This window comes from Eretmochelys imbricata, chromosome 8 (genome assembly GCF_965152235.1).
Source record: "Eretmochelys imbricata isolate rEreImb1 chromosome 8, rEreImb1.hap1, whole genome shotgun sequence".
Lineage (NCBI taxonomy): Eukaryota > Metazoa > Chordata > Testudines > Cheloniidae > Eretmochelys > Eretmochelys imbricata.
This window is the reverse complement of record NC_135579.1, coordinates 54,873,350-55,450,065: the sequence shown is the minus strand read 5'-3', so window position 1 is coordinate 55,450,065 and position 576,716 is coordinate 54,873,350. Positions and strand designations below refer to the sequence as shown.

General features: G+C 43.6%; 7 protein-coding genes and 1 long non-coding RNA gene across 19 annotated transcripts; 4 read left to right on the top strand and 4 right to left on the bottom strand.

Moving 5' to 3' along the window:
* Positions 1-106,194: 106,194 nt before the first annotated feature.
* On the bottom strand, positions 106,195-130,905 carry TSEN15 (tRNA splicing endonuclease subunit 15). Of its 2 annotated transcripts, none has more exons than XM_077823822.1 (4): positions 130,776-130,905; positions 127,973-128,054; positions 126,748-126,883; positions 106,195-106,789 (listed from the first exon to the last, which is right to left on the bottom strand). In XM_077823822.1, exons 1-4 carry the CDS (start codon positions 130,875-130,877, stop codon positions 106,585-106,587), a joined length of 525 nt encoding a protein of 174 aa, XP_077679948.1. In that variant the 5' UTR covers positions 130,878-130,905; the 3' UTR covers positions 106,195-106,584. The 2 variants fall into 2 exon arrangements, with proteins under 2 accessions (XP_077679948.1, XP_077679949.1); XM_077823823.1 differs by having other exon boundaries at positions 127,973-128,122; positions 130,776-130,886.
* A 61,077-nt stretch (positions 130,906-191,982) lies between these two features.
* Positions 191,983-227,325, top strand: COLGALT2 (collagen beta(1-O)galactosyltransferase 2). The gene is made up of 11 exons (XM_077824270.1): positions 191,983-192,011; positions 197,554-197,671; positions 198,643-198,777; positions 203,614-203,818; positions 213,705-213,824; positions 215,447-215,523; positions 220,005-220,111; positions 221,163-221,295; positions 221,871-221,998; positions 223,167-223,373; positions 227,049-227,325. The coding sequence occupies exons 1-11, from the start codon at positions 191,998-192,000 to the stop codon at positions 227,323-227,325; spliced, it is 1,521 nt and encodes a 506-aa protein (XP_077680396.1). The 5' UTR covers positions 191,983-191,997.
* A 12,811-nt stretch (positions 227,326-240,136) lies between these two features.
* RGL1 (ral guanine nucleotide dissociation stimulator like 1) lies at positions 240,137-399,579 on the bottom strand. 6 transcript variants are annotated; one of them, XM_077824803.1, is made up of 19 exons: positions 399,449-399,579; positions 366,861-367,018; positions 350,290-350,400; positions 311,236-311,444; positions 292,668-292,745; positions 282,633-282,817; positions 277,525-277,649; positions 276,367-276,582; positions 271,238-271,341; positions 269,803-269,887; positions 264,858-264,947; positions 262,446-262,532; positions 260,887-260,919; positions 258,904-259,025; positions 258,113-258,202; positions 254,952-255,138; positions 252,572-252,826; positions 249,761-249,875; positions 240,137-241,795 (listed from the first exon to the last, which is right to left on the bottom strand). In XM_077824803.1, the coding sequence occupies exons 2-19, from the start codon at positions 366,903-366,905 to the stop codon at positions 241,608-241,610; spliced, it is 2,325 nt and encodes a 774-aa protein (XP_077680929.1). In that variant the 5' UTR covers positions 366,906-367,018; positions 399,449-399,579; the 3' UTR covers positions 240,137-241,607. The 6 variants fall into 6 exon arrangements, with proteins under 6 accessions (XP_077680929.1, XP_077680928.1, XP_077680931.1 ...); XM_077824802.1 differs by lacking the exon at positions 399,449-399,579 and adding an exon at positions 389,866-389,926; XM_077824807.1 differs by lacking the exons at positions 240,137-241,795; positions 399,449-399,579 and adding exons at positions 247,234-247,329; positions 389,866-389,926.
* Positions 396,302-397,414, top strand: APOBEC4 (apolipoprotein B mRNA editing enzyme catalytic polypeptide like 4). Its single transcript, XM_077825349.1, has one exon. The coding sequence runs from the start codon at positions 396,302-396,304 to the stop codon at positions 397,412-397,414; it is 1,113 nt and encodes a 370-aa protein (XP_077681475.1).
* Positions 399,580-399,950: 371 nt separating the features above from the next.
* On the top strand, positions 399,951-407,313 carry ARPC5 (actin related protein 2/3 complex subunit 5). The gene is made up of 4 exons (XM_077824384.1): positions 399,951-400,178; positions 402,179-402,250; positions 404,540-404,716; positions 406,024-407,313. The coding sequence occupies exons 1-4, from the start codon at positions 400,035-400,037 to the stop codon at positions 406,084-406,086; spliced, it is 456 nt and encodes a 151-aa protein (XP_077680510.1). The 5' UTR covers positions 399,951-400,034; the 3' UTR covers positions 406,087-407,313.
* Positions 407,314-407,438: 125 nt separating this feature from the next.
* LOC144269384 (uncharacterized) lies at positions 407,439-421,855 on the bottom strand. The gene is made up of 3 exons (XR_013346910.1): positions 421,839-421,855; positions 412,667-412,860; positions 407,439-407,543 (listed from the first exon to the last, which is right to left on the bottom strand). It is a non-coding gene; the product is annotated as an uncharacterized LOC144269384 (long non-coding RNA).
* Positions 421,856-421,868: 13 nt separating this feature from the next.
* NCF2 (neutrophil cytosolic factor 2) lies at positions 421,869-446,590 on the top strand. 2 transcript variants are annotated; one of them, XM_077825024.1, is made up of 15 exons: positions 421,869-422,235; positions 423,336-423,418; positions 424,099-424,207; positions 425,777-425,911; positions 426,436-426,543; positions 427,527-427,586; positions 429,019-429,062; positions 430,818-430,959; positions 432,196-432,258; positions 432,961-433,039; positions 439,273-439,319; positions 440,028-440,179; positions 440,260-440,371; positions 442,744-442,912; positions 443,106-443,165. In XM_077825024.1, exons 1-15 carry the CDS (start codon positions 422,062-422,064, stop codon positions 443,141-443,143), a joined length of 1,515 nt encoding a protein of 504 aa, XP_077681150.1. In that variant the 5' UTR covers positions 421,869-422,061; the 3' UTR covers positions 443,144-443,165. The 2 variants fall into 2 exon arrangements, with proteins under 2 accessions (XP_077681150.1, XP_077681148.1); XM_077825022.1 differs by lacking the exon at positions 443,106-443,165 and adding an exon at positions 446,007-446,590 and having other exon boundaries at positions 421,872-422,235.
* A 2,310-nt stretch (positions 446,591-448,900) lies between these two features.
* On the bottom strand, positions 448,901-552,085 carry SMG7 (SMG7 nonsense mediated mRNA decay factor). Of its 5 annotated transcripts, none has more exons than XM_077823817.1 (24): positions 551,732-552,085; positions 545,693-545,823; positions 506,433-506,464; positions 505,249-505,366; positions 503,407-503,539; positions 495,619-495,790; positions 494,224-494,295; positions 492,981-493,131; positions 492,385-492,520; positions 487,991-488,153; positions 487,342-487,498; positions 477,288-477,358; positions 476,887-476,947; positions 474,288-474,407; positions 473,260-473,689; positions 464,016-464,160; positions 461,658-462,040; positions 460,375-460,746; positions 458,469-458,618; positions 454,771-454,851; positions 453,991-454,150; positions 452,252-452,422; positions 451,997-452,145; positions 448,901-451,038 (listed from the first exon to the last, which is right to left on the bottom strand). In XM_077823817.1, exons 2-24 carry the CDS (start codon positions 545,764-545,766, stop codon positions 450,925-450,927), a joined length of 3,615 nt encoding a protein of 1,204 aa, XP_077679943.1. In that variant the 5' UTR covers positions 545,767-545,823; positions 551,732-552,085; the 3' UTR covers positions 448,901-450,924. The 5 variants fall into 5 exon arrangements, with proteins under 5 accessions (XP_077679943.1, XP_077679945.1, XP_077679947.1 ...); XM_077823819.1 differs by lacking the exons at positions 545,693-545,823; positions 551,732-552,085 and adding exons at positions 513,505-513,909; positions 514,698-516,315; XM_077823821.1 differs by lacking the exon at positions 458,469-458,618.
* Between the last annotated feature and the right edge of the window lie 24,631 nt (positions 552,086-576,716).

Below are 576,716 nucleotides of genomic sequence, written 5' to 3'. Positions count from 1 at the left end.
ACACTTCATTTTGCATACATATCCTGGGAAGCAGCAATAATAGGAAAAGGGATATAGAAGAAATTGCATGATTTCATGGGAGTTTTGAGCTCAGCGTGGGCTGCAGAAGACCTGCATGCGGTGGAAGGCAGGTTAGTTTGATTTTTGACTAACTAGGAGTTTAGGGAGTGGTAAATGTTCAAGCTGCTGCAAAGGGAGGAGAGTACAAGGTGGGGGAGGCTCATCATTCCCCTCATTTATGTCAAGAGGAGCCACAGAAATAAATCCCCCTTTTCACCTGCTCTTGGGATCCCCTGGATCAGTTAGTCAGTCTACATCGCCCTGTCATTTTCAACTTTATTTTTAAAGTATCACACAGGGTCTAATCCTTATGCTGCACCAACCCGGGTGGAGGGTTCCGTTCTTCCCAGCTCTCCACTGAGCGGTCTCAGATTCACTCAACAACCTTTACTGTACAGCTCCTGTAGATGAACTACCTGCAACCCTGTTCTAGTGACTGCTGGTTCCCCACAGCAACAGCTCTACTATCCCCACCCTCAAACAGCAAAACTACATCCATTCCATTGCAACTAGAGCTCTGATCAGCTATGGAGGAGGGCCACGTTTATAAAGGTTTTAGAAATGGTACCTTGAATGATACAGGTATTGTTTTTCTTGTGTCAAACTGTCCCACTATTAGAGCTGGGTGAAACTTCTTTTGGCAAAAATGCAGATTCAGGTCGACCAAAACATTTTGTGAATTAGTGTTAATTTTGCCCAGTTTTGGGGATTAAAAGCACACCAACCAAATCATTCCCCAAAATTAATATTTTATTTGGACACTTTGAAATTAAACATTTTGATTTATTATTTTAAATTATTTGTTTTAAAATTTCCTTTAATTTTTTTTAAATTATCCTAAAAATGCTTGAAATTAAACTGAAATTTTTTTAAAAAAAATTTCAGTTTTCTGTCAATCTAAAGCATTTTTTAAAATTATTTTTCAGAATTGCCAGCAAATTGAAAAATCCATTATTTGCACAGCTCTACCCATGATCCACATCCCCACGGGGACATGACCCATTATTAAATAATATCAGGAGAAATTCCCGAAGCAACCACAGTATAGGATATTGGTCTTGGACCGATACAGAACAAGCACTGGACAACAGCAGCACTGTAAACAGAAGAGTCTGTGATTATCCCAGTTCCACTTTAACCCAGTGGGACTTTGGGAAAGGGCATATTTCTTTATCCCATTTTTGGGGGGCCTGCATAGCCTTTTATTTCTATTTACAGCTAAGTACAGCTCAGTGTGACACACATACTGTACTATATTTGTCAGTCAGCATGCTTGAGACATTACAGTTAAGTATTAGATCTGTCCAACATGACAAGATTTTTCCAAGGAAAAAGAAATGTATGTCTTCCCATTTTGTAGGCCCTGGGACAAAGATAAGATGCATGTTTGTGTGAGTAAGACTTTAGCAATTAGCACAGGGGCGGGCAAACTTTTTGGCCTGAGAGCCGCATTGGGTTTCTGAAATTCTATGGAGGGCTGGTTAGGGGAGGCTGTGCCTCCCCGAACAGCCAGGCCTGGCCCGGCCCCCACCCCCTATCCGAACCCCACCGCGTCTTGCCCTCTGATGGCCCCCTGTGACCCCTGCCCCATCCACCCCCCCTCCTTTCTGTCCCCTGACCGCCCCTGGACCCCCTGCCCCATCCAACTCGCCTCTCCTTCCTGACTGCCCCCCCCCGGACCCCCGCCCCATCCAAGCACCCCTTCTCCCTGACAGTCCCCAGACACCCCGCCCCTAACTGCCCCCACCACCCCATCCAACCCCTCCTCTTCTTCCTGACTGCCCCCCTGGACCTCTGCCCCATCCACACACACCCTGCTCCCTGACCCCTGACTGACCCCGGAATCCCCGCCCCTGACTGCCCCCCACGACCCCATCCAACCCCTCTTCTCCTTGCTGACTGCCCCCCGGGACCCCTGCTCCCATTCAACCCCCCAGTTCCCCGCCCTCTGACCATCCCAACCCCTATACACATCCCAAGCCCCTGACCACCCCCCGAACTCCCCTGCCCTCTATCCACCACCCCCCCACTCCCTGCCCCTTGCCCCCTTACCGCGCTGCCTGGAGCACCGGTGGCTGGTGGCACGGCTGCACCAGGACAGGCAGCCGTGCCGCACAGCACAGAGCATTGCGCTGGTGGCACAGTGAGCTGAGACTGCGGGAGAGGGGGAACAGCACGGGAGGGGCTGAGGGTAAGCCTCCCAGGCCAGGAGCTCAGGGGCCAGGCAGGACGGTCCCGAGGGCCGGATGTGGCCTGCGGGCTGTAGTTTGCCCACCTCTGAATTAGCAGCATGTCATGGGAGTCAACAGGGAAATATAACTGATGCTGATCAAAGAGTATATGTAGAGCCCTGCAAATCTGAGGATATCCGTGGACCATGTTTGCAAATCGCGGATCAGATGCAGATACAAATTTTGTATCCATGCAGGGCTCTATATATTTGATTTTGTTATTCAGTAGATGATACGATCACTTTTACTGAACCAAAACCGAAAACTAATCCCAACTATATGTAGTGATCAGAGCAGAGCACTGAGCAGCGGTTGCTATTTATAAGTGGAGGAGTTCAAGGTGGACTCCCCCTGGCTTAAATGGGAAGGATCTGCTAGTCGGGCATTCTCAGTGAGAGACTGTCACCTGTGCAACACAAATTCCAGGGGTATGGCAAGGCCTTCCTTTTTGCTTAGGGTGGGATTTTCAAACACACTCAGCACCAGCTTAACTCTGCTTTCACTACAGTCAGTGAAAAAGCTCCCATTAACTCCAGTGGGAGCAATGAAAATCCAACCCTGTAGCTTTGGGGGAAGGAATGGGAGAGGCTGGACCATGATTGCTGCTGTTTATTAGAGAAATAAAGTTTTGTTGGGGAGTGGTGTCTATTTGCAGTTGTCTAGATTTGTGGCTGAAGGTGTGTGGAAGCTGCCAGATTTCCCTTTCATTCCAATTGTATTTTTAACTTTTGGTAGAACCCTGGCACCTAGAACTCTGGGTAGCACTTTTTTTTTTTTATCAGATCCATTATACATCTAAACACAATGTAATGTGATAGATATAGAATTTAACTACATATGTGAATGTGCAAATACTAGCCCAAAGAAGACACAAAGCATATATAATTTGCACCAGGCTGGATGTTATGTATATCTAAAGACGGCCCCCAAACCTGGTGGATCCCATGGGATTTGTGGGAGGAGGTTATTTCTATTGAGGTTCTGCAGGGATTCTGGCCACTTATTGCTCCCTTTTGCCCACCTGTCTGGCTGTGCAACTCCAGTGGATCTGCAGTTTTGGGTTTTCCTGCAAATCCCTATTCAGCTTTAAACAGCTGCTGTGTTCCACCCCAGAGGTGGCAGCAACTCAGCAGCACTGCATTTACAGAGGTATGCTGCAATTAAAAAGTTGCTAGATGCAAAAAGCAAAGTAATTATTAAAATCAATTCTTATTTGCACTTACAGAAGAGTCAGAGGTCAGGAATCGCATTGTGCCAGGTGCTGTGTGCACATGTGATGAAGAGACAGGGGGCTGAGGCACATGACTCATGACAGAGATTCTCAACCCTTTTCTTTCTGAGGCCCCACAAGCTATAAAAACTCCACGGCCCCTTTGTGCCACAAAAAATACCTGATTTTCTGCATATAAAAGCCAGGGCCGATGTTAGGGGGTAGCAAGCAGGGCAATTGTCTGGGGCTTTAAACCACTGGGGGCCCTGCAAAGATACATTGCTCAGGCTTTGGCTTTAGCCCCAGATGGCAGGGCTCAAGGCCCTGGACTTCAGACCTAGGCAGTGGGGCTTTTGCTTTCTGTCCTGGGCCCCAGTGAGTCCAATGCTGGCCCTGCTTGCAGCCCCCCAGGGAGCCCCAGACCCCTGGTTGAGAACCACTGACTTATGAGGAGAGGCTGAGGGAACTGAGCTTATTTAGTCTGCAGAAGAGAAGAGTGAGGGGAGATTTGATAGCAGCCTTCAACTACCTAAAGGGGGATTCCAAGGAGGATGGAGCTAGGCTGTTCTCAGTGGTGGCAGATGACACAACAAGGAGCAAGGGTCTCAAGTTGCAGTGGGGGAGGTCTAGGTTGGATATTAGGAAAAACTATTTCACTAGGAGGGTGATGAAGCACTGGAATGGGTTACCTAGGGAGGTGGTGGAATCTTCTTCCTTAAGAGGTTTTCAAGGCCCGGCTTGACAAAGCCCTGGCTGGGATGATTTAGTTGGGGACTGGTCCTGCTTTGAGCAGGGGGTTGGACTAGATGACCTCCTGAGGTCCCTTCCAACCCTGATATTCTATGATTCTATGATTCTCCAGTCACTGGTCATGTGTGGAGGAAGGGCTGCTGCATCAGAACCACAGCTCCTAAAGCCCCACTTGTATTTTCATACAAGTATTCTGTCTGGGTCCTTTTATCTGTTAGGGGACCACAGAAACCTTAATTATCTAAGAAAATAAGAGGAGCAAGTCAAATCGGTTTAATGGAGGAACACCCATTGACCCTGCCCTTGCTTGGAAGCGTGGCCATCCAAACTTCCAGCAGGTTGCTGGTACCTGCAACATACAAGAGTTTATATGTTAGAGTAAACCCAGAAAACATTGGGTGGACCAGCTCCTAGGAAGGTGGAAAATTACATTACAAGGGAGAGCCTTTTCAGCATTATTCTATTTGAATGTTCACTGAAATAAGTCATTTAGAGGGAGATTTTCAAAGGCAATTAGGTGCTGAGGTTAGGTGCTGAGCTGGCATTTGCCGCTTAGAAAATCTCTCACATATTTTTCAACTGTGAAAGCTGTTCTCATTGTTGTAAAGAAACAAATCAAGATGCGTATGTAAGGGGTCCCCTTGTTAACATTCAGTGGGCGTTTTGGTTGGCTAGCTCCCAGTACCAAAAGGGGAAGAGTCAATGGGAAATCAGGACCCTGAGACTGACAGTCCCCAGGAACAATGGGGAGAGGCCAATGCTCCAGGTCAGCTTGATTGACAGGACAGGCAGGCTAATCAGGGAGTCAGGAGGCCAGGGTGGGTCCTGTCCTCCGTGTGAGCTGGAATTGTCTGGGTCAGACAGAGTGGGGCCAAGCTAAGGAGAAAGCAGGAGTCCAAGCTGAGCTGGGGATCAGAGCTGTGCCAGATCCAGAGGGGCCAGAAAAGCAGCTCAGGGAGCAGATCCTGTGCTGGGAGCAGGGTTGCAGCCACAGAGCCACAAGACCAGAGAAGCAGCCCAGGGGGATGGAGGCAAAGCAGCAGCAGCATCAGTGCTGAGGCAGAGTGGACCCGGAGCTAGAACAGTGGAGCTGGGGCTGGAGCTGGGTGCGATGAGCAACTGGGGCCAGCCAAGGGGGGACCCTGGGCAAAGGGCCTAGCTCAGAAAGACACCCCCAGCCAAGGGTCCTTGCAGGACAGACTGAGAGGGGGATCTTAACCTGATGGGGGGCTGATGCTGGGAAAAAGGGTCCCACCCAAAGCCCGGAGGTGTGTGGCCACCACCGGAGCAAGTATCCAACCCACATCCCTGCAGCATCCCTGCAGCACAGCCAAGGCCTGAGAAGAAGGCCTGGGACCTACAAGGAACAGACTGTGAACTGCCCTGACATTCCAGAGACACTGTTTGTGATGTTCCTTGCCACAGAGTGGGGTGATGCGTTTTCCTTTAACCGTTCCCATTTTTCTTATTCTTTTTAAAATTAATTGCTGATTAAATAAATTGTATTTCCTTTAAATTGTATGTAATGATCAGTGGGTCAGGGAAGCGCCCGGTGCAGACAGAGCACCCCGGAGTGGGGACACCCTAGCCCTTGCCCTAAGTGACCACAGCAAGGTTGGGGGGTCAAGCCTACCAGGAATCCTGGGCCCATCCTTGTTGGGGTTACGAGGACTCTGCCAGACAGGAAAGTGGAAGGGGAGTCCTTGAGGGCAGCGAGGCCTCTGGGTAAAAGAAGTGGGAGTGAGGACTCAGATCCTTCGGCTAGCCCATTTCACTGGGGTAGTGCAGCAGCCAGGAAAGTTCCCCACAATAGTGGGACCATTCCCCTGCTTATACATGTTTGAATCCTTGGTGTTTTTTTTTTTAAAAAAGTCACTTACCCTACAAATAAACGTGCTTTATATGAAATATTAACCCTCTTCCGATGGGCTACATAAATATTTTTAAACATAGCACAAACTTCAGCATGTTCCACATGATTTGCAGAGAAATTTCTTCAGGATATCCTAACACAGTCCACTGGGGAATCCTAATATAGCTAAACTTTGTTATGCATCTGTATTAAGGAATAAAATCTGTGTAAGAGTGATGTAGAACTTCCAGACTTATTTTACTCTTTTGGATCATCTGAAAGTATTCTCTGAGTCTCATACATCATAAATATTGTATTGATTCACACATCTGAAGGGATCTTACATGTATACTGGGAATATTAACTGTATTCCTCTTATCTTTAGCCAGTACAATAGAACCTCAAAGTTATGAACACCAGAGTTACGAACTGACCAGTCAACCACACATTTGGAACCGAAAGTATGCAATCAGGCAGCAGCAGAGACCAAAAAAAAAAAAAAAAAAGGAAAAAGCAAATACAGTACAGTACTGTCTTAAAAGCTACTAACAAAATTAAGGGAAAGTTAAAAAAAAGATTTGTCAAGGTAAGGTGACTATTTCTGTGTTTGTTTCATTTAAATTAAGATGGTTAAAAGCAGCATTTTTCTTCTACGTGGTAAAATTTCAAAGTTGTATTAAGTCAATGTTCAGTTGTAAACTTCTGAAAGAACAACCATAACGTTTTGTTCAGAGTTACGAACAACCTTACTCCCAAGATGATCGTTAACTCTGAGGTTCTACTGTATAATGTATTTAACAGGGCATTCAGACTAGACAGAAAGGAAAATGAATTATTAAACTATTTGACTGTTATTTGTTGCAATGTCTGAGATTCTTATGGCTGGTCTATATTGAAAAGTTACATCGGCATAACAACATCTTTAACACCCCTGAGAGACTTAATTGACCCGACCTAACCCCCAGTGCAGACAGCAGTAGGTTAATGAAAGAATTTTTCTGTTGGCCTAGCTACTGATTCTTGAGGAGATGGATTACGTACAGAAGCATGAGAACCCCTCCAGTTGCTGTAGTAATTGCCTACACTGAAGCGCTACAGCAGCAGAGTTGCAGAGCTACAGGTGTGCCACTGTAGTGTTTAAAGTGTAGACATAGCCTTAGATTCACTGGACAAATAAACAAGAAGATAGAACACAATAATCTTACTTTGGCTAATGTCTCATTGGTGATTTGTATTCAGAAATTGACACCGCCCTTGCCCCTAATGGTTTCAGATGAAGATTATATATTTCATTTGTTGACCTGCGCTGTTTGTAATGCAACCGCATACTGTTTAAAATCTGCTGCCTTCTACATCAGAGATATGTGCGTTTCGGTGACAGATGTAGTGACCCCACTGTATAGAATCAATTTAAATGACTCAAGGGGTCAGCAAAATCAGATTCATAGAATGGTCAGCCAAAGTTGTATTGGAATCTGTGAGCATACTTTAAAGTGGGTGTTTAAGGGAGAAGGATAATAGTTGGATGTGGCCTGATTGCTAGTTTCTGTGTAGTTTGTCATCCTATTTGGAATCTTTGGATGAAAGACGCTCTAGTATGTTACATATAGACGAGCTGTTTATGGGAGTCATCAGACGACATTGACCAAAGGAATAAATCAGCATGAATATAAAAAAAAAATGCCCCAAAAGTGAGATCTGTGGAAGAGCCTCTCAAGGGAAGTGTTTTCTAAGTCTAACAGACCCTGGTACCAAGCTCACTGTTAGAAGAGTGTATCAGGGAGCTCTAGATAAAAATGTTTAAAATAAACACAATCAAGAAGCCAAAAATCCCACCCCAAACCTGCCCTCTTGGCTAAACTAAAGTGAGCCTTCCTACCTCACTGTAACAGACTCTGTTCTCTGTTGAACCTGAGCTAATCCAATGATACTCTCTCTGTCCTAGACAGCTATTTTATAGAGCTCCCTAGTTTAAACAATTAGATCTTGACTATGGTATAAAGCCCAAATCTTCAATTTTAGCCTAAATATCTTTGATTATCTGGGCCTAAGTAGGGAACCTTTCCAGCTGTTGGTATGTGGACAGCAGGAGATGTAGTCTGAGGTGAACTCCCCTGTCTGGCAGTGTAAGGAGTAGGCCTTTGCCCTCTGTCTTACTGAGTAATGAAGACTATTTGGGGAAACTCTACAAAGAATGAGGAAACACAACCATATCACTTGCGTCTTTTGATAGGGGCCTATATGCACTTTGAAGACTAATCGTGACTAATGTGTATTTCAGCCAAGACTTAGTTCTTGGTTGTACGAAAGCACTAAAGTCATAGATGAATAGACGTTAGAACACAGGATTGTTCCTATAGTCAAGAGGAGACCAGTTGCAGGTAGGACACCTATTCCTCTTTCACCCACACAACTTTAAAAAAGAAAAAAAGGCCGGTCCCAGATGAACATTCCCCCTCACTCAAAGACTGCACTTGTCCCTTACTTACACTGCATTATTTTCACTAACATTGAAGAATTAGCATCTAATGTGTATTTACTGTATCATCACTGCCCAGCTGGTTATGTTATATCTTAACTAGGGACAGTGTAGTTTCTTAGATCTCAACTCTGCATCATACATTTCTCCTGGGGAGAAGAGGAGGAATGTATGGGATGTTGGGGGTCTGGGGAAATTAGATGAGGGATAGAAGAGATTAGAGGAAAAGTTTATCCTCAAAACTTTGCAAGAATTTGTACACAAGATGGAACCATTATTAGCACTGGCAGGGTTAAGTATAGCCAGCACCAAAAGAAGAGTATGCTGGAGACAGAATACTAAACCAGCATAAGTGTGAATTCCCTTCAATATGCATACAGCTCCCATCATTGCTAATAATAAGAGTTAAGTTGTGAACAGAGGTCAGAATAGATCCCCATGTAGGGAAATGACTTATAGTTCACGTATTTGCTACAGATACTAGCTTCTTAGATCAGTTAAATATTGGGAAGTGTGACAAATGTTGTCTTCTAGACAAGCCTCTGAGTCATATCCAAGTTTCGTGTTTCTGTTCCCCAAGGACTCTGGAAACAAATGGTATTTTTCTCCTGATGTTTTTTTTAAATTTCATATGCCAGGAAGTGAGAAGAAAGATTGAGCACATTGTTTTTAATTTGTTATTATTAATTTTTCTTTTAGGAACTGTGTCTACAAATTGTAGACAACTGGAAGACAGCTCAGGACATGAGAAAAATACTGTTTGCTAGCCCATTCGGCACAGCGTATCGTAAGACTGCTGCCAACATTCTAATGGTGATTATTTGTGCTCTGAGGAACCACTAATATCGCTGGATTCCTCCTACCCTTGCCAATGCCAATCATGATTCTGACCTTATGTTCTAGTTTGAGGGCAAAAGGCCTTATTTTTTCCTTTCTGTTAATTGTCAAGTGATAAATATAGCTAGTAAAGTGACCTTCTACTCCCATAAAAATCTACTAAAGTTTAAAGCCCAGATTATGAAATTTAGCAGTGCTAGCTCTGTAATTGTGGATCAGCCCATCCCTTAGCCTGCAGTTATATGATGTGAGTGTAAATATGGTTAATGAGCAGTGTCAACTATCTTTTTAAGAGCAACGGCAGATTTTTTTAAATTTAAAAACTTTATCAGCAGTAGATTAAATATATTTAGTCTTAAATAGACATTTATTAAATATCAAGGATGAAATTCTATCCCTACTGAAGCCAATGGGAATTTTGTTATTGACCTTAATTGGCCCAGAATTTTACCCTGAATACTAAGGGCCAGAGTCTCAGCTGGTGTAAATTACTTCAGTGGAGCTGTGCTGATTTGCACCAGCTGAGAATCTGGCCCTTAGTATTTGGGGTAAAGGGCCAGATCCTCAAATATATTTAGGGTCCTAATTTCTATTGAAATCAATGGAAGTTAGAAGCCTAAATACCTTAGAGGATCTGACCCAAAATGAATAAAACCCAGGTAAGAATTCTATAACAGGGATGTGCTGTCACAGGGTGAACTGGTCCTTTAAGAGGGTTGGGGCTCAACTTCACCTGTGCCATACTTAATTCACCTCCCCAGGTGTAGGAAATGAGCACTGCAATGCAGCAGGTGGATCATGTGATTAACCTAGGCCTGCTGTCGGGGGACATAGGAACAGTCTTTGGAGGGCCTAGTGAAGAGCAACTTCTGAGGGGTCTGAATGAAGATGGATTTTAGGGAGAGCAGCCCTGGCAAGTTAGTGTTCTATATGCGTGGAAGGGCTGGGAGTGTAGGAAGAGTTCCTGGGAAGGAAAGATAATACAGTTGAGGCTCTAGAGGTGTGGCTGGACTAGTTGTTTAGAGTTCTGAGGACTGGGATTCCATCATAGGCGCTAGAACTGCGGGTGATGTTGCAACCCCTGGCTTGAAGTGGTTTCTGTGCTATAAAGGGTTTAAAGTTTGGTTGAATGACTCTCAGCACCCCCACTATGCACATTGTTCCAGCACCCTTGGAACCTATATAAAAAGATGGGTGTGACATTGCCCTGTAATGCTACCTAGGCTTAGTGAAGGGAAGTAGTGACCCTTGCAAACAAGGGACAGATGGAAATACTGAGTGTAACCTAGCAGAGGCTAAAGCTGAACCCAGGGGAGAGTGTTGTGGAAGAGAAACAAGGCCCTTTTGGAAGCAATAGCTGTGCCCAGCTAAAGACTGGAGTGGAAAACTTTTTCCCTGCCCCACCTCCTCTTAGCAATCCAGAAAGGATGGACTTCTCTGCTTGGTTGAAGGTCTAAATCACTTCAGCTGGAAGATAGACTCCAAGCTAGACAGGTAAGTCCTTGTGCTAAACGTTGGAACATGGATTTTAAGTGTCAGTAGGCTTTTAAATATATCTAGTATGTACACTTTAAGCTCATTTAACCTGAAGAATGAGAGCTAATCTGGATGCCTGTTTGAGCACTTTTTTATTTTTTAAAATTACATTGAGAATTCCTAATGCAGGAAGAAAACTTTGGATGCAAGCTTTTTGAGCAAGGTCTATCTCTTCACTGTGGTGTACAGTGCCTAGCACACTGGGGCCCTGATTGGGGTGTTTTGGTGCTACTGTAATAAAAATCATCTTAAGAATGAGAAAGCAGTGTAGGTGAAGTGAAATTTGGGGGTGACAGTTGCCCTATAACATGGGGCTGAGCTGGTAGGTAATGAGAAGAAATAGAGCATTGTGTGTACCAAATAGATGCTTGGTTTGTATCCTAGAATGTGTTTAATATGAGACTTTCCCAGAGCAATAATTTTGGGAGGGGGCAGAATGAGTTAATCACTCAAGATTGGATGGCAACATACAAATGGAAAGATACCAGTCTGAAAGATATGATGGCTTGTCTTTTTTTTTTCTCCTGTAGTGTCTATAATATTGATCAAGTTTTTTTTTTGGTTTTTTGCACGACACTACTCTAAACATCTTCTGGTATACTGGACTCTGTGTTGTCAAATGTAACCATGGCTCCTCCTAGATAATAACAGTATTGGTATCACCACATTGTTAGTGCTGCTATAGTTAAAACTGTTGTGGGGTTCAGGTCTTCAAAAGTGCATAACTCGGCCATTAAAATTCCCTCAAGCCTGACTTTCCTTAAAGGGTTTCAACACGTGCAGAGACAGAACAACATTAAAGGATGCTCTAAGATTTGAAAGAAAACAAAAGTAATTTCTGACCAGCTGCCTTTAGAATCAAGCCATCGGTACTTACTGAAGATCAATGTCTTTGATTAGTTTGGAGAACACTTTTTTTATTAAAGGAAACCAGCAACTTTTTTCCAGCTAAAATTCTCTACAGATTTTTGGTATGCAAGCCATGTGGCAGTAACACTGAGACAATTGTAATGACTCCAAAGTAGCCTTCATATTGGTCCAATATTTTGTTTTCAGTCATCTTTGTGACTTCCACCATCTTTGTATCTGTTATACCATTAGTTTTACAGAAGAGTAAAACAAAAATCAGGGAAAACTGATTTGAGGACAATATTAAAAGCTATAGCTAGGCTGAGTTTTAACTTTAATCTTTATTCAGGAAAGCACTTCAGCATGTGATTAAGGCTAAACATGCACTTAATGTGATCTTGAAGAGGGATACCATTAAGCATACACCTGAATCAAAGTTGAAGGACATTATAAACCTATATGAAGGGCATTAATACTGAGGGAGGAGGAGGATTATCTAGGATGATAAAAAGAATTTTATCCTTTTTACTCCTAGTTAAGAAAGGGTAAATCTAAGATAACTGTCAGGAAGTTTTTGCTGATTGTATCTATGAAGTGTGCTGTAAAGTGATTAGACAAAGGACTAGAAGAAGGTACTGAATCTGGAAGACCCAAGTCTTTTCCCTCTCTTCTGTGATGCTAGAATAAAGACCAATTTCAACACTTTCCTACTACTTCTGCCCAGGAATAACTTTCATATTAGCAACCGCTATAGATCATATTCCCCCCTCAAATATTTAGATTTTTGAAAAATCTAATATAGCAATAGCTTCACTTTCTTGTCCTTAATCCTCAGTGACTCCTTACTTACAACTTTCTTGCTTTTACAATATGCACTATTCAGAACTTCCTTACTATTTCTGTTCTTTACTGAATCTACCTTCGTCTTTAGTTCTCACTTTCTAAAATAGTCACTGTAATTGAAGCGTAGATACATCACAATTACACTGCAGTTTTGCTTTTAGTATATAATTACTGCTAATTCCTATAACCAAACAGTCAACTATATGACTGAATTTTTACTACTGATTTCCCCTTTAGGTAACTCCTGTGCTGATCAGTGCTGTGGGTAGCTCTGCAGGCTGGCTTGCCTGCAGCAGTGTCCAGAAGCCATTGTTTCTGTACTGTGCGGTAATATCCAGAATCTTTAACTTCAAGTTCTTATGGAGTCACAGATCGTACTCTCCTGTGTCAAGGAGGAAAAAAACAAAGCCTGTTTGTGCTGCCAGATCCTCTGAACTGATTATACGCTTGGGGTCATAATTTGCTTTTGTTTACATTGGTATAAACCCAGAATCAGGTGAAGCTGCTCTGGAATTACATTGGGGTGAGCAGAATTTGGCCCACATTTATGCAATTCCATATTCTGACAGGACATACTGGCCCTTTAAGAGAGGCTACAAACCCAGCACAGCCTGTTTCCCCTTGTTCTCAGGTGAAAGGGAATTCTAGGAGTTGTGGATGTGCCCCAGTGTGTTCTGGGAAAGGGTAGGCATATAAGACACCAAGTAGCTATATCTGTTAGGTGACTCTTGACACACATGTGGTAGATGCGTGTATGTGTGCCTCTCCAGAATGGGCTTTGGAAGGAGCCTGGATAGCACTTAAAGGTGCCTTAGAGCTGAGAGTAGGGAAGGAGAAATGCTGGGCAAGAGTTGGGGGTGTGTAAGGGCTTTGTCTGAAGAGTGTTCTGGGTAGACTCTAGTAGTATGTGGAAAGTCTAGGGCAGGGATCAGCAACCTTTGGCATGCGGCCCGCCAGGGTAAGCCTCCTGGCAGGCCGGGCCGGTTTGTTTACCTGCTGCATCCACAGGTTTGGCCAATCATGGCTCCCACTGGCCATGGTTCGCAGTCCCAGGCCAGTGGGGGCTGCAAGAAGCAGCAGACAGCACATCCCTTGGCCCTTGCCACTTCCTGCAGCCCCCACTGGCCTGGAGCCATTTGAGCAGGGGGTTGGACTAGATGACCTCCTGAGGTCCCTTCCAACCCTGATACTCTATTATTCCTAGCCTAGGGTGAGTATCTGCTTGCTTTCCAGAGTCCAGGCTTCCAAAGAGGGGGGAAAAAGGATGTCTCCATTCACCCACTTCCTGCTGTGTGTGGGAAGCTGGTTATATTCCTGATGAAGAGCCTATGATGGTTCTTGGAGTACCCAGGACTGAGTCCCCTTGTTACGCCCCCACAGCAAGACTTGCTGGTGCATAACTGGGGCCCACCTCCAGTCTGTTGGCCTCCTAACCAGTCTTCTCTGGGCTATGGAGTATGAATGAAATTATGACTTAGTTTCTGGAGTGAGGGACTGGGAAAAATAATACTTATATCAAACTTTTGCTAAAATATATGCAAGTCCTTAAACCTCAAGAGACCACAGAGATACTCAGTTTGCCAGTCCCAAGTGTCCAAAAAGCATGAGTCTAGTTTTTTAAAATCCAATTGTTCCTTTGCCTTCTGCCTCTGAACTTTCATGGTTCTTATTCAGAAGCTCTTTCTGAAACCATGAGGACTAGAAATGTTATTTCTAAATGAAATTCTCATGCAGTAGCATAATTCCAGGAGCTGGGTCTCTCTTTAAAAATTAAAAATCATCAAATCATAGTACCTGCAATTAAATCATGAGCATTAGAGACAGATGTTAGCATTAAGCTAAGGGAGTAAGTGTGAATAAATTAATTCAGATTTATATTCTGTATAGGGCTGCTTTGAGGTGACAAACTAGGTTATCCCAGTTTTAAAAATACACTGTCTACTGATTCCAAATTAAGCAGGCAGTTACTCCTGAGGGAAACGCTAGATACCAGACAAGTCTCCAAATGGTGGACAATGGAACAGGCTGTGCCCTGCATGATATGGCTCTTTTTAAAAGGAGCCAGACGGAGTTCTGACTCCACACAAACCAGGCTTTCATGAGGGTCAGCCTGGCTTGTAACTAAGAGCTCTACATTAGAGGGCAAAGCTGCCTTCTTCCTGGGGAAGACAAAGTGACTATTCTAATCCTAGGTCAGCACTGCTGCCAAGCTAACACTGCAAAAGCAAGAATCCAAATTATCTGGAAATTTCTTAGGGATATTAACCACCCAAGGAATGATGCATGTATATCCATTTAAAAAAGAGTAGTGCTCCTGGCTGGCTTCTCCCAGATTAAGGCTGCATCAAAAGGGAAAAAATACAGCAATGTTATCAAATGATGCAAATTCTGAATGATCTGGTTCTGTTGTTCTGTCAGCAAGGGACATCTGTGTACCAATGACACAGGGCAAAGCAGCTGTCAAAGCATAAGGAAGCTTGAAGACTGTTAGAAATTAACATAATCTAACAGGAGGCAATACCTGACTGAGGGTTCTTCACTTTATCCTGGGGGTGAGGGGGAACTTCTGCAAATGAAACCTTTTAAAATGATATGCTTTATGCAACTCCATTAAAAGGACAAATGGGTAATTTACAGCATTAATTATGTTGTAGCAAAATTGTGTGCACCTCAGCAAACTGGATCTCTTGGAATGGGGTTGTGTTAATCTAAATCTCACGGTTGGTTTAGCTTGACATAGTCATATCTACTAGTCTCATGTTCAAATGAAACCTGACAAATTTTACCTAGTTCTGGCTTGACTGAGATCTAAATTGTTTTGAAGTGAAACAAGCTCTTGAAGCTGGGCCTGTATTTCCTTGAAAGGCATGAAACCTTTAAACAAACCTGGGCTCAGCTTCATGTCTGCAGCGACACTCAATACCAGGTGAATCTTGCTTGGTTTCAGGTTTCGCTGAAAATATTTTACACCGCTTGGCTCAGCAGCCTTCCCCCCCCGCCCCCCCCAACAGCTAATCTCCTTCACTAGCAACTGTTACTGTTTATCAGTCTGAACTATCAATTCCTGGGCTATCCTACTACTATACCAAGCTCTTTGACAGGAAGAAGTTCAGCTTATTGACTCCAGTTACTGAGGTTATATTAAGACATTTAAATATCTTTCTATTGAACACTAATGTTATGTTCCAACAAGTGTCTAACTGTACAAGATGGCAACCACCTTGTCAGTGTTCAGAAGCTGCATTCAACTCCATCTAGAATCAAACCCCTCTAAGTTCAGCTTTAGAACTCTTGTATGAGGACTTTGAGGTAGCTGGATAACTTCTAGCCAAACTTGAGATACAGAGAAGGAGAGAGGATAGGGAGAATTAACTTTCACTGCTGATCTTCTGTGTGCATCCGATGAAGTGAGCTGTAGCTCACGAAATCTCATGCTCAAATAAATTGGTTAGTCTCTAAGGTGCCACAAGTACTCCTTCTCTTTGTGCTTATTTGGCAACTGCTGTTGCTCATTAATATTGCATTGAAACGCCTATGATAGGATGCACAATTCACAGCACAGGAGGTGTGCTATTCCTGGTATCTTCAGGAATAATCAAGTAAACAAAGTGACTTGCACAAAAGTGGCCTGCATCCATGCCAACAGCCAATGATCATGTAAGATCACAAACTAGGAAGAAATAGGGTCAGAAACACATGCTATTGGAAGCAGGGTTACTGATACAGTAGGCTATCCTTAATTGTTTCTGAACCAACATATGATATTGCCTTGCATGCTGTTTCTCAGATGGGACATCAAACCAAGGATTGAATGGTGGTTTGTGTGTGTGGTGGGCTTTTTGAGGAAGAAGGGATACTTTCAGTGTAGTCTGGCAACCTGATGCAGCAAAACTTTGCAGATGATAAATGTGATGTGCTGTCAGGCCTCTGCTTGGCTCCCCTTTACTGAAGTTTGAATACACCCAGGGGTTCAGATGCAATTGTTTAGCTTTCCCCTTGGTGGGGGCCAAATGGCCTGCCAGCTACTTGACTTTGGCTCTTTCCTGACATGATGGGAGGGGACTAGAAATGGAGAGCCTTGGAGGTGCCATGCATTTTGTGACATCCAAACAAGCTGTCAGTTGGAATAGATTGTGTAGATCTTCATAATATGACACTCATCTTTCTTACATGCCTTGAGCAGTGAAATGCTTGCAATGTTGACATCTAAAGCATAATTGGCATTTAATGCCCATTTGAAAGTGGAGTTCACACTTCTCAGCTGCTTCAGATTCAGACAGATAGCTATAAAAATGTAAACCAAGTATTTCTTTGGAACCATAACAGCTAGTTAGCTTTCTTTTCTCTCTCTAATAAAGACTTTCTGGAAAACAGTAAGGCAGCTCAAGAGGAACTAGTATGTCATCTCCCTCTGTATTGGCTCAAATCAAGTTTTCATGAAATCAAGTCCTGAACTATGAAGAGTTGACCTATGCTACTTAAGATCTCCTAGCCAAATTTAAATAGAGTAACTATCGTTAAATTGACCTTAAATTCCCTCTGTAGCTTCAAGTGGATATAGTATTCTTCACTTTCTGCCCTGAACAGTTGTATAGTGTTGCTGGATACTGATCAGCTCCTGGGTGCTACCTTCCACTGCAGAGGTCAGGGAAATGACTTGTGCATGTGCAGTGTGTGGTTTCTGAAGCTTGAGCAGTCTGAGCTCACTTGGCTGAAAGGCCCTATATACATAGCTGTAGGAAAATTGCTATTTAGATGGCAAACTAGTTGCTTTTTTCCCCAAAGTACAAAATGAGCCACTAGGGGGGGAAATTGCCAAGAGTATAATTGAATGGGTTCTGGTTGTTTGAAACCTCCATATACTTCCCAATGTTCTGGGAAGAGTTTACTATAGTTCAGATGTGTAGGAGCTTGTCAACACTGAGAAAAATTATTATACTGGTAACTTTCCCTGTGTAGACAAGTCCTAAGCAGAGCTGATTGAAACGCTGAAATTCTGAGACATGGAAACTTCTTTTATTCCAATTTAGCACAAAAGCTACACGTTTCCAAAATTTTACTCAGAACAATTGAAACCTTCTTGGTTCTTCTCCCCCTCCCTCCCCCATTCCTCTAAATGAGGAATCTGGCTTCCCCAACTTCAAGAGGTGAGGGTTGTGGAGTCCTTATGCTGCCATGGAGTAGGAAGCCTAGCTAGAACTGGGACTTTCAGGGTCCTGGCTCTGTGGCAGGAAGTTGGAGGGCACCAACAACAGGGTTGCTCACATGGTGGGGCTGCTGCAGACCTAGACGCATGAGCTTTCCAGAAGCCCGCGAGGTAAGCTGATCAGAACCCTGCCTGTGTTTGGCAGATGTTCTCAAAATTCAAACACTTCCACAATGCGTCAATGACAAATCAGCATTTCCTGACCCATTCCTTTCCCAAACATTTTGTTGAAATGATCAGGAGTTTTCCTAGTACTAAGTCCTGAGGCAGATTCTCAGTGTTGCATATTCATTTTTCTTTCTAACTCAGTTTACTCTTGCTGCAGGACAACAAAGAAAGGAGAGCTGCAATGGTATAACAAGATTCATATTTTAGCACCCTGTTCACAAATGGTAGGTGACTTCACAAGTGTAATGGAGTTCTGGGGGGGGTATGTGCTCCTATAATACAACGGGTTGTATTGGGGAAGATTTCAAACAAGCTTGTTTCCTCTTCTTCGTTCCCCTCCCCTCCCCCCCATCCCAGAGTCTCTTAAACACTGAGTCTGTTTAACAAAATATTGCTTGGCAATAAAAATTGGCCCATGTACACAAGCTCTGGCTGGGCATTGCGCATTCAAGAATTTAATTGTTACAACTACCTGAAGAAAAATCACTTCTATGCAACTTGCATGAAGAACCATGTAGCAAGAGTTTATAATCCAAGAAATCTAGCTTAACACTGCCATGCTTGTTTAAATTATAGTGACCCCAATTAAGATTAGGCCACTGTTCAGTACTGTACAGAAATATGATCAGATACAGTCCCTGCCCCAAAGAGCTTAGAGTCAAAGTAGTTAAGACAAAGGGTGAAAGAGGAAATGGAGGTACAGAGGGGTGAATTGGCTTGTCCAAGCATAGGCACCACCCTGTGGGTGCTCCAGGGCTGGAGCACCCACAGGGGAAAAAAAATGGTGGGTGTTGAGCACCTCCCACCCACCGGCAGGCCCCGCAGATCAGCATTTTCCCTCTCCTTCACAGGGTCGACCGCGAAACAGCTGTTTCACAGTGTGCAGGAGACTGGAGGTGGGAGGAGCAAGGATGCAGCACACTTGGGGGCAGGAAGAAGCAGGGTATGAGTGGGGCCTTGGGGGAAGGGGTGAAGCAGGGGTAGAGCTGAGCTGGGGGTCAAGCACCCTCCCCCCAGCACTTTGAAAAGTCAGCACCTTTGTGTCCAAGTGTGATGCCTTCCTGTGGACCAGAACTTAAGCCACTGTTACTGCTCTGTCTCAGCAGGAGTTAGGTCTGCTGCTGCTTAGCTGTGTGCTGGTTCTGTGACACCCCAGTGTGCTTGCCTTGCCAGCAAGCTCTTCAGGACTCTGCCAGTTCAAACCTTGCCTTGCAGGTAACAATCAGTGAACCCCAATTTGCAAGTTTCCCAGAGATGTCTCCCTGCAGTGTCCAGTCCCTTCAACTAGATATACTCAAAAGTTCTTAGCTGCCTCCTAAGAGACAGTGTACACACCAGCCTATTAGTAGTGGAAGGTGAGCCCTCAGCTAACCTAATACACAGTACTGAGAGTTTTATTACAAAACTAAGTTTTTATTTCCAAAGAAGGGAGATTTAAGTGATCTTAAGGAAGAATAAGACAACTATGGTTACAAGTAAACAAAACAAGCTTTCTAGTGACTAAAACTTAATTTTAGCAAATTACAATCTTTTGCCTAAGCAGTTCTCTTATTAGGGGTCTGTCTAATCTACAAAGTTGTTGACAAAATTTTTCTCTTTCACAATACTTAAAGCCCCCCCCGTGAAAGACAAAAGTTTTACTGACGCAAGTGGCAGTGTGTGAACACAGCACTCTCCTGCCGACAAAGCTAACGCAAGGCTGGAAGTATTTTGTCGGCAAAAGTGCTGACAAAGTACTGACAAATAGTGTTTACACATGCTGACTTTTAGCAACACGGCTGTGTTGACACCACCTTGCCACTAAAAGCTGCGTGGTGTAGACAAGCCCTTGCTTACATCAGGTTATCAACATCTCATCTTTCAGGTCAAGAGGGATCCAGCTTTCATAAGTGTCACACTGTCTTGAGTGGCTCACAACTGTGAATGCCTCCCTCAGGGCAGACTGTCAAAAACAAGGCAAAAAGAAAAGGAGTACTTGTGGCACCTTATGCTAAAATAAATTGGTTAGTCTCTAAGGTGCCACAAGTACTCCTTTTCTTTTTGCGAATACAGACTAACACGGCTGTTACTCAAAAACAAGGCAGACACCCAAATTGGTGGTCTGTTCTATAATTAGATTTTACCAAGCCAGAAACAAATTTGAACTCCTAGATCACTTACCAGTTCTACCATGACATCACAGACAGCCTCTTTAACACTCCAGTCTATTTGACCACCCAGACAAACTGGAATGTTTGATTAAAAAGTCACTTACACCAAAAATCACATCACATTCAGGTTGCTCCCAGTCCCAAGAGACCAATCACTTAACCCAGATCAGCTGGTACTCTAAGGCCTGGTTTACACTACAAGGTTAGGTTGAATTTAGCCACATTAGGTTTTTTAATAAGCAATGTAGCTACACAATCAACCCCATTCCACTGACCTAAACGGTTCTTAAAACCGACTGCTGTACTCTTCCCTGACAAGGGGAATAGCGCTAAAATTGACCTTCCTGGGGCAAATTTGGGGTAATGCAGACGCAGCACTGTGCAATTCGATGGTATTGGCCTCTGGGAGCTATCCCTGAGTGTTCCAATGTGACTGCTCTGGACAGCACTTTCAACTCCAATGCACTAGCCAGGTACACAGGAAAATCCCTGGGAACTTTTGAATTTCATTTCCTGTTTCACTACCTGTGGTGAGCTCAGCAGAACAGGTGACCGTGCAGTCCCAGAATTTCAAACTAGCTCCCGCATGGAGTGAACTGGAGCTGATTGCTGTATGGGGAGAAGAAACTGCAGGCAGAACTCTGATCCAGGAGAAGGAATGCTGATAGATATGCCAAAATCGCACAGGGCATGGTGGACAGAGGCTATACCAGGGACACAGCAGTACCGCATGAAAATTAAGGAGCTCAGGCAAGCCTACCAAAAGACAAAGGAGCAAACAGCCACTCCGGGTCAGAGCTCCAGACATGCTGCTTCTATGATCTGCTGTATGCCATTCTAGGGGGGGGGACCCTAACACTACCCAACAGTCTCATGGACACCTGCAAGGTGGCAACCTCACACAATGTGGATGAGAGAGGAGGAGAATGCGCAGCAGGCAAGCGGAGAATCCATTCTCCCCAGCAGCGAGGACCTTTTCCTCACCCTGGAGCCAATACCCTCCCAGAGCATATTGTTCCCAGATCCTGAAGGCACCTCTGGTGAGTGCACATTTGTAACAACACTACAGGGGTTAAAAGCAATTGTTTGTATTGTTTGTTTTGCCCTGAACCATTGAGATGCATTCACAGCCAGTACAGCTACTGGAAAAGTCTGTTAACATGTCTGGGGATGGAGTGGGAATTGTCCAGGGATATCTCCATGAAGCTCTCCTGGAGGTACTCTGAAAGCCTTTGCAGAAGGTTTCTGGGGCAGGCTGCTTTATTTCATCCTCCACAGTAGGACACTTTACCACACCAAGCCAGTAGCAAGTAGTCTGGAATCATTGCAGCACAAAGCATGGCAGCGAATGGTCCTGGGTTTTGGTCACATTCATGCTGACACAAAGATAAAAACTGAATGTTGCGTCAGGAGAGTGATATCATTCAGGGTCACCTGATTGAAATAGGGGAATTTTTGTAAGGGAACAATAATCCCCTCTGTTTGGTGATCCCCAGCCCATTAGACCCTGGTCATGCTGGGCTGTTTACACTTGGCTAAAAGGGATCATCCCAGAGAATAGCCACATGGTGGATGCTGCACATCCACCCCAAAACCCACAGCCCCTCCTTTTAAACAGCAAAACCAACTGGCATTGGCTGCTATGGGAAAGGAGGGTGCTGCAGTTTAAAATCATTCCCACATGTTATGAACATAGAAGCCAACCCCACATACCCTTTAGCTTACCATGGCTGCCTGGAAACTGAATTCTGTTGCCTTGCCGTGTATGATGTGTCACCATACCAGCAGGCACTCAATATAAAAGGCAAAATGCCTTTTACCTAAAACACATGAGCTGTCTGCTGTGAATTGCTTGATTCACTGTGAAAGAGTCTCCCTTTTGTTCTCAAATGTATCATCTTAAATTCTACTCTCCCTTTTCCCCCTGTCCCCAGAGCTGCAAATGTTTCTGTGCTCCCCATATCAACTCTGTCCCTGAGGTTATCACCTATTAGAAGGCAAAAAAACCCCACACTCATGTTTTCAGAGCTCATGCAGTCCTCTCACACTGATAGGGTACAGCTGAATGCATGGAGGCATTGGGTGGCAGAGGCCAGGAAAGCATACAGTGAACATGACTGGGACACCCAGGAGGAGATGCTGAGGCTAATGTGGGAGCAAACTGACATGATGAGGTGTCTGGTGGAGCTGCAGGAAAGGCACCTAGAATACAGACTTCTGCTGCATCCATTGTGTAACCACCTGCCCTCCTTGCCAAGTTCCATACCCTCCTCCCCAGGTGCACAAGAATGGGGGAGAGGCTCCAGCACCCAGCCACTCAACCCCAGAGGATGGCCCAAACAGCAGAAGGCTGTCATTCAAACAGCTTTCATTATTAGTGTGGCTACAATAAGCCATGTGGCCTTGTCTTTCCCTCCTCCCCCAACCCACGCAGGCTACCTTTGGCTAGTCAGCATTGTCAGTGATCTCAAAGTTTTCTTATTTTTTAAGAAATAAAGAATGAATGGATTCAAAACACTAGGGCCTTTATTTCCTGTGCCAGCTGTAGTTGAAACAGGGTTGGCTTACAGGGAAGTACATTCACCAGAGGGGGTGGCTTTGCATCAAGGACAAACACACAAACTGTCATACTGTAGCCTGATCAGTCATGAAACTGTTTTTCCAAAGTCTCTCTGATGCGCAGCACGTCTTAATATGCTTTTCTAATTGCCCTGATCTCTGGCTGTTCAAAACTGGTCACCAGGCGATTTGCCTCAACCTCCCACCCTGCCATAAACATCTTTTTTCCCCCCTTACTCTCTGATATTACAGAACACACAGCAAGCAGCAATAACAATGGGAATATTGGTTTTGCTGAAGTCTAACCAACTCAGCAAACAGCACCAGGGCACTTTTAAACATCCAAAGGCACATTCTACCACCATTCTGCACTTGCTCAGCCTATAGTTGAACTGCTCCTTTCTGCTGTTCAGGCTGCCTGTGTATGGCTTCATGAGCCATGGGAGCAAGGGATAGGCTAGGTCCCCAAGGATAACTATTGGCATTTCAACATCACAGACCATAAAATTATGGTCTGGGAAGAAAGTCCCTTCTTATAGCTTTCCAAACAGCCCGGAGTTCCAAAAGATGCAAGCGTCATGCACCTTTCCTGACCATCCCACACCGATGTCAGTGAAACAGCCCTTGTGATCTACCTGTGCTTGCAACACCATTGAGAAGTACCCCTTGCAGTTTATGTACTGTTGGGCAAGGTGGTCCAGTGCCAAGATAGGGATGTGTGTTCCGTCTATCAACCAACCATAGTTAGGCAACCCCATTGCAGCAAAGCCATCCACTATGACCTGACGTTTCCCAGAGTCACTAACCTTGTTAACAGAAGGTTATTGATTGCCTTGGCTACTTGGATCACAGCAATCCCCATGGTAGATTTGCCCACTCTGAATTGATTCCTGACTGACCAGTAGCAGTCGAGCATTGCAAGCTTCCACAGGTCTATCGCCACTTGTTTCTCAACTGTCAGGGCAGGTCTCATCTTGGTATTCCTGTGCTTCAGGGCAGGGGAGAGCAACTCACAAAGTTCCATGAAAGTGGCCTTATGCATGCAAAAGTTTTGCAGCTACTGGGAATCATCCCATACCCACAACACTATGCGGTCCCACCACTCTGTGCTTGTTGGCCGGGCCCAGAATTGGTGTTCCACTGTATCAACCTGCCCCAATGCCGCCATGATGTCCCAGTTGCCACATCCTGTGCTTTCGGGAATGTCTGTGTCCATGTCATCCTCACAATCTTCCTCATGCTGGATGCTCCTAGCTAGGCTCTGCACATATTACACGCTGATGCGCAAGGTGTTTACAATGCTCACAAAAGCAGTGTGCAGCTGAGTGGGTGCCATGCTTGCCATGCTATGGCATCTTCACGGATAACCCAGGAAAAATGAAACTATTGTTTGCCATTGCTTTGAAGGAGAGAGGGGAGACTGATGACGTACCCAAAACCACCTGCGACAATGTTTTTGCCCCATCAGGCATTGGGAGCTTAATGCAGAATTCCAATAGGCAGCAGGGACTGTGGGATAGCTACCCACAGTGCACCACTCCATGAGTCAATGCTAGCCACGGTATTGAGGACACACTCCACCAACCTAATGCATTTAGTGGGGACACACGTGATCGATTGTGTAAAATTGGTTACTAAAGATTGACTTCTATAAAATTGACCTAATTTCATAGTGTAGATATGCTCTGAATCTCACCACAAAGACAATGCTGGTAGCCAGTGCTGTAGGCTTATTAGCTAAGAAAAGGAAGTGAGTTATTGAGAGGTTAAAGTAGGTAAAATATAACAGGTGAGTAATTCCAAATGGTAGCAGAAATGTAAGTCATCTGTCAGTTTCCCAAAAGTCTCTCAGGGCTACCCAGAGTAACTTGAAAAAAGAAAAGGAGTACTTGTGGCACCTTAGAGACTAACCAATTTATTTGAGCATAAGCTTTCATGAGCTGTAGCTCACGAAAGCTTATGCTCAAATAAATTGGTTAGTCTCTAAGGTGCCACAAGTACTTCTTTTCTTTTTTGCGAATACAGACTAACACGGCTGTTACTCTGAAACCAGAGTAACTTGGGATTGGTCGTCTTGTTTAGTTATTCCACACTGTTAGAATCCAAACAGTACAGAGATGAATCCATACTTCTAGTTTCTTCTCAGAGAAAACAAGCTGCCAGGGTCACTACCCACATCAGCTCTTCCTCTGGTGATGGAGAGTGAGGAATGCTTTTTGAGTCTTTGACCCCCTGATCATCACACACAATGACTACTTGCTATGAAATTAGCACCTTTCTGTTAAAGTTCTTCATTTGAATTTTACTAGGCTTCTTGCTCATTTGACGGGTTATTTAGTTACAGTGGTAAACACAGTGTAAATGTTTGTACTATATTATAATGGATAAAGATAAGTGAAAACTATGCAAATAACATCCCATTAGTTTTCATGAAGTTTAAATACCAAATACTCTTATTCATTTAACAATTAATTTGATCTATACTAATACACAAGTAAACTGACCTGGAGCTCTGGCATGAACTGGCACCTGGTCTGCCAGTGTCATCATAAGTTCAAAGGGTGCTTTAATGATTAATTAATGATGAATCATTAATGTTTCTTTGCCACCTTATTACCCAAATTGGACTGTCTGTTTTAAGAGCCAGGAAGGCTTCCTGAGGCAGGCAGGGGCAGATTCTGTCTCCCAGTGTGATTGTTAAGCACCCTTCTCCCCTGCTTGTCTAGCTTGAGGGCTTTGTTTACCTTCTGTGTAAATGTACTTCTTTGCTCTCTGCCTATGACCAAGCCAGCCAGTCAGACAGATAAATATGAACATTCCTTTGTCTATGGCTCTGCCTCCGAATCGCATTTTAACAACACATTTCCAATACACACTTATAACATTTTGTATAAAGTCCATATATACACTGTACAATGATTTTTCAGGACCAGCATGTTACCTGTTTACATGTGATACTTACTTGGTACACTTGGGATGCATATTATGGCAACAGTGCAGTGTGGGGGACTGTCACGCATGATGAGTTATGGTATGGGGGCCTCTGCCAGTTGGCATTGAGGGAATCCAGGGCTCACAGCAAGGTCAGAGCAGATCAGTGCCAGTGGTGGTAACAGAATCCAAGTTTTCTAGTGAACTCCCTTTCAATAAATAGACCATATACATCCCTAGTTCATAATAATTGTCTCTGTACAAGGTTCACCACAGTGTATATAATGTAGCCAACAGCACATATTACTTAGGATCAGCTTGGCCTTCCCATCTTGTTAGTCTACAGAAGCAGGTTTGATCACATGGCACAAGAACTTCCAGCTGAGCAGAACAAAGAAGTGATGAGCTAGGATGGGTAACCATTCCTCTGCCTCCAGAACAATTGCCTGTGGAATCCAATGAGGTTTTTCAATCCTTTAAAATAGCTACATAAAGCATCTGGAGAACTGACATCATGGTCTCTGCCAGCAACATATAGACTTCATGCAGTTCTACATTGTTTCACCTCCTGTGCAAACAGCACCAACTCCCTGCTGCTCTGAACTGGCCATCCAATATACCATCTCGGCTTATCTTGATTGGAAAGTAATTATACATTCAGGGAATATCAATATGCTCCTCTTAATGGGTTAATAGCTCCCCACAAGGATCAAGAGCATGAGTTGCTATAGTGTAGCTATTACAGGAAAAACCAAGCAATGTGCCAAACATCATAGATTGATTGATTGATGTAAAGATTGTCTCACTCCTGCCAAAATGACACAGTCCCCATCCAACCCCCCCCCACATTCCAAAAGAGAAAGTGTTAAACTGCATCACAAGAAGCCCAAAGAAAAGATTATTAAAGATATCTCCTCTCTTCCTAAGCTGGAACTGGAGAATGATTGGGAAGTTGATTAAAATCGGTTGTTGCCATGGTCACTTATTTCTGGAGGCCACTCATTTCAGTGTTCTCAACCTTAAACAAGATGTTTCAGCTGAGGTCAATTATTCAGTTGGCCATCCACTGGCAAAGTAATAGGATCAGATAAACAGTGCTTTTCATAAGCCTTTTTAGTGTGTGAGGAAACTGCCTTTTCTTCTGTCAGATTCCCTTAATGACTTTTTATTAAACTAAGAAAACAAGATTTCTTGCATTCTGTCTTTCAGGCAGATTTTATGTCAAAGATCAGCTGCTTATAAGAGCATTGCAAAGTTGGAACATTTCAAATGAAAGCTCAGATTTTCAGAGAGGAACCTATTTTGCCTCACACTTAAAAAAAAAAAAAAAAAAAAAAAGTATGAAAGCTGTCAGGCTCCCCCACCCCAGCAAACCCCCAGCAGTGCAACAGAATAGCTCCCACCAAATCTTAACTAAAGACCCAACTAAAGCAGTTGGCTTTAAGAGAGACAAACAGCTCCAATAAAGGTGTTTTTTCCTCCCCCCCTTTTTAAAAAAAACCAAACAACTCCTCAAGCATTCCTAAGCTTCTCCAGCAGCTATGGCTTATTGTCATGTCATGTCCTTTGCTCTACGGTCTACCACAAAGCCTGTCTCTTTTCCACATGACTGATGTATGTACTACCAGAGTTGCAGACAACAGAGGCACCTGCGCTAAAGCACAATTGGTATTAAAAAGAGAGACCGCTGTGGGGGTGTTGTCAGTTTGGGCCCTTGCCTTTGGAACTCCTGTGACCCCATTACCCTGTTCCTAGTCTACCACATTCCAAACTTACTAACTTTCAGAGAATGGGAAGATGCATCTCTTCTCCCTGGCCCAGAGAGATGGGCATGGGTGAAGGGGGATTTTGTTGGTGCTTCTTTCAGGGGAATTTGTATCTGTTATTGCCAGGATAACATTATCTGCAGATAAGAGAGCATCTCCTGCTGACAGCGCTGTCCACACAAGTGCTTTTGTTGGTGAAACTTAGGTTGGTCAGGAGTTTGTTTGTTTTTGTCACTCCGCTGACTGACAAAAGTGCTAGTGCAGACAAAGCCGAAGAGAATCTGTCTGATATTATATGCATAGTCCCCTTGCCAATTTGGGGGCCACAGAGAAACATCTTTCATCAGCTTCCACAGAGGCAGAGATTGGAACAGAGACTTCCTGCTTCACCTGTGCTTGAGGGACATACAGATTGGGGGCTGGATCAGGAGCCCCATAGAAAAGTAGGGCAATTACCTGCAGGCCCCATAGAGCCTTCACATTGTGGGACTGCCCAGGCATGTGAGGTGACCCTCTGAGGGACCTTGTGACCAGAGAGCCGACTGCTGGTGGTCAGAGCAGCCAGAGAGGACATGGCTCCTGAGCTACTCTGCCACAGAGGACAAGAGAGTCCATTTCAGAACTGTCTGCTAGTAGCACCCGATAGACCTCCCTGCACCAGGAGCCAGGGGCTGGCCAGAGCTTGAGGCGACCAAGGACTCACTCCTGCCAAAAGGGAGAGCTGTTAGCTTCCAGCAAGAGACACCAGACCTTCATGTTGAGTTCCAACTCTGTCATCCACATAAGACCCATGAGATAACTCTGTGGGTATGGGAGGTTCTTGTTATATTGACTGTTTGTGGGCTTCTAATGTCTGTGGCCATGGGATTGGTTGGGTTCTTTGCTTGTTTGATATCCTTGATGCCTGTTCCATTCCCTTTCTTGTAATTCTCTTCTCTGGTTTCAAAAAATCAAAAGATCAAAATAATTACATTGTATTCCCAGTTAGAACCCCTCATGGATATTCTAGCGCATGCATCTCGCCATTAAGTGGAGGCACCACACCTGAACTCAGGGTTCACTGGTCCTAAAGAGGGGGCAATAAAGGGATCTAGCACCCTTGGGGATCAGGGTGCCCCAGGAGGGTATTACATAATAGCATCATTTCCCTTCGTGATAAATCTCAATCTTTCCTTTTCTGACCATGTGACTTTCCCATTGGCAACTTCATTATGGAGCAAATTGCACTGGTCTATTTTAATTTAAAGTGACAAATGTACTAAGCACTCTCAACGTATTCAAGAAAGGATGGTGCCTGCTTTGAGGAGCTCGTGATCTATAGGAAAGACTAAAAGTAGAATATAAAATACAAGTCAACAGGATTCCCTGTAGGGAGCATAGCAACAGTGGATTTGTATGAGGGACTTAAATGTGGGCAGAATAAGGGATTTGGTAATTTAGTTCAGAAGTTTATATATGGGGGAAGGGGGATGGCAGCAGCGGTGGCATGGAAAAATGGCCTAGAAGCAATTGTGTGAGAAGCTGACAAATGGGGAAACCCTACTCCTTCATTTATAGGAGATGACCTCTCCATATAATTGGTTTCTCCATCATCCAGCCTTGCCTGCCTGCTAAGGAGACCAGCATGCTCAAAGGCAGCATTGTCTGTTTTACCTTGCCACTTTAAATCCATGACTGGCTGAAGACTGTGTCTTCTCCACACAATGTGGGAAAGCTCTATTGCCCTGTAGAGTTTGCTCTTTATATGAAGGTGAATGTGGTATTGCTTTAACAATTGCATTAGGTTGTGTAGATACGTTACTTATTGGATAGGTGATTTCTTATCCTCTTCTGAGAGCACGGTTAGACCACTTGCACAGCAAGTAAATGTTGTCTCTGCATTACAGCTAATCCTGATATGTCTTGTTTGGATCTGGTTGGTAAATCTGTTTTTGAAAAGCTGGCTGTCAAGTGAAGGTTTACAGAGGTAGTTGCAAAAGCAAGATGTTATCAGGTCTTGTTCTGAGTGGGCTACAAGTGTACATTCTTCTGTAAAGAGTACTCTAATCTCAGCCACTTGCATGTGTCAGTAAAGGTGCTGGAAGCTCTCATTAAAGAGTTTGCCTGAGCAGAGTCTAATCAACTTTCCCACCTGCAGGCCACAAATTGCTTCATCTAAATTTGGCAAACAAGCTCAAACTGAATGCATCCGATGAGGTGAGCTATAGCTCATGAAAGCTTATGCTCAGATAAATTTGTTATCCCTAAGGTGCCACAAGTACTCCTTTTCTTTAAGCTCAAACTAGTGATTGGGTAATGACACACCCTGCTTAATTCCATTTATAATACTCAAAGGGCTAGATATCATTTTAGCTGCCAGACTCTGCCAACCATGCCATCATGTAGGTACTGCTGAAGAGGGGTCACTTTGTCAGGGCATCTGAAACTTCTCAAGAATCTCCAGAGACAAGGATAGTTGCTGGTATTAGACTTTTTTTTATCAGGCCAAAACAGAAAAGGACTATTTGAAGGCCTCTGTTGTGTTCCCTGGACATCTGCAACTACTGAGAAGCAACTCATTAGTACTGTATTGTCATTCAAAACAGTGCAGCAACTACAGGAGTGTGAAATCCATAAGGTTTTCTAGCAGCCAACTGAGAACTCATTGCTATTGCATTCAGTGAAATAGAGGTGAACAAACAATGAGAAAAAGTGGAGAGAAATGCCAAGTATTTCTACAGAGTTACAGGGTTTTCAGTGTGATATTGTTTCTGATACTTAAATCCTGATCAGTGACAAAATATAGCACCAGATATACTTGATTTTAATGTAGATTTTAAAAGGTCCTTTGTGCCACATTACAACTACAACTGATTACCAATGCCTAAAGCAAATAATTAGAAGAGCAATTTCTAGTATTATGGGGCTCTGGATTATATAAATATGTCTCTGATACAATTCTTGATCATAAGAACAGTCATACTGGGTCAGACCAAAGGTCCGTCTAGCCCAGCATCCTGTCTTCTGACAGTGGCCAATGCCAGGTGCCCCAGAGGGAATGAACAGAACAGGTAATCATCAAGTGATCCATCCGCCGTTGCTCATTCCCAGCTTCCAGCAAACAGAGGGTAGGGACACCATCTCTGCCCATCCTGGCTAGTAGCAATTGATGGACCTATCCTCCATGGACTTATCTAGTTCTTTTTTCAACCCTAATATTATAGTCTTGGCCTTCACAATATCTTCTGTCAAGGAGTTCCACAGGCTGACTGCGTTGTATGAAGAAATACTGCCATTTCTTTGTTTTAAACGTGCTGCCTATTAATTTCATTTGGTGACCCCTAATTCTTGTGTTATGAGAAGGAGTAAACAACACTTCCTTATTTACTTTCTCTACACCAGTCATGATTATAGACCTCTATCATATCCCCCCCTTAGTCATCTCTTTTCCAAGATGAAGAGTCCCAGTCTTATAACTCACCTCATACGGCAGCCGTTCCATACCCCTAATCATTTTTGTTGCCCTTTTCTGAACCTTTTCCAATTCCAATATCTTTTTTTGAAATGGGGTGACCACATCTGTACGCCGTATTCAAGATGTGGGCATACCATGGATCTTTATAGAGGCAATATGATATTTTCTGTCTTATCTATCCCTTTCTTAATGATTCCCAACATTCTGTTTGCTTTTTTGACTGCCACTGCACTCTGAGTGGATGATTTCAGAGAACTATCCACAATGACTCTGAGATCTGTTTCCTGAGTGGTAACAGCTTATTTAGACCCCATCATTTTATACGTATAGTTGGGATTGTTTTCCAATGTGCATTACTTTGCATTTATCAGCATTGAATTTCATCTGCCATTTTGTTGTCCAGTCACCCAGTTTTGAGAGATCCTTTTGTAGCTCTTCGCAGTCTGACTGGGACTTAACTATCTTGAGTAGTTTTGTATCCTCTGCAAATTTTGCCACCTCACTGTTTACCCTCTTTTTCCAGATCATTTATGAATATGTTAAATAGGACTGGGCCCAGTACAGTCCCCTGGGGGACACCACTATTTACCTCTCTCCAGTTTGAAAACTGACCATTTGTTCCTACCTTTTATTTCCTATCTATGAAAGAACCTTCCCTCTTATCCCATGAAGCTTACTTTGCTTAAGAGCCTTTGGTGAGGGACCTTGTCAAAGGCTTTCTGAAAATCTAAATACACTATATCCACTGGATCCCCTTTGTCAACATGCTTGTTGATCCCCTCAAAGAATTCTAGTAGATTGGTGAGGCATGATTTCCCTTTACAAAAACCATGTTGACTATTCCCCAACAAATTATGTTCATCTATTTGTCTCACAATTTTGTGCTTTACTATAGTTTCAAGCAGTTTGCCTGGTACTGATGTCAGGCTTACCAGCCTGTAATTGCCAGGGTCACCTCTAGAGCCCTTTTTAAAAATTGGCATCTCATTAGCTATTCTCCAGTCATTTAGTAAGAAGCTGATTTAAATGATAGGTTACAGGCTGTTAGTTGTCCTGCTATTTCACATTTGAGTTCCTTCAGAACTCTTGGGTGAATACCATCTGGGCCTGGTGACTTATTACTTTTTAGTTTATCAATTTGTTCCAAAACCGCCTCTAATGACACCTCAATCTGGGACAGTTCCTCAGATCTGTCACCTAAAAAGAATGGCTCAGGTTTGGGAATCTCCCTCACATCCTCAACTGCAATGGCCTTATCGTCCTTGAGTGCTCGTTTAGCACCTCGATTGTCCAGTGGTCCCACTGGTTGTTTAGCAAGCTTCCTGCTTCTGATGTACTTAAAATGTTTTTGCTATTACTTTTTGAGTCTTTGGCTAACTGTTCCTCAAATTCTTTTTTGGCCTTCCTAATTATATTTTTACACTTCATTTGCCAGAGTTTATGCTCCTATTTTCCTCACTAGGATTTAACTTCCACTTTTTAAAGGATGCCTTTTTTTCTCTCACTGCTTCTTTTATTTTGTTTAGCCACAGTGGCTCTTTTTTGGTTCTACAGAACAAAGCACAAGATCTGCTATGTACTATATCAGCAGCCTTAGGGTGAATGTGTGGATTCGTCAGAAGTGTAACTTCTTTCTGCTTCGTTCCTCTATCTATGGTTGCTATGAAACAATTAATTAATCTCCCAATCCTTTTGTGTGCAAAAATTGAACAATTCTGGTACCAAAAATCTCTTTTGTGAGAAAATGACTGAAAGGGGACATGTTTATATTATAGATCTGAAACTGATTGGTAAGATGGCTTTTTATTTCCTGCTATGTGCATGTCAAAATGTTCTTCAAAATTGAAGATGTATTGCAAATTTATTATGGAGGGTTTAGGAACTGAACATGCACAGGATAATTTTTTAGGAAAAGATGGTGCCAATAAGAAACTAAACTCTTCTATCACACCCAGTATTAAAATTTATGTAACACAACTGAGAGGTCCTGAGTCAGTTGTTTTCTCCCTCCATCAGTTATTCAGTGCAAACAGTCAGTGTGAACTAGCACATTGAGATGAGCTAATTTCTAGCCTGCAGAAACCCCTCTTTCAAGCATGAGTGGCATAAATCATTCTCTCATTGCTATTCCTCTCTTCTGATTTCTTTCTTACAGTGGCTAGGCTCTGGTAACTGATGAGACAATGTTCAAAATAAAAAAATCCATAGTCACAATAAAGCAAACTGGTAAATATGAGGATCACAGGGTTGAACGGCCAGTTACGTATGAACCCTGACCTCTCATGCAGAGACTATCACCTATTCTATAAACCCAATTTGCATACCAAAAAAGTCTAAAGCCAACATTGTCGCTGTCTTACTCAATGACAAGGTAAGATGCCACTTCTTACGCTGGAGGAGCACATCTACCAGGTCCTCAAGGAATCAATTCTGAAGCACTTAGAGGAGAGGAAAGTGATCAGGAACAGTCAGCATGGATTCACCAAGGGCAAGTCATGCCTGACTTATCTAATTGCCTTCTATGATGAGATAACTGGCTTTGTGGATGAGAGGAAAGTGGTGGACGTGTTGTTCCTTGACTTTAGCAAAGCTTTTGACACGGTCTCCCACAGTATTCTTGCCAGCAAGTTAAAGAAGTATGGGCTGCATGAATGGACTATAAGGTGGATAGAAAGTTGACTAGATTGTCGGGCTCAACGGGTAGTGATCAATGGCTCCATGTCTAGTTGGCAGCCAGTATCAAGTGGAGTGCCCCAAGGGTCGGTCCTCGGGCCGGTTTTGTCCAATATCTTCATAAATGATCTGGAGGATGGTGTGGATTGCACCCTCAGCAAGTTTGCAGATGACACTAAACTGGGAGGAGAGGTAGATATGCTGGAGGATAGGGATAGGATACAGAGGGCCCTAGACAAATTAGAGGATTGGGCCAAAAGAAATCTGATGAGGTTCAACAAGTGCAGAGTCCTGCACTTAGGACAGAAGAATCCCATGCACCGCTACAGACTAGGGACCGAATGGCTCGGCAGCAGTTCTGCAGAAAAGGACCTAGGGGTTACAGTGGGTGAGAAGTTGGATATGAGTCAACAGTGTGCCCTTGTTGCCAAGAAGGCCAATGGCATTTTGGGATGTATATGTAGGGGCATTGCCAGCAGATTGAGGGATGTGATCATCCCCCTGTATTCGACATTGGTGAGGCCTCATCTGGAGTACTGTGTCCAGTTTTGGGCTCCACACTACAAGAAGGATGGGGAAAAATTGGAAAGAGTTCAGTGGAGGGCAACAAAAATGATTAGGGGATTGGAACACATGACTTATGAGGAGAGGCTGAGGGAACTGGGATTGTTTAGTCTATGGAAGAGAAGAATGAAGGGGGGATTTGATAGCTGCTTTCAACTACCTGAAAGGGGGTTCCAGAGAGGATTGCTCTAGACTGTTCTCAGTGGTAGCTGATGACAGAATAAGGAGTAATGGTCTCAAGTTGCAGTGGGGGAGATTTAGGTTGGATATTAGGAAAAACTTTTTCACTAGGAGGATGGTGAAACACTGGAATGCGTTACCTAGGGAGGTGGTGGAATCTCCTTCCTTAGATATTTTTAAAGTCAGGTTTGACAGAGCCCTGGCTGGGATGATTTAGTTGGGGATTGGTCCTGCTTTGAGCAGGGGGTTGGACTAGATGACCTCCTGAGGTCCCTTCCAACCATGATATTCTATGATTCTATGATATTCGTTCAGCTATATCCGTGGGAAAAAACAAAACTGCAAATACTCAGTGTAGACAAAAGCTAGAAACACTGTAAAATGTGCTGTGAAATTGCTACTTTTATGGCTAGGAAGTATTTTTTGCTATCACATTTAGGGGAGAACAGATACCGGTAGGAAGATTATATGGTAGGGTACATCCCTCAACACTAAGGCACACCATCTCCTACTTCAGAATTAAAAGCAGCCAACATTAGATTCCTTTACATTGCCAAGTCATTTGAAGAGGGAGGAAGTGAAGGTTGTCCCTCAGCTGGCCTATCTCTTCCCATGAGCAACCACAGTAGGGGACCATCTGCAGACAGGAATTTAGGTTAGCCCTAAAACTGACTTGCTTTTGAGGGGCCTGTAACATTGCACTCCATATGTTTTATGGAAATATGTTTATAAGTGTGAATATGATGTAACTGGAATATGCTTCATGCAAAAGGTCTCTTGTAAGGTATCATTACAAAGCTTATGATCTACTGAGTGTCTTCATCCTATTTGGTTGCATGCACTTCTATGTCTGGAGTTAGGAGAATAAGATATAAACTTGTATTACTGATGTAAACGTGTTAAGTGGAAGCCATTAAGGGTGCTTCAGAATCAGTGAACTGTGAATGAATGGGTTTGTTTGCCTGCAAGCCTTCCTATGTACATGTCTTCCAGCTGCTAGGTAATGAAGAAGAAGGTCTTACAGTGACATATGATCACATCACCTGAACTGGAATGCATCTTAAACCTGGTGCTTTTCCATTTAGAAGGAAGGGTGGGGATCCAGAGAGACAAAAGATTCCTGCCTTGTGCCAAACCTATAAAAGGGAGTGGAACAGAACAAAGAGGGCTGCCAGTCATGAGAAATCCCCTAGTTACCACCTGAACTAGAACTAACAAGGGCTGTACAAGGGGAAAGGATTGGACCCAGGCTAGGAAGAAGTCTAGTCTGTGAAAGAAGCTTATTGGAACATCTCAGGGTGAGATTTACCTGTATTCAGTTTCTTAATGTGTTAGACTTAGACTTGTGTGTTTTGTTTTATTTTTCTTGGTAATTTACGTTGTTCTGTCTGTTATTACTTGAAACCACTTGAATCCTACTTTTTATACTTAATAAAATCACTTTTGTTTGTTAACAAACCCAGAGTAAGTGATTAATACCTGGGGGAGCAAACGGCTGTGCATATCTCTGTATCAGTGTTATAGAGGGCAGACAATTTATGAGTTTACCCTGTATAAGCTTTATACAGAGGGGTTTGGATCCCATTGGGAACTGGGTGTCTGGGTATTGGAGATAGGTAACCTGCTGAGTGGTTTTCAGTTAAAGCCTGCAGCTTTGGGGGCGTAGTTCAGACCTGGGTCTGTGTTGCAGCAGGCTAGCGTGTCTGGCTCAACGAGGCAGGGTTCTGGAGTCCCAAGCCATCCGGGAAAACAGGCTCCGAGGAAATTTCAGCACATCAGGTGACAGTCCCAAGGGGGACTCTGTGACCAAACCTGTCACAGGGCCATTCAGAAGCAGATAGTATACCTTAGAGTCTACGGAAAACTGATCTGGGACTCAGGTTGTCACTATTTAATTCTTGAGGATAGGTTTTACATGTGGGTTTTTAAGACTTAATTTCGTGCTCTCCAGTATTATATTGTGGAATCTTACTAGTGCCTCCAGATGTCCTTAACTGAAGTATTAACACTATTGAACAGTAGAAAATAAATCTTACTCTGAACTCCCTACAGTTGTATGACCTTAAACAGGCTTGCCATCACTCTAGCAATAACTGAGTTCTAACCATCTCTAAAGAGCCCCCCAAAATCTATTCCTACTACATTCCTTTTTTCTTTATGGAAAAGTCTTTTACAACTTAATGGGGGAGAATCAAGTTATGAAGAAATAGTCTGACAGGCTAACTTAAAACTGATTTTAATTTAATAGAGTTATTGGAAAAAATTAACTTCCATAAAAAAATTCAAAATGAAATCAATGTTCCGTTTGAACAAAACTTGTTTAGGTCTTTTTTTGAAAACCAAAATGCTGCTGTTTGGTGTTGGTTCCCCCTGCTCTTCTTCTCTTCCCTGTTAAAAGCTGTGGAGGGGCTGTTTGTGTGTGTGTGTGTGTGTGTGTGTTTTAAACTCAAACTGTTATTTTCTTGAACTCTTGTTTAACTTAAGCATTTTGTCCAGAAAACCCCAGCAGCTTGACAAAAATGTAGACCAGCTCTAAGAATTCTGTCATTGCTATGGAATTCTATAAGTTGGTTTGACCACTCCAGAAAAAGGTTATAATTCTGTCAAAATTCTATAGGATTCTTCTGTGTGTGAGACTTGGTCCTTCAGCTGTGGCAGCGACCCTTCCTGTGACTAGTATGAATTCTCCTCAGGACAGTGAAATGTGAGAACAGGCCACATGATGATATAAAGGAGAATCTCCTTTTTGTTAGTGGAAGGTTCTCTGATGCTGCACAGGTTGTGTTTTGGTTCATAAGCCAGCTTGATCCACTCAGAACTGTTCCAGAGTGCTTAGAGTGTGACAGTCAGGACTCTGCATTTCATTCCCAGCTGTACCTGTGACTTTGGACAAGTTATTTAGGCCTAAATTTCTCAGCATCTCTACTAATTTTGGGTGCCTTTCCTTGTGGTTGCCTTACTTGAGATATCTACTGCCTGGTATTTACAGGTGCTTCCACTGAAGTAAAAATGTTGGCTGTGTAGTGCTACTGAAAATATGGCCTTGTGTTTTCCCCCTGGGCACCTACCAATGGGGGCATGTCTTACTAGATTAAGACTTAAATTTTCAGGAGTCACTTTCTGCCTCAGTGTCCTCATCTGAATCACACTTTTCTACTTCAGAAGGGACTTGTGACTCTAACTTAATTACAGCACATTGACATCAGATGAAAGATGGTATATGAAAGGCTGTTATGATGGGATATTTTAGTAGTGAAAATAAAAATTGATTCTAATTTTTTATTAAATAGCAAAAGTCACAAAACAGGCATAGTATTCTTCCTTTTCCTAGCCTGAACAGCTACTTAAACAGATTAGGACAGAAACCCTTTCCCCCCATATGTAACATCTATTCAGAAAGAGAATTGCTAAGTATAATTATTCTTAATCGGATCTTAATCTTCACTGTGAAATTATATGGTGGTAGTAAGAAAATGACAGGTTAGAAATCCTAAGCAATTTGTAAGAGAGCTAAAGAGACGGAGCTTAGTTTCCCATTGCCCATGTACTCTGCAAAGTGCTTCCAAATGCAGCTTTTAGAACATAACAACCATACTGGGTCAGGCCAAAGGTCCATCTAGCCTAGGATCCTGTCTTCTGACAGTGGCCAATGCCAGGAGCCCCAGAGGGAACGAACAGAACAGGTAATCATCAAGTGATCCATCCCCTGTCACTCATTCCCAGCTTCCAGCAAACAGAGGCTAGGGACATCATCCCTGCCCATCCTGGCTAATAGCCATTGATAGACCTATCCTCCATGAATTTATCTTTGCATTCAAACACTCCCATTCTGGTTTGGTAGCACTCTGTACAGGTGCAAGTGACTATTCATGGTGTAAGGCAATGGGAAATTGGGCCTGTAATCTTTACTGAAGTGTTAATGCAGAATCTATCCCAGAAAGCTGGGGGGGGGGGAGCTGCTCTGAGGCACCAACTCCCCTAGGTCATTCTCTTCTCACTACCTTTCCCTCCTGCTGCCTTAGACAGTCATTGTCTTCCCACCTGCCCTCAAACCAACCATACAGAGTTTGATGGACCCAAAGCCCAGTATGTTCAGTTACACAACTGAGGGAGGTCCTCAGCAGCCCAGTGACATTAAATCTCATCCAGATTGGACTCTAGTTGGCACTGAACTTCATTCTTAAAGGAGAGAGATGGGGAGGTGATACCTGTTGTCAAGGCTGATTCCCCACTCTGGCACTTCGAGTGCAGAAGGTGGGGGCCCGCAAGGATTTTAAAAATTAATACTGGTCACTCCAGGCTGGTATTAAACTCCCAAGGTCACAGCTTCTCTCTGACCTTGGATGGGTAGATGCTGCCACCAAGCAAGTGCAACCCTCCCCCACTTTTTAGAGAACCCAGAAAGGCGCACTTGGGAATTCCTTCCTGTGGGGTATCCACAAGCCCTTTCACCCCCACTCCGGGGAAGAGCTGAGAAAGAAAAACAAAGGAAATCAGCTGTTGCCACCAGCTAATTAAACATATGCACAAACCTCTTAAGATACCAAAAAGCTAATACTGTTCATAAAGGTAAATTTTATTAAAAACAAAAAGAAAGAAAATACATCTGGAATTTAGGCTTTTGCTAGATTTGAAAAAAAACAACCCACTTTCAAAATTTAAACATCAAGAATAACCTTCTTGAGGTCCAACTTAAAGGTTACAAGCAAAACAAAAAGCATTTGTGGTTAGCACAGAGGAGTCCACAAGCCAATAAGAAATAAACCTAATCATGTCTTCCTAGACATTCCCTAATTTACTTACATTTCTGGGGTTTCAGAAAAGCAATCTGTAGGTATGATCTGATGGATTTTCATACCTGGCTTTCAGCTTCTCACAGCATAACTGTTTCCTGTTCATCTCTTTCCCGGAGAAGACCACCACACAGAGAAAGGGAAGTTTTCCAATTTTAAGAAGTTCTAGCCCTCCCACTGGCTCTTTTAGTCAGTTCCTCCACTCTTTTCCTTTTACCTGTGGGCTTATTAACCCTTTACAGGTAAAGCAAATAGAGAACAGTGGTTTTATAGCTAACTGGCCAGCTGGGTGTCCATAAAAGGGAGCTCCCCTTCACTTCATTTATCACACCTGTCATGAGGGAGTGGGGAGGAAGGGTAAGGGGTCACCATGTAAAGGATAGATAAGTGCTGAGAACTGGGAGGCAGGGAAAGGGGCTGCTGTCATGCTAAAACACACTCACTCCTACTTTAAGTGGAAAAGGTGTAAACTAAAAAAACCTCCTGAACATACATCTTTACATACATGTGTATTGCTGTATGTAGCCCCCTTAAATTCAAACCTGATGCCAACAGGACAATTAATGGTAATGTCATTGGGATTGGGTTCCAAGGTTAGGCTTGCAAAACAGTTTGCCAGGGTTTGAAAACAGAGAGTGGGGAAAGGATTTGAGAAGCATCATGCCCTAGTGGATAGGGGCACTGGGTTGGGAACCACAATACCTGAGTTCTATTCCTGGGTCTGCTTATGACCTTGGGCAAATCAGTTCTCTCTGCTTGCCTTTTCACCTTCTCTTGCCAACTTAGACTGCAGTCTCTTCTGGGTAGGAACTGTCTGACAAAGACCCAACCAAAACACAGTATTAGTCAACCCATTGGATGCTGCCCTAACTGTGTTGGCAGAGATTTTAAACACCTTAACAAAAAGAGCTGGAAACATTAAAAATAGCAGTTATTTGTGGAGTCAAATAAAAAGACCCTTTTAGGCAAGTGTTCCAAACACCATTTAAAAAGAGTAGCAATGAAAGGGAGTACTGAGAAACAATGTTCAAATTGGACATTTGCGTAAAACCAATTTTAAAAAAATACTTTTGAACTGTCTCCTTCATCTGTTTGAGATTGGAGTCTTTTTGGGGTAAGAACCTGTCCTTATTTCCCCCACTCATTAGTAGATGTCTACTCAACTTATAGCTCTTTCCACATAAGCTAAACATCATGGGCCTGATCCTCATATTATGTAAATTGTCAAAATTAAAGTCAACAGATCTCTACCCTTATGCAAGCAGAGACAGGGCCAGATTCTCTGCTTCAGAGCTCCACAGTGTGCCAGTTCTGTGAGCACATGTGAGTTTTCACGTGTATGCACTGGTGGGAATTTCTGCAACCATTCAGTTGTCTCAAATTATATTATGTTCAGGGCACAAATGTAGATTTGCATCCACAAATGTGGCATCTTATGCATGCAAATGGATGCACCAGCAAAATATGTAGACACTTTAATGGGCACAGATTAAAAGTTTGGCTCCATTCGTCACCTGCTGGCAAAGTAGTATCTGAACATATATACCATTGGCATAATTCATCCCTGGTATAATTCTATTTAAATTAATGGATTTACACCAGGGATGAGTTTGGTGCAGTGTTACAAACAAGAAGGAGGATCCCAACACAGATAAGAGAAATGACAGATAATGGAAAATTACTGTCAAGCCGCTCCAGACGGCTTACAAATGTGGATGCCAACCTCAGGGCAGACTGTTAGAAACCAGGGCACAAACCCCAAACTGGTTGTGTGTTCTATAAATTTCACCAACCAAGTATCAAGTGTGAACTCCTCAAGCACTATAACTGCCTTAACGTGGACACTCCTTTGGGTACTCTAGTCTATTTTGCGACCCAGGCAATCCTGCCTTTTGTGATAGATGGTTCCCCCTACATCAAAAATCACAATAATATTCAGGTTACTCCCAGTCCCAAAGGACCGGTCACTTACCCCAGGTAAAGTGCACTTTAGATCGCTCACCAAATATGCTTGTAGCCAATCCTGTAATAAACTAACTAAAGATTAACTAGGAAGAAAAGTTATTTACAAGGTTAAAGCAGGTAAGCATATACACACATGAGTTGCAGCCTTAGGTTTCGAAAGATAATAGAAGCTTGTATAATATACAAGTTCTATATGTCCTCTAGGCTAACCCAGGCTAAGCAGCTTGGCTATCCCTTGCTTAAACTTAGAAATATTGCCCTCTCCAAACAGCATAGTGATACAGTTCTTTCTGGTCAGGCATTTTTATTCCCCTCCCCCAAAGTTCAAACTGTGATGGGATGAGGGTTTGTGGACATCCCCTCCTGTGTGTGGGGGGGGAGCAATCAACAAAGTCTTTTGTCCACTGATGTTCCATAATGGTTCATCTGGTGTCTATGGGCCTCCTTTTGTTGGGCAGGAGATGACACCACTTATGATAAACTAGTATTTCACATTTAGTAATGCTTCTCTCTTGACTGGGTGGGGGAGAGACGGGGATGGGGACAGTTCCAGTTTCATAGCAAAACACTTCTATAGTTACACAGCAAACACTTCAGTATTACTTTATAGCATGGGATACAGATATTATAAGTGAGATTAATGAATGCAGCAACTCACAAGCATTTCATAAACTCCAAACACTAAACATATTTTTATAAACTTATCACTAACACACAGGTGAGCCAGACTGGTTTCCAGCTATGCATTTGTCAGTGTTCAGTGAGGGCTAGGGCCCTTGGCATGAGCTGGCATCTGGTCTGTCAGTATCACAACTACTTTGTGTACAGAGGACACACAACAGAAAGTTGTAAGGAGGATTTCATATTCGAGATCTATCAGCAGGAGGGGATTGTAATTATATCTAGAAAAACTTTCTGGGGAATGAATCAAATAGAATAGATTCAAGGGCTCAGAGCTGCATCTTTGATATAAAACTACACTCCCAGTCATGTATAATTCAGCTAAGGGCTGTCAGGTTAGTTTGTGGCACTTCTTCATATTGTACAGATATCCTTCTGGCAATGGTTATGAGGGAGAGACTGTTACAGCAATACGTTAACTCCAGAGCCATGGCACTTTTTCATGTAGTGGAAACAGATTTTTTTTAAGCTAATGTTGCCCTAAGAAGCTACCATTTTTCTCTCTTCTATCAATGTAAAACCTTTTAGATGAAAAGGTTCTATTAAATACCAGATACTAGCCTTGTGTAGATGTCAGTCGTCTGGCTGACAATTCCATCCTCCAAGCCCTGGGGAAAATATCATCTGTCTTTCTGAAGCCCGTGTCCCAATTCAGGAAAGCACTTAAGTCTGTACTGACTTTCCTGAATTGGGATCCAAATCTGGATGTAACACAGGCTACCCCTAACACCTTCACACTTAACATCTATTGAGGATTCTGTAGCGGTTCCCTTTCTGGCAGCACTTAGCCTTTCATTAGCTCATTGCATGGAGGTGGCAATAGAAAGGCCAGTTCAACAGTATATCTGGTTATCTCGAGTTGCCAGTGGTCCCTATCCCTGTGTCCTCTTGCTGGTCAGCTCCCTAGTAACAGTAGGGGCAGCAGTAGAGAAAATAATGTCCTGCCCCTTTAACTAAGAGTCCAATCCTGTGGGAGCAGGAACCATGATAGTGCACACATGATCACCAATCCTCTCTTTGCTCCAAGATTTTAAAGCTAGCCTTCAATTGTTGCGGTACTAGAACATGTGGTGAGAGAGACCCTTTTGCTTTAAATGTCACTTAGCTTGTTAAGTATTAGTTTGCATTTTACCTTTTATTTCTTGTAACCAATTCTGATTTTATACCTTGTTACCTGTAATTAAGGCTGCGTGTCTGTCACAGAAGTCACTGATTCCTTGACTTCTATAGCAGCCGGTGTGGCTGGCTCTGGGGCTGCCCAAGCAGCTCGGGCAGCCCCTGGCCAGCAGCAGCAAGAGTTCTGGTGTGGGAGGAAGCTCAGTGCTGGGACATGGGGTTGGGGTAGCACTTACCTTGGAGGGGGGGCACTCCCCAGAAGTGGCCAGCATGTCTCTGCTGCTCCCAGGTAGAGGGGCCAGGGGGCTCTGTGCACTGCCCCCACCTGCAGGCACCACCCTCACTGTTCCCATTGGCTCCAGTTCCCAGCCAGTGGGAGCTGCGGAGCTGGCACTCAGTGCGGGGGCAGTGCATGGAGCCCCTCTGGCCTTCCCTCTCCCTAGGAACTGCATGCTGGCCGCTTCTGTGGAGCTGTGCAGAGCCTGTCAGGGAGCGTTGCTGCCCCCTGCCCCCCAAGCACCAAGAGGGGTCCCGGGCCACCCCCCAGCACCCACAATGGCCCTGGACTGCCCCCACCCGAACACCCCGAGCTCAAGTTTCAGATAGGGGTATATAGTACAAGTCATGAACAGGACACTGGCTGTGAATTTTTGTTTACTGCCCATGACTTTTACTAAAAATATCCATGACTAAAACATAGCCTTACTTGTAATCACTTAAAATCTACCTTTCTGTAGTTAATAAACTTGTTCTACCTAAACCAGTGTGTCTTTGGATTGAAGTATTTGGGAAACTTCATTTGAGATAACAGGATTTGTGCATATCATTTTCTATTAATAAAATGACAGACTTTCTATGAGCTTGTATTGTCCAGAAGGAGAGAGCTGGGTAGTACAAGACACGCATTTCTGGTGACAAGTCTGGGACTGGGAATTTGCTGGTGTTGCTATATAACTCAGCCTGGTACAGTAGTAATTTACATGCTGGAGGCTGTGTGTGGGCAGACCAAGAGTGGTTGCTCTCACAGCAAAGCAGTGTAATATACACCCCAGGTTGGAGAATTGAAGGGACAGCTGTACCACAGTCCAGATTGTATCCGGAGTAATGTCACAGCATACCTAAAATTAACATGTTTTAAGTTGCTCCCTGAATGGCGGCTGTTACAGCACATATACTATCTTGGCTGGTAAAATTGTAGAGAAGTGAAATTCCTGTACCAGTGGCACTTGCTGCCATAGGATAGGACGCAAATGAGTTGACAAATGGTTTAGTATTTTTTTAAAATGGTTTAGGGACTTAGGACTCAGTTATACTCAAATAAACATACTTGTGCTCACAATGTACCTAGATGACTAAGGATCTGGTTGTCATGGAGGTCATGGATTCCATGACTATAACGTACCTCCATGACTTCTTTGGCTTCAGCCTGCTGCAGCGCTGGGGCTGGAGCAGCTGTCAGGCCCCACTGAGGAGTAGCAGCCCACAGTGTCAGAGCAGCGAGCTAGCAGTCAGCCCCCAGGGCCAAGGAAGCGGCCCACATCAGGAGAAAGCAGTCTAGGCTGGAGCAGTAGCCAGCAGTCAGCTCCTGCTGAGGGAGCAGCAGCAGGGCTGGAGCAGCAGCTGGTGGTCAACTCCTGGCAGGGCTCTGACTATTAGTCTTCCTCCACCCCTGGGGTATTTTTAGTAAAACTCAAGAACAGGTCATGGGCTTCCATGAATTTTGGCTTATTGCCCACAACCTGTCCGTGACTTTTACTAAAAATACCTATGACAAAATCTTAACCTTACAGATGATGAATGTTGACAAAGGGACAAACAGGTGCTGTTATCCTCGTTCTCCTCTATTCTCTGACTTTTGTGACATCTGGGGTTTTTTGTCCTTAGGGCAGGGACTGTGTATGTGTGTGTACAGTGCTGACGACAGTGGAGGCCCAGGTCCTGATTGGTGTCTCTTGGCATTGCTGTAATACAAATAAGTAAAACATGGATAAACAATTCAACCAGAAGAGCCCATAACTATCTTAGTCAACCTCTTCTGTTGCCCTTAATCTTAGCTTAAACGATTTATACTAATGGATGTGTTGGATGAAGCTCGACTCCACGGAATTGCTGTAGCAAGCGGTGATTGTGCACGATGTTTGTTTTCTCTGGCATGCAAAATGAAAAAATAAACTACTGCTCTAGCCTTGTGGGGCTGTTCTTTACATGCGACTGGAACTGTCAGCTCCCCAAGGCACAGCCACAAACCCCAGTGCAGTCAATTTTCTGTGTCTTGAGGAGAAATCTAACTTAGTTCTTATTTTTCTATCATAATGCTATGTTTCCTTCTGGGTCCTTCTCTCTCTCCTCCCACAAACCCACACCACTATAAATCCTTCCCCTTGTCTCATGTTCTTTGCTAATGTACGTTAGGAGAGTTGGGGTGGGAGTTCTTTTTCTAAAGATTTTTTAAAAAAAAAATTTGCTCCCCAGCTTTCCTTGCACAAATACAGTAGAGACTCTAGTGGCACTTTTCCATCCTTTACTTCAACTGAGGTTAGGAGGTCTGAGAATTGTTTGTTCATCTATAGTAGTGCCACTGACTCTTGCAAGGCCCTGTATTAACAAGTATGATCTAGTGGTGGGTGCAAGAGATGCACGGAGGTCTGGGTTCTATTCCTGATTTTGCCATGCATTTACTTTCTGACCTTCAGCAAGGTACATAACACTTCTGCACCTCAGCTTCCCAATCTATAAAACTGGGATAATAATACTTCATCTCCTCTCCAAAACTGTTTGCAGGACTAGGGAGGGAAGCCTTCTAGGCAAGTTGGGTTTTTATTACTATTAGACAGTTTGGGTCCCCACAGTTTTTGCAACCTAAAGGCCAGACCCTGCAATACTTAGTTATTTGGGTAGACTTTACACTGGTGATGGGTAACCTTTGGCCTGTCAGGGTAATCTGCTGGCGGGCCGCGAGATAACGTTTACATTGACCATCCATAGGCACAGCCGCCCGCAGCTCCCAGTGGTCATGGTTCGCTGAACAAGATTACTTGCTTTAGTTAATGGTTAAAGGAGTAGAGGATAATTCCTACTCACGTGCACACCCAGAATGTATCTATTTTAACACATCAAATATTGCCCAAGTGTTAAAATTCCTAACACTGAAACAGCTCCGCTCCAGCCAATGCTGCTCTGAAGGTGACTTGCTTCCTTGCAGAGGAATCCTGCTTTGTGAAACCACAGCCCTTTAAAACTGACTGTATCCTCCTTCTGTATCTTGCATCTGACCATATCTACAAGAGGGATTGCTCACATTGCTGCCCAGTGCATTGAATTTGCCAATGCACTTTCATAATACTATTTGGTTGAGGAGAATTTAAGATTTTTTCTCCTTAATTCTTTGCCACTGTGAAATGAAGCCCTGACTTTCTTCCTCTTCCAGGCCTTTAGCTGAAAGCATAGCAACATCTCCTGGAAGGGGATGGCTATTACAAGGTCAATTATAAGTGATTGACAAGTTCAGTTAATGCAGTAGAATCTCATGATTTCTTCCAGTTGTGTAATCAGAATTAACTGCATACACAGCTACTACAGTACTTTGTTCCCTTCCCCCGTAGTACAAAGCTATTGTAATAGTAAATGATTTGTTTAAAAATATCTGTTCATGTTTGTGGACAATATGCATAAATTAAATCAGTTTGATCCTAGCAGTACAGATCACACCAGTATGTATCATAGCAAAGGATGAGAGAGAGAGAGTGTGTGTGTGTGTGTGTAAAAAACAAAGATCTGGACTGGTGATTTCAGACCAGGAGGGGAAAGAGCCAGGAGGCATTCAAACATTACAGACAGTTGACAAGAAGGTGTGAGTAACAGTAGGGAGAAATTAGTATTGGGGAAATTAAGTTTAGGTTTTGTAATGACTCAACCACTCCCAGTGTCTATTCAGGGCTAATCTGATGGTATCCAGTTTGCAAATTAATTCCAATTCTGCAGCTTCACATTGGAGTCTGTTTTTGAAGTTTTTTTTGTTGAAGAATTGCCACTTTTAGGTCTGTTATTGAGTGACCAGAGAGACTGAAGTGTTCTCCTACTGGTTGTTGAATGTTATGATTCCTGATGTCAGATTTGTGTCCATTTATTCTTTTGCATAGAGATTGGCTAATGGGCCACTCTCTTACCACTTCAAAAGAGATTTTTCCTCCCTTGGTATCCTGCTGTTAATTGATTTATCTCGTTAGACTGACCTCACACTTGGTAAAGCAACCCCCATCCTTTCATGTATTTATACCTGCTCCTGTATTTTCATTCCATGCATCTGATGAATGGGTTCTAACCCACAAAAGCTTATGCCCAAATAAATGTTAGTCTAAGGTGCCACAAAGACTCCTCATTATTTTAACCCAGCTAGATGTATTGAATCATTATCAGATAATCAGTGAGTCAATTACCAAGGAGGAATAGAACAGAAAGCTACAGGGGACATTAAGGATGGCCATTAAGTATGAAGCAAGCAGTTACCAATAGAGGTTCTTTCTCCTAAGAAGGCAAACAATCATGATTGACTCAATGATGAGAAGACAGAGCATTCAGCAACAAATACGAGCACAACAGGACAGTGTGCTGTCTCCCTGGAGCAAAAATAGGAGATGTAACTGCAAGATTGGACAGCATTATTAAATCATCTGGCAGATAGCCTCTGGCAGTGATCCCCATAGGAACCAAAAACTCTCTGCATTACATGGAACTATGCAGATGATACAAGACTTCAGGGATCTTGGAAGGGAGCTGAAGAAGAATGAAGTCCAAGTGATCTTCTCAGAGATCCTTCTGGTCCCCGGGGCAAAGAAGGCAGAAAATACTGGAGGTGAACTATTGGCTGCATGACTGGTATGAAGTTGAAGGTCTTGAATGTGGCCCAATATTCCACAAAATCTTGTGTGGGGGGCGGGGGGACGGGGTTGAGGGCAGGCATCCTCTGGGAAATCAGCACCTATGCTCCTAGGCATGCACCGGGTGGTACTGGTGGCACCAAGGCGGGCGGGCATGTGGAAGCCCTGGCCATGTGGGCAGAGCGCACCCAGCAGTGCAGCCAGCAGCTCGCTGGGCACCAACGGGGGCCCATTGACTGTTCTGCTCTGGGGCCCGGAATTGCTGTCAGTGGCCCTGTTTGAGGGGATGTCAAGGGAATGGCCTGCATCTCACAGTTGGGGTGGGGGGGATTTCTCAGTCTGATTAGATGGAGCAGCCAGAGGGCATTATACTAATAGCCAAAGGGAAGGGTTCTGAAGAGGCAAATGTGGTTGTCTCTCTGGAAGATATGCTTTAGTCAAACAAGTTATTGGGCTTAATACAGGGGTAACAGGGCAAAATATAATGGCCTGTGAGACACAGGTCTGATGGTCCCTTCAGGCCATAAAGGCTCTGAATAATGGACATACAGGTAAGTAGTAACTGTAGTAGTAGCACTTGTATAGAGTCTTAAATCGGTAATTGCAAGCCACCTCAGCACTGAGGCTGGGATTGTCAATGGTGCTGAAGGGAGATAAGTGAGTTAGGCATCCAACTCCCTCATGCATATTTGAAAATCGCAGTCCAGTTGAGACATCAGAACGCCTGTCGGATGTTGTCAAGGTTCCTTCCCCACTCTGAACTCTAGGGTACAGATGTGGGGACCTGCATGAAAGACCCCCTAAGCTTATTCTTACCAGCTTAGGTTAAAAACTTCCTCAAGGTACAAACTTTGCCTTGTCCTTGAACCCTATGCTGCCAACACCAAGCGTGTTAAACAAAGAACAGGGAAAAAGCTCACTTGAAGATGTTGTCTCCCCCAAAATATCCCCCCAAGCCCTACACCCCCTTTCCTGGGGAAGGCTTGATAAAAATCCTCACCAATTTGCATAGGTGAACACAGACCCAAACCCTTGGATCTTAAGAACAATGAAAAAACAATCAGGTTCTTAAAAGAATAATTTTAATTAAAGAAAAAGTAAAAGAATCACCTCTGTAAAATCAGGATGGTAAATACCTCACAGGATAATCAGATTCAAAACATAGAGAATCCCTCTAGGCAAAACCTTAAGTTACAAAAAGACACAAAAAAAGGAATATACATTCCATTCAGCACAGCTATTTTACCAGCCATTTAAACAAAACAGAAATTAACGCATATCTAGCTAGATTACTTACTAAATTCTAAGATTCCCTTCCTTTTCTGTTCCCGGCAAAAGCATCACACAGACAGACCCTTTGTTCCCCCCACCCCCTCCAGCTTTGAAAGTAACTTGTCTCCTCATTGGTCATTTTGGTCAGGTGCCAGTGAGGTTATCCTAGCTTCTTAACCCTTTACAGGTGAAAGGGTTTTGCCTCTGGCCAGGAGGGATTTTATAGTTCTGAATACAGAAAGGTGGTTACCCTTCCCTTTATATTTATGACAGATATGAAGTATCGCTATCCCAGCTTACAGATGGCAGAATTGAGAAACTGAGATGAAGTCTGTATTGGACTTGAGCCTCATGACTCCCAAGCCCTGTGAACAAAAAAAGCCACATGTTTAACATTTTTCTAGTCGTAATATTGTGCGGTTTTAAATGATCATTCTAATATGGGATAATCCTGTTTCTCCACCTCTACAGGCCCAGAGGTTTCCAGCCAAAATTGAACTGCACTGGCTTTACTGCAATGGGGTGAGGAGTAGATAGGGGTCTGTATCCCTTGAGGCTCTTAGGGCACCCCACGTGGCAGGGTAGGATGGGGCAGACTGGTTGAAGGTTAGGGTTGGGGAAATCTGCAACCATACTTGCCCTTGTAACGCGGAGTGATGGAGACTACTGCGCCCTATAGGATTAGCCACAGAATGACCCTGTGCCACTTCGCAGCCCGGGGAGGAGGATTCTTTTTGTCTCACAAGGTTTCTTTCACTTTTGGCATGTCTCTAATCTTTCTCCTATGCACACGTGCCCAGCATTCAGATGGTATCCATCACTTGTTAGCTTTCTAGTATGATTGGATTAGATTTCATTCATCTAATATATGTAATAAATGTTCCACTTGCCCTACTCACAACCTTTGCACTGTGTCTACCCTGGCTGTATTAGAGAGGCTGCATTAGTAGTGACTGTTCTAATCAAGGCTGCGAAACAGTCTTGTAGGAACTTAAGAATTGCCATACTGAATCATACCAATCAATGGTCGTTCAGTCTAATATCCTGTCATCCATGGATGACACTACCAGATGCTTCAGAGGAAGGTGCAAGAAGTCTTGCAGTGGACACTTACGGAATTCCATGAAGTTTTCTCCTAGCCCCTATTAGTGAGAAGCTAGTTTAAGTCCTGAAACTGGAGGGTTTAGAGCACTCTTAAGTTTTTTGGAAGTGGTCAAAGTGGTGGTGGAGACATTATGGAAACTTAGAACAAAAAACCACTTGATTTCCCCTCTCCCCAACAATTTAAAACAATTTTGTCATTTTAGTTTTGGGCGATTTTTCCCCTCTTCCCCCCTCTCCCCCCCAGGGAAGGGGAAACCCAAAATAATTAATGAAAACAAATCTTCATAAACATTTTCATGCAAAAAACTTGAAAGGAATCTTTTTGTATCAAAAAAAGGGACATTCTGGCCAGTGCACAAGAGGCATCACCATTATTGTGAAGTGTGTATTCCGTGCTGTGCCAGCCACACACTGCTGGCTAATGCAGCAGGGGTTTGTCTGTGATACTTAGCTCAGATTTAATCACTTAATACTCTTGTTTCTTGTGTTCTGGAGCACCAGAACTACCACTGTAGCTGCCCCTTGTGCGAAGGAAGGGAATAGTGCTTGTACTCTTTTCACGCTTGCCCAGTCACAACAGAGCCCTGTGTCTGAAGAGAAGTCTTTACTGTCTTCTCTTGTAGTAACCACTAGATCACAGATCATGTTGCAGGAAAGTATAACAGGGAGAAGGAGAAGCAATCAACGCATGGATTTTTATAGATTCCAAGGTCTGAAAGGACCACTGTGATCTCCTCCGACTTCCTGTATAAACTGGCCATAGAAGTTCCCCAAAATAAATCCTAGAGAATCTTTTAGAAAAACATTCAGTATTGACTTTTTTTAAAATTGCCAATGATGGAGAGTCCACCATGACCCTTGGTAAATTGTTTCAATGGTTAATTACTCTCACTGTTTAAAAATTCACACCTTATTTATACTCTGAATTTGCCTAGCTCCAACTACCAACCATTGGATTGTGCTACACCTTTCTCTGGAAGACTAAAGAGTCCATTATTAAATATTTGTTCTCCATATAGGCACGCGAACACTAATCAAGTCAGCCCTTAATGTTGTTTTGTTAAGCTAAATTTTGAGCTCCTTGAGTCTATCAAGGAATGTTTCCTAACCCTTCAATCGTTCTTGTGGCTCTTTTCTGAACTCTCCAGTTTTATCAACCTCCTTCATGAGCTGTGGTACACCAGAACTGGATATAGTATCATTCCCCAGCAGTGGTCATGCTAGTGCCAAACACAGGGGGAAAATGACCTTTGTCCCTGATAAATCCAAATTATTTTTTACATACATGTCAAATAGTTTGGATGAACAGCTTTCAGTTTTTGGGTTATCTACAAACTGCTAGCTTTGTTTGCTATTTATTTTTCCAAGTGTGCATCATCACCTTAGTGACATGATACTGTTTTTCTTCCTGACAGAGTGAACCATCAGGAGAGCAACAAATAAGACTATGTCTACATTGCTCTACAGTTCAGACTACAGGGATGTGCATGGCGGTATGCACCAAAGTGCTGTGCTGTAACTCTGCCATGCAGCTGCCGTGAGTGCAAACTAAAAGGTTCCTAGTTCATGTTTAATGTAATCCTTTTCAAACAGGACTTGCACTAATGCAAACTAGGAGCCTTTTAGTTTTGCGCTTGCAGTGTCCATGTAGCGGAGTTACAGTGCAGCACTTTGGTGTGCACCAGCTATTCATACCCCAGGCTGCGGGGCAGTATAAACAAGCCCTAAAAGGCAGCCAATTAGTTTATGTATGAATACTCTTATTTGCATGTGAATAGATTCATCTGAAAAACAGCCATTCCCTAAAGGTTCATGAGAACAAAAACCCATTTGGGTGTGTAACAGGGTGTACTCATCTCTCGTGAGTGCCCCCTTGACCAAGTGTGTGTGCCTTCATTCTGTTTGTCCCTGCTCTGGGATAGAGCAGTGCCCCAGAGCTCCCTCCTTGAAGATGTGTTCCAGCCCAGGGACCCTGTAGATAGCAGCTGTCTGCTGTGTCCCTTTAACTACGTTATATGGCTTCTCTTATTCCCTGGGCCACTTCCCCACTGCCTCACGCTATCTTTACCCTTACCTCAAGGCCTTGTCCTAATAGAGTCCCAGCAACCAGCTCAGGTCTCCTTCTCCCTTTCCCCGGTTTCTGGCAGCACTGCCCTATCTGGGGTTCTACAGCTCCATCAACCAGCCACACATCTACAACTACAGAAAGGAACTGAGCTCCCGTTGGCCCTGCAGCTCTTTTTATACTCGGCTGCTGGGCTCTGATTGGCTGTATCCCACAAAGCCACTCTAGGCAGCTTGGAGGACCCTCTCCACTGATCCTTTTTTGGGGCAGGGTATGGCAGGGCCATAAGGCTTCCAGCAAGGGGCCTCAGTGGGTATGGTATACACCCTGTGACAGAGTATGTTTGCAAACGGGAAATAAAGAGGTACAACTGCAGTCAATCTGAACAGCTGTTTAGAATTGTGTTCTTATACAACACTTCCAATATTCAGCTGGCTCCATACAGTAAATATCTAGAAATATTGCTACTTCAGACACATCTTGGAGCAAGTGTAGCAAAACCACAACTTCCCCCAGATCTGATGTAATTTGCATAGCAACATTTATGATAAATGGACATTTAGATTAGAAATGTCAGTCCTAAATTTAACTGGATTACATTAGGATTTCCTGCATTACAGGCTGATTCCCTGAACTACATTCATTGAAAGATCAACAATATCTCAATCTACTAAAACCAGAAATGGACCTCTGGATAAATAAGCTATTTTATAATAGATGTATAAATATTTTATCACTTTTTTGTCACTTACAAAATTGAACCATGATACATTGTCTAAATCAGTCACCAATGACTCTTGATAAGCTCATCAGTCCATAGTGGAGAATAGTTGGTCATATTGGGCCAGACCCTGAATTTGTGTAAACTGTCATCACAGCTCCCTTGACTTCAACTGAGGTATGACAGCTTACAGCAGCTGAGGATGTGACTCAATATTCCTTATGAATAGGATTTCTCATGAATATAGCCTTTTTCTGTTTGTGAATATTTCAAACAGCTCCTTTGCTTTTTTGGAATGTATTGTGTTCCTGTAACAAGGTTTTCGCTTGGCCCTCGCACTGTGGGACCCCTGCATCCACAAATCCGCTTGAGACCTCTTCTGGGTGCAATCACCAGTGCCTTTTATTTATAGTGTCAGCTCCCACCGCCTTCTATTTACAGACCGCTCCAAACTAGAAACCGGGGGGACAGCTAGCTTCTCCAGCCAGCATGGATGCACAGTCCTTGGCTCCTCCCTTCCTTTCTCCCCTCCCCTTCACTTCCTTCCTGCCAGCCCTATATAGCCCCCTGGCTAATGAGGCCCGCAGGTGCTTCCCTTCTATCAATTAGGTGTGGCATACTCAGCCAGCCACAATTAATGCTTCTTAATTGGAGCTGGGCTAACAGAGGGCTGGCTCAGGGCCTCCTGGCCAGCACCCTGTTACATGCCTCCCCCGTTATGAGCCTCCAGGTCTGGCCGGCCTTGGCCCCTCCGCCCAGGGGGCTCCTCCGGGGAAGTTCTCTGCTCTTGGCCAGGTGATCCCCGGCATCCTCTCCTGGGGTTTTTTCCATCACTCACCCACAAAACGTACATTGCTCGGGGGGTGGCTCCCCCCATAGTTCCACCTCTGCCCACAGGTCGTCATACCAGTTGCACCCCTACAGGCGTCCCGTCCCCTGTACTGCCTTTACTTTTGGTAGGGGGTCAGGATCCATCCCACCATCCTGCAGGACCTTCTGTGCCTCAGTTTTCCCCATACCACCCATTGGGTTCTGGGTCCCCTCCCCGGGAAGCAATGTTGTGGGGTGTTCCAGTTGTCCCCTCTCCACTTCCAAGAGCTGTCCGGTTCCCCCATACACCCTTCCCGCAGGTCTCCTTGATCTGGGCTCTGTTGTCCAGGGTTCTCTTCTTTGCTAGTTTTCCCCACTTGGGATCCTTGGTCTAAGGCAGGGATCTCAAATCACCACAAGGGGCACATGAAGACTAGTACATTGGCCCTAGGGCTGCATCACTGAAACCTTTTCATACAACGATATAAAAGTATAATCAAAATTGAAAAAAAATTAAGAGTAATACAGTATGCTATTAAAAGTGAAGGTATTAACTTTTTTTAAACTGTAATGTGAAAAATCAGTGCTAATTTTGACAGTCATTTCATTTTTGGCCACTTAGCTGGCAGCGTTTTGCATCAACCAGAGCATCAATATTAGGTTTGATATCCTGAGACGAAACCAATCTCAGTGTTGCTTGCAAATGTTCATCAGTGAGCTTTGACCTTAACACATATACGTTAATCTTCATGGAAGAGAAAAACTGTTCACATATATATGTACTTCCAAACATTGCTATTATCCTTGCGGAAGCAGAGAATAACATGGGAAATCTTTCTTGTGAAAGAAACCGGTAGAATTCTGGAATTCCAACATCTGTATACTTCTGCTTCAAAATGGTATCACACTGAAGCTCCACTAACTCCATCTGCATTTCCTCTGCAACATTGTCAATTTCCATAGCAAATGGTGTGGAAAAAAGTTTAAAATGTGGTTCAAGTGCCTTGAAATTTTTAAGCCACACATCAAACTGTTTGTGTAAATTAGAAATGATATCTGCATATTCTTTCAAGGATTTGGGTTCAACTTTTCCTAAGGAATTCAGAGTCGAGAAATGGACCAAATTGCCAGCAGTCAGCTGTTTCCCCTACAAAGTAAGCTTGACTTTGAATGACTTAACACTGTCATACATCTGTGTTATCACCTGTTTTCTACCCTGAAGCTTCAAGTTCAGTGTATTCAGGTGATCAGTTCCATCTGTTAGAAAAGCAAGGTTGCAGATAAAAGTGGAATCAACAAGCTGTGGAACCTCTTTGTTTTTCATTTTTATGAAGGAATCAGTCTCCTCTCTAAGTGCAAAAAAACGCTTGAAAACATTTACATGACTCAGCCATCTAACTTGAGTGTGATACAGAAGTTCCCCATATTTGCTGTCCATACTTGCTAGAAAAGAAGTGAACTGTCTGTGATTCAGCCCTTGTGCACGTATAAAATTAACGGTTTTAACAATTACATCCATAACTTCCTTCATTTGTAGACTTTTCCTACACAGGGCTTCTTGGTGCAAAATGCAACGTATACTGGTGAAGCTAATTCCTGGTATATTGAGGCTGTTCAGTGGTCTTCAATAATCCAACCACACCAACGTTTTCAGAGCACATTGATGGCGCACCATCCGTAGCCAAAGATACGAGTTTGTTCCATGGCAGCGCAGCTTTTTCAATGCACCCTTCCAGTCCTTGAAATATGTCATGTCCCATTGTGGTACCCTTCAGTGGCATTACGTCTAGCAATTCTTCAGTTCTATTCAAATCCAGTCCACACCTCTAACGAACACTGCACACTGTGCGGTATCTGATACATCTGTACTCTCATCAAGAGCAATTGAAAATGCGTTGAAGTCTTTTGCCATTTCAATCAATTGTTTTTGCACATTATCTGCTAAATCCCTTATCCTGCAGGCAACTGTATTGGCAGACAAGATTATGCCTTCAAAAACTTTCTTCCTATCAGGACATAAAATTTCAATGGCCTTCACAAGACATTCTTTTACGAATAGGCCTTCTGGAAAAAGTTGCAATGATTTAGCTATCAGTTCGCTTATCACAAAACTTGCTCTTACTGAATCTTTGTTAGACTTGTTAATCTTCTAAAAGAAATTTGTTTGCTTGGCAAATGCTGCTTTAAGTTGCCAAACTTTTTCCTCTCAGATTTTTCTGGTGAATGCATCATATTTTTCACGGTGCATCGTGTCGTAGTGCCAATGCACATTATACTCCTTGGGAACAGCAATCGTTTGCTGACAAATAAGGCATTGAATTTTAGCTTTTACATCTGTGAAAAAATATAAATTCTCCCATTTGTCTTGGAAAACTCTTTTCTTCCATGAGTGTTCCTTTTTTCAATGCCAAAGTCATTTCTGAGGGATTTTAATAAAATATAAACACTCAGTAATGCACCTCACTCAAATGATAAAACATGCATTTACTTTTAGAATTACTTCTGTTAAAGGCCCCATCCCGCCCCTGCTCCCACCCCTACTCCACCCCTTCCATGAGGCTCTGCCCTGCCCCACCACTTCCCACCTCTTCCCCACCCCCATTCCAACTCCTTCCCCAAAGTCTCCACCTCAACTCTGCCCCCTCCCTGACCCTATTCCAACCCCTTCCCCAAATCCCCGCCAGAGCCCCGCCTCTTCTCTGCTTCCTCCCCTGAGCGTGCTGCATCCCCGCTCCTCCCCACTCCCTCCTGGAAAGTCCTAAGTGCCACCAAACAGCTGTTTGGTGGTGGGAAGCACTGGGAGGTAGGCAGAGGAGTGGGGACGTGGCATGCTCAGGAGGAGGGGAGCTTGGCTGCTGGTGGAGTCTGTGCCTATGGCGGGCCCTCAGGAAATAACTCTGCGGGCCGTGTGTTTGAGACCCCTGGTCTATCTGGCCCCTTGTTCTCTCCGCTTCTTTCTAGGTAGTGAGCCCCAGTCCCTACCTAACACCACCGGGTATGGTAGCCCCTAGCACCCCAAACTGCTTCCATTTGAAGCGGCCCCTCACTTTGAGGGGCACCTGGGCCACCAGGCAGGACCTCTTGCACCCATGACTACACTCGAGGGTCATCCTTGCCCCTGCAATCAGCCAGTGTGGTTTCACCAGCCCCCTCTGTACAAGTGAACAGGCTGACACAGTATCTGTCAGGCCTGTTTGGGGGTTCCTCACCATCCTCACCGGGACAGTGGACAGTTTCTGCCCCCCTTTTTGCACCCCAACCTGAGTCCAGCCACAAAACTCAGCCCACCCACACTCCATATCGGGGCAGTTACATTGTGTGTCCAGGTCTCCCACACTGCCAGCAAACAAGCTTGGTTGGCCTCTTGGGCGCTCCTCAGGGCTCCCCCTTTCTCTCTGGGCCTTTTCCAGAAAAGGTTCCGCCTCCTTCTTCCCCGACTCCTTGTCTTTATAGGATCGGTCTTCCCTCCACCTTGATACATTCCTTGGTCAACCTGACCGCTGCCTGAACGGTGACAGGCTGCTGATGCCTCACCCAGACGCATATGTTCTCGGGGAGGCTCTGCAGCAATTGTTCTAGGACTAACATGTCCATCATTTCACCCACTATGCACATCTCTGGCCTCAACCAGCGTGTGGCCCAGTCCATTAGTCTGTAGGTGTACGCCCGGGGCCGCACCACCACTGTCCATCGGGCTGCCTGGAATTTTTGGTGGTAACGCTCTGTCGACAGGCCCACCTGGTCTAGAATGGCTGCCCTCACCGCCTCATAGTTCTGGGCTTGCTCATCACTCAAGGCCATATAGGCTGCTTGAGCCTGTCCCATCAGGTATGGAGCCAATCAGAGGGCCCAGGTTGCCCTCCCACCTGGCAGGCTCATTTTACAGAGTCCCCAGCCCGGCGGCTGGGTGCCATCCCCTCCCACAGGACTCACCACTCTTTGTAGGAGCTGCTGTTGCACACTGGTCTGCTCCAGTATGAACTTGTGCAGACTCTGCTGTTGCTCTGCTTGCCAGGTCAGTAAGGCCTGTCACTCAGCCTGTGGGACTGCTGAAAACTTTGCAGGGCCTGCTGCATCTGCTCCTGCTGTTTGACCAGCCATTGTAGGGTCTCCTCCATATCCGGGCTGCCAACCACGTTCACTGGCTCTCGAATCCTGGACAAGCCCCCACAAGTAATGAGGCCTTCGCTTGGCCCTTGCACTATGGGACCCCTGCGTCCACAGATCAGCTTGAGACGTCTTCTGGGTGCAATCACCAGTGCCTTTTATTTACAGTGTCAGCTCCCACCGCCTTCTATTTACAGACCACTCCAAACTAGCAACCTGGGGGGACAGCTAGCTTCTCCAGCCAGCAGGGATGCACAATCCTTGGCTCCTCCCTTTCCCCCTTAACTTCCTTCCTTCCTTCCTGCCAGCCCTATGTAGCCCCCTGGCTAATGAGGCCCGCAGGTGCTTCCCTTCTATCAATTAGTCGTGGCATTCTCAGCCAGCCCCAATTAATGCTTCTTAATTGGAGCTGGGCTAACAGAGGGCTGGCTCAGGACCTCGAGGCCAGCACCCTGTTACAGTTCCCTAAGTATGCACTGAGTCGCTTAGGAAAACAATTTTCCACCTCTGTTATGTTTGAACTCTTCTTTGTTAATGAGGTCATTGGTCACTGAAGTCAACTAGCATTGTTTCTGCTCCCTGCTTGGAAAACTGAAACTCTTTTCAAACAGATGAGCGAATAACTTTCTGCACGCAAATGCTCTTATTTACACACAGTTATGGTATTTGTACCACATTTGTGTGAAACATTTTGCATGAGTATTTACAGATGAATTATAATAAATAAGGGGTTTGAATGTGCTGAACTGATATTTGGATTTCAAACAGATGTTCATGAACACTGTTTTTCAATGTTCAACCAGCTCTGGTTAGAAGACATGGGAATGAGAAATGTGATTGATTCATGCAGTAGTGATAAAAGGTGGTCTTAAGTGTTCTCATATCTTGCTCTTTAATAGTTGTCTTTAATTGGCTTTCATAAGCCATATAAGTATTTCTAGGTTCCAGTCATGATCTCACTTTTTTTGTTTTGAGCTAAAAATAGTTGCACAATAAATGGAGTGTAATCAGTCTCTGTGCTATTTGTGGCTGTGATATTAGTTCATGGGATAAATAGCATTTACCATACTTTTGACCCTCCCCACCATGTAATCTTCCTACTAATACATTTTCACTGGGGCCCTTCTGACACTGCAAATCTCCTAGGAGTCTCAAATGGCTTTTTAAACTACAGAAATACTGTTTTCCCGCAAACAAGAAATTTCTTTCAAAACCATACTGGCCCAAAGCCCAGGATTGGCAATATTCAGTCCTGAATGAGCTAAACATGTAGCAAATTTAAGGTCTAATATCTCTCAAACAATCAACTAATAAACTGGTATTTTATTGCATGGTGGAGCTGGGGATATGCCAAAGGAACCATAAGCAGTATGCTTCGAAATCACTAATTATCAGACCTTAAAACCACAACACAATGGAAAACACAAAACATTGTTTAATTCCGCCCCTGCTCCCGTGTGGATTCCCAGCTGAATTTGTGAAGCCAGATTTTTTGAAGAGACCTCAGCTCCTATTTAAAATCTGTTCACTTGATTAGGTTCCTAAACAGCAGCTGAGTCCTTTAAATAATCTGGCCCCAGTTGCGGGTGCTGAGCCCTCTAGAATAATCAACCCATAGTTCATAGAGAGCCTGGCTTTATAGGAAGAGAGAAACTAGATAGTATCAGTACAAAATGTTAAATGCTGTAATAACACATCTGAAGTAGTTTCTCCACAGCAAGTGTGGCATATATAGAATACCAGATGGTGGATGTACTACAAAGCTTTTTATCAGCACTTATTAGGCATGACTTCCTTTTAAATATGGGTTTGTCATTCATGACTAAAACATTTACCCCCAAACTCATGCTAACAATGTCCTGTGTCATCATTATGTATTTCATATACAGGAAGTAACATAGCTAAGCAAATCTACCACGAAACTTTTTCTTTGGCTGCACTTATCCGTGCTTGTTTTTTATGGCAGTGGTGGTGGTGATTTAACAGCAGACAAACATTTTTATTAACTGTTTCACTACTGCCTGTCTTGAAGTGGCAGAATTCCAAATAGAATGTCAATAGGGTCTTTCTCTCTCCACGTGGTAAGAGATGTGCTTGATTGGCCTTTTTCTGTTCAGAGTCTATTAACTGTGCCATATTGGGTTGTGGACAAAAGTTCCGTCACTGGCCAAACTCCAGCTGCCCAACTCAGATCAACTGTGGATTCCCTGCAAATGGAAGTCTTCTGTACTAACCTCTGTGTCCCTAAAAAAGGCTATTTCTGTCCCCCAAGCAAGGTTGTTTCTGTAGAATCACTGTTGTAGACGGTTTATGTAGACTTACAATTAATGTTTGTATGTCAAAATATAAAATATGGGTGCATCTATACCTTACAGTCTCTTTCTGGGCAGACTTTCTGCCACTGTGAGCCTTGGACTTGTATCTTTCAGGACTGAATCTAGGGCACCATAGTTTAATTCTCTTCCTACCTGGTGGTGTCTCCCCGAAAGAGAACAGGAAGAATGTTTTTATTGTAGCCAATTGTAAACTTCATTTAAATGCAGAAGTGGACTGCATGTTTATTTTCCTTTGCTTTTATCCAACTACAGCAGAGATCTGTGGCCTTGTAGAGCAAGAACACTATTTTCGGCTGATGATCCCCTCCCCCCCCAACTTTTTTTTTTTTTTTAATAATGCAGGCAAAACTGCCACTGATCTCAATGGGAGTTTTACCTGAATACCAAAGTGATTGGGCCCTTAGCTGACTGACTAACAGCCCTAGTGAGCCACAAACAGTAATGCTCTAATATTCCATTGCAATGTCTGGATCAGACTGGACATTGCATTATTGTGACAACACTGTGTACAACATTGATCAGTGTTTGGGTACCAACTGACAGGCAGCTTAGAAGCACCTGGGGATGGGGAGATGAAGTGTGATGTAGTAAGTTTAGTAATGAAATATCAAGAGGTCATTCTACAGTTGTTGGGTGGGTCCTAATGACTCCATTTGATGCGGCAGTGTCTCCAGTTTACTCTGCTCCTGGTTGCATGGAGTCTATGTGCAGCGCTGCTTCTTTCTCCATCCCTCTGAGCAGTCAGGAAAGGTGGGGGGAGAGAAATCCCAGTGATTCGACCTATTTGCTCACCATTCCTTGTGCTGCCCGTGTGTGCGTGTGTGTGTACAAGGCAGTGTTGGGGAGTGCTTGTTTGATTGGTACTTTGCTTGCTCTGCCTCGTATCAGATCACGTCTTAGATGTGGACTTCATTAAGACCGGCTTGTGGTTCTAAAGCCACGTGTTGAAGGTTTCTGGACTAAACACAAATTATTTTTCTTAATAGAAGGTGATGTTTATATGATGTAAAGTCATGCTATCGATCAAAAGATGTGATTATTATGCATTTTTACATAGATTAATAGGGACATGTAGCGGTTGTAAAGTCAATTGCTTGGCAGTGGTGAACTAACAACTTGTTTTCTGACAGTTTTCCTGTCTGGCCATATCACTAAACCTGAGGAATGACTGAAGGGATTAGCATGCCAAAGTAAGAAGATGAACACAAACATGTTGTGTCTGTTGAATAAAATATCCCTTTTAGAGCCATTTCCATGCCAATCCTTTGAAGAACATGGTTGCATCTACACACTTACTTCCCTCTGCTCTTCAGAAAAGATTTAATGTCCAGCAACTGGCCTTATCTAGGTTTTAGAGTTAGAGAACAGCTGGACTAGAGTACTAAGTTGTCAGGACTGCCTGGCTCTGATGATAGATCTGCAATTACCTCACTGTATGACTGTAGGTAAATTAAAACTTAATCGTTCTATGCCTCAGGTTGCCCATCTGTGAAAATATAGATAATCCCTATTAAGATAGGGTGTTAGTGTTAATCAGTAATGAATGTAAAGTCCATTAAAATAAGCACAAAATATTATAGATTCAGTCCTAAACTCAGTGCCTATTCAATCAAAGCTCCCACTAATGCAGCAGGAGTTGACTCACTATTGAATAAAGACTGTAGGATTTTGTTCCTTTTCCCTTTACCATCTCATTCCAATTTTGCACCAAATGTTTGTTTAAATTACACTTTCCTGTTCCAAGCATTACCTTTGATGATAAAGTATTGGCCAGACACAGCTCTCACTTACAGTATAGACTCTATACTCCTGCAGTGGAATTACTCTGAATTCATACTGATGTAACTGACATCTGAACTAGCCCATTCTTTGCATTTGATGGGTATAAAGTCCTGTTGGTAATCTGGTTTAAGTGAAAAGACTGTGGTGGTGGTGGTATCCTAAACAATGAGTTTCACTAGAACACCCAGTTTCAGTGAGGAGAAGGTATTCTGTTGCAAATATTCTAGCTACAAACCTCTTGCCTTATTGGATTACCCTTACCCAGTCAGTGAGTTGATCAGGAAGGCTATATCTGAACACTACTGTTTTTTAGTCAGTTTAAAATGCAGCCTGAGTTTGCATTCATCTGTTATGCTCATGTATGAAAAGTGGCTGACAGTAAATTTGCACTGCCCCGATTTGGTTGCCATATGCCATTCCCCAGTGCACTCTGTTTTCAGTGACAGACCCTAAACTACTTAAATAGCTCTATTGCTTCAAAAACCACCCTTCTGACCTTGCAGATCAGCCTTTAAGAACATGAGTTGCCACACTGGGTCAGACCATGGTCCATTTTGCCCAGTATCCTGTCTCCGACAATGGCCTGTACCAGATCTTCCGGGGGAGTATACAGAATGGAGTGGTCTATCCTGGTCTTTCCCCCACAGCTTCTGGCAGTCAGTGGTTTAGAACAGCCCGGAGCATGGGGTTGCATCCCTGACCATCTTGGCTAATAGCTATTGATAAACTTATCTAGGTCTCTTTTGAACCCAGGTATACTTTTGACCTTCATAACATCCCATAGCAATGAGTTCCACTGGTTAGTTGTGTGAAAAACACTTCCTCTTGTTTGTAATAAACCTGCTGGTCACTAATTTAATTGGGTGATCCCTGGTCTTTGTATTGTAGGAAAAGTAAATAACACTTTTATAGACCTACCATATACTCCTTTAGTGTCTCTTTTCTAAGATGAACCACCCTAATCTTTTTGGTCTATCCTCATATAGGAGCTGCTCCATACCCTGGATCATCTTTGCAGTCCCTTCTTGGAAACTTTTCCCTTTCACTATATCCTTTTTGAGATGGGGTGACCAGAACTGGTCACAGTAAGCAAGGTGTGGGTGCACCATGGATTTATATAGTGGCATTATGATATTCTGTCATCTTTTCTATCCCTTTCCTGATAGTTCCTAACATACCGTTAGCCTTTTTGACCTCTGCTGCATAGTGAACTGAAGTTTTCAAAACTATCCACAGTGACTTCAAGTTCTCTATTTTTTGGGTGGCAATAGCTAATTTAGAACCTATCATTGTATATATATAGTTGGGATTAATTTTTCCAGTGAGCATTACTTTGCACTTATCAATGTTGAATTTCATCTGCCATTTTGTAGCATACTCACCCAGTTTTGTGAGATCCCTCTAACTCAGGGGTGGGCAAACTTTTTGGCCTGAGGGCCAAATCTGGGTGGGGAAATTGCATGCAGGGCCATAAATGTAGGGCTGGGGCAGGGGGTAGGGGTGCAGGAGGGAGTGCAGTTTGGGAGGGGGTGTGAAATGCAGAAAGGGGCTAAGGGCAGGGGGTCGGGGTACAGGCAGATGTGCAGAGTGCAGGAGGGGGCTCAGGGCAGGGGGTTGGGGGCTAGGGGTTGGGGTACAGGAGGGGTGCAGGGTGTGACGGGGGCTCAGGGCAGGGGGTTGGGGTGCAGGCTCCGGCCCGGCACTGCTTACCTTGAGCGGTTCCGAGGTGGCAGTGGCGTGCAGTGGGGCTAAGGCAGGCTGCCTGCCTGCCCTGGCCCTGCACTGCTCTCAGAAGCGGCTGGCGCCACGTCCCTGTGGCCCCTGTGGGAGGGGAGGGCAGAGGGTTCCGTGTGCTGCCCTCACCTGCAGGTACCTCCCCTGAAGCTCTCATTGGTGGCAGTTCCCTGTTCCCGGTAAATGGGAACTGCAGGGGGTGGTGCCTGCAGGCGAGGGCAGCACACGGAGCCCTCTGTCCCCTCATTCCTCCAGGGGCCACAGAGACATGGTGCTGGCTGCTTCTGGGAGCGGTGCAGGGCCAGGGCAGGCAGGGAGCCTGCCTTAACCCCATGGCACCATGGGGGTGGCAATCCTGTGGGCCGATCCAAAGCCCCGATGGGCCGGATCCGTCCTGTGGGCCATAGTTTGCCCACCCCTGCTCTAACTCCTTGCAGTCTGCTTTGGGCTTAACTAGCTTGAATAATTTTGTATACTCTGCAGACTTTGGCACTTCATTGTTCACCCCCTTTTATAGATCATTAATGAATATGTTGAACAACACAGGCTCCAGTACAGACCTGTAGAGGACCCCACTGTTCATTTATCTCCATTGTGAAAACTGACCACTTATTCCTGCCCTTTTGTTTCTTATCTTTCAACTAGTTACTGATCCAAGAGAAGACCTTCCCTCTTATCTCATGGCTACTAAGTTTCCTTAAGAAACTTTCATGAGCCCTGAAGTAAAAATATTTCTAAACTGGGAGTGAGGACTGCTGGGCTTTATTCTCTGTTATGTCTGTAAGAAAACCAAAGCTTCTATTCTAAGCAGAGACTCAGTGACTTACAGTCATGGTGTAATTTGAATTAATTCATTGTCCCTTAACATGTTAACTAATGTGATTGTAAATGCTAGTGAAGATGCTCTACAAATGTTCGTACTGAGCCCTAGGTAAACAACAACCTAGAACAAATGTTTAAGGAATGGCTATGTTAATATTTACAACTGTTAGTTAACCCAACTGAAAAGCAATTATCTTGAGTCACAACAGGACCAAAGCCTCTAATATAGACAACTAGACTAAATTCTGCTCATTTGCACCAATATAAGTCTGCAGTAACTTCAGTGATATAAAATCCACACATCATTTTATACTTCTGTAAAATGATTATACTACTCACCTGTTGGGTGATGGAGGAGGCATGTCTCTAATAAATGGCTACTCTATGCTAAACTTATCATACTTAAACTTATACCATAAACTTATCATACTTGGGACCAGATCTTCAGCTGGTATATGTTAGTGTGGCTCCACTGAAGTCAGCAGGTGAGGATCTGGCCTTTAATTCCTAATCCAATATAGGGCAAAACCAAGAAATCTCAAATACTTTTGTGATAACTGTTGGCAAATGCTGTCTTTATAATAGTTGCTACCATATCTTTCTGGGTGCTGTAAGGGTTAATTAATCAGTGTTTATAAAGTGTTCTGCAGGCCTTAACTAAAAATTGAGAATGAAGCAGCATAGAACAGAAGTCATGCACTGGTAAGTAGGTGCAAAACATTGGTACTATATTAAAAGCAAAGAGACATCTATAATTTCCCCGTGATAACTCTTTTCATCATTGCTTGAGGGAGAAGCTAGTTCAGCTTTAAGTACAATTTTCCTTTTGTTATTTCAGTGGGCTACTGCTTACTGCCTCTGTAGCTTTAAATAAATATCAAAGGAGATCCACTTTTTTGTGTCTAAACAATCAGACCTGTTCTAATGCTGACAATCGATATTAATCTTTCTGAATAGAATTGCCATTAAAATGAATTGTTGGTTAATCTACCACACTTCTAACCTCATTGATAATATAGCCATAATCTTAAGCAATTGTGACTGAATATAAACCACCAGGATGATGGAATTATAACACAATTCTATGCACCTCACAGGTGTTCTTTTCCCCAGATTGAAATCATTGTGATGTTGCACTTCATATGTTTTATGGAAATATGTTTATAAGTGTGAATATGATGTAACTGGAATATGCTTCATGCAAAAGGTCTCTTGTAAGGTATCATTACAAAGCTTATGATCTACTGAGTGTGTTTATCCTATTTATTTGCATGTATTATTTCTATGTCTGGAGTTAGGAGAATAAGATATAAACTTGTGTTACTGATGTAAATATGGTAAGTGGAAACCATTAAGGGTGCTTCAGAATCAGTGAACTGTGAATGGGTTTGTTTACCTGCAAGCATTCCTATGTACGTGTCTTCCTGCTACTAGGTAATGAAGAAGAAGGTCTTACAGTGACATGCGATCATGTCATCTGAACTGGAATCCATCTTAAACCTGGGGCTTTCCCATTTAGAAGGAGGGGTGGGTATCCAGAGAGACAAAAGATTCCTGCCTTGTGCCAAAGCTATAAAAGGGGAAGGACCAAAACAAAGGGGGGTTGCCAGTCATGAGAAATCCCCTAGTTACCACCTGAACTGGAACTAACAAGGACTGTACCAAAAGAAAGGATTGGGCCCAGGCTAGGAAGAAGTCTGGTCTGTGAAAGAAGCTTATTGGAACATCTCAGGGTGAGATTTACCTGTATTCAGTTTCTTAATGTATTAGGTTTAGACTTGAGTGTTTTGTTTTATTTTGCTTGGTAACTTACTTTGTTCTGTCTGTTATTACTTGAAACCACTTGAATCTTACTTTTTATACTTAATAAAGTCACTTTTGTTTATTAACAAACCCAGAGCAAGTGACTAATACCTGGGGGAGCAAACAGCTGTCCATATTTCTCTATCAGTAGTATCTATAGAGGGCAGACAGTTTATGAGTTTACCCTGTATAAACTTTATACAGAATAAAACAAGTTTATTTGGGCTTGGATCCCATTGGGAGCTGGGTGTCTGGGTGCTGGAGACAGGAGTGCTTGCTGAGGTGTTTTCAGTTAAGTCTGCAGCTTTGGGGGCGTGGTTCAGACTCTGGGTCAAGTGACACAAGTGAAATTTGAATGGCAGCACACTTCAGCCTGATAAAAGGCAGCTGTGGAATTCCCTGCCATGAGATACCATTGAGGCCAGGAGTTTAGTGGGCATCTTGTGCCTTACTAATTGATAAAAAGTAATAAAGAAACTTCCCCTATGGACAGCTAATTATTTATTGAAACTTTCTCTGAAGCAGCTGGTGCTGACCACTGTCAGAGACTGGATGCTGGATGGAATACTTAGGATAAACAGAGAGCAAGTGTGAAAAATTGGTACAGGAGGTGTAATTGGCGCCTATATAAGACAAATCCCAGAATATCGGGACTGCCCTTATAAAATCAGGACATCTGGTCACCCTAGGAACACTGATCTGAGCAGGTCTGGCAGCTTCTACGGTTTTGTGCAATTTTGGTTAGGAGAGAGAACAGGGAGTCAGTGGCATGCAGGAGGCTTTAATCTCCCTCCCTGAACATTGCTGTAAAGAGAATTCCAAGGGCCAGTGTGGAGATAGGTGTGACGTTGCACTCCATATGTTCTATGGGAATACACTTATGAGTGTGAATATGATGTAACTGGAATACGCTTTAAGCAAAAGGTCTCTTGTAAGGTATCATAGCAAAGGTTATAACCTACTGAATATATTCCTCGTATTTGTATGCACATATCATTCTTGTATCTGAAGCTAGAAATATGAAATATTAAAAATATAAGAGACTCTGAGGTCCTATTGTAATTATGCAAAGTGTGGGCCATTAATGGTGGTTTAGAATCTTGATGGCTCCCATTGACCTGGACAGTTGGTTGTGAATAGTTTATTTACCTGCAACCCTTCCTGTGTATGTGTGGGCCAACCCAGGAAGAATGGAGACTAGGGGTCCTACAGTGACATGTGATCATGTCACATGATACTGGAATCCATCTTAATCCTTGTACTTTTCCATTGATGAGGCTGGGGTGGGGACAAGCCCAGACAAAAGATTCCCACCTTGTGCCAAAGCTATAAAGGGGAGTGGAGCAGAACAAAAAGGGCTGCCAGTCATGAGAAAACCCCTGCTTACCACCTGAGATGTCTACTGGAACTAACAAAGACTGTACCAGGGGAAAGGATTGGGCCCAGACTAGGAAGGTGTTTAGTCTGTGAAAGAAGCTTACTGGAACATCTCTGAGGGTGAGATATTACCTGTAATCAGTTTCTTAATGTATTAGGCTTAGACTTGCGTGTTTTGTTTTATTTTGCTTTGTGACTTACTTGTCCTGGCTGTTGTTATTTGAAACCACTTAAATCCTACTTTTTATACTTAATAAAATCACTTTTGTTTATTAATAAACCCAGAGTGAGTGATTAATACCTGGGGGAGCAAACAGCTGTTCATATCTCTCTATCGGTGATATAGAGGGCGAACAATTTATGAATTTACCTTGTATAAGCTTTATACAGAGTAAAATGGATTTATTTGGGGTTTGGATCCCATTGGGAACTGGGTGTCTGGGTGCTGGAGACAGGTAACCTGCTGAGCTTTTTTCAGTTTAGTCTGCAGCTTTGGGGGCATGGCCCAGACCCTGGGTCTGTGTTGCACCAGGCTAGCGTGTCTGGCTCAACAAGACAGGGTTCTGAAAGTCCCAAGCTGGCAGGGAAAATGGGCTCAGAGGTAATTTCAGCACATCAGGTGACGGTCCCAAGGGGATCTCTGTGACCAAACCCGTCACAATGGGGAGAAACAAATTACCTGAAAAGTTCTAGGTGCTGTGACTAAGGTAAAGAAGTGTATTTTAAGAATGTGTTTCCCCAACAATCGTACCTAGATTCAAAATACTGTAACATGCTCAGACTATGTTCTTTAATAGCATTCTCCGTAGCTGTAGCATCTTGGATGGAATGCTCATCCTGAATCACTAACAGAATGTCTACACTGTAGTGTAAACCCAGGATTAATAGAACTCGAGTTAGCAGACCCTGGGTTTGTTAACCTAGGGTTTGTGTCTACATTCATTTGTCACCCCAAGTTAGGAACTGTTAAACCCCCAGCCTGAGGGTCCAGCATCTACACTGCATTATGTGGGACTGAGTCCAATCACCCATGTCCCAGACTTCTTAGAACCCTCCCAAAATGTGGCTGCTCTTGCCCTTTGTTCATGGTACAGTGTGGGAAAACTTGACTGTCCACCAAACTTGACTATCCTGAGGACAAAGAAAGTCAGCCCTTGGGATTGTGGGACTCTCCACCTTTGTGCAGTCCTGGACCCTGGCTGAGCATGATTTTTGTGTAGACAGAAGGGGGGTTAGGCTTGAGTCTGAGTTCAAACCCTGGAATTACATTGCAATGTAGACATAGCCGAAGTTAGCCAGATCTACTTAATGCATGTGCTGCAGACAAATGATGTAGGTAAGATGTAGTGAGCCATTGCTGCAGCCTGGTGCACAGGATTTCTGTGCTGCTGGAGGTGCAATCTTTCAAGTTGTATGTAAATTCAAAGGCTCTGGACAAGTTTGGACATAAACGGCACCTTCTTATGCCAGCTCTCAGATAGGATGAAAGACTACTTTGTCAAAAGATATACGGCTGGCAATACTCTATATTCATTAGAACTTAACAGTAATCACAGTACTAGCAAATATGCCAGGGAAGAGGTTCTGGGAAGGTGACCTTTGTGTACTGCCGTCTGCAGTGTACATGCTATACACTTTAGCCAGCAAACATCCACCTCAAACCTGGAGATGTTTTGCCCTCATGCAAGGAGGAGAAGAGCACCCAAAAGTTCTACTTTAAACTCTGCACTAGTACATCAATATTTTAGCTGTGTATTTCATTGCTCAAAACTAAGCAGGTGGGTATCCCATTTCTCTGAAAAGCATAAATTTGTCAGTGCAGCATGACTGTAAGGTTAGCATGCACATGTTGCTCCAGTCTGAGTACTCAGGTTAGATCACAAGGTTGTGTACATTAGTGCATGCCAGAGACCAGCCTAGGCGGTACACATGTGTTGATCAAAGGTGATTATTTTGGAATATTTCTGGGATTTCCAGGATACATTTCTGAAGCAGGAACACAGTGTCCAGACTGCTACGTAATACAGACTATTTTTGTGTAGCATCCTCCATATAAAATGCCTCGCTTGAGAGCCAGGTATAATGCATTCATAGAACTGTATTCTGTGGGCCTGAGTTTATTTCCCCCCCCCCCCCCATTTCTGGTGATGCACGTCAGGAGAAACTACACCAGGGGTTGGCAACCTTTCAGAAGTTGTGTGCCAAGTCTTCATTTATTCACTCTAATTTAAGGTTTTGTGTGCCAGTAATACATTTTAACGTTTTTAGAAGGTCTCTCTCTATAATATATAACTAAACTATTGTTGTATGTAAAGTAAATAAGATGTTTAAGAAGCTTCATTTAAAATTAAATTAAAATGTAGATCTTATCAGTTTAGTGTGATCCTTGCCCTTGCTTTTCCTTGCTGAGTTTTCCAATGTCTGGCACGTATTTGGATACTTTAAGCTGCACACAGGCTTCTGAGTGATTAGTTGTTAACCGGTTCCAAGAGGCACAGAGGACAGATTTCATGTGTGAAAATACCTGTTCACGCAGGTAGGTGGATCCAAATGCTGAAAGCATTGCAAACGCAATTTTCTTCAAACAGTTAAAATTTCACTGGCAGGGACGTCCAGCAAGTCAGAATAGAGGCCCCAAGATCTCTCTTGGTAGCTTTAAGTGCACTCCGCAGATCTCCAAAGTTTGATGCCCACCATTCTGAGCTTTTTAACTGAATGAGCTGCATTTCGAAATGTTCAACACCCATCCACTGAAATACAGACAAATCCAAGTCACTTTTTTTGAACTTTTCAGGTTTAATTAGATAAGAAAGCATTGGGCCAAATCGCTGGAAATCTTGAAATCTGTCAGAAAATTCTGATTCCAGTTCTTGCATGTACATTCCAATCTCATCAACACTGACAGTGCAACGTGTCGATAGCTCTTTTATGTTTTGGAAGTTGCAGAAAGTCGAAGTTCGAATATCCTGAGAAAAAAACTGCTAGTTTTACAACAAATGCCTTCCAGGTTTCATAAAGATCCAGAATGGTTTGCCCTGCACCCTGGAGATGGAGGTTGAGTTCGTTTAGGTGAGCAGTGATGTCAGTTAGAAACGTGAGCTTACATAGCCATTTGTTGTCATCCAGTTTGGGGTAGTTTTGTCCTTTTTCTGACAAAAAGACCTTGATTGCATCAAAACAGTTTACAAAGCGCACCAAAACCTTGCAACGACTTAGCTACCAATGACAGGTTTCAGAGTAACAGCCGTGTTAGTCTGTGTTCACAAAAAGAAAAGGAGTACTTGTGGCACCTTAGAGACTAACCAATTTATTTGAGCATAAGCTTTCCTGAGCTACAGCCCACTTCATTGGATGCATACTGTGGAAACTGCAGAAGACATTATATACACAGAGACCATGAAACAATACCTCCTCCCACCCCACTCTCCTGCTGGTAATAGCTTATCTAAAGTGATCATCAAGTTGGGCCATTTCCAGCACAAATCCAGGTTTTCTCACCCTCCAACCTCCACACACAAACTCACTCTCCTGCTGGTAATAGCCCATCCAAAGTGACCACTCTCTACACAATGTGTATGATAATCAAGCTGGGCCATTTCCTGCACAAATCCAGGTTTTCTCACCCCCCCGCTTTTTTTTCTTTCCAAAAACCACACACACAAACTCACTCTCCTGCTGGTAATAGCTTATCCAAAGTGACCACGCTCCCTACAATGTGCATGATAATCAAGGTGGGCCATTTCCAGCACAAATCCAGGTTTTCTCACCCACCCTCGCCCCACACACAAACTCACTCTCCTGCTGGTAATAGCTCATCCAAACTGACCACTCTCCTTACAATGTGTATGATAATCAAGGTGGGCCATTTCCAGCATAAATCCAAGTTTAACCAGAACGTTGGGGGGGAGGAAAAAACAAGGGGAAATAGGCTACCTGGCATAATGACTTAGCCACTCCCAGTCTCTATTTAAGCCTAAATTAACAGTATCCAATTTGCAAATGAATTCCAATTCTGCAGTTTCTAGCTGGAGTCTGGATTTGAAGTGTTTTTGTTTTAAGATAGCGACCTTCATGTCTGTAATTGCGTGACCAGAGAGATTGAAGTGTTCTCCGACTGGTTTATGAATGTTATAACATTCATAAACTAGTCCGGTTTATGAATGTTATAACATTCATAAACCAGTCGGAGAACACTTCAATCTCTCTGGTCACGCAATTACAGACATGAAGGTCGCTATCTTAAAACAAAAACACTTCAAATCCAGACTCCAGCGAGAAACTGCTGAATTGGAATTCATTTGCAAATTGGATACTGTTAATTTAGGCTTAAAGAGAGACTGGGAGTGGCTAAGTCATTATGCAAGGTAGCCTATTTCCCCTTGTTTGTTCCTCCTCCCCCCCCCCCCAGACGTTCTGGTTAAACTTGGATTTATGCTGGAAATGGCCCACCTTGATTATCATACACATTGTAAGGAGAGTGGTCAGTTTGGATGAGCTATTACCAGCAGGAGAGTGAGTTTGTGGGGGGGGGGGTTGAGAAAACCTGGATTTGTGCTGGAAATGGCCCACCTTGATTATCATGCACATTGTAGGGAGAGTGGTCACTTTGGATGAACTATTACCAGCAGGAGAGTGAGTTTGTGTGTGTGTGTTTTTGGGGGGGGGGAGTGAGAAAACCTGGATTTGTGCTGGAAATGGCCCACCTTGATTTTCATACACATTGTAAGGAGAGTGGTCACTTTGGATAAGCTATTATCAGCAGGAGAGTGAGTTTGTGTGTGTGGTTTTTGGAAAAAAAAAAAGGGGGGGGGAGGGGGTGAGAAAACCTGGATTTGTGGTAGAAATGGCCCACCTTGATTATCATACACATTGTAAGGAGAGTGATCACTTTAGATAAGCTATTACCAGCAGGAGAGTGGGGTGGGAAGAGGTATTGTTTCATGGTCTCTGTGTATATAATGTCTTCTGCAGTTTCCCCAGTATGCATCCAATGAAGTGAGCTGTAGCTCAGGAAAGCTTATGCTTAAATAAATTGGTTAGTCTCTAAGGTGCCACAAGTACTCCTTTTCTTTTAGATACCAATGTTGCTCTGAAGTGAAATGAATGGACAGCTAACTTTGCTTTCTTAGGCGCTGACATTCCCTCAACTTACAGTGGGCAAAAAAATCGTGACAGACGACACACACGTCAAATGCAATGTGCTGTTCCACGTGACATGCTAGTGATGTAAGCAGCAAATCAGGACTTAAAAATATCCCAGTACAGTGGTGCTGGAGCAATTTTTAAGGTGGGGGTGCCGAGCTGCTCCCCTCCTTGCCCCTGTCTGCACCCCTCACTGCCCCAGGCTGGGGCCAGTGGGCCACAGCTGGGGGTGGCTGCAGAGCCCCAGGCCAGCAGCTGGGACCCGGGGCCGGCAGCAGGCTGAGTGGGGGCTGGTAGATGGGACCCGTATGGCAGTGGGCCGGCAGTAGGACCTCAGGCCGGCAGCAGAGCCCCCAGGACCAGTGGCCGGGACCCAGGCAGCATGAGTGCCACTCAAAATCATCTCGCATGCTGCCTTTGGCATGCGTGCCATAGGTTGCTGACCTCTGAACTACACCAATATCAATAGTTACAACATGTGAGAGGAAAATCATAGAATATCAGGGTTAGAAGGGACCTCAGAGGTCATCTAGTCCAACCCCCTGCTTAAAGCAGGGCCAATCCCCAATTTTTGCCCTAGATGGCCCCTTCAAGGGTTGAACTTGCAACCCTGGGTTTAGCAGGCCAATGCTCAAACCACTGAACTATCTCTCACCCGGTTAAAGCATGCCCTTGACTTCTATACTGGTACAAAGGTGGGATTAAAAGCCAATAACAATAGGTGGAGTAGAGAAAAAATTAAAAGAAGGGCAAGTCTTAAGTCATTAAAGATGCAAGCAAGGATTTCTTGCATACCAATTACAATGGCGGTTGAATAGAAGGAAGCTGTATCAAGCAGCATTTGGAGCCAATCATGGCCTATTGTTAACAGGAAATATTAAGCAGAGATGGGGCTTATATAAAACAAAAGCCTTAGTTATTTCAGCTGTAATAATTGGATTTTTAAAAGTTACGTTAATTTAGGATGTTTTTCACTTATTTATTTTTTCCCGCCTTGACTTGGACACTAATAATACACAAGCCAACATTATATTTGTGTTCACCATAGTCTATTTCTAGTCAATCCTTCAGTCCCTACTCAGTCAATGGGACTTTTCTCTGACTGCACTGTATTATTATTATTTAATTTATTATCAACCCCATTTTTTTTTCAGATTTTCATGCTTTAGCCCAGCAGTATCTCACTATCGGTTGCTTTTTATGGACCTTCTCAGCAAAATGCAATGATTTTGTTACACGAGAATGGTTATTTAAAAAAAGACACTAGACTTTCAAAAGTATTTTTTACAAAACTAAATTTTGACTCAACTTTGACATTTTAGTAGCACAACTACAATCCGAGGCTTCAGTATCTTAAAAGCACAAACTTCCTTCAGTTATCTGAGAACTGCAAAACGTCTATAAAGACTGCAGCAATACGGACCTAAAGACTCAAGGGTTTGGATGGAAAAAGGCCATTTGCCCTCAGTGCTGAACCCCGGCTCTGATTTGTTGCTTCAAGTTGCTTTGTGTGTCTCTCAGAATGTCTAGTTGTCTTTTAAATTCCATCACTTGTGCTATCTGCTTCAATGGCTTTTTACTTGGTAAATTATTCCATAGGTTTACTGTTCTTCCAGGGAAATATTTTAGCCCAAATTAAACAGTAACATTCAGAGGTGGGAACCAGTCTCAGAGGTGGGAGGTGGGAGCAGCATCTAATCCCTGGTGTATGCACCCCGAAATGGACTATGCTCTTATTTGCATAGTCCTGGCTGCAGCTTTTCTCATTCACACAGACCTATCCAGTCTCATACTTGTCTCATGCAGGAGAGGCTGACTCATGATGAGACTGCATTATCTGACTATGGCTGTGGGCACTGGTTGTCCTAATTTATTATTTCTATATCATGCTGTAAGTTTGCATGGCACTTTACTGAGAGAATAAAGACCTAGTCTCTACCCCAAAGATCTTACAATTTAGAGCCCTGAATTTTTTGCAAAGATTTGTCACCTGTACACTTAACTTGAAACATATGTATAATCCAATCTAACTCAATGGGTCTATTCATGTATAACTGTGACTGGTTGGGGGAACAGTCTATTTACAACTTATGACTTTAGGAACTCTGTGTAAGCCTCAGTGTGTACTGAATCAGCCATTTGGTGATAAGGACCCTGTCACGTATCTCACACCCTGTCTGGAAGCAGCAACAGGGCAATCAAAGAAGTTGTTATATGCAGTGTTGTTGTTGCTATGTCGGTCCCAGGATATTAGAATGATCAGGTGGGTGAGGTAATATCTCTCATTGCACCAACTCCTGTTTGGTGAGAGAGACAAGCTTTCGAGCTTACACAGAGCTCTTCTTCTGTGAAAGCTCGAAAGCTTGTCTCTCTCACCGACAGAAGTAGGTCCAAATCAAAGAAGTTGTTAACCTGGAATGACTTTGTTTATTATTTGCAATTCATTGGCAAGGCAGATTGGCCAAGCTGAAGGAAAATGGCTCTTCTTCACAGGTTTTTTTTGCAGGTAGAGAGATGAAAGCAGTGGAAATTCCCCAGAAGAAAAGACGGAACAAAGAATCAAGGTGTTAGAACTGGCTTTTAGAAACAGACTCTGGGAGGTTTAGGGAACACAAAGGGACTGTTCTCTGAGCCAGGGGAACCTGCTGACTGCCTGGGCTGAACAAACTAAGGGAAGCTTGTTGCAGCGGCAGGGCAGGAGAAGAGGAGGTTCTTGGAATCTTGGAAAGTACTGAGTGAAACCCAGTGGGCTCTTGCAGTAGTGAGGACAGTAATGGGAGGGTTTTGCATATAGGTTCTGTTATTTTTGTGTGGATCCGTAAGTCTCTCCCTGTTCTTTCTCTTGGAATAAAGTTGTGTGTATTTTAATAAGTTACTCTGCAAAGCCTCTGAGTTCCTTGATGTAATTGCCATGTGTTCCCCCCCCGAACAGTTAAATTGTAACCTGGAGTACCCATGAAGGTGGAGCTCTGGGAAAGGCTGCGTTTAAGCTACTGGGGACTCAGACTTGGGAAAGGGGGTTCAGCTTTGGTCTTGGGGCCCAGGACAGCTGTACCACAAGGTCCCACTTCTGAGAAGGGGTGCTAGACAGGAAATCTGGCCCCTGAGAGGCCAGAGCCAGTGCCTGGGTACTGCTCAGACTCAGTGGGCTTAGAGGCATGCATGATGCAGGATCTAATGGGTTGGGTTCCAATACAGCATCCAGCTTGGGGAGCTCCACCAGGTCTGTCACAGTCAATCACATGTATAACTTTTTGCAGGATCAGGGCATAGCAGTATACAATCTGATTGGTTGGTACATCGCTGTGACCTCCTTAAGCTAAAGAGATGGATGAGGGTTTGGGTAGTGGGGGTACAAAAACAAAGACACTGTCTGGGTCAGGGCAGGGAGGGAAAGAGGGAGAGGCTGGAGAATAAGGTGATGACTTTTACAATCATGTTTAAAAGGGACTAAAAGGACAGGTTGGGAGTTAAAAACAAACAACAAACTCTCAAAGGGCCCAATTGTACAGACACAGTAGAGGGCTGGAAGTTTGGCTGTTGACTTGAATGGGAGCAGAATTGGGCCTTAAAGTGAGAACTGATCAATATCACAAATGTAGTACAAAATGGGTGCTGGGGCATAATCCCCTGCAGAAAGGGCAGCTAAGCTTCTGGGGACTAGGAAGGGATAATCAGAAGATGGGTGGGGGGAGGAGAGAGGAATGAATAAGTGAACATCTCTTCCATCCTATTCTGAATATATTTCAGGGTTGTGGCCTTGGTTCTGGTATCTTCTCTTTCCATTAGGGGCTATTTTTCATAGCTGAAAACTCTATATGAGCCACACTCTTTATAGTAGTAAGACACACAAGGGCTTGAGTTAGGAAGCCAGTAATGTGCTACTTGGGGGCCTGAACTCACTAGGCTGAATGCACCCGAGTAACATGCTAATATTAAGCTTGTTGAGGCTCATTGCTATATTAGGATTTTGAATGACATTATTCCAGTTCCTTTTTCTGCTTCATTTACCGTAGCAGTCTGCACAAGACTCCTGAATTCAGCCCTCTAAGGTGTTCTCATTTTACCCCTCACTGTAAAACATTTGAAACGCTTTGCATGAAAGATACTATGTTTTAAAAAAATTTAATATTGAGGTACCTGATAACCTTAAAGGATAGCCAAGTGTGTTGTGCTGATCTGTAATTCAGGGCTAACAATCTGCAGGCTTATAAAAGGGCTCTTTCCTTCACACTACATAAAATTCTGTTGTCATAGTTACTGTCCTGGGAGAAAGATGTCGTGCCAAAGGCAAAATTGGCTTTGGTAAGTAGTGGGAACATGCCCAGAGGGTAGACAGATGCCTCACTGTTGTACTTGATTAAGTTTTCTGAGTTGTGCCTTGATCTAGTTATGTCAGTGCTAGAAAAGTTATGTTAATGTGTAGTAATCTCGAGGTGAAATCAATACTGATGGATGTTTTTGATGAATATGGGATATAACCACTCCCCCTCTCTGAGAGTCTCTGTCCATGGCCATTGTAATAGCAACTGCTCTCCCCTAAACTGATTCGTCTGATTTTCAGGAATCTGTTCCCTCTCTTTTTTCATGCTTATTATGGGGTATGCAAAGCCCTGCTTTTCATTTGCTCGCTGCTGTGATATCTGAGGCTGCAGCCACCAAACAGATGAAAAACTGCTCCTCTCCTCCAGTTACTGAGCAGGCCGGGCCCAGGCTGCTCTTTGCAGGAAGCACTGTTGACTCATTTTAAGTGGGTGACAGATCACCACACATAAGGCAAAATCCTTATGATTCAAGCCATTGACTAGGCTTCACAAAATAGGTTGTGGGGCCAAGGAGAAATCTGGCCAATGAAGACCCCCAAAGGAAGCTTTTGCTGGATGTGTGGTAGCAATGTCAGGACACTCAGTGAAGAGTCTAGGATAGGCACTTCTGGCAATTGTCCAGTATGGTGTCTCAAAATCAGTGGAAGAAGCCCCATTTCTTGACATATTTAAGATAAGTCTGGAAAAACCATTAGCAAATGTCCAATGGGGAAAAACACTTCACTGACAGATGTTTAGATTTAGCGAAATACTAAAGCCAGGGCATCTATTGATAACTTTTAAAAAAATACATCCTAAATTATGCTGTTGTGCTTGACATAACTCGCTACCAGAAAGCCAGGTAAGTGAAAATCTCAAAGCTCCAGCTACTCCCCACTTTTACAATCCCTCAACTCTTCCCCTTTTCAAATGCATGGTGGCCTAACACGTCTCTTTCATATTTAGATTCTATTATCCCCATTGCTCTAGCTAAAGTACTTACATGGCCCCATTACTATCTCCCTGAATGCCCCACAATCTCCAGTGCATTTTTCCTCACAACATCGCTATGAGCAGAGCAGTGCTATTATCCCCATTTTAGAGATGGAAAACTGAGGCATAGAGACACTGTGACTTGCCCGAGGACACACAGGAAGCCTGGGATGCAGCTGTGAATTGAATCCAGTTTTTCTGAGTCTCAGGCTAGTGCCCTTCTCACTGAACTAACCTTCTTTTCCTCCTCACTGTTGGAATTATAAAAGCATGGAATGACGTGCCTTATGCATTTTAATAATGAACTTGAGGGAAAAGTTGACTGAAGTCCTGTCTTCCAAGCAGCTACCATACTGATTGTCATCTGCTAGGAAAAGGCCACTACTGTAAGCAGAACACTGTATCCCTGGTAACTTAGAGTTCAGCTCTTAACACACAAAAAAGGCCATGCTCACAATCTACTTTCTGCAGGGCTAATTTTGTTTTGCACAATGTATGTTTCATTTTCTTATACACACTTATGGTTTTTAATGACTAATGCCGATGGTGTTTCCAGGCAGTTAATAACCAAACTGATGGGGCACTGGTAAGTGAGGGTCCTTAACCCAGCTGCTTATCACCTGACAGCATGCCATCTCCTTTGGTCATGATTGCTTAAATATGCCTCTCTCTGTGCCTGAGGCATAGCCTCAGCACAGTCTAGAAGGGATTGATCAACTCCCAGGGGAATCCAATGGAAATAATCCCAGGGACTTCAATGGGAGTTGGATCAAGTTCATCCAGGGCACCTTGCTTACGCATAGGCTATCTGAGTTCAAAGAGGCATGGTCCAATGAACTGAGCATGGGACCATGTGCTGGAACCTTCTGAGTTCTTATCCTAGCTCTGAAACCAATTCATTATCTCTGTTTCCATAGACAAGTCTCTGGCCCTCTGTGTCTGTTTTCCCATCAGTAAAATGGGACTGTTGTGAGAATTAATTAGATAATGTGTGTAATGTGCTTTGAACATAAAAGAGCTATACACATGCTAAGTATTCTCATAACTAGGGTAATGCCACCATGCAAGAATGTAACTATCAGCAACACGACCAGGCACTGTAGCTGAAAATGAGGGATTGCCTGAGAACATCATGGTGAATACTAATGATAGACTAAGGACTGGTTTAAATAAAAATAAAGCAGAGCTCCTGCATCCAGGGAGGGTGTGTGTATGTGCACGCTCATGTGGGAATGTGTGAATCAAAATGTCATGGTTAGGGTAAACCCCTTTGATGGTGTTTGTCTGGCAACACTGAGCAAGATGATAGAGGAGTGCCAGAGGGCCTTGAGAAATTTAATAGGGAGGAGGGTTGCAGTTATTTTATATGCATCTGAAGGGTGTAAACACAAAGGAGCTGCATGGGGTACACTGAGGAATCATGAAATGAAGTTAAGCAAAGGGAAATGGGAACCCTATTGTTAGTCACACTTAAAACTGAATTGGATGAAGCACTATACGGAACAATCTTGCATTGACAAGGAGATAGCCTACATAACCAGATCAAAAGGCCTGAAGGATCACCCACTCCATCTAGGCTTATCTACACTACTTCACTGTTTGGACTACAAGCGTGTGAATAGCAGTGCTTCCCAAAGTGCTGCGCTGTAACTCCCCCATCCAGATGCTGTGGGCTAGAACTAAAAGGTTCCTAGTTTGTGTTAACATAGTTCTCTTCAGACAGGACTACAGTTAGTGCAAACTAGGAACCTTTTAGTTCATGCTTGCAGTGTCTGCATGGGGGAGTTGCAGTGCAGCACTTTTTGGTATTTGCACCCGTGTAGTCCGAACTGTGGGCCAGTGTGCTGTCTTTGGCTACGTCTACAAAGTGTGTAATAGAATGATTGGATAAATTCTGCTGAATATCTGCAATATCCAAACCACACAGAAATCATACGCTACTGACAGCAATTGACTATCCTGAGAAAATCTTTCAGTAACATTTTGTGGCTTTTGAGTACATCTCACGTTTAAGCACAATGTTGGGCCTAATCCGGTTTCCTTTAAAATTGAGAAGTTTTGCAGTGGAGTTGGGGTCCTTCTGATATCTCCTTGTTGACTTATTTTTTAGGTTGGACTGAAGTTAGGAAGAGTTGCCATCACTTCCAGATTAAGGCAGCATAGGGCTGTTTATCCATGTATTTGTACAATAATGCTGTTGAAAACTGGAGGTAGATCAGCTTCATTAGCATGAAGTGCCATTTACAAAAATAGAAGTCTTTAAATATCTCTGCAGAGGGAGCTAAATTCAGTAGTTACAACAGATTGCCCCCCCCCAAAGCATAGCAGTTTGTGTTCTGAGAAGAGAAAGTAAATGCAACAAAAGCAGAGGATCAGTTCCTCAGTCAGGTCAATGCATTGCTACATGGGCGTGAAAATGAACAACACTGGGAACACTGCCCCCATAGGGAATGGAGAGGAAACTGGATTTAGGGACGGCCAGTGCCATTATGTGGAGAATGCTAGCTGCTAGAATGAATTATAGAAGTAGCATCCGATGAAGTGAGCTGTAGCTCACGAAAGCTTATGCTCAAATAAATTTGTTAGTCACAAGTACTCCTTTTCTTTTTGAGAAGTAGAAGAGCTGGTCAAAAAATGAAACCCCATTTCTGTCTCCCAATCCTCAAAATATCTAAATTTCAGCTTTTCATTTAACTCCTTTTTCCAAATCATTTCCCTAATTCCAACTACCCCAAATCTAATCAAATACAATTGAAAACATTATGGATTTATTTTTCATGAAAACCCAGTTTTTGTTAAACAAACTGAACTTCGATGCTTTTTTAAAAGAAATTAAAATTTTTTATGAAACTTCACTTTTAAAAAGGTCAATTTTTATTCATTTAAAAAAAACCCTAACTTGGAAAATTGTGACCAGCTTTAACAAACTGCTAAGGGCCAATCCTACTCCCATTGACATCAGTGGATGTGAGTTTAGGTGGCAAAGGGAGAGATGGCGTTATAAAGGGGAAAATAGTAGCCCAGCATGAAGAGAGGGAGGGGAATGGCTTGCAACATTGCCCTGAGTAGCCTATTGTTATGCCCTTCACCAAAATGGGAGGGGCAAAGCAATTCAAATAACCAGGTTCCTCTCATAACGATAAGTCTCACTTGACCAAGGATTTAATGCTAGGAGAAGAACCAAACTCTTCATCTATCTTTACCCAAACAGGAAATCCAATTTCAGTTACCAGACGGGGAGACTTTTACATGGTTGCATCAGGCACTTGATTATTTTAGTCTGTGGCACAGTACATTATGAAAGGTGACTAGATAATCTATTGTTTCAGCAATAATTTAGATGCTGGCAAACTCTTCCATAATGTTGTAAGACTTTTGCTAATCACCCCTGTATTGAAATTGAAGACAACACTATGTGGAGGAATAAAGGATTTCCTATCTTAACATTCTAAAGAATATTATAGGAGCTGGAATTCTGTTACATCAGATTCTGGTTAAAAGAGACAAAAGAACAGTTATAAGGTTAAACAGTTTTATTATAGGCAAAGTTGGTATTGTTGCCTGTGGTTATGATTCCCCAACACTTCCCATTATATGACCCTGTTCAGTTGCATATAGCTTTGCCAGACATTAACTGATTGGACTGGAATGTTCCATGCCAGGTGTCTGCCTCAGGCTGGACTTTTTTGGCAAGCTTTTCAGCTAAAAAGGCTCAGACATATCTGAGAACAAGAGCAGGGGAAAAATAAGGATTTTTTTGGTCCATGTTAAATTCTTAAAACATTTGCATTTGGAAACTCTGAAGTGCCTCTAAGTTTTGGAGCAGGGACTTGAATTTTGGCAGGGGAGGGTCACATTGGTATCAGCATTTGCCTTTTGCCATATTTGAAAAATTCACCCAAATATGACCAGATTATAAATCCCTCAAAAATCTCAATTCGTACATGCTAAGTGAAGAATTTGGCAGCTACATTATCGGAAGATTTCACTTGTATTGAGCATGCCCCAACCCACTCCTGCCAGACCAGGTAGTACTTTTCCTGAAATGGCTCCTCCTGCCTGCCAGGTGCCACTGTGGCAATGCGCACAGGAACCGAGAGTAGGGAGACACTCCTCTGTGTTCTCATTGCCCTCTCAGTTGATGGCCAGGCAATGAGGAGGAGAAAGCAGCCACAAAGAATGCAAGGGGTGCGAAATGGAGGGCGAGGGCTTGAGGAGCCAGGAGCTGATGGGGGTGGGGGTGGAGGAGAGGGGGCTGGATTACAGCAGAGGGGAACAGTCATGGTAGGAGCAGAAGGGTCTAAACACTGGGTTTCACAGCTGTTTGTTAAGTGTGTGTCTCATCCACACCATCTCTAGTCCACACAGAGGATAACAGCCTACTACTGCTGCCAGTGACATCTTTAGTTTTTAGTGCTAGAGGTAAGTGTTGTGGCTTGAAAGGCTCTATACCTGCTGATGATCCAAGCTTGTACTCAACTTGGTTCCATGTGATGGAATTTGTTTTAGTTTGTTTTTTAATTAGGAAATTACATCAAAAATAAGCTACATTAAAAGAAGGCTAAGGTTGCAAAGTCAAGCACTTTGCCCATGTAACCTTAATCCAGACCCCTTGTAATTAAAGGCTGTATGATAATGCATATGCCTATGATCACATACTATTTTTCCCCAGGACTCAGGTCTCTTTCAGTGAATGGATAAGTGTTAAATATTTCTTGTTATTCTCCTCCTTCTATATGTAGCCCAATGCATTATTTACTGCACACCATCCAAACCCTGCAGTGAATACAAAATTATTAATTTCTTCCTGGGTGTTTCTGTGGTGCCCTCAACAGACTATCCAACTGTTTCATAAACATTTAACTCTTATCTGCACAGTGGCACTGGGAGGTTAGATGGTGATATTATACACGTTTTACTGCTGGGGAAGTGAGGCACAGATATTAAGGCCAAAAGCTTTCACTAATTTTGGCCACCCAATTTGAGACTTTTCAGACTTGGCAATTAAGCATCACTTTACTAGTTCAAGGTACTGTAGAAAAGCTACGTAAACTAAGCATATTAGCATCCCTATTAGTTAAGGAGTATTATTCCCAATTAAGAAGACAAAGCAGAGGAGGCTCAGAGAGGTCAAGTGACTTGTCCAAGGCTAATATACATTCCTACTCCATCTTCAGATTAAATGCACCATATCATTAAAACCTTTTGCTTATATGTTTATTCACCAAGCCATCTTCAGAGCAAACAAAGACCTCAGTCTGCTCAGAATGGCATTTTGTTTCCTTCTGTTGCTCTCATTTGGGTAGAGTCCCCACATAACATACTTGAAAGTATGTGTATTTTTTGTGTGTGTCCATTTAAAAAACTTGAATAGACGGGCACTTTTATGAAGGGGAGACTGTTGTATCACAGCTGGCTTGGAGAAATAGCAGCTTTTGGAATACTCTTCTATCATACAGTACCTTGTTAGTGGATCATCAGCAGGGATGGAACCCCCAATCTGCAGCTTCAAGGCACCTGTCTCTCCCATTTGAACTAAAGGAGTAAAACCGGTAGATTCTTATCCTGTGTGGACTCAAAATCCCTCCCTATTTTTATTTGAACAGAAATCTCTGTACCCCAATTCACTTAGCTGGGGTGTTAAATTTCTGCTATAAATCACAACTCCCAGAAATGTCTTTATAAATATATATACTATCTTCATTTTGTTTTTTTAATTCTCTGAAAAGTGAGGGAAGCGGAGAGTGTGTTGGCTGTTTCTTTCCTGGCTGATAAAAGTTTTATATTCCAAAAGCCATCCTAATTTACATCTTGTTCTCTGTGTATTGCTCGATGCCATTTTAAAGACCTTTCTAGTTACATTATTTTCAGTCTGACACAGAGAGAGTTAACATCATGCCTGTTTTCTTTGCAGGCTTAAAGATTTTGCTAGGATCTGTTATCCCTCCCACTCTAAGAAATCTTCAGCGAGGTTACATCACTAAAGCCTTTTATGTCCCCACTGAGGCAAGCCCTAGTTCCTTTCATCTTTCCTTCTGTCAAAACTGTCCAGTGTAATATTCTATTTCCCTGCCCTGTGCTCCTCCAAGGTATGTAAGATGCTCTAAAGGAGGGGAAAGTACCACCTACTTTGAGATGGGCCCAAACCAAAACCCATATCTGAACAGTGAACACTCCCAAATCTAGGATTTATGGAAACAGAACTGGAACCAAATCTGAATTTTGCAAAGGATACGTGTGTTATTTTTATGTATATATTCTAAAATAAACTGACCAAAAATCTGAATCCAAACCCCCCTGAACCATGGAGAGCTTAATCTGATCTGATTTTTTGAGACTTGGATTCATCTCTAAAAACAATGTAACTTGCTTTAATACCTCCTACAGTAGCAAGCTGTTTCTCTTTTTCCAGTGTATCCAGATGGCACTGAAACCTTCAGGGATTGTTTTTTATTTGTTTGTTTATTTTTGAATAATTTCCCACACTTCTTCCCTAATCAGTATGTTTCTGTGTCTTTCCTCTTAAAAATATATTCTCTCTAGTTCTCATTTTTAGGCCAACGTTCTGAATGTGCCTGCACTGGATTATGTGTGTCACTTATTATTAATGTCACTGCTGAAGTTATCTGAGGTTTTCTGGATCTGTCGTTATTCCTCCTATTCCCAGTATAATTTTCAAATATGCAAAGTCTCTGAGTCAATATCATGATCTCAGTTGCATGCATGCAGAACCAACCCCAAGATGGCTTATTTTAGTGCTAACCTCTTTCCCATTGGAAAATATTTTAGTGATTTAATTATCAATCTAATGCATTTCATGTCTATATTTTTAGAATTTTTTATTCATTTTAGGCTCCTTATTCTTAAAAGATATGTAATCCCATATCTTTGACAGATGGGTCCAATAGGGTTTGTCTCAACCAGGGATGAACGTGAATCAAAACCCAGAGTCTAGCATTCTTGAAATTTAGGAAAAATAGGAGTCAGCGCTGAACTCTGAGAGTTAGGACAGTCTCTGATCTCTGCATCTGGTCTAGGTGCATTATTCATTACCAGTGGTAACCATTCCATAGTTAAGGTTGAAGCTACCTTCCCATTTAAAAATCCATTTTTAACCCTCTTCTAAACAGAAATGTTCCTCAAATCTCTCATGCTACATTTCATTCAGGCTGGAAATGTTCTCAGAAGTTTGGTAAAAAAAATTAGAAAAGCCTTTTTTTTCAAAGTGAAGTTCAGGTAAATTTTCAAACCATCATAATTTTAAAATGTCTCCTTTCTGATTTATCTTCTAAATGGCTTGGCCCAGAAACTCTCAGATTGTTTTTTGGCCTTGTTGAGAAGTGCTTGTCAGTGATTTTATGGTGTTAACGGTAAAATTACAAAGATTATTTGGAGAATCCAAATCTCTTGGTTCTGGGGAAAAAAACAACCAGGGCTGGACATCTTGTAAGAATGGGCTTCATTGCAACATTTCAGGTAATTCCGGCTTCCAGTCTGACTGGAAATAGTGCAAGAACAACCTTCCTCTTGGTATGTCAGTGCTTAGGATCTGTCCCAGGCAGTGTAAAGCCCGAAAGAAAAGGTAACGTTTCTCACAGGTGCTTGAACCTCCAAAATGTGATTAAGTTAGAGACTTTGGTTAAGGTTCAGGAACTGAGTCTTATTTGATCTGAACCACTTTGCCTCTCCCTGTTCCTTATTCATTTCGAGGGCAAGACGTGCCTTCTAGCAGTTAAACCACAGGACTGAAGATCCGTTATTCTGGATTCTAATATCATCTGTCACTGATGCACTGCGTATCCTTGAGCAAATCACATAATTTCTCTGTGTCTCATTTACCCATTTGTAGATATGTAACGGGACAAAACGCTTGCTCTTCTGAGGAGCACTTTGGGGTCGTTGGGTGGAAGATACCTTAGCAGTATCAAGTATAACTTCCTAAGAATCTGGGGTGAAATCCTGGCTTTATTGAAGTTACTGGCAAAACTCTGAGTGACTTCAATGGGGCCAGGATTTCACCCTTGGTTTTTATGTAGAACACAATTTCCCCTTCACTTGTAAAAGCAAGTATACAAGAGTTGCTCATAAATATCCTCCTTCCCTCCATACTCCACCTTCTGCTGTTTTTTGGCATGTTATCTATTTTAGGAGGGATAATCCTTTCCTGAAATAGCCCACTAATATTTTTTTAAGCACTGAGTTGGCTCTGATGTTTTTGTATGTATACCTTGATTTTAGTAAGGCTTTTGACACAGTTCTACATGATACTCTCATAAGGAAACTAGGGTAATGTGGTCAAGATGAAATTACTATTTTTGTTGTTCCTGTGGGCACCTGTTTGCTCTGTGTGCTTCATTGATGCCCAGTGTGGGGAAGGGGAATGTTTGCTCTCAGGGCAGTCTGGGAGACATAGGAGTGGGCATTACCTGGCTGTGTCTGGGCCTTAGAATCCCATATCATTGGAACATCTGAGAAAACATGGGCATCTAGCAACCAATGACTCAGAGGGATAAAGATTTCCCCATCTCTCAGCAGGGAAGCTGAGCAACATCTCTCGGCTTGAGAACAAAGGACTGGGAGGTGTGAGGTGGGGAATAAGAGTTGGCTGCTGGAAGGAGTCAGGGCTCTCACCTGGAGTCTGACCAAGGAGGGACAGAGAGCTTGAACAGTGGGGTTTACTATAATGGCTGGGCTCTGGGCTAACCAGAATGGTCTGTGCTTTAACCTTCAGTTCTCTGTGCTAGCCTAAGGACTTCCAAGGCTGTGGTCCAGCTGACTAATAAACAGTGCTGCAAAACAATAGGGTTTTAGTGTCACTACAAGTGCAAATGCTTGCTGAGGTGCATTAAACACTGAAGCGTGTACGAGTCTCCGCCAGGAGCCTATATCAGTTGGACTCGTTGAACAGAGCTCATCATGTGAAGCAGGAGTGCTGAAGACCCAGAGATGCAGTTTAAGGAGGTGGTGAAGTCACGTGGCTTACCCTGGAGGAAGAATGAGACCTCTAGGAAGTATGACACACTGAAGGGGTTCCTCCTAGAGACTGTTCCAAAGCTGAGGTCATAGCACCAGTCCCATGGATCTGTGACAGTGGGTGCACAACTGGTTGAAAGACCATAACCAAAGCGTATTATCTGTGGTTCACTATTAAACTGGGAGGGTATATCTAGTGAGGTCCTTTAGGAGTCAGTCCTGGGTCCGAATTACTTGGATAATGAAGTGGAGAGTATGCTTATAAAATTTGCAGAAGACACTAAGCTGGGAGGGATTGCTAGCACTTCCCCTCCCAGCCTGAATTTCATATTGTTGATTTCAGACCAAATCAACAAAATGAAATTCAATAAAAACAAAGGCATAGTACTTCACTTAGGAACACAAAATCAAATGCACAACTACAAAATGTAGAATAACTGGCTAGGAGGCTGTATTGCAGAATAGGATATGGGGTTTTAGTGGATCACAAATTGAATGAGTCAAGAATGTGATGCAGTTGCAAAAAAGGCTGATATTCTGGGGTATATTAACAGGAGCATTTTATGTAAGACATGGGAGGCAATTGTCACATTCTTCTTGGCACTGGTCAGGCCTCAGCTGGACTACTATATCCAATTCTGAGCGCCACACTTTAGGAAAGATGTGGGCAATGGAGAGAGCTCAGAGAAGAGCAACAAAAATAATAAAGGTGTAGAAAGCCTGACCCATGAGGAAAGGTTAAAAAAAAACCTGGGCATGTTTAGTCTTAAGAAGACTGAGTGGGGAACCTGATAAGTCTACAGATATGTTAAGGGCTGTTATAAGGAGGATGCTCAATTGTTCTCCATGTCCACTGAAGGTAGGAGAAGAAGTAATGGGCTTAAACTGCAGCAAGGGAGAATTAGGTTAAATATTAGGGAAAACTTTCTAATTAGAAGGGTCTTCAAACTCTGGAATAGGCTTCCAAGGGAGGCTGCAGAATCCCCATCATTGGACATTTAAGAACAGTTTGGGCAAACAACTGTCAGGGTTATTCTATGTTTATGTGGTTCTACCTCAGTGCAGGGGACTGGACTTGATGACTTCTTGAGGTCCCTTCTGTCCCTATGCTTGATTTAGGTCTTTGGAGCTCCATGCTTCTAATTCCTCCATATCCAGATCTTTCTGAAGGCATCCTTCCTTCCCCCTGCTTTTCTGCAACAACCCTCTGTTTGCTCCCTCATTGCTTGGGAACCTTCCAGAGCAACTCTGACAGAATTCTCTAGGGCTGGGGTTCCACGATCTTTGGGGTGGGAGCCAAGAAAAGCTGTTCACTGAATCACTGCACCTGATGTGTTAACTGCTGCTGAATCCCATCTGCATCTCTCCTAGCATAGCTGTAGGGCTTGGAGAGGTGAATGTCAGATGACGGTAAGAAAGCTTAATGTATAATTCATATACATACAATTGGGAAGGAAGGCAGAGCCAAATCTTTCAAAGCCATAATGTTTGTTTCTTGGTTTTAAATACAATCAGCAGCTTGCAAGCCACTGTGTAGTGTCACATTTCTATGGAGAAGAACAGAGGGACAGCCCCTTTGTGTTCCCTCTTCTGCAGATCCCAGGGATCTACAGGGGATGGCTCTCCTGTAGGCTTCCTCACCCTTTTCAAACTTGGGGTAGAGTGTTCAAGGTTGCCTTTGTAGTACTTGTACTTTTCTCATGAGCACCTCCCTGGGAGTGAGACCCTCTGACCAAGCAGTCCTAAGCAATCTTGTATCTATGGGAAGTGTGTGTTTAAGCAGGGTATACTTAACGTATATTGAAAGTCAAATGCAGTGCAGAGGTGGCTTTCTCAGAGCTGTTTGCAGCACTGTGCTGGGGACCAAGGAGAGATGGGTTGGGAACCTGAATGTGTGGCTTAAAATTAAAAAAAAAATAGTGGCTATTTTTTGGCTGTTATTGAATAGACATGGTCTAGCAGGTGCCAAATATTAGCATGCCCAAATGAAAGATCAAGTGTATGGGAATAGGAACAAGTGTGAGTAAGGAAAACTACAAAGAAGCAGTTGCAAAGAGGCAAGTAAAATATAAGTTACTGTAGGAGTGCTCCTAGGAAGAGGATTAAAACTAAGCAAACTAATCTAGGAGGCAGGGTAGAAAACTCAGAGTGATCAAATAATGTGACTCCAAGGAATTCTGTGCAACGTCTCTGTGTAGGAGAAAAGAATGATTGATTATTCAAATGTCCTAGCAGTTATAGGAATCAACAGGAGTTGTGCCTGAGAGAGGAATGCAGGATTTAACTCTGTGGGAATAAAGGAACACACACAAACATCACTATCCCAAACGGAATTTCTATATTCTGAAAGGTGAGAAGAGCCAGAGACTCAAGTTCATTAGGGACCTCATTATTGCCAATTTGTTGTACATGAGAAACCTCAGATTTTGTGATTTATTCATAGATTATAAACCCAGAAGGGACCATTGTGACAATCTAGTCTGACCTCTTGTATAACACAAGCCATAGAACTGCCCCAAAATAATTCCAAGAGCATACCTTTTAGAAAAACATCCAATCTTGGTTTTAAAAATTCAGTGATGGAGAATCCACCACAGTTCTTGGTAAATTGTTCCAATGGTTAATTACTCAGCATTAAAAATGTACACCTTATTTCCATTCTGAATTTGTCTTAACTTCCAGCCATTGGATCATGTTATACCTTTCTCTGCTAGATTGAAGAGCCTATTATTAAACATTTGTTCCTCACATAGGTACTTAGAGACTGTAATAAAGTCACCCCTTAACCTTCTTAGATTGAGCTCCTTGAGTCTATCACTATAAGACATGTTTTCTAACCCTTTAATCATTCTTGTGGCTCTTCTCTGAACCCTCTCCAGTTTATCAACAACATGCTTCTTGAATTGTGGGCAGCAGAACTGGACACAGTATTCCAGCAGCAGTCACACCAGTGCCAATTATTGAGGTAAAATAACCTCTCTCTACGCCTACTTGATATTCCACAGTTTATGCATCACAAGATTGCAATAGTTCTTTTGGCCACAACATCACACTGGAAGCTCACTGGGAGCAGAATTCCTAAAGTGTGGCACTCGCATTCAGCTGATTATCCACCACAGTCCCCAAATCTTTTTCAGAGTCACTGCTTCCCAGGATAAAGTTCCCAATCCTATAAGTATTGGCTATGTTCTTTGTTCCCAGGTGTATAGATTTACATTCAACTGTATCAAAATGCATATTGTTTGCTTGTACCCAGTTTACCAGGAAGTCTAGATCGTTCTGAATCAGTGACTTGTCCTCTTCATTATTTACCACTCCCCCAATTTTTGTGTCATCTGCAAACTTTATCAGTGATTTTTTTCTTTCAGGTTAAATAAATAGCATAGGGCCAAGAATAGATCCCTGCACGATCCTACTGGAAACACATCCACTCGATGACTGTTCCTGTTTACAGTTACATTTTTAGACCTAACTGATAGTCACTTTTTTAATCCATTTAGTCTGTGCCATGTTAATTTTATATGCTAGTTTTTTAATCAAAATGTCATGCAGCACCAAGTCAAATGCCTTACAGAACTCTAAATATATTACTCCAACAGTTACCTTTATCAACCAAACTTGTAATCTTGTCAATAAAAAAACAATCAAGTTAGTCTGACAGATCTATTTTCCATAAACCCATGTTGATTTGTGTTAATGACATTACCCTCCTTTAATTCTTTATTCATTGAGTCCTGCATCAACTGCTCCATTATCTTGCCCAGGATCAATGTCAGGCTGACAGTCTTATAAATACCCAGTCATCCTTTTTACCCTGTTTTAATAATTGGCACATTAGCTTCCTTTCAGGCTTCTGGAACTTCCCCCATGCTCCAAGACTTATTGAAAATCAACATGAATGGTTCAGAGAGCTCCTCACCCAGCTCTTTTAAAACTTTTGCATGCAAGTTATCTGGACCTGCTGATTTTAAAGTGTCTAACTTTAGTAGCTTCTGTTGAACATCCTCCAGAGATACTAGTGGAATGGAAAGAGTGTTACCACCATATGATCAGACTGCATCATCTGCATTTTTCCAAATCTAGAACTCAAATGTTTATCAAACATCTCTGTCTTTTTTGCATCGTTATTGATAATTCTACCATTTCCATCTAGTAATGGACCAATACCATTATTAGGATTCTTTTTGTTCCTAATATATCTTTAAAAAACTCTTTATTGTCATTAACTCTGGTGGCCATTAGACATCTCCTTGTGTCCCTTGGGTTCCCTTAGAAATTTCTTACAATTCCTCATTTTATTTATATTCATTACTATCAACTTCCCTTTTTTTCCAAATTATTTTTTACAGCTGCTTTTGTTTCCCCTCTAAACCATGTTGTTTTTTTAAACTAGTGCAACCTTCTTCCTCAATTGTGGGATTGTGGCTTTTGGGGCATCCAATAAGGTATTCTTAAATGATTCACAATGATTATCCACATTTTTCTAATTATATTCTTCCTCCCACCTGATATGGCTCATAATTGTTTTCAGCTTTGTGAAATTGGCCCTATTAAAGCACTGTGTGTGTGTGTGTGTGTGTGTGTAATATTACATATTACTATTCTGGACTTTATTTTGCTTGCACGTTATAAATGTGATCAAGTCTTGATCACTTGTACCTAAGCTACCATTAATTTTTTATTTCTGTGATCAGTTCCTCTTTGTCTGTTAGGACAAGGTCTAATATAGAATTTCCCCGGATTGGCTGCAACACTTTGAGTTAAGAAACTGTTATCTATGATGTTTAGAAATTCCAACAATGCTTTAGTACTGGCAACATGAGACCTCCAGAATACATCACTCAAATTGAAGTCTCCCATGATTTTGTTATTTTTGTTTTGGTTCTCCCCCCCCCCCCCCCCGCCCCCATGTTGTAGATAGGCATGTAAGGAAGCGGTCATTTTGTTCCCTAGTGAGATTTGGTGCCCTGTAGCAGACACCAGATAGTGCCCCATCTTGTACTCTATCTGTTAGGAGATTGATCCATAAGCATTCAGGATCACTTTCTTCCAAGTTATCAGTGACTCGGAAACAGGTAATGCCATTTTTGATATGGCGAGCCACTCGCTTTCCCCTTTTGCCCACTGATCCTTTCTAAATAGGTGATAACCATTGATTTTAACATTCCAGTTGTGTGAATCATTCCACCAGGTTTCAGTAGTACCAACTAGATCGGGGTGGCTAACCTGTGGCTCTGGAGCCATATGCGGCTCTTAAGAAGTTAATATGCGGCTCCTTGTATAGGCATTGACTCTGGGGCTGGAGCGACAGACGCCAACTTTCCAATGTGCCGGGGGGTGCTCACTGCTCAACCCCTGGCTCTGCCACAGGCCCTGCCCCCATTCCACCCCTTCCCACCCCCACCCTTGAGCCTGCCATGCCCTTGCTCCTCCCCCTCCCCCCCCAGAGCCTCCTGCACGCCACAAAATAGCTGTCCTTTGGTTCCTTGATTTATTTTGTTTTCAACATCTCAATTTTGTGCTAACTGAGTGCTCATTTCTTCCCTCATTTTACCCTCCTCTTCTGCTATTAGTTTAACCCTCTCCTGACTACTCTAGCCACACTATCCCATGGAGATTGGTTGCCCTCCTACTGAGGAGGAGGTAGCCATCCAAAGCATACAGCTCCCTCTCCCCAGAGAAGGTGGACCAAAACCAAAGGTAGTACCACAAAACCAAAGCTCTACACCACTCACCTAGCCAGCAGTTCATTTCCAGAATCTTCTGCCTTCTGTCTTCCTTTGCTTGTGGGACAGGAAGCATCTCAGAGAAGATGGCTTGGGTGGGCAGAAGTACAAGGCCCTAAAATAGAGAGAAATGAATGTCCATGCATTCAGAAGAAATCTTTTCCTCCTTATATAGAGCATAAGTCCTTAAATTCAGCAGAAGTAATGCAGTTCCACTGAATGGGAGAGTGTGGGCAGACCACTGAGTGGTCAGGCAGGGGTGAGGAGCTCCTCTGTGTACTGCACCTCACCATGGGTTGGGATTGGCTGTGAGTGGGCATGGTTAGTGAGTCCATGAACTGCCTGCAGCCACTGCCAAAAGCCCTATGTCAGGTGAGCACAATCGGAGGAGGCTGAGGCTACAGTATGACCAAGTAGTTGCTTATAGGTGCTCTGTAAATTGGGAGCAGGATTCTGTCCTCCCCACCCACCTGTATCCCCCAGGTCAACAGCACAAAACCCATGAACTTGGGCTGTGCCTGGCTGTCACTCCTGGATGTCTCCACTAAACAGAAGTCTGGAATGATGCTCTAGCAGGGGAAGTTCATGTCATCCTTTGCAGCCTGGAGTCTCCTCAGGATAGTTTGTCTATTCATTACATAATTCCAACAGCCGCTGGTGCTGCAGGCTTTTACTAAGACAAGGTGGATTTCAGGTTAGCTATAGGATGAATAACATAGTGCTTAAAAGAGAGAGAGAGAGAGAGAGAGAGAGAGAGAGAGGATTTGGCATCTCCACCAGTCTGAAGGAATTATGCAAAGAGCCAGTATCACTGCCACCAAGTGGTGCTGTAGTTTAGCTAGTACCTCTGGAGTAATCATTTCAAATCCTGCCTTGTGATTGCCAAAGGAAATGAGCTGGGTTCCATCCTAACCCGCTTTTCTCCAGTTGATCAGTCTCACATATCTACCACATGATTTCTCAAAGTGGCTAATAGATGCTCAAGAGATGTCCAGGATTGGAATAATTGGAAGCATGAGAGCTCAGCCTTGGAATAGCAAGGGATGTTGCATGTAAGGTCTCTGGTTGAGTGACAGAACTGTGTGGGCACATAGGCATAGATTAGAAGGAACTCCTGCAGATTAGGGTGGATGTATTCTTTCAAAGATGTGTCGGAATCCAGGCAACTTGAAATTTTATGTACGCAGAGAACATGAAACAATGGGTGTTACCATACAGACAGTAACAAGAGACCTGTGTATATAAAATCTGTGTATATAAAATCTCCCCACTGTATTTTCCACTGTATGCATCCGATGAAGTGAGCTGTAGCTCACGAAAGCTTATGCTCAAATAAATTGTTAGTCTCTAAGGTGCCACAAGTACTCCTTTTCTTTCTGTTATTTTAGGCTCTTCTTGTAAATCCAGGATGTACGACACCTTTGCATCTTGATTTCCTTCATGGAGTCCAGAGAGGGATGGCTTTGACTGCCTGTTTAGTAAATGCTTTGGGAAAATGTTCGGTCTGTCAAGTGATTTAGTTGCTGGTGGATGCCCCTTTGGAGGAGTTTATGCCTCTTCTGTCTCCTCTTATTACAAGGATCTTAACAGTGGGAGTGGAAGCAATTGTAAAATTTCAGCCCAAAAGATGAAGTCAAACTTGGCCTTGAGGGTGAATTTTTCTGGAAAATCCAAGCAAATACAGTTTGGCTCCTTTTGAGAAAAAGAAGGGGGTGGGGAGGAGTGGAATTACTTTCCCCCTTTAAAAAAACAATCTTGTGGATTAAAAATTCAGCACTGAAGTGGCTACGAATATAAACATGATGTTTTGCATGGAAATAATCCTAACTGAGAATGATTTCACGTGTTTCAGAGAAAATTGGTTTTGATTTGACAATAAGAGCCTGTGAAAGGAAAAAAATCACTCTGCCTATGCATAGAACACATTTGCATGGAGTTCTCTCATTTGTGTGGTCAGAAGGGATTTGCCTGTGTGGACAGGGGATTTGAAGAACCCCACACTTACCCCCACAAGTTGTGGCGATGTGGGAAAGGAGGGAAGAGAGGAAGATGGCAAAACGGTACCTTGGAACGAAATGATATAGTTCCAATATCCAATACCAGGACTAGTGTTTAAAAAAACAAAACCCCTTCTACATACCACTGAAAAGTTTGGGAAGAAGGACTACTTAGCTTTCCTATGTTGTAGATCACTAGTTTCTGTCCCACAAGCTGGCATGTCTTAAAATGGACAGGTTTCAGAGTAGCAGCCGTGTTAGTCTATATTCGCAAAAAGAAAAGGAGTACTTGTGGCACCTTAGAGACTAACCAATTTATTTGAGCATAAAATGGACACAGGTTCTTTAGCATCCTCATTCATTCTCTTCCTGTGTGCTTGAGTAATATCTGTAGAGCTGTGCAAAGTAAGTTTTGGATAGCATGAGTTTAGATAACTTTTTTTCATTTCACATTGTATGGGTTTGATTTTGAATATTGTTCAGTTTGAGATTGCAGTTTAATCAAACTCAACAAAACACTATTTTGTGGCAGTGGTCACATATTTTCCACCCCAAACCATACATGGGTCCAACTTTTTTAAACCTTGGCTTAGGTTCCTTCAAATGAAACTTGCTGAAAAGGTGTGTTTGTTTTGTGTTTTCTTGGAACCTCTGTAAACCTGGCCTAGGTTCCAGGTCTATGAAAAGCTGAAACCAGGTCAGTTTTCTCTGAATTTGGATTTCATCATGAGTTTTGCACAGCTTTCATCCAGATATAAGTAAGCTTGCTAGTGGTCATCCTGCTCCCTGGTAGATACATTCTCCACATAGTTTGACACGACTATGTGTTTTTATGAAGAAAGAGCTAGGACTGCAAAAGCATTAATGTTGCCAGTAAGAACTGAGGTGTACTGATGGAGTTGTAAGAGGAAAATTAGGGCCAGCTTCATTTTTTTTATTTTATTTTATTCTCGGGGGATATTTAGTGTAAATGAGAGCTTTCCGTTAAATGCATGTGTCTAGCAATCTTATTACAGACCAGAAAGATTCAATGCCAAAACCAGATACACTTTCTTCATGTTATAGTCAACACATCCAATAACACATTGCTCTCAAGATTATTATATTGTGCTGGGGTTTAATGAAGATGTATAGATACCATCCATACCTTGCTGTAATAAATAGGGACGCTTCTGTGAAAAACAGCACTACCATTCACATGAATGGAATTGTGCTTGCTTATAACAGATGTGGAATTTGGCCCCAAACATCTATACACCCTCTTGCTTACAGCACGTAAGTGGCTCTTTTTTTTGGAAGATTTTTAAGGGAAGGGGGCACCTATTGGAAAGAAAAGAATTCACTGTCTTGGCTATTAGTTTAGAGGATCCCACAGGATCGAAGAGGTGAAATGTGCTTGCTGGATAAAAGGATCTTTTGTGGAGCTTAGCTGTAAAGCTTGCCAAGGCCTCCCTTGCTGCATACTCTGTATCCCTCGCGGAGATGCTGCAATGGAAAAATCTACATGGGACAGTAGAGAGTTTGGAGGACTCTAAACATTACACAGGTTTGTTTTATACATTCTAAGATGTGGAGGAGTCTCCTGTACTCAGTGTCCTGAACACTGTGCTATTCAGCCTAAGTTAGGCATGTTCTGCTGTTCCAAGCTTCCACGAGGCTTTGGTTCTTGAGATTACATGATTGCATTATTTAAAATTAAGCAGTGATTGGAAGTCACTACCCCAGTCACTCTGTGGTGGCATCTGTGAAATGGTAATATTAGTCCAGCTCTGAGAGGGAGAGATTCTCATTCATCACAGAAGTCAAGAATTGAAGGGAAATATGGCTTGTCTACACAGAGATGTAGTGCACAGCAAGCCAGCATGCGCAGATACGTTGCACTAGCTGGCTGCACACTAAGTCAGCATATGGACCTGGCTTGCCATGCACTAAGTCTCTGTGTAGTCCAGCCCATAGACACTCTCAGAGCTGGTCTCAATCAGGTTTGAGGCACATTAGCAAGGTGGGGGTGGGGAAGCTTGCCATGCTGCTGCCCTTGTTGTATCTGTTCTGTGGATGAACACAGGTCTTTAGTATGCTGGACTGTCAGTCTTGCATGTTTCAAAAGCAAACATCACTTAAAGCTGCAGATTTCAAAGTTATAGGACTTTTACACTCAGCTAGTCTGGCTTCCTGCATTCCTGGCTTCCTGCACAGGCTGTAGAATTTCCCCTTGTGAGTCACCATTTCATCAGGATTGGGACAGACCCCTCATCTTGCTGTGTAGACCATGGCCTGACCATAGCACCTGAGTCTGCTCAGCCTCCAGCCAGAGTAGGATATACTAGAATCTATTCAGGATTTTAGAAGGCACAGGACTAAACTTAAAAGCAGTCTGTAGCATAAAGCAAACCCATTCCATTTTTAAAACTAGTAACTGTGACCCAACATCTTTTTAATATGAACAGGGACAGTAATTCTACAGCTACATTCCAACAACAGAGAAAGAAGGGATACAATCACTTCACAGCATTATACTGCTTTTTTCATTTTTGTGTATATATTGGAGATTCCAAAAAATTAAATTAGATTGGAAAATAGACTTTTACAACATGCCAAAATCCCCACAAGTTGGCTCCTGTGCTCTGTAAGCAGAAAGCGCCCTCTGGTGTTGATATGGGGTCAGTACTGTGCAGTTTGATACAATGATTCTTTTTGCTCTGAAAAATCTCAGCAGGTATGTTTGATTTGACTATTTGTAGACCTTGTAGTATTAGAACTACCATGTAGTATTAAAGCAAAAACTACCAGACACCATGTGTGGAACAACCTCCAATAGAGATAAGCAATCCTCTGAAGATAACAGACTGGCTTTCTACTCTTGGATCTTTTGCTTCTAAGCCAAGTGTAAACTGTATTGAGGCAGCTGGCATTTTCAGTGGGGCCTCAAGGTGGTAGGCACCAACCCCTCACTTGATTTCAATAGGAAATGACATCAGTCCAAAACAATCATGGTTTCAAGGAAGGCCCACAGTTGGAAGGAGCAGAAAATTACAATATCATGGATGGTCATGGCCTTTTTAGTGAATGGGCATTCCAGAGGGAACAGCAGAAGGGGAGTGTCAAGGTTTCTCCCCCACTCTGAACTCTAGGGTACAGATGTGGGGACCTGCATGAAAACCTCCTAAGCTTACTTTCACCAGCTTAGGTTAAAACTTCCCCAAGGTACAAATTAATTTTATCCTTTGTCCCTGGATTTCCACTGCCACCACCAAACTCTAACTGGGTTTACTGGGAAACGTAGTTTGGACACGTCTTTCCCCCCAAAATCCTCCCAACCCTTGCACCCCACTTCCTGGGAAAGGTTTGGTTTACCAATTTGCATAGGTGACCACAGACCCAAACCCTTGGATCTGAGAACAATGAAAAAGCATTCAGTTTTCGTACAAGAAGACTTTTAATAGAAGTAAAGAAATCCCCTCTGTAAAATCAAGATGGTAGATACCTTACAGGGTAATTAGATTCAAAACATAGAGAATCCCTCTAGGCAAAACCTTAAGTTACAAAAAAGACACACAGACAGGAATAGTCATTCTATTCAGCACAGTTCCTTTCTCAGCCATTTAAAGAAATCATAATCTAACACATACCTAGCTAGATTACTTACTAAAAGTTCTAAGACTCCATTCCTGTTCTATCCCTGGCAAAAGCAGCATACAGACAGACCCAGACCCTTTGTTTCTCTCCCTCCTCCCAGCTTTTGAAAGTATCTTGTCTTCTCATTGGTCATTTTGGTCAGATGCCAGCGAGGTTACCTTTAGCTTCGTAACCCTTTACAGGGGAGAGGATTTTTCCTCTGGCCAGGAGGGATTTTAAAGGGGTTTACTCTTCCCTTTATATTTATGACAGGGAGGCAAGTTGGAAAGTAAGAGGCCTAAAGCGATATAATGGTTGGTGAGAAAAGGTGTGGTTAAAGATGGGGAGAGGGGAGGGTATAAAGAGAGGAAAAGTGTTAAGGAAAATTACTCCAAAGAGAAGGGGTGGGAGGGTGGAGGATGGGGAGGCAGGAACAGCTGGAATGGAGCAAGGAGACAGGGAAATCCAGAGGGTTAGTGAGCTGAACACCATGGCCAGATGAGCAGGGGAGGAGTAGGAGGCTGACTGATGATGATGATAATTAATTAGGTGGCAAATGAACAAGGCAATAAATTACATAAATTAACTGTAGAGTTCACACTAAGCATCATGTAGATAACCAGGGGTTATGCAATTCATCCATTCAGCTGAGAAGCCCATGGGCTGTCATTTGGCATGGCTCAAGTTATTGTTTGCCATCTGCATTCCTCAGGCATGGGGCCAGCCCAGCCAAAGTGGGGAGGCTCTGAGAAACGAGGGGAGACAAAGGGAAAAGACATCCTGGGGCTGGGAAATTTTGAAATACCAGCTGCAGTTACCTGCGTTCTAAAAGATGAAAGTAAATACATCGCTGGCATTCTACCTAAGCTGCTGTACTCTGGTAACTGGCCAGCATGGTGAAGGAGTTTGTTAAAATGTCATTCAGGGGGCTCCTGTGTGCTGTCCCTTGCCCCTGCAATCCTGCTCCACACTGCTTCACCACCTGGGACCTTCTGTGGGTGATGAGGCAAGGCCAGGAGTTGCCCCCAAGTCTGCACCAAACTCATCTAACCACGGAAGCCCCACCACTGCCTGAGTGCATCTCCTATTGATGCTCAGGGAAAGCCCATGCACTTAGTGATTCTAGCTTTGACTAGCCTAAAACACGCACCATAAGATATTTCCTTCCCTATACACAGGAACAGTTGGCTCCCCTTTACAACCAGATTGGCCAGTCCGGAGACTCCTAAACCTCATTCCATAGAATCATGGGAGGGTGTCCCTTGAGTCATTATATCCTTATAACTTTATTGAGTCTTGACATTATGCTCATGATATATACACACACATAGACCAAGGCGTTACACTTTGGTGACTTCACGTGGAGCAGCACAGATTACAAATCCACATGCAAACATTTTTGCTTGCTCAGCATTTAGAAGAGATTGTGTAGTTGTCAGGCAGCTTGCTGTCTGCTCCAGGGCATATTTCTCAACCACATGTAGCAAGTGCAGCCCCTCTGTGCATTTAAATAAAAGGTAGAAAAATAGGGCTGTCTATTAATTGCAGGTAACTCACATGATTAACTCAAAAAAAATTAACTGTGATTAAATAAATTAACTGTGATTAATCGCAGTTTTAATCGCATTGTTAAAGAATAGAATACCAACTGAAATTTATTAAATATTTTGGATGTTTTTCTGTATTTTCAAATATATTGATTTCAATTACAATACAGAATACAAAGTATACACTGCTCACTTTATCTTATTTTTGATTATCATTTTTACAGTGCAAATATTTGAAATCAAAGTAGTATTTTTCAATTCACCTCATAAAGAGATTGCACTACAGTACTTGTATCGTGAAAGTGAAAATTACAAATGTAGATTTTTGTTACAGAAGTGCACTCAAAAACAAAACAATGCAAAACTTTAGAGCCTACAAGTCCACTCAGTCCTACTTCTTGTTCAACCAATCGCTAAGACAAACAAGTTTGTTTACATTTATAGGCGATAATACTGCCCACTTATTTACAATGTCACCAGAAAGTGAGAACAGGCGTTTGCAAGGGACTTTTGTAGTTGGCATTGCAAGGTATTTACATGCCAGATATGCTAAACATTCATATGCCCCTTCAAGCTTCGGCCACCATTCCGAGGACATGCTTCCTGTTCATGATGCTCGTTAAAAAATGTGTTAATTAAATTTGTGACTGAACTCTTTGGGGGAGAATTGTATGTCTCTGGCTCTATTTTACCCTCATTCTGCCATATATCTCATGTTATAGTAGTCTCAGATGACTCAGTAGATGTTCATTTTAAGAACACTTTCACTGCAGATTTGACAAAATGCAAAGAAGGTACCAATGTGAGCTTTCTAAAGATAGCTACAGCACTCGACCCAAGGTTTAAGAATCTTAAGTGCATTCCAAAATCTAAGAGGGATGAGGTGTGGAGCATGCTTTCAGAAGTCTTAAAAGAGCAACACTCTGATGTGGAAACTACAGAATCCAAACCACCAAAAAAAGAAAATCAACCTTCAGCTAGTGGCATCTGACTCAGATGATGAAAATGAACGTGTCGATCTGCACTGCTTTGGATCGGTATTGAGCAGAACCCGTCAGCATGGACACACGTCCTCTGGAATGGTGGATGAAGCATGAAAAGACATATGAATCTTTAGTGCATCTGGCTTGTAAATATCTTGCGACGCCCGGCTGCAACAGTGCCATGGGAATGCCTGTTCTCACTTTCAGGTGACAATGTGAACAAGAAGCAGGCAGCATTATCTCCTGAAAATGTACACAAACTTGTTTGTCTGTGTGATTGGCTGAACAAGAAATAGGACTGAGTGGACTTGTCATCTCTAAAGATTTACAAATGTTTTAGTTTTGAATGCAGTTTTTTTTTTGTACATAATTCTACAATTGTAAGTTCAACTTTCATGATAAAGAGATTGCAGTACAGTACTTAGGTGAATTGAAAAAAAAAATTTTTTACAGTGCAAGTATTTGTAATCAATAATATAAAGTGAGCAGTGTACACTTTGTATTCTGTTATAATTGAAATCAATATATTTTAAAATGTAGAAAACATCCAAAATATTTAAATATTTAAATGGTATTCTATTATTGTTTAACAGTGCAATTAATCACAATTAATTTTAATCACACAATTAATTTTTTACATCGTAGAAAACAAATAGCATTTTCACATAAGTTGCTGTACACAAGACAGCTGCATTACATAGTCATGTAAAGTACACAATTTGGGAGGTGAAGCCATCAACTCCTGAAAGAACCAGACACTCCATAAACCAGAATTGATACTTACATTAATGGACATCCAATTACAATGACAAACCTGAAGAAAAATTGTAACAACATCTCATAGTTCTGAGTAGGCCTGAATACACACATCCCCCTGCAGAGAGGCATGAATTGATACAATAGTGAAAAAGTGTATTTTTGCTCCAGAACATCTCTATATGTTAAAAGTAGCTGGTTAAACTGTACTTAGTCTATAAAAGTAGTCTTTAAGAGAGCAAGGTGTAGACTGTGAAACTTATCTTGATGCCTATTAAAGGTGAACTTGAAAAGCTGCTGACCCAGACAAGTGCTCAAGGTTCAGAGTTTCTTGTACAACTATAGATATTCTCTCACTTACAGTAAAGCAAGTAATGAAACATTTTAATGCAGCATGTATAAACAATGTTTTGGGACTTTAAAATTCTAATGGCCTGATCCTCAGCAACTGTCAGTCAATGCTGTTTGAGGGGCAGTCTTGTCATTCTGTATTTTTACAGTACCAATGGGCTCCAGGTCTGCAATGGGGCTGCATATGACATCAACGCAGATAGACTTTCAGGGGCGCTAAGCCAAATAAGGATCTAAACTTAATTTTTTCTAAATGACCCTTTGTTTACCTTTAAGCCAGGAGTGGGGAATTTTTTTTCTATCAGGGCCACTGACCCACAGAAAAAATCAGTCGCAGGCCACATAAAGCCCCGCAGGGTGGGAGTTCGGAGGCTCCGGGTTTCCCCTACACTCCAGGGTGGAGCCAGAAATGAGGGGTTCAGGGTGCAGGAGAGGGCTCCTGGCTGAGGCAGAGGGTTGGGGTGCAGGCTCTGGTATGGGGCTGTGGATAGGAGTTTAGGGTGCAGGAGAGGGCTCCAGGCTGGGGCCAAGGGGTTTGGAGTGTGGGAGTGGGCTCAGGGCTGGGGTGCAGGAGGTTCAGGGTATGAGTTCCAGGAGACGGTTTGGGTGTGGGAGGGAGCTCAGGGCTGGGGCAGGGGGTTGGGGTATGGAAGGGAGTTAGGGTGCGGGAGGGGATTCCGACCTGGGGTAGGGGGGTTCAGGGTGCGGGCTCCGGCTGGGCGGCACTTACCTCAGGTGGCTCCCATTTGGGGGTGCAGTGGGGCTAAGGCAGGCTCCCTGCCTGATGTGACTCCGCACTGCTCCCAAAAGCAGCCGCCATGTCCAAACCCTAGGCAGAGGCCAAGGGGCTGTGCGCGGTGTGTGCTGCCTGTGCACGCAGCTCCCATTGGCCACCGTTCTGGGCCAATGGGAGCTGTGGAGCTGGCGCTGGGGGCTGCAGGGCCGTGCCAGGAGCTGCGTGGAGCTGACCCGACTTCTGACAACCCAGCACTTGTGGCTCCAGCCCTGCAGGGGCGGAGGGGGGGCGTGCGCCGGGGCTTCTGACCTGCGGCGTGGAGACTTGCTGCAGGCTAGATGAAATGAAGCAGTGGTCTGGATCCAGACCATGGGCCGGAGATTCCCCACCCCTGCTTTAACCGTCACATGGAGAATAGAAAGTGCAGCAATGTTTTTAAAAAAACCCATTAACTCGGAAATGCAAAAAGCAAGCTCTACTATAGAGAGTCTGGATAAAGACCTCTACAGTCATGCTTTAACAGACATGAAACATCTTTTGGTTTTGATTTTTTTGGTGGTGGTGGGGTACTAACTACTGAGGTCAAAGAAATACAGTTTGTTGCTCTAAGTCAATTTCTGGAGTTGGGTACTTTTCTATATACAGAAAGGTTGGTTTGCATTATGCTTCGTTTTAATAATTTTTAGCTAAAGAAAAAAAGTCATGCTAATGTATCAGTTCTGCAGCAAACCACAAAATACAAATGCTTCCCTGAGAGCAGGGCAAATGCAAGAGAAATTGCTATGGCGTTAGTGGCATACAGCACAAGTATAAATTCTGCATTGTATAGAGTATTTTACAAGCTTCTCTACATAAAACTAAAACTTTTTTTCCAGCACATACCTACACTGGGGTTTAAGTATTTTATTGCTTATATGAGGACAGTTTAGCTGGTGGTATGTAGCCAAATGAAGTGTGAGATGTACTTTATGGACTAAACAGCAGAGTTCATAAAATATGGGTGTCATGGCCAGATTCAGCATATCAGGAATCAATACAGAGCTACCTTTTAATGCATTATGGCTGCAGTCCAAAAAGAGACAGATTTCTTTTTCCTCATGAGCGGAGCAAGCTTTAGAATGATAGAAATTCTTCTGTTTTAATTTCCACATGACTAAACAAGGAGCTTTTCTGTAAGGAGAGGTCAGAAGAGACTGTATAAAAAGCAACCATTTTGTTTGTGTGTGTGAAAACATACATAAAGGCACAAAATATAATCTCCAGACACATTGCCTGCCTATGCGTTCTGTTCAGTTACCCAAACAGATCAGGGCACTTGCCCATCCGTTGTATCCCATCCTCCTAATTCAGTTTGAAACAGGCAATGGTTAATAGCAAAGGAGCAAACCTTAACGTGTGAGAAGTAGGTATTCATGTGCTACAGGAAGCTGCTGTAAATTGCTGTAACTCCAGTAACGCCCATGGAATTACATTGATTTCCACCTTATGAGGATCTGGCCCTAAAACGCTGTGTAGTAAGAATGCACATAAGTGATGGATATCACCACCAGGGACAGGATTAAATTTTCTATTTGCACTTATTAGCACCTTATAGCCAAGGATTACATTAAAGATTGTGAGGTGCTCTGATACTGTACAATATACAGGTACCTTGGGTAGACAGGCAAGTAGTAGTAGCTCCATTTTAGAGGTGAGACACTGGAGTTGCAGAGTTTAAGGCTCTAATTCAATTAAGGACTTAAGCATGTACTTAAGTCTATCTCTACACAGCTGAGCATGTGCTGAAGTGCACCTAAGTCCCACTGACTTCAGTAGGGCTTCAGCATCTGTTTAAGTGCTTTGCTAAATTGGGACCTAACTGCAGTGCCCAGGGTCGCACAGCAAGACCTTGGTGAAGGCAGGGCTAGTATCGTGCTGTACATATTGCCCCCTGCTTTTCTCACTAGACGTTGCTGCTGCCCCAGCCTGTTTGACTATGTGAAACTAAAAATCTTAAACTCTGAAATCACCAAGGATTTCTAGTCTGTCCTATTGAGGAGAGACTAAAGGTTAACTATCATTTCATTCTGAGCCTGAAACTGGATCCTCCCCAGTTCCTGAACTGAACAAAAACAGGCTTTTTGCTTGAAATTTTCCACATGTGGTCCTTGACCCTAGGTGGATTTTTACATGTACTTTAAAAGCCATTTCTGAGATATGGAACTTACATTAGAAAGCCAAAAATTCCAAGTTAAAGTTAAACTTAAAGAAAACTACTGAATGAAAGCATGGAAAAGTCCCATGGCAGTACCAACAATTTAAACTTTGTTTCCCCTTCCCCTATAACCAGCTGAAACATCATTCAGGCAACTAGTTTAACCCATAGAGGCTACACTGGAGATATAAATAATGTGGGTTACACTCACATGGGGGGCCCTATTGTACCAGGTGCTGTGTAAACATATAGGAGGACATGGTCCCTACCCGAGGAGGTAATGGTCAGACTGTGTTGAGAGTGGCTGACTGGTGCACGAATTGGCACACCTGCTGCAGCAGCCTACGTGGTATAGAAAAAAATGTGTAATTAGTAGCTCCTAGGCATTGTCTTCAGTTTCAAAAGACTCTAAAGATTAGCCAATTAAAAATAGGTAATAGAACCCATATTTAAAATGGGGTAACTGAGGCAAGAGAATAAGGAGCCATTCACACACAAAAATTTACTGTGTTGAGAGATCATGTTATAACACAAGAGGTCTCTGAATTTCTCATCAAATGGTTTGTTCTTGGACTGTATAGATAGGACTGGACACAGTTAACACCACGTTACTAAACCCTGGATCTTCAACCTGCTTCCCCTCCCGTTTTCATTCACATGGGTAACAAACAGTGTTTAACTTTGTGGTATAATAAGCTAGTCCTCCAAGTATCTAGTGACATGTACATTTGCTTATGTAGATTAGACCTTAGTGATTGGTCACTAGGGTTACATTGCAGGAGTCGCTGAACCTTGGGCCAGTGGTTCTCAACCTAGTCACCTTTGTGGGCTGCATCCAATACTATCTGTATGCCCTGAGGATGTCACGTGGGCTGCAGCTGTGTGCTGACTGGGCCGCAAGCAGCCCACGGGCCGCAGGTTGAGAACCACTGTCTTGGGCTTTAATCACTGGACCATGCCTCTTTGTAGTAGCCTTGGGAATTATCATAGTCATGTCATTTTTCCAGTTGCAAAACATTTAAACCAAAAGAAAATATTCCTGAAAAAAACCTACTCTATTTTGCTCTAAATATAGCAGTAAGAGGCCAAAAAGTGAAGGAGTAGGTGAAATTTATATTTTAAATGCTCTTGGTGCCATGAGTAGGACAAACTACTGCCTTTTTAACTTACGCAGAAGTGTATCTTTGAAGACCTTCACTCCAGCCACACTACACTAAAGAACAGTTTACTTTATTTCAATATTTACCTTTAAAATTATGCCATAGGTCTGACTCTGTTAAGTCTTTACATTCCCACAAATGTAGGGGCGTGTGTGAAGAAGGGACAAAGTTTGAAACCTTCTGCTTCTCAAAAAAAAAAAAATAAAAAAAAATAAAAGACAGGAGGAAGGAGTAACTTGCCTTATACAAAAGTCAGGTCCTTGAAACATGTTACAAACCATTTTACTTTGAGGCATGCTGCAGACGTCTGAGTTCTGCAGAGCAAGTGAAGATTTGCAATGCAGGAGTTAAGCCATTGTACCTTCTAATTTACATACACAAATTACTGAATTTGTTTAGATTTGAAAATAAGGGGCCAAGAAACAGTTCGTCTTTGTCTTAAAGTCATCTCAAAAGCTTCCTTCTTTTCTTTCTCCACTGTTTATTGTCCACGTCTTCAGTATCATCAGGAGGGTCTGGCATTATGAAACCGTCTGTCAGTTTATAATAGACTACTGTGGAATCTGACTCAACTATAGCCAGGATAACCGACAGTGGGGAATCTGTTCCATCTTGTGGAATACATGCTTTCTTCATGATCTCTCTGAGCCTGAAAGAAAGACAGTCAGTTAGGAATCTATTCACAATCATTTCGACATAGCATCAAGCTAAAACTGCAATATCACTTATTTCCCAGGATGTATAGGGCTGAGGACACCCCAGCCAGTAAATCGTGAACACTTCTGCTGTCCAGTGAATTCTCTACCTTTAAAGGAGTAGCAGTACTGCTCATTGCCTAATCTATACCACCATCCTGCTTAGAGAACCCATTTCTCCTTGCAGCAGAAAGCTAAGAGAGCAGAAAAGAGGAACAGTGGGAACAAAGCATTACATTTTCAACATAGCGCTCTCTCTTTCACCAGCTGTGTTTAGGCTTTTCTCTTTACAAAGCTTTCAGAGCCTACAGTGTAGCATTTAACTTATCCTTAAAGTTACTAGAGCCATGATCCATTATAAACAGTGATTTTTATGCTGTAAAGCACGACTATTTGCCTTCACTACACACGCACGTTCAACACCGTGATTAGCATTAGTTCAGGGTAAGCATCAGAGTCCTATGATCCAGTCCCACTAGTCAGCCCTGTTAAGGGTTATATTTCTGGAGTTAAAGAAATGCATTTAAATGTCTGAGGAAATATTAGCCTTCGTTTTGATTTTAAAATTCTCCAGTTGCACAGACCCCTGCTGGAACTAAATTTGTCAATATATTAACAGGTAGTGCACTCATTTATATACAGTACAGTATATACCAGCTGACTACATTGCCACCTTATTAACCATTTATAGTATGGTAGCCCCAAGGGGCCCCATCCAAAATTGGGGGCCAAATTGTGCCAGACATGGTACACACACAAGATAGCCCCTGAACTGAAAAGCTTCCAATCTAAATAGACGAGATGGATGAAGTGTTAAATGGAGCATTATCTCCATCTTATACATGGGTGAACTGAAGCGCAGAGAAATTGAGTGAGTCTGTGACAGAGCCAGAAAATGAAGTAAGATCTCCCGCCACCCAATCCAGTCTGTTAGCCTCAAAAGTAGCTTTCAGGGAGAGGAAGACAAATAGTTAACTAACACTCCCTGTCAACTACTTTTCTGCTTCCTATTTTTTAAATCCAGGACAATACAGAGAAGAAATGCTTCCATCTCAGTTCATTTTAGGAATAATATGTCGACTATTTACTTGTCTACTAATTGAATCAAGGGTCCTCAACCAAAAAAAAAAAAAAAAGGAAGGTCACTTTATGATCCAAAAATCACAGCACAGATATACAGGGCTCTAAGAGAGACTATTTAGTCTAACAGCATTGAGGATGTTAGAGCGGTGACATGTAACGACTAAGAGTGCATAATGGCTTAAATCAGCAGTTCTCAAACTGTGGATCAGGACCCCAAGGAGTGTCACAACCCCCTTTGCAATAAAGTTTGAGAACTCCTGGCTTAAATGATTGATGTGGCAACATCTGTATATGACCATCACTGAAAACCATCGTGTTTGCTAATAAGCCTCGTGTGGAGAGTTTGTCCAGGATATTGCTACAGAGCCTACCTGTCCCTACAGTATGCATACCCGCCCCATCACTTGATGTACCTTTGAGTCACCCCCAACAAGAGATGTAGATCCTGCAAGTCAGACACTGGCTCAAAATGAGTGTTTCCAAATGCACCTGTTCTCAAGCTCTAATTATCTTCCTCCACCCCATTTTAAAAATTAGAGGATCACAGAGGAATCAAATGGGAAGTGGCAGAGAATAAAGCAGCAGCCTAGAAGCCCAAATGACGTTTTAAGCACATGATCTTCCCAGTGCTCTATTAGCAGTCTCAGAGTTTTGCAGAAATCAGTCATACTTCAGTTTCACTAACGAAGAAAAACAAAGATTTCCTTGCAGGTTTTTCAGCTGGGCCCCATTCACAGAAGGTGTCATGCAAAGGGAGGACTACCAGCCATTTCACACAGCATAGACATTAAAACAATCATAAGCCATATTTTCACACTCCTTTGTTACTATATATGCTGCTGGTGACAAAGCAGAGATCAGCCACGCAAGGAGATGCTGTATGTGGTAGAGCAGAAGGGGGCTGCCTCCAAAATGCTTAAAGATCAAACACCTTAAATTAGCTCTCCTCCTACCCCTAGTACTATTTTGATTGCCAAGTGGCTTTCAGTTTGGGATCTCCCTGCCAGGGTGCATGGTGGTGCAGCTGTACATTATTAGCCCAGGGCCACCAGCTAAAGTGCCGATTTCAAGCACAGTTCAGCATGTAGGGAGAAAATACCCGCCCATCACTTTAGATTGAATTGCTCTTTTTTTTTTTAAACCCAAAGGCAGCGCATTTATGATTTGAAGTGGGTTGGAGCAGTGTGGAAATAGGTTCCACTATAAGCGATACCTTCAGAACTACAGGCTTCTACTCTTCTCTGGCCTTCCACAGTGTGATGAGCAATTTTCCATAAGACATACCAAACGGCCGTAGGTAGGGGTGATAAGTGTCCTTTTCACAGAAGCACACTGAATAATAAAGTGTGTGACAGTGAGCGAAGAGTGTTCTAGAACTAAGGAAGGATACTATGGCGTCTCCCTGGCATCTGAAACACTATAATTTTGTACATAACAGCAAGTGCCCCATTCTCTCATCTTTGCTGCAGACGTGCCCTAAAAGTAGTGCACAACTCATGAAACTGCCCTGCCAATTAAGAATTCAACAGCAGGTCAGAAGGTAGACAGAGGCCTGGTCTACACTAGAGTTAGGGGGACACAAGGCAGCCTACAACAACCTATGTAAGTGTATACACTAAAATTTCTCTCCTGACAACGTAACTGCTCCACTATGCCAACTTAATAACTCCACCTCCATGAGAGGCACAGAGTCAATGTTGATGTAGTTAAGTCAACACAGTGTAGACTGTGACGTTGCACCCCATAATACTTTATAGGAATATGCTTATTAGTGTAAATATGACATAACTGGGATATGTTTTATGCTAGATTTGCCGTGTAACATATCTTTGCAAAGGTTATGATCTACTGAATATATTCATCCTATTTGTAGGTATGTATCATTTTTATATCTGAAGTTATGAGCGGTGGCTCTATGCTTGTATTTGAAGTGTTTGCCGTAGGAAGACATAAGACAGATTTGGTCAACATAGTGTGAAGGGGTTATTCAAGTAATTGGGAGTACTTAACTAACAATGAACTTTGGAAGATGCCAATTCACATCTGAGCTTTCCTGGGAACCTTCAAACTAACATGTAAACAATGGCGTCGGCCTGTAAAGAACTGAGTCATGCATGAACATGTGACTTGTCCAGGTGACTGCAAAACTCCATCTTGTTGAGGGGATTTTACATAGGAGAAGAGGGGTTTCCACCCACAAGAGAAAGACTATATAAGCCCCTGGAAGCCCCTCCATTTTGTCTTCATCCTGCTCAATGGATAGCGTCTCCACCCTCAAGAGATGCCTGAAAAAAACTGGAACAAAGGACAGTAACTACAGGGGTGTTAGTGATTGCTGGACCCAGACTAGGAAGGAGTCTAGTCTGTCAAAGATGCTTATTGGAACATCTCTGAGGGTGAGATTTACTGCATTTAGTTTCCTACTGTATTAGGCTTAGACTTGTGTGTTTTATTTTGCTTGGTAATTTACTTCGTTTTGCCTGTTATTACTTGGAACCACTTAAATCCTACTTTTTATATTTAATAAAATACTTTTTACTTATTAATTAACCCAGAGCAAGTATTAATACCTGAGGGAGTAAACAGCTGTGCATCTCTCTCTATCGGTGTTATAGAGGGTGAACAATTTATGAGCTTAGCCTGTATAAGCTTTACACAGAGTAAAACAGATTTATTTGAGGTTTGGATCCCATTGGGAACTGGGTATCTGGGTGTTGGAGACAGGAGCACTTCTTAAGCGGTTTTCAGTTAAGCCTGCAGCTTTTGAGGGACATGGTTCAGACCTGGGTCTGTGTTTGTAGCAGGCTAGCGTGTCTGGCATAACCAGGCAAGGTACTGAAGTTCCAAGCTCCCAGGGAAAGTGGGCTTAGAGATAGTCTTAGCACAGCAGGTGGCAGTCCCAAGGTGGTTTCTGTGACCCAACCTGTCACACAGACACCAACTGTAATTGGCTTTCAGAAGCTGTCCTCCAATGCCCCACACTTGACAGTACAGTCGGTATAAGTGCTCCTTGTGAGGACGCGCACCGCCAACACAAGGAGTGTAGTGTGAACATGCAAAAGCAATTTAACTACGGCAATGGCTGTATGCTGACGGAATTTAGGTTAACATAATTTTGTAGTGTGTGGAGTCCTGTTAGAGAAACACCACCCCTGGCAAGACTTATAGGATGATCTCCCTCCTGAGAATATAGATTATGCAGGATGGTGGTAGATGGCTGCAAGAGGAATTTCAAGAGCCATGTAATTTAAACTCATACTCATTTTAAGAGTAGCCCTGGGACTAGATTGAAGCATGTGCTGTTGGTTGGTGTGGTCTTTACCTCCAAACACAGAAGGAGCTCCTTAATGTTTATGCTTGAGTAGTCTGAATCATTTAAAACTAGATTAGACAATCAGTGGGCTTCTCACCATCCAACTCCCATAGGGACGATATTCCTCATCCTCACAGGCCTTAGTGTTAGCATTCCCACCCCACCCCGATTGTCTAAGACCCCCTTTGCTCAATTTCATGATATTTTCAGCAACTGAGCCATTCTTCAACACGATCAATATTACCAGACAAACCATTTCAATCATGGCTTAAGATGCTCCAGGGGGGCCCATCATTGGAACAGGTCGTTTTCGTAATGCAGACAGGGCCAAAAGGAGCCTGTTGAATCTTGTGGAAGATACATCTAGTTGCTATACACTGTAATGCAATGCAGAACTGTTGGAGATTATCTGGAGGAGAGCTTTTAAAAGAGTTTTTAAAAGTCCCTGGAATTCAGGAAGTCTGCAGACGCATGTGTTTCCTGTTTCCCTTCAAGGCATCATTGTTGGGATCACATACAGCATTTTTTATTAAGTTCCTTTTCAGCCGTAGTCATTCATAAGAGCAGGTAGGAAGATAATGAGACTGCGATAGATGTTTATCTGGATTTGCACTGTGACTTTACTGTACATCAGATCTGCAATGAACAAAGAGACTGATAAACACTGCACTATTTTTTTAATAATATAGATACAACAAAAAGTATTTTCTACTTCAAAGGACCATTGCCCCTAAGTAAAGAAATGCCAAAAACTGACGCAGCCTCTCTCCAGATGTCCTTTCTGCATTTTGGCCTTCAGAAATATTACTAGATATTTTTCTTTACCAGATCTGGCAGCGCTAATAAGCCTTCATTTCAATAATTTAAGAGCCTATGAAAAGATAGCAGTATGAACTAGTCCACTTATTCAAAGAATGTGACTACAGCATAGATAATAGAAAAAGGCAAACCACTACCTCCTGTTAAGGTTTTGCTGATATGAGGGGTTTCTGCTCCCATAAACATCTCTAACTGAAACCACTTGTATACAGATGGCCTTTTCTTCTAGGAAAAGTAGAATATTACCAGCATGGGGGATAAAGGAGCTCAATTATCCACCGCATAGCCTATGGTGTTGCAGGCTTCCCCCTGTAGATCTTCCAATGTGCCTCCAACTTCACCTGAAAAACCACACACCGGATTGAAAGCATAGCTCAGTACCTGTATCCAGTTCATTCTTGACTCCTAGCAGGGAAGATTCACAGATTTTAATACCAGAAAGGTCCATTATCATAATCTATTCAGACCTTTTGCACAATACAGGCCAGAGAACATCACCCAGTAACTTCATAGGGGGGAACTGTTTCCCATATTTGCATTTTGCTTATTTCCCATGTCCTTCTCCTCTGACGGAAAGAGAAAAGAGTAGTCCCAACTTAATAGCCAGAAATAGTTCTTCCCCACTGATTGTAGACGGGTGCTCAAGATATACCCTGATCTCTCTCCAGGGCCTCGTAACCTTAAACAATTCTTGAAGAATGGAGAATTAAATTCTGGAGTATTACTCCCTGCTCTACCTCATCAGAGCAGTTCCAACTGCCTCCATTCCTCAACATTCTCAGCAGCAGAGACCAGTCTTGTGAAGCACTGAGCAGCCTCAGAGGTTGTTCCCAGTGAGACTGAAGGAAACCGAGGATGCTCAGCTCCTCAAGATGAAGGCCCAAACTTTAAAGCTAATGGTTTAATTCCTTAGCGCTGAATCCTGCATTGCTTATTTGGGTACCCCAAAAAATGATCCATCCTCCAGGACCAACAGGGCCCAGAATGTTGACTATGCTACTATTTTAATCTGAACCAGTGCCAAAAGGCTGTCTTCATTTCCACTGTATTCCTGATTCCCCCTTCCTCACGCATCAGTCATCATGCAGACTGTGTGTTACAATATCCAGTCTTTCCATCTTTACTGATCACCTAAGTATACATCAGTATCAATGGTACAATGCTGATGGCATGCACTGTGTATAGCTGGTCATTATCTACAGCTATTATTTCTCATTATCTTCTTAAAGGACATAAGAGAGTTAACAGACCCTGTGCACTGGGCCTCACAGCCTTCAGATGTCCTGGCTGTTTTGGACCAAACTCTCCTCCCAAAAATAAAGCTCACTTAGTTCTAGGACACACAAGTTACTTGCATAATGACCGATGTTGCAAAGGAACACAAATTCCTACTCATTAAAGTTAACATAACAGTCTGACAGAAGTTGCAAGCCAGTCACTTCTCTCCAATGGAGCTGTAGAAGCACCCTTTGTCAACACCATTTTTAACTTTAAAAAGCTCAATACAATCCACTACCAGATTTCAATAAGGTGTAGCTAAAAGTTCAAAGCCAAAAGAGCTGTGGTTAACCTGCAGCAAGAGGGAGGTTGAATTTTTTGCTCTTTATGAGCAACTTTAGCTGGTGCCTGTTGTTGTCACTGTTGACATGTCAGCATTAAAAACTCCAAATATCAGGCTTGTATACCAAGAAACTTAACTCACGATGGGGACATCCTGGGATGGTTCTGGAAGAACTTAGAATCATAGATCATGACTTCTGTTTTGCTCTGAAGCATGCATTGTCCTAATAAACGCCACTTATTAGTGAATGCAGTCTTGTAAATGAAGCATGTATACAATAGCAAAATCATTACAGTGTTTTACGCCGTCTTGCCAAAATGAAATTGTGGACTACAATACATAATTAACTTGGTGCCTGAGGCTCCGGAATAGCCCTGTTCATCCAGAGGTTCAGCGACAACAGATACCCTTACACATGCCACCTTCAAGGGATTCATGCCAGTGACTGCCTAGTAAAACTGAAAGGCAGTTGGAGCCCCAAGAGAGCTTATAGAACAATCAAGCATTTGTGCTGCTGGGAGCACAGTGAGAAGTCTGCTGAGCTAAAATATCCTGCAAGTTTCTTTTTTTTTTTTAAATGAAAAAAGTCATTGAATGTTACAAGAGAGGCTGCTAAGGTTTGGGGTTTCACCAGCAACAGATCTCAATTTCAGTAGAAGCACTGGGATGGGAAAAATCCAGGGACAGAAAAACTAGGAGAACCTGAAGCACTGCAAGAGTGAAGATGTACTGAAAATTCACTCTCATGCAAATAATCCCACAAAGCAATAAAGATAATCCCACAAATGACATCAGTGTTTCTTGTAAAAGAGGTGTTTCCCCTCTTCTTAGATTTAAGGGACCAAATTTTCAGGGTAACTTGAACTCTGCTTCTAAAATTCATGCCTGTGATTTTGCATGCTCATAGCAAACCAGATCCTACTCCTATTGAGGTCAGCGTGACCAGAGTTAGGCCTTAAATTTGCACACAAAACCCCTACCAAGTATACTTTAAATCTACTTTGTATAAGATTAACTGGATTTCATCATGAAAAAGATATTGCTATATAAAATAACACATTTAACAGTTTACATTTCTAAACCACCTACCTAGGCAGAGGATTTTAGGGTATGTCTAAGCTGCAGTTAAACACCCACAACTGGCCCATGCCAGCTGACTCAGGTTAAGGAGCTGTTTAATTGTGGTGTAGATGTTCGGGCTTGAGCTGCAGCCCGAGTTCTAGGATCCCGTGAGGTGGGAAGGTCCCAGAGCTTGGGCTGCAATGTAGACATGCCCTTAAAGCTTTGAACTAAGCCCAACACCTGTGAAGTAGATATTCTCTCCATTTTATAGAACCATCAACTGAGGTTACATGACAGACGCAGGAGTACTACCCAGACCTCAATTCCCAATCATGAATTATAGCCCATAGGCCACACTCTCCTGCTTAACAGTTTACCCAAAACAACCACTCACGCTGCAATCCAGTCCTTTGATCACTAACCCGAAAGAAAGAGACACCACTGATTTTTTTCAATTCCACATTTGTGTGAAAATATTTTACCTATTGTTATCACAAGAAAGAGATAAAATCCTCATCACTGAGGTTAGACAAAAGCATTTCCCCAGCTCGCGTATGTGACAGCACTTTGCATTCAGCAGTTTCTCCTGTTGCGTGGGTCTTTCACACACTAGGAAAACACGGTAGTAAAATTACAAATAGCAGGGGAGGCTCACGTGTCATCACACGACAGATACTAGGTCTCTTCATTTAATGCACTTCTGGAATATTCGTAGCCATGACAGCGATGGGCACAATTCTTAATAGAAGGGGCAGGTATAATGCCTGAAACTATTTTTAAACTCATTTACTGCTAATTAGATTTCAAGTTAACAGGGTCCTTTTGGAGGGCAGGGTGGAGTGTGCATGCTCTCTCTTTTTGGAGATAGCCAGAGAAAGAAGCAGTAGATGCCAGGCAACTGAAGAACTGGTTAGCTGCCCAAGCCATATTCAGGGAAATCCTCAAACGAGCAGGACAGACCTTACGGGAATCTGGACACGGGCAGCCAGTGCAACAAGACAAAGAGGGAGGTGAAGATACTCTTTATTTCTATTAAAAATTCTCTTTGCAAAAAACGTCTGAAAAGCAAAGACAAAACAATGAGTGCTGTGAGCAGTTTGTAATATATGGCACAGGGCTCCAATTAGCTGAAATAAGCCATAATCTTTCCATACTATGGAAGCTGAAGGTTTTGAATCTATCCTTTATAGCTCCTGGATGAATAATTCAGCAGAAGCTTGACCAAACTGAACAGCTTCCTCCCCCTCCAAGCATGTGAAGGGGCAAGTCAGGGCTGGAGAATTAATGTATGTTAGTCTCTGTACACAGAAATCAGCACTTCACCCAAACTTGTGCTGGAAACAAGAGTCCCCTTACTCACGACAACCAACGGAAAAGTTCTCTACAGTATTGCAGTCAGTGCAGCAGAGCATCCAGCCAGGCAAACATTACACCAAACACTGCTCCCAGATGACTGCCTTGAAACCGGAGAGATGGATAGACCCGTGTGCCTGTGAAAAGTCAGCCCTTCTAGTCCCAAGCACTATGCCCTTGATCTAGCTTTAGCTTTAGTTTTCAAATTTGGGTAGAATGAGGCAACAGAGGAAGGTTAAATTCACATATGATAAAAATAGTCACTGTCCTTATTGCACATGATAAAAAGTCACTCTCCTTATTTTGGCAGAGGATCCTGCAGGGCAGCCTACAAGTCTGTTTTTAACATTTCATATTTAAGACTAATTGATCTCAGAGACCTCCCTCGCCCACTCTAAGAAATAACTAGACTTCTGAAAACTATATTAGACTATCACAACTTTGAACACATGAACACAAGCGAATTGAGTGGTATAAACAGTAATTACTGACTTGTTAAAAATAAGTTTCTATTTGGATGCTAACCAACTTACCAGTTTCAGGAAGTTTAATATTTGAAGTAGCTTAAGTTACAATATATGCCTTTTTAAGAATAATCTTACAAGTGAGCAATTTGCAACTAATTGATACTAGTGGCTGGAGGAACTACTGACAATTACAGTTGTGAAGAGAATGTTTAATTTCACTTACAAGGTAAAAGTGAACCAGAAAAATGATAGTGCTATTGTTTCTATGCAAAAATTGCTATAGCTCACTAGAAGAAAACATGTTGCCTAATTACAAATTGGACAAATGTTTAAAAGGGACATCAACCCACTTCTGGCCCCCAAAGTTTGTACAAAGTCTGTTGACATAAGACCAATAAACACTTTCAAAAAATATTTGTCAAAACATAGTTATGTTTAAACAAATAAACACTCCAAACAGTGCGATACTAACAACCTGAGAATGAAACTGGCTTCATTGATTTCAGTCCTGCAAATACTTACGCTCATGCCAATAGTTTCATTGACTTCACAGGAACTATCTATGCTTAAATGATTTACTGGGCTGGGGCCTTAATTCTGGAACACTTTAAGAACATAAGAACGGCCATACTTGGTCAGACCAAAGGTCCATCTAGATCAGTATCCTGTATTCTGACAGTGGCCAATGCCAGGTGCCCCAGAGGGAATGAACGGAACAGGTAATCATCAAGTGATCCATCCCGTTGCACGTTCCCAGCTTCTGGCAAACAAAGGCTAGGGACACCATCCCTGTCCATCCTGGCTAATAGCAACTGATGGACCTAACCTCCATGAACGTATCCAGTTCTTTTTTGAACCCTGTTATAGTCTTGGCCTTCACAACATCCTCTGGCAAGGAGTTCCACAGTTGACCGTGCATTGTGTGAAGAAATACTTCCTTTTGTTTCTTTTAAACCTGCTGCCTATTAATTTCATTTGGTGACCCCTAGTTCTTGTGTTCTGAGAAGGAGTAAACAACACTTCCCTATTTACTTTCTGCATACCAGTCATTATTTTATAGCCCTCTATCACCCCTTAGTTATCTATTTTCCAAGCTGAAAAGTCTCAGTCTTATTTATCTCTCCACATACGGCAGCCATTCCGTACCCCAATAATTTTTGTTGCCCTTTTCCAAACCTTTTACAAGTCCAATATATCTTTTTTGAGATGGGGTGACCACATCTGCACACAGTATTCAAGATATGAGTGTACCATGGATTTACAGAGAGGCAATACGATTTTTCTGTCTTATTATCTATCCCTTTCTTAATGATTCCCAACATTCTGTTCACTTTTTTGACTGCCGCTGCACATTGAGTAGATGTTTTCAGAGAACTATCCACAATGACTCCAAGATCATTCTTGAGTGGTAACAGCTAATTTAGACCTCATCATTTTATAAGTATAGTTGGGATTATGTTTTCCAATGTGCATTACTTTGCATTTATCAACACTGAACTTCATCTGCCCATTTTGTGAGATCCTTTTGTAGCTCTTCACAGTCTGCCTGGGACTTAACTATCTTGAGTAGCATCTGCAAATTTTGCCACCTCACTGTTTACCCCTTTTTCCAGATCATTTCTGAATATGTTAAATAGGACTGCGCCCAGTACAGACCCCTGGGAGACACCACTATTTACCTCTCTCCATTCTGAAAACTGACCATCTATTCCTCCCCTTTGTTTCCTATCTTTTAACCAGTTACCAATCCATGAGAGAACCTTCCCTCTTATCCCAGGACTGTTTACTTTGCTGAAGAGCCTTTGGTGAGGATCTTGTCAAAGGCTTTCTGAAAATCTAAATACACTATATCCACCGGATTCCCCCTTGTCCACATGCTTGTTGACCCCCTCAAAGAATTCTAGTAGATTGTTGAGGCATGATTTCCCTTTACAAAAACCATGTTGACTATTCCCCAACAAATTATGTTCATTTATGTGTCTGACAATATTGTTCCTTATTATAGTTTCAAGCAGTTTGTCTGGTACTGAAGTCAGGCTTACAAGCCTGTAATTCCTGGGATCATCTCTGGAGCCCTTTTAAAAAATTGGCATCACATTAGCTATCCTCCAGTCATTTGGTACAGAAGCTGATTTAAATGATAGGTTACAGACGACAGTTAGTAGTGCTGCAATTTCACATTTGAGTTCCTTCAGAACTCTTGGGTGAATACCATCTGGGCCTGGTGAATTATTACTGTTTAGTTTATCAATTTGTTCCAAAACCTCCTCTAATGACACCTTAATCTGGGTCAATTCCTCAGATTTGTCACCTAAAAAGAATGGCTCAGGTTTGGGAATCTGCCTCACATTCTCAACCATGAAGACCGATGAAAAGAATTTTGTTTTTCTGCAATGGCCTTATCGTCCTTGAGTGCTCCTTTATCATCTCGATCATCCAGTGGCCCCACTGGTTGTTTAGCAGGCTTCCTGCTTCTGCTATACTTAATTTTTTTGCTATTAAGTTTTGATTCTTTGGCTAGCTGTTCTTCAAATTCTTTTTTGGCCTTCCTAATTATATTTTTACACTTCATTTGCCAGAGTTTATGCTCCTTTCTATTTTCCTCATTAGGATTTAACTTCCACTTTTTAAAGGACTTTTTAAAGTTCTAAGACTCCATTCCTGGTCTATCCCTGGCAAAGACCAGCATACAGACAGACCCAGACCCTTTGTTTTTCTCCCTCCTCCCAGCTTTTGAAAGTATCTTGTCTCCTCATTGGTCATTTTGGTCAGGTGCCAGCGAGGTTACCTTTAGCTTCTTAACCCTTTACAGGTGAGAGGAGCTTTCCCCTGGCCAGGAGGGATTTCAAAGGGGTTTACCCTTCCCTTTATATTTATGACAGCCTCTCACTGCTTCTTTTACTTTGTTGTTTAGCCATGGTGGTGCTTTTTTGGTTCTCTTACTATGTTTATTAATTTGGGGTATACATTTAAGTTGAGCCTCTATTATGGTGTTTTTAAAATGTTTCCATGTAGTTTGCAGGGATTTTACTTTTGGTGCTGTACCTTTTAATTTCTGTTTAACTAACCTCCTCATTTTTGTGTAATTCTCCTTTCTGAAATTAAATGCTATAGTTTTGGGCCGCTGTGGTGTTTTCTCTGCCACAGGGATGTTAAATTTAATTTGACAATTTGACACTCAGACGTAGTATGCTGGTGGACACAGCTGTCGGTCTGCGGTAAATAGGGAACATGGCAGAGCCAAGGGACCACAATCCACAGGTTTTTCTCAGGGTATGTCTACACCACAAAATTAGGTCAAATTTATAGAAGTCAGTTTTGTAGAAAGCGTTTTTATACAGTCGATTGTGTGTGTCCCAACACAAATGCTCTAAGTGCATGTAGTCAGCGGAGTGTGTCCACAGTACCAAGGCAACTGTCGACTTCCGGAGCGTTGCACTATGGGTAGCTATCCCACAGTTCCCGCAGTCTCTGCCGCCCATTTGAATTCTGGGTAGAAATCCCAGGGCCTGATGGGGCTAAAACATTGTCGCGAGTGGTTCTGGGTACATATCGTCAGGCCCCCCTTCCCTCCCTCCTTCCATGAAAGCAAGGGCAGACAATCGTTTTGCGCCTTTTTTCTTGAGTTACCTGTGCAGATGCCATACCACGGCAAGCATGGAGCCCACTCAGCTAACCGTCACCGTATGTCTCCTGGGTGCTGGCAGACGCGGTACTGCATTGCTACACAGCAGCAGTTTATTGCCTTTTGACGGCAGACAGTGCTGTATGACCGGTAGCCGTCGTCGACGTAGTCCTAGGTGCTCTTTTAACCGACCTCGATGAGGTCGGGGCGCCTGGGCAAACATGGGAGTGACTCAGCCAGGTCATTTCCCTTTTAAGTTTTGTCTCATGGCGATTGAGTCCTACCGGCAGTGCACTTGGCCTCCGTGAGCTATCCCAGAGTGTTCCATTGTGACCGCTCTGGACAGCACTCTCAACTCAGATACATTGGCCAGGTAGACAGGAAAAGGCCCGTGAACTTTTGAATTTCAATTTCCTGTTTGGCCAGTGTGGTAAGCTGCAGGTGACCATGCAGAGCTCATCAGCAGAGGTGACCATGATGGAGTCCCAGAATCGCAAAAGAGCTCCAGCATGGACCGAACGGGAGGTACGGGATCTGATCGCTGTATGGGGAGAGGAATCCGTGCTATCAGAACTACATTCCAGTTTTCGAAATGCCAAAACATTTGTCAAAATCTCCCAGGGCATGAAGGACAGAGGCCATAACAGGGACCCGAAGTAGTGCCGCATGAAACTTAAGGAGCTGAGGCAAGCCTACCAGAAGATCAGAGAGGAGAACGGCCGCTCTGGGTCAGAGCCCAAAACATGCTGCTTCTATGATGAGCTGCATGCCATTTTAGGGGGTTCAGCCACCCCTACCCCAGCCATGTTGTTTGACTCCTTCAATGGAGATGGAGGCAACACAGAAGCAGGTTTTGGGGAAGAGGAAGATGATGAGGAGGAGGTTGTAGATCGCTCACAGCAAGCAAGTGGAGAAACCAGTTTTCCCGACAGCCAGGAACTGTTTCTCACCCTGGACCTGGAGCTAGTACCCCCTGAACCCACCCAAGGCTGCCTCCCAGACCCACCAGGCAGAGAAGGGACCTCTGGTGAGTGTACCTTTTAAAACAGTATACGTGGTTTAAAAGCAAGCATGTTTAATGATTAATTTGCCCTGGCATTCACGGCTCTCCTGGATGTACTCCTAAAGCCTTTGCAAAAGGCTTCTGGGGAGGGCAGCCTTATTCTGTCCACCATGGTAGGACACTTTACCACTCCAGGCCAGTAGCACGTACTCGGGAATCATTGTAGAACAAAGCATTGCAGTGTATGTCTGCTGGCGTTCAAACAACATCCGTTCTTTATCTCTCTGTGTTATCCTCAGGAGAGTGATATCATTCATGGTCACCTGGTTGAAACAGGGTGCTTTTCTTAAGGGGACATTCAGAGGTGCCCATTCCTGCTGGGCTGTTTGCCTGTGGCTGAACAGAAATGTTCCTCCCCACTCCCTGTGGCTAACAGCAGGGGTGGAGGGGCTAGCCACGTGGTGGGGATAGGCAAAATGAGACCTTGGAACGAAACCACATGTGCTATGTATGTAATGTTAACAGCAAGGTTTACCGTGAAAGAGTGTACCCACTGTTCTATAAAAACGTCTCCCCCTTACTCTCACAGATATTGTGGAGCGCACAGCAAGCAGTAATAACAGTGGGAATATTGGTTTTGCTGAGGTCTAACCAAGTCAGTAAACTGCACCACCATGCTTTTAAACGTCCAAATGCACATTCTACCACCATTCTGCACTTGTGCGGCCTGTAGTTAAACAGCTCCTGACTACTGTCCAGGCTACCTGTGTATGGCTTCATGAGCCATGGCATTAAGGGGTAGGCTGGGTCTCCAAGGATAACTATAGGCATTTCAACATCCCAATGGTTATTTTCTGGTCTGGGAATAAAGTCCCTTCCTGCAGCTTTTGAAACAGACCAGAGTTCCTGAAGATGCGAGCGTCATGTACCTTTCCCGGCCATCCCACGTTGATTTTGGTGAAATGTCCCTTGTGATCCACCAGTGTTTGCAGCACTATTGAAAAGTATCCCTTGCGGTTTATGTACTTGCCGGCTTGGTGCTCTGGTGCCAAGATAGGGATATGGGTTCCGTCTATGGCCCCACCACAGTTAGGGAATCCCATTGCAGCAAAGCCATCCATTATGACCTGCACATTTCCCAGGGTCACTACCCTTGATATCAGCGGATCTTTGATTGCGCTGGCTACTTGCATCACAGCAGCCCCCACAGTAGATTTGCTCACTCCAAATTGATTCCCGACTGACGGGTAGCTGTCTGGCATTGCAAGCTTCCACAGGGCTATGGCCACTCGCTTCTCAACTGTGAGGGCTGCTCTCATCTTGGTATTACTGTGCCTCAGGGCAGGGGAGAGCAAGTCACAAAGTTCCATGAAAGTGCCCTTACGCATGCGAAAGTTTCGCAGCCAGTGGGAATCGTCCCAGACCTGCAACACTATGCGCTCCCACCAGTCTGTGCTTGTTTCCCGGGCCCAGAATCGGCGTTCCACCGCATGAACCTGCCCCATTAGCACCATGATGCCCGCATTGCCAGTGCCCGTGCTTTGAGAGAAGTCTGTGTCTATGTCCTCATCACTCTCGTCACCGCGCTGACGTCGCCTCCTCGCCTGGTTTCACTTTGCCAGGTTCTGCTGGATAATGCGTGTGGTGTTTAATGTGCTCCTAATTCCCGAAGTGATCTGAGCGGGCTCCATGTTTGCCATGGTATGGCGTCTGCACAGAAAAAAGGCGCGGAACGATTGTCTGCCATTGCTCTGACGGAGGGAGGGGCAACTGACGACATGGCTTACAGGGTTGTCTTACAGGGAATTAAAATCAACAAAGGGGGTGGCTTTACATCAAGGAGAAACAAAAATAACTGTCACACAGAATGGCCCCCTCAACGACTGAACTCAAAACCCTGGGTTTAGCCGGCCAATGTTCAACCCCCTAAGCTATCCCCCCTACTCTGGTATTTCAGGCAGGATTGAATCTCCATTACAGTTTTCAAGGTGCCCCTGACAGACCTCACTAAAATGATTGTCGGCCGTTGATTTCATGGAGGGTGGGAGGGGGAAGCAAATGAATACAAAACAAATCTTGGTCTATTTCTTGTTTTGATCCACTCCATCTATCTTTTACATCTTTGGCTGGCAGCAGACGGTGCAGTCGGACTGCAAGCCATCCACATCTCCTGGCTGCTCGGCAGAAGATGGTGCAATAGGACTGCTAGCCATCCTCATCTCCTGGCTGCTCGGCAGAAGATGGTGCAATAGGACTGCTAGCCATCCTCATCTCCTGGCTACTCGGCAGAAGATGGTGCAATAGGACTGCTAGCCATCCTCATCTCCTGCCTGCTCACCATAAGATGGTACAATAGGACTGCCTGCAGGACTAAAGAGAATGACTTGGTCGAGTCACTCCTAATTTAGTCCCTGCGCCCATGTCTGCCCAGGCGCTCCTGACTTACCTTACCGAGGCGGTCAGGAGCACCTCGGACACGATGACGATGGTTTTCAGGCTTGTTACACCGTCTGCTGCCACAAGGCAATGGGTGGCTGCTGCTGTGTAGCAATGCAGTACCACATCTGCCAGCACCCAGGAGACATACGGTGACAGTGAGCTCAGCGGGCTCCATGCTTGCCGTGGTATGGCATCTGCACAGGTAACTCAGGAAAAAAGGCGCTTTCACGGAGGGAGGGAGAGCCTGACGACACGTACCCAGAACCACCTGCGACAATGTTTTTTGCCCAATCAGGCATTAGGATCTCAACCCAGAATTCCAATGGGTAGCGGAGAGTGCAGGAACTGTGGGATAGCTACCCACAGTGCGACACTCCAGAAGTCGACGCTAGCCTCGGTACTGTGGAAGCACTCCGCTGAGTTAATGCACTTAATGCACTTAGAGCATTTTGTGTGGGGACACACACAATCGACTATATAAAAGCGATTTCTAAAAAACCAACTTCTATAAATTCAACCTAATTTCGTAGTGTAGACATACCCTAAGTAAGTGAACATCAGCCATTTGCTACCTTCTTTTTATTTAGCTTATGATTTCCAGGCTTAGTTAGCAACAGTGCCAGTACATTTTAATCAACAATTTAAACCATGGTTTCAACACTAACACAAGACAAGGTTAGCTCAATAAACTGACAGTCAGAACAAGGGATCATCATTACTGCAACCTGCTGCATTTCCAACTGGCTCTACAATTCATTTTATTGTTTTGCCTATAGAAAAGTCATTTTCAAAGAGTGACATTTAGATACTTACAGATTAATTATTTACAGCCCTTACACACTGCATTACCTTTTGCCCCATGTACCCCAGAAACCATCCTCTGGATTCTCACTGCTCAGTGTCAGCAAGAGGAGGCAGGCCTTCTCACTGGTAAGATGTGCCTGTGAAATTCCATCCCCAAGGATGCACTTGTTGGACAGTCCCTGTGGCTGTTTACAGAACTCAGGTCATTCTATTTGGCTCCTTTTGATGGTGACCATTGAGACACCAGTCACTGTATACTGGAGACATCAAGAATCATGTATCTACATTGTGTTCAGCAGTATCCATACCATTCTCCTGCCACATTGGCTATTAAACCAGCATTAGGGTCAGGCATATGTACAGCTTTAATGGAGTCATCTGAAAGTGGAGAACTGTATTCAGCCAGAACACATTTTAGTGATAACATACTCTATATATTTACTCAACAGCAAAAGCTGGTCACAAACTGTACTTTTAATCAATGTAATACATTCGCTCTAACAGTCAACCATCCTTCCAGTAAAAGATTTCATCCACGCTGATGCCAGAAACAGAGCAAACAGTGCCACCACAGTACAAACAAATTCAGAGTCCATGAATGAAAAGTCCGATGGGATACAAAGATGGGTTACAAATGTTGTGCTGTATCTCCCAGCAATAAAATACATGTTAGGACACAAAATTGCTGGCACTTGCCCACCCACAGGGAGGAAAAAGGTTTTCACTTCCAGTAGAAACCCACCAACATGTAGGAAACAAGAGACAGCATGCAGAAGCAACTTCAGTGAGAAAAGCAAATATCCTAGTTTGCTACCCAACTACCCACACCCATTTTGGGTCTATCTCCAACCCCCAAACCATGAGAGAAATCCCCCCGCCCCACAGAAAATGGTCAACACCTTCACAAGAAGCAGAACAGTAGCAAATACTTCGTCTTCTAGCTTTTCTTTCAATAGCTTTGCGACTATACAACAGAGCAGCAAGTCATGCCATCTGACGATACCGTTTTGTGATATTTCTTTTTAAAACCGTATCCATACTAGCCAAACGATTGGTCTGTTGAATAGCAATTGAAAAATCTTATTAATTTACAACTAGAAAACTTCCAACCATATGACTAGTTGCCATAATACACATTTCCTGCCATAAGTTTACTGCTGCTGAAAAGATACCCACAGGATAACCTACTACGTATTTACTATTGGGATGCAAGATTGTTTGCTTCAGACAAGTCTGTCATCTATAAAATCACTGGAAAATGTAAATGTGCCAAAAAAGACATTCACAGAGCATGCACATAAATGAAGTTCACTGTACATCAAGTGCAATTAACTGTATGATCTGTTGGCAGCTCCCCTGACATCACAGTAATAAATGATCAAAGTGACAGTTAGAGCCATGCAAATCTGATGCTATCTGCTTTATATCTGCGGACCATGTATGCAGATCAGACGTGGATACAAATTTTGTATCCACGCAGGGCTCTAGATAAACCGTTCCTTAGAGGTGTCATAGGATAGGATGTCAGGCATGGGGGGCAGGGGAAGAGAAAGAAGATAGCCATTATCAGATGGGAAGAATACTGTACATTTTACCTAACCATTGGAACACACCCGAAATGTAAACAAAGTTTGATTTGAACAGAATTTCTTTTTAAAGTAACCCTGAAAACACTTTCCATTACAAAACCCACGTCATTAGAAAAGCAGATCTTTCTTGTTTCTCCCTCCATGAGCACCACAAGAAATTGTACATATAGCTGTGAAAGTAAGGGTTTATAGAGCACTTTCCTAGATAGATCTAATGCAAAAGCATACCTCTGAAAATGCTATTATATATATAACTGTTTTCAGCCTGTAGAAGCAAATTTTCAGATTGAAAGTGGCCAGGATTATATTTAAATTAATAAAAAAAAAAAGAGAGAGTCCATTCCTGTGATTCAGTATCTAACAAAAGCAGTAGAAAATAAGCATTTATCATCATCTTCAAGGTACTTGAAAATAATTATCTGTATAAACTCCAATACAGGTGATTACCATGAATACTTCAGATAGGACTTTAAATAGTACAAAACATTTTTTGAGTGGACAAAATCGTTACATTGCAGGGTTATTTCAAGTGAGGAAAAAGCAAAAGAAATTGATCAGGCTAAAGGAAAAAAATCCCACCCTCATAATGTTGCTAATACTAGAAATAACTCAGCTCATGTGTTCAAATTTGTTTTTCCCCTGTCTTTTTTTCCCCCCGTCGTCTTTTTGTTTAACAGAGAATGTTTTTCTAAAGCTTTACAGGAGTTATCAGTTGCCCTATCAATATTTACCTCCTCTATTTGTTTTTTCTTTCTGGTAATTCAGCACCAAATACTCTGGGATCACTGGCTCACCTCTGATGAGTGAATGACATGTGGACAGGTGTTGGCACCACAACCTGTAAATTCTCAGCTTCTCTCTCATGCGCACGGAGACATACGAGCTGGAGTTCTGCTAGTCCAACGCATGTCACTTCGTGCCAGTTTCTGCCTGAAAATAAGAGAGGGACAAAAGCACAACACACAAGTCTCTCTCTGGTTGCATCATTAAGGAGGGTATAAATTTGGAAAGAAAGTCAACTTGTTGTGGTCTTTATTTTTCCCCCTATGTAAACTATTCCCCATGAGACACGAAGTTTTCCCAGGCTTCAGAGTAGCAGCCGTGTTAGTCTGTATTCGCAAAAAGAAAAGGAGGACTTGTGGCACCTTAGAGACTAACCAATTTATTTGAGCATATGCTTTCGTGAGCTACAGCTCACAGTCAAGCACCAACTGTCAGCTTGTGAACAATTCTTTAATGAAACAGCCACAAGGGATTAAAGGCAAGGTCCCCAGCTGCAGTGGTTCTCAACCTTTCCAAACCACTGTACCCCTTTCAGGAGTCAGAGTTATCTTGCATACCCCAAGTTTCACCTCACTTAAAAACTCACATGGCGGGTCTCAGGCTTCAGCTTTCTGCCCTGGGCCCCAGGAAGTCCAACACTGGCCCTGGCAACTCCATTAAAATTAACTTGCCCACGGTTTGAGAACTGCTGATGTAGTATATAGAACAGTAACATGTCACTGTCTGTATGAAATTTTAGTTCGTACTGACTTTGCTAGTGCTTTTTATGTAGCTTGTTGTAAAAGTAGGCAAACATTTAAATGAGTTGATGTATCCCATAGAAGACCTCTGCGTACCCCAGGGGTACGTGTACCCATGGTTGAGAATCACTGATCTGCTCATCAATTACTGGGAGTGGACACCCTGATTGAAATGGTCTTGTCATCACTGGTTCTCCACTTGTAAGGTAATTCCCTTCTCTTCATGTGCCAGTATATTTATGCTTGTATCTGTAATTTTCACTCCAACCATCTGAAGAAGTGTCTTTTTACCCACAAAAGCTTATGCCCAAATAAATCTGTTAGTCTTTAAGCTGCCACTGGACTCCTCGTTGTTTTTGTGGATACAGACTAACACGGCTATCCCTCTGATACTTGCTACTAGCATATAGGTCTTCAAAAATCAGAGTACATACGTTAGTTTATTTGATGTCCCAGATTGCTCAGCCTCTCAAGAAAAATACTTTCATTGATTTACCTTCTAAGAGGTCCAAGTAAACTAAGAACGCAGCATATACTTGAGTGCTGTCAGCCACATCCAATGACATCATCTCCGTGAGCTGAAACCAACATGTAACAGCAATCAAAGATGCAGAGCAGAAGTCAGATTGGTACAGATACATAAAACCTTTCAAAAGAGCATGAGAAAGTATGGAGCCTGTTTAAAGAACTGCTACTAAGATTCAAAAAGATTAAACACCAATATAAATATTGACCTCTTAAAATATTTTAAAGTTACATTTCTGCTTGGCCCAGATAAAAAGGCATTAAAAGAATCTTGACTGTTTCTGGAACAGAGCTGTTTTTGAGGAGAAAGATTCTGAGTTTCATCTGTTTCTGCTACAGTACATAAAAAATGGCCATACTGAGTCAGATCAATGGTCCATCTGGCCCAATATCCTGCCTTCTGATAGTGGCCAGTGCCAGATGCTTCAGCAGGGCAATTATAGAGTGATTCATCCCCTATCATCCAGTCTCAGCTTCTGACCATCAGACGTGTAGGACACCCGGAGCATAGGGATGCATCCCCAACCATCTTGCCTTTAATGGACCTATCCTCCAAGAATTTCATCTCATTCTTTTTTTAATCCAGTTATACTTCTGACCTTCAGAACATCCCCTTTACAAGTTGTGCAAAGAAATACTTCCTTCTATTTATTTTAAACCTGCTGCCTATTAATTTCACTGGAAGACCTCTGGTTCTTACTTTACATAAAGGGGTAAATAACATGCTAATACTCCTCAACAACTCTGATTATAAAACGTAAGATAAGGTTTCTCCATATGCTAAACTCTTAAGAAGTTTCTTACATTAAAATCACATTAATCCATCAAGTTCCTCTTCCAACAAAGATATCTAGCAGTTTTGACTATTCCAAGGAGTACTACTAATAGGAGACTCATTATTTATATAGCTCCATTGGTGTGCATGGGGCCTATTAGTGCTTTACAGACATCCAAGATGACAAAGGTCAGTGTCCTAAGGAATTTACAATCAATGCTTTTCAGGGCAGAAATTATGCTCTTTTAAAAAGTTTCCTGTGAAACACCATTCAAATTAATAATATACAAATAAGTAATGAAAACAGATCAGATAAGGGGAAACAAAAATCTCTCTGTCTACCTAGTCATGCTACTATCTCTGTTTCTCTGTCTAGACTCTAGGTCAGGGGTGGGCAAACTATGGCCCACAGGCTGAATCTGGCCTGCCAGTCATTTTAATCCGGCCCTCAAGTTCCAGCTGGGGAGCGGGGTCTGGGGCTTGGCCTGCTCTGGCACTCCAGCCGGGGAGCAGGGTCAAAGGCTGCTCCACACTGCTCCCAGCACAGCGCCACTCCAGCTCCTATGTGTAGGGGCAGTCAGGGGATTCCGCTCTGCACACTGCCCCCACCCCAAGCGCTGCCCCCACAGCTCCCATTGGATGGGAACCGCAGCCAATGGGAGCTGCAGAGGTGGCACCTGCAGACTGGGCAGCACGCAGAGCTGCCTGGCAGCGCCTCCGCGTAGGAGCCACAGTGGGGACATGCCACTGCTTGCGGGAGCCACTTGAGGTAAGCGCCTCCCGGAGCCTGCACCCTGAGCCTCCCCCTGCACCCCAGCCCTGATCCCCCTCCTGCCCTCCAAACCCCTCGGTACCAGCCCAGACCACCCTCCTACACCCCAAACCCCTCATCCCCAGCCCCACCCCAGAATCTGCACCCCCAGCTGGAGCCCTCACCCTCCTCCCTGTGCCCCAATCTCCTGCCATAGACCTGATCCCCCTCCCGCTCTCCGAACCCCTCGGTCTCAGCCTAGAGCCCTCTCCTACACCCCACACTCCTCATCCCCAGCCCCACCCCAGAGCCCTCAAACACCCCTGCACCCTGAATTCCTCATTTCTGGCCCCACCCCGGAGCCCGCACCCCCAACCAGAGCCCTCACCTGCTCCTGCACCCCAACCCCAATTTCGTGAGCATTCATGGCCCGCCATACAATTTCTATTCCCAAATGTGGCCCTCGAGCCAAAAAGTTTGCCCACCCCTGCTTTACGTTTTGATCTGAATGCTCACCACACAAAAAAACTTCAGTTTGACAAGTTATTGCAGTTGGGTACTCCTTTTCTCCTTCCTCCCTAAAGGAAAGTAGCTCACAAGTTGTTTTTTGTTGATTTCTTAGATGTGTTTGTTTCAACGGTGAGGCTGAGAGCCAGAAAAAAGATTAGTGGTGAAAAGCTACCATAAGACACTGAGATTGAATTAGTCAGCTTGAAAGATTCCTTCCAGAACTCAAGCAAAACTTCTTGGGAAATTGGCAGAAACCCTCTATTCAATCTTAGTTTTCAAAGAAGACTTTCAGCAGCCTAAGATAAATTAACAGGGGTACGTGAGACATTTAAACAATATCTTTAGGGTGAATCTTAAGTGAAGATGGCCCATTTTATTTTGTCTTAGCTGTAGACCGCAACTGTCAAACCATAAATACGCAGCCATGATCCCAATAACTCAGTTACCCTGGAGGAAGAGGCAGCCTGGGTCTGCTGGGACAGGCGGGATCCAGCAGTCAGCAGCTGGGGGAGCGCCCAGTCCCGACAGCTCCGCTCTCCTTCAGGCGGGGTGCCGGGCCACGCAGCACCGCCGAGCCACCCGGCTGGGCGGGGGCTTGCGTGGGCCCCACCGCTGCAGGACCCGGACACCCCAAGCCCCGGGCCGCAGGGAGGAGCCTTGGGACGGCGGGCAGCAGGCTCCGCTCGGCCCCTGTAAGGACCCCCATGGGGGCAGCTCGGGGCCCGCCCCCGCACTTACCTTAGGGTGAGTCGCCATCCAGTTGCCGCGGGGCGACCCGCGGGCCTCCCGCTCCGGCCCGCTCGGGGCAGTGCCCGGAGCCGCGCAGCCCGCCTCGTCCATGCGGCTCCTGCTTGCAGCGCGACTTCGCTCCGGGCGGCGCACTGCACTAAGTGCTCCGGCCGGGGACAATCCAGCGCGCGCTATAGTTCCGCCTCTGATGCGGCACACCCGCGGCCTCCTCCCCGCCGTGCCCAGCCGCTCCTGGGGAGCCTGTGAGCCAGGCAAGCTCAGGGCAGGCTGCGCCCGGCTGCCAGTTCTGGAACCAGTTTGCCCTGGCGTCTCCAGGAATTAAAAAATAATCTTTAATTAAAGATTATGTCATGTGATGAAACCTCCAGGAATCTCTCCAACCAAAAGTGGCAACCCAAAGCTGCCCTGTCCCATCGGAGCTGTCACTCTTTGCATCTGTCCCTGTCCACCCATCCCTCTCTAGCCACCCACCTCTTCCTCTCTCTCCATCCCACTGTCTATCCCCTTTCTTTCGCATCTCATCGCAATGCTTACCACACAAATAAACTGCAGGGGACATTAAATAAATGCCACAAACCAAGAGAGAAATCATAGCATATGAGGGTTGGAAGGGACTCAGAGTAACAGCCGTGTTAGTCTGTCTTTGCAAAAAGAAAAGGAGTACTTGTGGCACCTTAGAGACTAACCAGTTTATTTGAGCATGAGCTTTCATGAGCTACAGCTCACTTCATCGATGAAGTAAGCTGTATCTCACGCTCAAATAAATTGGTTAGTCTCTAAGGTGCCACAAGTACTCCTTTTCTTTTTGGAAGGGACTCAGGCAGTCATCTAGTCCAACCCCTTGCTCAAAGCAGGACCGATCCCCAAGTTTTGCCCCAGATCCCTAAATGGCCTCCTCAAGGATTGAGCTCACAACCCTGGGTTTAGCAAGCCAATGCTCAAACCACTGAGCTATCCCTCCCACCACAGCATGTATGACATACCATGAAATGCAGCAAGCAAACTCCGCTATGGACAGGTGGGAAAAGGATTAGAGGAATTGAAAGGGAAAAGGAGGTGGAGGAAGGGATGAGGGGAAAGGAGGGTGGGTCTATATAATACTAATTATATAATAGTGTTTTACATGTTCAGTTGCCATACAAATATTTACCAATCATTTTTCACTATGGTCATGTAAAGTAGTATGGGACTTAAGGACGGGTGGAAGGGGTGATGATGAAGGGAAGTGGGGAATAGAGGAGGATGGTGAATGAGGGAAGGAGGTAGAGAAATTCAAGGTAAGGGAGGAAGTGAATGAGAGAGAAGCAATGACACAGAAAGGAGGGGAAGAAATAAGAAACAGTAGGGGAAGAAAGGAAAAAAGCAAGAGTGATGAGGTCAAAGGACACAGGAGAAGAAATGCTGAAGGAAAAAAAGAGGAAGAGAGGCTAAATTGAGGGAGGAAGATGGCAGAAGTGTTGGTAAGATGAAAAGAGAAAATAAGTAAAGACAAAACCCTGACAATGTGCATACTAACAATTAGAATGAAAACATCACTGGGAAAGAGAGACTATCTGGATAGAAAATATAAAGTGAAGGAAGGATGAGGAAGGAAGAATATGAATAAAGGTGATATGGTATATTTTATTAATTTATTTATAGTTTGTAGAATCTGGGTAGATTCAAATTTATATATATATATATAATCTCTAGAAATAATCACCACTGATTCCTTTTGTGAATGTGGCTTCTACAGTTCAATGAATGCAGGGTTTCCCTTTGCAGAAGTTGTCAGCTCCTTGCTTGGCACCTGGCTTGTAGAATTTCAAACACTGTCCCAAACTACACAGTCAAATCCATCCCTGGTTAGGAGGCATTAAAGCATAGCTCAGTGCTGGTGTCTGCTCAGTATGCAGCAGCATTAAAAAACAAATATATACTTGGTGCATTAAGAGAATAATAGAGAACAAATGGCAATGACATAAATGAAACAATTAAATGTCCCCTTCTAGGGCATTGTGCCTGGTTTTAGTCAACCTAGCTCAAGAAAGATCTGGCAGAGACTAAAAATGACCAGAGACAGGCAACTAAAATGCTTAGAGGGAAGGAGTGGACTGGAATTATTTAGCCCGGGAAAGAGAAGAACAAGAGGGGACTTGACTGAGGTATTCAGACTTAGGCAGAGCATAGTGGAAAAATGAACAGTCCCTTCTCTTATCCTTTTATGATGATATGGTCACAACTGGGTCCATCAGTGAAGGATAAATAAAAAGACATCTCTATTTATTCAGCATTTAATCAGTGTGTGGATTACACTAGTGCAGGAGGTCACTGAGGGACCAATCCTGCTCCTCTTATTCTGGCAGTTTTCAGGACCTTTGCCTGTCTAAGAAGTGTAGCTTTGATAGGGCACATACACCTTATTCTTTTGTGACCAATGAAAGGGCTAAAGCATTTTAGTGGTCACAAAAGAGGTGGCTGGTTTTCAAAGACTGTCTGAGCTACCAGACCTGGAAGGAAGAGCTGGCGGCTGTGGCTTGTTTGGCTCCTGGACAGAGGAATGGACAGCTGTGCCTCCTAGGTATGGAAAAAATAGAAGAAAGTAGAGGCTTCCAAGGCCTGTGGGTGGTATGTTCCTAGCAGGGGAAAGAAGCTGCTCTCCGGCTGATCCAGGGAACAGCACACCTGAACTAGGTATCTGGGGGTATTTTCTGCCTGCCTGAACTAATGGAGACTATGGTTCTATCAGAGAGAGTACCCATAGTCAAACTGTTCCTGTCTGTTTGGGATGGACACTTGGAGTGGACTCAAGGAAGATTCCTGCATTTGTTTTATTTCCTTGGGATCTATGACCAAAGGAAAATGAGAGTGTTGCTTCCTCATGGCCAGAATAGTTGTTTTTTTCCTGCCTTTTTCTGAACCTGCCTTACACAGGCTAGTACCTCAACCCTTGGAGTGACTACCAGTCCTGTTACGGCACAATTGGGCCTTGAGTCAAACGCACCGGCTGGATTTTAAAAAGCAATGGGATATTTTGACCAATAATAAACAAAGCAATTATATGAGTTGTAAAAGTAGCTGCTGCCTCCTGCCATGTATCAGAAATCTGACCTTTTGTAACCCTGACCCATATTATTGGGAATAGGAAATGAAGTTGAGTCTGACTCCTGTGTCATATCCTTATTATACATGGATAAACACACCTCATGCTTCAGGGTGTAAACTAACCTCCTACAAGCGTTGAGGGAATTGTTCCCATGTACCAACATAGCACAACGGGCCAGGTGAATTGGCGGGGGGGGGGGGGAGGGGGAAGGGGGAGAGAGGGGAAGCATTGAAGAGGAGCTACCTTCCTTGAGAGCATCAGATGCTGCTGGAGGCAGGATACTTTGCTAGACAGTCTGATTCGGAATAGTAACTCATGTTCCAAAAGGGCCTTTGATGCCATTAACAAAACTTGAAGAAGCCAAGTAATATAAAAAGTGTTCAAACCACACATGGCTTTTGTTAAAGTCGGTGTGTTAAGAACATAAGAATGGTCCTACTGGGTCAGACCAAAGGTCCATCTAGCCCAGTATGCTGTCTTCTGACATTGGCCAGTGCTAGGTGCCCCAGAGGGAATGAACAGAACAGGTAATCATCAAATGACCCATCCCCTGTTGCACATTCCCAGCTTCTAGCAAACAGAGGCTAGGGACACCATTCCTGCCCATCCTGGTTAATCACCATTGATAGAGCTATTCTCCATGAATTTATCTAGTTCTTTTTTGAACCCTGTTATGATCTTGGCCTTCACAACATCCTCTGGCACGCTGGCGCAGGTGGGTGGTCGACCCACCTCTGTCCCTGGCCCCTCCTCAACTCCACCCTTGCCCCACCCACTCCCGCCCCTGCCCTGCCCTGATTCCAACCCCTTTCCCAAAGTCCCCACCCTGGCCCCGCCTCTTCCCTGCCTCCTCCCCTGAGTGCACTGCGTTCCCGCTCCTCCCACCTCTCTCCCAGAGCTTGTTACGCTGCGAAACAGCTGTTTTGCAGCGGCAAGCGCTGGGAGGTAGGCAGAGAGGCAGGGATGCGGCGCGCTCAGGGGAGGAAGCGGAGGTGAGGTGGGGCAGGGGGGCAGGGAGGGGAGCTTGGCTACCAGTGGGTGCAGAGCACCCACTAATTTTTCTCCGTGGGTGCTCCAGCCCCAGAGCACCCATGGAGTTGTCGCCTATGCACAGGGATATTAAATTTAATTATATTATGGTCACTATTACCAAGTAGTCCAGCTATATTTACCTCTTGGACCAGATCCTGTGCTCCACTTAGGACTAAATCAAGAATTGCCTCTCCTCTGGTGTGTTCCAGGACCAGATACTCCAAGAAGCAATCATTTAAGGTGTCAAGAAACTTTATCTTTGCATCCCATCCTGAGGTGACATGTACCCAGTCAATATGGGGATAATTGAAATCCCCCATTATTATTATTGAGTTTTTTATTTTAATAGCCTCTCTAATCTCCCTGAACATTTCATAGTCACTATCACCATCCTGGTCAGGTGGTCGGTAATATATCCCCATTGCTATATTCTTATTATTAGAGCATGGAATTTCTAGCCATAGAGATTCTATAGTACAGTATGATTAATTTACGATTTTTACTTCATTTGATTTTACGCTTTCTTTCACATATAATGCCACTCCCCCACCAGCACAACCTGTTCTGTCCTTCCAATATATTTTGTACCCTGGTATTACTGTATCCCATTGATTTTCCTCATTCCACCAAGTTTCGGTGATGCCTATTATATCAATATCCTCATTTAATATGAGGCACTCTAGTTCACTCATTTTATTATTTAGATTTTTAGCATTGATATATAAGCACTTTCAAAACTTGTCTCCTTTTAGCTGTCTGCCATTACAAGGTCTGATTGAATGGGACTCTTAATATTGTTATTCTTTATTTGACTGTTTCTGATCAGACCCTGCCTGTATTTTATCATTTTCCGTCCTCTCGTCCTCACTAGGACATAGAGATTCTCTATTAATAGATCCTCCCCTAAGGGATGTCCGAACCATGTGTTCCTCTGCATCTGTCGGCTTTCCCCCAGCCCTTAGTTTAAAAACTGCTCTACAGCTTTTTTAATGTTAAGTGCCAGCAATCTGGTTCCACTTTGGTTTAGGTGGAGTGCATCCTTCTTGTATAGTGTTGTGTAGCTAAAGCCATGCTCAACCTTTTGAAAACATCCCATAGTGAATTAAGTGAAATAGGTTAGAGCTAGGTTGTCCCTTTACATTTAGCTCTGTGTGAGGGAGGGGCTGTGCTGCCCAAGGAAGGAATTATGTTTCTTCTTCCCTGCTCTCTATTTCCTCTTAGGAGAGTGTAATCTCTATTGCTGGCCCTGACCAGTAGCAGATGACTATAGCGCCCACCCTGCATTGGCTCAGCTGTGCTGGCTCTGTGTTAAGTGGGCAGAGTCAAGGTTCCCCCCTCAGCAGAGCAGGAGGGAGCACCAGGTGCTCAAGCCTTTATCTTGAGAAGGGCTTAGTACCTGCAGTGTCTGTTCATTTCTGTGGGAGCTGTGAGTACAATGGACCCAGATCCACAGTCTCACACAGTATGTTCTCGAATGAACACACACGGGAAAATGATAAAAGACAAAAACGCCCTAGCACCTCTGGGTGAACACCCTTCAAAGCAATCACTCCATAACTGACCTGTCAATCCTCATCCTCAAAGGAAGCCACCCAGGACTTTCAAAAGACAAGCCTGAGAGCTTAATTTCATAACTTGACTTAAAATTGGTCTTAATAAAGACCCTGGATTTATGGCTTATTACAACAATCTGGAACCCAGTAACCCCCCTTTTTGTCCTATGACTACAGTGGTGTTAATGGTCCACTTCACCTTTAGTGTCCCTTAGAATACACGCTAACTACTTACGCTAAACTATCTGTTCAATCTTGTATTTAGCTGTCACACTTTGAGTATCTTTCCCTGATCTGAAGAAGAGCTCAAAAGCTTGTCTCTCTCCTCAAGAGAAGTTGGTCCAAAAAAAGATATTACTTTATCCACCTTGTCTCTCAGATCCACAAAAGTGTTTAGGCGCCTAGCTTCTATTTAGGAGCCTAGATATCTTTGTGGATCTGGGCATATGCTCCTATTAAGATCATGATCCCAAAATATAAATTGTTACAGTGGGTGTTGTGTGGTGGTGTTGTTAAACTGTAATCTGTTGTATTGATGGTCCTTTCAGGGCCATTCATGGGAACATTTCTGGAGAGGGTGAGTTAATGAAATGCAGTGAATATTTTAGTGTCTTAGCTAATTTCCAGCTGGGATAACTGCATTCTGCTTATCTAAATTTCCTCTTGCAGTTTGTTTTAGATACAGTATATTAGCTGATTTCATCTGGTTATTCTGAGGCATCTATTTGTAAAACACTTTGTACAAAAGTGGAAAATAACTTCCTTTCCTCAATTGCTAAGAAGTATGGCTCTGGGCTGTGAATTAGCTACTGCCTTCTATCCCAGAGATAGCATAGGTACGTAGTGGAATAAGAAAACCCTGTGTACCTACCGAAGCCCTGGGGATGGGGAGGTGCAAGCCCACCCACATCTAAGTCCCAACCTAAGGGGAGGAGCCACTGGTCTCAGGCAACAAAAGATTACGGGGGGACAACAAGGGAAAAAACAGGGACAGGAGTGTCAAAAGCAGGGATCCAGAGGAGGACACAGAGCAGAGAACCATGAACAGTGCCCACTGCTCCTCAAAGGCATCCAGGGAGCCAGAGGACACAGCCCAGAGATGTGACTTAAGGGAGGATCAGAAGTAGGCCCCACAGTTCCAGTTTCCTCCTCCTGGGCCAGCATCAGGAGGAGATTGGTGTGGAGGTCTTGTGACTTTGTGGGGCCATGGATGGGGTGTGCATAGATCAGGAAGTGCAGGGAAAAGTGCAGCCAGAACTTAAGGAAAAGGTTCTGGAGGAGCCGGAAAAGGGGCTTCAACATAGCACATTCGATGTAGATGTGCACCATGGTCTCCCGCTCACCACAGAAGGGGCAAGTGGTGGGGAAGGTGGTGAACCGCTCCAGGTACACACCCTTGTTTACTGCTCCATGAAGGAGCTGCCGGATAGTATCCCCAGTGGGCTGTGGGACCAGGGTGGAATATGGACTGGCCCACTGGGGTTCCTGACCCTCCATGGGTGGTAGGAGGTCTCACGACTTGGTGTCAGGACGGGATACAAGGGAGAGGAAGTGAAGGGTGTGGAGCACGAGTGCGTATAGCTGTTTCCTAGGCATGGTTCAGAGGTGGACCGGCTGCATGTTGCGCAGCCAGCTCAGGTGGTGCATAGGGGGTGGGTAGGGAGGCTCACCCGGCAGGGGCCCAAAGGTAAACTCTGAAGGGTCAGGGGTGAGGGATGGGCAGGGAGCACCCTCCCGAGGACCTACTTCAGGAAAGCCTGAGAGGTGGGTAGTAAGGCTGCCATCACTTCCTGGAGTATTTGATGGGGAGTATATGACGGGGGACATGAGGAGTGGAGAGCCCCATGTGCCAGCTGAGAGCCAGGGGATCCACCCAATCCTTCTGGTCATAGTCCAAGAGGTTTCCGATCCTGGTGGTACCAACCAGGACCAGTCTCCGGCACACCAAGGGGGACTCTGCTATCTGCACACTGAGGTGGAGGTTGTGTTGCATAGGCTCTGCAAGGAAGTCCTCCCCCTGGGTGGCTGCTGTGGATCTGGTCGCTGAGACTAGCTGCCAGGTCCTGAATACGTCCTGGTAAAAGACTGCAATCTCAGAGAGGTCTCGGAGGAGACCCCTCGGATTGAGGTAGAAGAGTTGCCGGTCATATCGGAGGTGGCAGAGTAAGGTATGCGCCAGTGCACTCCATGCTGGACTACTGGCACCATAAAGGAGTCTCTGAGGGCCTGCAGGGGGAAGACAAGGAGCTGACTGCGGAGTCGGAGCAGGCCTTCCCTGTGCACTCTCCTCCAGGGGGAAGAAATCCCTGTGTCTCTGTTTTAATTGTGTAGGTTCTTTGGGATGAAAGGTGCAAAACGTTTCTTTTAAATGTTTACATGGTTGGGTTGGTATTTTCTTTGTTGAACTGATCTCTTATCCCTTGCCATGCCACAGGCCCAAACTCTACAAAGCACTTCAATGGGATTTAAACTGTAGGGAAGGGGAGCGTATGTTATAAAACACAGAGTGCAATTATAAAATAATAATGGGTGAGTATAAAGGCTGCATACAGTACTCCAGTACTTTCTCTGAAGTCGTCATCACTTTTGGGTGCACAAGAAATATGGGGATCAGGCACTTGATGACAAGCTTGTACAATTCTGTTTGCCCGGCTCAGGGGACTTTGGTTTTTTCTCTTTTTTGGACTGGCTCACAAACGATTCGATTTTGTTCTGATCGTCCTGGTAAGGCCCGGCGAGTAGATTTCGGGGGCTGGTAAATATTCATGACTCGTTTGGAAAGCTGCTTTGTGGGGTTGTTCTTGAGCCTGAGTGGGAGCGGAGGGGACACAGCCCAGAACAAGCAGGGTTTTACTCCCTCAGAGGCGAGGGCTGTGCGGCTTGACCCGGGACGGCTGGAACCGGAGGGAGGTGAGCACACGGGCGTGTCGTGTGTGCAGCCCCAGCCCCCTCTCCATCCCGTTCAGCCTGCCCACCAGTGTGCGCCGCGAGGACCAGCAGTCCCCCGCCACCCCCCAGCAGCGAGGCTCAGCCCAGCCGGCTGGCGGCTTCTGCCCGAACGTCGCGCTCCGGAACATGGCTGCGCCGCCCGCTCTCCGGCTCCTGCTGTGCTGCTTGCTGTGGGCGAGGAGCGGGGCCAGCTTCCCCCCGGAGCCGCCGGAGGGCTCGGCCCCTTTGCCGGAGTCCCCTTTGCAGAAGCCCACCGTCTTCATCGCCATCCTCGCCAGGAACGCTGCCCACGCGCTGCCCCACTGCCTCGCCTGCCTCGAGCGGCTGCGCTACCCCAAGAGCCGGCTGGCCATCTGGTAAGGCGCGGGGCGGGGGAGCCCGGAGCGCCCCGCTCGGGGGCAGTGGGCGGGGGAGCTGATGGCCCTGGCCCGGGCCAGCGGGAGCCGAGCGGCGGGCGCGCTGCTCTGTGGGGGAGAAAAGTTTCTGGGCAGCTGCCCGCGGGAACAGGCAGCGTCTGTCTGGCCAGTGCGGGCGCGGGGCGGGGGGGTCCCGATGGCAGCGAAGGGGGGTGGGGGCCGGGCACGGGAAAGGGGGAAGCAGCGCAGAGGCTAGAAGGGAAGGGGTGCAGGGTAAGGGGGGGCAGTGCAGAGGTCAGTAGAGGGGGGCAGGGTAAGGGGGGGCAGTGCAGAGGTCTGGAGGGGGTGCAGGTTAAGGAGGGACGTGCAGGATAAGGGGGAGGTCAGTAGAGGGGGGGCAGGTTAAGGGGGGCAGTGCAGAGGTCAGTAGAGGGGGCAGGTTAAGTGGGGCAGTGTAGAGGTCAGTAGAGGGGGCAGCTTAAGGAGGGACAGTGCAGAGGTCGGGAGGGGGTGCAGGGTAAGGGGGGGCAGTGGAGAGGTCAGTAGAGGGGGGCAGGTTAAGGGGGAGCAGTGCAGAAGCCAGGAGCATAATGATAAGAAAGCAAGGGAACAAGTAACCCACTGCCTCCAGCGCTTCAGCGATCGAGGACAGTGCTTTTCAAGCTTTTTTCATTTGCAGACCCCTAATATTTCAAATGGAGGTGCAGCCCTCTTTAGAAGTCTTAGCCATAGTCTGCAGAGATCCGGGGATCCAGGGACCACAGGTTGAAAACCACTGATCTAGGGCAAAGGGTCTTTGTCTTTGCTGAACATCTGAGGGCTCCCTGCGTTTCAGGACTCCTGATACACTGAGCAAGAGGTATCAGCCAGGGGCTTCCCTCTGAACCTTTTCTGTGCTGTGCTTTCCTAGCCCTAGCTGTTCTACTGGACAGGAGGGTCTTTCCCTACTGCATTGGTTGGGATCAGGACAAGAGCAAAGCTTTGCCTTACCCTTTGTGTTCTTAGCTGTAAACTTTCCCTGGAGCTACTGCTTCCTGTGGAGAAAAGGATTTATTGGAAGGAGCTGACAGCGTGGCTCAGATTTTGGGGTAACTCCACCCCATCCATGCTAAGAGGGGAGGACTCCAAAACTAATCCCCTTCTCTGCAACCTACCCACATGGCTTGATACATTAAACCAGGAGCAGATGTCCACTAGCCTCTCCGGAGGAGAGCAGCGCATGCATCCCAAACTATGGAATGTGTGTTTTGGCTACAAAGACCATGAACACACTGGAGGTAGATAGGCAGCAACGATGTGTTTGGGAGGGTAGGGCAAGGCACATAAAGCAAAGCAGGGATTACAGCTCATGTTTTAACAGCCAGAAAAAACTTTGACTGAAACCACAGTTTTGTTGCAAAATTGCAGGTTTTGATGGAAGTTTGCCCACCTGCAGGCTTGATTGTTGGGGAAAATGCTTGATTCTTATGCAAAAATCCAGTCCTGGGGCCAAAATGAAAAACCAAAGTCTTTGTAGAGACAAATTGCTATTATATTATTGCCATTATTATACCGATTGAACAGCTGTACTTCAGTTATTAGAGAAACAAGGTGGGAGAAGTAACAGCTTTTATTGGACCATCTTTTGTTGGTGAAAGACAAGCTTTCCAACTACTCAGAGCTCTTCTTCAGGTCATGTTCTTGAGTTATGTTGAAATATTTGTGATGTGATCTTAGGCGTGCTTAAAACGTATATGAATAGGTGCCTTTCAATATTTGTGTAAATCCAAAGAAATGAAATAAATAACATAGCTCAGTAAAAAGAACTGATTTGTCAGTGCTAGCTAGGTCTTAAATATTAGTATTTTGCAGATGTCCTAGAGGTGGCAATTGCCTGGTTTGGAAGGTGATCATGCTGAATAGGTACTGGAAGGCATTGAACAGAATATATCCAACAGCACTGGTAAGATACATTAAAAGGACCATAGCTCATGAGCAGTGTGGTAATAAAACATATTTTGTGGGAAAGGAAGAAATTGGCCTTGAATTCAATTAGCCTACTGGTATCTGAAGGGGAAAAAATCCTTTCTACTCACCAGACATTAGTTATACATGACTGGAGCAACAGAAGCTGGTAGATAGGATTCTAAGAAGTAAGAACTTTTGTGGGGCCAAGATTTAAAGTAAGAAATGCTGTTTTAGAGCTTGCACCTGATCCAAAGTCTTTTGAAGTCAATGGAAAAATGATTCTTGATTTCAATGAGCTTTGGATTAGTAATTCAGGAAGGAAGACTAGATTTTTAGGCCCCATCAATACCAATGGAAGCTTGCATTAAATTACTTAATCAAACATGGACAAATATCCCTACATACATTTCAGGGAGATACTGGTTATTTACCTTCAAATACTCTACAGGTCTCTACACAAAATTACTGACTAAAAAAATGATTGGTTCTAATCCTCATGTATCATTATTTGGAAATGGGATCTCTGTTTTGTGCACTATGATGTCAGCATAAGTACTGCATTCTGAACTACGGACCAGCAACATGACTTAGAATAGGGACAGGCAAACTTTTTGGCCTGAGGGCTGTGCCTCCCCAAACAGCCAGGCGTGGACTGGCCCGCATCCTTGCTTCTTGCTCCCTGATGCCCCCCACTCCCCAGGACTCCTGCCCCATCCAACACCCCCTGTTCCCTGACGGCCCCCCAGGGACCCCCGCCCCATCCAACCATCCCTTCTCCCTGTCCCCTGACTGCCCCTGGAACCCCTTCCCCTGACTGCCCCCCGCTGCCCCATCCAACCCCTCCTCTCATTCCTGACTGCCCCAGGACCCCTACCCCCATTCAACCCCCCTGTTCCCCGCCTTTTAACTGCTCCAACCCCTGTCCACACCTCTGTCCCCTGACCATCACCCCAAACTCCCCTGCCCTCTATCCAACCCCCCCGCTCCCTGCCCTCTTACTGCCCTGCCTGGAGCACCCGTGGCTGGTGGCGCTACAGCTGTGCCGCCCGGCGGGAGCCAGCCACGCCACCGCGCAGCTCAGAGCACCAGGTCAGGCAGCCGTGCCGCCCGGCGGGAGCCAGCCACGCCACTGCGCAGCTCAGAGCACCAGGTCAGGCAGCCGTGCCCCCCGGCGGGAGCCAGCCACGCCACTGCGCAGCTCAGAGCACCAGGTCAGGCCGGGCTCTGCAGCTGCGCTGCCCCAGGAGCTCACAGACCCGCCACCCAGAGCATTGTGCCGGCGGCGCAGTGAGCTGAGGCTGCGGGGGAGGGGGAAGAGCAGGGGAGGGGCCGGGGGCTAGCCTGCTGGGCCAGGAGCTCAGGGGCCGGGTAGGAGGGTCCCGCAGGCCGGATGTGGCCCGTGGGCCATAGTTTGCCCACCTCTGACTTAGAACCATAAACGGACATGTTAGGGGTAAATGAACAACAAATGCATGTTTTAAGGATCTGAGAGTTGAGAGGTATTCCAGCAATGTGTAACATAGCTCATTTTAGAAGTTTGTCTCTGGGCTAGTATGGTTTGCTCAGCATGTAGTCAATCCTGTTCTCATGTCAGTGGGAGTGCTAGGTTTAAACCTAGTTATTAGACATGTGTCAGAAAAAGTTTACTAGGCCTTAAACCTTGCCTGCAATTCAGCTAAATGTGTTTACCTGACATTAAAAAACCCCCACATTAATGAGAGAGAAGTTCAGATCTGATAACTAAATAGGATATATCAGGGGTTCTCAAACTGGGGGTCATGACCCTTCAGGGGGTCACAAGGTTATTACGTGCGGGTCGCAAACTGTCAGCCTCCACCCCCAAACCCCGCTTTTCCTCCAGAATTTATAACAGTGTTAAATATTTTAAAAAGTGTTTTTAATTTATAAGCGGGAGGGGTCACACAAAGTCGTGCTGTGTGAAAGCCCCATAGTGACAGAAGCATTCTAGGGGACTGCCCATGCAATTACAATATAAGATGACTAACAATATGGTGAGATTCATTATCAAAACTAAATAAGACAAGAGACTGAAAAAACGAGAGAGGTATTCTTAAAAGGGGGCTCTGCACAGAGGTGAGGTGTGGTTAATATTGGAAATGCCTCTGGAAAAAGTGTCAATTTTTTTTAAATGAAGAAAGAAGGTCTGAAGTGGGTGTGCAGTGAAAAAGAAGTTCTATATCCTATGGATTGCCATAGAGAAAGATTGATTGTCTGATGATATAAGGCATGAGGTAGATCTTCTTAAAGGGCTGTTCCCACTGAAGTCAATAGCAAAACTTCCACTGGTGTGAGATGGTGCTTAGAGGCATGGAGTATCCAGAGCACAAGATACCCACTAGGACAGAGGTGGGCAAACTACGGCCCGCTGGCCAATCCGGCCCGTGGGACCCCCCGGCCCCTCCCCTGCTGTTCCCCCTCCCCCGCAGCCTCAGCTCACTGTGCCGCCGGCGCAATGCTCTGGGTGGCGGGTGTACGAGCTCCTGGGGCAGCGCAGCTGCAGAGCCCGGCCTGACCCGGTGCTCGGTGCTGTGCGGTGCGTGGCTGGCTCCAGCCGGGTGGAGTGGCTGTAGCACCGCCAGCCACGGGTGCTCCAAGCAGCGCAATAAGGGGGCAGGGAGCCGGGGGGTTGGATAGAGGGCAGGGGAGTTTGGGGTGGTGGTCAGGGGGTGAGAGTGTGGATAGGGGATGGGGCAGTCAGAGGGCGGGAACAGGGGAGTTGAATGGGGGCGGGGTCCCAGGGGGGCAGTCAGGAATGAGAGAAGGGGTTGGATGGGGTGGCGGGGGGCAGTCAGGGGCGGGGGTTCCGGGGGTGTTCAGGGAACGGGGTGTATGTGTGTGTGGATGGGGCAGGAGTCCCGGGGGTGCCGTTAGGGGGCGAGAAGCAGGGGTGAGAGCCGGGGGTTGGATGGGGCAGGAGGAGGTTGGATGGGGCAGGAGTCCCGGGCGGTGGGGGGCGAGAAGCAGGGGTGGGGGCTGGGCCACGCCTGGCTGTTTGGGGAGGGGGAACAGCCTCCCCTAACCGGCTCCTCCATACAATTTCCAAAACCCGATGTGGCCCTGAGGCAAAAAAGTTTGCTCGCCCCTGCACTAGGATGAGAGTCCTAGAGAAGGTTCAGAGACTGATATGAAACAAATGAAGCCCTGCAAACAATAAGAGGAATTTTTCTGAGGTAGATTGCATTTCTGACCTACCATGCTTGACAGAGTCCCCTTAACAGACAGGATTTACCTTTACCATACAACAGGGGTTCCTAAATTTTTTTCCCTGAGGCCCATCTGTGCATCTGAAATAGGCGCTGTAACTCACTATTAACACTTCTTGAGGAAAATTATTAATTTTAATTATTACCTACATATAAACTATAACACTGTAAATAAACAATGTACATGTTTCCTTTCCATTGTAATGTAAACAATTGTAGTGATAGAAATCCCTAGCAATATGCACTCAAAGAAATGCATCAAGATCTTTGGAACCAAACAGTTTTAGTAAAATTACACTTTAAAAAAATGTTGAGAGCAAAATGTGGCGTTCAAACAGAGAAAACACAATGTATAAATGTACAATATATAAAATTGAACAAAAAGCAACCCAACAATGTTAACAAATTTGTTAAAAAATGTGTTATTTCTTGATTTTAAAACAAAATAGTTGTCCAACTTTGAATATTATATTGTGTTTAAAATTTTTTGGGGGTGTAAAATCTGAATTTGTATGGTGTGTAAGTAAAGACCCAACCCTATTCTCTACTAATTAGAAAATAATCAAAATATTGTAAATAAATATATAAAATAACATGTTATAACACACTTGTTATATTATAATAATGGGTACTCATCCTATCTGGCAAAGGAGAATCCAGGCTTCAAGTATGTATTATCATATTTGCTTACCACTTTCTTTATGTTTTTGACTGGCTCATTTCGTGTAGCCGTAGATGGTCCAGGACTTTCATTATCTTCTCCACCAGTTTTCGTTCTCGTTTTCGAAAAATAAATTGATCCATGTCAGGTTGCAGTCCTGCTTGCCCTTTTTTACAGTTGTAAATGTAAATGACTGTGTGTACATTGCTAGGTTACCTTGCAATGAAACATACTGGCGCAACTGCATTCTCTAGTCAAGCTCTTAATAAATGTTTAACTCCACGTGACTCATGTAATCTAAGTAAAAGCTATATAAATGTAATGTTTTGAGCTGTATATATTGGACAGAGTATAGAAAAATATTATTTATTTATTAATAAAACCAAGCTGCAATATGTCAAGTTTAATTCTCACGAATACAACGGTACGTTTCACCAATAGATTGGTGAGACATGACTTCCCTTTACAAAAGTCCCCAAGATATCATGTTCATCTATGTATCTAATAATTCTGTTCTTTACTCTAGTTTTAACCAATTTGCCTGGTACTGAAGTTAGATTTACTGGCCTGTAATTGCCAGGATCGTCTCATTGTGTCTCAGGGAAGTACAATGCCTCCCCTCGCTCCTGGGAAGCACAGTCTCAATTCCACTTCTATAGGAGGGTGCAGCGGGAGCTCAGCACTGTAGCTGGCCACATCCCTGCCTCCTTTCCTACTCTCCCTGCCCCTGGGGAGGTGCTAACAAAGAACAATCCCTGGGACTGCTGTTGGGGCTACTTCCTGTGTGGAAGGCATGGAAGAAGAGAGGTTTCTTGAGCTCTCCCCTTAAGTACCTGTTGAAAGGTAAGACACAGTTTGGCCCTCCTGCAAGTATATAAGGTTGTGACAAAAGCTTCCAAAATTTGGGGGATGGAGTGCTTCCAATGCCCAGCCATGCTAGAGTGCCTTAAGGAAACAGGTCAGTTGGATCCTGGTTGTATCTAAGTGTTGAGGAATATTTGTGGCCATTCCATTTTAATGGCCATTTTCCCTTGTTTTTCCTCAGGCTGTGTCAAAAGTTAAAACTTCTTCTTGTGTAGTTTTAGTGTGTGTACACTTACTATGGAAGTTTTCACTGGGATGGGTTGGGCTTTCTCAGGGATGTGCCAGTTACAATCTGCCGTGAATCTAGGAGAAACTCATTTGGATTAGGAAACTGGCATGTTAGGAGGATTTGCTAACACGGTTTCATTAGAATTCTATCCAGTTACCATTAAAATGAACTACAAATCAAAAAACCTCCCTTTCTTCCCTCTTTACCCTCCTTTGTCATGTGAAGAGAGCCTAAAGCTACGTTTTGTGTTTGTGGAGCTTTTCTCTGCTTATTTGGTACATAGGGAGTATCAGGTCCTGGCTCTTTCTTGTTTTTTTGGAGGACTTTGGGAAGATCTTTGGAGATCCTGTTTGGTGACATCACAATCAGCTGAAACATGAGTGGCAGCTCTCCCAGGTCAATTTGACATTGAAGCTAAAATCTTACTTGAAAAAGCCACTTCCCAGTGGTGCTGAGATGTTTGACCCTCACTTAGCTCAGCTATGTCTACAGCTGCTGCAGCTGCATCTCTGGTTGCCGTATAGACATCCCCTGAGAGGAATCAAAAGGCATTTTCTAAGGATCAAATTAGAAACTATGGGCCTGCTTCTCATCTCACATACAGCAAGTTTACCCCCTCTGTATTTCTATTGACCAGTGGAGTTACTCCCAGTTTATATCAGTGTACATGAGCAGAGAATCAGGCCCTATTTCTCTGAGGTCGACTCAGCTGCAAGTAAGGAATGTACTGTTTGTAAGAGTGCTAATTATGGCTAGCTAGAACCTGATGAACCAGCCATAAGACTATGTCCAGCAGAACTTAGAATGCCAGACTCAGACCTGTGGCACTTTGGCATGAAGAGTCCTTCATTTCTTCTAAAGTACTTTTCAATGGCTTCATCTCACTGAGTCATAGCTTTTCCAAAGGTCACATTGATAATGACCCTGTCAAGAAGGTTGCAGATCTCTGCCATATACCCTTAAAATGTAAAGAAAGCAAATGTCCTTAGTTTCATCCATCAATTCCTATTGCTTCTGAGTTTTGAGCCACATCTCACTGTTGCTGCTGAGAGTTCCCTTGCTGCTGATTGTTGGACTAATCCAGTGGCTGCTGAAGTCAAGGGGAGTATTTTCACTGAGTTTTGTGAACAGTGGATCAAGCCTTTTCTGATTAAATGCGCATGGAGTCAAGTTTTGCAGAGTACAATTATATGTTGTGAGATGCACTTTTGCAGGTCCACTTTGGAAATGACAGAGTATACAATAGGTGTGGCCATTGTTTGGTAGCAGCTTGAGATAAATCCCAGATGAGTGGAGGTAGCTCATTGCTGATGTACTGTAAAACTAGCAACACTAAGAGAATGGTTTATCCCTAAAGGTGTCAATGATGCTAACAATGGAAGTTTATAAAAACAGTGTGATGGTGATGCAGTTTTCATAATGTCAAGATTGGTACAGGATTAGTCTATTCCTGTTTGATGCCAATAGAATGTGAATATTTTCCTATCATGTGAGATCATAACATTTTTAAATGTGAAGCAATGTACATATATGGGAATTTCCATTAGTGAAGCAAGAATCATTTTAACTTCCCATGCTAAATACTCTTGTGGAATATTGGAGTTAGGAATCTGCTGTTTTATGCGCTCACTTCTGTCTATTGATACTGTTTTGATGTATCTCTAAAATCCCTTTTCTGTGTTATGAAACACATCAGATTGTTATAAATGGAATAATTTTGTAAAATAAACCTACTCTTCACTGTTTGCTTTTTGCACATCACTCAGTTTGGATGGTGAAAGTTGACTTGTCTGTTTTAGTTTCTTAGTTAATTTCTATAATCTTTTGTTAGTTTAACATAGTGACATATGGGTTGACTTTTATCATTCATATAGTACCTCTCCACTGTCTCTCATCATGAGGAATGCCACATAATTTTTTTAAAATCCAATTTTACGTTTGCCCCACAGGAATTTTGTGTTATCATGTAATAAAAATTCTACTTGGAACTTACATTATTAGGTATTTTGCAGTGGCACTCAGATCTCAACTGAGATCAAGGCCCCATTGTGCTAAGCACTACAAACACAGCTCCTGCCCCAAAGAGCTTACAATTTAAAAAGACAAGACAGACAGAAGATGGGAGTATATTATCATCTTTTACAGATGGGCGAAACTGAGGCAGATTGAAATTCACAAGGTCATCAGGGTTATCAGTGTCAGACCTAGTATTTGAGAACAGGAGTTCCTGACTCTTGCTGAGTTGCTGAGATCACATTCTCACTTCCAGTACTGTAAATTATTCATATCTGAAACGTAGAACCAGGAAACTGAGATTATACAAAATTGCCTTTATGCTGAAGAAATGATTTTCTTCTTTTGTGTGTTTCACAGTCTTGGCAGGTGAAGTGTATGACATCATGAAATGCTTCAGTAGAAACATTGGAAAGGAAATCTGAAAATTACTGCTGTGACTTTAGTCTGTACCACTATCCTCAAATGTATTGCAGCTAACAATATTGATGAATTATGGAGCAACACTGAGTAAAATGTCAGCTGTAAGAATATAAGCACATAGTTATTCCTAATTTCTATGGATCCCCTTCTTGTACTGGAAGCTTCTTTAAGGGCCAGATTCTGATACTCTTACTCCTGCTGAATAGCACCATACTTCAGAAGTGGTCCCATTGAAATCAGGTGATATTAGGCATGAGTAAGAGTATCAGACACTTTCCCAAAATGAGTAAAGGAAGTAGTGAAAATAAAAATTCTGCACCGCTGTTGAGGTGTGTAGCGATTATGAGACCTGTTGGACTTCAGTGAGTGCTATGGGTGCTCAGTATCTGTGAAAATGAAGTCACTTATTTCGGCAACTAAATTGTGGTGTGAATAAACTGGAAAACAAAACAGATACACCTCTACCCCAATATAACACGACCCGATATAATATGAATTCGGATATAAGGCGGTAAAGCAGCGCTGCAGCCGGGGCAGGGCTGCGCGCTCCAGTGGATCGAAGCAAGTTCGATATAACGCAGTTTCACCAATAACACGGTAAGATTTTTTGGCTCCTGAGGACACTGTTATATCTGGGTAGAGGTATATTTGCTTTGTGTGACTGTCTGTCCAATGCATCTGAAAACACATCCGCCCACCTTAGGCATCAAGGTTACAATTTTCCATAGCCAAGCAGATGCAGTATGCAATAGAATGTGTGCAATAATCATTTGGCTGTGTGGATCAAGTATCACTTTCCAAAGGCCATATCCTATTGATGCTGTTCCCCACCCCCTTCCTCTGGTTTATACTGGTTTTAAGTTTTGGTTTTAAGGGTTAGTTTGGAAGTAGTTTCTTGGATGTTTTCAAAGGTCAGAAAGAGTTGGTATTTAGATGCTTTGTATATAAATGTACTGTCACATGTCTTTGAATCCCATTAGACTGTAGCTAAAGAATCTATGCAGCTTGTTGGAGTGCCTAGTAGGACCAGTTAAAGGCTACGCTGTTGCTAAAATGCCAGAATTTACTTTGTCCTTGCAAGATGGAGACTTCTGCTCCTGGGAACGCAGTGTGATTTTTGGAAGCTTACTCTCTTATGGACCTGGATGTAGCAATCAGTAAGCTGTGATAACCCAGTGGGGGTTGCCCAAATAGATTTTAAATTCAGGAGTATGCAAGTAAAACCACAGTGTGCTCCCACCCCTAATCTGCCAAAGATAACAAGCTTTCTTCATATATTGTTTCTCCTGAAAGAAATCCTTATATTTGTGAGGTTGTTGTGTGAAACTTGTCAATGCATCCCAGGTTTTTAAGTATAGAGTGTGAATCTATGCACGCTGTCTCTCTCTCTCTGGGTGAAGAACACTTCTATCAAGCTTTGTTGTTTGCTCATGTCTGGTCCACATATGCTTTGTATTATGTACGCATGTATTTAGCTATATTAAATCCCTCCCTCCACCTCAGTTTTCTTCAAAGTATGAAGGTTAAAGAGCTTCTCCTTGTGTGTCTGTAGGAAAAGCCACCGAAGATTCTGTTTAAAGGATTATGTTTCTAGCCTGGTAATATTGAGCAACAGTTTGCATTGTTGCATACTTCTGCTGCTTTTAACTGTCATGTAAGGGGTGTCACTCACAGGCTGATTTTTGCTGCTTTACTGCTGGTTATAAATCAATGCTGAATCTCGTTAAAAGCTCACAGGATCCCAATGTTGCCTTTGCTTATCCCCCATGCAAAATCCATTAGACCAAATTCCGGGGGTCGACATGTGTATAATCAAGAGCAGAATTTGATCCATCATATGTTTCTATATTGTAGTAATAGCATATAATGTCCTTGTAGTCTCGTGTGACAGCTGGAATCAGAGCAGAGTGAGTCAATTGTAGAGTTCATATTATCTAGTATAATACAATTTTAGAGGCTGAGCCTCAGAAGTAGTGAGTGCCCACATCTCCCACCAGCTTCAGTGGGAGTTGAAGGTGGCCAATACCTTTTGGGATGGGAACATTATTCTCTATAGCCTCTTTGATACAAACTGTAAGATACTTTGGGATAAAGAATTTTTAAATAAGATGGTCACAGAGGTAAAATAAATACAGAACAACTAAGAGGTATAAACAGGTGAGAAACTAGTATGGGAAACAAAAAAATGGGCCCAATCCACTGACCTCAGTGAAGCTATTTTAAGTTATACCAGCTGAAGAACTGGCCATATAGATTCTATGATGGATTTGAGATCTTTTTTTGTGTGGATATCATATGTTGTCCTGGTTATTCAGATGTTTGCTGCAGTAATGTATTGGGTTAGCTCAGTAGAGGACTGTCTTCAAAGAAGGCAGGAAGGAAAAGAATGGCTCAGGATAGCCACCTCTGAGCAAAACATGTGAGAGTTAGTAAGGGAAAATGCCAGAGCTATTAGCTTTGATGTTTTTGCCTCCTCTCTCCAACCAACAGACAAAACTGGTTTGGATCAGAATGGCCAAAACTTGGGAATTCAGAACTCTGGCAGATTTTAAAAGGGCTTCTCTTTGAAGAGAATGGGGGTAGTTGTTTGGGGGAACCAGACTGAGACATAGGCACCCTCTGGTGTGTCTGGAGAAGCTAAGCCTGCCTAGGTCACCATCACAGGATGATAGTTTTAGATAAGATAGACACATCTGCAGATTGTTATTTCAAAAGTCTTTCTCTCTCTTTGCTTTGCTCCTACCCCTAAAACAAACAATACTTAGATTTTAAGAAGGCTGTCTGTTCGCTGTACATCACTGGTCACAGAAGCCCAAAGGAAAGAACCGCAGTCAGACTTCCTGGGTAAGTACAGTTCATACATAGGGTAGTGAAGCCCAGGGACTGCTCAAAGAGTGGGAAGACTGCAAAATTTCATCCCAGGAGAAGTAAAGACACAAGTCCTGATACCTGTGGGGGCGATTCAGAGACCAGTGAGGGGACAGAGGTGCAGCTAGCCCTGTAACCATGATAGGTTGAACATAACCCTGCCCAACCCCCCCCCCCAGCCCCTCCCCCCGAAACTCTTCCCCCCACCCTGTTATAAAATTACACTAGAGCTGAGAAATAAATCCACCGAAGCAAGGACATTCCCAGTGTTGCTTTCTGCCATGCATATGCTTTGCAGCATGTGTGGTTATTTATTTGAGAGCCCGATGAGGCTGGATGGCTTCCCGTATCCTGTGAGGATTCTTTAAAAATGAATTGTAATGGTGCATTACACATGGAGAACCAAGTATTGGGAGCTGTCCACACAGCTGTCTGCAACGATGGCCAGTATTGTGGAATGTTTTGAAAGGCCATCTGTGTTGCAGTGCATAGAGAAGACTCAGCAGAGTGCAGGATTCTATGAGTGACTTAACTCACAATTTCCTTCCTTTGGGATGATGTCTCAGACTTAATGTTATTTCAGCTTGTTTGTTTGCCTTTAATTTCCTGTGTTTTAGTGGAAGCATGGTCTACACTGACAATGGTTTTGCCCTCATTTTCGGGGTGGATTAAGGCTAAATGTGGCCCATATACATGCATCAAAAGTCCAGAGTTTTGAGACAGAGTTTTGTCTTCCTCCAAAGGGCTTAGCTCGCTCTAGCAGGCATTTGGCTGCCAGCAATAAGATGTAATGCTGTTTGCTACTCTGCCTCCAATTTACAGCTCCTTCCAACAATTCTAATCCTCATAATCTTGCTTTAATAACTCTCCCCATCTTGAGATAGTAACAGGGTCTCTGCAGACCAGTGGCTGTCAATGTGTGAGTTGTAATATCCTCAAAAGAGGTGCCAACAGCTCTTGGTAGTTACCAGAAACCTGCTCATGGTTTTCTTTTTTCAGTCTTTGTTCGCTTATCCACTCTTGCAATACATCCTCACTTGACACCAGGAAGGTCAGATAAACTTGCATTAAATCCTGTGGTGCCTTCTTGGTATTAAGGATTCTTGAGTAGATCTGAGAAGTAATTGTGATTGACTAGACTTAGAGTTGAGAACCCAAGCCATAGATCATTAGTGCTGTTTTGCCATTGTAATCTGGCCACAGAGTGAGGTGTCCATAGATTTCAAGTGACGTTATAACAAGGTAGAGAGAGTAAGACCCACATTTTTCAAACATGTCCAGTAACCTTTGGTGCTTGAGCTTTGGCTGCCTAATTTGAAACAACTTGGACCCGAGCATCTACGACACTTCCATTTCATGTAGTTCAGGCATTTGTAGTTCCCACACCTCTGACCAGACCCTAATTTTCTCCAGCCACCTGTAGAGACACACACAGTTAGTAGACGCTTTTGGCCTAAATGCCTTGCCTGAGGTCAGACATTTTATGGTGGAGCTATGAACTGATCACCTTATTGCCAGTCGTTGGTCTCAACCACAAAACCCACCTTCCCTAATTCTAATCTTGCAGTTGTCAGTGGCAGAAGGTCTCTCCTGTTCAGTAATAGCTGATGGAGTTAACTAAGGTGAATTAGAAGGTCTCTTTTTTGCTTATCTTGAAGAGAGTTCTTGGGCCAATTCACAGTTATGACAGAAATGAATTTGTCTCCTTGTATTCTTACTGGCTTTTAGGGTTATTGACTATGGCCAGGTTGTGGGCTCTGATGATGAATCTTCTGTTGAAGTCTTGACTGATTAGTAGGATACCCTTACACACATCCACCCATCACAGTATTCGTTCATTTTTCTCATTTGAGATGCAGTGGTCTTCAGTCACAAGGTGTGCTAGTAACAGACAGACACAAATGGAGCTATTTAGTTATGCAGCACTGGAGAATGGCATCTTCTCCATAAGGCACTGCAGCCAGCCATGCCCTCTCAGCCATTCTGCTCTCCTTTCCTAGTGTATTATTTTTTTGTTTAAGAATGTCACAGAGCACTTAAGGTTTTCATATTCTAAAGGCAGATTTTTTTTCACTTATGCAGTATCTTGTCATTTCTGAAAATCTGAAAGTGCTCTATAAACATTGATTAAGCCTCATAATGCCATCCTGAGATAAGGTAATATTAGCTCCATTTTACAGGCTGGTAAACTAAGGTATAGAGATTAAATGATTTCCTCTTTCTACTTCTGATCTAGTCATTTGCTAAGGTAGGAACAGAACTCAGAACTCCTGACTGCCACTCACTTATTCTAACCACTTAATTATGGAGACACTACATTTATGTACAGTTCAACCTCACTGGCATATACTGCCTTGAAGATATGGCGATGGGCATAAATAAAGATGTATCTGGAACTTTGTTTTAGGTTGCAACTACCAGTTTTACATAACAGGCCAATCTGTTTCCACCTGCCTTCATTATAACCAGTCTCCCAAAGCATTTAATAACAAAGCTTCATTTTGTATCCTGCAGGAGAGACGGCTGTGTTGTTATACAGGCTTCTATTCTATACTTACATTCTCTGGGCAAGGATACAATAAATTTTTAAGCAGGCAAAGTGCCATCTGAACTAGTGGGCATATGCATCAGCAACCAAAAGGATCATGCATATGTATGGGGTGGGGTGGTAATGCTGTTTGAAGGCAGGAGTTCCAGCTGGGAAAAGCTCTTTGAGCTGGGATCTTTCCCGAAGCTGCTCTACATACACATTCCTCACATGGGAAGTTCAAACTTGCCCCCTTCCAGGGGTTTGGCTTTAATAAAGAAAATAACGGTAAGAGAAAGATCAGGACTACTGACCTCTAACCCTCTCTCCCCAGAAAGTCACGCCCATCTCCCTTATATCCAGGTGAAGTAACAAGTCACCTGCTTCAGTGAGTCACCAGAATGCACTTAGCCCTTTCCTAGAGGACCAACTCCTGCCAAATGCTTGGGATAAACACTATCAGCCTGTTGTCTGGGTGTTTTAGGTTTATATGACTGTTTAAAGTGGGGATATGTCATTCATAATCCAGCTCTGCGTTGTCTTAACTGTCAGTTTTTAAATAACATTTCTTTATTCAGTGTCGGAATCAGATTTAACAGTGTATTGATTGTTTCCAGTATTTTAATAACCTCTGAGAATTTCCCCAGCCTGAGAGTTATGCCCCGTCTTTGTCACTGGATGTGAGCACATTTTGGATATTGTAGAACACCCTCATTTTTCTTTCTGGAAAGTCAACAGGTGTGTAGTAAATCTGTGGTGGTCTGAAATTCAACCACATGAGTAGAAACTGGTGCATGCATGTAATGGAGTTATCACACATTAGATAAAATTGACCGAACTGGGGTAAAGCAGACTTAATTATAAGGTTTATTCATTGAAGAGATCTGAGAATCATTATATTCACCACATGTAAAATGTTTACTCATTTATAGCCAGATCCTGCACATAGAAGAAAATGGAAGTTTGATCAAGCCATTCACTGGTTTTGTCTTGTATCAGGCATTCATAGAAGGTGTTTCATTATAGAGGATTTGAATGGTGTATATTCTTTAATAGTTTTTTATATTTAGGTGAAGTGTTTGTGCTTAGAAGATGCTTCATCTACTTTAGATAATCATAAAAGAGTTATGTAAAGTAAAAGACTTCATTATATTTAAGGAGCAAAACCCAGTATATCTCTTAATATCATCCCCACATCCTTCTGTGTACAGGATCCAACAATAATTGAATAAACATTTTACATACCAACTGCAGCTAAAATGCCTCTTCCACTTTCCTGCTGTAAGCGATGCCTTCAGGAAAGGCGATACGACAAACTGGACATCATATTGGAAGGAACCTGTCATGGTTCCTGCAGCCGTTCTACCACTGACAGTGGGTAGAGTGTCAGCTGCCATATCATCACAGCTAACTGTGGAGTTGGGCTGTACAGAAGCCAGTGCATAAGTTCTTTCCGCTCCTCTGTCTTTCCACTTCTCACTTCCTACTCCAGTAGGAACCAGGCAGCTCTTCAGAAATGAACGAAAGTCTCCAAAATATAAAAAAACTCTCTCTGGCTGGAAACCAGGTGAATTTGGGGGTATGACCACACAGTTTTGAGGCTTGTATGAATCCAACCTTGTAGTGAGGCAAAAGAGCGAGGGGAGAGGGTATGTAAACCAAAACCCCAAGGCAAGCTTATTGTAAGTTCCTCGCACACCCAAAATGCCTAATTTCACACAGCTCCAGGTGCAGTGGGCCTGATTCTCAAAAGTGCTCAGTACTCAGTATTGGAACTAGGTTTTTTAAAAAGAGCTCAGCACCTGAAGTGCTGAACTGCCTGGGGAATCTGGCCATAGGTGTCACGATGGAAGCTTCTGGGGGCTGAGCGCCTTTGAAAATCTGGTTCTTATTTAGGTTTCTAATGGGTAGCTGAGCTCTTCTGGAAATCTGGCTTCATGTCCTGATGTTTTCGGTCAAAAGATGACTCCCTGTAGCCTGAGCCGAATAGGGAAAGGAAGAGGTGCCCAAGACAAGTGAAGAGGTTCCCAAGACAAGGAGGGCAGTATTCTTCAAAGGAGAGAATGAGGCAACTTGCTTGCTGGGGTGGAGTGGACTTGCAAGTGCCTCCAGCAGCACCTTTGGAAAAGTTCTAGTGTGCACCCCCAAATCTCCGCCCTCTGGGCACTGTCCGGGCAGGGCAAAGACCACACCCCTCAGGGCTGTTTAGTGCTGCCAGCTGTTCTTGCAGCTCCCTCCCTGCTTGGGGAACATACAGAACCACAGAGGTCATTGTCCCCTCTCCCTCTATTCAGGATAGCCATTATGGGGCAGCCATAGTCTGGCCCTTTGGTCAAGGGCAGCTATGCTGACGTGTGTTTGGATTACTGGCCCCCCAAGCCCTAACAGAGTTGGGTGTGGTATGTGTGTCCTAATTGCTATATCTCTGTGGCACCCAAGAAGTTGTGGGTTGGCTTTGTTTGTTAGCATTAGAAGGTGACAATTTGCTTTGCCATTTGAAAGAAAGGGTGGGCACTGGGCAGTGGTATTTTACCTGGAACTGCAAGAGAAGAAATATCTGATTAAAAAATTTTTTTTTTAAACCAGATGGTAATTGCTCTTCCCTCCCTAAAGGGATGTTTGCTTTTTCTGTTCTTTGGTCCCTCTGCAGAGGAAGGCTGCACATGTCTGCAATCTGTTTTTAATTTGATGCACAGAGGTGCTGAATAATAGGTTGCAGTAACCAGTAACTCTAAGGTATGCTGCTTTCCTGCAGCTGTTAGTAGGTGATCGTCTCTTGTGTCAGCAGATCCAAAGATCTGTTTATCCTGCTTGTACGTTACCTGCTCCTAACATGGAGAGTGGCTGGAATTGGGGTGAGAAGCATGGACTATGAGTTCTTTAACACTGTAGTAGTTTGAAGAGTATTCTCCATCACTCCAGTCCTGAGAAGAAATTCAGTTGTTCTCAGGAAAACCAGAGAAAAGGCAAGTGCTACGTTCCCAAATGCTAGTATTTTGAACAGCTTGTGATGTGGAAGCCGGATATTCAACTCTGCCAAATGCAAACACGTCCATGTCTTCTGGTTATCGATTTGACTCCATGCATTATTCACCACAAACTTTCTGGAAAGTAAATTTAAGCAGCCTCCCATAAGTAATAGCCATGCCGATTCACGGTCTATGGAGGTAAGAATCACAAGGAAGAACAGGAGCCTAAGTCCCAGCAAGGGCTGAAAAGAGATCTGTGCCCTTGTAGTTTATGCAAGCAAGGCAAATATGAACGTGGAAAATATCCCTTTGCTGCTGTGCAACTGAGGTTATTGAGTCACTAGGCAGACTCTGATAGAGCTTTTATTCACCCTGTGCTTTTTCTCTGTAACACTGACACAGTCTGAAGCTATATCTTCACTGCCCAAAGAGGTGTGTTTTTACAGTGAGGTCACTGTGTGTTAGCTATCTTGCTGTGAAATCCATGGAGAGACAAGGCCCCTGTAGCTATTACCTCAAGGTCACTAGGTAAATCCCAGGTGTGTGTGGCGGGGGTATAAGGTTGACCTCGACTAGCTACATTGAGGTCAAAACTACCTGTGAAGTAGCGAAGAACTTGAGCTGGTCCCATTTAGTTCATACACCTTCTCTGCTGTGTAGGAGTGGGTTGATTATTAACTTTTGGCTTCTTCCCTTTGCTGCTTGTGGGTATGAGCGTTGCTTTTTGGGTAGTTCTCTCCTCCAGCAGCCACTCAAGGACCTGAGAAGATGGATAAATTTTGCAACAGTAGCATCAACAGCAGTTTCACAAGAGCAATAATAGCACATTCTGGAGTATTGATTGCTCCCCACCCCCATTTGCTTGTTCCTTCACAAATTCACTTCACTGAGGCTTGTGTGTGGGCTGCAGAAAGTAGTGTTACCTTTGTACATATTTATATGATCTATAGCTATATATTAACTCCATCTTAACAACGTTTTCTGTAAGTGAAAGTTGTTGCCAGCAGTGTATTCTCAAAGTGGAAAGCGGAAGGAACTCAAACCCACAGAACCTACTTCTATTTCTGTTGCTGCTGCTAAAGGTATCCAACCAGTGGACCAAATTCTGTGATGAATCCTGGTCACATGCCACCTGAGGCAAGTTGGGCATACACTAAGAAGGAGGGGATTTTTTTGGTCTAAATTCTCAAGTTCCCTTGAGTTGTTCTGTCCTTCAGGGACAAGTCAAGGCCCACACTCAGGCTACTCAGCATTAAGAGATGGAAGCTTGAAATTTAGGGTGAGATTTGAAAGCCACAAATGGTAGTTAAGTGCCTAACTCCCATTGTCTTTCATTGGAGGTTAGGCACCCAAATGAGTGTCCCCAAAATGAGTGTGATTATCAGCTCCTTTTATCTAATGAGAGCATCATCTCATTTGCAAATTTCACATCATATTCAGCATAACATACTTTTTAAAAAGTATTTGATTCTGTAATTAACAATATAAAAACAATAACAAACAAATCTAAAGGCAAATCAAGACCTTCAACTTTAACATACATGTAGAAATCATTATGCAAAAATAACTAAAACCATAGTACACTTTCATAGTAGAGTATGAAAAATAAAGGCAATTAAAAACAAATGGCACTAAAAAAAGAGGACAGTTTTTATAGATGTGTAAAATACGTGGTTTAAAGTCTGGATAGATATCATAAGCAACCAACCACAAAATATCAGAGTTACTTTGAGATAAAATAATTGTGGACAAAATTTTCAAAAGCCTCTACTGATTTTAGGCGCCTCCATTTTTGGTTGCCCAACTTGAGCCATATTAAAGGGGCCTGATTTTCAGAATGTGAAAATTTAGATTTCTCAAGCTGAGCCCCCAACGTTACTGGTTTCTTCTGAAAATTTTGCCTTATGTGTCTAATTATTAAATTAGATTATTAAATTATTAAATTATATGCCTTTAAGACACAGCCCATAGTAAGGGGCAGTGCACAGCTTCACTCCCATCTGGGGAGAACAGGCTGCTATTCTGTTTGAGTGATTCCTCCAGCCACGCTAAGGGGAGAGCAATTTGCAACACCACTTGAAGGGATCTAGTATGTCATCCTGCCAACTCCGGAAACCAGTTCACCGGGTGGCAAAGCCATGACTCCTTCTTGCTGCCCCCTTATCAGTGAGTTGTTTCCCAGGGATGTGTGGGAGAGCAACTCCATTGCAGCATCTGTACTCTCCTGAGCAGTGCACTAGGAATGCTGTTCTGGCAGTCTCCTTAGTCCTTGCCCACTCTACTGCCTGGCTCTGTTAGCCTGGGCCATGTTCTAGCTCTACAGGAATATTTTAAAGAGTAAATCACAAAAGCTACTCTGAAAGTATCAGCTTTTTATCTAGAGTGTATTAGAGTATATTGATTTATAACAGTTTCTCTCCACGTGCTCTTGGGGAATTTCCCCAAGCCAAACAAAACTCAGCGAGTTCATTCTCTGGTTTAATAATCATTCATAAGAAAGAAGCAATCTCAGTGGGATCCATATGCAAGTCTTTAAGTTGGGGGATGAATTTGGTACCTCGTGTACAGAAAACAAGCCTTCCATGGTTGCATTCAGCAGCACACAGCCGTTTATAATCGTACTGTTAAGCTTCTTGATGAACCATTTACAGCTTCACTCAGTTGGGGTTTGTTGAGAAGTCCAAATACTGGGTCACCCGTGGAAAATGACTTGGTACATTTACACAACCTGGAACAGCAGCTGTCTGAGGGGGAAAGAATGTTTGGAATGTTCTGAAAAGGAAACATCTGATTGGCTGAAAATGAGGGAATGCGATGTATCAATACACAACAGTTCTCCAACCCTGTCTGATAAATTCCTAAAAGACTAAAGACTAAAAGGGTAAAAGACTGTCACCAATAGCAGTCAGGCTTACACTTTAACACAGGCACATCAGCCTAAATATTCTTCATGTAGCATTGGGACAACAGCATGAAGTGGTACCAAAAGAACTGGAGCTGATGGCAATGGTTTGTTTTGGATAAATGACTGATCAAAGCCTGAAGCAACACCACACAGCATATAGTGATGCAGCGAATGAAGACATCGTATCTCTGATCTGACAAAGTTGCTTTCAACAACTGTTTTTCTGGTTCTTTAAAAGCATTTCATTTCATTATCCCTTACCAAACTCCATCAGGTTACTGGAAAAACCTATCCACAGCCTGTTCTGAAGCTCACAGAGGATAATAGTTGCCACTGGGTCTGCTGCCTCTTCAGATATTTTTTTTCCTACATGGGAAGGCTGTTTTTGAGGTTTTGGTTATACTGTCTTTTCAAATACTAAAATGACACAAGTTCAAAGAGCTTGACTTGAATACAAAAGTCTGTGCTGCTAAGCACTTCCCCACAATTTTATAATTTCCTAATTAATGCAGGGGCTAACTCGCGTGGTGTCACGACTAAGCCATGGAGGGATGGAATGATTATTGTGAGAGAAATGTTGGAGTCCTGTTTCTAGCATTAACTAATGTAGTTACCGTACCCACAAAAAATTCTTCTCAATGAGTTGTTATTTCAGACTGGTGAGCTCATAGCTGTCTGCTTGGCAAAGCTCAGCTCTGACTTCTTCATACAAAATAAGATTGCTGCCAGGTTTTTCTGCCTCAGACCTGAGCTTTCAAGAAAGCTCCATTTTGCAGAACAAGAAGGACGCTTCCATCGGTGGCATTTCCTTCTGTCTTTGACAAGCTTCTCAAGAGGACTCAGAGCCTGCCTTTTTTGGTCTAGCAAGTCATACAAGTTTAAAGCCTAAGGATTTCCTGGAAATATAGTGTTTGCATCTGGTTTAGGGTGTGTTTTCAAGCCAGATCATGGGTAGGATTCAAATGTAGATATGATGGCACAGAAATGTCATAAGCTGTTCTTGTCAGATTTTGGTCCCAAATGCTGGGAAATTGATACCTATCATCTTGAATTGTAATGGCCATGTGAGATTATCTGTGTCCATGTAATTTCTGCCATCTTGGACCAGACTCTTATTAGAGTGGTCATTCTTGTGAAATTTCAGTTGCATCCCTAGGGAAGACAGGTTCTTTCCAGTTTTGAATCTGATCCAGAACCCTAACTGGTGTGTATCTGGATTTTGAATACAAACCCCTTGTTTTTCTGACCCACCACTATTCAGAGGTTGTGATTTATGGCTCTTGTTTTGACCCAGCTCTGAGGAAAAACCTATAGAATTCTTTTGTACCACACACTGGTTTATATCCAGCTGAGTTAGGAGCTGAACTTGCTGGCTGCTGAAACTCTCATTTCGTGGGTGTGTGTGAGTGCGAGAAAGAGGTTGCTGGTTTATGTGTTGCATATTGTGTGTGTGTATGCACGCGCTATATTGTATATAATAATTTGTTGTGAAGGGTTACTGTTGCATGACCTCTGTTTAAAACTTATGCCCATATTTGGAAACAAATTGCCGAAGCTCTGAAAAGCAGATGGGTCTAAAGGATGAGCTGCTAGTCTGAATGGCACTGAAATAGTTAAGTCATGGGCCACAAAAGAAGGATGGGCAGAGTCTAAGTGTCCTTGAAGAGGACTGCTGTGCAGGCATCCTCCAAAATCCACATGCCACTGACTTGTGATGATTTGTGGGATCTGTCTGTAGCAGTTATGAATTTTAGTTGATATTATGAAGTTGTTACTCATGGGCGGTGGGTAAACCCCCGCTTTGGGGAGGCTAGCCCGGTGGCTGTGCCCCTTCCACCCGAGGCTCCGTCCCTCTGCATGCTTGAGCCTCGAACCCTCCCTCCATAACAGGAGGACTGGAGGAGTCCCGGTCTGTCCACTCACAGCCACCATGGAGGACAGCCACCATGGCCTCCTCTCCCAGGCCCCTGAGCACCTGTCCGGGCCCAGCCACATGGGCCAAGCTATCACCACCACCCTGAACTACTGATCCTCCTTGACCTGCTGGGCCAACCCTGGCCACACTGGTCCAAGCCCCCGTTCCTCCCCAAGCCACTGGGCTGGCCCTGGCCATGCTGGGCCCAGCCACCACGGCCTCACTCCCCTGTCAGACCCTCCCGCCCACCACTGGCTCGCCACATTCCCTCCTCGCTCCCCTGCCCCCAAGGAGGAGGAATGCGCCAAGCAGCAGCAGGCAAGCAGCAGCAGTGTAGGCCATGGGGGTCGATGGGAAGGGGCAGGGTCACCACTGCCCAGGTGTCCCGCAGCAGGTCCGCGGCAGCTGCACCAGGGAAGGTTTAGCCTTCCCCAGCCTATTATACCTGCCACCCATGTTGTTACTATGAAAATTGCTATAGCATGAATGCTTCTATTTCTGTGTATTCACCATGACCTACAAGCCTGAAATCCATGTCTCTGCCAGACCAGCAGGACTATCTGCACCTGAATAAGTCTTACCTGGAGAGAACTAAAGAGTGACTGCATCCTACTAGAAATCAGTTCTCTCCACCTTCCCTCTGCAAGGGCTTGTGTCAGGGAAAATGAAAAATCCCCAAACACAGAAATAAGACAGCAGGGTGCTGTTGCTAGCTTTTAAAAACTACAGAAGGGGAGAGGCACAGGAACTTTGGACAAAAGAGAGGGGTAAGGGATAGACAAGTTAGTGTCAGAGAAGAGCTGGGGGAGAAGGTTTCACGTTTCAGAAACCAAGCTATGCACTGCAGCAGATGGACACTAGATGGCCCCGGAGTTCAGCCCAAAGAATGCTCTGGATACTCCTGAGGGCATTCTGCACCAAAAAATTAAAAATTCTGCGCACAATATTTTAAAATTACGCAAGTTTTATTTGTCAATAAATAAATGCAGAGTTTCCAGCATGGCAGTGTGGAGCACAGGCCACTGGCTGCATGAAGGTGGAATATCACCCTGCAGCCCCCCACCCATCACTTACCACCGGGACATGGACTCAGCGGTGAGGCTGCACCTGACCCTTACACAGCAGAAGACCTGGGCCTGCCCCAGAAACATCCTTGGGCCCTGCCCCTCTACGCCAGGTGCACCAGGTGTGGGGCAGGTAGGCTCAACCAGGCAGGATCCAAGTGTAGAGGGGCTCAGTGTGGGGGGATCCAGGTGTGGGGTGAGAGGATCCGGTGTGGGACAATCTGGATGCAGGCAGCTCAGTGCAGGGGGGTCTAGGTGTGGGGGGATCTGGATGCACAGAGACTCGGGGGGTTCCAGGTGCAGGGGCAATGGGACTCTACAGGGGCTTGTTGGGGCCTGTGAAGGGGTCTGGTTTTGGGGGGCCTTAGTGGGGGGTGGGGGTTCTGGGTGCTAGGGGATTGGGGCTTGGTGGAATGGGGGTCTGTGTGCAGCTAGTTGGCTGTCAGTGGCATGGGGGTCTGAATGTGGGGGCTCACAGTGGGGCAGGGGGTGAGTCATCAGGGTGGGAGTTTGAGTGCAGGGAACTCAGTGGAGGTGGTCTGGGTGCAGGGGTGGGGATCTGGAGGCATGGGTTCTGGGTGCAGACGGGCTCAAGATGGAGGGGTTAAGGTTCAGTGGAGTGGGGTTTGGGTATGGAAGGCTAGGGGGGTTCTGGTTGTACCCGGTGAGGCTTGGCAGGGGTGTCTGGATGTGGGAGGTCCAGATGCACAGGTGTTGGGTGGATGCGGGAGCAGCTCCCCGTACAGTGATCCCTCTCCCCACAGCTGAGGAGTGATGGGGGCAGGAAGCAGGGGAAGATGCTGAGCTTCCTACAGCTGGGGGAGGTTTCTGGGGGTGGGTCTGACACAGCCCCAGCCACTCCTTACAGGGGAAGAGGAAGTCCTGTCCTCTCCTGACTCCAGTCCAGCTGGGACTAGCAGCTGATCCTGGCTCAGGGTAGGAGCCACTAGCTGGGGTGTCCCCAGTCCCGCAGTGATTTACCTTTCCACCTGCTGCTCTGGGTGCCTGAAATGTTGTACCTGCACGGCTAGGGAGTGGTGTGTGACTGCTCTTGCACCTTCCCTTTGCTTCTCTGTCAGAAAGTCATTTTTCTGTGGGGAAGCAAAGAAATCTGCAGGGGGACATGAATTCTGCCCATGCGCAGTGGCGCAAAATTCCCCCAGGAGTATCTGGAGTGGTGAGGAAACTGAGGCAGGGAAATGCCATGGTTTAGGGTTTATTATTTTTGTATAGATCTGTGTATTTCTTTTGTGGTTAAGTAAAGAGCAATAATGTGTTATGCTTCTGCTCAAAGCATCTGTGTATTCTATGCTACACCTACTAGGTGGCCCCTTGAAGGGGTAAAACAGAAGGCCCATGCCTTCGAGTGGAGTTCTAGGGTGTGTTGGAGCAATGGGGGTGGGGGAGCGGGCAGTCTGAGGGGCCAGCACTAGTTTCAGGAACTGGGGCAGTGGGTTGTTTCGTCTAAGCTGTTAGGAGTGGGTGCCAGATATATCTGCACCCCAAGAGTGTGCTCAGAAAACGACAAAGGGATCCAATTAGTGTGAACAGTGGGAACCCAGGGAATACATCTGCTCACAAGGAACAACTCTACCATTACCGTGTGGCCAAACAATTGGAGAAATAGGGGACACATGGGCACTAGGAATTGAGGGTACAGAGTCAATGAGACACGGTCTAAATGGGTTAAGCAAGCATTTAAAAAATAAAACTCCTACTCAGCTACGGGGTCACAGAGCACAGCCAGTTCATGCCAAAATGAACTACTTAGGGTAATGTTTTTCCACCATGATTCCAGGTGGTACATTCTGAGCTTTGAAAATCAGGTGACACTAATTGAAAACACTTGCAGCAGAATTAATGAGTCCATTTTTCATCCGTTTCTCCTTTGAATCTTGTAGGCAACCGCAGAGAATAGAATGGAAGGACGTTTAGGAGGCGAAAGAGGATTTTAAACCAAGAGGCACAATTTTGTCAGACAAGTTGTTTGATGAGGGAAATCAATGGCAGAATGAGTTTTGGTTTTTTAATTTATTTATGTAACAAATCCCTCTATCAGGCAATCAGTAACACAACACATACACAATATTGATTAGACCTGTGAATGGGTTTTGGATGAAAAGCAGGCTGATTTCTTTGAAAGGATCTCCAAGGTCTGTAAGCCTGAACCTGATTTCATGGGAACCTGGGCCTGTATTATGGCTTTAGAATGGCAAGCAGCTGGAACTTGGTGGCTTTAGCTGAGTTTGTTGGTTGGAACCTGAAACTAAAGCAAAACTCGAGGACTGCAAACCTACAATGAAATGAAACAAGAAATTAGGTTTGCTTGCAAACTGAGGAGTTTTACAGGGGTCTTTCTCACTCTCTCATGCCTCAGCTCACTAAATAAAAACATAAGTCCCTTAGAACAGTGGTTCTCAAAGCTGGTCCGCCGCTTGTTCAGGGAAAGCCCCTGGTGGGCCGGGCCGGTTTGTTTACCTGCCGCGTCTGCAGGTTTGGCCGATCGCGGCTCCCACTGGCCGTGGTTCGCCGCTCCAGGCCAATGGGGGCTGCGGGAAGGGCGGCCAGAACATCCCTTGGCCTGCGCCACTTCCCGCATCCCCCATTGGCCTGGAGCGGCAAACCGCAGCCAGTGGGAGCCACAATCGGCCGAACTTGCGGACGCGGCAGGTAAACAAACCGTCCCGGCCCGCCAGGGGCTTTCCCTGAACAAGCGGCAGACCGGATTTGAGAACCACTGCCTTAGAAGATCCCCAGTCCCTTAATTTTTTTTATATTTACCATGTGCCAAATTTTGTAACGCATAAAGCTGTCCATTGTCATGTATTATGTACTGTGTTGTGTTAGTGAGTACAGTGCTCCAATAAACACAGTGGCTATTGATTCGATGGTGCTTGCAGGGAGGACTTACTGTCGGGTATTGCAGTTTGCAGTGCAGTGGTTAGAGTTGTGTCTGGGGTGGGGAGGAGAAGAAGAAGGAACTGTTGGAGGTTGTGGGAGGAGGGAAACCAGCCCCAACAAGATGTTGGAACCCACATTCCCCCAGCTCACAATGAGGAGTCAGGACTTGAGCACTTCCTTTCTTTCTCCCCTGTTGTTGTGTCTGTAGAGTGGGACTACTACCCCACCCCTCCTAAACCCCCAGCAGAACAGACCATGTGTCTGCGGAGAAACCTGGCAGGTCTCAGTGGTCTGCAGGAGGTCAGGATCTTCTGTGTAGCGGTCTTGTGCCTTTATACCAGCTGCAAGCCCCAGGCCCATGAACCTGGTCCCCGGCAGTTCAGTTCCATTAGCGCTCCTATGTTAGCGATTGCCCCCAGCTGCAGCTGCCCCTGAGTCGTCTGGGAGGTGAGTGTACAGAAAAGACAACACATCGCTAATGTGTCTGATTATCAGTGATGCTGACAGCCTCCGTTCACTTCTGCAGGAAGCCCACTTCTACAAGCCCCTGTAGAACCAGGCCCTTGGTGTCTCAAGCTGTGCTCCCAACAGTTGCAGCCCCTTCTGGAAATGGGATGCCTTCCTCGTTCAGGTCCTACAGTGAATTAGCGGGAGGACTGGGATCAGAATCCATGTGTCCTGATTCCCTATTCCACACTCTCAATACTAAAGAGACTAGACACTGCTATTGCTACACTCATTAGCCTGAATAATTATTCTAAGATGCAAATTTCCCCCTTTCTGGAAATTAATGAAGTACTGCATTTAACTGCTCCTGTTTTTGGAGTATATTTATTTTCAGATGCAAGGGGGACCAATCTGAAGCACTTTGGAGGGCAGCATTTATAAATGAAGCCGTCAGGTTGGTAAGCGCAAGGTGTAATACTGCCTTGTATTTTATGGCTCTGTGCAAAGTACACTGAATCCTTTAGATTTCTTTTTTCTCAAGTGCAAATGCTTCAGTGCTCTTAAAAATAAATCTAAAAATGCAATCAGTGCCTGAAACCAGACCTCAGCAAACAGCGCCTGTAAACAGTGGAGACAATATTTTGGTTAGAAAACAAGTTTTTGTTTTTGAGCATCTGAAGGGTTATTATAAACATGAAGACATTTTTTTGGAAAAGATCATGAGAGTGCCCTAAATTACTGCTGTCATTGCAGGTCCTGTATGAATTGAATAAGCAGCCCTACAATCTGTGTTAGAGAAGATTCCTTCTCACCATGTCTAGTGGACTGATCACAAGGCTGGAGTACCAATCTCAGCTCTGACATTCACTCCTCCTCCTGTGATTCTGGATAAATCCACTGATATATCTGCTTTGGTTTTCCCATTTGCGAAAAGAGATGATAACTCCCATTGACATCAATGAGAGCTTTTCCATTGACTTCAATGGCCTTCAGATCAGGCCTCTACTCTATCTACCCAGTCCTCATTTCCATGTATGTACTTCCCAGAGGTGTTGTGGAGATTAATTAGTAGAGCATTTCCCCCTCCCCTCCCTATTATCCCTGGTTTGCTGAAATTTTGAAATTCAGAAAATGTTGACCAATTAATTATTAATTTTGTGAAGTGTTTTGAAGATGGAAAAATGCTATATGAGAGCTAGGCACTATTATTACCTTTCCAAATTATTCTACAGTTTTTGAATGTAGTGGACAAAACTATCCTTCACTTCGTGTATAAATTCTGAATATTTCTATTTTCATCTAACCTGATTGGCTGAGATGGGTAGTTCTTCTAACTGTTTGATTTACTATATGTAGCTTTTAGAAAGTTGCCAACAGTTATGACGCAGTGCATTTATTTCAGTACATTGCAGTATTCCATCCAGTATGGAGTAAATTACATTTCATAGCACTATTGGTTATTTGAGAAGTGTTAGGCCAAATTCTGCAGAGCTCCCATTTGAGCTCATGGTCTATATTCTGCTTTCATGTATACAGGTGTAAATCCTGAGGAACCCCACTGACTTCAATAGAGTTATTCTGGATTTCCACTGATGTAACTGAGAACAAAATTTGGCCCAGTGAAGTTATGCCAGGGTTTGAAACCTCTATAAGGAAGAGGAGAATGAGGTCAATGGTATCTTTAGTTCACTCATGATGTCTGCTTTCTGGCACTGGATTAATAAAAATGCACAGCTAGCCAACACCACATGCTATGTGTAGAGTGTGGTTAACTTTCTCTTGTTAAATGCACAGGAAGTATTTGTTTCTTGGGCTGTTAAACTTGCTTTCTGTAATTTAATCTCCAGTATGAACATTTCAGTTTCCTATGCTGCTTCATTACCGATCCCTTCTTTTTGAGGTATAGAAAACTAAATGTATCCTTCATCTCTGGTTGTTTCTTCTGAGTGTTCTTGTTGAGTCTTTAATAGCTCTGTGTTTTTTCTGTATTTTCCATTAAAAATAAATAAATAAAGGCCAAACCTTTGTTTTCTCAAGCCTGAGGCTATCTGGGAGCCCATATAGAGCATCCTAAGAGCTGCTCTAAATTACTTTGGCAGTCCTATTCTGCCAGGTGGGGATTGCTGGGAATGCACTGCACTCTGGTCATGTCCCTGGCCCACCTTTGACATGTCACCTAGGGTGGCAGGCGAGGAGGAGGAGACTGGAAGCAGGTGGTGTAGAGGTGTCTATGTCAATATAATGCCACCCATGGATTTGCCCATTGTAGGGAAATCCCCCCGCTGCCCCTTTATGGGGCCTGAGGCTCTGGCCCAGAATTTGGAGTAAATGGATTGGTGTGTCAGTCCTGATGATGCTCTTAATGGGATACCTGGCTTTAGGAGTGAATGTGATCATTTAATATCTCTAAACAGAGAGACTTTGTATTAATAAGACTCTAAATCCCTGTCATGATGACAAGTGCAGTATAGTACCAGAATACGGGTTTTGCCAAATTTTTCACAGGTATTGAAAAATTAATAAAGAGAAAATGTGAGAGATACAAACCTCCTCTTTTCCCCCACTCCTCCAGATTATCTTGGCCTTTGGGTAAATCTCTTTCCAGCTGGAAAAATTACCATTCTTCAGCCACTTGTTATTTTTTATTTTTGAGCCTGGTTTCTAGCCAACACTTTTGCTCCCTTTCTTTTCTCTCCCTTTCCTTCCTTTCTCGAGTTAATATTCTCCAACATGGAATTGCATCAAATGCTTTTCATAAACCTATCAGCTTACTTTTTCTGCAAGACTGTCATTAATTTTAATAGGAGTCATGTGGCCAGATCCGCGTACATAGCTTTGAAGATGGACTCCTCAGGCATGGCCCATCACTGCTTTTCATTTGTCTACCATGTGGCAGACAGTGATATATTTCTGAAGCAACCATCAAAGTACAGTAGATACTGTGATCTCTCTCTCATTAATATTTCAAGGTGCTTTTCTTTATTAGTTCCCTTACCCTCCATCATGGCGCCTCCTGACATCTCACAGCTTTGCTGTAGCTGACATTGCTGTGATCAATGGATTTTTTTTTTTGAAGAACTAGGGATTGTGTGGGTTTTGTGCCTGATATCCCAATTACCACCACCAAGCGAATGACTGATTTTTTTAAACAGAATGGAACAAATTCTGACCTGCTGTCAGAAGGTTCAACTCCATTGAACTCAATGAAAAGTTGTACCTGCTTATACCAGGTCTGAATCTGAGTTGCTTAAAACATGAAATAACAGAAGGAGAGCATTTAAACTCATGCATGTGAAGAATGCCCCTCTGTGCTAGGATATCTGAGGCACAACTCACTGGCAGCCTCTGTCCTTTTTATCTATGAAGTTGCATAGAGCTCCCTTCCTCCAGAGCTCCTGGTCCTGCTGCTGAAATGTGTCATCTCTTGTACTAGCATCGACAGTGGACAATCTGCTCCTTTGTGTAGCCTTCCCTCAGCCTTTGTTCCTTTACTGTCCTTCTCTGGCCAAGCACCAGAAGCTGCTAAGGTTCTGTGCTACAGATCTTCCTAGCAGTTCTCATCCCTGCTTTGTTATGCTGCTTGCATGCTGCCTGGCTTATATGCCCCGGCGGTCTTTGGGCTTGATAGGCACCCGTGGGAGGACGTTAGGAAGAGGGAAGATGTTTTTGGTGAAGCTCAGGAGATGAGAGTTCGGTCCCTAATTCTGCCTCAGACTGTCTTACGTGACTCTTGGCAAGTCCCTTGACTTCCGTGCTTTCTTCTCCATCTGGAAATGGAGATGATGATACTTCCCTGGCTCACAGACTAAACTCATTATCAGTTGTGAAGGCTAAAAAAATCTCACAAGTGCCAAGTCCCCGTTGACTGTCAGTGGCCCTTAAGTGCCTAAGTGCTTTGGTATCCTTTGAGAGAAGGTGCTGTAGCTGTGTGAAGTTGGACTTATTTGATTGTTTTACCTGTTGTCGGTCAGGAGAGATTTGGGGGGCCAGATGCCAAGTGGGGAGCAAGCTGGATGGGGCCACACATACCTTTATCCATAGGCCTTGCAAAACCTATGCCTGGCTCCTGCGTAACCCCCCAACTACCTTGTTCTTTTTTTACAAAAAAACAAAAAACACAGCTGGCAATTCTCCTTTAGTCTGGTTCCCTGGTTGCCACTTGGCCCCAGACCACTCAGCGTATTTACTGGCCTACTTTTAAACACTGATGCCCTATCAATACTTTCTATTCCTCAGGAAATGGACCTGTCACCACAGAACAGATAAAAGCATCAGATAAGAGACTCCGCTCACTTTTATCCTCCTCTCTAATTCATGCTTGTACCTATGTTCTGAGCTGCTGGTGCTTTGTCCTCCTTACCCGTGTCCAGTCCCCATTGCTATCTATCTGTTCCTAAAGGTTAACTTTTCCCTGATAGGAAACATCATTCCAGTGGAAAAAAATTGGGACTGAAAATGTGATTGAGGTATTTAAAATTATGAAGAGAATAGTATGAATCCTAGGGTTGGGTTGGATTTTTTTTTCATTTTTTTCGAGAGGCCCTCAGATACTATGGTGCTGCAGGTTACACAAGTATGTAGACAGATTTAGGCCCTTTAATTTATCTATTTTAGTCTATATAAAAAGGTTTTTATACTGCACTCATCCTTATAGTATCTGAACACCTGCTAGTAGTGCATTAAGCAATGTGACTGCATTCCTGTCACATGTTGTTTGTTCGCTCATCCTCTCCTAGAGGTATGATGCAGGAATCACTTGAAATGATAGACAAGCACATTTAGGACAAATAAAAGGGAACACTATTTTATGGTTTGTATAGCTATCTGTGGAACTCTCTGGTGCAGGACAACATCTAGTCTAACACTGGAGCTGGATTTCTTTCAAAAGGGCTGGATAACTTTCCAAATGCTGATAACATTTGTAACTGTGGAAGGTGACAAGGGTAATCAAACCTTGGGCTCCAGGCTGATCACAGCTGGGGATCAGGAAGGAATTTTCTCTTCATAGAATGTTTGGGTGGGTATTATTAGGTGCTTTGGCTTTTCTCTGAAATATCAGGTATTGACTGTAGCTGGTGGTAGCAGTCTAGACTAGATGGGGAAATAGTCTGATGTGATATATAACATCCTAGTTGAACCTGTTTAATCTTCTACCTTCTTTGTAATGCAAGTATGGAGCCCTGCCTTTGGGCCTGATGCTCTGACTCTTACTTAAGCAAAACTGGGGTGAGAGAAGGCTGCAATATCGGGGCTCCTACTGGTAGCTATAATATTCTCTGCATCTCAGCAACAACACTCAGGATTTCTTCTTGCTTGTCTAATCTGTTCAACTGGGGCATACTTCTGTGGATCTCACAGTCCTTTCTGTCCCCAGACAGTGATTTCTTTCATGAGGAAGAAATGCAGAGTCATATTTGTGAATGCAAATGGGTGAGAGAGCTTATTTACAGTGCAGGGTCCACCAACCAGGTTTCTTCCAACAGCTGCACCACAGCAATACATACAGAGCTGTGACTGGCAAGTAGCACACAGACATGCACACCGCCAAGAGAAACGATGTGAGAGGCCTGCTCTAATCTGCCAGTGACCAGGGAGTGCATAGTTGAGGTTTTACCTGCTTTCCATGGGCCAGATCTTGGGAAGGGCCAAGCATTTCCTGCAAGGAGCTGAGCACCCTCCACACTGACCTATTCTGCACCTTGGCTGGAGCTTTGCAGCAGACGTACAAAGATTTGCAGTATTCTGAAACCTTGTCAGTCCCAAGGATACCAGGATGATTTTTAGTCCCTTGGAAGTTGATATAAATTCTGCTATTGACGTAAGTGGGAGTAAGATTCAGTCCTCAGCCTGTGTTATCATTAACTGGAGATGGGCCAAAGCAAAAATCTGGATCCAGACATTCCTGAACTTGGAACTGAATCCAAACTTTGCAACTTGGGTCCATCTGTATCCTTAGCATCCAGTTTCCATCTAGCGGCAGATAAGACCAGCTGGTACCATCCCTTTCTGTGGGTGGTGTTTGTATGTGTCTGGGTGCCAGCTCTCTAGAACAGTGGTCTCCAAAGTTTTTGGATCGTGCACCCCCACGGTGTCGCCGAAGAAGGGAGAGGGGAAGACCTGCCGCAGACATGCAGAGCTGCCACCGAAGAAAAAAAAAGGCGGAGTGCCGTCTGGCGGTGCTCCTCATGCCGCACACCCCCTAGGATCCTCTGGCGCACCCCCTGTGGTGTACGCACCCCTCTTTGGAGACCATTGCTCTAGATGTTGTGCAGATAATGGAAGAAGTCTTTCAAGCACCTGTGGACCAGAGTTGGTGTAAAAGCACAGGGCCTCCATGCAGATGGTTCTGGCCTCCCACGGATCCTTGTCAATTCTCTAGGACAGGGGTGGGCAAACTTTTTGGCCGAGGCCCACCTCAGGGTTGCGAAACTGTATAGAGGGCCGGGTAGGGAAGGCTGTGCTTCCCCAAACAGCCTGGCCCCCGCCCCCTATCTGCCCCCACCCACGCCCCACCCCCTGACTGCCCCCCTCAAAACCCCTGACCCATCCAACCCCCCCTGCTCCTTGTTGCCTGACAGCCCCCTCCCAGGACCCCCCGCCCCTAACTGCCCCCTGGGACTCCACCCCCTATCCAACCCCCCCTGCTCCCTGTCCCCTGACTGCCCCGACCCCTATCCACACCCCTGCCCCCTGACAGGCCCCCCAGGACTCCCACGCCTGTCCAACCCCCGCCCATTCCCCATCCCCTGACAGCCCCCGCCAGAACCTCCTACCTATCCAACCCCCACCATTCCCCGTCCCCTGACAGCCCCTCCAGAACCTCTGCCCCATCCAACCATCCCTTTACCATGCCGCTCAGAGCGGCAGGACTAGCAGCCACGCCGCCTGGCCGGAGCCAGCCGCGTTGCTCACGGGACGGCATGGCTGCGGGGGGGGGGGGGGGGGGGACACACACACACACGACAGCAGGGGCGGGGCCGGGGGCTCCCAAGCTGGGAGCTCAAGGGCCGGGCAGGACGGTCCCGCGGGCCGGATGTGGCCCACGGGCCATAGTTCATCCACCTCTGCTCTTGGGTTATGGGCAAGCCCTATATAACTGGTCCATGGGGGAGCAAATCCCCACTCTCCCACTGTGTAACTAGAGGCGACTAGTGAGGATCTTTTCACAGCATTGAGATTTCCTCTTTAGAGTCCTTCTCCCATGGATTTTATCACCTGTCCTGCTTTTAGGTGGCTATTCTTTGCATTTCCCTGCAGAGACCTCTCCATCCCAGGCCCTGGTTCCCTCTGACTGAGGAGACATTTCCACCTTTCTGATATCCAGGGTGGAGTAAACAAGCCACACACACCACAGTGAGTGAGTAGGAAGCAGTTAGCGCTAGAGCTGGGAGAATTCCTCTTTTCAGTGAAGAGTAAATTAGCTGAAAAATGCACTGGGTGGTAGGGGGGCACCAAAACTATTTGTAAATTTGGGTGAAATCTGGCGAATAGTTTGGGCTGGAGAAAAAATTCAGAAATGTCTAAATAGCTTGTTTTGACACTTCACTTCGAAACAACATTTTCTTAGCAGCCTTAGCACTCCTTATTCAAAACCTGCTAACAGAAGAGCCCTATCTCCTTGTTACACTCCAGTAGTGGACCAGTTGATGGTATGATGGTAGCCTTTAGTCTGGAATACAGTAGAACTCTAGATACGTCCCTGACATGCTACTGTACCCTAGGAGAGAATGACAGCTAGGTGCCATGCTCCAGTGAACAATGACGCTTTAAAGCCAGTCAATATTCGAAGCTGGGCAGTGTTCCCTTTGCTGTGCTCTGGGGAGCAGTGCAGCCTTTTCAAACCTATTGGCTTTCTCCTCCCAACCTCCACAGGTTCATATATCTGAAAGGTTGGGGCTGCCCCCTCCATATCGCCATTGGAAGACTGTAACGTACGGCCCTGAAACCCAGCAAGGTGATGTACTGCAGGCTGCACCATGACAAATCGCATACCTGAAGCCTGACGTGTTGAAGTCAGTCAGCTGCTTGACTGGAAGATGTCTCCTGGCAATTATTCCAAGTTTTGGAACGCTCTCTGCAAAACATTGCATACTCTCTTTTCAACCCCTGGAGCTGGCTGCAACATGCTGGCTGCTAGGTCTGGAGGACCCAGTGCTGCCTTTCCATGAGTAGGTTGTTTGCAGTCCTCAGCCTGCAGCAATTACAAAATATTCAATTTGCTGATTTTGGGAGAAGCAGAGGGTTTTGCAGAAAATCCCCACTAACCCCCTTGACCGTGTCTAGGTACCTCATGTTAAAATAAAAGCTAGCCTTGTCTCCCCTAATGTTTTATAGCAAGATCGCTAACTCGAGCTTGTGGTTGGTGATTACGTAGCCATAGAGTGACTAAGCTGATGATTGGTAAGTATCTTTTTAGTTCAGATAGTTATATATCTCCAACTGCCCCTCTACTTAGCACCTGTTAGGTCAGTTTCATTCATTCATCCATCCATGGTTGTGCTTGTTCCTGCAAAGCATTCTGGAGCTGATGGCAGCTGTATTTTGGAAAAGGCATGCTAATTATTTGTAAGGTGTCTGCACAAGACCAAAAGCCACTGGAGCCTCAAATAAATGAAACACAACCCCCTTCCTGTGTACCTGTTGATATATTTAAAAATATTATAAAATTTATATTTATCATGCATTAATTAAAGTCCCAGCTTTTGTTACACCCAGTACATATCTGTGTTCTGGAAAGGAAGAAGTTATGATTTGAAAGTGAAAGCATTTCCTAATGCAGCTCCCATGCAGACACTCTCTTTATTACCCCTTTGGTCTCTCTGTCTGAAGCACAATTTACTGTCTGCTCTTGCATTCCTTTACTTCACATTTGGAGTTTGAAGTAGTTCTCTCCTCCAGGTGCTATATTTGTTTTTGTCCTCTGGAAGTATATTGTAAAACCGCCCTGTACATTCTTTTACACCATACAGCTCTGAGGGATACAAATCTTCTTGTTTCTGGCTTCTTTGAGGATATGTGCAGCTGCCATCGCTGTCTGTGAAAAATCAGGAAGAGCCTTTTGATGGTTATTATATATTAGCATGTTTTCCTTTGGAAGAGTTATTTGTTCAATCTAAACAAACCTACTCATACCCTGTAAAAGGACACTGTCAGGTTAGAAATCCTGGGCCAGATCCTCAGCTGGTATAAACTAGCATTAACGTCAATACCATGCTGATTTACACCAGCTGAGGAACTGGTCCCATATATTCTTAAGTGAACCATCTCCTTTTATTATTAATAACACCTTTAATTATTAAAACTGAATATTAAAAAAATCTCATTCATTTTCCTTAATATAGGTTGTTTGTTTACTTGTTCCAAATCAACAGAAGCCACATTTACTTTTGTTTGTAGTCAGTTTCTTAATTCTGTAATATTTGGGTTGCAAACTGCAGTGTTTGTGGTTTCTTAAAATTATTTTTAATACAGTATAGCCTATGAAATTTTGGATTAAATTGTTATAGAAAGCAAAACAGTTTAAAAATCAAAACCATTCATAAGAATATTTTTCCTAGAGAGAGTCTCACAAAAATCTTGATGAAAGAATTGAATGTACACAAAGCTCAGGTGCATCGTGTTAATCACATACAGCAAACACCATTGTTCAAATTGACATAAAGATCATCCTGAAATAGATATTCAGTAACAGTCCGCTGTATCAAAAGAATAACAGAATTCTGTTGGATCAGTATTGAAGCCAATATCTCTATTGACTTGAACTATCTTATTTTAGAAACAAGAAAAGGTTTTGCATTACAATAATCACAAGTACAAAGCTTTTGATCTTTAATTTAAACTAGGAAAGAAACAAAACAGAAGCAGAAAACCAAACACAGCAAATTCTGTCTCAGGCAGAAACTGCTTCCTCTCCCCTCAACCCCTTGCCATCTAGAAAGTGTGTGTGTGGGAATGTGTACATAATTGTTCTGCGTTTTTCCCAGACAAACTGTAAAACCCACTTTATATTATGAGATTCTAAATGTTACACTTGTGGTACTATAAGATGTACGAGATTGACCTATAGATTTCAATATTGAACTTTCATTAGGTAGATACATTTTTTTGATAACTGGAGGGAACATTCAAACTATTGCAAAAAATATGAAAACCAGAAATGTAATGAGTTTGGTATCTCCAAATACCAAAGGTCCAGGGGGCGTGATCCAAAGCAGAGTCAATGGAAAGTCTCCCATGGATTTTGGATTATGTTCAATATGTGGAGATTAGAAACTTTAATGAGGTTTTCTAGATTTTTCTGGTTTTTGGTATTCTTTAATTAGAACACCTGCTAATATTTTAGGGGGAGATTTCCACTGAAAATCAGTGGGAGTTGGGTGCAGGAGATGTTCAATTTCCAGAGCCAAAAATATCTTTTCAGTGTCCTGAAATTTCTTCCTGCCTGTTTCCACTTGATTATTCATCTAAGCGGTTTTATTGGTTAATGTCTCATTTAGGCATTAAAGGAAACAAACCATCCCTCAAGAGCTTTGATAAAGGTAGCTATTGACTTATTAACATAGTTAACTGGTTCAGAGGTCAACAAAAGCCCTGGTCCTTCCAACATTTGCAAATGTGATTGACTTTTCTTCCATGAGTCATCCCTGTGAAGTTAAGCATGCACGTAAGTGTTTTCAGGACCAGGATCAAATTTTATCTGCATTTTGAATGGTCTCTAATGTAGGAGTAGTTGATGGAGAACATGGGGAGGACTGGTGCAGAAGGGAAGGGGCCTGGAGTGAAGTGGCTGATGTCCCTATGGTTCAATTTCACCTGGGGATTCCCTTACATTGGGAGCCAGTTTTTGGCCTCTAGTACACAGCAGATATGAGCGGAGGATCACAGACCCCATTTGGATGAGCTACCTGTGGGATATTGATGCCATTTTAATGTTTGCTTCTGAGATGTGACCTGTGCCCACGGAGCTTAATGACATTGAATACATTGGCCTGGATCTATTGTTAATAAATGTAAATCTTTCATACCAAAGTACTCTGAGAAATGGAATGGACACCCAAGAAGAACATCCTTAGGGCCAAGCTCTGGAATGCTGTCTCTGCAGCTGAAACAGGTCACTGCACGGAGGAGGGGAAGGATTTGAGGAGGCCATAGTGGGGCTCTCATGCCAGTGCGTAGCTCATATATGTGTGGTGTCTCTCTGCAACAGGATTTGGGGGATGGGCAGGAGAGGGGCCAGTGCATTGCTATGAAGATCCATTGGCTATATCCTGCTCCCTCTAGAGCAGGGGCACAATGCCTGCAGTGGCTGTTTGAGACTCCTCCTTAAGATGTGGATAGTATTACTATATTCAGCCATTCTTCATTACAGATTAAGATGGTATTTTGCCAGTTATATATTAAGGAGATGGCTCTTTGGGAGCCAGTTAATCTCATCTTTCCCTCTATACCAAGCGCTGCCTGCCACAGATGCACCTCCTGCTATGACAATCTGTGCAATAATAGAAAAGAAAGAGCCAAGAGTGTCTGAGAGATTTCTCCACCTTGTGCCAAAACAATAACCCCCTCCCCCCGTGCATTTCTATTTATGAATTATGCTCTCTTTGGTTTACAAGGCCACTTAAGTTTCTACGTTTTGCTGCTGACAGTGAAACACACCAACTAAAAGCTGCTGAAGAACATGAAACATGGCTTTTTGAAGAAATGTACTTGCATTCCTTTTCTGTGAGGTTACACTCTTGTATGGCTGCCCAGCCTGGGGAGTGTGTCTCTTCTTGTTGGCTCAACACTCTAACAATCCTTCATTCACGTAATCCCCTGTGATCTACTTGAGACCCAAACTCTCTCTCCTTCAGGATTATCCTGAGATCTGGAGGGATACACTTAAAGAGTTGAAATGAAAGAAGAGTTGAAATGAAAGAGTTGAAATGAAAACCAAGTTATGCTCAGAATTATGGCCTTAATTCAGCAAAACGTTGAAGTCCAAGTGAAAAGTTAAGCACATGCTTAAAAACCTCATGACTTCCATGGAATTTATGCATGTACTCATGTATGTTTTGTTGAATTGGAGCCTGTGAGTTGATGCCCGCACCCACTAGGCAAGGGGGTTATCAGTGGTGAAATAATAGGTTTTGTGAAATCCATTGGCATTACCTGGCTAGCTGAATGTGTCCCATAATGCATCACTCTCTCTGACACCATAGACAACCTGGGACTAATGGTACTGTGTCTGTAACTTCACAGAAGAATGGATTCTGAGCTGTCTTAGAAAACCAGGCAGGAATGCTGGATTTCTCAAAGAACAAAGCGAATTTTAAAGGAGATGAATTGTTCTTTACCTGAGTCCCCTCCACACCCTGGTGAGTAAGGGCATTCAGCCCACAGAGCGGGACTTCACTCGCTTTTCCTTGCTGTTCACCTTGACAGGTGCAGTGAACGTCATTTGACTTGCTGTATTACTGTGTAGTCCGATGCTTCAGCTACTGAGTTGGGAGTTGAGGAATTGTGATTAATCAACATTTGATAATATTATTTACTCCACCCAATGGGGAAGGATGGTTTTGTAGCTGAAGTAAAGGACTGGGAATCAGGAGATCTGGATTCTACTCCCAACCCTGCCACAGAGTTCTCGTGAGACACCATGTAAATAACATAACCTCTCTTGGCTTTGGTTTCCCATGTGTAAAACCTCATTTAGGTGCAGTTAGAGTTATTATTTGGGTAGTGTGCCGAGACCCCTACGTAGAATGTGGTATAGCACTGATATTTCTGAAAAATGTGCAAGATTCCTCTGACTTACAGTAGTTGCTTCCAGTTAATTCTCTACTTGCTCTTGGAAAAGTCTTCTCCCTGGGTTTCAGAAGTTAGCCGTGTTTTGATATCTCTTCCTTTAGGAAACAAAAATTCTCTTCTAGTTTCTTTCCACTTTATAGTGTCCTAGTCAAGATTCGTCTTTGGTTTACAGGGAGATGTGCCAGTTGGTTGTTTAGGGATTTTTAAAATTCTGGCAGCAGCTGCACACCCCTAATGAAAAGACAGGAATAAATGACTTGTCTGTTCTTTATTTACCACTTGCTATGGGAATTCTAAAACCAAATTAATATTTGGCTCATATTAGGATGCTATTGCTTTTTTTTTGGTTACTTTCAGGAGGACTAGGTGTACACCAGAAATAAACACAATAATTAATCAGGACAGCATGTTAGCCACTGGGCCTGTCTCTCCTCTCACACAGGTGAAGTTACTCCTGATTGACATCATTCATATGAAAGATAAATCAGGCCCTCTATAAATGCGCCATCTGTATAATCCAAACTGTTTGGAGCCCTCATTAGCTTGAACAGGTCATATGAAACAGAAGTTACCTAGCTCTGTACCTACCCTCTCCTCTGAAGCTCTACCCTCTGTTAGTTTATCTTAAACTATCATAATTAGAATTATATATTGAAAACCCTTCTGTTACCAAATAACACTGTAGATTATTAAAACTGAAATCATTTTTAAAATCAAATTTACTTTTCAATAGTGACACTCATTTTAGTATTTTATACTTTGCTAAAGTTGGGTTGTGAAACTAAGCCAGTCAGTTTTCAGGAATCACTTGTAAAATTCTCTGGCCTTTGTTATGCAGGAGCTCAGACCAGATGATAATAATGGTCTTTTCTGCCTTAAAATATATATATCCAGGGGTTTCACTCTCTCATGCAGGGACTGATCCAAAGTCCACTGAAGTCAATAGAAAGACTCCCATTGACTCCAGTGGGTTTTAGTCAGATTCACAGTTAGCTCCACATTCTGCTCCTGTATGTTAGTGCAGTGGAGAGCAATGCTTAAATGGAATAAAAATCTGGCTTTAGTTTAACTATTGGCTTGAATAAAATTATGAAACATTTCTGTTGCTCTAAAGTTTTATAAAACCCTTCCCCTTCCTCCAGAATCGCACAGAGTCCCTACTGTGGCGGGCTCTGTGCCATGCAGGTATTATAGACCTTCTATGGCACCTCCTCAACTCCTGCCCTCTGCAGCATTGGTTCTGCTGCTGGAGGGCACTGTGCACCCGTTTGGGAGTGGCAGGATTTGTCCCATATGCTTTTTAAGCTCACCTGTGCCAAGTGGCTTACCCAAATCTGCAAGCTCAATGAATGTAGGGCAAATTATGGATTTGAGCATGCAAACAGATTAGGTGACTGCACATCCAAATACCCCTTTGCTCCTGGAATTATCTGATTTGTGTGGGCCAAGGACAATTTGTTCAGTCACATACACAATTTGTGGATACAGGGGGGCTGTGCACAAGTTTTGTGGGCATAACTTGGGTGAGCGACTTTGACTATTTATAACCGTTTTCTCTACATTAGATCAGAACATGTAGAGAAACACTTCAAATGTAGCCTTCTTCAGTACTCCATTGCAAACAGGAAGGACCCTGTATAACTATTTATTTCAACAGCTAACCTGCCATAAACGCTTCATCCCTGGCTCATAGTCTCTTAGGAGATGAACAAGATGATCAAATGGAGCATTTCCACCACTAGCTTCTACAGCATGATTGTCAAAGGACCTCATTACGGGCCTAATACAAAATCCATAGACGTCAATGGAGACTTTCCATTGAATATACAGTACAACCTCAGAGTTAGGAACACCTCGGGAATGGAGGTTGTTGGTAACTCTGAAATGTTTGTAACTCTGAGCAAAACATTATGGTTGTTCTTTCAAAAGTTAACAACTGAACATTGACTTAAGACAGCTTTGAAAGTTTACTACGCAGAAGAAAAATGCTGCTTTCCCTTTATTTTTTAGTAGTTTACGTTTAACGCAGTACCATACTGTATTTGCTTTATTTATTTATTTATTTTATTTGTCTTTTTTTTTGTCTCTGCTGCTGGCTGATTGTGTATTCTGGTTCCAAATGAGGTGTGTGGTTGACTGGTCAGTTCGTAACTCTGTTGTTCGTAACTCTGAGGTTCTACTGTAGTGGCCTTTGTATACAGCTCTAGGGTCTCAACCCTGCTTCTGTTTAAATGAATAGTAAAAAGCCAGTTAACTTAATTTGTGCTGGATTAGGCTTTTGGTTAACTGTTCCACTATTTGATCTTTACTGTGAAAGGTCTAAGAACCTTTAAAGCAGTCATGTAAAGAAAGAGAACCTGCTCTTACCGTTGTCTTCTATTTTGGAAAACCAGTTGCCTAATGTTAATCTGCTTTCCAGTATAATATTTTAAAACTACAGTGAACTCCATCAGTAAAAGCTCTTCCTCCCAGCCTACCCAAGTGAAAGAGTTAGGGAATATTAAATGCAGTAGGAAAACTACTGCAGGTCACTTGTGTTCGATTTTTCTACTGCATGTGTTATAATGCTGCATGGAAACTGGGAGGCTAAAAGGCACACAGTGTTCCTTCTGCCCGACAGTACCTTTCCTGCAGTGGTGAAAAACAGCAAAATATTCTCCTGTGCTCCTCCGACACCACACCTGAGGTAAATAAACTGTAAATAATTTGAGAATTCAAAATAGGGTGCTAAAGGAGTGAAAAGCTGATGGAATTTTTTATAACTTCATTTTTTTTTGCAGGGGGAGGGGCAGAATTGCCAAAACGTAAATTAACACACACAAAACCTAAGTTTAAAGAGACATCAGGCTAAAAATACTATGCAGTATTTATAGCAGCAAGTTTCCTTACCTCTGTCAGGAATACGTTAATTAAATCTGTGAATGTTTTAAATGGCTTGCTTACTTTCACCATCTGTGATACTTAGGGCTGGGTTTTGTTTTTCTTTTTGTGGATGGGGAGGTTGTACTTCACTTAGCTTGGACAGTGAGGGCTGAACTACATAGCAAAGTTAGGTTGGTATAAGCTACGCTGTAAATTGAAACCAGTATAGTTGATGCTGATATAACTCCCCATGTTGACGGACACTCTTATTCCAGTGTAAGAGCAGCATTTTTGGTTTAGATTTCAATTCTTGGGAAGGGGTTTTAGTTAAACTGAAAAAAAGTCATTCAGACTCTATAAGAGTGTCTATGTTGGGGAGTTATACCAGTACAACTGTACTGGTGTAACTGGTAACATTTCCCATGTGGACCAGGCCTGAAAGTAGAGTATCAGTTTCTCTTTTGTGACTTGTAAGCCCTGCAAGAGAATGTTTAACAAAACCTTTCTGTTAACCAAATCTAGATTTGGACTTTAAAATCTCCCTTTTAATTCAAGGATGAATGACCTGACTTAATCCCAGTGTTAAAACTTCTACCCTTATTGATAGTCACAAGCAGAGCAGGTTACTACTTGAATTGAGGGAATTGTCTGTCAGATGTCTGATATCAGTGCCCTGGACAGAACTACCATAGTCAGAGTGGGCCTGTTTCTGTTGTACTAAATGGGAGTTTTGCCATTGACTTCAACAAGAGCATCATCAGCCCTATTATTGCCATAGCCTGAATGCATTGAAGGCTGATCCAAAACCCTTGATGTCAATAGGAACCGTTTGAAAGGGGAAAATGGTAGTCCAGGGTTTTTCACCTTTGCTCTGCACTGTTCCCCATTCTTGTGAGATCCATGATCCCATCTTCCAGTATTTCATGCTTTACTTCAATCCCTAGCTCCTGGAGCCATTTCATTATCGTGCGCAAGTTTTAGTGTTATGGTTTGGAGTGCAATCCAGTCAGTGAGGGGTTGTGTCACCACTTGCCTACAACCTTGGGTGCCTTACAATTAGGGCTGTCGATTAATTGCAGTTAACTCATGCGATTAACTCAAAAAAATTAATCGTGATTAAAAAAATTAATCACAATGAATCACAGTTTTAATCTCACTGTTAAACAATAGAATACCAATTGAAAGTTATTAAATATTTTTGGATGTTTTTCTACATTTTCAAATATGTTGATTTCAATTAAAACACAGAATACAAAGTGTACACTGCTAACTTTATATTATTATTTTTTATTAAAAATATTTGCACTGTAAAAATGATAAACAAAAGAAATGGTATTTTTCAGTTCACCTCAAACAAGTACTGTAGTGCAATCTCTTTATCGTGAAAGTGCACCTTACAAATGTAGATTTTTTTTGCTACATAACTGCACTCAAAGCAATGCAAAATTTTAGAGCCTACAAGACTACTCAGTCCTACTTCTTGTTCAACCAATCACTAAGACAAACGAGTTTGTTTACATTTACGGGAGATAATGCTGCCAGCTTCTTATTTACAGTGCCACCAGAAAGTGAAAGCAGACATTCACATGGGACTTTTGTAGCTAGCATTGCAAGGCATTTACATGCCAGATACGCTAAACCAGGGGTAGGCAACCTATGGCATGTGAGCTCATTTTCAGTAGCACTCACACTGCCCAGGTCCTGGCCACTGGTCCTGGGGGCTCCACTCCCGGCCTGGGGTACTGGCCACTGGCCCCCTGCCAGCTGGGGTTCCGTCCGCCGGCCCCGCTGTGCCCACTGCTGGCCTCGGGTCCCAGACATTGGTCTGGGGGCTCTGCTACCAGCCTGGGGCTCTGCAGCCACCCCGAGCTGTGGCCCACTGGCCCCAGCCTGGGGCAGTGAGGGGTGCAGGCAGGGGCAAGAGGGGTGCAGCTCAGCAACTCCACCTTAAAAATTGTTCCAGCACCACTGTACTGGGATATTTTTAAGTCTTGATTTGCTGCTTACATCACTATCACGTCATTTGGAACAGCACACTGTGTTTGACTTTGAGATTAGAATGTACATGCAAGAACTGGAATCAGAATTTTCTGACCGATTCAAGATTTCCAGTGATTTGGCCCAGTGCTTTCTTTTCTAATTAAACCTGAAAAGTTCAATGAAAGCAACTTTGATTTGTCTGTATTTCAGTGGATGGGTGTTGAAGATTTCGAAATGCAGCTCAGCTCATTCAGTTAAAAAGCTCAGAATGGTGGACATCAAAGTTTGGAGATCTGCGGAGTGTACTTTAAACTACCAAGAGAGATCATGGGGCCTCTATTCTGACCTGCTGGATGTCTCTGCCAGTGAAATTTAACTGTTTGAAGAAAATTGCATTTGCAATGCTTTCAGCATTTGGATCCACATACTTGTGGTATTTTCACACATGAAATCTGTCCTCTGTCCCTCTCAGAGCCGGTTAACAATTGATCACTCAGAAGCCTGTGTGCAGCTTAAAGTATCCAAATACGTGCCAGACATTGGAAAACTCAGCAAGGAAAAGCAAGGGCAAGGATCACACTAAACTGATGAAGTGAGCTGTAGCTCACCAAAGCTTATGCTCAAATAAATTTGTTAGTCTCCAAGGTGCCACAAGTCCTCCTTTTCTTTTTGCGGATACAGACTAACACGGCTGCTAATCTGAAACCTGTCACTAAACTGATAAGATCTGCATTTTAATTTAATTTTAAATGAAGCTTCTTAAACATTTTGAAAACCTTATTTACTTTACATGCAACAATAATTCAGTTATATATTATAGACTTATAGAAAGAGACCTTCTAAAAATGTTAACATGTATTTCTGGCACACGAAACCTTAGATTAGAGTGAATAAATGAAGGCTTGGCATACCACTTCTGGAAGGTTGCCAACCCCTGTGCTAAACATTCGTATGCCCCTTCATGCTTTGGCCACAATTCCAGAGGACATGTTTCCATGCTGATGACACTTGTTAAAAAAATAATGCATAATTAAATTTGTGACTGAACTCCTTGGGGGAGAATTGTATGTCTTCTGCTCTGTTTTACCTGCATTCTGCCATATATTTTGTTTTATAGCGTCTCTGATGATGACTCAGCACGTGTTCATTTTAAGAACACTTTCGCTGCAGATTTGACAAAAGGCAAAGAAGGTACTAATGTGAGATTTCTAAAGATAGCTACAGCACTTGACCCAAGGTTTAAGAATCTGAGGTGCCTTACAAAATCTGAGGGGGACAAGGCATGGAGCATGCTTTCCGAAGTGTTAAAAGAGCAACACTCCGATGCAGAAACTACAAAACTTGAACCACCAAAAAAAGAAAATCATCTGACTCAGATGATGAAAATGAACGTGCGTCAGCCTGCTCTGCTTTGGATCGTTATCAAGAAGAATCCGTCAGCATGGACACACACGTCCTCTGGAATAGTGGATGAAGCATAAAGGGACAGATGAATCTTTAGCGCATCTGGCTTGTAAACATCTTGTGACGCCGGCTGCAACAGTGCCATGTGAACTCCTGTTCTCACTTTCAGGTGACATTGTGAACAAGAACGAGGCAGCATTATCTCCTGCAAATGTAAACAAATGTCTGAGTGACTGGCTGAGCAAGAAATAGGACTGAGTGGACTTGTAGGTGCTAAAGTTTTACAATGTTTTACTTTTGAATGCAATTATTTTTTGTACATAATTCTATATTTGTAAGTTCAACTTTCATGACAAAGAGATTGCACTATAGTACTTGTATTAGGTGAATTGAAAAATACTATTTATTTTGTTTTTTACAGTGCAAATATTTGTAATAAAAATAAATATAAAGTGAGCACTGTACACTTTGTATTCTGTGTTGTAATTGAAATCATTATATTGGAAAATGTAGAAAACATCCAAAACTATTTAAATAAATGGTATTCTATTATTGTTTAACAGTGTGATTAATCGTGATTAATTTTTTTAATCACTTGACAGCCCTGTTTACAATGCTTTGCTGCTGTAGCTGCCAGCCTGGGACTCTAATAACCAGCCTACCAGAATACAGTCACACCCTGATGTGTCTGTGTGCTAAACTGCTGAACCAGGGCTGTCCTCTCCCTAGCTGCCTGTCCACTGCTCCACAGCCCCACTTTGGCTTCCACAAGACTTGGTTACAACCAGCAAGGGGACCCAACATATTCTTAGGCCTGAATTCCCCCCAAACCATGTGCTCTGCAAATGTCCAGCCCTCTCCTGGGCAGCTCAGAGAAATAACGGACTTTCATTGTGTCTGCCTGAAGAGTGGGATGGTCAGACAATCAAATACACGTTCCATTGTCTGGGTAAGATCTGTTTACCAACTTTCCTTCATATGCCTGGTTTAAACACACTTTATTAATAAGTCCAGCATATATCCACAACTCTTAATACACACTACATCCATACATCACCCAAGGATATTAATGATCAGTGAGCTATTAGTTTTCAAATGATATCTCATAAGTCATATTTTGTAGTAAAATTATTATAATAGTTTGTAGGGTATGAATGACCAGTGCTTATGGTCACACTCAGCTTACTGAAAAAAGAAAAGGAGTACTTGTGGCACCTTAGAGACTAACAAATTTATTTGAGCATAAGCTTTCGTGAGCTACAGCTCACTTCATCGGATGCATCCGATGAAGTGAGCCTTAGCTCACGAAAGCTTATGCTTTCACGAAAGCTTTCACAAAAGCTTAGTTTCTAAGGTGCCACAAATACTCCTTTTCTTTTTGCGAATACAGACTAACACGGCTGCTACTCTGAAACTCAGCTTACTGTCTTTTTTTAAATGAAAATTTCTAGCCCTCGTGGTTGCAGAGAAAATCTTGAAAACATGACCAGCGTGCATCCTAGAGGCTGAGAAACCAGAAGAACAAGTTTCTGATTTTTTTTTAAACATCTCATGGCTTATCAGCCAATCTCATGGTTTTGGGGGGCTCAAATCATGATTTTTGAACGTCTGGGATTGGCAATATTGTATAGGTTATTCTACTACAGTTTAGGTAAATCAAAGGACAGGAATGGCTAAAATGGCCCAGTGAGTTCATCAACATGGCTCTAGGCCACTCTGCTCTTTCATACAGCGATGCAAGCCATGCAGATTACAGGTCCCAGCATGCAGTGCTCCATCTCTAGCTAAGCAGCTCTGTCAGCCTGACCAATTGGATCAGGATGGGGCATTGTATGCTGGGAACTATAGCTCTGTGCCAGCATGGCCATATTAACAATGGAGTTAGGGACTCTTGCCATCTGCTCCATGGGATGCAAATCTGGTGGAATTCCTGGAAACTTGTTTTAATACAGCACTCGGGCAGAATCTGGGTGCCCCTGATTTAGGATCTGTAGCTACCTGTAGGGTTTGATTTTGTTTTTACTACTTTACACGAGCAGGGGGCAGTCCAGTCACCATTCTTAATATGACCTTATTGCTGGTCACCGTTGAACTTTAATGAGGATTGTGTGCTGTCTACATACTGGGTGTGAACTGTGCTGAAATTTTGAATTTAGAAGTTGTCTGTCATTCATGAAACTCCATTGAAAGCTGGGGTCAGGGCAACACCAATACCCCCAAGCAAATGCTGCTTTAAAAAAAAATCAAGCTGTTTTCTCAGTGTCAGTTTTCAAAAGAGGCTTGTTTAGTGCAGAGCTGCATTCAGGATGAGTTTTTAAAATGTCAATAGTTTGAGCACAAAGAAGGCTCCTCTACAGTGGAGAATATTGTGTGTAACGGAAGCGTCAGGACTGGCTAGTGTGAAACTGTGCATCCTCACAATGAGTCCTCTGTCACTTGCATTTATCCCTGTACCACCACAGAGCATTATAATAAATTAGTCCATGTTTGTCTAGACAGACCAAGTACAGCATACACTTTTCACACATTGCCCTGTCAATGTGCCTCAACCCTCTTCTGGCAGGAACCATTTCTGTAGGGGAGAGTATAGCCCATTCGCCATGGCCATTCAGTGCACCACCTCAGACAGCCAGTTAGGGAGCAAATGATGGTGGTGTTTTTCGTGATGTGGACACCTCTGTGATCTTGGAATTGGACTGAGACTATCAGGCTCCTTTCCCTTATGCCACGGAAAACAATGAGAGAGTAACCTCTAACTTAGAATTGGAGAGTTGAGATTAAAAGGCTCTGAATTGTATTACCAATCTGCAACCTACTGGATGTCCGATTCTCCCCTGAAAGGTGACTGTGGCAGAGATTGTCCGTGTGATTACAGAAAAGCAGAGTTTGTAAGGGAAATCATGACACTCCTTTTGTGGCTCAGTGCACATGGCTGCCAGTAGAAACCTGTGTTGGTGTTTTGTTTGGTTTTTATGCAATGGTTGCCATAAAATAGTCAACATTTCCCCACAGTTTCCAGACAGCAATATTGGAGACATCACAGTCACTTCTTATCCCAAGGACAGATGCATACTGCTGCGGTAAGATACCACTGTATGGAAACAATGGGTGAATGCTGACTTTTAATGGTGTTAAATGTAAATAGTTCTGAGAACAATAACAAAAATAGCTGTTGGGAATGGCCTATTTTTGAAGCTCTAAACTGGAAAAAGTAAAGGTTTGCCAAATTGCTAGTCACCGAGCATGTGTGATCCAAGAAGTGACTAACTTTGTTGTGTTTGAGAGTTTAAGGCTTATAAATACCACTGGATGGACACACCTGGAGACTGAAATCCTTTATCTGAGCCAAATCCTTGTCTCAGTGAAGTCACTGGCAAAACTCCAATGGGAACAGGATTTAGCCCCTAACCCACAAAGTAGGTACAGCATAGGCTCCAGCTATGCAGGCTTCCCTCTAGTGACCTCTCTGGTGACCTAGAGATTCCACCAGCTTCCATTCCATTTCACCCCTCAGCCTCCCTTTGGCGAGTGCCAGCTAGTGCAGGCTTTTATGGAGGCTTTTGTGAAGAGGACGCTTGTCCAGTAGAACTGGACTGAGATCACAAATACATTTTTGTCACATAAACTGGTGTTTGTGTTGATCGCAGTGTTTTCTGAAAGACTGCAGAAATTAGTGTAGCACAAGTCAAGTGTTTATTTTCAAAAAGTGCTCCATCTTGGCTCAACCCAGAGCACTGCATGCTGAACATGTAGTCTGGGTGCGCTGTGTCTCTCTTAAAAATGAGGACAAGTATGGAGCTCATTGTAGAATTCCATAGGCTCCTGCAGTTGCATCTCTACACTAACAGACAGTATGATCAGACTTCTGTCTCCATGCTTGGACTGGAACAAGCAAGGAGGAACTATTGATATAAGTGTGAACTAGCTGCTAATGGGAGAGTTGCTGTAACTCTGTAAAAAATAGCCTATGTGTCTGTCTGCTTAACCCAAAAGGACGTCTGTTCAGCTAGTCAGCATTCATTCCCGGGGGAGCTGCTTTTCCAACCGCCAAGAACAGTCCTCATGTCTGTAGATCAACATCTGGCAAAGGGAACATTCCCTCGTATTAATTATTTTTAAAGGAAATTGCTTTTCCTTTGTTAATGACTGTCTCAATCTCCTCCTACTTCCTTCACTTTGCTCTCCCCGTGATGCTGACATTTTGGGGTTGTGTAGTTCTCAGGGCTGAGTGGAGAAAGAGTCCACACTCGGCATTGGCGTAATATGAGAGAGCATCCCCAGAGTAATAAAGGATCTGGCCCGACACCAGAGCCAGAGCTTCAAGTCCCCTCTCCAAACTACAAGCAAACCCTCTCCTTCTCCTTTTCATGTAATCAGCAGGATAGAAAAATTGGGGGATGTTGTCAAAGGCACAAAGGGGAGTTAGGTACCTACCCAACCTGTCTTGAGCATGTTATGTGCCTAACTCTCCCTTGAAAACCTCCCCCGTCACCATGATTAACTAGGGCCTTGTAAAACATGATGGGAGGCACACTTGGAAGCTCTTTGGGGAAGGCATGTCTTTTTGTTCTATGTCTATACGGTGCCTAGTACAATGAGGTCCTGTCCCATGATTGGGGCTCCTAAGTGCTACTGCAACACAAATGATTGCTAATGCAGGGACACTAAAAAGAGTGCCCTGATGTTTTAGGAATGTGGATTGTAAATGTTAGACAACCCTTGAAGTTATTGGTGCAGCAGGCTAAAACCACTACTTTCTTCTGTTACAGGCCGTGGCTTTTTATATTCATTGTGGACAACCAGGAGCACCAATAAGACTCCTAGGACTGGCACTGGGCTAATTCATTTTCTTTCTTTCTTTCTTTCTTTCTTTCTTTCTTTCTTTCTTTCTTTCTTCAGGAATAAATGTCCCATAAATAAATAATGCTGTCCTGAGGCTATTTAATTCTTTTCCAGCTTATTTAGCAATAATTACAGAAGTCTGTATCCTTGATTTTCCTCTCACTCAAACCAGGTAAATCCGCTGGAGACAAAAGTTTCACTGGTATGGAACCAGTGTAAACAAGAGGAGAATAAGACCCTGTTTATGTCTCATAAGATCATATAATATTGTAAGAAAAAATACCTAAGACCTTGTCCTGAAAGATCTCAAAGAGCTGCACAAATTAAATATGGAGGGCACAGATCCTTAGAAGGTTCAACAGGGTGAAGTCCATGGAGCTATGCTAAATTACACAACTGAGGATCTACCCAGTATAGTGCCACTGAAATGTGTCTGCCTCTGGGACCACGGTAGTGCTCAGCACGCTGCATGGCTGTGAGGATAGGGAATATTTTGTCCAATGCCAGTGGGCAAATCCCAGCTCTTAGGAAAAGTGCTGTGGGATCCTTAATGTTACTGTGAATCTGTCAGGACTCCAGTCTGTAAGGTTTCCTGCAAAGGACCCAATCATAGCAAATTGCATTTGGAAATAGAGTAATAGGGAAGTGGTGCTCATCTTAGGGAGCATGAAGGGCTGAATCCACCCTGCTGAGATCTGATTCCAGTTGGGGGCGTTTTTATACCTGATTCTTGCAACATGGGAGCACACATGCAACCTCAGAAAAGTTGGTGGCAGAAACAGTTGAAGAAGCCGCTGGCCTTCTCCTATGGACTCCTGAGCTCTGGGACCATCCCACCTTACAGGGTCCTAGATCCAGGGCTCCAGCCTGAGCCCTAATGTCTACACTGCAATTAAACAACTGCGGAGTCTGAGCCTTTAGCCTGGGCCAGCTGTCAGTTTTTAATTGCAGGGTAGACATACCCGGACAGGTGCTGCAGAGACACAATCCCACGAGGGAAATCCTAAGGGATGGTTGCATGGATTTGTGTGTATGTCTCTTGCCAGGATTTGGAACTATACATACACTCCCAATGCAGATTATATGAGCTCCTGGCAGGCCTAATGTGTCCTGGGTTAGGGCATGAGGAAAGTTACGGGGGTGCCAGCCAACATATAGGTGCACTTTACTATTTATACACAATGTATGTCCACCCATTTGAGGGCATTTCTTTGTCAAGAAAGAATTTGGTCTTACCCTGTCCAGCCTGTGCCTGCTATTCAGATGCTACGTTAATGGGATTCTTTGTGCCCTTATTTCTCCAGGGCAGCCACTGACCATAACGTTGATAACACCACAGAGATGCTCAGAGAGTGGCTGAAGAATGTGCAAAAACTGTATCACTATGTGGAGTGGAGGCCTATGGAGGAGCCTCAGTGAGTATCATGGCCAGTGATTTCCTGAATGGTTTGGGGGTTTCAATATCAAGATTATAGAAATCTTTAAACCAATGGTGGTTTAAACAAATGATTGTTGCAGGATTTACGTTCAGATTCTTTAAGGGCATGTCTCAGCAAAGCACTTCAGCACATCTTTAACTTCAGGAGGAGTACTCATGTGTTTAAAGTTAAGGACTTTGGCTGATGGGGACCTATCAGCAGAAAGCAGTTCTATTCAGTCATTTCCCATCTGAGCCTGCCTTCCTTGCACACCCAAAAATTCTCAGTGAAAGGTACAATGAATTAACGATTGGTTCCTTATTTTCCAGGAGACTCAGGGAAACATGCTTCATCTCCCCAACCCTGGTCAAAACTCTGTTCCTGGCTTTCAATATTCAGTACTTTTCCATCCAGGGAATTAGTGCAAGACCCAGGAAGGATAACTTGAGGGAAACTATCATTTACTTAGAATCATAGAACCGTAGAATCATAGAACCATAGAATTATAGAAGATTAGGGTTGGGAGAGACCTCAGGAGGTCATCTAGTCCAACCCCCTGCTCAAAGCAGGACCAACCCCAACTAAATCATCCCAGCCAGTGCTTTGTCCAGCCAGGCCTTAAAAACCACCAAGGATGGAGATTCCACTATCTCCCTAGGTAACCCATTCCAGTGCTTCACCACCTTCCTAGTGAAACAGTTTTTCCTAATATCCAACCTAGACGTCCCCCACTGTAACTTGAGACCATTGCTTCTTGTTCTGCCTTCTGCCACCATTTTGAACAGCCTAGTTCCATCCTCTTTGGAACCCCCCTTCAGGTAGTTGAAGGCTGCTATCAAATCCCCCCCCACACACTCTTCTCTTCTGCAGATTAAATAAGCCCAGTTCCCTCAGCCTCTTCTCATAAATCATGTGCCCCAGGCCTCTAATAATTTTGGTTGCCCTCTGCTGGACTCTCTCCAATTTCTCCACAACCTTTCTGTAGTGGGGGGCCCAAAACTGGACACAATACTTCAGATGTGGCCTCACCAGTGCCAAATAGAGGGGAATAATCACTTCCCTTGATCTGCTGGCAATGCTCCTTCTAATGCAGCCCAATATGCCGTTAGCCTTCTTGGCAACAAGGGCACACTGCTGACTCATATCCAGCTTCTCGTCCACTGTAACCCCTAGGTCCTTTTCTGCAGAACTGCTGCTTATCCAGTTGGTCCCCAGCCTGTAGCAGTGCATGGGATTCTTCCATCCTAAGTGTGGGACTCTGTACTTGTCCTTGTTGAACCTCATCAGATTTCTTTTGGCCCAATCCTCCAATTTGTATAGGTCACTCTGGACTCTATCCCTACCCTCCAGCGTATCTACCTCTCCCGCAAGCTTAGTGTCATCTGTGAACTTGCTGAGGGTGCAATCCATCCCAACATCCAGGTCATTAATGAAGATGTTGAACAAAACCGGCCTCAGGACCAACGCCTAGGGCACTCCGCTTGATACTGGCTGCCAACTAGACATCGAGCCATTGATCACTATCCGTTGAGCTCGATGATCTAGCCAGCTTTCTATCAGCCTTATAGTTCACTCATCCAATCCATACTTTTTTAACTTGCTGGCAAGAATACTGTGAGAGACCATATCGAAAGCTTTGCTTAATTCAAGATGTATCACATCCACCGCTTTCCCCATATTCACAGAGCCATTTCCCCATATTCTCATCATAGAAGGCAATCAGGTTGGTCAGGCATGACTTGCCCTTGGTGAATCCATGTTGACTGTTCCTAATCACCTTCCTCTCCTCCAAGTGCTTCAAAATGGATTCCTTGAGGACTTGCTCCATGATTTTTCCAGGGACCGGGGTGAGGCTGACCAGTCTGTAGTTCCCCCGGATTCTCCTTCTTCCCTTTTTTAAAGATGGGCACTACATTAGCCTTTTTCCAGTTATCCGGGACCTCCCCTGATTGCCATGAGTTTTCAAAGATAATGGCCAATGGCTCTGCAATCACATCAGCCAACTCCCTCAGCACCCTCAGATGCATTAGATCCAGACCCATGGACTTGTGCATGTCCAGCTTTTCTAAATAGTCCTTCACCTGTTCTTTCACCACTGAGGGCTGCTCACCTCCTCCCCACACTGTGCTGCCCAGTGCTGCAGCCTGGGAACTGACCTTGTCTGTGAAGACCGAGGCAAAAAGAACACCTTAGCTTTTTCCACATCATCTGTCACTAGGTTGCTTCCCCCATTCAGTAAGGGTTCCACACTTTCCCTGACCACCTTCTTGTTGCTAACATAACTGTAGAAACCCTTCTTGTTACCCTTCACATCTCTTGCTAACTGCAATTCCAATTGTGCTTTGGCCTTCCTGATTATACCCCTGCATGCTCGAGCAATATTTTTATACTCCTCCCTAGTCATCTGTCCAAGTTTTCACTTCTTGTAGGCTTCTTTTTTGTGTTTAAGCTCACCAAAGATTTCTATGTTAAGCCAAGCTGGTCGCCTGCCATATTTGCTATTCTTTCTGCACATTGGGATGGTTTGTTCCTCCGCCCTCAATAAGGCTTCTTTAAAATACAGCTCTCCTGGACTCCTTTCCCCCTCATATTAGCCTCCCAGGGATCCTGGCCATCAGTTCCCTGAGGGAGACAAAATCTGCTTTTCTGATGTCCAGGGTCTGTATTCTGCTGCTCTCCTTTCTTCCTTTTGTCAGGATCCTGAACTTGACCATCTCTTGGTCACCGCTGCCCAGGGTGTTACCCAATTCTACTTCCCCTACCCGTTCTTCCCTGTTTGTGAGCAGCAGGTCAAGAGGAGCCCAGCCCCTAGTTGGTTCCTCCAGCACTTGCACCAGGAAGTTGTCCCCAACACTCTCCAAAAACTTCCTGGATTGTCTGTGCACTGCTGTATTGCTCTCCCAGCAGATGTCAGTGTGATTGAATTCTCCCATGTGATTTGGAAACTTCTGTTAGTTGTCTGAAGAAAGCCTCGTCTACCTCATCCTCCTGGTCTGCTGGTCTATACCAGATGCCCACCACGACATCACCCTTGTTGCTCTTGCTTCTAAACTTAACTCAAAGACTTTTAACAGGCTTTTCTCCAGTTTCATACTGGAGTTCTGAGCAATCATACTGCTCCCTTACATACAGCGAAACTCCTCCATCTTTTCTCCCCCACCTGTCCTTCCTGAACAGTTTATATGCATCCATGACAGTGCTCCAGTCATGTGAGTTACCCCACCAGGTCTGTTACTCCAATCACATCATAGTTCCTTGACTGTGCCAGGACTTCCAATTCTTCCTGCTTCTTTCCCAGGCCTCTTGTGTTCATGTACAGGCACCTAAGATAACCAGCCGATTGCCCAACTTTCTCAGTATAAATCAGGAGGCCTCCCTGGTTTCACCCTTATACTTGTGTTTCCTCCCAGTGTCCCACTTCCCCACTTACCTCCGGGCTTAAGTCACCATCTCCTGGTGAACCTAATTTAAAGTCCTCCTCACTAAATTAGCAAGCCTGCCTGCGAAGATGCTCTTCCCTCTCTTTGTTAGGTGGATTCCATCTCTTCCTAACAATCCTTCTTCCTGGAACAATATCCCATGGTCGAAGCAAAGCCCTCTCTCCTACACCACCTGTGTAACCACGCATTTACTTCCACTATTCGATGGTCCCTACCTGGGCCTTTTTCTTCAACAGGGAGGATGGACGAGAACACGACTTGCGCCTCAAACTCCTTTATCCTTCTTCCCAGAGCCATGTAGTCTGCTGTGACCCGCTCAAGGTCATTCTTGGCAGTATCATTGATGCCCAGATGGAGGAGTAGGAAGGGGTAGCTGTCCAAGGGCTTATTAGTCTTGGCAGACATTCCGTCAAATCCTGAATTCTAGCTCCAGGCGAGCAGCACACTTCTCGAGTTTCCCAGTCTGGATGGCAGATGGATGACTCTGTCCCTCTTAGGAGGGAACCCCCGATCACCACCACCCGTCTCCTCCTCTTGGGAGTGGTGGTCGTGGAACCCCCATCCCTAGGACAATGCATTCCATGCCTTCCAGTCGATGGAGTTTCCTTCCGGTGCCTTCCCTCAGATGACTCTTCTAAACCATTCTCCGTCATAGTACTTAAGTTGGTACTTAAAGGGACACTGTTGAGTTTAAAAAAGATCATAGAAATGTAGTGCAGGAAGGGACCTCGAGAGGTCATCTGGTCCAAGCCCCTGCACTGAGGCAGAAACACATAAACACAGACCATCCTTGACAGGTGTTTGGCCAACATGTTTTTAAAAGCCTCCAATGATGGGGATTCTACAGTCTCTCTTAGAAACCTATTCCAGAGCTTAACTAACCTTAGAGTTAAAAAGTTTTTCCTAACATCTAACCTAAATCTCCCTTGCTGCTGATTAAACCCATTACTACTTGTCTTTACTTTTTGTCCTACCTTTTTTAACATCCATATTAAAGAATAAACATCTTCACCTATTAACAAGATTTCAGATTATGAAAGTGAGAGGATTTTTAAAAATCTAATTTAATTTCCATCCTTTGTGCTGTCTTTTTTTTTTTTACTTTTTTGCATTTACAAGGACACCAAATTCACATTTGTATGCAATCACTTTCTCATTCAGGGTCTTATTCCCCAACATAGTGCTCTGGTGTTTGTCTTCCAAATCCAGCAGGGCAGTGTTTGCTTAATTTTCAGTAACAATCCTCTTTCAGCTGGCCTTCTTAAATTTTAATCTTGGAAACTTCCTCCTTTAGGTTTTTTAAAAAAAGTTTGCTTTTTAGTGAATATGAATTTTTCAGACCCAGTTCCTCAACTGTTGTAAATTAGCACAGCTCTGTTGAGATCATGGAGTCTGATCTGTTTATATTAGCTGAGAATCTGGCCCTGGGTTTCTTCTTTCTCCCATATCCTCATCAGTAAGGAAGATTCTGCTATCAGAACACAAACTCCAAGCCTCAGAACAATTATGCATATGTGTAACTTGACTCACAAAATTAGTCCATTAAGTTCAGTGTTAAGGGTTAGTTTGTTGGGATGGGGCCTTAGGTAACAATGGCTAATGAGGTACAAGCCATGAAAGAATCCAGATCGCTCTCCATGAGCTGTGTTGGCTCTGCTGGGTGTAGGGGAGTAATGTGAACAGATGTGACTCTTAATATCTAGCAGGGAGTAGCTATATGAGGTCAGATCCTCAGCTGGTATAAATCAACATCATTGCACTGACTTCAGTGGAATGACACTGGTTTACACCAACAGAGCATCTGGCCTACTGAATGAGAAGCTGTTTTTGACATCACCCCTTTTTCACCATAGCCATGTGTGAGGCAGGAAACGCTGTAGCACAGTGTGTTCTTTACAGCCTTGTGTACAAACTCCAGGAATAAACTTGGAATCGCTTTTCCTCAGAACCTGCCTTTTTATTTCTGGTCTCCTACCGCCTGGGTCAGTTGAGGTGACTGTCTGTTTTCCTTTTATGCTGAAGTTAGAAGGGCAATGTAATGACCAGGGGTGCTGCAGCATGGACGAGGCCAGGAGACAGTAACTGTTTTTCTTTCATAGGTCTTACCCCGATGAAATTGGGCCAAAACACTGGCCGAGCTCCAGGTTTACCCATGTGATGAAACTCAGGCAGGCAGCTCTGCGAACTGCAAGAGAAAAGTGGTCAGACTACATCATGGTAAAACAGAGGTTTGGTTTATTAGCTACAGTTGGGCAGAACATTTTCAGGCAGTCATTCTGCAGCCATGCTCGGAGTGGGGGAAGTGGGCAGAAACAAACCATCTCTGAACTCTGATGAGTCCCCCAAATGGCTGCCAAAAGTTCCTCCCTGCTAAAAGAAGAGCTCTTTGTTTGCTCTGAATTCGGCTTGAAAAACACCTGTGGCATCAGCTGATCTGATCAGCAACAGACAGTGTGTATGAGGCCCCAGTACTGCAATTAGATCTATGTGCAGAGCCCCGCTGAGTATAATGGGGCTCGGCATGGGCCCAAGGATCCACCCACAGAAACCGGACTATGTTTGCCGGGGAATGTAGTCCTGCTGGTGCTGGGTGCCTTTTTTAGAATCCTGCTGGATATCAGTGAAGTTTGGTGACACCAAAAAGAAGTTTGGCAGAACAGCATGGAAGGGTGGGATCCGAGCCACTTTACAGCAGTGATCAACAGTCTTGCTGTATCAGACTCCAAGTGGGTGGGGTGTGTCTGGTCTCAGGAACCACTGCTGCTATCTCTCCACATAGCACATAACATCCAGCGTGGGCGTTGGCAGTGCAAGCCTCCCCCATGGTCTCCTTTAGGGGAAGAAGCAAGTTCAGTCTCTCTTCCCATTTAGTGGCCTTTCCACAGAAGCTGCTAATTAGTGCCACTGCTGGATGTGGTATTTTTATAGTGGATGCTTGTCCACTGGGAAATAGACTGAGCCCATCAACTCCTTTCACACGGGCTCTCAGTAGCCATGAGATGGTAACAACTTACAGTTACTGTCAACCTAGGTTGGATTCAGACCAGTGACTTAAAGGCAAAAGTGTCCCTAGCCCATTGCTAATCTCGCGAGCCATTCAACTATTGCCTCCCCTAGGAAGGGACATTGTAAAAGTTTATTACTTTATCTGGTGTTGAAAAAGTCCTTTCTCCCTTTTCCTTCTCTAGTTTGTAGACGCAGATAACTTGCTCACCAATCCAGAGACCCTGAACCTGATGATAGCAGAGAACAAGACCGTGGTGGCACCAATGCTGGAGTCTCGCTCTCTCTATTCTAATTTCTGGTGTGGTATCTCCCCTCAGGCAAGTCACGTCTTCCGTGGGGTTAGTGAACAGCGTCGAGGGGGCTGCTGCATGTGTGAGCTTTCTCTGGAGTGTTGTATTAATTTAGGTGGAATATAGGGGCCCAAAGATATAAACATAACCCAGTTACTGTCCAGCATTAAACAAGATTTGGTGTTTGGTCTACAGTGATCTCAGCCACCATGGCAAACACACCATTAAAATCTTTTTAACTGTTTATTAAAAATACAAAAAAGAAGGAAAAACAGTTAAAGCATTTGAAATGTAAAGTGTTAAGTGAGGCTTTCATTTTAACAACAACCCTGGTTCCCTTTCTCTTGAGCTGGAGAGAGTTTTAGAAGTAAACCCCTCTTGTTTGACCATCTCTTAGATCAGTGGTGGGCAACCTGCGGCCCACGGACTGCACAGCGTAATCTGCTGGTGGGCCGCAAGACAGTTTGTTTACATTTGCATGGCCGCCTGCAGCTCCCAGTGGCCACAGTTCGCTGTTCGCGGTCAATGGGAGCTGTGAGAAGTGGCGACCAGCATGTCCCTGCAGCCCGTGCTGCTTCCTGCAGCTCCTATTGGCTGGGAATGGTGAACCGTGGCCACTGGGAGCTGCAGGTGGCCATGCAAATGTAAACAAACTGTCTGACTGCCCGCCAGCAGATTACCCTGATGGGCCACAGGTTGCCCACCACTGCCTTAGATGGTATCAGAGATGGCGATAACTGGCCTTTTGGGGAAAAAAGAAGAAGGCAGTTGAGCGGGGATGGAGATTCTGCTGCTGTTGCTGCTGCAGTCCAATCCCATTTCATCCCAGGTGGTCTCTAGGGTTCTGCTGGAGCTGGTAAAAGTGGTGATGTTATCTGGCTCCCTCTCTCTTTAGTTTGGTCTGGTCAGGACATCTCAGGATCAAAGTGATGGAGACACAGGGACCTGGGAAACGGGGGGGTTGTCAGCTATGATGGTGAAGCTCGCTCCAGTAGCTGCCATCTCTTCTTCCGTATTCTCCCCACCAAAGTCTCTTTCTTTAAAGACCCAAAAAGGGAGTGACGGGTCGAATAGTCCATCTCCTCATTATTTTGTCCACCAATTAGGCCTAGTTTCTGACATGCCAATTTTGGTTCATTGATTTCTTGTTTCTACTGAGCATGATTTTAACACAGTCTGTAAACCATATGAGAAGGCCCTTTTTGTCTGGACTAATTCAGTCTCTCTCTCTCTCCCTGGTTTTCATACATTTTCCCATAACCTTTGTTATTATAGGTTGTTGTGCTGTCTTAAGAACTTTTGCATCCTTTTGACAGTAAACTCACTATTAGGGTAAATTTGGAGGCCTTGTTATTACAATAGGGCTCTGCTCACACCCCATTTGGCCGAGTTATTACAACAGGGCTTCACTCACCCCACATTTGCCTGTGATGCTGTGGGGCCCACGTCAATTTTGCTGTCCTCCTGAGTTGCCTAGCAGTGCAGGCTGCTCTCTATTCTGAAGGGATGCTGCTCCACCTCAGATTCAAATCAGGCTGATTTGAGCATTAGACAGCCACCTAAGCTTGCTCCTTCCTCAGGGGCAGAGTTGCAAACCTCATTATGGTAGGAGACCCTGGAGGTAAATCAGGGGACGTGTCAGTCAGTTTTTCAGGATCCTTGGAATAAATGGGGGAGGGAAAGCTTTTAGGGAATCCTTTCCTGAGCTAGTGCTGTTCTGACTCTCTCTGGCTTGGAATCTTTCCTCCTTCCTCTGCCTCTGAGCCTTGCCCCACCTCCTTCTGTTGCTGGGTCCTGCTCTCCTGCTTCATGGTGGGGAGCAGCATGGGGTCAACCAGCTGCAAAAGCCATTAGAGTCTTGGCATGGCAGGCAGGGGACAATTGGGGTGGGTGGGGATGTGCTTGGGGATTATGAGGGTTTTTATCCATGTGGGACTAGGTGGCTCTTTGAATACTCCTGAAGGGCTGGGATCTCAGAGGAACAATAAGCAGGTGTGTGTGGTGGGGGGGGGAGGTGGGGGCGGGGCGGGGAAGAGTTCTCATTAATCAGCCAGGAGCATGAAGGCCTGCGGAGACAGGTGGGGCTGATATGAAGGAAGGAAATAGAGAGATAAGAGCAGAGTTAACTCAGCGGCCATCCATTATTGTAGACGTCAGAGAACTTGGCTGCTGCTCCCTGGGGTTCTTGGTGCTGACCCCAAGCGGATGTTACAGTGTTCAATGTCATCAACATTTTGAGGTGCTGGTTTTGTGTTATCATCAAACGACAGCAGTGAACAAAGTGGCGTATAGCCTGGATGTAGAAAAGGCGAAATCCTGAGAAGACTGATCATGTTTTATGGGTGAGGTTGTTTGTAACCAAAAAATGCTGTGTAATGGCCCAATCCCACCAAGTACGTAAGAAAACACCAGTACACCCGCAGCTGCACTGATGTCTATGGGAGGTGATTCCTTGTGTTCTGTGTAATCTGGATGAAGTTAAATACCACGGATACATAATTTTAGGCTGGGTTTTCCAGTATTCTGGCACAAATCAATTAAGAATGTACTCTTCTCCATACACTACTCCATTGTGTGAGCATGTCTGCTTGCGCTTCGACCAGATTTATACAGTGCCGTATTCCAGTAACTGATTTAGAGAGGAGAATCAAGCCCTGTTCTGTTCACGGCACTCCTAATAATTTATTCCCTATCTATACTTTGGTATATATTTCTAACAAAAATATTGCACACTCTAGAAATTATTATATTTTTAGGGCCATAAGGAGATTGAGAGATTCCAAAGTTGATAAATGTCTCCTTGTCTGTAAATGAGTTTTGCAAGAGGATTAATTAAACAGAAACATCTTCAGATCCAGAGAAGATCATTTAATTTCAGGTTCTTTAATTGCTCTGACTCATACATATAAATATCTCCAATTCTATACTCCTGCCCTTACCCAACTCTTCGTTTTAATATTTTGAAGAGCCATCCAGAAATTCATTATTAATTTTATTGGTGCTATACGGAAAAGAAGTGTAGAAAGAACTTCCTGCTCGTCCTTACTCTGTGGCCAATTTGGCAACTCCTTATTCTCCCAGTGACAGGCCAGACTAAAGACTACTGATGTAAGTAAAAAATTGCAGGATAGCATCCTAAACTTCTTCAATTCTTGAGTTTGCTATTAGGAATTGTTATTAGTAAACGTATGGATAAAGAAAGTTTAAAAATGCATGAGAATGCTGGTGGTAGCATCCCTTTAAGCCTTCGGAAAGAAGGGATCAGATTCACAGCTGACATCAGCATTGCTCGGTTGACTTTAATAGATCACAGCCAGTTTCTACCAGCAGAGGATTTGGCACGGAATGCTACAACTCTGACAACAAGTTTCCAGTTTTCCATCATTATTGATGTTAGCTGCGAAAAGACAGTAAAGAAAAGAAAAACAAGATGAAAATATGATCTACAGACTTCCTGGTAAATAATGGTTAGAGTGAAAACAAAACATCCACTTTTTTTTTCCTGGCCACTCCTAGTTTTTGCACTTCTAGCCGAACGGTTTCACACTGCTTCTGGTCCGTTTTCTTCTGGGGACTAGTGCAGGAATAGCAGCTAGAACAAGTATTGAAAAGCAGGGTGCAGCAGCAACAAGTGCAGAGCACAACATCTAACTTGTCAGGAAAATAACTGTTATTTGGCAGCAAAACTGACAGCTGGAGCCTTTCCTGATGATGCACGACTTATATGCAGAGCGAGAGAAAAGGCACTGTAAGATGTTTGCTCAACTTCCGTCTGTTGCTGGGATACTTGTGGAACATTCAGGAATTAGGGTTGTTGTTGTTTTATTTTATGATTATTATTTTATTTTAAGAAGATCAGAATTTGCTATGGATCCACACCCGTCCTTGTCATTGTTCAGCCATCTGATCAATGTATTAGGACTGCCTCAGCCTGAGTATTAGGTCGTTATTTCCATCACTGATTGTGTTAGTAGCATTACACGGGCAACGGCCAGATTTAAGCCACCACAACCCAGGTTGTGAGCCCACAATGATGGAAGGTCCACCTGGGAGGGGAACACAGTAATATGCTAATCACGCACCTTTCCTAGGCAAACTCCTTTGGTGAAGCCCCCTGGAATTCCAAGTGGACATGAAAGCTGTTCTGCCCTGGGGTGAATCCACCCTCTGGTACAGCTAGCCCAGAGATGCAGGAAGAAGACAAATTGAACACACCCAGTTTCTAGTGGGAGGAATCTGTCTCATTGTGACAAAAAGCCTGTTCTAGTTGCTATTGAGACAATGGGAAAATTCCCATAGACTTCAATGGATGCAGTATCAAGACCAGCGTTGTGTCTGTCTGACAGCTCTGCAACAGAAAGGGGATTTGATTTTTAAGGGGATTGCCGTAAAAGGGGAAGGGCCTGATACTGTGAGCTGCTTAGTATCCTCTTCTCCCATTGACTTCAGTGGAAGTTGAGGGTGCTCAGCACTTTGACTTTGCAGGATTAGTCTTGGAGATGTGTGTGCAAATGTAGGTTTTAGAGACTCAGGGAGTAATACCTGGCCAGGCTGGCTTCGAAGCTTTTCCGCCCAGGAGTTTTGTGGTGGTACAGCTCAGGTCTCCGTTAGCTGCTGAAAAGGGAAGATGGGTTCATGCTGTAAGGTTTGGGGGTACTTGTATCCAGGGGTTTGGGTCAGCCCATTAGAAAGAGTGGAGCAATTTGGGAAATTCAGTTCCAAGTGCAGATGTCAAACAGCCCCAAAGATTGGGAATGAGAGGACCTGGGATTTTGGCACTGGTCAGGCTCTCTTGAAAAGAGTCAGTAGGCTAGTCATTTGAAATGTCTCACGGTAATAAAGTGCTGGCTCTTCACATTTCAGGGCTATTACAGAAAGACACCGGATTACTCCCTGATCAGGGAATGGAAGAGGTCGGGCTGTTTTGCTGTTCCGATGGTTCATTCCACATTCCTCATTGACCTGAGGAAAGAGGCCTCAGACAAGCTGATGTTTTACCCCCCACACCAGGACTACACCTGGACCTTTGATGACATCATTGTCTTTGCCTTCTCAAGCCGCCAGGCAGGTATGTTGGTGAGCTCACAGGCTGGGAAGGCTGATCGGTGGAGATGTGCAGATTCCCTTCAGTTCAGAGGTTAATACTTAAAGGCAGTGGGTTGAATTCTACCCTCACTTACATCCCTAAAATGCAGCAGACTTTAGTAACATTTGGTCGATGTGTTTTTCTGCGATTGTATTTCTCAGAAACCTTTTTTAAATTGGGAGTCTCCTCTCTGGACTCTTGGTTGTCACACAGCTGTGCCTGACTGTGACTAACTTTAAGGCTGCTTCTGAATGGCCTGAAGTCTTTTATTCTAGTGACCACTGTCTCCCCTCTTCTCCCTTATCCCATCCCTTTAACTTTCCTGTATGAAACTGTACTGACAGCTTCAGAGACCTTAATCCACAGAACAAGTATGGCCATGGGCAGCAGCTGTCCAAGCCTGCCCTATGCTGCCAGTGGGCCTCAGCTCTATCTTCTCCCCTTCATGCTCCTTCTCCTCTTCTTGCGCTTTCCTCACCACCAGTTCTTTCCCAGGCACCAAGCCTCTTCTCTGTCCTATTTCAGCTCCAATCAGGTACCAGAAATGGTACCATGTGACCTAAGTGTCCTATCAGAGGTAACAAACTATGGTCAATGAACAGCTCATTCATGGTTGATGGGGCAAGGGTTATCTGTTGACATGATTCCCTGAGTAATTTCAAATCACAGATAAATCCAAGGAGACCACAAGCTGCTTGGGGATCATGGACAACCAAAAAAATACCAACGGACCAACCCATTCATTCACCCACCTTTAATAATACCAGTATGACCTACTTCACAAGGAAGTTGTGACTATTAATTAGTGCTTTGAGAATGGGAAGCACAATGAGATCCTTAGGTGGATGTTGCTATGTAAGTACCAAGCATGATTAGTATGTTTGTCACGTGGAGATTTACAGTGCTCTGTGTGCATGATCTCGGTTAAAGTCACTAGGATTTGTACTGCCAAATGTCTGGTCACCAAATGAAAATTCAATCCCTGGGCATCACTTGTCTCCTCCCTGAGATTATATTTGGAGGAATCCTCGAAATGGCCTTATTGCTTGACTCTCTCCTTCCTGTTAGAAGTGCTGAGTTGAGTAACTGACAGAGCTCTTCTCTAATATGTCTCTAAGCCATTGGGTATGGGAGGCTCCCCCCACTGACAGGTTTTCCCTGTGTGCATCTGTAACAAGGCCGCCTGGAGGGGGGCAGTTTGCCCAAGGAACTCCAGCGGACCTGCAAACTGTGTGGTGTTGCAACCTGGTGCATGGGGTTGCAGGATCATTCAGATTTGATCCGGCCCTCCCTCTGTCATGATGGAAGGACAGCTGGGCCAAATCTGAGTGACTGGCATTGCAACCTGGTGCACGAGGTTGCAGCATCATTCAGGTTTGGCCCAGCAACCCATCCATCATGACAGGGGGTGGCCAGGCCAAATCTGAGCACCACTGCACCCCCATGTCCCAGGAGTGAAGAACTGGGCCAAGCCCCACAGGATGAGAGCTGCCACTGCAGGGTGGGCTCACTCGCCAACCCTACCACCCCTGGGCCTATCTTCAGTGTTTATGGAACAGTGGGAGGCCGCAGTTTCAGATTTTGCTCCACATCCCCAAAAAGCTCTGTATTGGGACCTTACATCCTGGCTCCCACAATGAAACAGAACAAGCACTTGTTTTTAAATCTCCTGAGGTGTCAGAACACTGGAAGTGCAGCAACGCAGGTGGCTCTGCATTTAATCAGTGAAAATAATTAGAGCTGTCTGAGCTTTTTGTTCTGCAACCTCAAATTGCACAAAATCTACCCAATTTCAGGATTCACAGGAACTTGAATCTCAGCCAAGTTTCACTGCAATGTTCTTTTCAAGTTTGTATGTAGGTTGTAACATGGTTGACCACACACAGTTTCTACATCCACATACAGGATCAAATTCAGCTCTGCAAATTCCCATCAAAGTTAACTGCTAATGCCAGGGCTGAGCCTGGCCCTCAGGTCCTAGCCATCAGGGTGTGCTATAAGCAGGGCTGCAACACAGTCTCTGAGCTTGCAATGGAATCTGCACAGTTCTTGTGCACTGTACATGGAACTGCCTGACTGTTTTGGTGTAACTGGATTAACCAGTTCTCCAGCCTATCAGGCCTTTGTATGAGAGGACATCCCAAAGCGCAGGGGCTCCTGTAAAACACACATCAGCACGTGAGCGAATACATGGTAGTATGCACAGACTTTCCCACAATACACCTGAAACAAGCCTGGTGTTTATGGGGCTAGGCCAGTCCAAAAGACACGCAGTTGTACTAGGAAAAATGCCTGCCTTGTGGATGAGCTTAATGGTAGTAGCTGTGCCCATATCAAATGAGCATGTCGGAGCCTGGGTATATTTACAGGTGACACGGAAAGGGGAAAAAATGAGGGTTGTGCAGGTGTGTGCTCGCTCTCTCTTTAGATTAATCCAATATTTTCTAATTATTTAGTCTTAGAAATATCAAACCATCAAATCTGATCTGCCTTGTTTTTGCTGGAGAACTCCCAAGGGAGTTTTCCCTAGCCCTTAATTGAAGGCGCAGGGTGCTGATGTTTTAACAAAGAGAGTTATTCTCCTAAGTGTTCAAGTTAACATAAACCACCAACCTTCACCCCCCCACACCTCCCAAAAATTTTTAAATCACCTGAATACTTTCCCATCTCAGTCAGTTTCTCTCATGCCATAAGCCTGCCACTTCTCCAGTCATCCATAGGGTCTTGAAGATAGTTAAGACCCTGAATTTCTAATGTAAAACTCCTGTGGGAAAAGTTCTCTAGCTGGCCCTATTTAGACCTTCTTTCTACTTTATAACGAAGTAAAACAGGGCAGCCCCGCAGTTCTTTTTGTGTTTCACATCCCCCTTAACCCCTTTCTAATTGTAATGTGGATGAGCCCAGGATCTTCACAGTGGAACCTGTTTCAGGCAACATAGTACAGCTTACAATGTAATTTTGAATCCATGTGCAACTCAGAGGTTTCTGCAAGATTTCACTTCCTCTTTTTTCCTGCTGCAGGGGCCTACATTACTTGACTACAGATAATGTGATAAAGGCAAGAGATGTCTGAAATGCTTCCCAGAACCTTGTTGCTTCCCTCTTTTCCTGTCTGTGACAATGATTTACTGGATTCTCTTGGTTACAGGACCATAGACAATCTGACAATGCCCCAGTGCAGTGAGCTCTAGCTAAAGGACAAAGCATACTGGATAAGATGCTCAGCTGGTGTATACTCGTGTTGATCCATGGACTGCAATGGAGCTAGGCCAAATTACCTGAAGATCTGGCTGCATGGGAATTTCAGGACCCTAAAGATAGGTTTTGTGAATGGAGAGATTAGTGGGAAGGAGACATACACATCCAGCGACAGCCTCCAGGAGACACTGTGAGAAGGGAACTGAGAGGCTTTTCATGGGCTCAATGGGCTTCTTGGAAAAGAAATTTGGTCAGGAAGAAACTCACTTCGCTCCTTGCACTGGGGAGGCCCTAATCACAGCCACTCAGTAGGAATGTTCATTACGTTTTGAAAGGACAGTCTCCTACTCAGCATGACTGTCAGCTTAATGATGTGGAGTCAAGTTTCATTTATCTTCAAGAGCTGTGCTGGGAAATCAATGTCTGGCATAGAAGGCCAGCGGTTAGAGCCAGGAGAACAGCATGCTTTAGCATAAGGGCTGGGATTGTCCAGTCAGCGTTTTGAATGCACAGGTCAGATGAATGGGCATATTCCTGCCTTGAAACGCTCAGAGCATAGCAGAAAGGGAGTTCCATGTGGAGTTTCCATTAATGTTAATGAGATCTGCTCTGTTAAATAATGGGAGGAGCGTTGTCTAGTTGTTTGAGCTGAACTGTGGGCATCTGGGCTCCTGATTTCTTTCCCTGGCTCTGCCCCAGACTAGCTGTATGATTTGGTGGGGGTGGGAGGTGGAGCTTGCGGGGGACACAAAGTCACCAACTCTCCATGTTCAGTTTCCCTTTCCGCAAATGTCTCCAATAGTGACACCCAAGTCACAAGGCTCTTCTGAGACTTCATTCATTAGCCCTTGTAAAGTGTCCTGAGAGCCTCCTATGGAATGCTGTATACAAGCATGAAATAGCCTACTACTGCTGTCACTAAAGATGACAATAATGAATCCCTTCTGAGTGGAGAATATACAGTACCTTTAACAGCAGAGTAGTGCTACCCCAGAGAGGACTCTTTATTTAATGATTGGTGACAATCATGAGTAGCAAAACTATGCAAGGCAGAGTCTGGATTAAAGGATCTCTTTGGAAAAGTTGGGGTTTTTTGTTTGTTTGTTTTTGAATAGCTGCCGGCATTTTTCATAGCTACTAGTGTGTTGAAAAGGGGGTGTCTTGGGCCCAACAGGGGATAAGATACTAATGAAACCCTTGTTCACTGTTACAGCATTGAACAGTGAAGTGTCATCTGGGGTTTTGTGTCAAGTTATTGCCGGCAACTCCCATTGTAACTGTCACAGTTCCAGGGTAACTGTGCCTGTATTCCCCCCGTCTGTGGTCCACTTCAGGAGTGCCCAGTCAGTCTTCAGTTTTCTAGCTGTCACCTGTCACTGGGTAGGGACCCATGTCTCACTCCCTTCTGACTGGAGGGTTTTAAACCTGCACAGCTCCCTGCCTTACACTGGGATATGCCCAGCAAGCCAGTCTGCCTAACAGCCAGCACCTGTGCATTGCTTTCTCTCTGAGGGCTATGACCAGTGTATTGCCAGCAGTTACAAGTAACCACACAGCTCTTTCTAAGCATGCACCGTTAGTCTGACAGTAAAAGCATCACAGAGAGAACGTATAAAAACCCATAAGAGTTCCTAGACGCATGCTAAAAGTGTAGACTGAGCCTGAGTCCTCCTAATCACTCCCCCACTATTTTAGTTCCTGAAGGATCTGGGGTAACCCGCCCCTAGGGCGTAGTCAGTAGAACACAGTCATATGTACAATCCCTGGCCCACAGTGATGCAGTAAACTTAAAACAATATGTCCCCCCCCAGTTGCAATATCTGTCACAGTGACAATCATTATTAATCATTATTATTTATTTATTATTATATTTTACTCATTATTCATTTGTATTACCATAGCATCTAGGTGCCTCAGTCACAGATTAGGACCCCCATGTGCTAGGCACTGTACAAGCACAGAACAAAAAGACGGTCCCTGCCCCCAGGAGGTTACAATCTAAGTACAGGACAAGAGACAACAGATGGATACAGGCAGACGGGAAGTACAAGGAAACAGTGAGACGGCATTGGTCAGCATGACAGGCAGGGCTCCCAGCACACCAGCAGCCTAGCTGTCATCAAGCGTTTTGTAGGCACCATGGCAAAGGAAAGTGATGAGGAGGGATTTGCAGGTGGATAATGAGGTAAATTTTGTGATTTTCATGGAGAAATGCCTGCCAAGCATGTGGGGCAGCACAGAAGAAAGCACAAAGATGCTCGTTTGAACATTTATGGGCTTTCATTAAAGTTATAGCAAAAGAAGGAAAAGCAGTTAAAGCATCTGAAATGTAAAATATTAAGTGAGGCTTTGTTCTTAATGGTATCCCTTTTCCCTTCCCTTCAGCTGTATGGGGCTTTTAAGGGACAAACCCCTGTTTGACAGTCTTTTAGATGGAATTAAAGATGGTATGAAATTTGTTTGGAGTGGAGGAGGGAAGAAGTTAGTTGAGATGGTCTGAAGCTGTTGTTATTGTGAAGTCCTATTCTGTTTTCTTTTACACTTTTCTGTCTACACTAGCAACCTTACAGTGGCACAGCAGAACCGATGCAACTGTGCTGCAAGATCGCTTGTGTAGCCGCTCTGTGCCGGCGGGAGAGAGCGCTTCCATGGACATAACAACACCGCCTCCAACACGCGGCAGTAGCTATGTCAGCAGGAGAAGCTCTCCCACCGACACAGCTCTGTGCACACCACTGGTGCTGGTGAAACTTATGTTTTTTTAACACCCCTGAGCGACATAAGTTTTGCTGACAAAACAAGACAAAGACCAGGGAAGCAAAGCAAAGTCAGGTAATGCAGGTTCTGCCATTGGTGGCTGATTTCCATTTGCAGGCAGGCTGCTGGAGAAACACAGGCCCAGCATACAGTCTGATTAGCCACTGTGGCAAATTTATACTGGTGTGTACCTGCCTCTCTGGTCACAGGCTCATTGCAGTGTTGCACTAGATGGAGTTGTCTTGACTGGCTGAGCCCGACTCTTTAGTGTGAAGATAAAAGGAAAGAGAGAGGCAAGGGGAGAAATAAGCTGGGGAAGGAAAAGAACAGATGAGGCAAGGGGATCAGGATGCTGAAGGTCCAGTGGTGTCATGGGGGGAGAGGGGGCATGATGGTAAAGCTCATTCCATCCAGTCCATGCATCCCCCTTTCTCCCACTGAGTGACCCCTCCAGAAAAGCCATGTCCAGGAAGGTTTGACAGCCCCATCTCAATAGCATTAACCAATGAGACCACAGTGTGATGATTTTTAATTATTAACATTTGCTTCTAGAACTTTTCAGTGCATTGTCAGGCCGCCCTGTGACTTCCCCAGCAGCTTGGCAGCTCCCATGGCATGGCTCTTTTACTTAAACAATCCAGTTTGTACCAGTCTATTTGTCTCCATTTGTTACCTTGGACAGCTTGTATGTTGTTCCTCCAGGATGTGCAGCTTGGGTTAGCAGCTTGGGTTAGGCTCCTTCCTGGGGTGATAACTCTGGTTACTTCACTAGAGTCACCATAAGAATGACTTCTGCCCAGGCCAAGCATAACACTGGCCATCGCTGCATTGCTAATAATAATAATGCCTACATCTATGTGTTTCTCATATTTTCTCAGTGGCAGTGTTTGTTTTTATCCCACATAACAGGAATTGGAGGGATATTTCCCCACAAAGTGCTACCATTTCAAGGTAGATAAGAACTTTTTCCTTTGTTAAGAGAGATTGTTTGGAACAACAGAGAGCTGCACAGCTGAAAGCAGGGCCAGCTCTAGGCACCAGCAAACCAAGCATGTGCTTGGGGCAGCACAGGTCCAGGGGCGGCGTTCCGGCCACCCTTTTTTTTTGGCTCGGGAGGCATTCTGGCCACCCTTTTTTTTGCTTGGGCAGTTGCGCTCTCAGAGCTTGGGGCAGCAAAAAACCGAGAGCCGGCTCTGGTTGAAAGCCTGTTAAACAATGGAGGGTAAGGAGTGTTGATCGGTGAGCCAGATAAGATTGGCCGATTAGATCAGTGTCAAATCCATTAATGTCAGTGGGCAGTATTATTTTACTCTTCCATTTGCCTTAATGACTCCTGACAGTGGAATGTGGTTTGGCAAGGAATCCAGTCACTATTTACTTGTGGAGAGGAGTTTATAATGGCAGAAACATAACAGTCACGAAAGCAGACCATTCCACTTGACTGAAAATCCTAGGGATTATGGCTAGCCACTAATAATCTAAAACATTGACATGCCAGGTTGTAGCTGCTTTTAATTTATTTTTCAGGTCTGAGCTTGTTTTTTAAAAATCAGAGCTGGAAATATATCAAGTTTCAATTTTTCCATTGTTGTGAGTGTCTGGATTTCACATCCTTCAGACAACAGGTAATTGTCAAAGGGCACAGTCAAAGCCCACTGAAAGCAATGGACTTTTTTGTTGGCTTCACTGCCCTTTGGATCAAGCCCTACCTCTCTAAAGCAAGGTCTTCATTTTGATTCACAGAGATGTATTCACAGCTTATTGCCTAATGAGTTAGTGATGACACTGGGCCATATCGTAGTCCCATTACAGTCTCTAACAAACTCCCATTGAATCCAGTGGAACCAGGCTTTTGCTCATAATGAATTGCTAGAGAATCTAAAGTGAATGAAATCATCAATGTATTTGTTTTCCCCTGACCTTGAGATCTAATATGAGGTTGGAGGTTGGTGCATTCTCTCCCACCCCCCAATTTGAGATCCTTATCAGAGGATAAGGAAACCTATGAACAGGACAAAGCTGTGCACCCTTTTATTATATTTTGTTAATTAAAAAGCATCTTAGTATTCTCCACTTGCTTGTTTCTCTCGATATAGAATACTCTTTGGGCTCTTCCTTTTCCCTCCACTGTTTGGCAGGTTCTTGGCTATGGTAAGAAGTGGAACCTGGATAATAATATGCTTAGCACTTCTGTGGCATTTTTCATCCATAGCTCTCAAAGTGCTTTACAAACACTGATAAGTATCATCATCTGTTTTACACATGCGAGAAACTTAGGCTCAAAGAGACTAATAGCAAAGTGCAAAATGTCACAAAGCAAGTCATTTGCTGAGTCAGGAATGGAATTCAAGTCTGTACCCAGTCAGTGCTGCTTTACAGCTTAATAATGCCTGATAATGCTCTGTCAACCCATTTCTGCCCTTGGCTGACCACATGCTGCTCCCACTGAAGTCAATGGATCAAATTCTGCTCTTGTTTACACTGTGTCCTTTTGGAGTAAGTCAGTAGAGTTGCTCTGGATTTACACCAGTATAACAAAGTAGAATTTGGCCAAGCCAGGGCAGAATGTGGAGCCTTGCCTATATGGGGAGACTTCGGTCGAGCTGTGTATTTTTCCATGCTTGTCTTTGCCAGTGGTTCTGTGCAGTTTCCCAAGTGCAGTCCAGGGCAGAGGGGAGGATGGAGTCCCCTCACCAGCTATACATATTGAATGCTCAGAATTACTGATTTGCTTCATACCAAGCTGCTTTATCCCAGGGAAGAAATCGTAACCGTGCAGACTGATAACAACAGAGCCTTTGTGCACTGTCAATGGGGAGTGCTGCTCCGTGGGTGGAAATGCCTGCAGCCTGGAAGCACTTCTGATACTTGGACATTCCCCTGCTTCTTGGGCCATATTTTCCCCCCAGGCTTGGACGTTATTACTAAACTCTCGGACTCGCCCTCAGAGGCCTTCAATATGGGATCCTCTTACTTTGCTGCCGCCTTGCCATTTGAAAGTATCTCTCCTGTATGTTTAGACATTGGGGCCCCACCTGCTGCCCTTGCTCACATCAGTCCCTTTGACTGTGAGTAAAGGCAGCAGGATCATGCTCAGGTTTTGGAACCAAGGGTTCACAGTAGAGAATGGATGATATTTTGTGAAAAATGAAAATGTGTTTTTAGAAGAGATGCCAGTGCCAGGTGTGGGCTGCAGAATCCCCACTGATATCTCCCACCACCACTCCCTAATGTATTTTGCCCCCATTCTAACCAAGGACTTTTTATTTAGCATAGTCCATTGGAGATGTAAGTCTGTTTGAGACTTCAGCTCTGCTCTGCTCTTTGGTTCTGATCCAAAGCCAATGGAGTGACTCCCATTCGACTTTGGTGGTCACTGAATCAAGTTCTCACACTGGCCAGAACACACAGCAAGCAGTTCACTTCGGGTTTTGGGGAGCAGAGAGCTCTTTATGCCTCACCACCTTTGATCTGTTTGGGGGGGCATAGACTGGTTTTGATAGGAGTCACCACTGTCCATTGCTCTAGGGCTGGTCTCTACAGTGTGTGGGGTCGTGAGAGTGAAATGAGGGGTGTGAAAGTGAGAAGGATCACTCCTCTGGGCTCTGAGATGGGCTCCCCCCCAGGAGAGAACTACAGGCTGGCAACTTAAAAGACCGTAAAATCTGTTTTTATGGGATGTGGAGAAATCGGTTGCCTAGAAGTTGGTCATTAGCTAAATATTAAACAAAATTATACTAGAAACTGCACTGCTGGTTTTTAAGTGGTTGCTTAAGAGGGGAGACCTGTTGGGGCTGGGGTCCATAGCGTGGGTTTCACTATAGCCAAATAACCATCCTTTTCTCCACTTACAAAGCCAACAAGCAGCCTGGTAAATTACCTGATTCTGTTTCCATTTTCTCTTTATTCCCAGGCATTCAAATGTACATCTGCAACAGAGAACGCTATGGCTTCCTCCCGGTGCCACTGAAATTGCACCAGACACTACAGGAAGATGTGGAGAACTTCATTCATGTGACAATTGAGGCAATGAGTAAGTCAGAGCCTACCCCATCTCTGCAGAACCATCCTTGGGATGCCAAGTACTTTCTTGTTGAATGGTGACCCTTTGCCACCTGCCTCAGTGTTGCGTCTGTGCTTGACCTGCAGAGCGACAAGGTGGGGGAGGTAATATCTTTTACTGGACCAACTTCTGCTGGTGTGAGAGAGACAAGCTTTTGAGCTACACAGAGTTCTTCCTCAGGTCTGGGAAAGGTACTCTGAGCATCACAGCTAAAGACAAGATCAAACAGATAGTTTAGCATCAGTAGTTAGCATGTATTCTAATCTAAGGGACCATTCAAGGTGAAGTGAAATGCATTAGGTAAAATGTTCATTGGAGTTCTGTAAAAGTGTTGTTGGAAGTGTGGGGGAGAGTTTGCTCATCAGATGCCCAGCTGTGTTCTTGGGAGCTGGAGGGAGCAGCATCCTATGCTAAGAAGGTCCTTAAAGACTGGATTAAAAATCATGGCTGAGATGTTCAAAGCCACCTAAAGGGATCTGGGCATTAAAAATTAATGGGAGCTGGGTTTCCAAATCCCTCCTTTATCATCCTCATGTGATGGCTGTGTTCCTAGTGGTATCACAGTTGGTTAATAGGAGCTGGTTACAGGGCTGGGATCCCCCCAGTTTGCACCAGTCACCGGGAGAATCTTGGTGCTGGAACTAGAGGTGAGCCCTGCCAGGGCTTGTGCAAAATCTCCTTCTCTTTTATTGATCGATGTATTTAACACAATATTACACAATAACAAATAAAAGAAGCCAACCTGCCAGGGAAATTCCAGACTGATGATTAGATTAGATGCAGTCGTCAGTCTCCTCCCAGCCAGAGGAACAGTGATTTGGATTGGCTGCTGAGCAGCTCAGGCAAGACTCAAATCAATGGCATGAAGGTGCTTGGTGGAGCTGTGCTGCCCCGGAGGTCAATGCATAGGTTTGGTGGGGCAACCAGTTGTGTGAGGTCATGGATCTAGTGGCATGGTACTTCCATGTGGATCCCGTAGGTCTATGGTGTTTAGGACACCTTGCTCCCTGCCCACTTCACATCGTCTTACCCCCGCCTCTTGACGAGGCACAATTTCCTTAAAACTCCGTGGGGCTGTCCTCAGGGAGTTCTCAACCCCCTCTGTCCGAGTCCTGAAGGTTGGTCAGCAGTGGGGAGGAGCAATCTGGCCCCAAAATCATTATTAGAGCTGCGGGTTTTACTGGTTTTTTTGCCTATAAGTCCCTCACCTCCTCCTCCCCCGATAAGTCACCACAGCAACAGGAAAGCTCCACCAGCAGCAAACCCCTCCCCCCCCACCAGACCGTTATTTAAATTTTGCCAGAGCTGAAACGTGAGCTCCTCTGTCATCCCAGCCGGAAAGACGTGCTCCAGCATGTGCATTGATACACTGTTCTCGTGGGTGTTTGCAGTCCCATGGCGTCTGGCTTTCTGCCTCTCGAGGCGCTCCTCTGGCACATGACGCTGATTAGGTCGCAGCATCACACCCCACATCTAGTGCCTCTCTGTTCCAGGGGAAGCAGTGAAAAGTGATGACAATGAATTTGGCTGGGTTTCTTTGCCACTAGGCAGTTCAGTAACCAGTCACTGTGGATGTTTCTATTCTCTTCCAGTTGATCATCCTCCAATCGAGCCCTCGCAATACATCTCCATTCCCTCAAAACACCCAGACAAGATGGGATTTGATGAGGTAGGTGTGGTGGGTTGTTACCTCCAGGGTGCAGTCTGGGAGCTGTTGGAACCGCTGTGCCCGCTAACAATTCAGCGGAGTTGGCCTCTCTCACACTGCTCTGCTAGTGATTCAGTCAGCCTCTCCAGGCCCTGTTATCACCCATCATGACAGCAGGTGGTGCCACACACCCAGCTGAATTACCTGAGTGCTTTCCCTAAGCCACTCATGGACAAACAGGAGGCCCCCAGCCAACTTCCCAGCTCCCTAGCCTTGCACCCCTACTGGAGTATAAACCCAGAATTATATCGTCTTGCACTGCACAGGGGTCTGTATGATGCAAGCTCATTAATTAACTAGCTCCCACCTTGATGTGGGGAAGATATGCAGTAGCCTTTGTTTACAGAGCTAGGATTCCCAAACCCTTCACTCAAAAACTCACTGGTTAAGATAAAACATAAAACAAGTTTATTAACTACAGAAAGATAGATGTTAAGTGATAGTAAACAGATCAAAGCCGATTACCCGGCAAATAAATAAAAGCGCAAACTGAGACTAATATACTAGATAGATAGGATTTGAATTAGCAAAATCTCACCCTGACTGATGATACAAGCAGGCTTACAGATTCTTGAGGGATCAGCTGCATCTGCTTTGCAGCTTGGGTCCTCTTTCCCCATTCCAAGGCCTTTGTCTTCCAGAGGTTCTTTCAGGTGTTCAGTTGTGGGAGAGTGAAGACAAATGATGATGACACTCCCCACCTTATATAATTTCTACATATGGCAGGAACCCTTTGTTCCAAGCTAAGTTCCCAGCCCAGTTTGTGGGAAAATACGGGTACCAAAATGGAGTTCAGTGTCATGTGGTCTAGTCACATGCCCTTGCATGCCTTGCTGAGTCATAGCAACCATTGCTCATAGGCTGACTGAAACATCCCCAGATGAGGACAGATCTTTTCCATGGTCCATTGTCTTTGCTGATGGGCCATTAGCACTGTCTAGCTTCTTCACTGTTGTACCTGAAAGGCTAGCTATGGGTGTTTCCAACTTCACAACATCTTTCAATAACACATACACAGTAAAACTTCATAACTTCACATACAATGACAGCACATACAATACAATAAGATATTAATGTTTGGTAGAGTAAGACTTTTAGAATGATATCTCACAAGCTATACTTTGTACAAAACATATCATAATTATATGACAGTGGTGAATATGGGTTTACCATGGTATAGTGCCTGTATGTACTTTTATTTTGTTGTGTGGACATGTGCATCATATAGGAAGCCTTGTCACTCCCACCACAGATAAGGCTGCAAATTAGTTTTCATTTCTATCCCGTCTTCACATGTTCATCAAAACTTTCCAAAACATTGATATGTTGGGTTGAAATTTTCCATGGGATGGATCCTGGTGTCTTTACTTGACTAAAACTCCCCCTGATCCAATGGGGATCCTTTTGAGGCATCCACATGTGAATTTTGATTCCTGATTTCATAAGAGCTGAGCAGCTGTACTTGATGTCAGTGGGAGCTGTGGGTGCTCAGCATCTTTGGACATCAAGCCTTGAGGTGACTGATCTCAGATGTCCCAAGTTTGAAAAACTTGGCTGAATCCAACGTCCAGGGATACCAGTGGGAATCTTTCCAGTTACTTAAATGGTCATTAAATCAGGCCAGGCGTGATTTGGCTTCACTTCCAGTCACCTCCTGCAACCACTAAGCTTTACTCTTTCTGTAGGTTAGGATTCCTATGGATAGGTCTCTCCATCCTAGGGTTAGGATTCTTATTAGTAGGCCATTTGGAGTTAGGGATAGGGTTCCTACGGGTAGGGCTCCCAGCCCTAGGGTTAGGGTTCCTATGCATAGGCCACTTGGGGTTAGGGTTCCTATAGGTAGGGCTCCCTGTCCTATGGTTAAGGTTCCTATGGGTAGGCCGCTTGGAGTTAGGGTTCCTGTGGGTAGGACTCCCCCCCCCGGGTTAGAGTTCCTATGGGTAGGGCTCACCACACTAGGGTTAGTGTTCCTAGGAGGAGGACACTTGGAACTAGGTTTATGGTTCCTAAGGGTAGGGTACTTGGAGCTAGGCTTAGGGTTGCTAGGGGTAGCACACTTGGAGCTAGGGTTAAGGTTTCTATGGGTAGGGTTCCCCGCTTGCGGGTTAGGGTTTCTGTGGTTAGGATACTTGGAAGAAATGTTTGGGTTGCTATGGGCAGTGCTCTCTGCCCCAGGTTTAGGGTTTCTATGGGTAGAGCTCCCCACCCTAGGGTTAGGGTTCCTCTGGGTAGGATACTTGGAGATAGCTTCATTATTCCCAAAGAACTTTAGCACTTACGGGTTTTTTAAAATTTCTCCTGCTTTCCATTAAGAAGCAAGGACACTGTTTTGATGACCTCGCAAAGCTGTTAGAGATGGTGACTGAAGAGAGTCAGGTGTTTAAACTGTAAATACACAGCACTTTGGATCACTTGGGTTATGATGGGGTCTGTATGTATTCACTGAATATTCTATATTGTTTGTCCTAATCTTCTTTTCCTGTTTGGGAGCCACATTTCCACTGTGGCCTTTTTGTTTTGATTTTACTCAAGACAGCTGGGAACATGTTTGAAGCAGAACCCAGGAAGTTTGGTGCATAAATCATCCCTCTAGAAACTCCTGCCCCTGTAGTGCTAGAGCTGGCTAGCCACAGTCAGAGGCTAAGTATCAGCAGAAAGAGACCGGGGAGGAAGAATTCCAGAGAGAGACTGTGCTGTGAATAAACTGGGTTTACATTTTGTGTAGAGCCAAAAAAACCTGCATAGGACGTGTAGTGCCTGTGTGTGTAGCTGCCAGAGACAGTAATATAATCACAGAGGGAGCTACTAAAATTGGAGGAGCCTTGTGTGTTTTGTCTTTAAGACGTTTTGTTTTCTTGGGTTGGTCTGGAGTTTCTATTTATATGGCTTGTGTCATGAAGTACGGATTCTGTGTGACTGTTTGTTTGGCCATCTATGTTTGGAGTCGTGTGTGTTTCTGGGCTGTTTCTTGTGGTTGCACTTAAATTGCCTGATATTTTATTAGTATTACTGCCTTTGCACCAAGCTGGCTCTCAGTCTGGTTTTTATTTGGCCAAGGTTTGTTCCTCAGGCTGAACTTGTTCTTGCCTGCCTGAGGACAGAAACGTGGCCCTGACATTCTGTGTTTTACCAAGGAATGTGTGTGCCTGGCGGGGCCTGCAGTCTGCCCTCGACCAGGCAAAATATGTCTGCTTAGCTTGGGCTAAGTGTTGCCCTCAGATCTGTTTTCCAGCCCAGAATGTATTTTAGGAGCACACCTATGATTCTGACTGAATCAGCAGAAAATTTCCAGGATCTGCAGTAATTAAAGGTACCCTGCATTGCAGAACCTGCTTCCACTTGTGTCCAGTTCTTAGGGTGATAGGCATATTGGTAATCCCAAAGATAGATGCAGCATTTGGTAAAGATCTGTGCTCTTTACCACATGCCAACCTCATCCTCCCTTTGAATACAAAAGGGATATATTGTACTGGGTAGAGATTGGCCCAAACAAAAGGTTGGATCCAAACATCAGTGTGCTGGGGAAGTTCAGATCCAGCTCCAAACTGCACAACTGGCCCCTGGCCCTTGCTTTCTAATTCCATATACAACTGTGCATTCAAAGACCATTATGGTTGCAAAGTGAAGCATTTAAAAGTCAGGAAATGCCGAAGTTCATGTTGCCCACACAACCTTGACTCTGCCCCCTGTGTATTTATATTACCCTCCGGTTTCTAATTACTCAGATACAGTTTTCTCATCCAGGCCCCTCCCTCACGCAGTGTTGATGGTGCCTGGAGAATGTGGCACTGTTCATTTAGATTTTTATTCTCACTGCTCAATGTATGAAGCCCTGCTGCATTCACTGTGCATCGTCCTACCTGGAATCCTCAGCTGTCCAGTTAGGAGTAGAGCTCTGCTCAGGCCTACTCTTAAAGCCCGACCTGGACCTGAACCCAAACTGAGCACAGCTGACCCGAATCCAACCTGAGAGTGTTGAGTCGTTTTTAGAACTGACCCAGCCCTGATTACCCCACGAACCTGGGTCAGCTTTATGTCCCTGCCAGATTTCAGGTTTCTGCTCCAAATTAGTGAGGTGCTAGAATTGATCCAAAAAAATCAGATTTTGTAGGTTTTTTTTAACAAGGCAAAAGTGCTTTCTTCCCACTGCCCCCCTACACACATACACACACACGTACACACTCTTCATTTTTGAAAATCATTGAACATTCTTTCCTCAATGTTCCCATAAAAATCAGCAGCTGGACTGAGAACAAATATTCTGAATTTCAGCTCAAAAGATAAATGTCTGACAAATTTATAGTAATCCAAAAACAACGCTCTTAAATGGAAATGCTCCTGGAGCTCTAACAGGGTTCAAAACCTGCTGAGCTCCGGCACAGGCTTGTATCTGGACTTTGCACTGAGCCAGAGTGTTCTGATGTCCTTCTTTCTTAACCCAGATTTTCATGATTAACCTGAAGCGTCGGAAAGACAGGCGGGATCGAATGCTGCGAACGCTCTATGAGCAGGAGATTGCAGTCAATATAGTAGAGGCTGTGGATGGCAAGTGAGTCTTTGGAAAGATCTGGTTCTGCATAGCAGAACTGTTGATTAGAAGTGCTACCTTGATTAATTTCAGACAATTCTCTTTGATGCCCTGTGATTATGAGTTATCATTTTTAATGCACTATTTGGTGCAGTTTTGCAAAAAAAAAGTTTTCATGCTGTTATTTTATTCTTCCCTTACTCTGATCAGTCTCCATTAGAGATCTGGTAAGATAGTTTAGGCCCAGAAGTAAAGTCTTCTTCAAGGCAAAGTTCTATGAATAGAAACATTGTCATAAAATTAAATAGGGGTATGACAATGAAAACATTTTTGTGGCATTTACATGTTCCCTTGCAATATGTCCAACCCCACTATGCTACATTATAGTAATGTAAACACTGATAAAGTTTTCTTTTAGTTGTAACTCTCAAAGCAATGTACAAAATCTCCATTTTACACACGGGGAAACTGAGGCACTGAGGTCAAGGTTGGGGTTTACTAAAGGAGTTAGGTGCCCAAATCCCATTTGAAAGTCCCAGGCTGAGTGACTTTCCCAAGGCTGCTCAGGAAGTCAGTGGCACAGTTAGAAACAGATCTTGGGTCTCCTGGTGTCTCTCTGCCTTAGCGGCCTCTCTAGTGCTAGGGCATTAGAACTTGACAGTGAAACTGACCAGAAGCAAATATAATACTGACTGCGCTAGTGCTGTTGTTCAAGGTGAGAGAAATAAAAAAGCAAACAAAATCCCACCATGGTGGAAAGTGAGCTCGGTGTTCTCTAGCCTTCCAGTTTGACTATAGCTGAAGTGTTATTAACAATATTACAATGACCCTTTTAAGATTGCACTTTCTTGAAACTGTTGGGGGTGAGAATCCTAAAAAATCTCTTATGTTCAGCATGATTTAGATCAAATTAAACTGCATTCAGCTACAAATACACAGCCTATTCTGGGAACTTCCCTAGCTCAGGGAAGTCTTTTCACTGCTAAACAATTTCACTGGTTTTGTGCCTGAGTAAAAAATAGTAACATCTATAAAAGTTCTTAATACTGAAAGCAGCTCTCTCTTTCCTCAGGGCATTGAATACAAGCCAGCTGAAAGCTCTGAATATTGACATGCTACCTGGTTACCAGGATCCTTATTCTTCCAGGCCACTGACCAGGGGGGAAATTGGCTGCTTTCTTAGCCACTATTATATCTGGAAAGAGGTAAATAATGTCTGTGCGCTGGTGGGTGTATTACACTTGGATGCTGTGGGAGGGAAGCAATGTTTTATTTTTAGATAGTCTCTCTTATTTTGGTGTGAATTGTCCAGGGTCTCAGTAAAGGTTACGATTTTCAAAAACAGGATCAGCAGTTAGGCTTTTAAGTTCACACCTTGGCACATAAGCAACCTGATTTTCAAAAGTGCTGAGACTTGAGCAGCTCCTATTATGCTGTCAGTTTGCAAACAGCTCCCAGTCTGTGTCACACGTCTGGACTGTGGTCATGACCTTTTTCACAAAACCCATAGCCAGCCTGTTTGGGGCAATGTTGTGCTTGGGGAGAAAAAAAAAAAAAGCGAAGAAATGTTGTTGCAGGATTTCACCTATGAGTTTTTTTCTGATTCTAAACCTGTGTAGAATTGAGTGGCACCAATTTTGATGACCTTCATACTGATCAAAGAGCAGGGGGGCTCAGTCCTGCTCCCAGTGGGGTCCTCGGCATAGCTTCAGAGGGTGCAGAACTGGCCCTTCAATAGCATATGGGCCATTTCAGTCCCATTTGAAAACATCCCTTTCAGGTGGTGAACAGAGAGCTGGAGAAGACTCTCGTTATTGAAGACGACGTGCGCTTTGAGCATCAGTTTAAAAGGAAACTCATGAAACTGATGGACGATATAGAGCAAGTCCAGCTAGACTGGGAGCTCATGTAAGTAGTCTTGTCCCAAGAGCTTTCACTGCCCTAAACCAGCTGGAAACTCTTTCCCCTGCTCTCACATGCACGGAGCATTTCAATAACATGGATGTACCCTCATAATAATCAGACAGGGCTGCCTGCAGGGAATGCAGCATGGAGGAATAAAATTCCAAAGAATCAATAATGGGGGATAATTTTAAAGGAGCTGGAGTAGTTAAAACCTCCATCAAATGAAGCACATTGCGGGTACTCTTTAATAAACAGGTGCCCACAGTGATATAGCCATGGCCTCCCAATAACCCTGGTCCCCCACTCTGAACTAATTCCCATGACACAGGGTACATGTTCTCACTGTGAGAACAGGGTATTTGAACCCTTTTGTTTAGTCATTTAAATACATACTCATTCTCACAAAGAGAAGCAAGAGGAGAATGGCACCGTCTAGCCAGCAAACAGACTGAGCTGGAAATCTTTGTCCTGTTTCTGAAAACAATTCCACGTTCACTGCCAAGGGAGCAGAGTTTTCGAACTGGCCAGCTGAAGAAGGGGGAGAAGACCTTCTAGGGGGCTCCTCCCCCAGGCAGTTTTTATAATCCTCCGGCTGTTTGGTGCTTTCTGGCACTCAGGTTGTGTGGTCCCTGGATCAGTGCCTGTGACAGTCCAAAAGCAAAACGTTTTCTCTTCAGATGTATTTTTATAAGGGATAAGCCGTCTCTGGTGGCACTGATTTATCTGGGCTTCATCCAGAGAAGGGATATGGCTGGGGAATTACCCCAACCCTCCTGTCTGTAGGATGATGGAGTTTTAACAAGAGGCTCCTGAGAGGCCTCCAGCACCTCACTGGATACGCACCATAGCGAATTCAAATCCTTGCTTGGGTCAGGATGGCGCATTGGTTTTGGGATCTGTAGTCTCCTTGGACTGCACCTCTGGGTTAAAAACACAGGCAGTTGTGGCACTGGAGAATTCCAGGAGAAGCATTTGACTTGTGGGTGCACTTTGGACCTGATCCATGGTCCAGTGACGTCAATGGAAAAACTCCCACTGACTTAAAAGGCCTTTGCTCAGCCCTGGTTGAAGTGGGAATGCCTGATGTCCCAGTTACAGTATAATTGCACTGCAGAGCTGATCATGGAAACAGGCCTTAGTTTTCACATTGGTGGGTTTTTCTCCCCTCCAGCTACATTGGTCGGAAAAGGATGCAGGTGCAGCGCCCCGAGAAGGCAGTTCCTAATGTAATGAACCTTGTGGAAGCAGATTACTCTTACTGGACCCTGGGGTATGCAATCTCCTTTGAAGGGGCTCAGAAATTAATTGGGGCTGAACCTTTTAGCAAGATGCTGCCGGTCGATGAATTCCTGCCGATCATGTACAACAAGCACCCTGTGTAAGTAAACACCCTTCCTTGCTTGGAAAGCCAGCTGGCTTTGCGTGAGCTGTACCTTGCTAACTGATCTTAAACTGGATGTTGCGTTGCTGTTTGTACAGTGCATCTCCATAGCATAACCTAGTAGGCGGAGCAGAGGACTGGATATTATGATTCTTGGATATTGCCAGTGCTGCTGGAGATGTTGAGCAAATCTCCGGACCTTTCTGTGCCTGAATTTATGTAATAATATCCTACCTCGGAGTGGTCTTTTGGGATTCATAAATTCATACTTTTGAAGCAGCTAGTAATCTCTGATTGGAAGTAACTATATAGGTGTATTATTATGATTATGTAGATAGTGTCTACTTTGGAATACCTTACCTGGCATAGGCCTGGGAAAGATCTCTGTGCAACTCAGAGCCTTTCTTTTCAAAACCCTGCTTTTAGGGCCTTTTCAGAATCTACATGGCACCTTCCTACTTCGCTGTGTTGCAGAATCCAGGGTTTTCATTTCAAAGGTGTGTGGGGCAGGGAGAAGTCACATCTTTTAACCAGCTCCCAGCCAGACTTATCAACATTGTCTCTCTCTTTGTGGGGAAAGCTCTGCAAGGCTCTCTCTCCCTCAGAGCCCTGGAAAGTGATGTGGGTCTCAAGATACGGGAGGAATCTGTTTTCAAGGGTGGATCACCTTGTTTTGTAAGAAAACAAGGGTTTTTTTAAATTCTCACCTAAAGCTCCCCCTAACCTTGTTTCCAGAGTCTAGTTACCCATTATGACATCTCCCCAAAAGAATTTGGGGTGCCACATCATTGGTCCCTGCTTCCAACAGGTACTGCAGTGTCCCTCTGACAGTTGTCTTCTAGTCCTGTATACAGTCTTAGTGATCCTCTGATAACATATCTGAGACAGGCCTTTGTTCTCCTCCAACACCCAGTTCTCCTAATTGGCCACACCACTTACTCTGTGGTAGCAGGGTACACTCTTCGGCCTCATCTGCATCAGTAGCAGTTTCTCTGGTGGTAGGGACGCTGGGAGCACTAATGCAGACAGGCTGCCATTGACTAGCCATTGGGTTGCCCAGAACAGGTCTAGATGGGATTGGAAGTTGTGGCGCTTAAAACGCCAGTGGCCAGTTGACCACTTTGCAAGCAATGGCAAAGTAAGTCATAGAATCATAGAATATCAGGGTTGGAAGGGACCCCTGAAGGTCATCTAGTCCAACCCCCTGCTCGAAGCAGGACCAATTCCCAGTTAAATGATCCCAGCCAGGGCTTTGTCAAGCCTGACCTTAAAAACCTCTAAGGAAGGAGATTCTACCACCTCCCTAGGTAACGCATTCCAGTGTTTCACCACCCTCTTAGTGAAAAAGTTTTTCCTAATATCCAACCTAAACCTCCCCCACTGCAACTTGAGACCATTACTCCTCGTTCTGTCATCTGCTACCATTGAGAACAGTCTAGAGCCATCCTCTTTGGAACCCCCTTTCAGGTAGTTGAAAGCCGCTATCAAATCCCCCCTCATTCTTCTCTTCTGCAGGCTAAACAATCCCAGCTCCCTCAGCCTCTCCTCATAAGTCATGTGTTCTAGACCCCTAATCATTTTTGTTGCCCTTCGCTGGACTCTCTCCAATTTGTCCACATCTTTCTTGTAGTGTGGGGCCCAAAACTGGACACAGTACTCCAGATGAGGCCTCACCAATGTCGAATAGAGGGGAATGATCACATCCCTCGATCTGCTTGCTATGCCCCTACTTATACATCCCAAAATGCCATTGGCCTTCTTGGCAACAAGGGCACACTGCTGACTCATATCCAGCTTCTCGTCCACTGTCACCCCTAGGTCCTTTTCCGCAGAACTGCTGCCTAGCCATTCAGTCCCTAGTCTGTAGCGGTGCATTGGATTCTTCCGTCCTAAGTGCAGGACCCTGCACTTATCCTTATTGAACCTCATCAGATTTCTTTTGGCCCAATCCTCCAATTTGTCTAGGTCCTTCTGTATCCTATCCCTCCCCTCCAGCGTATCTACCACTCCTCCCAATTTAGTATCATCCGCAAATTTGCTGAGAGTGCAATCCACACCATCCTCCAGATCATTTATGAAGATATTGAACAAAACCGGCCCCAGGACCGACCCTTGGGGCACTCCACTTGATACCGGCTGCCAACTAGACTTGGAGCCATTGATCACTACCCGTTGAGCCCGACAATCTAGCCAGCTTTCTACCCACCTTATAGTGCATTCATCCAGCCCATACTTCCTTAACTTGCTGACAAGAATACTGTGGGAGACCATGTCAAAAGCTTTGCTAAAGTCAAGAAACAATATATCCACTGCTTTCCCTTCATCCACAGAACCAGTAATCTCATCATAAAAGGCGATTAGATTAGTCAGGCATGACCTTCCCTTGGTGAATCCATGCTGGCTGTTCCTGATCACTTTCCTCTCATGCAAGTGCATCAGGATTGATTCTTTGAGGACCTGCACCATGATTTTTCCAGGGACTGAGGTGAGGCTGACTGGCCTGTAGTTCCCAGGATCCTCTTTCTTCCCCTTTTTAAAGATTGGCACTACATTAGCCTTTTTCCAGTCATCCAGGACTTCCCCGGTTCGCCACGAGTTTTCAAAGATAATGGCCAATGGCTCTGCAATCACAGCCGCCAATTCCTTCAGCACTCTCGGATGCAACTCGTCCGGCCCCATGGACTTGTGCACGTCCAGCTTTTCTAAATAGTCCCTAACCACCTCTATCTCCACAGAGGGCTGGCCATCTCTTCCCCATTTTGTGATGCCCAGCGTAGCAGTCTGGGAGCTGACCTTGTTAGTGAAGACAGAGGCAAAAAAAGCATTGAGTACATTAGCTTTTTCCACATCCTCTGTCACTAGGTTGCCTCCCTCATTCAGTAAGGGGCCCACACTTTCCTTGGCTTTCTTCTTGTTGCCAACATACCTGAAAAAACCCTTCTTGTTACTCTTGACATCTCTCGCTAGCTGCAGCTCCAGGTGCGATTTGGCCCTCCTGATTTCATTCCTACATGTGCGGTAGCGATGCCATAGAGGGAGATTTTAAGACAACTGCTAGTATAGACAAAGCCTTTGTTATTTCTTGGCCTAACTTTGCTCCCATTGGAGTTGATGGGAGCATTACCATTGATTTCAGTGGGAGCAGAGTTAGGCCACCCCTGAACTCATCTAAAAATCGCACCCAAACAGTGCAAATAAGAAATGATACAGGGGCCCAGCAGTTGAATTCCAAATGCCAACTCACATATCCAGGTATCTCTGCAAGACTGGGGCTACAGTCCCCGTAGAATTTCCAGATGGATCCAGTATGCTTCCTGTCCTGTTCTCTCATAGAGTGTTGCTATTCAAATAGCTGCAGGGTCCTGCTTCAGAGGTGGCTGCTCCCTAGTGGCAGGTGAAGTGCATGGTTTCTGAAATACTTTGTCATTCTTTAGGATCCTTTATGTTATTGTATAAAAATCACTTTTCCAAAAGGACTAATAGTGTCCTCACTGTTCAGTTCATCTCAAGCCTTCAATCATTTGCCCAGGTTTCACCCTGCGAGGAGCATCTAACTCTACCGACTAGTCCTAGCTCAGTAGATTGGCTCATAACCCATGGAAAGGCAAAGCAAACACAGTGGTGCTGAGCAAGACTTATTTCTGCTAATGATATTTGTTTTCCTTTCTTTAGAGAGAAGTACAAGGAGTACTATGAGTCCAGAGACTTGAAGGCCTTCTCAGCAGAGCCCTTGCTTGTTTATCCCACCCATTACACAGGGCAGCCGGGTTATCTCAGTGACACAGAGACATCCACCATCTGGGACAATGAGACCATGTCGACTGACTGGGACAGAGCCCATTCCTGGAAGTCCCGGCAACAGGGCCAGATCCACAGCGATGCCCAGAACAAAGATGCCTTGGCCCCCCAGCCATCTCTCGATGCGTCGTTGTCCAGGGATGAGCTATGACTGCCCCCCTTGCTAAGTGACTCTGACAACAACAGCAGAACCTGCCTCACAATTTAGCTTTCATCTAGAAGCTTCTAGAGACGTCAGTGTGGTCTCCTTCTCGCCGTCTTTAGTGGCAAAGCAAATTGATTGGGTCTGACTGACTTAACCTAACCAATCTCTATTTTTTGGGAAAGGGAGTGGGGGGAGGGGCTTGAACCAGAACGTTCCAGATTGGCAGAAAAAAAAAAGACTTCTAAAAAGCGTATCGTAAACTCCAGTCCATTCTCACAAGGGTTCGTAACTTTGAAACCTCTGTGGAGTGGCGAGTTGGCTCCATGGCGCACTGAGTTGACACTAGTAATTACAAAATTTCCTTGAATGACGTCTTTCTACAGTTCCTGGTGTAGAATACTGTATTTATAAAGATTAATATATATATAGGGGTTCTGAGGTGGACACGTGTAAGTCCTTTCCAGATAGTTGTCACTGTGCTGCTGCATAACATTAACTGTTGTTCATTTGCGTTTTTTTAACCCCATTCTCTGAGAGAAGCTGCAAGTGTGTGTGTGTGTGTGTGTTTTAAAGGATCACTGTCAAGATCACGACTTCAAAAATGGCCTCATCTGTGTTGCTATCTACACCTCTTCCATAACGTGAGTCCCCACTTCACATTGCAATACAAAATAGTTTCAGGAGTCCTCTCTCCTACGTTTCAAGACACCCCTCACATCCCATCTAGCCATAAAGAAAGAGAGGATGGTCACAGTCTCCTGAGATGTGTCTGCAACCTCCTAAACTGACACCTTAGCTGTTTCAGTTTTAATAATCTATTTTAAAATCCATTGTGCTTTTTGCCACTTATGCTCTTCGTTTTCTTTTTCTTTTTTTTTTTAATTTGTTTCATTCACACTGAACAGTGAAACTAAATCAGCCAGCACTACTTCCTGTTAATGGTCAGTTTCACTTCCTGTTTCTTAGCTACAAACCTTTTGGGTTTCCTTCCCAATTAATATAATAAAAAACTATTTCAGTTTCCTCACTGATAGGTTTGGGCCTAAACTACTTGACAGTGTCCCTTTAAAAAGAAAACCATGAAAATGTTAATGGTGTCAAGTCTGCTGTTCTTTGTTGGATGGCTGCATTAGAATTGTATATTGCAGGACAAAAAAGGCAACTTGCCTTTTATATATTTTTAAATGTGAGGAGTGAGCTTGTTCTGTTTTGGATGAGTTCTGATATACTCAGTATTGGGTAAGATGTCAGCATAGTAAGTCATGTTGTTGTTTTTTAAAGTGTCCCTTAAGGCAGGTGATCGTGTGCTACACTTCTTAGATTTAGCTGATGTAGATTTAGATCTTTTTCTGTACAACACAAAGTTGGGGGGAAAAAAAATCCTCCTGGCCTAAAATCTAAAGAGATTGTTTCACTTTCTGGATGAGCTGTACATTGGAGCGTGTGGTTGGTTTTCGTTTTTTTAATAATTGCTGATAATGTTGTGCTCTCTCCTAAAGAAGACATGTTACTGTCTATCAGCAGGTCTGATAATACATAGAACTGGATGCAAGATGATTAGCTGTGTGGAGTCTCAATTTACATGGAGCTCTTGGACTGAGAATGCTGGGTGAGCAGGGCTGGGGGTCTGCCATGCTGCTTTGGGGCATTTTCACAGCCGTGTTGAAATAAGGCACAAAAAGATAACAAAGAGACACAAATGTAACCCTTCTGCCCGTCAGAGTTGGCAGCAACAAGGGGCGGGTTCAATATCTAGGGGATCCATTCCAATAACACAATGTAAACCGGCTCGAGCCCCCACCCAGTGACCTGGGACAAATATATACCACCCCTGCTGGGCGCCTCCAAGAGGCAATACTTCCCCTCTCACAAGCACATAGTCTGAGTGTAGCAAAAAGCCTTTTAATAACAGAGAGAAACAATGTGGCATTATGTTGGGGAAACACCACCAACAGGATTCATAACACAACCCATGAGCAAACAAAAAAAACCCACCCCAAGCAAAATTGGGGCATGCCCTTTTCCCTTTGGTTCTTGAGTCCAGCAACCCCAAATCACCCAAAGTCCCAAAAGTCCAATGACCCAAAAGTCTCTGTCCCTGGTCAGGGCAGCCCCAGAGTTCGAAAGTTTATCTGCGGAGCTTTACCTCCCAACCTGGGTGGAGATGGGATGGGGGTAAGAGGCACCTTACATGATCTGACGCTGACCGCCCCATAGCTCCATAGCTTCGCTCCGCCAGCCGCCCCACGAACTCCTTTGTTCAGCTGCACTCCACTCCGCCAGCCGCCCTACGAACTCCTTTGCTCAGCTCCGCGGCCCACAAGCAGCTCCTGCCATCCACAAACTGCTCCGCGTCGAACTGCTTCACCAGCCGGTCCACAAGGCACTCCAGCCGTCTTGCAAACTGCTCCACAATATATCTTCAAGCTCCCCCACTACTTAACACAACACTCAGTGCACCAGCACTGGGGCTCCCCTACTACAAGCTGAATTCACCTAAGAGCTGAAATCACTGTCAGCCCAAAGTGAGCTCAGCAGCCTATAACTAGACTTCTAATGAAATCAAAATTAGCTCTGATGTTGCACAGTGGTGAGAGAAGGAAGTGCAATTAGCATGTAGGGCCCTCACCAAGGGGCCCATACCACCAAGTATTAATACTTGTCCCCAACCTCTCTCCATTAACACAGTTTTGGAACCCATGACCCTTGCCTAGCGAGTGGTACTTAGTTGATGGTGAATCCCTCCATCATAACAAAAGGCCATGTACAGTTCCAAGCACAGTTCCCATAATCAGGGTAATAACAATTTATTCTTCCTGCCCCAATAACAGAGACACTGGGGATCCCACAGCAGCCAAAGTGACCATTTGGGCAGCTATGGTCTCATTCTAGGCGTGGTGGGTGTGCCTATGCAAATGAGATCGGCCCCTGAAGTTCTCTTCCACAACTTGCCACACCTCACCACCAGATGTCAGGGTGGAGCTCATCCTGACACTGCTTACACAAAGATCATAGCTACAACATTTTGGAGTCTGATCTGACTCTCAGTGGAATCAGTGGGACGCTTGCACTTAACCAACTCCATCATGGATTTAAGATTTTTTGTGAGCCTGTTCCCCTGGACCCTAACCACAAACACATGATCCACAACTACCCTATGTGGTGCAGCCTCGTCAACACCCCAAGCTGAAGAAAGTCATGAAACTAGGCTCATGTGGAATAAGGATTGTGGGTCATCCTTGGGCCACAGTGAATTATTTGGGGTTTTTCCCCTAATACTTAATTTGTAATGAAATAGGTGCCAGAGCTCAAGCAATTAGATGCTGGGGCTTGAGCAATTTTTTTGCATTAGAATCATAGAATCATAGAATATCAGGGTTGGAAGGGACCCCTGAAGGTCATCTAGTCCAACCCCCTGCTCGAAGCAGGACCAATTCCCAGTTAAATCATCCCAGCCAGGGCTTTGTCAAGCCTGACCTTAAAAACTTCCAGGGAAGGAGATTCCACCACCTCCCTAGGCAACGCATTCCAGTGTTTCACCACCCTCTTAGTGAAAAAGTTTTTCCTAATATCCAATCTAAACCTCCCCCACTGCAACTTGAGGCCATTACTCCTCGTTCTGTCATCTGCTACCATTGAGAACAGTCTAGAGCCATCCTCTTTGGAACCCCCTTTCAGGTAGTTGAAAGCAGCTATCAAATCCCCCCTCATTCTTCTCTTCTGCAGGCTAAACAATCCCAGCTCCCTCAGCCTCTCCTCATAAGTCATGTGTTCTAGACCCCTAATCATTTTTGTTGCCCTTCGCTGGACTCTCTCCAATTTATCCACATCCTTCTTGTAGTGTGGGGCCCAAAACTGGACACAGTACTCCAGATGAGGCCTCACCAATGTCGAATAGAGGGGGACGATCACGTCCCTCGATCTGCTCGCTATGCCCCTACTTATACATCCCAAAATGCCATTGGCCTTCTTGGCAACAAGGGCACACTGCTGACTCATATCCAGCTTCTCGTCCACTGTCACCCCTAGGTCCTTTTCCGCAGAACTGCTGCCTAGCCATTCGGTCCCTAGTCTGTAGCGGTGCATTGGATTCTTCCGTCCTAAGTGCAGGACCCTGCATGTATCCTTATTGAACCTCATCAGATTTCTTTTGGCCCAATCCTCCAATTTGTCTAGGTCCTTCTGTATCGTATCCCTCCCCTCCAGCGTATCTACCACTCCTCCCAGTTTAGTATCGAGCACCGTTCCACCTCTCATTCCACCCCACACCTCATTCATAACTGATGCAGCAAGCCCAGAGGTGCCAGGGCTATGAACTACCAAGCCCTGGCACAAATTAAGTGTTGTTTTTCCCTTTTTAAAAAGCGTCCATTCCCATAATCAGGTCTTTATTCTCCAGCCCACAGGGCAGACCTGACCTCCATTTTGAGCCTGGCTGGCCAGCAGGTGGCACTGTTCAGCGAGACAATGCTTGCCTTCTGATCTGCTTTTTTAAAAGCACCATTTGAAAAATATAAACACGCAGAACATGGTGGTGCTGCAGCTCATCGGAAGGGGCTTTGCTTTGACCCACGGAAGTCAATACGAATCTTGACATGGACTTCAGTGCGGGAGCAGGAGCAGGCCTTTTGTGCAAGCCCATTTGGAGAACAACAGTGAAACTAAACATCAGTTTTAAAGTAGCCAGGGCTAGAAAGGGAAAACTGTGCAAGAATTCAGGTTCTTTCACATTTCATTATGGATGTGAACACAGTGTCACAAAGATTTCACATGCTTCCCTCAGAAACGGGGCAGGTTTTGAGTATAGGACTAGGTGGCTTCGCCCAGGAAGCATATGGAAATGCTGATATTAGCATGCTTCTCATTGTGAAAATAGCCATTTCTCTTCAATTCAGCGGTAACACTGCTTTAGACGGGAGCAATCCCTGGAAACCACAAGGGGAAGGACACTTTGCAGACGGAAAGTCCCCGGTTTGGCACATCTCCATTGTACGTGTTCAGTATTTGCATAAGTGTGTGTGTGTATATGGGGGTAGATGAGGGTTCTTGGGGCTAGGTAGCAGAGAAGAGAAAGCAACTGTCAGAGAGGTGGAACGGTGCTCTAAGCATTCGCTCTGATAACATGGTCACCGCTGAAATAGGCAGCATTGGTCCTTGCTGCTCACAGAGAAGGAGCATGGGCATGAAGCCAGCTGGCTGGGACATAGTCTCCAGAAGGGAGGATTACCAACCCTCCCGGATTGGCTGGGAGTCTCCCGGCATCGGCATTGATCTCCCAGAGGCTACTGAAACCAATCTGGGAGATTTTAATAGGCCGCTAAAAGTCCAGCGGTGCAGCGGGGCTAAGGCAGGCTCCCTACCTGTCCTGGCTCCGTGCCACTCCTGGAAGTGGCATGTCCAGCTCCTAGGTGGAGGGGCGGCCAAGGGGGGGGTCTCTCTCCACACACTGCCCCCATCCCGAGCGCCGACTCCACAGCTCCATTGGTCAGGAACCCCCAGCACGCACACACCCCTAGCAACCCCCTCCCTACACCCTGAGCTACTCCCCTGCCTTCACACAGCACCTAGCTACCCCCTTCCTTGCACCCTGAGCTACCCCCCCTGCCCCTGCACAGCCCCAAGCTACCCCCCTCTCTGAACTCTCAGCTACCCCCCCGCCTGCACACGGCCCCAAGCTACCCCCTTCCCTGAAGCCTGAGCTTCCCCCCCGGGCCTGCACACAGCCCCTCACTACCCCTTGAGCAGTTTTCAAACTTTTTTAGCTGCGTTCACTGCTTTGAGTAAAAGTTTTTGGTTGCATTTCCCTCCAACCCAGAAAGGCTGGGTGGCCTGCAGAGGTGAGTCAGGGGGTGGAGATGCCGCTCCCTCTCTGGATCCTGCTGTGCGGAGCTTGCTTGATCCCTGCCGGCCCTTTGCTTTTCTCCCCCCACACCCCGAAATAGAAGTCAAACTATGCCTATGTCCCAGGCCCCCCACCCCGCCCCTGGTCTGGAGCCCCGAGTCCACCCACCTGATCCCCTCCTGGGCCCTCAGAAAGAAAAAGGTTCCAAACCCCTGCTGAAAAGCACACTTGCTTTCTTGCGTGCTACTGTTCTTTGGCTGTGTTTGGCTGCCGTGAGCTTATTACACTGGTCGCTGCTGCAGGGGTTCCCAAAGCTGGCCGCAACACAGACTCTGGGGTGGTCCGCTGGCAGGCGTGACAGTTGAAGGGGGGGGCAGATGTAGAGGGTGTCCCTGCCAAGTCCAGGAGTCCCCTGCCCCCCCGATACATGGCATTCCCACACCTCACCCCCCAACTCCCTCACCCCCCTCTGAAACACCATTAATGCTGCTTCTGCCCTCCCCCCAATGAGCTGGCTTTGTGAGCCATCTTGGATCAAACCCCACCCCACACACCTCTGCCCCAGGGGGTGTCTCTGGGGCTGAGCCCCTGAGCTAACTGGGGTAACCGGTTCTGTTTCCTTTCTCAGTGTCTCCCCCCAGCTCGTGGGGGAGGGGGCAGTGCTCTCCGCCTGCTGCAGGAGACCTGGGCAAGCTGGTGCTGTGGCGGTCCCAGGGCTGAGCAGAATGTGCCACGCCTGCCACCGGTAAGAGGCAACACCACTGGCCCTCAGCCACCCCTCCTCCCTCTGTGTCACCTTGCTGATGGTAAGGAGGGACATGGTGCTTTGGCTTGATCTGGGGCAGGGTAAAGTCAGGGCGTTTGCCTTAATTCTGCAAGGGAAGGGGTGCTGGTAGGGTTGCCAACTTTCTAATTCCTGAAAAAACAAACACCCCTGCCCCACCCCCATCTCTCTCTCTCCCTCCTTCCCACCTCCCACCCCATTGCTCTGTTTCCCCATCCCCTGGGACTCACCTGCAGAGCTGAGCTGGGAGGAGCTGATGCGGAGCCTGTCTGCCCGATTGCCTCACCCCGGAACTTGGGGCACAGTGGGGTGGGGGGTCCCTGGAGTGAGGGAGCTGGGGCAATCGGGGCACAGGCTGGGTGGGGTGTTGGTCCCTGGAGTGGGGAAATTGGGGCACAGCAAGGTTGGTTGGTCCCTGGAGCGAGAGGCCAGGGAGGGGAAATTGGGGCACAGCAGGGCGAAGGCAGGGGGGTCCCTGGAGCAAGGGGCTGGGGAAATCAGGGCACATTGGGGCAGGGGCAGACAGGTTACCCCCAGATAGCCCCACTACTTACTTTGGAGCCAGCCAGTTCTCTCCGTCAGGCTGGGGGCAGGAAGAGCAGCAGCTCCTAAACAGATCTGCTCCTCCAGGCTCCACTACAGCTGCTGCTCTTCCTGCCCCCACCCCCGGTGGCAGAGGCTGGTTACTGCAGGTAACCAGATGTTTAGCATCTGGTTAGGATGCCTGGCAACTCTCGGTGCTGGGCATCATGGGGCGCACTGCCAGTGGGGAGGAGGGGTGGCACCTGCGCTCAGGCCCAGCTCTGAAGGGCCAGGCTCAGAAGGGCAGTAGAATGATGTACCCCATGAGTACTGGCCCCCTGTTGGTACATATAGTATCCATGTATATAATAATTAGTAATTTTCCTCACAAGGTGTTAATCGTGGACTGTTGTGCTTATTGCCACTGCACAGGTGTGCCACAGGAGAAAGACGTTTGGGAACCCCTAGTCTAGGCCCCAGGCTGGGGATGAGGAGACAAGGAGTGTAAGATTGCTTGTTATATTTTGGCAGGTGAGGCTTCTGCTTGGCAGGCAACGTGTGTCACAGCCTCTGCTGTATAGAACAGACCTTGTTTATGAAGAAAGGAAATCAGATGGGGGTTAAGACGGCGCTCTCAGGTTGGTGCAGCGCAATCTCAGTTAAGCACATCTGTTGAATGTTGTAGCTGCTTGAGTAGGTAAAGTAAGGTCATAGTGTTTTATTAAAAACAAAACTTTTACTGATCCATCAAGAATGTTTTCAGTTCCTTTCATTACTATGCAGTGAATGATGCAGGGGCAGTAAATGCCAGTTTCAGAAAAAGGAAAGAAAAAGTTTTGCATAATTTCATGAGTCTTATTTTATTAGCTAGATGCCTCAGTGTGGCCCCACCTCTTCTCCCTGCAAAATGAAACTGATTCTTCCCCGCAAACTGCTACTTTCCAAACTTACTTACGAGCAGACTAGGAGCAGGAACATCCTGCTGTGACACTGCATTCCCACTTCTATTATAAACACTTTTCTCCCCCTTCCCTTTTGCAGTTGCTCATTACTTTCAAATGAATTCCTTTCTAGAGGCAGTTGTTCATGCTTTGGCTTAACCAGAGGTAAAGGCTTTTTGGAAAGGAGGTGCAAATTTAATGCACTTGTTTTTTATTATACATATCTAAGAGGAAAAAAACACATGTGTCTGGCTGTAAGTCAAAAAATAGCTGAAGCTAGTAACTTCAAACGTGGCATGTTTTTGGAGATCTCATTGCAGCCCATTATTATTGGACATGTTAAGAACATGCTGAGTCCTGTACACCACAAATACCAAGACAGCCCCTGCCCTTAAGAGCTTACAGCTCTGATAATTTTTAATGAGCTCTGTGTAGGCACAGGGGTTTACCTCTGCTAAGCTGGTTGCAGCATTACAGCCAAAGAAAACTTTTTCTTTGATTGGGGGTGGGTGCAGTAGTGTTTTGTGGTTGTGTTTTTCATAATCAGACTAAACTTGATCTGAATTTTGAAGTAGCTCTCAGTTCAACACAACCCCCCTCCCCGCCCCCCCAGACAACTTTGGAGGTAAAAAAGGGGCAGGAGCGGAGGTGGACTGTCATGGGGACAGAAGAAAAAGGGGCTGGAGCTTTACAAAGTACCACATCTCTCTCTCTCATGTACCAAAATGGATTCCTGCCTGGAGTCCATATGCTGCTTCATGCATCTTTATATATATCCTTCCGTCATCTTACTCCAAGGACTGAGAAAAACATTTAATGAACACATTAGAAGCAAGAGGAAGGGCAAGGACGTGGTAGGCCTATTACTCAATTGGGGGCGGGGGAGTGCTAAATGACTTTTTTCTTCCAGTTTTCACCAAAAAGGTTAATAGCAATTGGACGTCTAACATAGTGAATGCTAGTGAAAATGAGGTAGGATCAGAGGCTAAAATAGGGAAAGAATAAGTTAAAAATTACATAGATAAATTAGGTTTCAGAGTAGCAGCCATGTTAGTCTGTATCTGCAAAAAGAAAAGGAGTACTTGTGGCACCTTAGAGACTAACAAATTTATTTGAGCGTAAGCTTTCATGAGCTACAGCTCACTTGATCGGATGCATGTAGTGGAAAATACAGTGGGGAGATTTTATATACACAGAGAACACGAAACAATGGGTGTTACCTGATCACTCTTGTTACAGTCTGTATGGTAAGGTGAGCTATTACCAGCAGGAGAGAAAACAAAACAAAAAAAACCCCCAAAACCTTTTGTAGTGATAATCAAGGTGGGCCATTTCCAGCAGTTGACAAGAACATTTGAGGAACAGTGGGGGGAGGGGGTGGAATAAAATAGTTTTACTTTGTGCAATGACACATCCACTCCCAGTCTTTATTCAAGCCTAATTTAATGGTGTCCAGTTTGCAAATTAATTCCAATTCCGCAGTCTCTCGTTGGAGTCTGTTTTTGAAGTTTTTTTGTTGAAGAATTGCAACTTTTAGGTCTATAATCGAGTGACCAGAGAGAGTGAAGTGTTCTCCAATTGGTTTTTGAATGTTATAATTCCAATGTGATATATGCCATCATGTGCCAGCAATGCCCCTCTGCCATGTACATTGGCCAAACCGGAGAGTCTTTACGTAAAAGAATAAATGGACACAAATCAGACGTCAAGAATTACAACTTTCAAAAACCAGTCGGCGAATACTTCAATCTCTCTGGTCATCGATTATAGACCTAAAAGTTGCAATTCTTCAACAAAAAAACTTCAAAAACAGACTCCAACGAGAGACTGCTGAATTGGAATTAATTTGCAAACTGGACACCATTAAAATAGGCTTGAATAAAGACTGGGAGTGGATGTGTCATTACACAAAGTAAAATTATTTCCCCATGTTTATTCCCCCCCGCCCGCAACTGTTCCTCACACGTTCTTGTCAACTGCTGGAAATGGCCTACCTTGATTATCACTACAAAAGGTTGTTTTTGTTTTGTTTTTTTCTCTCTCCTCTGCTGGTAATTGCTCACGTAACCTGATCACTCTTGTTACAGTGTGTATGGTAACACCCATTGTTTCATGTTCTCTGTGTATATAAAATCTCCCCACTGTATTTTCCACCTCATGCATCTGATGAAATGAGCTGTAGCTCACGAAAGCTTTTGCTCAAATAAATTGGTTAGTCTCTAAAGTGCCACAAGTACTCCTTTAGATAAGTTAGATGTCTTCACATCACCAGGGCTTGATGAAATACATACTACAATACTCAAGAAGCTGATTGAAGAGATATCTGAGCCATAAGTAATTATCTTCAAAAAGTCATGGAAGACGTGTGAGATTCCAGAGAAGTGGAAAAGGGCAAATATAATGCCAACCTATAAAAAGAGGGAATTACAGACCAGTCAGTTTAACTTCATTACACAGAAAGATAATGGAGCAAATAATTAATCAATCTATTTGCAAACACCTAGAAGATAATAAGATAAGCAACAGCATGGATTTGTCTTGAACACAATGTGCTCAAACCAACCTAATAGCTTTCTTTGACAGGTTAACAAACCTTGTGGAGGGGCAAATGGTAGATGTGAAACAGTATCAAAAGCCTTACTAAAATCAAGATATATCACGTGACCTCATAAATAAACTAGGGAAATACAACCAAGATGGAGCTACTGTAAGGTGGGTGCATAACTGGTTGGAAAACCATTCCCAGAAGTGAGCTGTAGCTCACGAAAGCTCATGCTCAAATAAATTGGTTAGTCTCTAAGGTGCCACAAGGACTCCTTTTCTCATTCCCAGAGAGTAGTTCACGGTCAAGCTGGAAGGGCATATCAAGTGGGGTCCTGCAGGGATCGGTCCTAGGTCCCGTTCTCTTCATTAATGATTTAGATAATGGCATACAGAGTACGCTTACTAAGTTTGCGAATGATACAAAGTGCTTTGGAGGATAGGATTAAAATTCAAAATGATCTGGACAAACTGGAGAAATAGTCTGAGGTAAACAGGATGAAATTCAATAAGGACAAATGCAAAGTACTCCACTGAGAATGGAACAATCAATTGCACACATACAAAATGAGAAATGACTGCCTAGGAAGGAGTACTGTGGAAAGGGATCTGGAAGTCATAGTGGACCACAAGCTAAATCTGAGTCAACAGTGTAAAACTGTTGCAAAAAAAGTGAACATCCTTCTGGGTTGTATTAGCAGGAGTGCTGTAAGCAAGACATGAGAAGTAATTCTTCCACTCTGCTCCATGCGGATTAGGCCTCAACTGGAGTATAGTGTCCAGTTCTGGGCACCACATTTCAGGAAAGATATGGACAAGTTAGAGAAAGTCCAGAGGAAAGCAGCAAAAATGTAGAAACATGACCTATGAGGAAAGACTGAAAAAACTGGGCTTGTTTAGTCTGGGGAAGTGAAGACTGAGAGGGGAACATGATAACAGTTTTCAAGTATATAAAAGGTTGTTACAAGGAGGAGGAAGAAAAATTGTTCTTGTTAACCTCTGAGGACAGGGCAAGAAGCAATGGGCTTAAATTGCACCAAGTGGGGTTTAGATTGGACATTAGGAAAAACTTCCTAACTGTCATGGTAGTCAAACACTTGAATAAATTGCCTAAGGAGGCTGTGAAATCTCCAGTGATGGAGATTCCACAAAGAGCAGGTTAAACAAGCACCTCTCAGGGATGATCTAGATAATACTTAGTTCTGCCATGGGGACTGGACTAGATAACCTATTGAGCTCCTTTTCAGTTCCATGATTCTATGAAAGGGCTTTGGCTGCTCTAATGGAAGTAGCTGGGTCTCAGCTTCCCTAAGGCTCCTGCTTGCGTACTAGTCTCTAGCAAGGAACAATCCAGTAGCTCAGAGGTAAGATACTCATTTTCTGTGCCTATTTTCCAAACAGCTTTCGTGCTGGGTGGAAAAAGGGAAGGAGAAATAAATCACGAACATGTATGTTTTCCCCATTTCTGTCAAAATTTTCGACAAGAATTTTCCAAGCCGCTTTGGAGCACCGAAAAGACGCGCTGGTGTCATTCAGCAGTTGAGTTGTCCGAAGAGCATTTTTAGATTGTTCTCTTTCAAATGATTTGTTTTTCCACTGTGCTATAGATGTCTGATCTAGACCCTTAACAGCTGTTGAATATTCCAGGGCCAGCTAGGTAACACACACAAGCTAATGCCTAATGGTCTGATTTCAGTGAAATATTAATGGAAGCTAGAACCAGAGGTTTGACGAAGAATCAGCAGAAGGAGAACTGCAAAAACATTTTGTTCATGAGAAATTACTTTTAAAATTGACCATCTTAAATAAATGAAACCATTTTTATCCAACAGCAATTTCTTTCCCTGTAAGAAAGGAAAAGACGTTCAACAACATAACCTTGGCACTATAAAACCCAGATTCGCAGCTCTTTATATTGTGTGGGTGAGGGGCTATGCATTATATACCATACTGTAAAACTCACCAACACATTTATGCATTGCCTTTACTGAAGTACAAAGGAAACTGAACTTTAGTTCTGTTGTAAACCTGACCCAACACCAGACACATCTAAGGCTCAGTTCAAAACTGGACCTATTCATCCCCGAAACACAAATACAACTTGAATTTAAGATACCCAGACCTAGAGAATGAGCTGCCTTTTAAATGGGAATAATAATTCTTTTCATAGTAAAGACCCAACACCATTTAAGACATTTATTGGTACATCATGGCTATTTGGTAATGGAATCTAGGCCCAGCTTTGACAATCAGTGCTACAGAACTGGTAAAACATGCTCCAGACTTGTATAAAATTCAAGATCTGAGTTTATTTTAACCAACCCTAGTATTCTGAAAAGACAATCTGTTCTGTGAGTGTTGCTTACAATCCAATGTGTCATTTATGGCTTTCAATTAAAATCTTTTATGTGACCTTTTAATTATGCATGTGTTCTGAAGGGAGACTTGTATCTTCAAGTTAAGAAATGCGTCATTTAAAGTTTCACAGAGAATAGCAGCTATGGGAGCCTTTACAGAAGGTTAAATTCTTTATTCCATCTGGAAGGATGTACCATGTCAGGAAACTATTCAATTAATAGAAGCATATAAGAGAGGGCGGTGGTTGAAGATTATGTATAATAATGCTACAAGTTTATAAGATCTGTGGTAACTTTGGGCACTGAGTAATAAACATGTCTGTCTTATGCCACTTTTAAAACACAAGGTAATATAGTTGCTCTCACTGAATCAATGTGAATTAACGTAGAGTTCTGCACCTGAAGAGGGATTGCACATTACAAAGAAGTATATCAGTGAATTTGGAGAACTTGCAACTGTGCATGCAAAAGGCCTTGATTCCTGTTAAACAGATTAGGTAAGCATAAGGAAGAACACACCGTAGTGGCATTAAGATGTGAACAAAGTCTAGAGAAGTAATGTTGGTTGAGTTTCCTTGCCTTGCTCATGAACAAAATATGACATTCATCCAAAAGCAACTGTGGCCCATTTTCTGGCTTTGAACAACTGCAAAAACTATTTGTCAGTTCTGTGAAACCAACCTACGTGCACACAATTTCATTCTTCCTTGTGTCTCTAGACTAGCATTTTGGGAGGGTCTCAATCCTTCTTTCTTCTTCACAGACGTGAACGCCTCCTGGAGGCAACACTTATCAGACAGGGTGAAGAATTAGCAGCCATCAGCTCATCCACACTCTTTGGAAATTAGTGTTCTCATTCAGCTGATGGCTGCTCGGATCCTCCCGCTTGATTCAGGTGGAATTTAATTGCAACAGTTTTCTTCTCCAATGTATAAAAATAAATTTAAAGTTCTTGTTCTAGGTAATACTGGCACAAAGGAGAATCTGCTTTCCAAGGAGGAGATTTAGCTTATGTGGAATTCTTAAGACAAGGTTGGTTGGCAATTCCATTTTTCCCTGTATATGTGACCTCACCTTCCTAGGCCAATGTGCAAAATATATTTCCATAGTGACTGTCCCATAAGTCTCCCTCTCTCTCTCGATGTTCATCTCTATCTATATCTATAGTGAACGCACACTTTGCATTCCAGTCTCAAATCTTTCCATGACACCTTCATCTTCCATGACTTTGTAATACTGGATGGTATCAAAGGAATTTTCTTTTTTCTAAACCGAATCTCCTTTGTGTTAGCTCATTCTCTTCAAAGTGTGATTTTGCTGTGTCTGTTAGTCCAGCACCCCCTTTTGGCAGTTCTGGGAAGTGTCAAGCTAGATCGGCTCCGCATCTTCACTTGCCCATCGAGGGAGGTTTTTTTCCGTAGGATGAAGTCAAAGTTGACCTGGCTGTTCATGGCATAAAATACATTAGCAGTGTCGGGGATGACTAACTCTGCAAAGAGAGGAAACAAAGTCAGTGGTGATGTGCTCTACTATTGATAATACAGTTACCAGCATGAAAAGAAATCTCATGTGGGCAAATCTGGCTGCAATGCCCATATGCGACTCTGATTTGGCAGCAGTGCATTTTGTCCTCTCAGACTTTCCCCTTGTGAACAGGGACATGTTATGATGACAAAAAAACTATATTAAAAAACATTATTTAGGTTGCAAAGTCAAGCCCTTGGAAAGTTGTAAAACTGGCATTTACTAGTTGCCCATGCAACTATAATTCAGATTCCAGTGAGGGGGGGAAATTGGACGTGATCATGTAACTGAAGACTAGCATAGTGCAGATGAGCAAGGGGTCTGAAATAGGGTTACAGCATAGGCAACTGTAAGGCACTTGACAGCTAGGAAATGTGATTGTCCTTGCAATCTTAAAGTGCTTTTAGTGCATTTTGTATGTGTGTAGTTTGGTAGGCTTTGGGTGTTTTTATTAATAGAATTGGGTTTTACCTTTTATGTGCAACTATAACCACCCCCTCCCCAGCTGCAGAAATATCCAGTGATTTTGATAGACCCCCTTCCCCCCTGCCCTCACCCCCCACAAAAAAATAAAATAAACCCCCAGACACTCTTAAGGCCCAATCCTGCAAACATTAGATGAGTAAAGCGAAGCATGTGCGTATGTGGTTTGTAGGCTCTGGGCCTGGCTCTCCCACTGCAGTTCTGTCTGACTATTGAAACTGTATTTCTCAGAGCGAGCACTGCATCACCTCCAGCTGCTGCCACTCTCAACACATACCACCACCACTAATGCATTTCATTGTAGGGAGATCTACTAGAAAAAAAAAACCAGGGCGGTGTCACTGTAAAATAATATACTAATAGGAAAGAAAGCTTTCCAGGCTGACTACATTAGGGACTTCCCTCATAGTCTACCAGCCCGTCCCAGTTTTGGGCACTAAGAGGTAACCATGTCATTACTACCCCGTTAGGCATATATGTGGTGGTCATCCCACCAGTGTGGATGTAGATGTTGGAAGTGGAGCTGTTTTCCTACATGCTGTAATGTTTAAATGTTATCAGCATCCAATTGGGAAAAAAGTCATGAAAAATCACAAAAAGGGCCATAATGCAGACTTTAATTTTGACCAAAATTGGCAGAAACCTTCTAAATAAATTGATAATGCACCAATGCACTCAAAATAGTACTGCTTTGAAAAGTTTGGGACATATTTAGCCCCTAATGATTTGTGTGCATTTTCCTGTCCTTTTTTGCCTTCAGTTAGAGTAAAAGGCTGTAGTCACATGACAGCAAGAGCTTGTTTGCGCCATGTAATACCTCAAAATATCTGTCATCATTTATAGAATGGACTGATGTGAGCGAAGATTTTTTTTGTCTGCTATTTTTATGACTCTGTGCAGATAATAAGCTCCCCTACCCCTTAATTACAAAACATATTTTTTACATTATCTATTCGGCCAGAGACATAAGCCTAAAGCACACGTGGTATAACTGTAATTATCATCTTACTGTCACTGAATGCAGTGACAATACATGTAAACTATTTCTACAACAGTAATGATTCGTAGTAGGAGGACTATAGAATATCCTATGTGAATATATTGTGTAAATAACAAAGTATTACTGTGTACTCTTATATAACTCTTGCATATAACTATGACCTACTGAAGGTCTCATGCAATTCTCACCAGAGCTATATTTATTCTCAAAAACAGTCTCAGTAATTTGCAGATAGCTGAACCATTTCCACTCCCCTTCAGAATCTGTGTCTGATGCGTTCAGTGCTCTTCTGCTACACTCATCACTGTCACAACCGAGTGCATTGCAGCACACCAAATCTTCGTGGTGGTATTTGCATCTCTTTGTTGCACAGATACTTTCCCAGCTATGCTGCACAAAGGCTCATGCTGAAAACTGCTCATGCTGTAGGTACTGGGAGCAAGCTTATAAATGACAGCATGCAGTTCGGTTACTGACACCCCACAGCTGATATTTCGCACGTGTTCTTGGGATGGGAAGGAATCACTTCTCTTTTGCACAAAGCTGGGGGTGGGGGGGGGAGTAGTATTCACATGGCATGTATCTCAGAGCTGACCAACACACAGCTCCAAAACCCAGTAATTCAAGCATTATTAGACTTTCCTGTTGGTTCTACAACATTGTGCTGCTGTGAGAGAGATCTGGAATGCCAACAGGTGCAACAGAAACATGAAGGCTGAAGTAACATGTCTGTTTAAAGGCAAAGGTTCAAAGTGCTCTTATGTTCACAGATAGACAGATTGGCTTGGAAATGTGTATGCTTGTAAAAGGCCTTGGGTGCCATTAGCATTTTGTGGTGCTAATTTGGAGTCATAGGCAAGGGCCTCTGTAGCTACAGCTCCCTTCCCGCTCCTGGCAAATGACATGTTTAATTTTAAGGTGCACTAAAAGGCAAAGGCAGAGCCAGATTGGCTTGAGAACTGGTCTGGCAGATGCCTACGCAGAATAGTGCCTGGAGTACAATTTTGGGGTCACTTGGTGAACAAAGCCTCCTCATTCTCCTAATCAGTTTTTACAATAGGGCAAATTACACAGGGAACTCCAGCAGGGTTTTAGTTGGGGGCACAGATAGTGCCGATGCAGAAGGCATGCGGTGCTGAGCTGTGACATGAACTGAGAATGAGCATGCTCAGTATGTGCCACAGGCCCACAACACAGAATTCAGGGGAGCTAAGAATAGGCACACAGTCCACATCATTGGCACACAAACCCAGATCTGTAAAGAGACTTAGGTGCCTAAGTCGGTCCCAGTTTTAGGCACTACTGCAATCTACAAAACTTGTGTTTGGCTGCTGCCCAACCCTGTAGGTGCCTAAACTCATTTGGCACCCAAGTTTTTGCTCTAGACGTTCCCCAGACACCAATGTTTCTGCCTCGGAGCATGTGTCCTGCTGCCTCACTTTAGGGACCAAAACACCTCTCATGCCTAAGCCTCAGGATGATTCTCAAACCCAGGGCCACTAGGCATTGCCCGGCCTAGCGTCCTGTGGGACTTGATCTGGTAGGGATGCTCAGAGGCCACTTAACTCCACACAAGGCGGTCAGGGATGAGCCAACTTGCCCTATAACATTAGCTCAATAGTTAGGGATGAGTAGTCACACTGGATACAGGTGAGCATAATGAGGAACAGGGATTTGGACAGGGACCTGTCACCTCCGTGAGGAGTCTCCTGACAGGAGGAACAGCTTTTGCTTGTAACCATTAGCCCAGTGGTTAGAGTACTCACATGGGAAGGGATAGACTCTAGTTCAACCCGCACCCCCACCCCTGCCTGATGAGAAGGGATTTGAATAGGGATCTGCCCTTTCTCATGTGAGTGCCCCAGTCCCTGAACTAAGGGCTATTCAGGTGTCGGCGGCTTTTCATCTCTTGTTGAAGCTGTTCCTTTTTAATTAAATAGTAACTGGGCCACAGGGAGCATGAGACTCCCTCTACAGTCTCCTGTTTAGGTGTTCACCCAGGTTCTGCGAGAGTCTGGTTCAAATCTATTTTCACTGCACGTGCGATGTGGTGAAACCCACCAGCAAGGTATATGTAATGACCAGGTGTCAATCTCTGTCCACACGCCATGATCCAGTCACTGCGAAAGTTTGCAATGTTAGATTTAGTCTTTGAATTTGATATCATCTGTAAACAGAGTGGGGGCTCCAAATGTCTTGCATTTGGACATTCCCCCTGTGGGCTCTCTCACCAGATTTGATTGATTCTTCATTTGCATAATTGTCACCAACAATAGCAGTGTATTGACATTGCATTCTGACGATAGTGTGCAGCAGCTGATCAGACAGCTCTCCAAAAGTTTTGTACTTGCCAATATCATTGCACATCAGCAGTAGAAGCATCCCGAGTTTAAGAATAGCTGATGTTGGCTCATCAGATGCTGGTGGCTCAACCATTGACAGATTTTTCTCCAGCCAAGACAGCGTGTTGCTCTTTTGGATCTTTCTTAGAGATCCACCCAAGTTGAAGAGGGAAAGTGGGACAGGTGCCAGCTTATGCTTCATCAAACACTGGATATCAACATCTCTGGACTGGGCAAAAACTGTCAGCTTGCTGAATATCTGATGATCAATAGTTATCACTTGTGCTGATTGCTTCTTTTGTTTGATTGTTTTGTTGAGACTACCAAATGATTTCAGATTATGCCTTTCTATGGGCTAAAAGAGGTCTTCTTTAGCCCTTTGCAGACATCTGGTTATGAACAGCTTAATTTATTGTGTGCCAGTCTCTCTGATCATGCACAAACCTTCTGCACTTTCAGGTGGGCCCACAGTAGATGTTGCAGTGTTCAAAAGTGACTGTTGTGTGGGCTTGTTCCAGGTTCAATGTTAAAAAGATCTGTCATTCTTTCAGGCACAACTTTTTAATACCTTGGACAGCAATTTAATCAGCAGCCATGTGTTTTGTGGTAGCTTCTTTGTGGAGATGGAAGGCTGTATTCCACACCTTTGTTTTGTCACAGCTGTTACAGCTGCCTTAAAACGTGCAGTCAGGTAATCTTTGGTCAGAGCCTTATCTTTGGTGCAAAGATGCTGATGGTTCCTACAGTCCTTGTTCAGAGATTGCTCAATGACCATGTCACGGTGTAAGTACCCCACCGAAGAGTCTGGCAGTCTGGTACACTGCTTCCTATCAACTTGGGCACAATATATAGCTGACTTCTCCTCCTCCAGAGATCTGGCTTCTGCTACATTTACACAACCCATCTGGCATAATTCATATGACTACACTGTCATAGTGGGATCATCTCTGCAAAGGTTTCAAGCTCCATGGACTTGTTATTGCCTCTCTTTGCTGCTATGTAATCCATCCGTGGTTGCGAGCAATGTGTTACCTAGTTTTCCCAGGATGGAAATGTATCTGAACAGTTTTTCCCTTGGGTAACATAAGTGTCCATGAGCTGGTACAATGCTTGGGCGCTGTTCATCAAGTCTGCCAGAGCATTCTGTGCTTCCACTCTGTTTTCTCTGTGTGCCTGTGCCACATCTTCAAAAGCTTCAATGTGTGTTCGAGCTTCCTCCAAGAGGTGGCTCTTCTCATCTTCTGGGAGAACATCAATGTTCAAGGAATTGCCAAGTGCCACCCATTTCAAGCGAGTCATCGCCTCATTCATAAGTTTATGGATTCTAATGCCATGGTTATATGCTTTCCCTCTTAGAGCATGGCTGAAGCACCATAAATGCTGTATCACCCATCAAATTTGCTGCATGATGCATGCCTCCCATCTCAAGGTGGTCATTGTCAAATCTGTTTTGATTCCTCCATTTAAATCAACAGTGCTTTGCAGTAGATTTGCAGCTTCACCATACACGACATAGGTCCAGTTTTGGCCCAGAGAGTGGAACATATCCTGAAAATATTTCATCTTGGTGTGCCCTGTGTTAATATCAGTTGCCAGTGAAGGAGTCATTGGACAGTAGCCAATATTCATAAAAGGTAAACTAGCAGCCAATTTTTTTTCTCAGATCACTCCATGCTACAAAGAATGACAAGTATTGTGATAAATTACATGGTACAAACAAGCTCATACTGTTGTATGACTGCAGACTTTTGCTTTAACTGATGGCAAAAATGTATGTGAAAATGCATAAAGTATATCACATGGGGCTAAATATTTCCCAAATTTTCCAAAACAGTACTACTTTAAGTACATAGCTTCTAAATACACTTGATAATGCAGCTCTCTGCCAGTTTTGGTCAAAATCAGACTACGTTTCTTAGAGTTGTGGCCCTTTTTGCAATTTAACAATTTTTTCGGATTGGATACCTGAAAATGTTCATACCTTATGTGATACAGAAAAATGGCACCACTTCCACCATCTACTTCCACCCTGTTGATGATCACTAGATAGGTGCCTAGGCTGTGATAGCAATGAAATTTTTCTAGCTGATGGGTTACCCTAACTCATTAACAAGACACTTTTTTAAATCTGGCTGATAGACTATCAATAAATAGCTTCCCTGCATGGCAGCCCAAGAGATCTCTGCAGCAGCTGAGACTAAATGCAATTTCACAGTCCTAAATAAATCATTCCCTCTTTTGCATAGTCATGAAGTGTCCCATTAGGTTTGCCCTGTGCAGGGAGGAAGGGGCGGGCTGGAATGCCTCCAACAGATAATAATGAAAAGGCTCTCAGAGAGAGCTGCTTTTTCATGCCAGGTATACATCCTTGGGTCTGCATGGCAAGACTGAATGATCCTAGGGAATGAGGCAGAGCTTTGCTAATATAGTGATTTCCTGACAGGGAGGTTATGGTTAGAAATGTGAGAGCACAGCACTCACATCTTGGGTCATTATCCTTCTGTTACAGTTCAAATCGGCTCAATTTACAGAAAAAGCTTGTTTGGATCTAACTACCAGACCCAGAACTCCACCTAGCATTTGACAAATCTGGCTGGGTTCTTTCTGCCTCTTACATCCATCGCCCAGAATAAGGGTTCAGAACCAGAGCTTAGATGACAAGTTTGTAGAGGATTCATTAGGCAGAAGAGAATCCAGTTTGTTCTTTCGCACTTGAATGGGCTTTTCAGGGATTACAGGAGTAACATCTTACTTTTAATTCAGCACATTAATAGGACAGGATTCATAGAGAGCTAGTAGGGGCATTAAGCTGACACTAGTGGAATTACATGCTTCAAATTTAGGCACATACCAAGTACCTTGCTGCATCAGGCTCTAAGCACGAAGGTATAAAAACCATTTTTACGTCATCCCCATACTGACTCTAAACTTTAGAGTCAGATGGCTTTAGCCATCTGATTTTCTAGTAATAATAATACAAAATAATGATCTTATATGGAAAAGGATCTTAATCTGCTTTACCAATAGATTCACAAACTGCATACAGTAGAGAAATCATTTCAGTGATCATTGAAGCATAGCCTTGTTTCGGGTGAAGCACATCTATTAACAGTGTGCAGCCATAATGCACAGCAATTAAGAACAGGAAGTAAAGTATATTGTGCCCCTTTGAAACTGCTGGGAATTTAGGCAGGCTGAAAGCACCTAGTACTGGCCACTGTGAGAGACAGGACAGTAGACTAGACAGACCTCCGGATAGTCTGTTGGAGTGTGGCAACTCTTATGTTCCTGCATGAAGGCTTTGCTTTGCACGTGCCTATCTGATTTGTCATGCTCACTACTTCATGGATCCGTATTATATAGGAAGGCAGGTAAGCTGCGCTCAACTCCACTCTGTACCATGGCAGGGAATCAAAGGATAGTGAAGTCAGATGGCCAGAAGGTGAGGGTGCAGGGTGAGGAAATACCTGTATGCTAACCCTCTGTGGGAAATGGTCTGTGGATAAAAAGGAACCAGGCCTGGCTGAGTGAGGGGGAGCCAGGGAGCAGCTGCTCTCTGTGCTGTACTGCAAGAGAATTTTCATTGCAAATTGCTGCAGAGACCACTGCTGTTCAAGACAGGACAAACTTCCCTGCGGTAGCTTGCACATGCCACTGAAGATGGTAGGGACCACATAGCTGGTGGAGTCCAGTTAATGGGAAACTGCCATGCTGTCAGTACAGGGGCAGGCTGGGAGGAGTATGCAGCTAGGCAAATCATATGTCCAGAGATCTCAGGAAAATGGCCCGGTGTTCCCTGTGTTTTTTTCGGCAGCATGGAATCTGCATGCTACACTCCCAGCTCTTTGTTCATTCCCCTGTGGCCCTGACTTCAAGTCGCTTTACACTCTGAAGCTGGGATCTTGGACTGTACATCATCCTGTTCTGCACTTGCTCATATCCAAAGCGGAGGACAGGCCTATAGTGATCAATGAATCAATCACAGATCTACTGAAACTGTCTGTCAGAAGAAAAATCCACTGTGTTTCTGTAGTTCCTTCATATTCACTTTCTTCCTACAAAATCTGAAGAGCTTTTTAAGCAGCAAGCATTGCTGTTTTCTTACCTTTGTCCTCAGCGATGACCTGAACAAGTTCGTAATCCTCGACTGGGTCAGCCTCCAGGTTGTGTTTTGACATAGCTCTCTGAATGACAGCCGGAGTCTTGTCTTGGCTAGTCAACTGGAAAAAAAATTTTGCAATGAGGGTTTTTTCTTCTTCACTTTACTTGTTATCTAAACATTGTAACTGATGTATAAAAGTCTGCTTTGAATTCATCACTTGGTCTGGGGGTGAGTTTCCCAAAGCACTAAGAAACTATTGCCTCTTAGGAATTAGATAGTAGCTATTAGTGGGCACAAAAATGTGCTACTTACGACTTTTATGCAGGAAGATAGATACTGCACCAACTGTGAGATCAGTAAATAACATAATCAGCTCCCTTGAGCAAATGTGTTGAGCGATGAGGTGTCATTTGTACTTGGCTTAAAAATTTCTACATAAATAATTTCTCCATCTGTTGCTCATAGGCAGCAATTAATTTGGAATCTAATGGGGTAAATACTTGCTTCGAAACCTTGTGAAGATTTTTGGCCTCGTATCTAGTCTGCAGTCTGCTGTGGAAGTGTCACTTGTTCTGAACTAACCTAGGGCCGCATCTCAAGCACACTGAAATCAGCAGAAAAATTCCCAGGCCCATAGTTCATAGCTCTTTGCAGCACCTGAGGGATCAATTCCTTAAAAAAAAAAAAAAAAAAAAGTGTCCTGCAAGCTGCAAAATATTTATTTGATTCACTCATTCAAAACAAACAAACAAAAAACAAAACAAAACAAAACATGGAGTGTTTGTTCCATGGCTTGTGGGTGAGGCATAGGTGAGGTATGTAAAGAAGTCAACATAGGAAAATGGCCCAGCCCAGAGAAACATGATAGCATCGTCAATAGTGACATTTACATTGTTATACATGCTTTGTTGTATATGCTGCCACCAATCCTAGAGCCTCTAAGTCTTGTCAGTCCCTGATATAAGAGACCACCATGAAGGCTGCTCTCTTCTATGGGTACGTCCTCACTGCCCACAGGATCGATCTATCGGGGATCGATTTACCATGTCTTGTCTAGAGGCGATAAATCGATCCCTGTACTCCGCCTGTACTCGGCAGGAGGAGTAAGCGGAATCGACGGGGGAGCCGCCGTGATCAACTCGCCGCCGTGAGGACGGCCAGATAAGTCGAACTAAGATACTTCGACTTCAGCTATGCGAATTGCTTAGCTGAAGTTGTGTATCTCAGTTCAACAACTCCCCCCCGCTAGTGTAGCTCAGGCCTTAGTCTATAGCTGTGTGAGATCATTCAATCAGCTGGGATCCCCTGGACATAACAGAGTCCCAATCATGACCACTCTGCTGCAAGCTGGAATGAGGGAGTGATGAAGAAGTGACTTCAGCAGTCCTGTGCCATCAGAGCATTGCTTAGATCCATTAGCTTTGTTACCACTTTGTGCAAGCAGCAGCTACAGGGCTGCGCATCTGGTTCATGGTCTATATCTTGACAGTTTTCCTTTAAAGGGAAATGTTTCACAGAGGATCATCTACACCTGGATGAGAGGGATTCCAAATGGAGCTATAGGATGGAAGCATTGCTGCACACTTGCTGGTAGTTTTCATTATAGAGGGAACACTGCTCAGTTCAAAAGCTTGTAAGACCTTCCATTGTACAGTCACTAGTTTTAGGGGGTATTGAGAAAAAAATTCCCTCCAGGCAGAAAGTTGGCACATGCAATCTCAGTCAAACCTGCCACATTCCTCATTTGAGTTTAGAACCTCAAGTATAAAAATTTGTTATTTGTATCTTCCATCCCCAAAACTAACAGCAGAAGTGATTAACATTTTTCATTTGGAGAAAACTGGGATAAATTTGGACATTTTTCAAAATGAAATTGAGAAAAATATTCTGATATTCTCAGTATTTTTCCATTTTTAAAATTTTCATTCTCAATGTTCCTTTATTGTTTTTATTTATGATTTGAGGAGAAAGGGGGGTTCCATTTTCCATTTTGGTTTTCTACCTTCAGGGCTTTCTTTCCATTGCCAGTTTTGACTTGTCCACTCAATCGTGTGGTGAGATTTTTTTCAATATCAAAAATATTTATTTTTAAAAATTTTAGTCTTTGATATTGAAAAAAATGTTTTTATTACAAATTTGTGAAAATCTCTGGGGAAATTTTTGATAAACTAAAAATAGATCAGTTTCCAAAACCCATACAACAAAACCCTGTTTGAAATTTTCATGAAACTTATTTTGATTTTTCAACTAATTCTAATAAATACAAATAAAACTTTGAATTTGGGACAAAGATTATGATTAAAATCCAAATCTCATAATGATGGATGCATTAGAGATAGATTAGATATGACAGAAGGATATTGTATCATACCACTACCTTACAATTATACGCCCTTTGAGATCCCTATATAGTTAAGTACCAGGTATTATTAAATAACATCTTTCACTCAAAAGAACTGAAACTCAAGAGGGATGTGTGGGGGGAGGAATGGGTGTGTGGAGCAGTGGGGGTGTCCACTACTAAAATGCAGCTACCTCTAAAAGTGGAATGCAGTGCACGTTTACCAGTAGCATTACACAACAATTTGGGACAAGCAATGAACTGAAGCCAACCGAAACCCCAGGGGGATTTCAGAAGATGGAACATATTGTGAAGATTGGAGTGCACGAATCAAGGACATGATGTGGCCCTTAGCATTTAAAATCTTAGCTGCTTTGATTTGCACCAAGGCTGAGACCTTGCATATAATTGGTTACCCTGAACAAAAACATCTCAGTACTAATAAAAACATTTAACTCCTCCACATCACTGACCATGATACTCTTGTACATGTTGCCATTGTTGTCTTCTATGCTGATCCGGATGATGCACATGTCTTCGTTCTGCTGGTTGTAAACAGGAGGCAATACTGTTGAGGTAATGGATGTGACGGAGATGGAGCGCTTGTGGATCTTGGGATTGGAGGTTAAGGAAGGAGGGGGTGAGATAGTGTTGGTTAAAGATGACACCCCTGAGGAAGATGTGTCCATGGAATGGATGGAGGAACAAGAGGAGGAGGATTCAGAGAGCTAAGTAATGAAAAATAAATTAAGAAAAAAACAACATACAATTAGAAACATGACCATGGAATTTTCATTTCTGGGGTGGGGGAGGGGGGAGAGAGGCACAATCAGGAATTCAGTTACTGTAAAGTCCATGCCCGGTTTCTAAAGTTCTTAGTGGCATTCTCACCTCTGCAGGTAGTAATCTGACAATTTACTATTCACATTAAAAACTTTCCCACCCGCCAAACCTATCCTGTCTGGGTGCTGCTGGACTCCACTACTAAGAACACTTTCTGTTTTCTGCTGCTCTTTGGAGAACAGACCAGCAGGTGGGAGCAGATACAACAAACCAAAGAAAGTTGTGGGATACCAGACTGCAGAAGGAAACTGGTTTAGGAAGAAGCTCCCGAAGAGCAGGGGTAGGTCAGCAGAAATCAAAGGGAAGTGGGCTCTTTTATTAGGTGAAACACAAACAGTCAAATATCCCCAAAACACCCTTTTCCTCACTGGCAACTCATCCTTTGATTTGAGGGTAGCAGCCTGGTGCACTTAACAATCTCTCTGATTAGCTGCTGTCACGTCTAATGAGCACAGCAGTGGGTGAGAACAGGACTAACTACACACACACACTATATTTACAAAGGTCAAGAGGATAACTGTTCTGGTATAGAACAGAGTTCCCATGACCATCGTGGGCCATAAGAAGCACAAGGCGGGCTAGGGGCAGCTCTGACACAGACACCAGGAGTGGAATGCACATGTGCAATCACTCAAAGAACTCTTACACTGAAATAAGAGAGTCCACACAAGGACTTGCACCATTTTGACTGAAGCCGTTTAATTAAACAGGTGCAAGTCTGTGTGTAGACAAGGCGTCACTGTTGGTTTTTCCCTTCTCCAATTCCTCTCTGATTGGCTTCTCATTTTGATATTTTCTTCTCTCCTCCTGCCATATTGGTGGAGTCTCCCCTGGGCCTGCAGCATGGGCAGTATCTACCTTATTATGAATCATTTACACACACCCTTTTGTGTCAGTGCAGCTACCCACTTCCACACATCCCCAGCTTCCCCTGCACAGTGCCTTAGGCTTTGTCTTCACTGCCAAAAACCGGTGTGGTTTTACAGAAGAAGAAGAAGAACACATGCACATTAGCTATCCTGCTGTAAAATCCTAGTGGAGACAAGACATTGCAGTTTTACCGCATGGTGAACTAGGTGAGGTCAACCACAAGCAGGGGGATAGTGTTTACGTCACCTAGCCTCCCTCATGGTAAAAACCACAGAAACCTTCTCTCTACTAGGATTTTACAGCGGTGTAGTTAATGTGGGTGAGCAGTGTAAAAAAACCTGCCTTTTCTGAAGTGAGGACACAGCCATTTTCACCATGCTGACCACTGAAGGCAGCTGCTTCCAGAAGAGGCAACTCTGTAGCAGAATCAGGGGCTCAACAGAAAATCCAACCACCCTAAGGCTAAGTGCAGATGAACTCATTCAATCTGAGATGTTCCAGGAGGAAATGCTTGTTGCTGGTTCCATTCGCCTCCACAGGGCTTTGCCTCCCTGTTTTTTCTTTAAAAAAGGAGAATGGAAATCTTCTAAGCCCTTCCTCTCACTGCCATTATCCCATCCACTGGGCCTCAGGAACACCGCAAGCAATCTGATATTTGCACACACACACTTCAGTCTGTTGGTCCCACTGCCAGGAAGCCAATAACCTCCCAGCATAAACATGCCATTACAGACAGCTCCGTCACTCCCACAACTGGTGTCTTGAGAGAGACATATCTAGCAGTGTGTTGTTAAATGGCCACATGACTACCGAAAAACCCCTCCGGACCCCACAAGAAAAGCTGACCCCAAGTAATTAAAAATGGTTCCCCCTGTGTACATGCTACAGATCTGGCAACACCCAAAAGCTGCTCATAAAAGGAATTGTATAAAAAGCCTGACCTGGATCTTTTCTACTTTCATCACATCTATTTTTAAGGATACTCCCATTCCTTGAAAGTAGTGTCTTGGTCAGTTATAACAGTAGACATGAATGTGCAATGCAACTGAAAATTCAGCTTTTGCTTATACTAGGAAGGGTCAACTATTCATCAGGGGTATTCATGCTGCAAGCCTTCTGAACTAAGTGTCTAGACTGTACCTTTTTCTGAGGCTCATCAGGAGTGTCTATGGGGGTGATACAGACTTCTTCACCCTCAGAGTGGTTCGACTCACACGATGATACACTGACAGAATCCATGCTTTCACCAGAGCTCCCACTTGGAGTAGATTTGGGCTGCTCTTTGGTTGGTGTGCTATTAGTGATCACATCTGCTCCCAGAAACAGTCTGGCAAGAACACAAAATATACCAAGTAAATAATACAACTACAGAATGTTGCTGGACTGAGCAAAGAGATGACGCTTGATTCATATGTCCACTGTGTTATTTTGTTTCTCAAGTGGTCTGGTGTCCTGGCTCCATCCACATTACATGTAAGATTTGCCATAAGAATTCCTTAAACAGCAACACATTAGTACCCCAATAATATATAATATACACACACACACACACACACACACACACACACTCCCACCACAGAGCCAGATTCAGGGGTAATGTACTACGTGGGGTAAGTTAGACTCCATTACACTTATTCAAATTCCCTTAGACTCACTGACCAATGAGTGATTAATTTGGTGTAACTTACACACCAATGAGCCGGAAAAAGGTAAATTAAAGTAAGGGGCAGCCTACTTCAGCTCACACATTTCTACACTCTCCTGTTAATTGCTTTTCTTGCTTCTTTTCTGACCTCTCTGACATGTAAATTACATCATTTTAGAATCTCTTGCACTCAGACTCGGGGGATAGAGGGGGGGCAAAATTCAGAAGAGAGATTAAGCGTTAAGATACGTCAGTGAGTGGGTGGGAGTCTAACCTAACAAAGGACTCAAACTAAGCCTACAAAGGCCAAATTCATTCCTTGTGCGACTTTAATGACTTCAACAGGGTTGCAGCAGAGATTAATTTCTCCCTAAGACTCTAAATGGGTATAATTTATACATACAATTAGAAGTCCAGAAGAAGGTGTAAATTATGTGATTTTATATTCTTTGAGATTCACTTAAACTCACCTCTGAGTTTGGGTCTAAGTCAGTCTAAGGAGTCTAGAGGGAACCTAATTTGGTATAACAATATGTTGAAGAGGTGAGGCAAATTAAGTTGGTGCTGACAAGGCATCTCATCAGCAGACAGAACCCAGAATGGTGCCATGTAACATCCAGAGAAGAATTATGCCAAGCACTATTATAGTATTAATTTGCAAAATATATTCAGGTTGCAGGTACCACAAGTTTTAAAACAAAGATTACACAGCAAACACAAATACCTCAGCCTAACTATCCTATGCTAATTTACAATACAAGAGCTACACTGAAATATGGTGGGAAATAGAAGGATAAACCCAGACTCAACAGTGACACTTACCATACACAGTTTAGGCACAGTGCCAGGGAGAAAGAGTTAGAGAGACAACTCAATTCAGACACAGCAGCTACAGTCTCCAACTCTGCTATTCCCACACCTCTTCATAACCAACTCAAAGGGACAAAACCAAACACAAATACCTTCCTGTCAAAACAGCTACCCTGATCTTATGATGATCAGAATTGACATAATCAGCCATCAAGAGTCTATTGCTAAGGATCCTAGATTGCCACAGAGCTTGCATGAAATTTATGTTTGTCCACTGTTCTGAGGAACCCAGGGGAAAGACTAAGGCAGGAAATGAGGAGTTAATAGCCAGGTTTCAATCTTCATATTAATTCTTATGTTGGCTGTAAAATTCATCTTCTCCTCTTGTCCTGACCATGTCACCCCTCCACAAATATTTTCCTGTCTTCTCTCATATCACGCTCACCTTTGAGACTCTACACATTTTTGCTGAGCCCCCTTGATTTCTGCCCCCATTCACCCCTGTTTTCCCTACATTCCTTCAGATCCTCTCTCTTTATTGTCTCCTTTCCCTAATCTTTGTCTCTTTAGTCAACTCTTGGCTTCATGCTCTTTCTCCCCTCCCCACAATCTTGTGCTTGAATTGCTAAGCAATGTTTCATATTCACCTGTCTGAACTAGACTGAACAGGTGACTGGGTAGATAGTACATACCTACCTTACAGGCTGATTTTAGGGCTGTCAGCTGTCCAATTGCACAAACTCAAACACCCTTCCCCGGCCCCCTGTCCCTTCCCGAGGCCTTGCCCCTGCCCCAGCACTTCTGAGGCCCCATTCCCGCTCACTCCATCCCCCCTCCCTCTGTCGCTCGCTCTCCCCCAACCTCAATCACTTTCACCAGGCTCTGGGCTGGGGCCGAGGGGTTTGGAGTGTGGGAAGGGGCTCTGGGCTGAGCCTGGGGCAGGGGTGCAGGAGGGGGTGTAGGCTCTGGGAGGGAGTTTGGGTGCAAAAGGGAGCTCAGGGGGTTGGGTGCAAAAGGGGCAGGGGTGTGGGCTCTGGAAGGGAGTTTGGGTATGGGAGGGGGCTCAGGGCTTGGACAGGGAGTTGAGGTGCAGGAGGGGGTGTGGGCTCTGGGACAGGGAGTTTGGGTGTGGGAGGGGACTCAGGGCTGGGGGTTAGGGTGCAGGAGGGGTAAAGGCTCCAGGTGGCGCTTACCTTGGGCAGCTCCCAAAAGTGACCAGCATGTCCAGCTCCTAGGCTCAGGGGCAGCCAGGTGGCTCAGTGCACTGCCCCTGCCTGCAGGCACTGCTCCCGCAGCTCCCATTGGCCATGGTTCCTGGCCAATAGGAGCTGCAGCTCAGGGCAGGGTGTGAGGGCAGCACATGGAGACTTTATATATATTTATTTTAGGTGGCTTTAATTTGCATGTTACAATTCTGCAGGAAATTTTTGCACACACAATAAATTAAACCAACTGTGGGCCACAGTCTGATCTCATTTACTTCGCTTTTGCACAGATGTAATTCCATTGTATTTGGTGACGTTATTCCTGAACAACATCAGCGTCATTGAGTTTATAAGTGGGCCCTAAATTTGTTACTTCTCCTATACCCCAAAAAGGCTGGTAACCACTGAATGATTTGTTTCTAATCTTTTTCAGCTGTAGTCATTGTAAGTATTACCTGGAACAATAATTTAGTAAACAATTTCAGATGTAATTATGAACTTTTAGCTGACAATATCCCTTTAACGTGATCAGATTCCCTGCCAAGCTCCTCATCTGGTGGAATACATTTTTCTTGTTTGATTTATTCAGGTCATTCCTCTACTAATTCAGCAGATGCCATGACCCCTTCTGGCATACTCACAAGCTGAGTCTCTTCACCATACTCTTCCGAGGTTTCGGTGACGTAGTGTTAGTGTCAGCAGCTGCTTCTATCTCACATGACAGGCCATAACTAAGCAACAGGGAAGATTTGTTTACTTGAGAGAGTTAAATATCATTTTATTATCATGCAATATGCCCGCAATATGCCTCAGACTAGCAATAATTTAAAAAGAGAGAGATATTCAGTTACTCCAGCTTCAACAAGAGGTTACCGCAATACAGCACAGAGAAACAAACATCAGCCTGCACGCATTTTACCTTGAGGAAAGGAGTATTTGCTTTTTTTTACAATAGTTTAAAAAGAACTTAAATGTGTTTTTCTGATCATATTAGCCATTATGATAGTAGCAATCTAAGAAAAGGGATTATACAGTGCAGGACAGGACTGAACACCGTCACTCTGTGTGAGTTGAAATTGGTGTCCTTTCACGATGAATTTTATAGTACTGTGATTTATCATAGGTTCACACCTCTAGGTAATACTGAGTGTATATGTAAGCACACACACAGACCGACAGACATACAGATCAGACACAACACACTGTAACATTTTAAAGTTGAAAACCAAATTACCAATCTCAAAACTAAATCCTGCAAAGCGTTAACCAAGTTTTCACCAGCTGTGTATTAAAAGGCACACATACATGCTGTATCCTTGATTTACAGTCTATTTAAATACTATGAGACTATCTAAGCCAGATATAGCTCATACACATAGATGGGAGGCTGGACATGAAAAACATGCTCCCTTCAGTGCATCGATAGTCTCACCTCTCCTCCTCTGTTAATAGCCGCTGTCTCCTGAACCATCGGATGAATTTTTGGTCTGGCGTCATGCAATAGCTATTACAGGAAGATTGCAAGAGCTTAATTTGGGCGATTACTTCAAACTCCTGAGGAAACAAATAATCAAATAGGAATTTTAATTAGAAACCAAAACAAAGCCAAATACAGACTCATTCACATACAAAGTAAGGATAAGTGGGCAGAACACATGCACCAATAATCACAGGACAAACTAAAGACTGCTTCATTCTTAACTGAATACCCAGGCAATTTTAGACACCACAAAGCAGTTTTTCAACAACAAAAATCTGGCTTTTGTTTTCCTGAACAGGTTTTGGTTTTTGCAGGTTTCAACAAAGCTCCACAGGTTAAAATATGGAAAAATAGGACAATCTTCCAACACCAGGAACTCTGCCTTTCAGTATAGCTGATTTTGAGAGAGACAAACTCTAATGTGAGTTTAGCACTGGCATTAGATGCCAGAATGAGAGTGTTGCACACTGAAGTCATAGACTAGGGACATCATGGAAAACAGCAGTGAAAGCTTCCCTACTCTGTCCCACTCACATACCTCATCCCTGACCCAGATGGATCACCCTTAGAGGGAGTTCATTCTCTGTGCTTATTTGGACCTTACATTGCTGAGACTACAAACAAGGGTGTCCATAGTGATGACTGATGAAGCAATCTGTCTTCCACTGCCTTGTACATTGTGCAGCCATTTATACTTGTGTAACATGAGTGTGTTATGCTACTTCTGGTGTGAATGAATGGAGAATTCGGATTTGGTATGGTTTTACACATGCTTTGCTGAGGTGTAAATTACAGCACAGGGTAGAAGGCAGGGCAGACTCAGCAACTAGGAACTGGACTGAGACTACCCATCAACCATCAGATGGCAATAACTTTCATTTGCTTCCAGTCTGGGCTGAACTGGGCTGGTGACATAGTCACAGGAGCTTTTGTGCCCCACTATCAATACCCTGAGCCACCCAGTCATAAATAAAAGGGAAGTTTAAAATGTGGTTTATGGAGCTGGGAATCAGTTAAGAGTAAGGAAATGGGCCCTATCACAGCAAAATCAAAGTCTGCACTGAGTCCCTGAAAAGATTTGCCTTTGGTTTGTCTTTATTCAGACAGATATGACCCAAGCATGTTGTCTTCTACGCAGCTTTTCTTTACCTCTTTATCTTTGCAACCAACGCAGGGCAGACTGAAAGGGCAGGCTGAGAGCATTTATTTCTCCGCCCCATATCACCCTTTCATTCTCCCCTGCATCCTTTCTTTGGATTCAATGAAGCAGATTAATGCAGCAAACTAAGGAAGTTTACGAGACTCATGCTACGCTTTCTAAAAAGCAAGCTTCACTTACTAGCAGGTCTGTTCTGCTGTTGATAAATTGGATTTAGGAGATAACAGACTTCTTCCACTGATGCTCATGGGCAGTGAACATACAGTCCCCATGCATAAATATTCTGTATACTGCCTAGTGCTTAGGACTTCCTTTCCCCTGTAGCACCCATCTAATTAATGGCAGTCCTTCCTTCACGCCCCACCCTCTTCAGGCTTGCGTGGACTCACACATATAGCGCTTTACTGTTCTATCCTTATTTGCAGGTAACTCCCATTGAAGTCAATGGTCTTTGGGAATGCACCAAGGGAAAAGAGTAAGTCCCTAAAGCAGAGATAGGCAACCTTTGGCACACGGCCCATCAGGGAAATCTGCTGGCGGGCCGGGACGGTTTGTTTACCTGCAACGTCCACAGGTTTGGCCAATCACAGCTCCCACTGGCCGCGGTTTGCCATTCCAGGCCAATGGTTGCTGCGGGAAGCAGCGTGGGCTGAGGGATTTCCCTGATGGGCCGTGTGCCAAAGGTTGCCGATCCCTGTCTTAAAGTAAAGTACAAGCAGGATTCTGTACAACAGGGTGGCAGCAAAATGCTAGTCATGGAAGAAGTTCAGACTTACCCGTCTCCTCTTCTCAAAGTTTATCAGCCCACCCTGTATGTAGCAAAGAAAACAGGGATCACTGAAGAATCCAAAGTGAATATATTCAACAGCAGTGTAAAAAGTCAAAGATTGGAAGAAATACGGAATTCAATCATATGGTCTCTTTGAGCAAGGACCTTCTAGAGACCTGAGTTTTCTGATTGCATGCTAGTCCCTACTGTAGATCTGTCTCTGGACTGAATGGCAGTTTGATTAAGAAGGAAATTCCAATTTTGGAACAGGTATAGCATGTTTCAGGTCTGGCAGATGTGTGCTGACAGAACTGTGTGTGTGAGAAATCTGCTTAAATTCTGCCAGCACTATAAGTGGCTCAAGCCAGTGCTCCCAAACCTTGAGTTTGTAAGAGCCAAGTGAACACACATGGATACGTGTACACACACAACTGGCAAACAAACCCAGTACAGAATTAAGTTTTGTGTGTATTCTGAGTCATAGCTGCTTCCTTTAGATCATCCTTGCAAAACTATCAAGAAAATTTACCAGCCCAGCCAAAAACATTCTAACTCATCCTCACTACAAACACCAAAATATTCAAACTTGAATACCTAAAGTGTACCTCTTAATTCCATATTTAAGCACCCAAAAAAGTGTGCTGATTTTCAAAGGTGGTCAGTATTTGCAGCTCCCAATGACTTCCCTGGGATTTGAGGGGTTTAAAACTTCTGAAAATCAGACCATTTTTATACAGGTGCCTAAATAAGGATTTAGGAGCCTAACTTCAAACAGCCAAGTTTCAAAATGCTGGCCCTAGAGTGCAAGATATTCTCCTGCAAATCACCCCCCACATTCTCTCTCATTGCTCTTTGGTCACACTCACCTGGCCACACATGTCCCATTCATTCATAATTCATCTGTGATTTGTCCAGTTCTCTCATTCGCCGCCAGATCCATCCATTCTATTCACCTTTGAAATGCTATGGAACCTTTGCCCCCTGGTCAGGATCTCTTGGTCCTGTCCTTCCCTGCCTACACTAAGGTTGGCCAGCTGAAGAGGAGGGAGAATCCTTCCCCACGAAGAACTTCAGTGCTCAAATGATTACAAAATGAGCTAAGACCATGTTGAAGAACTTAACTTCTCAAGCTGAAGAGCTGAACTGAAGACAAAATTGTGGTATTGAGTTTCCCAACACAGAAGGTGGAAGTTTATTTTTTTTAAAAAGTTTTAATTAAAATAAAATAATAAAAACTTTTATACTCTCATTAGGGTTTTTTCAAGCAAAATATAAATTTTGAGCATAAAGTACCACACTTAAGAATGCCCTAGTAAATAAGCTCCATTATTAAATTTAGTAGAGATCTTTTTTTCCTAATAAAAATATTGCTCATCCTCCCCATCTATAACTTTTGACATTGCAAACTCCTCTATAAGTCTGTGAATGTTTCATTCGAGAATGTGACAAAAACAAAACATACAGAACCATCAAGATTTGTCCTTAGTGGTGGCTAGTAAATTTCCTGGCCCAATTATCACAACTGCAGGGAGAGGGGTTAGAATTCAAGAAGCTGCACAAACCTACCTCTATATAGTCCTGCAGCGCTGTGTCAAGCATGGTCAGGTCTGTAAGAAAGGTGCCAAGGTAGGGGACTGTACCCTGCATGACTCCCTGCAGACAATCAGAACAGTGTCTGGTTAATTGTCAGAGAGAGGCTATGAATTCAAGCCGCTACATTATGATATAAAATATTATACAGAGAGAGTAGTCAGCTGAAAGCCTGCAGTAAAATTCTGGGTCTGATTCTGTTCCATTTAAATCAATAGGAATTTTGCCGTTGACTTCAATGGGAGTGGGATGGGGCCATTGTTATTCAAATGAACAACTGGATTTTGAAGAGTGGATATATTCAGGGCCTCTGCAACACTAGTTCCTGCACACAGAATTCCTACTGCTGTCCTACAGGTGGAATGAGTGTAAAATATGCTAAAAGGAGCACAAAAGCCAGCATCCCACAGCTCCCTTCAGACTGTGCAGATGGCTCCTAACACCTTGTGTAAACAGCCTTTTTCTATGGCTCATCTCGGTGGGTCTTTGCTTTTTAATGAAGTTATAAAATTGTGTGATTACATTCACATTCCTTCCAAGCTGGGTACGTCCTCCTTGGGATAATCACTGTGTTCTAATTAACTCAGGACTCAACTTTCAATCTTCTGAAGTCTTCTACCTTATTTGGAGTCAGGGTTGATTCTACATCAGTGAGAAAAAAATTCTCACTGCTACTAAAACCAGCAAAAAGATTCATATATCTGCCAGTCAACAAAAATGAAAGCCAGCTTTTGCTTCCATTTCCTCCGGTTTCCAGATCTCTCCTCCTAGTCAGTTTGTCTGAGAAAGCTGTTTGTTTCAGCAAACATTCCAATTTCATCAGGGTAAAAAGCAGTTTTCACTGGCAAAAATGGAAACAGGCACGTCTTATGGAATCATCTCCTATAAAAATCCGTCCAAATTCCATAAAAATTAAGCGGATCTCTCAAAAATCCTGGGAGTGCCTGTGTGTTTCATGAACTCACTGAAGTGAATGACAATTTCCCCTTGACCAGAACTAATTTTCCCGTAATATCATAAAATGTTTGGTTTTTTGCAGTAAACATTTTACCAAGTAAAAATTGGTTATTTTCACACAGCTTTGTTTAAAGGGTAATAGCGATTGCTACTGGAGTCTGAATAAGAGCTCCCATGCTTCCTTAGGAAAGACAACCAGCCAGTCAGAGGCTATGGATATCTGCCTACAGCCATCAATCATTTATTGCTGTCTCATGCGGCGGTTTGAATAAATTTCGGAAAGTCTTGAAATTAAGGCCCAAGTCCTCAGTCCTATATCCAATCCTGAGAAGCTGGCCTGGGCACTGGGTAGATGGAGGTGGAAGTGAAGGAAGTAGCTCTAGGCACCCTTGTTTACTCCTGCTGTGGACAGACAAGTGGCGATTGGTGCAACAGCAAACACTCTGACACCACCACTTCTCCTCCAACTCCTGCAGTCTTTTACAGCCATCAGCACGTCCTTATTTCAGGCATTTGATAGATACTTATGTTTTGTAAATACACTTCCTGTGGCATTTTAGTAAATTTATGGGAGTTTTTGGAGCACAGGACAGCTGGGATTCTCAAATTATCTGCTCAGTGACAGGCTGGGTGACCAGATGTCCCAATTTTATAGGGACAGTCCCAATATTTGGGGCTTAGTCTCATATAGGTGCCTATTACCCCCCCGCCCCCATCTCCTGTCCCGATTTTTCACATTTGCTCTCTGGTCACCCTTGTGACAGCTTAGAGAGACAAGGTGGGGGAGGTGATCTCTTTTATTGGACCACATTCTGCTGGTGAGAGACACACACTTTTGAGCTTACACAGAGCTCTATTTCAGGGCTGGGAAACTGGAAGAAGAGTTCTGCATAAGCTCCAAAACTTGTCTCTCTCCCTAACTGAAGTTGGTCCTATAAAACATATTACCTCACCCACCTTGTCTCCCTAATATCCTGTGACCTGACACGGCTACACCACCACTGCATACAATGATGCTGTTACAGCTTGGCAGTTCAGCACCCACCATATAATATCTGTACAGTACATAAAGATGTATTACAAACTCCTGTTCATGTTCTGGTTTATACTGTAATGTCTGTTTATAGAAATATATGCAGAAAGACTATTTTAGGTCATGTGTAAAAAGGAACAGAGTTAAGGCTGAGTGTTCAATCTTCACTGTTAAGTTCCTTGACACGGTGTACTTAATTGCTCACCCTCACTGTTGTATTGACTCTAGGGTTTTTGCATGGTATAATGCATGTTTTGCAATTTTTAAGTGTATAATGTGCTATGTGCTCTTTTTCTTAAAATGCATTTCTGGATTTTGCTTCTATGTATAATTCACTACAGATGGGATTATCCCAAGTATAAATTCAGAGAAAAGAGAGAACAGCATGCTGCACACACCATATCTTTCTGGAGCTGAAGCCGCCTCTGGGTCCTTTTCTGGTTCTCTTTCACACTACTGTCCAGATTTGCAAACTTGGATGTTCCTTCCTATGGAGTGAATGAAAGGGCAATTAACGGGGGACATTATTGGTAGCATTGAAATACATGAAATTTCACACAACTGAGCCCAATCCACATTGCCCTGAGGTTCAGAAATGTGAGCTTAACTTTTTTGCTTGTTTCAAAAAAAAAAAACAAAAAAAACCCCCAAAAAACATTTATGCTTCTGCACTTCTGGGGTTTGTTGGAAACAATTGTACCAAATTCCCACGAGGAAGTTTGTCTGCAAAACAGTCCTGGCCCAGGCGAAGCTTAGAAGAACCACAAATCAACTGACACTTTCAAATTCAAGAAGCTTGAATATGGCATCATATATTTCATCCGAACCCAGCTTCTGGGTTTTTGTCCTTAGACCTCTAACTTATTTCACAATCAGCAGTTTTACAAATAAACATCTCCCCCTCTGTTATGTAACACAATGGTGTTTTTCTTTTTTTATACAGTGACTCTATGATATGATGACTAACCTTTACGGTTTTCTGAGTAATAAGGAGACATTCATGAAATAAAAGTGTTTGTTTTAGATTTGCACAATTCGAGGCTGAGGGATTTAGGTTTTCCAATAACTGTATGAACGGGAGCCACATTTCATAACAGTTCTGTAGCCTTTGCCTTATGGCATTAATTTATTTCTGAGATTATGACCCCCTTTTTCTAGTGAATCCCAAAACAACAATAAATAATAATTTGCATTTGTAAAGCTCCTTTTGTAGGATCTCAAGGTACTTTATAAATGTTAATTAATCAAGACTCCCAACATTCCTATCAGATAGATGAGTAATACAACACCTATTTTATAGCTGGGGAAAACAAGGAGTTTTAGTGACTTGCCCAGGCCATATAACAGTAAGTTGCAGAGAGAGAAATGACAGGTTTCAGAGTAACAGCCGTGTATTTGCAAAAACAACCTGTATTTGCAAAAAGAAAAGGAGTACTTGTGGCACCTTAGAGACTAACCAATTTATTTGAGCATAAGCTTTCGTGAGCTACAGCTGTAGCTCACGAAAGCTTATGCTCAAATAAATTGGTTAGTCTCTAAGGTGCCACAAGTACTCCTTTTCTTTTAGAGACAGAAATGGAACTTAGTAGCCTGGACTCCCATAAGAATGGCCATACTGGGTCAGACCAAAGGTCCATCTAGCCCAGAATCCTGACTTCCGACAGTGGCCAATGCCAGGTGCCCCAGGGGGAATGAACAGAACAGGTAATCATCAAGTGATCCATCCCCTGTAGTCCACTCCCAGCTTCTGGCAAACAAACAGAGGCTAGAGACACCATTCCTGCCACCCTGGCTAATAGCCATTGATGGACCTATCCTCCATCAATTTATTTAGTTCTTTTTTGAACCCTGTTATATTCTTGGCCTTCACAACATCCTCTGGCAAAGAGTTCCACAGGTCCTCCGTTTTGTGTGAAGAAATACTTCCTTTTGTTTGTTTTAAACCTGCTGCCTATTAATTTCATTTTGGTAACCTCTAGTACTTGTGTTATGAGAAGGCGTAAATAAACATTTCCTTATTTACTTTGTCCATACCAGTCATGATTTTATAGACCTCTATCATATCCTCCTTAGTCGCCTCTTTTCCAAACCGAAAAGTCCCAATCTTATTAATCTCTTCTCATATGGAAGGTGTTCCATACCCCTAATCATTTGTGTTGCACTTTTCTGAAGCTTTTCCAATTCCAATATATCTTTTTTGAGATGGTGCGACCACATCTGCACACAGTATTCAAGATATGGGCATACCATGGATTTATATAGAGGCAACATGATATTTTCTGTCTTTATTATCTATCCCTTTCTTAATGATTCCCAATATTCTGTCAGCTTTATTGACTGCCACTGCACATTCAGTGGATGTTTTCAGATCTCTCTCTCCTTGGTGGTAACAGCTAATTTAGACCCCATCATTTTATATGTATAGTTGGGATTATGCTTTCCAATGTGCATTGCTTTGCATTTATCAACATTGAATTTCATTTGCCATTTTGTTACCCAGTCACCCAGTTTTGTGAGATCCCTTTGTAGCTCGTCACAGTCTGTTTTGGACTTAACTATCTTTAGCAGTTTTGTATCATCTGCAAATTTTATCACCTCACTGTTTACCCCTTTTACTAGATCATTTATCAGTATAGGAGTGGTCCCAGTACAGACCCCTGGGGGACACCACTATTTACCTCTCTCCATCCTGAAAATGGACCATTTATTCCTATCCTTTGTTTCCTATCTTCTAACCAGTTACCGATCCATGAGAGGACCTTCCCTCTTAGCCTATGACAGCTTACTTTGCTTAAGAGCCTTGGGTGAGGAACCTTGTCAAAGGCTTTCTGAAAATCTAAGTACACTATATCCACTGAATCCCCCTTGTCCACATGCTTGTTGACCCCCTCAACGAATTCTAGTAGATTGGTGAGGCATGATTTCCCTTTACAAAAGCCATGTTGATTCTTCCCCAACAAATTATGTTCATCTATGTGTCTGATAATTCTATATTTTCAATCAATTTGCCTGGTACTGAAGTCAGGCTTATTGGCCTGTAATTGCCAGGATCACCTCTGGAGCCCTTTTAAAAATTGGTATCACATTGGTTATTCTCTCATCATTTGGTACAGAAGCTGATTTAAATAAGCTACAAACCACAGAAGAAATACTCATGCACATGGTGCAGCAGGCTTGTAGTGCTCTAGATTTTAGAGATGGAAAGACCTCTTGGTTCACCCACCAAACCACTTCTGGCTTATTCCATACAGTACTGTGACAGAGCGTTGGGCAACAGTAGCTGTACCAGCATTCTGAGCACTGACCAACAATTATGTCAATTATGTCTAACTGGTGAGTCTTGCCCACATACTCAGGGTCTAGCTGATCGTCATATTTGGGGTTGGGAAGGAATTTTCTTCCAGGGCAGATTGGCAGAGTCCCTGGGGTTTTTTCGCCTTCCTCTGCAGCATGGGGCACGGGTCACTTGCTGGAGGATTCTCTGCCCCTTCAAGTCTTTAAACCATGATTTGAGGACTTCAATAGCTCAGACAGAGGTTAGGGGTTTGTTACAGGAGGGGGTGGGTGAGACTCTGTGGCCTGCGTTGTGCAGGAGGTCAGGCTAGACGATCATAATGGTCCCTTCTGACCTTAAAGTCTATGATTCTATGATCACCCCCAGAATAAACCTGAGGGGTAATGCTGTGCCTAACTGATAGGCTGGGATGGGCTGAGGAGAGCCCAAAAGGCTAATGAGTTCATTAGATTAGAAAATAGAAAAGGCACAGGAAGGAGATGCTGAGGGGAGCAGAGAGAGACTGGCAGGCTTTTGCAAGTCAGAGCCAGGAGAGATCTCGCGGGGGAAAATCCTTTCTGTCTCCACACTTCTTGGCTGAGTGAACCAAGGACAGTATGCTTGTAAACACAATGCTGCACAAGTGATGGGGAGAACACTAATAAATTGTTCAAGGTGTTTGAACAGAAGAAGGTCTCCCAGCAGTTTGTATCTAGAAAAGAGACAGGAGAGAGATGCTGCCCTGTCAAAAGTATATTCAGCTGTTTTGATCCACTCCAGCTTTAGATGTCTCAAGCGATGAGTCTGCTACAACTTCCTTGGGGAGACTATTCAAGGATGTGGCAGTCCTCACAATTAGGAAAGAGAGAGTTCCAGGCTTCATCTAAAGCAAGTCTTGGGGTTGTCACGAGTGGAACGAAGTTAATAGAACAGATGCGCGAGATCATCATAAGCTCATTTCATTGTCTTCAGAATGGTTTGCAGAGTAAGAGCTGGCAGGATCCAATAGGTCGGTTCTCGGGGATGTTTAACATTTAGTTAATTAAACTGCTCTGGATAGATATGGACTCCACTCAATATTTATTACCGCTTCACCTGCTGTAAAATGTTTTCATAAATGGCTCATAAATAGCTACTGCCCACCAAGTTTGAATAAAATCACCCGCCACCGCTGAACCTTTGTCCAAAACTCAGTGCTTGACACGATAATGCTGAGGTGAACGATAAACTCCTAGACAGACTAGATATAGACTGGATAGAAACAGAGTGAATTAGACAGAGCTCAGAGAAAACTAACTGAACTTTCCCTTAGTTTCTAGAAGGTTCATACCAACATGTTTCCCTGCCAGTATCTCTCATTTTTAGGGACCTCTGAACTTTTGGGGTTTATCCGGTCTGACAGCAGAATTCCCAGACTACTGCAGCATAGACTGTTCTGTGGCATTTCTGGCCACACACACAGCAGGAAGCCTGCTCCTTCCAGATTCCCAGCCCCATTTTGTAGTTCCAAGAAGGTGGGGATAGTTTGGATGAAATCCTCAGCTGGAGTAAACTGGCATCACTCCCACTGCAGTCAAAGAGCTATGACAATTTACAGCTGCTGAGAATCTGGTCTCTGTATTTTTTTATGCTCGTCAGTACCGAACCTTTCTAGATGAATTTATGACTAATGGAAAGGCTATCTAGAACAGCTGTATTTGTGGGAAGTACTTCTGCATCCTTTGCCGTTGTGCTATTTTGCAACTTCTTTGAGCTGCGCTCCTCAGTGAAACAACAGGTACCTCAACACCTTCTAGAGCACCTGTTCAGCAGTAGACAAATCCCATAATCCATCCCAACCTTCCATTTGTGTATGGCCTCAGTGCAAGTGGAACCAATGCAATTCTGCTGTGCCAGGGCAGAAAGGTCACACAGGAAGCAGGCATGCACACTCCTTGCACGTCACAGAACTGTGCTCTGTAAGGCTCCCTACAATGGAGCCGGGGGGTGGGTTTGGGCGACTGGTTAGGGAAAGGGCGGAGTTCAACACTGACACAGCTCATAACTCTTGGTCTCAGCCTCATTCTCACCTTCATTAGCAGCTCTCTACTAGTCAGATAATTGTCATGGTCTGAGAAGATATCGGACAGCTCTTCAAACATCAGCATCCTGTCCCTAGGCAGAAGAGGAATTAAGTCAATTATTGATTACAAAGCACCCTAAATCAAGCCTACATCATTATTATCCAGTTTTCCACAGCGATGAAGGACTAGACAACAATCAAACATGTAAAAGGTGGGTCAGCACTGAGACCCATCCACTGAGGTGCTGAGCCTCCTCAACTCCTATTGCTGCTGGCTCAGCATTTTGCAAGATTGCATAACCATGAAAAGTAACCCTTTCTGTTGATGTTCTCCGTGGTAAGGTTGTATGGTGCCAAAATAGGGATATGCCTGCCGTCCAGTGCTCCACTGCAGCCTGGGAATCCCATTGCTTCAGATCCATCCACTGTGTCCTGCACGTTGCCGAGAGTCACAGTCATAATGGTCTTGCACGCACAACAGCCCCCAGAGTGGATTTTCCAACTCCAAAATAATTGCCCACTGACCGGTAGCAATCTGGCATTGCAAGTTTCCACAGTGCGATTGTTGCTTGCTTCTTTGCTGTCAGTGCAGCTCTCCTCTTGGTGTCCTTGCTCTGGAGGGTTGGGTTGAGCTCAGCACACAGATCCAGGAACGTGGCCTTGAGTATACGAAAGTTCTGAAGCCGCTGCTCATCATCCCAAGTCTGCGTTATGATGCAATCCCACCAGTCAGTGCTTGTTTCTCGGGCCCAGAAGTGGTGCTCCAACATCGGCAGCTACCCTGTGAATGCCACCAATCACCTTGATTTGCTTCTTGCTATGTCCCACAGCAATCTGTCCTCCAAGAAATCGTCATGTTCCATGCTGATTAGTTTTTTTCTTACGGCTCTGCAAATACCAGAGGATTGTGCGTCCTGTGCTTGCGATGCTTATGACAGTAGTGCAGAGCTGTGCAGGCTCCATGCTTCTGTCAGAAATGGGGGACAGTGAGGACGGCTGCGTGGGTTTGTGGGATTTTTAAAAAAGGCACGAAAATTATGAGATCTAGGTAACATTATGGAACGGAGACAGTTGCATGCTGGGAAACTGACCTCTTGCTCCCAGTCACCCTTGCATGACTCACATCTGCCCCACCGTGCTTTGCCAAAAACTTCCCAAAAGACAGTGGATTGGATGGTGGGGGGATGCACACTAGGCTATCTACCCATGGTGCACATCACCGTGCATCGACACAAGCACTCTTGGTGAGCATGCACATTGCTAACGCAGGAAGCCAAGTATGCACGCTCACAAACAATATACTAATAGTGGCGGTCTTATGCCGACATTATTTGGGTCAGTAAAAGTTTGTACTATAGACATGCCCTAAGCATAACTGTACTTTGTTTTTGTTGTGGGCCAGTCATAGCGGAAAGGATATAAAAGGACAGTGGGAGGATTACTTTGGAACAGACGCCCAGGTCTTCTTTAACCGGTAGATGGAGTTGGACTGTAGTGCTGAAACAATGGCCCTCAAGGAGGAAAAATTCTTCAGGATCCTACATTCCTGTAAAGGGAGGGATTAAAAAATAAAGGGGAGTTAAAGATCAATATTACAAGTGAGCTGGCGATTTCCTGTTTTTCTAATCTCACAGCTGCAGTGAATTCTTACTACTCTATAGGCAGCTGTACAAACATAGGGCATCAAAAATGGCTCCTCTCTCCCTCCCCACCTACCAAAACCTTTATAGATTTTGGCACTTAATCCTTGTTTTCTTCACTTTCATGTTTTTTTTTTTATAGCTTCCAGCTCTTCTAGTAAAAATACTAGTGGAGGTGGGTCTTTGAAGTCAAGCTAAAGAAAACAAACTTTATCCTATTAACAAGCACTTTATAATTACCATCTCCCCCTGCCGGGGAAAGTTGGGGCCTGCCTATTTGCAAGTGGAATTTAAAACGATAAACCTTGCCAAACTAAGTGACAATTTAAAAATACACACAAAAGATCAACATATTCCGGCGAGTACATTGTTTAAGGTAAGAGCTCACAAACCTCTCCATGGGGGGAGCACATCTGAATAGAAAGACGGGCTCAAAGACATCTCCCTCCCTTTTGTGATCACACCACATCTTTGTGGCAATTATAAGAGAGGCTTATATGGAAGCAAGGAGGAGGTGGAGAAAGAACAAGCAGCCTGTGACCAACCCGCTCTCCGAAGAACTCATGAAAGTGTGTCCACAGCCCAGCAGTTCATGCACGCACATGCAAACACCACTTGCTCTGCTAGTCTCCAATATTAACATTAAAAGTCACATTTTTAACGTTACTCTAACGTTACTCATGTTTATGAGCATGAGCTGTGTACAACTTTAGATGCTGTTTAAGAATTTACCTTATAATGTTAATATCAGAGAGTAACAGAGCATATGGTGATGGCATTTGGGCTAGGTTTGTACTAAGGTTGGTATCAAAAGACTGTAGTTGGGGCCAAAGCCATTATTCAAAAGTTCAGGGTCAGACCTGATGATACCAAAAGCTTGAAAGCTATTCTTGTACGATTTCTGGCACCTTGCGCCAAAATCTCACAAAACAGCTTTCTCACAAGATCTTTGGCAACAGTAGAAAACAGGCTTCTTCTTGGTTTGGGCTCAGCTCAGAACCCAAACCATAGGGGATGGTTTGGATCCAGAAATCTGATCCTGAAACATCCTGCTCTCCAAACGTGAAAGAGGTTGGGATAGTAGGTGCCAGTGTGGGCCCATCTTTAGTTTACAGCTTCCACTGTATTTAAGAAAAACATCAGGACTCCCATTATAGGTCCATGTTTTCAGATGTTTATTTTATTCACTGCAGGCTAAACTTTAGCCAACATTTTTCTGCCTCAAGTATTTTTTTAAGAATTGCTTTGCCTCTTTTTAAGTGACACAAACATAAAACAATCAGAAGCTTTCCTGTACCTGAAATACTCAAAAATAACCTTCATTTCAAAAAAGGAATTTTAATAGGCAATTAGTGATTCCTTTTTTATTTTTAAAGAAAATATTTAATGTAGAAAATTGGCCATTCTTGCTCAGTAATTTTAGCTCCGAAGTGGAGTTTGAAGTGCTGGCCGTTAGAAAAAACATATAATTTTTTAGTGACTAATTCCACTTTAACGGGCAGATTCTCAAGCACAGGCACCTAAATATGCAAAACATTCATTTGTGCATGCAAAATAAGCAATTCCATTTAGAAGTAGGTAACTGTTTGAGTAGCTAGCCATTCTGCCTGTGCAATTACTTGACTGAGTGTGCACATGCATTCTTCATGGGTTCAGCTAGGGCTGCAGTATTTAATTTTGTGTGTGAATTTAGGCCTGGTGAAAGATACTGGATTGACAGTCCTGGAGGCTGAAGTCCAAAGATCAGATACTATGTGGGCAGTGACAGTCCAGACTTCCCCTGCCACTCCTCCTACCCTCTCTGTATGCATCCCCTGTCCTTGAGGGATCACCCCTAGGAATGAGAAAATAGCTTAATCTCCATACAATGCTTCACCTCTACTTCCAAACAAGGGTGTCCGTTAATACCTTTTGATGATGGTTTTTGTGATCGACACCTGTGTACCAGAGAACAAGACTGATACCATCAAAGTCATTTCACACTGGCCATCAAAGAACCATCAGATGATAACAGAAATTGGTCAACTACTGATTTAGGCTGAATTAGAATTGCCAATGTAGAGGTGAAAGACACTACTTCCCATACTAATACCCAGCCCTTATGTGCACTTTTCATCAGTCAAGCTCAAAGTGCTTTACAAAGGAGTGATCATTAGCCCTGTTTTACAGGTGGGGAAACGGAGGCACAGAAAGCTGAAGCAACTTGCCCAGAGTCAGCCAGCAGAGTTCCCTGAGCCATCCATTCCCACCTGTCTAGATGCCTATACTAACAATTTTACTTCTAGAGGCATAAAAACATATTAAGATTGGAAAACTCAATATTTGTCCTGATTTTTTTAAGTATTGCTTATTTTGTATCTCTTTGCAAGAATCCACGATTCTTTAATGTACGTTAGATTTATTTTTAAAGGAACACTGAAGCATTAAAACAAAACTATCTCAGTGCCAGCAGCCCAGCCCTCATGAGCACAGTTCATGAAGCATCCAACAGAAGTTACAATCTAGGGAACTCGGGTCGCTAAAGGAACTCAGACAAAATGATATCATGCAAACAAGTGAGAAACATATGGAATCAATTACTAAGGAAAGCAACTGAAGCAAAGAGTAAAAAGGAGTTTGAGAGACACATGGGGTATGGAGAAAAAGCCAGGAAACAGGATTAAGATGAAGCAAAGAAAGGGCAGGCATCTTGAACCAGACGGCCTGTTCTAACATTTCTTCTGTTCTTTTGAGTAAATCTGTAACTACAAACTAGTGAGCATGCCCATTGGACACAGAAAATGATTCAGTAAGCAAATATATTGCAGTGTCAAGGGTTATTCAAAACCACAATACTATGAGCAATAACTTAATTTTTCTGCTTTTTCCCCAAAATACTATTACTATTACTATTATCAATTTTGCATCTGATCATTTACCTGTCTTCCCATTTACTTTACTTTGAAATATGTTTGTGTTTAAGAAAGAAAAATATCTAGTTCGGTGATTTCATGTTTTAAGTTTATGGGATTTATAAATGGGGAAGGAAAGAAATTACAATTACCTGTTGAAGACGAATTATTTCTAAGGGCTTTCGTATTTCTGGTAGCTGATACGTAGAATCTCACTTGCATTTGATTCCTTCAAAATCGTTTCCATTTGCTCAGAAGCCCAGTTTCCCATTTGAAACAGGAGAAACACAAACTGGGATTAAAGCAAAGGACACAGGAAGCACCTTTTACTGTTTTACTCATATTTCTTTGCCCAGCCCTTGAATGTTGTATCCAGTTCTATTTGCCCCATCTCATAAAAGGATATAGTGGAACTAGAAAAGGTTCAGAGAAGGGCAAGCAATGGCTTCCATACAAGGAGAGACTAAAAAGATTAGGGCTTTTCAGATTAGAAAAGTGATGACGGGGGGGAGTGCGGGGGAGGGGGAGAATTTGATATAGGTCTATAAAATGATGACTGGTATAGAAAAAGTGAATAGAGAAGTGTTATTTACCCTTTCACACAATACAACAACAGGGGTTACCCGAAGACATGAACAGGCAGCAGGTTTAATACAAACAAGGGAAAGTACTTTTTCCACATAACACACAGTTAACCTGTGGAACTCATTGCCATAGTTTTTGCCATCACAACATCCTATAACTGGGTTGAAAAAAACTGGATAAATTCTTGGAAAATAGGTCCATCAATGGCTATTAGCTACGATGATCAGGGATGCAACCCCACGTCCAAGGCAACCCTAAACCTCTGACTGCCAGAAGCTGGGATGAGAAGACAGGGTTGGAGGACTCCAACTGCCCCGTTTTGAACACTCCCCCGTGAAGTTCTGGTACTGGCCACTGTCAGAGACAGGATACTGGGCTAGATAGACCATTGGTCTGATCCAATATGGTCATTCTTATGTTCTTATGATATTTAAAGATTATCCCTGAATCACCTCACACAGTTTACTCAGAAGTCATGAAGCATCAAGAGGGATGCAATCATTCCAGGATAGTTGATAAATGAGTATTAATAAATTTAGGCCTTGGAGGTCAACTGGTCTATTAATAACACAGAGTACTACCATATGGAAAGGCCCTCGCTTAGAATGAAGCTTGGTTTCTCACCCCTACTCCGCACCCTCATGGCATCAAGGACTAAGAGAGAATGCTGCAGAATTATTGCACTGAGTCTCTGAAAGGGAGAACACCTGTCACTGTCCATTGACCCCCTCTGACTGACCGAGGCTCTAGAGGGAGCTTCATCCAGACCCTGCCTGTCCCAGATTATGGGGCAGGTTATCAGCACTGTGGTGGTCTTTAATAAAAGGGGTGAAGAGGAGTAAAAGGGCAGAAAAATTAAGGGATATTGGAGAACTCCCCTCTCAAAACAACAAATGGGACAAACTTTCAAATAAGGATGCAACAAGGGGACACAAAAATGAGCATGCATCCTCTTCACTCATTAACATTTGACTGTGTGTAAGCAAAACACATATCTGAGTGAGCAAATGGGCTACAGAAGCAACCACCCAGTCTATGTGGGGTTTTGTGGGCACCATCATTGACCTTAGTACATTCTTGTTACACTTTCCTTGGGAAATGTGGCCTAATGCATCTAACTTTAAGAGGACCTCACCAGAATTCCACTTCCTTCAAGAAGATTAGTCATTTTTCTTTCCTAGGGAAGATTAATTGTTTGACTTTGCAAACCTCTCTCACCATAATAATAGCACTGACACAGACTTCCTACCTTCGAAGCACATGCATCATCCACGTATTAACACTCACAATGCTGTGATAAGGCAGCATTAACAACCCCATTTTCAGGATTGGGATATGCAGGATCTTGCCCAAGGCCACCAAAGGAATTAGTATGAAAAATAACCTGTGGACGAAGCACATGACCCGACCTCCCAAACAACCATTAACTGAAACAGGACAGAACGAATGCTTTACATGTGCAATATGAATCCACTTCTCAATGATCTTGGCTCTCTGCTGTGTTTTGAGGTCCTTGCCCTTCAGGATGGTGCTGACGACACATTTGGTAACTGCGTTGAACTGAGAGATGGTAGCTCTGATGGTAGGTGCCAAGTGTTTGTTTTCTTTCTTATCCCTCCGAGACCAGATGCATCCCAAGCAGTGGTGTGGCACCACTTTCTTAAAGAGCTTCTAGAACAAGAAAGAGGTTTGTAAATCAACAGGGCTCTCAGAGATTTCTGTTGTTAATATGTAGAAATACATCTTTTTACAGTATGCTGGATCTAAAACTGAGAGTGTCTTAACAGATAAATGCTCATTTTCTCCAGTATGAAAATTTACTCTGCTCCATATATACTTGAGGACAAAATGGAAATGTACCATGGTCAGCTAAAAAGTACTTAGAACATTTAGCTGGTTTGAACCAATGGAAGGCTGCACACGGCTGGGTCTCGGGGAGGGGAAGCCGGGCAGTTGCCCTGGATGCCGTCTTCCAGGGGTGCTGTACCACTGTCACGTTCAGCTGGGTTCCCCATGCTGATTGACCAGCCTTCTTCTCTTTGGTTCACTGAATGACCGTTTGTGCGTGTTTGGGGTAGGGGTTAAATGTTTTCCACCCTGGCTGGCAAAAAGGTAAGGGGGGGGGGGAGGAAACATGTCTTGTGTACACACATCACATATACAGTAGGAGTATATTTATGTACACACACACACACACACACCCCCTTTATCTGCATATCAAAATATACCAATACTATTCACAAGAACAGACTAATATGAGCTTAGTAATTATAGATGTCTATGTAAGAGTGAGATATAGTCACAACAGGTATCAGATATTAAACATATACTATGCTATCCTTGATCTTTGCAAAAAGGCCATGAAGTAGCAATATATATTCATACACATGCAATTTTAAAAATGCTTGGCTGAATGAAACAATCCAACTGGCTGAAATAGGATCAGGTAACCTAAAAGAGTTTTGTGTTGCTGCCCTGATAAGGCTAGCAGCTTTTTGGAACACTACATTTGTATTGGTTAACATGAGTTAAAAGAAAAATTAAAAACAACAACACTAAGTACCCTGGCATTTTCTCCAGTAGCTTTTCCCCCTAAATGTACACAGTACTTACTGCATCCATGTATGTTAATTGCTCTGCCACAAGGTCTTCTGGGAAAAAAGAGAACTCTTCTGGCCCACCAGTCTCCATTCCCTCTTCCTCATCAAGGCTGAAAGTAAAAGTGCTATGGAACCCATCTGTACAGCATGGAAAACATAATATCACTTGGTAAAATACATGTGCTAAACAGTACATTAAAGCCATTGTTTATTATTACCATTATTTATCTGTATTATAGTGGAGCCTACAGAGCCTAACAGATGTCAGGGCTCTATTGTGCTAGGCATTGTAGCGAGACACATAATGGAAGAGAGTCCTTCCTCTGAAGAATTTACAACCAACACAGACAAGACTTGCAGGTATAAAAATTTCTCCCTCCTATAGCAGAACCCCATTAATCCACCCTTTGATAGTCAGTACACTTATAATCTAAAAAATCAAACTATGAAAAGGGCCAGATTGTGTCCCACATTCAGTGCATAGGGACATTTCCTCGCTAGCATACTCTCCTTCCTGGGGTCCTATAGAAGTCCTGGTGTGGATCAAGCTGGGGAGAAGAGACAGTAACCCAATATGAAAAGGAGTACTTGTGGCACCTTAGAGACTAACCAATTTATTTGAGCATAAGCTTTCGTGAGCTACAGCTCACTTCATCGGATGCATACTGTGGAAAATACAGAAGATGTTTGTTTTTATACACACAAATCATGAAAAAATGGGTGTTTATCACTACAAAAGGTTTTCTCTCCCCCCACCCCACTCTGCTGCTGGTAATAGCTTATGTAAAGTGATCACTCTCCTTACAATGTGTATGATAACTGGAAATGGCCCACCTTGATTAGAGGACTCTCCAGGTTTGGGGGGAAAACCATGGTTTATTCCACCACGGAAACTTTCCCCACCACTCAAGGATTAGGGAGGATCTCACCTAAAGGATCCATGAAGATATTTCATTCTCCCTAAGTCCCCATCCCATGGATTTTACTGCAGGAAGAGGAGATCTAGTCCAAAAAAATACAGAAATTGGTGGACTCTCCCATCTCTCAACAAAGATTTAACAGCAAAGCTGTTGTAATGAGGTCTGGATTATTAAGGCTTGACAAAATATACAATACATTTCAGAGTATCTCTGAAGTATTTCATATCAAATTACAACTAAGCAATTGTCAAAATAACAAAAGGACATTATGTGATGGTTCTTCCTTTTCCCCAAAAATGTTTGTTTTCTCTTTGTTCACTACCTTGCAAACTCTAGTAATTCACATCAGGTCTCCCAGTCATTAGCACAAGACTCTACGGTAACAAATTAGAACTATTGGAAGGTAGAGACAGGAATCCAGACACACCAATTTATTGACAGAGCTAAAGGAGGTATGTGGAAATGTCTGCCGCAGCCTTATCTGCAGATATTTTATAAAAATAAACACATGGAAATGGATTTTCATTAGGGTTGTCAAGTGATTAAAAAAATTAATCGTGATTAATTGCACTGTTAAACAATAATAGAATACCATTTATTTAAATAGTTTTGGATGTTTTCTACATTTTCAAATATATTGATTTCACTTACAACACAGAATACAAAGTGTAGAGTGTTCACTTCATATTTATTTTTATTACAAATATTTTCACTATAAAAACAAAAGAAATAGTATTTTTGAATTCACCTAACACAAGTACAGTAGTGCAAACTCTTTATTATGAAAATTGAACTTATAAACGTAGAATTATGTACAAAAAAAACGGCATTCAAAAATAAAACAATGTAACTTTAGAGCCTACAAGTCCACTCAGTCCTACTTCTTGATCAGCCAATCACTCAGACAAACAAGTTTGTTTACATTTGCAGGAGAGAATGCTGCCCTATTCTTATTTACAGTATCACCTGAAAGTGAGAACAAGTGTTTGCATGGCACTGTTGTTGTAGCCGGCGTCACAAGATATTTACATGCCAGATGCATTAAAGATTCAGATGTCTCTTCATGCTTCAACCACCATGCCAGAGGACATGTGTTCATGCTCATGACGGGTTCTGCTCGACAATGATCCAAAGCAGTGTGGACTGACGCACGTTCACTTTCATCATCCGAGTCAGATGCCACCTGCAGAAGGTTGATTTTCATTTTTGGTGGTTTGGGTTCTGTAGTTTCTGCATTGGAATGTTGCTCTTTTAAGACTTCTGAAAACATGCTCTACACTTTGTCCCTCTCAGATTTTGGAAGGCACTTCAGATTCTTCAACCTTGTGTTGAGTGCTGTAGCTATATTTAGAAATCTCACATTGGTACTTTCTTTGTGTTTTGTCAAATCTGCAGTGAAAGTGTTCTTAAAATGAACATGTGCTGGATCATCATGATGACCGAGACTGTTATAACATGAAATATATGGCAGAATGCAGGTAAAACACAGAGTAGGAGACATACAATTCTCCCCCAAGGAGTTCAGTCACAAATTTAATTAATGCATTTTTTTTTTAAATGAGCATCATCAGCATGGAAGCATGTCCTCCAGAATGGTGGCCGAAACATGAAGAAGCATACGAATGTTTAGCATATCTGGCACGTAAAGACCTTGCAATGACAGCTACAAAAGTGCCATGCGAATGCCTGTTCTCACTTTTAGGTGACATTGTAAATAAGAAGCAGGCAGCATTATCTCCCATAAATGTAAACAAACTTGTTTTTTTAGCGATTGGCGGCACAAGAAGTAGGACTGAGTGGACTTGTAGGTGCTAAAGTTTTACACTGTATTGTTTTTGAGTGCAGTTATGTAACAATAAAAATCTACATTTGTAAATTGCACTTTCACGATAAAGAGATTGCACTACAGTACTTGTATGAGGTGAACTGAAAAATACTGTTACTTTTGTTTGCCATTTTTACAGTGCAAATATTTGTAATAAAAAATAAAGTGAGCACTGTCTACTTTGTATACTGTGTTGTAATTGAAATCAATATATTTGAAAATATAGAACATTCAAAAATATTCAATATATTTCAATTGGTATTCTATTGTTTAACAGTGCATTTAAAACTGTGATAAATCGCGTTTAATTTTTTTAAGTCAATCGCGTGAGTTAACTGCTATTAATTGACAGCCCTAATTTTCATTACAACAGTTTATGAAAATCACCTCTCTTTCCTCTTTTTTTGGGCACGCTGTCCCGTGCTGGAATCCTCCCACTGCCTTTCTGCATCCTAAATCATCAGATTCAACTCCATGACACCCACAAGATCTTAAAAAATCTTGTCTTCAACTCTGTTCTCATTTCCTTTACACACCTTCCTCCCCCCCTCAAGTCTTTTCCTTTACAGCCACCTTTATCTCCTTTTTCCACTCTCATTTTCACACCTTCTGTCACGTTGTCCCTACATTTTAAGCAATCTCCCAGTCCCCATCTGCGAAGAACACTCTCCTTCTTCAAATCCTTCTTTAATACCCATCTCTCTAAACCTGCTATTCTCTTCCTGACATCACTAGTAATCTCCATACACTCCTTCTCCTGAATTGCTGTCCTGTGCTTGCCTGGTTGCGTATTTTTAAGTTGCAAGCTCTTTGGGGCAGAGAACATGTAGTCGCTATGGCCACGACCTGGCAGTCTAATCCACAAAGGGTGGACCTGTGCAAAGCCCCATAGAGGTCTGCTCATATCAATCAGATTGCCAGATCCGGGTCTACATTTGTAAAGTTCATGTCAATGTATAGCATTAGATAATAATCATTGTTATAATTTAATGCTATCATATATTCAAATCTGAACTCTGAAATGAATTATTATTTCAGTTTTACATAAGGTGAGCAGACATAGAACGGACAGGGAATAAAATGAGTCACCACTATAAAGCAGCTCTCATCAGACCCTCAGAATAACTTGTTAATTTTTATTAACTGCCTTTATCCTTGCAGCATTCAAGTAATTTTATTCTCATTCAAGTGAAGTGCCTGTGACTCAAGTAGGAACCTTTTCAAGTATTACTTCAGGAAATTAGTGCAGGAGCTGAGTGCCTGGGAACTTCTGCTCCTTTTGGACAACAGTTGGATCTAAAAAATAGAGCCTTTGGGCTTTCATTGTTTGGCCTGCTAGAACCAAATCCAGGAAAGATCATCATTAGACACATATTAGCAACACTGTAGACTTCCTTTTTTCTTATGAGGAAAACATTTGGATTTTATGCAATAGGCCTTTTTATAAAGATTTAAATGCATAAATTCATTTGGCATTGCGTCTGATTATGCAATAATTCCTCATTTCTGAAACATCCAGCAAGTAATGTTTGTGAGATGAAATGCTACTTTTTTGTTGTTTGCCTTCTTCCATGTGTCATTTCCTTTCACTCATCTGTCAAAGATGGACACTGAATCTGGTTTGCACATTGCACAAATTCCGGTAACTTTCTAGTTATGCTAATTATGTCACAGGAAACTTTCTAACTGGGGTACGGCCTACGTGCCAGGTTTGACACTACATAGCATTTGTGTGTTACTACAGCTCACTATTGTTTCAGTGGATCTTTGACCTGGTAAAGTAAAATTTTCCTCTGTCCTTGGATGTCAGCAGCTTGTCACTTAAATAGGAAAAAACAGCCACAGGCATTTCCTTTGACATGGGGGTAACTGGGAAGAGAAGCTTTCATGACAAATAGGCTTGTGACTGAAGCTGCATTTGGTCACAGCATAGTAACATTTGATGGGATTTTTAATGAATTAATTTAATGAGAAAACTAATTAAAGAGCAGCTGTGGTTTTACTCTGAAGACAGAGAATGCAATTGCAATTAACTACATGGCTGCTTCAGCAACTTCTGTGCACTGGCAGAGTTCTTAGAAATACAGGAGTTCCCAAATTTCGATCAGAATTACTAGACATATGATTCCACACTGCATGTTTGTATTTCATCCCCTATGGTCTGTGAGATTCAACAAGCAAACAGCTAAGCAAGACTCCAGTGGGCCTGATTCTACATCCATTGTAACCCCACTGGTTTCAGTGGAGTCACTCTTGACCTACATCACTGTAAATGAGATCAAAATCATACACCCTGTAAAATTTACCCTGAAAATTCAGTTCTTCAGGATCGTCTGGGAGATTAGGCAATAATAGCAGTGCAAAAATGTAACTTACTCTCATTTTTCACTTCTTGCTTCTGAAGCTGCTCCAAGAGGTTTTGTGCCCTTCTCTCAGGGTCAGAGCCTGGCATGATCCTTTTAAGGTAATCCAGCAATTTCTGCAAACAAGGGTAATTGGGTGGCTCTCGGAAGTCTTCAGAGCATTGGTCAAGCCAGGCTCTCAAGATTGAGGCTATTGCACTGAAAAGAAGTACATTGGAAAAGGTTGATTATATATGGTATATAAAAAATCAACTTGTCATTTATACCTGTGTAAAGAGGGTACAGAATAAGTGTAATATATTACCACAGCTGTTAGTGAACAGCAAGTTCTGATTTGGTGGCATTTTTGCACGAGCTTTATTGTAATCTCATTTACACAGATTTTTACCACTGACTACGGTGGTGTTATATACAGCACTGTAAACAGGTGCTCAACCACTCCCCAAAGATGCAAGACAGTGGCGAATCAGATCCATTATTTTTAGCAGCACCAAAACCCGCCTATCTAATCCAGTATCTCTATCAAACAAGGTACCATTAGGCATGAGTGAAATGGTTCAGATAATAATAGAAACATCCTTGCTCCAAACATGCACAACCTTCACCCAAAATACAAACCAAATAGTTTTTTTCTTGTTTATTAATAATTTTCTTGCACCTTTATACTTCTGTGTTTGCACCACTTTTTGCACTGTTTCTCTTTCAGTTTAGCAGACACAAGAAATGCAGATTGTTTGGATAAGCTTCAACTAAGCATGCAAAATAAACCCAAATGCTAAAGCTTCTGAGGTCTATCACCCTCTGTTCTATGTTCTAGCCATACTCCATGTTCTTTCTCTATATAGCCAATATATTTTTAAGACTATGCTGACTTTCTATTTTACAAACATTTCCATATTTTCAACTAATGTTTCCTCCATTCCCTTCTATAATATGGCAAGCATCCTGCTTTTCTGGTCAGAAAGAGTGCTTTGAAAGCTGACAGTAATATTACTTGGTTAGAGCAGCCAGCAGGGGTAACTCTAGAATTACAAGAGCACAGCTGCACAAAACATTAACAACTAAGGATGAAAACATGCAAAACTCTCTTGGTTTGGGGCTTCATTACAAACTCAAAACATAGACCGTACAACTCAGGTGGTTCACTTCGGACCAAATCCTGCCATCTTTACAGTCAACAATCCCTTTGATTAACGACTGAGTAAGGACTTCAGGATCTACGCTCTTTGTGGTTATCAGCTTTATTCTTCTGAACAGCTTGGGCTCTTCCATTTCACCATTAATATTTTTCATTAAACAAGCTCATTCATTCCTCAGTCATAGATTAGTTTAAAAGTTACTTTTATTTAAAATACAGATGTTCCTGCTTCTATGTCCCTACTGCATTTTAAAGAGATGTCTTGCTGTTTTGGAGATACCAGTGTCTTAACCTACTTTAACAACAAACAACTAGTCTGTTGAATTTCAGGGGGCAGGGTAAGTTGACCTTTCAGACTTCTACCCATCTGGGGATGAGTTGCAAGTGAGAGCTCATTTATAGCTCTGAGAAGGGGTTGTTGTTTTTTTTATGTAGTGCTAATACCGTTCAACACATTTTTTATATTTAGTGCCATTGATGACGGGCACTTTCATACACTAAAAAATAAACAGAGTTTAACACAAGCCCAATCTCTCAGAGTGGAGTTGAAAAGTTCACAGTCGTTACAGACACTGATTTTGCCAGCAAAATAATTTCAGTCAAGAGGGAAAAAAAAAAAGTACATTGTGCAGACAGCGGCTGTATCCCACTGACCTCCTATCGGCTGATTAAACAATCAGTGTATTAGGGAGGGAAGCATTCTGAAGAAAGGCTGGACAAGTGCCCAAATCTTGTAGCAGCTTTATGTTTGATGTCCCTGGGAAGAAACTCCCTGTACTTGATAGGCCAAGAAACAGATAGGAATGTGAGACTTCCAAGATCTCAGACAGGAAAGCAACATCATAGAATCCATTCTTTATGGGGGGGATTGCAAGCCATAAATCTTTGTCTGTCCCCACATTGTATACTGCAGTGGTTCTCAACCCAGCAGTCTGGGGCCGCCTGGGGGTCCACGGGCAGGTTTCAGGGGGTCCGCCAAGCAGGACCAGTGTTAGACTTGCTGGGGCCCAGGGCAGAAAGCTGAAGCCCCATTGTCTGGAAATGAAGCCCAAGGCCTTGAGCCCTGCCACCTGGGGCTGAAGCAGTAGCCTGAGTAACTCAGCTTCGCAGGGGCCCCTGTGTTGTGGGGCCCCTGACAATTGTCCTGCTTGATACCCCCTAATGCTGGCCCTGGCTTTTATATGCAGAAAACCATTTATTATGGCACAGGTGGGCCATGGAGTTTTTATGGTATGTCGGGAGGGAGGGGGGCTCAGAAAGAAAAAGGTTGAGAACCCCGGTATACTGTACTGCATATTTTGTGGGCTGCCACAGAACGTTGGATTTTAAATTCCTGTCTTGAGAGCCACACAATGTGGGCTCTGTTCAGTAGTGCTTTCAAGTGGTCATTCACTAGCCTAGAGGTTCTCCTTGCTCCACTGGTATGAACCCTGTCCCTAAAATTTTAAATCCCTCACTCAGCCCATTGTTGGGTGGGAAGAGAGCTGTAGTTTTGTCACCTTTCAAAATGGGTCCACAGGACACCACTCATCACCTCACATTATGCCCCCCCAATGCAATGCAATATCCCAATGCTGTGACACGCTATGAAGTTATTGCAGAGGCCCCAAAAGATTTGATTATAACCAGTGAGCAGAGCTAGGAGGACAGGGAGCACATGGAAAACCAGAGGGAGAGAGTCCCTCATATCTCTTAACAGCAACTCCATCAATTGATTTTGGAGTGGCACTGATAATCTACAAGATGAGCTCTGCCCAATCCTCCTTGACTGGAAGGATAACTACGATGTGGGGCCTTGACGGAGCAGGTGCTGATGCAGAGATCAAGCAGAGGAATCCTTAGGTCCAGATGGGAATTTTGAGAACCTCTCTCTGCAAAGATAGCCATACAGCATTTTTCTTACCCCAACTGGTATTAAAGAAAGAGATTGGGCATCTTAGTGCCTTGGTTGGGGTTAAAAATTCTGCCAAGTCCACCACTACTGTCCCCAGGATGAGAAATTTTTATGAACATAAACTATGCTTTCAGCTCTGCGCAGCATCAAGTATATTTGCAAAAGGGGCTATATGAGATGGTTGACTAGTTTCTTACTGAATCAGCCAGCCAGACAGGAAGCATTTGTTCCTATGACCTCCCCTTTCCTAAATCCATGCTACATACCAACAGCCGAACTGTGCTTTGCAAAGGCCAGTCCCACCGTTTTCCTTTCACATGATTTCCAAGATTTCCCTCGCAAATGAAGTTAACCCAACCCTACTGTCTCAGTTTTACCTTGTCTAAAGTAATATGGGAATCACGTTGTTTGCTACTTTCAAATCCTCAGGAACATCTCCTGAAGCCAGGGAAAACCTTGTACAAACGTCAACCAAGGTTCACAGATTTCCTTCCCACAGTATCTGGATCTTTAAGTACACCAAACCCTTTTATAAGCAATGCAGTTGCTATCTGTAGAATGTCTTGCTCCTCTTCTCTTGCCCCTGCAAGACATTTACTTGGGTAGATTCATTGTTTGGTAGGAGATCCCCATCTTCTTCCCTTTAAAAGACAGGTGAGAAGTCACTGTTTGAACCGCTCTGCTGGTTCTTCTTCATGTTAATTGGGGTGCCTCTCACAGTTTCTATTTGCTCCCCTAGTGATTCCTTTTACTTGGTTCTGCTTGTTTTCAAAACTCTCCCACTTCTCCAGTCCTCATACTGCCCTCCATGTGACTCTACACTTCTCCTCACTTAACCACATTGGTTTCTGGGTTTTTTTTTTGTTTTTTTAAAGCTTAACTGTCTTTACTGGAATAAATGTTGATTGTACCTTCCCCAAATGAATCTTTAATACTTCCTACTATGGATTTCCCAGGCATGAGAGAATTCCAGACAATTTTCTTTCAATCGTCTCTCATTTCTTCAACGTCTGTTTCCCTGAAGTCCAGTGTTTTGGCACTATTATTATTACTTATACAGCACTGTAACTGCACATGGTGCTTTCCAGCTGAAATAATAAGCTCAACAGGTAACAAAAGACAAATTCTCTGTCACAAAGATCTAAAGACACAAAAAGTATCAATAGTGTATTACAGATATCCTTCCCCCACCCCAAGCATTCTATAACAATAGCCCAAAACATTGCAACATTGGTACTGCAGGTTCTAGTGTTTTGGATAATTAACATGGAATACTATAGTACTTTATTAGAGTTGAACCTCTAGGAATGTCACATGGTCATTATTACTGAGAGGCTTTGTGGAAGCCTCCTGTGCAGCAGGAGGAGGAGGGATTAGACATGAACTTGATGCCTGATTCATTTCCTGCATCAGATTCCAAGTTCCTTTTATAGTTCTAGCTAAAGCAGATTCAGTTGGATTTGACATTAGCTGAGTAAACAAAGGCACCAAGCAGTTAGAGGTGTTTTCATTCACTTTTGCTCCTTGTCGCTTAACAGATACAGAGGGGATGTCGCGAACTGCTAAACTGAAATCAATTTTAGGAGGAAAAGTACAGTCTTCTCCGTTTCCATCTTCCTGGATGTGGCTTCAAAGAAACTCTATTGTGCTCCAGTTCATTTGGGATTCAAACCTCAATCCTCTGTCATGCTGGTGCAGCAGTAATGTTTGGGGATATGGGAGAACAGAATTGTTTGGGGGCTTCCAGTGGGTGTGAAGCTCACTGATTCTCTGCATTAGAAAAGTGAGCTTGTATATTTCCTAAACTTCAGTTAGTCTGGTTGAGACACGCAACCTCCAATTTTATAGCACCCTTAATGTGGTTTCACCATGCTGCAAAGTAAAATCAAATAATTAAAATAAATAAAGCTAACTAAAAATGCCTACTAAATATCTGATATCACAATCAGGAAGCTGATTTTCTGACTCGGAAGCTCTCTTTTCAGTATCTTTGAGAAACAGAACTTTGGACAGGGTTTACTGAAGCTCTTAGCTTTTCTATTTTGCCTCAAGAGCATCCATGTAAATAACGGATTCTAATGCAATTCACTTTCTTTACTGTGTAACATATGTGAAACATTTCCATTATTAGATTTTGTTTGCTCTATCTATTGATACCCTTTGAATAGTAATTTCACTGGCTAAATATATGAGGCGTTTCTATGTACAGGTAAGAATATAACTTCATATTGTTTACAGACAACATTCTCTGGTATCTCTCCAAATCAGATTACTCAATGAAATGCCTAACCTGACTCAGCATTTCTCTGTGGACATACGCAAGTATCAGGACACTGAATAAATATGACCAAATCAGTGGCTTTGTGGCAATCTATTAACATTAAACTTGTCCCCCTTTACTGCAAACATTGCAAATGAACTTCTAAATTTAGACTAGACACTTCTAATCTGCAGTGCAGAAGCCTGATTCACGACTTATACGAACTTTACTACGAGTCTTTCAAGTTGATGGCTAGATTCTACGCACCTTCAGCTGGAGTGTATAATGTGCCACTTACCAATCACTCCCAGTGTCACAACCCTAGCAGTGAACCACAGGCACATGATCTCAGCACTACATTTGACCCTGACAACTGGTAAAAGGTTCTCCAGTATCCATTTAAAGCACCGATCTGCAACACACACAAGCAGATGCAACACTTTGTCCTGCAAAGACTTTTCTATTCTCTATCTATCCTGAATGAGCTCTGGCCAACTCTAAATGCTTGCTATCTTAAGTATGAGAAATATTCAGTTTCTTTAATGCATTGCCTCTTGAACACATTTAGGACCACACCCATATGCCTAAATAGTTGTCAAAAAGCTAACTGGTCTATCGTGTAAACTTTTAGGCATTCAATACTATCATAAAAAGAAAAGGAGTACTTGTGGCACCTTAGAGACTAACCAATTTATTTGAGCATAAGCTTTCATGAGCTACAGCTCACTTCATAGGATGCAAGATGTACTATCATACTGGCATACCTTTATTAAGCTTTCTTATTTCTTCTCTTAGTTCTACTCTTGATATGATTTTTATTTTGCCTTGCTTCATGTATTCTATCCTGAACTGATGTACTCCTTATTTGCCCAGCACAATACACAACAGTGTGGGACAGGGTTGCTATGACCCAAAATGCCAGAGCAAACCTCTATTTTTTTTTTTAAAAAAAAAAAGAACCATGAGATCTTTAATAGCCTTGGAGAGCAGACAGGCCATTATTTTTTAAAAGTCTGATCCTAAAGTTGTTTTTAAAATCAAAACTCTTATGTAGCATATTTGTACAAAACCAGCGGAAGTGTGGTTTTAAATTTTATGATGAGGGACTAAAATCCCCGACATAAGTTTGAACTGTCACAATAGGAGGCTGGTAAAATATATGAGAAAGAAAAAATGTGTTGACTATATGATTCCTTGTGAGAGACTGTCCACAGAGAAATGTTGAGACAGGTTATTTCTAGCCACCAACACTACCACTTATTATTATTATTTCTTTCATCATTACAAAAATGTGAGCATAAGATCTATTGGCTTGCTCTTCTATGAGAAAAGAGTTATGAAATCATATCTAAATTAGAATTGCAAGCCAAGAGAAAGTCTGAGTTACCAGTACCACGTGTTATACAAGATGACCAGAAAGCTATCCACTTCCTAGAATCTATCATTCAAGTTAGAGGAAAGTAGCCAGAGCAGCCAAGGGGGACGCAGTGGGAAATGGTGAGGAATGTGTGTGAATTTGTACTTATAAAGCATCTGTGTAAAGCATGTATACATATTATAGATTTATTAATCTGATGCATTTTGTTATAAATTTTTGCATGAAACTTTCTGTAAATTAATAATAAAAAAAAAGAATGTGGATAAAATTCAGACATGCTGTAAGAAGTTGCCACTCCATGGAGGTCTTGGGATCAAATTCAGCAGTGCTGGAAATGTCAGTGTAAGTTAGTTACGTGCTGGATGTAGATTCATTGGAAGACATATTTAAGTGATAAAGCAGTGCAACTTGCACCAATTTAGCATTAAGGGGCTGTGCAAAAGTGCATTAATTACGTATCAAGAGGGAAGAAGCTACGGGTGTAGCAGGAAAAACAAATAGCAGGAAGGTGTCTGATAAAGTGTGCAAGGCAGTACTGCTTAAAAAAACCCCACAAGACATGCTCTTGTTAATTGCTACTTCTGTTGCTCTTTCACTTCCACACACTTGACATGCAATTGACTGTCATTTTGCACATATGTTGAATGACAATATCAGTGAAATACCTCACTATTGTCACCTATTTTCTCTTAAATTTACATCCAGGGTCAAATTTTACTCCTACATAGGTATAAATCCAGAGTGACTCCACAAAAAGATTGGAGTCTCTCTTGATTTACATTGGTGAAAGTATCTTCTCCATTTTTTGTTCTCGCCTCTTTCCCTCTTATGCTTTCAATTTTTTCCTTATATTTTTTCCTTTCATCTTGGTATATTTTTCAAGCACATTTTCAATATCTGTTTTTCCTTGGTACCAATGTTTCCAATGGTACATTTTAAAATTCACCACTTCTGAGTAACACCCCCATCTCAAACTCATGCTGACAAAACCCCTATGCTACACCACACCACTACGTATTCCCTATACTTCACATATATATATTTGGTCCTCAGCTGTTTATTTTCCCATGAAACTCACTCAGATCTATCATCTGTTTTGCAACAAGATCTTGCTTTAGCTCAAGTTTTATGGCTGGGTTGACCCAAACACAGAAAGGTCAAGTGGCTTGCCCAAAATCATTAGGGATTCAATGGCTCAGCTTGGATTGGAGCCCAGGACCCTTTGGCCTTCAGCCATTTTCTCTACCCACCACATTTTACTGCCGTCTCTGTATTTCTGACATATTTAAAAACTACCACATGTGCTTGAATGAGTGCTTTATGACAGAATGGGGGGACAATACAGCTAGATCTATTTTCCCTCAAGCAGAGAGGAATCAGGGACCCAAGCTGCTGTGTTGAACCCAGTACGAATGCCTTTACAGCCAGTCCATTTCTTCTTCCAAACTCTCAAACCTATAATGGTTCGCTCTTAATTTCTGACCTCATTTATTTAAAGGTGATCAGCAAGTGTATAACTAAAAATGACTGCAGGATAATACTTTGTCTCTGAGTAAAGCCTTCTATTGAGGATCTCATAGTATTTTATAAACATTAATTAAGTGTAACTACACTCCTGTAAGATAAGTTTTATTACTGGTATTTTTCAGATGGGGAAACTGTAAGGCCCAGAGAGGTTAAGTAATTTGCCTAAGGTCACCAAGCAAATCAGGGGTGGTCTACACTAGAAAATTAGATTGACCCAGCTGTGTTGCTCCAGGGTGTGAAAATCCACACTCCTGATGAATATAGTTAAGCCCACCTAAGTCCCCAGGTAGATGGTGCTACGTTGACAGAAAAATTCTTCCATCAGCCTAGCTCCCACCTCTTGGGGAGGTGGATTTCCTATGCTGATGAGAGAACCCTGCCATTAGCATAGGCAGTGTCTATGCTGAGGCACTACAGAGGCACAGTTACAGTTCTGTAGCATTTCACATGTAGACAAACCCTCAGTTTAAGAGTGGGCATTAGAAGCAGGAAGTCTTGATTTCCAAAGCATGTTCCCTAACCACTAACCCACATTCCGTCCCTGTTAAACCCGCACAGCAAAGGGCAGCAGGGTATGGAGCCCACTGTCAAACTTACAGTTTGAGTAGGGTTTATACCATCTCAAGTCCAGATTCGCCAACTCAGTTTCAGTAAGATGCCCCACAACATGCTATGCTGTTACATCACAACCAGCACAGAGACCCAGTAGATTAAGGAGCTGGGCTGTGGTGGGGTTGGCGTGTCAGGTGAGTAGTGGTGCTTTAGAATATAATGTTGTTTTGAAAAACTATGCCATACTATATAAAACCACCTACCTGTGTCTTAGGAAGAGATAAGGCTGGAATAGGGAATGCAAACCCCACCTCCTCCCCACTCCCAAAAACCCCAACTTCAGTTAAAATGTTATTTTAAAATGTTATTTCTAGCAGGAAAACATACTAGAGTACGAGCTTGGAAGACTGTTTATGCTGTATATGGGATGTGATTGGAAAGGAGTGTTGGACTTATTTTTTCAAAACAAACTGAAGAACTTGAAAGCTGCGTGGACTCCTTTCTTCAGTTATGCCGCACACAAACCAGCACAATGAAATTAAGAAACGTTTAATAATGCTCCCATGGATGGAATTTGTGACAGTATTATGGGGAAGTTGACAGCACTGACACCTTGTACAGAGCTGAAAGGAATCAAAGGTCTTTACTCATGGTAATAAATACAAACATCCAGCTATTTTATGCTGCCATTGCAGATGCAAATTGTAGATCATTCAGGTGTCCAAGTACAAATACTGTGACCTAAGATTCATTCTACTCTTGACTCTTAAAGATAAATAATATTTCACATGCAATAAAAGAGAGAGAAAGATAACTATTCTTTTACATTTAATATTTTTAAATAAATAGCTTCACCATTTTGCACACAACATCCCATCCCGTCAAAACTTAAAAATGACTTTAGAATTATGTACAGAGCCTGGGACAAGCAAGCCCTCATCTCCACTTGGGGTCTCGAGGCACTACCGCAATACAATATAAAATCAATAATAAAGAATAATCATATATTTTTGTGAATAAGAAAAGCAAGGGAAACAAACATGCTTAGTTTCTCACTATAATGTGTTGGCCACCACATGAAACATGTCTGATCTGTTCTGGGAAAGTTCCCCTGCCTCCCTCAGAGATTTGATGTTTGTATTATCTGTTAGAGTTATGACAGAGTTACTGCTTTGTGTTATCAAAACGAGTATGGATTGCTGCGTATTTTCAAAGGAAAAGAGGATTATGTTGACCACATCCTTTCTCAATATCCAATCCTGACTGAGGTTTTGCTGTACAGCATAAAGCCACACTTACTTCCTGAGCACTGTTTTGGACTCTGAGGAATTCTGGCTCCCATCTTCTTCACAGTTTGAGGTCTCCAGGTTTCCATACCTATACAACAAGACGGATATTTCAGGCTGTTGCTAAAAATCGAGCCTAAATAATAAGGACTCAAAGGTTATAAGGACTCAGTTTCCACCTAATGGAATATTGGTGTATTATAATTATTGCAATAATTTTAAAAGCTTTCTTATCTTGGACTAGAAATGAAAATATAAGACATTATATACACATCCGTTTATGTCTGGCTACTTGTATTACTCAGGCATCTGTGGCCATTCGCACAGAGTGAATGGAGCAAAGGCGTATACTGGATCTGTTTTTAAGTGTGCGGTCTCAAGCCATATAGGAAGTATGAAGTATTAATATAGACACAGTGAGCTTTCTAATTTGTGTACACAAAGTAGATATCAAGTAGATTAGGGTCCATGGCTCACAGTGGAATGGTGACGAGGAAGATGCTGCTGCTGCATTTGTAAAGATAAGAGGTGAGATTTTAATGTCTTCCACAATGATGGAGGTCATTTCAGCAATGTAAATGAGATACAGCGTTTGGGTATATGGGAGTTGTTTACAGAACCTTAATTTCAAATACCTTGGTTTTCATTTTTTGTTTGGTAATTACTATAACATTCTATCAACAATGCTTTAAATTAATGTGATATGTTGTTACAAGCGTAAGTCTATCTTGAGGCATTTTATCTAGGAATCTCCTTTGTTTTTAGAAAGGAAGTATCAAAACACTGACATTGACATGTACGTGATGTACGTTATTGTGAACTGTCATTTTTATCTCCTTGAACTTGACTGATTCATTTGTAGTCTCCCAAATGGCTGTGGCAACATGTCTCTACCATGGGTGAGATGGGAATATGGTTGGGAATGTGACCTCTAGTGATTCAAGTAGGGAAGTGTGAGTAAGGATACCTAGGTTCTATTCTCAGGCCTACCATTGACTAGTGATAGGATCCTGTACACATCTGTTAGGCCAGCATTTTCAGAAGCGGCCTCTAATTTTAGGTTCCCACTTTCTATACCTTAAGCCTGATTTTCAGAGGTGCTCACCTCAAGTTGTGTGTGCTCAACACTTCTCAAAAATCAGCCCCATGGTCAGGCTAGTGAAGCCCCCTATTCAAGCAACATCAGTGTTAGTTATATCCCTGGCTTATACCGAGGCTGACAGGTAAGTAATTTATCTACATCAGAGCAATCCAGTAAAGCTACCAATTCTGCACCATTAAAGCCAATGGGAATTGTGTGTCTGATTCAGCTGGAAAAGGAGAAAGCCCATAATGTTTGTAAAGATGCTTGGATAAAAGAAGGGCAAGTATTATTAATTCATGGGGGAAAGGTTTATTACTTTTGGCACTTTTCTGGTACTGGATGTTAGTGCTATAACATGGCTTTATGCACTTCCCAGGTGTTCCAGGACTATACTGCATTTTACACCTACTAAGTATGGGGGCTGGTTCTTCACACTCACAACAGCAGCACCTCCAGACTCAATTTCACAACTCATCAGTGTAACATGATCATCACCTGTAATCAGATGTCATGAAGACTGAGGTTCTTACTTTGGTTTACTAAAATTTTCCTTTTAGTACTAGCTGCCCTGGGTAGACTGTAACACTGCAGAAGTGCAGAAGGAAGATATCTTCTAGGACAGAGAGATAACCAACCTCGATTAGTACAGGACCCAAGGACTGCTTTGTAATACTGTTGAGGGCATCAACTAAAGTAAAAACGGGGTTTTACATAGTGAGGTTAGAAAGCAAAAGAGCGATTTGACAGATTACAGTGGTAGCTGGGAGAACATGCCACTGGGTAACATGGAAGGATTTGGAAGAAAAGAGACCTGCCTCTAAATCCCTTTACCTCCAACCTCACAAGTGGTATGGGTTTAATACGACTTCAAGAAAAGAGGGCCACATACTGAATCATCAACACATCTTTCTACAGCACCTATACATGAAGATTTCTTATCAAAGTACTGATCCACCCTCCCCTCCTGCTAAGGGATAGGCTGTGACTGGCCCTTGTGCAGGGGGACTTTGCAATGCGATTACCCTGGTCTCTTGTGTGCTCCATGCAAAGGCCTGTCCCAGCCTCTGAGCTTGCAAGAGAATTGAGACTGTTTTCTGTTGATCCTCAGTGTTGCATATTACCACAAAAGGGACAGGGAAGAGTCAAGACCTGGCCTTGATTCCCTCTACATTCTCCTTTTACTCCACTGGCACAGGTTGACCCTTGGCTTGTAAGAGCCTTATGGATGAGAGCATAAATTGGAGTGGTTCCAGGCAGAGACAATTGTTGTAAAAATCCAGACTCTTAAGAGAGATCTGGCTACAGCTGTAAGTTGGAGAATCTTGGCCAAGATTTTCAGAAGTTACTAACAATTTTGAGTGCCTTAATATCTAGGAGCCGAACTTGAGATGCTTTAGAAGGGCCTGATTTTCAGAGGGCAGGTACTCAACACTTTGTGAAAACCATGCCACTTGAAGATGTCTCAAGATGGGCACCCAAAAACTGAGGAACTCAAAATCATCAATCATTTTGAAAAGTGAGCCAACTTGTTTCTCTAAGATGCAGCCAATGAAAAATAGAGACTTATTCATCCAACCACCTTAAAGGAGAATGATAATGCTGTGAAAGAGTATGAAGAGAGGAGCAAACTCTGCTCCTTCATCTATCTGAAGATTTTACATCAAGGCCACGATGATGCTGTGAAGGTCAACTGTTGGCATTTAAGCCTAAGAAATCCTCCCAAAACCAGCCAGCTGCTATCTGCTACACGGTGAAAAGTATGTTTGAGCATTATTATCCATACTAGTAAAAATTACTTGCTCTTCTATAGCACATTTCATCTGAGAACGTCAAAGCACTTTACAAATAGTAATGAGTTAAGTCTCAACAACCCTGCAAGGCAGCTGTAGTGTTGTCGTCATCCTTGCTTTACCAATGGAGAAACTAAGGCACAGAGAGGGTAAGTGACTCAAGGCACAGAGAGGGTAAGTTACTCAAGCTCTCATAGCAAGTCTGTGACAAAGCTGGAAATAGAATCCTGATCTCCTGAACCCCCAGTCCTCTACTCTAACTGTTAAATTACACCGTGCTTCTTACTCTATGTCTATACCCATGTTAGTGTTGAAACTTTCTGAAATCTCACCACTCCACCTTATCAGTCTCGGACAGAAGGCAAAAACCATGCACAAAACTCTGCAGACTCTTACATTCTTTAAAGTCTAAATCCTTCTCAATTATACCATTACAACTCCACTGCATCAATGGGATTGCACAAGTGAGAGAGAGCACAGAATTTGATCCTCTGAATGAGCTTTTAGATATCAGTGCAAGTGTATTCATTTTGCTTAGAACTGTCATGCTTTCACTGACTAAATTTTAACATATGCAAAAAAATAAGCATCGCTAAACTGATAAGTGCAGATTCTGATACTCTTACCCATGCTGAATAGCACTTTATTCCGTGAGCGGTGCCCCTGAAGTCTATGCAACCATTCATGGCGTGTCACCACCACTGGTGTATAATTTGATACATATCCTTTTTTATAAGTGTGCCTTCTTTCCGAGTCTCTGCTATCTAAGTCTTCCCCACTGAATCCTACTTGGCCTCTCATAGTTCTCAGAGTTACCCTCAATCCTCATTTCCAGTATTTCCAGCATCTGCAATTCAAAATAAATACTAATAACTCTATTTGCTATACCGCCTAACGATTTATTGCAGCAATGAAATAAGACAGTACCCTGAAATAAGCCTTACCCTGAATATATTCCCAAATATATTTCAATTAATTCCATTTTTTTTTTAAAAAAAAGTAAGGTATGCTGAATTTTACCCATATTCATTAACTTCAGTCAGAATTTGGTCCTATATCACAAAGTTATTACAATGACAGGTGATAACTGCCACCATAGTTGTCAATCTCAGCTAGCAGCCGTGAAAAGAGCTTGGAGAATGAACTTTGCTCTTCCCTACCCCTCGGGGTGAGCTCTCCAGAACAGGGGCCAGGCACACTGATGGGGCAGCGTGCAGGGAGCTTGCCCTGTTTGCTGCCCAAGTTCTGTGAATAAAGAGAGGAAGGATTTCACTGTCCAGTGCCATTGGGCACCCTACACCAGAAGTAATTTCACTAAAAAGTATATTTTAAAAGTAAAATGGGGAGGGGGAAAAAACCTTTAATATGCAAATGATTTGAAAAGGCAAAAACTTTCCCTGCAAGCAGTGGCTAAGATAACTTCAGTTCTGAATGGCAGCAAATAATTACCTATAGATATTGATTGGGTTTTATAATTCACCATTAATTCTTTCAACAAAATTGAATAAGCAGTGGAACAGTGTCATTATTCCAGTTCTAGAAATCCTCCTTACATGAAATGTTAGTTAAACACAGACAGAATGTCAAGAATACACATCTAAATCCCATTAGTGAAACAAATGTTGAACTTAACAATCAAATAGCAATACAAGCAGGCAATTATCTATAACAAAACAGAATACCACATAACACTACATTGGTTTCCAAATCACAGCCTGTCTCACTATGAAAGGGCTTTGGACGTACAACAGAACATTAAATATGGGTGAGGAGGAGTTTACAATGCCTGTAACATACAGAATAGCATTGCTGCAGACTTCCACTACTCTGCCCTCATCAGGTCCTGGACAAAGATCTAGTCACTGAATAGCGTTGTATCAATGCTTTGCATACAAAAAGAGACATGAGAAACAAAAGGATCCCACAGCCCATGGAACTTTTCAACCTTGTCCAGTGTTTGGAAGGTTATATACTTCATGCAGAGGGACTAAATGAACCAATGAAACCAGAATGTGATTCACAGTATTTAAGTTTTAAATGCTGAACAATGGAATAAGAAATGTACCCTATCCACTGAAGTTTTTTGGGGGATGTGGGAGAAGGGGAACTACTGTTTAACCACTTAATGGTGAGGGAATCATAAAAAGTGTGGCCCTTAGTGTGGATCCCAAACAAACATAGAAACATATATATATATACATACACACACAGAGTGATGAGCTGCCAAAATCTTAACGGGTTCCCCCCTCACCCCACAAGGGGGTCGTTGCCCACCCCCACCCCCTGGGATTCCTGCCCCATCCAACCCCCCCACGTTCCTTGACGCTCCCCCCAGGACCTCTGCCCCATCCACCCCCCTCCCCTGCTCCCTGACTGCCCCCAGAACCGGGCAGGAGGGTCTCGTGGGCCAACGTAGTGGGTGCCCACCCCACCCCTAAGAGCCAGAGGCACCTGCGGGGGGCGAGGTGGGGAGTCCCGGTGGTTCTTACCTGGTGTAGCTCCCAGAAAGCATCCAGCAGGTCCCTCTGGCTCCTAGGGGCGGGGGAGCGTAGCTAGGGCAGGAACAGGGCAAGCGGCCGTTCCCCCCACTGATCACATCAAAAGTGGCGCCTTAGGCGCAGACTGGGAGCACCCACGGGGAAAATTGGCCCCAGCTCACCTCACCTCAGCCTCCTCCCCTGAACCCACCGCCCCGCTCTGCTTCTCCGTGCCCCCACCGCCCCCCGCAGCTTCCCGCGAATCAGCTGTTCGGCGGGAAGCCGGGAAGGACTGAGAAGCAGGCCGCGGCTCCCTGCTCAGGCCAAGGGTGGTGGAGGTGAGCTGGAGCGGAGAGCAGTTCCCCTGCACCTCCCCCGCCCCGGGTTACCTGCTGCGGTGTGGGCAGCCCTCCTTGCGCCCTCCCCCACCCGAACTCACCTCCGCTCTGCCTCCTTGGGCCTGAGCGGGAAGCCGCTGCTTGCTTCTCAGCCTGCCCCGGCTTTCCGTGCAAACAGCTGATTCGCGGGAAGCCTGGGGGGGTGGAGAAGCAGAGTGGGGTGGCACGTTCAGGGGAGGAGGCGGAGCGGAGGTGAGCTGGGGCCAGGGCACGTTCAGGGGAGGAGGCAGAGCGGAGGTGAGGTGAGCTGGGGCCGGGGTGGGGCGGGGAGCTGCTGGTGGATGCTCTGCACCCACCAAATTTTCCCCTTGGGCGCTCCAGGGCTGGAGCACCCATGAAGTCGGCGCCTAAGTCACCACTTTTGGCCAGTTAAATTTAGAAGCCCTTTTAGAACCGACTGTCCCTCGCGGAACAACCGGTTCTAAAAGGCCTTCTAAATTTAACAACCTGTTCTAGCGAACCGGCTCCAGCTCACCAGTGTGTGTGTGTGTGTGTGTAAAAATAAATATGCTTCTTTTATTCACTAAGGATCCTAATACACTTTCAAACTATATAAAATACTGCCCTACTGAAATGCAGTCACTTCGGAAGTGGAAGGAGGAAACCAGCCAGTATCCCGCAAAACAATATAGAAGGAAAAAATATTTTGGCAAATGACACTGAGCCAAATCCCTTTTCTTAAGAAAAGTGACTTGGGATCCGTAATGTCCATTCAAAGTAACAGTACTACAGGGTTGAAGAATCTAGAGGCCCACCCACTGTTTATTATTCCCATACAAAAAAATTGTCAAAATGCTGCCTGAGAACTTGGTTTGATTTTGATCGAACTGAAATTGGCTTAATATATTTTGATATGTGATGTTGACAATTTGTGTTTTAACAGTTATAAAGCTTTAACTTTGTGAATCTAAACATCTACTGTCATTAAATAATTGTCTGACCTCCCCCCCCCCAGTTCCTACAACTGTGAAAATGTAAATCGAAAAAATAGAATAAAATGCTTAAAACCCATAATTTTGCACAACTATGAAAATGTAAATCAATAAACACTGGAAAAATACATAAACATCCGCCAAAATGATTACAAAAAAAAAATTTGAATTCTGTCAAACCAACCCTATATGTATGTCTTGGACCATGTAAGTGTAACCAGTGATACACTGAAAAGGTGATTTGTGGATCAGAATCGTTACTGGAATGCATAAGGCCAATTTTCACATCCATAATGCCAATAACCGAATGGATGGACCTATCATCAAAGTCCTAGAAGTTCCCATAGAAAATATTATCCACCCGTTTTCTATAGTACCAGGAAGTTCAAGCCAGCAGGGTTTCCCTCTTGAGCAACTTAAGAGGAGAAGGGAAGCCCTGCTGCTCAGAAGCTCCTGTGGCCAGCAGGCCAGAAGCCACACTGTTCCTGTGCACCTGCTAAAACATGCAAGCTGGGAGTCCTACTTCTCAGACCGTGTGAAGTACCCAGCAGAGGAACTCCCCTATGGCTTCATCCTGCAAGGTGCAGAGCACTCATCTGAAGGGCTGAGTGTCCTTAATTCCCATCAAGCACTCACTGGGTAGCTGAGGAGGTGCAGTGCTAGGCAAGGTGCCTGTCCTGCTCCGTTTCTAAGTTCAGTGGGAGCACAGTTCTGATTCTTTGGGCTCTGCTGGCCAGACACTATTATTTCTCTCTCAAAAGAACTCACAACAAACATTTTACACAGCAGAATTTGACAGTCAAACTGGAGGAATAATTTTCTTTTTATTCATCAGCTTCTGCTGAGCAAACAGATACCATTATGATGAAAAAATGCTAGTAACTTGGGCAGAGAGTTTCAAAGCCATTAGGGCAGTATTTCTCAACCTTTTTATACCAGGCACCAGCTTGCTGCCTTCTAAACTACATCAGGGAGATCTCAGGGACTGGTGCCAGTCCACAGACTGGTTGTTGGGAAACACTGCTCTAGGGGATTCAGGTACCTAACACCTATTAATTTTAAGAGATGGAGACATCAAATTCCTTTTAGGTAGCTTTGAAAATCAAACCTTTGTTTTTATTTTTTTAATGCACTTGCCTAGGCACAAGATTTTGTTCAGATCTACTTCAACCTAAAGGGTCACAAGAAAGCCTTTGGAAATTGGAGGGATCCAAAAAAAATTAAGACTCAAATTTCTTAAGTATAACACAAAAACTCCCTTTAGCTCCTAAAGTATTGAATGGATTTACATGTAATCTTCCACAGCATTTAAATTTCACTCAAAGAGTACATGGTAAAACCTTGGCTATGATTAATGTTTATTTTCACACCTGCTAAAGAGGCTAATCTAAAGCCTATTCAAGTCAGTGGGAGATTTTCCCAAAGGATTTAAACCCTGCCTTTAACTGAAAAATCGAAAACTGCCTTTGAGTGTATTACATATTTTTAAAAAATCTGACATCTATATTTTTACAGCAATTGCATGTTTGAATGAAAAATTAAAAATTAAAATTAAAATTTACACATTTTAAAAGTTAGATTTGAATCTAACGTTTCTGATTTGTCTTATACTCTGTGCAATGCTATTCATTTCAGCAGTGTAAATGATGGCAGAATTTGCTCCTGAGAGTTTTTCCTATTCTAATGCACAGATGCAAACTGCCAATTCATTTTCAGTTTTTGCAGTTCTTACATCTGACTTTTTCTTCCCAAGTCGATGTCCCATGTGATCATGTGCTTCCTGCTGTGAGAAGATTGAGCCCATGTGTGTTTTGGTTTTGGGGGACCCCCTTCTGAGAGCAGGATCCTGCTTTCCTATGTCATGCGGAGAGGATTAAAAGGAGCATAAATTACATGTGGCTATTTGTGCTTTCAGCCATATATGGAGAAAAAACAATCGATTCCCCCATGTCCATATACGAAATGAAGAGTACAATGCGTAGTCTGGAAAGCCTTAATAAGATTCTGTACAACTTGTTTCTTAATGTTGGTAAGGCAAAGTAACACCCATATTTTAAATCAGTGGGGTGTCTTAGGACAGAGGTTCTCAAACTGTGGTCTGTGAGCGCCATTCAGGTTGTCCGCAGATAGTTCCCTCTAAGGTGCGTGCCTGGGCGGCCGCACACAAAAAAATGAAGGGCCACCCACCTAATTAGTGGAGCCATGCCTGCGTGGGAGAACTGGGGGAATTGGGACATGCCGGGCTGTGGCGGCCAGAGAAAGGTGATTTTCCGCAGCTCCAAGGCTGCAACTGCTGGGGAGAGACGGCCCTCCTTCCCAGCCCCAGGTTGGGGGCTGCCGCGGCGGGGGAGGGGGACAGAGAGAGAGAGAGACACCCCCCTCCTTCCCAGCCTGGGGGCTGCTGCGGCGGGGGAGAGAGGGCACATCCATTGCATTAGAAAGGTAAGACTACTGATATTAGAATAGAGTTGTGTGCTTTTATTTGTAGAACAAAAAATGTTAATTATTATTAAGTTCTTTTTAATATAGCGCTTTTATCCAAAGCACTTTACAATAGTTAGCTAATGGTACAAACAACATTTGGATCAATCGTTAAGTGGTCCGCCGAGACCCTCAGCAATTTGCAAGTGGTCCGTGAAAAAAAAAGTTTGAGAACCACTGCCTTAGGAAAAGCCTGGGTTGGGAAAAGATGGATAAACCTGGATTTTTTCAGTTTCTCAGGGAGAAGATCACAAAGTGATCTCCTCAAGCTGCAGGTTAATTTAACCAAAGCACAAGTTATTTTGAACTTTCTGCACATATATCAAAATACCTTTTCTGACTTGTCACTTCTCTGGCATCAGCTTTCTTTATTGTTTTCCCATTCACAGCATCAAGCATAGCTTACAGGAATGGGTTTCAGCATAAGTACAACCTTGCCTATTTCTTGTTAACCAGAACACATTTTTTCATACCCAGAATTCAGATCATGCTTATAATACATCAAACATGATACCATGCAGACCATGTCTGATATATGAACCATATCCACTCCCACAAACATACCATTCCTGCAGGCAAAAATTATTTTCTACAAGTGTAAAATTCACCTCCCAACCTGGGGCCAGGTCGTAGAGCTGCATCCTACCTGTAGCACTTGTACAAGGTATTTTGACTGATGGATCCAACAATCTCAGATCAAGTAGCCCGTTTTCTGGCTTGGTCCCATCACCATTTTTTATAGGACCAGGGAAGAGCACAGACAGAACAGTGACACTCCCTGCACAGCTACTCCACCTTCGGTTCCCCTCCCCCATTTCTACCACCCAAGGTAAACGTAGGGCTTAAGTGATTGTGGGTATGTCTACACTGCAATTAAACACCCATGGCTGGCCCATATCAACTGACTCAGGCAGCAGGGCCCAGGTGAGTGCGGATTCTTCCATCAACCTAGCGCTGTCTACACCAGAGGTTAGGTTGGCTTCCCTACACTGCTCAGGGGTGTCGATTTTTCTTACCCCTGAGAGACATAGTTGGGTTGACCTAAATTTTTAGTGTAGACCAGGATTTATTGACATGAGGAGGTGCCATTAACTTTAATTCATCCACTTGCCTGAGTGAGGGTTGCAGGATCTGACTCATGTTTTCCAGCACCAAGTGCAACGGGGTCTCAATGGGTGATAGGGCTTCTAGGTGCTACTGTAATACAAAATTATCTAAGAAAGAGAGAAAGCCCAGCCCTCTGAGGTGCTGCAAGCCCTTGGCTCCCACTGACTTTCAAAGCATTGAGGGTGCCCAGCACCTCACACAAGTAGGCTCCCACTGTATTTTTCACCTTAGCTAACAGAAGACACAGCAGTGACCAAAGTGTTAGAGACCGGGGTGTGCGTGGTCTTGCCTAATGGTCAGGGCAGGAGTCTGCCCTATTGGTTGGAACAGAGATAACCTGGCCTAGTAGCCAGACTCTGATCAGGAGCCAAGTTGCCAAGTACAAGGAGTGAGCCAGAGCCACGGTCAGAGGCCAAATATCACGTTGAGAGAGTGAGATGGTATCAAGAGCCAGGAATCAGGAGCCAAAGGTCAGAGAATCATCCAGAACAGGGGCAGGAGTCAGGAGCAGCAACTAGGAACTGGGAGCCGGGAACAAGGAGCTGGAGGCCGGAGCAGAAGTCAGGTGCCAGGACCAGAAGAAGCAAAGAAGGACCCGAGAGCAGGAGCAGGACACAGAGCTGTGGCAGTGGAAGAATATTGTGCAGCCAGGGACCCAGGCCTTATGCAGGGTTTAATGATGTGCCTACTGGAGTCTTCAGCCAACCAGTCATTAGCTGAACCAGCTGAGCACACTGAGCTGGGTCTGGGTTCAACTGCAGGTCCCTGACAATAAGGGGCTCATTTTTAGAAGTGGGCTCAAATGCTTCACATGCAACATGGGTAACTGCTTATCTACCTATTTGCACAGTCAAATGAAAATGTGGGTTATTTAAACAGAGCTCACACAAAATGTACATGCTCAAATTTAAAAGCTACCTAAAGATTTAGCCCTGTATACAAAATATATCCTTTAATTTTCTTCCCCTCCTGCCCACCACTTCCTCCTTTTTTTCTTTTTTACTGAAGCATGGATGAGACAATTTTATGCTGGTGGCAAAAGACTGGTATAAAATATACTAAAACACAAGAGTTACGGTCAGTCTACCACTAAGATTACAAGTTGAAATGCTCAAAAGCAAGGATATGAAAATATTAAGGACTTCACGGTAATGTTAATTCAGCCCCACTGCACAAAGTGTACATTTTAGGGGATAGCTTTAGCAACAAACATTAATATATTAGGCTGTGATTTTTAGAGGAAGCTTAGGGAGTTAGGTGCCCAATGGAATTTGGGTATCTCACTCCTTTAGGTGACATTGAAAATCCCTGCTATAATGTACACATTTACAAAGCAACATAGAAATAGAAGCCACAACCCTGATGTGTTAACTTTACCATGAGAAACTTACTTTTTTCCATTTCCTAACCTTTGTGAATCTAAAGTCATAACCTCAACATTACATTAATGTGCATTGCTTAGACTTTAATTTCCTTGGGTGCATCTCTGCTCAGGAAAAAAGCCCGAGAGCAATCCGGGAGAGCCTACAAGCTTTCCTGGTAAAGCAAGGGTCTCCAAATGATTCTTTGTGATTCCATTAAATAAAAAGAAAAGGAGTACTTGTGGCACCTTAGAGACTAACAAATTTATCTGAGCATAAGCTTTCGTGAGCTACAGCTCACTTCATCAGACGCATTCCACACAAGTACTCCTTTTCTTTTTGTGAATACAGACTAACACGGCTGCTACTCTGAAACCTGTCATTAAATAAATGTAGCTTACTGGAGTTTGATCATTTTTAATGGTTAAAAACCAAACACCCAAAAACCACCAACCAAAACCTTGGCTGATGGCTTTGGTATGGTCTGTTCTTGCAAAGCATTATCCCCCGATTCCCATCTGTCAGGGTTCCTTCCCCACTCTGAACTCTAGGGTACAGATGTGGGGACCTAAATGAAAACCTCCTAAGCTCACTTTTACCAGCTTAGGTTAAAACTTCCCCAAAGTACAAACTATTTTACCTTTTGCCCTTGGACTTTATCACTGCCACCACCAAACGTCTAACTGGTATATTACTGGGAAAGCGTCCGTTTGGAAACGTCTTTCCCCCCAAAATCCTCCCAACCCTTACACCCCCTTTCCTGGGGAAGGCTTGATAAAAATCCTCACCAATTTGCATAGGTGAACACAGACCCAAACCCTTGGATCTTAAGAACAATGAAAAAGCAATCAGATTCTTAAAAGAAGAATTTTAATAGAAGTAAAAAGAATCACCTCTGTAAAATCAGGATAGTAAATACCTTACAGGGTAATTAGATTCAAAACATAGAGAATCCCTCTAGGCAAAACCGTAAGTTACAAAAAGACCCAAAAACAGGAATCTACATTCCATTCAGCACAGCTTATTTTCTCAGCTATTTAAAGGAATCAGAATCTAACGCATATCTAGCTAGATTACTTACTAAGTTCTAAGGCTCCATTCCTGTTCTGTCCCTGGCAAAAGCATCACACAGACAGAGAGACAGAGACAGAGAGAGAGAGGCTTTGTTTCTCCCTCCCCCCAGCTTTTGAAAGTATCTTGTCTCCTCATTGGTCATTTTGGTCAGGTGCCAGTGAGGTTATCCTAGCTTCTTAACCCCTTACAGGTGAAAGGTTTTTCCTCTGGCCAGGAGGGATTTTTAAAGGTGTTTATCCTTCCCTTTATATTTATGACACCATCCCTGAGCTTAGAGTTCTTAAATCCCCAGCTGAAGGGCATTAAATTTTACTGTATTCATTTTGGTACTCATGAAAGTGCTGGACTGACAACTTTGGAGACTGATGTTCCCTACTGAACCACAAAACAGGAACAGCACGAGCAACCCCAGTGCAGGCCTCCACCTTACCACCCCCCAACCATCCCTGGCTAACGTGCCTCAATCAACCCTGACTTAGACACCCCAGAGATGACCAGTCCTTGGTCAACATTACAAACAATGGTGCCAATCTGTGCCAGTTGTGTCACTATGTTTTCAGATGACGAAACTCATGTAGTAGGAATGAGTAGAGAGCGACTTATAATGAAAACTATGTCCTTAGCAGTTGCCCCCTTCTACAACAATTTCCTAATGTATCAGTCGTCCTTATCTGCTCATTTTCTATAGTGACCTATGGCATGAATCACAAGAAATTGCAGGGAATATACAAATCTAGCAGAATGCCCAGCAATAAGGGGCTAATCCAGCCTTCTTTTGTGTGGCCTCAGATGAGCCTTTGGTGGTGGAACAGAATCAGTTTTGGCTGCAGAAGGGCTGAAACTGGTTATAGTCAGGTTACCCATGGCAAGCACAACCTGTGAACAGGACAGACTACCAGTCCATGAGAGTCCCCGCACAGTAGAATGCAGTAGGCAAAAACAGGGCAAGGGTGTCTATAGTTCTCAGGCGGCACATAAGGGCCTGCAGAGTTTACTCCAGCTATCAGGCCGTGCTATTCTCCAGAGAGCTGCATTGCAGTCTGGGACTGATTCCTTCCTCCCAACCCCAGCACGGTGCAGCAGTGGGTTCTGGATTTGCCCCTCAGTGCACGATTGTTTTTACACATTGGTAAGTTACAAATGTGCAGTATGTGAACTGGGAAGAGAACGAAGGTAACACAAAGAACAAGAAGAACAGGAGTACTTGTGGCACCTTAGAGCCTAACAAATTTATTAGAGTATAAGCTTTCGTGGGCTACAGCCCACTTCATCGGATACATAGAAGGGAACATATAGTAAGAAGATATATATATATATCACACACATGCAGAGAAGTTGGAAGTTTCCGTACAAACTTTAAGAGGCTAATTAGTTTGTGACTTTGTCCTCACCCACAACTATTTCACATTTGGGGACAATATATACTTTCAAGTCAGCGGCACTGCTATGGGAACCCGCATGGCCCCACAGTATGCCAACATTTTTATGGCTGACTTAGAACAACGCTTCCTCAACTCTCATCCCCTAACGCCCCTACTCTACTTGCACTATATTGATGACATCATCATCTGGACCCATGGAAAAGAAGCCCTTGAGGAACTCCACCATGATTTCAACAATTTCCATCCCACCATCAACCTGAACCGAGACCAATCCACACAAGCGGTCCATTTCCTGGACACTACTGTGCTAATAAGCGATGGTCACAGAAACTACCATCCTATACCTGAAACTTACTGACCGCTATACTTACCTACATGCCTCCAGCTTCCATCCAAGACACACCACACGATCCACTGTCTACAGCCAAGCTCTAAGATACAACCACATTTGCTTCAATCCCTCAGACAGACAAACACCTACAAGATCTCTATCAAGCATTCTTAAAACTACAATACCCACCTGCTGAAGTGAAGAAACAGATTGACAGAGCCAGAAGAGTACCCAGAAGTCACCTACTACAGGACAGGCCCAACAAAGAAAAATAACAGAACACCACTAGCTGTCACCTTCAGCCCCCAACTAAAACCTCTCCAGCACATCAAAGATTTACAACTTATCCTGAAAAATGATCCCTCACTCTCACAGATCTTGAGAGACTGACCAGTCCTCGCTTACAGACAGCCCCCCAACCTGAAGCAAATACTCTCCAGCAACCACACACCACACAACAAAAACACTAACCCAGGAACCTATCCTTGCAACAAAGCCCGATGCCAATTCTGTCCACATATTTATTCAAGTGACACCATCATAGGACCTAACCACATTAGCCACGCCATCAGGGGCTTGTTCACCTGCACATCTACCAATGTGATATATGCCATCATGTGCCAGCAATGCCCCTCTGCCATGTACATTGGCCAAACTGGACAGTCTCTACGCAAAAGAATAAATGGACACAAATCTGACACCAGGAATCATAACATTCAAAAACCGGTAGGAGAACACTTCAACCTCTCCGGCCACTCAGTAAAAGATTTAAGAGTGGCAATTTTGCAACAGAAAAGCTTCAAAAACAGACTCCAACGAGCAACTGCTGAGCTTGAATTAATATGCAAACTAGATACCATTAACTTGGGTTTGAACAGAGACTGGGAGTGGCTGGGTCATTACACATATTGAATCTATTTCCCTAAGTTAAGTATCCTCACACCTTCTTGTCAACTGTCTAAATGGGCCATCTAGATTATCACTACAAAAGTTTTTTTCTCCTGCTGATAATAGCTCATCTTAACTAATTAGCCTCTTACAATTTGTATGGAAACTTCCAACTTCTGTGCATGTATATATCTTCTTACTATATGTTCTATTCTATGCATCTGATGAAGTGGGCTGTAGCCCATGAAAGCTTATGCTCTAATAAATTTGTTAGTCTCTAAGGTGCCACAAGTACTCCTGTTCTTTTTGTGGATACTGACTAACATGGCTGCTACTCTGAAACAAAGAACAAGGATGGTTTTGTCGTAAAGACACTAGATTTGAACATAGAAGACCTAGGTTAAATTTCCAAACTTCCTGTGTGAGTGGGCAAGTCACTTAATCTCCCTGTGCCTCAGTTTTCCCCCTATTAAAATGGGCATAATAATCCCTTTCTGTCTTGCCTCTTTAGAATGTAAGCTCCTCAGGCCAGGGGCTGTCTCTTATTGTGTGTCTGTACAGTGTGTAGCACAACAGAGCCATGATCTCAACAGCACCTAAATGACAACTACAAAGAAATAAAAGAGCTGGAGCAACCAAATTAAAAACCCATGCAACAAGGGGAACACACACATCTCCTGGGCTCTTAAAGGCAGAAATACCATATATACTCGTTCATAAGCCAAATATTTTTGGTAAAAAAGTGAAGCATCAAAAAGCAGGGGTCAGCTCAAACAGGTCTACACCAAAATTTGATGATTTTAAACTCTATGAAATAATTGAATTGAATATCTAATACATTGTTGTTTTGGTTACCTGAAGCGTCTGCAGGCATGGAGCCCCTCAGTTCCCTGTGGCTGCAGTTCGCCGTTCCCAGCCAATGGGAGCTGTGGGAAGTGACACACCACTTCCCGCAGCTCCCTGTGGCTGGGAATGGGGAACCGCGGCCACTGGGAGCTGAGGGGCTCTGTGCCTGTGAACGCTCCAGGTAACCAAAACATCCCAACTCACCAGCGGCTTACCCCGACGGGCCGGGAGCCAAAGTTTGCCAAACCCTGAAATATAGGGTCGGCTTATGAAAGGGTCACACAGTTTTTACTATTTTTACCTATCCATCTTGGGGGGGGGGGGTAGGCTTATAAACGAACAGACTAATGAATGAGTATACAAGGCATGTATTTTATTTCAAATCAACCCATTTTTTAGCTAGAATTGTGTCATCTGGCTTGAAGCCCTCTTTGACTGGCTGATTTGGATTAATGTACCCACTGGTAACTTCTAATTGTTCATAGCACAAAAGGCAATCTTCTTTTGTACATATCTGATTAATACAGGAGAATGTAAAAGACATGGAAGAGAGTACAGTTTAGGAACCAGGAGGCAAGTCAAAAGCAACTGTACTGTCAGGGAAATAGTGTTTAAAATAGATGCTTTTAAATAAAGTCAAGTTGAATTTTTAAGTACTTATTTTAGTAATTCCAACCATTTTATAATTTTTTAAAAAGTTCCTGCTGATAGAAATATTTCCCTATAAAATAGTTATATGCCATAGAAGTTTCATTATGGAATGTGACAACAAACAAGCCAATCTATACGCATATACCCAGTTCGTTCACTCTCTAAATCTTTTTGGCAATTCATGTGCTTATGGGTGAGAGATTCTCAAGGCGCACCTCTTTAATGTCCCTCATTTTGAGAGTCGTCACTCCTTGGAGCTCCGAAGTTCCCTACATTCCACACAAAAGTGGTGTCCCTCATGTTTATTGTTGAAAATTATTTACATCAGAAGCAAAGAATCATGAAACTGAGGTTATGGAAAGAGTTTCTCACACTAAAGGAAAGACTCCTATAGCATTTTTAGTTCTCTGCATGAATAACATTTGTGTTCTCCTCATTGTCGGTTTTGGTCACCCATTGTGTCCCACCTTTGGATCTTGGCAGATTGACAGGGGCATTCTTAAGTCTAAAGCTAACCTTGTTTTCTTCTTCCCCAGTGTGGCTTCTCTTTCACCACTCCTACATGTTACATGGCTTTTATGCTCCTACAGTTCTTGTATTCGAACAGTACTTTGTATCATAAGAGTCACAGAGGGCCTGTCTTCTAAGCACTTTAGCATCATTATTAATGAAGTCACACAACAGCCCTGTGAGATAAGCATTATTATACCCATTTTCCAGATGGGGAAACTGAAGCATGGAAAATGTGTATGTCTTGCCCAGTACCACATAGGAAGTCAGTGGGATAGCCAAGACTAGAAAACCAGGCGTCCCAACTCCCAGTATCCTGCTCTAATTACTAGACAATGCTATAGCCTTTCTGTACATCACTTGATTTTGACAACATGCTAACTAAATAAGCACAAGAAATAAAATGTCCCTCTATCCCTTTGGAGATCCAGTGATAAATAGAGAGAGGAAAAAAACTGCTGAGATGGCAAAATGATTACACTATGGTGATGTAAACAACTTAAAGTACTCCTACCCAAAAAGCCATTCTTAACTTATAAGCAGAATAAAGAGCATGGAATGTTACAGACTGATAACTGATGTTGGTTATGTTTGGACCAATCACCTTACTAACTCCACCTAAACCTGGATTCTTTTGAGATTAAATGGTTTTCTACCTTAGATTTTGTATTCTGGAACCACTGAGCTCTCCAAAAAAAAAAAAAACAGTGCCTGTGTCATGGCTTCCCTCAAAAATCAAAAAGGCCAATCTGCTGTCCTTTCACGACAGGAAATAAGGATGAGTATTCTGGCACAGTGTAGTAGGTATGGAACAGGCTTGTATGCTCATGCCTGTATAGTCTATGTCTTGACACAGCAATGGCCCCTTCTGTGTAGCCTGCATACAGGAGACTGTGCACAGGGATACTAATGGCTTGAATTCAGTGACAACTCTGCCTTTGGTTGGTTATGCCACTTTCCCTACAGTGGTCACAATCTGGTTCTTTAGTAGCCCAAACTAGCCATCTCTCCCTATTTGGCGGCGATGGCATTATGAAGTGAGGAGGAGAGACATTTATCAACTCAATGGTTAAGCTGAAATACAGTACTGAATTTTCCAAGCTTGTAGGAATCATCACTGATTTTGAAATATCTAAATATCATGTAGCATTTCAAATACATCTTCAATACATTTGAGCTAATTCCCTTCAATGCTCCTCATCATGCACATGACATGATAGTTTTCCATATTATTATTTTCTCTATAGCTACCCACCCACTAACTCTTACCTGTCGAGGAGACGTTCCAGTACTTCTTTAGTAGAGGCAAAGCCCCTATATGTTGACAGAAAGATGCTAATGTAGGTAAAGTCATTGTCCCCAAAAGCCGTCAGCAGGTTCTCCACAAGTTTCTCCAGAGTACCAGCTTTTATTGTTCTGATCTTACATGTTTCGTACTGGCTGACGGTATGTCCTGGAGGCAATTGGTCCCCTTCAACCTGTGAAATAAAGAATCAAAAGCATGGGAGAAACCAAATACCCCAAATGAGAAGAATTACCACACCAAACAACAAGTTAAACTATGCTTTTTGGGTAAGGGATAAATGACAGCATGCCTTCAATTCCTGAAATATTCTGTCATTTTTGATAACCATTGAACTCTAGAAGATGGGTCTATTGATGCAACACTTTAGAATTGTTTACTCTTTTAAAAATAATTTCTTTGATATCCTTCACCTGATGTTTCAGTAGCTGAGTGTAGTCAAACCACCACACGTTATGATGCCATTAGATCTTACAATCTAAACCAGATTAGTACTGGGATAAGAGACCTGTAAGAAACATCTAGGTATGAGAGGAAGTAATACTGGGGATTCAGTGGCTCTCATATTTCTAAATCAGTATTAAAATCAATACCTACAGCCGGGTGTTTAGAGCACGGACGCAGGGGGCGGAAATTATGTGCAGAAGGTGCCAAGTTTAGACGAGATGTAAAACTGACGTCCTGAACACTTGTGGTCATCCAACATTCCATAATGCTTTTTGCAAAAGGAGGGTGTTAACTCCAGTGTCCTAGTCAAATCCCAAATGTATCATTACATTCTGTCGCTATTTCTCGTTGTTTCAATAAGATGCAATATTTCTCAGCATATCTACATTTTTGTATAGTATTTTTGTGTACGGTTTAGAGCCTGATCTAATGTCTGTTGAAGTCAATGGGAAGAGTTCTAGAGTTGATTATATGTCAGTAATGGAAAATGATCCCTGAGAATAGTTCATATACTTGTTTGTAAAGATATCTGAGATTACAAGTGCTATATAAATGAAAGATATAAATGCAAACACTAATAAATAAAATATAATAGTAATGACTGCATCAATTTGATGAGAAGTTCCCTTTTTTGCTTTTAAATTGCCCAATTTTAAGGAAGAATTGTATTAGAGACTATTGGCATAAAAAGGCAGAGAGCAGGAGAGAGGAGACTTCAGCAAGGTGTATAGTTTTTTCTTTTTTAAAAAAAACCCTTTGTGCCAGTGTAACTGGGGTACTGTAGATTCAACTTGGGGAATGTATGCTGAAGTGTATCTCCTCAGTTACCTTGCAATGAATGGTGTCATCCAGCCTACCTACAGCTAATATCAATAAACTTTCATGAATGGGAAAAAAAGCGGTTTCCTTGGAGAGAAGTAGATGGTTCATACCTGTCTGTGAGAGTCTGCAATCCCAGATGGGAAGAAAAGTGTTAACAATCCCCAGCAAGCAACATATTCTGACTTGTGTAAATTAACAATTGAAATACAGTTTGAATAAATGAAAATAGCTCTTTTAAATATAAAGTTAGTTTTATATAGATACAAGATGTGTACAATTTAGGGTAGGAAAAATGTATATATTGAAGAGTAATGGGATCATGCAAAGGAAAATTTAGGATATCAAGAAACATTTCTTGACCACAAGGTCTATTAGACTGTAGTATGATCTCCCACAAGAAGTGGTGGAAGCCCCATTGTTTAGACATTGTAATTCTAATTTAAAATTAGACTGGATGGAGCACTAATAAATATGTTGTAGGGAATAACCATGCACTGACCAAGGATGGTCTAAATGAGCTAATTAGTCTCATCTATCATTAATTTTTGCCACCGTCTCAAGACAGAATAGGAGGAGTTCAAGCCATTTCCATTGCACTTCAGCATTAGGACATTGAATAGTTTGTTTACTGGTAGCTTTCAGACACTAGCTTACACATGACATTCCACTGATACTTAACCTTGAGATGGAGACAGAGTGTCACAGCTGGTTTCCCCACACCCAGCCTCTCTCCCCTGAGCTAACAGCAATATAATATCACCACAGCTGCTTCTCCTTTCCCCATCTGTCTCTCTGTGAAATTCTGTAATTTTTGTTAAATAACTGTCTTTTTTTATCTGAATTCAACATTTGTGAAAGGTGCCAGAGTCTGGGGTCCTCAATCTACAGAGCAGGTGCAACTTGAATAACAGAAGTACAAATTTCTGCATGTTGCTTTGGCAACATAGTTCAACCTTCCCGGAAAGGACCACCTCTAGGAGTTAGAAGGAAGTTCAATCTCCATGCTCAGCCAATCACTGGTCTCTCTGACGAGACTGCCAAATAAAGCACTTGTTAATGGCAACTATGAAGGCGCTTTCTGAGACACAAACACCTGGCACTGGACTGATGCCACCAAACAGCCATAAGATGTTTGTGACTTTTGGTAACTACCAGCTTGGACTGGATTCAAACTAGCAAGACACAAACAAAGGCTTGTTAGTCAATTATCAATTTCCAGTCACTTTGTCCCACACACAGTTTTTTGATCTTTAAAATTCTTTTAGAAAACTGCAAGCCTGAGTCTGGCTTCTCTGAGGTAGCCAACTGCTGTTGTGTCCACATGTGATGCTTTGAGGAAGAAACTCTCGTGACTGATAGTTTCCAACATAGGTTTCCTATCTAGAATTCTTCACCAAAATGGCTGCCACCATTCTTAGAGCACAGTCAACCACCTCTGCATCTACTTTATGAATAGCTCTGTGGACCATATATTGTCTTTGTCATAAATATAAGGGGAAGGGTAAACCCCTTTGAAATTCCTCCTGGCCAGGGGAAAGCTCCTCTCACCTGTAAAGGGTTAAGAAGCTAAAGGTAACCTCGCTGGCACCTGACCAAAATGACCAATGAGGAGACAAGATACTTTCAAAAGCTGGGAGGAGGGAGAGAAACAAAGGGTCTGTGTCTGTCTGTATGCTGCTTTTGCCAGGGACAGAACAGGAATGGAGTCTTAGAACTTTTAGTAAGTAATCTAGCTAGGTATGTGTTAGATTATGATTTCTTTAAATGGCTGAGAAAAGAATTGTGCTGAATAGAATAACTATTTCTGTCTGTGTATCTTTTTTGTAACTTAAGGTTTTGCCTAGAGGGGTTCTCTATGTTTGTTAATCTAATTACCCTGTAAGATATCTACCATCCTGATTTTACAGGGGGGATTTCTTTATTTCTATTTACTTCTATTTTCTATTAAAAGTTTTCTTGTAAAAAACTGAATGCTTTTTCATTGTTCTCAGATCCAAGGGTTTGGGTCTGTGGTCACCTATGCAAATTGGTGAGGCTTTTTATCCAACATTTCCCAGGAAAGGGGGGGTGCAAGTGTTGGGAGGATTGTTCATTGTTCTTAAGATCCAAGGGTCTGGGTCTGTAGTCACCTAGGTAAATTGGTGAGGCTTTTTACCAAACCTTGTCCAGGAAGTGGGGTGCAGGGTTTTGGGAAGTATTTTGGGGGGAAAGACGCGTCCAAACAGCTCTTCCCCAGTAACCAGTATTAGTTTGGTGGTGGTAGCGGCCATTCCAAGGACCACGGGTGGAATACTTTGTACCTTGGGGAAGTTTTGACCTAAGCTGGTAAAGATAAGCTTAGGAGGTTTTTCATGCAGGTCCCCACATCTGTACCCTAGAGTTCAGAGTGGGGGAGGAACCTTGACATGGTGGCATAGTGGTGGGATTAACCTGAAATCATTTTGAGATCCAGTTGAGATTTTTTGAACTAGAAATACAGATTTTAAAAAGGAATTTTTTTTTCCTGTGGCTTTGAAGCAGCTTTGAAACTGAAAGCATCTTGGGTTTTCCCTGCTTTGTGGCCAAGCAGAGACAAAAGGGGATTATCTTGTGAATTGCAGGTTTTCTTTGCCTGGAGGCAGGGTACTTAACTCCTGCAGGGAAATTCACAGTCTTCCAACCCAGAGGTTTTTTTTTTTTTCTTTTCTTCCTAAAAGTAAATAGGGGGTGTGTGTTCTACCCATTTGCTTTTTCTTTGGGCTGGTTAAGCAGGTTTCCAAGTAGTTTGGAGGTTTTTTGCTTTAAGTTGGGCCCAGAACAGAGACAAGGGAATTGTCTTTTTCTGTAGGCTGACAATCACTATCAGAGAATAGGTATTCTATTCCAGCACAGCAAAATTTTACAGCCAAGTTTTGTTTGTTTATTTCTAAACCTCGGGTGTAAAGTTAGTTAAAAACAGAGAGGTTAGAATGACCAAATCCTCAGCTCGACTACAGCTGGAATTAGCCAAATTTCAGGCTGAGGAAAGACAAAGGGAACATGAAAGACAGATAGAACTCATGCGGCTGAAGAAGGAACAAGAAAGGGAGGCAGAACAACACCAAGCGGCTGCTCACAGGAGAACTATGGAAGCGAGGGACAAAGAACTGGAGGAGAAGGAAAAAGAGAGGAAGTATGTGGAGGAGATGGAGAAGATAAAGGCTCAGCAGAATATCCCAACAAACCCTAGTAATCCTTCTCCAAGTACCACTTCCCATCCCAGAAAGTTCCCCACCTACAAGGCAGGCGATGATACTGAGGCCTTCCTAGAAAACTTCAAAAGGGCCTGCCTTGGATACAACCTCTCTACTGACCAGTACATGGTAGAGCTGAGGCCGCAGCTCAGTGGACCCTTAGCTGAGGTGGCAGCTGAAATGCCTAAAGAACACATGAACAAGTATGAACTGTTTAAATCCAAGGCGAGAGTCAGAATGGGGATAACACCCGAGCAGTCTCGTCGGAGGTTCAGAGCCCTAAGGTGGAAACCAGACATGTCATTTACCCGACATGCCTACCACATTGTGAAACATTGGGATGCCTGGATATCAGGAGCAAGTGTTGAATCTCCAGTAAATTTGCCCTTCCTAATGCAAATGGAACAGTTCTTAGAGGGTGTTCCTGAGGAAATAGAAAGATACATCCTAGATGGGAAACCCAAAACTGTAATCGAGGCAGGAGAGATTGGAGCCAGATGGGTGGAGGTGGCAGAGAAGAAGAAAACTGGTCGCAGTTGGAGCGGAGACCAGAAGGGACCACCCCAGACCACACCCTATTACCGGGGGCCGCCCAAGGCCCCACCTACCTCCCAAAGAACCCTCCAGACCCCTTATCGTCCTGCCACCCCGTTCTCCAGCAACCCTCCTCGCCCCAGTGACCCGTCAGCTGGACGATGTTTTAAATGTAACGAGCTGGGGCATGTAAAGGCCAACTGCCCCAAGAACCCCAACAGATTACAGTTCATTGCACCGGAATCACACCAGAGGTCCACAGGCCCAGATACTTCCCAGATACCCTTAGAGCGGAGGGAAACTGTGAGTGTGGGCGGGAAGAAGGTCACCGCGTGGAGGGACACCGGAGCACAAGTGTCAGCTATCCATGCTTCCTTAGTGGACCCCAATTTAATCAACCCAGAGATCCAAGTGACGATTCAACCCTTCAAGTCCAACTCTTTCAATTTGCCTACAGCCAAGTTGCCTGTCCAGTACAAGGGCTGGTCAGGAATGTGGACTTTTGCAGTCTATGATGATTATCCCATCCCCATGCTGTTGGGGGAAGACTTGGCCAATCATGTGAAGCAGGCCAAGAGGGTGGGAATGGTCACCCGCAGCCAGGCTAAACAAGCCGTGAGGCCTAGCTCTGTTCCGGAAACTTCTATCAGGGCCCGGTCAGAGGTGATGGACCCGGACCCCAGGCCAATGTCTGCAACAGCAGTAGTGGATCCAGTCCCAGAGACCCAGACGGAACCAGTCCCAGAACCGGAACCAGCCGAACAACCAACACCAGACCCCGTGCCAGCACTGAATCCAGTACTTGCAACCTCAACACCAGAGGGCCCCACCGAACCTGAACTGGCAGCAGCCGATAACCCTACACAAGAGGCTCAGCCGGAGCCTGAATCCCAACCTAGTGCACCAGCGGAGAGCGGTTCACAGTCAACAGAAACAGCTCCATCCCCTATATCGCTTCCAGAGGGACCAAGCCTAGGTCCACAATCCAATGAGGAACTGATGTCCCCAGCATCAAGGGAACAGTTCCAGACCGAACAGGAAGCAGATGAAAGCCTCCAGAGAGCTTGGACGGCGGCACGGAGCAACCCACCGCCTCTCAGCTCTTCTAATCGATCCAGGTTTGTTGTAGAAAGAGGACTTTTATACAAGGAAACTCTTTCTGGTGGACACCAGGAAGACTGGCATCCTCAGAGACAGTTGGTAGTTCCAACTAAATACCGGGCCAAGCTCTTGAGCTTAGCCCACGATCACCCTAGTGGCCATGCTGGGGTGAACAGGACCAAAGACCGTTTGGGGGGGTCATTCCACTGGGAGGGAATGGGCAAGGATGTTTCTACCTATGTCCAGTCGTGTGAGGTGTGCCAAAGAGTGGGAAAACCCCAAGACCAGGTCAAAGCCCCTCTACAACCACTCCCCATCATTGAAGTTCCATTTCAGCGAGTAGCTGTGGATATTCTGGGTCCTTTTCCGAAAAAGACAGCCAGAGGAAAGCAGTACATACTGACTTTCATGGATTTTGCCACCCGATGGCCGGAAGCAGTAGCTCTAAGCAACACCAGGGCTAAAAGTGTATGCCAGGCACTAGCAGACATTTTTGCCAGGGTAGGTTGGCCCTCCGACATCCTCACAGATGCAGGGACTAATTTCCTGGCAGGAACTATGAAAAACCTTTGGGAAGCTCATGGGGTAAATCACTTGGTTGCCACTCCTTACCACCATCAAACAAATGGCATGGTGGAGAAGTTTAATGGAACTTTGGGGGCCATGATACGTAAATTCGTAAATGAGCACTCCAATGATTGGGACCTAGTGTTGCAGCAGTTACTCTTTGCCTACAGAGCTGTACCACATCCCAGTTTAGGGTTTTCCCCATTTGAACTTGTATATGGCCGTGAGGTTAAGGGGCCATTGCAGTTGGTGAAGCAGCAATGGGAGGGATTTACACCTTCTCCAGGAACTAACATTCTGGACTTTGTAACCAACCTACAAAACACCCTCCGAACCTCTTTAGCCCTTGCTAAAGAAAACTTACAGGATGCTCAAAAAGAGCAAAAAGCCTGGTATGATAAACATGCCAGAGAGCGTTCCTTCAAAGTAGGAGACCAGGTCATGGTCTTAAGGGCGCTCCAGGCCCATAAAATGGAAGCATCGTGGGAAGGGCCATTCACGGTCCAGGAGCGCCTGGGAGCTGTTAATTATCTCATAGCATTCCCCACCTCCAACCGAAAGCCTAAGGTGTACCATATTAATTCTCTAAAGCCCTTTTATTCCAGAGAATTAAAGGTTTGTCAGTTTACAGCCCAGGGAGAAGATGATGCTGAGTGGCCTGAAGGTGTCTACTACGAAGGGAAATGTGCTGGTGGTGTGGAAGAGGTGAACCTCTCCATGACCCTTGGGCGTATGCAGCGACAGCAGATCCAGGAGCTGTGCACTAGCTACGCGCCAACGTTCTCAGCCACCCCAGGACTGACTGAACGGGCATACCACTCCATTGACACAGGTAATGCTCACCCAATTAGGGTCCAACCTTACCGGGTGTCTCCTCAAGCTAAAACTGCTATAGAACGGGAGATCCAGGATATGTTACAGATGGGTGTAATCCGCCCCTCTGAAAGTGCATGGGCATCTCCAGTGGTTCTAGTTCCCAAACCAGATGGGGAAATACGTTTTTGCGTGGACTACCGTAAGCTAAATGCTGTAACTCGCCCAGACAACTATCCAATGCCACGCACAGATGAACTGTTAGAGAAACTGGGACGGGCCCAGTTCATCTCTACCTTGGACTTAACAAAGGGGTACTGGCAGGTACCGCTAGATGAATCTGCCAAGGAAAGGTCAGCCTTCATCACACATCTCGGGCTGTATGAATTTAATGTACTCCCTTTCGGGCTGCGAAATGCACCCGCCACTTTCCAAAGACTTGTAGATGGTCTCCTAGCGGGATTAGGAGAATATGCAGTCGCCTACCTTGATGATGTGGCCATATTTTCGGATTCCTGGGCAGACCACCTGGAACATCTACAAAAAGTCCTTGAGCGCATAAGGGAGGCAGGACTAACTGTTAAGGCTAAGAAGTGTCAAATAGGCCTAAACAGAGTGACTTACCTTGGACACCAGGTGGGTCAAGGAACTATCAGCCCCCTACAGGCCAAAGTGGATGCTATCCAAAAGTGGCCTGTCCCAAAGTCAAAGAAACAGGTTCAATCCTTCTTAGGCTTGGCTGGTTATTACAGACGATTTGTACCGCACTACAGCCAAATCGCTGCCCCACTGACAGACCTAACCAAAAAGAAACAGCCAAATGCTGTTCAGTGGACCGGAAAGTGTCAGAAGGCCTTTAACAAGCTTAAAGCGACACTCATGTCTGACCCTGTACTAAGGGCCCCAGACTTTGACAAACCGTTCCTAGTAACCACAGATGCATCCGAGCGTGGTGTGGGAGCAGTTTTAATGCAGAAAGGATCTGATCAAGAATTCCACCCTGTAGTGTTTCTCAGCAAAAAACTGTCTGAGAGGGAAAGCAACTGGTCAGTCACTGAAAAAGAATGTTACGCCATTGTCTACGCTCTGGAAAAGCTACGCCCATATGTTTGGGGACGGCGTTTCCACCTGCAAACCGACCATGCTGCACTGAAGTGGCTTCACACCGTCAAAGAAACTAACAAAAAACTTCTTCGGTGGAGTTTAGCTCTCCAAGAGTTTGATTTCGACATCCAACACATCTCAGGAGCTTCTAACAAAGTGGCTGATGCACTCTCCCGTGAAAGTTTCCCAGAATCAACTGGTTAAAATCGTCCTTAAGATGTGGAAAATATTGTTAGTCTTTATGTACTTGGTAGTATATTTAGAGATGCATGTGTCTTATTAACTCTGTTTTTCCTAGAGCTCCAGGAAGAAATCCCAGCCAGTGTTTCACCCTAGCTGAGATTTGGGGGGCGTGTCATAAATATAAGGGGAAGGGTAAACCCCTTTGAAATTCCTCCTGGCCAGGGGAAAGCTCCTCTCACCTGTAAAGGGTTAAGAAGCTAAAGGTAACCTCGCTGGCACCTGACCAAAATGACCAATGAGGAGACAAGATACTTTCAAAAGCTGGGAGGAGGGAGAGAAACAAAGGGTCTGTGTCTGTCTGTATGCTGCTTTTGCCAGGGACAGAACAGGAATGGAGTCTTAGAACTTTTAGTAAGTAATCTAGCTAGGTATGTGTTAGATTATGATTTCTTTAAATGGCTGAGAAAAGAATTGTGCTGAATAGAATAACTATTTCTGTCTGTGTATCTTTTTTGTAACTTAAGGTTTTGCCTAGAGGGGTTCTCTATGTTTGTTAATCTAATTACCCTGTAAGATATCTACCATCCTGATTTTACAGGGGGGATTTCTTTATTTCTATTTACTTCTATTTTCTATTAAAAGTTTTCTTGTAAAAAACTGAATGCTTTTTCATTGTTCTCAGATCCAAGGGTTTGGGTCTGTGGTCACCTATGCAAATTGGTGAGGCTTTTTATCCAACATTTCCCAGGAAAGGGGGGGTGCAAGTGTTGGGAGGATTGTTCATTGTTCTTAAGATCCAAGGGTCTGGGTCTGTAGTCACCTAGGTAAATTGGTGAGGCTTTTTACCAAACCTTGTCCAGGAAGTGGGGTGCAGGGTTTTGGGAAGTATTTTGGGGGGAAAGACGCGTCCAAACAGCTCTTCCCCAGTAACCAGTATTAGTTTGGTGGTGGTAGCGGCCATTCCAAGGACCACGGGTGGAATACTTTGTACCTTGGGGAAGTTTTGACCTAAGCTGGTAAAGATAAGCTTAGGAGGTTTTTCATGCAGGTCCCCACATCTGTACCCTAGAGTTCAGAGTGGGGGAGGAACCTTGACAGTCTTCAATCTATTTGTGGCACTACTATGGACAGCAGTAAGAGAAATGCGTGCGTCTTAAGGTCAGCGTACGGCTTGAAGTGCTTGAGGGCTGGTACTCTTCTCCTCCATTGATGCAGACCATCCAATGGGACTCTAAGGGCTCCTTTGTCCATTCAACCAACCAACAAGATATTATGTTGTGTTTGTTCATATCACCCCACTTGCTATACTTTGATATCATAATGACACATAGGCTGGCAAAAACAATCAATGCAGTCCAACAAACTTTTTCACAGACAGATTTTCTCTCAGCTGTTTAGTGCAGGGAGTTTTAGTTAAACAAGTTTTATCAAAACCAAACCATAATAGGGCTCTATAAAGGAAAAAAAAAAAAAAAAAAAAAGGTGAGGCCAGACCTGCTCTGCTACAACCAAGATGTCCTTTATAGAGGCAAATGCTATGTGCCAAGTGCTTGTCTACACACAAAAATGCACTCATTTACCAGTTTATTTAAAATTGTCCAAACTAATATCAGTTTAAAACTAATTATATCATCTTAGTTTGCCTCTGTACATTTACAGTTTCAACGCCAGATTTAAATTGTTAGTTTATGTAATGCAGTAGTGCCTAGAAGACCCAGTTAAGGACCAGAACTCCATTGTGCTAGACACTGTACAAAAACTGAACAAAAAGATAGTCCCTGATTTAGAAGTGTCCACATGCAAAGTTCCACCCATTTAACTAAATCTAACTTTAAAACACACCTTTAGTTAAATCAGCACAACTGTATGTGTAGATCAGGCCTGACTCACTCAAGTAGTCCTGTTGGCTTTAACGGGACTACTTGTGCAACTAAGTCAAGCACTATTTGGAGACCAAGCCAACACCCATTGACTTTAATGGGATGCTGAATCAGACTTTTATCTGCTAACTTGGTGTGGGGATCTTCTTCCTATAAGGCTGCTTGAGTTAGCCTGATACTTTAGTTCTCTTCTCATCTGCTTCTCAGATCATTTTTACAGGGCTCAGAGTGCTGACCCCACTTTGTACAAGTATTGGCAATATAGTGATAGATATCCGTGGAACTGTATTCACTCCTATTTACAAGAAGAAACTCCTTTCTTTTTTCTTGATAGTGTAGCTGGCTAGGAAGGATGACTGTTGTCTGGGAGTCAGGCCAGGAAAGTGGGAGTTAGGGCTTTAGGTCCTGGCTCTGCCAACAATTAATTGTGTGGCCAGGGTTAGTCAGTTATGGACAGATTGTGTCATTAAGGTACAGCCCTCAGTACCGGGGAGATGTAGGGCCACACTGCTCCAGTAGGAACTCTGGGAGGTAAGGTAGCTCAGGGAGGCACAATATCTCCCAGAGCTCCCTGGCACGGGAGGAGAACATATGCCGGGCATTCTTTCCAGAGGGTACAGTATATGCTTCCCTTTGAGGCCAGACAGCTACATAGCCCTGTTTTCTCCCCACCCACTTTGAGGTGGTCTACAACTGTGTCTAGCTACTTTGCAGGGGGCTACAGGCAACGGAAGGCTCCTTGCACCTTACGCACTCAGCTCTTATATGCAAAGCCAGTCATAATCCAGCCCTTAGACTCTGTATATCTCAGTTTACCCATATGTAAAATGGGTATAATACCTAGCATACCTCTGATGCTATATAAATAATTAGTGATTAGACAGTCATAGGATACAAGTATTATTTGCACACACCAGCCTAAATAGGAAAGTAATTAAAATATCATTTAAATATTTGTCAAGTCACTGTCACTAATTGTTAATCTTGATCCATTTTGCCTTTGTTGCTACTTTGCTTTAAAATCAGAGACCAATGTTATAATAAAGGATCCAACTAGCAATTTTTCTTCAGATCTCTTTTATATATAGGTTTGGTCACTGTCGTGTTTTAGACTATGGCGACTAACAGAAGATTTTACATATACATATATATATATATATATATATATATTTTACTTCACTAACTTAAAACAATCCAGCCAGTTTGAAGACTTACTAATGATGAACAATCTTAAGAAGTTGTAAGAAACCAATTTGGGAACAAACTGTGGATTTGTATCATTCAGTGATAGGTACATGCAGGGTGAGAAGATAAATGGAAAATCTTTAGTTTGCTAAATTTCCCCTTAAGTGGCTTTAATCCCTGCTGAAAATCATTTTTACATTTATAATATAGCCTTTAATATTTTTTGTTATAAATCACTTAAAAACTAAATCCTTCCTTCAGTTTGAGAAAATGAGCATTATCTGAAATCTTACTTTAAAGCAGCTGCATCTCACTTGTGAATGAGGACATTTCTTTTGTTTTAGCATATGCTTTGGGCCTGTAGACCAAGGAACAACACGCCTTCCCTCTTACATTAAAATATCATTAGCTGCTCTTATACAGATGATTCAGGCAGGGAACCAAAACAGTGATGATCAATAACTTCTACATCCCTAAAGTCCATGGAAAATTATTTATTATCATCATTTATTTCCAGTAGCATCCCACAATGTGCTAGGCTTTCTAAACTGCAAACAAAGCACAATCCTTGACCCAAGGAGCTTGTTATCCAAGGTCTTAATCTTGCAAATTGCTCCATGTGGCTGGATACCTCTGGAGGAGTCCCGCTGACTTCTCCTTGTTTGGAATAGTTTACAGGAAGAGCAACAGAGGGTAATGAGAAAGGATACATAGATAAGGAGAGGGTCAAGGGAGTTAATAACCACATCTTGATAATACATAAGGTAATGCTAATATTATAAACAGATTAGGACCTTATTGTGAACTCACTGGCATGAAGTGCCTACACCATGGATAGCAGTATGGAGCAGAACCTAGTCTCAAGTGCACTGGTGTCAATACAACCCCATTGAAATAAATGGAGTTACACCACTGTAACTTGAAGATTTTGTCCCACAAAAATCTCAGAATTGCCATTTATGAACCTTTTGTGATGGAAAAAGTATGCGATTTGCCGTGGCACTCTACAACCCCACTCAGAAAAGGCATAAAGCAACACGTTATTACTACTATTATTTTTGTAAGTAAAAAAATTTTCTAAGCAAAACTTAATTTTGTGAATAAACTAAAACAAGCAATTTGCATGTAAAAAAAAAAATCGAACCTCCTTTTTGATACTTCGCTGTTAAAGTTTTGATTTTTCAAATCAGTTATTAATTATTTAACACAGTTCCCTTCACTTCATTAAGAGGAACTTGTGCTTCATTGTATTTAACTTAACATTATTTTGTATCTAGCAGAATTTTTTTCCTTTTACATTAAAGTTAAGGCCATATTCTGCTCTTATTCCACATGCAAAGCTCCCATTCACGTCAGCATGCAGATGAAGAGGAGAATCTGGCTCTAAGACTGAAACGCACACAAAAATACACTTTAATTGTAACTTGCCCAAGACATCATACTGCAAGAATGCTAACAAAAAAACGCTGACAACCCAAAATTGAGTTTGCCAGCAAAAGAGCAAGCTGCTAGAAATCATTTTAAGGGACTTTTAGGGACTGTTTTTATTTGCATTATTTCAGCAACTCTGCCTTGAAGTTTAAAAGGAAAAAAGACTTGGCAGACAAGAGTCCAATAACACAGACTTACAGAATAAGACATTGTGGGCTGAGCTAGCATGCTAACAGGAAACTGCTCAATCTGGATTTAATCAGAGATCATCTCTTTACTGACATGATCAGGATACCCAAAAGTGTGAGGAGTTTTTATGTTTGCTTTGGGCCAGCTGTCTGCCTATGAGAATACTGTATCTACTGCTTTTAAAAAGGAGCCTCTGAAGCGATTACAGACATGTGATATCCCTTAAAGTCACTGGAGAGCACATGCCAATTCTGAAATTTCAGTTTTAAAAAGTTTACCTCAATGTTTCCTTCAATATGAATGTCTAATGGCTTGGTTTTCAAAGGTGCTGAGCACCTCAGGCTTGCATTAACTTAACTGGGATTCATGGGACCCCAACAACTCTGAAAATCAGGCCATATGTCTCTATTTCACAGTGACTTCCTCCAATCAAAAGAATTCTAGCACTGATATTTTGTGCATGTGCTTGATTAGCAAACAGCTTCCTACCACCTAAGGAGAATATCTCACCACCAGACAAAACTACCTAAGAGTAAACTGAGATATATCCTTTATTCATCAGAATAGGTAGCTATTAAACTGATGTGTTTCTAACAATCTCTATCAACCCCTTGGAATGGTATGTACTGTGAAGGGCCAATCCAGTTTTAATGCTGCATTCTTAGGGCTTTATAGCACACAACTTCATCCATACGTACAACTCCCACACACAACAATGATGCTCCATGTGGATTGAAAGTCCCTTAGGTTAACATCCTGTGAGATGCTGAGCTCCCTCAACTCACGTGGACTTCAAATAGAGTAGTAATAGGGCGATTGGCATATAACATCAACATAAAGGTCACCCACAGAACAGAGTTTGGTTGCATTGTCATTTACAATTGAGGCCTTCACCCTGCTGCTACTGCCATCATGCAGGCAGATGTCTGCACCTGCATGGAGCCCCACTGACTTAACTGGGCTCCATGTAGGTACAGGGATCCACCACACAGCTAGCTGCAGGACTGGGGACTTAGACTGTAAACTCTTTGGGGCAATGATTTTGCCAGTTTCTCTTTTAGCGAAGAACCCAACACACACCTTCTGAACTCAATAAACAGTAATAATACAGAACCATACTCAGAGTGTCCTAAATTACAATGTGTTTGTTACTAGGACAGCAGGAAATGTATAGGCAAATGTGACAGCCATTATGAGTTCAATAACAGATCACACAGCCTATTATTATATTAGAGCCTTTCTGCCTCCCCCCGTTGAGGTTACTGGCCAGGAAGCCGAGGTTATCTACTGCTCCTTCCACAAAATACCAGAGAAGCTTTAATTTCCACAAAGACACCACCACAGACAGACAGAAAGGAAAGTAGCACCTAGGCCAGGGGTGGCCAACCTGTGGCTCCAGAGCCACATGCGGCTCTTCAGAAGTTAATATGCGGCTCCTTGTAATAAGCACCGGCTCTGGGGCTGAAGCTACAGGCGCCAAACTTTCCAATTTGCCGGGGTGCTCACTGCTCAACCCCTGGCTCTGCCACAGGCCCTGCCCCCAATCCATCCCTTCCCGCCCTTGAGCCTGCTATGCCCTCGCTCCTCTCTCCCCCCCGCAGAGCCTCCTGCACACCATGAACCAGCTGATCGGGAGGTGTGGGAAGGGAGGGGGAGGCACTGATCGGCAGGGCTGCCGGTGGGTGGGAGGCGCTGGGAGCGGTGGTGTGGGGCCAATGAGGGGCTGCTGACATATTACTGTGGCTCTTTGGCAATGTACGTTGGTAAATTCTGGCTCCTTCTCAGGCTCAGGTTGGCCACCCCTGACCTAGGCTATACCAGTACACTACAATTTAAGCATTTGGTATGTGCCCAAGTCATGGTATAGGACTTGAATCCACAATCTTGTGGGCCAAACACAAGACTGCTACCCATCAAACTATAATGGCATTATAAAGGAATGGTATATTGATGTCGCTCAGTTAATGGTGTATATTAGTAGCAAGGAATACTGAAAAACTTAAAAGGACATCACCAACTGAAATTTGCTCAATATCTACATGATGTTACACCAAGCTTTTACCAAAACAAAGACCTATAGAAGGTTTTCACTATTTAAAATATATGCCTTTGGAAACAACTGTTTTGAAACAAAGAAACAGTCCCCTGCAGCATCTGCAACCCAAACAGATAGCACTTGGACTCTGAAAGTGAAACTGACTGTGAACAAAAGTGAAATTGATTAAATTTATTTTCAATATCCAAGTTGAAATATTGAAAGAAAACAAACTGGATAAACAGTGACAAGTAAACTGGATTTTAAATATTCTTCCAGTTTAATTATTTAAAATGTTAACATCTAAGATGATTTGTTTGATTAAAAAGATATGGGGTAGAATTTTCAAATGTGATTAACTCTGAAGACCCATTTTCAACTGTGACTTAGGCACATAGGAACCTAAGTGTCATTGACTTGCTTTGAGGCTATTAAGTACCTATGTCACTTTTGACAATGGGACTCAGATACTTTTGAAAATTTTACCCATGGTCTTTAAATTGACAGTGCACCTTTAAATATAGGATATTTAGCACATTTGTACAGTAACTACTTTCATCTTTAGACATGCTGAGAATAAATCGTCCCACCATTTTTTTAAAACCATCAAAAGCACAACATTTGGAAGTGCAAACAGACCTGCCACTTGCCTTGGGAGAACAAAGGAAATCTATGGCACATTTAGTCTAAAACTTCACAGACAGATTCATAAATTCATACGTTGCTTAGAGAAATGTTAAAAGGGACCTACATGGAAAAATACAGCTTTGTAAACTGTCATGAAGAGAGATTAAACCCAAGACAAAAGTAAAGAAAAAAAATAATATAACTGAATTGCCCAGCAAAGTGTGTCAGAACAGGAACTTCCAACCAACAACTCCTCAAGCACTGTACTAGGTAAAACACACACCTCACTTCAGTCAATTTTTTTCCCAAAGAATTACTTTAAAGATAATTAATTAACAAGAAATTAACAGGTACATATTTCAGAGTAACAGCCGTGTTAGTCTGTATTCGCAAAAAGAAAAGGAGTACTTGTGGCACCTTAGAGACTAACCAATTTATTTGAGCATAAGCTTTCGTGCGCTACAGCCCACTTCATCGGATGCATACTGTGGAAAGTACAGAAGATCTTTTTATACACACAAACCATGAAAAAATGGGTGTTTACCACTACAAAAGGTTTTCTCTCCCCCCACCCCACTCTCCTGCTGGTAATAGCTTATCTAAAGTGATCACTCTTCTTACAATGTGTATGATAATCAAATTGGGCCATTTCCAGCACAAATCAAGGGTTTAACAAGAACCTCGGGAGGGAGGGGGCGGGGGAAACAAGGGGAAATAGGTTACCTTGCATAATGACTTAGCCACTCCCCGTCTCTATTCAAGCCTAAGTTAATTGTATCCAATTTGCAAATGAATTCCAATTCAACAGTCTCTCGCTGGAGTCTGGTTTTGAAGTTTTTCTGTTGTAATATCGCAATTTTCATGTCTGTAACAGGTACATAGGGCTTTTCATTCCAGAAGGATCTAAATATGCTTCATAAACTGCATATTGAGTTGCTTGTCCTCTGAAACTAAGTGTGTAAAACTTTTGCTTACAGGTATGGCTAGTGGCAATCTACAGCAGCAGCTGACAATCTGACTGTAACTGACTCAAACCAGCATAGGTATTGTTGACCCAACCTGCCAACTGGAGCTTCTGAGGAGATATGGGGATCATCATTTCATGCAACAGGAAGCAGCTATTCTGCCCTGGTAACTACACAGTGTATTTTAGGAGAGAAGATCAAGACTCATGTCAGAGTAGCAGCCGTGATAGTCTGTATCCGCAAAAAGAAAAGGAGGACTTGTGGCACCTTAGAGACTAACAAATTTATTCGAGCATAGCTTTCGTGAGCTACAGCTCACCTCATCGGATGCATGCAGGGGAGCTATAAAGTGCATTTTCTTGATGAAGACTGAGTTGACCAAAAAAAATTACAGGGGGGTGGGATCTACAATGAAGAGGGACAATATTGAGTAGTAACTAATTGCAAGGAGTTTTATTAAACTCATGTCAAGTGTTCTTAAGCCTAAAGCCTAGTACGGATAAGCTAAAAATCTTACAGGCCTCAGTCTATAGGTCTTGCATTACAGCCATGTTTTATTTATATACCAAATACACACTCCTCGCTCCTAAATACTTGTCAGTCTTGTATTCTATAAGCCTATCGTAATTACACAAGAGATTCTGAAACTTACATATTGAGGATCTGGCAGAAGACAGAAGTTAAAGTGGGGCAGGGGCTACTTTAACTCACAGTGTACTTTCTTATACCTTCTCCTGAAGTTATGAAAACTTAGCAAACTTCAGAGGTGATGTCTGAGGGAGTCTATGAATCTCACCACATATTAAGTGGTGGGGGCCATTGTCTGGAAGAGGTGTATGGCCCCTTTAAGTGCTAGAGAGCCAGAATGACTTCCTGTGGCAGCTTCAGACTAGGTCAGCATCCCTGACCCATCCCCCAGATGACAGGAAGAGAAGGGGGATTATTTAGGTCCCTTCCAGTGCAGGAAAAGCCCTCTTTTACCTGGACCAGGTGGAGCAGCACCAACCCTCCCACCCATGGAAGTAATTAAATGGCAGGTTGTGTCATGATCCACTGTGGGCGTTAGGCTAGTTGCGCCTTTCCTGGGGTGCTGGGAAGGAATTTTTTCCCTCACCATCAGATTGGCCAAGGCAAGGTGGGGTTGGGTTATTTTTTTTGCTTTGTTTTTTGCCTTCCCCACAACAGGTTTGGGGCTTAGTTGGGGCAAACATGAAACACGGGTTAGGCTATAATGTCCAACTCTTTATGTAAGCTTGGGGCGGATGTCCAGTGCAGGTACTCCAGAGGGAAGGGATATGGTGATCAGATAAAATGGATTGGTACAGGATATAAAAGAGGTAATCCTTTATAAGGAGGGGAGTTTGGGGCTCCTATGACTGGTACAGCATGGTATCAACCTCCCCCCCACACACACACTTTATAGCTCCCCTCAATGCTTAGCGAGTTGGCTGGGGGGCCAGGCAGGGTAAAGGGGAGGGCTGAGAGCAGCCTCCACCAGGTATATGTAAATGATTAGGGAATTACATGAACTGTATGCTTTTATCTGCCAGGTACTCCCAGACACATTTAAGAAATAAGTTGCAGCTTAATTAAACCACATCCAGTGTCTCCAGTCTTTCTAGCATAGCTGGACAATCTAAGGGAGTCTAAATAAGTAAACAAACAAAAGTGGCTGGGATTTTCGGAAGTGCCTATGCAATTCCCATTAAAATAAATAGAAATGGGGTGTCCAAATTTTCTAGATGGCTTTGAAAATCTCAGCCAAGTCTACTTAGACTCACCTATGAATTTGACCCATTTTTTGCAAGCTTCTATGCAGCTAAGGAGTGCACACTATTTCACTCATGGTGACGGACGTCCTCTGAGAATGGACAGGTTCATTATGCAGTACAGAAGCTTTTCAAAACAACTGTAGATGCACTGATCACTCAGTCCCAGCCTTTATCTCTAGCTGTCTCGTGTGATTTACATATTTACCTTCCCTTTGCTTCCAAAAGAGTGTGAAACTTCCTAAGTCTTTCCTACAAAAACTAAACTAAACTTAAATAAAAAATCCCTCATCATTCTGATTCTTGCCTAGCTTCTCACAAGGACTTTCACCCACCTCTCCAATCCAACTCTCTGCCCTCACTGAACCAAGACAACTGGATCTGAAAGATCAGCATGGGTCATTTCTCTTTCTTTGATTTCACAGTTCTATCAGATTTAATAATTCAACAGTTAACCTGTACCCCATTCTCTCTCACACACACATACTTTTTCCCCCATTGCGAATATTAAAATTGTACATGCTAAAGGAAGCAAAAATATAAAAGGAAAATTGCCTACAAGATGTAATTATAAAATCCTCATGGGCCAATTCTGGGGCTGGTGCCTCTGTAAGCAAGACACAAGTTACAACCATCCCGCATATGCAAATATTTTTGGGGTGGTGGGAGATTAAAGTACAGTGATGCTTGAACAAAAGAAAGTGTAAAATAAACCAGGTAGGAGTGTGTTAACCATTGGCATTTCACACCTCTCCAGAAGTAAGTCTTCAGAAAGAGATTTACTAGAAAGATTTTTCCAAATCAACTGTGCAAATCAAACATACACATTTAGCTTTCCTTGAGTATGTTTTTGAGAGCCCTTCCATACCCTAAAAATTTAGGCATTCAAGATTAGTGCACCCTTGAAAATTTGGGCCTGTCATGGTTCCTTCCCCACTCTGAACTCTAGGGTACAGATGTGGGGACCCGCATGAAAGACCCCCTAAACTTATTCTTACCAGCTTAGGTTAAAAACTTTGTACCTAAGGTACAAACTTTGCCTTGTCCTTGAACAGTATGCTGCTACCACCAAGCGTTTTAAACAAAGAACAGGGAAAGAGACCACTTGGAGACATCTTCCCCCAAAATATCCCCCCAAGTCCTACACCTCCTTTCCTGGGAAAGGCTTGATGATAATCCTCACCAATTTGTACAGGTGAACACAGACCCAAACCCTGGGATCTTAAGAACAATGAAAAATCAATCAGATTCTTAAAAGAAGAATTTTAATTAAAGAAAAGGTAAAAGAATGACCTCTGTAAAATCAGGATGGAAAATACTTTACAGGGTATTCAGATTTAAAACACAGAGGATCCCCCTCTGGGCAAAGCCTTAAAGTTACAGAAAACAGGAATAAACCTCCCTCTTAACACAGGGAAAATTCACATAAAACAAAAGATAAACTAATCTGCCTTGCCTGGCTTACCTATACTGGTTGCAATATTGGAGACTTGGATTAGGATGGGCTGGAGAAGATGGATTTCTGTCTGGCCTCTCTCAGTCCCAAGAGAGAACAAACACGTAAACAAAGAGCATAAACAAAAGCCTTCCCCCCACAAGATTTGAAAGTATCTTGTTCCCTTATTGGTCCTTTGGGTCAGGTGCCAGACAGGTTAGCTGAGCTTCTTAACCCTTTAACAGGATGTTGCCTCTGTAACAGGAGGGATTTTATAGCACTGTATACAGAAAGGTGGTTACCTTTCCCTTTATATTTATGACAGGGCCTAACTCCTTGCTGTTTTATGGCTTCATGTTGTTCCCATTGCAGCCAATAGAAAAATTCCTATTAATTACAATGACAGTAGGATTGGGCTCTTAGGCTGTGGGCCTGAGCACCTCCTGAAGGTGCCAAGTGCTCTCTCAGGAGGCATTCGGCACTTTGCAGAATGGGGGCCTTCATTCCCAATCTCAAATTCAATCTCACAGATAATGAGGATCCCGAACCTAACCCTACTTCCAGATTCTTTTCATTTTAACAAGCAGATGAATGAAGTTACAAGTGGTGACTGCAAAACAGCTGTGTCCATGCCCTGATCTCAGAGATCATACGGACTCTGGGCCAATGTCCAAACTCACCCCTTCAATGAGGTTTGGCTTTATTGGTAACTTAAAAACAACAGAACAACACACATTTCATCCTGATTCCTTCCCAAGCTTGGCTGTTCTTACGATTTCCCTCCAAGACCACCTCTGCATAACTAGTCTGGAGCTTAATATAGGGTTTTAGCACCTGAACGATCTCAACAGAAGAACCCTGAATTCCTACAGGGCATCAGCGTCTGCTACTGCTACAGTGACAAAAAAGACTGAGTACAGAATACCATCAGACCCCTTCCTGACAGAATGAGAAGGCAGGCCAGGAAATGGGGATACATTAAAAAGGCCCATAAAGGAGGCAATAGCACAAATCCAACTACCCTAAATGAACAAGAAAATAAACTGACAAAAACATACATATCTTTTAAAATAAAACATTAGTCTTTACAATACCACCATAATGCTTTTTCATAATACACTTAGATATGCATTATGTGCTGCAGAGGAAGACTATACAATATGTCATGTGAATAACTGACGAGGTTGCTTAAATGGGAAACATATAAATTGCACCAATTTAGCAGCAAGTCTAAATAACGTACATTACTAGTAATCTTGCTTCCTTACTTTAATCACTTACACAGTCTGAAGAGCTGATCTGGAAATACCAGTTAGCCTTATTCCCTTTTGGTCTTTCCAGAACCACATTGTCTGTGTGTATTAGAAAGATCCTGCATGGAAGAATTATAGAAACTACATAAAGAAATACCATTTAGTTAATCTAATCCATATCCCTATCACTGCAGCATAGTTTCCCACGGCACATTTTCTGGTGTTTTATCTAATCTAGTTTTAGAAGTCCCCTGTGATAGAATTTTCATGCCTTCAAGACATCCACATCACCACTCGCCAGCTGCTAAAATCATCATCCTAGCCTGTCAATCTGCTTGTGTTACACCCATCTTTGAAATTGTACACTGGCTTCTTCTCCATGCCATTTAGTTTTTCTTATGCTCATCTTCAAATCTTTGCATAATCTTGCCCATTTACAGTCTCACCTATCCCACCGCCCTTAACCTTTCAATGTAGCAAGGATGCCAGCTTCAGTACCCCATTAGTCCACTTCTCCCTCAGCTTTCCCCATCTCGTTTCCTGTACCTCCCCATACAGACGAACTGCCCTGCCAGAGCTCACCCCATGAGACCTTTCCATATTCAAATCCCTCCTGAAGACTCATTTGTATCACCATGTCACAAGAAGTGAGTCAACTTCACCGTGCTGGACACATGCCTTTACTGACTAACTGTGGTATCTTACTGTTTTGTCCCCTTCTCTTTCCTCCCTAATCTCCACCTCTTTGTTTTGTTCCTCCTTCATTCTACCATTGTCTCAAATTAGACTTGAATCTTTTCAGTGCAGGGATCATGTCTTATCTGTATTGTGAAATAGCTGGCACACTACTTGGTGCTGTAAAATAATAAAATAAGTAATCCCCCTAGCTCATCTGCAATCCCGCACCCCCTCTGTCTTGAGGGAAACCTTCATTAGAAACTCTGCCAGGTGACTGATCCACTGTGCTACTCTACTGGTTTTATCAGAGGAGTGAACACCATGGTCCTAGACATCAGCATTTCCCAGAACTGGCTTTTCTGAAATCAATCCCCTTGTCCAGCTGCACTCCATGAATTCATGCCTTCCCAAACTGCATTAAGCAAGCTCCTTCTCAGTGATTCCAAAGTTCTCCATAATCCTCACCTTCTCAACCTGCTCAGATGTTGCAGATTACACGGTGCATACACAGAGTGGAGATTTTTCAGAGACTGATCCTGCTCTCCTTACTCCCGCAAAACTTCCACTGCAGGAGGTTGCTCATAATTTACATACAGAAACAGAAACTAAATTTGTCAAAGTGGAATTCTAATCTCTTAACCACATTCAACATTTGTTCACAGGGATGGTTTTCCCCCAGATCTGCACTCTCCTGTTTGGTCACAGGAATTATCAATACAGCAAATATAGTCAGTTGGTTTTAATGTGGCAAAAGTCACTTCACTGTATGAAAATAAAAGGTCAACATCATGAAAAACAAGATTCATGTGTAGTCAAAAGGAGTAAGGCTTTTTTTTGTTTTTTTTTAGTAATAGTAGTAATTATATTTTTGGGTTCTCAAAAACTGCAATACCTTCCCCCATAAAAAGAAAAGTTAACAACATTTTTCTCTCCAGGAATGTGATTTAACTTAATTATTAAACTAATAATCACTTCCTGTGCACTTGCTAGAAACAAAGAATGACTGTGGGAGACAATAAACAATACTGCTGAACTTGAAATGGATTTAAAGATGCTGCAAACAATAATTCTATTGCAGAACTACTGCATATAAACATATTACATAAGTCTACATAGCTTTATTTACTCTCATTGGATCTGTGGCTTTGTTTTCATATTACAAAGCTTATTTAAACAGTACACAGCATTGTATGGCACAGAATGAAAAAAAAAATCATATTGACTCAAGAAATCAGAGAAAACTGCTATTGAATCCAATGTAAATAATCATGCAGGAGTGAGAGATTTTCACTGTCTGCATCACTTAACTACTAATCCATCTCCCCAAGACTTAGACTTTGTCTACATGAGACAATTGCACTAGTTTAATGTAAATCGGTTAACCTGGTTAAGGCAGCGATGAACTTTGTGTAGACACTCTTATTTTAAGAGTGGCTTATTTAACTTTAGCTCAAACTACTTAAGCTAAATCACACACACGCATGTGATAGCATCAAATGGGGATGTAAAACAAGTATAGCTTACATACAAAGCAATTAACATGAGGGAGTAAGACAAAGCAAGTGCTCCCCCAGGGTGTTCTTACATCTTCCTGTTCAATATTTTTTTAAATGTCACAACAGGAGCTGGCACCCGGTGTTCTTCTCTTCTCTTCTCTGCTCTAGCTCTTCTTGCCAATCAATGTTTTTCTAAACAGAGAATTGTTTTTGCATACAGAGGAATGAAAGTCTTGTGGCTTGAGTAAGTGCGCAAGAGTTCATTCACATTTTGTACAGCAAATGCAGCCAGCACGCTGACAGCCCAGCCAGTATCAATCTGGAGCACTCAATGGGAGAAAAGAACTGGGATTTAAAAATGCAAGGAACTTGATTTCCAAATGGAGTGCATTATTAGTACTTATTTGTTTCCAACAGCACCCACATTAGCTGCTGTATTGAAATACAAGACACTATCTCTCTGCTGAAGAGCTTCCAGTCTGAAAAGGCAAATGGACAAAGAGTAAGGGCAGGAGGTACAACCCAGAAATAAAGTGGTCCAAGTGATGAATGGCTGTCTTCACAATAAAATATTTGCTGTGTGTATTTGTTTCTATTGGATACTTAAACTGTCCTCCAACTGCTCCCCTGCATGCCATTATTCAAATAATGTTTCATACACATTGCAGAAGTAATGAAACTGTGTAATCTGGGTTAATTCAGAAAGATGCAAAGAACTGTATCTGTACTAGGATAACACTGCAGCCCAAAAGTCTCATCAGCTCCTCTAATGACCTTATATACAGGTGAATACAACATTCAGCTGCCTTTTGGAGCAGCTCATTCAGGAGGACACTACTCTGGATTTGGAATATGTGACAGTAGTTATTACATAAGTTTTAATGCTGGGGTAACGGGCATTGGGGCTCTCTGAAGAGTTGAAACAGAGGCTCTACAAAGTGGGCTGACTTATACCTACTTCCTGGTACATGGCTATTATGAAGCTTAGTTAAGGCTGGCAAATCATTTTGAGATCATTGGATGAAAGATGCTACTATATATAACTGAAATATATAATATTTATTATATTATTATTACACCTGAACAAACAGAGAACCCATGAACTGTCCAAGAAGAAAGAAAAAGCTGCTGGATATATATTTTAAGCTAATGGTGAGGAGAAAAGAACAGGCACAAGAATGGAACCTCCATGGAAGAGCTGTAATATGCATATGAGAAAGAAAGGAAAAACCAATACTTGGACGTTAAACTGCTCCCCAGAGCAAAGAAAAAAATGGATGAAAGCATGGAATATAACAACGTCACACAGAGGAAGTGTTTGAAATGCCGACACCTTATTGTTGTCTTTATGGTTCAGGGGGTAGCACTCTTGGCTCTGGCCCATGAGGCTGAGGGTACAGATCCCATACTAGCACTTGAATGCATCCCAAATGCTGACACAGCAGCCCCCTTCCAGGAAAGTACTATCCTGTGTATGTTAAACTATGCCCTTTTGCTCAACTCCAGTGGGGTCTGCGTGAAAGTCAAAGGGCAGTTTTTAGAAAGAGTGGGGGGATCAATCTCAGTGCCTTTGCCAGAATCCTTCCCCTTAACAAAACAGGTTCTAATATTCAAGACTATGCCTGTGTGTGAGCTTTGGAGTGTATTTACCTACACAGTCACTGCACTACTAGTATACACAGCATAGTTGTGTACACTACATAGTTTCATAGTGCGGATCAAGAAAATTTTGCCGCGGTACAGAACTACTTGTTATAACATATGAACTGCATAAGACTTCTTTCTAAGAGGCATGTACACTATGCCATGATAATAAAATATAATACTTGGATCCAAGGATCTCAAAGTAGTTTACAAAGATGGGTAAGCTTATCATAGATGAGGAAACGAAAGCACGGAGAAGTCAGATAGCTTGTTCAAGGCAACACAGTGAGTCCATAGTAATTGGACTCTAGGCCTCTTGACTCCTAGATCATGATGAGTGTTTAGTTTAGATGACACAGTTTGAGTATTCATGTTCTCCATAAATTTGCATAGTAAGTAATTAATATATAATGTATTTAAGAGAATAAAATATACAGTTTATTCTTAATGAACATTGGTAATACTTATGTCACTTTATTTTTTAAATGATAGGAGATGTAAAGATGCAGGAGGAAGCATTTTGGAATGACAGCTATAATCTCATTTGTGCCTCCTGCCAGCAATGAACACTTTACTAGTGCAAGACTCTGCCCCTACAGAGCTGACTGCAAAATCAGGGCTTTAGTTTGCACATCAGTATCACATTAGGACCAAAAAAGCCTATCAGGCCTTAGCCATAGTTGTTTGATGGAGCAAAAGGTCAGTGCTACAATGCAAAATGGCAGACGTTTTCACACCCAGGTGGGAACTACCAAATTTGCCAATTTCACTTTACTTGCAAAAGCGGTCATCAAAATCAAAGGACAGCCTCATTCTGATGAGTTAGGAGAATGAGCAACAGATGGCTTATGCAATTAAATGTAGAGAAATGTAAGAGGCTAGCAGGAAAATCTGTTAAAAGTATTACCCTCAAAGGTTGGGCACTACTGAACACAGATCAGGGGAAAGATCTGAGGGGTTAAAGTAGGCAGAACATTAAATCTTTCGGCACAATGCTTAGAAGCAGTAACAAAAAGCAAACAATTCTGCAGTGTATAAATAAAGGGTATTGAACACAAGTCAAAGGACATTATTCTTCCATTTCATAAGGGCCTGATGAGGCCACATGTAGAATGCTATGCTCAGTTCTAGCTGCCTTTTTATTTTTTTAATAAGGGCTATTATGTAGCTGGGTAGAGTAAAGCAAAGAGCAAGCCACATGACTCCTAGATACATGCAAACCTACACAGAACAGTATGAGATATAGCCTGTTTTGCGGAAAGAAAATAATACAGGACCTATTTCAGTGGAGCTGGGTACTTACAGGTCTCATTGACTAGAAATGAGGTTGCAGGTGCTCAGCACTTCTGAAAAACAGGGCCCACAGGGAAATCAAAAATGATGTTATAATAAGGTCCTAACACAGGGGTGGGCAAACTTTTTGGCCCGAAAGCCACATCGGCATTGCAAAACTGTATGGAGGGTCGGGTAGAGAAGGCTGTGCCTCCCCAAAGAGCCTGGCCCCCACCCCCTATCCGCCCCTCCCACTTCCCGCCCCCCTCAGAACTCCCGACCCATCCAATGCTCCTTGTCCCCTGACCACCCCCTCCCAGGACTCCACCCCCTATCCAACCCCTCCTTCTCCCTGTCCCCTGACTGCTCCAACCCCTATCCACATCCCCACTCCCAGACAGGCACCCCCAGGACCGCACCCCATCCAACCCCCCCACTCCCTGTCCCCTGACTGCCCCGACCCCTATTCACACCCCCACCCCCAGACAGGCCCCCCCCGGGACTTCCACGCCTATCCAAACCCCCCTGCTCCCTGTCCCCTGACTGCCCCCTGGGACCCTTTGCCCCTTATCCAACCCCCCCTCCTCCCCTTTACCATGCTGCTCAGAGCAGCAAAGCCCCACTGCCTGGCAGGAGTGCAGGCCAGAGCGCTGGCGTCGCACTGAGGCTGCAGTGGAGGGGGGGAAGCAGGGGAGGGGCCGGGGGCTAGCCTCCCTGGCCAGGAGCTCGGGGGCCAGGCAGAACAGTCTGGATGTGGCCCGCGGGCCATAGTTTGCCCACCTCTGTCCTAACATCTACTGGTCACTAAAGTTCTCATGGCTCTTTTCATGAGTTTAGAGGTATTAGCCATGGTGTCCTGTCAAATTCTACTGTGAGTAACTGTAATCTGTCTACTAAATTCTGACTGCAGACAAACTGGAAGAAGAAACTGATGAACATAGGCACAAAGTAATTGACACATCACTGTCCACACTGTCTCTGACAATGGACAGAACCAGATGCTTCAGAGGAAGGTACAAGAATTCTCATAATAGACTTGTGGAATAACCTGCCCATTGGGAAAGAGTCTTCCTAGACCCAGGAATTTGTGGTTGTTTTATGCCCTGAAGCATGAAAGTTTCTCTCTTCTAATCTTATCTAATGTAACTGTGATTGTTCTCATTATCCACATAAATATCTATTTCTTCTTGAATCCTTCTAAGCTGTACAGTTATGTCTTCCAGCAATGTGTCCGCCAGGTTAATGATGGCTAGTATAAAAATGTATTTCCATTTTAAAAATTATCACTTTTCAATTCCATTGAACATCCCCTCGATATTAGGAAAACAAGAGCAGCCAACTTACCTTCCCGATACCATTCATTATTTTAATATACCTTTCTCATGCCCTCTTATTCATCTCTACTGTAAGGCCCCAATCCTGCAAAGGCTTATACCTGTGCTTATAGTTCAATTAACAAGACTTTATGAGGTCAGGGCCTAAATTAAATAATCCTAATAATTTCAGTCTTTTCATTTGAAAGTCTCTCCAGGCCTCTAACGGTTTTCATTTCTCATCTCTGGACTCTTCTGTTTGTGTTACATCTTTTTGAGATGGTGTGATAAGATCTAAACACAATTTATCTAATAGCATTACTATATTTTTATGTTTTCTCGCCCCAGTCCTTTATAGAACCTAACATTTGCTTTGTTTTCATGACTATTGCTGCACAGTGAGTAAATATTTTGATAGAACTGTCCACAATGAAGCCCAGGTCTTTTTCCTGAGGGTTACAGTTAATTCACTTCCTGTCCTAAAATGTATCATTGTCATGTTGTGCATTATTAAATAGTTGTTGCTTTCCATATATGGTACACTCCCATTTATCCAAATGGCCTGGGGGACAACCAAGAGTTTTGGATTACCAGGCATTTGGATAAAGAGAAGTGCAATTAACTAAGAGCTACACTGGGGACACACTGTGGATTCAGATAACTAGGATCGTCGGATACTGAAATTATACTGCATACGTCACATATGTGGAGAAGATACTCATGATAAACTGTAGAGCCATGAAATAAATAATACCTTGCATCTTTCACAACTAATCCATCTCCCCCAGGATTTACACTAACATTTCAAATCCCTCAGAAACTTCAAAGAGCTTCCCCCCCCACTTTTTTTTTTAAAACCAAGCTACCCCAGAAATATTTCCTCCTCCCCAACAAAACGTAACCCAGCACAAACACCCAGGTAACAATGTCACTCATAAATTACGTGCCCAAACCAAATGTATGCATATGAAACCTTTATATCACATCACACCATAAGATTTTCTAGTTAGTCTGTCCAGTCAATATTTGTGGCAGTGCTTCGAAAAGCATTTGGATGATAGGTGTTGTAAAAATGTCAGATCACTATCATTTTAATTGGATATAAAAATATAAGAACAACCATACCGGGTCAGACTAATGGTTCATCTAGCCCAACATCCTGTCTTCCAACACTGACCCATGCCAGGTGCTTCATATGGAATAAACAGAATATGCAATCATCGTTGTCCACACCCAGCTTCTGACAGTGAGAGCCTAGGGGCATGGGGTTGCACCCCTGATCATCTTGACTAACAGCCATTGTGGATCTATCCTCCATGAACTGACCTTATTCTTTTTTTAACCCAGTTATACTTTTGGCCTTCACAACATCCCTTAGCAACAAGTTCCACAGGTTGAATGTGCTCGTACTTCCTTTTTTTGTTTTAAACCTGTTCCTATTAACTTCATAAGGTGACCCCTGGTTCTTGTGTTATGTGAAGGGATAACTTCCTTATTCACTTTCTCCACACCATTCATGATTTTACAGACCTCTTATCTTATCCCCCTTTAGTCAAGCTAAGAAGTCCCAGTCTTTTTAATCTCTGCTCTTATGGAAGCTGTTCCACACCCCTAATCATTTTTGTTGCCCTTCTCCATACCTTTTCCAACTCTAATATATCTTTTTGGAGATGGGATGACTAGAACTGCAGATAGTATTCAAGGTCTGGAGTACCATGGATTTATATAATGGCATTATGATATGTTCGGTCTCATTTATCCCTTTCCTAATAGATCCTAACATTGTTAGCTTTTTTGACTGCTGCTCCATATTGAGCAGATGTTTTCAGAGAACTAACCACAAATGACTCCAAGTTCTCCTCTTTGACAGGTAACAGCTAATTTAGACCCTATCATTTTGTATGGATAGTTGGGATTATGATCTCCAAAGTGCATTAATCAACACTGAATTTCATCTGCCATTTTGTTGCCCAATCACCCAGTTTTGTGAGATCCCTTTGTAACTCTTTGCAGTCTGCTTTGGACTTAACTATCTTGAGTAATTTTGTATCATCTGCAAACTTTGCCACCTCACTGTTTACCACTTTTTCCACATCATTTATGAGCAGGAATCCTAGTTTTCTGTGATAAAAACCCAAAATTCTCTGATTAAAAAAACCTATAAAAATCGACGTTTTTCCAGTTACTGATCCATGAGAGGATCTTCCGTCTTACCCCATGATGGCTTACTTTGCTTAAGAGCTTATGGTGAGAGACCTTGCCAAAGGCTTTCTGAAAGTCCAACTGCACTATATCCACTGGATCACCCTTGTTCACATGTCTGTTGACTCCCTCAAAGAATTCAAATAGACTGGTGAGCCATGATCATCCTTTACAAAAGTCTTGTTGACTCTTCTGCAACAAATCATGCCCATTTATGTTCCTGGTAATTCTGTTCTTTCCTATGTTCTTTTACTTCACTTCCAGTCCCTAAATTATTGATAGTACAGTGCTGTGTTGCGTTAAGCAGCAGCTATGTGAAGTAAAGTGATTGCTATATGTAGTATCTTGATTTCCATGGCCCAAATCCAGAAGTCCTTATTGAATATTTTGCTCAGTCTTCACTCAAGCAATGCTCCCAGTTTTCAGTATGAGTTTTGCCTGAGAATGGCTAAGTAAAACCAGAATAAGGACTTCACAGTTTGGCCCTAAATGTATTTCTATATGTATCAGTGACTTCTATATCTATTTCTGTGATATGCTTTGAGGTTTACAAAAGGGGCTTTATATAAACACATAAAGCTCATGTTAGCCTTTAAAGGATAGACATTACAGCCCTAATCCTGCACCAGTGAAGTTAATGGCTGTGTTGTGACTGATTCTAATGGGCTCAGAACTGGTCCCAAGCAGATGTAATGCACATTGCCTGCATTTCCCTCTTGATTTCAGACTATTAGAATACTTTTGTAGTAGAGTATTTATTTGGCAAGCAGATTTCTAAAGCAGTAATGAAAAATACAAGTTGAAAGCCTGCATTTCTAGATTGTCACTGAACATATTTTTAATTAACTTTACAAAGGCTAAATTTAAAACCAAGCGTGGCTAACATATTCACCGTACAGCAGTCTGTTCCTTAAATGAAAACACCAAAAAAACCCAACTGTTAACTAATGGTTACTCCAGGTCTCCTCTCTTTACAATGCCTCAGTGCAGCTCATATGTTGCTTCTCTGAGGCTTTCCAATGACACATAACCACACTGCTTGCCAACACTCCTTTAACCCTAATGGTGACCTACATCTTATAACATTCAGAACAAAAATGGTAATTTCCTTTCAGCATGAACTAATTTGTTATTTCTTCAGTTTATCTGATCTTGAAAGAAATAACATCACTAAATTTTACCCTGCTAGTTAACAGCAACACAATTATTACTGCAGATCACCTGAGAAAGACACTGCAACTAAGTGAGAACCCACTGTCCTCCTGAGAATGATACTGCAGGCAGGTGAGCACGGCAGATTTCCTGAGAAAGATACCAGTGGAGTTCAATTATTGTGTAAGGTTCTGTTATTTTCTTGTGTATCACAGATATGCTTGAAGTATGTCACAAGCAATTCTCTCAAGTCAGACTGACAGTCAAATCTCTAACATGACAATTACTCCTTTACAGGCACTTCTGATGCAAGAATTACACAATGACAATTTAAAAGCTTAGTAAGTGATCATTCTGGATGGTGACAAGATGTTCATCTTCTATGGTAAGGCCTCCTTTTCTCGCTTTTTGATGGCTTGTTCTTTGGGGTCATGGGGAGGGAAGAAATAGGAAAGAAGTCTTTGTGCGCCCCAGAACACAGGGAGCATAGCGACGGCTAGTGCAAGATGTCCTTATATAGTCAAACAAGGAGGGTGGTGTCCTGCTCATCCCCAAGACAGTCCCATAGGAAAGAAGGCAGAAGGGGAAACATCTCTCTCACTATAGACAATAACCCAGCATGGTGTCTGCTGGGATAATGTCTGCCAGATCCCTGGGAACTATTCTGCTGCTTTTGCCAAACACATCATTAGAACTGCTCCCACCAGTTCCTGCCTTCAGTTGTGCAGTGGGGGGGGACAGACCACAGAAATCTGAGCTGCCTTAGTCAGAAGTGGCCCAGATGCAACAGTAAGCCAGTGACAAAACAAATGCCAAGCCCTTGCCTGCTGAGTGGGCTAGGAAGCTGCACTTAACAAGAAGTTCAGTGACCTAAGATAAAAGGACATCTTGAAACTGGCAGAAAGTCTGTCAAAGGGTAAAGTGGGCTCCGATAAAGTCTGTCCACAGGTGACTTGAAGGTTTAGGTGCTCCTGAAGTTTTGGTGGCTCTATGTTCCATTTAAGTCTTAATCTATCCCTGGCAGGCAGAGGCTGGAAAGACAAAAATCCAGTCTAAAAATATAACTTATTTTCAAAGATCTTTTTCAAGACCCCAATGGGAGGGTTGCTCCCAAGGCTATAAATGTGGCTAGGGACCCAGACAGAGGGAACCACACCTGGAGTAAAAAGTTAGATTAACGTTCCAATGATGTTTTTCTGTTTACCCAATATAACCTCATTGGCAATGCATGTGACTGAAGCTGTGCTTAGAAGCCAAGCAAGGCATTATATCCAGCTTTCTGTGTGTGAAGCAATTAATTGTAATCCAGTTTTGAAACAAAAATATGAGATTCTCAGAAAATATATTTACCAAATACTCCACAGCCCTTCAGATCCAACACAAAACTGCAAGCGGCCAGGTCTGTATTAAGCTACCCTCCCACTGCAGTTTAATGTTTATTTCAGTTATATGTTAGCATCTAAAAGAGGAGCAATTCAACAACATCAGAGAGACCCCCAGACAGGTTGATCCAAAACATAAAAACCCCACAGGACAAAAGCTTAATTATGGTGAAAAACAAAGCAAAAAGAAATAGTCACATCTCTGAAACCTCACACTTTGGAAGTAAACAAAGCCATAAAGCTGACTGAATGGGCTACTGAAATTGATCTCACTGGTCAGTTATTTATTTAGCAGGTTCCCAGTCTTCTTAAGGCACATCTGAGATCCTTTGTAAGAACCGCTATTACAGTACACTAGTCTGTATCTCCCATCAAGAAATGGAGAAATTATTATTTGAAAGTTGTCTCTCAAAGCTTAGCTATCATTTGTAAGGTGCAGGAAGTCAGCTTCACACAGTTTCTATCTTCAGCCTTCCTCTCTGATTTCAGTTTCTCGCTCTCTCTTGTCTGCCACACTCATCCTCGATAACTTCAGCTCCACGTTAATGCCCCACGTGACCCCTTAGCTGCACATTTCCTGGTCTGCATGTCTTCATTTAACCTGTAGCCCTGGCTCGGTTCTCCCACTTACCAAAAGAGCCCATCACTTGACTTGGTCTTCACCAAGCACAGCTCTGTCTCTTGTCTCTGGTGCCACAGGCGCCAACTTTCCAAAGTGCCAGGGGGTACTCTGCCTCAGGCCCTGCCCCCACTCCACCCTTTCCCCCAAAGCCCCACCTCCACCCCACCTCTTCCCACCCACTTCCACCCCCTCCTTGCTCCTTCCCCCTCCCTCCTTGCACGCTGCAAAACAGCTGATTGCACTGGGTGAGAGGCACAGGGAGGGGGAGAGAGGGGCTGATTTGTGGGGCCTACCGGCCAGTGGGAAACACTGGGGGGAGCTGATGGAGTCTGCCGGCGGGTGCTCAGCACCCACAATTTTCCCCGTGGATGCTCCAGCCCCAGAATACCCACGGAATCGGTGCCTATGTCTGTTGCTGATTTCCCCTTCTCTGCCATTACCTCGTGCCTTTCAGCACTGCCCATCAGTCCCCCACACTATGCTGGTCACTCAGCCTTTACTTTCAGTCCATTAGCATTGCTGATTTCTCATTTGCTCTCAGACTTCTCCTCCCTCCCCCTTCTTTCATTTATATGGCTGTTGATTCTCTCCACACTTCACTCTCCTCCACTCTTGACTCTTTTGCCCTTCTCTCCCATTGCAAAGTCTGCCCTACCAACCACCAGCCCAGCCTCACCCCCAATATCCACTTCATTTGCTTTGGCTTCACGCTGCAGAATGACTCTGGCGGAAATCCTGTGTCAGGTCAACTTCCTCCACTACAAAATTCTGTTCTCTTCTCCTTCAGTTCTGCCATCTTCCTAGGTAAGTAACTCTACTTCTCCAACTTAACTGGATCACACACCCGCAATCCCAGTCACCTTTTCACCACCTTTCACTCACTCCTCAAACCCTCCCTTTCTCCAGCCTTCACTTCTTTCTCGGAAAAGAAAACTGACAAAATACAATGGGAGCTTCCTCCTCCCTGCGGCTTGCTTTTCCTTCCCCACCCCCACAACTCTCTCTCCTTCTTCTCCCCATCACAGACACAGAAGCTTCTCACCTGCTCTCCTCCTCTAACACCTCTACTTGCCCTAGAAACCCTATCCCACCTCCTGGTCTTCTTCACACCACTCTTCCCCTCTCCCTTACTCTTCCCCTTAACGTCTCACTCCTGTCTGGCTCTATTCAGCTGGCAATACAAGCATGCTTTAGTCTCTGCTATCACAAAAAACCCACCCTTGACTCCACTTGCCTCTCTAAGCTCATTGAATGTGTTGTTTACAGTTGCTGTCTGGCGTTCCTCTCTTCCACTTCCACCCTAGGCCCTCTCCAATCTGGCTTCCACCCCTTGCACTCCACTAAAACCACTCTCGTCAAAGTCTCCAATGACCTCTTCTTAGCCAAAGCTCAGAACCAGTACTCCATCCTCATCCTCCTTGACCTCTCAGCTGCCTCCAACACCACCAACCATACTCTTCTTCTTGACTCTGTCCTCCTACCTTTAATCCCTCCATCAGCCAATCCTCCTCACCCGCTCTCCAAACCTTATCTCTGGGTAATCTCCTCTGCAAACACAAACTCAACTACCATCTCTATGCTCACAGCTTTCAGATCTACCTTTCTACTCCAGAGCGCCTCCTTCTGCCCAAACTAAAATCATGCGGATCTCTAGGAATCAGCTTAAACTCAACATGTCTAAAACAGTGTTCTTAATCTCCTCTCCCCTCCAAGTCCACCCTGCTACCTCTTTTTTCAATCTCTGTGAACAATATCACCATACTGCCTGACATGCAGGCCTGTAACCTGAGTGCCATTTTCAGCTTGGACTTCTCTCTGCCTCTCCACATCTTGACTTCCAGGCTAAGTGTAAATTTTGCAGGTTCTTTCTGTATAACATCTTTAAGATATAAGCTTTCCTATCCAGAACACAGATGAAACTCTCATCCAGGCTCTCATCATATTGCATCTCGGTTACTGCAGCATCCTTTTCTCCGGTGTTGACAAATGTAATCTTACCCCATTCAGACCCATTTAGAATGCTACTGCAAAGATCATTTTTCTAGACTGTCACTTTGAATATATCTCCTCTCTCTCTACCTCCATCCATTGGCACACCCTCCTCTATTGCATCAAACATAGCTACTTGTCTTTACTTTGAAGGTCCTTCAACAGCCCGTCCCCACTCCACCCATCATCTCTCATTGACTATTGAGAGGTTGACTCCCACCTCCCATTGGCCCATGACACCAGCCTCCACAGCCCAATTGTTACATTTTCAAACAAGCATCTTCGTGCTTTCCCATGCTGCCCCTCATGCCTGGGAGGAGCTACCCATAAACATCCACAAAACAGTTAAGCTGCTGGTATGCAGAGAGTACTGCATATCATGTGGACCAATACGGTCTCATTGTTTCCTTGTAGTCCTCCCATCTGTCTGTATCCAACTGTTGTCTTATATATAGACTGAAAGCTCTTTGGGGCAGGAGCAGGTGTTTCTATAGCATCTAGCACTACAGGATCCTGGTCCATGACTAGGGTTCCTTGGCATTATGGTAACAGAAATAATTAACAACAACAGGTTTTTAAACCACTTAAAACTAAATCCAGTGAATCAAACTGATGATCTTATGGGGGTTTATCATGTTACAGCTAGCTTTCATAACATTGCCTCTGGTGAAGGATACCTTCTTAAACACAGCCTTCTGCTAAAACAAAAGCTGAGTGGTTGGCTGTTTATATACCAGACTCCTGTTTTCACAAAGGTTTATTACTGCTATAAGCATTTGACTCTTGGCAGACCTTTGCTCACATGGCCTCAGCCAAGGAATCTTTTTTACTATTATTATTATTATTATTATTATTATCACAAAAATTTGAAACACCACAAATTAGTTAGAGTTATAGGGATGCAAAGTGTTAAGATGCTTAACTGATACCCTATGACTGACCTTTTTGCAGACCGCTCAGTTGTAATGGGTCCAGTGGGATGGGTGTCTTTGGATGCTCTCTTAGGGTGGGGAATTTTGTTTAAAAAAAGAAGTTTAAATATGAAAGGCTGAAACAGACAGAATGGACTAGATTCATACACAGTCTCACTCTGTTGTCTTTTGTGTCGTTACAATAGAGATGAATTTGTCCAAGATTTCAAGCCTGTCAATACTCAATGGTACTTTTTTAAGCGTAAAATTCTGATATAATTGAAATAAACAAGCAGATTTCTAATTCACTGACATTTTCAGAATGAATTCTGCAGCGCTCTCTTCAACATGGTAAACAATAATGTACATTTTTACCTAGTGCCTGTCATCTAAAAGGATTACAAAGCACTTTATACACACAGCACCACTGAAAAGCAGCTACTTTGGGGTCACTGGGTCGAACTACTACTCTGATGAAAAATGCCACAAGATATTTAATATCCATTCACAGTAGACAGGCCTTCAGTTTTTAAAGTCACAAAGGAAAGATACCTACCCCACTTCAATAAACTACAAGGAACCCAATTTCTCTTTCTTAGGAGGATGAAGGGCTGAGTAGACCTTTACAGGATTTGCACTGGTAGTACCAGGGAGCCTAGACACTCTCCAGCTTGACTTTTTTTAAAGGAAAAATCATTTAATCATAAAGAGTTCCTTTATTTTCCAGACTAAAGCCCACATCCTGTTGCTGGATATGTATGCATTACTCTCCCATTGTCTTCAGTTTGGCCCTGAATCAGCAACCCACACATGTAGGACTCACTCATTAGAAAGAAAGAACTCCAACACTGGGAAACCCAGTGGGTTTTTGGAAGTAATTCATTTTATACAAACCACTGAAAAAGTTAAACACGTAGAATAATAAAACCACATCAGCTCCAGATTTCAAAGTAAAGCAAAACAAAACTCATGACACTTGTAAAAAACAGTTCTGCTTTTCATGGCAGAATTGCTGATGGAGTGCACATTAATTACCAGTGCTCCAGCATAAGGGCTGTTTATTGATCAGGGGACCAGTAATGTTCCCACTGAAGTCAACAGCAAGAGCAGGCTCAGGCTCCATCCACATAAAGGACTTAAAATATTTTAAGTTCTGAAGTGCTTACAGGGAACAAACAGGCTGTGGGACTGTTCTGATTTTAAAATAATTGTGCAGGATTATTGCTCAGAAAAGGTGCCAGCCTGACAGCCCAGGAGACTGATTTTATCCATTTATGAACAGAACAGCTGCAGACTTTCTAACATGCGGCCTCCCTGCCCACAAATATACCTCAATCCTGACCTGGAGGGACCAGTTCTATCCCGCAATAAAAGAATAGCTCATTTTCCATGATGCTTCAGTCCTTGACCTCTCCCTATAATCAAAGTAGTATACCATCTCCTGCCAGTTGTGGTGGTGGTCTCTGTACCATGGACACCTGTGCACTGATTACAGGTCTAAGCGCCCCATACATGGACACTACTGAACAGTCGGGACTCCAATCTGAAGAGCGCTTCAACTGTGGTGACTACATCTGTGGGACACAATCTCACTCCAAATGTTTTTGACCTGTGGCAAAACTACCATCTGTGCAATTAACAGGAGCTCAAAATACATTCAGATATTTTCCCCCTAACCCTGCTATAAACAGGAGGCAGAGATGGGAAATCTGCCACTCATCAAAGGAAGCAGATTTGAAATAATCTGTTCTGCTTAGAACTCTGTGTACTTCTTGGAAATAGGGAAAAGGGAAATTCTGAACACTATCTGTATGCAGGGCAAAGTTTGCTTATCTTTCTAGACTGTGTTTTCAGTACTGCTGTCTCGCATGTTGCTTTATGCCATGATACTTGACAAGAAATCTATTTGATTTAAATCTCAAGGTAGCCCTACGAGTCTTTAAATTATTGACCTTATATGGATTGAGGAAAGATGTTTTTCAAAAACTGGTAAATAAATCTGATCTAGAATGTGTATTGTGCCTTTCATTCTGAAGGAACTTTACAAATAGATAAAAATATGGGCCAGATCCTCAAGCAGTGTACTGACATAGTTCCATTGGCTTTAATGGAGTGATGGCATTTGATGCCAATGGAGGGTCTGACCTTATGGAAGTTTAGAGCACACAGCACCTTGCAGTATTTGGCCTTCTATACAGGCCTTGTTTCACCCACCACTAAGGCACCACCTGTCTTTGGGATGAAACACTGCACTTGTGTAACAGCACACAGCAACACTGCACAACTGTGTAGGACAGAAAGGGAAGATGAAAGGTGTATGCAACTGAAAAAGCAGTGGAATTATAGCCCAGTTCTGCTTCCATTGTAATTAATGGGAGTTTTTCCATTGACTTCAAAGGGTGCTGGACTGGGTTCTCAGGTAGGCAGAATGTAGGTACTATAGTTAGTGTGTGTCCAGGTCCAGGGGCCTGATCATGAGGGATACCACTCTTAGTGAAATGATTGCGAGTGCTCAGTAATTTTCAGGATCAGACCCTGGACTAAAATCCTTACACCTGCAAAAAGTACTATGAGATCCATGACCGCAACTGATCAAATCCTAGTTTTATATATCATCCAGAAGATTAAGAGTTGAACACAACAGAACTCTTTTCAGGCAATACAGATACAGAGTTGTTCTTTAATGTTAAAACCAGTCTCTGCTAAAAGTTAATAACATAACTATGCCGTGGAATTCAGCTCTTTGGACCAGGACTCCAAAGTCTACAAGTAATTTCTCAAGATGCCACTGTGCCGGTTTTACTCACCCCTAGCCATCTTGCTCCTTTATTGGCAGCCTGTTGAATCTGCACTCTTTTGAGGGTGACATGGTAAACAGCTCCTTCCTCTACCTCTTCACCCCCGTCCTGAATTGAGCTCTGCCATGGAAGGGGAGAAAAAAAAAAGAGAAAGGAAAAAAAAAAAGGTACTTTTCCCCCCTTCTCTGCTAACCATAATCTGTACCAGCTGCTATACTCCTTATTGCAGAGCTCAGCGCACAAGATGGGCTGTATAAAGTAAATATAAGAATCAAAGCATTACAGGACACTTTTCGATTGAGGGAATGCTGAGATACTCTTGGCAAGCTGCCATTTCCTATGGTATCAGGATACCCTGACTTTCCATTTAGTTCTTTTTCCTAGACTTGCACATATTTTAAATAGTTTTGTTGTCTTTTTTGAAGGAAATGATTCCATTCTGATTAGTAAACTTTTTTAAAAGCAATTAATCCCTTTGGTTTTCCTTTATGGAAGGAATTATACTTTAAAACAGAGGAATTACATAGGTTGAGATCATTTAAACTAAAAACTAAAAAATTTTTTAAAATACAGTTGTCTATTTCTTTTGACATGAGGGACTAAAAGCACTTCTGTTTTGCTTTTTAATATTATTTCAGGCTACAAAACCTTCACAGGGCTAAGACTAGGAAAGTTACGAATATCAGAAAGCAGAAGCAGCACCATATCATCACACTAAAACTTTAATTGAAACATAACCTGAAATAATTCTCCATTTTATATTTCCTAATCTAAAGAACAAAATATAAAAACAAAGACAAACCACTATTGCTGAGCCAGGAAAAAAAAATCCTGAATTCATCCTCAAGGACTCATCTAACTTCCCTTTCTCAAATGTTTCCCTCTTCTGTGACACTCCACAAACAGACACAGAAAGTCAATTACTTTGCAGATAAGCATCATTTTAAAAGCAGTAATGCACACTGAGAGGTAATAATAAGGAACAATGAGAAAGAGACTTTAAAAGTGGGTCTCAAGAGATTGCAGACACAAAAAGTTGCACACAAATATGTCATCAGTGTGCCAGATTCACTCAGAAAGAATACAATCCAGTCCTGAAATAGGGATTCTCCATCTAGGAAGTCTTTAGAGAAGTCAGGGAGCTCTAGTTACCATTTTAGCTTTCCAAAGCAATTTCATTCTCAGTTTCCTCTTCAGGACATCGACGGGGCATGATGGATCCTGTTCTGAAGCAAATAGCTTTTACAATCCTCTCACATACTTTCTCAACTCAGTAGACACCACTCTGCCTCTATTGCTTGGGTTCTGCAGTCAATTCATGACCACAAAGAACTGTGTAAGTGGTGTGCTGGGGGAGAGGGAGAGAGAGAGAGAGAGAGACTCCTCCCCCCCACGCACACACAGTGATGTAAGGTTTTCCTGTTTATGCTTATAAATTTAAACTCCCCTTTCTAAGCTCCACCATATATAAAAAGTTATTATAAAATAATCTTTCAGTGCTTAAAGACCCTTCAACATTGTGCTAAGCCTCTGAAGTTTATCTTAGTTTCCTGACATATACTAGGTACCAAAGTAATTCCCCCACCCCCCTTAACTATAAGAGACAAAGAGAGGGGAGTGGTGAAGGGGGAGGGTTAAATAAACTGCTATTATCCACTTGCGTAGACTTCTTTGAATAATCTAATCAGAGTGACTCCAGCCAGGCATTAACAATGTAAAGCTGCAATACCAATAGAGGAGTAAGTTTATCTTTCAGAAGCACAAAAATGGTACCTCAATATTCTAAAAGCCTTTAGAATTGAAAACCATTCAGAATTGAAACATTCAAAAAGGGTTTAATAGTGCACTGATCTGACGGCAGAACTGAAGATCATGACTTTCTGAAAACTTCACTTAAAAGACTTAAATATAACACATTCTCACTTCAGCAAAATGAGACTCAGGAGTTTCCAATCAAATAAGAGAGGTTCTTTTCTTTCCCTATTAAGAAAACTTGAAGTTTTTCAGTGGTGATTCTAGCTATGTTCATGGGAATCCTGCAGTATTATTTACTTACCCAACTCAATAAGTGTAAAATGCACTTTACAGAACAAGTATAAAATGACAGGATCACTGCCTTGAAAAGATGACAGTCTCACTCAGGATGATGTGATACACAGTTCAGCTCTCTGGACACAAGGAGATGTAGAAACCTCATGGACGACAGAAAATTAAGCCAAACTTGGAGCTTTTTGCCCAAATTGTTTTCAAATTATGAGATGGCAAAAAATTACCTGGAGTCCTTTTGGAGGCTCTCATCACATTAGTTCTTAGTCCATTTTCAAAATCAGTAATGTACATGGAAGTGTCACAAGCAATTCACAAACATGGGTTGCTTTTTAAACGAAAAAGGCCACATTTTTTTAAGTGTCAAAAAATCAAGTAGGCTGAAGAGTTCTGGTTGTGAATATATATCAGTGACATAAGGGGGGAAAACTAACAGTGTTCTAGTTTAAAAAACTAATAATAAAAAATTAGGATGTTCAAAGCTAAGATTGCACATTAAATATCTCCAGAAGTTCGAAAGTATGGCTCAGAATAGCTCAAACTATTGTTAGTATATCATCCATACCATCTATGCCTCTCCCAATGATATAAAACCTTACTGTTACGCACTGCACATCTTCAACCTTGCAATACAAACCACTCACTCTCATTCTATTTACCCATGCCTGGCACACTAATGAACACCAGCCATCCAATACCGCATGTAAGAGCCATCTACCCCAAAGATCAGTTCTAGCTCTTCCAGTTCACCTTCTCTTTGTAAGACACCTTCCCACTATTAACCAAGAAAACACAACATTTTCACATCTTATCCTCTACATACAATCCATAAACAACACTGGCCTGTACCTACCATTCCATTATATGCCACAAAGCCCTAATTACCCTCACCAACTTCTCTACATAGACTAGAAACCCCTGCAGAGTTATTCTTTTTTATGGTTTGTATTATCATAGCACCTAAGAGCACTAGTCATGAACTGGGAACCTGTGGTTGGCACTGTACAAACACGACTTACTATTCTTCATAATGACAGGTTTCAGAGTAGCAGCCGTGTCAGTCTGTATTCGCAAAAAGAAAAGGAGTATTTGTGGCACCTTAGAGACTAACAAATTTATTTGAACTTGTGGGTCCAAGCCACCTCAACCTCCACATTCAATCAGATATCCAATCTGAACCTTGCCACTGTATAAATAATAGGCACAGACGCGAATGTGCCTCATCTAAAGATCTTAAAGTACTTTACTGACACTAATTAAGTTCTCTTCAGACCATCTCAGTGAGGCAAGTAAATAGTATAGTATTAGTAACCCTTTTTCAGATCAATAAACTGAAGCACACAGAAATCAATGTCACAGGATCACTCATTGAGATAGTAACAGAGCCAAACACGGAATAAAGGCGCACTGACCCCTGCTCTAACTACCGGTAGACTTACTTATACATATTGATGTTATTAACTGTTAGGGCAAGCATGGTGCTAACACACGGAGACTATCACTTGCAGCTGCTAACAACAGGAAACAAGGAACATTATTTTAAGCTATGAAACTAAGACTGAAACGTATTGCCATGGTTGAACTGATCTGACTATTTTTCAGGCTGTGTGTGTGTTTATTTTTTGGTTGTGCAATACCAAAATGATCCAGGATATGTCCTGTGCTATATCAGATAATGTCTCTCTGTGTGTTATAAGTGACTACTAAGTCTGGTATCCTACAAATTTAGAACTATGTTTTCAGCTCAGCTAGCCTGTAAAATTGCACCTAAAATTTTGCATGCTGAAAGTGGCACATAATTTTTCACATTCAAAATTTTCTACATGCAAACACCTGGATCTGTGTTGAATACATAAAACTGAAATAAGCAATTTTATAAACTGGTTCTAAAAAATTGGCTAATTAAGAAGCAAAATATAACAGGTTATCATGTGAAGAGGGGAGGATTCATGCTGCCAAGAGTAAAACACCAAGTCTGGACAATTATTTATTATCAAAAAGATGAGTTCTTGGTCAACAGTCCAGTTGACGGTACACTGAGGTATGATGTTCCAGCACCAGAGTTAGCAGTCACCAAAGACGCAATTACTTCTAATCCATTGTGTTTTCATTGCAAGAAATTGGCAACAAGTTGATGCAAAAAAGAAGAAAGCAACTCATATTTGACCGTATCTTTCTCCTATTTAAATCAGTGACAAAACTCCCCATTGATTCCCAGTGACAAAGACTGGGGCCTTTGTGATTGCCTGGCCAGTGAAAGCCAAGCTCAGCACTTTGCACTGAAAATAGGGTTCAGAGTAGCAGCCATGTTAGTCTGTATTTGCAAAAAGAAAAGGAGTACTTGTGGCACCTTAGAGACTAACAAATTTATTTGAGCATAAGCTTTCGTGAGCTACAGCTCACTTCATGGGTGTAATCCCTCCTCCTGTGCATGTCTGTGAATCCTACTGGTTGCCAATATCTGAAAGAAATGGGGGCGGAGAGGGGGAAGCGGTTAGGCAGGAATGTCAGTCAGCACTTCCACATCCAGATAGCAGGTGAGACAGACAGCCACCCTTGTAATTGATTCAACTGGCCATTATTTATTTGGTCATGATTTTGACAGATCCATGGATTTACTTATTAGCAAGGGTCAGGATGGCCATTCTAGAAGTGTGGAAGAGGTTCTTCAATGAAACTGTAAAGGGCTCACAAAGCTGATTATTTTGTAAATTGTTATTTTTAATTATGTAATGTGCCAAGATGCTTCAGTAATTGGTACGGATATAATTTCTAAACAAACAAACAAACAAACCATACAAAAATAAATCAACCAGTAGAAGGGAGGATAATATTCAAGTATGCATTGAGCCTTTTCTTTGTTTGCCAAATTATTATGGCTTGCTTTTTATAACAGCAGTTTGCATTTATACATCATCTTGCATCCTGAAGAACTGTAAATTGCTTCACAGAAATACAGCCACCTCTGGGGTGCCAGGCAGCAACCCATACCACTGCAGACAGAACACTTCATAACAGTGTGGGAAAGGGAAATTTTTGGTCAAGGGCAGCACAGTGTCATGGGATCTAATATCAACGCAAAACAGACAAACTCTTTTAAGGACTGATTCAAAGAAAACCAACACCACACAATAATCTGCATAGAACTAAATTTATCTACTTTGCAAAGATGAAGGATTAACTGGACTCTCCTAGATTTTAACCTGTAATTTCACAGAGTCTAATTATGTCAGATCTTGGCAGGCTTATTATCAGATACAACTGCTATTTAGGTTAGCATGTAAGAGCATGTACATATCATGCCAACCCCCTTCTCTGCCAACCTGTTTCTTTCCCTGATGAGGCTGGGAATATTGAGGTATAGACATCCAGCTCTTTCCAGCATCATCCATCTCTCACTGTCATAGGCACTAAATTCACTCATATTTAAATACATTTTCAAAGCAGTAGATTTCTGAGTGAGTCTTGGAGGTGAAGTGTGTGCAGCCAAAGGGAAGTAGGGAATAGGACAGAGTATATTTGTTCCCTAGTACTCTCAGTCAGCTGACCCTGAGGGGAAGTGTCAAGATCAGCTTGGAGGAAGAAGTTACATTCCACAATAAGAGTTATCGCTTTGTAGGGAAGAGGGAAAATGGAAAACAAGATAAAAATACAATAGTCTTATCTGGAAATCTTTAACGTTTACTTGATCAGAACTGAGACTTTAATTAGACTTTTGTTTATCTATCTCCTTAAATCAATTTAAATAATTCTTTTTAGTTTTTAAAGTTATTTCCCCAAACTAGTTTAGTAGCTATGAAAAAATTAAAACGACCATGGCCAAGCCTAATCAAAATGTAACATGGAGCCTGGAACAACCAACTCATTTGATCTTACATTTGTCCCTACCTAAGGCCCCAATTTAGCAAAGAATTTAAATACGTGCTTAAAGTTAATTATGTGCTTAACACTCAATGGAACTTAAGCCCACGCATAAGTATTTTGCTGAATTGCACCCTAGATCCTGAAGTCAATGGAATTGAGGGAGCTCAACACCTGGTGGGATTATACCCTCTATCCACCACTATTACATCAGTTATATTATCTAACAATGATCACACTTTAAAATGGATTTTAAAGCCAACCAAGGGATTTGGATTCCTAGTTAAAAACTGAGTGTCCAAATCCTCTAGCCAGCTTTAAAATTCTCACCCTTAAAATTCTGTTTTGCGAGATGATGGGTTCCAGTGGTATTCCCCATATTAAGTACAGGGAATCTCTCTCAAACTAGTAGAATTTTTCAAGAGGAAGGAAACATTTTAATCATGGCCACTGTACAGGCTAGAAATCTAACACAGGTGCCCATTTTTATTCTGTACTCTAGTATGTAAATTTAGAGGTTATTAGAGACAATTGTAAATGTTGTTCTTGCAATTAATTTTAAAAACAGAAAAATAAACTCATTTTATTTTAGCCCTCTAGTTACCGCACAGTCAGTGTCTGCTAAATTTAGATATGTAAAGACCTACCTAGTATATGAACACTGAAGTTCAATACAGAGAGATGCTCATGGCCACCTATAAAGTGGCACAGGCAGAAGAGAAATCTTCCCTATCTAGGAAATTATAAGTCCCCATCATTGTGGTATCTGACAACCTATCCAAGGTGAGGAGCAGAGATCAGAATGCATATACAATACCAAGAGGATCCAGGCTCTGATTAATATAAAGGATGATCCATAAAGATCTCAGGGATTGATGGTAATACAGAAAAGAATAACTATTCTGAGCCAGCTGCAGCTTGGGTTACTACAACTATTATTTTGTAGTTCCAGCAAGGTTTAATAATTATTAGTTAAACAAGATTTGCCATGATCTATACTGGCTGGTCAGCCAGGGTCAGCAATGTGTTAACTAATTTGACTTTCCATAATTGTGTTCAAACACGATAATATTTTCTTATGAAGACAAGACGTGTTTCTGCCACTTCTGCTGTAGCTCACGAAAGCTCATGCTCAAATAAATTGGTTAGTCTCTAAGGTGCCACAAGTACTCCTTTTCTTTTCGCGAATACAGACTAACACGGCTGTTACTCTGAAACCATACATTATATATGTTTCTGCTAATGACTCTCTCTGTGCATTCTTTCACCCTTGCAAGGAGAATGAACCATAAATCACTTGTGAGTACAAACTCAACCTTTTCACTGTGTGACACTTTAAAATATAGTTAACCCTGGAAAGTTCCGAAGCTGTGAACCATGGATCACTGGTGTGGTTCATGAAGCACTTACGGATAGTCCACAGAGAACTGAGAGAGTTACATAGTGCTGACCCCTCCTCATTTTTAGTTGTTGCTATAGCGAGCATCCAGGTTCTTCATTGAAAAGACAAGTCAAAACACCTATAACAGTACCTGAAAACAAGGAGGAACCAACTTTGCTGACTAACAGGGGCCACTCCTGCCTAAGAGGAGAGGAAAGAGGACTATCTTCAGGGACCAGAATGATCAGCCTCTAGCCGAAGAATGTCCAGGAGAGCAAGGGAAAAAGGAACAAGGTAGCCAGACTCTAGGCAGTAGATCAGGGGTTGGCAACCTTTGAGAAGTGGCACGCCAAGTCTTCATTAATTTAAGGTTTCCTGTGCCAGTAACAAATTTTACATTTACAGGGGCCCCCTGACGGAACCTCAGACTGGCAGCGGGCTAAGTGGGCCGGCGGCCAGGACCCTAGCTGGCAGGGGGCTGGGCGGCTGGAACCCCAGACCAGCAGCGAGGTGAGCGGGGCTGGCGGCTGGTATCCCAGGCCGGCAGCAGGCTGAGTGGGACTGATGGCCGGGACCCCAGCTGGCAAGGGGCCAGCGGCCAGAACCCCAGACCAGCAGTGGGCTGAGCGGGGTGGCGGACAGAACCCCAGACCGGCGGCAGCGGGCTGCTGGCCCCACTCAGCCTGCTGCCGGCTGGGGCTTCTGTTCACCCAGGCAGGCAGCGGGCTGAGTGGGATCGGCGGCTGGGACCCTGGCTGGCAGCAGCGTCCCAGTAAAAATCAGCTATTTCCATGCCAGATTTTAGCACTCCATATGTTTTATGGAAATATGCTCATGAGTGTGAATATGATGTAACTGGAATATGCATTATGCAAAAGGTCTATTGTAAAGTATCATAACAAAGGTTATAACCTACTGAATATATTCCTCCTATTTGTATGCATGTATCATTCTTGTATCTGAAGCTAGAAATATGAAATATAACTCTGAGGTCCTATTGTAATTATATGCAAAGTGTGGGCCATCAATGGTGGTTCAGAATCTTGATGGCTCCCACTGACTAGGACAATTGGTTGTAAATGGTTTATTTATCTGCAAGCCTTCCTGTGTACATATGGGCCAACTGAACGAAAGCTTATGCTCAAATAAATTGGTTAGTCTCTAAGGTGCCACAAGTACTCCTTTTCTTTTAACCGAAGGATGGAGACTAGGAGTCTTACAGTGACGTGTGACCATGTCACATGATACTGGAATCCATTTTAATTCTTGTACTTTTCCATTGGTGAGGCGGGGGTAGGGACAAGCACAGACAAAAGATTCCTGCCTTGTGCCAAAGCTATAAAAGGGGGCGGAGCAGGACAAAAGGGGCTGCCAGTCATAAGAAAACCCATGCTTACCACCTGAGATGTCTGCTGGAACTAACAAGGACTGTACCAGGGGAAAGGATTGGGCCCAGACTAAGAAGGAGTTTAGTTCCAATAAGCTTCTTTCAGACATCTCTGAGGGTGAGAAATTACCTGTAATCCGTTTCTTAATGTATTAGGCTTAGACTTGCATGTTTTTGCTTTATTTTGCTTGGTGACTTACTTTGTTCTGTCTGTTATTACTTGAAACCACTTAAATCCTACTTTTTATACTTAATAAAATCACGTTTATTAATAGAATCAGAGTAAGTGATTAATACCTGGGGGAGTGAACACCTATGCATCTCTCTCTATCAGTGTTATAGAGGATGGACAATTTATGAATTTACCCTGTATAAGCTTTATACAGAGTAAAAAGGATTTATTTGGGGTTCAGGCTCCCAGAAAGGCTGAACACTGGGTGCTGGGAAAGTCCCTGTTAACTGAGAAGCCCCTGGGCTGAGTGAATCTCAGTTTCAGTGAACTGCAGAGAGGCGTGGCCCAACTTCTGGGTCTGTGCTGGAACTAACTGGAGTGTCTAACTCAGCAAGACAGGAGTTGAGGGGTGCCTGTTCCAGCAGGGGGGTTGTTCTCAGTGGTATCCCAGCTCATCAAGTGACAGTCTCGAGGGGAGTTTCTGTGACCGAATCCGTCACACAGTGCAATAGAGAATTAGGCCCTATGTCATCCAGAGTGAATACTCATCAGCTCGGACAATTATCTTTCAAATGAATGACATCCAGTACACCCACAATGGATCGATTGGAAAAAAACTGCTGGGATCAAAAATTACATGATTTTCAGGCCATTAAGTGTATTCATCAAAATGAAAATTAGCTTACAGGAAAGGCAAAAAAACTGCTTCCAGCATTTCAATTCCAGACAGTGAGCACTGTACTACCAACTATGGGGCTGATTCTTCAATGCCTGGAACCTTCCTTGCTGAGTCATTTACACCTGTGAAAGCTGAGAGTAAAATGCTACCAAAGCAGAATGGTAGGTGTGACGTTGCACTGTATATGATTTTATAAAAATATGCTAATGGGCGTGAATATAATGTAACTGGAATATGCTTCATGCAAAAAGTCTCTTGTAAGGTATCATTACAAAGCTTATAATCTACGGAGTGTGGTCATCCTATTTGTATAAATGTATCACTCTTGTATCTGAAACTTGAAATATGAAATATGACTCTGAGGGCCTATTGTAATTATGCAAAGTGTGGGCCATTAATGGTGGCTGGGAATCTTGATAGCTCCCATCAGCCAGGACAAATGACTGTAGATGGCTCTGTTTGCAGGCAGGCCTTCCTGTGAGTCAGGCTAGGAGGAATGAAGACTTGGAGTCTCACAGGAAATGTGACGATGTCACCTGGTACTGAAATCCATTTTAAACCTGGTGCTTTTCCATTTAGGAGGAGGGCGGACCCAGAGAGACAAAGGATTCCTGCCTTGTGCCAAAGCCATATAGGGGGTGGAACAGAACAAAGTGGGTGGCCATCATGAGAAATCCCTTAGCTACCACCTGAGCTGGAACAAGGGCTGTACCAGGGGAAAGGATTGTGCCCAGATTAGGAAGGTGTCCAGTCTGTGAAAGAAACTTACTGAAACATCTCTGAGGGTGAGATTTTATCTGTATTCAGTTTCTTACTGTATTAGACATAGACTTGCGTGTTCTGTTTTATTTTACTTGGTAATTCACTTTGTTCTGTCTGCTATTATTTGGAACCACTTAAATCCTACTTTCTGTATTTAATAAAATCACTTTTTACTTATTAATTAACCCAGAGTATGTATTAATACCTGGGGGACGGGGGGCAAACAGCTGTGCATAACTCTCTATCAGTGTTATAGAGGGTGAACAATTCATGAGTTTACTCTGTATAAGCTTTATACAGGGTAAAACGGATTTATTTGGGGTTTGGACCCCTTTGGGAGTTGGGCATCTGAGTGTTAAAGGCAGGAACACTTCTTAAGTTACTTTCAGCTAAGTTTGCAGCTTTGGGGCACGTAGTTCAGACCCTGGGTCTGTGTTGGAGCAGACTGGCGCGTCTGGCTCAGCAAGACAGGGTGCTGTAGTCTCAAGCTGCCAGGGAAAGCAGGGGCAGAAGCAGTCTTGGCACATCAGGTGGCAGTCCCAAGGGGGTTTCTGTGATCCAACCCATCACAGTAGGTTTTATATCCACTTTACAATCAATTGGCGAGATTTAAATGACTACACCTGGGAAAAACTAGGTCCTATGAACCCACTAGATTCAGGGCTAGGCCTAAGGGCTTTGCCAGCCATAGCAGAAAAACATAGTGGAGCCGTCACTCCCGGACAACAATGGAGCAAAAAGAAAAAAGCAGTGTGGCACCCCCTCGCCCAAAAGCTGGTATACAGGGCAACTTTCCAACTCACCTGCCCCTAAAACTAGCCCTGACCAGATCAGCCCTTCTTGTGAAGCTAGTAGGTAGCAGAAGCCTTCAAATCATTAAAGAATTCCCAAGCATGATTGTAAAATGCCAAAGGAAATACAGTATATATTCCCTACACAAAACTATGTTACCAGAACATTAAGGTTGCATAGTTAAGAGCTCTAAATCAGGAAATACCAAAGTTAAGAATGAACATGCAACCTTAGCACTACCACTTCTTCAAATTTATGTGACAGAGACTACAGTTACACGGGCATGCACTGTGTCTCAGTGTACACAATATAATAGGATATACTTTTCCTACATGTGTAGCACCTCGTACTACTGTATAAGGAGTTTCACTTGCCAGGACTTTGAAACAATGCTGCTTGCAAAAACAACACACGCACACACAAAAGGGGGAAACAACATTGGTAAACTTCATAATCTGGAATGGTTTCTCTAGAAACACTGGATTATTCTAGTCTATGCACTTTAGGAGGTACCCAGGATGAAGTCCCTCTCCTGTGAGCCATATAAACTATGCAGCCACTAAGGTGTGTCAGAGTGGAACTCTTTCTGATGCACATTACAAAGTGCACAGGAATCCTCTCTTACCTCCTCCACTCCTTACAAGACCCACAGAACCTCTCTTCTGTCCTGTTGGGACTTACAATATCTGTAAGAGCAGAGGCAAGAGCTCCTAGGAGCCCTTGTGCACAGTGGCTGAGATATTACAGAGTGTTTAAGAATCTTCCCTCACGCCGATGAAACTTACAAGGTCTGCAGCCCTTTTTACAGCTCCAGGTGTCCCCACCTCTTCACAGAAGTATCTCTCACTACTTTTTACTACCTAATTGGCCATGCATGCATGCATTTACAGCAAATCCTCTCTCAGATGCAGCCTTTACAAGCTTTAAAGACAGATCTAAAGTGCATGATCTGTACATGATTTTCTAAGGCTCATAATTGGGTCAAATCAAAGCCAAAAGCTCTAAAGCACTTCCCCACAATTAGGGCTATTTCCATGTCAGATTTTAGCACACAGCCCCCAGCCTCTTAGGCTGTAGAGCTGTTCAAAAGAAGGGAGCAAAAAAATAAAATAAAAAATAATAAAAAAATTCTCTCTCCTCATATTCACAAATGGATTAAATGTTTTGCTCAAACTTCCCCAAAAAAACTTTCTTTGACTAGAGTCCAAAGGCCTGATTCTCCTCTCATTTGCACCATTTTAAAAGTTTGTTTATACTTTGCAGACTTTTAGCAGATACAAAGAAAAGTCATTGTTACATTTCAGTTTGATGATAGGTAACTCAATTGACAACAGTGGAGCTCCTCTCAATTTACACTGCTGGGAGACCAGAATCCACCTCCATGACAGGAAAAATCCAACTACCCCAAAATTAGTATTTTCTGGAATATGATGGCTGAATGAAAACAGGAGGCTAATATAACCTGGAAACCTTTACATCACTATAACAGTGGTCGCCACGACACCACTGTTACATCACAACACAAAGCAAAAACGAACACGCTGTCACGGACATGCTCCACTCTCAGTAATTTCTTCATAAAAAAACAATTGTTTTCAAAAGAGGATAAAATATTTCTGTCATAAAAGTCAGCAGTTTTGTGAAACTCCAAACTGATTCACAGATTTTCCTTTTTAAATGTCTTTGGTCAAATTAGTGGATTTCAGCTCTTGTGAGATATTGATATAACTGGAGTGACACCTCGGCTAGACGTCACAGACAGAATCACACCTGACAGGGACTTACAGATTCTTCAGCTTTTTGTTTCAGTCAAATCTAAGTGAGCCAGGAATTACATACACATGCACCATCTTGTTTGCTTTTCACTCTCAGGTTAAAAAAAAAAAAAAAAAAAAAACTTTTATAGTCATATTTGTTAGTGTTTCTTAGTTGTGCTACCTGTTGTCTTTTGGGAGAAGTTTAAAAAATAAATCCAGCATTTAAACATCTCCATCCTCCCACCTTAGTTTCATTTGGTTCTTGCTCTCCCTTTTCATCTGACGTTCTGTAGCACAAATCTCTGCTACTTACTAGGCATCTTTGTTATCTTCAGTTATGAGCCCCACCCTTTCCCTCAGTGTCTCTCTTCGAGATACTCTTCCCTCCCTTTCTGATTTATCCTCTTTCATTTTTTAGGCCTTGATGCTTAGCCCCCACTGCTTTCTATTTTGCAGCAATGTTTTAGCCTACTCTGTACACACATGCTTTTAGTTTCTCTATTGCTCAGTATGCTTCTTGTGCATGCATTTGGACCAGGTTACAATCTGGTTTTATATAGTGCCTTTCATACCCTGGATATCCCAAAGCACTTTATAAAACAAAGTACTAGATACTGCAGGCCAGATCCTCAGGACTGTCCCTTCTGCCACCAGCACAACCCGGGAAAGAACAGCACAAACATGGCTCTAAGTCTTTGTAGCGCCCTGATCCTTGAACGGCCAGGCTGGTGCCAATGACCGATGCAGAGTGGCCTCAGGGCTGCTCTTAGTTCTGCTGGCTGCAACAGCCTCCAGGGGGCATTCCAACAGCCATGGACTGCAGAAGTACAGCAATACTCTGGCTATACCCCCTTTTCTCCTACTTATACCCCACACATGTTGGGCTGTGAGGGAATGGCCAGTTTTAGGGCACTGGAGGATTCCTCTGTGCAGTGGGAGGACTGAGCTGATGTCATAAACCAGCTTTAAGTCTGCTTTGTGCTGCCAGAGTAGCAAGCAGATTTAACCAGACCAAGGATTTAGCCCTAGATGTGCAGTGACTGTTCAGACTTTGGAACCGCGCAAGGCTTGAACAAAATTTCCTGAACTTCTGGGTCTCTTGTTCTTTGCGATAAGATTCTTTTTCTCTGAAAAATCTAATAACCTAAAAATTGCTCAGATTTTTAGAGAGCATTTCCCCAGAAAACAACAAGAGAGCCAACAGTCCACCAACCCTCTCCTCATCTCACTACTGACCCAAGAAGCAATAGCCAGGTGTGTATTTCTAGGAGAAGAGAGAGAAAGGGGACTTTACTCATTTCTCCTCCTCCTCCTTCCTTTTTGAGGAAGAACTGGGTTCTCCATCCTCTCCCCCGCCCACTAAAGCAAGGTAAGATATCACTAAGGCATCCACACCAGATTTCCTCCTCCATCCCAAAAGAACATCCTATTGTCAAGTCTGACACAAATATATTGTAATATTAAAAGACATCTTTATGGGATAGCACACTACTGAAAAAGAAAAAGCTTTCTCGTGGTGAAGCAAGCAGTTCCTCCTTTTACTTGCAAAGGAGAGTTCGGGGGGAGAGGGGGAGCTTATTCATGGTTTGCGACCCAAACCGGCCTCTGATACAAGTACCCGTTTAAAGAGTAACTTCCAACATACTGTTTCCTTCTCTGTATACCTCCTCTGGGATTTTTTCCTCCTCATTCAAGTAATGATTAATACTCCAATCAGCAGCAAGGACAAACACATTCACTGTGGTGAAAACCACGGCAAAGAAATCATTAAAATCTTTGAAAAGTCCTCATCTTCCTTAATTGCTCCCCTAATTCCCTGGTAGTCTAGCAGACCTACCAATTCCCTTGTGAGCTTCTTGCTTTTTGATAAACTTACAAAGCTGGCAGGGGGTTGGGGTGGGGTATGTCTTTGGCTGTTTGCTTCTAAAACACCCTTCTAATTTCCATTTTATATGCCATACTTTATATTCTTTTTTATTGGCTTTCCTCAGGTTTGATTTCCATTTTCTAAAGGAATATTCAGTTTGAATAACCTTGTGAAACTTCCTACTTAATTATAATGTTTTTCTTCTTGCCCTCCTGCATACCCCAAGTGAAAATGGGAAGCATGCCTTCTATGACTGTTATGGTATGGTTACGTAGCATCCATGCTGACTAAGAATTTTGATTTTAGGGTCTTTTTGACTAGCCTCATTTTTTCTTTAATTCCCCTTTCTAAAATTTAGTATAACAGTGCTAGGTTTATCACAATTATTCCCCAAAGGATGCTGAACTTAGTAATTACATCGTGGCACTATCAGTACCTTTCACTCTATCTGGGGCCTCTCTCTGCTCTTGAATAGACTTTTGCCAGTTAGCTCTGTCTTTATATCTTAACTAGCTCAAAGCAAAAGGACTTTGCCCCTCCCACCCATTCAACTGCAATCAGTTGGCTTGTCTTTAGTTTGACTCATTCACTTTGAAGACACACAGATTTCAAAAGAGGCCCATTCAATAATTTAGTTTTATTACTTCTAAAGAGACTAGTTCCAGAGATTAGTTTTATTAGCTGCCCCTAGAACAGCTACTGCCCTAAGAATTAGTTAATAGCTTCTAAAATATCTATTTCAAAGATCAAGATTTAAGTCCCGAAATTAACTCTGCATCTTAGGTTCAAAAGGTTTAATTACAGAATTAAAGTATCATCTTGTGAATTGTTTAGGTGTAGGGAACAGCCTAGAACCACAAAGCAAAGCTGAGCCATATGCTACTGCCACCTTCTTGTCCCCTAAGACAGCCAGAATCAACCCTTCAATAATAGGGAGCAACTGATAATCAACCATTACTTTATTTTGTGGTTTCTATTATAGTTAAGAGAGACCACACAGGTTGAACTCTTCCGTGGGATGTTCCAACAGGAAGGCCAACCATTCAGAAATCCAGCATTTTGAGAGTTCTGCCAGGTGACAATCTTAGAAAAATAAGAGGGCTTCAAAATATCAGGGAATCCATAACCCTGCAGTTAGATTCCATAACTTCCTCCCCAGGTCACACCATGCTTAAAATGGACCTGGAGAAGTCACTCACAGCCTGTGAATCAGAATGAGCACCCTAAACCCAATTCTGTTCTCAGTTACAATTATGTAAATCCACTGAAGTCAATGGAGTCTCACTGGTGTAACTGAAAGCAGGATTTAGGGCTCAGTCCAACTACCCTTGAAGTCAACAGAAAGGCTCTAATATTCCAGCTGGATTGGGACCTCACCCTTTCTTTTTCTTGGAGTTCAACCAGAAGCAGCATCTTCTTCTGCTTCACTGGAACAAAGTGGACAAAGTGAAATAAGAATTCATTACTTATCAGCATGCCCCTTTGGATATATTTTGCAGCATTCATTCTACCCCATTTCATCCCATCCTGTAAAACTTTATTACCTCCTTGTAGCCCTGCTCCAGAGCTGAACACAACATTATGTACCATTATATCAGAGCTCCCCATTCTTTACAATTTTCTTTTGAGCACTGCTCCTTGCTCTCCCCTTCAAATCTAAACAATGGAACTAAAAAGACATACAGAACAAACAACATTTAAATTAATATACTGCTCTCTACAACCACATAACTCTGTTTTATCTGCTGCTCATTTCCTAACTGAAACTTCAGGGCTTTATTGATTATCATGATTCTGAATAAAACTATAGATCTATTAAATTAGACTTGGCAAAAAGGGCAAAGCAATAACAATTTGTCACCTCCAGTTGATTTACCTCCTCCATCTCTAAAGTATCCCATATTCGGGTATAGTGGTCCATACATCAGTGCCGTGTACTCTCCAGCTTAGTGGGAGCTTTGGTTCCAGATGCTGCTTGTGCAGTCTTCTATTAAATCTCTGCAGAACCAGATACTTGTAGGACGAATTCTGTATCTGTGTGAAAGAAATAAGAGAGAAGTGTTTTAAATACAAACAGTAACGTGTTTCCTTATATGTTCTCATGGTCTCTTTCTTATGAGATTAATCCATTGAATATAGTCATTGTATAGATAAGGAGGCAGGCACATGTAATATTTGTTAGTTACATAGAAAGCCACTGGTCAGAGTGGATGGCATAGTGGAGTAAGTCTCAAATCTCCCTTTCCAACCCTCCCAGTTCCCCTCTTTCTCTGTCATTGTTGAAGAAACCATTAACCGCTTTGCCACTAGGGCCTGCAACCTGGGTGTCATATCAGACTCCTCCCTCTTGTTTGCACCGCACATGCAAGCTGTGTCCACATCGTGCGGCTTCTTCCTCCATAAGGGTATGTCTAGATTAGGAAAACAGGTTGGGAACACATTTTAAAACAAGATCCGGTCTAGACTAGGAAGGTAGGTTGAACACCTATCAAGTCCAGCCTTCTCTTTCTGTCCACACTGCTAGAACTCCTACCCAGGCCCTTGTCTCTCATCTCGACTACTGCAAACTCCTCCTCTCTGGCCTCCCTAGCACCAGACATCACCCCTCCTCCAGTCCATTCAAAATGCAGCTGCTAATATGGTCTTCCTTGATCATTGTTCTGAACACATCCCCTCTCTGAATCCCTCCACTGGCTACCATTTTCTGCTGCACTGAATTCAACCATCGACTATTCACCTATAAGGCCCTCACAACTCTGCTCCTCCCTACTGATTCGCTCTTTTTGAGACCTCCGACCCCTGTAGCCTCATCCACTCTACCAATGATGCCAGGCTTGATCTTTGATTGGTCTGCTTCTCCAACCATTATATTCATAGTTTCTTCTCTGCCACCATTATGCATGGAACACCTACTTTGAACTAGCTGATAAAACCACTATACTTCCTTCTTCAGACCTCTCTTCAAAATCTACTTCTACTGTGATGCATACAAGAGATCACCAATTCATAATGGCTAGGTAAAGGGCCAGTGGGGACTGCTAATGTTTATTTCTGTTAAAAACAAAAGTTGAAATGACTTAGAACAATCAAGGTATGCATCTAGCCCATCTAAATGCATGTTCTCATTTCTGTTACTTTGTTTCTCTGTCCCACATCCCTCCTGGTTGCTACGCACCCTTGCCACATCTTGACTTTCATTAGATTGAAAGTGCTTTGGGACAGGGGTTGTGCCTTCCTATGTATTTGTAAAGCTTCTAGCACAACGAGGTCCCAATTCTGACTAGCACTGATAATAAACAACAACAACAACATGGGTCCACAGGGTCAAATCCCATCAACTCAATCTTTTGCCCTTCTGACGTAGGCTAACTGAATATTATGCAGACCAATGAGTTTGGATCCTTGGATGAGACTTCACAAACTTTGGTCCCATCTGCTTGGCTAAGCTATTAACAGATCCAATTGTACTTTTGGGAAGAGTATACCCAAGTGTTCTTAGCTAAAACTTTCCTTCTTGTCACTTGTGCTCTTTGCTGTTTGGCAGCTGCATTATAGTCCTGTAGTAAGTATGTACACAGGACCAAATCCGGTTCATCTTTAGTACACAAGTACTCCTATGGACTTCAGCAGAATTACTTGCAAGTGACTAGTTTTGAACCACGGTTTGTACACATGTTAGCGTCCTTTGGGATTAAGTTGTTTATTATTATTGACACATTTGTGTTCGGATGCCAAAATATTCATTTGAGGATGTTAGTTTCTATTTCCAGCCATATGACATCTATTTTTAATTCCACATTAAATAAAGACACACAGAAACAAAAGACAGGAAGGTGCACAATGCTAGAGGCACCGTACAAATACAGGAAGTTGACCATGCTTTGAACGTTCACCTTATTCCTGAACAGTTGAACCATCCTTAAGATCCAGCCAAAGACCAAAAAGCAAAACTAAACCCAAAAGGAAACATTGTAGAGGGAAATACTCCTGTGTTCAGATACCATGATGATGGGAGATGTTAGAGAGAACCCAAATTTGGAATAGTAGGTAGCACACAAGAAAATGAGATGTATAATGATATAATAAAAATAGAAAGCGGACTGAGGGATAGCTACACATACAAACATAACAGAAACATCAAGAATAATTGTTTGCCTGGGAATAAAATTAAAAATCATAAAATACCCTAATGTATTATAAGAACATTTGTCTACTAAAAAGGACAATGGCAAGTACCTATGTTAGGTATTTCCAGGGTGCCCTTTACTGTAATAGATGAGCACAGAAATGGAACATTTCAGGCAGCTGAAGCCCCAAAGTGATCTGGTGAGGAATGCCCTTTGGATTTAAAACATTTATTCAAAAATAACAATTATAAACCCCACCAGTATTAGCAAAAGGTTAAAAAACATATCACACAGCATGAGAGAATCGACAGTGTTTTGTGTTGATTTTTACAAGCAGCGGTTGGCCAACTAGGAGAGCACTAGCTAGCAAATCAACCCTATTCTCAGGGCTGAGGAGACATTACTAAAGATATGAGATGAAATCTGGAAATTTTATATGCACAACAGAACTCCAGCTGAAGTCAATGAAAGTTTTGCCTGAGTAAAAACATGGAGTACCAACTTCAGAATCAGGCCCATGTTGAACGATGCTGTCTCACAAACACACACACAGAAGAGTAAAAGCAAAATCCTGATTATTTTTTTTCTCCAGGGATCAAGTAGAAAAGTACCAGACAAATGGAGAATGAAACATTAGTGTTAGGAGAATATTATAAACAATAAACTCTTTGCCACAAAATATCATTGTGGCCAAGAGCTCAGTAGGATTCAAAAAAAGGATTAGTCATTTATGTGGACAATGAGAACATGCATGGTTACATTAGAGAGGATTTTTTTTTAAAGTAGTAGTAAATAAACCCTCCTGCTTCAGGGCATGTGCAAACCACTATGACAGTAGTTAGGAAGAAACTTTTCCAGGAGCAGGTTATTCCATAACTTTTGGCTACTGGTTTTCTGCACCTTCCTCTGAAGCAGCCGACTGTCAAACCCTAGACACTGCACCGCTTGTCTGATCTGGTGTAGCCCTTCTATAATTCTGGATGAAAAAAATTCTGACAAGACTACAGAAAAAAGGGACTTGGTGGTGGGAGGGATAGCACACTGTTTTGAACACTGGCCTGCTAAACCCAAGGTTGTGAGTTCAATCCTTGAGGGGGCCATTTAGGGATCTGGGGCAAAAACTGGGGATTGGTCCTGCTTTGAGCAGGGGGTTGGACTAGATGACCTCCTGAGGTCCCTTCCAACTCTGATATTCTGTGATTCTGTGGTGTTCTTTAAAAGTGAAGTAACATTAAAAATGAAATTAACACAAAATCTTTCTGCTGACGTAGAAATGTCTGAGTCACTTGCAGGGATAATAGATATGCTCTTGCCAGATCCTGGTGGCCAAAATGCATTAAAATAAACTATTATTCCAGCAGGCTAATAGTAGGTGTTCCATGCTGCTATATAGGAGGCACATGATTTTCTCCCTTTTTTTTAGTACTGGTGAGCAGACCCAGACTGGAAGCCTTGGAGGCGTTAAGTCCTCAAGTCACAGGAAAGATACACAGCATAGACTGATGCAATGCAAGCTTCGCCATAATGCCTTGCCAATACGCCTCAACTCTTACCTGAAACTGCCACCTTGAAGAGGACAGTTCAGTCCCTAAACCCTCTGCTGAGATTGCCAATAAAAGTGCCAGATAGTATTACCTGTAGCGATGGGTTTTGTGATGTGGACTTCTGTCCACTGAGGACTGGAATTAAACCACCAAATCCATTTCACGCTGGCCACCAAACTGCCATCATGTGGTAACAGCTTTTGGTTATTAAGGAGTTATTCTGGATTAAAACCAGGAAGCTAGAGGTGAAGAGGCACTGTATCCCACCGTAAACACCATTCAGTTACTTTTTATGGTTTGTTTTCTTAAGCTTTATTTGTGGAGCAAGGGAGAAGCAAAGAAATCACTGCACTTTTTTGCTTTAAAAAGTTGGTTTAGACACGCAGTACACCAAGACCAGATGTGCATTTATCGCTATAACGTAGCCTGATGTGTAAGTCAATAATTTGGCAACCTCCTTAGAGAAGGAATTTGCTTATTTTTTGTTCCACTAGCTGGTCCAAAACCATTTCCAAAGTTGCACAATCCTTCTCCAACTTAGTCTCTCTGTTGAGAAGCAATACTCAAAACAGAGATTTGTGGGGGGAGGAGGGCAGAAGCAGGTCTCTTCTGGTTACGTGGTTAAGTGCTAAAAAGCAAGAGTTTAGAAGAGAGAAAACACTCTGCTTGCTTTCTGAGGCAGGTTTCTCTCTTTTCCAAGGGGACTCCAGTCTTCATACATTCCTCCCTTTCCCCCCATGATAGTATTTGGCAGGAGCTTTTAATTAAAAAACAGCCAGACTGCGTTTGTGCTACCCCAATGAACCTCTCTTGGGAAACGATGTTCTTTGCTCAGCAATTCCTGCTCAGAGCGCTGAGTGCCAACAAAAGGAAAACAGCTGGAATGACTTCCTATCCTTCCTATTCTCCATTCAGGCCTGGTGGCCTAGTAACAATTATTTTTTTATTTTTTTCAAGACGGGCTAAAATAACAAGGATTCATTCAGGCTTTAAAGAAAGACATGATGCCTTTTGTAAAACATTATTTATGGCTCATTTCTTAAATAAATGCATTAAAAGTCTAATGCTAATACAGATCTAATAGATTAAGGGCCTGATTCAGCTGCCCTGACGGCAGTAGAAAGGTTCCTGTCAACTTCAAGGGGAACTGGATTGTGTGTTTAATGACAGACTGATCGATTAATAAACTGGATCATATATTTGTATATGAACAGCACCTAGAACCAAACCTGACTGGAACCTCTAGGCACTACTGTAAAGTAAAAATTAAACAATAATGTCATGTGACTGGCCTATGCACTATGTCATCACCGACTTGCAAATCTGTGCTGCAGAGATGCAAATATATATAATTACTAATTCAAATTTGCATCAGACAAAACACAAATAAATGATGGGTGCCATGTTGTCAAATTTCACAATTTTATTGCATGTGTTAGGACATCTCATGTTTTCCTAAAAGCCCCAGCTGAAGTTATTACCTGAAAAATCATAAGGGGGGGGAGGGAGAGAGAGAGATAAGATTCTAGACCTCATAATTGTGGAGAAAAGTTTGAAAACATGAACGCTGAAGACTCCCACACCAGAAGGCAAACAAAAAACACAACATATATTATTTTTAAAACCACATGATTTTTAAGGCAATCATGTGAGTCAAAATCCTTTTGGGGAAGAAAAGTAAGAGAGGTTCCACTGGCACAGTGATCGGGGTCTTCTACAGACCCTCAGAATCCAATTTGGACATGGATAAAGACCTCTTTCATATTTTTAATGAAATAAATAATACTGGGAGTTGTGTGATTATGGGAAAATTTTATTTCCCAGATATAGATTGGAGAACAAGTGCTACTAATAATAGTAGGGCCCAGATAGAAATCCGACAGATTTCTTCACCAGTCGCTGAACCAACAAGAGGTGATGCCATTTTAGATTTAGTATTGGTAGGAAGCGACCAAGGACCTCAAAGAAGAGCTGGTTGTATAAGACAATCTTGCTTCAAGTGATCATGACTTAGTTCAGTTTAAACTAAATGGAAGAATAAACAAAAATATGTCTGCAACTAAGGTCCTTAACATAAGAACAGCCAGACTGAGTCAGACCAGAGGTCCATCTAGCCCAGTATCCTGTCTTCTGACAGTGGCCAATGCCACATGCTTCAAAGGGAATGAACAGAACAGGCAATCACTGAGTGATCTATAACCTGATGTCCACGCCCAGTCTCTGTTTGCCAGAAGCTAGGGACACCCAGAGCATAGGGGTGCATCCTTGACCATCTTGGCTAATAACCATTGAACTTGATCTTTAAAAAACTAAGGGAATTAGCTAGGGAAGGGGACTAAACGGAAGAGCTCAAGTATCTGAATGTGAAGGAGGCTTGGAATTATGGTGTCAAAGTTGAAGAAACTATCTGAAGCCTGCATCCCAAGCAAGGCGGAAAATTCAAAGGGAAGGGGTGCAGACCAAACTGGATTAACAAGCATCTCAGATAGGTTAATAAGAGAAAGAAATGAAAGCAGGGATGGATCAGCAAGGAAAGCTACTTCTTGGAGGTCAGAAAGCGTAGAGAAAAAATGAGAATTTCCAAAAGCCAAGCAGAGCTGGACCTTGCAAAGGAAATAGAAACCAATAGTAAAAGGTTTTTTAAACATAAAAAGAAAAAGAAAACAGGGAAAGAAAAAGTGGGATGACTAAACACTGAGGATGGGGTGGAGATTAATGATAATGTAGGTATGGTGCAACACCTAAAAACTTAGGCAAAAAATTCATTTAATAAGAGTAATGAGGAGTTTGGGGACAGTGGCAGGGTGGCTAATGGGAACAAGGTATGGAAGCAGAAATTACAACATCCAAGGTGGAAGCCAAACTCAAACAGCTTAATGAGACCAAATCTATGGGCCCCGGATAATCTTCATCCAAGAATATTAAAGGAACTGGAACATGAAATTGCAAGCCCAACAGCAAGGATTTTTAATGAATCTGTAAACTCAAGGGTTGTGCCCTATGACTGGAGAATTGCAAATACAGTGTCTATATTTAAGAAAGGGGAGAAAATGATGCGGGAAACTACGGGCCTGTTAGTTTAACCTCAATGTATACAAGGTCTTAGGAGAAATTTTGAAAAAGAGAGTAGTTACAGACATAGAGGTAAACAGTAACTGGGATAAAATACTACATGGTTTTACAAAATGTAGAACATTCCAGTCAACTTGATCTCTTTCTTTGAAAAGATAATCGATTTTTTAGCAAATAAAATGCAATAGATCTAACCTATCTGGATTTCAGTAAAGCATTTTATATAGGTCCACATAGGAAATTATTATTTAAATTGGAGAAGATGAAGATTAATACAAGAATTGAAAGGTGGGTAAGGAACTCGTTAAAGGGGATACTGCAACAGTCATGCTTCAAGGTGACCTGTCAGGCTGGAGGCAGGCTTCTAGTGGAGTTCCTCAAGAATCAGTCTTAGGATCAATCTTATTTATCATTTCCATTCACGACCTTGGCACAAAAAGTGATAATGTGCTAATAAAATTTATGGATAGCACAAAGTTGGGAGGTATTGCCAATACAAAGGAGGACCAGAATATCATACAAGAAGATTTGATGACCTTGAAAATGGAAGTAATAGAAACAGGATGAAATTTATTTAGTGCAAAGTCATGCCTTTAGGGACTAACAACAAGAATTTTTGCTATACGACAGAGATGTATCAGTTGGAAGCAACAGAGGAGAAGAAAGATCTGGCTGTATTGGTCAATCACAGGATGACTATGAGCCGCCAATGTGATGTGGCCATGAAAAAGGCTAATGCAATCCTAGGATGCATCAGGCAAGGTATTTCCAGTAGAAATAGGGAAGTGGTATTACCATTACAGAAGATACTAGTAAGACTTCATCAGGAACACTGCAGGCAATTCTGATTTCCCACATTTAAGAAAAATTAATTCAAAGTGGAACAGATACAGAGAAAGTCTACTTGGATGATCAGAGGAATGGAAAACCCACCTTATGAGGGGAGGCTTAAGAAGCTTGACTTGTTTAGCCTAACAAAACAAAAGTTGAAGGGAGATATGATTGCTTTCTAAATACCTCAGAGGCGTTATTTAAGTTAAGATCCAATATTGGCACAAGAACAAATGGATATAAACTGTCAGTCAGCAAATTTAGGTTTGAAGTTAAACTAAAGTTTCTAATCATTGGAGGTGTGAAGTTCTGGAAAAGCTTTCCAAGGACAGTAGTGGGAGCAAAAAATCTAACTAGTTTCAAGACTGAGCTTGATAATATAATGAGATTGCCTACCATGGCATATGACCCACCTGCGACTGCTATTAGTAAATATCTTCAACAGCTGGAGATGGGACGCTAGACGGAGAGGGCTCAGAGTTACTACAGAAAATTCTTTCCCAGGTCTATGACTCTGTGCTCAGGGTCTAACTGACTGCCATTTTTGGGATTGGGAATTTTTCCCCAGATCAGATCTGCAGTGACCCTTGTGTTCTTTTTTTTGGCCTTCCTCTGCAGAGTGTGGCAGCATTCATTTGCTGATTTGAACTAAATTAAATGATGGATTCTCTTTAACTTGAAGTCTTTAAACCAAGATTTGAGGATTTCAGTAACTCAGCCAGAGGTTATGGGCCTATTACAGGAATGGATGGGTCAAGTAGGGTTGCCAGGTGTCCGGTTTTCAAAAGGGATCCTGGCGGCTCCAGTCAGCACTGCCGACCAGGCCGTTAAAAGTCTGGTTGACGGTGCTGCAGGGCTAAGGCAGACTATCCCTACCTGTCCTGGCACTGCAGTGCATCCCGGAAGCAGCCAGCAGGTTTGGCTGCTAGGCGGGGAGGCCACAGGGCTCTGTGCGCAGCCCCCACCCCCAGCAACAGCTCCACACTCCCCTTGGCCATGGTTCCTGGCCAATGGGAGCTGGGGGGTGGTGTCTACGTGTGAGAGCAGTGTGTGGGGCCTCCTGGGCAGCCCACCTAGGAGCTGGACCTGCTTGCTGCTTCCAAGATGCAGCACGGAGCCAGGACAGGCAGGGAGCTTGTCTCAGCCCCGCGGGGCCACTGACCGGGAGCCGCCCAAGGTAAGCCTGCACCCCAACCCCCAACCCCAGCCCTGACCTCCTCCCCAACCCAGAGCCTCCTCCTGTACCCCAACCCCAGCAAGAAAACCCCAGAGATAGCCAAGAAGGTGATCCTGAGAAAAAGCTAAGAGATAGAGCTTTTGGGAAGACTGCTTACTAGAAAGAGTCGGGGAACCGCGAGCAAAGAAACTCTCTCCTGTTTGTTTCCAATAGCGTTCAGGGAAACAGGACTTTATGTACATTCTTTGTAAATAAATAGGATTGTATCAAAAAAATACTTGACTCCATCATCAATTTTTCCTACTAACAGAGACAATCTGCAAGACGCTGATTATTGGCTAAGCGCTCAGGTCAAAAGGGGTAATAATAGTGAGTACAATACAAGGGGGAAAGTGGTCTGCTGGTTAGGGCTGAGGATTGGGAATCAGGACTTTGCCACTGACCTACTGTGTGACTCTGAGAAAGTCACATGACCTTCCTGTGCCTAAATGTATCCATTATTAAAGGATGGGTAATACTTCCCCATCTCAGATGGGTACTGTGAAGCTTACTTAAGGCCAGATCATGGTTCTTCACCCACTACCCCGGCTCTGCCTCCAAACCAACCAACCTAGCAGTGCCTTTTTAAAGATCCCCTTCAGGGCTGTTGTTGATTTGTGTTCAGACCCTATGCAGGAGGGAGTTTCCTTCTGTGCTCTCCACCCTTATGCACCCAGGCAGGGCTAGGCACAATGTTCTTATTCATTATTTGTATTATGGTAGTGTCCAAAGGGCACAATCAAGCTCAAAGCCCCTAGGGCTAGGCACTGTACAAAGACATATGACAGCATGGCCTCTGCCCCAAAGAGCTTACACTTAATGTTTGTAGAGTGCTCTGAAATACTAAGACAGAAGGTACAATAGATACCAAATTTTTTTTCTTCCAAGCAACTGAATTTTCTTCCAAGCAACTTCCTACAGAACACCGCTACAGCTATTACAATTCAAACCATGTGGGTAATCTAATTCATCTATGACTCAGTGCATGATGCCTGATTCATAACAGAATAAAGCTACACACTTGCAATAAATTTAAAAGCGGATTTATATTTATTATCTATTTGTGTTTATGAACATGGCTCACTTTCATGTATTTTCATTTTAATCAGTCATTTTGCTTAACCAGTTTAACTTTACTTGGCCGTGTTTCACTGTACCACAAATATAGAGATTCCATGTGAAATTTCATCTGCCAAACCCAGATGAAAGAAAAGGCCCCTCCTCAAAAGCTTCAGGGTTGGATGAGGAGAAACACTGTCAAGGGCTGGTATGGTGGATTATGGGAAAAGGCCCTTCATCAAAGACCTGCTGATGTGGATGGAGGGAAAGAAAGAGGAGAAAAACACATGCAAAATTTTAAAAATGGTCTTATCCTGCAATCCAGGTGCAAGCAGAGTAGGAGCTGAAATGATGTGTCAGAGTTACAGTAATACAGAGCAGGAATATCCTCTGTCCTGTGCACTGAAAGTGATATACCATCCCTGTGCAGACTAGGAAACTGAGAGGCAGCAAAATATTCCATCTGGTGCATTCCAGACTGGTACCAAAATGGAGATGCTGTATTTCACAAATTAAGCTATCAAGCACTTGTATATAAAAAGGGGCCAATTAGACGGCAGCCACATCTGTAAAAACTTTAACCCTTAACCTTAGGAAAACATAATCTAGGATAAAACAGACACACACAAGTCATTCTCTGTTGCCTTTGAAAATGCTGTTATGGATTACCCAAGGTATTATGAAGAGCTGATGAGAAACCCAGACATAGCCCTACTGAAGCATTTGAAATCTTAAAGAAAAAGAAGTACATTCCAGTTCTTAAAGCATTTAATATATCACAGCTAGACCCTTCTCTCATACTAAGAGGAAAACAGTCATGGCTTCTTTGCAGACAGTATGAGGTGACTGTCTAACAATTTTTTCATCAAATGTATTTTAGTTTTCCTTTGAATGGAATTTAGTTTTACAATGTACTTTTCATGCTGAAGTGTATCAACGCACCATGTACATAACACTGAATTAGATACAGTTATGCACTGACTTTGTAGGGAAACCACAGCAGCACAAAGCACTCCCCATAAACTCATGCACAGTCTTGGACACCACAGCTTGTTTTATTTTTACAATTAATAACACTCAGCACTTCTAAGACACCTTTCATTAGAAGATCGCAAAGCACTTCACAAACATTATTAGTGAATTAAGCTTCCTGACCCTCCTGAAAAGAAAGGAACTATTTAAAAGATCTACTCATTGCCAGAGGATGCTATGAAGGCCAAAACTCTATGAGGGTTCAAAAAAGAATTAGATAAGTTCATGGAGGTTGGGTCCATCAATGGCTACTAGCCAAGATGGTCAGGGATGCAACACTATGCTCTGAGTATCCCTAAACCTTTGAATGCCAGAAGTTGGGACTGGATGATAGGGGTCAGATCACTTAACAATTGCCTTGTTCTGTTCATTCCCTTTCAAGCATCTGGCATCAGCCATTGCCAGACGACAGGATACTGGGCTAGTTGGACCAGTGGCCTGACCCAGTATGGCCATTCTTATGTTGATCTCTCAAGTACATGAAGATATTGGCCCTGCTACTTGCATAAGGGGATATGCTCCCTGCCCCACCTTCCCCTTCCATTTTGTGGGGTACAGCTTTAGCAGGCCGTGCTGCATATGTAACCCCTACTAACAATAGTGAGAATTATGAATTTAAGTCACTATGCACAGCATTGTAAACAAGCCCCCAGAAGTCTGCAGTACAATTGTCTGGAATGAATCAGGCTGTGTATTTTGTACACAAATAGCTGAAAACATGTAAATGTAATATACAGCGGTTAGCAACATGCTGATTAATACAAGACTCACAAAAACATATAAGTGGGGGAAATAAATCTTTTCACCTCTATGGTCTGAGCACATTCAAAGCCAGAGCTGCAACAATCATGATTAGTGAGCTTTGATCAAGGATTAGATACTTATATTAATAAGAATCATATCTGCAGCACACTATCTAAAATGAAAATTATATGAGCTAACAAAGCTCCTGCTACAGGGCAGAACCAGACCAGATGATAGGATAGTACTGCACAATACAGTGAATTATGAAAGGCTATAGGAGTCTTTGAAGCATCTGAAACTGGTCACTGTTGCAAATCTGATACTGATCTAGGCAGGCTACTGATTTGTTCTGCAATAGCTGTTCTTATTTCCGAAGGCCAAATTTGGAGGGGAGGGGGTGAGCATGGTAGGATGCCAGAGAGATCTGCATCCTGTATCTGCTATGAGCACATATTCAGTAGAGTTGCCGTACTGACATAGGCAAGGATAAGAATTGGCCTATGGAAGGAATTGCATTCTGTATGTTTTGGGGCAGGATGGTCTTGTGGCTCAGACACAAATCTGGGAGTTGGACTACCTAAATTCTGTTCCTAGCCTAAAGAAAAGGAGGAGTACTTGTGACACCTTAGAGACTAACCAATTTATTTGAGCATAAGCTTTCGTGAGCTACAGCTCACTTCATCGGATGCATACTGTGGAAAGTATAGAAAATCTTTTTATACACACAAAGCATGAAAAAATGGGTGTTTACCACTATAAAAGGTTTTCTCTCCCCCTACCCCACTCTCCTGCTGGTAATAGCTTATCTAAAGTGATCACTCTCCTTACAATGTGTATGATAATCAAGTTGGGCCATTTTCCATTTCCAGCACAAATCCAGGGTTTAATAAGAACCTCGGGGGGGGGGGGGGGGGGGACAAGGGGAAATAGGTTACCTTGCATAATGACTTAGCCACTCTCAGTCTCTATTCAACATTTACAACACACACTTTGCTTCTCTACAAAAGAAAAAGGACACTAAACTTTCTAAACTACTACATGCTACAAGGGGCCACAGCAATGGTTCCCTCAACCCACCCAGCAATATTGTTAACCTGTCCAACTATACTCTTAGCCCAGCAGAAGCAGCTATCCTATCTCGGGGCCTCTCCTTCTTCCCCTCCACCCCCACGAACATGATACGGTTCTGTGGTGACCTAGAATCCTATTTTCGACGTCTCTGACTCAAGGAATATTTCCAACACACCTCTGTTTATGTTCACCCCCAACATACTAATCCACAGAGACCTCCCTACCACCACTACAAAAAGAAGGATTCTAGGTGGACTCCTCCTGAAGGTCGAGACAGCAGACTGGACTTCTACATAGAGTGCTTCCGCCGACGTGCACGGGCTGAAATTGTGGAAAAGCAGCATCACTTGCCCCACAACCTCAGCTGTGCAGAACACAATGCCAACCACAGCCTCAGAAACAACTCTGACATCATAATCAAAAAGGCTGACAAAGGAGGTGCTGTTTTTGTCATCATGAATAGGTCGGAATATAAACAAGAGGCTGTTCGGCAGCTCTCCAACACCACTTTCTACAAGCCATTACCCACTGAGAGTTACCAAAAGAAACTACAGCATTTGCTCAAGAAACTCCCTGAAAAAGCACAAGATCAAATCCGCACAGACACACCCCTGGAACCCCGACCTGGGATATTCTATCTACTACCCAAGATCCATAAACCTAGAAATCCTGGGCGCCCCATCATCTCAGGCATTGGCACTCTGACAGCAGGATTGTCTGGCTATGTAGACTCCCTCCTCAGGCCCTACGCTACCAGCACTCCCAGCTACCTTCGAGACACCACTGACTTCCTGAGGAAACTACAATCCTTCGGTGATCTTCCTGATAACACCATCCTGGCCACTATGGATGTAGAAGCCCTCTACACCAACATTCCACACAAAGATGGACTACAAGCCGTCAAGAACACTATCCCCGATAATGTCACGGCTAACCTGGTGGCTGAACTTTGTGACTTTGTCCTTACCCATAACTATTTTACATTTGGGGACAATGTATACCTTCAAATCAGCAGCACTGCTATGGGTACCCGCATGGCCCCACAGTATGCCAACATTTTTATGGCTGACTTAGAACAACGCTTCCTCAACTCTCATCCCCTAACGCCCCTACTCTACTTGCACTATATTGATGACATCTTCATCATCTGGACCCATGGAAAAGAAGCCCTTGAGGAATTCCACCATGATTTCAACAATTTCCATCCCACCATCAACCTCAGCCTGGTCCAGTCCACACAAGAGATCCATTCCCTGGACACTACAGTGCTAATAAGCGATGGTCACATAAACACCACCCTATACCAGAAACCTACTGACCACTATTCCTACCTACATGCCTCCAGCTTTCACCCTGACCGCACCACACGATTCATTGTCTACAGCCAAGCTCTGCGATACAACCGCATTTGCTCCAACCCCTCAGACAGAGACAAACACCTACAAGAACTCTATCAAGCATTCTTACAACTACAATACCCACCTGCGGAAGTGAAGAAACAGATTGATAGAGCCACAAGAGTTCCCAGAAGTCACCTACTACAGGACAGGCCTAACAAAGAAAATAACAGAACGCCACTAGCTGTCACCTTCAGCCCCTAACTAAAACCCCTCCAACGCATTATTAAGGATCTACAGCCTATCCTGAAGGATGACCCAACACTCTCACAAATTTTGGGAGACAGGCCAGTCCTTGCCTACAGACAGCCCTCCAACCTGAAGCAAATACTCACCAGCAACCACATACCACACAACAGAACCACTAACTCAGGAACCTATCCTTGCAACAAAGCCTGTTGCCAACTGTGCCCACATATCTATTCAGGGGACACCATCACAGGGCCTAATAACATCAGCCACACTATCAGAGGCTCGTTCACCTGCACATCCACCAGTGTGATGTATGCCATCATGTGCCAGCAATGCCCCTCTGCCATGTACATTGGTCAAACTGGACAGTCTCTACGTAAAAGAATAAATGGACACAAATCAGATGTCAAGAATTATAACATTCACAAACCAGTCGGAGAACACTTCAATCTCTCTGGTCATGCGATTACAGACATGAAAGTTGCGATATTACAACAAAAAAACTTCAAAACCAGACTCCAGCGAGAGACTGTTGAATTGGAATTCATTTGCAAATTGGATACAATTAACTTAGGCTTGAATAGAGACTGGGAGTGGCTAAGTCATTATGCAAGGTAACCTATTTCCCTTTGTTTTTTCCTACCCCCCCCCCCACCCCAGAGGTTCTTGTTAAACCCTGGATTTGTGCTGGAAATGGCCCACCTTGATCATTGTACACATTGTAAGGAGAGTGATCACTTTAGATAAGCTATTACCAGCAGGAGAGTGGGGTGGGGAGAGAGAAAACCTTTTGTAGTGGTAAACACTCATTTTTTCACACTTTGTGTGTATAAAAAGATCTTCTGTACTTTCTACAGTATGCATCCGATGAAGTGAGCTGTAGCTCACGAAAGCTTATGCTCAAATAAATTGGTTAGTCTCTAAGGTGCCACAAGTACTCCTTTTCTTTTTGCGAATACAGACTAACACGGCTGTTACTCTGAAACCTGTTCCTAGCCTAGTCCCTAATTCACTGGGCAACAAATATTTGCCAGGCTATTACCTGTGCCTCAGTTTTCCTCCTGTAAAATGAAGATAAGAGGACCTGATTCTCAATTACACTAAGCCCCTTGACACTGCTCAGACTAGTATAAAGGGGCCTTAGTATAAATGAGAATCAGGCCTAACATATACCTAGCTCAGAGTGGTGTTGTGCAGTATAACTCATTAATGTGTGTAAAACGTATTAGGATCCTTGGATGAAAGGTGCTATAGCAGTATGGAGGATAGTTATTCTTGAAGAATTTTTTATTTTAAACACATCTAGAAATAGGGAACCTGATTCAGAAGTAAGATACCTTTTACCCCAATCTTTGTCGATTTCTAGACCTGAAGAATCAATGGTTTTGGAGTTTCTGAAATGTTTGGGTAGAAATACCAAAACACCAAAAGAGAGGCTGCTCTTGTGATATTTTTAACACAACCAGAAGCAAACCCAAGAAGTCTGATTTGAACAAATAACTTTGGTCTTTATTTGATCTGCATCTGAACTCTGAACCTTGAGAGATCAACCCACCAACACTAAACATGACACCAAGCTGAAAGCACAGGAACTGACAGATTTGGCAAAGAAACGACATATGTAATTAAATGAGGTCATGAAATTCTCACTGTGTAAGACTGGCACATGATAGGAGTTTAAAGATGAAGTCCATTATTCCGTTGATATAATTTAAGCTGTTGTTCCACAGGAACCAGAATAAATATTTTTTATTTGTGTTTATGTTTTCACTGTCTTTTTTGCCTCAGCCGTCTCACTGGATTGTCACCAGCAAGGAATAATATCAGGAGAAGCCGAGATCTCTTGTTATTTCAGATCCACAAATGTCTCCACATTTCGTTTTTTGAAAAGCCATGATAAATACTAACACAAATTCTAGAACTGGCACATGCTACAAACAGGATATTCAGTCGATTTCTTGTTGAAATTTACTGCACATCGAAGTAATGAATACAACTCAGCTTGTGCACATAACAACAAGCAGGATTAGTGAGCTTTGATCAAGGATATCTTCATGTACTTGAGGGATCAACATAAGAATGGCGATACTGGGTCAGGCCACTGGTCCAACTAGCCCAGTATCCTGTCGTCTGGCAATGGCTGATGCCAGATGCTTGAAAGGGAATGAACAGAACAAGGCAATTGTAGCCCATATAGCAGTCTTCCGTGCAACAGGCAAAAATACAATCCATTCTCTTGTCAGCTGTTAAAAGGGCACACAGCCACTTCACACCACCCATACTAAGGGCATCACTCTATCGGATTAAGATCATGAGATAACCAAAGATAACAGTTAACCTTTTGCTAAACTGAAAGACAACAGCCATGTTCTGAAATCGTATCTTCCTGGCAGTTCTCCAAACATGCTTTATTTTCAGTGACTAAAACAACACTAACCAACAGCAGAAACTAGATGTAAAAAAAAACCTCTCACATTCTAGTATAGGTCCAGCAAAAATCCTGAATTTTCTTACTTTCTACCAAACACTCATCTCTGTATACTGCAATAATGCAAGCCAGTTAAATAAGGAAACTTTCTCTCTCTGTCTTATTCACTCTCCTTCCAGTTCCTTAATAAGTAGATTAGACGTAGGCCTGTATGGAAACACCAAACCTACGCCTCACTGAGCTGTACAAAAATTTGGATTTGGCAGCCCTAACTTTTGCTTCCTATCAGTTTTGAATCCATAACAGGATTTTCTCTCTACTTCCCTAAACACCAAGTTTCTCAAACAGCATCTTCTGACGGATTGTATCAAAAGCATTTTTAAATCTCTAAATAATTCTAGCTCCTGGTTCTCCAGTGCCCACTCTTGTAAATAATTTCAAGAAGTTAGAGAGGCAGTTGGAGAGGCAGAGAGTGGATCAGTTGATGTACGCAAGCTCATAGCTGGCATGTTTAACCATCTCTGGGGGCTTGCTGACAGGGTGTTCCCCGAGAGGAGCTCCTGGCTGTGGTATCCCCTTTCTCCTTGGCACAACACTGACAGAGTGTGTTGATGCAACATGGCCTATGTGTTTATTCAGGCTCTCTATGTGGGGTTAGTTTGGGGTTTTTTTTGGGTAGGTGGGGTTGTCCTTTTGTTTGCACTAGCTAATGTTGGTTTGCCGGATTTATAGTATTGATGAATTCAAGTTTGATCTTGGTTTTACTTCACTGATTTAAAAAGAACTGTCCTGATTTAAACCAATGTGAGACAAGAATTATACCTAATATTCTTGAATTGTTTTTGTAACTGTTTATAAGAACATAAGCATGGCCATACTGGGTCAGACCAAAGGTCCATCCAGTCCAGTATCTTGTCTGCCGACAGTGGCCAATGCCAGGTGCCCCAGAGGGAATGAACCTAACAGGTAATGATCAAGTGATTTCTCTCCTGCCATCCATCTCCACCCTCTGACAAACAGAGGCTAGGGACACCATTCCTTACCCATCCTGGCTAATAACCATTAATAGACTTAACCTCCATGAATTTATCCAGTTCTCTTCTAAACCCTGTTACAGTCCTAGGCTTCACAACCTCCTCAGGCAAGAAGTTCCACAGGCTGACTGTGTGCTGAGTGAAGAAGAACTTCCTTTTATTTGTTTTAAACCTGCTACCCATTAATTTCATTTGGTGGCCCCTAGTTCTTATATTATGGGAACAAGTAAATAACTTTTCCTTATTCACTTTCTGCACACCACTCATGATTTTATATACCTCTAGCATATCTCCCCTTAGTCTCCTCTTTTCCAAGCTGAAAAGTCCTAGCCTCACACGGGACCTGTTCCAAACCATTAATCATTTTAGTTGCCCTTTTCTGAACCTTTTCTAATACCAGTATATCTTTTTGGAGATGAGGGGATCACATCTGTACGCAGTATTCAAGATGTGGGCGTACCATGGATTTATATAAGGGCAATAAGATATTCTCCATCTTATTCTCTATCCCTTTTTTAATGATTCCTAACATCCCGTTTGCTTTTTTGACTGCCGCTGCACACTGCGGGGACGTCTTCAGAGAACTATCCACGATGACTCCAAGATCTTTCTCCTGATTAGTTGTAGCTAAATTAGCCACCATCATATTGTATGTACAGCTGGGGTTATTTTTTCCAATGTGTATTACTTTACATTTATCCACATTAAATTTCATTTGCCATTTTGTTGCCCAATCACTTAGTTTTGGGAGATGTTTTTGAAGTTCTTCAGTCTGCTTTGGTCTTAACTATCTTGAGCAGTTTAGTATCATCTGCAAACTTTGCCACCTCACTCCTTACCCCTTTCTCCAGATCATTTATGAATAAGTTGAATAGGATTGATCCTAGGACTGATCCTTGGGGAACACCACTAGTTATCCCTCTCCATTCTGAAAATTTACCATTTATTTCTACCCTTTGTTCCCTGTCTTTTAACCAGTTCTTAATCCATGAAAGGATCTTCCCTCTTATCCCATGACAACTTAATTTACGTAAGAGCCTTTGGTGAGGGACCTTGTCAAAGGCTTTCTGGAAATCTAAATACACTATGTCCACTGGATCCCCCTTGTCCACATGTTTGTTGACCCCCTCAAAGAACTCTAATAGATTAGTAAGACATGATCTCCCTTTACAGAAACCATGTTGACTTTTGCCCAACAATTTATGTTCTTCCACGTGTCTGACAATTTTATTCTTTACTATTGTTTCAGCTAATTTGCCCGGTACTGACATTAGACTTACCGGCCTGTAATTGCCAGGATCATCTCTAGAGCCCTTCTTAAATATTGGCGTTACACTAGCTATCTTCCAGTCATTGGGTACAGTAGCTGATTTAAAGGACAGGTTACAAACCATTATTAATAGTTCCACAATTTCACTTTTGAGTTCTTTCAGAACTCTTAGGTGAATGCCATCTGGTCCAAGTGACTTGTTACTGTTAAGTTTCTCAATTAATTCCAAAATCTCCTCTACTGACACTTCAATCTGTGACAATTCCTCAGATTTGTCACCTACAAAAGACGGCTCAGGTTTGGGAATCTCCCTAACACCCTCAGTCATGAAGACTGAAGCAATGAATTCATTTAGTTTCTCTGCGATTACTTTATCGTCTTTAAGTGATCCTTTTGTATCTCGATTGTCCAGGGGCCCCACTGGTTGTTTAGCAGGCTTCCTGCTTTTGATGTACTTAAAAAACATTTTGTTATTACCTTTTGAGTTTTTGGCTAGCTGTTCTTCAAACTCCTTTTTGGCTTTTCTTATTACATTTTTACATTTAATTTGGCAGTGTTTATGCGTATATTTACTTCACAAGGATTTGACTTCCACTTTTTAAAAGATGCCTATTATCTCTCACTGCTGCTTTTACATGGTTGTTAAGCCACTGTGGCTCTTTTTTAGTTCTTTTACTGTGTTTTTTAATTTGGGGTATACATTTAAGTTGAGCCTCTATTATGGTGTCTTTGAAAAGTGTCCATGCATCTTGCAGGGATTTCACTCTAGTCACTTGTACCTTTTAATTTCTGTTTAACTAACCTCATTTTTGCATAGTTCCCCTTTCTGAAATTAAATGCCACAGTGTTGGGCTGTTGAGGTGTTCTTCCCAAATAAATTAATATATTCCCCAGGTCTTTACAACTTCTGCCTCTGAACATATGCACCGTAGGGGCACTGGGTTATCATAGGCTGAGAGGGAAATCTGACCTAAAGAAGTCAGTTTCAATTAAACTGAACATTGATAATTTATATAAGTTAGGAGGAGCTTTTCATCCTGTGACTTGAGCCATCACCTTATTGAGCAGGAGCTGGGTGGAGTAAAGGAGACACCTTACCCTTTTATGACCAAATTAAAAGCAACAAACAGCAAACAAACACTCTTAACCCAAAACAAAATCCGGTCTGCTCCATCCTGTCTCCTTAGGGAAGGTCACCTCTCACTTAAACTTCCTAGTGGTATCTCTATTGCCTACTATTTGAGCAATCAGTTCCTCCTACAGCATATAGAAATTCACAACTTTGTTCATCTTATAAACTACTGCTTATATAGGACAATTTCTGCCTTTTTATTTTACTAGTCTTTCAAAGCTGGAATACTTTATCTTCCATTTTCTCAGGTTCAATCTCTTTGCACAGCTAGAGGCAATTGCCATCTATTTGTTTAAAAAAAAACTTTGTTCATTATTCTTCCAGTATTGAACAGAAATCATGTGGCAAACAGTTTCAACTCAGCCAATAATTTAATGTATTTATTGGTTTCTATAATGTGCTCAATTGCAATTTCAGAGCCCATGTACATAACTCTAAAAACCTCGGGGCCAGATTCTGATATCAGGTTAAACACAGAGTAACTCCATCAGGTGACCTACTCTGTATTTTCCCTGCAGTGGCCAAGATGAGAATATGGCCCCAGAATGTATACAAGAAAGGACAAATTGCTAACCAAATTACCAGCACCACCCTCAAGCAAAATCCAGAGTAAAAAGAAGAGTCTTGTGCAATTCAATTTATGATTCCATATTGTTCCTAGAGCATTTATTATACTTGGCCAGAAATAGGACACTGACAAATAATTCATCAATTTAGCACTCGGACTCCCAAGCCACTAGCACACATCATTGTTCGGCAATCCCCATTTAAATAACTGTGCACAAGTTCAGTAAATTCTTTGTACAGCTTTCAATTGCTGTCATTTCATTTTAGATATCACTAGCCGAACATAGAGTACAAGACAGCTTTTTTTGTAAGGTAAAAATAAAAAATATATATCCATAGTTCTGATCTTCACCAACCACAGATGTGACACATAGGGCTGGCCCGAAAACAAAAATTCACTTTTGCAAAAAGTTTGAGGTTTCAGCATTTGCTTTCATTCTGCATCAGAACAAAAACTAGACCTTTAAAAATTTAAAGTAGAGAAATATTCACCTCAGAATAGCTAATATGCCATTGGCGAGACACTCACCTAGGATGCGGGAGATGCTGATCAGCACCAGCTGAGCACTCAAACCACCCAGCTATTGGCTATTCTGGGGAATAGGGGTCTCTCTAAATGCCATCCAGAACCTGAGAAGCCTTCCTGACAAATTTTTTGTTGAAACTAATAAGTTTCACAAAAAGTTTCAGCTTTGACAAATCAGCATTTTCTGATGAAAAAGCATTTTATTGAAAAATTCCCAACCAGCTCTAGTGACATCACTTATGGATACTGTTTTCAATAAAGAGAAAGCAGAACATCCTAAATTAATATACACATATGGATTGATAAGGCTAAGCAACACATTGGTGGAACCAACACACATTCAGGGTCTGATTCTGATCACATACCTCATTTATGCCAGAGTAACTCCATTGACTTTAATGGAGTTATTTTTGATTTATCCTGGTATGAATAAGAGAATCAGACTCAGTATCTTTAGTGATATGAAGCAAACTACTCTCCCTCCACCGGCAAACGGATGTCAACAGGGGCTAGATCCTCAACCAAATCAATTAAAAAGAAATGTGCGTGTGTGTGTGTGTATATATATATATGCAATAGTCCCAGATACATAATGTGCCCATCGATGTCACAGCGGGGAGGATAAGCCTATCTGTGTAGCAACAGATCTTCCAGCCCCACCTTCCTTACACTGGTACACAGGGAACTATGCTGGAGTTGACAGCGTGAGAGTGGCAATACACCGCCCACCAGTATGGAAAAAGAAAAATGTTGGCAACTCCCTAGCATTACAAAAATATCATGGGCACTTTAATGTTCATACAGCATGGAGAGGGCTGAGGTTTTTAAGATCTGGGTGGTTTGTAATGGGAGTCTCACATTATTTGGTGCTTTTGTTAGAGTTCCAGATGGTAGAATCAGGTTACTACATAATAAGCTCAGCTTTCCTTTAAAAAAACAAAAAACAAGAAAACCCCAAAAGATAATTTTATAGCCCTTGTGGCTAAAGAGAAAAGCATGAAAATGTGAAACCTGAACATTCCAACACCAGAAGAAAAAGAAACTACTTCCCTGCCTCCCCATTTATTTTTTAAATCTCATGATTTTTCTAGTGCCTGATTTGTGATTTTTGAATGCTTGGGTATGGCAATACTGCTAGAGCAAAATGCATAGAACTAAATTTATTTATGTTGAGAGGATGCAGAATCCTGAAATTTGAACGTGTGATTCAGGGTATCTGGCCTCTGGCTTCCATTTACACACTTTCAACCAAACATACATTGAGCCAAATTCATCTCTAAGGTAAACCAGGTATGAATTTAGCTAGCTTTCTACAGTATTTATTACTGTTCTTAGATGTCTGTTCTCATCCCACGTACAACAAACAAACTAGCTTTAGCAGGCTTTACTACTTTGGTCTCCAATCCTGCAAAGACGTACACATGTGCTTAACTTTATGCCCAAGAGTAGTCCCAATGACATCAATTTGTTCTTTTGTTCTTTTATAGGACCAGAGCCTTGATCAGAATTTTTATGAGCAAATAAAGCGTGCCTTAGAAATAGTGATTTCTTCACTACATTGACTTATTATCTCTCTTCAGGCTCCCATTCCTCACTGAACCTTCCTAGGTGATCTTTGGTTCAAATACATATATGTTACCTTTTTCAAGTCCATAGGCTACGGAGCTCTCTCTCTTAGGAGGACAAAACACTGAGTGGAGGGAACAGCCTGTTTCTTTAAAAGGAAAAAAAATTAGTGCAAGTTGCAATGATTTTAAAACTATGTTAAAAAGTTAGTTACGGAGATTATCCCAAAATAGCTAAACTACTGGGAGGCTAAATGGTGGGCTGCACCAGTTTTTCATTCTACGCATCCGATTTGAAAATCCTGGTGTAATTCATCAGTGAAAACGTATTTAGTATCTTTACCCCAGTCTCCACCATCAATTTCATAAAAACCACCGGACAGTTCAGTATCATTAGCACAGTCTGCTCAAAGGAAGGCCAGCACTGAAATATTTGGGGCAATGTAGATGAGGATCAAGAAGCTTTGGTGTTCCTGGTTAAAGACAAAGCTGTTTCCTATTTTTGCATGCTCTGAATTCACAAACCCTGCACTCTGGCTTTCACTTTTCACCAGCCCCCAACAATATTTTCATCAGCGGTCTATTGCTGCTACAAATACCAAAATAGGCGATGCCAGGTCATCTTCCCTTTGTTACAGTCTCCACTGTTCACCACAATATTGGGATCAAGGGGCCTGATTCTGATTTCACTTATTCCAGTGTACATTGGGAATAACTCCACTGAAGTCAGTGAAGTTACACTTGTGTAAAAACAGTGAGACACAAACACCAGGACACATGGGACTTGCGGGCACTTTGCAGGATCCAGCCCCAAGTCTCCAAATGAAACTAAAGCATTAAATCAAAAACAGCTTTGGATCATATCCTGCTTCTCCCTCCCCGCCCCCCTATTTAAAGTCTTAAGATAGGACAGAAACATTAAGTTTCTGATTGTTTAAGAACCACATGACTCTTCTGTACTTTGAACTCAGATAAACTTATTACTGAATGAAGTCATGTGTAAAATGCTTTCCAGTAGAGATTATTTTGAACCAGGCAGTGCTAAGAAATGCTACAGAATTTCAATGCTCAGAGATTTCAGCAGAAAAAAAAAAGGGAGGGGGGCATTCTTGTACAAAGTGCATTACTTAGAGGGGGAATACTAGATCCCCCTTATGTAAATATATTTGTACTAGAGACAGCAAACTTTGGCTTTTTAATTTGGCTAATTAATGGAGAAAAATCATTATCACACTTCTGGAACTATATCTATACTTTAGATAAATGTTTGCCAAGTTCTATATAAACCCTTAATCCGTGTATTTCCTTCGATGCAAAAGAAAATCTCGATAAATCATGTTATCCTTATTTTAAGTAAATAAAACCAATATCAGTAATTACACTCAAAATTGGCAAACTTGGGATAGATTGGGGTGTAAGGAGCTTCATAGATTCTGAAGAGGTACATGATTGCATCTAGTATTTGGAGAAGATGTAAAAGTGAGGTCCTGACCAGTTGGTATATTTCTCTCAAGAACAAGAACATATGGCCTATGTCGTGGCCAAATTCCAACTTGAGTAATTATATGCTGACCACTTAAATTCACCCTGTAGTTTTAATTGAATACAGTAATTCTCTTCACTTCCTTCCATAAATAGTTGTATAGTGCTGTTGTGCACCATTAAATGGCAACTGCTGTCTGCCCCAGAGATGGCTGCATTTCAGGCGTAGATGAAGGGATTCCTATATATAGAGAATACATGTTTGTGTTGTGGTTTAAAGGTTTTACTGGAATGAGTTTGGAATGCCTAGCAAATGCCCTGCCTATCACTGTATTATGTCAGGATGATGCTTTTTGTATGGAATATGGGTACATTGCATAAATGATTTTTTTAGACACTTGGCAGATTTCACACACCCCCCAGCCCCCCCAAAAAATTAAAGACCCACTCTCCACACTGCTGCAGCCCAAAACTCCTGTGTTCCTCCTGCAGATGGAAAACTCCCCCATTGACCAATACAGGGTTAAGTCCATAAGGAAAGCAGATAAGTAGAAGAGAGGGTGCTAGAAGCGCTCTTGGCTAAACACAGGGGCAGCCAGACAAAACAAAAGACTTCTGAGGGTCCTTATTGTTCCCTAAGCCTGTGCAGTGGTTAATTGTTATGAATAAACAGAATGAAGCTAATAAAATATTTATACTCCTACAGTGTAATCTAAGGAACTCAGAGCACATTACAGATATTAATTTGTTGGCTCACAACCCCTTGCCTCTGCAAGGTGCTGTATATAAGTACTATATCCCCATTCTACAGAAGGGGAAACAGATACAGAACTATAGGACCAAGCCCTAGGCCCTTAGTCAGGCAAATGTCCCATTGGAATCAATAGCATTTTTTCCTGAGTAAAGATTGCAAAATTCGGCTTTAAGGCTAACAAAAATGATTACTGATTTGGGGTGCCTCAGGTTAAGTGTCCAATTTGATACACATTGAGTCTGACTTTCACAAGTGCTGAGCACCCACAGCACCCATTAACTGCAACTAGAGTTCTGAGTGCTTAGCACTTACAAAATAAATAAATAAATAAATAAATAATCAGACCCACAGTGTCTCAAACTAGGCTCCCAGAATCAGAAGCCACTGTCTCTGTAAGCAATCCAGCCCAGTGGCACACTCAGAGGGACAATGCTGGGGATAGTGCCCCCTCACCAATCTGTATTTTAACCACTAAACCATTTGCTAATGTTTATAAAGTGCTTTGAGGATGAGATGTGCTAGGTAAGTGCTCAGTGTTATTGACTACAGCTGTACACTTGACAAGAATTTCTTTTTGTGGAGAGTTCCACAAGGTCACCAGCTGCTTCATCCACCAGACCTGGACATTTAAGAAAGTTAAACAGAGCTTATACAACTAAATTGACATCTAGCCTTTCTTTTTCTTTTTTCAACAATTTAAACAACAAGGCACAGAAGCTGACTTGTCCTGAGAACCTGCTGAGTGGTCAGTTTTGTTCCATTTTGCTTAAGGGTTTTTTGATTTTTTTTGCCACCCTTCCTCTTTTGACCCACATTCCTCCACTATGAGAATAGTGTATGTGGTAAATGAGAAGCAGAGCTCTGCTGTATTCACTGATTCATTTGGAGTCCGCTCCCCTGTCGGTTCCATTCTTCTTACTTGGCAGGGGATTTAAATTGATGAGAATGCTGCAACCTGAAGCACTACAGTACAGGATCCTTGTCATTTTAAGCCCCTGCAGGCTCATAAGGACAGAGCTGGCGGGGAAGCAGAGGGCAGATGCACATATGCACTCAGGTCACATGCACACAGTCCCATTTAAACCCAGAGTCTTTGACAGGTTACCCTGGGGCTCCCAGCTCCTCAGTTAGGATACTGCAGCACTAATCTGGGAGGCTGGAAGATTTGCTGTTGTTGTATCAGAGCTACATAGAGTTTTAGGGGAAGAGGTCAGTCTCTTTGGCAGCACCTTGTTAAATGTCATAATAAGGTTATAAGATGGGTGAGGTTATATCTTTTATTGGACCAATAAAAAAAATTAATTCTGCCACCTTGTATATCTAACATCCTGGGACCAACATGGGTGAAGCAACACTGCATACACAGAATAAAGTTGGCATGGCTACAACAACACTGCAAACAGAGAATAAAGTTCAAACCATTCTTATGGCCAGTGAGTATAAAATGCTGAACACCACGTGTGTGCTATGCTGCCATCCTGTGGCCAGTCTGGCTGCTCATGGAAGGCAACAGTAACACACATCTTTCTCCAAATGCTTCACCTTTTTTCTATTTGCTAGTATTGGCAAACTACAGGAGGTCTGGAGAGGTGCAGATAAGCCCCTCAAAAGGTGTTTATCCAAACTCTGAGGATTTTTTCTTCCTCAGAACCACTCTTTTTTATTATGAGTACTATTTACCATTTAAGCACCAATGTGCTCATCAGTGTAGAAGACAGATACAGAGTCCTTGCCCTGATGAAAATACAGTGATCAAGACAGACACATACAAGACTGAACACAATAGGACACTCAGTGTGAATATTTTCAACATCACACGGACAGTGTTTGTGGGCTTCAGGAAGAGATCCTTTAGGACAAGCGTGGGCAAACAACGGCCCGCAGGCCAGATCCAGCCTGTCAAGGCTTTGGATCCGGCCTGCGGGATTGCCAGCCCCGTGGGGCAGCGGGGCTAAGGCAGGCTCCCTACCTGCCCTGGCCCCAAGCCACTCCCAGAAGCAGCTGGCACCACGTCCCTGCGGCCTCTGGGGGAGGGGTTAGTAGAGGGCTCCATGCGCTGCCCTCGCCTGTAGGCACTACGCCCTGCAGCTCCCCTTGGCCTACAACGGGGAACCACGGCCAATGGGAGCTTCGGGGGAGGTACCCGCAGGCAAGGGCAGCGCACAGAGCCCTCCGCCTCCCCCTCGAGCTGCAAGGACGTGGTGCTGGCTGCTTCCGGAAGCGGCGCGGGGCCAGGGCAGGCAGGCAGGCAGCCTGCCTTAGCCCTGTTGCACGCTACTGCCACCCTGGAGCCGCTAAAAGTAAGTGGCACCGGGCCACAGCCCACACCCTGGACCCTCCTGCACCCCAACCCCCTGCCGCACCCCACACCCCTCCTGCACCCCAACCCCCTGCCCTGAGCCCCCTTCCACACTCCGCACCCCCATCCCCTACTCTGAGTCCCCTGCTGCAGCCCGCACCCCAAGCCACTGTCTTGAGCCCCCAACCCCCTACCCTGAGCCTCCTCCCACACTCCACACCCCTTCCTGCACCCCAACCCCCTGCCCTGAGTCCCCTCCCACACTCTGCACCCCCTCCCACACCCCAACCCCCTGCCCCAGCCCTACATTCATGACCCTGCATACAATTTCCCCACCCAGATGCGGCCCTTGGGCCAAAAAGTTTGCCCACCCCTACTTTAGGAGAACCCCAAATGAGAAGCAGATGGAACAATCTCCTGAAGCAGATCCTCATGCACAGGAAAGAGCAAGGAATTTGGCAAAAAGACAGGAGTGTGACAAGGAAACAAAAGGAGTAGTGAAGCTCGAGTCAGCGGAGCAAAGAGGATTTGCAGGAACGTAATAAGAGCCAAAATGCAGGTGGAAGGAGGAAAGCCAAGCAGGGCCTTGAAAGCAATGATGGGAAATTTAAACTTGAATCAGTGGGAAAGGGGGAGCCCGCTGGAGCTTTTTGAAAAGGAAGTGATAGGGTCCAACTGAAAAAGGAAAATAATTAGCCAGAGCATCTTTAAGTCAAATCTTGTTTACCTTACACAAAACTCCTATTAACTCCAATTTGGAGTTTTTTGAGAGTATGATTAGCATGATTTGGCCCACTGTATATCAGACTGCTTACACACTTATTAAAGATCCAACGATCATAAACCTACGCAAGGACTTTAGCAAAATCAAGATTGAAGCAGGGACTATTTTGTGTTACGTGTATGCACAATACCTAAAACAATGGTGCCTCTTTGTCGGATTGGCACTACAGATGAATAATAAATAGTTACTTGGTATCAATATGCCAAATAAATATTTTGGTTTGTTATACCTGTGCACCTTTTATCCCCTCCCCCTCAAAAAAAAAACCAAAAAAAACCCCACGTGTACCAAAATATCTGAAAAAAATTAAGGGAACTTAATAAATGAAGAGAGAAAATGAAATACTGACAGGCAAAGGAAAGAAAGCTAAACACAGCAGACTGTTTGAAATACAAACAAATGAAAAAGTCTCATTTGTGTCTGCGTATCCTAGCATTTGGCAATTGCAAACATCAACATGAGGTTGCCTTTAGAGTCTTCACCACGACTGTAGTAGGGTTGTCACACCTCAGTAAAGTTATACAACAAAATTACAAGCTGGTCTATGGAGACAAGGGGAAAAAACAGTTTTTTTTTTTCCAACTGAACAAATGATCTTAACGCCCACCCCCTGAAGTTTGTAATATTTATTAGACTAAAATGGGAATCAACAACTGGACTTAGGAAAGCCTGTGAAGTAGACTACATATACATTGACTACTATCCTGGTCTGGAGATGTATTGATGGTAATTATACTTTTTTTTAAACTATTTGATTGTGCTCAGATTGTATACAGCAAATCTAGTGATCCAATTTCTGAAAAGTATGCAATGCTTTTATATATATATATATATATATATGTATATATATATACACACACACACACTCTTTGTACTTTTGTGGGAGGGGAGGTAGTAGCAGGAAGAGACATTTTCTGATTAATTTATTTTAAACACAGAAAGCAGGCCTGCAAAAACAAGGACAATCTGAAATTCATATTGCCAACTTGCCCTCTCTTCACTTGAAGCTGCAATCCACAAAGCTTTCTTGTCTGTACTTGTGCACCAGCATATTCGTTGGAGACGAATATGCATTATAATGTTTGCTGTGTAAGTGCAAAGGAAATGGGAGGGATAAATTATTAGTTTCTTTTTTCTTCTTTCAGGACTGTCAATTACAGAAATATGAGTGGGGAGATTTTCCAGTACAATATGAACCCAGAAAGGGAAACTTTGTTCCAGGAATATCTGGCAAATCAAGGAACAGTAGTAAAGCCCTATTATTGGCAGACACTGAGCAAAAGCTGTGCCAAATGCCCCTACCATATACGGACAGGTGAAGAAGCAAGAGTCCCTTATATGGAATTTCATAAGGCCTTTGGATTCCCATATGGGCTAATGAGTCATCAAAACAAACACCTTACATTCTATGAACTGAGGAGCTTCTCTGGGACATTAGTCCAAAAGGGCTATGCAACCAACTGCATTAAGTATAACATCCACCCAGAGTCCATGTTATTTGAGATGGGTGGCTATCTGGATGCACTTACATATGACTATGACAGCATCAGGTACATAATTCTTTATTCCAACTACTCTCCTTGTAATGAAGCTGAGCACTGCTGTATAAGCAAGATCTACAACTTCTTGACAAAGTACCCAGACATTACCCTCTGTATTTATTTCTCTCAGCTTTATCACACGGAGGATGATTTCCCCGTGTCCATATGGAACTGTGAAGCTTTACGAAGCCTTGCCAGCTTGTGGCCTCATGTGACTTTGAACCCATTATGTGGTGGGGTCTGGCATTCCCTCCTTTGCAATTTTGTGAGTGGTATGCCAGAAGCAACCCTTTATCATCCAATTTTACCTGCAAGAGCATTAGCTGACCAACAAAATTCACATAAAATTAACAACATAACAGGAATTAAATCTTACTTAATGAAAGCATCTCCCCAGGCAATATATGAAAATCTAAAACCCCAGCAGAATTTGCAGCAAGACTATTTTGCTAACACACCCTCTCATCAACTTTCACAAATGATGAACGGCAGATTGCCACCACTGATGAGTCACAGCCATTTGGTGCCTTTCACAAGCAAGTTTCTGCCTTTTGGGGGGCAACATTTATATCCCAAACCTAAAAATATTGTAAGGCATTTAAAGATGCCCAAGGAGTTATTTAATTATACCAATCATTCCCAAACCTTTTCCCATGGAAGACCTGTTCAGGTGGTAGAAATCACTGAACAACTTTTAAGCAGCAAGACCACAGATACCAAAGGGCAAAAAAAAAAAAAAAAATCCATCTCTTACGAAAGTTAATACACAGAGGGACTGGATGGTTCAGAGAACTGTGATGCTGAGGATATGGAAACTTTCACCTTTAGAACACTCGTTTAAATCCAGTCTAGGCCAGTAATGATGAAAATTCAGTACCTGCCCATGACTTTTAGTGACTTACAATAAATGAAGTTGACGGTCTCAATCTGATTTTTACTGGAGAGGTGTCCACATCATATAAGACGTCAGCATAACTAGTATCCTTGTTGGAAGCCCCGGCACAAGGCAAGGATGAAAAGGACAATATAGATCAAACACTGCCTGAATCCCTAGAAGTGGTTCCTTCAGGTAAGGTGGACATACATGGGGGAACACTACACTCCCACTACTTGTCTTGTGAATAAAAAAGCCTTTACCCTCCAAGGTTGCCACCTCTCATCAGCCAGAAGTTCATGTAATATGATTTTTAAATTAGATTTTAAAAATATATAAGATTAGAAATATATAAAAAATGAAATTGAGTGAACACCAAAGAGATCTCTTTCATATCAAGTTTAAAAAGGCGGTGCTGATAGCATATAGAGTATGAAGAGTGAGTTGTTTTATAGATCAGTGCTTTCACTGTTGTAATACAAAATATTTGTTACGAATATTTAAAGTGTTTTAGTTGCAGCGTTCTATAGCAAAGCTGGTAACTTCTGATCTCTAGCAAAAGGGGCTTTAAGTGATGTTACAGAAACCTTAACCAAAAAAATACCAATTAATTCTGCAAAACCAATTCTCCCACTCCCTTTTTATTTTTGTGACCTTGATCTTGCAAGGTGCTGAGTGATTTCACTTCAGGAAATTCAGGGGGACAACTCACTTGCATGAATCTTTGCAGGGTTAAGGTCACAGTATGAGAACTCCGTACTTCTAAATCTTAGTAACATGCAATCCTCTGGGACCCTCTTCAATCCCGATTGAGTTTTTCCATTGACTTCAGTGGGAGTTGGACTGGAATTTTAAATTGAACTTCTTAATGTATGTACAATTATTTAAAAAATGAACACATTTATTTAAAGGAATGCATGATAAAAATCTTATTTAAAAAGATTATCTGTTATTAATACCTTAGACGATTAAAATGGAGTGTTTTTTAAAATGTACTATGTCTGTATTACTTTCTGCATTTCACTCAGCTTGAACAGTAAAAGTTGGCTAGTCAGTTTCACTTTTGGTTTAAAGTCAATTTTAATTTCCCCTTGTTATGGATTAGCACAAGGCTTTTGAGTTTGGGTTCCCAGCACCAGAGGACAAAGTTTAATGTCCTAGAATAATATATTGTTTTGAGTATTAGGAAAGCATTATGATTCATATTAGATTCTGTAAAATCCTTTTTTATAAATCCCAGATTTTGAACTCAAACTACTTACCAATGTCTATTTAACATACAATACTAATATAATTTATACCTCAAATCTGATTTCAATATGTATTAAGGACTATTGATTAAAATGTTTATATCAATATAAAGGAAGGGATTACTGTTTGAAAATAACAGTAGGAACAGGGAGTCAAGTTTTTGGGGTTTTGGCCTCAACTCTGTTACTGATTCATCATATGACTATGAGTAAAACTCACTATAGCCCAAATTCTTGTAGTTACCTCGATTTTTTAAGAGCCTGATTTTGGATACTTTGGGCTAGCAACACCAAGCATGCCTGCTCAAAAAGGAGACAAGTGAAATTGAAAACCTGCCCACCTAGAAACTGCAGCAGCCAAAATCAAGGGGCACTGCTGAAAGTTTGGACACTTCCGTGCCTCAGTTTCCTCGTCTACAAAATGGGGCTGTGAGCGCTAACCCTTCTCCCGAGCAGCTGGGTGGGGTGAATGAATTCGTCAGCACCAGGAAGCACTCAGGGGCGCCCCACTGGAAAGCGCTGGAGAAGCATTGCAGGAAGGGAGACAGGCCTCGGGAGCAGTAACCTCCTTCCTGCGGTAGCCCCTGAGGACAGACGGGGGACGGGCCACACCGGGGCTACCAGAGATAAGCCGCACCCCGTACACCGGTGCGTACCGGGGGCTCACACCCACCCGGCGTGCAGAGGCTCAGCCTAGCCCAGCGGGGCCGGATCGGGGGCTTCGCGCCGCACCGCGCCGCGCACCCTCAGAGGCCACGACACCCCCATACAGCGCCGGCTGGCTACCAGAGACCGCTCCTATGGTAACAGTCCTCCTCACGCCGGGAGAACACGTGACCACCTCCTGCCGACCAATCGCAACAGCTCACCTGCTCCTCCCCAGACCCTGCCTTCCTCCGCCCACTTGAGGGTTGCCTTCTCTACGCCTCCGCGCAAGGCCTGCCGGATGCCGAAAGAGGAAGTCTGTTCAGAACACATGCGCAGAAGAGGGAGGTGCGGAATTTAAAACACGCATGTGTAAAAAGAGACTCGCAGTTGTGTTGCGCATGCGCCACCCACGAACGGCGAGCGCGTATGGCTGTTAGGTAGGAAGAGACTGTCGATCGAGCGCGATCTTTCCTACTGCGCGTGAGCGGAAGTGAGAGGCGGAAGGAACTCTGCTCCTTGCGCATGCGCGGTGTTGCTCGCTGTGGGCAGTAGGGGGCGGGCACCGCCTTGCGGAGGGGAGCGGACGAGAGGCGCCGGTAGGTTCGGGGGCGATGGCGAAGAACACGGTGTCCTCTGCGCGCTTCCGCCGCGTGGATGTGGATGAATATGACGAGAACAAATTCGTGGACGAGGAGGATGGAGGCGACGGCCAGGCCGGGCCCGACGAGAGCGAGGTGGACTCGTGCCTGCGGCAATATCCTTCCGCCAATGCCGGAGAAAGAGTCCTGACCCCTGGCGCTGAGGCCAGGAGCGCGAGGGGAGGAGGGGGCTGGCCCCCTGCCTTGCCCTGCCCGGTTCCGTGCCGAGCCCCGGGGTGGGGAGTGGTCCCCAGCCCTCGACTGAGCCTACCAGGCTTGTAGGATGCCCAGGGCACAGGAGGGGGGATGGGGCTCGCCTGTGCCACCCTGCATTGAGTGTGCCAGGGTCTTGCTGGCCTGGAAAGTTACTGTCTAGGGGAAGGGGGAGAGGATCCTCCATGTCCAGTGCTCAGATTCACCACAGCCCTCTCTCTCTCTCGAACTGGTCTCCCCTGTACATCTGTGGCTTCCTAGGGGCAGGCTTCAGGTTGGGCAAGGACGGCCAATAGCACCTAGCCCCACAGAATGAAATAAATAACTGTTGTCTTTGAGTGTAAGTGCAGGAGTAGGAAACACACAGATTAAAACCCAGGTGTTAGGTTCTTAAACAATAGATTTTCAATTAAATGTGTTCCAAACAATGTAAAACTTCCTAGCGTGTCTCTGTTTAATCCCTGGCTTGAGCACCCTGCTATCCATGGAGACAGTTGCCCCTCTACAATTGTATTTATATATGTTAATATTAGCTTTTTTTATTTCCAGTTCTCTGGGGCGGGAAGACACTTGAGGATGTGGTCTTGTCTGTCCTCACAAGAGCAGGAGGGAGGAGCAAAGAGAAAGCCCTGCCCTCAAACCCCTTTTCTTAGGCTTCAGGGTTGGAGGAAGTGTGCGCTCTGTGTGGTTTTCCTTTTATGGGAATAATTGCACCCAGTCCGTGACAATCTAATTGCTTTTCACTTCCACATATTAAAGCATTTCTCTTCAGGAGTGCCTTTTCAAGGCGAGGCTGAACCACGTAGGATTAATGACAGGTTTCAGAGTAGCAGCCGTGGTAGTCTGTATTTGCAAAAAGAAAAGGAGTACTTGTGGCACTATAGAGATTAACCAATTTATTTGAGCATAAGCTTTCATGAGCTACAGCTCACTTCAACGGATGCATTCAGTGGAAAATACAGTGAGGAGATTTATATACACACAGAACATGAAAAAATGGGTGTTCATCATGCACACTGTAAGGAGAAAAGGAGTACTTGGGTTTTGTGATTCAGTTTTGGCAGTTCCTGGAGGTGGGGGAAAAAAAAACCTGAAAGGCAAATTTCTGTGCTCAAAACTGTGAAACCCTTTAAGAAAATTCAAGTGGGAGCTGCTTAGCTTCCTTTTCTGTACAGTCAGCAGGAAGCCTGAATTATCTATGTCTCTAGAGCATGTTTTGTGCTCCTTCTGGTTCATGACAGTGATGAAGGCAGTCTTGGAATCTTGTTGTTCTATAATGAACTTTATCTGTGGTGCATATTAGTCATGTCACTTAATGCACGACTGGGAGGTTTTTAGATACCACAGTGGTGGATGCAGTATAAGAATCTGAATAGAAAACTCTCTTGAATCATAATCAACTACAGTGTGATGAATTGACTGACAGATTGACCTTTCTTTTCAATGTTTAGTTTGAGGTCCTGACTGATGGTATTTTTCCAATTTATGGGCCACAGATGTTCCCACTAACAGTTTATTTCAGCAATCACATCATTCTGTATTTTGCAAACAGCCGTGCTATAGCTTGTTGCATGATATTTTGCCATTATGTGTGGTGTTTGAAGATAGAATGGGTGGAATGTCTAAATGTTTCTATTATTTGGATCCTTGTTCTGTGATTGGTGCTCTCCAGTACTGAAAACTGGACCACCTTAGTACTGTCCCATTGCTTTTAGTAATTGGCTAGTATTTGTTACCTTACGTTGCACTCACTGAAGTGTTCAATATGGAAGATGTTCTCTCAGCAACTCCATAGCTGATATTCCGAGTAATGAACAGGTTCCATGTGAACCCCACTGTATTGTGACTAGCTCTACTGCTTTCCAAGTCCTTGTTTCCCCATCTTTCCTTAACCATTGTTCACAGGGAACATGATGGCTGCATTGCAGGCAGCCCTGAAGAATCCTCCAACCAACACCAAGAACCAAGCAGTAAAGGTGAAGTAATCAATAACTCTCACATTTATATGCCATGCTGTGAATTTTCCTAATTCTTTGTCCTCTATAGATTTCTCACTTCCCCTCTCGAGACTTATTAAGCTCTTCCCTTTTGCCAAACTGTACTCTGCCAAAGTAGGCCTATGAAAAAGGCCCCAAAACAGTAGGCACTGATTGGCTACTGTGTTGAGTCCATAATTCTAGCTAACAATAAGAACTTAGAAAGTATAAGCACTCCCAGGATAGAGCTTTGACTGTACTGTGCACACATACTTGCCTGTTGGATAAGGCTCCCAAAAACTAGTTTTGAGTGTTATGGATGCCCAAAGCAGACTGAACGATGCACAGATAAACTATAGGAATCTACCATACTGTAGCCACCCACACAGCTCTGTTTAAAGTGGAGTTCTGCTCTAAGCATTCACTCTGTAAGAATATATCTGTGGGATTCCATGTTTGTTTGTGACACTAGACCAAATTTCCCAGTAAAGATTGCTTCCCCCAACTGCCAGCCCTACAAATTTACTTGGGATTGTGAGAATCACTTAACGATCTTGCTAGCAAGGGCATCATCAAGTAAGAAATTCTGCAGGTAATTTTGCCCTTTTTTACATCTGTGACAATGTTTCCTTCACTAGAAGTGCACTGGTATCATTGAAGGTATAATACAAAGACATTAGGGTTGCATAGGGGCTACTGTAACTTAATTCTGATGTAGGGGGCAAATAAATCTAAGTTGCTCTTCCACAGTTAAGTTGCTTCTGCAGGGCTAACTGTAGTAAAGTATTAAAACTTCTGACAGTGAAATACACGACACAGTACACATGGGGCAGATCGGCTGTACAAAGTAGTGCCATTGTACAAAGTGTTTTTTCACTTGGAAAAAAGACTTAAAATATGACTGGTGTCCCAAAGCCTTGTGAAAACCTGCAGACCTGGCAGCTCTGTCTCGCGAGCTTGTTCTTGGCATCATTCTTATTTTAGAATAAGAGCCTCCCACCAAATCACTGTTGCTACTACATATCTGAGAAGGCTCACTAAATCAAATGGCTGCAGGATGTGTCTGCTTACTGGGAAAGATAATGGCTATAATTCCTTTGGGAAGCAACTGCAGACAGTACTTGCTCAGTGGGATTATACACAGGAGGAATCCATTCTAACAGTTAAGGTTTCTTATATTGCTGCCTCTCAAGTGGTTGAGTGAACAGAGGAAGAAAATTACTTTTTGGGGGCGGGGGAGAAGAGGTTGATCTTACAGAATGGGTGATGATAGGACCTAGCCATGCTACACAAATTCTTGATCCTGAAATGGCATCAAGGTCAGTTCTCAAAAACAGTTATCTGAAACATTTGGTGCTAGTAGTTGTATTTCAGCATGGATGTGACAGTTCAGCTGCTTTTAACTGTGGCTTCAAATGTTTGGGTTGGCCTCTGTAGATTAAGCAGTCATATTACCAGGAACTATTTCATGCTGGTAATGCTGACCGGGCCTTAAAGATGTTTTCCAAGGATTTTGTAAAACATTGCGTACACAGAATTAAAGCAGTAGTTATAATACAGTAGTCAATGGGGGAAGAGAGGGAGTAAAGCTAAGGTATCAGACAGTGCTGAGTAGGGATACTTCTGAAATTTGGGAGCAGACTCCTTTAAGATCACTTCTGTTCCACAGCAGTGCTGTCCATCTAGACAAAATGTAAAATAAGAGGAGGCTTAGGTTGTGAGAGGAAAGCCAATCAAACCCTTAGTCTTCTTAGTTCAAAATAAGTTGGAACTTTCCAGTCCATGACACATTAACAGTGATAAAGTTCAGTATAGCCCTTATACAGTACTATGGGTGGAGTCCTGCAAACAAAAGCCAAGCTTGGTGAGCAGAGATAGAAACCTAGAAGAGAACAAGCTTGTTACAAACCCGGTGAAGAAAATGAGTGTCTCTTTTTTGAGACTAGCTTCCTTTGCCCAACTGGGGATGCGCTACCTGTTTAACTTATCTAAAACTTAATTTCAAATTAATTACATATGTTAGCTGTAAATTGAAATTCATTTAGAATTACAGATCTGTGTAGCAAAGTCAGTTGAGGTCATGCTGTCATAGGGCAGAGGTGGACATCTGTTCTACAGTTTGCTTGACAACTTGGTGTGTGTATGAGCTGCCTTAACAGAACATTTTTGCATTGTTAAAAATAGAAGTGTTCTGCCTCCCAGAGCTGAGAGATCATTAACATTTGGCCGCAGACCATGTGAGTATGGATCAGCTCAGTTCCAGGTTGTGACTTTTTCCCTCATTTACAGGATCGTGCAGAAAGCATTGTCCTGAAAGTCCTCATCTCTTTCAAAGCCAATGATATTGAAAAGGCAGTACAATCTCTGGACAAGAATGGAGTTGATCTGCTAATGAAATACATCTACAAGGGATTTGAGAGCCCCTCTGACAACAGCAGTGCTGTGTTACTGCAGTGGCATGAAAAGGTGTGTTGATCGTCTGTCACTTTTGGCCTGATAATTTGCGTTAGCAGAGACCCTTACATCCAGGACTCTGTCTTGAGTCCAACAAGAATCATCCTTTGTGACAAAGTGCCTCCTCTGCCTTGGTGGGTCCTGCGGTTATTGGCGGATTTGCTCGCCTCTGAGATTCACAGCAGCCCTTGCTTGTGGCTCAAACCTGCCATTCACTCAGCTAACCTCATCACTGGCCAGCATAGAGAAAAGGAAGGAGAATAATCCCCACAGTCTCTGGGAGGGACCTTTCCCTCTGGTAGGACCCACAGGTCAAACACTCCTCCAGGAGGGGGATCGGGGGAACTCAGGTCTGCCCTCTACTCCGGGTTCCAGCCCAGGACCCTGTGGATCACAGCTGTCTACAGTGTTTCGTGTAACAGCTGTGTGACAGCTACAACCCCCTGGGCTACTTCCCCATGGCCCCTTCCCAACACCTTCTTTATCCTCACTGCAGGACCTTCCTCCTCATGCCAGGTGGCGTTTGTACTCCTCAGTGGTCCAGCAGCACACCTTCTCACTCCCTACTCCTTGCGCGCCCCTCACTGACTGAAGTGAGGTCCTTTTTAAACCAGATGCCCTGATTAGCCTGCCTGTCTTAATTGGTTCTAGCAGCTTCTTTATTGGCTCCAGGTGTCCTAATTAGCCTGCCTGCCTTAATTGGTTCCAGCATGTTCCTGATTGTTCTGGAACTGCCCCTGTTATCTTACCCAGGGAAAAGGGACCTGCTTAATCTGGGGCTAATATCTCCCTTTGATCACTCTTCTATAGCCATCTGGCCCGACCCTGTCACACCTTCTTCCCCTTAAAATTCCAGTGTTCATATTGCAACAGTTGGGATGGGAAGGACAAGGTTCCCCAGGGAACCATGTGAAATTAATACACACTTCCTACTGCATATTGATGCATGCAGACTTTAGAGGTGAAGTTTGATCATGTATTAGGTAAAAATGAAAATGAGCCATTACATACTTCCTAAAAACTGTCGTCTTGCACCGAGGCAATATAATCTAAAGGTCAAAGCTGGGGACTTAGCTGGGAATAGAACCCAAGAGTCCTGACTCCCCCAGTGACTCTGGCTTGTGCCAGTTATCTAATGCCTGAATCCATTTCCACATCTATAAAATGAATGTAGTAATGCTTCCCTATTGCAGAATGCTGACGTTTAGTGTCTGTAGAACACTCTGAGATGTTCAAATGAAACGTACTGAAGTCCAAGTAGTAATTGTTTGTCTCTGGTTTTTGTGGCTTTATATTAACTGTTACTTCTCTGTTTTCAGGCTCTCGCTGCTGGAGGTGTAGGGTCCATTGTCCGTGTCTTGACTGCCAGAAAAACGGTTTAAGTTCAGCAGCCAGTGACTGCCTGCCGTGGGTGTGCAAAATGCTGGTACAATGACCAAAACAACCAAATGCCACTGCTGCCCTGGGGGTAGCATCTGTCTCTCAGCTTGCCTTCTTGCTTCCTCTCTCATATCTATGACAAAATATGCATATCTGAGTTCCTTTTGCTGTTCGGGTAATAATAGAGGTGCCATTTTATTTCTAATAGGAGTATTTGGTACTCTCAAAAGCATTTCAGTGACATATACACAAGTCTTTGTGTAAGATGATTTACATTCATGTATTATCATGCCAGATTTTGACTTGACTTTCCAAGCAGATACTGAGGGACTCAGGGCAGTGTCTTAATTCTTTAGCTAACCAGGCAGTGTTCAATGTAAGCTGTATGTTTTGAAAGATGGTGCAGCTATTAATGGAAACTGGACTATGCTTCTCCTGTTCAAACTCTGAACCCTACAGCAGCAAGTACAGTAGAAGAACAAGCTCTGGCTCAAAAGAACCAGAATATCCATCCAGTGAGTTGAGTATTTTTTCCTATCTCACATTTATGGTTTATCTCTGTTTCCTTTGATCATTCAAGTCTTGGGTCCACAATGGGAGAGTCACACTGTTGCAGAATTGTCTAAGGCATCACAACACAGTTGTATGACATATTTAAGGATGACGGTCCATTTCCCCTGGGCTTTAACCTACTGAAGCTTTCCTTTTTTGGACCTGAGATCCTGATGAGGAAAAATAGAAGGGGCTGTTATACAGTTAAATCCATTGCAGCATGTTGGGGCGGGGCAGGGGGGCAAAAAGTGATTGTAGCTAACACAATGTAGTAGCTGCCTTTTAGTAATCTGAGAAATGCAGACTGGTGCCTAATGTGTCCATTGCAAAGCCCCTTGATCAGTGTTCAGGTACATGGGATCCAGAAGAGATTAATTTCTGATCCTAATAGGTACGCACTCCATGTTATATTTCAGTACAAAGTGACTTGGGTGAATCAAGTCAAGTCCCCAAAAAAGACAGGTGCTTTTTAAAATAAAAATTTTCCAAAGGCCCAGTGCACCCCAGCCCAGGGATAACCTTGAATGTGTATGACCAGGAGCAAGGCCAGCCTGTGTCTTACATTCACATTTTACACCAGTTTAGGAGGAACTCGTGAAAATCTTTGCTGTTTTTTGATACTTGCTTTTTTTTGTAAAATTATAAAGATCAGATAATAAATTGTCACTGAATATTTATTTAATGTTTCAAATTCCTTGGTGTTAATTGTTCTGATAGCTTTATTTCTGAATTTGGGAAATTCACACAGTAACAGAAGGATTGAGGAAGGAAAAAAGCCGAAATAGTCACCTGACTTCTGCTCTTCACCTCCAGTCTTTTTCCTGCCAAGGTTGTTTCTGCAGCAGCACTTTGCACGTGTAAGTAATCATAGGCCTGGATCATACTGTAGCAGTCTTGAATGCTCTACCTAAATCAAGATATGTGGACACCAACACTATTCAAAAATGTAGCTGTGTTTTCCAACTTCATTGGATCCTTTTTTTGCACACGGACATATCAGTAAGAACAATGAAGAGATTTTTAAACTCATTCCCCCACCCTACTTTCCTTATGAAAAATGATTAGCTAGGAAAGGAAAAAAACAATAGCTCCTGAAGTCTCATTCTTGTTAGTTCCTGCTTTTTTTTTTTTTCTTACATTTTTTTTAAGTGCTGAAAACTTTGTGGCTACTTCATGTCTAAGTGAATTCATTTGAATATTTTCATCCTGGCCTAATTCCCAAAGAAATACTCCATCACTGAGCAGTGGATTGCACGGTCACTTTGAAGTGCTTATGCATAGACTAGTTGCTCTCTGAATAGGACTTAGGCCATGTCAGTGAGTAATGATTTTGGGTGTATCCATATTTTTGGTGCCCAACTTGACTGTTTTAAAGGGGCCTAATTTTTCAAAGGCAGGCACTTTGACAGTCAAGGGTCAAAGATGCCTTAAGTGAGGCAACCAAAGTTACGAGTCACTTTTGAAATGTGCATCTAGCATCTACAGTTTTCTTACCAGTATTAAGTTCACATTTAGTTGTGAATTGGAGTTTGCGGGGAGAAGTCATGAATGTACATGTAAGGATGAGGAATAGTGACATTTTTTCTACTAGGAAAAAAGCTTTCTAAGCTATATTATTTGCATTGAGTGAATAAGTCCAATTTGTTAGCATTGTCAGTGTTTGCTCCACAGTGGTCTCTGCAGTAACTAATTACAGCTCTTCATGTAACTTCGCTCCCTCCATACGAGCTCCATTGCTCTGATTGGGGAGTGTGGGATCACAACCTGCACTCAAGCAGTTACCTATTTATTCTGCCCTTTCTGAAGTCAGTCTGAGGCACCCAGCAGTGATTTGCCCCACTGCTAGTATCCACCACCTAATTCAGGTAGTCGTAAACAAAACCAAGATGTATTGACAAATAACAGAAAGAAAAAACAAACAAGAGGGCTAGGGACAAAATACTTTGCTAGTCAAACACTACAGAAAATTTTGGTAATCTGGGCCAAGTTCATGTTTCACAGTGTTAAGATAAAATATGGGAAAATCAGGTTTCTCTCTCCCAGCCTAAAGTCTGTTTCCTTTTCCCAGTTCCGTGTGTCTCACAAAGAAAAGGTGTTAACTAAATCCTCTTACCACTTATGGGGATCAGTTCTCTGCCCTATTTAACATACACAAAAACAAACATCCTACCAGCATGATGTACTACATATTTTATCTGCCTTTCAGTCCCAACCAGGTCTGGACAATAGACATTATTCCCATTTCCACTGGTTCATGTACTGTCAGTCTCTTGCTCATTTTAGTGATATGAGATACATTATTTAGGCATGACTGCAGTACATTTGATTCATAGAAATCTATAAATCATATCCAGTTATAGCTGTCTTTAAGGTCTATGTGAGGAGCTGCATAAGGAAGCTTATTACTGAAAGAACACTGCTCTTCCTAGGTCATGGTGTTAATAAAGAGGAAAAACCCAGTACTGAAATTACTCAGCCTGCATTTGAGTGGTTTAGAGAGGAAGAAGATATAAAGCATGACAAGGTCACACTAGTCCTGATATGCAGAAGATGATTTCAAAATTCCAGCTGTACTGAGTAATAAGAGGGCCGGGGTAATAAATGACTGGTTTTAATGTGGCATCAGGCTAGGATAATTCATAGCGCGTTGCTCTGTGAATGGCCCCAAAACAAGCTCTATTAACAGAGAAATAATTGTAGAGTTTGTCTACTTCCTGTAATGTTCAGTTTTACTTACAATGACTATCTACTACCATGCACTACTTAGCCTGTAAAGAAGCCAAGGCCTTTCACATTGCCTTATACACAGATTTTTCAATGGGATCTCCCTGTACTCCTGCAACATGTCCACCTTTTACAAAAGGCAGAACTACTCTAGCAAATAGGGAAACCTGCGTAGGCATTCATAGGCTTTTAGGGTTATCACCTTTTCAGCAGGGCAAATATGAATCAAGCCCAGTCCCTTAAGGTAACGCTCACTCTTCCCAAAGTGGATAATTCTAATCACATCTATACAAGGTTAGCTGGCAGACTCATCTCTCCTAATATGTCCTCCACCTCGCTTTCTATTCCTGCTGTCCCCTGTTCATACTTCTCCTCCTCCAGCTAGTTCCCATCTCTTTTGATGCCTTTTCTTCACTATCCCTCTTTGCCCTTTCTCAAAGTAAGGTCCATCATACCTGATTCTGCCATTCCTTCCTCCTTCTAGCCAATGTTAGTGGTGCCTCACTTTCTTCCATCCTAAATTCAAAGACCTGATTATGATCTAGCAGGCAGTGACTCTGAAAAAGATTTGGGGGGGATCCTTGTAGATAGTCAACCGAACATGAGTTCCGAGTGTGATGCTGTGGCCAAAAGAGCAAATGCATCCTGGGATGCCTAAACCGGAATCTTGAGTAGAAGCAGAAAGGTTATTTTACTTCTGTATTTTGCACTGGTATGACAACTTCTGGAATGCTGTGTTCAGTTCTGGAGCCCACAATTCAAGAAGGATGTTAATAAATTAGGGTTCAAAAAAGAGCCACAAGAATGATTAAAGGATTAGAAAACACACTTTATAGTGATAGATTCAAAGAGCTGAATCTATTTAGATTAACAAAAAAAAGGTTAAGAGGTGACTTGATTACAATCTGAGTATCTACATGGGGAGCAAATATTTAGTAATGGGCTCGTCAGTCTAACCGAGAAGGGTATAACATGATTCAGTGTGCGGAAGTTGAAGCTAGACACATTCAGACTGGAAATAAGGTGTACGTTTTTAACGGTAAGAGTAATTAACTATTGGAACAATTTACTAAGGGTCGTGGTGAATTCTCTGTTACTCACAATTTTAAAATTGAGATTGGATATTTTTCTAAAAGATCTGCTCTAGGAATAATTTTGGGTACGTTCTATGACCTATGCTATACAGGAGGTCAGACTAGATCAGGGGTTCTCAAACTGGGGGTCGTGAGGTTATTACACTGGGGGTCGTGAGCTGTCAACCTCCACCCCAAACCCTGCTTTGCCTCCAGCATTTATAATAGTGTTAAATATATTTTAAAAGTGTTTTTAATTTGTAAGGTGGATCGCACTCAGAGGCTTGCTATGTGGAAGGGGTCACCAGTACAAAACTTTGAGAGCCACTGGACTAGATGATCACACTGGTCTTCCTGGCCTTGGAATCTATGAACTGAGCTAGGCACTGTACACACATCTTTGAAATCAACTGATGCTAGAATGTGTCAGCTGCCTTCAGGTGGCACTAGATATTCCAAGGCAGCAAGGACAGCTACATCTCGATGCCATGGATTGATTGCTATAAATATCTATGTGTCTTCTGGATGTGATGTGTTAAGTAAAAGAAGATGCGTATAGATGTACGTGAGTATAGGATAAACAGTAAATGGGTAGAGTTGTGACGATTATTTGAATATTGCACATTTCATCTATGTAGGGCACAGAAGTTCCAGTCATTAGAAGAGGGGGAAATAATCTCAAATTAAAAATATATATATTCCTGGTGTCCTGAAACAAATAAGAGAACCAGTTGATTCAGAGAAGAGAGAATCTGCTAGAATCCAACGGAGGAAATAAGGTTTATTTTCTTTCAGAAATTCTATAGTGATGTTTAACTTCAACAACATTTTCTCACCGCTAAATGAGGGTCGAGGATTTATTAAGACACAATGTATACAATGATCACTTTGCGCACCACTGAAATGCAGCCACCTCTGAGGTGAAAGACAGCAGCTGTTAACAATGCAAAGCAACATTTTAGTTACAGGAATTAGAGAATACTCTTTTCAACTAAAATTGCAGGGGGTATTTAGCTACATAAAATATTATTAACCTGATAACCCAAGAGAGTGGGTTTATCATTCTCTGCTCTTATGGAAAGTCCTAAACCTAAGGAATTAAAATTAATAGGAGCTTTTAAAAACTGAGTTGGCACTTCAGAAATGAAAACGCTGCTTTGAGGGGAATTCTAGGGCATGTCTGATGTGCTCTTCATTTTCTGAGACCCACGGCTGAAATGTCTGCAGGCCTGGGCACAATTCAATTGTCAGAGTAGAATTTGTTGCCTGATTTCCCTTCCTCCAGAATTCAGGCATATTCCTAAGGTCCTGGGCAGCAGCCCCTCCATGCATCTCCACAAAGATCCTTCCAGAAGCCTTTCACAATGGAAAGAAGGAAAGGGAGCTTCACCAGCACCCCATCAATAAACCAGACAATTCCACCCTCTGTATCATACAATGTAACCAACTTACCAGCTGTGTGTACAGCCCTCTGCCCATCTTCAGATCTAGAACAAGATCACTCAGTAGGGTATCCCAGCATGTGTCCTCTCCCCCAATAACTACAACCCAATGTTGGCACACTTCCCTGCAATATGTCCTACCACTGGTATGCTCTGTTCCCCTCCAGTGCTGTGCTGTGCCTCCAAGAAAATCCTGCTGATCACGTTTCTCTCATGATTTAAAGACTTTCTGGTAGAAGGAATATTGTCAAGTTAGAGGGCAGTACAGGGGCTAACTAGTCTGGAGTAGAAGTCCCAGCATTGCCGGTGACTCTTAGGCAAGTCACTGAACTGCTCTGTGCTTCCTATTTCTCCAGCAGTGAACTAGGGAATCACACACACCTGTCTGACATGAACAGGCAGTTATGGTGCTAGGCTGGGACTGGAGAGACTAGAATCATGTTCCCTTCTCCACTGCAGACTTCCTGTGTGACCTTGGGCAAATCACTCAATCTCTCTGTGCTAGGGATCCCCAGCGGTACAATGGAGATAATAGCATCTCCCTACCTTACAGGAGTGTTGTGAGGATAACTACACTGAAGAGTGTGAGGCTCTCAGATACTATGGTAAGGGGCTATAGAAGTACATAAGATAAGTCTCACAGGGCTGGTTAGAAGGCCCATTCAGAAAGTGCTTGCTGGTTCTTGGATGAAGACAGTCATGGATAGGTGAAGTGGTGCTATTCTTTTCTCCCTTTGGCTCTGCCATCTCCTCCTTTTAGTATACAATGACATGAATGCGGGTAACCTTACCTGGGAGTGTCTGAATGGCTTTGGATGCTAGTCGTTGGGAAAGGATGGTTGCATAGTCACGAATTGTCAGGTGAGCTGCAGCTGTGGAGCAGCTCTTTCCAATACAGCAGTGAGGAGTCTTCTGGCGGAGACCACAATTGCATCACACTGTGCCACCCTGATGCCGTCCATGGCTGTGTCACCCATGGGGATGGCTAGCAGGAGGAAAAGGGCAAAAAGCAACTGATTAGTTGTGGGGGGCCAGACAGTAACCACACCGATCAATAATATTCTAGTCAGAGAAGCTGAACCTTTCTCAGTCTCTGTAAATCTGCATTGAACTGTGCAGCTGTGCAAAACAGGGAAAGGTGATCCATCGCTGTGGCTGAGAGAGGCCAGTTCACTGACTGTAGTACAGCGCAGAGAGCGGATAGCCATAATTTCATCCTATGGCTGAAGTGTATCCTGGAATCAAATAAGAAGCTCTGAGTTCTACAGTGTGGCCTAGCTCTTCCATCATCTTATCAATGGAATTGCAGCCTGGAAAGTCTATAAGGCCAAACATGCAATGTATTAGGTTGAGCTGTGCGGCAAAGACACCTGGTACATGTGGGAGTCTGTGGTTGCTACAGGCCATATTGCCCTACAGTCTGCAGTTTAAGCAAATTAGGCATGGCCTTGGGGGTGCCTGGCAAGTTGTTTCATGTGACCTTTGGGTGGACAAATGCTGTGCACTCTTGCTTTCTATGCAGTGGAATTGTTGGGATTTATGCATTGCCCCATATAGCATCAGGAAATGCCTGACTGATCGCCAGTAGTATTGGATGGGACCCTAATAAGGCTACTTTTTCCCCTCCAGCAAAGGCAGAATTCTACTGCTTCAAGACTGGTTGTGAGGGAAAGGGAGAGAACACATGCTTTATGGGTAGCTGAGACCTTCCCTCAAACCAGCTAATCAAAATGGGGGAAAGGGAGAGTAATCACTTTCTTTAAAAACCAGTCAGAATATTTGTGGGAACCGGAGGCCTGCGGGCCACACAGTCGTCTTGTTTATTAGATTGACAGCAAAAGCACAAAGGGAAATGAATTGAACGAATTATTTATTATTTGTATTGCGGTACCCCCTTGGCGCCCCAGTCATGGACTAGGACCCCATTGTGCGAGGCTCTGTGCAGATACAGAACTAAAAGACACTCCCTGCCTGCACCAAAAAAATTACAATCTAATTACATTTGGCACGTACTGGCTAGTTCAGGGGCTTTGGGGATACGGAGTCTTTCACTCTAGATCACTAAATCAAACAGAGGCAAGATCAGTACTTATCATCTACTGACTGAGGGCACATCTGAAATGAATTTGTGGCTCTCAATCCAGTTCCTAGTGAACACGTGTCCAAATCACAAAAGCCATCATCCTAGTTGACCCCCCCCCTTCTAGCTAGAGCTGGGGTGGGCAAACCTTTTGGCCCGAGGGCCACATCTGGGTATGGAAATTGTATGGTGGGCCATGAATGCTCATGAAATTGGGGGTTGGGGTGTGGGAGGGGGTGAGGGCTCCAGCTGGGGGTGGGGCCAGAAATTAGGAGTTCAGGGTGCGGAAGGGGGCTCCAGGCTGGGGAAGAGGGTTGGAGTGCGGGTGAGGGCTCTGGGGGTGGGGCCAGAAATGAATTGAGGGAGTGGGAGGGGGCTCTGGGCTGGGGCAGGGGTTTGGGGTATGGGTGGGGGAGTGAGGGGTGCAGGCTCTAGGGTGCAGGAGGAGGCTCTGGGCTGGGATCGAGGGGTTTGGAGGGCAGGACAGGGATCAGGGCTGGGGCAGCGGGTCGGGGTGCGGAAAGGGTCAGGGGTGCAGGCTCTGGGCAGCGCTTACCTCAGGCAGCTCCCGGAAGCAGCCCGGGGGAGCTTGTGGGCCTCATTAAAACGTCTGAAGGTCTGGATGCAGCCCTGGGCTGTAGTTTGCCCACCCCTGGGATAGAGCCATCAAGGACTGAAGGGATTATGGATACTGAACTATGTTCTCTCCATCCACCCCTATAAACAGTCCATTCAGAATAGGTTGACTCATAGTAGATTAGGGTTGGAGGAGACCTCAGGCAGTCATCTAGTCCAATCCCCTGCTCAAAGCAGGACCGACCCCAACTAAATGATCCCAGTCAGGGATTTGTCAAGCTGAGCCTTAAAAACCTCTAAGGATGGAGATTCCACTAGCTCCCTAGGTAACCCATTCCAGTGCTTCACCACCCTCCTAGTGAAATAGTTTTTCCTACATGGCAGGTGGGACAAGACCTCCTTTGGTTGCTCTGGAGTTTTTCAAAGCAAAACATGGGTGATGACATTCTGCTCTTACTCAGTCCCTGCTGTACCTATTCTATGGATCTTCAGATCTCCAGGCTGTCCACACGGCACCTTTCACAAGCACTGAGTTCACTGTAACATGAACAAGATGCACACTTTGTAACGGGGGACATGAACATTTTGATTTTGGGGCTCATCTTTGCTCCCAGGTGGTGCAGATTTTAACTGGCTGACGTGTGCCCATCAGGAACTTCTCTAACACAGCAGTTACAACAACGTAAGCTGTTACAGTGAGAAAGTGACAGAGACAGGAAGTAGTGAGGAGGCACAAAGGGCTAGTAATTATAACTGCTGGGGTGGGAGCTGATTCACTGGATGTAGGCAGCATAGGCGAGGAGGGCTGTGAGATGCACTTTTTCCAAGGAGATTGAGAAAAACTAAAAGGCGGGAGGGAGGGGAAACAGGGCAAGAAAAGGGAACAGGGATGAAAAAAAACTGAAAGCCAAAATAGTTTTGGTTTCTGAAAGTTGCCTCAATGCCTTTTTACACTTCCCTTGAAACATCCAGTGTATTGTGAGCAGCTCCGATCGTTGTTGATGTTTGTGGCGCTAGCTTCTGGGACACACCTATGGCATGGAGCCTTGGTGCTGCCTAGATTGCATGGCACCAGCCCCACTGCAGATTGTGGCAGGCGCACTTCCCACCCTGCTCCCATTGGCCTTAGTGTGTAGAAACTGCCCCTTATCTACTTCCCATCCCACTTCTGCAATGGCTGAGCACAGAACACTGCTTTGCTATCCCTTGTAACAGCCAATGACTAACTCCTCCACCAACTGGAGGTTTCTCTATCAATTCAGGGACAGATGAGGTCCAAGAACTGACAAAGAATCTCAAAGGACCTTGAACATGGCTGGGAAGGTGACCCAGACATTTACCAACAGGGAGAACGGCAGTGCCAGGAGAGCATAGCACAGCAGTGAGGCTCTGAAGATCCCAGGAGCCGGACACACTGTTGGGCCCTGAGTGCTCAGGCAGCCTACATAGCTACTACTGAGAGCAGAATGTCATATCACCCACATTAAAGTTTTGCTTTAAAAACTCCAGAGCAACCAAAGGAGGCCTTGTCCCCCTGCCAGTGTCTGAACAGGAGCCAGCACAGCTGGCCCCTCACTGCTTGCAGCCATAGTGTGTGATTCAGGGGAGTGGGTGAGTGTCTAGGATGCAATCTTCAAAGTCCATAACACATCCTGATTCAGGCACATCCCGCTCCCACCCACAGCCTGCTGCACCTCTGAGATCACAAGCCATTTTCTGCTGTAATTCATTATGCGGAGGCAGAGGGCCCAGTTTGAGGCCTAACCGTTTGCCTTCATGCACAGCAGTAACAGCCAGGCACAGCTTCGTCCTGTTGTAATCAACCCCTCACTGAAGCGAGGAAACAGGATTCTGGTGAATTTGCCCCACTCCATCGCAGATGAAGCAATACGTACCGCAGGGAACCTGGGAAAGGCCTTGGAGCTGTGGTTCCCTGATACTAAGGGCTAATGCAGAAAATGATTCACCTGTTGAGGCAGACAATCCGTCAACAATCTCTCACACAGGATCCATCACTCACCTAATTTATAGGTATCCTGGCCAGCAGCAATTGGCCTGAAAGCAGAGAGGATGTTTTCAAAGAAGAAGGCACACTGATCTCAGCCCTTCCTGTTTCTGTAGTAGATAAATTCTGTTTCATGCCATTTACTGTGTATGTATGTTTCAGATGCAACCTTAGAAACGAATGTCCTGTCTCATCTGCGTAGACACTGAAGAGCCAATTGTTCTTGTTGAGAATAGAGTTATTAGTCTAGGTGTTCCAGACAAAATTCTCCCTTCCCCCTGCACTTTGCTCTGATTGGCTTTCTTCCCATCTGAGAGGTGCCTATATTTCAGCAGTGCTGTAGAGCAACAATTCTACGAGTCCATTTGGCTGGGAGGAGTCAAGGAAAGTAAAATAGGGAGCTCATTCAGATCACAGAAAGGCAGTGGAGTAGGTTTGGGGGTGAAGGTGGTATGGAGTTTGCCGAGTGCTTTGGTACAAAGGGTGCTTTGTGAGCTATTAATCAGCACATCTTGTTAATAATAACTGAGCTCCTAAAGAAGCATGCATTGCTGCACAGCTGGAAGGCCTCGCCCCCAGTCCCACTGAGTCACCTGCTCCCAGGGTGCTTGCATTGTTCTTGGACTCTCCTCTCATGCTCCTCGTATTATTACAGAAGGGGGGTGTTAGTATTATAGAATCAGGGTTACCTGGAGGTGGTTTTAGCTGTAGAGTCTGGCATTTGACTGGGCCCTTACACACAGAAGGGGATTAATGTGCAAAGTATACACCCTGCATTAGTCTCTCATGTTCATAAGCAAGGCAATCATGCCACCTCACTACGGGGATCCTCTAGGAAGTGCCGCCCCACAGATTTCCATTCTGATCTCTCCCCACAACAAACCAGCCCACTCCTTCTATCCCCTCACACCAGTCTCCCTGAACACCCTTCCCACCTGCCCATTCCCCATTCCACTCCATCCCCCAAATCCCCTTACAACTTCACTAACTACAGGTGGGGCACGTCTGCCTCCCTGTTGGGCCCTACAATCCCCAGCTGAATGGATAGGGCTAAATTCTACACTGCCCTTTGTCACATGAGATCTCATTGGCTTCAGCAGGGTAGCCCTGGGTGAGCCACTGCAGAATTCGGCCTGTGGAGGGAGGGGAGGGAGCACAAAATCACCTCTCCAAATCAGTCCAGACATTGAAAGCTTCTGTTGTAGATCAAGGGCTGGGCTGCAATTGGTGAAGATTCTGAATCAGGCTGTCATAAATATAAAGGGAAGGGTAAACCCCTTTGAAATCCCTCCTGGCCAGGGGAAAGCTCCTCTCACCTGTAAAGGGTTAAGAAGCTAAAGGTAACCTTGCTGGCACCTGACCAAAATGACCAATGAGGAGACAAGATACTTTCAAAAGCTGGGAGGAGGGAGAGAAACAAAGGGTCTGTGTGTCTGTCTATACTGGGGATAGACCAGGAATGGAGTCTTAGAACTTATAGTAAGTAATCTAGCTAGGTAGGTGTTAGATTATGATCTCTTTAAATGGCTGAGAAAAGAACTGTGCTGAATAGAATAACTATTTCTGTCTGTGTATCTTTTTTGTAACTTAAGGTTTTGCCTAGAGGGGTTCTCTATGTTTTTGAAACTAATTACCCTGTAAGGTATCTACCATCCTGATTTTACAGGGGGGATTTCTTTATTTCTATTTTTATTAAAAGTCTTCTTGTAAGAAAACTGAATGCTTTTTCATTGTTCTCAGATCCAAGGGTTTGAGTCTGTGGTCACCTATGCAAATTGGTGAGGCTTTTTATCCAACATTTCCCAGGAAAGGGGGGCTGCAAGTGTTGGGAGGATTGTTCATTGTTCTTAAGATCCAAGGGTCTGGGTCTGTAGTCACCTAGGCAAATTGGTGAGGCTTTTTACCAAACCTTGTCCAGGAAGTGGGGTGCAAGGTTTTGGGAAGCATTTTGGGGGGAAAGATGCATCCAAACAGCTCTTCCCCAGTAACCAGTATTAGTTTGGTGGTAGCGGCCAATCCAAGGACAAAGGGTGGAATATTTTGTACCTTGGAAGTTTTGACCTAAGCTGGTAAAGATAAGCTTAAGAGGTTTTTCATGCAGGTCCCCACATCTGTACCCTAGAGTTCAGAGTGGGGGAGGAACCTTGACACAGGCCAATCCAGTCTGTTCTTAATACCCAGCCTTTGGACCTTGGCAGCAACCTTCACAAAAGGGTCTGCACGGTGAAAGTTGGTGGCTGTAACAATGAAGCAGCTGTGTGCACCTTTCACTGCTCTGTCCATTCTGGAGGCATCCCAGGAATCCAGCAGCACAGTCTCTGCTCTGGGGTGACGGGAAAGGACAGATTCCCCCAGAGAGGAGTGGACTTTGAATCCCCCCATCATGCAGCAAAGCAGTCACCATGCTTCTCCCCTCCTTGTTCTCTGCTTCAGTAATGGCCACCATTTGCATCAAGTTAGACAAGCACCTGCATGTCAGGAATGGTCTAGTTATTATGTAGTCCTGCCACAAGTGCAGGGAATTGGACTCAAGGTCCCTTCCAGTCCTATCCTCCTATGATTCTATGATCATCTATAGTAAATAAAACTCACTGCACACAAAGCACTTCGCAGAAGTTTTCAGTTTCCATGGCTCTACATCCTTCCCCTTTTACCAGTCTGAGAGTTAATAATAATCAGCTATTGTGTATTGCTGCTGTGTATACTTAAAGCAGCTGCCACGTTCTATCCCCAGAAGCGGCTGCATTTCAGTAGGCCCGATATAGTCCTAGCTTTCTCACCAGGGTGCCGCAAAGCTCAATGTTTGTACTGTATTCTAAGAACCCCAGGAGCAAAATGCTACCATACTGAATTGCTTGGTCTCCTTGAAATTTACCATGAAGGAGAATGAAAAAGATTATACGATATAAATCAGGTTGAGAACGTGCCAAGAGGAAGCGATTCCAGCTCTGGCACTCATACCAGCTTGGGTTCATTGGTTGCTTAGTTTCTATTTTAATAGAGGAAAAATTAATAGACTAGAATGAAGGTTGCTGTGTGCATCGCAGAGTGTATGTACCTTTCAGAGGCTCTCACCTTTCTTTCAGTTGTTATTGCATAAGAAAGCTACCGCTCACACGGATAAAGCTCCTGGTCCATTGCAATCAACCGTCTATGTTTGTAGTAGCGCTCGCCCTTTGGAAAAGTTTATTTATATTACAGTAGCACTTAGAAGCTCCAACTGAGATCAGCACCCCAAGCATTAGCAGAGCTTACCACCTACATAGACAGGATGGACAAAGACTGGAAGGGAAAGCTGAGGGACAGAACAGAGAGGTGAAGTGACTTGGCCAGTGTTACAGAGCAAGACAGTGACAGTGCCAGGAGTAGAACCGAGGGCTCCCAAATACTGTACCAATGCAGTGCCCTTTGGGGATCTGTAATCCAATGTGAAACGCTCCATGAAATAACAAACAAGAAACATCCGTGAGTTTTAAATTACTCTTGTACAAAAGACACCAACAGGCCCCACAGAGGAGGGTTTCCATACTTAAAGAGTTTGTTTTCCCATCCCTTTCCTTCCAGGTCACTTCACTTGCTCACAGACTTCACTTCCCCTTTCCTGAGGCACAAGAAGATCACAGTCCCCTCTGTGTTGCTCGGGGTTGCTATAGCGATCCCACCAGAGCAGGCTGTGCCTGAGTAGAGGCTGACAGGGGCTCAGCTTGTAACCTGAGAGAGAGCAAGCGCAAGCTGGCAGGTTGGAGATGCTTTGTATTGTGTTTCTGATTGAAAATGAGTCATTGGTTCTCAGGAGTACAGATTTCCTCCCGCCACCCACTCTCAAAAGCAGATATCAGACAAAAGAATTTCCAACAGGATTATCCACGGCTGTATAAGAGTTACTTAGGCTGTAGCCAAGGAGCTGGAGCTTTAAAAACAACATGTTGCTCTTCTGTATCCCCTGATCTGACAATACTTTAGAAAGAAAGGTAAAGATAAATAGCCCTATTTTACAGATGGGGAAACTGAGGCACAGAGGTACAATAATTTGCCCAAGGATACAGAGGTACAGTAACCAAGGAAAGTAACCAGCAGAGCTGGGAACAGAATGCAGCCACTTGACTCCTAGGCTAATGCTCTCTGCACTGGTCTTTACCGCCTCCCTTCTGGTCAATTTAGTGCTGGTGAAAGGGGCCAAATTCACAGACTCTGAAGACCGAAATCCTCTGCCAATCTGCTGCCTTGCCTTTCTTGTCTTGTGAGGAAACCTGTAGGCCCAGACAGAGCTAGTGTAACCCACACCCCTCCTGGGTGTGGTGTTCTGCCCCATCTAGTGACACCAAGCCCACTCAGAGCGAGAGAGAGAAAATGAGTCTGCCCTACAACCTTAGCTAATAGGCAGTTGGCTTTTAGCTCATGCAGTAGAGGCTCACGCTTTAAGCTCCAGAGGTCCCTGGTTCGATCCTGCCTGCCGCCGACCAGGGTCTGTCAGCGTTCCACTAGTACCTGAGCCAAGAAGAAGGCAATGCACAGAAAAAGGGAGACGAAACAGTTCTTCCCATGTAAAAAGAAGTCATATGAGGTTGAGCAAAGCTCTGGAAAGATCCCGTCTGTCCTGCTCTCGACAGGACAAGTGCACTTGAAGCACAGGACAAAGGAGAGGTGGAGTCATGGGACTGTAGTAATTGCATGGCTGATAGTGTCAGCTTCTGGTGCAGTCAAAAGGCAGTGGTTGGAGCGGGTTCTTCAGGGGAGTGATAATGTGAAAAAAACGGAGTTAAAGCAGGACAATCTCAGGAGTTTTAGAATGTTAATGTCTGGGGAGAAGCCGTTGCAGGCTGGCTCAGTTCAGCCAAAGCCACACCCACAGGCCTTGTCCCAGGACTGCTGCAAACACACCGCAGCATTTCAGCACTGTTTTAAGTCACTTCTGAGCCAGCTACAGGGGCTGCACTTCCCCTTCCCAACCCTGGAGGGCAGAGAAGATGATGCAATCAGCACCAGGCTGTTGCTAGGAGTTGCCCTGGGAAAGTGGTGGAGACATTGCAGGCTACCTTTCAAGGGGGATCCTGGCACTGCAGCGAGCAGTCCTGAGGCCCTGATTCCTCCAGGATGCATTGTCAGGGCTCTGTGACACAGTCACGAGCTCACTGACAGACTCACATGACAAGCGCACTCCCCCAGTCACAAACATCCAGCTGACGGGCCCACATGATTTCAGATGAAGTTCCCTGGAAATCAAAGTCTAAAGAAGTGAGGGGCAGCAGTGGGAGAGGATTTAGAGTGACACATCAAGAATGTGTTAAGAAAAATAATTTACCTTGGCCAGCATCTGCTGTACTTCCCCATCTCAGCAGGGCTGTTTCAGCAACTAGCGGTGGGGACACTTCCTGCTTGGTTTGCGACACTGCTGGCTCCAGGGCCAGAGGAAACACAGAAGTACAAGCAGGAGAAGTGCAGAGTGGCTGCGTGACTGTAAAGAGCAAAGAAGGGCTGAAGCAAGGGGAGGCAGTCTTTACCCCACTGCAGGCTGCTGCTGCACCATGTCTCTGGCTCAGACCATCCGACTGTGGAATGAGGGAGTGTGTGCTACAGACCGCGAGGACTGGACAGCTGCGCTGGATGCTTTCAGCTCAGTGCAGAACCCCCCTTCCAAACTCTGCTTTAACATTGGCTGCATCCACCTGATCCTGGGGAATTTGGCTGAGGCAGAGCAGGTGAGTCACTCCTGTTACTGGCCCATTTTCACAGGCCAGTCTGACTGACGTACAACAGGGTGCAAGCCCAGACTGCTCTGCCAGACAGACTGACAGACCCGCTGAAACGTGGAGTGACTAACGAGTGTAGACTGGCTGATGGGATGACTTGCAGACCAGCAGGTCCAACACCTGGCTTGATCTGTAGCCTCACATACAGAAGGGTATTCAGCACAAATCCAAGGGGGTGGCTGGCAAACTGACCAAACTGGGTACAGTGTGAGGGGAAGGGGAGGGGAGATTGACACCCCAATGTAGGGGGCCATATGGAGCATTCCCTGAGTGGAACACATCAACATGCAGGGATAAAGCAACTGGTTAGAAAGACACAGTGAGACAACTACGGTGCATCAATTCACCCAGTGCATTCCTTCTGCCCTACTGAAATTCAGTTAGTTCATGGGTCCTAGGGTGATCAGATGTCCTGATTTTATAGAGACAGTCCTGATTTTTGGGTCTCTCTCTTACATAGGTTCCTATTGCCCCCCACCCTCCTGTCCTGATTTTTCACATTTGCTGTCTGGTCACCCTAATTGGTCCCAGCAAGATCCAGGCAGGAAATGGTTTTCCTGATTCAGAGCAGGGACTTGAACCTAGCTCTCCAGGTTCCCAGCGAGTGCCCTAACCACCCAGCTATTGGCTATACTGGAGGGCTGGGGGGGGGGTCCAGAAATTCCACCGTGGACCAAAGAGGCATTTCCTGACAGTTTCCTGACCAGCTCTGGTCTCCACTTGGGGCATCAGAAACCCTGGTCAGGAGAAATACAGCAGGCATGTAACAGAGGGACAGGCAGCAGGGGAGGAGGCAACCCCTCCCTTGTCTTGCTTCTCTCCATGTTCCTCTTGCTTATTCACCCCTCATTTAGGCCCTTCCCCGGTACTCTGCCCTCATGCCTCACCCCAGCTCAGGGCAAGTGTCTCTCCACAGCATGTTCCATTGCTCTGCATCGCTCTAGGACTCCTCCCTGATCCCTAGCCTTGCACTCAATGTCCAGGTCTCCCTCTGCCACACTCCGCCAGTCTGTCTGTGCCGTGTATGAACCACCTTCTGCTCTCTGCAGGCGTTTGCCAGGAGCATTAACTGCGACAAGCACTTAGCCGTGGCCTATTTCCAGCGCGGGACAGTGTTTTACTGGAGAGAGAAGTAAGTGTTGGGTGCACTCTCCAGAATCGAGGGGTTCATGCTGCCTTTAGGCAGAGCCATTTCCTGGTTCCTGACTGGTTGAGAACAGTCATTTTGGCAAGTCAGTCCTGTTGTGATGCCAAAGGTGATAACTGGGGCTGGGGCTCACCTCCCAAGGTAAACATTTTCTCTTGCTTAGAGGCAGAGGACGAGTGGGTTGAGAATGGGTATCGGAGCCTGGGGAATACCCCAGTGTCTTTAAAGACCCCCGCACAAGACAAAGACAATGGGGGACACAGCTAAAACCTTCATGGCAGGGCCTGTCTCACACATTGTGCAGTGCCTAGCGTAAAGACAATACTATTAACACTGATCGTGGCTTTGAAAATAGCATGGATAGAGGTGAGAGGCGCGAAGTGCTAGGGCTGGCAAACTGCGATGGGCAAGGAGGAGGGGGACGCACTCGCTCCAAGAGATTCTGACATCTGAGACCCTCGAGGCAGCCATATCTCATGAGAGTGACTCCAAACGACCCCAGGACTCAGTAGGTAAAAGGCCATCAGTATCCTACGGGCTGGAAGGAGTCAGCTTAGAGCAACTCAGGGCTAGAGCAGGACTCTGTGGGCTTTTGAAGGATGGCAGGCAGCGAGATTAGCACAGAGCCGTACCCTGATGGTTTATCACCTTTCTTTGCTCTACAGGTACGAATTGGCCATTGAGGACTTTAAAGAGGTGTTGGCCCTGCTGCGAGGGAACCAGCTGATAGACTACAAGATCCTGGGGCTGCAGTTCAGGCTGTTTGCTTGTGAGGTGAGGCGCGTGCAGGGGCTGAGAGTGTTTGAGACAGGCGAGGGCAGCCGGGAAGTACGGGTGGTGAAAGAATGGGGTTGTATGCTAACCCAGCTCCACTCAGCCAGTGGGTGCAACACAGAAGTGGGTCACCAGGGGACACGCAGTCAGCACAGCGGCTGAGAAAGCCACAAAGTCCCAGAGTTGGTAGGACCCCTACCACATGCACCTGTCCCACAAACCCCCCTTCACCCAGCTCCACCCCCGTGACCAAACTCCCCCAATTCTTTGTGAATGATTTAGTGGTTCCTAGATTTAGAGATCACCTCCTGATAACCAGTGAGGGCTGGCTTAGGGCCAGGCTCCTTCCTGGGGACTCAGCTCTGGGGTGAGAAGCTAAGGAGCTCTCTGCAGCTGGGCTCTTCTCTCTCCATCAGTCAGGTTTGAGCCCCACCCCTACCACCACTATGGGGGCAGACCGGGGCAGCACTGCCTTCCCTGAGACATCTCCTCTCTACCCTACCAAATTTATGGCTGTGAAAAATGCATCACGGCCTGTGAAATCCGATCTCCCCTGTGAAATCTGGCTATTGTAGGGGAGACCAGATTTCACAGAGTTGGGTGGCTGGAGAGCAGCGGCTGCTGGCCAAGAGCCCAACTCTGAAGGCAGAGCCACCGCAAGCAGCAATGCAGAAGTGAGGGTGGCATGGTATGGTATTGCCTCCCTTACTTCTGCACTGCTGTTGGCAGTGGTACTGCCTTCAGAGCCGGGCATCTGACCAAGAGCTGCCCTCCAGCCACTCAGCTCTGAAGGCAGCAGCACAAAAGTAGAGGTGGAAATACTATGACCCCCCCTACAATAGCCTTCTGACCCACCCCAGCCCTGTTTTGCTTTGGGACCTGCCACGATTACAATACTGTGAAATTTCAGATTTAAATATCTGAAACCGTGAAATTTATGATTTTTTAAATCCTGTGACTGAAATTGACCCAAATGGGCCATAAATTTGGTAGGGCCCTACTGATTATCATCTGGCAATTAGGCAGCATGGAGGAAAGGGGCGTCTTGAGGATTCGAAGCAGGAGTCCGCAGCTGGGCAGGTTCTGCCTCACAGAGCTGGACAAAGCCAGGATTTGGCTTGCAAAGCGTGGGGAGGGATGGGATGGATTACTGAAGGCTGTTCACAGGTAACTTTAGAGATGTAAAACTAGCTTCTCTTTGTAACCAAATCCCCCTGAAAAGGGAGATGAATTAGCCCTGGTGAGGGCAAATCACATGGCCCCTGGTAAAAAGAGTGTGATCACTGTTAGGAAGGTTACAAGCAGGGAGCAGAATCATTACAAAGAGAAGCAAGTCCTCTCCTCCACCCTCAAACACACACATCACCTCATTGCCTTCAGAGAGGCTTTCTCGATCCTCCTTTGGGATGCAAGGACAAGCAAACCCCTCAGCAGAGTCCTCAGGCAGTGGGTGCCATATACAGTAACGTGGGCCATCACAGGTCTGCAATCTGCCCTCTGGTGTAGGCCACTGTTCTGGGAGTGGGTCAATGGAGATGGCCCATTCTTTGCTCCCTGTCGACCTTGCAGGTGTTGTATAACATAGCCCTGCTCTACGCCAAGCTGGAGGACTGGAGAAAAGCTGAAGAGCATCTGACACTGGCGATAGGCATGAAGACCGAGCCCCGGCATAACAAGATTGACAGGGCGATGGAAGCCATCTTGGTAAAGAACAACACTAGGGATTGCTTAGTGGGTCTGTTCCTATCTAGGCTCACACTGAAAAGCCAGGGACCTGTAGGGATGAGAGAGACTCCGAATTCCAGGAAGGCAAGGAACTGTCTTTGATCAGAGACTTTACAGAGCAGCAGAAAATGCTGAGAAATATCGCAGGAATTGTGGGTTTCAGGGTAGACAGTAGGATTTGCAGGTGAGTGGGGCTTGTGAGGGGATAGTTGGGCCAAGTGGGCATTTATTGTCAGAAGTGGGGGTTGAAGCAAGGAGGTGGTTGGGCTGAGTGGGGTTTGTGGGGAGGGGCTGGGTCATGGGGCAGTTGGATCGAGTGGGGTTGTGGGGAAGGGGCGGCTGGATCGAGTGGGGCTGGGGGAGCTGGGGTCGACGCAAAGGGGCAGTTGGGTTGAGTTTACATGGAGAGAGTTAAACAGAAAGACAGAAGTCCGGCACTGCTGGAGCAAGCTGTGCTCTCCTCACATATCCCTGAAAAGCACTGTGATTTCTGTGTGCTGCAGAAGCATAGACTCTTTGAGCCGGTGGCAATTCCTCCGGGGAAGCTGTTTAGGCCAAATGAAAAGCAAGTGGCTCAGCTGGAGAAGAAGGATTACCTGGGAAAAGCTACGGTAGGAAATTCATCCAAGGGGGAGGAATTAACATGCAGTTTTCTCAAGTCGGGCTGTGGGTCAGAGGAGCCAACTCACTGGCCTCTGCCTAGGGATCCCCACTTATTTATTATTGGCTGAGTCTTGGCAGCACAGAGGAGAACAGGAAATTGAGGACGTCCCCGCCCTGAGGGACTCAGCCGCTTGTAGGGGGAGGGAAATCAGTAGAAATCCATTGTAAAATTTGGAAGCTGCATGAATAAAACAAGAAAACGGGCCTGTGTGTGACCATGTTTTCAGGCCCCCTTCAGTGCATGAGAGCCCAACACTGCAGCACTGACGTAGCACGTGAGAACCGGGAAGCGAATGGCCAATTCCCTTGCCACTGCCTGAGCCAGAAAATAAACCAGCAGCAGCTAAGGTGCAAAGCAGATCAGCCAACCAACAGCCTGTCAGCTCCAGTGCTTCCAGGGGCTATCAGGAATTCACGTAAGGGTGTCTGGTTTCGAAGGCCAGGATTTTTGAAACAGCCTAAGGGAGTTAAGTACCAAAATCATAGTGAAAGGGAGCTGGGAACCTAGCTCTCTCCAGCTGCTTTCAGAAACTCAGGCTACAAATATAGCTGAATTTTAAGCCAACACTGTCCCTTTCAGTGCTGCAGGGACAAGGCTCAAGCCTGAGAGCTCACCTCCATGAGAGGGCAGGCTCAGGTGCCCTGCAGCGCAGTAGAAAGTGTTTAGCCCGAAGACATTGCTGCTCTTGAACCAGGGCTGGGTGTTAGAATCACTAGAGGAACAGCGGCCCCCAGGGTGGTTGGGTCAATAATACATGGGAATTGGAGCAGTTAGCTGGGATTTTCCAAAGCCGGAGAGTCAGGGCCACGGGGAGGTTAGACTACAGTGAGCAGCAAGCAAAAGCGTAGGAGCAAGGGGGCAGGAGAGGGCGTGGGAGCTGGGGAAAGCCAGGAAGAACCAAGTAACGGCCTTTCCCCTCTTTGTCTGTAGGTCGTGGCGTCTGTGGTCGACAAGGATAGTTTTTCAGGGTTTGCTCCGCTTCAGCCGCAGGTGAGGCAGCATTGGGTGCATCGTAACACACGTAGCACAATACAGCACGTGCTGCCAATGAGAGAACGTGTACACGCGTCTGCACTGCAATCGCTGATGACATAGCAGCTAGATTTGACCTCGTTAGCTCAAACAGCAGCAGTGAAGGCACAGGCGGCAGCCGGGGCTAGCTGCTCCAGCCCACGCCCAGTGTCCTGGGTGGCACTGTATAACCCGTGCTGCTGGGGCTTCACCTCCATTGTGCTGCAAGCTAGCTAGATCAGTGCTAGTTTGGTTATGTCCACGCATGCGGCAGTCCCACCTGATTGCAGCATCCATACACACACCTTGCGTGTGAAGATTTTCAACAACTTGCAGGAAATCCAACAAGACCCAGATAGTTCAGCTGTTATTTTCCCTCCTTCTCTCTCCCTCCCACCAGCCTCAGTTTCCTGACAAACACACCTCCCCGCTAGGCCTTCAGCTGACATTTGCTGCTTCTGAGGTCTTCCATCTGTTCAGACTCTTGAGCCACCAGAAGGCTTTAGTTAAAGTTCTTTGAAAGACTATCAAGGAAGTGAGGTAACCACAGGGTCTGGTGTATGTCCTCTTGTGACCTGAAACAGCTCTGTTGCAAGAATAAGCGGGCTGATCCCACTACGGCAAGAGGCCGATAGCATGTTTCCCTACCATTCAGTAGTATGGCCATGTTTAATGTAGCAGAGCTCTTGAAGAGGTGGTAAAATTGGCTAAATATCCAAAATGATTTGGTTTAAGACTAGAGGAGATTGTGTAGCGCTGCAGAAGGGCCTAGCAAAGCTAAACACCATGATGGCAGCTGAAATTCGTCAGCAGGTGAGTGCATGGTGCTGCATATTGGAACAAACAATGAAGTGGCTGAATGGGCTCTGGGTTAAATTGTGGCCTCTTAGGGTCTGTCTAAGCTGCATTTAGATGCCCGTGGTTGGCCCGTGGTTTGGGCTCACGGGGCTTGGCTAAGGGGCTGTTTAATTGCGGTGTAGATGTTTGGGCTCAGCTAGAGCAGGACCCTAGAGCCATGCAAGGTGGGAGGGTCCCAGAGCTCAGGCTGCAGCCTGAGCATCTACACTGTAATTAAACAGCCCCTTAGCCCGAGCCAGCTGGCACAGGCCAGCCGCAGGTGTCTGTCATGTAGACAGACCCTTGGGGGGATGCGCCAAAGTGACATTATGAACATCTCCTGAGATGGCTGCCCAAAGCACAGCAGTGGTCCTGGGGGCAAATAAAGGGTTGGGCTGCACTGAGAAGGGAACAGAGATTAATCATGCCATTGCAAGTATTAAACTGCTGGTCTATATTAGGAGAAAGGAAACATCCCGAGAAGGGCAAGACATGTGTTAGGAGCCTGGAGGGATTCCTTTTGCAGAGGGATTAAACTGGCAGGATTATTTAGGTTCTGTTTGTTTGTTTACAGACGAGTGGCCCTCCAGCCAGACCAAAGACACCAGAAATCCTCCGGTGAGTTAAACAGAGACTAGGGGATAACAGTAATGCATGGAGCCAGTCTGATACTGCAGCAAGTAGGCTATGGATACAGAGGCACGGCAGGCTGCAGATGTGTGAATTAATCAGACATGCAACATCACCCCCCGCCCCCTGAGAATTGAGACACTGGGACAATAGGGAACTGGACTGGCAGGTGAGAATGGCTTTGATGATGAAAAGGGGTCTCTGACACTAATAGGGAAGGAGACAGCTGCTCTAGCAGTGGCCGGAGGAGAGGGGAACAGCAGGGTGTAGCTGGAGAAGGCTGTAGCAGCAGGGGCGAGGTGAGGAGAATGTACAATGGGGGCAGCAGTAGAGAGATTGGCAGCAGCGGTACAGGGGAGGAATGTGGAGACTGGAGAGGGAAGGAGTGGTGAGCTGGGCTAGGCATGGGAGCAGCAATTACTTCTATGTATTCCAATGAAATAAACTGCTGCATTGTGATTGGTGGGGCTGTAATTCCGTCTCAGGGATCCACTGACTTCCTAGACCAAGAGAAAGAAGCCCTTGTGGCTTTTGATGCTACCAGAGCCCCTCTGTAGATTTATAGCCCCGCAGCAGTTAAAGCAGGCAAGAGGGAATCAGGACTGCGGGGTTCTCTTCCCAGCTCTGCCACGGACGGCGGTGCTAACCTTGAACAAGTCAACTCCTCTCTGCCTCGTTGTATCCACCTGTGAAACGGGGATGATGCTTCCCTAACTCCTGTGGGGGAGGCATCAGTGTATGCAAGGGGCTGCACAAGGCTCAGATGACTCGTCCTATACAAAAGCAGAATAGTAGTGACGTGTGTAGCACCTGTCCCCGTACCGAGGCTCTGCGCAGTTACAGCTCCCAGACTGGCCTTGTCACACGCACACTCACTATATTGGATACTGGATTTTCTCCAGTTCTGGTGCTGGTTTCATTCAGAATGATGCCACCCCTAACAGGAGTCAGTGACTTACAGCTGTAATGGCAGATAGATTCAGCTCCCTATCTACTATCCCATGTGCTTTTGGGATGCAGTCTGAGTGAGCGATGGAAGGAGTGAGGAGACTCCGTGTGTGGGGAGGATGAGAGATTGCATCAGACACTAGCCCCATTGCAACAGCACAAACACCACGTTTCTGTTTGCCCAACCTAGCAACTTCCATCCTAATTTAGCGGCAATCATATGCAGTTCTGCCTTCAGAGGGGCTCAACCTATGATTCCCTGAAGTGCCATGGAAAACCACATGCTCTTTACTAGAGCACTGGGGCCAGCTGCTCTTTACTCTTTATCACTAAGTCTCCCAGGGCTCTCTTCCCAGCCCTGCCACTGATTTCCTGAATGACCTTGGGTGAGTCACTTTGCCATTCTGTGCCTTAGTTTCTCCATCTATAAAATGGAGCCAGGTAATGATACTTATGACTTACCTGCTTTGTAAAGTGCTTGGAGGTCTATGTATGAAGAGTGCTATGTACATATGATGTACGTATGTATGATGATCTTGGTACTTCGATACCATGGTGAGGGGTGCATCGGGCCAAAATCCAGCTCTGTCCTCCCACTGCAGGGCTAATAGGGTACAATGAGCAGATAGGGTGAGGAAGGATGATGTCCTTCTGACATAGTGACTGTGACAGCCTCAGCCACTAGAAACACAGAGGGAGGCGGGAACAGGCCCAGGAGAACAAGAGATCCAAGACAAAGCTAAGGAAGGCAGCAGCGCTCTTCCCAGCTGACTCAGCCATTGCTTCCCCACCCAGGGCCCTGGAAGGGGAGCCGTACCGCGTGCTGTACGAGTTCACGCCCGAGACCACGGAGGAGCTGCAGGTCCTTCCGGGAAACATTGTCTTTGTCCTGACGAAAGGGAAGGACAACTGGGCCACCGTTATGTTCAACGGGAAGGTACTTAGAGCCCATTCCACACGTGGGCTTTGCCAGGCCAGTGCTGGCACTTGCTAAGGGTGTGTTCCCACTCCATCGAAGGCAGTGCCAAAGCGCCCCCCCCCCCCGACCCCTATGGGGCAGTGCCAGGGCTCAGTTGCTGGGTGAGTTTGCTGGGTTGCTTTGTATGTCATTGCTTTTGTGCTGGGACCTGTTACCTGATCCATGTGCTTTTGAGTCCTCACTGCAGCCTGTAAAGTGCTGCAAACATAGACACGTTCCTAGGCTTGGTAGGATCCTTCCCTGCTACAGGTCCCTTGGGGAGCTGTTTCCTGGCATCCTCTAATTCCATCAGCCAGCATCTGAGCACAGACTGCCTTGCTCACCCGCCCCAGCCCCACCTCAGGCTGTCTGGCCCCTGCGCAGTGTTTCCACTCACCTTCTCACTGTGGGCTCACCAGCTTGTTCCTTGCATCCCCGCTACCTGCTCCCTCGGCCCTGCATTTATACAGTGCACCCCATACACTTTAACAGTACCCATCACACCACCCCCGGGAGGTCCCTGTTTTACAGGTGGGGAAGTGGAGGCCACAAAATGACTTGCCCACGGTGAAGCAGCAAGCACGTGGCAGAGCCAGGAAGGGGATGCCAGCCTCTCAGCTCCAAGGCCTGACCACACTTCCTTCCTGTACAGCTGGTCTCATTCAGCAACCCTCCCCCACATCAGTTAGTGACCTTCAAAAGGCCATCCAAGCCCCGCCTTGCCCTTTCTCCGGAAACTGCTCAGATGCATCCCTCAACTCAAAGTGCAAGAGCCCTGAGGCTGCACCTGCAGCCAGATCCCACACATGAAAGCAAAGCCTCGGGCACTAGCCCCGAGCAGTGTCAGCCCACACTAGCTCCATGACACAGCAGCGTGAGCTGACCAAGCTGCTCTTGGTGGCCTATCCGATCAGATGCCATGCAGAGGAGGCATGCTCCCTCTCCTTAGATCCTCCTCCTGGGACAGTAGGTTCGGCCCTAGGCTGCTCAGACACCTCTCTGAACTGGAAGAGGCCAGAAGAAACAAATCTAAACTCTGCAGCAGCTGCCCTTCCAGGCTACAGGTGTAGAGGAGACCCCCAGACTGATGTGCATGGTTGAGTTGCCTCTTCCTGGCCTGTGGTTCTACCCATATGTTAATACATAACCCTGCTGCCGTCTCCTCCTAACCACTCCTGCTTTTGTCTTTGTGTCTCCCCCCCCCCGCCCCCACAGAAAGGGATTGTCCCCTGGAACTACCTTGAGGCCGTGGAGCTCCAGAACCAGCTGCAGGTCCGGGTAAGGCAGGCTGGCACACTAGCAGCCCCTTTGGAATAGATGTTTCCCTGCAGAGTGGTGTCTCACACCAGGAGAATGATGCTGCAGCTCACCAGAGCCTACAGCGCTGTCATTGTTACTGTATGCAGGGGCACCTGCCTGCAGCACCCCCTGCCTCATGCTCTCCAGCCCTGCCTGCTCACTAGGGCTGCATGAATTGCTCCTGGAACACCCAGAACTCCCCCAAATCAGGATGGCCATGGCACCCCACCTTCAGGAATGTCCATATATCTGGGTAGGTGCGGATCCCATGGTCCACAGAGTGGTAGCCAGGGATTGCCTGCGCTGCTGGGAGCGGGGAGACCGAGTGTTTCATCACCCCATTCTGTCCATCAGGATCTGAATGGCCTGAGAGATGTAGAGGCCCTGCCAGGCAGTTCCCTCCAAACGCACACTGCCCCCTACAGGTTACCACCCAGCACTGCAGCACTATCACACATGGTGGGGAGCTGAGCTAGGGCTACCCAAACCACCCCTCCAGGATCCCTGTGGCCAGTGAGTCGCAGCAGGGATGTGATGCACAGATCCTGCCACCCAAGATCCCAAAGTAGCAGCTCTGCCGGTGTCCTAAAAGGGCATCCCACATGCAGGACAGCAGGACCCAAGCTCCCCTGTGCTGTCCCCTGCTGATAGTAACACTAACTACAGTCTCATCTTGCACAGGAGGAAACCCCCACTGAGTTGGACATCCCTGCCCCACCCAGTTCTACCGCTCCGGAAAAGCCCAGGTCTTCAGCACCAGGTCAGTGACAGTCGCACCCAGGGATCACTGAGATGGCAGTAGCTGGTGGGAACAGGCACTAGTTTCACCCCATCTGATGGGGGTGTGCCCCCTCTTTTCCTGCTCTGCTGTACCTGCACTGCGGGAATTTGTCCCAGCCAGTTGCAGCTCTTGTGTGGCCCTTATTTGCTGTTGGCACAGTAGAGAGAGGCTGGAGCAGGGGACATAGTCATTTGTAGTGTTATATGGCATAGTGCTGGTGATGGACTCGAAGAACAGAGGGTTGAATTGTGACACGCCTCCAGGTCACTTGGAAGCACTTTGAAACTGTGCTCCTAAATCACTTGGGCACTTAAGACCCTCCCACCCTAAATCCTGTCTGACTGGTGGGGAACAGTACAAAGTCGAGGCCCAAAGCTCTGGGTACAAGCAGGGCGTGTTTAGGAGGAAGATGCTCATGGTTTGCAGGCTGCCCGCTGTGGACACGCACTGCCTTTGAGGGGTTAGTTGGGACTGTTAGACCCAATTTTGCTGCTTTAGCTTTAGATGTGGGCTTCTCTCCCAGGGCTCTGAACCCTGCTCCAAAGCATTTGGCCCCTGCTGGGGCTCTCAGACACTCCCAGTGCTTGTTCAGTACAGCTGGGACAGGGGGCATGAGGGCTGTGTTTGAAAAGCTGCTTGAACCTTCAATTCCATCTCGTATGGACAGCCAGGCTGATTTCACTCCCTCAGAAGAAAAGGTCCTCGGTGTGCTTGGCTAAGGGCTGTCTGGACTGCAGTGAATGCTGCACTCCCAGCGTGCCCACGCTCAGACACCAACGATCCGTGAGGTGGTAGTGCCGAGCGGCGCTTACCGAGATCAGGGGCCCATTGTGCAGGGTGCTGTACAGACAGTCCCAGATTCCCTACTTATTTCAATAGACAAGTCAGACAAAGGAGTTGCTATTGTCCCCTTCTGCAGAGTGGGAACTGAGGCCCAGAGTAAATTAAGCATCTTGTTCAAGCTTGTAGAGCTGAGAACTAAACCCACTTCACTCACCTCCCCAGTGCAGGGAAATCAGCACAAGACCATCCCATAGCAGGCTGCTGCCTGCCTGTCCTGGGGCTGTATTCTCTGCCACTGTACGTTGCGCCATTTAAGATGGAGCTGGGTTTGCAGCAGCAGCGGCTGACTTCACTGCAAGTCGCTGGAGTCCCGCGTTCCACACTGTTCTCCAGCATTTGCCTGACAGGAGAGGGAGGGGGCTCCAGTTGCTGAATGAGGGTGTGAAACTGTCCCATTCACCAAGCCCAAAGACAGTGTCCCCTGACCCTTGAGTCAGGGCCAGCTCCAGGCACCAGCGAACCAAACTGGTGCCTGGGGTGGCAAATGTAAAGGGGCGGCAGGACGTCGGGCTCTGGGGTGGCAGTCCTGCTTGGCGGTGGGCACGCGACTCTTCTTCGATCGCTGGCAGCAATTCGGCAGATGCACCGTCACTCCGCCTCCGTGTTCGGCAGCAAGGTTTTTTGTTTTGTTTTGTTTTGGGTTTTTTGCCGCTTGGGGCTGCAAAAACGCTGGAGCCGGCCTTGCCCGGAGTGGAAAGCAGCCACGTGCTGTAGGAGTCAGCTGCTAGCAGCCCTGTTGGACCTGGACCAGAAGCACTCAGATGTGCTAAGATACAGTGGTTAACACTTGTTAAAGCTGGCCAGGCTGGTGGAGGGTGAGGGTGAGAGGAGAAGAGGATGAGTGAGCGTGTTCATTCTAAACCCTTTGAACCATCTCAGGGGAAGCATCATGTCTGAATGACCAGATTTGAGACATTGTTGGCACCCTAGAAGATCCTGATATGGGGTTCAAATGTTGGAATGGCTTTTCTATTAGACCAGCGGTTCTCAAACTGTGGGTCAGGATCCCAAAGTGGATCACGACCCATTTTAATGGGGTCGCTGGGGTGGTGTTAGACTTGCTGGGGCCCAGGGCTGAAGCCAAAGCCCGAGCCCCACCACCCAGGGCTGAAGCTGAAGCCCGAGGGCTTCAGGCCTGAATGACGGGGCTCAGGTTACAGGTCCCCCCCTACCTGAGGTGGCGGGGCTCAGGCAGGCTCAGGCTTTGGTCCCCTTCCTGGAGTCGTGTAGTAATTTTGTTGTTAGAAGGGGGTCGTGATGCAATGAAGTTTGAGAACCCCTGTATTAGACAGCAAAAAACTGCCTACCATCTTTGGCCTCATTTGATGCAGTTTTGGATGGCTGCCTGCAGTTGGATGATCAGGACCAAATGTAAATGTGTTAATAAATGCAAAATAATGCCCATTGGAAAATATAATCGCAATTATGCATATAAAATGATGGGGTCTAAATTAGCTGTTGCCACTCAAGAAGATGATGTTGGAGTCACTGTGGATAATTCTCTGAAAACATCCACTCAATGTGCAGCGGCGGCAAAAAAGTGAACAGAATGTTGGGAATCATTAAGAAGGGGAGAGATAATAAGACAGAAAATATCATGTTGCCTCTATATAAATCCATGGTACGCCCACATCTTGAATACTGTGCGCAGATGTGGTCGCCCCATCTCAAAAAAGATATATTGGAATTGAAAAATGTTCAGAAAAGGGCAACAAAAAATTAGGGGCATAGGACAGCTTCTCTATAAGCAGAGACTAATAAGACTAGGACTTCTCATCTTGAAAAGAGATGACTAAGGGGGGGATATGATAGAGATCTATATAATCATGATGAGTGTGGAGAAAGTAAATAAGGAAGTGTTATTTACTCCTTCTCATAACACAAGAACTAGGGGCTCACCAAATTAAATTAATAGGGAGCAAGTTTAAAACAAACAAAAGGAAGTATTTCTTCATGCAACACACAGCCAACCCATGGAACTCCTTGCCAGAGGATGTTGTGAAGGCCAAAACTATACCAGGGTTCAAAAAAGAACTTTATAAATTCATGGAGGATAAGTCCATTAATGGCTATTAGCCAGGACGGGCAGGGATGGTGTCCCTAGCTTCTGTTTGCCAGAAGCTGGGAATGGGCGACAGGGGATGGATCACTTGATGATTACCTGTTCTGTTCATTCCGTCTGAAGCACCTGGCATTGGCCACTGCTGGAAGACAGGATACTGGGTTAGATGGACCTTTGGTCTGATACAGTATGGCCGTTCTTATGTTGAGTGGACTCTGCAGAGGGATTTTTTTACACTGACTCATGGTCTTAGTGGAGGTCTTCAGGGAACCTGAAGATGTGTTCTCCACTCAAAGTGCAGCAGCTTCAAAAAAGCTAACGTTAGGAACCATTAGGAAAGGGATAGATAATAGGACAGAACATATAATAAATGCCCCTATATAAATTCATAGTATGCCCACACCTTGAATACCATGTGGAGTTCTGGTCACACTATCTCAGAAAAATGTTAGAGTTGGAAAAGGTACAAAGAAGGGCAACAAAAACAATTAGGGGTGTGGAACAGCATCCATATGTGGAGAGATTAAAGAAGACTGGGACTATTCATCTTAGAAAAGAGATGACTAAGAGGGTATATGATTGTGGTCTATAAAAATCAAGAATGGTGTGGAGAAAATGAACAGGGAAATGTTATTTACCCCTTCACATAATACAAGGACCAGGGGTCACCCAATGAAATTAACAGGCAGCAGGTTTACAACAAACATAAGGAAGTACCACATCACACAACACACAGTCAACCTGTGGAACTCTTTGCCCAGGGATGTTGTGAAAGCCAAAACTATAACTGGGTTCAAAAAAGAATTAGCTAAATTCATGGAGGTTAGGTCTATCAATAGCTACTAGCCAAGATGATCAGGGAATCAACCCCATGCTCGGGGTGTCCCTAAACCTCTGACTGCCAGAAGCTGGGAGTGGACAACAGGGGATGGATCACTTGATAATAGCCCTGTTCTGTTCATTCCTTCTGCCAGTGGCCAGTGCCAGGTGCTTCAGAAGACAGGATACCAGGCTAGATGGACCATTGGTCTGACCCAATATGGCCACTCTTACATTCTAAATCTTTAACCCTGTTCATATATCCAGCATAACTTTAATTTTCTCCCTGCCCTCTATAGAAGCTGCAACTCCTGAAGTAGCATAACCCTCAGGGACTAACAAGCTTAACATGAGCAGGAAACAAACACCTAAGCTTACTTCTAAGCTAAGTGGTCATTAGCCACTGCCTGCAAGAGCCTGGCTATTGCTCCATAAAGCATTGACAATGAACAGGCACCAATCCCTTAGTCTGAGCTGGATAGTGGGCAGCGCTGTGCTGGGGGACGATGATGGATTGACAGCCCTGGAGAACGAAGCGCTGCATGGCCCCAGAACTGGCAGAACCAAGGAGCAGCAGGGTAGGCAGAGGGTCTGGAATGGGGCTTCGATCCTGAGCGGGAGAACCACCTCTACGATGTCCCTCCTTGCCCTCTGCTCAGGCTGTCAGCAGAGGGGCCACTTTGCACTGGGCTGGATGGTGGCAGGTGGAAACAGCTACATCTGAACTTGCTTTACAGCTAGACAGTCTGTGAACATAATCAGGTGTCAGACAGGGACACGACATTGGCAGCTGGCTGTCTTGTTTGGAACAGAACAATCACTTTCAAAGGCCACGGGCCAAACAAAGCCACCTTCAGCAAGGAGGGAACTAAAGAACTAAATGAAAACTTTCATTCGAAGAAACCAAACAAAACAGCTGACCAAGAATGGCACTCTTTGAGAATGAGAGTTAGTTTGAGCATTTACCAGTTTTTCCAACAACTTTTTATCTGGAAATTTGTAAACACTGCAGACATTTTTAGGTTTTTATGAAAAATTTAAAAAGACTTCCTTTCCCAGGCAGCTGTACTTCAGAGACACTAGCAGAGTAACATTCAGCAATGCCAGCAGAGCTGACAGCCACACCAATTAGCCTTGTGAGTCAGAAGGCCCAGGGAACCTTCACATCCAGCAGGGTCTCTAGCCCAGCAAAATCCTTAAAACGGAGCACAAATCTCACAGTGGGACCATATTGAACACACAGGCGCTTCTGTAATGCCTTCCAGTGTCAAAGCATTAACAAACGAGGGGGCAGATCCTCAGCTGGTATAAACTGTCATAGCTGCATTCACTTCAATTGCACCAGCTGAGGATCTGCTCCCATGAATTTAACCTTATCTCTGTGAGTTAAGAGTCATCTGCAGCGTACAGAGAAGGAAACATGCACAGAGAGATTTTCAAAAGTGTTGAGCACCTGGAGCTATGGGCGCTCCCCAGTGACTTGCCCAAGGTCACACAACAAGGCGGGGGCAGAGTTGGGAACAGAAGCCAGGAGGTTTGACTCCCAGTCCACACATTAACAGATCTTCACAGATCCAAAACCCTGAGCTGAGAATGTAAGTGGTATGACAGATGAGTCGCATACATATTTGTACGTCATGATCATTAGTTTATCAGTCTAAACACGGGGAGTCTAACTTCCCTTCCATTCTAAAAATCCAGACCTCTACCACTTGTGCTAACTTGGCTACCATTAGTGCTGGAACTTACAGTGTCTTGTCAAGCCCCCAGCCTCTAGGAGAGACCACTGTAAACTGAACCCTGAGCAGCTCTGACACATTTCATCCAGTGTTACCATGTGAACCAACCTCCTCTTCTAGGTGCACCGTCCAGTGGTTAAGGAGCTCACTCAGCCACATGAATAGCCACATAGGGCAGATTATGTTACGTTACCCAGCAATTTGTGCTTTTATGTTTTGTTTTGTTTTTAAGAAAAAACTGTCTCTATACTCTATGGTTGCAAAAATAACCTTTAAAATGTGAAATCAAGTGTAGCTGATGCAGTGATATCAGCCTGAGTCATAGAAATTTGGGTTGCTTCCATTCATCTCAATGAGGTGTTAATGGCAAAACCTAATGACACTAATGATTTCACTCATTTTGGCAGCAACAAGCTAATGTGCTTATCTGCTGTCATTGTTTGACCTAATGAGAGATGTGGGGTGAGGGGGCTGCCATTAATCTGAGTAAAAAGAAAAGGAGTACTTGTGGCACCTTAGAGACTAACCAATTTATTTGAGCATAAGCTTTCATGAGCTACAGCTTATGCTCAAATAAATTGGTTAGTCTCTAAGGTGCCACAAGTACTCCTTTTCTTTTTGCGAATACAGACTAACACGGCTGTTACTCTGAAACCTGTCATTAATCTGAGTGTATGTTTGCATGGAGAGTGACAATAGTTACCTGCTTAGAGTCCATTCATGTACTTTTTCCTCTGTTGTCTATTCAGCTCACAGACCTGGTACTTCTGGAAAACAGCAGCAAGAAGCTCCAAAGGTAATGGGTGTCTCTGTGTGCTTGTGGAGAGGAACCACTGAAGGGTGAATACATACCGTCCATATACACATGCATTTATTGTACTGGGGTAAATATTTGCGCTTTTGGAAGTGCTGCAAAACCAGAAACATTTTTGAGCTTGTCACCTTCTAGACTAATAGCCTCTCTGAAAAGTAATAGCCAGGCTGCGGGTCAGCTGGACAGCAGGATCTAAGACAGTCAATGTACCCAAGCACATCCTTTGACTTTTTACTGTGCTGGTAAGTTAATGATTGGGGTAGCTTTTGGAGAGGTATCCTCTATCCTCTCCCTGCACAGCCAGAGCAATGCAAGCCTCTCTCACACCATCTGCATTAGCATGCCCCGACTGACCAGAGTGAATTGCTTTCAGAGTGGTCAACACTGGCTTGGCTTCCCTCCTAGAATTGCCACCATGTTTGCCAATAAGCCTTAGTCGTGATGGTGGCTTTTGTGACAGACACTTACCTGCTGGAAAAGCTATTAAAACCCCCTAGCTGGCAGATTGCTGGTGACCTGGGTCAGAATGGAACCAATAACTTAGAGTTGAAAGGTTTCCTTTTCCATGCCAGCCCCCTGATTTATGCAGGCCTCATTCCTCGTCTTTTAATAAGTCATAACTACCTGTAGTTATACAATAAGGCTTCTGTGGTGCAGATTGCAACATTCAATTCCACTTTTCCCCTGCAGGATGTAGGATCAGCTACTTCAAACTCATATGTTCTCAAGGTGCATTACAAGTACACAGTAGCAATACTAGTCTGGCTTGGAATCACCTACAGCAAACTCCTGGACATGGTGTGCAAGAAACTGGAGCTCTCACTAGAGCATACTAAACTGAGGTGAGCTACTGCCCGGTCTCAGCATCATCCTCATCTTCAGGGGGCTTCTGGTCTCACGCTAATTTTCCCCTGTGGCACAGGTACCGGCCTGCAGGGAGTGAGGAGCTGGTAACTCTGAGCGAGGAGAGCATGAAGACAGTATGGAGTCACGCTAAGGACCATTGCCTGACACTGTGGTGTGACGTCACAGAGGTCAGTAAACTTTGGTTCTAATTCTTGCTGACTGTGGACAGCTCTTCTGGCTCCAGCATTCCTAGTTTATCATCAGCAGGGACTCCTGCTGGCTGAATTTGGGAGAGAAATACAGTATTTGAGAATCTGGATATTTGAAAGTAATTCAGTCTGAGGGACAGTAAGAGACAATGTGGTAAATCCATAGCCGAGGGCCAAACTCAAAGGTGCTAAGTAAAGTGGTGTAACAAACTCCCCTCGTTCCTCAGAGACTGGCACCCTCTGGCCTGTTTACCCCACGCCCAGGCTGGGTCTTTGAGGGAGCTCCTGTTGGCATAACTTACACCCTGGGACCCAGAAGGTGTCTGCTAAAGTAGATGCAGTCTGGTATATTCCTGTCTCCTGGTCAGTTACCCTGGCATGGACTCTCTTTGAATCAGTGAGGCATTCAGAGGTGATGTGTGAGTGTGTGGGGTGGAGAGGGGGACTGTGTGCACGATAGGGCATTAAGTGGGTGAGGGTCTACTTAAATCGGAATGACTCTGGGCCAGGGTAGCGTGCACTGGGGCAGGGAGTTAGAAGTTGTATCAGCTCATGTTCCCCTCTAAATCTGGGCCCAATTTATTCAGATTTGGGCTCCTGTATGATAAGCCTATGCCCATCCCTCCGCAGCTATCAGGAACTGGAAGGCAGGGCCAGAGGTGCAGGGGGCATCTCAAAGAAGCCAGCCCCTCAAATCGAGCGGTCCCACCATGTCAGCCCCTTTCTCCACCGTACTTACCCAGCAATTCCGGTCTTTCACAGGCTGGAACCCGCCATGTCAGCCCCTTTCTCCACCATACCTACCCTGCAATTCCTGTCTTTCACAGGCTGGAACACCCCACCCCAGGCCACTGCTGTGCCTGGGTCCCAAATGCAAAGGGGACCAGCACACTCAGCTCAGCACAGGCCGTCTCTCAAGGACTGGACAGCCCATTAGGCGGGAAGAGGTTGTGTGAAAGTCTAGGAGCTGGGGTGAGAGCTTGCAAGGTGCGCTGTGGGAAGACACAGCCAGGTGGCAGCTCCCCGGAACAAGCCGCCCAGCAATCCCACTCCCAGCAGTGGCTATGTGCAAAGAGGCTGGTTTGAATTTTTATTTTTTTAAAGACAGCGCCTCCAGAGAATGCCAGAGCCCCTGTGGGAGGCTCTAAACTTTAAACTTCCCTGGTGTTGGGGGTCCTTCCGAGCCCTCTTCCTCTCGCCTCCCCAAGAACTCAGTTCCACTCCAAATTTCATCCCTCATTCGGAGCCCTAGAATGGCAGAGCAGCTGCCCATGCTGAGCAAGACTAGCAGCAAGACCCAAGCAAGAGAACTTGATTCTCCTTTGGTTTTGCACAAACCTTTCTTTGGCCTCGCGTACAACCCCAGTCCTCTAGTGAAATGAGTCAAGCTACTGAGGCACCCAGCCCTGTACACCCTGCATCTGTTGGTGACCGAGGTAGCCGTCAAACACAAAGGCAGGTAGAAAGAGCTACCAGGGACAAGCTAGCTCTGATGAGTGCAAGGGTGGAGGGAAGCCTGGCTTTGAACCCAGGCATCTCAGCAGTGATCGGATGTCCTGCAAAGGACGGCCCGGCCTCCTGCTGCACTCAGCCAGCTGCTGGAGCTGCAGGAACAGCTCTGAGAGGCATTTTACCCCGAGCGTGCACACTGAAGAGCACCAGAGGGGGACAGAAGCAATGGCCGTTCCTGTCACATCAGTGCAGCCTTGTGGGGGCAGCTGACCCTTCAGGGGCTTTGGCAATGGCTACTTTTCCCAGGAAGTCTGGGTGTGTTTGACCCCCACACACGGGTGGATTCCCTGGTGGGCCAGCTGCTCATTTCTTGCTCCTGCCTTGGAGACAAACTCAGCCCCCTTGACCCAGCTGTACCAGGCGAGGATCGGTGAGTGCAGGCCATGCCCACCACTTCGCTGACTATTTGAGTCCTGGGCTGATCTCATGGCAGGAGCCTGGGAGCCAGGCTTCTGGCTGCAAGTGAATCTAGGAGAAGGGCCCAAGTCCCACTCCTAGTATCTTGCACTTCTGTGATGCCTTTCACACAAGAGTCTCAGGATGCTTACAAAGCATCAGAGTGCACACTCTATTCCCCTCCCCCTGCCTTAGGGCCAAAGTGCCCCCCGTAGGTACAGTAGCTAAGGAACGTATAGGATAATTACATAGACCCATTTGGTAGTTCTTGGGCAATCTGGATAGAGGGAGACATACACAGTTTGTCTGACACACATGTAAACTTACAGTGTAACAACATTGCTAGCTCCTCCTGTGAAATTCAGTCAGTAGCTTTTCTTACATAGACATGCACATTAAAGGAAACACCAAGCGGCATCTCAACAGGCTGTTTCCTGCATTAGGGAGACAAAGATTTAACCCGAGGGGAAGATGGCCAAGCTGAGGAGGGTACCCAGAAGACATCACAGCAGCTGGAAGCAAACCACGTGGTAGCACAATACAGTTATGAAGCCATCCAGCCCGAGGACCTGGAGTTCCAGGCAGGAGACGTGATACTCGTCTTATCCAAAGGTAGGTTTATGCTGCTGTGACCTGAACTGGGGCTCCCAGTTCTGGAAGGAGCACTGGCCTGACTTCAGAGCTGCTGAGCACCTTCACCAGCTCCCACTGAGTTCAGTGGGTGTCCTGGATATCCAGGTCCTCCAAAAACCATGACAAAACACCCTTGAAAGTTAATTCATCCAACTGTTACCTATCTCTTTAGCAAGTCACCTTTCTGCTGGGCGTAGACGAGCCAGCTGAGAACTTCTCCGGCTGCTTCCCCGATCTGTTGGGTCTCACCCTGCACCTTAGCGGGCTCAGCCCCATATGGAGTCAAGCCGGCGAGACCAGTAGAACTCCCCTGTTTCCAGCTGCTTCCGCACGCCTGGCTGAGATACAGGCTCCTCCACCTTCCAGCCTGCAGAGAGTAATCCCTTGGCTGCAAAAGCCAGCATTGCATGTGACACTTGACCGTCGCTGGTCTTCGTATGACTACAAGCTTGCTGAAAGAAGCTTGGTGAGAGGCTGTTGGGTGTGGTCTTAGGGCTGTGGGGATAATGCTCAAATCCTGCAGGTTGAAAGTGTGGGGGAGGATAAGAAAGATGCCTTCCTTCCTTCCCACCTCTAACAGATGGGCATTTTTAATCTGAAACCTGCAAGATGGGTCTCTGGTTCCCTTTACTCTAGAGAGCCCCCATTTAGGTCTTGTCCATACAGAGAGAAAAATTGCACCAGTAACTACATCAATTTTTTTTTACACTGTTGCAAATTTTCTTACCATGTACAAGGCCTTCAGATCAAACCTGCCAAGGTAAGGGCAGCTTCTGTCCCATGTGCTGCGCAGGAAGTGAGCAGGATTTTCAGCCGATTGACTAACCCAATGAAGCAGCAGGCTAAGGAGGGTTTAGGGTCTCAACATGGACGCTTTCTAGTTCTCTCTAGTCCAGCTTTAGCTTTAGTCCAGTCATCCCCAGCAGCAGTTCAGCCCACCCAGATCCTCCAGTTCTACCCTCATTTCCCAGTTTAACAGTATTGGATGTTACCAGGCCACCCCTTCCAATCCACCTCAGAGCAGCCTTGTCCCACGCCTAATTAAATACAGCCACACCGATTTTTGCTCTTTTCTTTTTTAAACACACTACTTGTCCAAGCTGAGCCGACTTCAGTCGGCCTCTTGAGTTCTATCCCGCTTGAGACATGCTAGTTTGTTAATCACTTTCTCAATATCAGTTTTCCTTTTTTGAAAGAAAGGAAGAACCAGGGTGGCCATTTCAGCCCAGGCTACCACACCCCACCTTCGGAACAGAGCCACTCAGTTATTTCCCCAGGCCCTCTCTCCTAATCAGCTTCCTTTTTCACTGCACTGCTCTTTGGCAGTGATCGGTTTAGGGTTGAATTTTGTATGAATCTTTGATCCTTCCCAATACCAGTCTGTGGTGTTTTCAGGACAATTCGAGCTTTCTGGGGGTGTGAGGCTGTGTAGTGGGCCTTTAGCCTTGACGGTTTCAGCCTGTGCACGAAGCACAGCAGGGAGGACAAGGCTGGTATGCTCCAGTGCAGTTACGAACAGAGATTACAGCAGGCACAGATACGGATAAGAACAAGGCTCAGCCCTCTGCCCTGACCTGGTGTGCTCCCTTGCTCCCAAGAGCTCAGAGTGGAAGAGGGGCGGATTTGGCAGAGGACGAGCATGGCAGGAGAGATGGGTTTTAGTGAATCCCTCAATATGCGAGACCTGTAGCTAGATGCGGCCCTTAGATCTTATGCCTGCTCTAAGGCAGGAATAATTTGGTGGCTGCACAGAGGTGCTGTCATTAGTGAAGTGTCTTGTCTTCCTACACTCCCTCCTTGGCCCACTCAGGTTTTATGCCTTGCTTTTATATGCCCAGATGGCACCTGCCCCGCCCAGGATAAAGCCCTCTAACGCCCTGTGATCCTGCTGCTGCTTTTCACTGAGCCTGGAAAAGCCACCTCTTCCTTCCATTCATTTTTCAGAAATTCCAGCACTCCATTCATTGCGCCATCGCCCCCGCTGCTGTTCTCCTCTGACACTTGCTGGTTTTCATTCATCTCTGTTGCTCTGGTTTGTACTCTCTGATGTGACCAGTGACAGACTGCAGCTCTGAGGGTGCCAGGCTTTGCCCCTTAAGTTTGCTCCATTGTCTTTTAAAGAGAGCCACCATCCCCCCAGAACTGGGTCTGTAGGAACTTAGGGCAGTTTGGTGCCTAAATCCCACTGACAGGTTGGCACTTAGCAGGCTTTTGTGCCTTTGAAAAGCTTCCCCTTATTGTCCTACTGCCTCGGCCTGGTACTGCCTGCAGCTTTACACTGAAGACCAGTTTTCCCTCAGAAAGGGAGAGTCAGGGCTAGTCTACTCCCGCAGCAGCGCTTTAATGTGCCTTGCCTGGTCGTGGCGCTCTCCCAGCGCTCTAAAAAACCCACCTCAACGAGGGGCGCGGCTCCCAGTGCTGGGGCACTGTTTACACTGGCGCTTTACAGCGCTGAAACTTGCTGCGCTCAGGGGTGTGTTTTTTTCACACCCCTGAGCAAGAAAGTTGCAGCACTGTAAATTGCCAGTGTAGACAAGCCCTCAGAGACTTCACTATTGCTATTGATTTTACCTGAAAGACAATCAGGGTTTCATACTAGCGCCCATCACCATAGTATCTAAGATAATACTCCTGCGTCCACCTACTTCTAGAATCTCCCGTCCACATTTCCAGTCAGTCCTCAGGAATTAATATTTATTTAAAAAAAAAAAAGAAAGCAAGATTGCTTTTTTTCCCTATCTGCCTAAGGCCTTCCTGCTCTATTTACTCCTATAAGCTTTTCCCATTGTTTCAGAAATACCTGCCCATCTTCGTACCGGTCCTCCCCAGTTCTGCAGCCTATTCTTTGTTGCCACCTCCGACTTGCGCTTTCACAGCTGTCCATCCTGTCTGTCCACTGGCTCCCTCAGTTCCTCCTTCTTTAGCCACGTCTTCACCTGGCTTTCAGCACATCTATTTACCCATTTGAGGAGCTTACTGGTGCCCTTAGGCACTGATCGGTTTGTGGGGTGTGATGTTGTTTACAAACTTATCCACAGTGGAAAAAGCGTCTGCCTGTAATTTTATTTTCTAGTGAATGAAGAGTGGTTGGAAGGCCAGTGCAAGGGGAAGGTGGGCATTTTCCCCAGAGCTTTTGTTCAAAAAAGTGATGCCGAAAACCCTGAAATTTAATTCCACAGAAGACTAAGGATCCCAGGACGTGCAACAGCAGCATTTAAGATGTCTCCTCTCATTAACCACTGTATGCAGAATTGTTACCCTTGTGTGTAAGAAAAGCCTTAATTTTCTTTTTAATTTTTGTTTTGCCCCAGCTCTTATTTAAGCATGTCCCAGTTAGCACTTTGTTTATGAACCATCTCCCAGCGTGGAGACCAGCCACTCAGGCCTGCCTGAACAGTTGCGCTTCTAGACCACTTGAGAAGCAGTTCTCCCTGTATCTATTCTGTCTCTGGCAAAAATCTGGAAACCTCTTCTCAAGGAGGGCAGTGCTGTTCTATTTATGGCACTGCCAGCAAGAATGGAAGAGGAGCTGGTGGTCAAGAGCAAAGGATCAGGACAGGTTAATCCTGCCACATCATTAGGCACCTGTCAGCCACCACAACCCTCCCTCTCCTTTTCCCCCTTCCAACATGACTGTCTTTTTTCTGCTCAATAAAATGGCTCCTCTTTCACAGTGCTTCACCTTCACTTACCAGCAGCTGGGATTTCTCAAAACTCTTAGGAAGGCACCTTTTCTCGTATCAGAGCTACTAGCCCTTCTGGTAGCACAGGAGCTGTGGATAAAGTTACTGTCAAATCTCTGCACTGACATTTACACTATTAGGTGTTCTACACTTTTTATGAGACGATTTCCCCATTCTAAGTCCCCACACTCCTAGCAGTATAAATATTGGTATTTGTATTCAAGTGAATTTATCGTTCTTGAAAGATGTCTGAAAACAGAAACATGAAAGCTACCACACCAGTACAGTGCTGGCTTGCCTACACTGCCCCACTAATGTGCCTCAAACCTGACTTCAAGGTACTAGCCTCAGACAAGGCAATTCAGTTTCCAAAGCTCATTTAAGAATTGGCCCCACATTGCTACTATGACAAGAACAGTCTATCAAGGATGGTGTAGACACCTGTGCCACTAAGACTTGAACTGAGACCAAACATCCATCAGGTAGTAAGGACATGGTCAACGCCATCCTGATGTGTATATGGACAAATGGCCTGTGGGCAAAAGGCTCAACATCTCAGTATCAATCCCCTGCCATCCCAAACTTTATTGATTCACATACCGCCTTCAAAAGAAACTGTTAAAAGTACCACATGCAAATTTCTCCTTTTGTGCACATTTATTTTAGACCTTATTAGGCTCAACTGACGTATTTACAAACTCAGTAAAGTAAGCGGTGAATTAGACCAATGGAGATCTTCCTGGGGAAGTCAGAGAAAGGAGTTTGGCTGGGGGAGTCAGAGTGTTAGGTTAGAGGACAGGAGGTTTAGAACTGCTCAGGAATTTTTTTTTTTTTTTAAAACAAAACATTTCCCTCCCCGCACCATGGGAAAATGCCGCTTTGTTAAAACCAAAACTTTCTACAGGAATGTACCACAGTTTTAACAAAACTCATCAGGGAAGGTCTCAGGTCCAGGATAGAATTTCTGCTCAAAACCAGAGACACCCCCCTGCCCTCACACACATTAGAACAGCCTGGTGGTTTGGGCATTCACCTGGATATGGGTGATCCAGTGAATATCTAATTATTTATACAACAGCTCCAACAGGAGCCACACCCAACCCAGCATTCAAACCAGGGACCTGAACCTGGGTCTCACCAATCCCAAGTGAGTGCCCTGACCACCATGTTATTGGCAGTTTTGGGATAGGAGCTCTTGCTCGGGTTTACACACACTTCAAAAGAACTCAGTTCCATCAGGATGCAGAATGGGGAAGTTTCAAAATGGTAAAAAGGTTCACATGGGGGGAAAACCATTTCCTTCCCAGCTCTAATGGTGTTAGACTGAGGATACAGGTTCTGGCTGGAGTATAGAGGGGCTCTGGTGGTGAGAACGTGAGAGAGCAGGGAGGCACAGAGGGGTGGGGGAGTCTTAGCTGGACATCCAGGGCTTTAACTGGACACCAAGAAGCTTCAGCCAGTTTACCCTTATTCCAAGGCTTCCGGTTCCCAGTTCTGCTTTGGTTCTCTCTGAGCCAGGGAGCTGCCAGTTCCACTGCAACACCGGCCTCACAGGAGTTTTATACACAAAAGTCTCCTCCTACCCTGGGCCCATGACTCACATCATCATCTTCTTCATTAACACTTTCTAGGGCGTAAGGGATTTTCCAGCCCACCAGTCTCCCTTTCTGGTCCCCATCCTAGGGAGCCTCTCTCCTGACTTGATGCTCTCCTGTAATTCTCTTCTCCTCCTGGGAGTCACTTAACAGCTGGGTTTTATGTTAAGGTGGCAGCTACTTGATTAACACCTGACCCCATTCCCCCAGCTAGTCTGTGGTTCTCTTGGATTCCTGTTTCCTTAAAGGAGCAAAGTCCTTGGACAGGGGTCAGGTGGGATCCCTTAGAAAGGAACAGCCCACCCTGTTACAGCCTCATGTATCACCAGTGATGCACATACCACAGTTTGGAAACCCCAGCCCCAAATCTTTCCATCAGCCCACAGGATTAAAGTTTAACTCATTCTCTGGGCTCTGGCGGTTTGACATAATCAGCCTTCCAACTGAAGGCTTTGCCAGGAACTCCCATGCATCATTTTCAGTTCAATGTTCATAGCCCCTGTGCTATGTTTGCCTTTTGGGTCTCCCATGCTGGGTCCAATCAGAATCTCTCTGGCTCACTTAATCTTTCAATCCCACGTGGATATTATATTCCTTAGTATGAACCTTGCTCCCTTTTCTACAAAAAAAAGAGAATCTAAATAACTTCCGTTCAGTTAGACAGGAAATAAATGCTACTCAGGCCTGGATGGAGAGAACATGGTTTAATTAAAGGCAAAGCTGATTTCAGCAGCTGCAGGTCTTGCACAGACAGACGAAAAACACAAAAAAGCTTACGACACAAACCAGTTTCTGTTGGGAATCCCCGAGCCCTATGCAACTCCAACACCGGAGGGTGGGATGGGGAATCCCGGCCCAAGACTCAGAAAACATTCCAAACACCAGATTCTCATGCAGAAATGGGATTCTGTGGCTGGGACTCTGGCACTGCTGGGCGTGAGATGGGGAACCTGGTTAGCTTGTCTAGGGTGCAAGAGTCAGTGACAGTTCAAGCACTGGAATGTTGCAGCTGCCTGGGTGCACAGCTCAAAATACACAAACTGGGGGCCTGGAGAGAAGCACAGAAGGTTTCGGTTTGTATTCACCACCTCTAGGATGGGAGCTTCACTCTTTAGACCTTTCAAAGGAAATATATCTTCGAACTGCAACAGAGAACAGTAATGTTGCTAGTGCAGGGGGCATGGGGGAGCCAGTCATACCCTAATGAAGGGCATTAAGCTCTAATCTTCCCTTTTTGTAGTAATTGGGGCTGCCCAGACTCCAGTGTCACTGAGGCTCCTGCATGTGCTTTGCTCTGCAGCTGTTTCTCAGCTCAACGATTCTGAATCATCACACACAAAACGCCCCTCTGGCTAGCATTGCAAATGGACATTTAGCTTGTTTCCATAACTTCCCTGGGAAACTAACAGAAATGCTGTCCTTTTTTCTATATGAGATTTCCAGTCTTCCTTTTCCCCTAATAAATAGCAAATAAAATGCTGTATTTCCCTTTCTGCGCCTTTTCAGAAATGAACGGCGCTATGTTTTCTTCTGGGTGTGGATTACACGTGCCTGTGATGCCTGGAATTTCACTCTGGAACTGGAGGTTTGGGGTTCAGCTGCATGTGAGTCTGGAGTTGACGTATACCTATGGGGCTGTGTACACACCACACTGCCCAGCTGACTGTCTTCTTTACCCCATCGTGCTGGACCCATTCGTTGTTTGTGAGATGTTGACATCGGGAAAAAAACTACGAGCATCCAGCAACGAGGGGAAGGTGGGGGTAGAAAGAAAAACAAAAAACAAAACAAAAACACTGAAAGCTTCTACCTACCTACCTACCAAAAGGAGTCAGGCTGTGAATGCACAGACTAGTCTGCCCTTTATGAGGCTGGTCACTATGCCACAGTAAAATGTACAGGAATCAGAAACATTAATTTAAAACCCCGTAGCAGTTACTTGCTTGCACTGCAATGCCCACTGCGTCCCCAAATGTAGCTTGAACACCTACAGAAAGGGCATTTTACGCTGGAGTCTCTAACCCACACAAGGGCTGGCCAGAGCCTTTGAGTGAAAGATGAAGTGGTGTCAAGTGCCAGACTCTCCTTCATGAAACTCCTTCACTAGCCCAGGAGATAGATCCTCACCCTGTCACCACCCACCTCTGACCGGAGCAGCGACTGGGGCTTTCATTGCTACACACTGACTACAAAGCACATTGTGTATGGAAGAATTCAGTGTGATCTTACTACTGAGACAGTAATAATAATAATAATAATAAAGATGTTTAGGAATAATTTCAACTACATTCTCAGTCAGCAAAGCAATCATTAATGGATTCCTATTTTATCTCCCCAAAGAGAGGAAAAGGATTGAGAAGTTCTCACTGGCTTCTCCCATCTGCCCTTCATTCTCAGCTTTTACTTCCCATGTGGCTGGGGACATGCACGATGGAGAAGGTGAGAGGCGGTGATATCAGATTACTGAGTGAGACAAACAGCAGTTCCTCTCTCCCTCCAGAGGGCCGGGGGGGATGGGAGAGTTCCTGATGTTTTTTGTTGCACTGCAGACATTTCGTGCACACTCAGTGGGTTGGTGGAGCACTTACGCCCTCCTGACAGCAAGGAACAGAAGAGAGGGCTGCCACCTGCACAGGACTGTGTGGGCGAGTCCTGCAGACCCAACATGCCATGGTTTATGGAGCCTTTCTTTGCAAGGATTGCCACCTCATTCTCAGTGTGGTGGATTCATGGGGCCTTGTCCACGTTGCTGCTTCTGCTTCTGCTGCATTAACAGTTGCTCCAGGGCTGACGGTCCAGGATGCATCATGGAACTGGACCAGATGGACTAAGGAAATAAAAACAGCAAGGGTCAGCATTAGTACCTGGTTGAGGGGGCCCCTTCTCGTATACATGTCCCAGACTGGCAAGTCTCCCATTTTCTCCTGCCTCCCCCCAGTATTTATACCATGCTCTTCACTGGAATGGATGCTTTTGTAAGTGGTTGGATCACAAATTAGTTACTAAAAGGACCCTTCCTCTTAACTCTCCTCCCTTCTTCCTGTATGCCCATAAAACAAGACAAAGTGAACAGAGATTCCCATTACCTTAAAACTCATCCCAGACTAATAAATTCTTCTGCATTTCCACTGCTTGTTTTTAAATAGACACAGATATGGTAAATCAGACCTAACGTTTGGGTTTTTTCCAGTTCAGTCAGTCTATTCCTGGTCCATATGACATTTCAAAGTGAGGAGAGAGATTTCTACAGTGTGAGAGAACTGACACCTACAGTGACGTCTTCCAGCACTGGACATGCCTAACACGTTGTCTGCATTAGTGGGTTTTGCAGCAGGAAACCTTCAGCTCGTAGTACTAAGGCCTGGTCTACACTAAAAGGTTAGGTCAACCCAGCTACACTGCCCAAGGGTGTGAAAAAGCCACACCCTCTGAACAACACAGTTAAGTTGATCTAACCCCCAGTTTAGACAGTGCTAGGTCTATGGAAGAATTCTTCCATCAGCCTAGCTGCCGTCTCTCGGGGAGACAGATTACCTGTGCCGACAGGAGAACCTCTCCCGTCGACATAGGGAGTGTCTATACCGAAGCGCTACAGTAGCGTAGCTGCAGTACCATTTCAAGTGCAGACAAGCACTACATTAACAGTCTGGTGCTTGGAACGCTTGACACGTATTCTGCATTGAGTCTCATCACCCAGATCTCCACACGCCATAAATACATTTAGGAAATAGGGGAATTACACAACAGCATTAAAACCTATTTTCTTCTCTTCAAGTTCAATATACCTTCAAGCTCTCCATGAGCACAGCAGAAGAATCCTCCATAGCGGGGCCATGGGTTGCCCAGGTGCCGCTGGGAGTGCTGGTCTGGTGCCAGCTGCTCTCCGAGGAGGAGGATGTTGCTGGGAGATAGTCCAGCCCAAATCCTCCCATTGCTAAAGCAAACAGAGGCTGGTTAAAAGTGCATGTAACAAAAAGGCACTGCAAAGCATCAGACTAACTTGGGGAGTATTTGCCCCAGGACTGGAACCTAGCACTCACCTGGTTTATCTGTTTTCCAACGGTCTGCAATCCTCCTGTCCCTGTTGTCTGGCGTCCCAATAGGTCCAAAGTTGGAGAATGGAACAGAATTGTGGTTATGAGTTGGAGGGGAGCTTGGCAAACTGCTTGGGTTGGAGGAGTGAGGAGACTGGCTGGCTGGTGTTGAATGATCTGTTGAACAATATAAATCAAGATAGAGTAAAAGAAATGTCAAAAAATTGGTAAGGGTTTTCTGCACATCTGAGAATGTTAAACTCTGCTACAATATCTGCAGTCACAAGGCTTTTCTCTGAGGCAGGGTCAGTTTATTCCTTATTATATTAACTTCAGGATTTGGAAATCTGCCAATTGTAATGTGACTATGCCACATCACAGTAGTAGAATAATTTATTTGATAGCCAACGGAAAAAAAACACGTGTGCTTACTTGAGACCACTGGAACTCTCCTAGCAAGATCTTTGTGCAGGGCTTTCTAGCCAATGGAATGGAGTTCGCCAAACTTATTTCAAATATGTTGTGGGTGCAGTTTTCAGTGTTGAGCCCCTGTTCACAATCTGAAATTTGTTTATTTTGTAGTTTGACCAAAGCCATTGTTTTATACAAAAATGATTTTCTTTCTCCACTGTCTCGATCATTTTGCAAAGAGTCTGGCATTAAGTGATGAATCATCAAATTCAGAAAGTCTGACTTATACAGAAATCTGCGATAGCCTGAAAGGAATTCAGGCTTGTACTGAATACCAAGCAAGAGGTGTTGAGGAAGTGTGGAATATTAGCAGATCTAGCTGGTAGAGGAGAGAATGTTACCTAAGGATAGATGAGAGCCCTATAACATAGGGTAGCAGGAGGCCACTTAAATGAAGAGGCGAGGTGATAGAAAGCAGAATGGAGGGTCTTGCCATAAGTCTTACTGGAATAGAGACCACTCTGCAATTGCATCTTTTTAGACTGAGAAACTTCTACCCTCACATCTCATCTAGCACCCCCCACCTCTGTTCTGCTGCACAAACTAACCTCTTCTGCAGCTGCTGCCATTTGGAAGAGCGTTCCCATCTCTTGGCTTCAGCTTGCCATTTTCTGAAATCAATTTTTCCCTCCCTAGCCTATGCCTCTTGATTTACCTCTCCCTTCTACTCTAACCGTATTACTATATTATGGTCTCTAAAAGGTGACCTGTAAAGGAAAAATGTGTGTGTGCATTTTTCTGCCTCTTTGTGACGTATTAAAGCAGCACTCCACCCTATATCCTTTACTTTTGGAATATCAGGACCATGAAATCTAGTCTTCCCTGATTTGTCTGAAGGACTTCTTGGAGGATTAGGACAGAAGCAGCAGGTGTGTCTGAATCATTAGAGCTTTTCTCCCAAATGTTTGTCAGTAATTAGAGTTAAATAAGTGTTAATAAAATAGCTTGGAAAATGGACTACAATTTCTTGCCCCACTCAGTTGCTCAGGTTTCTCTCTCTCTCTCTCTCTCTTTTAATGTCAGAACCCTGTAATTCTCTGGCATTTGTAGTCTTCCATCAAAAAACAGGGTTCCAAAGACACCAAGCGGTAAGAGACTTTGAAAAAGACTTTCAGGCCTTCTTTCTGTACTATAAAGACGCAAATAGAAATTTTTCGTTTGCAGGTCACATTTAACAAATACAATACAATATATATCACAATAGGTATAGAAAATAGCTTCTGTGCAGCCTTCTGAACTCCTGTGCAGGAAAGAAGCCATATCAAGATTACTACCTGAGCTTGCTGGAAGGGAGGGAGACCAGGGCGTCCCTTCAAAGAGAGAATATAGTGACGTCTCCTGATGGGCCATTGAGGGAGTGACCTCTGCTTTTGTGCTGGTATTCAGGTTTTTCCCATATACCTCATTGAACATGCTGCTGTTTGGATATCTTTCCTGCAATATTAAACAGAGTTTAATCTGAGTACCAGACTTATTTGAAACATTAAGGGCTGTGGAAAGAACTTGAGGTGTGGGTTAAAACACTTCATGAACTCCATATTTATTCCCCCTTGCCCCATCCCCTTTATAATCATTTTACTTATATAAACTATCACTTCCTGAATCATCTCCCCAGCTATACCACAAAATCCTAACTTGATCTGTAACTGGACAGTGGACCATGCTCACAGTAGCTTAGTGGGAAACATGCAAGCAACAGATGATGAAAAGAAGGAAAAATATACACACTAAGGGCCAATCCTGGGGCCCTACAAAGGCAAGACTCCCAGTGAAGTCAACGGGAGTTTTGACTGTTGGTCTGCAGAATCAGGCCCTAAGAGGAGACAAAGAAGGAACAAACAAATGAGACAGGGGGACCAGACAGTGTGCCTAAGAGCTCAGAATGGAAAGACCCAAAAACCATCTACCTATAGGAATAAGATTATAGCTGGGAATTCCTTTCCAGCTTGTGTACATTTTTGGAACTAGTGTAACCACCCTGATTCTATAACACGACCAGAGCTGAATGGAAGTTTCCAATACTGAAGGGCTAAGAGTTCTTGGTGTTTACATACCTGGTTTAGGGAGAAGCCAGTGAGGGACAGGAAAGAAGATGACTGAGACATCAGCTCCGATGGTTTTTCTAGTAGGGACTTCTTCAGAAATCAAAAGGGAAAGATGTCATTAGATGTTTATTGTATTTGTGAATGAGAGAGAAAGCACATTATGCCACATTAAGGACAAGTTGTTTAATCACCAGAATACTTTAAAGCAAGTTGTTATCAAAAATATTTTACAAGTTATTTTCAACATTGGGATGAAGCAAATATTGATACATGCAGAAGAGTGTCACAAACCCATCACATTAACTGAAATCCAGTTAATGCCTCAGCACCAGCAACTACACCAAGTTTGAGATGAAATCTCAACCAAACCCGTTTTATGATTTGTCGTGCTGGATTAGGCCACTGGTTTATCAAGTCTTGGTATCTTGCTTTTGGCCTTTGTCAGTAACCGATACTTCAGAGGAAGGCAGTCCCCTCTACCGATAAAGAAGCCAGCTAATTGTGCAATGTTATACATTAGGAGAGCAAGAATGGGAGAGTTTTATGCCCATTTCCCCAAATGATCAGTTCACCTCCTTGGCAAGAGATTTTATCATCTTTATTTGCAGCTGTGCCAAATATGTTAGCTGTCACAAGATAATTCAACTCTTAAAAGAAAATATACATCTACTGTACCCTGAAGCATCAAGACGTGACTATGTGGTATATGCCTTTTTAATTAGTTTTAAAATACTCCTTTAATGTCAAGTGTTCTCTTGTTCTCATCACAACATGGGATAAGGAGGAAGAACTGATCAATTTTTATGATGGCAGGGTTTCCCAAATGGTCATGGGGGGGAACCATTTTATAGACCACTCCACTACCAGTCAATTATCTGGATCAATTCCCCTCCCATATGTAATCATGTAACATCCTGTGAAGGAGCAGAGACTATTGCCAGACAAAGCCGGAGTTAAGAACACCTGTGGGTTCAGCTAGCCCCGCCCCGTTATACCTACAGCCAATGCCAGGCCTGGAGGGGGGAGAAAAGAAGGAAGCCTGGCTCAGCCAGGGGCTGACTGGCAAAGAGGCAGGAGCTCTCTGTATGCCTGCCTGAAGGCACAGACCAGCAACCTGCCTGCCAACGCAGCCACTGGAGGCAAGTAAGTCTTCCCCTCCCAAGTGGAACCTACAGACCAGCCCCAACTGCGGGAAAACTGGACTAGCAGGGCCATGCCCCAAACTAAAATGACTTGCATAGGGAGCAGCCCAGGGAAACAGGTCCTGAAGCCCTCCTCACAGCAAGAAGGAAGGTCTATCTCCCCTGCTTAGGGGTGAGTGACACAGGATCCTGGGCCGGGACCTGAGGGAGGAGGAGAGCTCAGGTCCCCCTTCAGCCCTCCCTAACCAATGATCTAGCCACTAGGCTGTCTGGCCACCGAAGGCCCTATCACACACCCCTTTGGGAACTATAGTAATTACTTGTATTACGTTCTGTATGTTACTCTAGGTCAGTAGTCTCCAGCTGGTTGATCGTGATTGACTGGTCAATCCTGGAGACTCTCCCAGTCAATTGTGATGTCCGGTGGTGCAGCGGGGCTGTTAAGGCAGGCTCCCTGCCTGCCCTAGCCCCACACTGCTCCTGCAAGCGGCCAGCATGCCCCTGAGGTCCCAGGGGTGGGAGGGCAGAGGTCTCCGCACACTGCTCCTGCCTGTAAGCACCGTCCCCGCAGCTCCCATTGGCTGGGAACAGGGAATGGTGGCCAATGGGAGCGGTGCCTGAAGAGAGGGGTAGTACGCAGAGACCCCTGCCCACCCCAGGGGCTTGCTCTTCCTTTTCCGGGAGCAGCGTGTGGCTGGGGCTGCCCAAGGTAAGTGCCCTGCCCCCCCACACCCCCCACACAGCTGGGCCTGCTGTACTCATGCTACTCCTGATCTTAGTGCTGTCTTAATGCTGCAGAGCCATTCAGAACCTTGAAGGGGGTGGCACTTACCTTTGGGGAAGGGGCAGGGTAGATCCTGGATTGCCCTTAAATTCAAAAAGTGATCTTGGGTGTAAAAAGGTTGGAGACCATTGCTCTATGTATTTAAGTTTCTTATAAAGCAGTTTAGTAGCTCGAAACAAGGAGAGCCAGTACAATGCCAGCAGTCACCCTCCACAGACAGCAGGGAATCTCTTGTCATTTTTAACTTCACACCCCTCAATTGAGTCCCCACTAGTTTTTCTCCCTTCTGCCCTACCTAACTGCTAGTGTTAAGGGGTCAGCAATAATGCATCTCGAACCAGCACGAGGCGTTTTGGCATGATGTTCCCGTTTGGAACAGAGGGTAAATGTGAATCAATTTTCAGGAAGTTGGATCTATCCACATAATATAAAAATTTATGTGCTGGTGGGCAGCGAGTGCCACAGAGTTCAGGATGACTGTGTAAGTCACAAATGAATTGTATGTGACAAAGTCAAAATTAAAATTGGGGCATCACTCAATACTTTGTTAAATTCATTTAAAATTATTTAAAATTAAATTCTCTGGATTACACTGCAGCCTGCATTGTAGTCCTTTCCTAGAATTTAGACCTTCGTATCAGGAACATCTTTGTGTTTGATCCTGTCAAATGACCACGAATTCCCCTGTCAGTTTTCTAATAAGCAGAGGCTCGCTTATTGGGTTTTGCCAGGGTGACAACTTGATACTTGGAAAATGTTTTATAATTCAGACAAATGCCAAATTTGGCAATTCCACACCACTCAACCGGCACACGAACAAAGCTGGCCTCCCTCCACTTCTCAGCAAAGATTGGTTCAAATATGGGGGGAATACAAGCTTTAAGAAGAGGGGAATTTGTTTTATATTTGTGCTGTTGGTTGTTCAGAATTGTGTGAAGATGTTCTTTCTTTGATTTATTGTATATTATGTATGAATCAGAGGCTCCCAATGCATTCAGGAGACACGCCTCTTCATTTTATAAATCTAAGTATTACTAAGACTTCAGTATTGTCACAAGATATTCTACAGGGTATTTAATCAATTGTAACTTTAAACTACAATTGCCATAATAAAAATATGAAATAATGCTTTTTAATTGATATTCTGTTACTAATTCACAACGTTCAGCAGTTTTCAATGGTTCTCCTGGTCAATGTCAATTAAGAAGGCTCTAGTATGCTATTAAAACATAACATTCAAGATTTCCCACCAAACCTTGTTGTAATCTACAAGACTGAAAGTTAACCTTATTCTTTATCCATATACTTCCAATTCTTTTCTAAAAAGGTATTTTCTTCCTTCTGTGATTTTTTGCATTTTTAAAAAATTATTTTTTCATATTATGTAACATATAATCATTGTTTTCATAATACATGAAAACAATATGATTTTACATATGGATAAAATAGAATCTTGTGAGTAACCAAGCCTATTCCACTGTGGAAGGCATAGTTTTATAGATTCTGGATCAATGTTTTGCTTGTGGTCTTAACACTTTTAAACAAAGCAATTATTTTGAATTCTGAAGAAGCCAAGAGTCCAGAAACTGGATCAATTGCTATTCTATTTTTTATAAATCTCCTCCTCAATTATCCTGAGCTAATGAGCCAGCAGCTTGTTTAAACTCGCAGGCAGAGACTAACTCAACAAGGGAAAACAAAATTTCACACATCTTGCAACTTCACAGAAAAAAGATGTCAGAATTAGAGTGAGAAGCAGCAGAATTAAGTCAAATACATACAAAGAGGCTTCGTCCAGGAAGAGAGGCGAGAGGCCCCAGCAGAGCTGGGTAAAGATCAGGAGGATTAGACAAAATCAGCTCTTCCTCCTCCTCCAAGGCAGCCAGACTCTTTAACAGGTCCGGAGGAAGCAGAGGGGAGCTCTTGGGGTCCTAGTGACAGAAAGGAGTACAGTCAGATGCAGCAGAGGAGGGAAAAAGGAAAAAAAGCAAGAATATGAATGAGAAGGGAAGCCACAGAAAGAGAATAGAAACTGTAATAACCTCAAATAAGGTAAGACAGAATAGTGTCCAGAAGAGAGGAATATTATAAAGCAGTTAAAAAGGCAGCATGCAAAAGAAGCACAAGACCATGAAGAACAGTGCAACATAAGGAGAGAAACAAGGAAGAGGGGATGGAAAGAGAATGCTAAACTGATATTAAAACTAATATCTTGTCCTTATGCATATTTAGCAGAATGATGCAGTTTTACATCAAGTTGAAGTTTTCAGTCAGACTAGTAACTAAATTAAAGAATGTGCTCCCTGTTATATTAGTGACCTGCAGACTAATGGATTCATTCCACATTTTGTAAGGCAAGGAAAACCCAGATCTGAAGTCTGGTTTTCTGATAAGAAAAATCACCATATTTTTTCTATAGCCAATCTGTGTTTTGCTTTGGTTATTTTTTTTTTATGGTTAAGTTTAGTTTTCATGAGAAAAACATTTCTACCTCTAATGGCCCTTACTCTTATGGTCCACAAGTGAATGTACCATTGGGCAAAAGGAGGTTTCCCTACCTGGGAAAGGGGGAGTGGACAGAATTAGCCATCTCACATTGTGTGTGTAATCATTAAATCAGCCACAGGTGGGTTGCGTGGCATAGTCTCTGCTCATGCTTCAAGCAGCCAAATCAAAAGTTGCAGCATGGATGAGATCCATGGATGGGGGTGAGGAGATCAGGACACTGGCACTGTTCCATCTAAAAACACAACCTGACATTAGGGCATGAGGCAGTTTCCTGGTCACTGTCTAGCTCTTCTCCCTCAGGAACTGAACTGACCTCTTAATCCTCAGTACACTCACACAAGTACACCTGACCCCAGGTTAAAAATGGAAACCATGTTTCTGCCTCAGTTTCCTTATAACCAATACCAAAAAGCATTGCACCCCAGACTTCTCTTCAGCAGGACTAACAGAACAGAAATTAACCACAATATTTGTAACAGCAATATGAGGCACAACTGGATGAGCAGAAGCAAAGGATGAGTCTGGCAAAGCAATGGACCAGGCAAGCAGGTCACCCATTTCTGTTTGGTGGAGTTTAAAAGGAAACTGAGGCAGGAGGCAACTTTTTTTTAATTTCCAGCCTAGGTTGGATGTGTTGGTGAGTCAATGCACCGAAGATATCAAGTGCAGGTTAGCAGCTTGTTTAGAAGGCAGTAATTAAATTTCAATTGTTTGAATACGTTTTTTGTTCTCTGCTCCTAGACAGTAGGATCTCTCTCAACCTGGTCTATCACTAAGAGGGTCTCTTGCAGGAGGCAGGGGAGTCAGTCACCAAAATCAGAATGTGGCATGAATTTTCCATTTTCCATCAAGCAGCAAATTCTTGCTTTAGTGCAGAGGTTAATGTCACTTCTACACTGAGTGTGACTGACAGTACCTTGAACCAACAGTTTCCCCAAGAACATGCTCCCATGTACTTAGACCAACTGAGTGGCAAATCCAGTACTGGTGGCTGGAATCTCAAGTGAACCACTCTCCAGAAGGCAGTACAATATCATATTATCCCTGTTGGGGGGTGGGCCAGAAACAGCCCCACATTTAGGCATTTCTTGCTAGAGGATATGGTCAGAAATTAGAGTTTCACATTTAGGGATATCAGAGTCTTGCTGATCTTCACCACTTAATAAAATGAATGTTTACCTCAAAAGCCATCCTGGGCACAGTGTCCTGCTCTGGGCGGAAGACTCCTTGTGGTCGCTTCCCCCTGCGATCCATGTTAGCCTGTTGTGCCATCACTACCCTATTATCAGCCATGCCATAGGAGGAGTCCCAATAAAATTCTGGCATCTTGACTTCTGAGGGGTTGTGGTTATATGGCTCCATGGGGAAAGGCTTCATTTTTTTCTCCAGAGGCTGCTGCTGCATCACAGGAGGCTGTAATGACTGTTCAAACAGTTTTAGAGGGTCCTGGGCCTGAAGATAATAGGGCTGCTTTACAGGCATGATCTTTCCCAGTGGGCCTTGGACTTGAGGAGGATTCCAGAGATGCTTTGATGAGTCTGCCTGTGGATACTAAAAAGAGATGCACACTTTCACCATAAGGCATAAACAATGGATTACCATCATAAAGGTTAACTGAATGACTAACTGTTCTATTCAGACGTTCATTCCTGGTGACCACGCCCACTGGTCGATTACAGATTCTCCATTTATAAATCCCAGAGTGTCTCTCACAGTTCTTATTCACCGAAGTTCAGAATCTCAGTGAGCACTCACTTCACACTCCCTACTCAAGCTCTGAGGTAACACCTGAGAAATGTCATCCTCATTTCAATTTGCAGACTTCACAGACCTCCAATTGAGGTGCCTTGGGTGGTCGTGGAGTCTCTCTCAGTTACAGATTTCAGACAGAGCAATGTTCAAAAGAAGATTTCTCAAGTGCTGAGTGTATAACTAATGGATGGCACGGAACCAATGTGGTGAGGCATTTAACTAAAAAGGATAGGAGGGAATAGTTATGGGGAAAGATCCAGAGCCACCCTCCTTACCTAAACAGAAAACCTCCTGGCTGTCTAGAAAAGCCTAAAGCAGAAACATCTAGTCGAAAAGATCACCTTTTAGCCATCTGTACACATATGCAGAAGGGCGAATACATTGTCTGCCATACAAAACATTTCAGACCTCAATAGCTAGCTTTAATTATAGAGACAATAGTCCACAGCACCAAGCCATACCCTCCTGTACACTTTGGCCATACTATATTGGCCAAAATTTTCAAAAATAGGAGCTTAAAGTCCATAGTCCTAAATCCATATTTAGGCGCCTAAAGGCAGGATTTTCAAAAGGATCTAAGTGACTTCTGCGCACAAATCCTATTGACTTCAGTGGGACCTGTGCTCCTATTTTGAAAAAATATTGGCCACCGCATCCTTCCCTTTCATGGATGCTTGAAGAATTTTATAGTTCTTATGTTTTAAGTTTACCTGCTGGAATCCAGAGTGGTGTGGTGGGCTCTTCCTTAGGGCCTGCACAGCTTTTGTAGGGGACTGTTGTTGCTGGGCCAGAGCTTGGACCTGTAATTGGCTTGCAGACTGGGCTGTTGCCTGAGCTGGTAAGGATGTAAGGGGTTGCTGGGAAGGTGGTACTGACTGTTGAGGTCCCTGGTTCATTGGCCCTGGTCCAGAGGGCCGCTGCTGGCTGTAAGGAATGTGGGACTGTTTCCCACCTTGCACCTGGTTTCCTGCAGAGGAGTGAGCTGTAGGCTGAAGAAAGGTTCCTGGAACAGAAACACCACCTGGGAAGGTGTAACCCGAGCTCATGGAGAAAGCCACAGGAGGAGGTATAACGTATGCTGGAGGTGGGAACCCTAGAAAACATAAAAAACACCTTTAATCATTAGGAAGCCACACGCCTTAAGCAATGCAGGATATGCATGATGGTTTTCCATTTACTGTGTTTCAGTCATGAAGACTGTAAATATGAGCTGTAATTCCACATTTGTGAGACTTTATATTTTCCCCAAATGACATCCACACACTTTCAAAAATCAGGGGAAGGGGTTTGATAATTTTATAGGGAAGTTCTATTTCTGAATTTTTTTTTAGCTACCCTTCTAGTTAATGGTTATGGTCAATGGGAGAGACCCCTGAAATTTCTCCACCCTAAATTTAACCTATTTCTTTCTACTTTGTCTCCATCTCTCTTGCCTTCACCATCCTGAGATTTTCAATCTACTACTCTCCATCCCACATTCTGTCTGATACTGAATCACTGCAATGCTGAAGGGAGGACTGACAACCTATCAAGCTGCACCCCACGCCCAGGTAGTCTCCAGTCCCTGACTTAGTTCTGTACCCACTTAGCTCTTTGGATAAACTAAGTCCTCCTTTCAGCAAGACTAAGGCTATGTCTAGACTACAGCTTCTGCCAGCATAATTTATGTTACTCGGGGGGGGGGGGGGGGGGTGAACAAGCCACCCCCGAGTGACAAATTATGCTGGCATAAGCACTCACATACACAGCGCTATGTCAGCGGGAGAGCTTCTCTCACTGACACAGCTTCTGCCACTTTCAGAGGTGATTTTATTATGTCACCAGGAGAGCTCTCTCCCGTCAGCATAGAGTGTATTCACCACCCATGCTGCAGCTGCACAGTTGCATTGGTGCAGCTGCACCGCTGTACATGTTGACATGGCCTAACTTCTTTTCTTGCAGTTTAGATTGTTGCAGTTTGGGGAGGAAGACAAGGGACTGAAGCTGCTCCTCCCAACCCAGATTTTCAGTTGAGTCTAGTGTAAGAACTGAGGGTCCTCTTTCTCCATCCCCACTTTTGGTCACTTGGGGAAGGTGGGCTCTGCAACTGCTCAATGGGCAAACAGCATGGAGAAAGTAAACATGATAGTGGCACTTAAAGCCACAAGATCCCTCTGTTTATGTGGGTAAAACAATGCCCTGAGAAACAGCAGCAGCAAATCATTAAACATATTTAGACAATATATCTTAACACAAATATTAACACCACACCTTCAGTGGAAACTTGGCTGTAAAGCATATAAAATATAAAAGATCAGCTATGCAATTATGAGAGTATTGTGTACAGAAACAAGTTGGGTCAGGTAATATCTTTTATTGGACCAACTTCTATTGGTGAAAGAGACAAGCTTTTGAGCTTACACAGAGCTCTTCTCCAGGTCTGGGAAAGACACTCAAGGTATCACAGCTATCTATAAGGTGGAACAGATTGTTTAGCATAAGGAGTTAACATATTGTAAGTGACCATTCAAGATGAAATAGGCAGTTAATACTTTTGCAGTTGCAGGACAAAAGGAGGATTACTGGGTTATAGATTGTTGTAATGAGCCAAAAATCCAGTGTTTTTATTGAGTCCATGATTTTTAGTATCTAACAAAGTATATAACTAAGCTCCCAGGCTCATCTTTTGAATACTTCACTCCTAAGTGAAGCAGCTTTGCTTAAAATCCTGTTTTACTCAATTTGTCATATTATAAGTAAATACAAGAGCAGACTACAGCAGTTTCATATTATAAAGTTAGAAGCTTGTCCTTCAACCACAAAACCTAAGTGATGTGCTATATTTGCATGTAAACCATACAGACATCATGGCATGGAACGTAATTCCAAAATATAACGAACCCAATTTATCTCACTTTTCAGTTCAACTACAACCTCTGGTTATTATGCTTTAAGTCAGGTCCATAACCTGAAATGATTATTTTACTAAAACTGTTGCTGCCTTGAGGGGCTTCAATAGATCTTTCATCACATGAATTTCTATGCAGTTAGTAGTAAGTGCTGCTTCAGATGAGAATCAGCTGATTTACCTGGCCGACTGGGAAGAGGAGGGAAGGCTCCTGGGTGATGAATGGGGATGAACTGGGAGTTGCTTGCCTGGCTTGGAGTCTGAGTTACTGGTGTTTTCCTGGCTTCGGACACTGGAGTTTTCCGCATCTCAGTCTGAGATTTTACCTATATCAAAAGAAATCACACAAAAATAGTTACAGATTATTTGTCAGCCATCTACCTCATCTCAGCTCTGAGATGGAAGGCCCAGACAGAGATATATTCACTTTGTCCAGATAGTCGGAGGGGAAGAATGATCCAAGTAGTTAGGGCATGAGGACTTGGGAGATCCACAAGCTTCCTGTGCAATCTTCTGCAAGTCACTTAGCCTGTCTGTGCCTCAGCTCCCGGTCTGTAAAATAGGGATAGTAGTACTTCCCTACTTCACAGTGTATAAGAACAAATGCAGTCTGGAAAAGAAGCTGCAGCAAGACTTCTCCCAGTGTATTGCTCCAGCCCAAATTATGCAGTATATATGCAAGGCCCTACATTTTATGTAGCACATTTGACCCAAATTATTTAAAAGGTCCCTCAAGTGGTCCTCGCGACAAGCCTCCCTACCCGAACACCAGTACTCTACCACTTACTACTCAGCCCCATCCAGCACAGTATCTTGCGTTATTGGGTATTAAATTCAATTCTATGCTGCCCCCACATTTTCAGGTAGTCAAAGGTTTTGTACTGCATGATGAACATTTAGATTTGGGGAAACAATTATGCAGCAGATTCAAAAAATAATGCAAGAAACTAAGGGACTGAATAACTACTTTATACACAGGGCCTTGAGTATGTGTGATGTGCATTTTAATGCACATTACAATGTCTAGCCACTCACTTCCTCATTCTCATGCAATACAAAGTTCATAAATCATAAGGCTGTAACACAAGGGCCTATAGGACACAAGCCTGTATGATAATAAAGCTTCGCATAACTAAGGCCTAGGCATAAAATGTTGATATAGGTAGTTACTGGGTAAGTTGTCTTTAATTGACAGTTTGACCTTAAGTCCCAAGATAAGTATTACAGTAAATGAGAGTGATAGGTGATGGGAAAAAGTGAAGTGAGGTACCACAAAAGTATATTTTTGGAATTTTAGGGAAATTTAAAAGGATGCTGAGCTTAACTGAAACTAACATGTACTAACTGCAGATGTACCATGGCAACTAATTGACAAATGCTAATGAGCATAACATAAGAGACTAATTGAGCGATTGAAGACAGGGACTCCAATTTTATTGAGGGTAGAAGTACCTATAAGGGAAAAGGTTAAAACCATCACTGGATATAGATTTAGTTGGGGATTGGTCCTGCTTTGAGCAGGGGGTTGGACTAGATGACCTCCTGAGGTCCCTTCCAACCCTGATATTCTATGACTTTATGATATGCATAAGATATGATGGGCGTTAGCATAACACCCTATACAAGTTAAGACCCAGCCTGAGGGCAGTTGGACATGTTGAATGCGTTGATTTGACAACCACACGCAGATCACCTCATCTATTCCAGGGCTCCCCACAAGAGATGATGCGAATATGCAAGTGCTAGCCATTTTGTGTTGGCTCTATCTCCTTTGTGTATTACAGGGCTTGTGATCTTGTTTGTTTAGCAAATACATTTTACTAGACAGAAAACATGCAGAGTTTTGTTTCTTGTATGCTCCTCAAGTTCCTCGTTCTACTGGCAATTCTATTACTGTGCCTGATTTGGAAGCAGACCCCTTTCAAATTATTGTATAATATCTATATGAAAATAAGTACCCCCTTAGCAATCAGGCAATAGAAGCATTTGAATAGCCCCAAAGTATTTTCCATAAAATGAAAATTAAAACATCAATGTTGTACAAAAGTTCTGAAGGTGACCTGCAGAAAAGGGGTCTTCTGTCCTGTTTTATTTCTTTATGTAGTGAAGTAGGCTTTGAAGTTTTTCAAAACAGATTTCTTCTGCTTGCAGGACTGAACTGTATTAGATTTTTAAAAATCTGATCAGATTTTGTCATTAGTTTTTAACTTTACCATTTTATAGTCTTAACTTGCTGAAGTGGATGTTTTATATTTGTTTCCTTTAGTTTCCTAAATAGCATAATTTGAGATGTTACACCGGGGGGGAGGGAGGGGGGGGGGTTGGGGGAAGAATCTCTCCCCCCGCCAAAAATCTCAAAAAAAAAAAAAAAAATCCAAAAAGATTCACATTTTAAACACTTATTTATGCTGAAAAAGACAGAACCTCATTATCAACCTTACTGTGAGGAAGCCATAAACTCTCAACCGAAAAGCTGATAAATTACATATCTGCAGCCAGCATCACCTTCTGATCTACTGAATTTCCACAAGTCAAGAAAGACTGATTATTTTCACCAGGCTATCCTCCTTCAGGGTTTGAAGTCAACTTTGGTCTTCAGTCACTAAGGTGACTTTGGAAAATTACACCCGTAAGTGCCTAAATATGGATTTAGGTGCCTAATTTTATACCTCTATTTTTGAAAGCTGTAGCCTATGTGTATTTAAAAAGTTAATAGCTTTGTTAGTGTTGAAAGTAACTTTTTCTTTCAGTGACAAAATCGGAGTACAATTTTAGTCTAAGATACTGTAAACACTCATACACACGCTTAACTTTAAGCAAAAGTAATCCCATTGAAATCAAAATTCTTTATCTATCAAAGCAGATTAGAAGCGTAATTTTTTTCCTTTGCAGGTTACCTTCATAATACTATCACCTAACAGTGCCCCTCATACAGTAAATATGCTACCAGGACATGAATTTACCAGCCAGCAAGCCTATCATTTCTTCAGCATTGGTTTACATAATGTTCATGCATAAACAAAATGTCTTCGCAACATTAAGCCTGAGGCAAGTCTTTAATATAACAACAGTTCCACAAACCACTTAATTTAAATCACTAACACAATAAGTAGCTGCATCGACTGATCGATCAGATCTGATTTAGAGATTATCGGGGAACCTCAGGATACTTGGAGAAAATCAGCTTTACATCAGAGACATAAGAATGGCCATACTGGGTCAGACCAAAGGTCAATTCAGCCCAGTATCCTGTCTGCCCACAGTGACCAATGCCAGGTGCCCCAGAGGGAGTGAACCTAACAGGTAATGATCAAGTGACCTCTCTCCTGCCATCCATCTCCATCCTCTGACAAACAGAGGCTAGGGACACCATTCCTTGCCCATCCTGGCTAATAGCCATTAATGAACTTAACTGGATAAATTCATGGAAGTTCTCTTTTAAACCCTGTTATAGTCCTAACCTTCACAACTTCCTCAGGCAAGGAGTTCCACAGGTTGACTGTATGCTGAGTGAAAAAGAACTTCCTTTTATTTGTTTTAAACCTGCTACCCATTAATTTCATTTGGTGGCCCCTAGTTCTTATATTATGGGAACAAGTAAATAACTTTTCCTTATTCACTTTCTCCACACCACTCATGATTTTATATACCTCTAGCATATCTCCCCTTAGTCTCCTCTTTTCCAAGCTGAAAAGTCCTAGATGCTTTAATCTCTCCTCATATGGGACCCGTTCCAAACCCTTAATCATTTTAGTTGTCCTTTTCTGAACCTTTTCTAATGCCAGTATATCTTTTTTGAGATGAGGGGACCACATCTGTACGCAGTGTTCAAGATGTGGGCGTACCATGGATTTATATAAGGGCAATAAGATATTCTCCATCTTATTCTCTATCCCTTTTTTAATGATTCCTAACATCCCGTTTGCTTTTCTGACTGCCGCTGCACACTGCGAGGACGTCTTCAGAGAACTATCTATGATGACTCCAAGATCTTTCTCCTGACTAGTTGTAGCTAAATTAGCCCCCATCATATTGTATGTATAGTTGGGGTTACTTTTTCCAATATGTATTACTTTACATTTATCCATATTAAATTTCATTTGCCATTTTGTTGCACAATCACTTAGTTTTGGGAGATGTTTTTGAAGTTCTTCACAGTCTGCTTTGGTCTTAACTATCTTGAGCAGTTTAGTATCATCTGCAAACTTTGCCACCTCACTGTTTACCCCTTTCTCCAGATCATTTATGAATAAGTTGAATAGGATTGATCCTAGGACTGACCCTTGGGGAACACCACTAGTTACCCCTCTCTATTCTGAAAATTTATTTATTTCTACCCTTTGTTCCCGGTCTTTTAACCAGTTCTCAGGCCATGAAAGGATCTTCCCTCTTATCCCATGACAACTTAAATTTATGTAAGAGCCTTTGGTGAGGGACCTTGTCAAAGGCTTTCTGGAAATCTAAGTATACTATGTCCACTGGATCCCCCTTGTCCACATGTTTGTTGACCCCCTCAAAGAACTCTAATAGATTAGTAAGACATGATCTCCCTTTACAGAAAATTGTTGCACAAAAGTCAACATGGTTATGTTCTTCTACGTGTCTGACAATTTTATTCTTTACTATTGTTTCAGCTAATTTGCCTGGTACTGACGTTAGACTTACCGGTCTGTAATTGCCAGGATCACCTCTAGAGCCCTTCTTAAATATTGGCGTTACATTAGCTATTTTCCAGTCATTGGGTACAGTAGCTGATTTAAAGAACAGGTGACAAACCACAGTTACTAGTTCCGCAATTTCACATCTGAGTTTTCAGAACTCTTGGGTGAATGTCATCTGGTCCCAGTGACTTGTTACTGTTAAGTTTCTCAATTAATTCCAAAACCTCCTCTAGTGACTTCAACCTGTGACAATTCCTCAGATTCATCACCTACAAAAGACGGCTCAGGTTTGGGAATCTCCCTAACATCCTCAGCCACAAAGACTGAAACAAAGAATTAATTTGGTTTCTCTGAGATGACTTTATTGTTTTTAAGTGCTCCTTTTGTATCTCAAGCGTCCATTCCACCACATGTGTTCTTCCCTAAGAAAATCTCCACTACACTTTCTACTGCCCTATTGGATTCATTGTTCCCAGGGGAGATAACATGATCTAGTGCTCAGAGCAGGATTCAGGGAATCAGTCTATTCCAGACGATCATACTCTCTGTGCCACTGAGCAAACATTTCCCTCATCTGTGAAATGGGAAAAATTACCTTTGAGAAAGTTATACAATTAGGTGCTATTAAATTTGAAGTATTATTTATCCTAAACACATTGGGCCATATCCTGTGCCTTGGCTTCATCCCACTTGTACTGCTCTAGCTTGCAAAGGAGATGGAATGCTGACTGAACAGGGAAGCTGGAGAGTCCCTTCAACATAAGGCTTAGCTGGCTCCACAAACCTCCGTTGCCTGGACAGTTGTCTGCAGCCAGAAATCTGGCTAATATTCAATACACCAGTGTTCAAACTGCTCTAGGAAGCACAATGTACTTCCATAGTTTCTCTTAAACTACCCAACAGCACAGTAAATACAGCAATTCACTATCAGGAATGAAACAACATTAGACTCTACCCAGAGAGCAGAGCCAAATTCAGGAGCCAATATAAGTTACACCTTTTTCCAGCCTGTCTGTGAGTTATTAACTAGCCTCTCTTCCACTTCTAGTTGGATACATAGGCCAAATGTGGAAGTGACTCGTAAGATGGTATACGGTAGATTCCGCTTAATAGCAATCCTGATGTTAGCAACTTCTAGTTAATGGTTCCCAGCAAAATGTTGCCAATTCCATTCACATTAACATCATTATATACACACAAAAAGCATGAAAAAATACCTCCTCCCAGCCCACTCTCCTGCTGCTAATAGCTTATCTAAAGTGATCACTCTCCTTACAATGTGTATGATACAATGTGTATGATAATCAAGTTGTGCTGGAAATGGCCCAACTTGATTATCATACACATTGTATCATACACATTGTAAGGAGAGTGATCACTTTAGATAAGCTATTAGCAGCAGGAGAGTGGGCTGGGAGGAGGTATTTTTTCATGCTTTTTGTGTGTATATAATAAGATCTTCTACACTTTCCACAGTATGCATCCGATGAAGTGAGCTGTAGCTCACGAAAGCTTATGCTCAAATAAATTGGTTAGTCTCTAAGGTGCCACAAGTACTCCTTTTCTTTTTGCGAATACAGACTAACATGGCTGTTACTCTGAAACCTGTCATTAACATCATTGTTAATGGGATCTGGATATTGGCAACGGCACACCGCTTATTAGCGCCCATCCCTTATTTTGAAGAAAGGCCCATCGCAGGCAGATTTGCAAGGCTGCAGCCAGGAAAGAAAGTGGTGGGACAGCCTTTCCCTGCTTGCAGCCCCACAAAGCTGCCTGCTGCCAGTGCTCAGCCCATCCCAGTTCTTCCTTCAGGGCCTGCAGCCCAGCAAACCTCCCTGCACACAGGGACTGTACAGGTATGGGGCTGTGGATGGGCAGGGAGGTTGTGGGTAGGACAACAACAGGGAGGGGAGCTGCATCCCAGATGTTACCGTGGCACAGTACCTCTCCCTGTGCCTTGCCAGGGCACTGCATACCACGAAGAAAGCACTGGGATGTACTGAGCCCTGACCCTTGGAGACTGTAGAGACAGGTATGGTGAAGCCCCATGAGCCCCTCAGCACCTCTGCTCCCCATAGAAAGTCCCAACATCCAGACTGTAGCTGCCTTGCCACAGTCAGGTTTGCACGGCTACATCCAGAAAAGGCATGTCCCAACGCTTTCTTCCCTGGCTGCTGCTTTCCAAATCTGCCTTCCGCTTATTAGCAACTCTCTGATAATAACAGGTTTCAGAGTAGCAGCCATATTAGTCTGTATACGCAAAAAGAAAAGGAGGACTTGTGGCACTTTAGAGACTAACCAATTTATTTGAGCATAAGCTTTCGTGAGCTATAGCTCACTTCATTGGATGTATGATGTATAATAATAGCATCTTTTTGCTAGCAACCGAAGAGTTGCTAATAAGCGCAATCTACTATGCTACGTTAGCAAACAACTCCTTACCCCCTCCTATTTTACCTGCTACACCCCCCTTTTCCAGGGTTTCCACACTAGTTATTGTACACCAACTTTGCTTTCCTTAGATTGAGTGGGCCAGGAGTCAAAAGTATAGGGTAAAAGCACATGCACGACCACATTTCACAGTCCGTGACATGTTTTTCATGGCTGTGAATTTGGTAGGGCCCTAGTTACGAGTAATGCAGTATAAGTTACATGGTGGTAAGCTGATGAGAGTCTAGATCATGGGTGGGCAAACTATGGCCTGCGGGATTGCCACCCCCATGGCACTGCAGACCCTGAGCAGATCCCGGAAGCGGCCAGCACCACATTCCTGCGGCCACTGGAGGTGTGGAGGCAGAGGGCTCCGTGCACTGCCCTCACCTGCAGGCACCTCCCCCCACAGCTCCCATCCTGGAGCCGCTCCAGGTAAGCGGTGCCAGGCCGGAGCCCGCACCCTGAACCCCTCCTGCACCCTGCTCCCCAACCCCCTACCCTGAGCCCCCTGCTGCACCTCTCCTGTACCCCAAACCCCTGCCCTGAGCCCCCTCCCACACTCTGCACCCCCGCTCCTCCCCAACCCCTTCCCTTGAGCCCCTTCCTGCACTCTGCACCCCCTCCCACAGCCCGCACTCCCTCCCGCGCCCCAACCCCCTGCCCCAGCCCTACATTCAAGGCAAGTTTGTTTACATTTGCTGAAGATAATGCCACCTGCTTCTTGTTTATTATGTCACCCGAAAGTGAGAACAGGCATTCGCATGGCACTATCGTAGTTGGCATTGCAAGATATTTACGTGCCAGATGCACTAAAGAGTCATATGTCCCTTTATGCTTTGCCCACCATTTCAGAGGACATGCATCCATGCTGATGAGTTCTGCTCAATAACGATTCAAAGCAGTGCAGACTCACACACGTTCGTTTTCATCATCTGAGTCAGATGCCACTAACAAAGGTTGATTTTCTTTTTTGGTGGTTCGGGTTCTGTAGTGTCCACATTGGAGTGCTGCTCTTTTAAGATTTCTGAAAACATGCTCCACACCTCATCTCTCAGATTTTGGAAGGCACTTCAGATTCTTAAACCTTGGGTTGAATGCTGTAGCTATCTCTAGAAATCTCACATTTGGTACCTTCTTTGCATTTTGTGAAATCTGCAGTAAAAGTGTTCTTAAATTGAACAACATGTGCTGGGTCATCATCCAAGACTGCAATAACACGAAATACATGGCAGAATGCAGGTAAAACAGAGCAGGAGACTTGGAATTCTCCCCCAAGGAGTTAAGTCACAAATTTAATTAGTGCATTAATTTATTTTAAGAGCATCATCGGCATGGAAGCCTGTCCTCTGGAATGGTGGCGGAAGCATGAAAGGGCATACTAATGTTTAGCATACCTGACACAGAAATACCTAGCAATGCCAGCTACAATAGTATCATGTGAACACCTGTTCTGATTTTCAGGTGACACTGTAAATAAGAAGTGGGCAACATAGTCTCCCGTAAATGTAAACGAACTTATTTGTCTTAATGATTGGCTGAACAAGAAGTAGGACTGAGTGAGGACTTATAGGCTCTAAAGTTTTACATTGTTTTGTTTTTGAGTGCAGTTATGTAACAAAAAAAATCTACATTTGTAAGTTCAACTTTCAAGATAAAGAGATTGCACTACAGTACTTGTATGAGGTGAATTGAGAAATACTATTTCTTTTGTTTATCATTTTTACAGTGCAAATATTTGTAATAAAAATAAGGTGAGCACTGTACACTTTATATTCTGTGTTGTAAATAGAAATCAAACGTGAAAATGTAGAAAAAATCCAAAATATTTAATACATTTCAATTGGTATTCTATTGTTTAATAGTGCAATTAAAACTGTGATTAATCCCAATTAATTTTTGAGTTAATTGCTTGAGTTAACTGCAATTAATCGACAGCCCTAGTAAAAACGTATGATGCTAAAGTAAACAGGCCTTTGTATAGTAGAGGAGCTGATCTGTTAAGTCAGAAGTGTCATTTTTAACTAGTGACTTTTCAGTGTAGAACTACAATTTAAGGTACTGAACATAGCACCCTCCATTACCTCCCTTCCCTCAAGGGTAAACTTGTAAGGAAATGCCATGAATCACTTTTATATCTGGTCCCTAAATAAGGCCTGTTGCTGTTCTTCAACTAACAACTACTGGCATAGCAGTAGCACCTAGGACCTCAGTCACGGCTCCTTTCAGCTAGATGCTGCACATAAAAAAAGACAATCCCTGCTCCAAAGAGCTTACCGTCTAACAAAACGGCAAGCGACAGACTCTGTACTCAGAATCTGAATGCCTTACCTGCACTGCCACATTCTGCTTTCCTGCCTCCTGCATCTTCTCCAAGCTGCATTTCTTGGTTTCATTCTTTCTCTTGTTGTCTTTCTTTCCATCATTTTTAGTGGCTGCTATTCCTTTGCTATAGTCCCGTCTTTCCCTACCCACATCTTTAGGTGGATAGATTCGCCCTTGCTCTCGGTTTACCTCTCGTGGTTTAATGTTCTCTTTGAATGTGACCATTGGTTTCTCCCCAGTGTCACAGTTGCTAAGATTTCTGCCAGTGGACAGAACTGATTTGAGTCCTGGGCTCCCATCTGTAGACAGTGGCTCTGCAATGGATGTTTCCTGTAGGACGAGACTCTCTTTGGCTTCACTAGGGTCCTCTAGCAACAACTCTGGGATTTCTGTCAAAAACAACAGTTTTCCTACTTCGTTTTCACACTGAATCAGCCTAAAAAAAGAAAAAGGTACTGAATAGCATGTAGTAGTCCTTTTAGCCATGTAGCCCATCTTCCCAGGCTATAATAATGGCATGACATACGCAACGAGCCAGCACACAGCACACTAACCCCCCAGCCTCAGTACTAACTCCATATAACAAATTACATTATACCTTCCAGGCTGCTGGCACTCTTCAATATGCACACCCACCCACCATTGCCCAGTCTCTATGACTTCACATACTATTGCCAGTACTGTTATTTAATTGATCCACAGTAGTACTCAGAGGTCCCATTGTACTAGATGCTTTACTACCATGTAGGAAGATACAATCCCTGCCCCAAACAGGTAAATCTCAGGAACTGTGTATTCCTACAAGTTTCACGAATGCTCATTATCAGATCCATGCATTCGCACATTGTCTTTTGTCACTACCACAGTACAAAACATTAACTTACATATGTAGTGTTCTACAATACACTAATGCAACATATCAACATTACCACTCAAAACTAAATCTCTGGCACCTGTCAATGCTACTAAGCTTTACAGCAAGAACAATATACAAACAGGAGTGAGAGAGATAGCACTAGCAGCTGCGTAGATACCTTGGCTGGTTGTCAGCAATCCATTTTCCTGTGAAGATCAGTCGTTGCTGCCGTACCCGTCGCTGCAGCCCTTCTTTGTCTCCTGTAATCCCCTGGTGGCCTTTGGAGAAATCCAAGTTCCTAATGTTGACGTAAACAAAGAATGGAAAATAAAATTAATCTCAGTTGCCTCTTGTACCGTAAAGGCAAATGGAGGCTTGCAAAAAGGACTATGAATTGTACAGAAAGTCTATTGCAGGTTTCATTTTCAGCAGGATTTAATAACCTAAATACAGGTTTCAGATGCATCCGATGAAGTGAGCTGTAGCTCACAAAAGCTTATGCTCAAATAAATTTGTTAGTCTCGAAGGTGCCACAAGTCCTCCTTTTCTTTTAACCTAAATACAGTTATAGATATCGGAATTGTATTTTCAGTTATATTACTTTAATAAAGAAGGTCTACATTAAGCAAGTAAACTAGTGACGTCAAGTCCTTTATGACATGACAAAAGGGTGCATGATATTAGGAAAAGCTCTCATATTAATTAAGACCAAAATTAAAGGTTAACAGTAAGTGAATGGATTTAAACCAAGGTTTCTCCCTCACTAGCCATCTCCTCCTTGCTTTGGTAGTGAAGTCATAGTGCTATTAGTACTCTGATGCTACGGAAATTATTCAGATGTCAAGTATAGGCGAACTACTTTGCTACAGGATCAAGCCGAAGAACAACTTAGGATCAGAGGGAGAAAATCCCACAACTTCAACAGCAGCAAAGGAAACACAAGGGCCAAGTAGTTTTTTTTTTTCATATAAATATATTCCTTTCCCAAGTTCTCAGTGTGAGTTCTCCTTTAAGATAGTCACTGTTTTCAAAGCTGGGTTGAAGGCTATTGAAGGAAAAATGCAAAAAGGCAAAATTTAAAAATTAAAGCCAGAAAAAAGAACCCCATCCATGTTTCAAGTTTTAGTATATTTTATATACAAATGTGTTCAAATAAATGGAACTTCCCCTTCCTCAAAAATGTTACTCCTGTGATACTGGACATGGACTCCAGTTCATCACAAAACTAGAGAGATAGGAGTCCTGCATGCAGACCACTTTTTACTTATTAAAATTGTTTGTAAGGAGATCTACATTCATCTGTACTTGCTCTGAAAATAGGGTTAGTGCAGAACATCAGTATCTCCCTACCACAAAGTCTTCCTCTCAGTACTTCACCACCAGTATGGGTAAAAAGAACAGGAGTACTTGTGGCACCTTAGAGAATAACAAATTTATTAAAGCACAAGCTTTCATGGGCTACAGCCCACTTCATCGGATGCATAGAATGGAACATATAGTAAGAAGAAATATATATATACACACACACACACACACACACACACACACACACACACACAGAGATAAGCTGGAAGTTGCCATACAAACTGTGATAAGCTAATTAGTTAAGATGAGCATTCTCTGCAGGAGAAAAAAAAACTTTTGTAGTGATAATCAAGATGGCCCATTTAGACAGTTGACAAGAAGGTGTGAGAATACTTAACATGGAGAAATAGATTCAATATGTGTAGTGACCCAGCCACTCCCAGTCTCTATTCAAACCCAAGTTTGTGGTATCTAGTTTGCATATTAATTCAAGCTCAGCAGTTTCTCATTGGAGTCTGTTTTTGAAGCTTTTCTGTTGCAAAATTGCCACCCTTAAATCTTTTACTGAGCGGCCAGAGAGGTTGAAGTGTTCTCCTACCGGTTTTTGAACATTATGATTCCTGATGTCAGATTTGTGTCCATTTATTCTTTTGCGTAGAGACTGTCCGGTTTGGCCAATGTACATGGCAGAGGGGCATTGCTGGCACATGATGGCATATATCACATTGTAGACGTGCAGGTGAACGAGCCCCTGATGGCATGGCTAATGTGATTAGGTCCTATGATCGTGTCACTTGAATAAATATGTGGACAGAGTTGGCATCGGGCTGTGTAACAGGAATAGGTTCCTGGGTTAGTGTTTTTGTTGTGTGGTGTGCTGGAGAGTATTTGCTTCAGGTTGGGGGGCTGTCTGTAAGCAAGGACTGGTCTGTCTCCCAAGATCTGTGAGAGTGAGGGATCATTTTTCAGGATAGGTTGTAAATATTTGATGATGCACTGGAGAGGTTTTAGTTGGGGGCTGAAGGTGACAGCTAGTGGTGTTCTGTTATTGTCTTTGTTGGGCCTGTCCTGTAGTAGGTGACTTCTGGGTACTCTTCTGGCTCTGTCAATCTGTTTTTTCACTTCAGCAGGTGGGTATTGTAGTTTTAAGAATGCTTGATAGAGATCTTGTAGGTGTTTGTCTCCGTCTGAGGGATTGGAGCAAATGCGGTTGTACCTACCACTAATTAACCTCTCAGAGTTTGTATTGCAACTTCCAACTTATCTGTACGTATATATATTTCTTCTTACTATATGTTCCATTCTATGCATCCGATGAAGTGGGCTGTAGCCCACGAAAGCTTATGCTCTAATAAATTTGTTAGTCTCTAACGTGCCACAAGTACTCCTGTTCCTTTTGTGGATACAGAATAACACAGCTGCTACTCTGAAACCTGTCAGTATGGGTAAAGCATCCTTCAGCTGCCACTCACCTGAATGAGGGTCTCAGAGCCAAGAATCCCTGCAACTCAAACTCCTCTGGAAGTGGGGTAGCTGGTGAACAAACAAGAAAGAATATCAGTGAACAAGGCCTGGAATATGCTGCACCAGTAAGGTTATGGATATCCAGTCACCACATACAGTACAGCTCACACTACTAGATAAATGCTGTACTACTCATGCTGTGGGATCTACAGAAAGTGAAGGATAGATAAAATGAAATACAATATGCTCAGCACAGGAAAAAGCAGTTTGTAAAATATTCATATTCTAAGTGTACTAATACTAGAAGGTGCTATATTCTACCATGATACCCCACACCAATGATGCTAGAGACACTTCCTCCCCACCTCCCACCGCCCTTTCACAGAACACAGACTAGGAGCATCCTTACCATTAGTGCTGGAAAGATCTTCCTCATGGGGCTGGAAGCTGTTTAGCAGAGAAATCAGCCATGGCCAAATGCTACAAATCAAAAGAAGATAGTTTCCACTTATCATGGTATGTCTGAACTGGAATTCTACTCATTGTACCAATTCAATATGGAGGCCTATGACAGAGTTGAAATCCAACTCAGCCCAACTGCTTCCAAGAATGGATAAAATCAAGATTTTTGGCATCCCTCCCTTACTGCAACTAGTCAGGAGCCCTTATTCTCCTTAACAAAGTGAACTCCTTCTGCAATGAAATGATATTTTTTCAGTGCTGTCAAGGGAAGGATAGAATTTTGAGATGCAAGGAAAATGCTTTCAAAAGGCGGTCTGAGATAACCAAAGAACCCAGTTTCTTGTCACCAAATTCAGGAAGTATGGCAGGTGCATTTACCAGCTAGAGAGAAACAAACCACAGGTGTCACTTGATTTTAAAATATTATACTAGGGGAATGAGTTCACAGCCTTTGTTTGTAGTTCGTACTTTCCAATTCAAAGCTGACTGTTCTCAAGAGAATATATCTGAAAATCAGTTCAGAGACAAAATGCTTCTGTAAGATATAGTTAGGGTTAGGCAGACTAATTACTTCTAAAAACCTTAACAGAATATTGTAGTTCTAGAAGTAGATGTTGGAACACCACAAGTCCTAAGTTCAGGTTGGATTTAAGTTGAACACTAAACTACCTTCACTCTAGACGCATGCCCTGCTAAAGTTGGTGCAATGGACTGGAAATACTTTGCATAGCTACCACTCTGTTTTGATGTCAAATCTGAAGGACTACTCTATGGGGCACGTATAAGGTGAGGCAATTGTTTGAGAATGAAATAAAGTACTCTGATTTTACAACAAAGGGGGAAATAGTGCATATCCGTCTACCTATGGATAGTCAAGTCTTATTACAGCCAAAAGGAAAATAAAAGCGTAGTGAGGTACACAAATGTGGGTATATTGGGTCCATGGCAACAGTGAGATGGAAGGGACAGACTGATTCGGCACTCTGCGGAATGCCTTTATTCTCTGGGGCCCTAACAGTTTTTGCATATTTTTTTTTAAAATAAATGAAAGCATAAATTAGCGAATCTTTCAGATGTGAACCTGTGTCTGCAGACAGACAGAAAATAGTTTGAATAGAGATGTGAAATACTCCATTATCTCAATAGCATGTTAACATTTAATTGCCATCAACAGGCTTAAAATCAACCATTGATAACCATCTTGCTACTTGTTTTGCAAGCACATGGTACTCTGGGATTGCTAGATGAACTTGAATGGAGCACAGTACTATTACACTTCTCAACCCTCCAAATCTGACTCATGGTGAGAGATGAAAATATACAGTAGTGGTGGAAATGGAAGAAGGTGGAGAAAAGTTCTGATGGGTAAGACACAGGCATATTCCAGGAGTATGAATTCTAGTTGGGTCTGTGGCAAAACAGAGGACTTCTATGTAGCAAGTATAGTCTGCATTTCTGCTAGTTTATGGCTGCTTTTGTATACCATAGGGCAGGGGTGGCCAAACTTACTGACCCTCCAAGCCACATATGACAATCTTCAGAAGTTTGAGAGCCATGGCACACCTAGACGGGTCTCCAACCCTGCTCCTGCTGAAGGCCAAGCCCTGGCAGGTGCACCCTGTGGGGCTGAAGCCCTGAGACCCTCTCCTCACTAGACAGAAGCCTCTACCCTCCCTCCCTCCCCCCTCACCTGCTGCAAGGCAGAGGGCCCAAGCTCTCCCCCACTCCCCATACATTTAAATTCAGTGAAACAATACAGGTTGAAACGAAGACCAGATAAATCAAGAATTACTCAGAGATCAGAAAATTACAAAGCCTAACCTCCTTTAAACAGAATGGTCCAGCTAAAGGAGCTTACAAAACACCATTAGCCATACTGACAGAGCCCATAGCCACCTTGAACTTGAGCAGATTGGTTAACTGAGCTTACAGCTCTGTTAGCACAGAACAATTTAGTGACTCCAGCAGATATTTGCTGAGGGTTAAAAAACCTGAATAGCCTGTAAAACACATCCTGAAAAACACATCCTGCGGCATGGACTCCTATAGTAGCCATATTGGAAATAACCTGCATCTTGATCCCATCTCACGTTTCACAATCTGCCTCTCGCCCCTACAACTGAGCTCAAAGATTTCTTAAAACTCTGTCTCTGCAGGCATGGTTCTGGCCTGGAGACTCCTTCCAGTTGTATGGCTCCCTTCATGGAAAAATACTTGCAAACTGGGCTACAGAAAAGGAGTTAGTATCTTTTCACTGCCAGTGTTAACTACCAAGTACAGTGTGCGCAAAAGAGCAAGGGGCTGGCACCAGTATAAAGACGAGTTATGTGTCAGATGAAGGAGAAAGTATTTCCTACTATATTCTAGGCAGTTTCACCAAACAACCCCCAAGTTTTGTTGCCTCGAGGGAGTGAGGCAGCGGAGCAGAGATTAAAGAACACTAATCCATTTCAAGTTTTCATTGTGCCTAATTTGTCAGGGTCCCATAGGACTTAAACTTTACAAGTGTACCAGTAATGTTTATATTGCAGTTCACTTGCCTCCTGTGACAGATCCCCTCATCTTCCCTTCCCTCTGCCAGTCAATGCCTTGGACTAACTTTTATATCCTGTAGTGACTGGCATCAATTCTGTGAAAGCAATAGGCATTCTATGTCAAAGGCATGCCCAGAGCTCTCAGAATGAATCTGACCTTTTTCAGTAAATCTTAGTCATTATCTACCACATGATGAATTGAAATACAAACATGTACCCTGAAGGTAGGTCAGCCACTTTTCCTGAATGACTGCCGAGATTGGTGAATGTGAAAATGTTGATTTTTTAAGTCCATCAAATCCTTTTAGATCTAAATTACGGTAAGTAACAAACCCTCATTCTGTTTGTATGGTAGGGTGTGAGGGGGATAGAGGTGGAGAGTATAAATATCATCCGTGTAGTTCTCATCCATGATATTTGCCATACTTTCAACATGCCTTTTGAAATAAATTAATAAAAAGTCTTTACTAACAGTAGATCTCTGCTTTAGCTATTTTTGAGTCTAGTATGTGAGTGTAAAATGTTTAAAAAGAAATTAGGAGGCCTACTTAAAATAGTTTCCAAAGTGCACTGGCTGCTGTCTCATTTATATCAACAGGGAACAAACTTTTGTACAATATTTTTAAAAGAATGAAATAGACATTCTGTTAAAGTTGTCTACCAACCTGATTCTGGATAGGAAAGTGACATGCAGATATTGTAGCCTGTGGAACTGCAACAGAAAGCGGTGGCCAGAAACCTGATTGTGAAGAGCCACACACTAGAACTGGTATTTTATGGATATTTCTTTTCCTATCTGGGATTAAAGATTCCTGCCCTTGGGTAATATGGTTTCAGCAGAAGAAAAATCTGTATCAACTATTTGTTTTGTTTAAGGTAAGAGCAATGCTCCACAAGAAAAAGCACATAAACCTTCAGGGTTGAGAACTTGTGTATTTCTGCATTTTTCAGAGTACAGAAAATTCTAAATCTGCATGTAGTACAAGGATTATTTCCCCAATGAGTCCAAGAATAAGCACAGTTAAGACTGACAGAGATGTTTTCAAATAAATAGGACAGGGATACTTACAGCTTTACTATATAATAGGAAAGCCTCAGAAGTATGACTAGGTCCTTTTTCATTTGCGGACCCCTTTGGAAATCTATTGTCTGTATATACAGTTGAATTCTGTTCAGTCAGTTTTCAGTGTAAGTCTTTCATGGACCCCTTAGACCTCCGCAGACAACAGGTTGAGAACTACTGCACTAGAGTATTACAGAGATGGAGGGACACAACAGATACAGGTTTCAGGAGAACCAATGAAGGGAAAAAAGGAAAAAAAGTGGTTTTTTATCCTAGAGGAAGCTTTTTGTTATTAGCAGTACTGCAAGAAAAACTTTAAAGAGACATGGTCAGCTTGAATATAGGGCTAGATACCTTAAGGGCCTGATTCATGCTTTCCCCCAGTTTGGGAACGCCCTTTTTAGGGCCTCTAGTTCAAGCTGTGCATTTGACAGCTCTTAGTAATTTTTACTATGGATGTAGTCACAGCGTCTCTTTGCTGAGAAAAAATAAGGTTATTTCACTAAGTTTTCAGTTATATTAATCTTAGCTATTGCTTGCAACTAATGAAAGTATAACAATCAGACCAGTGCGATCAAGTTGATGTTGCCCCTTTACTACGAGAATAGGAGCATGTAGACAAATTGAGCAAAAGTGAGGGATTTTTAAGTAGGGCTCTGTGTCCTACCTTCTCATAGCAGAATTCAGAACTTTTTACTTTGAGGGAAAAAAAGGAATAGTGCACGTTCATCTGTTCTGAGGGAAGGAGGGAAAAAGATCAAGTCTGATGAATGAAGGAGATATCATAGAATCATAGAATATCAGGTTTGGAAGGGACCTCAGGAGGTCATCTAGTCCAACCCCCTGCTCAAAGCAGGGCCAATCCCCAATTTTTGCCCCAGATCCCTAAATGGCCCCCTCAAGGATTGAACTCGCAACCCTGGGTTTAGCAGGCCAATGCTCAAACCACTGAGCTATCCCTCCCCCAGACAGGGCAAAAAATTTTTACTATCAAAGATGATTTTGAAAGACTGATTACTTACCTTACAGTAAGTATGGTTGTTAGAGATATGTTGTCAACATGGACTCCACTCCTGGTGCACATGTGCCTCATGCACACATAATTAGACTCTTTTGACCAGAGGTGTTCGTTGGGGCTGTGCTTGTCCCCTACATGTTCTCATACCTTCACCCAAACACAAACAGCAGAGCAGGCCCAAATGTTCTTGAGTTCCTTCACCAGTTCAGAGCCCTAGAGGAGTAGGACTCCATAGTAGTGGGGAAGGAGTGCAGGTCATGGAATCTAGATGGACAACACATCTTGAAGATGTCATGGAAGTTACTGTAATGTAAGTAATCATTCTCTCTTCTTTGAGAGATTGTCCACATGACTTCTACTCTAGGTGACAAACAGTTGTCTGTTTGCTTGGATGTGGGTACTAGGAGTTCTACTTGAACAATGAATGGAGAACAGCCCTGAAATAAGCAGCATCTGATCTGGAAGCCTCTACCAAAGAATAGTGTCTCGTAAATGAGTGAACCATACATGTAGCCAACCATATAAACTTCAGAAATAGGAACAGTTAGCAGAGGATGCCTGATGTCTAGCAGAATGAGCTCTAATGCAGCTAGGTGGATCTAACTCACTCATAATATGTTCTTATACAGTTGAAGAAGAGCTAAGACTCTCAGAGGATAGTGCCTAACCCATCACTCACTTTCTCTGAGAAGGCCACAGTTTAGGTATGTTCCTAAAATATTTTTGTCCTGTTAAGGTAGTCTTACAATCCCTTGACTAAATCAAGTGTATGAAATTTAGTTTCCCATGAGACTGAGTGAGACTTGGGGAAGAAAACCAAGATGAATAAATTGATATACACAAACATTTTAAACAACTTTGGGCAGGAACTTGGGATGAGAGCTAAGAGTGATCCTTTCCTTATGAAACACAGTTTAAGGGAGCCCTGTCCTGAGAGCCTGAATCTCTACTACCCTTCAAACTGATGTAATGGCTACTGGAAAGGCAGTCTTCATAGCTAGGTGGTAGAGGGAACAGATTGCTAAGCACTCAAAGGAGGGGACCTATCAACCTTTTAATGTTATAGAGGTCCTAAAAAGGGAGCTCCCAAACTGGGGGAAAGCATGAATCAGGCCCTTAAGGTATCTAGCCACTGTAGGGTGAGAAAATAGTGTGATTCTGGATAGGAAAGTGATATGCAGATATTGCAGCTTGTGGAACTGACAAGTCCAGCTTTGGAGGCTAATAAATAGTCCAATATTGCTGAAATGAGTGTTGCTGAGGGAGACTTCTACTCCTTATGCCAGAATAGAAAACTTTCTACTTGGCTATGAGTCAATGTAGTTGAGGCTTTCCTGCTTTGGAGCAGAATGTTCTAAACTTCTACTGAAGAGCTTTTTCTGGTGGATGTCAGCGAGCCAACATCCAGGCTATTAACAACACAGGGTGAAAGATCTAATCATTGTGCTGTGAGACTATGTTGCACAGGACAGGCAAAGCCATCTGAGGCTGCATGGGGAGGTTCACCAGATCCGAATATTGGAACTCCTTGGCCCATGCAGGGGCTATCACAATTGATCCAACATCTTGCCTAAGTTTTCTACGGTCTCTCACGGATGTTAGGGGAAAGCATATATTAGTCCCAGTGTCCAGGGGATAAGAAAGGAATCTGATAGAGCCCAGAATGGAGCAGAACACTTGACACTTCTTTTCTGACCTGTGGCTAATAGGTCAACTGATGGGTATCTCCACTTGCAAAAAATGCTCTGCAACACTGAGTCCTTAACTGAGCACTTGTGATTGTCTGAGAACTGCCCCGGGAGGTGATCTTCCAGCAAGTTCTGAATGCTTGGAAGATGCAGGGCCAGTGACATCAGTGGGTGAGGAATAGAGCTGAATGCTCTCTTGTGCAGATGACTTAGCTCCTCCTCTACTGCAGACATAATATATAACTGTGGTGGTGTTTGTTAGCACTTCGACTGTAGATCCCTGGAATAGAGGCAAGAATGCTTTGCATGCCAGTCAAATGGCTCTGAGGTCTGGGACGTTTATGTGCAGACAAACTTCTTGAGAAGACCACAGGCCTGGTGTTTGAAGGTGACTTAGATGAGCACTCCACATCTCTCAATGGAGCCATCTGTCCCCAGAGTCTTGGTAGGCAGAGGCGCAGCAAAGAGTACTTCCTCATACACCTGAAGTGGGTCCTTCTACTAGTTTAGTGAGGAGAGAACTTCTTGTGGGACCATGATAATCAGATCCATGAAGTGTCCGCTGAATGTGGATTTTTCATTGTTGACTTTGAGCCTTAGTGTGGCAAAGAACTTTAAGGTTATTTGAACTGCATTGGCCACCTGTCGTGCTGAACTTCCTCAGATCAACCCTTCAACAGGATATGAATAAACTCCTCCTTTGTCTCTGTAAATGAGCTGCTATGATTACCAGGTACTCGGTGAACACCCTCAATGCTGAGAAAGACTAAAGGGCAGAATCCAGGACTGGTAATGAGATGTTCCTACTAGGAATCTGAGGGATTTCCTGTGAGCCAGGTGTATATTGTTGAGACACCAAAGATCTAGAATGGGCTGCCAACCCCTTTCTTTAGGAAGAATAAATAATGAGAATTAAAAACCCCATCTGCCCCTGAATTCTAAATCTCCCCCCACATCTTGGAGCAGTGGAAGAATCCACCTTCTTGCTTCAACAGTATCTTGAGAGGGGTTCCTGAAGAGGGACAGGGCAGTCGAGGGGGGCAGCAGGAAGAAAATGGAATTGTATGCAATACCAGTTGCTGACAATCTCTCAGACCCACTTCATACCCAAATGTGCCCAGCAGGGCTATGACTGATAAGCATTTGTATACTGAATCAATGGACACAGGAGAATACCAGGGACCCATACACTTTCCTGCTCAAAGAGAAATCTTTGGAGTCCATCCCTGATTCCCATTGTAGTTGGGAAGGGGAAGTATACTGTATTGATGTCTCAACTGCTGTATGCATTGCCATGATTGAGGTGGTCAAAAGTCTAGTTTGCACTACTGAGGGGAATCCACTACCATCCCAGCAAGGGCAATTCAGTACCAGGTCCACAGACAGGTCACTAACTGTGCCAAAAAGACCACAGATGCAGTGTATGCAGGGTACAGAGAGTGAGGAAGAGTCTGTCTGAGAGGAAAGGCAATCAGCAGATACTCTTTTCATAGCCAGTAACAAGATTCCAGAGGAATCCATCTTGGGCTATTTGGATGCCATTGACTGTGGCACTTGAAACAAGTTAGACACATGTTGACTCTTGTGTCTTGGTTCTGAGGATGTCTAATCTTGTCTCTGGAGCGTGAAGCTCCTTCCTAGCTGTGCCTGAAGAAGTCAACAACTGGATTGAAGCCGACAACTGGTGCCTTAGACCTCTCAGCCCTGGAGCTCAGGATGAAATCCCAGCTGGCTTGGGCATAAGCTGAGAGAGATTGGAGAAAGACTGAGCCTTAGCCACATCCTTCTCTGGGTCTGAGGAGGCTTTCATTGAAATCCTCCAGAAGCAGGCACCACTAACCTTATGAGTCTGCCTGGAACAAGAGCAGCAAAATAAGCAATTGTCAGAGATATGACATTTGCCTAAACAAAATAGCCACTTAGATTGCTGAATGGAATAGCAGCACCACAAAGTGGCATTCCTAAAGCCCAGAGATTTAACATCTACCATAACAGCTCAAGTCTCCGTACAAATGGAAGGGAGAGGAGGAGGCTCCAAGCCCATTATCTATGAAAAATTAGTAAAAGAAAGTAGTAAAAAAAAATTTTTTTAAAACAGGCAATCTAAAAGTTAACAACTTGACAGCTGTATTACTTAAACACTCACTGCAACTGAACTGAAGAGAAGCAGGCAGACTGAAAGGACTCCATCTCTCTGCCAAGGGCGGAAAGAAAGAACCTGGGTAGGTATTGTGGGTTAAGTGGAGATGGAAAAAAAAACCTGCAAGTTGTAGAAACGGATGGCCAGAAGAATCTGATCTCAGGTGCATGGGGTGCATCTGCAGTAAGAGAGGAATCCATGTGGACAACACATCAATGAAGAACTTAATATCTGTCGATTTTACTTAATTTTAAGTTTTTTACATGAGCCTCTCTTTTTGAAACCCTTAAATTATACTAGCAGTCTATAAAAGGAAACTGAACGTATGATGGAACAAGTTGAAAAACTGTTGAACTCAGAGATTTCCTTTTCATTATCCTGTGCCTGTGATTTGGCAAAATGAAGCATGGAGAGGTCTTTATTTTTTGAAGTAGGAAGATTATGGGAAGATAAAAATTTCCCTAAGTTTTCTTTTTTTTTTTTAATTTTGAGTGACTGTTTGGGAAAACGGTACATAACACTTTTTAAGGGCAGATTTCAAAGCACTTTGCAGTGGTGAGTAAGCACTATCATCCCTATTTGACAATCAGGGAACTGAGGTGCAGAGAGAGGTTAAGTGACTTGCCCAAGGCCACACAATTAGGGGCTGAACAAGGAACAGACTATAACTCCAGACTCCCAGTCCTATGCTATACCCACTGCTTTTGTAGGGCTCTGTCCATTGTGGCCACTTACCCCCAAGGATGACAGCAGCCTTCTCTTTATTAAGGTATACAATACTCTATTCTTACTGTGAAGATTAGCATTTATTCAGGCAGTGCCAATTAATCCAGTCACTGTACTTCACCTTGGTTTTTTAAAGACATCGAGAGAGAGAGAGAGAGAGAGAGAGAGAGAGAGAGAGAGTGTGAGTGAGAGAGAGAGAGAGAAAAATAATAGCCACTTAGGTGTTGAAAAACATCCATAGAGCCAAACAAAATTAAACAATTGCTGTAGTTGTAGAATAGACTGGGCAGTGCCACAAAAAGCCTATAATTATGGTACTATGAGCATAGAGTAGAGCAACACCATGAGATGCTCTGTGCTGACCTTCAGTACAAAATTGAAGATTATGGGAGAATCTTGGATTCTAGCACCATTCAAGCCTCAGTGTATGACTTTTGGAAAATCATTTTACAGACATCAGCCTCAGTAAATCTAACTGAGCGAGTACAAAAAACCAACACAGATTACTGGGTGAGGTTGTTTGGTTTATGTTATGCAGAAGTCAGACTAGATGTTTGTAATGGTCCCTTCTAACCTATGAATAAAATCTAAAAAACAATGGTTATATATTTGCAAATACTGTATCTAGTTTAACACCCAGAACCCACATTTTTCTTTGCAAAAATTATGTACTTTTAAAAACCTCAGTGTCTATAAATGAACAGTTAAGGGACTCAGTCTATTTCTTCACTACCTTCTTCACATTAATCCTTCTTTAGTCACTATCACCTTACACAACTGACTGAAAGTCAAAAGAAAAAAAAATAATTGTATCAAAAAGAGAGAGACTCACAACTGTCTTTCATCAACCACTGCCTCCTGGAAGACACTGGGCCTAAGTTTCAGCCAGTCCATCGAGACCTTTACAGCAGGAAGCGGGTATGCACCCCAAGACTCCTCCTGGAAGTCATTCTGCAGTGGACACTTGCACAGGACTCCAAGAAAGGAAACTGAAAGGATAACAGGTGAAGTGAGCTGTAGCTCATGAAAGCTTATGTGCAAATAAATTTGTTAGTCTCTAAGGTGCCACAAGTACTCCTTTTCTTTTTGAAAGGATAACAGAGGAATCCATAACAACTTTTAAAAGTGTTACACCATAAATCTACTTTGAAGGCTATTTATTTAGAACAAGCCACCCTAATGATTTTAGTTTAAAGATTCCACTGGCAGATCATAATCTCTTATTTTCCATGTACTACTTCTTACCACAAAGTTCAGCCATTAGCTTTTTGAATTGTTTTTCCTAAAAAGGCTCTGTTGACAACTGAAGAGAGGTGGTAAATCCAGTAGGACAAATAGGTAAGTATCTCCTTACAAGTGAATCAATGGAAAAAAATAGAAACTGAATTGGGGGTGGGCGAGAGGAGGGAACAATCCATTTTAAATGTATATTATATGGAAGCAAAGAAGAAAAAAAAAATATTTGGAATCTCAGTACTTACTGAAGAGGGCAAGTAGCTGTGTCCAGCAGAGCTGCTCATCCTGGCTGTAACTATGCTGTTCAGTTTCATTGCTAAAATCTCGCAGATGATGCAGTTGAAACAGGTTGATGACAGTAATATGAACTAACTGCTGAGAGTTGAAGGCTTTTTGGAATAACAACCTCTGTAACAAAGAAATTTATATAAGAGAGTGTGTACTATAACCCAGAAAGAATGCATCTGAAAGGGTTAGTTGACTGACTGACATTTCAGACTTGTGGTTACTATTGTACTGCATTAGCAATGGTTCAGCCACTGGGGAGAAGGCACTCGTCCTAAAATGTTTTTTGAGTGCTATTAGATTATCCCTAATAGTGAATTACCCCTCCAGCGCAAACATACACTTAAGATGGCACCGGAAGGGGCTCAGTTAAGTCTGACAGACTTTGCTAGATCTCTACACCTGTACACATAAGATGGAATGTACTGTGGGGGACTGGCCCACTCCATGTAGTTTAAATGTAACATGCAACAGAGTGATTACGTTAAAATGTGTGACTATGCAAACTGCACAGAAACAAACCAGCTAATCTTTTTCCATTTTAAAAAAATGAAACAGCAGCAACTGTAGTGTCATGATTAAGATTTTTACAGATAAATCAGGAAATTCAACCATGATGTATGGTTATGCATTATGAGTGTTTTCATATTTAATCCCATGTGACAGAACTATTAATAGTGATGAAAATGGCACATGTTTACAAAAATGATCTTGCTTCACTAAGTACAGTAACACTAGACACCTGCCATTCTTTGGCAGATGAAGACGAACTTTAAACCTTTCTGATGCATAGTGATAAGGGTTGATATCCAATCTACCACCACAATCAATTTAGACAAAAATCACACAGCGAGCTAAAGTTAGTTGCCTAAGAGGACAAAATGACTTTTCTGAGTCCCATGCCCAGTTTTGTTGTTTGCCTAAGAGCATACAGCACCCTAAATTCTACAACTGGAGTCAGAAGCATAATGAGACTGCTGGTATTGTTGAACAGTCCGAACCCTATAATTTTGGATGTAAAGAGAGCTTCAAGTTTAGCTGCATGACCAACCATACAGTATCTACAGCTAAAAATATTTCTGAAAATATCTCCCATCATTTCATCAGTTTCATGACATCCCGAAGGCTGAGCTGTTAAATGCCCATTTTGCTTCAGTCCTCACTAAAAAGTTTAATCGTGACTAGATATTCCAGTTAATATTAACAAGGGGAAAGGAATGCAAGCCAACACAGGAAACAAACAAACTAAGTTAGATCTATTCAGCAGGGCCCGATGAAATTCATCCTAGGGTATTGAAGGAACTAGGTGAAGAAATCTCAGAACCGTTAGCAATTATCTTTGAGAGCTCACGGAGGATGGGTGAGGTTCCAGAGTAATGAAGGCTAAACGTAGTACCTATCTTTAAAAAGGGGAACAAAAAGAGGGCCTTGGGAATTATAGACCAGTCAAGCCTAGCTGCCCCAGTAGATAGGGGAAAGCAGTAGACATGATATATCTAATTTTAGTATGTCTTTTGACAGTCCCCCAGGACATTCTCATAAGCAAACTAGGGAAAGTAGTCTACATACAATTACTATACAGTGGTTGCACAACTTGTTGAAAGACCATACTCAAAGAGTAGTTATCAATGGTTTGCTGTCAAAGTGGAAGAATGTATCTAGTGGGGTTCCACAGTGGTCAGTCCTGGGTCCGGTACTATTCAATAATGACTTGGATAAAGGAATGGCAAGTATTCTTATAAAATTTGTGGGTGACACCAAGATGAGAGGGTTGCAAGGAGGACAGTCACAGGAAGACAGGATTAGAATTCAAAACTACCTTGACAAATTGGCTAATTAGTCTGAAATTAACAAGACGAAATTCAATAAAAACAAGTGCAAAGTATTTTACTATGGAAGGAAAAAACAACAAAAAAACAAATGCACCACTACAAAATGGGAAATAACTGGCTAGTAGTCCTGAAAAGGATCTCGGGATTACAGTGGATCACAAATTGTATACGAGTCAACACTGTAATGCAGTTGCGAAAAAGGTTAATATAATTCTGGGGTGTATTACCAGGAATGTCATATCTATGACACTGGAGGTAACTGTCCCACTCTACTCAGCACAGGTGGGGCCCTAAACTGGAGTACTGGCTAATTATAGGTGCCATGCTTTAGGAAAGACGAAGACAAACTGGAGAGAGTCCAGAAGAGAGGAACAAAAATGATAAAAGGTTTAGAAAACCTGACATATGAGGAAATGTTAAAAAAACTGGGCATGTTTAGTTTTCATTAAAAATAGACTGAGGGGAAACCTGTTAACAGTCTTCCAATATATTAAGGGAAGTTATAAAAAGGACAGTGATCAATTGTTCTTCAAGTGCAGTGGAAGTAGGACAAGTAGTAATCAGCTTAATCTGCAGCAAAGGAGATTTAGGTTAGATATTAGGAAAAAACTATAAGGATAGTCAAGCTCTAGAATAGGCTTCTAAGGGAGGTTGTGGACTCATTGGAGGTTTTTAAGAACAGGTTGGACAAACACCTGCCAGGGACTGTCTAGGTTTACTTGGTGCTGCCTCATCGTAGGGTGCTGGACTTGACATCTAAAGGTCCTTCCCAGCCATAGGTATCTATGATTTCATGCTTCACTTCACAACCCAGCTAGATGAAATGATTTTCTTATATCATGGAGAGGAGGAAGCTAAAACTATTCAGCTCAGTGTAGCAAATGCCACGTTACAGAACACGTTGCTTATATATACACAGCACAATGTAATGCACAAAGTCAGGGTGTCATTAGTTCTTGCACACCTTGGACGTGTTCGGTACCACAGAGTCTTCCGCATGTCTGAGCACTGTTCATAATTACTAATAAGCATTCTGGAAAGTACCATTTATAAAATGGCTAAAATTAAGAAAAGAGACAGTGAAGAACAGTTCGGGGGGGGGGGGGGGGGAAGGTTTCTTGTTTTAAATTGTACCTAGCTAAATCACATTGTCTGGAGTAAACATAAAAAAGCTCATCTGTTTGAATTAGAGAATGTAACAGTTTTAAACTTATGAGCGATGTGCTTAAATTACTGGTTACTCTTTACAGAGGAGACAGCTCAGTTTTGAATGGTTCCACTCCATGCACAGAACTGAAGGCTTTCAAAACAAACACTGCTCTCAAGGGTAAACTTTGCCAGCAGGAGAGGCAGCTTGAGCAGGGTTAAAACAGTCTTAATTACTACTAAAGAGTAAATGTAGGAAATCAAAGGAGGAAGCTCTTGGTTCCGAGTTCACTAAAGAATTTAAGGAAGACTCATCAGATGAAATAGTAGTAGTTGGGAGAAACTGCTTTTCACAAAATCTCTTGCGATCATCCAGTTCAAGAAGCAGAGAATCAAAAGTGGCACTCCAAGCTCAGAATACAGCCTATGTTTTAAACATTTAATTAACCTTTTGTCTCCAACAGAAGAACACATTTGGATAAGCAATATTAAACTGCAGAAAAAAAATCATGCTGTCTGTGTAGGTGAGTAGGGCTGACCATTATCAGCCTCACCACCAAATCTTTGCAGCCTGCACCTCATGCATAGGGCCATACCAAATTCACGGCCATGAAGAACATGTCATGGACCGTGAAATCTGGTCTTGTGTGTACTTTTACCCAATACTATAAAGATTTGAACAGGGAGACCAGCGTCTTTCAAATTGACGGCCCTGACCCAAAAGGAAGTTGCAGGAAGATCACAAGGTTATTTTAGAGGGGTTGTGGTATTGCCACCCTTACTTCTGAGTTGCTACCCTCACAGCTGGATGGCCGGACTGAGGGCCCAACTCTGCAGGCAGCAGTGCAGAAGTAAAGGATGGCAATCCTGTTCCATGCTATCTTTCCTTTTGCACTGTTGCTGGCAGCAGCTCTGCCTTCAGAGCTAGGCTCCCAGCCAGCAGCCGCCCAGATCCGAAAGCAGTGCCACCGCCAGCAGCAACACAGAAGTAAGTAAGTAAGTAAGGAGTACCGCAACCTCCCCTACAATAAAACTTTGTGACCCGCCCTGCAACTCCCTTTTGGGTCAGGACCCCTCCAGCTACAACACCATGAAATTTCAGATTTAAATAGGTGAAATCATAAAATTTACGATTTAAAAAAATCCTACAACTATGAAATAACCAAAATGGACCAGAAAGGAATTTGGTAGGGCCCTACTCATGCATATCATGTTCTATTTCAGGATGCAATACACTTACCCTCTGGTCAGAAATACTTTGTCAGTTTTCTTAAAGGAACATGTTTTTCCAGCATATTAAATCAGTGAAAGACTAGATTCCTGGATAGATGTTAGATTTCCAAAGTGAAAAATTAGGAATTTTTTGTGGCACTAACCTTGAACTGTTCCTCCAGCCTCTCTCGAAGAGGGCTCAGCTTCTCCAAGCCCTTACTCAGATATACATGGCCATGGAACTTAATAAACGCCTTGATGAAGTCAGACACCCCCCATCGAGTCTTCACCTCATCCCGACTGCAGTTTGAGAGAAATAGTTGGCTTCAGTCTTTGTAAATAGACATAGCTGCATAGACTAAGGATCTTCCAGGCAGAAACAATGCTAACAGCTGCATCCCCTTCTCAGAGAAAGGACAGGGGTGTGAGAGAGAAAAGAGGTAGTTTCCACTGTTGGCTGCCCCTACCCAAGAGATGTGCTGGTAACTTGATACAGTTCAGTTGCCCCCCAATGGTGCTCCCACCCAAGAGGATCTCAGATACAGGTACCTCCTGCTCAATACATATATAAGGCGGATGTGGCTGGAATGGGGGTCAGTGATCTCCTACTTCTGTGTGCACATTTGGTACTATGAATGCTTATCTGTGGTGGGTATACACACAGACACACCAAATAAGGGAGGGAATACTTGCCAGGACAGAGGCAAAGGGAGTGTTAGTTATGAATAACTACTCACTCCCTAGAACAGATCAGCCTCACCTTTCCAGTGCTTTAGAAAGTGCTTTTTGTAGATTAGTGGAGGCAGCTGGGAAAGGGAACTTCACAGCAATGCTTCTGCAGTAGTAGAAAATTGTGGTCAGGTGGTCTCCTTTGGAGGAAGCTAAAATAGCCAACTGATTGTAAGGCTGACCTAGGGGAGAAGAGGATGACAATTTCTCATGGAGTGAAGTGATCTTTTCTTCAACTGTAACCAAATCTATTTGCTCTAGAAAAGAAGCTCTATTTCAATCTAAATCTTAGCTATAAGGACAGCAAGCTTCCATTTAAAGCCTATATATCCTTTATACAGATCAGATTAATTTGCTGAACCAGTTACCCGGCCCCATCTCAGCACTGCTATAATTCACAAGCTACAGAACTCGTGGTTCAAATTTTCACAAATCTATTAAATGTAAAAACAGATGCAAATGACTTAATAAAAAAAAACTGTCTAAGCAGGAAGGTACAGTCAAGGCCAGGCAAAGTTTTGCCTCTAATATACCAATCAGAATCTACTATAAGTTACTGATGTAATACAATTTAAAATACATAGGACAAAAAAAAGACAGCTCCAAAAATTTAGAAGTCAGTTTTAGATGACTACTGCACTAACTGAGTCCTGGTGGGTGTGGCTCATAAAAGTGGTTTGCATTCTCGCTACAGAGCAACCTGCAGCAAATGGGAATCTGTATTCTGTTCATTGTAGTTGAATTAGTTCTATTCAGTACTATATCACTGCACCTGCATAAGGAGAGAGATCAGGAGAAAATAGGGAGTCAGTAAGCTGAACTACAGAACCACCTCAAATTTGTATGAGTGACTTGGAGACCCCCTGTGAATTACTGAATTTTATTTATTAGTAAGTAAATAATTAAAGAAAGCAAAGAATGTTTGTTCATTTGACAAGTGCAGTATAGATTTAATAATACTTCATACAAAATGCATAAATGTACTATAGCATATTCTGTAACATAGCTCAGTCTTAATACTACGAGACCTCACTATAATACTTTGCTATTAATCCTTTGAGAAATGAAAATAGATTGTGTGTGAACTATGGGTGAATGCAGATTAGTGAAGTGTGAATTATCAAGGTTCTACTGTAACTTATTGCTGGTATTTTATTTTTTTAATGATCAAGATCTTAAAACTATTTCTCCATTTTCTATGGAGAAAAAAGCAAACGCCTGAAATACTGATTTGGGATAGTAAACTCAGCAGAATAGAGGCATCTCAGACTCACCATTGGAGGGAACAAGCTGAGCTGCATGTCTATAGTAGGACTCTGCCTGGCTGGTCTGATTCCTGTAGCGAGCTAAAAAAGGAAAGAAAGGCAAGTTCAGACAGCAGTTTGTCTTGCTGCTCAGAGGGCTAAATTCTCCTCAACATTTCCAAGTATTTGGTCCTGCAGATTACAAGTACATACAGTTTACTTGAGGAGACCCATAAATGTCTTGCAAATACTTTAAAACAAACAGTAGGATTACATACTGAGTACCCGAAAGAGTACAAGGAACATCAATTCACTTTTAGTTGCCCTCCCTTTCCCACTCCTCTTTCAGGTCCCAAAGTCACAGATTACCAGCTCTTATTCACTACCCTCAAATACACTGTGTCAGACACATGACACAAAAAGCTGTGAATGCTCCTCATTCCTCTTGACACTCGGAATATTCAATACCTAGTCCTAATTTTAAAGTAGTTGCAGGTTGCCTTTTGCAATAACCCCTTCTACAAAAAGTTTAATCTAGTGTGGATCATATAATCTAAATATGTAAAGCACCACAATAAAATTATAAATGGAATAAACCTTTTGAATTTAAGTGTACCTGGATGCAAAATAAAACAGCCAGGCTTATGAAAGTTAGATTTCTTACCATGTTCTTTGTAGGAAAGACTGTTTAACATAGGCTCTCTCTGACATGAACGCCTGTTAAACGTTGCAACACAAATTCTTGTAATAGCTCTTGCAATTTAACAGGTTTCTACTTTTCACTATCTACCTCTGCAAGAAACAGAGCTCCTCTAGATGAAAACACAAGTCTAAGCAAATCATTAGAAGTCACTCTTCATAATATCACTGCCTTCGTGCATCACAGACTTTCAAAGGCTCTAACACTCCAACATTACATTTCAGACCGTTCAGTCTACAGGCAGCAGTTCAAGGCAGAGTACTTGGTCTAGCACAGGGGTGTCCAACCCGAGCCTGAGAAGGCGCCAGAATTTACCAATGTACATTGCCAAAGAGCCACAGTAATACGTCAGCAGCCCTCCATCAGCTCCCCCACCCCTCTCCCAGTGCCTCCCGCCCACCAGCAGCCCTGCCAATCAGCTGTTTCGTGGCACGCAGGAGGCTCTGGGGGGGACAAGAGGGAAAGAGAGAGCACTGCAGGCTCAGAGGAGAGGGCGGGAGCGGGTGGAGTGGGGGCAGGGCCTGTGGCAGAGCCAGGGGTTGAGCAGTGAGCACCCCTCAGCACATTGGAAAGTTGGTGCGTGCACCTCCAGCCCCGGAGTCGGTACCTATACAAGGAGCCACAGGTTGGCCGCCCCTGATCTAGCTGCAGCACAGGTTGCACGGATTCCTTTCCAAGTTTATGCTATACAGAGCATCTCATCTCTCCTTGCTCCAAACACTCACCAATGTCTCCGAGATGGACAAGGCAGTGCTGGCAGATGTATGAGCAGGAGCTAGACTGCGGCTTCACAATGGCGCTGGTGTGCGTCTGTTTATTGCTGATAATTCCCAGCTGGGAGGACTTCACACGGCAGGGTAAGTCTACATTAAACACTGTGCACAGCTCCTGTAATAACTAGAAGAAAAGCCCTGGTTTAATAATAAAAATCAGACAGTAATCAACACAGCAATGTCAAAGCAGTGCAAATACTACTACTACTGCATCAACAACAACGACAGAGTTGCATACCCCACCATAAAGAGCACCTCCACAAAGAAGACACGTTCCCCACACCTCACTGCCCAGAGGTAGATAAGCAGGGGGCAGAGGGCAGATGCAGATCTGTTACCGTCATTTTTAAATATTTTCTGAGAACAGCAGTTACTAGTTAGGTTTTCCCTTAAAATTCCTGACTCCAAAGACTAGTTTGGGTAAAGAATTCACAGGAGAACAAAATTACTGAATTCTTATAGTACCACTTTCTTAAATGGGCATCCATCGTATTCTCAAAGTATACAACAAGGTCCAGTGGATGTACACAATACTTCAAAACTGCCATACAGGTATATTAGGAACTGAGCAAAAACATGCTTTAGAGCAGAAGTGGGCAAATTTTTTGGCCCGAGGGCCACATCTGGGTGGGGAAATTGCATGCAGGGCCATGAATGTAGGGCTGGGGCAGAGGTGCGGGGAGGTGTGCAGGAAGCAGCTCAGGGCGAGGGGTTGGGGCGGAGGAGGGGGGGCAGAGTGTGGGAGGGGGCTCAGGGCAGGGAGGGGTGTGGAGTGTGGGAGGGGTGTTGCAGGAGCAGAGCAGGGGGTTGGGGTGCAGGACGGGTGCCGGGTATGGCAGGGGGCTGGAGTGCAGGAGGGGTGCGGCGAGGGCTCAAGGCAGGGGGCTGGGGTGCAGAAAGGGTGCAGGGTACGGCAGGGGGCTCAGGGCAGGGGGTTGGGGTTTGGTCTCCAGCCCGGTGCTGCTTACCTGGAGTGGCTCCGGGGTGGCAGCGGTGCGTAGTGGGGCCAGGGCAGGCTTCCTGACTACCCTGGCCCCATGCCGCTTCTGGAAGCGGCCGGCACCAAATCCCTGTGGCCCCAGGGAGTGGGTGAGGGGGAAGAGGGTAGAGGGCTCCGTGCGCTGCCCTGCGGGTACCTCCCCTGAAGCTCCCATTGGTCTCAGTTCCCCATTCCCAGCCAATGGGAGTTGCGGGGGGGCGGTGCCTGCAGGTAAGGGCAGCACATAGAACCCTCTGCCCCCTCCCCATCCCCCAGGGGCCGCAGGGACATCGTGCCAGGGGCTTCCAGGAATGGCGCAGGGCCTGTGGCACCACAGGGGTGGCAATCCCACGGGCCAGATCCAAAGCCCTGATGGGCCGGATCTGGCCCACGGGCCGTAGTTTGCCCACTCCTACTTTAGAGGCCTAGTTCAATGGGCTTTAAGACAAGACGCTGCTAAGTTTTGTAGCATGTCAGTACACTGTGCTATCCGTAGATATTGATTCCCCTTTAGACTGGTCCAAAGAGTTCAAGAAACAGACTTGGAAAAAAAAAATTCTTATGCTTTTTGCTCTCAACATAAAAGCTAAAAGTACACAAAATGTATAGTCTGTGCAGGATCCCATTCCCTTAAAATACTGTTAATGAAATTCATGGAGAAGGAAGTCCAAGATCACTTAGCAAAAAGTTAGATGGGAGGAGAGCACTACCTTTTCTTTATGGGAAAGAAGCTCTTGTGTCCAACTGCCAGAGGCAAAGGGAATATACGGGTAAAACCTGAGCAATTGAGAGGGGAAGGGATTTTTAATCTGATTGAGCAGAGCTGAATGTTAACTACAACAGTTTCAACATCCCTACCCCTTCAGATAAAAGCCAACAGAGTGCCCACTACAGTTCTCTAGCTGTTCATGACATCCACTGGCATTTTGTCTGACTTGATAGAATGCCAGGCCAAAAATTATAGGTGAGAGACTCAAGTTCCAAAGCAGAGACAGTTGTTACTGAATCAAATACACTGAACGCTGATGTGAGGGAGTGCTGAGGAATGACTGAGTTTTGTCTTCCCGGTTAATGCTTTTGTAGTTTTGCCTAGAGGCTTCTGGCAGAAGCTCTTGAACCAAGAGCATTTTGCTACACCATAACGGAAATACCTATGTACAACCTTATTACTAAGAAGTAGACAGAGATGTAAGGAGTACTTTGCAGCCCTGTAAATTCACTTTCCCCAAAAAAATTTTAAAAAAGGAGAATAAAGTGTCTTTTAGCTTCATATTAGCTGCAGACAACTGAATCAAAAAGACAGGCAGGTGAGACAGTCAACTCTTATTTATGTATTTGGCACAATCTTCCAGAGTCTGAGTAATCACTTGGAAAGTACCCGTCTTGGGCTGCAACATCTTGGCAAGGTTCAAGAGTCTCTTCCAAGAAAAGCACCTAATTCATAATAGGTAAATACTGAATAATAAGCTTTCTCCAAGACAGAAGACTCAAACTTTTAACTTAAAATGTGATATGATGAATAAAGAACGATCCAGAACTAGTTTTGTGATTAAGAAAGAATAATAATCCAGAAATAGAAATTGCATTGCTGGGACAGGTAAGAGCACTTCTTTCATTTGTCCTTTTAACAATAATTCAAACAAAGTCTTTGAAGGCATACAAACTCAAAAATCCTCTTCCGACGTGCCTTTGTATATCAGAATTGCCACTAAGTAACAAAGAAGGACTACTTGTTAGCTGGTATCTGTGTTGGAGACCAAAGACATAACATTGACCCCTGAATGTTCTCCAGCTGGTGATATGAAGGGTCACATAGATCATGGCCAATCTATCAAGGATGAATAAGCAGAATGCTTCTATTCTCAGCTAAATCTACATAGGAAGCCCAAAAGGGAACCGTAGCTGGTAAAGCTGATGGGGACAGAGAGCTTATATCCCAAAAGTTCTTGGATATGATGGTTTCCAACTTAGCAACTTTCTTTACTCAAGAAAGGCACAGATGTGTCACTCCTAAAAATCTTCAAAGTTATAGCTATGAACATCCTTGAAGGTTAAGAGGTGAAATGTGATACCAAAGTCTGCTTCAATTGTCCAGACAATACAGAAAACAGCAGCACAGAAAATACATATGGCATCAAGCATTTATGGTTTATGTGCTGCTTGAAGAGTCAAGTCCCTCAAAGCAGCTTCTCAAGAATGCTTCAATTGCTCTTCCGATATTGAGGATTTTGTCCTTCTCAACTATGAAGAAAATGGATGAAAAAAACTAATGGTATTTTTTCAAGCTCTGCCCATAATACTCCACCCCCTGCCTACTTGAACCTTTAGTCATTTGATAAATGTGAAGGTCTTACTTCATGCACATTATAGTTACATTTTAAATGTACTTTTTGCTCAGACACAGTAAGAACAGTCTTATCGTATGGACAAAAGCAAGATAAAGAATCCCTTAAAAGCAGAACATCTCCAACTGATGAAGAGGAGAGAAACCTCTGAAGTGATCTTCCAATATACAGTGTGATAGGTATTCATTCTCAAAGATGCCATCTGCACAGCAGTTTCACTCCTGAGCATAAGTAGCTTGAGTGAGGTCTCCAAATTAAAAGCAAATCAATTAGCACTGCGGTGAGCAGAGAAAGAAAGACAGCCTATGCCACAACAATATAAAAGTAACATGAACTTTAGCATACTTCAGGGAAGAAAGACACTTCCAAAAGACAAAGGTGTAAAAACAAGTAAGGCCACAATGAGAACCCTCAGACTGTCAGAAGTTGGCTAATTAATATAAGAGATATCCCAAAGAGAACTCCAGGAGACAGGAGAGTCTGCTCTGCCTCACCCATCATAACTCACTCACATATCCTCCAGTACTGTCTGAACAAGAACTTCTTTTCCTAGAATCTGAATTAAAGTTATAATGCTTCATGCGGTTGTGCAGGAAAAACCATGGCAGCTTTGCACATATTCAGAATTTAAGCAGACCTCATGCAGCAAATGAAGCAGCTATATTTTGGATATTCTGTGTTGTGGTTCCTATAGGCATCAGACAAGGATGTCTTATGAACTTTTTACTGGTAGTGGACTGGTAATGAGAGAGACCACAGAACAATCAAGGGTCATACAATGGACTTTCACATAGAAGTTAGAGCACCTTGACTTTGCAGATGACATCAGCTTGCTATCCCATACCCACAGAGACATGTAAGCCAGCACAAATGATCTCCAGGCTTATGCACAATTAGTAGGGTTGACAAACTTCAAGAAAACTAAAATTATGAGAATCAACCCAAAAGAATCATCAACAACACTTTCTAGGACTAATATGTCACATATCTTGGCAGCACTGTAAGCACAACAGGTGGAACAAAGACATTAAAGCTAGAATAGCAAAAGCCAGCCACGCTTTTGTAACTCTAAAGCCAATCTGGAGAAACAGAAATCTTGTCCTCCAAACTAAACTTTGAATATTTAACACCACTGTAAAGTCAGTCTTACTATGTGGTGCTAAAACTTGGAGTCTTAAGACCTTACTATCTAACTTACAAATTTTCATGAAAAACTGCCTTAGACATATCCTCAGTCTCAGATGGCCAAAATAAAAAGGTGAAGAACTCTGGAGAATGATGAAACAGAAGCCAATAGAGATGACTATGCCATACATGGAAAGACCCAAAATATCATGACAGGCAGGCATTGGACAGGAACCCTCAGGGTAAGAGGTGGCAACCTAGACCAAGGATAACATGGAAACACACTACAGAAGCAGAACTGAAAGCTATCAAAATGACAGGGAAAGAAGCTAAGACTGCTTCAGGAGACTGACAAAGATGGAAGACTCTGGTGAAGGCCCTACATTCTGCATGGAATGGAAACGCATAAAATGAAAATATCTAGGGTTGGGATTATCAGGAGTGTAAGGGAGTTGAGTGCTCTTAATATTAATCATAACCCTTTTACTGTTATCAAATCTCCACCACAGTATCATTTTAATTTCATCTTTTTAAAATGGAATGGCCTTCTACGTAAAGTAATCAGTTTTATAATAGTTTTTAAACAGCTCAATGAGTAGAGCCCTACCAAATTCACAGCCATGAAAAACGCATCATGGACCATGAAATCTGGTCTCCCCCCATGAGATCTGGTCTTTTGTATGCTTTCCCTATGCTATACAGATTTCACGGGGAAGACCAGCATTCATCAAATTGGGGGTCCTGACCCAAAAGGGAGTTGGGGGGGGGTCCACAAGGTTATTTTTAAGGGGGAGGTCACGGTATTGCCACCCTTTACTTCAGCGCTGCCTTCAGAGCTGGGTGGCCGGACAGTGGCAGCTGTTGGCTGGGCGCCCAGCTCTGAAGGCAGTGCCCCACCAGCTGCAGTGCAAAAGTAAGGGTAGCAATGCCATACCACACCACTCTTACTTCTGTGCTGCTGCCTTCAGAGCTGGGCAGCCAGAGAGTGGCGGTTGCTGACTGAGGGACCAACTCTGCAGGTAGCAGCACAGAAGTAAGAGTGGCAATATCATACCACAACATCCTTAATCCCTCCAGCAGCCCAGTTCTGAAGGCAGCACTGCCGCCAACAGTAGTGCAGAAGTAAGAGTAGCAGTACTGCAACCCCCCCCCCCCCCAATAACCTTGTGACCACCCCCCCCACAACTCCTTTTTGGGTCCAGACCCCTACAGTTACAACACCGTGAAATTTCAGCTTTAAATAGCTGAAAATCATGAAGTTTACAATTTTTAAATTCCTATGACCATGAAATTGACGAAAATGGACCATGAATTTGGTAGGGCCCTACCTATGAGGCCTCAGCTGATCACCACAGAAACATCTCCCCAACTCCGCAACTGGTGTTCCTTCAAAAGTCAAAAGATTGCTGAAGGATAATTATGGGACCAACAACAGTAGTAGCTGTGTTTATTAAGATTACATGCAAAAAAACTACGTTAGAGGAAGATTAAGGTTACAAACTCAAGCACTTTGTGTAGTGAAGGAGACTCCTCTGTACGACCCCCCCCCCCCTTATTTGTTACAGAAGGTAGAAGACATGTAGTGGATTACAGAAAAGGAAAGGATGGTCTCAGGGATAAGGCAGCTAAAAGTTGCTCTGGAGAACTGGATTCAATCCCTTCTGCCAGAGTTCCTACATCAGGGGTGGGCAAACTTTTTGGCCTGAGGGCCACATCAGGTTTCTGAAATTGTATGGAGAGCCGGTTAGGGGAGGCTGTGCCTCCCTGAACAGTCAGGCATGGCCCAGCCCCCGCCCCCTATCTGATGCCCCCGCTTCTCACCCCGACGCCACCCCCCCCCCGGGACTCCTGCCCCATCCAACCCACCCTGTTCCCTGACTGCCCCCCGGGGGACCCTTGCCCCATCCATCCCCCCACTCCCCGCTCTTGGTCCCCTGACCGTTCCCGGACCCCCTGCCCCTAACTTCCCCTGCCACCCCATCCAACCCCCGCCCCGCTCCTTCCTGACTACCCCCCTGGGACCCCTGCCCCTGACTGTCCCCAGACCCCCCCCGTCCCTAACTTCCCCCTGCCTCCCCATTCAACCCCCCTTCTCCTTCCTGACTCCCCCTGCCCGGACCCCTGCCCCATCCACCCTCCCTGCTCCCTGTCCCCCGACTGCCCCCTGCCACCCCATCCAACCCCTTCTCTCCTTCCTGACTGCCCCCCCAGGATCCCTGCCCCCATTCAACCCCCGTTCCCCACCCTCTGGCCACCTCAACCCCTATCCATGCCCTGAACTCCCCTGCCCTCTATCCAACCCCCCTGCCCCCTTACTGCGCTGCCTGGAGCACTGGTGGCTGGCAGCATGGCTACACCAGGACAGGCAGCTGCGTCGTGCCGCGCAGCACAGAGCACTGGGTCAGGCTGGGCTCTGCAGCCCCGCTGCCCAGAGCATTGCGCTGCACAGCGGCGTGGCTCCAGGGGAGGGGGGACAGCTTTCCGGGCCAGGAGCTCAGGGGCTGTTCTTTGGCCACCTCTGTCCTACATGATGCTAGTCAGGTCACTTAAGCCATGCTTTTCAAAAGGTGGTTAACTAATTGTGTGTTTCTCATTTTATGGATGCTTGAACTTGAGACCCTTGGTCTGATTTTCAGAAGTACTGAGCACTCACAGCTGCAACGGAAATCAATGGGAGCTGTGCTTTGAACATATGAAGTCCTCTATAATGCTAAATACTCTAAAAATCAGGTTCAAGGTGTCTCAAATGCTTTCCAAAGACAAGGTTCTCAGGTGGTTTTTTTCGACACTGAAAACCAGTATATTTTTCCCTAATCTCAATCAGAAACAGCTGAATGGTTATGGCTGAAATAAAAATAAATAAATAAAAATGGGGGTGGGGGGGAGGGCACAGTTACCCAGCACTGAAAATTTCAGCCCAAACAGCCCAAACCCACACAACTGAATCCAGGGGTCTTATAACGAGAAGCATCAGGTAACCTTAGTAAGAAGCTGGTCTACCAGCTTCACCTATAATAAATATTTTACCATTTTTAGACTCAGACTGCTGTAAGAATGAATACCTCATGCTCTTCCTTCTCCATGTTCAATATTAAACAATTGGTCAAGTGCATTATAGGAGCTTGTCTGCCTCAAGAGTAAGCAACTGCTGGAGAGAACATACTAAGTTTGACAAAATAAACAGTGCAAGCTAAGCAGAGGAGCTGCATACATTCACTATAAGGGCAAAAGTGTAAAAACTCTTGCTCCAAGGTTGTATATTTGTATGGAAACCAGTGTTTCAGAACTCACCTGTGTGTAGAAACCACTAGCTGCCTCTAGGAACAGAGAAAGGTTCGCCTGAACTTCACTCCGATTCGGGTTTGCTCGGTTTTTTGCCTGCCCCTGAAGTGTTGTGATCTGATTCTTAAAAGCATGATTCCAGCTGAGAATAAAACACAATTCTGTTGGCTACAGCAGTGACTCACTGGGCGGACACTGAGCTCCCTGAGAATGGGAAAAAACTGTCTGTTACAATTATAAGGCACCTGGAGCTAACTCCATCAAAGCTCTCCACTTATTCTAGTGCCTTAACTGCTCCCTTTTAAAATGGAACAGAACATGCAGTGGAAATCTAAAGTCAAACAGGGAAGAACGGCAAATTCCCCCAAATCTCCAAAAAACAAATAGATTAATTGTTAATGCTGTAAACATTTATTTGCTGCCAGCACTAACCAGCATGTCAAGCACTATTAGTCATAAAGCTTTGACCATCAGTCTCATGGACAGACTTAGAGAAACTGTTCAGGAACTGATGTCAGGCCAAAATGTCTGAACATTCAGCAGCTTTAACATCACGCTCTTCCAGACTCTTTGCCAGGGACTGGAAGAAATGCAGACTATTAACCAAGGCTGGTACAAAAAGATGCTCCTGTTCCTCAAATAAGATCCAGGGGTAGAAGCTGGGGGACAATCCAGCAAGAACCTCACCTGGCTATGAGGAAGTCATAATGAATGCCCCACTAGAGCACTAGCCCTATATGATCTCTCCCCAATCTCTGGCATGGAGTCTTTGTCCCTAAATTAGTATGAATGAACATTTGGAGCTCCTCCATCACCAGTTTCCCAAATGCTCAGAATGGCAGTGTTAGGGAAGATTTCCTGCTCTTCTGATCCGCCTTTCCTTGATGGGAATAGAAAGGCAAATGTCTCTTTCCCCCTCTTTTCAACCTCACACAACTGAGGGGGGCTCAATACCACTAGTCCTCACCCCATAAGAGGATCTTCGTCAGTGATGATTGCATCACCCTCTTCTCATGCTGATCACGAGGATGCTTCCAGCTTGTTTTACTAACACATAGCACTCTACTTCTGTGCTTCAGCTGTAAGGCAGGGTGGCACTTGCCCATTTGTAAGTTAGAGTTGACATGAGTGGGTAAGCAAGTGTGGTTTTGAGTCTTTTGTTTTTGAGTCTTGTTCTGAGCTGCATCTCACTCACATGGCTCTCAAGTGGAGCTAGATCCCATCCCCTGACCTCAGTAGGAGCTACACTATATTTACTAAGGCCAAGTACCCAAAGCTTCTTCCATGTCAAAGATTATGTGGCAGAGCAGCTCCTCTTAGACATAGAGAAAAACAGATTATTCACCTGTTCGACTAAAAAGGCAAGTCCATGGATTAGAATTCTCAAATATTCTCAAACAAGTTTTTGGGAATGCTGAAGGGATTTCACTAGGAATTACATATTGGAAAGTCTCTATGCAACAAGTGACACCCCTCTCTCCAACATTAATCAGTTCCATAAATCATGGATCTCACTCACAGTGTGTATGCTACACATGCCTAAACAATGAACTATTATGTACAAGTCCTTTTTTGAGAGTACAAGTCCATTAGAGATTTTCTGATGCACAGCATGGTTTTCCCCAAAGTACTTAAGGGCAGGAATTGTAAACATCCTTTCATTCCCCATTCCCATACATTCCTCCTAGTTCTTTAAATTCAGTGTAAGATTATTCAAAATGCATTTATTCAAGCTTCCACTTACAGAAAAATTGAGCCCATTTTATAAGTTGTACCCACTCTTCCACAAGTCTTGGAAGGATCCTGCTCTAGTTCACAACACATGTGAATACTTGCGATTAGAATACTTACAGGTCCTGTTCCACTTTCTTGTCTAAAGCATACTCCAGGTCAGTTACTAGCATTTTCTGGTATAAGTCCTGCAGAGCCTGTCTGGATGTCCAGACTTCAGCTGGACCCAGCTTTGAATCTGAGCATCAAAAAACAAAAGAACAGATTTACCGTGTCCCAGTACACAGAACAGCATTGTTTCAACTGATTTTTCTCATTCCTGCCCCAGGAAAGAAAACACCATGTCGTGCCACATCCAATGTCATGCCACACCTCCCTTCAATTACAGCTTCATCAAAAAACAAAAACTAGGAAAACCAATGAATACCAGGAAGAGATTTTCAGGCTTTACAACAAAGGGCCAAAATGACAAGCTGCTAGAAACCAGAGGATTGCACACGAATTTCATATGCAAACTATTTTACCAAAAGCACATCAACATAATATTTATTGCAGTTCTGAAAAAAGACTAAGTTACCACTTATATAAATTCACCAGCAATAAAAACATGCTATCTTGTAAAAGCCAGAAGACAGATGCTGCAAAGCTGCATTTTAGGACTTCACTGGCTGCATTTGGGGCACCCATAAGTTAGTGTTTGACACAGCAGTTCCAGCATCTTTGGTGCTAGAAACCAGAGATAGATCTTTTCTCTTACTGAGAATATCTGCTGTTCATTTTTAAATAAGTATCAGATCAGTCATTACCCAAGACATATGAGCTAGGTCCAGTCCTTCTCTCTCCTCCCAGGTGGAAGATAGGACTCATCCTACATCACCAGCTGGGACAGAAAAGGACTTGTCTCTCCATAAGTGTTTTAAGGCACTGCATGGGAGTTTTAATTATTTAAGTTTCAAATTTTCATTTTCTATCTATAGCAGGGAGTATAGTCACTTGTAAAGCATTCTCCATTTAGCCACATGGGACGAATAGACCTTTAACAGGACACCACCTACACACTCCAGAGATCTTGGAAATCCCAGCTATTCACTAGATCATATTTATAAGTAACTGTTTGAACTCAGGATTTCAGTTAGGTCTCAATGTCCCAAGTTAAAATGAAATTTTACAGCCTGCTTCTTTTATGCCCATCGTCTCACTCCTATTAGGAGTCTGGTAAGCATTTTGTATCACTACAACAAAGAAAAATAGGACTCAAACATAATTTTAGTAACTGCACTAACGGTGAAATAAAAGACAATTACCTGTCATGTCAGCCTTCAGGACTTCTGCCTGCCTGCAAGAGGAAGACAGGACAAGACATTAGATATTAACAAGGACTGATGAAGATAACCAAGTTACACCAAACAAGTGGGGAGGGATGTTGTTGCTGGGGTTTTTTCTCTTTTTAAAACACAATTGCTTGAGCGTGAGGCAAAGACAAGGGTTCAAGTCTTTTTAGGGATTGTATATACCAATATAAGCTAAGATGTGAATTTAAACCACTAGAATTTGTCATGTAGACACTTACGCTCTTATAAGAGTGGCTTCACTTTAGTTTATGTTGCTTTGAAAGGGTTTAAGCTAAACTGATTTAAGCCACTCTGATAAAAGCCACTCTTGTACCAGAAGAAGAATGTTTACTTGGGGAGTTATACTGGTATAAATGAATGTTACTTACCTGTAATCACAGTTCTTTGAGATGGACTCTGCATAATCACACTCATGGTATGTGCTGGCTAGTGAAGTTCAGGCTGTCAAGCCTTCTCATAGCAGTGCTTCTTAGAGCACTCATGCATCCCTCTTATCCTTTGACTTTGCATTCATGAACGTTCTAAGGACAAGGCTATAAAAGGTGTCATGGTGCTCCTTACCCACCTCAGTTCCTTCTATGGAGTCTTAACAGAATCTTGACTGAGGAGTCAGAGGAAAAGGGGAATATGCAGAAACAATCTTGAACTCCAGTTACAGGTGGGTATCCTTAATTTCTTCAAGTGTCCTTAGCATATTCCCATTCATGGGATAATTTGGCAAGCAGTACCCCATAGATGTAAGGTGGAACTCCAAGTCCTAATTTAAGTCCCTGAAGTTCTGCTCTGCCAAACTGAGTGTCAGATCTAGATACTAGGTCAAAGGAGTATTGTTTTGTAAAGGTACGTATAGAGGTCCAAGGAACAGCCTTACAGATCTCTGCAATTAGAACATATCTGAACCTGGTCTACTCCTAAATGTTGGGTCGACTTAGATACATCACTCAGGGCTGTCAAAAATGTCACACCCTGTCTGACGTACTTAGGTCAACCTAACCTCCACTGTGGGCACAGCGAAGTAGACAAAATAATTCTTCCATTAACCTAGCTACCGCCTCAAGGGGATGGATTTACTACAGCAGGGGTGGGCAAACTACAGCCCACAGGATTGCCACCCCTGTGGTGCCGCGGGCCCCACTCTGCTCCCGGAAGTGGCCAGTGCCATGTCCCTGCGGCCCCTGGGGGAGGGGAGAGGGTGGCAGAGGACTCCGCTCACTGCCCTCGCCTGAAGACACCGCCCCCCATAGCTCCCCAGTGGGAGGTATCTGCAGGTGAGGACAGCATATTGAGCCCTCTGCCACCCCCTCCCCTCCCCCAGGGGCCGCAAGGACGTGGTGCTGGCCGCTTCCGGGAGCGGCATGGGGTCAGGACAGGCAGGGAGCCTGCCCTGGCCCCACTGTGTGCCACTGCCACCCTGGAGCCACTCCAGGTAATCGGAGCCAGGCCAGAGCCCGCACACCAAACCCTCTTGAACCCCGCACCCCAGCCCCCTGCCACACCCCTCTTATACCCTAACCCCCTGCCCTGAGCCCCCTGCCGCACCCCTCCTGCACCTTAAGTCCCTGCCGCACCCCTCCTGCATCTCAACCCCCTGCCCCGAGCCCCCTCCGCCCCAATCTCTTGCCCTGAGTCTCTTCCTGCACACATTCCCACACCCCACACTCCTCCTCATACCCCAACCCCCTGCCCCAGCCCTACATGCATGGCTCTGCATGCAATTTCCCCACCCAGATGTGGCCCTTGGGTGCCCTAGATGAGGCAACTTTTCTCCCCTCTTCTCTGGCAGCGAGGAGGAGGGCATTCAAGGAGAATACCTAGCAGTAACCTTCATTTTATCCCACTTAGAAGAATAAGCTTGTCTCTTCAGGTTCCAGTAACTTATGGAATTGCCAATTTGTACGGTGCACCTGCACTACCAGAGTAAATGTTGATACAGAGTGAATAGGAGAGGAAGAAACTACTTCCTCCTCCAGAACAATCTTTGGATCTGATGCAGTCTTCAGAACTGGGGGAAGACTCTTAGGCAGGGATATACCTTGAACCAGAATCTTAGTTTTTGATTTAGGATCTGATGTTATCCAGTCTAGATGCAATCGATCTGAGGATTCCCTCAATTTCAATTTGTCCCTGCTAACACAAGCCTTCTTGTCTTGGAACTGAAGTAGAAAGATCCCAGGGGTTTCTCCCGTGGTTTGGCCTTCATCTCACAGGCTGAAACAGACTGAGTCCGAGTGCCTTTAAGGTCAGTCTAATGATCTGGGGGCCTGACTACACTGAGGTGCTGGATCTTGATCCTTGGGCAGAGATTGAAACCTTCTACATAGTGCTCTTAATGCCAGAGGTGTAAGGAGCAGACATAGGCGTTTTCATCATGAATAGGGATCCCTTGGATGTGTCGGGTTCAAGAGGCTCTAGAACCAGAGATTCATGAAGCAATAAGACTTACAGCCTGTTGTCGCATTCCTTGCATTCCCTCAGGGTAAGCATGCTACAGACAGAGCATCTTTAAGGAGAGTGACCCTGCCCAAGGCATTGTGTGTGGGCATCCAACACCAGAAAAAGACGGCAAGACAAGAGTTGCACCTTTCAAAAGCAAGTCTGAACTTTCAGATCTGCCATGGAACCAGTCAAAACCAAAATTAACTATTATCTATTATAATAAAAGAACCCTTTTCCTTAACCAACTAACCTTTTCATTAAAGTGACACTAAAAACTACACTAAAGTAAACCACTAAATTCTTTGATAGAAGAATCCTGATTGGATAGATGTGAATCTCTCCAGATCTATCTGCTGGTGTGGCTGGAAGGAACTGAGGCAGCAAGCAGAGGGCACCACATCCCCTTTCACAGTCTTGCCCTCAGAACGTTCAGGAATGTAAAGAAGAGAGGTAGGAAGGATGCATGAGTGCTCTAAGACTAGGTTCCACTGTCTGAGCTGATCAGGTCAGCGCATTCCACGAGTGTGAATATGCAGACGACACTCGAAAAAATTATAATTGATGTACCTATACCACAATAACTAGTGAACCTTTCCTGTGTAGACAAGCCCTTAAAGAGTAAGAACAGTTACAGTTTCAATATGTAGGAAGAATATTTCTGAACCACTAAATGTCCCAAATCAAAGCCTCCATTATGTGTCTATATGGCAGATGCATCTAATTCTTCTGTTTCGCACTAGAGATAAAGTGCAATTAAAAAAAAAGGTATCTTATAGGTACATCATAACACTAGCTATATTGACTCACCCTTGAGTTTAATACCCAGAAAAAATAACTCATTCTTAATGTTAATTGTTAAGACTAACTCATTTCCAAAGATCAGTTTTCACCAAGTCAATTACCAATTTATGTCAATTCTTTGACCTTAGAATAATTACTACCATTTAATATTAAACACAAGAAACAACTATTAATAAAATGTGTTCACTGGTACAGCATATTTCAATAAACCTTATCTGCCCATCTTGGAACACTACATTTATGATTTGAAATAAACAAAACCTCTATTCCTTTATTAAGTCCCTATACTTGTCATAATGGAATCCACATTTTGAGGGCAGGCCCTAACAAAGTACAAGTTTATAAAATAGGCAATGGAAATTTCTTAAATATCAGGGCATGTCTATACAAACTTTTGCTACCGCAAGTTACATCGGCATAAAGCCACTGCAGTTAGTGTATCACTTGTGCACGTGCATACTTGGCTCCTCGCACTGGCACCGCATGTACTCATTAGGAGTGTGTCAATATGCAGTGCCAAGCATAATGAGTAGGTAACCCAGTGTGCAACCCACCGCTGCCCAATGCACTTTCTTTTGAGACGTTTTGGCAAAGCACAGTGGGGCAGAAAAAAGTTGCACAGGGGGACTGGGAGTAACGGGTCAGCTTCCCAGCATGCAACTGTCTCCATTCCATCATGTTATCTATATCCCATAATTTTTGCGCCTTTTTAAAAAAAATCCCACAAACCTGCATGGCCTTCTTTGCGGTCTGCCATCTTTGACAGAAGCCTGGAGACTGCACAGCTCTGAAATATTGTCATAAGCATTGCAAACACAGGACGCATGTGTGATATTCGCCTCCGGTGTTATCTGGACTGGTGATCTGGTAGGTCAGTGGTCTCCAAAGTTTTTGGATCACGCACCCCCCCGATGACGCCAAAGCAAGAAGAGTGGAAGACCTGCCCCAGGCGTGCAGAGCTGCCGCCAAAGAAAAAAAAACGGCAGAGTGCTGTCTGGTAGCGCTCCTCCTGGGATCCTCTGGCGCACCCCACTTTGGAGACCACTCTGCGAGGTCACTTCAATCTTTGACTCTGGGAGCCAGCCTCACCCTGCTCTGCTGTGAGAACCCCCACTTCTGGGCTGTTCACACACAGCTGCTAGCATGTAAGTTGCTCCCAGCTACTAGCAACCAAATGACACTAGCCAATATCTCTGGTCCCAGACACAACCCTGGGAACCTCCGTCTTTCACTGTCCAGTTATGCCCACTGGACGCTGCAAGCTTATATAAGTTCGTCAATTTAACAAAGACATTGATATGTACCAGGATTGTTATCCCAAGGGGAGCCTCTGACACACTTCAAACCAAACGCACTGCTTCAGGTAGAACAAACACACAGATTTATTAGCTATAAAGACAGACTGATAAGCTAAAGCATAACAAGTCAGATCTGGTCAAATGAAATAAAAGCAACACACATTCTAAGCTGATCTTAACACTTTCAATGTCCTTAAAAAACTGAGGTGCTTCTCACCACAGGCTGGCTGGTTACTTTTCAGCCAGGCTCTCCCCTTTGATCAGCGTTTCAGTCGCTTGGTGGTGGTGGTGTCTGTAGATGTAGGTGGAAGAGAGAGAGCATGGCAAAATGTCTCTCCCTTTTATAATGTCCTTTCTTTCCTCTTGGCTTTGCCTCCCCCCCCACCACGTCAGAGTCAGGTGAGCATTACCTCATTGCAGTCCCAAACTGACCGAAGGAAGGAGTGACTCCCTCAAGGGTCTAACAGATTCTTTTGTTGCTGCCTAAGCCAGTGTCCATTGTTCCTGTGAGGCTGGGCTGGGTTTGTCCCATCCATGCCCTGACGAGGTGTGAACTGCCTCTCTGTTCTTGGAGAGTTTTTGCATGGGCTTGCTTTAAGCCATGAGAATACATTTTCAGCCTCATAACTATATACATGAAAGTATAACCTATAAGATTATTGTAACAAAAAAAACCCAAGTACTTGTGGCACCTTAGAGACTAACAAATTTATTTGGGCATAAGGTTCCAAATAAATTTGTTAGTCTCTAAGGTGCCACAAGTACTCCTTGCTTTTTTTTTGCTGGTACAGACTAACACGGCTACCACTCTGAAACCTGATTACTGTAACAATTGCTACAACATCACTATAAGAACCATGTTCAGTGCATTATGAGACTTCCAAAGACACCCAACGTGACAAACTCTGCATTGGATACCACACAATCATTTTATAAAGATGAACATAGGGGCATAGGGTGTTACCCTGAGGTACAGAGCGCAATAGCATGATCCTCCAGTATTTGCACAGCCATCTTAAAAACCAAAATCAGCGTGGAACATTATGATTTCTTGGAGGACAGACTGCTGTGCAACATAGTGAGAACCAATTTGAGGCTGTTGGTGGCACTCATGGAGCAGCTGCAGATAGTGGAGTGTCACCTCTGAGCCCAAGAAATGAAAACTGACTGGTGGGATTGCACTGTAATGCAGGCTTGGGATGATGAGCAAGGTCACATTCCTAGATCTGTGTGCCAAGCTTGCGCCAGCCCTCCAGCTCAGGAACACCAAAATGAAACCTGCCTTGACAGTGAAGAATCAAGTGGCAACTGCATTGTGGAAACTTGCAATGTCAGATTGCTAGCGGTCAGCAGGAAAAAATTTTGAAGCTTGAAAATCCACTGTGGGGGTAGTTCTGTGTGCAAGGCCATTACGACTGTTACTCTAGGCAATGTGCAGGTCATAGTAGATGGATTTGCAGCAATGGGATTCCCAAACTGTAGTGGAGCAACACACAGAATGCATATCCCTATTTTGGCATCAGACCATCTTGCCACAGAATACAAAAGAAAAGGGTACTTTTCTATGGTATTGCAACTGTTGGTGGAGCACCGGATACGCTTCACTGACATCAACATTGGCTAGTTAGGAAGGTGCATGACACGTGGATCTTTAAGAAGAAAGGACAGTTCAGAAACCTACAAACAAGGACTTTTTTGCCAATGTTAATCTGCCAGTTGAGGAAATGTTGACATGCCAATAGTGATCCTAGGGGACCTAGTCTACCGCTTAATCCCTCAGTTCAGGGAGTCATATGCTGGCCATCTCAACAGCACCAAGTAAAGATTCGACCATTGGCTCAGCAGGTGCAGAATGACAGCTGAATGTGCTTTTGGTAGACTGAAGGAAACTGGCATTATTTACTCATAAGACAGTTAAAAAAAATCCCAATGGTTATAGCTGCCTGCTGTGTCCTAAACAACATTTGTGAAGCAAATGGGGAAAAGATGCCTGCTGTTTGCTGAGTGAACAGCCAGACACAAGGGTGATTAGAAGAGTTCACTGCAGAGCTATATGGCTCAGGGAGGCTATGAAAGAGTACTTACCCAATGATCCACAGTATTGCATTGTACTGTACTGTGATCTACCTGGCCCTGCTATTTTAGGGCCTCTTAGGAATTGTTTGGTGCTTCGTGTACAGCTATAGAACACTGCCAATGCACCTATTAATTTTCAAGTGGTTGTTGTCCTTTTATGATTATTACACTGTCACTGATCTAATGTGTTGTGTCACGCTATACAGTAACAAGTGAATAGGTGCTTTCTGAACTGCTAGGAACTCTGCAGCATATGTTGTGAACTACTAATGATGAATTCTTTTCCACATAATAGAATTTTATTCAGTAACAAAACCAGTGCAAAAAACCAAAAAGCCTGTGCAATTTAAAAGCAAATACATTAAAAATGTAATATATTAATAGAACAGAACTTAAAGAGAAAGAACACTCACGTCCATTTTAGCTATCCATACACCAAACCGTGGCTTTCACAGGTCAGAGCATGTGAAGCTGTGGCTGTCCTTAATGTTGCCCCAGGATGGAATGGTAGGGTTAGAAATGTGGAATGTTTAAAGAGGTGCTGCAATGGAGTTCTCATTGGACTACAAAAAAAGAGACGAGCCTTGGACTGTTGAACCTGTAGGTCTGCAAGAGAGTCTGCAGCATCTGTTTGTTGCTGGAGAAGCTCCATTATGTCCTGATGCATCTCCCTCTCCTTTTTCCTGTCTAGCCTTTCTCCAGGATGTCTGCAATGTTCAGGCCCTTTACTCACAGTCTAAGGAGATCCTGCAAGCCAGCACTGCATCAAACACGTCATCCCAAGTCCTCTTCTTTCTGCTCTCTATCTGGCTCTGGATCTGCAGGCATGGAGGAAGAAACCCCTTGATGTCACAACGGACCAAAGGCACATAAAACACAGAGGTACTACTGTCAATACAGTCACAATGGAAAGTGAAAGTTAAGATTAAGAATTCCCTTCCCTTGCTCCTCTAAAGTTTTAAACAAGACATGCTTATTGACATTTCTGCTTCGGAGTGCTTGTGCACAGTGCTACTCATCATGATTGCTGTTAGTATGGCCCGCCGGGGGGAAGGGAAATGAGAGAATAGCTAGGTTGCATAAAACTATGAGTATAGGCAATGGCACTGAATACTGGCACCATTTTTCACAGGTAGTGGTGATTTAGCGGATATCTCACTCCTGAAGTAACAAAGGCATACAGAGCACAGCTGCTGCTGGAGTCCCAAAGCTGCCTGGGACTGTATGCAGTTAGCCTGTGTAATGCAATGGTGCCTGCCCAAGTCATCACTGACTGGCATGGGAAAGTGTTCTACTGTGGAGGAAAAAATAAGGCTGCCATCCCTAGAAACCTTCGGGAGAGAACTGCAGAGTACATCCAGGAAAGTTTCATCGAGATATCTCAGGAGGATTCCAGGGACATTCCCGTGTATAAAAACAAACAGCTCCGTGTGGCCCCCTTGCTTAACTCTACAGAGGAATGAAAAGCAGATAACTCTACCTCTCTTTGTTGTACTGCTATCTCGTCTAATATGGGTAAATTAATGAAAAGTCAATAGCTGTGTCCTGTTAAGCTGTGGGCATCATCAGTACATCATTGTAATAGAAAATACAGTTGCACACTTACCTGAGGTTCCTTTCCCTGCACCAGGCTCGCCCATGCTCGACTGCCAGGACTGCAGTGCAGTCTCAAACAGGTGCTGGTCGCATATCCTCCATCCTCCTGCTCGCTGTTCATGCCGGGGCCTGTGACTCGGGCTCTTTGGAGGTATGCATGGTGGTCTGTTGGGTGGTAGTAGAGTCTCCGCAACTATGGCTTGCGGTTCTTTATAAAAGCAGCAGGTCTGTGGCTCACCACCAGATGGACTGTTGGCCTCTCTGGCCTTCTGGTATGCCTGATGCAGTTCCTTCATTTTCATGTGGCATTACTGCCTCTCCCTGTTGTAACCTTTCTCCTGCATCCCCCATTAAATCTGCTCTTATAGGTCCACTTTTCTACAGCTGGTCCGTAGCTGTGCTTGCATGAGCCTCTTCTCCTGGTCCAATCAGGTTACCCAATATTTCCTGTCTACTCCAAGCCACAGTGCATCTGGAGCGGATAGCTGGCATGATCAGTGGCACATAACAACGGACAGCTGCTAGGTGTGCTCAGCAAGCCAGACAATCAGGAAAAGGCATTTCAAAAAAAAAAACAAAACAAACCTGCAGGACTTTAAAAAAAAAAAAGCAGGGGGGAGGGGGAGGGGCGCGGCGCAGGCATATGGGACTTCTGGCATTTAGGATTCCCGGGCAGTGGAGCTGACAACTGCAACCAGAGCGATCAGTGTCAGGCACTGTGGGACAGCTGCTGGAGGACTGTTAGGGCCAACGTAAGTAATGTAGTCTCTATACTCGCACTGGCTTGACTTCAGTAGATTGACCTTAGCTCAAGGCCCCTTGGGGAGGTGGTGTTACTGCACTGCTAGAACAGCGCACATACATTGGTGGGAGGCCAATTTAACTTCAGGTACATGCACAAGTAGGCTGACGCCAGGCAGCTTAATCACCCTAACTTTGCAGTGAGGACCAAGCCTAAGTATATTTAAAATCAAATCCCTCTTCCTAGACTTCCAAGGAATTATCTGTGGGTAGTATTAACCATCATTCATAATTTCTCTCTCATCTCCAAGTCAGAATAGCTGTTGCAAATACAGGTGTCTGATTTATGGGTGAGACAGGCTATCCCCCTCTTTTTGGGGCTGTGACATACCCAGGGTACAATCCAGACCAATGAGTAGCTGTGTCACTCCTGACCGCAAACCTCAGATGCACTTTACACTGCTTTGCTGCTGTAGCCTCCAGACTGGACTGCTCACAAACAGCCTCCAGCGTGCAAGTCGCTCCCAGCTACGTGCGCATACGCTGCAGCCATCCAGTCACACTAGCTCTTATCAGCCTTGAGCATATTGCAAGGTGACCCCAACACATCCCCAGTCCTAGATTTACCCCCAGAAATATATGTCCTGTATTGCCCAGCCCTCTCCTGGATAACTAACTTATATAAAGCCCATCATTTTATTAATAGACATGATAAGCACACATCTAGTTACCCCAAATGGAGTTTCCCAAACAAACACATTGGATAAGATAAAATAAAACAAGTTAACTAACTACAAAGAGACAGATTTTAACTGAGTACAAGTTAGGAGGCAATAAAGGCAGAAATGGTTACACGAAAAAAAAGATAAATTAGGCATCAGTTACATTTTAACAGGCTATGTTAATTTCTAAGAGCCCTCAACCTTCCCCACCCCATGCAAGCCTCCAAAATCCTGCAGGCCACCTCAGACCCTTCGCCCATGCCTATAAGTGGCACAAATCCCCCGTCACCCACTGTACCAACCTCCTAGGATTAAAACTGAATTACTATGCAAAAGGGAAATACGGTGAAACACTGCTTACCATCTCCAAACTGTACCCAGGCTGGGAAAAAATTACTGAAATAGTATTCCAAAACTGAGGAACGAGAGTTTATCATTGTTGCCATGGAGACTTGAATCACCTATAATAACTACTTGTTCTGTTTCTCAACTCTCCCAGCTTCTGCCCCCGACACCAACCTCCAATAACAGGACTGCTATCAGTTGCAGAACTCTGGACTCATTTCCAAGGCAGGAAAAGGAAGACCAAAGATAAAATGTTTGGGGACCTCCTGGCAGCATCCCAAAAGAGGGATGAATAGAGGAGTGGAGGGAAGTTCTCCTTGCAGAGACAGACAGGTGATGCAGAGACAAGTGATGCAGAGCATGTGCAAAAGACAAATCATCTTGAGAACATGCTGCTGCACTGGCCTGCAACCCATGGAGAACAATGTGTTCCAGGAACAGCAGTACCTTTCACAAGGCTACAACAGGCATTTCTGTAGATATCCCATACCACAAGGCCCTGAAAACAGTAAGTTCTAGAATCCATCACCACCCCCACAACAAACAAAAGGTTCTTCCCACACCATTCCACATTCCAAGGAAGACGCCAGGCACAAATCACATGTACACAGGCCTGTGACCAGTACAGCACTGATATACATGTACTCAGTATTTAGTCACGTGTTGCACAACTGCACTTCAATGTTGGATACAATTTGCACCGTCTGTCATGGTATAATGAATAATAATTTTTGTTCAATAACTGATTTTTATTATTTGCACTGCCTGACATTCAATAAAAAGTTATTTTGACAAACGTTCAATAAAGTTTCGTAAAAATACCACATTTCCACTGTCATTCTCCAACTATTCAGGGATAGTTGAACAGGTCCTTTCTCCTATCCAAGTGTCCAGTAAAAGGCATCATAAGCCAGTGAAACAGAGGGTAAACTGGGTCTACAAGAATGACAAGAGGAATCAGACCACCCATAATGTTCACAGTGGTCCTGGGACCAAAATCATCATTTTTCATTAAACAAAAACAGGCGTGAGTTTCAAAAGAGCCCAACAGCATGGACCATTCCAGATCATCCCACTTTGGTGAACCTGCCACAGTGATCAACCAGGCCCTGGAGCACCATGGAGAAGTACCCCTTTCTGTTTATGAACTCTGAGGCCTGGTCGGGGAGAGGGAAACAAAGAATAGGCACATGGGTTGCATCAATGGCCCACCAATACACTTCAGGGACCCTAGCTGTGCAAATCCATCAATAACCTGCTGTGTGCTGCCAAGATGAATGACTCATGCCATCAGCACCTTCTTAATATAAACAGTGCATGCCTCCGTGACAACAATCTCAACAGTTGATCTACCAGCTACCAACCAAGAGCAATTTGGTATTAACTAATCATAGGTGACAAGCTTCCAGATGCTGATGCCACATTCTTCTCCACAGTGAGGAGAGAGCTCACAATGGTATGATGCCGCTACAGTTCTGTGCGGATCTTTAGAAAAGTGCTCTTTATCATCCCAAAATTCTGCTTCGACTTCTGGGCAGCATCATGATCCTTTACCACCGGAGTTGGTTTCTCAAACCCAGAAATGGCACTCAATGGAATGAAGATGTTCCAAGAAAGCTTTACACACAATTAACTGTTTGATCTCATCCTCCTCTGCCTGCTCTGCTGAAAACGACTTGCCAGTGTGGCAGCTGGCTGCCGAAGCCACCTGGATGCATGATTCCAAATACATGCACAGCACCATCTATGTATTAATGTATGCGTGGACTGTGGGATGCAGATGTGTTCCTTCCATGCTGGCTGACAGCAGTTAGAAAGTGCTGCTAACTCGCGAGATAGAATCAATCATGGGATGTGTTCAGAGGAATCTCAACAATTTGTTGCTATGACCTCTACATCCCAGATTTCCAGTGGGTATCCCACAACGTGCTGACACAAAATCCCCATAATACATAGAACCCAGCAACAGGGCAAAGCACCAGGGGATACCTGCCCAGAACACTAAGAGCTTATTTTGAAACAAGATTAGTGCCTTTTGTATGCATTGATTCATGGGGGTAGCAGGCAAGAGTGAGCTGTATGGATGCAATTCGTTTGGAATAGTTGTTCTGCAAGAGCACACACAAAGGTAATCTGAAAAACCCCACCATGTAGACAAGCCTTTAGTCTACATGGCCACTGAAATCCTTCTAATACCTTATCCATGCTAGGGATTTTTTGGAGGGAAAAAAAAATCCCCACTGTTGTTCCCCAGTTGCCTATACTAGCTTTTCCAATATTGCTAAAAAGCCTCTTGCAGCTCCTGAGGTTTACCACCAGGTCATCTAAGCCTACTCAGAGCAGGTTGAATTGAAACAGGTAAAATACCAGCTATAACAGAAGCTTTATCTCCCTTAGAACTCCCAACATAAACATGACCTCCCTTCCAAAGTTACTTTTTTAAAAGCTAAAATATAGAGGAATAGCTATGAGTGCAAAGATGTATACATTTACGACAATTTCTATGAGACAAGAGTGAGTGATAAGATATATTCTAACAAATTATTCACCTTGGAAAGGAGGAAATTGTTTGCTATTTAAATGCCTAAAGATAATATAATATATAAGGAACTAGGATCTTCTCTCTCTTTAGAGAAGTTATAATTAGGGCTGTCAAGCAATTAAAAAAATTAATAATGATGAATCGTGTTGTTAAACAATAGAATACTATTATAAATATTTCTGGATGTTTTCCACATTTTCAAATATATTGATTTCAATTACAACACGTAATATAAAGTGTACAGTTCTCGCTTTATATTATTATAAATATTGGCATTGGAAAAATGAATACTATTTTTCAATTCACTTAATACAAGTATTTAGTGCAATCTCTTTATCATGAAAGCGCAACTTACAAATGTAGAATTATGTACAAAAAATAATTGCACTCAAAAACAAAACACTGTAAAACTTTAGAGCCTACAAGTTCACTCAGTCTTACTTCTTGTTCAGCCAATTGCTAAGAGAAACCAATTTACAGTTAAGGGAGATAATGCTGCCCTCTTATTTACAATGTCACCTGAAAGTGAGAACAGGCGTTTGCATAGCACTATTGTAGCTGGCTTTGCAAGATATTTACATGCCAGATGCACTAAAGATTCATGTCCCATCATGCTTCAACCACCATTCCAGAGTACATGCGTCCATACTGATGATGGGTTCTGCTCATAACAATCCAAAGCAGTAAAGACTAACGCATGTTCATTTTCATCATTTGAGTCAGATGCCACCAGCAGAAGGCTGATTTTCTTTTTTTGGTGGTTCGGGTTCTGTAGTTTCCACATTGGAATGTTGCTCTTTTAAGACTTCTGAAAGCAAGCTCCACACCCTGTCCCTCTCAGATATTGGAAGGCACTTCAGATTCTTAAACCTTGGGTCGAGTGCTGTAGCTATCTTTAGAAATCTTACATTGGTACCTTCTTTGCATTCTGTCAAATCTGCAGTGAAAGCGTTCTTAAAATGAACAACATGCTGGGTCATCATCCGAGACTGCTATAACATGAAATATATGGCAGAATGCGGGTAAAACACAGAGCAGGACACATACAATTCTCTCCCAAGGAGTTCAGTCACAAATTAAATTAATGCATTATTTTTTTAACAAGCATGGAAGCACGTCCTCTGCAATGGTGGACAAAGCATGAAGAGGCATACGAACGTTTAGCATATCTGGCATGTAAATACCTTGCAATGCTGGCTACAAAAGTGCCATGCAAACGCCTGTTCTCACTTTCACGTGACACTGTAAATAAGAGGGCAGCATTATCTCCCGTAACTGTAAATTTGTTTCTCTTAGAGATTGGCTGAACAAGAAGTAGGACTGAGTGGACTTGTAGGCTCTAAAGTTTTACAATGTTTTGTTTTTGAGTGCACTTATGTAACAAAAACCTATACATTTGTAAGTTGCGCTTTCACGATAAAGAGATTGCACTACAGTACCTGTATGAGGTGAACTGAAAAATGCTATTTTTTAAATCATTTTCACAGTGCAAATATTTGTAATAAAAACAATATAAAGTGAGTATTGTACACTTGGTATTATAACTGAAATCAATATATTTGAAAATGTAGAAAAACATCCAAAATATTTAATAAATTTCAATTAGTATTCTATTGTTTAACAGTGCAATTAAAACTGCAATTAATCGTGATTAATTTTTTTGAGTGAATCACGTGAGTTAACTGCAATTAATCAACAGCCCTAGTTATAATGCAATGTAATAAAATCTGAACTGGAATAGGGTATATACACACAAGAAGTCAGAGGCTGAACTAGATAGGAACTCAGTTGTTCCTTCTGTCCACAATTCTGTTTTTCTGCCTTTCCCAAGTAACTGCAAGGGCTAGAAACCCAGTCAGCCACACTACTATTTTCATCTCAGAATCAAAAATAATTCCCAGGAATGGAAAGCAGAGTGACCATTAGGAGGCTATTAGGAGGTTTAATTAATTTGTGGTTTTACACTAATTTGAAAAATATAAAAGCACTATAATTCTACTGGCTTAGTAAATGACCATCTAAAGCACCTCATTTCTGGAGGGAGATATGACCTGATCATATCTTTGCTCTTGTGGGCTCTAGGGTATGGAGGAGATCAATTCCCTTTGACACCCCATCTCAGGACATGTAAAAACTACACACCCACTTTAACAGCATTTAATACGACCACTGGTAGTCGCACATTTATTCCACTGAACTGACGTTTCGTTTCCTGTATTAGATTCCCTCCATTTGTTGCTGGCATTTTTTTAAGAATGTTGACTTATTTTATTTAATTCTGGCTGTTATTTTGTACAAAAGTTTTCATCAGGAGATGCTTTATAAACAAGTTTATTTGAACATCAGGGATCAAATTATTGTATCCAGACATCCCATCACATTCTATGGGAGAAAAACTATTTGTTTCCAGTACAAACTAAGTCTGTTTACATGTCTCCTCAGAACCCAAGTTATATATTATAATTTATAGCAAATACAAGAGAACCAGTTATGATGCAGGAATATTTCATATTATCTCCTATTTCTATTATGTACAAGTTTAGAGAAGTATGGTTCAACAACCGTATCTGGAAGTTTTTGATCTATGTTGTAGGCATTGTTCCCCACTCAAGTCTGGGGATGTGCGCTAGCAACTCCTAAAGTAAAACTTAGTTGGATTTTGTTACTTGTTTTTAATTCTATATTAGTGTGTAACAAAAAAAATTGTGCTCTTCCGGTATGAATTTCAGATACACACATTAGCGTGCCCATGAAGTCGTTGCCTGGACTTGTTCTTTTAAAACAAATTGGTAGTTTAGAACAAAGCAAAAGGATCTGTTTAGACAGCTGAAAAGAAACAAATTGTAAGCTTAAAATTTAGTTAAAGATCCTATTTGATATAGGCAAAATTTAACACACAACCTCAGTCTAAACTAGTGACTGTAACAAAAGGATGCCTTTTCATGAACTTAGTAAGTATTATGACTCAAAAAAGGGAAATATTTTGATTTCAGGACTGAAATCTGAAGTCAGACTGAGAAACATGTCACACTTTAACAGTGACAGGATGAGAGAGCAGCCCAATCCTCATGAAAGTTTTTACATTAATTTTTCCTACAAACACTTTTAGAATAGCTTTCAACACCTTTCTATCAAAGATACTGTCAGGTAGTTAACATTCAACAATCCATTTTTCTAAATTCACATTTTTCATAATCTAATCTGAATTAGATCTGATTTACCAGGTGAAATACTCGCACATGTTCTTTGAATTTTACCTGGTCTCTTAGAAAGTGGTAGATGAAGAGACATATGGCAGTTTGTTTGGTATACATGTGGGCAGAAAGCTATAGTCTTTCTTGTGGAGAGGTAACAGAAGGCTAACCTTGAAGTTAATAATACAGCTCACAGTAATTTATCTCCCCCCCCACCCACAAAATAAAGTCATGTCAAAAGGCAAAAATAGAGAACAAGTTCCTTAGAACTCCCGGTGCTTTCATAGGTTATGTTCTCACCTGAAATATATTTTAATTCTTTAAATAATTGTTAAGTCAGTTAACACAAAATCATCTCCATTTTAAACACATAACCAGCCCTCCGTCTCATCAACAATAAATCTGAGAGGAACTCACAGTAACTCTGCAAAGTGTAAATAGAAAATAATCTGCATCACTACCAACCAGCCTGATAATATCTTCCTCCCAGCTTCAAAGGTGCCTTTCTTGGGACGCCTGGTCCCAGTGGCACCGCATTACATGAAGCGCCATGGGGCTGCTGACTACATCAGAGCTGCCATATTGGATCAAACCAATAGTTCCTCTAAGTCTTGTATGACAGTGCCTAGTACCAGAAACTTCAGAAGGAATGGAATAACGTGTCCATAGGAGACATTTCTTCTTAACTCTTGTCAGTCCGTACTTGGATTATGTCTTGTAGCACATGGAGTTTAAGTCCTCCTAAAAATTATCCATATAAATGTCTAAATTCTCTTCTGAATCCTATCAAGCTCCTGGCCTTAGCAATATGGTGTGACAATGAGTTTCACAGGTTACTTAGGCATTGCATTAAAATATTTTCTTTTATCAGTTTTAAATGTTTTGCCTTTCAATTTAATTGAACAGTTGTTTACTTCTATAAACAAAAATACTGCACGGCAATATCAAAGATGAAACCTTTCATACATTAAAGCTTTCCCATGAAGTTCTTGCAAGTCCATAAAAGATTTAAGGAATCTGTTTTGTAAGCATTCAGTAATCTTCCTGGAAACCTGAAACCATACAAGCAGTTGTCTATCATAGAGTGCAAATGCCCAAATTAATCTCAAAATTCTAATATGCCTGCCACACATACTTTCCATACCTTCGTCCTATCTACTATAACTGTCGGTTTTCTTGGGTTAATCACCCAGACTGTCACCTGCAAAAGAACTGTTACTTACCTTGCAGTAACTGTGGTTGTTAGAGATGTATTGTCTACACGGATTCCACTCTTGGTACACATGTGCTCTATGCACATGAAACTGGATTCTTTTGGCCAGCCGCGTCCATTGGCGCTGCATCTGTACCCTAGATGTTCTTGAATTCCCACAATCTGAGCGCATGAAGGGCAGATCAGGCCCAACCATTCCTCAGTTCCTTTGCCAATTCAAAATGCTAAAGTATTAGAACTCTGTAGAGTAGAGGGGAAGGATGGCAGGCTGTGGAAACCACATGGACAACATATCTTGAAAAACCAGTTACTGTTCTTTTTTCATGTGGAAAATCACTTGAAGACAGAATCACTTGGATTCCACTCTTGGCGACGAACAAGCTGTTGTCTCTGTATGCTTGGAGGTGGGTACTAGGAGTCCTATTTAAACAATAAAGGCAGTCTTTGGAAAAATCAAGGAGCAGGTCCTCAAGGAATCAATTCTGAAGCACTTGGAGAAGAGAAAAAGTGATCAGGAACAGTCAGCATGGATTCACCAAGGGCAAGTCATGCCTGACTAACCTAACTGCCTTCTATAACGAGATAACTGGCTCTGTGGATGAGGGGAAAGCAGTGGATGTGTTATTTCTTGACTTTAGCAAAGCTTTTGATACAGTCTCCCACAGTATTCTTGCCAGCAAGTTAAAGAAGTATGGGCTGGATGAATGGACTATAAAGTGGATAGAAAGCTGGCTAGATCGTCGGGCTCAACAGGTAGTGATCAATGGCTCCATGTCTAGTTGGCAGCCGGTGTCAAGTGGAGTGCCCCAAGGGTCAGTCCTGGGGCCGGTTTTGTTCAATATATTCATTAATGATCTGGAGGATGGCGTGGACTGCACCCCCAGCAAGTTTGCAGATGACACTAAACTGGAAGGAGTGGTAGATATGCTAGAGGGTAGGGATAGGATACAGAGGGACCTAGACAAATTGGAGGATTGGGCCAAAAGAAATCTGATGAGGTTCAACAAGGACAGAGTCCTGCACTTAGGACAGAAGAATCCTATGCACCGCTACAGACTAGGGACCGAATGGCTAGGCAGCAGTTCTGCAGAAAAGGACCTAGCGGTTACAGTGGACGAGAAGCTGGATATGAGTTAGTGTGCCCTTGTTGCCAAGAAGGCTAATGGCATTTTGAGCTGTATGAGCAAGGGCACTGCCAGCAGATCAAGGGACGTGATCATTCCCCTCTATTCAACATTGGTGAGGCCTCATCTGGAGTACTGTTTCCAGTTTTGGGCCCCTCACTACAAGAAGGATGTGGAAAAATTGAAAGAGTCCAGCAGAGGGCAACAAAAATGATTAGTGGACTGGAGCACATGACTTATGAGGAGAGGCTGAGGGAACTGGGCTTCTTTAGTCTGCAGAAGAGAAGAATGAGGGGGGGATTTGATAGCTGCTTTCAACTACCTGAAAGGGGGTTCCAAAGAGGATGGATCTAGACTGTTCTCAGTGGTAGCAGATGACAGAACGAGGAGTAATGGTCTCAAGTTGCAGTGGGGGAGGTTTAGGTTGGATATTAGGAAAAACTTTTTCACTAGGAGGGTGGGGAAGCACTGGAATGGGTTACCTAGGGAGGTGGTGGAATCTCCTTCTTTAGAGGTTTTCAAGGTCAGCCTTGACAAAGCCCTGGCTGGGATGATTTAGTTGGGGATTGGTCCTGCTTTGAGCAGGGGGTTGGACTAGACCTCCTGAGGTCCCTTCCAACCCTGATATTCTATGACAGCCTTACCAAAAACAGGCTTATGAACTGGGAGCCTCTATTAAAGAATAGTGTTTTGTAAGTGAGTGGACCAAGCTCCATGCAGCAGCTCTACACATTTCTGAAACAGGAACATTCTTTAAATAGGCAACAGAGGAAGCCTGAGCTCTAATATGGCTAGGTAGAGCTAACCTAACTCATAACATGTTCTTATACAGCTGAAGACCCCCTAAGACAATCTCTTCTGGTGATGGATGTGAGGTGCTAGAACTGACCTTCTTAAATAAACCTACATCTTGCAGGGGTAGGGGGGAAGGACAACAAAAAAAAAAAAAAAAAAAGGATTTCCAAGCTGGTTATGTGCCCCCAAGGAGCCTAATAAGGCCAAGACTGAATGTTATAAGGATAAGGGGCTGGAAGCCATGGGAGTGGCTATCAGAACAAATGTTTCCCACAAGATTCCTGAAGTCTGTTTCTGTACGGACAATCTCTGAATTCCCTATCAGACCAGTCAGGCTCATGAAAGTGGGAATGAGATGAGAGGGTTGGGATACCTCCCTACTACGTTCAGAGGGGAAGGAAAAAGGTTAGCTCCTCCCTTGGATGAGGTATACCTATCTGGTGTCTTAGGGTGAGCTTTTGCACAACCTAAGCAGGATTGCTTATAGGTACTGTGGTAGTATTAGAGAGCGATACAGAGGCAGAAGTACCTCTAGTTGCAGATGACAGCAAGGAGGATACTGGTAATGCAGTCACCCCAAGATCAGTAGGTACAGAGAATGACTTTTGTACAGAGAAAGTCAACAGCTGAGTCTTCAGCACCAGAACAGAGGGAGTGCAGATGCAAGCTTTAGATGGCCCGTGGATATCCAGAGACCAACTGGTGCACAGCTGAACCAATATGGGCTGTGAACTGCCTTTCACCCCGAGCATCAATACGGCAGCATTGTGCGGATTTACCTCACTTTAATACACAGAGAAGATGATCCATGTCTGCGTTCTCTTGGAATGGTGTTCCTTCTTATCCTTTTCTGACAACTCACTGGAAGAGGTCTTGGCTGCTCCATCAGATTCAGTAGTCAAAGGATTCAATCTTTCAGATGAATGAGCCTGAGACCTTGGAGTAGAGCTGCAGCTCACAGGAGCACTAGTCAAAGAGGACTACTCAGGCCTAGTTAGATTTTTTTTTTTTCCCCCCTTCCAGGCTCTCATCAAGCATTCCAGAAGAGTGAGCTTGAGCTGGGCCTCTCTTGCCTTCTGTGTCCTCCTGTAGAAGACACCGATCAAGCACCTGCCAGATATGTCCCTCACCAAGGCAAAAGAGTCACCTACTGCACCCATCACTAAGTGGGATAGCCACCACACAAGAGACAGGTTTTAATCATGGAGAATTTGTATCCACCACAATGACTGAACTGGGCATATCCCACCCCCAATCTACTATTAAAAAGTTTTTATATTTGTCAACAGACTTGATACAAAAACTATACTAAGTACACTATATAACTTCCTGCTACTAACAAGCTTAACAAGAGATCACACATTGCACGGAGTAATTGGACACTGACGTGGTTCTGTCTCTCTGCCATGAGCCCACTCTGTTCTTTATACCTTTGGGTAGCAGCACAAGGACATCTAGGACACAGGCACAGCTTCAATGGACAATGCTGGCCAAAAGAACCTGATCTTGTCCAAACAGGCAGTTGGCACACAAAGAGTGGAGTTCATATGGACAATCACTTGAAGAAGAAAGGTTACTTCTGAGCAATATTTTAATACATTTAACTTGGCTACATTCATATTACGATCCCTGAACCTCCCACCCTACATGCTAAAATGCTAGGTCATCCCAATTTCAGATCAGAATGAACAACTCACAGTCAAACTTCTTAAAAAGGAGGTGTAGGCTCAGATGACAGGGAGGTCAACCACAAGGGCAACTTTGTTTCTGTCACCCAGGACATTAGGGACAGCCATACCAGAACAAAGTAGTGATCCATAAACGGCCAATTTGTGTTGTACGAAATGCTACAGGTGGGATAAAAATTCATTCCTAACCCCAGATGGTGCCCATTTTACACTGAATCAAAAGAAACAGAAAGCTATTAAAAACATGGGTAGGAAAGGGGAGTTATTACAGTGCTATTACAATTCCATAATATAACTGCACTATTGAGTTCCACAGGTTGTGTAGTAAGTGTAAAGAGAGCTTTTAAAAACAAATTTAAACTTTGCTGCTTTATAATTGCATTGAGTTTCTTCGGGCACTTAGACAACCACCTCTATTCCTCTCTTTTTGCAGAGAGCTACCACCAACATATTCATGCTAATCCATGCTCTTCTAAAACAATGTGTTCAGTAGAATGCCAGTCACAGAAACTGACCTATTTCAGGTTTCTTTTCTCTACACTACTCCTCTTGGAAATTAGATTTTCCACAATATACATATGTGCCTTTAACACAGCAGGATCCATGCAGCAGAGAGTAAGAATGCAACGTACAACAGTACTGACCCATTAGCTACTGAGAAAATATTGTTCAGGGTAAAGATTTTGTTCATTGACCATCCTAAAAATACCTTTACAGGAAGTGCAAAGTAGATGCAGTCCAAGTTGGAAATATTCCTCTTTTCCCAGCTTCTTGGACGTGCATTCGCGTTGCTGAAATTGGTAGAAGTTGTGAAAAACAATAATGTGATTTCAAAATACTAATCTGGCTTACATTGATACTCTGTTGTTTACCTTTGTTGCAAAAGAAATCACACCGCTGCCTCACATGGAGCACATTTTGGGTAATATGCATCATCTTTTGACCAAGGATCTCAAAGTGCCTTCCCAAGATTAGAAAAGTTTGAATGTTTATTGAAGAGAGATCATTACATTAATAGTCTAACCAGGAAGCTGTAGTTCAAATTAAATCCAACAAAAATTCCATAACATGGCTAAAATAATCTTGAAACATTCAACAATATTCCTATCGCAATCCATGCAGGACAGTAGCCAAGGAAAGTCATACCATTACCCTACTCTCTCCACTGAGCATCTGGAGCAACGTCAACGTCAGATCAGCCATAAAGATACAGACTGCAGGGAAACACGGGATAGTGAATAAACAGGCTTCAAACAAGGTCAGCTACTGCAAGTAATATTAATACAGCATTTAAAACCCTCACTTAGACTGTGGATGTCACAGCTGTGATTGGAATTGCCCTAATGGTTGATATAAAGAATGTGGAGGGAGAAGATAGGTTTCCATGATCCTGGACTCAGTTTCTCACATGATGTTTCTCACATGATGCACAGCTATGGTTGGAAAACAGTATTTGCTATTTTACACAGTTTCTAGTAGGAAACAGACCCTGACTTACAATGTTGCAATGAAAAGGGACATAAAATTGAGAAGGCCAGAGCACTGAACAACCGTACATGTCGTTCATGAGTTTAGCATGTGCTATAGCAAGTTATTTTTTCTTATTCTGCAGCAGTTTCTTTGGTGTGCAGGTGTCAGTGTTGGCATAAAGCTTACAATCAATTTGATATTCAAAAGATATGCACTGCACAGAACAAATACAGCACTAAAAAGCAGAATCTTTAGGCTGGAATCTGGCCTACCTCAGTAGTAAGCAAAAAAGTTACTGCTTTTAACCCCTCAGTGGTTTGTGTGAAATAGACTGGTGTTCTCAATCCAGGTCTCAGAAGAGAAATATTACATTTGACAAAATTTCAAGCCTGTTAGCAAGTCTCTTCAGATAACTGCGCACTCCTTCATCCTTATAGCTGGTAACTTTTGGTCAGGTTGATGGTGACCCTTGGGGAAATTCAGTGTATCTTTTCTGTAGACAGAGCTTATGAATGATGTCAGTTTGACAGCTCTGAAGCTAAGTCCTCTAAGTTCACTTAGACTTTTGGAAAAAGTCTTTCTCCCTGCCTACTCTGGAAAATGCTTTTGCTGACAGTTTCTAGATATGTCTATCTGGAGAGTGGTGGCAGGGCATCCTGAGTGGAAGGCCTAAGTATCTGGAATTTGCTTCCCCCACTAGTTCAACACATCCTAGTGACTTTCATGAAGCAGTGCCACTCATCAACTTATTCCAGCTTTTGCCTAAATGGGCATCAGGGTGCGATTAAGGTTTTGCAATGGTTTGGGGAGTTTGACATAACTAAGTATTAATGTATAGGTGAATTGTATAAATTGAACAAGTATAATAGAATATATTTTCATGTGAAGTGCTTGCCCAAATAGTTTTTGTAAGCTTGAGGTTAACTGAACAAGTAGTTTTGAGTATTATAAACTTGGAAGTGTTGTTAACAATTTTCAGGAAGTTTTAACATTTGTTCAATTACTTTATTTAAAAGAAACCACTTGTTCCACACAAGAGTTCATAGGACTATTTTTATTCAGTTAGAATGCAAGGAGGTTTTAGTTAAAATTTCAGCTATAACTTCAGCAAGAGAACTAAAGCACCACTCCACCAAATCTATGCTTCCACCTAAAGTTCCTAGCCCTTTACACTGTAAAGATAAATAACTGACAAAACATTGGAAAGTTCTGCTAGAAGACAATCTTCGGCTCCAACCTCAACCCCTGGCCTGAGTTCTACTTCTGGAATTTTCATCCCTGCATGAGTCCTCTCTGACCCCTTCTCTTATCATCAACATAGCTCCACTTACAATATTGACTGGAAGAAGCGGCAATCCCACCACCATTGCACATTACCATTACTTGCATTCAAGACTCCAAGCTACTACCCTTACCAGAACCACTCTGATACCAAGAGTTTCCTCTCATCTGCTCCCCTATTGCTTCCAATACAATGCTTCTCCAGAGATATAGTGAAATGAAACTCTGTAACAAGACTTGGCAATGAAAATGTGCCCAATATGCAAGACCACCTTCACGAAGGGTAAACATGTATGCCTGCTCCCTTTTATTCTATGGAAAGGGAAACATGAGTCCATCCCTTCTCCTCTCCACCCAAGAATATGGGGTTCACTGGAATCTATGTGCAGAACAGAAAGACTAAAGGTGGTCTCTGGACTGTCTTAAAGGTGAACAAGGTAAGTACAAGGCTCTTTCTAGCCCTTATAGGAGAGTGGTGTCTCAGACTGTATGCGAAAGGTAAGTGTGAGAAATTGTGTCTGACCTATGGGAGGGTTGAACTGGAACAGGGCTGAATCTCTGACCCATGCATAGGGCTGGGCAAGTTGTCCATTGGTCAATAGACAATACTTTACATTTACATAATGCCTCTGCAACTATTCTATAGATTTTCAGAATGTAGGTGGGGATAGTGACCCAACCTAGAAGGGTAGATCATCAGGGTAAAGTAGTACTGGAATTATAGGAGAATGGCTAGGGATAAGAGGGCAGAGTTAAGGTTAGTAGAGGAACCTTAACTGAATTTCCTAGAATTACTAGCTATTATAAAAAAAAAAAAATATATATATATACACACACACACACACACACACACACATATACATATATACATACACCTATATATTTTTTAAATATAGTGTGAGAGCAATATAGTCAGCCTTGTTATTTTTTCAGTGAAGACTGGCTGGAATAATATTTTATTAAGTTTCTTCCCTGCTACCATCACCATCCACAGCTCTCTTCTAAGCCTCTAAAATGGAAGCTGCTAGTGGCTAAGGTAAGGAAAAAGGCAAAAAAGTTCTGTTCTAGTTTGCTTCCTTGTCTCCAGCTACTGGCAATGCAGCTAAGGTAACAACTGTGCTCATTTAACAACATGTTCTGAGCAAGGAAAGTAAGTTACTGAAGGATTTTAAAAGTATTTATTTAAAACCATAAGAAGCAGTTCCATGTTCAAACTTAATAAAATCTCTGTTTTTCACATCTGTGTCATTTCAAGTCTCTGGTGGTGAAACTGTTTAAAAAGCATTTGCTTTCCTTTCATCACATGGTTTAAAATAAAGAGCACTCCAGATGCAAAGTTACTTCCAATTTCTAGTAGAAAATAAGTCTTAAATAACCAATATCCTTAAGGGATATCCTCAGCATCCCTTGCGATAACACATGCATTAGTGCACAGATAGTCAAACTGCATGCACTGGCTGGCAGCCAGTCCACTGGGAACAGGTAAATGACATTAAATTCAACCTGGTAAAATCCATTTATTCGTTGTCTCCTTGACCTGTTCTGTGTTATACATTTTTTCTTTAGGTTTATAGAAGACCAATTACTCAGAAGTCTTTTCCAATCTGTCAGTCTTGGAACAAGACTGTAAAATTCTACTTGCTCCCAATGAAAAATTGTTTTTGGCAAGTTACAAATGAGTTTCGCCACACCCCCATCACAAGGATAGTAGATTTTTGCATCTTAGCTGTTATACATTCTATGACAATTTTGCAAGGCTCCTTTGAAACCAAGCAAGGAAGACACTAGACTTTAAGTTTCCTAAAGAAAAGCAATGCTATGGCCTATGACAGAGAATGGTAACAACAATGACACCAATACTTTCTCATCCCCCATGTCCACACTCAGAGAAACACACCAGTTTCAATTCTGGGTTGTAACAGATATTCACAAGTCATTACAGCAATATTAGATCTAAAACTCTTTTTCAACAACATTGTACCCATTACATTAGAGAAGTTACTGAATTAACAATATTTTTACTGCTACCTTTGTCAGTGAATAATGTTGCTGTGTATGACAGAAGAGGTTCAGCAATTAAAACTGAAGTTTCAGCTACGTGTTTTGTAGCACTTATATCCCTATCTAGACCTTAAAAGTCACTGAATTCAGACTGATGTCATTTTAGATCATCAAATCAGCTTCAGATATGAAGTTATTTAGGTCAGACTTGAAGTGGCTAGATTGCTTTTTGGAGGTAAATAATCTAGCGGCAGTTAAGATAACACTATTTTTAAATGGGTTAAGTTTGAGACTATCAAAGGCAAGCATTGGCAAGCATTCTAAAATGTTCAACATAATGGACGATTGAGTATTCTATTTAATACTATGCTCTCAGTATATATAACAAAATACGCAGCCTTATCATTCTGCAGGACCTAAACAGCAGAGAGTAGCTGTCATTAGCATCAAATGGTAACAAACTAGATTTTCCTCCAATCTCGTAGCTAAATTTTATTTCTTATGGATGGCTGTCAGAGGTCTTCTGAAGATTATGAATCTGGTTTATAACTTCTCATAAACATATAAAACAGACTAACTGGCTACATTTCAAGTGTCTTCCAACAAAGTATAGTGTGTCCATTCAAAGCAACTGCTCTAGAAGAAGAGGCTATATTTCCACAAGTCGATAGACTCATTCAAACAAACAGAGGCTGCGTCTAAAATACAGTTTCATTAGCCAGCACTCCAAAAACCCATCCTGGAGTAGGTCAAGTAAGAAATTCTCCCCAGCAAATGCTATCAACTTCTGCAAACTAACCTTTAATTTAAAAAAGAAAATAAAAAAAGTGTATATATACATATATACTTTATATAAGGGCTGTCGATTAACTGCAGTTAACTCACACGATTAATTGAGATTAATTTTTTGAGTTAATCGTGATTAAAAAAATCGCAGTTAAATAGAATACCATTTGAAATTTATTAAATATTTGTGGATGTCTTTCTGCTTTTTCAAATATATTGATTTCAATTACAACACAGAATACAAAGGTTTCAGAGTAGCAACCGTGTTAGTCTGTATTCGCGAAAAGAAAAGGAGTACTTGTGGCACCTTAGAGACTAATAAATTTATTTGAGCATAAGCTTTCGTGAGCTACAGCTGTTAGTTTCTAAGGTGCCACAAGTATTCCTTTTCTTTTTACGGAATACAAAGTGTACAGTGCTCACTTTATATTATTTTTACTACAAATATTTGCACTGTAAAAATGATAAAGATATGTACGAGGTGAATTGAAAAATACTAAGTATTGAAGCGCAATCTCTTTATTGTGAAAGGGCAACTTACAAATGTAGATTTTTTTTTGTTACATAACTGCACTCAAAAACAAAACAATGTAAAACTTTAGAGCCTACAAGTCCACTCAGTCCTACTTCTTGTTCAGAAGAAGACAAACAAGTTTGTTTATATTTACGTGACATAATGCTGCCCGCTTCTTATTTACAATGTCACCTGAAAGTAAGAACAGGCGTTTGCATGGCACTTTTGTAGCCAGCACTGCAAGGTATTTACATACCAGATCTGCTAAACATTCGCATGCTCCTTCATGTTTCCATGCTGATGATTCTCGTTAAAAAAAAAAAAAAAAAAAAAAAAAAAAGGTGTTTCTTAAATTTTTGATTGAACTCCTTGGGGGAAGAATTGTATGTCCCCTGCTCTGTTTTACCTGCATTCTGCCATATATTTCATATTATAGCAGTCTCAGCCCTGGTCTACACTAGGACTTTAGGTCGAATTTAGCAGCATTAAATCGATGTAAACCTGCACCCGTTCCCATGATGAAGTCCTTTATTTCGACTTAAAGGACTCTTAAAATCGATTTCCTTACTCCACCCGACAAGTGGATTAGCGCTTAAATCGGCCTTGCCGGCTCGAATTTGGGGTACTGCGGATACAATTAGACGGTATTGGCCTCTGGGAGCTATCCCAGAGTGCTCCATTGTGACCGCTCTGCACAGCACTCTCAACTCAGATGCACTGGCCAGGTAGACAGGAAAAGAACCACGAACTTTTGAATCTCATTTCCTGTTTGGCCAGCGTGGCAAGCTGCAAGTGACCATGCAGAGCTCATCAGCAGAGGTGACCATGATGGAGTCCCAGAATCGCAAAAGAGCTCCAGCATGGACCGAACGGGAGGTACGGGATCTGATCGCTGTATGGGGAGAGGAATCCGTGCTATCAGAACTCCGTTCCAGTTTTCGAAATGCCAAAACCTGTGTCAAGATCTCCCAGGGCATGAAGGACAGAAGCCATAACAGGGACCCAAAGCAGTGCCGCGTGAAACTGAAGGAGCTGAGGCAAGCCTACCAGAAAACCAGAGAGGCGAACGGCCGCTCCGGGTCAGAGCCCAAAACATGCCGCTTCTATGATGAGCTGCATGCCATTTTAGGGGGTTCAGCCACCACTACCCCAACCGTGTTGTTTGACTCCTTCAATGGAGATGGAGGCAATACGGAAGCAGGTTTTGGGGACGAAGAAGATGATGATGATGAGGTTGTAGATAGCTCACAGCAAGCAAGCGGAGAAACCGGTTTTCGCGACAGCCAGGAACTGTTTCTCACCCTGGACCTGGAGCCAGTACCCCCCGAACCCACCCAAGGCTGCCTCCTGGACCCGGCAGGCGGAGAAGGGACCTCCGGTGAGCGTACCTTTTAAAATACTATACATGGTTTAAAAGCAAGCATGTGAAAAGGATTACTTTGCCCTGGCATTCCCGGATCTCCTGGATGTACTCCCAAAGCCTTTGCAAAAGGTTTCTGGGGAGGGCAGCCTTATTGCGTCCTTCATGGTAGGACACTTTACCACTCCAGGCCAGTAACACGTACTCAGGAATCATTGTACAACAAAGCATTGCAGTGTATGTTTGCTGGCGTTCAAACAACATCCATTCTTTATCTCTCTGTGTTATCCTCAGGAGAGTGAGATATAATTCATGGTCACTTGGTTGAAATAGAGTGCTTTTCTTCAGGGGACACTCAGAGGAGCCCATTCCTGCTGGGCTGTTTGCCTGTGGCTAAACAGAAATGTTGCCCGCTTTTAGCCACAGGGAGGGGGGAAGGTAGCCATGCGGTGGGGGGAGGCAAAATGCGACCTTGTAACGAAAGCACATGTGCTATGTATGTAATGTTATCAGCAAGGTTTACCCTGAAAGAGTGTAGCCACTGTTTTATAAAATGTGTCTTTTTAAATACCGCTCTCCCTTTTTTTTTCTCCACCAGCTGCATGTGTTTCAATGATCACAGGATCTTCTCCTTCCCAGAGGCTAGTGAAGCTTAGAAAGAAAAAAAAAAACGCACTCGAGATGAAATGTTCTCCGAGCTCATGCTGTCCTCCCACACTGACAGAGCACAGATGAATGCGTGGAGGCAAATAATGTCAGAGTGCAGGAAAGCACAAAATGACCGGGAGGAGAGGTGGCGGGCTGAAGAGAGGGCTGAAGCTCAAATGTGGCGGCAGCGTGATGAGAGGATGCAGGATTCAATGCTGAGGCTGCTGGAGGACCAAACCAGTATGCTCCAGTGTATGGTTGAGCTGCAGCAAAGGCAGCTGGAGTACAGACTGCCACTTCAGCCCCTATGTAACCAACTGCCCTCCTCCCCAAGTTCCATAGCCTCCACACCCAGACGCTCAAGAACGCGGTGGGGGGGCCACAGGCCAACCAGCCACTCCGCCACAGAGGATTGCCCAAAACAAAGAAGGCTGGCATTCAATAAATTTTAAAGTTGTAAACTTTTAAAGTGCTGTGTGGCATTTTCCTTCCCTCCTCCACCACCCCTCCTGGGCTACCTTGGTAGTCATCGCCCTATTTGTGTGATGAATGAATAAAGAATGCATGAATGTGAAGCAACAATTACTTTATTGCCTCTGCAAGTGGTGACTGAAGGGAGGAGGGGAGGGTGGTTAGCTTACAGGGAAGTAGAGTGAACCAAGGGGCGGGGGGTTTCATCAAGGAGAAACAAACAGAACTTTCACACCGTAGCCTGGCCAGTCATGAAACTGGTTTTCAAAGCTTCTCTGATGCGTACCGCGCCCTCCTGTGCTCTAACCGCCCTGGTGTCTGGCTGCGCGTAACCAGCTGCCAGGCGATTTGCCTCAACCTACCACCCTGCCATAAACGTCTCCCCCTTACTCTCACAGATATTGTGGAGCACACAGCAAGCAGTAATAACAGTGGGAATATTGGTTTCGCTGAGGTCTAAGCGAGTCAGTAAACTGCGCCAGCGCGCCTTTAAACGTCCAAATGCACATTCTACCACCATTCTGTACTTGCTCAGCCTGTAGTTGAACAGCTCCTGACTCCTGTCCAGGCTGCCTGTGTACGGCTTCATGAGCCATGGCATGGGTCCCCAAGGCTGGGTCCCCAAGGATACATATAGGCATTTCAACATCCCCAACAGTTATTTTCTGGTCTGGGAATAAAGTCCCTTCCTGCAGCTTTTGAAACAGACCAGAGTTCCTGAAGATGCGAGCGTCATGTACCTTTCCCGGCCATCCCACGTTGATGTTGGTGAAACGTCCCTTGTGATCCACCAGAGCTTGCAGCACTATTGAAAAGTACCCCTTGCAGTTTATGTACTTGGCGGCTTGGTGCTCCGGTGCCAAGATAGGGATATGGGTTCCGTCTATGGCCCCACCACAGTTAGGGAATCCCATTGCAGCAAAGCCATCCCCTATGACCTGCACATTTCCCAGGGTCACTACCCTTGATATCAGCAGATCTTTGATTGCGTGGGCTACTTGCGTCACAGCAGCCCCAACAGTAGATTTGCCCACTCCAAATTGATTCCCAACTGACCGGTAGCTGTCTGGCGTTGCAAGCTTCCACAGGGCTATCGCCACTCGCTTCTCAACTGTGAGGGCTGCTCTCATCTTGGTATTACTGTGCCTCAGGGCAGGGGAGAGCAAGTCACAAAGTTCCATGAAAGTGCCCTTACGCATGCGAAAGTTTCGCAGCCACTGGGAATCGTCCCAGACCTGCAACACTATGGCTCCCACCAGTCTGTGCTTGTTTCCCGAGCCCAGAATCGGCGTTCCACAGCATGAACCTGCCCCATTAGCACCATGATGCATGCATTGGCAGGGCCCATGCTTTCAGAGAAGTCTGTGTCCATGTCCTGATCACTCACGTGACCGCGCTGACGTCGCCTCCTTGCCCGGTATCGCTTTGCCAGGGTCTGGTGCTGCATATACTGCTGGATAATGCGTGTGGTGTTTAATGTGCTCCTAATTGCCAAAGTGAGCTGAGCAGCCTCCATGTTTGCCTTGGTATGGCGTCCGCACAGAAAAAAGGCGCGGAACGATTGTCTGCCGTTGCTCTGACGGAGGGAGGGGCGACTGACGACACGGCTTACAGGGTTGGCTTCAGGGAGCTAAAATCAACAAAGGGGGTGGCTTTACATCAAGGAGTATTTCAGGCAGGACTTCACGGAGGGTTCCAATAAGAAATGGTGCACCTAAGTTCTTATTGGAACAAGGAGGTTAGCCTGGCCTCTGATTGATACATGGCTAGATTTACCTCGCTGCACCTTCTCTGTGAGTGACTGCAGTGTGACCTAGAGGAATGAGTCCCCTAGACGGGGGCGGGGGGGAAGCAAATGAATACAAAACAAATCTGGTCTATTTCTTGTTTTGATCCACTCCATCTATCTTTTACATCTTTGGCTGGCAGCAGACGGTGCAGAAGGACTGCATGCCATCCACATCTCATGGCTGCTCGGCAGAAGATGGTACAGTACGACTGCTAGCCATCCTCATCGCCTGCCGGCCCAGCAGAAGATGGTACAGTACGACTGCTAGCAATCTGTATCGCCTGCCTACTCACCATAAGACGGTTCAATAGGACTGACTGCAGGACTAAAGAGAATGACCTGGTCATTCCAAATTTAGTCCCTGCGCCCATGTCTGCCCAGGCGCTCCCAGCCGACGTGGCCAGGAGCACCTCGGACACGACGAGAATGGCTACCAGTCGTACTGTACCGTCTGCTGCCAGAAGGCAATGGGTTGCTGCTACTGTGTAGCAATGCCGTACCACGTCTGCCAGCACCCAGGAGATATACGGTGACAGTTACCTGAGCGGGCTCCATGCTTGCCGTGGTATGGCGTCTGCACAGGTAACTCAGGAAAAAAGGCGCGAAACGATTGTCTGCCCTTGCTTTCACGGAGGGAGGGAGGGAAGGGGGGCCTGACGATATGTACCCAGAACCACCTGCGACAATGTTTTAGCCCCATCAGGCATTGGGATCTCAACCCAGAATTCCAATGGGCAGCGGAGACTGCGGGAACTGTGGGATAGCTACCCACAGTGCAACGCTCCGGAAGTCGACTCTAGCCTCGGTACTGTGGAAGCGCTCCGCCGAGTTAATGCACTTAATGCACTTAGAGCATTTTCTGTGGGGGCACACACTCGAATATATAAAACTGATTTCTAAAAATCCGACTTCTATAAATTCGACCTTATTCCGTAGTGTAGACATACCCTCAGATGATGACCCAGCACACGGTTGTTCGTTTTAAAAACACTTTCACTGCAGATTTGATAAACCGCAAAGAAGGTATCTATGTGAAATTTCTAAAGATAGTTACAGCACTCAACCCAAGATTTAAGAATCTGAAGTGCCTTCCAAAATCTGAGAGGGAGGAGGTGTGAAGCATGCTTTCAGAAATCTTAAAAGAGCAACACTCGGATGCGGAAACTACAGAACTGAACTACCAAAAAAGAAAATCAATCTTCTTCTGGTGGCATCTGATTCAGATGATGAAAAATAAATATAATTGGTCCACACTGCTTTGGATTGTTATCTAGCAGAACCCATCATCGGCATGGACGCATGTCCTCTGGAAGGGTGGTTGAAGCAAGAAGGGACATATGAATCTTTAACACATCTGGCATGTAAATATCTTGCGATGCCAGCTACAACAATGCCATGCAAACATCTGTTGTCACTTTCTGGTGACATTGTAAACAAGAAGCGGGCAGCATTATTTCCTGCTAATGTAAACAAACTTATTTGTCTGAGTGATTGGCTTAACAATAATTAGGACTGAGTGAACTTTTAGGTTCTAAAGTTTTACATTGTTTTGCTTTTTGAGTGCAGTTATTTTTTTTGTACATAACTCTACATTTGTAAGTTCAACTGTCATGATAAAGAGACTGCACTATATTTGTATTAGGTGAATTGAAATTATTTTGTTTTTTACTGTGCAAATATTTGTAATCAAAAATCATATAAAGTGAGCACTGCACACTTTGTATTGTGTGGTAATTGAAATCACTATTTGAAAATGTAGAAAACATCCACAAATATTTAAATAAATAGTATTCTATTATTCTTAAAATAATTAATCACAATTAAATTGCTTGACAGCCCTATATATTTATTTCTAGCCTCTATGGTTGCAAAGACCACATCAGTTTGCTCTTGCAGGGTTAAACTGATGCAGTGCTGTCCTCCTAAATCTGCAGAAAGTGAGCTCTGCTGTCTATTCTGTTGCTCACAGATTCCACAAGCTGCTGCACAGTGAAAGTGGAGATGTCTTGCCAGTTTTCAGATGTGTGGACATTAGTGAAGCAAGAATCTGGTCACTTGTGCTGCAGTTTTGGAAAGCCATGAGCAACAGTACAGGCAGGCACTGCAACTATCCATTGTGAAGGGGGACTCAACACTGAAGGTGCAGGGAACCGAAGAATAGCAGAAACAACTTCTTTCCAACAAAAACCTGAGGGGGTGAGGAGGTTAAAGTAACCCAGAAGACTGGGTGAGGTGAATAATAGTGGAGGATACCCCAGCTTGCCTACATGAGGATCTTTAACAAAACAGCAATTGTGAGGCAACTTACTCTACAACAGCTATTCTGAAATCTCTCTCCATGTGGACACTATTCTAGAACAGAAGTGATTTTATTCCAGAATAAATACAGGAAACTTAACAGCCACTTCATGAACACCAACAAAAAACATTCTGAGAGGAGCTGGTCAAAACAGGGGTGTAATTTAACAAAATTTCAGAATTTCTACAAAATGTATAAATTTTGAATATTTTTGAGAAGCTCCAACTCTCATTGAGCAGCACGCAAATAAATTTAAGACATTCCCAACAACCACAAAGTCTAAACCAAAATCACTTGTAACAGTTCATAAAGACTAACAGTTATTTATGTAATAGTTGTCTAAGGTCTGTGCTTTTATATAAGCACACATTTTAACAATTTAAGAGTACATGAATACCAAACAGAAAAGTTTTTCTTCTGTCAAAATTCCATGCACCCATGATGAGACAGCTAGATGTACTTAAAAAACCCTCAGTCCTAACACTTATTCAAGGCCATAAAATGCTGATTTAATGTAGAGGACATGGTAAGCATGTATAACTGGGATTTATTCAGTTTGCCAATAAATTTATTCACTATACCAATTGTGATAGTACGTTACTACACGCTGTGGAAATCATATTTCTAATTCTCCATTTTAAGAATATAGTCCACATTTAAATATTTAAGAAGCTGAATAATAGTGGAGAAACAGAGTTAAGACTGAGTGCTGGTCAGAGAGAATTCCTGCTCTTTAAAATATTCCCGACCATTTCACAAATGTAAATAGATTTAATCTAATGATTAATTTCATCTGCTACGGAAATGCGGGTACTTTTTGGGAGAGAAACACTTAATGGTAAGTGAGCAGGACCTTGGCTTTATTAGTACCAGTTGACATTCCATGAAAGACATATGACCTACAGTTGGTTTCAGTAAAGATACCCAAAGAACGTAAGTATGGAACTAAAGAAGCAACCAAGTAAATGTTCCCAATACAGTGCTATAACATGAGCCTTCAAAAACAGACTAAGTTCTAAAGAAGGAGAGAGAAGAAAATCAAGAATCACATATTTGGAACTTGCCACAAATCAATGCTTGAATTTCAGCCAGATGCTGAAGTTTATTTCTAATGACTAAATAGCATCTGGGAGATAAGAGTGTAGACTGTATTTTCTGAACCACCCTCCAGCAGTCTTCCACTGAAACCAAACTGTTGAGCTTGCACCTCCTGAATTCTTTCAGTCAGGTATAGATTACGGATTTAAATCTAACTGTGATTCATGACAGTCTTGTGTAAAGACTGACTATCCTGGTAAACTACAATGGCCACCAGATCATTTTAACTTTAAGCAACAGCAAACAATAAGTAAAAGGAATTAGAAACTGAAGGTTCACTCTGGGGGGAAAAAAATGTATCACTACTGCATTGCTACAGGACAACAGTATTTCCATCAAAAACCAATATACTCTGAAATGTTGGTGGTTAAAAGCTTTAGTGCACGTATATGTGCACTATCATCTGCTGGGTATTTAACAGGGGTTAGTGAGATTTTAGCCAGCCACTGCTTTTCCTTATTACTTAGCACATCTATATATACCGGTCTAACATATTCTGTTCTTACATTAAAACAAAAAATTGACCTAATTTTGAAAATCACTAGGCCATTGTGTGAAAACAAAACATGGAACCATATGAATCATGACTGCTATAATCTGATGAATCAGGTATCCATATGTTCAACTGAATTTTCAATTATATATAAATTTGATTTTCTATAATTTTGCCTTTGAAGACAAAAACATCAACTCCCTTCCAGTTTGTCATCCCAACAGATAAATTTCCACACAGGCCTCAAAATGTCTCATTGCTACAAGCTCCATTATAGTACTTTCTAGCCTTTGCAGGTCTCTAATAAAAGAGTCCTCTCCATAAAAGAAAGACTTCAGTTAACACTAGTGATTAAGTCCATTATGACATTGCAAAAGTGTACACAAACTTGCCTATTTTAATCTCAAAGAACACCCCTAATTCTGGATATTTCAATCTAACTCAGTATCTTCCAAACAGGCAATCCCCACATTTGGTCTGTGTCTTTAGTGCCCTGACTAGCAATCCTGCATGCATGGTGGATGCTGCCAGAATAGATAGTTACCTCAAAAGGCATCAGCAAGTGCTTGAAGTCACCACCTTTTAGGACTTAAACAGTAAGATCTGAAAACTTCTTTCACAATAGATTCAAATTTTTGAGACGGAAGAGTTGTGCCAAAACTTCGACTGAATACACTGCTGCACCAGCTAAATTCAGATGAACCATCTCTTGGAATTCCTGTTGCCTGAAACGTCAATTTCTTAAGCTTTTTATTCCTATGACGCCATAAACTGTCGCTGATATTAAATCTACTACACCAGAGTTAAATAAATTTTGAGTAAATCCGTTGTATACCAACCTTTGCTCAAGTACACACTTGTCATCAGCAAGCACAGTAATAAATTTAGTTTTCTGTATGTGTTTGAGACACTTTCAACTTTGCAGTTGCCTGTATAATGTCTTTCACAAGTGGATGCAAATATGGTTTCATCCAAGATTAAGGCCACTTTTGGCATACAAATTGTAGACTACAACAAAATCTCTGAAACTGAAATGTTTAGGGTATGTGTAATCAAAGTGGCAAACTACTGCATGGCCTTATGTTGTGTGGCTATGCTTTAGCTACTCAATCCTTGGCACACTCTTCCATGCTATACATTTTATACATACTTGGGGAAAAATAAAGAACAGGCAACTCAGCTATAGCTACAGATCGATCCCCCCCCCCCCCCCACGCACACCAGGTCAGTATGTAGTTTTTATATATGTTTAGAACAGTAAGACAAGGACTGACTTGTAAATCAAAATATCTGCTAATTGTGGACTCAGTACAAAGCTTATTATGGATAAGTTGGCTAGTTGGACCTAACACTTGCCTTTCTGGCAAAAAATAACCCCATTTGGACTGATTGTGGCCTACAGATTGTAAACTTATTCTCCATATAAAAATCAAAATGGCCTTGGCAGTGGCAGAAGCAGCAGCTACTGCTAAATTTTTGGGGTTCTAGGAGTTGCTGCATAGCTTACCCTGGCTTGGCTGGGAAATTAAACTTATTTGGAGACCTTTGCATTACCTACCTCTGAGATACTTGACTGCTGGGGGATGGACATGGACACAAACAGTAGTGACTTTCCAGAAATTGCTCTTGAATAGCTTTAATGACAAGTTTCAGAGTAGCAGCTGTGTTAGTCTGTATCAGTCTCTAAGGTGCCACAAGTACTCCTTTTCCTTTTTAATGAAAAGATTATTCCTCCAAACTGGACATCAGAACTAAAGCCCAAACTGAGAGTGAAGCGCAGCGTAAGAGAGCTCCAAATAGCAACCTTCTCAGTGACAGATACAGTGCCAAGGTATGCTGTGGAAACTTATTCCAGTAACTTCCAGATCACTAGAAATTTAATATAATCATGTAACCACATATACATTTTTTGAACCATTTGAACAGCCATTAAACTGAGATGGACCGACCCCTGGTCTTATCTACATAAGCCACAAGAATTCTGGAGAACTTGCGGGATAGATTTGTTCCTATATAGATAACTTGAGTCTTAAATGCCGAGCCGGACATCCTTGGGCTTGGAGGGAGAGGAAATGTGAAGACTAATGGCCTGATTGAGATGGAAGTTTAGACAGTAATTTGGGGTGAAGATGCATGACCTACTTTTAATAAACACAGTACAAGGAGGATCCAGCCATCGGACTCTTATCTCACTAATGCTCCAGGCTGATGTTACAGATATAAGGAATTCTGTTTTCAGAGATAGGACACAGTCAATAGTCTAACTAAGGTTCAAAGAAAGGAACTCAGGAACTTTGTGAAAACAACATTTTGTTCACAAGAGTTGGTTCACACATCAGAGGGAATACCCGGGAAAAAATGGAGAGCCACCCTGGTCTACTTTTTGAGCTGTCCAGAAGGAGAGTCTTCCAGTTCATTGAGTAGAAATGTCTTGTTAATGGTTTCCTACTTTTGGACCTCAGCAGAGCACTTGATCTACTGCTCCCAGCAATCAACCAAGCTGTCAACTTGAGATCCCATTGGACAATCTCATCCCAAACCAAAACAATATATCTAGTAGACTGAGAACCTGGACTTGTGGATTTAACTATAGTTTCAGAAGGCCAGAATATCAAAATTGCCATGCCCAAGTCAATTGCCGTGCCCAAGTCAGCATCTTGGTTACATCCTTATCCGATTTCTGATGATCTTCTGGCTCAAGGTTGAAGGAAACTCTTGCCTCTAGTCCAGAGGGGAATATCTGTTGATGATGCTGGATCCTGCCTGCTCCTGAAGTATATGAGGAGATATTTGGCAGTCACTGCCGGCAAAGACATCTAGCTGGATCTTACCCATTTGCAGAAAATGTAGAACTAGTCATATTACTGACTGTCAACTCTCAAGGGGTCTGCCAAAACATTGTCTAAACTTTTTCCTGCAAATGGAGAGCCACTGGAGCACACTGACAGTGAATGCTGCATTCCAACACGATAACTTTCTGACACAGCTGGCTAAATCAAGCCCCTATCCTCGGCAGTTATTCTAATTTAACTGTGTGAGGTTCTCCATCAGGATTTGGACTTGATAATTACCAGTCCTCACCTATCACATAGCCTGAGCATAAGCCTTATGCTCCAAAAAGGTTGAGGCACTTGGTGTTTATTCTTAGATGCGAATCTAGAAGCTCCAGCCTGGCAAGGTCTCTCATTGGCCACTGCTATTGAGAGCACATCTAGGATTAGGCAAGAGTAAAAATATTCAAAGCCCTCCTCAGGGACTTGATACTGTCTAATTACAAAAAGAACTAAACCTAGAGTCAGCAAAAGGGCCCTTGCAGGCTGTAAGCACCATTGTTCATAGGGGTAGCAACACTGCTTTCCCGCAGAATATCAGAACCAACAGGCTTTCTTCTGGACCAAAATAAATCCTACGTCTAAGGACTCCGTACTATGTCCCCAATAGCTCCCAGAAGGCCTTCATGCCATCAGCAAGCTAGGCAATCTATATGCTCAGCAGGAAAGACTAGGAGAAATGAGGCACTCCTAACTCATCTGTGACACAAAACTCATTCCCTTCTATTACTGACCTCCTCAGACGGAGATATTAGCTGTGGGGACACCATGCTGATTGCAGGACCAGGAACAGGTGGAGAGATGCTGGCTTAAAGAAATAACTCTTGTAGTCTGATCCAGTAGATATAGGAAACTAAGTCTGACAATACATGGATTGCAACCAGAGTAACTACTCTGCGCAACAGCAAATGTGAGATATTAGTGATATGGCACTGAATGAAGACAGGGAGCAGTCAAGAGGAGATTAACACAGCAGATGCAGGGAAGTAATGGAGCTATTGGTGAGTCCATGAAGACAGAGAAACAATGTGAATTATAAAAAAATTAGTAGTCAAAACTTTTAATGAAGAGACTAGTTTGATCATGAGATTAAACCAATCACATGAACTCTCAGTACTGTTGACTTGTCAGTACCAGAATTACTCAATGGTATGCAAGACCTGTAATTCAATCATCTTTCTTTCTATGGTTATGTTCTACCAGAGTAAAGCTACATTTAGCTAAAATGTAGAATTCGCACCTTTGTGAAATACATGTGTTAGTTCTAGCCTCAAATAGCTAAGAGTTTAATTAAACTAATGCACGTCCAGTCAGTTATGAAAAATATATTTCCTCAAGGAAAACTTGAGGAATGAGCTAACAGTTCAATTCTTTTCTTTTGTAAAAGAAAAATAAGCTGTTTACAGGAAGTAAAAGTTAGTTCTATTTTATATTAAGATTTCTATTAATGTACTGTTCCACTATGTATGATTTAAAGTGACCTGACATTTCAGCTTTATTCTCTCTCCAATACCACAACAAGTTTGCTCCATTTATTAATATTTGTGGGCTTAGTTTTATGTATTTTTTTAAATATTAAACAACAGCCTTGCAAACTCACCTGGAGTCCTGAAAGATAAGCCAGGCTCTTTCCTTCTCGCATATCACCAGCAAGTAATAAAGTTTACCCTCCATGACACCTCAAGAACCACACTGAAGGCTGAGGTCGGGTGGGTAGGTTCACAGGCCTAGCTGTTGGGGAAAAAAAAAATATTACCCTGTTCTCATAAAGACACATGTACTCAGCTTTACATGGGGCAAGTAATCACAATGAAGTCAACGGGACTACTCACAGCACATAAAGTTAAGCACATGCTTAAGTCTTTAGGGATCAAGGCCTATAGAATCATAGGACTGGACCTTGAAAGGTCATCTAGTCCAGTCCCCTGCACTCACGGCAGGACTAAGTATTATCTAGACCATCCCTGACAGGTGTTTGTCTAACCTGCTCTTAAAATCTCCAATGATGGAGATTCCACAACCTCCTTAGGCAATTTATTCCAGTGCTTAACTACCCTGATAGTTAGGAAGTTATTCCTAAAGTTCGACCTAAACCGCCTTTGCTGCAAGTTAAGCCCACTGCTTCTTGTCCTATCCTCAGAGGTTAACAAGAAGAATTGTGAAAAAATATGTAATATACTTGAAAAATGTTATGTCCTCTCGATCTTCTCTTCTCCAGACTAAACAAACCCAATTTTTTGAATCTTCCCTCATAGGTCAATTTTCTAGACCTTTAATCATTTTTGTTGCTCTCCTCTGGACTTCCTCTAATTTTCCACACCTCTCCTGAAATGTGGAGCCCAGAACTGGACACAATACTCCAGTTGAGGCCTAATCAGCATGGAATAGAGCGGAAGAATTACTTCTCATGTCTTGCTTACAACACTCCTGCTAATACATCCCAGAACAATGTTTGCTTTTCTTGCAACAGTGTTACACCGTTGATTCAGATTTAGCTTGTGGTCCACTATGACCCCCAGATCCCTTTCTGCAGTACTCCTTCCTAGGCAGTCATTTCTCATTTTGTATGTGCGCAATTGACAGTTCCTTCCTACGTGGAGTACTTTGCATTTGTCCTTATTGAATTTTATCCTGTTTTCCGCAGATCATTTCTCCAGTTTGTTCAGGTCATTTTGAATTACAATCCTAACCTCCAAAGCACTTGCAACCCCTCCCACCTTTGTATCATCCACAAACTTTGTAAGTGTACTCTCTATGCCATTATCTAAATCACAGATGAAGATATGGAACAGAACTGGACCCAGAATTGATCCCTGCGGGAACCTGCTCAATATTCCCTTCCAGCTTGACTGTGAACCACTGATAACTACTCTCTGGGAACGTTTTTCCAACCAGTTATGCACCCGCCTTATACTAGCTCCATCTAGGTCAGAGGTGGGCAAACTACAGCCTGCGGGCCACATCCGGCCCACAAGACCGTCCTGCTGGGCCCTTGAGCTCCTGGCCCCTCCCCTGTGGTCCCCCCTCCCCTGCAGCCTCAGCTCACCGTGCGGCGGGGCTGCGAGCTCCTGCCGGGCAGCGCAGTGGTGTGGCTGGCTCTGGCCAGGTGGTGCGGCTGTCAGTCCTGCTGCTCTGAGCGGCATGGTAGGGGAGCGGAAGGTTGGATATGGGTCAGAGGGTCCCGGGGGGCAGTCAGGGGACAGGGAGCAATTGGATGGGGCGGAGGTTCATGGACGGTCAGGGGACGGGGAACAGGGGGAGTTGGATAGGCAGTGGGAGTCCCGGGGGGCCTGTTAGGGGACGGGGGTGTGGATAGGAGTCAGGGGGTCCTGGGAGAGGGTGGTCAGGGCACAAGGAGCAGGGGAAGTTGGATGGTTCGGGGGTTCTGACGGGTGGAATCAAGGGGTGGGAAGTGGAAGAAGGCAGATGGGGGTAGGGGCCAGGCTGTTTGGGGAGGCACAGCCTTCCTTACCCGGACCTCCATACAGTTTCGGAACCCCGATGTGGCCCTCAGGCCAAAAAGTTTGCCCACCCCGACCTAGGTTGTATTTCCCTGGTTTGTTTATGAGAAGGTCATGAGAAACAGTATCAAAAGCCTTACTTAAAGTCAAGATACCATGTCTATCGCTCCCCTACCCCCATCCACAAGGCTTGTTACCCTGTCAGTTTGTAAACTGGACAGGCTTGATATTGGATCAGTGAGACAGACCTGGAGCCCCACTAAATTTTGGTGGGGTTGGGACTTTTTTTTTTTTTTTTTAAAAGGAGTAACATCAGAGGAGAACAACAACATTAACATTTTCACATTACAGAGAAGAATGTCTCCATTAAGTAGATAAATTTAAGCTCCTGAAACGGTGGTCCAAACTTGAACTACCTGTCCTTCCTCTTCCCCTACCCCCAACCCAAACTTCACAGTAACATCATCTTTTTAAAAGGAATACACCAGAGAGTTTTCAGGTAGGAAGAAGAGACAGTATACTCTTGAAAGCGTTCTCTGTGGCTTCTAATTGGGAATTCCATTGCTAGCGGTGTTTTCCTTTCAGGTGTCTCTCCCAGCTCTAGCAAGAGCTAGCAGAACACACAAGAGATATTCAGACATAAACAAGTCTGCTCCTGTAAGATTAATAACTAGTTTTGTGGTAAGAGTACCTGAGAATTCCCAAGTAAACAGAGAATGAGAGCGAGCCTAATCAAAATTGCTTTGATTCATAAAACATACCTTAGACACCATTTTCACCTGAGCAGGGAGATCATGCAAACTGGGAGTCTTGGAAAACCATTAATATGATCTTTGAGAGAGGTCTCATAGGCCTGAATGTAATTAAGGTTTCAATCTATTACTTTCCTGTCCCTCTCACCAGACTTTATGCAAATCCTTGAGTACCTATTTTAATGTTCCTAACTTATTCCTCCCAGACGACAAACTAAAATGGGACAGAAACAGCATATACAGCACAACTGAATCCAGTGATAACAGAAATTGAAACCCACGAGAATCAGCTACATAAAGGTAATTATCTGGTAATGCAGCTTAACTGGTGACCTGCAAAGGATATTTTTAAAATTGGGGTTTCTCCCTTTTTCCATCTTTATGGCACAGGAAGGTGACTGAATGGGATCCCCCCGGCTTGGTTTTGAGGTTTGGTTGGTTGGTTTTTTTTACACCTTTGGAAATATCAAGCTTGTCAAGTTTGACCTTTCCTGGTTCTGCTAGAAACTTCCATAGGTGTCTCAGATATTTATCAGCTCTTACATTTTGATTGAAATGACACTGATTCTTTAACAAAAAAGTTCTTCATCCTTACTGCTCTACACTCACTGAAGTTAGATGTTTTGTGAAGTTAGATGTGTTAAGGGTGGGGGGAAGGGACAGGGAAAGAGGTTTAAACCGTTCTGGCTAAAAATCTGTTCCCTTATTAGTTCCACTTTCAGTCTTCCTTGATTCCTGCAAAGTCATTTCACTATTTCTCCAATCATTAATCTTCCAAGAAAGACAACGCATGAATTCCTAACCCAAAAACCAGGCAAAAAAATTTTCACAAAAGCCCTCCAAGGCCTTATTTATACAACAAAGAAGCACTCTTCCCGCCCCGCTCCCACCTTTACAAATCACCATCCTGTTCAGCTATCCTTAAGCACAACATCCTTAAATTCAATTATTCCTTCATCAATGGATTCCAACTGAGAGTTCTTATGCTACAGTAAGAAAAAGGATGGCCTTCTTCCTAAGGCAAAGAACTAGCAGAATGGGCATTAAGACACCCGAGTTCTATTCTCAGCTCTCGTACTGTATGATCTTGAGCAACAGTTATCCCAAACGACATCTCTGTACCCCAATTTCTTCCATATGTAAGTTATTAAAATGTAAATAGCTCCATAGACATATATAATACTTTACTTCCATGGATAGTGCACACTGAGTCCCAAAAAGCTTACAATCTATATAGGTCAAAAAAGACAAGGAAGAGTTCTGGAGACGGAGAATGTTTGAATACTGACAACAAACTATTTAAAGAAGTGGTTTTAAAGGAGGGAGTAAGTTTTTGCCAGTCAAAGACAAGAATACTTTCAGAAGTATTTTATTTATCGTTTGTATTGCGTTAGTACCTAGATGCCTCAGTCCCATTTTAATTGGCACTGTACAAAAATGAAGCAAAATGACAAAGAGAGAAAAAGCAGTAAGACAAAAGATTTGAGAGGAGCAAAAGGAATAGATGTAGGTGATTATGGAAGGTCTTGCAGATGAAGAGGATCTTGAACTTGATGTGGCAAGATGTGGAACGCCAATGGAAAGATTCCAGGAAGTTTGTTTTTTTTTCCAGTGGGGGAAGGGGAAATTGGTCAGAACAGAGAGAAAGGAAGATAACTTTAGTACCACCAATTTTGAAAGACCTGGAGGATAGCAAAAGAGTTCAGCGGCAGGGAGGCCTGTCAGGACTAGATTTCAGTTATAAAAGCAAAAAAATGACTAGAACATTGATAGGGATTTAATCACTGGAATCAATGAGAAAGATTCATTTGAGAGATATTAACAAGGAAAATGCGTCAGCATTGGGTGGAGGAGAAAAGAATTAAATGCAGCACATATTACAGGCCTGGGAGACATGAAGGATAGTGATGTTGTCCATGAACAGAAGGGAGACGGAGGGGAAAAAAAAGTTGTTTTAAAAAGAACAAATCTGAGATAGCATGGAGACAACCCAGAGGAATGAGACGCAGCCAGGAATACAAGACTGGATAGAGAAAAAGGATTTGGGAACTGCCATTATGGGGAAGGTAGCTGAAGTGTTTTAAGATCCCTGGATAGAAGGCCTTTTAGAACTGTAAAGAAATATATTAACGGCATCTCATCACCTCTTTCAAAGGCTCTTGCTTCAGTCCCTGAGTCTTCAAAAAGGGATACATGTCTCCTTTTAGTATATTTACTGGTACTAGGCTCATCATTATCTAGGCTTTTTTGCTGACACTGGTCTTCTAAATTACAAGACAACTGGGCTCTTAAATGCAAAGAATTAAGTTTACTTCATGCTTATGTCCCAGTACTTTCCACTCCAAAATACTGTATCGTGCATTTCCGTACTTTTGGGATTCCACAATACTTTCATTCTGTGAAAAACCCATTGACTATCTCTTCTCCTAACCCCCCGAATTGCTTGGTTCCAAAAACATTTTAACTCTACAAGCCACCATAAAAAGCTCTGCAGACTACTGGTCCAATGATCACAATTTGAGAACCTCTGCTATATTGCCTTTCATAGAAAAGAAATCCCAAGCATTTTACAGACTACAGATACAGATTTTGCTTTACATGTAGAACCCATTTAACACTGCACAGTATAACTAGAGCTTAGCCCTGTATTGATTTGAAACTGCAGAAAAACGTAGGCAGGAAGAATGTAATAGCCCAAATTAGAATTTGGCCAGGACACCACCATTAGCATACCTGGGCTTGCATAAAGTCCTATGTGATATTTAACAACCGCAATGAAGGACTTTGGATTTCTCATCTGAATAACTTAACTCTCTCTCCCCCGACAGCTAATGCCACTTTGCCATGCAATCTTCCCCACTCTACCCATTTCACCCCACTTCATCCAACCACAGCCTCTTGGCCCAACCATCTAGTCCAGATCCCCTCAACACATCCCCTTTTCTCCCCATGACAATTTTCTATCACCTTTCCCAGACAGACGTCTCGCCTCCTCCCTCCTGCACCAGTATATCCTTTACTCCCCCACACCTCCCAGAGTCTTCTACTGAGGTTACCCCTACTTCCTCCATCTATTCCACTCTTCCCTCGCTGTCTGCTCAGCCTCCTTTCGTTTGCATTTACCTCCTCCCAATAAACTCCCCTTCACCCGATATACTCCCCAACTATGCCACTCCCTCCCCCTCAATGTCCTTCTCCCAGATCACTGCTTGCCCACCCCCCTTCCTAGTAGGCATCCCTTACTCACCTCTCACCCCCCAACACCTCTCCCCCCTTCCCTCCGCTCGCCCTGTCAGACGTACACAGCCAGCCCCGGCTCTGCCCCTCCCCTTCAACTCACCTTTCGCCCCCGGGTCCGTCCCCCCGTTACACCCCCGCCCGGGCCGAGCTGCCGGGTCTGACCCTCACCTCACCCCTCCTCCTCACCGGAGATACTGCGCACACAGCAGGCTCATCCTCCGCCGCTCGCTGCCCGTCCCAGCCACCCCTCTCCGGGTCTCACAGCCGGGGCCGCTCCGCCGCCAAGGAGCCGCCGCCGCCTCCGGCCGCCGCCATCTTCCCGTGCTGGGCCCAGGCTCCTCCTGCCCGCCGGGTGTCCCCGCGCTGGGTCTCCGGCCCGGGAGTGGGCGTAGAGAAGGGGCAGTTCTCGCGAGACCCGCTCCGGCACCGCGCAGCTCTCAGCTGCCTGCCTCAGGCGACCAGGCTCGAGGAGGAGCCGCCGCCGCCGCCTCCGCGCGCCGGGGCAGGCAGCAGCAGCCTCCGGGCTTCACAGTCAATGCTGTCCGCCTCCCCCACACTTCCGGGCCCGGGCCCGGACCCGGCCCCGCCTCCCCAGCCACACTTCCTGCCCGCGTTACGGCCAAAGCCTTCCCCGCGCGTTCGCTGCCAACCCGCCAACCCGTTGTCTGGGCTGCTGCTATAGCAACGGGAGGTTGCCGCACTATCACCATAACAACCGCCGAGCGTGCCGCTCTTCCGGGTTGGAGTAGAACCAAAAAACTGGCTCCTCCCCATGCTCCTCCTGACACCGCCCGCCCCCACTTGGCTGCCTGCCCTACATCCCGACCACTCCCCCACTCCTCTCCAATAGCCCCTCCCTCACCTGCCCCCCGCCCCTCCCCCCAACCCCTCTCCCCCCAGCCCCAGTTGTCCGTGTGAATACACTGTGCTCTGCCAGAATCACCAGCTGCGGGGCCGAGCTGGCTGGGCCCTCATGAGTCAGGGCACTGAGGGCAGTCGCTTGGGGGAAATCACACAGATCCCCCCCGTGCTTCGTGCCGATCAGCACCTGGAGTGAGGATGAAACCAGACCCGCTCTCCCCACCCCTAGAAGAGCTCAGCACGGCCCAGCGCATCTGGGAGGGGGCTATGCCTGCACCTGCCTCTGCAGCATCTGGCACTGTCAGCGATGGTGCCAAACTAGAGGCACTGCTGGGCTGTTCCCAGATTCGTGCAGTTGCTAGAGCAACGTGCAAATGTCCTACTGTGCTGCCCAGCGCTCACCGCTGTGCCAGTATCACGGAAAGTCTGAGGGTTCCTTCCCAGAGCGGGGGGAGAGCAAGCTAAAATACAATCAGTCCATTTTCCTTGACGTCAGGAAGCAATTTGGTGTGTCACAGATTTAATCATGTAGGATTCCAGGAAGCTCCTAGAGCCCAAAGCTGTGACAGTTAAAATGAGAGTGATTTCAAACAGTTCGCAGTGAGATGCTCACTGCTTCATTTCAAAGTCTTTCATCACAAGAGGGAGCTAAAAAAATACATTGATGCAATCTAAGCGAGCTCACTCCAAATAATAAGGAAGGTTGCCTGCCACCTGTCAGTAATCTTTTTTTAAAAAAAAACAACAACCCCAAACCACCTAAGGCCATGCTGCAGCCCCTGCTTCCTTCCAAGATACTCCCTGTAAGGGGGAGTAATCATGTCCCTTCTTTCCTAAATGCTCTAGAAATGACCTCTTATTGCCTCCTTGAGGACTAGAGCTATTCCAGTTCCTTAATCCAGCTGTTTGCTTGGTTCTTCCTGCTCTCATTTTTCTACCCACCACCCTATTACTAGAAGGGTGGGCTTGTTCAGCTCACCCCACCCAGCCCACCAGTCAGAGTTTGTTCCCAGCTCTCTCACACATACCCACACTTTGCTGCTGGCTCTCTCTTCCTCTCCTTGCCAGCTGGGAGAGTGAACTGGCTTTTTCCTTCTCTGGGAGAAAGTACAGTGTAGTGCAATTAGGGCCTGATTTTCATGGATCAGCACGCACAATAGGAGCCAGATTTCCAAGAGTTCGGCACCCAACTCAGTGTTGTTCACTCTTTTGGTATTATCACACATATCTCATGATATTTGGTGCTTTTCTTAAAGCCTCAGGTCCTGGAGTTCAGTGATTGTGTGAGAATCTCTGCTTTTTATTTTTAAGAATGTTTCTTTCTGCTCATAGTTACAGAGAAAAGCACGAAAACATGAACCCAAAAGGCTCAAAAAACAGAACACATATAAAGAGACTCAACATTTATTTTTAAAACCCCCTCATGATTTTAAAGACAATATCATGATTGTTTGGGGCCCAATTTATGATTTTTGAGCTCTTAGGGTGTTTGGTATGTTGAGCTCTTTGGAAAATCTGGCTACTTATTTGTGTGCCTGAATAGAAGCAGGACTGTTTTAAAATCTAGCCCTTAGGGCCTGGCCCTGGACAACAGGGGGCTTGGTTTCTAGTCCCATACAAAAAAAAATAGATAAAAATAAAATTTAAAATGGAGTTAAGATTAAAAGAATGTATTAGTAATTTAAGGTAAAAAACTGTGCAAACTTTGGCAAGTCACTTAATCTCCTGTCCCTCAATTTGTCAATCTGTAATTTGGGGATTAAAACACTCCCTGCCAGTGCCAGACAGGTTTGTGTTTCGAAAGAACTTTGAGACCCCTGGCCAGATGATGCCACAGAAATGCAAAAAAAAAATTACAAGTGTTCTGTAACCCACACACCTCCTGAGTGTGGTTTTCTGTCTCCTGTAGTGGCACTGAGACCACTTATTTGAGAATAAAGAGTCTGCTTTACAGGCTTAGCTCAGGACTAGTTGGCTTTTAGCTCATGCAATAGAGGCTCATGCACTGAGGTCCTAGGTTCGTTCCCGCCCACTGACAACCAGGGTCTGTTGGCATTACATTTCCTCCATTGCTACTGTGGACCCATCTTCTTCCTCTATGGGATCCTGAAATGGGCAGCCTCTCCACTGTTTGTCCCTTCATCCTGGCTAGCTTATGCTTTGAGATGGGGTAGAGGGGAAGCTTAACTTTGCCCTTCCCTACTAGCTGGTACACTTATATCAGGCATTGCTTGGCTTAAGTAAAGCACCAATGAGAATATGTGTGGGAGAGGGAAGCTTCTCCAACCAGACTGCCAGATGTGCAAATGAGGGGAGTACTTGGGTCAACAAAGCTTCATCCCACCAAGAACAGAGTGTGCATGATGTGGTAAATGAGTGGCTTTGTGCTAAGAGCTCTGAGGAGATAGTAATTTAAGCCCATTGGAGAATCAGAATATCTATCCCCATATTTATTTCAGCCTTGGCTTGGACGCATCATAGGTTCTCTCCACCTTCCTTTTAGGGGAAACTTTTAACCCCCCGCCCTTCACCTAACTCTCCCACAAACACACAGGTCAGTTCTGCATACATTCCCTATCCAAACCACCAGAGTAATTTAGGGCAGGTGATGGTTGGGGAGCAGAAAGTCTCCCTTTGAATCTTAGACTCCAGAACCGGGGATTCAGTTTATAACATTTTTGCAGGAAGCCTCAGCTCTGCTTACACTGATCCTCTTCAATGACATTGCAGAAAATCATAGCAAAATATTTACAGCCAGTGTGACTGAGTAGCAGGGACTTACCAATAGAAAAAGCTATAATTTAGTCATCTTTTGTAGTTTTGGGTGGCTCAGAAGATTGGTAATAGTCTAGGGTGCTTTTCACTTTTAGGATACCAGTTCAAATCTGGCACTAGTGACTACAAGGTGATACTATTTGATGGTGTAATAGTTGCTAGTGCAGGAGGAAAGAGGGTCTTATTGCTAAAGCACAGGGCTTTTGGGTTCTTCTGACTCATTCATTTACTTTGGGGGACTCCTTTAATCTCTTTGTGCCTCAGTTTCTCCATCTGTAATATAAGGATAGTAAGTAGAGCTGGATGAAAATGAGGGCTCAATGGAATCACAATGTTCTTTGTGAATGTGTCAATTCCATTACAACTTTTGACAGAAACCAGGCAGGGATTCCTGGCTCCTGGGACTGGCTAGCTCCTTGGTTCTCACCTGGTGGGCTGCTCTGTGCCCAAGAATCCCGGGCTTCCTGATTACCCACCTGGTGGCTTATGTGCAGTCAATTAGCCAGGCATTCAGGGAGCCTGTTACCTGAGCAGGCCAGCAGCTTGCTGGGGGGCAGCTGGGGAACCAGGCAGCCTGGAGATCCTGGGAAATGTTTTTAAAAGGTCAAAACAAATTATTTCAATTTTTTCTCAACAAAATGTTGGAATTCCCATTCCATGAGATATTTCAACATTTTGATTTTTTGTTCTGAGTCTAAAGATTTTTTTTAACATTTGGAATTTCCCACTAAATGGGAATCACAGGTGCTGACCAACCCAAATAACAACACTTATCTACCTCATGGGGCAAAGGCTGGCTCAAGCAAAGCTGGTGTCCTCAAGCTACCAGGGGACCAAAATTCAGTTTCCACCTTTGTGTCCCATAATGAATGTTATTATCCCATAGCATTCTCTGTTATGCTAGCAAAGAAAAGCAGGAGGCACTAGAGAATGTATTCATATCTGGTCTGTGTGTTTGTGGAGATAGGAGAAAAGTGTTAAGCAGAATGAGAAGAGATGGATAAATAGATTTAAAATATGCCAGAAAGCATATAATAATTATAATAATACATAATTCCATAGTATAATGTAAAGCTACAAAAATGTTGAGGAAATATACATGACAATTTTCCTCTGGATGCATGGATAGTCCTCTTGTGTAATCTTGCTGAAGATGATTTTTCTTCTTATCCCAAACAGAAATTCTTATATATTCTGTATCTCTTCTGTACTATTATTCATCATATGACAATGAAAATCTAAAGAAGCCCCCAAAGGCACATAGATAGATTTCAGAAGCTTCACATTGTGCCACCGGTGCAGATCAGTTATGTGCTCTGGGGGAAAAACAAAGTATTTCCAAAATATTTGGAATTCTTGCACAGATACTATGGCATAAAATAAGCTATTCCTTTCATAGGACTTCCTTATAACATGGTAACTCTGCTAGATGTAGCAAGAATCTTTGTGATACTCCTTATATAATCATTACAATGTTTATTTGGTTTTTCTTTGTTTTACAGCCTAACAGAATGAGAGGAGAGAAACCTGGGATGTGCCCGAGCAAAGGCTACAACAATAAGGGAACATCCCAACTTAGGCAGATCAAAGATCACCACAAAGCTCTGAATCAGCACAAAGCAGCTTGCATGCCAGGCTATGTGCACTGGAACACAGCTGTAAAGCTCATACTAGCATTTTGACCTGTCACATGGCACCCTCTTGACTCAGGAAGGCTCCATGCAACTGTGGGCTTGGCAGAATTGTCTGAGCCAACCCTGCATGGGGCTGTTTGGGGCCTAAATTTGCAAAAGTGTATGACATGTTTTGAGATGCTTGGGTGGAGGATGCTTATAGGAGGGCACATGCATCACAAAGGAGACCAAAAAGTGGCAGGGCCCAAACCCCAGTGCACAGAAAATCACTGTGTAAGTGTAAGAATATGTTTGCTAAATGGCAAATCCTTTAGCACACTGGGTCTCAATGTGGAGGTCATGACCCTCAAGCAGGTAGTGGAAAGACTAGGGTGGTGGTCATGACCACTCTCCCTTTCTTTGTGGCTAGATGAGAGGGGGGATCCTGATTGTTCTATTGCAGTATGTGAGATCAAGAGGGGCTAACATTCTTAGTCTGGGACCTGAAAAGGTAACTTTTAGATACAAAAGTAACAAAGACAAATTATGCAAAGAGAAGTATTTGGAGAAGTGAAATCCAGGGCTAAAGGGTGTAACAAAGTAAGCATTTAAAAGAATCAACTTGTAGATTGGATCAGAAAATGTAGTTACAGGACAAGGAAAGTTTTAAAGGAGGGTTACTCCTGATCTTCATTAAAAATTAAAACTATGTTAAGAACAAGTTATGGTTGAGAATACATATGGGTAATTTACGTGTAAAAGAATATTACAATCACATGAATGTTATCCCAACATCAAGCATCACAAACCCAGGAAATTCATAGTTAAACATAAAAGAAATGTATACATTTTAAACATATGGAAATACAAAGCTAAGGCATCCAAACAACCTTAATTCTGCTCTATAGTGATACCATTAAGGAGAGAGAAGGGAAAACAAAAACAAAACACAGACACACAAAAAACCAACTCACCCCTCCAAACCTCCCCCCCCAAAAATAACCAACCAAACAAACCATTAATGTGTCTTTCAAATTAGTTTAATCTAATCTGAGACTACACGCTACAATGCATTAATCATAATTGAACGATTGTTGCATAATGTCACTACAGGACGCCAAAACTGCTCTAACTTACTCCAGGGCAAGCCAGAATCACTGCACAGCCCTAAAATGTAGGGAGCATAAGGGTTTCTTAAGACTCAACCTAAATCCACTCTGACCCTGCTTCTCCTGCAGAAATGGAGTTCACTGAGAATCAGGCCTCCACAGTGGAATGACTCCATGGATAGTAAGAGATTATTATTATTTCTAAGATGTGCGATTGTTTTGTATAATACTTAATGATGTCAGCATATAAACACTACCTATCAGTTCATTTATCTACTTCATTATTCATTTTATGCCTGAACATTTCTTTATGTAGACAAAACTGCCACTGAGTTTAGTAGCGCAGGGGCCACCCGAAGGGATGCAGTGGATACAATTTGGGGCCAATCACATACAGATGATGTTTTGAAAACAGGTCCCTTACCCTTTTAAAGTGTTTCAGGTTAAAATGTGTTAAGGAAAAACGTGTTAATTTAGCTGCTTTATGTGTGGCCTGTGTGTGGAAACCGTGGCCTCTCAGGATGTAGGGCATGAGTTTGGTTGTGTCAGTCCAGTTGCTAGTGGGCAGGTGGCCACATCACAATACCACCACTTCGGGCACTAACTGGTGCTGTTGGTGGCAACCTCAGTAGAGGTAAGGGATTTAGCTTCCCCTTTACTCCAGTGTATAATCCCTCTAATGCAGAGTTGAAAATTGCATTGCTCTTGCCTGGGTAGTCCCTGTCCTAGTGATAAATAGAGGACTTCAGTCTCCAGGACTGTCATCTAGAAGGAGGATGCTCAAGGGGGAGGCTTTTTGCAGCTGTGAGGTCATATTCCTAGCAATCATATGCACATGCATTCAGACAGAGTTCCTCTGAGTGACAGCCACTGACTCCTTGGACTCCTAAGGGCAGAGGGCGTTGTCTGGGGTTCTGTGCTTGACATACCCTTCTGGATCTTTTGTTTGACCCTGTCACCTGCAGCCCCATCCCTGTGTTTTCATGTTTTGTCCCCTGCTATTAGTTGTTTCCTGGGTTCCGTGGCTCCTCTGTTCACCTGAAGGAGTGGACCCTTCATTCTCCTGGTGGGATCTGCCCCCCCATCGCTGGATTCAAACAGGCAGGAGGAGGAAGCTTGATGGGAAGGCTCTCTGTGATTGTGAGGCTATATTCCCAGTGCTCATATGCACACGCATCCAAGCAGAGTTCCACTCGGCAGCATTCACTGACATCCTTGACAATACTTTGGAGCAGTGGAACAGCGTCTGGAGTCCTCTGCTGAGCGTTCTGGTTACTTTGACACCTCTCTTGTGTCATTCATCCCCTTTTATTAGCTGACCTCAGTTTCTTTGTGGCCCTTCCCCTTGTCTGAGGATATGGCGAATGCTGTTTCTGTAGGGGTTCTTCCTCTCCTAACTGTGATCAAATAGATTAACAACTTTCCACCTTTCCGTCTTCTTGGCACCTCCCCTCTCCTGAGGAGGTTGCTATCACTGTTTACTGTGGTTGAGCCCTCTTCAGGTAAGCTGCCTCCCTCTTTGAGGCCAAACAGAATGACAACCACATTGCATATTTAACGTAAACATTTACATTACATTTAAAATGGCACCTTGACATTTAAGCTGTCTTATGTTCCATCCCTGAGCTCACACTGTCCTGTGGATAACCCAAGCAGTATTGCTTTAAAAGAAAAGATGGCTGCAATGCCAATTTGATTTTTTGTAATCCAAGTTTAGGTTTGGTTTTAACCTTTAACTAACCAGAGCACAGATTTTCTCTGACTGCTAGCACTTGCGTGAGCTGAACATGATATATGTTCACAAATACATGAGCCTTCATCACTGCAAGCCAGCCCTCTCTGCTTTTGCATGTGGATGTTAAAGGGAAACTTATCAAAGTTAGAGCTTGAGTTTGGGCATTCTGTGCTGGGTGGGACAGCCCATTTTCCACCTATTCATAAGAAGTTGTTCTGCTTTTCTTCATTGTCATCTTCTGCAGAAGAAAGTGAGTCCTCTCAGTTAGCATGTGCAGTGCCCTGAGGGAGCAGGACATGTCACCTCACATCACGTATGTATCTGAACAATGCAAGGAGTGCCAATTGTAGGATGGGAGGACCTGGCTGTCTTGTTTAGTCTTGTTTGAGTCAGGTGAGAGTCAAGATCCACCCCAAAGCCAAAAAATGCTGAGAGAGACTCCGCTATAGTAAAACTAGTTGCGTATACTTTGCTGACTGTCATAGGAGGGAAATGGATCTGTGAATTTTCAAGTAAAGCTAGTTGTGTCGCTTACTGAAGGCTTAATTTGGCATTTCTTTTTGTGCAGGATATATTTAAGATCCTTGAATCTTTTGGGGTCTCAGGTATTTAGTACTTTTGTCCTCTATTGGTTCATCAACTTGCTGTGCTACTTAAAATGTCCTGGTGCCATCTGAATAACAGAGGTTTCAGTGACATGTCAAAAGCACTGATTAGCACAGTGGGTTATCAGCAGCAAAATGAGTTAAAATCACTTCCTTTTAGGGTGCCTGAGGGTCGAATTTCACCTTCAGTGGCAGTGGGAAGAACCACAGTTTCGTCTATGGTGCCATCAGCTAAGCCTTGATGCATATCCACCCTTTTTGCCCCTTTCCTCATGGGTGCCCCTCAGAAGGAAAAAGAAAGGAGAAGGGAAAATTTTCACTGACAATCTCAACCTGCCCCACCCCACATCCCCAAATAAACTGCATAGAGCTGGGTCAAATTTGCTTTCCCAAAGTGACTATCTCTATGGAGTATTTTTTTGCTCCCCAGGGAAATGTACCTCCCCCCACCATGCTCCAGTGAACAGTACGGAAACAGACACTTGGCCAGCTCACCCCACAGAGAGCCTGCTCAATAGAAAGAGTTGTATTATTTGAAGAGGGCTTGAAAGGATTTACTCCACAGTTGAGCAAGAGAGTCCAGGTGCTATTTAAACCCAGGTACACAACAACCTACACCTCCTCTATACCCACAGCTCAAGAGAATGCATCAGCCAAGTGGCAGGGAGTGCAGTGCTGTGGCATTGCAGCAGGAGATGTCATCATCCCTAGCCAGAATCTATTTGGGGTATTTATATGGCCCCTGTTAACATAGTAGCTGAGTACCTCACAAGCTGAGATGTATTTATCCTCACACTGTCCCTCTCACATAAAGAAGGGCTGTTCTCCCCATTGTATAGATAGACCTAACCACAGAGAGACTGAGATGCTTGCTCAAGGTCACACAATCCAGAGCAGGGAACTGAACCAGGGCCTCTCACATACCAGGCTAGCGCCCTAACCATGAGGCTATTCTTCCTCTCTAACATTATCCTTCCATCCTTAATTTATCTGGGGCTGTCCTATGTATATTGTGGTATCCTAGCATTTTCCAAAGGTTTCCCCCCCTCCTTCTCCCCGTGTTTTCCCATAATGGCCTAACCGCTGGACCAGCCTTCCTCTCAGTGAGCTATCTAATCTTTTTTGACTGTGAGATCTTTGACGCAGTGAGTATTTCTCCCATTCCTAGACAGAAAACCATGGGTTGAGAGTACATATCTGTAACTGAAGGGTAAAAAAAACAGACAAACAAACTAACCATTCCAGGGATGTTGTAGTTATCTCAAAAATCAAGAATTATAAACCCAGAGTTAAAGTTACACTTAAATCTAAATATGTTAAAGTAAGAAATGCACAGTTAAGGCATCCAAACAGCCTTAACTCTGCCGTGTGGTGATCCCATGCAATAACCATACAATTATGATTAAGGCATTTTAGTTTGTGGTCTGAGATTAGATTAAACTGATTTTAATAGTCTTGTGCGTAAAGAGAAATTAGATGCACAAGATTTCAATTAAATTTAACTATATGGAAAGTTTGAAATATCTTCATTATTCACTAGTTAAGACCATTCAGGACAAAAATCAATCAAACAACAACAACAAAAACACAGCCCACAATCAAAACCTTGAAACAGGTACTACAGTTCTTAAAGTGCCCAGTTTTTAATTAATTACAATTCAGACTAATTAATAGAATTACTTGTAAAATGTCAGAAAATCCATTCTGTACTCAGACATAAATGCTATAGATTTGGGGAGAAGATGCTGTATTTTTCACATAAAACAAAGGTTGAATCCCTTCTTTAAGTGCAAACCAGAAACTAACCTTAACTATGGACCAGATCTTCCATAATGTTCAGTAGAGCTACAGCACCAAGCACAATGCTGGTGCTCAGTAAGAATAATTCCTTGCAGCAGCTTAGAAATGAAATTGGGGCAAGGAAGCAGCTTCTTAAAATATAAGGCAGGTCACTGGAAACGTTCAGCTATTTTACGGACTCTGTGCAGAGCTGTGGCCTTGAAAGTGACAACCCAAAGGCATTATGAGTGTGATGCCAGAGCAAGCACTCCTCTCGTGGTGCCCAAACAAACAAAAAACGCTTATGAGGTGTGTGCATAAAATTTGATATTACAGTAACTGTGTCACAGTCAGAGATCCAATTGAGAGAAGAAGCAAAACAGTCAAAAGATTTTCACAAGCGCTATGTTCCTCACTCTTAGAAGTTTTGTACTAGAAGATTAATTCTTTCCTGGATCATATAAATTTACCACAGCTTGGAGATGCTGAGAGGTCCGCACTGCAGACTCCCACCTGCCCCCATTTCATTGGAAGCCGTAAACACCAAGAAAGTACTTGGCCCAATTTTCAAAGGAAATGTTAGAAAAAGTTTGCTCCAATTTTGCCTTAGCTCTTTCTTTGTTTTTTGCTGTATTTAGTGCTATTGAAAGGGACCAGCTTTATACCTCTAGAGACCATCCCTAGAAGGTACACATATAGACCTCCATTACCTTACAATAGTTAATGTCACCACACCCCTGTGAGGTAGAGCAGTGCTATTATCCCCACCTGAACTGAGGCCCAGAGAGACTAAGTGAGCTACACAGAAAGTCTGTGATGGAGCCACAAATTGAACCCGGGTCTCCCAAACTAGCACCCTAACTGCTGGACAAGCTTTCCTGTCAGACTGGACTTCACTGAACAGGTATATAACACAGGCAGTGACAGTGCAAGTTTTCGATGAATATAGCCCATTAACATGTTCCAGCCCCGAGCTGCAGGGACCTTCACCAAAGGTGGAAGAATGACAGTTTAGTCTGTTGCGCTATTTAGTGCTTGGTCCCTTTGCTGAAACAGTCATTAATGGAGCCATTTGTGATGTGTACATGAGGAAGAAGCTGTATGGAGTGCACTAACACATTTCACACAGGCCACCCACCAGCCTGCAGAAGGCGATGACTTTCAGTCATCACCAACCTGAACTGAATTAGAACCAGAGCTCTAGAAGTGAAAGGTATTATACCTAGTTACCTCAGCTATCCACACCTAGCTGGCTTGTTATTTCCTTCAGTCTATATCTCTCAGTGCCCAAAAACATAACTCAGGTTATTACTATGTACAAATCTAGTAAGGCTGAGCAATGGGTTATATGACCTCATATAATCCCTAATTAAGACAGAATTAGATCTGTGAAGATACTTTAGTAAATAATTGAGTTTGTGGGCCAACTTTCAGCTGCTGAATACAGGCACAATGGGAAATTTATAAGTAGGCTGCTCTTGCTCCTTGGAATGTCCTGGAAAGCGAGTCCCATACCCCGTATGGACTTGCACTAATGTAGTAGAGACCATCTCAAAAATAATTAATTCCATGTTTTAACATAAGACCCTGGGTGAAATCCTGGCCCTAATGAAGCCCATGGGAGTTTTGCCATTGACTTAATGGGATCAGAACATAAGAATGGCAATACTGGGTCAGACCAATGGTCTATCTAGCCCAATATCGTGTTTCTTAACAGTGGCCAATGCCAGATGCTTCAGAGGAAACGAACTGAACAGGGAAATTATTGAGTGATCTGTCCCGTCATTCACCCCCAGCTTCTGGCAGTTGTAGGTGTAGGGACAACCAGAACATGAGGTGGCATCACTGACCATCTTGGCTAATAGCCATTCATGGACCTATCCTACATGAACTGATCTAATTTTTCTTTTGAACCCACTTATACTAATGGCCTTCACAACATCTCCTAGCAATGAGTTCCACAGGTTGACTGTGCATTGTGTGAAGAAGTACTTTTTGGTCAGGTTTTTTTTTTAAATTAAAACTTTCATCCAGTTCTTTAGTTTCCTCCTTGCTGGAGGTGGCTTTGTTTGGCCCATGGTTTTTGAAAGTGATTGCTCTGTTCCAAACAAGACAGCCAGCTGCCAGTGTCATGTCCCTGTCCGACACCTGATTATGTTCACAGACAGCTGTGTCTGGCTGTATCATAGAATCATAGAATCATAGAATATCAGGGTTGGAAGGGACCCCTGAAGATCATCTAGTCCAACCCCCTGCTCGAAGCAGGACCAATTCCCAGTTAAATCATCCCAGCCAGGGCTTTGTCAAGCCTGACCTTAAAAACTTCCAAGGAAGGAGATTCCACCACCTCCCTAGGCAACGCATTCCAGTGTTTCACCACCCTCTTAGTGAAAAAGTTTTTCCTAATATCCAATCTAAACCTCCCCCACTGCAACTTGAGGCCATTACTCCTCGTTCTGTCATCTGCTACCATTGAGAACAGTCTAGAGCCATCCTCTTTGGAACCCCCTTTCAGGTAGTTGAAAGCAGCTATCAAATCCCCCCTCATTCTTCTCTTCTGCAGGCTAAACAATCCCAGCTCCCTCAGCCTCTCCTCATAAGTCATGTGTTCTAGACCCCTAATCATTTTTGTTGCCCTTCGCTGGACTCTCTCCAATTTATCCACATCCTTCTTGTAGTGTGGGGCCCAAAACTGGACACAGTACTCCAGATGAGGCCTCACCAATGTCGAATAGAGGGGGACGATCACGTCCCTCGATCTGCTCGCTATGCCCCTACTTATACATCCCAAAATGCCATTGGCCTTCTTGGCAACAAGGGCACACTGCTGACTCATATCCAGCTTCTCGTCCACTGTCACCCCTAGGTCCTTTTCCGCAGAACTGCTGCCTAGCCATTCGGTCCCTAGTCTGTAGCGGTGCATTGGATTCTTCCGTCCTAAGTGCAGGACCCTGCACTTATCCTTATTGAACCTCATCAGATTTCTTTTGGCCCAATCCTCCAATTTGTCTAGGTCCTTCTGTATCCTATCCCTCCCCTCCAGCATATCTACCACTCCTCCCAGTTTAGTATCGTCCGCAAATTTGCTGAGAGTGCAATCCACACCATCCTCCAGATCATTTATGAAGATATTGAACAAAACCGGCCCCAGGACAGACCCCTGGGGCACTCCACTTGACACCGGCTGCCAACTAGACATGGAGCCATTGATCACTACCCGTTGAGCCCGACAATCTAGCCAGCTTTCTACCCACCTTATAGTGCATTCATCCAGCCCATACTTCCTTAACTTGCTGACAAGAATACTGTGGGAGACGGTGTCAAAAGCTTTGCTAAAGTCAAGAAACAAGTAAACAAGTAAACAAGTAAAGCAAGTTCAGATGTAGCTGTTTCCACCTGCCACCAGCCACCATCCAGCCCAGTGCAAAGTGGCCCCTTTGCTGACAGTCTTAGCAGATTTATATGGTGGCATTATGATAGTTTATGTCTTATTACCTATCCCTTTCCTAATGATTCCCAACATTCTGTTAGCCTTTTTGACTGCACATTGAGCAGATGTTTCCAGAGAACTTTCCACAATGACTCCAAGATCTCTTTCTTGAGTGGTAACAGCTAATTTTGACCCATCATTTCAAAAGAGGCCTGTGCTCTGTATACATAGGGTGGATGAATTTGCAGATTTATCCTTACTGAGGGCTACTTTAAAATGATGTATTGCAAACAGAAATAGCAGCAACTCCTTTCATTCAATGATGGAAAACATTCTGAACTCATTTGGACTGAGGAGAATGGTAAATATAGGCCAGATTCTGCGCTGTACCCACAGTGCAGCCTAGGGGAGGATGGTGCACACTCTCTGCCCATCATGGACTCACACATGACCCGGCACACCCTTATGATGGGGAATATGAGGTTGCCGCACAGAGGCTCATTTTGCCAGCCCTACACTGCCTCTGATCTAAGCAACTCTGCCTCCTTTTTGGCTACTGAAGGAGTATAAAGGGGCAATAGCAGAGACCAAAACCTGTCCAAATTACCATATATACCCGTTCATAAGCCGAATATTTTTGGTAAAAAAGTGACGCATCAAAGAGCGGAGTTCAGCTTATAAACGGGTCTACACCAAAATTTGATGATTTTAAACTCTATGAAATCACTGAATTGAATATCTAATACATTATCGTTTTGGTTACCTGGAGCGTCCGCAGGCACGGAGCCCCCCAGCTCCCAGTGGCCGCGGTTTGCTGTTCCCAGCCAATGGGAGCTGCAGGAAGTGACGCTCCGTGCCTGTGAACGCTCCAGGTAAACAAAACGTCCAGGCCTGCTAGCAGCTTACCCTGATGGGCCAGGAGCCAAAGTTTGCCAACCCCTGAAATATAGGGTCGGCTTATGAAAGGGTCATACAGTTTTTGCTATTTTTACCTATCCATCTTGGGGGGGTCAGCTTATAAACGAACAGGCTAACAAACAAGTATATACTGTACTCTCTGATATTTGCTTGATGTGGTCCCCAGGTTGCTCTGACGAATGGTTACTCCTTTAGCAACTGTTGAATCTTGTTACACTCGTACTCATTAAATCGGACATCCTAAACAGTTATGTTTTTACAGCCCAATGCCTTATCCTCTATGGATTGGATTTATAGGCCTTGGTTTTGTTTAGATGTATTAACAAAACAGCTCAAAAAAACAGTGTAAACACAAAACCTGCTCCTACTCCCTAGCTTGTTGGAACCGGTGGGTGTCATTCTAGATGTCTCCCAGAGCGAGTGGCTCCTTCATTTTTAAGGATGTACAAGTGTCAGAGGTTTTTAAACTTTGGAATGTTGCATTGAAAAATTCACTAGGGGAGGAGAGCTGGTTGCTGGGGTTCTGTAAACAGGGGAAATCCCTTATTTATTAGCTCTATACACCAAGAAATCCAATTTCTCTCCATTTAAATGTCTCAAGGGGAAAGGTCTTCCCTCCTCCCACCCAGCACAATTGAGTTGACAATGTGAAAGTGAGACAGTCTTGTGAATAGCAACTTCTCTCATTCTCACACACACACTCCTCCGCTCTCATTCTTGTATCTCCTGCTTTCTTCTTGGTCATCCCCCATCCTTACATTGCCTGACATTCTCATACTGTCACACTGGAAAGGGAAGGAAGAAATCAGAACACATCCCCACATACATACCTTGGCTGTGAATGATGGGCACAGAATTAGATTATTCTATACAAATCCAAACTGCTCTGTGAATTCAGTTTCAAGGTTTATTCTGAAGCTATGTACTGATTCAGTCAGGGCTTGATCCAAAGCCCTGAAGCATGGATAATTCACTAGGAGAGGGGAGCTGGGGTTTGGGGATTTACAAGATCTGTGCTCATTTCCCACTTCTGTGCTCATCACTTCTTGTGTGATCTTGGGCAGATCACACCATCTCTCTGTGACCCATTTCCTCATCTGTAAAATGGGGATAATAATCCTTCCTTTCTCCTACCCACCCTCTGTCTGTCTTGCCTATTTAGCCTGTGAGCTCTTCAGGGCAGAGGTGTTTTTCTTACTCTGAGTGTGCATGGTGCTTAGCACAATGGGACTGGGGCTCTCGATAGAGGGTCTCTAGACACTACTGTAATGCAAATATTAATAATAATAGCTGGCTGTGGGAGGATCATCATCCAGTGGCACAGAGCTGTCTGCCAATGTAGAGGGCAAGGAGATAGGAAAGAGGAAGTGGAAGGTTTCCTGGTGCCCTGATGATACCAGCAGCAGTGTCAGCCCCTTATGGCCATTGGCAGTGATGCATGTTAGAGGTGACCTCAGCACCTGGGTGGGACATGGCTCAAGCTACCTTTTTATCCCTCCACCTCCTAGAGAGTTGCACTGTGTTTTTTGTCAACTGATGAGAATTTGGACCACGGTGTCCAAGTATTCAACAAAGGGACAGGAAAGAAAGGTACAGGACAGGCTGGGCTGTAAATTGCTTTGCAGATGATGCAACACAAAACGCTGCTCCATATTGTAGCTGATGATTGCAAGTCAGGGAAAATGCATGCACCACGCACTCATTCTTAGACCCATCTAAAGCCTTACCTTTTAACATCTCTTTTTTCCTTTGTTCTGCAGCACGGCTGTGTGAATAGCATGTGTTGACCCCCCGTATTACCTCTTCAGCACAATTCCAACACTCATCTCATCTCACATACCCGGGGAAGGTTGCTAAGAGACACCAATGTCCTTACCTGCCACACTTCTGCCAAAACCGAGGCACTGGAAAATGAATAGTCAAGGACATCATAGGCCAGATCCTTAGCTGTGGCCTAGAAGCACACAGCCCAGCCTATGGAGGCCATCTTAAAACTGCCCTGATCCAGGATTGACTGCATGCTGGGCCAATCTCCAGTGTAAATTAAGAGTAGCTGGAGGGCTGCTCAAACTTGCACAAGTTGCCAACATTCCAAAGGGGCTGCTGTGGCAGCCAGGGCTCACTGGGGCTCCTGGAAATCTCAACCACACCCCATTTTCCCCAACTACACTTCCTTCTACAACAGCTTCTGGGAGTGGAGGGGTGGCATAGGAGCCATTATGTTGGCCCTGCACCATGGGGTAGGGGGAGGGGGTCTGATCCTCCTATGCTTGGTTATGGTCCAACCCTATTCTTATTGAAGTCAGTATAAAAAAAATCCCTACTAACATTAATGTGGGGTTTAGAATTGGGCCCAAAACATCCACTTGAAATGACGAGAACATAATTAGACCCAAAATTATTTTAAAAATATCAACTTTTCTGAAATTCAGCCTGTTTTCTTCAGATGTAGCCTGTGCAGGAGTTTTCAAGACGATTCCCTGTTATGTTCACAGCACACAGACAGAAAAGTTAGATACAAATCCTAAAATACGCTGCATGAAAGGTTGCAACATAACACTACTTTATTTGTTACAATCCAGAACCCTGACACACAAGAATCAAAAACAGAGAGCGAGAAAACAGGCTGCTTCCTAAGGCAGCAAAGCACAACTCACCCCACCTTGCTTTAAGCTGGCTCTTTCCAGACTGGTTGCAGAGGACCCAGCTCAGATGTTTCCTTCTGAGCCCCCTAGATTGCAAGCAGGACCAGGAAACCCCTTAGGATTTAAAGTGGGAGCTTGTCAGTAATTCTTAACAGTAGCCATATTTTCTAAGCTATGTTACAGGATAGAGTACAATAGAAGAAGTCTAACTAGTGCCCTGTACAATGATCAAAGCACCTCTTCTCCTAGGTGTCACATTTCTCTAGCAGTCCAGGTCAGCATCTTATTAGCACTGCATTTGCAGGTTAGCTGGAAGGTTTTAGAGGTTTTCTTATCTTCCCTTTCTCCTATCCTGACTCCACCTTTTTCTCATTCAGCTGCTATTCCCTCTTTTTTAATTATTTGCTTCTAGACACTCATTACTCTGCACTCACTGAACAACAGTATATCATGTCCATTAACTCTGGCAGTTAGACAATCATAAACCATAAAGATCACTGCATCATTATTTAGTTCCTCACAGCTTCCTGAGCCTCATCTTGCAAGTGGTTCTTTTAATCCTTTGGTGTCACTTGCTAGGGTTCTGCTGTGGCTTTTAGCCATAGCCCTGTGCTGATGCAGGGGAAGGGCTGCACTGGGAGCTATTATACCTCAGGAGCACAGTGTGGATCAGGTCTTGCAGGGACCATGCTCCCTCCCATGCACAGTTGCCTGGATCTGTTGGAGGTGTAGGAGGAGAGTGGGTCATGACTGCTCTCTCCTCTCTTTGGCATGGTTTCTGAGCCAGGTGGTGCTATGACGGAGCAGTCCCTGTGCTCAGGAGAGTACAGGGACTGGGACTGTGACTGGCCCTTGCGAAGGGAGAGGCTTCTTGCACCCTTCTCCACCATTGTGCACCCATCCAAGGGTCAGATACACCCAATCTAGGATGTTAGATTTACCCACAACTCGGCACCCTCAACATCAGTGACACTTTGGTCAAGCGCTTTGTGAAAATGGAAATTGACTTGATTCACTTTCACCCCCTTTTCTGGGCTGTCAGGCTTTTGCTGGGTAAACTGCAGCTCTCTGCATAGACTTGCTCATGCAATGGACTTCTGACTGCCTCACACTGCTCTTCCTTTATGTGATCATCATCCTTGAACTAAACAATTGTTTCTTCTTCTCCAGCCCATTGGTAGAGTAGAGCATATCTGTAGGATTCAGATGCTGTGATGATGGGAACCAGTATAAGAATTTAGATAGAGAAAGGGTAGAAGAAAGGGACTTATCTAGTTTCTGAAACAGGTAGCAATTTGGGGAATAATGCTGGAACCCCTATGAAAGTAAGGAAAGCATCTTCCTTCTCTCAGTTTCTTCTCCCTTTCTACTGGGGAGTAACTGGATGGCTCAGAGGACAGCAAATAAGAGGTGAAGACTTTACCTTTATTAGTGGTTTAAATCTGAGCCAAGTTGGTAGTGTGTGAAAGGTGTTACCATCTGATAGCTACCCAGAGACTTATGTGAAATGATGTGATGAACTTTGACCATTTCCTTGTGTGCAGGTGACCACATCATAAAAGCCACCATCACAGTTCTGTTTAGCACCATTACTGGCTGCGTTAACAAAGAAGAGAAGGCTGAAAGGGGAACGGAGGCTGAACTAATCTTTTTCCTAGAAGCAATGCCTCCAGAGACGAGCTGATGCCCGTGAGTGAGACAACGTGGTGCAAAGATTGCACTGCCTGAGCTTTGCATAGATAAAAACATTTGCCACTGATATAAATATCCAAGCACATTCCAAGGGAAAATAAGAACTATTATCCCCGTTTTACAGATGTAGAAACTGACTTACCCAAAGTCACACGGCAGATTAATGATGAAGGAACTGGAATGAGAACCCAAGTCCCCTGGCTGCCTTGAAAATGTCTTATCCAATGAACATCTCAGTCTCCAGGGCTGTCAGGGTGGAAAATTCACTGAAAATTTTTAAAGGAACAAAAACCAATGTGTTATTGAATCAGTTTTGAAAAAGCCCCAAACCCAGCAGTGCCCCAGTGCACAAAGGATTATAGTAACTAAATATTTTAAATGCAGTGCATCATTTGCTCATCAGTGCTTATAATTAATGACACTGTCTGACCCCTAAGAACATGGCACAGACTTCACTAAGTGCATCTCATGGATCCTCTATATTAGATTTGTCATGTGTCTGAGCCTAGGGCTGCAGTCAGAGAGAAAAGAGAAGATTGAGAGTTCAGTCTGATTGTTCAAATTTCTCCTGTCCTCAATATTTGCTAGAGAGCAGACTTTAAAATCTTCTGCTCTACTGAGAAAAGATGGGCTAGTCAAGGCTTCTTAATCTTCAAAGTACTGAATTCCAGAGTACAGTCCATTGATGTCTCTGTGCAAGAATTCTGTAGGCCCAGCCTGCAGGAGAGTTTGTGACACTTTCATATACTTTTGATCATCTGCTTTATTTTAGGCTGAAAATTGGCTAAGTTAGAAAGAGTGACCGATCTGTCTCCATAATCTCAGCCCATAGTCCTGTGAGCAGCTGATTCTCCCGGCAGTTTAGAATCGGAAGTTTGTAACTCTTATCTGTTGATGGACGTAATGTTCTAGATTTCCCCCCTCCTTCATATCTGTATATGAGCCCCTCCCCTCACTTTACACACACACAGACACACAGACAGATGACAATCATATTTCTGCAACCACATGCTAAAGTATATTTAGGCCCCGATCCTGCAAGCTGCTCCATGCACACAGTGGCTTGAAGGATCAGGGCCTTATTTTGCACCTCTGGCCAGCTCATCTAAACTCTGCCCAAAAATCTATCACCACCAGGACTACTAACATGCCAAGCCTCTGAGCAGCCTCAAGTAGCCACTCTCGGATCAAAAAACTAAATAAAAAATTCAAGCTTTTCAGAGAACTGATTCCTCCTTTCCCGGGGAAAGCACAGGTCCCCCCTTGCCCATTGCTCTGAAGTCCAGGAAGGTCTAGGCCCCATCACTTTTTTAAGGTCTGACACCTTGTGATGGTGTCCACTCACTTAAAATGTGATAGCGCCTCCTCCTGACCATCCTGGGGATTAGCTCTGGGTAGGTGGTGTGCCTCCTCAGGTGGTGTTTCTGCTGTTGTCCTCTCATCCTGTGGACCCCTCACGCTCCAGGAACCACAGCCTCCACTTCAAGACTTGGCCCTCTAGCTGGGTCACCATACTTATTCCCCTTCCTGGGCTGACGCAACAAAGTCTTTCCTGGACAAACTGTCCCAGGCCAAGGCCTGCACCTTGCTGCTTACCTTGCTGCTCTTCCCTGAGCCTTTTCCTACCTTTCTCATAGCCCACTCTCTGGGTTCGCCAGCCTCAACTCCTTCCTCTCAGAAAGGAGCTGTGGACTATCCTCTAGCCCCTAATGCACCTCTCTTCTCCCAGGGAGTGGCTGCAGCCTACTTCCCTGCATCCCCCTTCTGCTATCTGCTCCCCGGCTTTATGGAAGTCCCACCTGTTCCTGCCCAGCTGAGCCTGCTCCCAATCAATCCCCTGCTCCCTGGCTGCTCCTCCAGCAGGAGCGGCTCTACCAATTTTGCCGCCCCAACCAGTCACCGCCAAATTGGCTGCCACCACAACAGCGGTGGAAGTGCCGCCGAATTGCTGCCACGGCCGGAAGAGCAGCGGGGCTGCCACCGGATTGCTGCTGCAGGACATGGACCGCCGCCCCATTCTCAATGCTGCCCCAAGCACCTGCTTGGAAAGCTGGTGCCTGGAGCCGGCTATGTCCTCCAGGTACAGCCTGTGGAGTTAATTGGCCTGCCTGGCCATCTTAACCCCTTCACACACCTGGTGAACCATCAGAGCTAGAAACACCATACTGGATCCATTGGAGAGCAGGGAAGTCTCCCTCCCCAGTAACAGAAAACATTTTTCATAATTAGCAACAACTGGCCATGGTAGTTTCAGAGAAGGCAGACCTTAAAAATCATAACCCTTTAATGTGTAGCAAAGCTATTTTAGATCATTCATAGGGGCTTAAAAATGTATTCTCATTTTCCTGGAAATGTAGGGTGGGAAGGGACCTCAAGAGGTCATCAAGTCCACCCCCCTGCCCTGAGGCAGGACCAAGTAAACCTAGGCCATCCCTGGCAGGCATTTGTCCAACCTGTTCTTGAAAACCGCCAATGACGGGGGTTCCACAACCTCCCTTGGATATCACCCCAATGCACGTACATGGCCATTAAAGCACTTGGTTTTAAAGGCAGAACGACACAGAAAATAGCACACCTATAAAATTGCAGTGCTCTGAAGGATTTCCTAAAGTAACTTTTCCCTAACTTGCAGTGTAAGCCAGGGGGTCCCCAATTTATTTAGAGTCTGGATCACTCCATTGTAGAGAGACTGTTTGGCAGACGTTTCCCTCCATTCACTATTACATAACACCCTGGTGACAACAAAATTTCATTTGTTTTGAATCTTTTCACAAAATATACTTCCCTTTTTTCAGTTTTCTGTAGTGCTGAAGTGACATTGCAGCATCTCTTGTGATGGGCTATTGCAGGAGGAAAATAATGGGGACCAGGGAATAAATGTATCAGAAAGGGGTCTGGGTCCTCAAGCAGACCCATAGCCAGCCAAAAAAGTCCCTTTAACTCCAATCCCTGCTCTGTATCTCTAGTTTCCTGGTCTGATGTCAAAGTTCCAGGTCCAAGTTGAGGTCACTACCTCGTCAATTTTAGCATGTCAGGCTGATGTCAAGGCTGAAGGTTACTGGCCCTGTACCTCTAGTTTGCTAGTCTAACAGCAAAGGATGGACCTTTGGGACTTTACTGACTCAATATCTCTAGCTTGCTAAGTGACATCAAGGCAGGGGCCCTGCTGGGGTCACTGGCTCAGCATCTCCAGTTGGCTGGGGTTATTTCAAGGCAGAAGCCTCTTTGGGACCTAGCTCTAGCTCAGTCCCGCTAGCCTGCTGGTCTGAAGTGAAGGCACAGGTTTCTCTGAAGATGTATTTCTTTTAAAATACATTATTGCTTTAAAAAAATGTAGAGCTAATTGATTTTGAATACATTTGTGATTCAATATGAAAAATGTTCGAGAGACTAAATGGACAATACATTGGCTGAGCTTGGTTATCAACAAAACAGTATGATACAGGAAAGAAAGAATGAATACATCACCTATCCATCCAGGAAGCCAGTTCCTGCAACATGTTCAGTTCACCTTATGCCGTTGCTACCCAAAATCTAAATCACTGCTATTTATAGGATGGTTGCTTACAAGTTAGGAAGCACTGTATATGACACCTAAGATCCGGCCCCCAAGTACGGACCAGTTTCTTAACTTGTCGTCCTGTACCTTCCTTATCTGTGTTTTGGATACTACCATTCCAGCTATTGGTCCATGAAATTATCTCCCCAGCTTGTACCTGGCCAGCACATATATGTATTTTCCATTTGACAGTTTTCCTATCCACTTAGGCCAAATGCTGAGTTGTCCTGTTCTAAGACAATGTGGGATATTCCAGTGAACAGCCATGTGGGAAAAACAATACAATGCAGCTGGCATAGCTGCCCAATGGTCATACATACAATAGTCTCACCTTGTGCTTGATCCATACTACTGTGCTGTAAATGATACGTGTAACATACACATTGGCTAATACTGCAAAAGAAAATGAATCATAAACGTTCACAGGACTCTACAAAATCTTAAAGATTCACCAAGAGCATTTCTGTGGACACCAGCCTCTCTTTTTGGAGAATAGTATTCATATTAATAAGGAAACCAAATATTCAACTTCTGACCAAACAAGAAATTAAAGGACTATTTTCAAGTGAGACTGGCAGGCTAAAACCATGGGAAGGATTTGCCCTTCCACTCTTTACCCTACTCGGGACAGAGTCAGTAACAGTCCTTTTCTCAGCTGGAAGAGAATGCCCCAGGTACAAGCATCTTGAGCAGTGTCACTTGCAAGCCCTACCATAGCATACATGGAGTGGGGCAAGTGCAGGGCTGTGGGCAGGGCCATAGAACACAATACTATGGGGGATTCTGATCTGCTCCCAGGCAGGGCTACAATAAATTTACGCAGCTTCTTGAGCTGCCTAAGTTAGGCCAGTATCTGTTTTGGCCCCCAGACCAGACCAGAATCCACATGGCATAAAAGTGGGTTTTAAGCTACCTTAGCTCTCCCTCTCCCTGGGCTGCCCATCTAGGAGGCATAACACAAAAGTTTCACCTTGAATCACTTCAGATAACAAATTTAATTACTTATATTTTTAATGACACCTTTGTTTACTGTTAACACTGAGAGAATTTTAAAAATTGAACATGCCTTTCACTAGTTGGGGTTGACAGTTTATTTTTTGCCTCTCTCTTAGTCCGTGTAAAGGAAATAGACCAGTCAGCTTTACCTTTAGGGTCTCAAAGCCTAGCACAATGCTGCAATGGGACTGGCAGGAGAATGTTCATTTGCTTTAAAAAATGGTGTACACTTGAATTGCAAAAAAAAAAAAAAAGAAAGAAAAAAAGGAGCCATTTCTAGAGGTTTGCATAGTTGTGAAAACTTATTTTGAGAAAACCTAAATGCAAGGCCAAATCTGACCTCTGCCAATGTTCCTTTAAATGATCATGTGTGACTGAACATCATATGTATGTCTGGAGCATACACTTACTCTGTGTTCCATTTTATTTCAGCTCATTAAGTATAGTGGACAAGGGGGGATCCAGTGGATATAGTGTATTTAGATTTCCAGAAAGCCTTTGACAAGGTCCCTCACCAAAGGCTCTTAAGCAAAGTAAGCAGTCATGGGATAAGAGGGAAGGTTCTCTCATGGATTGGTAACTGGTTAAAAGATAGGACACAAAGGATAGGTATAAATGGTCAGTTTTCAGAATGGAGAGAGGTAAATAGTAGTGTCCCCCATGGGTCTGTACTGGGCCCAGTCCTATTCAACATACTGTATTCATAAACGATCTTGAAAAAGGTGTAAACAATGAGGTGGCAAAATTTGCAGCTGCTACAAAACTACTCAAGATAGTTAAGCCCCAGGCAGACTGCGAAGAGCTACAAAAGGATCTCACAAAACTGGGTGACTGGGCAACAAAATGGCAGATGAAATTCAATGTTGATAAATGCAAAGTAGTGCACATTGGAAAACATAATCCCAACTATATGTATAAAATGATGGGGTCTAAATTAGCTGTTACCACTCAAGAAAGAGATCTTGGAGTCATTGTGGATAGTTCTCTGAAAACATCCACTCAATGTGCAGCGGCAGTCAAAAAAGCAAACAATGTTGGCAATCGTTAAGAAAGGGATAGATAAAAAAAACAGAAAATATCATGCTGCCTCTATATAAATCCATGGTATGCCCACATCTTGAATACTGTGTGCAGATGTGGTCGCCCCATCTCAAAAAAGATATATTGGAATTGGAAAAGGTTCAGAAAAGGGCAACAAAAATTATTAGGGGTAAGGAATGGCTTCCGTTTGAGGAGAGATTAATAAGACTGGGACTTTTCAGCTTGGAAAAAAGACGACTAAGGGGGGATATGATAGAGGTCTATAAAATCATGATGAATGTGGAGAAGGTAAATAAGGAAGTGTTATTTACTCCCTCTCAGAACACAAGAACTAGGGGTCACCAAATGAAATTAATAGGCAGCAGGTTTAAAACAAACAAAAGGAAGTATTTTTTCACACAACGCACAGTCAA

Excerpts from the sequence above, each read along its gene's own strand:
- TSEN15 (XM_077823822.1), bottom strand. The coding sequence starts at position 130,877 with ATGGACGAGGCGGGCTGCGCGGCTCCGGGCACTGCCCCGAGCGGGCCG. Across the intron at positions 128,055-130,775 it reads GGATGGCGACTCACCCTAAG|CTCACGGAGATGATGTCATT; the intron begins GTAAGTGCGGGG and ends TGTTGGTTTCAG. Across the intron at positions 106,790-126,747 it reads ATGTCATTCACTCATCAGAG|GCTCAGAGAGATCATGAAGA; the intron begins GTGAGCCAGTGA and ends TCTTTCTTTCAG.
- COLGALT2 (XM_077824270.1), top strand. Across the intron at positions 203,819-213,704 it reads CTTCTCAAGCCGCCAGGCAG|GCATTCAAATGTACATCTGC; the intron begins GTATGTTGGTGA and ends CTTTATTCCCAG. Across the intron at positions 215,524-220,004 it reads ACAAGATGGGATTTGATGAG|ATTTTCATGATTAACCTGAA; the intron begins GTAGGTGTGGTG and ends TTCTTAACCCAG.
- RGL1 (XM_077824803.1), bottom strand. The coding sequence starts at position 366,905 with ATGGACCACTATACCCGAATATGGGATACTTTAGAGATGGAGGAG. Across the intron at positions 282,818-292,667 it reads TCCAAAACAGTGCTCAGGAA|TGCAATAGCCTCAATCTTGA; the intron begins GTAAGTGTGGCT and ends ACTTCTTTTCAG. Across the intron at positions 262,533-264,857 it reads TTCAGCTCCAGAAAGATATG|GGAGTCATGCAGGGTACAGT; the intron begins GTGTGTGCAGCA and ends GATTGTCTGCAG.
- APOBEC4 (XM_077825349.1), top strand. The coding sequence starts at position 396,302 with ATGAACCCAGAAAGGGAAACTTTGTTCCAGGAATATCTGGCAAATCAA.
- ARPC5 (XM_077824384.1), top strand. The coding sequence starts at position 400,035 with ATGGCGAAGAACACGGTGTCCTCTGCGCGCTTCCGCCGCGTGGATGTG. Across the intron at positions 400,179-402,178 it reads TGGACTCGTGCCTGCGGCAA|GGGAACATGATGGCTGCATT; the intron begins TATCCTTCCGCC and ends CCATTGTTCACA. Across the intron at positions 402,251-404,539 it reads CCAAGAACCAAGCAGTAAAG|GATCGTGCAGAAAGCATTGT; the intron begins GTGAAGTAATCA and ends CCTCATTTACAG.
- NCF2 (XM_077825022.1), top strand. The coding sequence starts at position 422,062 with ATGTCTCTGGCTCAGACCATCCGACTGTGGAATGAGGGAGTGTGTGCT. Across the intron at positions 426,544-427,526 it reads ATTACCTGGGAAAAGCTACG|GTCGTGGCGTCTGTGGTCGA; the intron begins GTAGGAAATTCA and ends CTTTGTCTGTAG. Across the intron at positions 440,180-440,259 it reads CTAGAGCATACTAAACTGAG|GTACCGGCCTGCAGGGAGTG; the intron begins GTGAGCTACTGC and ends CCTGTGGCACAG.
- SMG7 (XM_077823817.1), bottom strand. The coding sequence starts at position 545,766 with ATGGAGGGTAAACTTTATTACTTGCTGGTGATATGCGAGAAGGAAAGA. Across the intron at positions 487,499-487,990 it reads ACAGCTACTTGCCCTCTTCA|TTTCCTTTCTTGGAGTCCTG; the intron begins GTAAGTACTGAG and ends TTATCCTTTCAG. Across the intron at positions 454,151-454,770 it reads CTGGCTTCTCCCTAAACCAG|GAAAGATATCCAAACAGCAG; the intron begins GTATGTAAACAC and ends TTAATATTGCAG.